General features: G+C 41.8%; 3 protein-coding genes, 1 long non-coding RNA gene and 1 pseudogene across 8 annotated transcripts in view; 4 read left to right on the forward strand and 1 right to left on the reverse strand.

Moving 5' to 3' along the window:
• Positions 1–36,910, forward strand: part of LOC139750824 (uncharacterized) — a 54,318-nt gene extending 17,408 nt beyond the window's left edge. For 2 of the 3 annotated variants that reach the window (XM_071665592.1, XM_071665594.1), the window contains 2 exons: positions 25,175–26,002; positions 31,546–36,910. In XM_071665592.1, coding sequence (XP_071521693.1) covers positions 25,183–26,002; positions 31,546–32,837 — 2,112 coding nt within the window. In that variant the 5' untranslated portion in view covers positions 25,175–25,182 and the 3' untranslated portion in view covers positions 32,838–36,910. Of the gene's footprint in view, positions 1–5,708; positions 5,796–25,174; positions 26,003–31,545 lie in introns of those variants that run through there. The other variant, XM_071665595.1, reaches the window with a different exon arrangement.
• A 9,928-nt stretch (positions 36,911–46,838) lies between these two features.
• Ocrl (Oculocerebrorenal syndrome of Lowe) lies at positions 46,839–302,567 on the forward strand. Its single transcript, XM_071665596.1, has 19 exons — positions 46,839–46,900; positions 57,570–57,665; positions 75,737–75,938; positions 105,367–105,498; positions 114,712–114,959; positions 125,332–125,480; positions 130,705–130,875; positions 140,706–140,868; positions 147,812–147,996; positions 155,500–155,718; positions 173,975–174,110; positions 181,099–181,278; positions 181,925–182,021; positions 213,831–213,968; positions 241,809–241,906; positions 264,292–264,440; positions 275,092–275,257; positions 275,515–275,626; positions 300,725–302,567. Exons 2-19 carry the CDS (start codon positions 57,609–57,611, stop codon positions 300,853–300,855), a joined length of 2,733 nt encoding a protein of 910 aa, XP_071521697.1. The 5' UTR covers positions 46,839–46,900; positions 57,570–57,608; the 3' UTR covers positions 300,856–302,567.
• Positions 174,753–178,056, forward strand: LOC139750664 (uncharacterized). Its single transcript, XR_011713194.1, has 2 exons — positions 174,753–176,776; positions 176,994–178,056. It is a non-coding gene; the product is annotated as an uncharacterized lncRNA (long non-coding RNA).
• Positions 242,295–243,085, forward strand: LOC139750826 (proteasome activator complex subunit 3 pseudogene; annotated as a pseudogene).
• Positions 302,568–322,577: 20,010 nt separating the features above from the next.
• The window catches only part of LOC139750827 (transcription factor AP-2-epsilon-like), a 313,622-nt gene continuing 228,699 nt past the window's right edge, over positions 322,578–407,500 (reverse strand). For all 3 annotated transcript variants that reach the window (XM_071665597.1, XM_071665598.1, XM_071665599.1), the window contains exons 8-11: positions 370,308–370,426; positions 351,047–351,188; positions 350,546–350,717; positions 322,578–324,992 (exon numbers count right to left, since the gene is read on the reverse strand). In XM_071665597.1, the coding sequence (XP_071521698.1) occupies positions 324,879–324,992; positions 350,546–350,717; positions 351,047–351,188; positions 370,308–370,426 (547 nt within the window). In that variant the 3' untranslated portion in view covers positions 322,578–324,878. The remainder of the gene's footprint in view (positions 324,993–350,545; positions 350,718–351,046; positions 351,189–370,307; positions 370,427–407,500) is intronic.

The raw sequence follows: 407,500 nt of genomic DNA on the forward strand, positions 1-407,500 counted from the left end.
ATATATGGACGATTTTTGCAGGGAAAAAATGCAATTGAGTGGGAGATGTATAAAAGAAAGAGACAGGAGGTCAAGAGTAAGGTGCAAGAGGTGAAAAAAAGGGCAAATGAGAGTTGGGGTGAGAGAGTATCATTAAATTTTAGAGAGAATAAAAAGATGTTCTGGAAGGAGGTAAATAAAGTGCGTAAGACAAGGGAGCAAATGGGAACTTCAGTGAAGGGCGCAAATGGGGAGGTGACAACAAGTAGTGGTCATGTGAGAAGGAGATGGAGTGAGTATTTTGAAGGTTTGTTGAATGTGTTTGATGATAGAGTGGCAGATATAGGGTGTTTTGGTCGAGGTGGTGTGCAAAGTGAGAGGGTTAGGGAAAATGATTTGGTAAACAGAGAAGAGGTAGTGAAAGCTTTGCGGAAGATGAAAGCCGGCAAGGCAGCAGGTTTGGATGGTATTGCAGTGGAATTTATTAAAAAAGGGGGTGACTGTATTGTTGACTGGTTGGTAAGGTTATTTAATGTATGTATGACTCATGGTGAGGTGCCTGAGGATTGGCGGAATGCGTGCATAGTGCCATTGTACAAAGGCAAAGGGGATAAGAGTGAGTGCTCAAATTACAGAGGTTTAAGTTTGTTGAGTATTCCTGGTAAATTATATGGGAGGGTATTGATTGAGAGGGTGAAGGCATGTACAGAGCATCAGATCGGGGAAGAGCAGTGTGGTTTCAGAAGTGGTAGAGGATGTGTGGATCAGGTGTTTGCTTTGAAGAATGTATGTGAGAAATACTTAGAAAAGCAAATGGATTTGTATGTAGCATTTATGGATCTGGAGAAGGCATATGATAGAGTTGATAGAGATGCTCTGTGGAAGGTATTAAGAATATATGGTGTGGGAGGCAAGTTGTTAGAAGCAGTGAAAAGTTTTTATCGAGGATGTAAGGCATGTGTACGTGTAGGAAGAGAGGAAAGTGATTGGTTCTCAGTGAATGTAGGTTTGCGGCAGGGGTGTGTGATGTCTCCATGGTTGTTTAATTTGTTTATGGATGGGGTTGTTAGGGAGGTAAATGCAAGAGTTTTGGAAAGAGGGGCAAGTATGAAGTCTGTTGGGGATGAGAGAGCTTGGGAAGTGAGTCAGTTGTTGTTCGCTGATGATACAGCGCTGGTGGCTGATTCATGTCAGAAACTGCAGAAGCTGGTGACTGAGTTTGGTAAAGTGTGTGGAAGAAGAAAGTTAAGAGTAAATGTGAATAAGAGCAAGGTTATTAGGTACAGTAGGGTTGAGGGTCAAGTCAATTGGGAGGTGAGTTTGAATGGAGAAAAACTGGAGGAAGTGAAGTGTTTTAGATATCTGGGAGTGGATCTGGCAGCGGATGGAACCATGGAAGCGGAAGCGGATCATAGGGTGGGGGAGGGGGCGAAAATTCTGGGGGCCTTGAAGAATGTGTGGAAGTCGAGAGCATTATCTCGGAAAGCAAAAATGGGTATGTTTGAAGGAATAGTGGTTCCAACAATGTTGTATGGTTGCGAGGCGTGGGCTATGGATAGAGTTGTGCGCAGGAGGATGGATGTGCTGGAAATGAGATGTTTGAGGACAATGTGTGGTGTGAGGTGGTTTGATCGAGTGAGTAACGTAAGGGTAAGAGAGATGTGTGGAAATAAAAAGAGCGTGGTTGAGAGAGCAGAAGAGGGTGTTTTGAAGTGGTTTGGGCACATGGAGAGAATGAGTGAGGAAAGATTGACCAAGAGGATATATGTGTCGGAGGTGGAGGGAACGAGGAGAAGAGGGAGACCAAATTGGAGGTGGAAAGATGGAGTGAAAAAGATTTTGTGTGATCGGGGCCTGAACATGCAGGAGGGTGAAAGGAGGGCAAGGAATAGAGTGAATTGGAGCGATGTGGTATACCGGGGTTGACGTGCTGTCAGTGGATTGAATCAAGGCATGTGAAGCGCCTGGGGTAAACCATGGAAAGCTGTGTAGGTATGTATATTTGCGTGTGTGGACGTATGTATATACATGTGTATGGGGGGGGGGGGTTGGGCCATTTCTTTCGTCTGTTTCCTTGCGCTACCTCGCAAACGCGGGAGACAGCGACAAAGTATAATAAAAAAAAAAAATATATATATATATATATATATATATATATATATATATATATATATTTTTTTTTTTATACTATTCGCCATCTCCCGCATTAGCGAGGTAGCGCAAAGAACAGAGGACTGGGCCTTTGAGGGAATATCCTCACCTGGCCCCCTTCTCTTCTCCTTCTTTTGGAAAATTAAAAAAAAAAAAAAAAACCCGAGAGGGGAGGATTTCCAGCCACCCGCTCCCTCCCCTTTTAGTCGCCTTCTACGACACGCAGGGAATACGTGGGAAGTATTCTTTCTTCCCATATATATAATTGTATACGTTGAGATGTATAGGTATGTATATTTGCGTGTGTGGACGTGTATGTATATACATGTGTATGTGGGTGGGTTGGGCCATTCTTTCGTCTGTTTCCTTGCGCTACCTCGTCAACGCGGGAGACAGCGACAAAGCAAAATCAATATATATATATATATATATATATATATATATATATATATATATATATATATATATATATATATATATATATATATATATATATATATATATATATGGCATTGCAGTGGAATTTATTAAAAAAGGGGGTGACTGTATTGTTCACTGGTTGGTAAGGTTATTTTATGTATGTATTATTCATGGTGAGGTGCCTGAGGATTAGCGGAATGCTTGCATAGTGCCATTGTACAAAGGCAAAGGGGACAAAGGTGAGTGCTCAAATTACAGAGGTATATGTTTGTTGAGTATTCCTGGGAAATTATGTGGGAGGGCATTGATTGAGAGGGTGAAGGCATGTACAGAGCATCAGATTGGGGAAGAGCAATGTGGTTTCAGAAGTGGTAGAGGATGTGTGGATCAGGTGTTTGCTTTGAAGAATGTATGTGAGAGATACTTAGAAAAGCAAATGGATTTGTATGTAGCATTTATGTATCTGGAGAAGGCATATGATAGAGTTGATAGAGATGCTCTGTGGAAGGTATTAAGAATATATGGTGTGGGAGGCAAGTTGTTAGAAGCAGTGAAAGGTTTTTATCGAGGATGTAAGGCATGTGTACGTGTAGGAAGAGAGGAAAGGGATTGGTTCTCAGTGAATTTGGGTATGCGGCAGGGGTGTGTGATGTCTCCATGGTTGTTTAATTCATTTATGGATGGGGTTGTTAGGGAGGTGAATGCATGGGTTTTGGAAAGAGGGGCAAGTATGAAGCCTGTTCTGGATGAGAGAGCTTGGGAAGTGAGTTAGTTGTTGTTCGCTGATGATACAGCGCTGGTGGCTGATTCATGTAAGAAACTGCAGAAGCTGGTGACTGAGTTTGGTAAAGTGTGTGAAAGAAGGAAGCTGAGTGTAAATGTGAATAAGAGAAAGGTCATTAGGTACAGTAGGGATGAGGGTCAAGTCAATTGGGAGGTGAGTTTGAATGGAGAAAAAGTGGAGGAAGTGAAGCGTTTTAGATATCTGGGAGTGGATTTGGCAGCGGATGGAACCATGGAAGCGGAAGTGAATCATAGGGTGGGGGAGGGGGCGAAAATTCTGGGAGCGTTGAAGAATGTGTGGAAGTCGAGAACATTATTTTGGAAAGCAAGAATGGGTATGTTTGAAGGAATAGTGGTTCCAGCAATGTTGTATTGTTGCGAGGCGTGGGCTATAGATAGAGTTGTGCGCAGGAGGGTGGATGTGCTGGAAATGAGATGTTTGAGGACAATATGTGGTGTGAGGTGGTTTGATCGAGTAAGTAATGTAAGGGTAAGAGAGATGTGTGGTAATGAAAAGAGAGTAGTTGAGAGAGCAGAAGAGGGTGTTTTGAAATGGTTTGGTCACATGGAGAGAATGAGTGAGGAAGGATTGACCAAGAGGATATATGTGTCAGAGGTGGAGGGAACGAGGAGAAGTGGGAGACCAAATTGGAGGTGGAAAGATGGAGTGAAAAAGATTTTGAGTGATCGGGGCCTGAACATGCAGGAGGGTGAAAGGCGTGCAAGGAATAGAGTGAATTGGACGATGTGGTATACTGGGGTTCGACGTGCTGTAATGGAATTTAACCAAGACATGTGAAGCGTCTGGGGTAAACCATGGAAAGCTGTGTAGGTATGTATATTTGCGTGTGTGGACGTATGTATATACATGTGTATGTGGGTGGGTTGGGCCATTTCTTTCGTCTGTTTCCTTGCGCTACCTCGCAAACGCGGGAGACAGCGACAAAGTATAAAAAAAAAAAAAAAATATATATATATATATATTATATATTATATATATATATATATATATATATCACTTGGATAGGGGATTAAGAATGCTTCCCACGTATTCCTGAGCTGTTGTAGAAGGCGACTAAAAGGGAGGGAGCGGGGGCTGGAAATCCTCCCCTCTCGTTTTTTTTTCTAATTTTTCCAAAAGATGTTCCGGAACAGAGGGGGCCAGGTGAGGATATTCCAAAAGAGGCCCAGTTCTCTGTTCTTGACGCTACCTCGCTAACGCGGGGTAAATGGCAAATAGTTTAAAAGAAAAAAAAAGATATATATATATATATATATATATATATATATATATATATATATATAATATATATATTTTGTCGCTGTTTTCCGCGTTGGCGAGGTAGCGCAAGGAAACAGACGAAAGAATGGCCCAACCCACCCACATACACATGTATATACATAAAACGTCCACACGCATTATACATACATATACACTTCATCGTTTATACATACATATACATATATACACATGTACATATTCATACATGCTGCCTTCATCCATTTCGCACGCCACCCGCCACACATGAAATTGCAACCCCCTCCCCCCGCGTTGACTGCGCGATATAGCGTAGGAAAAGACAACAAAGGCCTCATTCGTTCACACCTGTCTCTAGTCATGTGTAATGCACCGAAACCACAGCTCCCTTTCCACATTCAGGCCCACTAAACTTCCCATGGTTTAATCTGACGGTTCACATGCCCTGGTTCAATCCATTGACAGCACGTCTACCCCGTATACTACATCGTTCCAGTTCACTCTATTCCTTGCACGCCCCGATCGCTCAAAATCTTTTCACTCCATCCTTCCACTTCCAATTTGGTCTCCCACTTCTCTTTGTTTCCCCCACCTGACTCACATATCCTCTTTGTCAATCTTTCCTCACTCATTCTCTCCATGTGGACCAAACCATTTCATTACACTCTCTTCTGCTCTCTCAACCACTCTCTTTCTGTTACCACACATCTCTCACAACTCATTATCATTTCTTACTCTTTAAAACCACCTCTTGCATTCACCTCCTGACAACCCCATCCATAAACAAATTACTTTGAATTCCGGTTTATGGGAAAATATGTTTATTCTAACAAAGACAAATATATTAAGATATTGATACAGTTATTATTTGTTGAGTTTGTTCTACTTATATTTTTAGTATACCCGCATTATGGAAACAAAGCAATCGTCACTGCTTATGAATTGACTCTCTGCACTTGGGATTGGTTATAACACGATTGTATTGTATGACGGATCAGCCCGCGCTTGCCTTGAACTGATCGCTGTAAGTTGTAGGTCAGTGTGCCGTGGAAGGGTCATTGCCAGAACCTCTCGGCGGGGATGAAAGGTTCAGTTGGGCGGGGTACGGCCGCGCCTCCACACCAGCGGCCGGGGTGTTCCGCTACCACAGCGAGTGTAATACAAGCCTCGCACCTCCGACGCATCGTCTGACGCCCACCAACGGGTAAGTGCTCTCGCAAAAGTTTTCGTGGTCAGACCTGAATAACCCTTTTTTGTATATTGGTTTCTCTTTACTGTCGTTCTCACCACAAATGGCAATCTCAAGAAAAGAAAAAACCGACCTAAGTATGGGAAAAAGGGCTCTCCCAACTATCTACCTCCGCTTCACTTCCTCCTTTCCCCTCTCCTTCCTTCCTTCCTCTCCCTACCCCCCTCCTCTCTACAGTTCTATTATAGTTCACAATGTCGCGTGTTTAAGTTGAGCCTAAAGGATATCTTGATGTGTTATTCGAGAGATGTGTGTGTGCCCTGAATATGATAAATGTCTGTTCATATGTAGACGATGGTGATAGGTGATATTTTGAACATTTCATTGTATTGATATATTTTCGTTTTTTTTTTTTTTGTACTTTGATGATACCGATAAGTTACCACGCTCCTTGTGACTATTTTGATGAAGATTCTTATGGTCATATTTTGTAAGAGAACCAGGTTCTGTCTAACGTACGTCACGTGCCTCCCTAATGAATCCTAAAACTGCACATTATCGTTGTGCGGTTTTTACTGAAAGTGGACTAGACGGAAGGTATTGCCATCGTGGACCTAGTGTGCTGTCACATATCTGGAGTTATCTTCATTTGTTTTCGTTTTTCCGAGAAAGTGGTGTTAAGTACCGGAAATATCGACTGGCGTATATACTAAGCCTTGTGTTGTCTTGAAAGATAAGCAGACTGAACCGTTGAATGACGCGAGGGTGTTTTTATTTCATTCTCTTTTTTTCGTACAGTTTATTCAAAGTGTTGTTGATCCTTATCAGAGACGTTTAGGCTGTGGTACGAATATCGTTAACCTCCAGGAAATTGGGCTTTGTGTTATTGTTATTGCGTCACTGTCATTACGGTAGCGAATTTTCCAATTTCTTTTCCCATCACTTTTACACATTTAAGATTTTTTGTTGTTAATGTTGTTTTCTGGTTATACGTAAACCAGATTCACACATATAGAGTCCAAAACATATGGGATAATTATGTTGGAGCTTGTGATAAATTTCCAAATAGAAAACCACAGCATCACTCGTCGCCCTTGACAACCCACAAACCAGTCTCTCTTCGATTTCACGCCAAAGTTTATATACAATTTATTTTCTAGGTCAGCCATACATTCATGGCGTCACAGACACAATACTTTGCGTGACATTTGTCTTTAAGTGGGATAATGTTTAACTGCGATTAGTTTTTTCATTGGATGAAGGTAGTGAATAGGATGGAAACTGTTATCACGATTCACGGACTTATATCTTTAATCTCTCTCTCTCTCTCTTCTCTCTCTCTCTCTCTCTCTCTCTCTCTCTTCTCTCTCTCTCTCTCTCACACACACACACACACACACACACGTTCTGGTATATGTATGTGTTCATACGGGACTCCGCCTTCCTAATGTTTACGGTAACAAGTGAATGTTTAGCGCGGTCTGTTTTTATGACGGGAGGCTTCGCTTTCTCGTCGTTGTGCGACGTTCTGTGGTATAAACTTATGATTTAATCGCATCATTTATTCATTTCTTCGTTTTTTTTTTGTCTTGAACATAATTTTCAAAATTCACATATCGTCTTGATTTTTTTGTATCCTTGGTTTCAATAGCATTTCACCTACTATCTGAATCTGGTTGGCTACAGATATTTGCTGGTATTTTTGTTTCTTCTATCTCTCTCTCTTCTCTCTTCTCTCTCTCTCTATCTCTCTCTCTCTCTCTCTCTCTCTCTCTCTCTCTCTCTATTCTGCAGACTTTTCAATTAAAAGTTGACCACAGCATTTGTGCTGTAACAGATTAGGTTGCCCTATATTTGGCTTTTTGTAACATGGTTTGTCATTAATGGGTTCTAGGTAGTCTCGTGTCGCTTGTTTACTGTTAATTACCTTCGGCGATCATGTGGGAATATATATATATATATATTATTATATATATTATATATATATATATTTATTTATATATATATTTTTTTTTTTTTTTTTTTTTTTTTTCATACTATTCGCTATTTCCCGCGATAGCGAGGTAGCGTTAAGAACAGAGGACTGGGCCTTTGAGGGAATATCCTCACCTGGCCCCCTTCTCTTCTCCTTCTTTTGGAAAATTAAAAAAAAAAAAAAAAAAAAAAAAAACGAGAGGGGAGGATTTCCAGCCCCCCGCTCCCTTCCTTTTAGTCGCCTTCTACGACACCGGCAGGGAATACGTGGGAAGTATTCTTTCTCCCCTATCCCCCAGGGAATATATATATATATATATATATATTATATATATTATATATATATATTATATATATATATATATTTATTTATACATCGCCGTTTCCGCGTTAGCGATGGTAGCATCAGGAACATCCATGCTCAAGCTGTCAAGTGTAACGTATCAAAATCACAGACCTTTCCATGATTTCCCCCGGCCGCCTTACATGCCTGCGTTCGACCCCACCACTACATTCTTCCAGTTCACTTTGTTCCTTGCACGCCTTTCACTCTCCAGTATGTTCAGGTCACGATCAAAAAAATGTTATCATCCGTCCTACAACCTCCAATTTGGTCAACCCCCTTTCCCATTTTCCCTCCATTTGTAACACATGTAACCTTGTTGTTAACCTTTTCTTACTCATTTTCTCTCTATGTCCAAACCATTTTAGCACAACCTCTTTTAGCTCCTTAATCACACCCATTTACTTCTTACTCGATCAAATCCCTCAATCTACATATTGTCTCATTCATCTAATTTCCAACACATCCACTCAACAAATTTTTCAGTGCTCCCAGAAGCTTCGCCTCCTCACCCACCCCATGACTCGCTTCCATTTTCATGGCTCCATTCGCTGTCATGTCCACGCCTGTACACTTCACATCCTCCAATATTTCTCCATTCAACCTTACATCTGATGGGGGCCAGAAGGCCTGGGAAGTGAGTCAGTTGGTGCTTGCTGATGATATGACTCTGGTGGCAGACTAGAATAAGAAATTACAGAAACTAATGTCTAAGTTTGTGATAGTGCGTGAAAGCAGGAAGTTGAGGGTAAGTGTGAGCTTAGGTTATTAAGTTTAGCAGGGAGGAGAGATAGGTTGGTTGGAATGTAAGTTTGCATGGGGGCAACTTGGAGGAAGGGATGGCTTTTGAATTCCTGGGAGTAGACATGGCAACAGATGGAACCATGGGAGCTGAAGTAATACATAGGGCTGGTGGTGGTGATGAGGGGAGGGGGAAGGTCCTGGATGCATTGAGGAGTGTGTGGAAAGAAGCATCACCGTCTGTGAAGGAAAGATGGTATCTTTGATGGTATAGTCGTCCGTCCCGACATGTTGTATGGATGCAGGGAGTGGGCCCAAGATCAGGGAGTATGGAAGCGGTGGATGCGCTGGAAATGAAGTGAGAGAACAATCTGTTGTGTGACTAGGGTTGCCCGTGTAAAAAATCTTATGATGAGTTGGGTGTGGTTGTGAAAAGAGTACGGATGAGAGAGCTGAAGAGGGCGAAACAACAATGTTTTGGACAGACTTTGTGAGGAGAGACTAAGAGGATATACGTACATGTCATACATGGAAAGAAAAAATGGAGAGGAGGGGGACCAAGAACGAAAACGAATAGAGTGAAAGATGCTTTGAGTGACAGGAGCCTAAACTAGCAGGAGGGTGTGAGGCATGCATGGGTAAGAGCGAATTGGAGTGACGTGGTATAAAAGGGCTGACATGCTGTCAGTGTGCTGAACAGAGCATATAAGCAGTCAGGGGCAACCCACCAAAAGGTTTGTGGAGCTTGGCCCTGAATAGTGGGGCCCAGGTTTGAATACTTTATACATGAGAGCTAGAGAGTACATGTGAGCAGATAAGGCCGTTCTTCGGTCGTTCTTGTCGCTACCCGCCATACGGAAAATAGGAAGCGAGTTTGAAAAATGAAGAAATCAGATCGCTGTTTCTCGCGTTAGCGATAGTAGCCCAGGAACAGCGAAGAAAGCCGCATCCTCTCATATCTATTCTCTAACTGTCATGTGTATACCACCGAAACACAGCTCCCTATCCACAAACAGGGTTCCACAGACCTTTCCATGGTTTACCCCGACGCTTCACATGCCCTGGTTCAGCCATTGACAGACAAGTATATTCTCATGGTTCCATTTCTCCTCTCTCTCTCTCTCTCTCTCTCTCTTCTATATATATATATATTATATATATTATATATATATATATATATATATTATATATATATTATATATATATATATTATTATATATATATATATGGAAGAGGGGCAAGTATGAAGCCTGTTCTGGATGAGAGAGCTTGGGAAGTGAGTCAGTTGTTGTTCGCTGATGATACAGCGCTGGTGGCTGATTCATGTGAGAAACTGCAGAAGCTGGTGACTGAGTTTGGTAAAGTGTGTGGAAGAAGAAAGTTAAGAGTAAATGTGAATAAGAGCAAGGTTATTAGGTACAGTAGGGTTGAGGGTCAAGTCAATTGGGAGGTGAGTTTGAATGGAGAAAAACTGGAGGAAGTGAAGTGTTTTAGATATCTGGGAGTGGATCTGTCAGCGGATGGAACCATGGAAGCGGAAGTGGATCATAGGGTGGGGGAGGGGGCGAAAATTCTGGGAGCCTTGAAGAATGTGTGGAAGTCGAGAACATTATCTCGGAAAGCAAAAATGGGTATGTTTGAAGGAATAGTGGTTCCAACAATGTTGTATGGTTGCGAGGCGTGGGCTATGGATAGAGTTGTGCGCAGGAGGATGGATGTGCTGGAAATGAGATGTTTGAGGACAATGTGTGGTGTGAGGTGGTTTGATCGAGTAAGTAACGTAAGGGTAAGAGAGATGTGTGGAAATAAAAAGAGCGTGGTTGAGAGAGCAGAAGAGGGTGTTTTGAAATGGTTTGGGCACATGGAGAGAATGAGTGAGGAAAGATTGACCAAGAGGATATATGTGTCGGAGGTGGAGGAACGAGGAGAAGAGGGAGACCAAATTGGAGGTGGAAAGATGGAGTGAAAAAGATTTTGTGTGATCGGGGCCTGAACATGCAGGAGGGTGAAAGGAGGGCAAGGAATAGAGTGAATTGGAGCGATGTGGTATACCAGGGGTTGACGTGCTGTCAGTGGATTGAATCAAGGCATGTGAAGCGTCTGGGGTAAACCATGGAAAGCTGTGTAGGTATGTATATTTGCGTGTGTGGACGTGTATGTATATACATGTGTATGGGGGGGGGGGGCCATTTCTTTCGTCTGTTTCCTTGCGCTACCTCGCAAACGCGGGAGACAGCGACAAAGTATAATAAAAAAAAAAAAAAAAAAAAAAAAAAAAAAAAAAAAAAAATATATATATATATTTTATTATAAGGACGATTTTTGCAGGGAAAAAATGCAATTGAGTGGGAGATGTATAAAAGAAAGAGACAGGAGGTCAAGAGTAAGGTGCAAAGAGGTGAAAAAAAGGGCAAATGAGAGTTGGGGTGAGAGAGTATCATTAAATTTTAGGGAGAATAAAAAGATGTTCTGGAAGGAGGTAAATAAAGTGCGTAAGACAAGGGAGCAAATGGGAACTTCAGTGAAGGGCGCAATATGGGGAGGTGACAACAAGTAGTGGTCATGTGAGAAGGAGATGGAGTGAGTATTTTGAAGGTTTGTTGAATGTGTTTGATGATAGAGTGGCAGATATAGGGTGTTTTGGTCGAGGTGGTGTGCAAAGTGAGAGGGTTAGGGAAAATGATTTGGTAAACAGAGAAGAGGTAGTGAAAGCTTTGCGGAAGATGAAAGCCGGCAAGGCAGCAGGTTTGGATGGTATTGCAGTGGAATTTATTAAAAAAGGGGGTGACTGTATTGTTGACTGGTTGGTAAGGTTATTTTATGTATGTATGACTCATGGTGAGGTGCCTGAGGATTGGCGGAATGCGTGCATAGTGCCATTGTACAAAGGCAAAGGGGATAAGAGTGAGTGCTCAAATTACAGAGGTATAAGTTTGTTGAGTATTCCTGGGAAATTATATGGGAGGGTTATTGATAGAGAGGGTGAAGGCATGTACAGAGCATCAGATTGGGGAAGAGCAATGTGGTTTCAGAAGTGGTAGGTGATGTGTGGATCAGGTGTTTGCTTTGAAGAATGTATGTGAGAGATACTTAGAAAAGCAAATGGATTTGTATGTAGCATTTATGTATCTGGAGAAGGCATATGATAGAGTTGATAGAGATGCTCTGTGGAAGGTATTAAGAATATATGGTGTGGGAGGCAAGTTGTTAGAAGCAGTGAAAGGTTTTTAGCGAGGATGTAAGGCATGTGTACGTGTAGGAAGAGAGGAAAGTGATTGGTTCTCAGTGAATTTGGGTATGCGGCAGGGGTGTGTGATGTCTCCATGGTTGTTTAATTTATTTATGGATGGGGTTGTTAGGGAGGTGAATACAAGGGTTTTGGAAAGAGGAGCAAGTATGCAGCCTGTTCTGGATGAGAGAGCTTGGGAAGTGAGTCAGTTGTTGTTCGCTGATGATACAGCGCTGGTGGCTGATTCATGTGAGAAACTGCAGAAGCTGGTGACAGTTTGGTAAAGTGTGTGAAAGAAGGGAGCTGAGAGTAAATGTGAATAAGAGAAAGTTCATTAGGTACAGTAGGGATGAGGGTCAAGTCAATTGGGAGGTGAGTTTGAATGGAGAAAAAGTGGAGGAAGTGAAGCGTTTTAGATATCTGGGAGTGGATTTGGCAGCGGATGGAACCATGGAAGCGGAAGTGAATCATAGGGTGGGGGAGGGGGCGAAAATTCTGGGAGCGTTGAAGAATGTGTGGAAGTCGAGAACATTATTTTGGAAAGCAAGAATGGGTATGTTTGAAGGAATAGTGGTTCCAGCAATGTTGTATGGTTGCGAGGCGTGGGCTATAGATAGAGCTGTGCGCAGGAGGGTGGATGTGCTGGAAATGAAATGTTTGAGGACAATATGTGGTGTGAGGTGGTTTGATCGAGTAAGTAATGTAAGGGTAAGAGAGATGTGTGGTAATGAAAAGAGAGCGGTTGAGAGAGTAGAAGAGGGTGTTTTGAAATGGTTTGGTCACATGGAGAGAATGAGTGATTAAGGATTGACCAAGAGGATATATGTGTCAGAGGTGGAGGGAACGAGGAGAAGTGGGAGACCAAATTGGAGGTGGAAAGATGGAGTGAAAAAGATTTTGAGTGATCGGGGCCTGAACATGCAGGAGGGTGAAAGGCGTGCAAGGAATAGAGTGAATTGGAACGATGTGGTATACTGGGGTCGACGTGCTGTGAATGGATTGAACCAAGGCATGTGAAGCGTCTGGGGTAAACCATGGAAAGTTGTGTGGGGCCTGGATGTGGAAAGGGAGCTGCGGTTTGGGTGCATTACACATGACAGCTAGAGACTGAGTGTGAACGAATGAGGCCTTTGTTGTCTTTTTCTAGCGCTACCTCGCACACATGAGAGGGGGGAGGGGGTTGTTATTCCATGTGTGGCGAGGTGGTGATGGGACTGAATAAAGGCAGACAGTATGAATCATGTACATGTGTATGTATGTATATGGCTGTGTATGTATCTATATGTATACATTGAGATATATAGGTATGTATATTTGCGTGTGTGGACGTGTATGTATATACATGTGTATGTGGGTGGGTTGGGCCATGCTTTCGTCTGTTTCCCTGCGCTACCTCGCTAACGCGGGCGACAGCGACAAAGCAAATGAATAAGATATATATATATATATATATATATATATATATATATATATATATATATATATATATATATATATATATATATATATATATTATAAAGTATAGTGACAGGGTATTATTAAACTAGATTTAAGGCGTAAGTGCTGGGCATGGTTATCATGGATGTAGGCTTTAGATAAGTATATGTTTAAGACGTAACTTGTGAGCGTGGGTGGTGCGGCTGTAGGATATGGTAGAGCAGATGTTTGATATCTAGGAATGGCACTGTTGGATTCAAAACGTATATAACAGTAAATTGTTGAATGAGTGAGTCATCCGTCTAATCAGCGTGTATAAAGAATGATATGAGTGTTCTTGCTTCTAACTGATTGTTAGATACAATATGATACGGCTCCGTAGGTGAAAGGTAAATGCAAACATACGAATCATTAAGTAAATGCAGTAATTACTATCTAAATCTACTTGTATTGGCATTTGTACACTCAACATATCGTTCTTCATTATACACTCTCCGTACAGATCTTGAGATGATCCGAAAATAGCAAAACCTCCGGTTTTCAGGTACCGGTAGCATTGCTCCACTTTCATAAACCGGGTATCCGTGGGAGAAAGCAGGTTTCCTCAAGTTTTTTGAAACGTTCGAGGTAGCTATACAGATGAAGATATCGTAATGATAGTCCTACCAACTACTCTGTGTAATATTTCCACTGAAACATGCTGAAATAATGTTAATGGTATTTGGGGTACATACTCCACTTAGATGTAACTTGCTGCCCTCATACCGGCTTCATCACAAGTACCACGTATCTCTCTTAGGTGTCAGTGAAAGCGGGCAAGATACCCCAGTCACTGTGCATGCCTGCGCTGGCAAACTACAGATGCGTCTGTGATTACACTTATCAGAGTTAATTCTGCTGGTTCTTAAAGATGTATTGTGATGATTCGTTTCCCATTGGGAGCATCTAAACACCTTTTCTTCAAAATGTCGATTAAATCATTCCTACGGAGACCTAATATCCCTCCATTTTCACTTGATATTTCAGTATCTTCGATCAACCAGATTTTAACATTCATCAAGTGGTGCCAGTAGGCCGTGCACAGTATCAGAATTGCAAACGAAGCCTCGACTTCATGTCTTTGGTACGTAGAGCCCCTCTGACCTGGAAAATAAGTGGGGGTCGGAGCAGAATTAGTGGAGTAATGGCCTATCTGCTTTTGTCGCTAAAATGTGTGTCGTTCTGGATTCGTAAATCCATCCGTTGATTGGGAAGCCCTACGTTTGAGAAGTATATCCTACCTTCTATTATGGGTCTCTGTTTTATCCACTGTTGTACACACTTATCTCCACGTAAAAAAAAAGAAAGAAAAACAACCAGAAAGCTTAAATTTGTTCCTACAACCGTTGTGACTTTTACGAAATGTTTGAAAATGAATGTAATCTGCACAGTAACCTAGCTTAAACAGATGGAGCTGGCTGTCGACAACACTTCCATAGTCGTTATTTGAAGTTGATTCTCCCCAGTTGATTATGTCTGTATCAAAGGATAATTCTTACCCCTGTATGCCAGCCATCATCAGATCCGCTATGATGAGAATTATTTCATGCTGCGGTATTCTTGATAACTTTAAATTCACCTTAGATTTTCATTATAACGCTTGGATGAATAATGTGCAATGTTAAAATCTTTTACATTGATTTACATTTGAACATTACCTGCTTTGATATTAATGTGCCGATACATTTCACATAAATTCCCGTTGTAGCACTGTTGCCATCTTCCAAATTAGAATATGAAGGAATGAATGGAATTGATTATGGTGATGGTAATGAAAAAGATAATCACACTTACTTAACCGACACCGAAATCCCACTAAATTATGTTTTCTCTTTATTTCAAGTTATTTCAAGAAGGATGTATGTTATGGCAACTGTGATGATAGTTATGATTTAATGCAGTATTTACTAAACCTGCTAAAAATATGGTAAATCTTTTTAATGCTGCTATATTTATCAACCTGATAATTATCATCATCCAAATTGGTAGAATTGATTATGGGCACCATCTTATCTTAATGCCATTCTTACAGTATCCGTTCTGTTCTAGGGTATGTTACGTGAAAGTATTTGCTGTCTTCAAACAAGTGAGTACAGACCTTTATCAGACTGCGGAAGCATCATAGGTTGACGGCATTATAACTTCAGTGTCTGTTATCTGTATTAAGGAACTCATTAGAACAAGCCAAGGATGTATATGTTTAAGACGTAACTTGTGAGCGTGGGTGGTGCGGCTGTAGGATATGGTAGAGCAGATGTTTGATATCTAGGAATAGCACTGTTGGATTCAAAACGTATATAACAGTAAATTGTTGAATGAGTGAGTTATCCGTCTAATCAGCGTGTATAAAGAATGAGTGTTCTTGCTTCTAATTGATTGTTAGGTACAATATGATACGGCTCCGTAGGTGAAATTTAAATGCAAACATACGAATCATTAAGTAAATGCAGTAATTACTATCTAAATCTACTTGTATTGTCATTTGTACACTCAACATATCTGTTGAGTGTACATATGGTGTACTGTGTCATATATGGTGTCTTTTCTTGGTCACAAACATATCGTATGTATGCTACTGGGACAGGTTTACAGGACTACCACATGTAGCCTCTGGTAGAATATTGTTTACGAGATCCCTAGACTCGCTCTAATACATCGTCACGAATGGTCACATGTTTGCCAAAAACCGCACGTTACCCGTAACGACCCGTTAGGCAGGCTGAGTACTTTTTAACCATAAAGTCCTGTTGCTGCAGAAATTGTACACACAACATTTGAAGAAAAAAAAAAGGGGGCATGACCCACTTACTGTGTTACTTCAGAAAGCCACTTCTCTCACTTTCCCAACAGTTAATAGACCAGTGAGGACATTCTTATATATATATATATATATATATATATATATATATATATATATATATATATATATATATATATATATATATTATTCTGCAAGAATTCAAAAAATGTTTAAATCTCCCTAATTGTTTTTTAAACATTTTTCATACCATACCTCAGTAAGCCTTGATAAATGCAAAGAGCCCTTAAATACAGTGTGAATTGTGTGCATGGGTATATATGTATGTGTCTGTGTGTGTATATATATGTGTACATTGAGATGTATAGGTATGTATATTTGCGTGTGTGGACGTGTATGTATATACATGTGTATGGGGGTGGGTTGGGCCATTTCTTTCGTCTGTTACCTTGCGCTACCTCGCAAACGCGGTAGACAGCGACAAAGCAAAATAAAAAAAATAATGATATATATATATATATATATATATATATATATATATATATATATGTGTGTGTGTGTGTGTGTGTGTGTGTGTGTTGTGGTGCGTAGCTGTACACTGATGCCTTTTTGGTAGCGAGGGCCATCACCGTATTGTAGATAACTCGCGATGGACGAAACATGATGAATGAGATACGTATATCCTTATTAAACTTTTTAAGCTTTACCGATTAAGCTCCTTTAGTTTATTGCATTCTCGTTCAGAGCCAAGCTAGATCTACATTCTTTCAATTTTTGCGCTGAAATGCTAACAAACTAGAATCGTCTACAGCTAAAAACTGCATTCATATACCACTTACACCCGTAACCAGGCCATGTCCGTTGCGCTCACATCCAAGCCTAGCTATCAGGAGGTTCTCTGAGAGGTGGGGTGCGGGAGGTACTGGGCCCGAGGGTCCAAAAAAGGAACTGGGAATTATTATTGATAAATACCTATTCATACTGGGTAAGAGCAGTGTGGTTTCAGAAGTGGTAGAGGATGTGTGGATCAGGTGTTTCCTTTGAAAAATGTATGTGAGAAATACTTAGAAAAGTAAATGGATTTGTATGTAGCATTTATGGATCTGGAGAAGGCATATGATAGAGCTGATAGAGATGCTCTGTGGAAGGTATTAAGAATATATGGTGTGGGAGGTAAGTCGTTAGAAGCAGTGAAAAGTTTTTATCGAGGATGTAAGGCATATGTACGTGTAGGAAGAGTGGAAAGTGATTGGTTCTTAGTGAATGTTGGTTTGCGGCAGGGGTGCGTGATGTCTCCATGGTTGTTTAATTTGTTTATGGATGGGGTTGTTAGGGAGGTGAATGCAAGAGTTTTGGAAGGAGGGGCTAGTATGCAATCTGTTGTGGATGAGAGAGCTTGGGGAGGGAGTCTGTTGTTGTTCGCTGATGATACAGCGCTGGTGACTGATTCGTGTAAGAAACTGCAGAAGCTGGTGACTGAGTTTGGTAAAGTGTGTGAAAGAAGAAAGCTGAGAGTAAATGTGAATAAGATCAAGGTTATTATGTACAGTAGGGTTGAGGGACAAGGCAATTGGGAGGTAAGTTTGAATGGAGAAAAACTGGAGGAAGTGAAGTGTTCTAGATATCTGGGAGTGGATTTGGCAGCGGATGGAACCATGGAAGCGGAAGTGAATCATAGGGTGGGGGAGGGGGCGAATGTTCTAGGAGCGTTGAAAAATGTTTGGAAGTCGAGAACGTTATCTTGGGAAGCAAAAATGGCTATGTTTCAAGGAATAGTGGTTCCAACAATGTTATATGGTTGCGAGGCGTGGACTATAGATAGCTTTGTGCGGAGAAGGGTGGATGTGCTGGAAATGAGATGTTTGAGGACAATATGTGGTGTGATGTGGTTGATCGATTAAGTAATGAAAGGGGTAAGAGAGATGTGTGGTATTAAAAAGAGTGCAGTTGAGAGAGCAGAAGAGGGTGTTTTGAAATGGTTTGGTCACATGGAGAGAATGAGTGAGGAAAGATTGACCAAGAGGATATATGTGTCAGAGGTGGAGGGAACGAGGAGAAGTGGGAGACCAAATTGGAGGTGGAAAGATGGAGTGAAAAAGATTTTGAGTGATCGGGGCCTGAACATGTAGGAGGGTGAAAGGCGTGCAAGGAATAGAGTGAATTGGAATGATGTCGTATACCGGGGTCGACGTGCTGTCAATGGATTGAACTAGGGCATGTGAAACGTCTGGGGTAAACCATGGAAAGTCTTGTGGGGCCTGGATGTGGAAAGGAAGCTGTGGTTTCGGTGCATTATACATGACAGCTAGAGACTGAGTGTGAACGAATGCGACCTTCGTTGTCTTTTCCCAGCGCTACCTCGCGCACATGCGGGGGGAGGGGGTTGTTATTTCATGTGTGGCGAGGTGGGGACGGGAATGAATAAGGGCAGACAGTATGAATCATGTACATGTGTATATATGTGTATGTCTGTGTGTGTATAAATATGTATACGTTTATATGTACAGGTATGTATATATGCTGTGTGTGGACGTGTATGTATATAGATGTGTATGTGGGTGGGTTGGGCCATTCTTTCTTCTGCTTCCTTGCGCAACCCCGCTAACGCGGGAGACAGCGACAAAGTATAATAATAATAATGATAATAATAATAATAATAATAATAATAATACTTATTCAAGGAGATGGAGTTAGTATTTTGAAGGTTTGCTGAATGTGTTCGAGGATAGAGTGGCAGAGATAGGGTGTTTCGGTCGAGGTGGTGTGCGGAGTGAGAGGGTCAGGGAGAATGGTAGTGAAAGCTTTGCGGAATATGAAAGCCAGCAAGGCGGTGGGTTTTGGATGATATTACAGTGGAATTTATTAAAATAGGGGGTGACAGTGTTGTTGACTGGTTCGTGAGAATATTCAATGTATGTATGGTTCATGGTGAAGTGCCTGAGGATTGACGGAATGCATGCATAGTGCCATTGTTTAAAGGCAAAGGAGATAAAGGTGTTCAAATTATAGAGGTATGTTTGTTGAGTATTCTTGGGAAATTATATGGGAGGGTAATGATTGAGAGGGTGAAGGCAGGTAGAGAGCATCAGATTGGGGAAGAGCAATGTGGTTTCAGAAGTGGTGGGGGATGTATGGATCAGGTGTTTGCTTTGAAGAGTGTATGTGAAAATACTTAAAAAAAAGATGGATTTGTATGTAGCATTTATGGATCTGGAGAAGGCATATGATAGAGTTGATACAGATGCTCTGTGGAAGGTATTAAGAGTATGTGGTGTGGGAAGTAAGATGTTAGAAGCAGTGAAAAGTTTTTATAGAGGATGTAAGGCATGTATACGAGTAGGAACAGAGGAAAGTGATTGGTTCTCAGTGAATACTGGTTTGCGACAGGGGTGCGTGATGTCTCCATGGCTGTTTGATTTGTTTATGGTTGGGGTTGTTAGGGAGGTGAATGCAAGAGTTTTGGAGAGAGGGGGAAGTGTGCAGTCTGTTGTGGATGAGAGAGCTTGGGAAGTGAGTCAGTTGTTGTTCGCTGATGATACAGCGCTGATGGCTGATTCGGGTGAAAAACTGCAGAAGCTGGTGACTGACTTTGGTAAAGTGTGTAAAAGAAGAAAGCTGAGAGTAGATGTGAATAAGAGCATGTTAATAGGTTCAGTAGGGTTGAGGGACAAATCAGTTGGGAGGTAAGTTTGGATGGAAAAAAACTGGAGGAAGTGAAGTGTTTTAGATATCTGGGAGTGGATTTGGCAGCGAATGGAACCATGGAAGCAGGGAAGAGACAAAGGAGAAATGCCTGGGGTCGCTGCATTGAAAGCGATTGAGGCCTGAATAAACAGGAGGGTAAAAGGCGTGCAAGGAATAGAATGAATTAGAACACTGTGGTATACCGGGGTCGACGTGCTGTCAATGGATTAAGCCAGGCATGTGAAACGTCTGGGGTAAACCATAGAAAGTGTTGTGGGGCTTGGATGTGGAAAGGGGGCTGTGGTTTGGGTGCATTACACATGACAGCTAGAGACTGAGTGTGAACGAATATGGCCTTTGTTGTCCTTTCCTATCACTACCTCGCACGATCTCGGGGAGAGGGGGGTGCCATTTCATGTGTGGTGGGGTGGCGACATGAATGGATGAAGGCAGCAAGTATGAATATGTACCTGTGTATATATGCATATGTCTGTGTATGTTAATGTATGTGTACGTTGAAATGTATAGCTATGTATATGTGCGTGTGTGGGCGTTTATGTATATAGATGTGTATGTGGGTTGGTTAGGCCATTTTTTCGTCTGTTTCCTTGCGCTACCTCGCTAACGTGGGAGACAGCGACAAAGTATGATAGAAAAAAATAATATTTATTCATATCTATCATGGAGGGAATATAGGAGCATAAGGCCTCAAATGCACAAAATCAGCAGAGCGCTCCAGTCCACCCCTCTCTCATCTTCCATGCCCTTTTTAGCCTTAAAGCTTATGGTATAAATCCGTAGTGGATGAAAACAGGATGACTCATGGAGAAGGGAAGGGGGCCCGAAAGAAACTTGGTAACTCCTAATAAGATTCCTCTCATGGGCCATGTAACCATGCCTACATGCTCGCAATACCCACAGACTAGCAATGACCTCAGAGGTGAAAACACTTCGCCGCACTGATACGCAGGTGCGTTTTATACATTTTATGTGTTGTATTATGCATACAGATCAACAAGACGTAACTTTCTGTTATCTTCCGTTAAATTCTGAGACAGGTTGAATGTGTTATATATATATATATATATATATATATATATATATATATATATATATATATATATATATATATATATGTGTGTGTGTGTGTGTGTGTGTGTGTGTGTGTGTGTGTGTGTGTGTGTGTGTGTATGAGAGGCAAGTGTTTTGGGAGCAGCTGAGTGAGTGTGTTGGCAGCTTTGATGCAAGAGACCGGATTATAGTGATGTGTGATTTGAATGCAAAGGTGAGTAATAGGGGATAATTGGTGCACATGCGGTGTTCGTTGTTGTAAATGGAAATGTTGAAGAGCTTATAGATTTGTGTGCTGAAAAAGGAATGGTGATTGGGAATAACTGGTTTGAAAAGAGATATACGTAAGTATACGTATGCAAGTAGGAGAGATGGCCAGAGAGCGTTTTTGGATTACCTGTTAATTGATAGGCGTGTGAAAGAGATACTTTTGGATGTTAATGTGCTGAGAGGTGCAACTGGAGGGATGTCTAATCATTATCTTGTGGTGGCGAAGGTGAAGATTTGTAGGTGTTTTCAGAAAAGAAGAGAGAATGTTGGGGTGAAGAGAGTGGTGAGAGTGAGTGAGCTTGGAAAGGAGACTTTTGTGAGGAAGTATCAGGAGAGGTTGAGTGTAGAATGGTAAAAGGTGAGAGCAAATGACGTAAGGGGTGTGGGAGAGGAATGGGATGTATTTACGGTTTACGGAAGTGATGGCTTGCGCAAAAGATGCTTGTGGCATGAGTAAGGTGGGAGGTGGGCAGATTAGAAAGGGTAGTGAATGGTGGTATAAAGAAGTATGATTGTTAGTGGAAGAGAAGAGAGAGGCGTTTGGGCGATTTTTGCAGGGAAGTAGTGCGAATGACGACGGGAGATGTATGAAAGAAAGAGGCAGGAGGTCAAGACAAAGGTGCAAGAGGTGAAAAAGAGAGCAAATGAGAGTTGGGGTGAGAGAGTATCATTAAATTTTAGAGAGGATAAAAAGATGTTTTGGAAGGAGGTGAATAAAGTGCGTAAGACAAGAGAACAAATGAAGGGGGCTAATGGGGAGGTAATAACAAGTAGTGGTGAAATGCGATGGAGTGAGTATTTTGAAGGTTTGTTGAGTGTGTTTGATGATAGAGTGGCAGATATGGAGTGTTTTGGGCGAGGTGGTGTGCAAAGTGAGGGGGTCAGGGAGAATGGTTTGGTAAACAGAGAAGAGGTAGTGAAAGCTTTTCGGAACATGAAAGCCGGTGAGGCGACGGGTTTGGATGATATTACAGTAGAATTTATTAAAAAAAGGGGGTAACTGTGATGTTGACTGGTTGGTAAGGATATTCAATGTATGTATGGTTCATGGTGAAGTGCCTGAGGATCGGCGGAATACATGCATAGTGACATTGCACAAAGGCAAAGGGGATAAAAGTGAGTGTTCAAATTACAGAGAAATAAGTTTGTGGAGAATTCCTGGAAAATCATTTTGTAGGATATTTATTGAGAATGTAAAGGCATTTACAGAGCATCAGATTAGGTAAGAGCAGTGTGGTTTCAGAAGTGGTAGAGGATGTGTGGATCAAGTATAAGCATTGAAGAATGTATTCGAGAAATACTTAGAGAAACAGATGGATTTGTATGTAGCATTTATAGATCTAGAGAAAGTATATGACAGTGTGGATCGAGATGCTTTATGGAAGGTATTAAGAGTATATGGTGTGGGAGGTAAGTTGCTAGAAGCTGTGAAAAGTTTTTATCAAGGATGTAAGGCATGTATTCGAGTAGGAAGAGAGGAAGGTGATTGGTTCTGAGTGAATGTCGATTTGCAGCAGAGGTGCGTGATGTCTCTATGGCTGTTTAATTTGTTTATGGATGGGGTTGTTAGGGAGGTGAATGCAAGTTTTGAAGAGAGGGTCAAGTATGCAGTCTGTTGTGGATGAGAGGGCTTGGGAAGTGAGTCAGTTGTTGTTCGCTGATGATACAGCACTGTTGGGTGATTCGTGTGAGAAACTGCAGAAGCTAGTGACTGAGTTTGGTAAAGTGTGTGAAAGAAAGTTGAGAGTAAATGTGAATAAGAGCATGGTTATTAGGTACAGTAGGGTTGATGGACAAGTTAACTGGGAGGTAAGTTTGAATGGAGAAAAACTGGAGGAAGTGAAGTGTTTTAGATATCTGGGAGTGGATTTGGCAGTGGATGGAACCATGGAAGCAGAAGTGAGTCACAGGGTGGGGGAGGGGCGAAGATCCTGGGAGCGTTGAAGAATGTGTGGAAGGCGAAAACGTTATTGTGGAGAGCAAAAATGGGTATGTTTGAAGGAATAGTGGTTCCAACAATGTTATATGGTTGCGAGGCATTGGTTATGGATAGGGTTTTGCGGAGAAGGGTGGATGTGTTGGAAATGAAATGTTTGAGGACAATATGTGGTGTGAGGTGGTTTGATCGAGTAAGTAATGAAAGGGTAAGAGAGATGTGTGGTAGTAAAAAGAGCGTGGTTGAGAAAGCAGAAGAGGGTGTATTAAAATGGTTTGGTCACATGGAGAGAATGAGTGAGGTAAGATTGACGAAAAGGATATATGTGTCAGAGGTAGAGGGAACGAGATGTGGGAGACCAAATTGGAGGTGGAGGGATGGAGTGAAAAAGATTTTGAGCGATCGGGGCCTGAACATACAGGAGGGTGAAAGGCGTGCAAGGAATAGAGTGAATTGGAACGATGTGGTATACCGGGGTCGACGTGCTGTCAATGGATTGAAGCAGGGCATGTGAAGCGTCCGGGGTAAACCATGAAAAGTTTGGTGGGGTCTGGATGTGGAAATGGTGCATTACACATGACAGCTAGAGACTGAGTGCGAACGAATATGGCCTTTGTTGTCTTTTTTTAAACGCCATCTCGCGGGGGGGGGGGGGGGGAGATTTCATGTGAGGCGGGGTGGCGACATGAATGAATGAAGGCAGCAAGTATGGATATGCACATGTGTATATATGTATGTGTTTATGTATGTTTATGTATGTATTCGTTGAAATGTGTAGGTATGTATATGTGCGTGTGTGGGCGTTTATGTATACACATGCGTATGAGGGTGGGTTGGGCCATTCTTTCGTCTGTTTCCTTGCGCTACCTTGTTTTATAATAAATATATAGATTAATATATAATGAATAAGATATGATATATAATATATATCACACAAACCTCCAACAGCCAGGATCGAACCCCGGACCCCTGTGCAACAGGCGGGAGAGCTACCGCTAGGCTATGATCGCCCCTACATAGGGTAATGACATAAAAACCTCCAGCAGCCTAGCGGTATCGCTCCCGCCTGTTGCACAGGGGTCCCGGGTTCGATCCTGACTGTTGGAGGTTTGTATGTTTTATGAAGGTGCGCGTTCATATGCACTTTGTTCGTATTCATATACCTCCACGTTGTATAGTTAGGTTCGGTAAAATTCTGTCTGCTGGCTGTGTGAGCCTGATGGGAAGTGATCGGTGTAGACCCCGTTGCTCACTAACATGAGACGAAGGGTATTCGAGAACATAGTATTCGAATAGTCATTTCCTATTAGGGGCGATCATAGTCTGGGGTTAGCGCGATCCTGGCTGTTGGAGGTTTGTATGATATGTATGTATATATTAAGTGACCGCATCCGTGCGTTTATATGCGTGTATTTGACATCCTTACCGAAATTACTGTTTGTGTGTTAAGGGGGTAATATACACTCGTGTTGCCCCTCTCTTAACCTTGTGTATAAATGAACCATGGCTTTCCTCCCCTGTATGTACACACACACATGCACACACACACACTAGCCTATGCCATGTGTGTGTGTGTGTGTGTGTGCGTGGTTATTGGATATTTTTGTAACAATATATGTCATCATATATGTGTCCCTTTTCCTTGTATGAAGCGAGGAGACCATAATGAGATATAGAGGGACATGACACGTTCATGCGTCCTGCAAATGGCTCAGGAATCATGTCACTATATCACTTTACAGAACACTTTGATAATGTCAGCCATGATTAATGTCTAGTAGCAGCTAGTAGCAATAGGTAACAAATTCATGATTCAGTTTCCCTACCAAACCTCATCATTATTTGCTTAGGCAATATGCATGGTGATTGAATTAATTAATTATGTATTTACTGATAAAACTTTATTCTCCAGGTGCCAAGATGTCCACGATCTGGCCCTCCCTGATGATGGTGGTGATGGTCTGCGGTGTCTGCCTGTCGATGCCTAGCGATGATCGCCAGGAACCTCGGTCCTCCGTAGTCGCCAATTCTTCTGCTCATGAGGGTGCCAGAGAATCTAAGGCAGTATCTATGCCCTCTTTAGATCTATCGGTCCAAGAGCCAAGATTGATCATCTCACGGTTGAAAATGCTCGACTTTAGAACCATCCTGGAGATGGTTTTACGGAATGCCTTCGGTCTTAAAGGTGTTCTGGATAAGGACAGTTTACTCGCAACAGATGCGGTGGATGAGTCTTGGGCAAAATGGATCCGAAATGTATATAAGTTTCTCCCTGTAATCCCAGTGAAATCTATTGACTCGCAAAACATTGAGAACCCTCTGGATGACGCCCCCAACCCCCTGTGGGATTATCTCTTGGCCTTCTTATTAAAGAGTCAGAACTTTGTCTCGGTAGATGACCAAGACGGAGACAGTGATGGGGAAGAAAAAGAAGAAAATGCTGTGAGCTCCACGACAGTAAGTTTCGACCCGATCGGTCAGCTTTTCAGCATGATGAAAGATTTCGTTACTTCTGTTGCCAAGTCTCATTCAGTTACGGACTGGTGGTATAGAGTTAAGGAACATTTTAAGACTTACTCCGTCTTTACAGAAGAAAATACAGATGCCAGCGGCAAAGGAGACAAAGATTTCGCCCTCGGCATCTTTGATTATTTTACCCAAGAATACACCTTTGGGGAACACGACCTCCTGAAGTTTGCCATCAATACCCTAATTTTCCTGGGTTTTCGGTCACTTTTCTGTAAGTATCATTTGGCTGACCAGTATTTTTGGCCGTTAGATATTCATGATATGTTTTACGTTCTCTAGAACACAATTACGGCTTTCTAATAAGATACTAATGTGATGATTAAAACACACACACACACACACACACACACACACACACACACACACACAGAACAGAGAATGTTCAGGACATGAGGCTCCGCTCTTCCCGGCCAGTATAATAGGTAAATTAGACGCATCATAGATTTTTCTGATCACTATTTCGTTTCATGAAATGCCGAGGTGTTATCAGTTTTCTGCACATTATACCTTTATATCAGTTATGGTGACAGTTAATTCAGTAAATTATTACTCTATATCAAGAATGAATAACAGGGTAATCACTTCCAGGTGTTTGTTTCTTTAGTCTTTTAAGCTTTGACCTTATCACTGAGCCCCTTTTAGACCTCAGCCTTTAAGCTTATCTTTATTCAGATTTCGTATCAAATCAAGGAATGATGTATGCTGTACATATAGTATTTCGTGAGTGCATTACACAAGCTGGTTCATTCATTTTACGATCGTTCTCTTTACATTCCTTTTAGGGTGGTAATCTTATCTTTTAGCACATCACATTGCTTGCTATTCAGGTTATTTCAAATGAGTCATTTTGACATTTTTAGACTTCACGTTTAGTGCTGGTATCTCGTGTTATGTCCCAAACGTTTTGGTATAGGTTCTTGGTATCTATCTAACCAAAGGTTTCGTACATAGTGCATAGTGCCACTGTACAAAGGCAAAGGGGATAAGAGTGAGTGCTCAAATTACAGAGGTATAAGTTTGTTGAGTATTCCTGGTAAATTATATGGGAGGGTATTGACTGAGAGGGTGAAGGCATGTACAGAGCATCAGATTGGGGAAGAGCAGTGTGGTTTCAGAAGTGGTAGAGGATGTGTGGCATCAGGTGTTTGCTTTGAAGAATGTATGTGAGAAATACTTAGAAAAGCAAATGGATTTGTATGCAGCATTTATGGATCTGGAGAAGGCATATGATAGAGTTGATAGAGATGCTCTGTGGAAGGTATTAAGAATATATGGTGTGGGAGGAAAGTTGTTAGAAGCAGTGAAAAGTTTTTATCGAGGATGTAAGGCATGTGTACGTGTAGGAAGAGAGGAAAGTGATTGGTTCTCAGTGAATGTAGGTTTGCGGCAGGGGTGTGTGATGTCTCCATGGTTGTTTAATTTGTTTATGGATGGGGTTGTTAGGGAGGTAAATGCAAGAGTTTTGGAAAGAGGGGCAAGTATGAAGTCTGTTGGGGATGAGAGAGCTTGGGAAGTGAGTCAGTTGTTGTTCGCTGATGATACAGCGCTGGTGGCTGATTCATGTGAGAAACTGCAGAAGCTGGTGACTGAGTTTGGTAAAGTGTGTGGAAGAAGAAAGTTAAGAGTAAATGTGAATAAGAGCAAGGTTATTAGGTACAGTAGGGTTGAGGGTCAAGTCAATTGGGAGGTGAGTTTGAATGGAGAAAAACTGGAGGAAGTGAAGTGTTTTAGATATCTGGGAGTGGATCTGGCAGCGGATGGAACCATGGAAGCGGAAGTGGATCATAGGGTGGGGGAGGGGGCGAAAATTCTGGGGGCCTTGAAGAATGTGTGGAAGTCGAGAACATTATCTCGGAAAGCAAAAATGGGTATGTTTGAAGGAATAGTGGTTCCAACAATGTTGTATGGTTGCGAGGCGTGGGCTATGGATAGAGTTGTGCGCAGGAGGATGGATGTGCTGGAAATGAGATGTTTGAGGACAATGTGTGGTGTGAGGTGGTTTGATCGAGTGAGTAACGTAAGGGTAAGAGAGATGTGTGGAAATAAAAAGAGCGTGGTTGAGAGAGCAGAAGAGGGTGTTTTGAAGTGGTTTGGGCACATGGAGAGAATGAGTGAGGAAAGATTGACCAAGAGGATATATGTGTCGGAGGTGGAGGGAACGAGGAGAGGAGGGAGACCAAATTGGAGGTGGAAAGATGGAGTGAAAAAGATTTTGTGTGATCGGGGCCTGAATATGCAGGAGAGTGAAAGGAGGGCAAGGAATAGAGTGAATTGGAGCGATGTGGTATACCGGGGTTGACGTGCTGTCAGTGGATTGAATCAAGGCATGTGAAGCGTCTGGGGTAAACCATGGAAAGCTGTGTAGGTATGTATATTTGCGTGTGTGGACGTATGTATATACATGTGTATGGGGGGGGGGGGGGGGGTTGGGCCATTTCTTTCGTCTGTTTCCTTGCGCTACCTCGCAAACGCGGGAGACAGCGACAAAGTATAATAAAAAAAATAATATAATATATATATATATATATATATATATATATATATATATATATATATATATATATATATATATGTGTGTGTGTGTGTTGGAAAGGATCACAATTTTGCGCGTGACTAAGATATTCCTATGAGTCCACGGGGAAAATAAAACACGAAAAGTTCCCAAGTGCACTTTCGTGTAATAATCACATCATCCGGGGAGACACAAGAGATGAATACAACAGTCAGTTGATATACATCGAAGAGACGAAGCTAGGACGCCATTTGGTAAACAATCACATGTTTACCAAATGGCGTCCTAGGTTCGTCTCCCGCGTTAGCGACGTAGCGCAAGGAAACAGACGAAAGAATGGCCCAACCCACTTACATACACATACGCCTACATAAACGACCACACACGCACATATACATAACTATACATTTCAACGTATACATACATATGCATACACAGACATATACATATATACAAATGTACCACATGTACATATTCATACTTGCTGCCTTCATCCATTCCTGTCGCCACTTCGCCACACATGAAACAGCACCCCCCTACCCACCTCCCACTCCACGCGCACGAGGTAGCACTAAGAAAAGACAACAAAGGCCACATTCGTTCACACTCAGTCTTTAGCTGTCATGTGTAATGCACCGAAACCACAGCTCCCTTTCCACATTTAGGCCCCACAAAACTTTCCATGGTTTACCCCAGACGCTTCACATGCCCTGCTTCAATCCATCGATAGCACGTCGACCCCGGTATACCACATTGTTCCAATTCAATCTATTCCTGGCACGCCTTTTATCCTCCTGTATGTTCAGACCCCGATCGCTCAAAATCTTTTTCACTCCATCCTTTCACCTCCACTTGGGTTTCCCACTTCTCGTTCCCTCCACCTCTGTCACATATACCCTCTTTGTCAGTCTTCCTCCTCACTTATTCTCTCCATGTGACCAAACCATTTCAATACACCCTCTTCTGCTCTCTCAACCACACTCTTTTTATTATCACACATCTCTCTTGCCCTTTCATTATTTACTCGATCAAACCACCTCACACCACATATTGTCCTCAAACATTTCATTTCCAACACATCCACCCTCCTCCGCACAACCTTATCTATGGCCCATGCCTCGCAACCATATGACGTTTTGGAACCACTATTCCTTCAAACATACCCATTTTTGCTCTCCGAGATAACGTTCTTACCTTCCACACATTCTTCAGCGCCCCCAGAACCTTCGCACCCTCCCCCACCTTGTGACTCGCTTCCACTTCCATGGTTCCATCCGCTGCAAAATCCACTGCCAGATATCTAAAACACTTCTCTTCCTCCAGTTTTTCTCCATTCAAACTTACCTCCCAATTAACTTGTCCATCAACCCTTCTGAACCGACTTCTGCAGTTTCTCACATAAATCAGTCACCAGCGCTGTATCATCAGCGAACAACAACTGACTCACTTCTCAAGCCCTCTCATCCACAACAGCCTGCATACTTGCCCTTCTCTCCAAAACTTGCATTCACATCTAACGACCCCATTCATAAACAAATTAAACAACCATGGAGACATCACACACACCTCTGCTGCAAACCGACATTCACTGGGAACCAATCACTTTCCTCTCTTCCAATTCGTACACATGCCTTACATCCTTGATAAAAACTTTTCACTTCTAGTAACTTACCTCCCACGCCATATACTCTTAATACCTTCCACAAAGCATCTCCATCAACTCTATCATATGCCTTCTCCAGATCCATAAATGCTACATACAAATCCATCTGTTTTTCTATGTATTTCTCGCATACATTCTTCAAAGCTAACACCTGATCCACACATCCTCTACCACTTCTGAAAGCACACTGCTCTTCCCGAATCTGATGCTCTGTAAATGCCTTCACCCTCTCAATCAATACCCTCCCATATAATTTCCCAGGAATACTCAACAAACTTATACCGCTGTAATTTGAACACTCACCTTTATCCCCTTTGTCTTTGTACAATGGCACTATGCATGCATTCCGCCAATCCTCAGGCACTTCCCCATGCACCATACATACACTTAATATCTTTACAAACCAGTCAACAACACAGTCACCCTCTTTTTCAATAAATTCCACTGCAACACCAACCAAACCCACCGCCTTATCGGCTTTCATTTCCCGCAATGCTTTCACTACCTCTTCTCTGTTTACCAAACCATTCTCCCTGACCCTCTCATGAGCTTCACACAACACCCCGACCAAAACACCCTATATCTCCCACTCTATTATCAAACATATTCAACAAACCTTCAAAATACTCAATCCATCTCCTTCTCACATCACCACTACTTGTTATTACCTCCCCATTAGCCCCCTTCACCGATGTTCCCATTTGTTCTCTTGTCTTACGCACTTTATTTTCCTCCTTCCAAAACATCTGTTTATTCTCCCTTAAATTTAATGATACTCTCTCACCCCAACTCTCATTTGCCCTCTTTTTCACCTCTTGCACCTTTCTCTTGACCTCCTACCTCTTTCTTTTATACATCTTCCAGTCATTCGCACTACTTCCTTGCAAAAATCGTCCTAACGCCTCTCTCTTCTCTTTCGCTAACAATCTTACTTCTTCATCCCACCACTCACTATCCTTTCTAATCTGCCCACCTCTCACCTTTCTCATGCCACAAGCATCTTTTGTGCAAGCCATCACTGCTTCCCTGAATACATCCCCATATTTACAACTGGTGTAATATCTAACAGTGGACCCAAGCATTTAGCACAAGGCTAGAACATGTAGCTAAATAGCATTTATCATTTGAAAACAAGCATATATCGCTTATAAGGCACGAGTACTTGACAAGAGCAGTTAATACTAAGCTACAGAATTTAGCGTTTAGTATTAGTTTACAACATTTAGTATTAGTTCTTTACATTTAGCACTGGGTCACTAGGTTACAGAATTTAACATTTAGCATTAGTTTACAACATTCAACATTGGGTCACAAACTTAGCATTAGTTCATAGCATTTACCACTGTTCACATCATTTAGTACTGGGTCACAACACTTAGTACAAACTCACAGCATTTAGCATTAGTTCACAAGGTTTAGTAGCACTACGTCACAACGTTTACCACAAGTGTCAGAACATTTTGCATAAGTTCACAGTATTCAGCATCATGTCACAACACTTCGTAAAACACTACCCATCACTAGACCTTACTCTACCATCGCAGCTCAGACTTCAACCTCCCTTTTCTGCGTTCCACAGTGCGGTCGTACTTCCCCAACCAAAGAACAGACTACATGGAGTCGTACCCTGACTACATGACAGACTATGATTACGGCGATGAAGAGGAATACGGTGAGGCCGAAGGTGACGAAGAGGAAGGATACATGCAGAATGATGAAGATCAAGAGGAAGAGGAAGGATACAATCAGTATGGTGAAGATGAAGGCGAGGAGGAGGAGGATAACATTCACTATGATTATGATCAAGAGGAAGACCAGGAGGAAGGTGGATACAACCACTATGATGATGGCGGCGATGAGGGTCAAGAGGTGGAGGAATACTACCAGTACAGTGACAATCAGGATGATAATCAGGGTGGGGAGGAGAGCAGCTACACTCACTATGATAATCATCAGGGTGAGGAGGAGAGCAGCTACACTCACTATGATAATCATCAGGGTGGAGAGGAAAGCAGCTACACTCACTATGGTAAGGAGAATCAGCGCAACTATCAATTAAATAATGACGACGGATTTAATGATCAAAATTTCAATGTCGGTTACTGGAAAGTTGCGGATCAGGATTCTCATCAAGAGGCTGGCCAAGGCTTTGATCCAAATGTTCATCAGGAAGTCGGTCATAACGCTAATCTGGGTTTTCTTAAGAGTGCCTACCAAGGTTTGGCTGAGGGTGCAAACCAAGGTTCGAACGGAGGCTTCGAACAAGGTTCAAATCATGGCTTTGACCAAAGTACCAAACAGGGTGTCGATGCTAGTGTTAATGGTTTCTATCCAAGTTCCCATCAAGGTGAAAGCCATGGCTTTGATCACGGTCAAAATCAGGGATTCGATCAAAGTTTTGATAGTTCGCATCAAAGTTCATATCAAAGTTATAGTGAAGGTCTTAAAAAAGATTTTGATCAAAATATTCCTGTAGGTGAGGAGAATACTGACAGACGACGACACGCCAGAGACTGGCCAAAACCTACCTTCACTAACCTCTCGCCAGAGTTTAATCACGGGCGGAATACCTACCAGCGTAGCAACATTCAAAGACAGGACGACACCCACCCGAGGAACAGACTCAGGTGGCGTGACATTTACAAGAATAATTACAGCTACCAGCAGGACAGCTACTGGCAGCAGCATCCCCACAGGAACAGCTACACGTACGAGCGGGACACCATTTACAGAAACAGTTACGGTCAGCAGGTCCCCTATAGGAACAGCTACGTTTACAGGCGGAACAGTGGCGATAATAAAGGCCATGGGCCCGGAGATAGAAGACCGCACGCCGCCACGAGGAGCATCAGTATCTTAGGAAAGAAGTAAATGGCTTCAGGCATTCCTTGCTACTTGCTTCTCTGTCTCTATAGTGCCAAACCGAAGTGAATAATTTAGACTCCATGAACGATACCAGCTTACGACAATCACCATTTACATTTATTCATGCGTATTGTTCTCACAAATGTCGAAATGTTTCCTGCCACATGAAAAACATAAGCGACAGGAGAGGTCTCGTAGTTTATAAAGGTCCAGATTATGCCAGGAATCTAAGACCGCCCCCTCTTCTATTGAGGGAAACTTGAGCAAACAATCCTCGTGTGGATTGATCAATTCTTTTTATCATAGTGTGAGTAAAGCTGTATGTCAGAATATTGAAATTCAGAACCAGAAGTATGAAGTTTTCGTTTCAGACCGCTACGATCGAAACATCTTGGGATTTTTTGCACTTTAAGCACGTATATATGTATACCGCTTGCTGTTAAAGTCCCGTGATAGGTTAAAGTAGGTAGGCTATTTAACAAAAAAGAATCATTGATAAGTTGATAAATCCAGCGTTCACGATATAGAGATCTTTAAGATTTTTGAAAACCGAACTGACATAAGTAAAATCTCGCTCTAAACGTGATCTTAACGAAAGCTTTTCTGAACCAGTGACGGCCCCCAGGCAGGTCCTGTGGTGGTTCACTTTGATCTCAAGTGTGGAAGTCTTGATTTACATTCGCCCTTGGTTCCAATGTTAGCCGTTACCTGACTCGTAATCATGATTGCAGCATTAAAGGACACGAACAAACAGTGGATGATTGTGGCATCGTATCTTGTAACAGTTTATTTCAAAATAAAGAACGATAGTATATAAACTTTTATGATATACTTTCAGGATAGCTATTAACTGAGTCATCTTACCTCTGAAACTGTTGCATGACGTATGAGCCCTCTGCTTTCTTGTGTCATATTTTAAGCCATGTCACACGAAAGAAAAATTTTGTTCAGGGGTAGCAAATGATTTTTTACCTGTGAAAATATCATCCCATGTTCTGCCATAAATCTAATAGATAACAATACAGCACAGCGCACTTTTGTGGATCTGACCCTCACTCCTTTTCTGCATTTGTACAACAACAGCACTACCTTTCTTTAGAGCAAAGGTTTTAACATGTTGTGAAACGCAGCAGACGGACACCCGTTCAGACGGGTACTGGCTAGCAGCTGAGTCGGACAAGATAGACTACGTCTTCCCGCAGTAGTACACGCAGAGCGACCAGGAACACGTCCGTAGTCACCTCCGTGTTAAGGGATTATCCCGTGCCCTTGGACGAGTACGGTGGAGACTAATGTCATCTAATGTTGCAGACTGTATTGGTCTATCTGTCAGATGAGTAATTTGATAAATATATTTATCATGGTCCCCAATAAAAAAAAAATAATGGAATTTCAGTAAAAAAAAAATCGCCAAATCGCCACCCTAAAAAAAAAATAAAGTAACTTGTGTGACACTACTAGGCATCACTTATGTCACGTGATGCAATAAATTCATTTGTATGAATAATCTTTTCTATTTAAGATTCGAATATGCAAATCCAGTCCATCAAATATGTAATGATTATAGACTTTTATTTGCCCGTCAGCTAGTGATAGACGAAGTAAATCAGATGCAAAAATCAACCCACATCTATGGTAAGCCCCTATTTAGATCTGATTATTAAGCCCTCGTCGTGGTGTCCAGATGATGGTATTCACTTGAGCACGTCTGGTGTTCTTACGCACACAGACGTTCATATTCGATATGTGAGATATCCATGATGGAAGAAGCCTTATTATGAAATTTGACTTCCCTGTACCGTGATAGCTTGATGATGAGTTGGGGTTGGGAACCCCAGCTCTATGAAATTAACTTGCTATAAAAATCATCCTCATTCCACTCGATCCATTGCCTGTGAATGGGAATTAATGATGATAGACAAAAGAAATCTATGTACAGGAGTATTAGCAGATAACATAATTGCAAGTCCCTCTCTTTTTGAGTAGTTTATTCAACATTTTCGCTTTATTTACATTGAATTTGAGTATAACTTAGCTTTAATGATCTGCTTTTATCATTCATATGTTTCCCATCTCATGGCATTAAGTTATAAAGCATATCTTAAAAGAACGCTAAATAGGTAAAAAGTAGACAACCGGTCGTGTGGAGTAAATGACACATAACACTGTTCTCAGCGAATTTCAAATATACTTTCTGCGTTAAACCTTAATGATACTGATAATTGTCTAGCCTATTAGATTAAAATAATATCAAATAACTCGAAGCTGTAAAATTAAGCAACAAGCTGATATAGACAATAATTTCAAGTTAAGTACAAATTCTTAACCTCGAGACAATACACGAAGAGCCAATCTAAGGTAAGAGGTCTGTTGGTTACATAAACGAAACGAAAAAAAATACGTAGGTGTAATGATCTCTGATGACAAGTCTTGTAATAACTATTAAAAAAAAAGGGATTTTTTTTTTTCGGAATTGTAAGTAGGGCATTCGATTTATCTAAAAAACTAATCTCTATACTTCATTAGTGCATCCTAAGATTAAAACTACATTGAACGGATGAAATTGTGTATAAAAGACTGTGTATTTCAGTTCAATGGAGAATATTATGCTGAAAAATTTGGTATGGCAATAGGTAACCCTCTTTCCCATTGTACTAAGTAATCTTTATATGGAATTCTTTGAATCGAAATTACTAAAGGATATCTTACCTTCTAATGCAATTTGGTTTAGGTTTGTAGATGATGTTCTTTGTGTTTGGCCAACAGTGAAAATTTACAAACATTTCTCCCCTCTTAACAATTTAGTACCTTCCATCAAATTTACCGCATAAAATGAAAATAATGGTATGTAACCATTTTTAGATTGCAAGTTTAAGTTTAGTATATACAGAAAACCTACCAATGTATGCTCATATATCCATTATTACTCATCTCAGCATGACAGAGTTAAATTATCATCATTTCAATCTATGTTCCTTAGGGCACTGCGTATTTGCAGTCCAGAGTTTATTGATGATGAGTTTGAGAAGATATATTCTATTGGATCTAAATTAAGGTACCTAGATCTTTCATTGATAAATCCCTTAAATTAGCAAAAAAGTTATTTTATAGAGTTGAACCCAAACCTCCCATTGACACCAAGAATCTTTTAGTTCTCCCTTTTAATAATAATTTTTACTTCCCATGTTGCTTAAATCCTTTAATGTAAATGTTGTCTTCAGCAACAATAATACTATAAAGAATATCTTAATCAGGAACTCACCAGAAAATTCTCCTGAATGCATCTATAAAGTGCCATGTAGAAATTGTGTAAGTTTTATGTTGGGCAGACTGGTAAGAATCTTTCTGTTAGACTTAAGCATTATAAATATAGTATAAGTACAGGACAAAAATCAAATGCCTTGTTCAATTACGTTAAAAACTACGATCATTGTATTGACTGGAGTAATGCCATCTCAGTTATTAACTCTAACTCCAGTACTACGAGAAATATCATTGAATCTTCTATTACTGAATACACAATGAATTATAACCTTAATATTAGTGAAGGTCTATACAAATTGGATAGCTTCATTGTTGATAAAATTTGTAAATAATTTCCCTCCTTGTCCACATATGATTATGATACGCTCGTTGTCTGTCTTGGACAACCTCTTGTTTACCATATGGCGTCCTAGCTACGTCTCTTCGTTGTGTATCAACTGACTTATATTTCTTTCTTGTATCTCTCCTGATGATGTGAGTATTATAATCACATCATCAGGGGATTAGGAAAACAAAATCTGACTTATTCCGTGTAGGTGTTTCCTTAGGTTTAAGCTACTTGGTACCATTTTTTTCGGAAAACGATGTCTTGAAATTATGATGCTTCGAAATAATTTCGTTACGGAATAAAGTGACCCCCCCTCCCCCATTTCAGTTAACGCACTCCCATTAACGAGCAGTTCGTACACTGCTTAGTGTCTAAACTATGTATCACAGGTCATAACTAGGTGCTGATTTCTGTGTTTGTTGTTGTACTTTGTTCTCTTGTTATTGTTCCCCATCCATAATATGTAATTATTTGTAATAAAAATCTATTTGCATCTGCAGTTTTTGTCCAGTTGCTATCCTCAAATCTGTGATATATTTGTCATTTTAGACGACCCCACAAATATTTCTTTTTTTTTTTTTTTTGTCAGTAGATGCTAAAGAAATCAATTTATTCTGTGTACGAGGAAATGGGTGAGGTAATACCTGTGACTCGTGTGAATGATGGGTGCTTAACTGATGTGTAGAACAGTTCATATGGCAACACCAACAAACATGATACTGAGTGTTTGTTGCTCGGGAGCAGACGTCGAGGTAGTTTATGGCGAACAAATCGGTGGTCATTTCAAAGTGTGAGCCAAAGCATCCTGCAGGGAAGTGTTCCCAACTTCTGTTGCCGTGTTATTTCGTCATGCAGAGCTGGAATTCTACTGTTTCTATGTGTTCTACTGTTGCCTCAAGAGAACGGAGTAGTTTTGTGCACCAATAAGTATCCCATGAATTATTCGAAATAGCTGTGTCCACTGTTTAGCATAATAAAAGGTATATGTTCAGTGCAATGAAATTTATTTTTAGAATATATACATGTAAAGTCAGGGCAACAAAAGGTGGTTAAGTTTGTACTAATTTGCATGTTATAGAGGCGTTTCATTGTGTCACTTTGATTTTGAACAATGAGGGTTTTTCAGCTGGATTATTCCTTGAAATATAACCTGCAATATTTGGCATTTTTGTGAAGGTAATGGATTTGTTTGAAACCCCTAGTATAAGTATTATATTACATGCTGAATTAAGTAAATAAGTAATCGATTATTACTCTTAGAAGATTCTGTGATTATTCGGTTTGTATTTATTCAGTATCTGTCGGTTTGAGATATTTTTGAGAGCTTTTCAAATATAAAAGCTTTTCATTGTCATATTTCAGTTTTAAAACAAAAGAGTTTTGGGGCTAAAACATTCCTCGAACTATATTAGGTGTAAGTATTGGTATGTTTGTAATTATAATACACGGTAGAAAACCTCCATATAAGAATTATTTTCATGCTGAAATCGAATCTGAGGTTTAATATATTCTTATATATGCTGGGAAACATCAAGGAATGTTAAATAAGTAATTAATGGTTACTCTATTAGAAGATTCTGTGATTATTTGTTTCGTATTTACTGGGTATCTGGTGGCTTCGGGAAGCATTATTAGATATTTTCCGTGATTATTTCAATTACAGAAGCGTTTCAGTATATTTAAATTCTTTAAGCAAAAAGGTTTTTGGGCTAAACAGTTTCCTGAACTATAACATGAAAAATTTTAATGTTTGAGAGGATAATAGATTTGCTTGAAAAGCTTTCTATAAGAATTACTTTTCATGCTGAATTTGAATCTGGGGTTGAAATATATGTTGGGCAACATTAATTAATGGCTTGTGAATCAGTAAATAATGGTTACTCCTTCAGACGAATCTGTAATAAATCGATTTTTATTTATTGCGTATAAGCCGGCCTGTGGATATTTTCCTTGATTATGTCAAGTGTAGAAGAGTTTGAGTGTTATCTAAATTCAAGACAAAAAAGTTTTTGAGCTAAAGATTTCCCTGAACTATTACTTGCATAAGAACTATTTTTCATACTGAATTCGATTATGGGGTTGAAATATATGTTGAGGACATAAAAACTCGAATGATTAATGTTGTTGCTCATTGAGATGATTCTGTAATTTTTCGGTTCGTATTCGCTGGGTATCTATCGGCTTGGAGAAGCATTATTCGATTTCCTTGTAGTCATTTCAAGTATAGAAGCGTTTCATTATACCATATTTCAATTTAGAAAATTGGACTAGAAAAAAACTTCCTGAACTAATACCTGCAGTGTTCATGTTTTTGTGAGGTTAATAGGTTGCTTGAAACCACAGTAGAAGGAATATTTTTCATGCTAAATTAGACGATGAGGTTGAAACATGTATAGGAGGACATTTTGGCCAATGAATAAGTAATCAAATGTTACTCTTTTAGAAGGTTTTATTATTATTCGGTTCGTATTTATTGGGTATCTGTCGGCTTAGGGAAGATTTGTTTGACAACTTCCCAGATTCTTTCAAGTATAGAAGCGTTTCATGCACTCATATTTCAATTTTGAAACAGGAAGGTTTGTGGGCTAAAAAGAAAAAAAAAAAATCCCTGAATTATTCCCTGCAATTTTTTGGTGTTTTTGTAATGATAATAGATTTTCTCGAAAACCTCACTATAAGAACTATTTCTCATGCTGAATTCGAAACTAGGGTTGAAATGTATGTTAGGAGATATTAAGGCCTGTAGTTTAAGTAATCAATTGTTACTCTTTTAGAAGATTTTCTGATTGTTTTATTCGCATTTATTGGGTATATATCGCTTAGGGAAGCATTAAAAGATATTTTCCGTGACTGTTTCAATTATAGAAGCATTTCATTACGTCATATCTAAATTTGATATATACAGGGAGTCTCAAAAAATCTATACACTGAATTTCTATCAATACATTGTCAATTGAATTACATCCAAGAATCGTAATTCAAGATGGAGGGAGCACCTGCCCAGTACCATCGTGATGTAGGGGCCTATCTTGAATATCTGCCGAACAGATGGATTGGGCGAAGAGGTAGCATTGAATACTCCTCCTCGTTCACCAGACATTACGCCATTGGATTTTTCATATTGGGACACCTGAAAGATAATGTTTATTCCGCAAAACAACAGTCGATGAGATAATTGCATCCCTTCACATTTGTTATAAAGACAATACTAAAGATAAACTTGAGCTCCACCCTATCGACTTACCACGCCTAAATTGTTCCCGCTGTTAAAGAATGATACAGTAATTATCAATTACTTTCTCAAAACAGGTGACATGGGTTAATCAATTTAGTATGATACCGTAACATGGCCAGGGAGAGATCAGTGGTTGAGAAGCTAGCATGATACACCATTGTGTTATGATGACTGATTGAATGAATTACTCAATACCGGAGAGTGACAAGTGATGATCAAGCCAAACTTTGAAGATTGTAAGGGTGTTGTTTTGAGCAACATTTTCCATGCATCAATAATCTCGGTATGAAAAGGAAATATTTCGTACAATAAAGATGGAATTGGTGACCATTAAGTTTTAATCCATTTCCTCTTGTCAGTAATGCAGGCGCTACTGTAAAGAAATGCTGAATATCAACGTTGTTGAATCCTTTAAGTATCTTGGAACATTCTATCAATTTGCCACCGATGCGCCTGTTGTTTAGGGAAAACAAATTCAATTCTCGCAGTCTCTCCTCATATGATTTGTTACGCAAGGAAGGAATCAATTTAGTTGCTCTTCGCTGCACTACTTCCGATTTAATAATGTCCTTAAGTGTGGAGCCCAAAGTTGCACTGCATATTCGTGGTGCGTTCTAACTAGACTTAGGTATAGTGGCAGTATTACATCCTTGCCTTTGTACGTAAAGTTTCTGTTTATAAATCCTAATATCCTATTTGCTTACTTGGCAACTTCATTCCAATGCTTGGAGAATCTGAAGTTATTGGAGACAGTGACCTCCTAGAGCTCTCACAGTAAGGCTGTCCTTTATATTGTGACCCTATTAGTTCATATTTCTTTTTAGGTTTCATGCTTGTAACAGTTGAAATTTATTGACGAAATAAGTGGCATTTGCCATTCGCTAGACAATTCAGCTATTTTATTTAGATCCTCTTGTAATCTTAACCTATTTTATCGGTTGATATGGCACTGCCGATTTTTGTATCATCTGTAAATCTGGATACTACGATATTTAGCCCTGCGTCACTAACGTTGATTTTTTTTCTTTTTTTTTTTTTGCTTTGTCGCTGTCTCCCGCGTTTGCGAGGTAGCGCAAGGAAACGGACGAAAGAAATGGCCAAACCCACCCCCATACACATGTATATACATACGTCCACACACGCAAATATACATACCTACACAGCTTTCCATGGTTTACCCCAGACGCTTCACATGCCCTGATTCAATCCACTGACAGCACGTCAACCCCGGTATACCACATCGATCCAATTTACTCTATTCCTTGCCCTCCTTTCACCCTCCTGCATGTTCAGGCCCCGATCACACAAAATCTTTTTCACTCCATCTTTCCACCTCCAATTTAGTCTCCCACTTCTCCTCGTTCCCTCCACCTCCGACACATATATCCTCTTGGTCAATCTTTCCTCACTCATTCTCTCCATGTGCCCAAACCATTTCAAAACACCCTCTTCTGCTCTCTCAACCACGCTCTTTATATTTTCACACATCTCTCTTACCCTTACGTTACTTACTCGATCAAACCACCTCACACCACATATTGTCCTCAAACATCTCGTTTCCAGCACATCCATCCTCCTGCGCACAACTCTATCCATAGCCCACGCCTCGCAACCATACAACATTGTTGGAACCACTACTCCTTCAAACATACCCATTTTTGCTTTCCGAGATAATGTTCTCGACTTCCACACATTCTTCAAGGCTCCCAGGATTTTCGCCCCCTCCTCCACCCTATGATCCACTTCCGCTTCCATGGTTCCATCCGCTGCCAGATCCACTCCCAGATATCTAAACACTTTACTTCCTCCAGTTTTTCTCCATTCAAACTTACCTCCCAATTGACTGGACCCTAAACCCTACTGTACCTAATAACCTTGCTCTTATTCACATTTACTCTTAACTTTCTTCTTTCACACACTTTACCAAACTCAGTCACCAGCTTCTGCAGTTTCTCACATGAATCAGCCACCAGCGCTGTATCATCAGCGAACAACAATTGACTCACTTCCCAAGCTCTCTCATCCCCAACAGACTTCATACTTGCTCCTCTTTCCAAAACTCTTGCATTCACCTCCCTAACAACCCCATCCATAAACAAATTAAACAACCATGGAGACATCACACACCCCTGCCGCAAACCTACATTCACTGAGAACCAATCACTTTCCTCTCTTCCTACACGTACACATGCCTTACATCCTCGATAAAAACTTTTCACTGCTTCTAACAACTTGCCTCCCACACCATATATTCTTAATACCTTCCACAGAGCATCTCTATCAACTCTATCATATGCCTTCTCCAGATCCATAAATGCTACATACAAATCCATTTGCTTTTCTAAGTATTTCTCACATACATTCTTCAAAGCAAACACCTGATCCACACATCCTCTACCACTTCTGAAACCACACTGCTCTTCCCCAATCTGATGCTCTATATATATATATATATATATATATATATATATATATATATATATATATATATATATATATATATATATATATATACACAGACATATACATATATACACAGACATATACATATATACAAATGTACATATTCATTCATGCTGCCGTCATCCATTTCGTCGCCACCCCGCCACACATTTCATGTGTGGCGGGGTGGCGACGAAAGTTCCTCCCCCGCATGCACGCGAGATAGCGCTAGGAAAAAACAGAGGCAACATTCGTTCACACTCAGTCTCTAGCTGCCATGTGTAATGCACCGAAACCACAGCTCCCCTTTCACATCCGGGCCTTACAAAACTTTCTATGGTTTACCACAGACGCTTCACATTCCCTGGTTCAATCCATTGACAGCACGTCGACCCCGGTATACCACATCGTTCCAATTCATTCTATTCCTTGCACGCCTTTCACCGTCCTGTATGTTCACGCCCCGATCGCTCAAAATCTTTTTCACTCCATCTTTCCAACTCCAATCTGGTCTCCCAATTCTCGTCCCCTTCACCTCTGACATATCATCTTTGTCAATCTTTCCTCACTCATTCTTTCCATGTAACCAAATCATTTCAATACACCCTTTCCTGCTCTCTCAAGCACACTCTTTTTATTACCACACATCTCTCTTACCCTTTCATTACTTACTAGATCAAACCACCTCACAGCACATATTGTCCTCAAACATTTCCTTTTCAACACATCCACCCTCCTCCGCACAACCTAATCTATAGCCCATGCCTCGCAACCATATAACTTTGTTGGAACCACTTTTCCTTCAAACATACCCATTTTAACTCTCCGATATAACGATCTCGCCTCCCCACATTCTTCAACGCTCCCAGAACTTTCGCCTGCCCCACCCTGTGACTCACTTCCGCTTCCATGATTCCATCTGCTGGTAAATCCACTCCCAGATATCTAAAACACTTCACTTCCTCCAGTTTTTCTCCATTCAAATTTACCTCCCAATCAACTTGTTCCTCAACCCTACTGAACCTAATAACCTTGCTCTTATTCACATTCACTCTCTATAAAATCTTTTAGGATCTCTTTTACTATCTCTTGCAATACTCACTTCGTATTCTCTCTTGGCATTTTTGACAAGAGCTTTAAGTTGTCTGATTGCGTCATATTGCGTTGTAATATATGATTCATTGTCCGATTTCTTGTTTATAGACTTTATCTCTGTGCCGTATAGCTCTTGCAATATCTTGGAAGTACCGTTCAGGCTTGTTGTTGGTTTTATTGTTTCTGTCGTGCGTGGGAATGAATGTGACTTGATGTTGAATAAACTGACGCTTAAAACTGGACTATAATTCCTCTGGGCATGAACCCACAAGGGTTAGACTCTTTAATGCGTCGCGTACCCAATTAAAATCTGACCTTATAAAGTTAGGGGTAATAGTACTGATTCTAAGGGAGTCGGTTTTGATATTCACGTCGAACCGAATCATGTCATGGTCACAAGTACCTAGATGTTCTCCAACACGGGTAATAGTGACTAAGAGCTCTTGGAATGCATGAACTAACTCAAGTATATTAGCTCCCCTCGTCTGCTCGGTGACTGTTTGGTCGAGCAAATTGTCTTCGACAATATCACACCTGTGATAGTCTGCCAGTTCATTTCTGGAAAATTAAAATCCTCAGGAATGATCGAGTCTATATATTGTATTTCTCAATGTAAATTCTTGTACATGACAGTATCAATATCTGCTGGGTGACTAGGGCGTCTATAAACGACGTTTATGTAAAGTTTGAAAGATTCTGTGCTAACCTGAACACACAAGTGTTCAGCAGCAGCAGATGTTTACAGCCTGAATGTCGATGGGGTTTACGTAAGATTTTACCTAACGTTTCTACCCCTTACAAATAATTTGTAGTCCGGTAGATTGTACTTACAAACCAGACCGTTGTTTTTCGTGTTCAGATATGTCTCTGTTAGGCCAATGACGTCATCGCGTTCACTGTTTACCAAACAATGCAATTCAACTATTTTGCTTCGGATGGATCTTAGAGAGAGAGAGAGAGAGAGAGAGAGAGAGAGAGAGAGAGAGAGAGAGAGAGAGAGAGAGAGAGAGAGAGAGAGAGAGAGAGAGAGAGGCTGCATTTACTTACATCATTCCATCTCCAATTTGGTTTCCCCTTCTTGTCCCCTCCAATTCTGAAACATATATCCTCTTTGTCAATTTCTCCTCGTTCATTCTCTCCGTATGTATAAATCATTTCATCACACCCTCTTCAGCACTCTCAAACACACTCTTTTTATTACTACTCCTCTTACCGTTTCATTACGTACTCGTTCAAACCATTCACGCCACATATTGTCCACAGACATATTTCCAACACATCTACCATACTCTGCACATTCTCATCTGTAATCCTAGCCTCTGATTCATTCAACTTTAGTGGGAATATTAAACCTTCAAACACCCATTTTCGCTCTCCCAAATAACGATGTCTCCTTCCACACGTTTTTCGATTCACCCAAAGCCTTCGCCCCATCAACAACCCTATGAATCACTTCCATTTCCGTTTGCTGCCATATCCACTCTCAGGTATCTGAAACACTTCATTTCCATATTTTCTCCATTCAAACTCACATCCCAACTACCGTGTCCCACTACATTTCTAAACCTAATAAACTTGCTTTTATTTACATTTAAACTAATATTCCTCTGTTCACACACTCATCCAAGCTCAGTCACCAACTTTTGCAGTTTCTCATTCGAATCTGCCATCAGTGCTGTATCATCGGCAACAATTGACTCACTTCCCAGGCCCTGTCATCCTCCACAGACTGCACACTCGCCCCTCTTTCCAAGACTCTCAAGTTTATCTCTCTCCACCCCATCCATAAGCAAACTAAGCTACCATGGTGACATCACACCACTGATGCAGACTAACCTTCACATAATAGCACTCACTCTCCTTTTTTCCTATTCGCACAAACGGCTTGTGTCCTTGTTAAAAATTCACTGCTTTGAAAGCTTTCCTCCCACACTATATAACCTTAAGACCTTCCACATGGTATCTCTATCAACCCTGTCATATACCTTCTCTAGATCCATAAACTCCACATACAAATCCATCCGTTTTTCTAAGTATTTCTCACGCACATTCTTTAGAGCCAAAAGCTGATTTACACATCCTCCTCTACCACTTCTGTGAGCATATTCATCCTCCCCAATTCGATGCTCTGCACAAGCCTTTCTTTACCCTCGCAATCACCACTCTCCCAAACAATTTACTATGTACTCTCAGCAACCTTAAACCTTTGAATACTCATCTTTGTCTTTACCTTTATACATTGGCACATAGATGTTTTTCATTAGTCCTCATGCACCTCACCATGAACCATACATCAACTGAAAATTCGAACTAATCAATCAACAATACACACCTCCGTTTTTAAGAAATTCAACGGCAAAACCATCCAATCCAGCCGCCGTGCAACATTTCATCTTACGAATAGCTTTTAGCACCTCCTCTCTTTTAGTGCTGAAGCCAGATCACCTCGCTTGGGCCCTGGTATGTGTAGTCTATGAAATTCTCTCCGGCAAATTACTCTCCATGACTCTCTCGCTTCGCATATCACCCCGACCAAAACACCCTGCATTTGCCACCCCTGTTATCCAACACATTGTAAAATCCTTCAAAGTACTCACTTGAGTACTCACTTGAGTACTAACGTCATCGCTACCTGATACCACTTCCCCATTTGCTCCCTTCATCGATGTTCCCATCTGTTCTCGTTTTACGCACACTATTAACCTATTAACTGATACTCGCTCATCCCAACTTTCATTTGCCCCCTTTCCAACTCCTATATTTTTTTTTTCAACCACCTGCCTTATTCTCTTACACATTTCCCTATCATTTGCACTCCTTTTCCGTAACTACCAGCTATATGACTCGTTTCTTCTCTTTCACCTGCAAGTTTACTTCATCATCCCACAACTCACCTTTCTAACTTGCCACATCCCAACTTACGCATGCCATAAGCATCTCTCGCACATGCTAACAATGCTTTCCTAAATAACTTCCATTTTTTACACACTCTCCTAACTTTATTTACTCTCACCTTTCGGCATTCTACACTTAATTTCTCCTGGTATATCTTCATACAAGTCTTCTCTAAGGTCACTTATAAACATACCTCCTGCCCTAAGAGTTCCTTCTATCTTTTTGAGACTCCTACAGCACTCAAGATGAACTTATTATCTATAATACACATTAATGAACTCCCATGATAACGCAAAAATAATCATGACATACTGAGGGTAGTGCATGAAATACACGCATGTTTGTTGTGTAAGGAAAAGTATCAAACTTCGAATGTGGTCATACATTCACTTATGTACAACAAAAATGTTCCATATGAACTGGTAAATAACTGGCTATTTTCATCTTTTAAAGATTTAATTGCAAAACATTGATTAAGGATCATTGGTAGAATGTTTATACAAATGGTTGAGTTAGTGAGCCTAATATTCTTCCGAACAGTTTTCTATAACAAATGATCTTGTTTACAATAGATCATGATCATTTGTCGAACTAAAGTCTTTAATAACTAATTTTTATGAAATATCTTTTGTTCTTAAGAGCAAATAAGTATTAAAATAATATTTAGAATAGGTGATAATATCATTTATTCAAATATTAATAAGATTTTTTGTATAGTACATTTTTATGCATGAATGATTATATCTTTGGAACTATCAGGAGTAGGCTGGGTCACATCAAACCCTATACCGCTCTCTTCAATTATTACTAGTAAGAAAGTAATTTCTTGTGTGATGAATATGAAAAAGGGAAACTTTTCCCTTTTGGTTTCGCTTTATTTCAATTGATTTTTGTTGTACATCGTGGAAGGAAAGTTTATAATTCTTTTGGAATGAAATACGTGAACTGTTAAGAGCCACAGAAAGCAAGTAAACCAAAGTTACACAGCATTGGAAGCCACGTATGGCTCATGTCTAAGCTAAGCAGCGATATTTTCCTTGCAAAACCAGAGGAGACGCGTCTTATGTCTGATTCGAGAAATTTCACGAAAAACGTTTGTTGTATTCATTGTTTATAGGGCAGTTTATTGCCTGGAAAAAATATCTTTAAACATCTAATCAAGCTTATCCTGATGTTAACCCAAATGTAGTTACTTTTACTTGATTAGGGTATTTTACGTGTGAAAGTGCATTATAGGGTTGAGCCGCCTTTTAATTCTTATTGATAAAAATCTTATAATTTTTTTCTCTGAATACATTCTGACAGGTGCTTTTGAATTTGAACGACTTTTTCGTAGGGCATTTTAGGTTTAGGGTACCAGTATAACTACACCATTTTGTTACCCTTGATAATTTTTTCCGCTAGTTGTGTGGTGTGTCAAGAACTTGCATAATTCTCACTATACTGCTGAGTATACAGTGGTGAGGGTTATGAAGCTTCGGAAGATTGTGGGGTTCAGTAAACTGTAAGAGTCAGTAACAAGTCTTGGAATCAACAGAATATATGAAAACTGCATCTAACTTTCTTTAGCAGCTGATGTTGCCTTATTTTGGATGTAATCTGAGAATCTAGTGTCCTTATATGGTAGGAATTGCTTGGTATTTGTTTATTTAAGTAGTTACAAAAATTGGTTTTCATTGTTGAGCATGCTACCAATTTACATAGTTTCAGATGTAGTCTCAAGGTGTAGTTGGTAATCATGTTGGTATATTTCACCCCTAATTTTGAAATTTAAGGTTAAGAATTGAGTATAAGACTGAAGTTTAATATAATCTGGGCAGTTCTGGAAAGAGATTATTGTAGTTTGTTTAGATTCTTAGACATATCTCAGTAACCTCAGAAATTTAAACCCACATGTTTATTGTGGGAGAATAAAAACTAATGCTTCAAGTCACACTCCATCACATTTATTCAGTTCTCATAACAATTTACTACCACTGAAAAACATCAGTCAGATTCCAAAGTTTATGAAGTGGCAGGACTAATCTGGCACCTTACTGAATTGATTATGCCAAAATGAAAGCACTTTTAGTTTTTTATAATTTTATGCTTTACTTTTGCCACATTGTTATTTGAATTATTTGGAACATAGGACAGGTCAATCAACATGAGGAGAAATGTGTGATGTGAGATTGAGTTCCTTTTTTGATAACTATACTACTGTACTACTTAAGGTTACTGCAGAAGTAACCTATGGAAGTGGAAGAAAAGCATCCCAATGGACTCATGATAAATAAAAGAATGATGTAGAGGGACTTTGACGAAATATGATTGCTTAGTGTAATCATGCAAGATTCCATGTGTTAGTGGGGAGGGCCTTGGAGATTATGGAAAATGTTGGGAAAAAGCAAAGGAAACACTTGTATGTATCAGCAGAATCTCTGAAAACATTAATTTCCTTTAGCAGCTAGAATTGACCTTGTTTTTAACTTTAATGTTACTTGGATACAGAGTGATTGTTCTTATGTTTATCTTTAGTTACTGGGATGTTTGTACAACATAATTACCTGTTTGTAATTATCTACCAATAACTGTATGGTAAGGAAGGGAATTTTACATTCATGGAGCCCCATCTCTTGAACATTTACATCTAATATACAATTATTTAAACTTCTTCATGTTGTCAGTATACACAGTTTCCTCTTTTAGTTTATTCCAGTCATCCACTTTACCTCTACACTGTAAAATTACTGCTTTACATCTTGTCTAACAAGTTTCTTCATTAGGTTTCTGTTCGGCCTCTGGCTGCCTGCCTTTGCATCTTTTGAAGAATTTTTTACTGTTGATGTCATGAAACTTGAATAGATACTTAAAGGTTGTAGTCAAGTCTCCACATGCTCTTCTTCCTTCATCATTAGATAAATTAATGGCATCAAACATCTCATTATAAGTTTTTTTTTTTTTTTTTTTTCTGCTGTCTCCCGCGTTTGCGAGGTAGCGCATTTCCTTGCGCATTATAAGTTATCTGTCTTAATTCTTATACCATCTTTGTTGCTCTTTTCTTTAAGTGTAGTGACAGCTTAGGAAGCATATTCTACTTTTGGCCTAATTATACATATAGGAACATCTTGCTGCTTGTTTTTATAAAACCCTGCTCAGCAAATGCCGTCATATTTCAAAAAACTTGTTCAGGTGGCAAGAGGAAGACAACATTATTATATTTTAATTAAAACACTAAAAATTAAGGTAAATCATTGCTACTAAGGGAAGTTATGTAAGGTTTCCATACATTCTGTTGATTTTTACAATTATTTCATGTACTTTTTATGTTCATTAACTGCACAATTTCTTTGGTCTTTGTATTCTTCCCCTCTGTCATTTACTCATCATTGTTGGAAAAAAATAAGTAAAATCATGCTCTACCCATCTGAGTCAGTTTTGAAGAGTGATTGAAGTCTGGTAATATGCATAAGTTACATTTGTGGTGCTTATATCATTAAACTTAACATTTCCCAGATTTTAATAAGAATGGTTTAAGGATTAGGGAAAATGTGGAGATAGATATAGAGCATTCAGGCAAATATGACAACCAAATTGTGCTGATGAACATAAGCCTATCCCAGGTGGCATTTTCTGGCTTAGAATAACTAAACTAAACATAAGCAGTGCACATTTCTTCCATTTCTTACCATGTTTATATGTGTATAGAAGGCTGTATCAGGAAGCAAGATGTCTTTGATATGTTGTACATGGTGAAGACAGCTTCATGAGTGACACTGACAACCTTCCGATTAAAGCATTGTTACTGTGGCATTGGCCACAGTGTTTGCTGTTTATCACAGTGAAATTGGTATGATTTTATTACACAGACTTTTCTGATGTATAGGACAATTGATGGTGAAATTTGCAAGTTCATGTCTGTTGTAAATGAGGTGTTTGCTGAAGGAGGGAGCATCTCTTGAGTACCTGTTGCTTAAGTATGAGACTGGTTAAGGTTTTTGTCCATGCTTGGAGGTTGATGGATGGTTATGACATGACTTCACTGGGAGGGAGTTAGTGCTATAGCATAGAAGTGGGTGCTGAGCATGTTGAGCATGGGACTGTATCAGCAGTAATTTTTTTTCGTTGTGTGGGTAGCTTAGTTGTATGGTATTTATGTATTTACAGTTTGAGAAGAAACTTATGAAACATATTGTGGTGGCCTTTCAAGGCAACCTTTTTATAGTAAACATATATACTAAACTTTTATTAGTGAACCATTCAGTGTCTCCATTTGTAACTGGGCTGCTGATGGGCTTATTAGAGTTGCTTATTACTTATTTTTTTGAAATGATATCCAACTAAGTACATGCAGAGAGTATCATTAAATTTTAGGGAGAATAAAAAGATGTTTTGGAAGGAGGTAAATGAAGTGTGTAAGACAAGGGAAAAAATGAGAACTTCTGTGAAGGGGGCTAATGGGTAGGTGATAACAAGTAGTGGTGATGTGAGAAGATGGAGTGAGTATTTTGAAGGTTTGTTGAATGTGTTTGATGATAGAGTGGCAGATATAGGGTGTTTTGGTTGAGGTGGTGTGCAAAGTGAGAGGGTTATGGAAAATGATTTGGTAAACAGAGAAGAGGTAGTAAAAGCTTTGCGGAAGATGAAAGCCAGCAAGGCAGCAGGTTTGGATGGTATTGCAGTGAAATTTATTTAAAAAGGGAGTGAGTGTATTGTTGACTGGTTGGTAAGGTTATTTAATGTATGTATGACTCATGGTGAGGTGACTGAGGATTGGCAGAATGCTTGCATAGTGCCATTGTACAAAGGCAAAGGGGATAAAAGTGAGTGCTGAGGTGACTGAGGATTGGCGGAATGCTTGCATAGTGCCATTGTACAAAGGCAAAGGGGATAAAAGTGAGTGCTCAAATTACAGACGTATAAGTTTGTTGAGTATTCCTGGTAAATTATATGGGAAGGCATTGATTGAGAGGGTGAAGGCATGTACAGAGCATCAGATTGGGAAGAGCAGTGTGGTTTCAGAAGTGGTAGAGGATGTGTGGATCAGGTGTTTGCTTTGAAGAATGTATGTGAGAAATACTTAGAAAAGCAAATGGATTTGTATGTAGCATTTATGGATCTGGAGGAGGCATATGATAGAGTTGATAGAGATACTCTGTGGAAGGTATTAAGAATATATGGTGTGAGAGGCAAGTTGTTAGAAGCAGTGAAAAGTTTTTATTGAGGATGTAAGGCATGTGTACATATAGGAAGAGAGGAAAGTGATTGGTTCTCAGTGAATGTAGGTTTGCAGCAGGGGTGTGTGATGTCTCCATGGTTGTTTAATTTGTTTGTGGATGGGGTTGTTAGGGAGGTGAATGCAAGAGTTTTGGAAAGAGAGGCAAGTATGCAAACTGTTGTGGATGAGAGAGCTTGGGAAGTGAGTCAGTTGTTCGCCGATGATACAGCGCTGTTGGCTGATTCGTGTGAGAAACTGCAGAAGCTGGTGACTGTGTTTGGTAAAGTGTGTGTGAAAGAAGAAAGCTGAAAGTAAATGTGAATAAGAGCAAGGTTATTAGTTACAGTAGGGTAGAGGGATAAGCCAATTGGGAGGTAAGTTTGAATGGAGAGAAACTGGAGGAAGTGAAATTTTTTAGATATCTGGGAGTGGATTTGGCAGCGGATTTAACCATGGAAGCGGAAGTGAATCATAGGGTGGGGGAGGGGGTGAAAGCTCTGGGAGCGTTGAAGAATGGGTGGAAGTTGAGAACATTATCTTGGAAAGCAAAAATGAATATGTTTGAAGGAATAGTGGTTCCAACAATGTTATATGGTTGCGAGGCGTGGGCTATGGATAGAGTTGTGCAGAGGAGGGTGGATGTGCTGGAAATGAGATGTTTGAGAACAATATGTGGTGTGAGGTGGTTTGATTGAGTAAGTAATGTAAGGGTAAGAGAGATGTGTGGTAATAAAAAGAGTGTGGTTGAGAGAGCAGAAGAGGGTGTTTTGAAATGGTTTGGTCACATGGAGAGAATGAGTGAGGAAAGATTGACCAAGAGGATATATGTGTCAAAGGTGGAGGGAACGAGGAGCAAAAGTTCTGGGAGCATTGAAGAATGTGTGGAAGTCGAGAACATTATCTCGGAAAGCAAAAATGGGTATGTTTGAAGGAATAGTGGTTTCAACAATGTTATATGGTTGCGATGCGTGGGCTATGGATTGAGTTGTGCGGAGGAGGCTGGATGTGCTGGAAATGAGGTGTTTGAGGACAATATGTGGTGTGAGGTGGTTTGATCGAGTAAGTAATAATAGGGTAAGAGAGATGTGTGGTAATAAAAAGAGTGTGGTTGGGAGAGCAGAAGAGGGTGTTTTGAAATGGTTTGGTCACATGGAGAGAATGAATGAGGAAAGATTGACCAAGAGGACATATATGTCAGAGGTGGAGGGAACGAGAAGTGGGAGACCAAATTAGAGGTGGAAAGATGGAGTGAAAAAGATTTTGAGTGTTCGGGGCCTGAACATGCAGGAGGGTAAAAGGCGAGCAAGGAATAGAGTGAATTGGAATGATTTGGTATACTAGGGTCGACGTGCTGTCAATGGATTGAACAGGGCATGTGAAGCGTCTAGGGTAAACCATGGAAAGTTCTGTGGGGCCTGGATGTGGAAAAGGAGCTGTTTTTTTGGTGCATTATTACATGACAGCTAGAGACTGAGTGTGAACGAATGTGGCCTTTGTTGTCTTTTCCTAGTGCTACCTCACGCACATGAGGGGGGATGCGGTTGTTATTTCATGTGTGGCGGGGTGGTGATGGGAATGAATAATGGCAGACGGTATGAGTTATGTACATGTGTATATTTGTATATGTCTGTGTGTGTATATTTATGTATACGTTGAGATGTATAGGTATGTATATTTGCGTGTGTGGACGTGTATGTATATTTGCGTGTGTGGACGTGTATGTATATACATGTGTATGTGGGTGGTCTGGGCCATTCTTTCATCTGTTTCCTTGTGCTGCCTCGCTAACGCGGGAGACAGCGACAAAGCAAAATGAAAAAAAAAAGGACGAGAACAAATGAGCACACCAGTGAAGGGGGCAAGGGGATAAGTGATAACAGGTAATGATGATGTGAGAAGGAGATGGAGTGAGTATTTTGAAGGTTTTTTGAATGTGTTTGAGTGGCAGATATAAGGTGTTTTGGTCGAGGTGGTGCGCAAAGTGAGAGGGTCAGGGAGAGTGGTTTGGTTAAGAGATAAAGAGGTGGTGGAAGCCTTGTGGAAGATGAAATCCAGTGAGGCAGTGGGTTTGGATGATGTTTCAGTGGAATTTATTAAGAAAGAGGGTGACTGTGTTGTTGATTGGATGGTAAGGATATTCACTGTATGGATCATGGTGAAGTGCCTGAGGATTGGCAAACAAAGACAAAGGGGATAAAGATGAGTGTTCAAACTACAGAGACATAAGTTTGCTGAGTATACCTGGAAAATTGTATGGGAGGGTATTGAGAGGGTAAAGGCAAGTACAGAGTATCAGATTGGGGAGGAGCAGTGTGGCTTCAGAAGTGGTAGTGGATGTGTGGACCAGGTGTTTGCTTTGAAGAATGTGTGAGAGGAATGTTTAGAAAAACAGATGGATTTTTATGTAGCATTTATAAATCTAGAGAAGTCACATGATAGGGTTGATAGAGATGCTTTGTGGAAGGTCATAAGAGTATATGTTGTGGGAGGTAAGTTGTTAAAAGCAGTGAAAAGTTTTTATCAAAGATGTAAGGCATGTGTATGAGTAGGAAGAGAGGAGAGCGATTGGTTCCCAGTCAGTGTTGGTCTGTGGCAGGGGTTTGTGATGTCCCCATGATTGTTTAATTTGTTTGTGGATGGGCTGGTTAGGGAGGTATGTGCAAGAGTTTTGGAGAGAGGGGCAAGTATGCAGTATGTTGGGGATGATAGGGCCTGGGAAGTGAGCTGGTTGTTGTTCACTATTGATACAGCACTGGTGGCTGATTCGAGTGAGAAACTGCAGAAGTTGGTGACTGAGTTTGGAAGGGTGTGAAAGGAGAAAGTTGAGGTTATTAGTTTCACCAGGTTTGAGGGACAAATTAGTGAGAATGTAAGTTTGAATGGAGAAAAACTGGAGGAAGTGGAGTGTTTTAGCTATTTGGAAGTGGACTTGGCAGTGAATGGAACCATGGAAGCTGAAGGGAGTCACAGGGTGGGGGAAGGCAGTGAAGGTTCTGGGAGCAATGAAGAATGTGTGGAAAGAGAACATTATCTCGGAGAGCAAAAACAATGGGTATGTTTGAAGGAATAGTAGTTCCAACAATATTATATGGTTGCAATGCATGGGCTATAGATAGGGTTGTATGGAAGAGGGTGGATGTGTTGGAAATGAAATGTATGAAGACAATATGTGGTGTGAGATGGTTTGATCAAGTAAGAAATGAAAGGATAAGAGAGATGTGTGGTAATGAAAAGAGTTTAGTTGAGAGAGCAGAAGAGGGTGTGTTGAAATGGTTTGAACCAGGGCATGTGAAACATCTAGGGTAAACCATGGAATGGTCTATGGGGCCTGGATGTGGATAGGGAGCTGTGGTTTCGATGCATTACACATGACAGCTTGAGTGAGTGTGAACGAATGTGGCCTTTTTTGTCTGTTTTCTTGGTGCTACCTTGCTGAAGTTGGGGGTAGTAATACTGTTTCCTATGGGGCGGGGTGGCACCAGAAATGGATGAAGGCAAGCAAGTACGAATATGTACTAGTATTTTTAGTGCGTGATCAAGTATATTCCTATGAGTCCGTGGGGAAATGAAACACGATAAGTTCCCAAGATTTTTGGCTAAGAATAGAATTGTTTTCGAAACAGCCTTATTGTCATCCACTCTTGGAAGACTTAATCAGGATGTCATCATGTCTTATGCCCTGGAATCTTGAAACTCCATTTGGTAAGGAATATCTCTGTGTGTATTAAGAATTGCTCAGTATGGGATTTATGCAAGGGCATATGATGTGAAGAAGGGGGTCTGTACTTCGTCCTTCCTCAGAAAGCTTTAATGGGAGAGACTCAAGAAGGGGATCTTTGGCACTCGGCTTTCTTTTTTGTCAGATGGTACCTTAGTCCAAATGTTATGGATCTACCTGTTTTGGCTCTGGGGTTTCTTCTTCAGAAGAGCTAGATTCCAGTGTGCCTCTGAATCACAGTTAAAGACATGTATTTTACTTTTGAGCATAGTCTCTGAAAGTTTTCACTAAACCCTCCTCCATCATGTGAGTATGCACTGATGCTTGCAGGACAGACTTCAGAGAAAAGAATAGGTTTTGAAAACTGAGAAAAATTTACTCTTTGGGGCAGTATCCAGCAAGTGTTATTTTCTTTTTACTAACTCTGCCATGTCTTCCATCAGTTTTTCTAAAACATTTTTCTGTTTATTGCTGTGACCAGCTCATTACAGTAGGTGCCCATGACTTGTGAATTGTAAGCTCTAATGGGTTGAAAGTGAGTAAGTCGATGATGTCATTCTGATAATAGTTGCTGATTGGCTGAGGGTAGGCCGAAAACAAGTAAGCCACTGTGATAACAATTGAGTGGTCAGCAAATGAATGAAGGCTAGTGCTTCCAACAGATGACTGAAGGTTAGCGCAGTCTCTCTGATTGTAATATTCCTAAAGAATATATCTCATACTTGTGGGACACCACTCCAGATTTATTTATTTATTCCCTGTTTCAGAGCCTTCATTTTTATATACCAGTAAACATCATGGGATGCTTGATCAAAAGAACCTTATCAGTCATCTCTCTCAGTCTGTGAGCTGCTGCTTAACAATCCTATGGTATTACTTAACTTCTCTCTCGTGCAATTCCAGTCTTTTCTTTTATGATGTTATATGTTGTATATATTTCATAAGTTTGTAAGATGCTGCTGTTATCTACTCATGTGTATTTACTACTTTTGAATATTTTGGAAGGACATAAACCTGATGTGTGATGTATTACTATCATACCTCAATAGTATGTTAACTTGTACTAGCATCATATTTTGTCAATTGATAGTACATATTAAAAGTGTATATATTGATGGTGAATGTAGGTTTGCGGCAGGGGTGTGTGATGTCTCCATGGTTGTTTAATTTGTTTATGGATGGGGTTGTAAGGGAGGTAAATGCAAGAGTCCTGGAAAGAGGGGCAAGTATGAAGTCTGTTGGGGATGAGAGAGCTTGGGAAGTGAGTCAGTTGTTGTTCGCTGATGATACAGCGCTGGTGGCTGATTCATGTGAGAAACTGCAGAAGCTGGTGACTGAGTTTGGTAAAGTGTGTGGAAGAAGAAAGTTGAGAGTAAATGTGAATAAGAGCAAGGTTATTAGGTACAGTAGGGGTGAGGGTCAAGTCAATTGGGAGGTGAGTTTGAATGGAGAAAAACTGGAGGAAGTGAAGTGTTTTAGATATCTGGGAGTGGATCTGTCAGCGGATGGAACCATGGAAGCGGAAGTGGATCATAGGGTGGGGGAGGGGGCGAAAATTTTGGGAGCCTTGAAAAATGTGTGGAAGTCGAGAACACTATCTCGGAAAGCAAAAATGGGTATGTTTGAGGGAATAGTGGTTCCAACAATGTTGTATGGTTGCGAGGCGTGGGCTATGGATAGAGATGTGCGCAGGAGGATGGATGTGCTGGAAATGAGATGTTTGAGGACAATGTGTGGTGTGAGGTGGTTTGATCGAGTAAGTAACGTAAGGGTAAGAGAGATGTGTGGAAATAAAAAGAGCGTGGTTGAGAGAGCAGAAGAGGGTGTTTTGAAATGGTTTGGGCACATGGAGAGAATGAGTGAGGAGAGATTGACCAAGAGGATATATGTGTCGGAGGTGGAGGGAACGAGGAGAAGAGGGAGACCAAATTGGAGGTGGAAAGATGGAGTGAAAAAGATTTTGTGTGATCGGGGCCTGAACATGCAGGAGGGTGAAAGGAGGGCAAGAAATAGAGTGAATTGGAGTCATGTGGTATACAGGGGTTGACGTGCTGTCAGTGGATTGAAGCAAGGCATGTGAAGCGTCGGGGTAAACCATGGAAAGCTGTGTAGGTATGTATATTTGCGTGTGTGGACGTGTGTATGTACATGTGTATGGGGGGGGGGTTGGGCCATTTCTTTCGTCTGTTTCCTTGCGCTACCTCGCAAACGCGGGAGACAGCGACAAAGTATAAAAAAAAAAAAAAAAAAAAAAAAAAAAAAAAAAAAAAAAAAAAAAATATTGATGGAGTTTGTTTACTTTTTTATATGCTTATCTTTATTATTATCATACATATCTTCTTCATTGTCATCTGGTCCAGGATTTCCAACTGGAAGTATGAACCTAATAGTGTGATTCTTCATGTATATGTGGTGGTAGAAACATATAGAATGACTGGTTGAGAGGGATACTGGCATAAATGCTACTGTAATTAGTTGCAGAAGCGCTGGAAATGAAAACAGAGCTAGGTTTGTTTGGAAACATTATATGTTTATTTATTGATTGATTGATTTTTTATTGCCAGATGTAAAGGACTGCTCAGAGAAGCAATATAGCACCAGTCATGGAGCTTGCACCATATGTACAAGAGAAGCTGCACTCAGGGCACAAACTCACTGCTGTATCCTTTCTGTGCACTGCATTATGCATCCTAGAATCACTCACTAGGAATATGTTTTGATTCTTTTCAATGAGTTTTATTTTATTTGTTTGCTTATTATATATTTTTGTTGTGTTTGAATAGTTTATGAAGGGCTTTTTTCTGTGACTCCTATGATAAAAGTGAATTAGCTTGTCACAGATTAGTTTACATTGGAATGCACTGTGAATGATATGAATGACTTGTAATATTCTAATTTTTAAGAAAGAGGGGTTAGAGACACACACACTGAAAGAGGTGACATGCTGACATAGAGGGCAGGGAGATGGTGAGTGCAAATGTAGTAAAGTGTGAATACCTACCTACAAGTACCTTTAATGAGAATTTGAAATAGACAGTGTTATGTAGTGAGGACATGTAGAGAGAGTGAAAGAGTTTGAATGTGTTTGTGTGCTTTTTTATGGCTTTCTGTTTGTAATTGTGGGGAGAGAGTGTTAAACGTACGAGACTCAGTGTCTTAACTATATATATATATTTATCATAGTGTCTTGAATTTTTAAGGATTATCCACATCTACTTAACACCTGCTATAGTTGTTCCACATGCCCAGTACTCTATGACAGATGTTTTGATTCTTTTCAATGAGTTTTATTTTATTTGTTTGCGTATTATATATTTTTGTTGTTTGAATAGTTTATGAACGGCTTTTTTCTGTGACTCCTATGATAAAAGTGAATTAGCATGTCACAGATTAGTTTACATTGGAATGCACTGTGAATGATATGAATGACTTGTAATATTCTAATTTTTAAGAAAGAGAGATTAGAGACGCACACACTGAAAGAGGTGACATGCTGACATAGAGGGCAGGGAGATGGTGAGTGCAAATGTATTAGTGTGAATACCTACCTGCAAGTACCTGTAATGAGAATTTGAAATAGAAATGTTATGTAGTGAGGACATGTAGAGAGAGTGAAAGAGTTTGAATGTGTTTGTGTGCTTTTTTTATGGCTTTCTGTTTGTAATTGTGGGGAGAGAGTTTTAAACTTATGGGACCCAGTGTCTTAACTATATATATTTATCAGTGTCTTGAATTTTTAAGGACTATCCACATTTACATAACACCTGCTTTAGTTGTTCCACATGCCCAGTACTCTGTGACAGAAGAGCTATTTCATTTCCTCCATGATGCTCCCCTTGCTTAGTTCTTTGTCATGTCCACTTGTTGTGAGTCCCTTCTGATTTCAAGCAGTTTGGTTTACAGGAATTTATAGGTGTTTATCAGGTCTCCTCTCATTTTCCTTTTGTATAGCATAAACAAATTAAGGACTTCTTGCCTCTTTTCTTAACACATATAACAATTCAGGCACTGTACTCATTAAATTACACTGGGCCTTGTCCAGTACCTTTATGTATTTTCTTGAGACCATGCTGCTTAACCTCATTCTATCTTGGAGTAAACATACTTTGTATTTGTCATCTTGAACAGCATACTGTCTATGTATTTATATTTATTTGTTATACTTAACCGCCATCTCCTGCGTTAGCGAGGTAGCACAAGGAAACAGACGAGGAATGGCCCAACTCACCCACATACACATGTGTATACATAAATGCCCACTCACGCACATATACATACATATACATTTCAACGTATACTTACACATACATACACAAACATATACATCTGTACACATACCCATACTTGCTGCCTTCGTCCATTCCTGTTGTTACCCCGCCACACGAAGTAGCATCCCATCTTCCAGCGAAACAGTGCCAGGAACAGACAAAAAAGGCCACATTCATTAACACTCATTCTCTAGCTGTCATGTGTAATGCACTGAAACTACAGCTTCCTTTCCACATCCAGGGCCCACAGACCTTTCCATGGTTTACCAAAGATGCTTTGCATGCCCTGGGTCAATCCATTGACAGCACATTCACCCCAGTATACCACATCATTCCAGTTCACTCTATTCCTTGCACGCCATTCATCCTCCTGTATGTTCAGGCCCCGATCGCTCAAAATCTTTTTCATTCCATCCTTCCACCTCCAATTTGATCTCCTATTCTCCTTCTTCCCTCCACCTCTGACACATATATCCTCTTTATCAATCTTTCCTTACTCATTCTCTTCATGTGTCCAGACCAGTTCAACACTCCCTCTTCTGCTCTCTCAACCACACTCTTTTTATTACCACACATATCTCTTACCCTTTCATTACTTATTTGATCAAACCACCTCACACCACATATTGCCCTCAAACATCTCATTTCCAATGCATCCACCCTCCTCCAAACAACCCTATCTATAGCCCATGCCTCACAACCAAATGACATTGTTGGAACCACTATTCCTTCAAACATACCCATTTTTGCTCCGACACGATGTTCTCGCCTTCCACACATTTTTCAGTGCTCCCAAAATCTTCACTATCTCCCCCACCCTGTGACTCACGTCCACTAACATGTTTCCATCCCTGGCTAAGTCCACTCCTAGATATCAAAAACACTTCACTTCCTCCAGTTTTTCTCCATTAAAACTTACCTCCCAATTAACTTGTCCCTCAACCCTACTGAACATAATAACCTTGCTCTTATTCACATTTATTGTCAACTCTCTTCTTTCATGCACTTTACACCGAACAACAACTGACTCAGTTCCCAAGCCCTCTCATCCTCAGCAGACTGCATACTTGCCCCTCTCTCCAAAACTCTTGCATTCACCTCCCTAACAACCCCGTCCATAAACAAATTAAACAACCATGGAGACATCACGCACCCCTGCCACAAACTAACATTCACTGGGAACCAGTTACTTTCCTCTCTTCCTACTCATACACATGCCTTACATCCTATGTAGAAACTTTCTGCTGCTTCTCGCAACTTACCTCCCACACCATATACTCTTGATACCTTCCACAAAGCATCTCTGTCCACCTTATCATATGCTTTCTCTAGATCCATAAATGCTACATACAAATCCATCTGTTTTTCTAAGTATTTCTCACATACATTCTTCAAAGTAAACACCTGATCCATACATCCTCTACCACTTCTGAAACCATGCTGCTAATCCCCAGTCTGATGCTCTGCAAATGCCTTTACCCCCTCAATTAGTACCCTCCCATACAATTTCCCAGGAATACTCAACAAACCTATACCTCTGTAATTTGAGCACTCGCTTTTATCCCCTTTGCCTTTGTACAATGACAGTATGCATGCATTCCGCCATTCCTCAGGTGCTTCACCATGAACCATACATACATTGAATATCCTTACCAACCAATCAACAACACAGTCACCCCCTTTTTTTTATAAATTCGACTGCAACAGCATCCAAACCCACCGCCTTGATGGCTTTCATCTTCCGCAAAGCTTTCACTACCTCATCTCTTTCACCAAACCATTCTCCCTGACCCTCTCACTTCGCACACCACCCTGACCAGAACACCCTACATCTGCCACTCTATCATCAAACACATTCAACAAACCTTCAAAATATTCACTCCAACTCCTGCTCACTTCATCACCACTTGTCATTACCTCCTCATTGGCCCCCTTTACTGATGTTTCCATTTGTCCTCTTGTCTTACACACTTTATTTACCTATTTTCAAAACATCTTTTTATTCTCCCTAAAATGTAATGATACTCTCTCACTCCAACTCTCATTTGCCCTCTTTTTCACCTCTTGCTTCTTTCTCTTGACCTCCTGCCTCTTTCTTTTATACATCTCCCAGCCATTTGCACTACTTTCCTGCAAAAATCGTCCACATACCTCTCTCATCACTTTCACTAACAATTTTACTTCATCCCACCATTCACTACCCTTTCTAATCTGCCCACATATGTTTTTATTTATTTATTTATTGTAATTTGTCGCTGTCTCCCATTTTAGCGAGGTAGCGCAAGGCAACAGATGAAAGAATGCCCCAACCCACCCACATACACATGTATATACATACACGTACACACACGCACATATTCATACCAATACATCTCAAGTATACATATATATACACACACAGACATATACATATATACACATATACATAATTCTTACTGTCTGCCCTTATTCATTCCCGTCGCCACCCGCCACACATGAAATGACAACCCCCTCCCCCCGCATGTGCACGAGGTAGTGCTAGGAAAAGACAACAAAGGCTACATTTGTTCACACTCGGTCTCTAGCTGTCATGTATAATGCACCGAAACCACAGCTCCCTTTCCATATCCAGGCCCCACAAAACTTTCCATGGTTTACCCCAGACACTTCACATGCCCTGGTTCAATCCATTGACAGCACGTCGATCCCGGTATACCACATTCTTCCAGTTCACTCTATTCCTTGCTCGCCTTTCACCCTCCTGCATGTTCAGGCCCCGATCACTCAAAATCTTTTTCACTCCATCTTTCCACCTCCAATTTGGTCTCCCACTTCTCCTCGTTCCCTCCATCTCTGACACATATATCCTCTTTGTCGATCTTTCCTCACTCATTCTCTCCAGATGACCAAACAATTTCAAAACACCCTCTTCTGCTCTCTCAACCACACTCTTTTTATTACCACACAGCTCTCTTAACTCTTTCATTACTTACTTGATCAAACCACCTCACACCACATATTGTCCTCAAACATCTCATTTCCAGCACATCCACCCTCGTCCGCACAACTCACACCCACACCTCGCAACCATATAACATTGTTGGAACCACTATTCCTTCAAACATACCCATTTTTGCTATCCAAGATAACATTCTCGACTTCCACACATTTCTCAACACTCCCAGAACTTTCGCCCCCATTCCCCACCCTATGATTCACTTCCACTTCCATGGTTCCATCCGCTGCCAAATCCACTCCCAGATATCTAAAACACTTCACTTCCTCCAGTTTCTCTCCATTCAAACTTACCTTCCAATTGACTTTTTCCTCAACTCTACTGTACCTAATAACCTTGCTCTTATTCACATTTACTCTCAGCTTTCTTCTTTCACACACTTTACCAAACTCAGTCACCAGCTTCTGTATCATCAGCAAACAACAACTGACTCACTTCCCAAGCTCTCTCCTCCACAAGAGACTGCATACTTGCCCCTCTTTCCAAAACTCTTGCATTCTTCTCCCTAACAACCCCATCCATAAACAAATTAAACAACCATGGAGACAACACATACCCCTGCTGCAAACCAACATTCACTGAGAACCAATCACTTTCCTTTCTTCCTACTCGTACACATGCCTTACATCCTCGATAAAAACTTTTCACTGCTTCTGACAACTTGCCTCCCACACCATATATTCTTAATACCTTCCACAGAGCATTTCTATCAACTCTATCATATGCCTTTTCCAGGTCCAGGTCCATAAATGCTACATACAAATCCATTTGCTTTTCTCAGTATTTCTCACATACATTCTTCAAAGCAAACACCTGATCCACACAACCTCTACCACTTCTAAAACCACACTGCTCTTCCCCAATCTGATGCTCTGTACATTCCTTCACCCTCTCAATCAATACCTCCCATATAATTTCCCAGGAATTGAGCACTCACTTTTATCCCTTTTGCCTTTGTACAGTGGCACTATGCAAGCATTCCGCCAATCCTCAGTCACCTCACCATGAGTCATACATACATTAAATAACCTTACCAACCAGTCAGCAATACAGTCACCCCCTTTTTTAATAAATTCCACTGCATTACCATCCAAACCCGCTGTCTTGCCGGCTTTCATCTTCCGCAAAGCTTTTACTACCTCTTCTCTGTTTACCAAGTCATTCTCCCTAGCCCTCTCACTTTGCACACCACCTCGACCAAAACACCCTATATCTGCCACTCTATCATCTAACACATTTAACAAACCTTCAAAATACTCGCTCTATCTCCTTCTCACATCACCACTACTGTTTATCATCTCCCCATTAGCCCCCTTCACTGATGTTCCCATTTGTTCCCTTGTCTTATGCACTTTATTTACCTCCTTCCAAAACATCTTTTTATGCTCCCTAAAATTTAATGATACTCTCTCACCCCAACTCTCACTTGCCCTCTTTTTCACCTCTTGCACCTTTCTCTTGACCTCCTGCCTCTTTCTTTTATACATCTCCCATTCATTTGCATTATTTCCTTGCAAAAATTGCCAAATGCCTCTCTCTTCTCTTTTACTAATAATCGTACCTCTTCATCCCACCACTCACTACCCTTTCTAATCTGCCCACCTCCCACGCAATCCATCACTGCTTCCCTAAATACATCCCATTCCTCCCCCACTCCCCTTATGTCCTTTGTTCTCACCTTTTTCCATTCTGTACTCAGTCTTTCCTGGTACTTCCTCATACAAGTCTCCTTCCCAAGCTCACTTACTCTCACCACTCTCTTCACCCCAACATTCTCTCTTCTTTTCTAAAAACCTCTACGTATCTTCACCTTCGCCTCCGCAAGATAATGATCAGACATCCCTCCAGTTGCACCTCTCTGCACATTAACATCCAAAAGTCTCTCTTTCATGTGCCTAGCAATTAACACATAATCCAATAATGCTCTCTGGCCATCTCTCCTACTTACATACGTATACTTATGTATATCTCGCTTTTTAAACCAGGTATTCCCAATCACCAGTTCTTTTTCAGCACATAAGTCTACAAGCTCTTCACCATTTCCATTTACAACACTGAACACCCCATGTACACCAGTTATTCCCTCTGCCACATTACTCACCTTTGCATTCAAAGCACCCATCACTGTAACACAGTCTCATGCATCAAAACTACTAACACACTCACTCAGCTGCTCCCAAACCACTTGCCTCTCCTGATCTTTCTTCTCATGCCCAGGTGCATATGCACCAATAATCCCCCATCTCTCTCCATCCACTTTCAGTTTTACCCCTATCAATCTAGAGTTTACTTTCTTACACTCTATCACGGACTTCCACCACTCCTGTTTCAGGAGTAGTGCTGCTCCTTCCCTTGCTCTTGTTCCCTCACTAACCCTTGACTTTACTCCCAAGACATTCCCAAACCACTCTTCCCCTTTACTCTAAAGACAATATTGACATTTACCTAAATACACTTTGCTTCTTGTGGCCCTCCTTACATAGTTTTCAAGTAATAAGTTGGTGCAGAGTCAAATCAGTGCTCCCTTTAACAGAACAATGTTGTCACTAACTTGCTGTTACCAGTATGCTGCAGCTGTCAGATGTTTGTTTTTACTATTTACTGTCTTCATTACATTGAATATGCTAGGTATAAATTGCTACATGTCTTATCACTTCTATATTTTCTGTAGATCAGTTTTTCTTACATAATTTTGGTACATTAGCATTAACATATTTAAAGATAATTTGATTTTATCTGGCAGTTCATTTGCAAAGATCAGAAATAGTTAAGGTCCCAGCACTAATTCTTGAGAGAACCCATTTGCTATTCTTGCCCAAGTTGAAAAGGCTTCTCTGATGTGTTTTCAGTTTTCTCTTTGTTTGACATGTTATGTAGGTATCATACTATGGTCTTCTTTGGGAATATATGGCAGATTTAGGCCCTGTTACTGTCACCTGCCAGATCCTGTGGAGGATCAGAAATTCAATCATTTTCATGTCAGTTACTCAGTTGAATGCAGAAACTGACCACAAGCAATAGGGCAGCAGAGTTTCCTGTTTTCTTGGACTAACAAACAATAGACTAAGAACTTCAGAAATAGATCTTCAATCACTCCACCTGCCAGAGTAGTCACTGACTTTTCTCCCTTACAGGAAGCTCTTTTTCATAGTTTCTTCCTCTCTGAACCCGTCTGTAGGATGATGACTGTCACAGAATAGGGTGTGGATGGCAAAAGAATGAAATCCATTTTGGAATAGTTCTTCATGAGTTAGCTTTTAATTAAACTTAGGGGGTAGCATCCATTTTTCTTATGAAGAAAGGTACTCTGACAAGGATTAACAAATTTGTTGGGACCATGCCCATCTCCCCCTGGTACACCACCCTGATAATACCAATTTGTTGAACTGGAAGCTTCATATAACAAGGTGGCTCCAGTTTTCTTTCTGAGAAATTTGTTGTCTTGGAGGAGGAAACCTTTTCAAAGAGATATTCTGGCATCCCTCTCTTGGAGACCACTTTGTGCTCAAAGGTTCTGGTTGACAGTATTCTCAAGGAGCTAGGTTATGGTAATGAGCACCAAGAACAAAGTCCTCCCTAGAAGAGATCCTGTTAAGGTCTAATATCCTCAAGAGATCAGACAGCTCATGTCAGTATTCTTTAAAATTTTCAGAATTACCTGAAGTGTCTTTTAGACCATTTCTGAAGAGACACAAGGCCTTCTGGGACTGCCTTTCCTGGTGGAGTTTTTTCTGTCTTGCCCCTTCATTCAGTCCTTCAGTGACATAGAATCTTTCCTAAAAAAACATTCATTATCATAGGTTCTTCAGAGCATTGTTTGCCTATGAGTATGTTGTCTCTGCTTCTAGGATATTTACATCCATAAGGGTGATAATTCCCCTCCTTTTTAGATTAAGCATCATCCAAGGATCAGAGCTGTGTTTGGCTGTGATTATGTTGTATCTGTCCTCAGGGTATTTACATACATAAGGGAGATAGATTGTTACCCTCCTTTTTAGATTGAGCAGCATCTCTCCAGGACCATGTTAGTCATTTTAAGTGGTAAGTCTTATTCGTGCTGTGCCCTTTGTGCAACATACTATCTCACAGGCAATATGCAATTTACTAAGCACTTTGGATAATCATGAGGCATGCCTCATACTGCAACAGCAGTCACTTCCCTGCAAGAGAAAAATATGGCATTCTCTTCCATAGCTACCGTGGATTGACAGGCTGAGGCATGTCTTTCTCCTTGAGGTTATTAGTGAGATTCTTAGAGCTAAATTTTGTAAACCTTCATGGTGAACTATAGTTGTTTTTCACTATCTCTTCATAGGCTTTTTCAGAGAGAAGACAGTGAATTAGGTGTTGTTTTCCTAATCTTAAGTTTTTATTTGTCACTTCAATTTAACTCCCAACTCAGTGAATGAAGGAATTCTTTACACTGCTGAGTTGATAGTTAAGAATCTTTCAGAGCCTGCATTGGGACTTTTCTTCATTAACTCCTTGTCATTTTAAGAAGGAATCAGAAGGAAAGATTGAATTTAGATGTCTCTCAGAACACCCACAGTCTGTGACACTAGTTTAGATGACCTCCTTATAGAAAAATATCATACTTTACTTACAGTTGATCTTCTGGGTTGTCAGCTGAGACCCCAAGTGGCCAACTGGTACTTCTGATAAATCCCAGTATGAGGAGGGCTTATTTTGGCACTATGATGCACAGACCTGGTCGCTCAAGTTCAAGTTGATCACCTCATAGAGCGTTTGCCATACTATACAATAGTCAGTTATCATTCAGCTTGGTCTTAGAAATATAGAGGTTTGAATGGAGGTGGAAATATAATAACTCTTGGGTTGATTTAGGACAGCCCTGTGTCATTCAATTTGGTCTTAGATATAAATAGGTTTGAATGGAGCTGGAAATATGATAACCCTCTCAGGTTGATTTAGGACAGCTGCTGATTCTGGAGTTACAGATGTACATTACAGATTTGATTTGACATATATGTCTTGCAGCTTCTGGTGAAGCTAATTTTGATGAAAACTCCTTTAAAGAAAGGACACCTGAAATGAAGAATGAATTGTATCTCTCCTTACTAACACCTCCATACTGAAACACATGTTCAAGAATGTTTGCTCTACTTTGCAATTAATTCGCATGGAATTGAGATCTGTGGGTGCCAAGTGGCTTTATCAGTAATTCCCAGTATATGTTGGGGAGAAAGAATTCTACCTACATATTCTCTGTGTGTTGTAGAAGGTGACTAAAAGGGGTGGGAGTGGGGAGCTGTAAACCCTCCCCTTCTTGTATTTCAGTTTCTAAAAGAGTAAACAGATGAAGCCAGGCTGGGAGTGCTCATCTTTCTGTAGGCTCAAACTGGGCTGTTTGATTGTGTGTAGATGTAACCAAGAGCAGAAGAGAGGAGAGAAAGGTAGCATGCTTCAGGAAAGAAACCTGGATGTTATGGCTCTATATGAAACAAAGCTCATGGATAAAGGGAAAGAATGGTTTGGTAATGTGGTTTGGAAATGTCTTAGGAGTAAAGTCATAGGTTGGTGAGAAGACAAGAGCTAAGGAAGGAGTAGCACAGGGGCAAAGTCCGGGGTTGGTGAAAGGACAAGACCTATGGAAGGAGTAGCACTACTCCTGAAGCAGGAGTTGTGGGAGTGCATGATGAGAGTGTAAGGAAGTAAATCTAGAGTGATGTAGGTAAAACAAAGTGAATGGTGAGAGATGGGTGATTATTGGTGCTTGTGCACCAGGCCATGAGAAGAAAGATCATGAGAGGAAAGTGTTTTGGGATGTATGAGACTGGGTATTAGTTATGGGTGATTTAAATGCAAAGGAAAGAAATTTGGCAGTGGAAGTATTCAGTGTTATGAATGAAAATGGTGAAGAGCTTGTTGTGTTGTGTGCTGAAAGAATACTGGTGATTGGGAAAACCTAGTTTAAAAAGAGGGATATATAGAAGTATATGTATGTGAGCAGGAGAGATGGTCAACAGGCATTATTACACATTAATTAATAGGCATGTAGACAACAAGACTTTTGGATGTAATTGTGCTGAGAGGGACAGCTGGTGATTAATATCTTGTGGAGGCTAGGGTGAAGATTTGTAGAGGTTTTTGAAAAAGAGGAAACAATGTTGGGGAGAAGAGAGTGGTGAGAGTAACTGAGCTAGGAAAAGAAAATTTTTGTGAAGAAACTAGCAGAGATTGACTGTAGAAGAGATTGACTGTAGAATGCCAAGTGGTGAGAGTAATGAAGCAAGGGGAATGGATGAGGAATGGGAGGTATTTGGGGAAGCATTGATGGCATGTGTGAGAGATGCATATGGCATGCAAAATATGGGAGGTGGGCAAATTAGAACGTGTAGTGAGTGGTGGGACAAAGAACTAAAGTTGCTATTGAAGGAGAAAAGAGAGATATTTCAATGATACATATAGGGAATGAGTGTAAATGATTGGGAGATGTATAAAAGAAAATGGAAGGAGATCAAGAGAAGGGTGCAGGGGTGGAAAAAGATGGTTGTATAAGAAAGTGGCAGGAGGTCAAATGAAAAAAGAGGGCAAAGGAGAGTTGGGATGAGAGGGTATCATTAAACTTTAGGGAGAATAAAAACATGTCTTGGAAGGAGGTAGATAATGTGTGAAAGACAAAGAGAACAAATGGGAACACTGATGAAGATGGCAGAAGGGGAAGTGATAACAGGTAGTGATGAAGTAAGGAGTAGATGGGGTGAGTATTTTGAAAGATTGTTAAATGTGTTTGATGATACGAGTGCTGGCGTTTTGGTCGGAATGGTATGCAAAGTGAGAGAGACATGAAGAGTAGTTTGGTGAAGAGTGAAGAGGTGGTGAAAGCTTGTGGAAGATGAAGTGCAGCAAGGTGGCTGGAATGGATGGTATTGCAGTTTAATTTATTGAGAAAAGGGGTGGCTGTGTTGTTGATTGGTTGGTAAGGATATTTATTGTATTTATGGATCATGGTGAAGTGCCTGAACATTGGCAGAATGCGTGTGTCTTGCCATTATATATAGGCAAAGGGGATAAAGATGAGTGTTCAAACTACAGAGGTATAAGTCTGTTGAGTATACCTGATAAGTTTTATGGGAGGGTATTGATTGAGAGGGTGAAGACATGTGCAGAGCATCATATTGGGGAGGAGCAGTGTGCTTTCAGAAGTGGTAAAGGTTGTGTATATCAGGTGTTTGCCTTGAAGAATGTGTATGGGGGAATACTTAGAATAAAAGATAGATTTGTATGTGGCATTATTGGATCTGGTGAAGGCATATGATGGGGTTGATAGAGATGATTTTTGGAAGGTATTAAGAATATATTATCCCTGGGGATAGGGGAGAAAGAATACTTCCCACGTATTCCCTGCGTGTCATAGAAGGCGACTAAAAGGGGAGGGAGCGGGTGGCTGGAAATCCTCCCCTCTCTTTTTTTTTAATTTTCCAAAAGAAGGAACAGAGAAGGGGGCCAGGTGAGGATATTCCCTCAAAGGCCCAGTCCACTATTCTTAACGCTGATGCGGGAAATGGCGAATGGTATGAAAAGAAAAAAAAATTAAGAATATATGGTTTGGGAGGTAAGCTGTAGAACCAGTGACAAGTTGTTATCAAGGGTGAAAAGTGTGTGCTTGAGTAGGAAGAGAGGAAGATGAATGGTTCTCGGTGGAGGTTGATCTGCGGCAGAGGTGTGTGATGTCATCGTGGTTGTTTAATTTGTTAATGGATGGGATGGTGAGGTAGGCAGGTGCAAGAGTTTTGGAGAGAGGGGTGAGTATGCAGTCTATGGGGGATAAGAGGGCCCAGGAAGTGAGTCATTTGTTGTTCACCATTGATACAGCATTGATGACTGATTCAAGAGAGAAACTGCAGGAGTTGGTGACTGAGTTTTGAAGAGTGTGTGAAAGGAGAAAGTTGAGAGTAAATGGGAATAAAAGCAAGGTTATAAGATTCAGCAGGGTTGAGGGTCAAGTTAAGTGGGATGTAAGTTTGAATGGAGAAAAACCGGAGGAAGTGAAGTATTTTAGATATCTTGGAGTGGACTTGCAGCAGAAGTAAGTTGTAGGGTAGGGAAGGGGGCGAATGTTGTGGGAGCAATGAAGAATGTGTGGAAAGAGAGAACGTTATTTTGGAGGGGAGAAATGGGTGTGTTTGAAGGAATAGTAGTTCCAACAATATTACATAGATGCGAGGCGTTAACTATAGATAGGGGTGTGAGGAGGAAGGTAGGTGTGTTGGAAATGAAATGTTTGAGGACAATATGTAGTGTGTGGTGGTTTAATCGAGTTAGTAATGAAAGGGTAAAAGATATGTGTTGGAATAAGAAGAGTGTGATTGAGAGAGCAGGAGTGTGTATTGAATTAGTTTGGACATATGGAGAGAATGAGTGAAGAAAGGTTAACAGAGATGATATGTGTGTCAGAAGTGGAGGGTACAAGGAGAAGCAGGAGACCACATTAGAGGTGGAAGGATGGGGTTAAAAAGATTTTGAACGATTGGGGCCTGAACATGCATGAGGGTGAAAGGCGTGCATGGAATAGAGTGAATTTGAATGATGTGGTATACTGGTGTTGATGTGCTGTCAGTGGACTGAACTAGGGTTGCCTTATGGATGGTCTTAAGAATATATAGGGTATGAGGAAAGCTGTGAGAAGAAGTGAGACATTTTTATCAAGGGTGTAAGGCATATGTACAAGTAGGTAGAGAGGAGAGTGAATGGCTCCAAGTGAAGGTTGGTCTGCATCAGGGGTGTGTGATGTCACAATGGTTGTTTCACTTGTTTATGGATGGGATGGTAAGGGAGGTAAATGTGAGAGTCTTGGAGAGAGGGATGTATGCAGTCTGTGGGGATGAGAGGGCCTGGAAAGTGAGTCAGTTGTTGTTTGCTGATGATACAGCACTGGTGGCAGATTCAAGTGAGAAGCTGTAGAAGTTGGTGACTGAGTTGGAAAGAGTGTGTGAAAAGATGAAGTTGAATGTTAATGTTTAGCAGGGTTGAGGGGCAGGCTATTTGGGTTGTGAGTTTGAATGGAGAAAAATTGGAGGAGATATATTGTTTTACATACCAGGGAGTGGACATGGCAGAGAATGGATCCATGGAAGCAGAAGTGAGTCAGAGAGTGGGTGAAGGGCAAAGGTTCTGGTAGCACCGAAGAATGTGCAGAAAGAAAGAATGTAATCTGGGAGGAAATGAGTATGTTTGAAGGTATAGTAGTCCCAACAATATTGTTTGGATTCGAGATATGGGCTGTAGATAAGGCTGTAGAGGAGGGTGGATGTGCTGGAAATGGAAAAGGTTGAGGACAATATATGGTGTAAGGTGGTTTGATCGATTAACTGTGACCTGGTACATTTCAAAAGACAAGTTTTTCCCTATCTCCGAAATTCGTAAATACTTTCCCTTGTCCTCTTTTTTTCTGTTTCATAATTCCCTCGATATTTTGTCTGTGACTGGAGCCTTCAACACACACAAAAAAGAGGTGTGGTAATGAAAATAGTGTGATTGAGAGAGCTGAAGAGAGTGTGCTGGAATGGTAAAGACAGTAGTAGGGGTACATGGGAAGCTAAGAAACTGAAAGAATGTGAAATTCAGTGGAATATTTATTAGATGGGATAAATCGAAGGAAGAAAGGGAGAGAGGTGAAGAATATAGTTAGAAAACAAAAAACTAGGGGCTCCAGATGAAGCAAGAGGATGGAGAGCCCTGTCACCACAGCAGAGAAGGTGGCAGTGTTGGGAAAAGATGATGTCGGGTTCAGAGTAATGTATTCGAATGCTGATGGATTGATACTTAATGGTAAAGAGTTAGAATTCAAGGATCATATAAGGGAAAATGTACTTGATACTGTAGAAGCCATGTAAGCAAAGCTTAAAAGAGAGGTATGGTTTCAGCTGTTTTGCCTCGAGGGATGCATGTTTATAAGGAGGGAAAGAGAGGTAAAGCAAGGATGGATTGGCCCTCTTAATAGAATATACCCTTGATTTTCGAGAAATAGTGGATGACCCATTCAGATAATATATAATGGAAGAGTGATCATAGGGAAGAATTGCTTTGTGGCATTAATATTATTCAATCATCCAAAAAGATTTGAATACCCAGAACAAATATATAATGGTTACTTTGAAGGAACAATCAGGATGGTACATGAATCTGTAAAACATTTACTTCTCAGAGATAGTAAAGTAATGATAGTGGAGGATTAAATGATAGTGGGTCATGGAGACACAAATTGTGAAAGCCGTTGTTATTAGAATTATTTTGTGCACATACTAGCTTGGATATTGAGAATATTGTAAATGTTATAGACAAATTGGAAAAAGTGATCATGTAATGCTCTAGTTTGGGGTAAATGAGGAGATTAAAAGAGCAGATGTGGGACAGGACTTAAAGAGGAGATATGATCATGAAAACTACAGGTAAGTAAGGACATAAGAGTAGATGTGGGATAGGACTCAGAGTACCTACAATCATAGAAACTTCACCTCAACAATTTCTCTGGTAACAAAGATTTGAAGATGGAGTTCAGTAGCCAGGAGCTAGGACTTTGTGGTGCAAAGATTTGTGAAATTTACAGTGAAGGAGTGGGAACATGGGTAACTCTAGCCTGAAATCCAAATGAAATGATAAGGAAAAGGAAACATTGTTAGATAAAAGATGTCAAACAGTAGAAGAGTGAAATGTGTAATGCAGAGATATAGACAGTGCTCCAGCCATCCGGTGTTTGCAAGGTATCAGAGAGTGGAACAAGTACACCTAGATAAGAAAGAAAGAATGAAAGAAATTTGGAGAAAATATTGTGGACAAGGCAGGAGAATATCTGAAACTTTTCCACTGATTTGTTAGGTATCAGTTGTCATTTAGAATGCAACTAATCAGGGTAAGGGTTTCAAGGAGGAGAATTCTTGAAGAAGATGTAAGGAAGAAATGTGATGAATAGCAAGTTCATAAGTGTTTTCACAGCAGAAGACACTATACCATCATCACCAATGAGATGGAATGGGGAGAAGGTTTCAGAAAACTTAGATAGCTAAAGACATTAACAGAGTGCTAAAAGGTCTTGACCCATTCATGGCTCATGGTCCTGATGAAATTTCACCATAAGATCTGAAAATGTGTACAGATACACTAGATAGACCTCTTGAAATACTGTTCAAGATATTGCTGGCAAGTGGCAGAGTGTAAAGGGGATAGAAAAGAGCAGACTTCATCCCTGTCTGTAAGAAAGGAGACTGAGAACAGTTGCATGTCTCACTGATGAGTGTGGTCTATAAGTTCTGGAAAAGATAATTAGAAAGCAAGTGCATGACTTTCTACAGAGGAAAAATTACCTGAGAGAGAGACAGCATGGCATTAGCGAGTGGAGATTGTTTGTAACAAACCTCTTGGATTTCTGTGAGAGACTCAAGTATTAAAGAGTGAGCTCTGCCTTGGACAAATGGGGAGGCGGGGTGGATTGCCAGAAAGCATTTGACACAGACAGCATGTAAGGCTGATTAAGAAGCTGGATCACCAGAGGTAATCTCCATCAGTGGATAAAAGTTTATTTTAGGGGTTTTGAACAAAATACTCTCGTCAGAAGGAGCCTTCTCTAAATGGGTCAAGGTGAAGAGCAGACTGCCACAGTTCTGTTCTGCGACCAATACTCTTCTTGATATTTGTAAATGATTTGCATGAAGATGTGGACCCCTACCTGAATATGCTTGTAGGTGATGCAAAGGTAATGAGGGAAGAGAAAAGTGAGGAGGATTGCCAGAGCTTATAAGGGAATTTAAACTACAAAGTTTGTATATATGACTGATGAAATTCAACCTGAGCAAATGTAATGTAATGAGGATGGGAGAAAGTGAAAGGTGTTCGATATGAATATTATCTTGTAGGAAACAAGCTTCAGGAATCTGTATGTGAAAAGGACATGGGAGTCAGCATAATCCCTAACTTGTTACCAGATTCCCACATTAAGAGAATAGTTAATGAGGCAAACTGTCTTCTGACAGATATCATAATAGCTTTTAGTACATGGATAGGGAAGTATTTGGCAAGCTATTCATATCTTACATGAAGCCAAAACTAGAACCTGTTTCTCAGGTTGGCCATTGCACTTGAAGAAATACAGGGAGCTAATAGAGAAAATCCAGAGAAGGGCAACAAAGATATTACCAGAATAAGAGAGCTGATTTACAGGAAAGGCTAGAAGCTTTAAATTTGCCTTCTTTGGAAGAGAGAAAAATGAGGGGTGATTTGATGATTTGAACAGTGAACACTTCTTCAAGAGTTGTAATAATGGAGTAACCAGAGGACATAATGTGAAACTAAGCAAGAAACTTGTAATGAAAAGATGTAAAGAAGTACTTTTATTGTGTAAGAATGGTTAGTAGATCTTTGACCTAATCTGTATGGGTAAGGTAAAGTTGTCTTCACTATGCCTTCACCTATGCTACACCCTTATCCTCATTGCACCCATACATGTTAGTTTGCCTATATCATCATTACTGCCATATAAGCTCAACTGCCATCTTCAGTGCTTTGCATCTTCTCTGTATTGTAATCACCACTGCATAGTCTCATTTTCTTTACACCTATAGCTTCTGTGTACCCTCATCTTCAGTAACCCTTATTCTCAGTATGCCCTCATTTTCACAACACCCCTATTTTCACTACAATCGTATGGGGCACGTCAAAGGCTATCAACACACCTTCACCTTACCCGTACTCTTTATCCTCACTACATTCCCATCACTACACCCTTGATATCAGTGATCTTTGACATAATCATTTGGGGTAATGTCACATGTTGCCTCCCTTGTTGTTGACCTAATCCATACAGATAAAGGTAAAGGCCATCTTCATTACTAACTCACCTTCACCTTACCCTCAACATGAATAACAATTGATTTGAACCTTGAACTTTAGGTCAGAGGACATATTCATTACACCCCTAAGTACACTGTCATCTTCATTGCACCCTATCTTCAGTACAACCAAATTTTCACAACAGCCTCATTTTCACCATACTTCTTTCGACCCCAGTTAAACAGAAGAAACTAATAAAAGAAGAATTCCCTTTGACTAGAGGTAAATACACAAATCTTGAATTTGTCCATTATATTTAAGATACTCTTAGGTATAGTACTTTGAGAAAATGTACCACTGCAAACTTAATCATAGATTTTATGTACAGGGTATATTTTGCGAATATGGAAAGGAATCTCCAAAGAAAGATTGATACAGAATTTTTTGTGCAGATTTATGGTGATCAATGCATATGTTAGTGTAGCAGACTCTTCAGTGTCTTGGGAGGCAACATCTGTTTCCACCATGATAGTTCAGTTATTTTCCTAAGTTGTTAGGAAATAACATTATTAAAATGCATCATATATGATTTATCAGTGAAGATTAGCTGTATTATGTAAACTCCTGTATTATATTGTTACTCTCCACTTCTGATAACACATCCCTTAACTAAGCATCCTAGGTAGTAGAAGCAGGACTTGTACAAGAATTCATCAAGACAACACGCATAGTAGCACTGATTGAGGTAACAACACAGGAGATCAAGCAGGGGGGAGAACAAGCTCTACTAATCTTCCAGACAGCACGGGTACCAGTTCACAGTGCAATTGATCTCAGCATTGAGCAGGTTCTTCCTATAGACAGCAATCTCAAATGTGAAATTGGTGAGTAGTAGTAATGGTCGATACTTTGGTTTTGGTATGTTTATGCTTTCTGCTACTATAATGTAATTGTTGCTAAAACTTTTTTTGAGTCAAGAGATTGTCATCACAATGGAATTAGTTCTGTATTTGAATTACAAGTTCAGTGAAGAGCTTTTGGACTAACTTTTTTGTAGACTTCAGGAAAGAAAATAGCTTATGTTGTAATGTTCTGTCTTCTTTGTACTGTGGAAAGTTTTCATATTATGCCTAACTGATTGAGAAATTATGGCAGAACTGTTTGATCTTGTGGCATCACATCGGGATATTCTAATGTACTTGAATGATTCCATGGTGTGGGAATTTTTAGATCATGTCCCACTGTTGTATTTCATTAGGAATGGAGAACATTCTTGCTCAAGTAAAGTTTTAATCTGATTTTTCCTTTTAGTTGTTACTAATGGGGAAGTTTTTTTTTTTTTTTAATATTTTTTGGCTTCTATAACTTGCACTTGATTTAAGCTCTTGATATAAGCTCTTTTCTCATTACAGTACTCACCTTTACATATATCATCTTTTGAATTTATTATTTTCAATTTCCATGGGGTAGATCATGTGTGTGTTGTCTTTCATCTTCCATACATATTCCATACATATTCCAGCTTACTAAAGTGATCCAAGGCATCCACATTACCATAACACTAAATAAGCATGCACTTTACACATTTAGATTGATTTGTTGTGAGACTAATTTCCATGTATCCATCTCCACCTCCACACACACAATGCTTTCTCTGCACTCTGTCAACAGTCTTTCCTTTAGAAATAGATCAGAATTAACAAGCCTTCAAACATTTATTTACTTCACATGTTCATCTGTTTAGAGGTTAGGTTCTTTTCCTTATAGCTTCAACTAGACTAACAGAGATTTTCCTCTTCAGCTCATTATATGTCATGTATACATCCTGTGTCTTTCAACACTTTTACAGGCTTTCATCCACTTGCTTGCAAACAGTTTCTTTACCACATTTTCACCCAACTTATTTCTTTCAATTTTGACTCCAGCATAGATGCTGTACATCTCTCTTACTCTCATATTTACTTATATAGGCTTGCAAAAATAGTTTTGTATCAATACATTTTGCATTGGAGAATCAATCCATCTTGTTCTCTTGTTCACATTACTGTTAACTGTCTCCTTATGCCATTAAAGTTTGTGGTTTACCTCCAGTTCCTTTATGTTGTATGAGTTTGCTCTAAACTTAGTTTCCCTCCAAAATACCAGATGTCAGTAATATCTAGTATTTCTCCTGCTTTTAGCATGATATTACACTGTGATTTCTTAAGAAAACACAAACCTTGCTCTAACTTGCATAACCTCCTGCACATGTTATTAAAGTGACCTAACACTATTCCCAACTCCTTTGATTCAAAAAACAAAACATCATCAACCATTTAGATTAAATATGAGGACTTTCATTTTATTTAAGGCTTCCAAAGGAGAGGCTGTTGGATGTGAATTGCTTTGACGCAAAGCTGTTGGGATGCCTTATCACTTCTGCTTGGAAGTAGGTATAAAAGTTTATAGTGGCTTGGAAATGACATGGATGGGAGTGGTGAAAATGAATGAACTTGCTGAAGAGGCTTGTGTGCAGAGATACTGAGGGAGAGTGGATGAGAAACTTTATAAAGTGTAAAAGATTGAATTGGCAAGGAATTGAAAGGAATTAAATGCATTTAAGGTGAAATGTGTTGCATGTGGAACATTTGAGAAAGGATAGTGAGTGGTAGGATAAGGAAGATAAGTTGCTTGCAAAAGAGATGAAAGGGGTATGGTTGCTTACTATAGGGAAAGAGTGAGAATGATTGGAAGATGCACTAAAGAAAGCAGTAGGAGTTCAAAAGGCAAGTGTCGGGGCTGAAAAAGAGGGCAAATGAGATATGGGATGATTTGAGCTGAGCTGTAGTAGACTTAAGGGAAAACAAGAAAATGTTTTGGGAGGAATTGAATATTGTAAGGAGGAGAAAGCAAATGGGGGCATCACTGAGGGGAGCAGATAGGGATGTGGTAACAGGCATGGAAGAGGTAAAGTGGAGTCCGAGTTTGTAATTTGAAGGATTGTTGAATGTGTTCGATGATAGGATAGCAGGTGTAGGATGTTTAGAATGTAGAGGTACTGTAGATGGTCATTGAGAGTCATGGAGAACAAGTTAGTGAAAAGAGAAGAGGTGGTGAAAGCTTTTTTGAAATGAAGTTTTGCAAAGTGGCTGGCGTGGATGGGATTGCTGTTGAAGTTTTCAAGGAAGGTGACACTATTGTTGATTGGTTTGGATTTTCAGTGTGGTTTTGGTGCATTATTACATGACAGCTAGAGTCTGAGTGTGAACGAATGTGGCCTTTGTCGTCTTTTCCTAGCACTACCTCGTGCACATGATGGGGGAGGGGGTTGTTATTTCATGTGTGGTGGGGTGATGATGGGAATGAATAAAGGCAGACAGTGTGAATTATGTACATGTGTATATATGTATATGTCTGTGTGTATATATATATATATATATATATATATATATATATATATATATATATATATCTTTTTCTTTCTTTCAAACTATTCGCCATTTCCCGCATTAGCGAGGTAGCGTTAAGAACAGAGGACTGGGCCTTGAGGGAATACCCTCACCTGGCCCAATTCTCCGTTCCTTCTTTTGGAAAATTAAAAAAAAAAAAAAAAAAGAGAGAGGGGAGGATTTCCAGCCCCCCGCTCCCTCCCCTTTTAGTCGCCTTCTACGACACGCAGGGAATACATGGGAAGTATTCTTTCTCCCCTATCCCCAGGGATATATATATATATATATATATATATATATATATATATTGGTTCTCAGTGAATGTAGGTTTGCGGCAGGGGTGTGTGATGTCTCCATGGTTGTTTAATTTGTTTATGGATGGGGTTGTTAGGGAGGTAAATGTAAGAGTTTTGGAAAGAGGGGCAAGTATGAAGTCTGTTGGGGATGAGAGAGCTTGGGAAGTGAGTCAGTTGTTGTTCGCTGATGATACAGCGCTGGTGGCTGATTCATGTGAGAAACTGCAGAAGCTGGTGACTGAGTTTGGTAAAGTGTGTGGAAGAAGAAAGTTAAGAGTAAATGTGAATAAGAGCAAGGTTATTAGGTACAGTAGGGTTGAGGGTCAAGTCAATTGGGAGGTGAGTTTGAATGGAGAAAAACTGGAGGAAGTGAAGTGTTTTAGATATCTGGGAGTGGATCTGGCAGCGGATGGAACCATGGAAGCGGAAGTGGATCATAGGTTGGGGGAGGGGGCGAAAATTCTGGCGGCCTTGAAGATTGTGTGGAAGTCGAGAACATTATCTTGGAAAGCAAAAATGGGTATGTTTGAAGGAATAGTGGTTCCAACAATGTTGTATGGTTGCGAGGTGTGGGCTATGGATAGAGTTGTGCGCAGGAGGATGGATGTGCTGGAAATGAGATGTTTGAGGACAATGTGTGGTGTGAGGTGGTTTGATCGAGTGAGTAACGTAAGGGTAAGAGAGATGTGTGGAAATAAAAAGAGCGTGGTTGAGAGAGCAGAAGAGGGTGTTTTGAAGTGGTTTGGGTACATGGAGAGAATGAGTGAGGAAAGATTGACCAAGAGGATATATGTGTCAGAGGTGGAGGGAACGATGAGAAGAGGGAGACCAAATTGGAGGTGGAAAGATGGAGTGAAAAAGATTTTGTGTGATCGGGGCCTGAACATGCAGGAGGGTGAAAGGAGGGCAAGGAATAGAGTGAATTGGAGCGATGTGGTATACCGGGGTTGACGTGCTGTCAGTGGATTGAATCAAGGCATGTGAAGCGTCTGGGGTAAACCATGGAAAGCTGTGTAGGTATGTATATTTGCGTGTGTGGACGTATGTATATACATGTGTATGGGGGGGTTGGGCCATTTCTTTCGTCTGTTTCCTTGCGCTACCTCGCAAACGCGGGAGACAGCGACAAAGTATAAAAAAAAAATAAAAAAAAAAAAAAATATATATATATATATATATATATATATATATATATATATATATATATATATATATATATATAAATATATATATATATATTTATTTATTATTTTTCATTTTATTTTGCTTTGTCGCTGTCTCCCGCTTTTGCGAGGTAGCGCAAGGAAACAGACGAAAGAAATGGCCCAACCCACCCCCATACACAATGTATATACATACACGTCCACACACGCAAATATACATACCTATACATCTCAATGCACACATATATATACACACACAGACACATACATATATACCCATGCACACAATTCACACTGTCTGCCTTTATTCATTCCCATTGCCACCTCGCCACACATGGAATACCATCCCCCTCCCCCCTCATGTGTGCGAGGTAGCACAAGGAAAAGACAACAAAGGCCCCATTCGTTCACACTCAGTCTCTAGATGTCATGCAATAATGCCTGAAACCACAGCTCCCTTTCCACATCCAGGCCCCACACAACTTTCCATGGTTTACCCCAGACGCTTCACATGCCCTGATTCAATCCACTGACAGCACATCAACCCCGGTATACCACATCGATCCAATTCACTCTATTCCTTTCCCGCCTTTCACCCTCCTGCATGTTCAGGCCCCGATCACACAAAATCTTTTTCACTCCATCTTTCCACCTCCAATTTGGTCTCCCACTTCTCCTCGTTCCCTCCACCTCCGACACATATATCCTCTTGGTCAATCTTTCCTCACTCATTCTCTCCATGTGCCCAAACCATTTCAAAACACTCTCTTCTGCTCTCTCAACCACGCTCTTTTTATTTCCACACATCTCTCTTACCATTACATTACTTACTCGATCAAACCACCTCATACCACACATTGTCCTCAAACATCTCATTTCCAGCACATCCACCCTCCTGCGCACAACTCTATCCATAGCCCACGCCTCGCAACCATACAACATTGTTGGAACCACTATTCCTTCAAACATAGCCATTTTTGCTTTCCGAGATAATGTTCTCAACTTCCACACATTCTTCAAGGCTCCCAGGATTTTTGCCCCCTCCCCACCCTATGATTCACTTGCGCTTCCATGGTTCCATCCACTGCCAGATCCACTCCCAGATATTTAAAACACTTTACTTCCTCCAGTTTTTCTCCATTCAAACTTACCTCCCAATTTACTTGACCCTCAACCCTACTGTACCTAATAACCTTGCTCTTATTCACATTTACTCTTAACTTTCTTCTTTCACACACTTTACCAAACTCAGTCACCAGCTTCTACAGTTTCTCACATGAATCAGCCACCAGCGCTGTATCATCAGCGAACAACAACTGACTCACTTCCCAAGCTCTCTCATCCACAACAGACTTCATACTTGCCCCTCTTTCCAAAACTCTTGCATTCACCTCCCTAACAGCCCCATCCATAAACAAATTAAACAACCATGGAGACATCACACACCCCTGCCGCAAACCTACATTCACTGAGAACCAATCACTTTCCTCTCTTCCTACACGTACACATGCCTTACATCCTCGATAAAAACTTTTCACTGCTTCTAACAACTTGCCTCCCACACCATATATTCTTAATACCTTCCACAGAGCATCTCTATCAACTCTATCATATGCCTTCTCCAGATCCATAAATGCTACATACAAATCCATTTGCTTTTCTAAGTATTTCTCACATACATTCTTCAAAGCAAACACCTGATCCACACATCCTCTACCACTTCTGAAACCACACTGCTCTTCCCCAATCTGATGCTCTGTGCATGCCTTCACCCTCTCAATCAATACCCTCCCATATGATTTACCAGGAATACTCAACAAACGTATACATCTATAATTTGAGCACTCACTCTTATCCCCTTTGCCTTTGTACAATGGCACTATGCACGCATTCCGCCAATCCTCAGGCACCTCACCATGAGTCATACATACATTAAATAACCTTACCAACCAGTCAACAATACAGTCACCCCCTTTTTTAATAAATTCCACTGCAATACCATCCAAACCTGCTGCCTTGCCGGCTTTTGTCTTCCGCAAAGCTTTTACTACCTCTTCTCTGTTTACCAAATCATTTTCCCTAACCCTCTCACTTTGCACACTGCCTCGACCAAAACACCCTATATCTGCCACTCTATCATCAAACACATTCAACAAACCTTCAAAATACTCACTCCATCTCCTTCTCACATCACCACTACTTGTTATCACCTCCCCATTAGCGCCCTTCACGGAAGTTCCCATTTGCTCCCTTATCTTACGCACTTTATTTACCTCCTTCCAAAACATCTTTTTATTCTCCCTAGAATTTAAAGATACTCTCTCACCCCAACTCTCATTTGCCATCTTTTTCACCTCTTGCACCTTTCTCTTGACCTCCTGTCTCTTTCTTTTATACATCTCCCACTCAATTGCATTTTTTCCCTGCAAAAATCGCCCAAACGCCTCCCTCTTCTCTTTCACTAATAATCTTACTTCTTCATCCCACCACTCACTACCCTTTCTAATCAACCCACCTCCCACGCTTCTCATGCCACAAGCATCTTTTGCACAATCCATCACTTATTCCCTAAATACATCCCATTCCTCCCCCACTCCCCTTACTTCCATTGTTCTCACCTTTTTCCATTCTGTACTCAGTCTCTCCTGGTACTTCCTCACACAAGTCTCTTTCCCAAGCTCATTTACTCTCACCACCCTCTTCACCCCAACATTCACTCTTCTTTTCTGGAAACCCATACAAATCTTCACCTTAGCCTCCACAAGATAATGATCAGACATCCCTCCAGTTGCACCTCTCAGCACATTAACATCCAAAAGTCTCTCTTTCGCGCGCCTGTCAATTAACACGTAATCCAATAACGCTCTCTGGCCATCTCTCCTACTTACATACGTATACTTATGTATATCTCGCTTTTTAAACCAGGTATTCCCAATCACCAGTCCTTTTTCAGCACATAAATCTACAAGCTCTTCACCATTGCCATTTACAACACTGAACACCCCATGTATACCACTTATTCCCTCAACTGCCACATTACTCACCTTTGCATTCAAATCACCCATCACTATAACCTGGTCTCGTGCATCAAAACCACTAACACACTCATTCAGCTGCTCCCAAAACACTTGCCTCTCATGATCTTTCTTCTCATGCCCAGGTGCTTATGCACCAATAATCACCCATCTCTCTCCATCAACTTTCAGTTTTACCCATATTAATGAAGAATTTACTTTCTTACATTCTATCACATACTCCCACAACTCCTGTTTCAGGAGTACTGCTACTCCTTCCCTTGCTCTTGTCCTCTCACTAACCCCTGACTTTACTCCCAAGACATTCCCAAACCACTCTTCCCCTTTACCCATGAGCTTCGTTTCAATCAGAGCCAACACATCCAGGTTCCTTTCCTCAAACATACTACCTATCTCTCCTTTTTTCACATCTTGGTTACATCCACACTCATTTAGACACCCCAATCTGAGTCTACGAGGAGGATGAGCACTCCCCGCGTGACTCCTTCTGTTTCCCATTTTTTAGAATGTTAAAAGTGGCGATGGGAATGAATAAAGGCAAGCAGTGTGAATTGTGTGCATGTGTGTGTATATATATATATATATATATATATGTGTATATATATATATATATATATATATATATTTTTTTTTCTTATTTCTTTTAAACTATTCGCCATTTCCCGCGGTAGCGAGGTAGCGCTAAGAACAGAGGACTGGGCCTTTTTTGGAATATCCTCAACTGGCCCCCTCTGTTCCTTCTTTTGGAAAATTTAAAAAAAAAAACGAGAGGGGAGGATTTCCAGCCCGCCGCTCCCTCCCCTTTTAGTCGCCTTCTACAACACGCAGGGAATACGTGGGAAGTATTCTTAATCCCCTATCCCCAGGGATAGTATATATATATATATATATATATATATATATATATATATATATATATATATATATACAGAGGACAGTTACAGTAACTGTCCTCTGAGGATGTGTTGATGTGCGGGGGCGTTCGGGATCTCGGGTTTTCCTTTACATTTGGTTTTTCAGCATTTATAAAATCACTGGTTCTCAGTGAATGTAGGTTTGCGGCAGGGGTGTGTGATGTCTCCATGGTTGTTTAATTTGTTTGTGGATGGGGTTGTTAGGGAGGTGAATGCAAGAGTTTTGGAAAGAGGGGCAAGGATGAAGTCTGTTGGGGATGAGAGAGCTTGGGAAGTGAGTCAGTTGTTGTTCGCTGATGATACAGCGCTGGTGGCTGATTCATGTGAGAAACTGTAGAAGCTGGTGACTGAGTTTGGTAAAGTGTGTGAAAGAAGAAAGTTAAGAGTAAATGTGAATAAGAGCAAGGTTATTAGGTACAGTAGGGTTGAGGGTCAAGTCAATTGGGAGGTAAGTTTGAATGGAGAAAAACTGGAGGAAGTGAAGTGTTTTAGATATCTGGGAGTGGATCTGGCAGCGGATGGAAACATGGAAGCGGAAGTGGATCATAGGGTGGGGGAGGGGGCAAAAATTCTGGGAGCCTTGAAGAATGTGTGGAAGTCGAGGACATTATCTCGGAAAGCAAAAATGGGTATGTTTGAAGGAATAGTGGTTCCAACAATGTTGTATGGTTGCGAGGCGTGGACTATGGATAGAGTTGTGCGCAGGAGGATGGATGTGCTGGAAATGAGATGTTTGAGGACAATGTGTGGTGTGAGGTGGTTTGATCGAGTTAGTAACGTAAGGGTAAGAGAGATGTGTGGAAATAAAAAGAGCGTGGTTGAGAGAGCAGAAGAGAGTGTTTTGAAATGGTTTGGTCACATGGAGAGAATGAGTGAGGAAAGATTGACCAAGAGGATATATGTGTCGGAGGTGGAGGGAACGAGGAGAAGAGGGAGACCAAATTGGAGGTGGAAAGATGGAGTGAAAAAGATTTTGTGTGATCGGGGCCTGAACATGCAGGAGGGTGAAAGGAGGGCAAGGAATAGAGTGAATTGGAGCGATGTGGTATACCGGGGTTGACGTGCTGTCAGTGGATTGAATCAGGGCATGTGAGGCGTCTGGGGTAAACCATGGAAAGCTGTGTAGGTATGTATATTTGCGTGTGTGGACGTATGTATATACATGTGTATGGGGGAGGGTTGGGCCATTTCTTTCGTCTGTTTCCTTGCGCTACCTCGCAAACGCGGGAGACAGCGACAAAGCAAAAAAAAAAAGAATATATATATATATATATATATATATATATATATATATATATATATATGTATATATATATATATATTTTTTTTTTATACTTTGTCGCTGTCTCCCGTGTTTGCGAGGTAGCGCAAGGAAACATATATATATGTTCTGGAAGGAGGTAAATAAACTGCGTAAGACAAGGGAGCAAATGGGAACTTCAGTGAAGGGCGCTAATGGGGAGGTGATAACAAGTAGTGGTGATGTGAGAAGGAGATGGAGTGAGTATTTTGAAGGTTTGTTGAATGTGTTTGATGATAGAGTGGCAGACATTGGGTGTCTTGGTCGAGGTGGTGTGCAAAGTGAGAGGGTTGGGGAAAATGATTTGGTAAACAGAGAAGAGGTAGTAAAAGCTTTGCGGAAGACAAAAGCCGGCAAGGCAGCAGGTTTGGATGGTATTGCAGTGGAATTTATTAAAAAAGGGGGTGACTGTATTGTTGACTGGTTGGTAAGGTTATTTAATGTATGTATGACTCATTTTGAGGTGCCTGAGGATTGGCGGAATGCGTGCATAGTGCCATTGTACAAAGGCAAAGGGGATAAGAGTGAGTGCTCAAATTACAGAGGTATTAGTTTGTTGAGTATTCCTGGTAAATCATATGGGAGGGTATTGATTGAGAGGGTGAAGGCATGTACAGAGCATCAGATTGGGGAAGAGCAGTGTGGTTTCAGAAGTAGTAGAGGATGTGTGGATCAGGTGTTTGCTTTGAAGAATGTATGTGAGAAATACTTAGAAAAGCAAATGGATTTGTATGTAGCATTTATGGATCTGGAGAAGGCATATGATAGAGTTGATAGAGATGCTCTGTGGAAGGTGTTAAGAATATATGGTGTGGGAGGCAAGTTGTTAGAAGCAGTGAAAAGTTTTTATAGAGGTTGTAATGCATGTGTACGTGTAGGAAGAGAGGAAAGTGATTGGTTCTCAGTGAATGTAGGTTTGCGGCAGGGGTGTGTGATGTCTCCATGGTTGTTTAATTTGTTTATGGATGGGGTTGTTAGGGAGGTGAATGCAAGAGTTTTGGAAAGAGGGGCAAGTATGAAGTCTGTTGTGGATGAGAGAGCTTGGGAAGTGTCAGTTGTTGTTCGCTGATGATACAGCGCTGGTGGCTGATTCATGTGAGAAACTGCAGAAGCTGGTAACTGAGTTTGGTAAAGTGTGTGAAAGAAGAAAGTTAAGAGTAAATGTGAATAAGAGCAAGGTTATTAGGTACAGTAGGGTTGAGGGTCAAGTCAATTGGGAGGTAAGTTTGAATTGAGAAAAACTGGAGGAAGTAAAGTGTTTTAGATATCTGGGAGTGGATCTGGCAGCGGATGGAACCATGGAAGCGGAAGTGAATCATAGGGTGGGGGAGGGGGCGAAAATCCTGGGAGCCTTGAGAAATGTGTGAAAGTCGAGAACATTATCTCGGAAAGCAAAAATGGGTATGTTTGAAGGAATAGTGGTTCCAACAATGTTGTATGGTTGCGAGGCGTGGGCTATGGATAGAGTGGTGCGCAGGAGGATGGATGTGCTGGAAATGAGATGTTTGAGGACAATGTGTGGTGTGAGGTGGTTTGATCGAGTAAGTAACGTAAGGGTAAGAGAGATGTGTGGAAATAAAAAGAGCGTGATTGAGAGAGCAGAAGAGGGTGTTTTGAAATGGTTTGGGCACATGGAGAGAATGAGTGAGGAAAGATTGACCAAGAGGATATATGTGTCGGAGGTGGAGGGAACGAGGAGAAGTGGGAGACCAAATTGGAGGTGGAAAGATGGAGTGAAAAAGATTTTGAGTGATCGGGGCCTGAACATGCAGGAGTTTGAAAGGAGGGCAAGGAATAGAGTGAATTGGAGCGATGTGGTATACTGGGGTTGACGTGCTGTCAGTGGATTGAATCAGGGCATGTGAAGCGTCTGGGGTAAACCATGGAAAGCTGTGTAGGTATGTATATTTGCGTGTGTGGACGTGTGTATATGCATGTGTATGGGGGTGGGTTGGGCCATTTCTTTCGTCTGTTTCCTTGCGCTACCTCGCAAACGCGGGAGACAGCGACAAAGCAAAAAAAAAAAATATATATATTTATATATATATATATATATATATATATATATATGTTCTGGAAGGAGGTAAATAAACTGCGTAAGACAAGGGAGCAAATGGGAACTTCAGTGAAGGGCGCTAATGGGGAGGTGATAACAAGTAGAGGTGATGTGAGAAGGAGATGGAGTGAGTATTTTGAAGGTTTGTTGAATGTGTTTGATGATAGAGTGGCAGATATAGCGTGTCTTGGTCGAGGTGGTGTGCAAAGTGAGAGGGTTGGGGAAAATGATTTGGTAAACAGAGAAGAGATAGTAAAAGCTTTGCAGAAGATGAAAGCTGGCAAGGCAGCAGGTTTGGATGGTATTGCAGTGGAATTTATTAAAAAAGGGGGTGACTGTATTGTTGACTGGTTGGTAAGGTTATTTAATGTATGTATGACTCATTGTGAGGTGCCTGAGGATTGGCGGAATGTGTGCATAGTGCCATTGTACAAAGGCAAAGGGGATAAGAGTGAGTGCTCAAATTACAGAGGTATAAGTTTGTTGAGTATTCCTGGTAAATTATATGGGAGGGTATTGATTGAGAGGGTGAAGGCATGTACAGAGCATCAGATTGGGGAAGAGCAGTGTGGTTTCAGAAGTGGTAGAGGATATGTGGATCAGTGTTTGCTTTGAAGAATGTATGTGAGAAATACTTAGAAAAGCAAATGGATTTGTATGTAGCATTTATGGATCTGGAGAAGGCATATGATAGAGTTGAGAGAGATGCTCTGTGGAAGGTGTTAAGAATATATTGTGTGGGTGGCAAGTTGTTAGAAGCAGTGAAAAGTTTTTATCGAGGATGTAAGGCATGTGTACGTGTAGGAAGAGAGGAAAGTGATTGGTTCTCAGTGAATGTAGGTTTGCGGCAGGGGTGTGTGATGTCTCCATGGTTGTATAATTTGTTTATGGATGGGGTTGTTAGGGAGGTGAATGCAAGAGTTTTGGAAAGAGGGGCAAGAATGAAGTCTGTTGTGGATGAGAGAGCTTGAGAAGTGAGTCAGTTGTTGTTCGCTGATGATACAGCACTGATGGCTGATTCATGTGAGAAACTGCAGAAGCTGGTAACTGAGTTTGGTAAAGTGTGTGAAAGAAGAAAGTTAAGAGTAAATGTGAATAAGAGCAAGGTTATTAGGTACAATAGGGTTGAGGGTCAAGTTAATTGGGAGGTAAGTTTGAATGGAGAAAAACTGGAGGAAGTAAAGTGTTTTAGATATCTGGGAGTGGATCTGGCAGTGGATGGAACCATGGAAGCTGAAGTGAATCATAGGGTGGGGGAGGGGGCGAAAATTCTGGGAGCCTTGAAGAATGTGTGGAAGTCGAGAACATTATCTCGGAAAGCAAAAATGGGTATGTTTGAAGGAATAGTGGTTCCAACAATGTTGTATGGTTGCGAGGCGTGGGCTATGGATAGAGTTGTGCGCAGGAGGGTGGATGTGCTGGAAATGAGATGTTTGAGGACAATGTGTTGTGTGAGGTGGTTTGATCGAGTAAGTGATGTAAGGGTAAGAGAGATGTGTGGAAATAAAAAGAGTGTGGTTGAGAGAGCAGAAGAGAGTGTTTTGAAATGGTTTGGGCACATGGAGAGAATGAATGAGGAAAGATTGACCAAGAGGATATATGTGCCGGAGGTGGAGGGAACGAGGAGAAGTGGGAGACCAAATTGGAGGTGGAAAGATGGAAGGAAAAAGATTTTGAGTGATTGGGGCCTGAACATGCAGGAGGGTGAAAGGCAGGCAAGGAATAGAGTGAATTGGATCGATGTGGTATACCGGGGTTGATGTGCTGTCAGTGGATTGAATCAGGGCATGTGAAGCGTCTGGGGTAAACCATGGAAAGCTGTGTGGGGCCTGGATGTGGAAAGGGAGCTGTGGTTTTGGGCGCTATTGCATGACAGCTAGAGACTGAGTGTGAACGAATGAGGCCTTTATTGTCTTTTCCTAGCGCTACCCCGCACACATGACGGGGGAGGTGGACGGTATTCCATGTGTGGCGAGGTGGCGATGGGAATGAATAAAGGCAGACAGTGTGAATTTTGTGCATGGGTATATATGTATGTGTCTGTGTGTGTATATATATGTGTGTACATTGAGATGTATAGGTATGTATATTTGCGTGTGTGGACGTGTGTGTATATACATGTGTATGGGGGTGGGTTTGGCCATTTCTTTCGTCTGTTTCCTTGCGCTACCTCGCAAACGCGGGAGACAGCGACAAAGCAAAATAAATTAAAAAATAAATAAATATATATATGTATGCGTTGAGATGTATAGGTACGTATATTTGCCTGTGTGGACGTGTGTATGTGGGTGGGTTGGGCCATTCTTTCGTCTGTTTCCTTGCGCTACCTCGCTAACACGGGAGACAGTGACAAAGCAAAATGAAATATGTTGTTCAAGGTAAGATGTCTGAGGACTAGCAGAATGCCTGTACAGCACCATTATAGAAGGCAGTGGGGCTGCAATGAATGTTAACATTACTGAATTATAAGTCTGTTGAATGTACCTGACAAGTTGTGTGGGAGTGTGGTGATTGAGAGAGTGATGGCATGCAAAGAGCATCATACTGGGGAGGAGCAGTTTAGTGTTATGAGTGGCAGAGGATGTGTGGACCTGGTGTATGCTTTCAATAATTTGTTTAAGAACTTCAAGAAAGAGAAGGAATTGTATGTGGCATTAATGGTTACGGAGAATATGTGCAAAAAATTTTGTGAAATTTGCTCAGAATGCATAATGTGGGAGGTAAGCTACAAAAAGCAATGATGAGTTTTTATCGAGAGAGTAAGGCATGTGTGTTATTAGAAAAGAAGGAGGGTGAGTGGTTTCAGGTGAAGGTTGGCCAGTATTAAGGTTGTGGGATGTCACCATGGCTGTTTAATCTGTTCATGGATAGCATGATGAGGGAGGTAAATGCAAGGGTTTTGGGGATATGTTTGGGTCTACAGTAGCCTGAAAATGAGGGAGGGAATGCCTAAGAGGTTAGTCTATTGCTGTTTGTGGCTGACATAACTGTAATGGAAGACTTAAGTGAGAAACTACAGAAACTGGCACCTGAGACTGAGAGAGTATGTAAAAGGTGGAAGTTGAGGGATAATGTGAGTAAAAGTAAGGTTATGAGGTTTCACAGACAGTTTATGAGTTTGAATGGAGGTAACATGGAGAAAGTGAATTGTTTTAAGATACCTATGAGTGGACATGGCAGTGTATGGAAGTTGAAATGAATCGCAGGTTGGGTGAGAGGGTAAGGGTTCTTGGTGCATTGAGGACTGTGTGAAAAGATGGGTATAAGTGATGATATAGTGGTCTATGATAGTCCCAGTGGTAATCTTTGGGTGCAAGTTATGGACCCTAATGACAAAAGAATAGAAAAGGTTTTCTATGTTGAAATGGGAGTGCTTGAGGACAGCTTTTGGTGTGAGGAGGTTTGATCATGTAAGGAATTATTAGTGTAAGAGTATAGTAGTAAGGTAGTAAGCTGAGGATGATTAAGAGACCTAACAGGATGTGCTGGAGGATGATTAAGAGACCTAACAGGATGTGCTGAAATGGTTTGAAATGGAGAAGATGAGTGAAGAAACATTGACAGAGTAGATGTTAGTGTTAGAAGTGGGGGGATTTAATGAAAGAGACTTTGAGTGATAAGAGCCTAAACATGCAGGAAGGTGAGATGCATGCATCGGATAGAGTATGTTGGGGCAATATGGTATATAGGGGGTGATGTTCTGTCATTGGGCTGAACCAGGGTATCAGAAAAACTACAGAATGCTTTGTGGTGCTTGTTTGGGTCTTGGTTTCTGAGTGTCATACAAGACTGTGAGAGAGTAGATGTGTGCAAATGAGGCCATTCGTTGCCTTTTCTAGATGCTACCACGCTATATGGGAAATGATGAACTAGTATGAAATTGAAAATTTACTATATGGATGAAGGGCATACTTAGAGTGTTAACTTTGAGCTTGTGAAAATCATATTTTTGAGCTAGAATCCTCACTTGCCTTTACCCTCATGTGCCCAGCCTACTTTCCCATGAAGAGGTTGATTACCCTTATGATGACCTTTAAGGGTTTGAGGTAGGTAGCATAGATGGCTGCGGCAAAAAATTGTGCCATTGGGATATGGATAGAGCATGGGTGATTACAGTAGATTACAGTAGTATGATTATTAATTTGCACTGTATGGGGGAGGGAGTTTTACACTTGTGGGGCCCTATTTCTTGAATATTCTGTACTATCAGACACTTTAAATTTACGTATGCTGTCTTCATTTGCTTTGAGTTTTGTCACAGTCTTTCTGGACGTTGTAGGTAGATTTTTTATGTATACGGTAAGTATTACTGTGAGTTTTTTGTTTTGTGTTTGCTTTTTTCACCAGTGTCCGCTATGTGACTTTAGTTGCTTGATAGAACTATGTAGGTGAATTGCAATTGAGGATTCTAGCTGAAATTCATGGTTGTGATGAGAACAAAGCTGACTTTTTGCCATAGTATGGACTCTGTCTCTTCAATTTTTGCTGATATATTTCTCTCGTTTTTGTTCTTTGGAGGTGGCTGCTTCTGTTCTTCCACATCTGGGTTGGCCATGCAGTACCAGCTAGGCTATTACATCCCTTAGATGTTATAAAACAATGGCAGCTCAAGGATCAGCTGATCTGGTCTGCTTCTTTTCATCATTTCATCCACCACTAGACTGTAGAACTATTTACCATCTATGTTTTTCAAAACTCGTACAACTTATCTTTTCTTAAGAGGCAAGTTAGTCATCATTTGTTGAGCTGGTTACTGTAATGTTTCTCCTATCAAGTCCGATCTCAGTATGTATACCTTTGCCTGTGATGGATGCCTTCAGAAAAGAAAAGGAAAGTATGGCTTATAATGTGGGAAATTAGCAGAAGAGGTTCAAACCTAGTTACCAGTGAAGGGCAAGTCTAAAACTTGAGTGCATTGGGGTGGACATCCTGTTGGCAGACAGTACGTTATACAATATTGCACACCTTTCTCTTTTTACTATTTTTGTTGATATTATTGTTTTCAAATATCTTGCATAATATTGAGCAATATTGCACTTTTCATATAATTTTTGTTAATATTGTTATCTTCAAATCTTACCTCAAAAAAATTACATTACAGTTTTTCTTGGCCATAGAATTTACGCAGTCAAAATGGTGAAGGATTTTTCTGTAACAGTAGTCTTGGTTCATATTTACTGCATTTAGCATTGTTGCCTGCTTTTATAATGAACTTGCCATAAAGAATATTCCTCTGCAGTTAACCTGGTTAGGCTGGCATCATGTTCAGTTTTATTGCTTTAGGTATTGTTGTGATTAGTTGTGTGAAAATTACAGTATAGCAGATAGTAATTTTATATCATCTGTACTCCACATAATTCTTAGCAGATTAGTTGTGGCAGATTCCATAACTACAGCTTATTTTTTTAATATGATATGTAACTTAAATTTAACATACACTATAATATTTATGTTATTTATCCTCCATAGATATTTTGGTCTCAATTGCTATATGATGAATTATGTTTTATTTAGAATTACATTGCTCTGATTATGCCCCTCTTCATTCTTTGCCAAAAGATATGCTGTGGTACATTGCAAAAGAACACTTGCTGGTTTGATTTTTCTCCAGTTATTTCCCTGAAATTTACAAAGAATTTATATCCTTACTTGGTATTGTCATGTTGCAGGCACAGGTAAGATTGGTTGCCTGAGGTTGGCTTGATCAATAGCATGACATAAGAAGAGGAGGCTAAACAGGCTGATTTTCATTCAAGGGAGTCTCCACATACTGTCTGGTTTTTGCCTTTAGTTTACCCTCACAGGCTCTGATATGTTGCAGTATTTTGCAGTAGTTCTTTTATTCTCAGTCTGTTGGGATAATGGTAACCTTGATAGTGTAAACAAGATTCATATGAATGGATATCTGTTTGCTGTATTTCAAGAAAGGATTTTTATTCATACTTACATATCAGAGCCAGCATAATTTGTTGACCACCACATAGATCATCTGAAAATTTTATATTATGAAAAATTATCCTCCTTATGATAGAGATGATGTGTTGTTTTGCATTTCTTATGTGTAGAATATTCCTTTTAACACCTTTTAAGTACCCTTCATGACTGAAGGGGTTAATAGGTGCATGTTCACAAGTAAAAGGAATACCATGGGTAAGACTGCATGAGAAAAATGTTCCTTACAAGTTGTGTTTATGGTATAATTTTTTTTCATAAAATAGGAAGTGAATATCAACAGTAGTGTAGAATTTTTCTCTAGACATGCTTCAGGTACATTTTAACATATGACTTCTAAATTTAGATTACTATTGTTGAATTCTGTGTTGTATATTGTAATAATGGCTTTGGGATTGCTGTCTTTATCATGACAGACTGGCAGGCATCTGAATATATGTATGCAATATATGTATGCATCACCAAGTTTTGGCAAAAAAGTAGTTACTGTACTTTGAAAGGGCAAATAAGATAGTGGAAAGGTTTTGGATAAAATAGGCAGGTGCATAGAAGAAGCAGATGGAACATGAGATGACAGTTTAGGATAAAAAAGATTAGGGAACTTGAAAGATGCAGAGAATGACAGGAAAAGACAGAGATGACATAAATGACTCTGGAATAAGGTAAAATGAAAGCAGGACTAATGATTTAAGGAGAATAGTGTTACATTTGTATGAAATAAAGGTATATTGGATGTAGACATAGTTAAGCTCAGAATAATGTCTTGAATAGATGATGATGAAAATGAAAGAATTAAGACTAAATTAAAGACAGTGAATAAACTAGCCTCAGATATGTTTTCCTGCCTTTTACCAATATTATTTTCATTTATATGTGTGCACTAAACAAAAGGAGGACTACACTCCTAGCATTTGTCTCTTAGACTTATTTTATTGTTACATAAGTGTTTTAACTTATGATGTCTTCATTCACAGTTTCTTCTTACTTTAGAAGTATTTGAGAATTTCTAACTTGTTTATTAATTACTTCCTTGCTGCAACCTCTTGTTTATCTTTATTTGATTATTATGATTACCACCAGCATTGTCTGCTTAATTCAGATGTGTATTCCGAATATTATTTCCCTTTTTTCTGTTATGTTAGAAGGTATGTTCACTGACAAAACTCCTCATCAGGGCTGGGCCATAATTGAAGTGTAAAGAGGTTAATGAAAGGGAAAAAAAAGAAACAAGGGAAAGAGTTTATGAATTTTGGAGAAAGTGAAAAACCTGTCTTTTGAAATGTCCAAGGTCATAGTTATTAGGTGGAATGACATGAGAGGTTAGAGAGTTCCAAGGCTTTGAGTTGAAGGGAAAGAAACGGTTATGAAAGTGGCCCATCCTTGTGTTGCCAACGGCCACGCAGTAATCGTGATGCAGAAGCTTACTGAGTATTGTGTGTTTTAGTGCTAGTGGCACACAAGAAGCCAGCTCTTTAGAGCAAAATCCTAAATAATACCTATAGAAAAGATAAGTTAGCCAACATTGCGACATAAGGCAAGTATGTCAAATTCGGAAATTAAGCTGAGAGAGTTTATAAGTCGGACTGCTTTCGACTTTGTTAAGTAAGGATGCAGAGCTAGATCCACCCAAGATGTAAGAGTAGTACATCATACAAGGATGGATCAGTTCTTTGTATAAACAGAGCAACTGTTCAGAATAAAAGTAATTTTGACATCTGAACAGGACTCCTAGTTTCTAAGAGGCAGAGTTAAGTATTTCTGTAATGTAGGTTTCCAAGATAGAGTTGATGTTAGAGAAATTTGTTGATTGAGATAAGAGGTGCAATTACAGAGCTATCAAAAGTTTGAGGAAAGTTGTGAGGAATTTTTGACAAGGGAGATGGTTAGAAACTTGGTCTTTGAGGCAATTAACCTAATCAGAGTTTATTGAGGAAGCTTTGTAGAGATGAGATGCAGATTGATTGAGAGCAGAAGGAGCAGAATTGAAGGATGTGGAGAAATGCATTGTTGAGTCTTAACTTATGAGTGCATTTGGTTATTTTTGGAAAAAAGGAAATTGTTGATAAAAAGGAGAAAGAGTGTAGGAGACAGGACAGAACCTCACAGGACACTGCTGTTGATGGAGAATGGGAGAGAGGCTGATCCATCAATAACCAGGGAGGTAAATCGGTCAGAGAGGAAGTTGAATATGAGGGAGCAAAGTGAGGGAGGGAAACCAAAATAGGGAGCTTAGAGATGAGATCCTGATGCCACACCCTGTCAAAAGCTTTGGATATATAAGGGAAAACTACAAAGTATCCCCAAAATCTTTTACTATGGATGATGACCAGTCATTATTAAGATAAAGAAATAATATCACCAGTAGATCTTGCCTTATGGAAGCCATACTGTGAGATTCCAGATGTCTGAGGATATGGGAGTTTACAGGGGGAATTCAAAGACTTTGGAAATGGTATATGTCAAAGCAACATGATAACAGTTAGAGGGGTTAGAATGGGCATCCTTAGAGATGGAGTTTACCAATGCATGAGATGAGAGATGAGATGCAGATTGATTGAGAGCAGAAGGAGCAGAATTGAAGGATGTGGAGAAATGCATTGTTGAGTCTTAACTTATGAGTGCATTTGGTTATTTTTGGAAAAAAGGAAATTGTTGATAAAAAGGAGAAAGAGTGTAGGAGACAGGACAGAACCTCACAGGACACTGCTGTTGATGGAGAATGGGAGAGAGGCTGATCCATCAATAACCAGGGAGGTAAATCGGTCAGAGAGGAAGTTGAATATGAGGGAGCAAAGTGAGGGAGGGAAACCAAAATAGGGAGCTTAGAGATGAGATCCCGATGCCACACCCTGTCAAAAGCTTTGGATATATAAGGGAAAACTACAAAGTATCCCCAAAATCTTTTACTATGGATGATGACCAGTCATTATTAAGATAAAGAAATAATATCACCAGTAGATCTTGCCTTATGGAAGCCATACTGTGAGATTCCAGATGTCTGAGGATATGGGAGTTTACAGGGGGAATTCAAAGACTTTGGAAATGGTATATGTCAAAGCAACATGATAACAGTTAGAGGGGTTAGAATGGGCATCCTTAGAGATGGAGTTTACCAATGCATGTTTCCAAGAAGTAGGAAAATTTTTGGTTCTTAAACAGAAACAGAACAGACGAGTGAGCACAGTTGCAAGTTCAGAGGCACACTCTTTTAGTACATGGGGATGGATGCCATGAGGACCATAAGCCTTACTTTTGTCTAGAGAGATGCATTTTTCAGACATTTTGAAAAGAGATTATGGGAAGGGGCATAGGATTAGTAAGAGGAGCATCAGGGTTTAAGGGAACATTAGAATCACCCAAGGTAGTTAGAAGAGAAACTGGAACCAAAGACAGTTGCTTTGTCATTGGGAAAGATGGTTATAGTTCTTTCAGAATGGAAAATTGAAGGAATGGTAAAGCAACTGAAACTGTTCATGATGCTGTTAGCTAAAGACCAGAAAGATCTATCAGTGGTTGAAGAGGAGAGGTTATTGCACTTCCTTTGAATAAAGGAACACTTTGCTGCATGAATAACATACATAAAGTGATTATGGGCCATGATGAATGCTAAATGGGAGCAAGAAGAGTTTTCCAAGCCAGATATGACTGATTCCTTGCCTGAATAGCTTCAGAACAGAAACAGTTTAACCATTGATTGCAAGAAGAGGTCTTCTTGGAGGAAGAGGGGATAAATGCTTCCATTCCTGCAACAATAACCTCTGCAATGTGTTTGGGGGAAACAGAAGCATCCCCACATAAGAGACAATAATTTACAGAAGGAAAGTCAGAAAAGAATTTTTGTATATTATTCAAGTCACCTTTGTTAAGGTGCCAATATTTACATTTAGAAGGGACTGCTGGATGGAGAAGTGCCATTAAAACAGATACATTTATGAGACTTGCCAGATGAACCAATTGAAGACAGTATTGTGTAGGTGCATTGTGAAAAATTAGGGGTGAAAAATACATCCAGAATATTAGGAGAATGGTCACAGCAGTCAGGAGTATGGATGGAGTGGAAGATATTTGCTCTAGATCATTGAGAATGGAGAATGTTATGGCTTCATTATCCACCTTCATCCGAATAGGAGGAATTCCCTATGGTGGGAATTAAAGCCTGTAAGTAGAGGATTGTGGCTTGCAGATAAGGGGATGCTTCAGTCTCATGGCAGTTTACTTAGTTGAAGAGAGATATGAATTAGGAGAGCAGTAGGTGAAATAGAGGAAAAGTGTGGTGTTGGGAGACAGACCTTGAGCCCAATAACATTAAAGTTTGGGGACTCAAGATCCTCAGGGCATACAACAAGTGTGTTGATGTTGGAATAAGTACACACCACCTTTGAAATGTGGTGAGTGGGGATTACAATTGAATATGAAAAATGGGCTAATGAGAACATCACTAAACAGTTGGGTTTCAGAGGGAAGTAAGATATTAGTAGAGGTAGCATATATATGGTATACAATAGAAAAGAGGTTACTAGAGGGACCACAAATGTTTGTATAGTGAATAGAAAAATAGGCAGGTCTGTCAGAGAGGGAAAGGTCTTGGGAGGGGCCAGTACTGCCATTGTCTTAGCCCTCCCTCTCATTGTCAGTAAAGTCATGCAGGAACCAGAAGATTCTTGGCACCCAATGATGCTAGGGACTAGGGGCCATAGGTTTAATGGACTCTATCATGATTGTATTTAAAAATGATTATGCAAACAGGAGATGGCAAGAGAACTTATGTAAAGAAAATAAGTGAGGTTTGAGTTGGTGTATGGTGCTTGTAAGGAGATAGGAGAGCTAGCCTGGTGTTCCTATTTTGATGAAAACTAAAAGAAAGACCAGCAATCCTAACATGGAGAGTGTAAGATTGTTCCGGGCACCATTTTATTACTCCTCAGTCAGTATGGAAATACCAACCTGAGCGGCTGCTGTCAACAGCCTACTACCTAGTGGATTACTTCAAGAGTATGGGATGGGATATTCCTTGAGTTAGCTTGGGTATCGGGAGGGGCTTAAGTTACCAAGTATTTCTGTTGAATAAAATTTTGCCGCTAAATCACATGAAAGATAAACAGAAGATTTTCAATACTATTTATGTTTTGCATAAATGAAGTAATGACCCATAGTCTTTGCAGGAAGAAATTTCAGTTTTGTTTTTTATATTGAAAGAAATATTGTCAGATTGGCTGGACAGGAAAATTGAGACAAATAAGCTTAGTTGTAGAAAAAAAGAACTGAAGATAGAAGCAGAAAAGAAATTTGAGTTAGACAAATTAGAAACATCCTATTAGAATGATTTTGTTCAGAGTGAGACCGTAGCATTAGTTTCATAACTTCTTTTTTGCTTCCTTTCATATATCTTTTCCATTTTCTGCATCTGTGAGGTAGCATCAGGAGAGATGAAAAAGCCTCAGAGGAAAGAAAAATCCTCACTCAACTCATTCCTCTGTTTTTTCATTTGGAAAGAAACAAGGCAAGGGAGGATTTCCAGCTCCCAATGCCTACTCCTTTTAGTTGCCTTGTGCGACATGCTGGGAATACTTAGCCAGCATTCTTTCTCCCGTATCTCAGGAGAAAGTTGCATAACCAGAATGAATAGACAGTGTATTTATTCTTCAGTCATTTGAAAGGAATTAGACACTGCATAACAAAGCTAGTTCCTCCCCAGAAAGATTACATGTTTAGTCGTCTTTGGTAATGGCACTAAAACAGTGAATTTTAAGGATATTTTTTGTGATTTTAATCTTTGTTGAACTGTGTTTAGAAAATACATTTGTTGCTGATGTATTAAATTTGCATCAAGAGAATTTTTGACAAGTAATTTCATCTATTATTTTTTAACATTTTGCAGATAGTAACTCACATATGGTCAGATGAGGTCATTGGTTGTAAGACTTTTTGCTTTCTCTCTGTGATGGTTAATGTTTTTTTCTGATATTTTGGAAATTGTTAAGGGTTATCTAGTTAGTGATGATGATATATTCTTTGTTGCCGTTTGAGTTTTTGGTATCCTATTAAATGATATGAGAAACAAGAGCATGCTTGATGTTCATGTTTCTGTTTACATGTAGTGTGTGAATTGTAAAGCAAAATATGACACGTGACGAGAATTAGATACATTACATACTTTCTTGAATTTTATAATTACATACATGTGTACATGGGTGTGTTGGGCCATTCCTCGTCTGTTTCCTTGCGCTACCTCGCTGACGTGGGAGACGGTGATTAAGTATGATAAATAGATATCTTATTCATAAGGTCACAGGAAATGTAGATATGAAATAAAGAAAGCACTGTAGATATGAAATAAAGATACAGGAAATTGTTGTACACTTTGTTAAAGAATAGGAGGAAGTGAAGTGTTTTAGATATTTGGGAGTGGACTTAGCAGCAAATGGAACCATGGAAGCGGACATGAGTCACAGGGTGGGGGAGGGGGCAAAGGTTTTGGGAGCGATGGAGAATGTGTGGAAGGAGAGAATGTTATTTCTGAGAGCAAAAATGGATATGTTTGAAGGAATAGTAGTTCCAACAATATTATATGGTTGCAAGGCATGAGCTATGGATAGGGTTGTACAGAGGAGGGTGGATGTGTTGGAAATGAAATGTTTGAGGACAATATGTGGTGTGAGGTGGTTTGACCGAGTAAGTAATGAAAGGATAAGAGAGATGTGTGGAAATGAAAAGAGTGTAGTTGAGAGAGCGGAAACGGGTATTGAAATGGTTTGGTCATATCGAGAGAATGAGTGAGGAAAGATTGACAGAGAGGATATATGCATCAGAGGTGGAGGGAACAAGAACTGGGAGACCAAATTGGAGGTGGAAGAGTGGTGTGAAAAAGATTTTGAGCGACCGGGGCCTGAACATACAGGAGAGTGAAATGCATGCAAGGATTAGAGTGAATTGGAATAATGTGGTATACTTGGGTCGACGTGCTGTCCATGGACTGAACCAGGTCATGTGAAGTGTCTGGGTTAAACTGTGGAAAGGTCTTTGGGGCCTGGATGTGGATAAGGAGCTGTGATTTCGGTGCATTACACATGACAGCTAGAGACTGAGTGTAAACGAATGTAGCCTTTTTTCTGTATTCCTGGCTCTACCTCATTCAAGCAGGGGATAAGTGATGCTTTTTGCTGGGGTGGGGTAGCAACAGGAATGGATGAGGGCAAGCAAGTGTGAATATGTACATGTTTAAGTATGGAATGTCTGCATAGGTGTATGTATACGTATGTTTATGTAGGTATGTATATGCAGATGACTGGGAGATGTATAAAAGAAAGAGGCAGGAGGTCAAGAGAAAGGTGCAAGAGGCAAAAAAGAGGGCAATGAGAGTTGGGGTTAGAGAGTAGGGAGAATAAAAAGATGTTTTGGAAGGAGGTAAATAAAGTGCGTAAGACAAGGGAGCAAATGGGAACATCAGTGAAGGGAGCAAATGGGGAGGTGATAACAAGTAGTGGCGATGTGAGAAGGAGATGGAGTGAGTATTTTGAAGGTATGTTAAATGTGTTTAATGATAGAGTGGCAGATATAGGGTATTTTGGTCGAGGTGGTGTGCAAGGTGAGAGGGTTAGGGAGAATGATTTGGTAAACAGAGAAGAGGCAGTAAGAGCTTTGCGGAAGATGAAAGCCGGTAAGGCAGCAGATTTGGATGCTATTGCAGTGGAATTTATTAAAAAAGGGGGTGACTGTATTGTTGACTGGTTGGCAAGGTTATTTAATGTATGTATGACTCATGGTGAGGTGACTGAGGACTGGCGGAATGCTTGCATAGTGCCATTGTACAAAGGCAAAGGGGATAAGAGTGAGTGCTAAAATTACAGAGGTATAAGTTTGTTGAGTATTCCTGGGAAATTATATGGGAGGGTATTGATTGAGAGGGTGAAGGCATGCACAGAACATCAGATTGGGGAAGAGCAGTGTGGTTTCAGAAGTGGTAGAGGATGTGTGGATCAGGTGTTTGCTTTGAAAAATGTATGTGAGAAATACTTAGGAAAGCAAATGGATTTGTATGTAGCATTTATGGATCTGGAGAAGGCATATGATAGAGTTGATAGAGATACTCTGTGGAAGGTATTAAGAATATGTGGTGTGGGAGGTAAGTTGTTAGAAGCAGTGAAGAGTTTTTATAGAGGATGTAAGGCATGTATACGAGTAGGAAGAGAGGAAAGTGACTGGTTCTCAGTTAATGTTGGTTTGTGGCAGTGGTGCGTTATGTCTCCATGGTTGTTTATTTGTTTATGGATGGGGTTGTTAGGGAGGTGAATGCAAGAGTTTTGGAGAGAGGGGCAAGTATTCAGTCTGTTGTGGATGAGAGAGCTTGGGAAGTGAGTCAATTGTTATTTACTGATGATACAGCTCTGGTGGCTGATTCATGTGAGGAACTGCAGAAGCTGGTGACTGAGTTTGGTAAAGTGCATGAAAGAAGAAAGCTGAGAGTAAATGTGAGTAAGAGCAAGGTTATTAGGTACTGTAGGGTTGAGGGACAAGTTAATTGGGAGGTAAGTTTGAATGGAGAAAAAGTGGAGGAAGTTAAGTGTTTTAGATATCTGAGAGTGGATTTGGCAGCGGATGGAACCATGGAAGCGGAAGTGAATCATAGGGTGGGGGAATGGGCGAAAGTTCTGAGGGTGTTGAAAAATGTGTGGAGGTCGAGAACGTTATCTTGGAAAGCAAAAATGGGTATGTTTGAAGGAATAGTGGTTCCAACAATGTTATATGGTTGCGAGGTGTGGCCTATAGATAGAGTTGTGCGGAGGAGGGTGGATGTGTTGGAAATGAGATGTTTGAGGACAATATGTGGTGTGAGGTGGTTTGATCGAGTAAGTAATGAAAAGATAAGAGAGATGTGTGGCAGTAAAAAGAGTGTGGTTGAGAGAGCAGAAGAGGGTGTGTTGAAATGGTTTGGTCACATGGATAGAATGAGTAAGGAAAGATTGACCAAGAGGATATATGTGTCAGAGTTGGAGGAAACGAGGAGAAGTGGGAGACCAAATTGGAGGTGCAACGATGGAGTGAATAAGATTTTGAGTGATCGGGGCCTGAACATACAGGAGGGTGAAAGGCGTGCAAGGAATAGAGTGAATTGGAACGATGTGATATTCTGAGGTCGACTTGTTGTCAATGGATTGAACCAGGGCATGTGAAGCGTTTGGGATAAACCATGGAAAGTTTTGTCGGGGCCTAGATGTGGAAAGGGAGTTGTGGTTTCGGTGTATTATACATGACAGCTAGAGACTGAGTGTGAATGAATGTGGCCTTTGTTGTCTTTTCGTAGCACTACTTCAATTGCATTTGGGGGGAGGGTCTTGTCATTTCATGTGTGGCGAGGTGGCAACGGGAATGAAGAAAAGCAGCAAATATGAATTATGCACATGTGTATATGTCTGTGTATGTATGTATATGTATACGTTGAAATGTATAGGTATGTATATGTGCAAGTGTGGACGTGTATGTATATACATGTGTATGTAGGTGGGTTGGGCCATTCTTTTGTCTGTTTCCTTGCGCTACCTCGCTAACGCGGGAGACAGTGACAAAGTAGAATAAAAAAAATGAAATGATATATATATGCAAGAGTTTTGGAAAGAGGGGCAAGTATGCAGTCTGTTGTGGATGAGAGAGCTTGGGAAGTGAGTCAGTTGCTGTTCACTGATGATACATCGCTGGTGACTCACTCGGGTGAGAAACTGCAGAAGCTGGTGACTGAGTTTGGTAAAGTGTGTGAAAGAAGAAAGCTGAGAGTAAATGTGAATAAGAGCAAGGTTATTAGGTACAGTAGGGTTAAGGGACAAGTCAATTGGGAGGTAAGTTTGAATGGAGAAAAAGTGGAGGAAGTGAAGTGTTTTAGATGTCTGGGAGTGGATTTGGCAGCGGATGAAACCATGGAAGCAGAAGTGAAGCATAGGGTAGGGGGAGGGGGTGAAAGTTTTGGGACCGTTGAAAAATGTATGGAAGTCGAGAATGTTATCTTGGAAAGCAAAAATGGGTATGTTTGAAGGAATAGTGGTTCCAACAATGTTATATGGTTGCGAGGCATGGGCTGTAGATAGAGTTGTGCGGAGGAGGGTGGATGTGCTAGAAATGAGATGTTTGAGGACAATGTGGTGTGAGGTGGTTTGATGAGTAAGTAATGAAAGGGTAAGAGAGGTGTGTGATAATAAAAAGAGTGTGGTTGAGAGAGCAGAAGAGGGTGTTTTGAAATGGTTTGGTCACATGGAGAGAATGAGTGAGGAAAGATTGACAAAGAGGATATATGTGTCAGAGGTGGAGGGAACGAGGAGAAATGAGAGACCAAACTGGAGGTGGCAAGATGGAGTGAAAAAGATTTTTGGTGATCAGGGCCTGAACATGGAGGAGGTTGAAAGGCGTGCAAGGAATAGAGTGAATTGGAATGATGTGGTATACCGGGGTCGACGTGCTGTCAATGGATTGAAGCAGGGCATGTGAAGCGTCTGGGATAAACCATGGAAAGCTTTTTGAGGCCTGGATGTAGAAAGGGAGCTGTGGTTTTGGTGCATTATACATGACAACTAGAGACAGTGTGAATGAAGGCGGCCTTTGTCTTTTCCTAGCACTACCTCGCACACAGGGGGGGGAGAGGGGGTTGTCATTTCATGTGTGGCGGGATGGCGATGGGAATGAGTAAGGGTAGACAGTATGAATTATGTACATGTGTATATATGTATATGTCTGTTTGTGTATATATATATGTATACGTTGAGATGTATAGGTATGTATATTTGTGTGTGTGGACGTGTATGCATATACATGTGTATGTGGGTGGGTTGGGCCATTCTTTCATCTGTTTCCATGCGCTACCTCGCTAATGTGGGAGACAGCGTCAAAGCAAATAAATAAAATATGATAAGTAGATATAAGCAGAATTATGTTGAAGTAAGATTAGAATGTTCTAGAAAGACCGTAATGATGTTTATACATTGTCCAAACTTAAAAGGTCATAAGTAGAATTCATTGCAGTGTTATACCCAAACTGAGCAAGTTATAGTATAATCAATATGTCTATGAAGACATCAGTAGCTCCATTGATTAGACTGATTTGAGAAAGTTTCTGTTGTGTTAAGGAGAGTAGAGGTGGCATGTTGATTAGTTACTTTTGGTCTTCCTTAGAAGCACTTGCTTGGGAGAAAGGGGCAGGTCTTTCTTTCATTGGTGGTTTTCTACTTAGTCACACCATCTCAGCAGCATTTTAGCAGTTTTGTACAATATCCTTATGAGGCTGCTGTCATTTGTCTCTCCTTAATTTTCGCACGTCATATATCTTATACTCTCTTTATTTTCTGTGCATCTGCTGGTTAAGGCAGCTGTCCTATTTTCTAACTTGTTTTTTGTGTGCAAGCTGCTGGATTTTGCTTCCTTTATGTGATTGCCAAACCAGCATGCAGTTGTGTTTTACTGAATGTTTTAAGAGTTCCTTTTAGGTCTTTAATTTTTGAAGGTGTGGAAAATGGTGTCTAAACAAAATGTTTTAGGAAGATTGCATGCACCTCCTTGCTTTAAGTGTAGAAAATATATACATTATACTGGTTACCTTGTACTTCTTAAGATAATGCTAACTTGCCCATAGATTGTGTTCTAGATTCAGACTGTGTACAGTTATGGGGATGATGGAAGACAAGAGTCTTGTATAGGGTCTTGAAAATTCAATGAAACATAAACTTTGCATGTTGTTGCATTATGTGTTACATTTTAATGTGCTCTTTATAAACATCTAATAGATTTAAGTTGCTGGGCTGAAAGTATTCTGTGTCATTTAGATAATGAATCTGTTATCTAACTGTGAATAATGCACATCAAAATGCTTAACTGTTTACCACAGATTAATTTATGTAATTGGATTAAATACCCAGCAGCAAGATTATTATGAGCAATGAGACTAACATTCAGTCACCAGAGTTGTGAAACTTTTTGTTCTTGATGTTAGATAAGACTGTTAGACAAACCAGTTGCTTTTTTGTGTGGCCAATATTTGCTACTTGTGACTTGATTGAGATTTGATAAGTTTCGTACTTTAAGATGGTATGTATGTTGGAGATTCAGAGGCTAATAAGAATATTTGTTCTTCATACTTATATTTAGACTTCATTCCTGTATGTGAGGAATATCATACTCTTTGAATTTCAGATACATCCAGCACAGATGTTGATACTGATGTCTTAGTAAATATCACATCGGGTAAAGTGCGGTTACTGTTTGAAATGCCATTCAGTCAGCGAACAAATACATTTGTCTCAGAAGTTTTAAGGGCAGCTGAAGGTGAGGCATGCTCATGCATATTTCTTTTTACTATTTGTTCTGTGTTTGATATATGAATGTAAAGAAATTTTGATGTGATTTGGAAGAATAAGAATAAATTGAGATATATTTAGCTTTGAAACTCAAATGCTTTCCTAATCCACTAGAGCTTGTTTATATAATCCAAAGATTTAGGTTCCAACTTTAGTTCACATATAGTATATTACTGTATGGATTATGTTTCTGTAGTGTCATGGACTTAAACTATTCAAATTTTTTCTCCAACGGTTGATTCATCTCGTGAGCTACAAGAGAATCCCAGTGATCTCTAGGGTTGAGGAACTTCTAACTCCCCATCTTTTGTTGAGATCTGTGTGTCTCACCCATATGTAGGACTGGAGCATAAGAAAATAAGTCTAGGCTTGTTGTTTCAAAATTCATGGATCAAACAAAATAACTGCACCTCAGACAATCTGTCAAGGTGGTAGTTGTATGATCAGTTGATCAGTGTGGGAATTAAGGGCACTTAATGGGAATAGATGGCACCTTTTGGCACATTTCCATTTTAGTCCAAAAATAATGATAGCAATATTATTAATGATCCCTGAGGTAGGGGAGATAGAATTTTACCCCCATATTCCCTACATCATAGAAGGTGACTAAAGACGGCAGAAACAGGTGGCTTGAAACCCTCCCTTCTTGTATTTCAATTTCTGAAAGAGGAAATGGAAGGAGTCAAGTGGGGAGTGCTTATCCTCCTTGAAGGCTCAAATTGGGGTGTCTAAAAGTGTGTGGATGTAACCAAGATGAGAAGAGAGGAGAGATAGGTAGTATGTTTGAGGAAAGAAACCTGGATGTTCTGGCTCTGAGTGAAACAAAGGTCAAGGGTAAAGGGGAAGAATGGTTTGGAAATGTCCTGGGAATAGAGTCAGAGGTTGGTGAGAGGACAAGAGCTAAGGATAGAGTAGCCCTATACCTGAAGCAGGAGTTGTGGGAGTGTGTGAGAGAGTGTAAGGAAACAAGTTATTGATGTGGGTAAAACTGAAAGTGGATGGTGAGAGAGGGGTGATTATTGGTGCTTATGCACTTGGTCATGAGAAGAAAGATCATGAAAGGCAAGTGTTTTGGGAGCAGCTGAGTGAGTGTGTCCGCAGTTTTGGTGCACGAGACCAGGTATTAGTGATGGATGATTTAAATGTGAAAGTGAGTAATGTGGCATTTGAGGGTATGATTGGTGCGCATGGGGTATTCAGTGTTATGAATGGAAATGGTGAAAAGCTTGTGGAGCTTTGTGCTGAAAAAAGACTGGTGATTGGGAATACTTGGTTTAAAAAGAGATTTATTAATTTGATATACTTAATCACCATCTCCCGCATTTGCGAGGTAGTGCAAGGAAACGGGTCAAAAAATGGCCCAACCCCCCAACCCACCCACATATTCATGGAAAGAGGGGCAAGTATGAAGTCTGTTGGGGATAGAGAGAGCTTGGGAAGTGAGTCAGTTGTTGTTCGCTGATGATACAGCGCTGGTGGCTGATTCATGTGAGAAACTGCAGAAGCTGGTGACTGAGTTTGGTAAAGTGTGTGAAAGAAGAAAGTTAAGAGTTAATGTGAATAAGAGCAAGGTTATTAGGTACAGTAGGGTTGAGGGTCAAGTCAATTGGGAGGTGAGTTTGAATGGAGAAAAACTGGAGGAAGTGAAGTGTTTTAGATATCTGGGAGTGGATCTGGCAGCGGATGGAACCATGGAAGCGGAAGTGGATCATAGGGTGGGGGAGGGGGGCGAAAATTCTGGGAGCCTTGAAGAATGTGTGGAAGTCAAGAACATTATCTCGGAAAGCAAAAATGGGTATGTTTGAAGGAATAGTGGTTCCAACAATGTTGTATGGTTGCGAGGCGTGGGCTATGGATAGAGTGGTGCGCAGGAGGATGGATGTGCTGGAAATGAGATGTTTGAGGACAATGTGTGGTGTGAGGTGGTTTGATCGAGTAAGTAACGTAAGGGTAAGAGAGATGTGTGGAAATAAAAAGAGCGTGGTTGAGAGAGCAGAAGAGGGTGTTTTGAAATGGTTTGGGCACATGGAGAGAATGAGTGAGGAAAGATTGACCAAGAGGATATATGTGTCGGAGGTGGAGGGAACGAGGAGAAGAGGGAGACCAAATTGGAGGTGGAAAGATGGAGTGAAGAAGATTTTGTGTGATCGGGGCCTGAACATGCAGGAGGGTGAAAGGAGGGCAAGGAATAGAGTGAATTGGAGCGATGTGGTATACCGGGGTTGACGTGCTGTCAGTGGATTGAATCGGCATGTGAAGCGTCTGGGGTAAACCATGGAAAGCTGTGTAGGTATGTATATTTGCGTGTGTGGACGTATGTATATACATGTGTATGGGGGTGGGTTGGGCCATTTCTTTCGTCTGTTTCCTTGCGCTACCTCGCAAACGTGGGAGACAGCGACAAAGCAAAAAAAAAAAAAAACATAAATGCCCACACGCACGTATACGTATCTATACATTTCAATGTATACATACATATACGTACACAGACATATACATATATACACATGTACATATTCATACTTACTATTCATACTTACTGCCGTCATCCATTCCCATCGCCACCCAGCCACACTTGAAATAGCATCCATCCTTCCCCTGCGAGGTAGCGCTAGGAAAAGACAAAAAAGGGCACATTCGTTCACACTCAATCTCTAGCTGTCGCATGTAATGCACTGAAACCACTGCTTCCTTTCCACATCCAGGCCCACAAAACTTTCCATGGCTTACCCCAGACGCTTCACATGCCCTGTTTCAATCCATTGACACCACATCCACCCCAGTATACCACATCATTCCAGTTCACTCTATTCCTTGTACGCCTTTCACCCTCCTGTATGTTCAGGCCCCGATCGCTCAAAATCTTTTTCACTCCATCCTTCCACCTCCAATTTGGTCTTCCACTTCTCCTTGTTCCCTCTACCTCTGACACATATATCCTCTTTGTCAGTCCTCCCTCACTCATTCTCTCCATGTGACCAAACCATATCAGAATACCCTTTTCTGCTCTCTCATCCACACTCTTTTTATTTCCACACATCTCTTACTCGATCAAACCACCTCACACCCCATATTGCCCTCAAACATTTCATTTCCAACACATCCACCCTCTGCACAACCCTATCTGTAGCCCATGCCTCGCAACTATATAACATTGTTGAAACAGCTATTCCTACAAACACACCCATTTTTGCTCTCCAAGATAAGATTTTCACCTTCCACATATTCTTCAGTGCTCCCAGAACCTTGACCCCATCCTCCACCCTGTGACTCACTTCTGCTTCCATGGTTCCATCCACTGCTAAATCCACTCCCAGATATCTAAAATGCTTCATTTCCTCCAGTTTTTCTCCATTTAAACTTATCTCTCAATTAACTTGTCCCTCAACCCTACTGAACCTAATAACCTTGTTCTTATTCACATTTACTCTCAACTTTCTTCTATCACACACTTTACCAAACTCAGTCATCAACTTGTGCAGTTTCTCACCCGAATCAGCCACCAATGCTGCTGCAGTTTCTCACCCAAATCAGCCACCAGTGCTGCATCATCAGTGAACAACACGTAACTCACTTCCCAAGCCCTCTCATCCAGAACAGTCTGCATATTTGCCCCTCTTTCCTAAACTCTTGCATTCACCTCCTGACTACCCCATCCATGAACAAATCAAACAATCATGGAGACATCACGCACCCCTGCCGCAAACCGATGTTCACTGGGAACTAATCACTTTCCTCTCTTCCTACTTGTACACAAGTGTATATATTTGAGTCGGAGAGATGGTCATCAGGCATTATTAGATTACGTATTAATTAACAGGTGTGTAAAAGAGAGACTTTTGGATGTAAATGTGCTGAGAGGGAGAGGTGGTGGGATGCCTGACCACTATTTTGTAGAGGTGAGGGTAAAGATTAGTAGAGGTTTTTGAAAAAGAGGAGAATATGTCAGGGAGAAGAGAGTAGTGAGCTCGGAGAGGAAACTTAGGTGAAGAAATTCCATGAGAGATTGAGCATAAAATGGCAGAAGGGGAGTCATTGAGGAATGGGAGGAATTTAGGAAAGCAGTGATGGCATGTGTAAGAGATACTTGTGGCATGCGAAAGGTGGGAGATGGGCAGATTAAAATGAGTAGTGACTGGCGGGATGAAGAAGTAAAGTTACTAGTAAAAGGATAAGAGAGTTGTTTGGACAGTACTTACAAGGAAGGAGTGCAGATTATTGGAAGGTGTTTAAGAGAAAGCGGGAGGAGGTCAAGAGGAAGGTGCAGGGGTTGAAAAAGAGGGCAAATGAGAGTTGGGGTGAGAGAGTATCATTAAACTTAGGGAAAATGAAATGATGTTTTGAAAGGAGGTAGATAATGTGCAAAAGACAAGATAACAAATCAGGACATCAGTGAAGGGGCAAAAGGGAAAGTGATAACAGGTACTGATGAAGGGAGAAGATGAAGTAAGAATTTTGAAGGTTTGTTAAATGTGATTGATGATAGAGGGGTAGAAGTTGGGTGTTTTGATCAGGTTGGTATGCAAAGGAAGAGAATCATGGAGAGTGGTTTAGTGAAGAGGGAAGAGGTGGTGAAAGCCTTGCTGAAGATTGAATGCAGTGGGAGTGGATGGTATTGCATTGAAATTATTAATAAAGGGGATGATTGTGTTGTTGATGGGTTGGTAAGGATATTCAGAGTATGTATGGATCAAGGTGAAGTGCCTGAGGATTGGAAAAATGCATGTATATTACCACTGTATAAAAGCAAAGGGTATAAAGGTAAGAGTTCAAACTACAGAGGCATAAGTTTGTTGAGTATACCTGGAGAACTGTATGAGAGGGTATTGATTGAGAAGGCAAAATCATGCACAGAGCATCAGACTGGGGAGGAGCAGTGTGGTTTCAGATATGTTAGGGGATGTATGGATCAGATATTTGCTCTGAGGAATGTGTGTGAGAAATATTAGACAAACACCTGGATTTGTATGTGGCATTTATGGATGTGGAGAAGGCATATGATAGGGTTGAAAGAGATGCTTTGTGGATTGTCATTATTCATTCCCGTCGCCACCCTGCCACACATGAAATAACAATCCCCTCCCCCTGCATGTGCATGAGGTAGCGCTAGGAAAAGACAACAAAGGCCACATTCATTCACACTCAGTCTCTAGCTGTCATGTATAATGCACCGAAACCACAGCTTCCATTCCACATCCAGGCCCCACAAAACTTTCCATGGTTTACCCCAGATGCTTCACATGCCCTGGTTCAATCCAGTGACAGCACGTCAATGCCCGTATACCACATCGTTCCATTTCACTCTATTCCTTGCACGCCTTTCACCCTCCTGCATGTTCAGGCCTCGATCGCTCAAAATCTTTTTCACTCTCCATCTTTCCACCTCCAATTTGGTCTCCCACTTCACCTCGTTCCCTCCACCTCTGACACATGTATCCTCTTTGTCGATCTTTCCTCACTCATTCTCTTCATGTGACCAAACCATTTCAAAATATCCCCTTCTGCTCTCTCAACCACACTCTTTTTATTACCACACATCTCTCTTACCCTTTCATTACTTACTCGATCAAACCACCTCACACCTCATATTGTCCTCAAACATCTCATTTCCAACAGATCCACCCTCATCCGCACAACTCTATCTATAGCCCATGCCTCACAACCATATAACATTGTTGGAACCACTATTCCTTCAAACATACCCATTTTTGCTTTCCAAGATAACGTTCTCGACTTCCACACATTCTTCAATGCTCCCATGTTTATATGTACCTAAGAGTCACGGGGAAAAATGAAGCACAAAAAGTTCCCAAGTGCAATTTTGTGTAATAATCACATCATCAGGGGAGACACAAGAGAGAAATATAAGTCAGTTGATATACAATGAAGAGATGTAGCTAGGACGCCATTTGGTAAATATGCGATGTTTACCAAATGGCGTCCTAGCTACGTCTCTTCATTGTATATCAACTGACTGTTATATTTCTCTCTTTTGTCTCCCCTGATGATGTGATTATTATGGAAAAGTGCGCTTGGGAACTTATTTTTATTTATTTATTTATATTTGCTTTGTCGCTGTCTCCCACGTTTGCGAGGTAGCGCAAGGAAACAGACGAAAGAAATGGCCCAACCCACCCCCATACACATGTATATACATACACATCCACACACGCAAATATACATACCCATACATCTCAATGTACACATATATATACACACACAGACACATACATAAATACACATGCACACAATTCACACTGTCTGCCTTTATTCATTCCCATCGCCACCTCACCACACATGGAATGACATCCCCCTCCCCCCTCATGTGTGTGAGGTAGTGCTAGGAAAAGACAACAAAGGCCCCATTCGTTCACACTCAGTCTCTAGCTGTCATGCAATAATGCCCGAAACCACAGCTCCCTTTCCACGTCCAGGCCCACAGAACTTTCCATGGTTTACCTCAGACGCTTCACATGCCCTGATTCAATCCATTGACAGCACATCGACCCCGGTATACCACATCGATCCAATTCACTCTATTCCTTGCCCGCCTTTCACCCTCTTGCATGTTCAGGCCCCGATCACTCAAAATCTTTATCACTCCATCTTTCCACCTCCAATTTGGTCTCCCACTTCTCCTCGTTCCCTCCACCTCCGACACATATATCCTCTTGGTCAATCTTTCCTCACTCATTCTTTCCATGTGACCAAACCATCTCAAAACATCCTCTTCTGCTCTCTCAACCACGCTCTTTTTATTACCACACATCTGTCTTACCCTATTATTACTTACTCGATCAAACCACCTCACACCACATATTGTCCTCAAACATCTCATTTCTAGCACATCCACCCTCCTGCGCACAACTCTATCAATAGCCCACGCCTCGCAACCATACAAAATTGTTGGAACCACTATTCCTTCAAACACTTTCGTGTTTTAATTTTTCCTGTGGACTCATAGGAATATACTTGATCACGTGCAAAATTGTGATCCTTTCCAATATATATATATATATATGTGTGTGTATATAATGTTTACAATGTATGTATGACTCATGGTGAGGTGCCTGAGGATTAGCGGAATGCATGCATAGTGCCATTGTACAAAGGCAAGGGGGATAAAGGTGAGTGCTCAAATTACGGATGTATAAGTTTGTTGAGTATTCCTTGGAAATTAAATGGGAGGGTATTGATTGAGAGGGTGAAGGCATATACAGAGCATCAGATTTGGGAAGAGCAGTATGGTTTCATAAGTGGTAGAGGATGTGTGGATCAGGTGTTTGCTTTGAAGAATGTATGTGAGAAATACTTAGAAAAGCAAATGGATTTGTATGTAGCATTTATGGATCTGGAGAAGGCATATGATAGAGTTGATAGAGATGCTCTGTTGAAGGTATGGTGTGGGAGGCAAGCTGTTAGAAGCATTGAAAAGTTTTTATCGAGGATGTAAGGCATATGTACGAGTAGGAAGAGAGGAAAGTGATTGGTTCTCAGTGGATGTTGGTTTGTGGCAGGGGTGCATGATATCTCCATGGTTGTTTAGTTTGTTTATGGATGGGGTTGTTAAGGAGTTGATTGCAAGAGTTTTGGAGAGAGGGGCAAGTATGCAGTCTGTTGTGAATGAGAGGGCTTGGAAAGTAAGTCAATTGTTGTTTGATGATGATACAGCGCTGGTGGCTGATTCGGGTGAGAAGCTGCAGAAGCTGGTGACTTAGTTTAGTAGTGTGTGAAAGAAGAAAGCTGAGAGTAAATGTGAATAAGAGCAAGGTTACTAGGTACAGTAGGGTTTAAGGACAAGCCAATTGGGAGGTAAATTTGATTGGAGAAAAACTGGAGGAAGTGAAGTGTTTTAGATATCTGGGAGTGGATTTGGCAGTGAATGGAACCATGGAAGTGGAAGTAAGTCACAGGGTAGGGGAGGGGGCAAAAGTTCTAGGGGCATTGAAAAATGTGTGGAAGGCGAGAACATTATCTCGGAAAGCAAAAATGGGTATGTTTGAAGGAATAGTGGCTCCAACAATGTTATATGGTTGTGAGGCATGGGCTATAGATGGAGTTGTTGGAGGAGGGTGGATGTGCTGGAAATGAGAAGTTTGAGGACAATATGTGGTGTGAGATGGTTTGATCAAGTAAGTAATGAAAGGGTAAGAGAGATGTGTGGTGATAAAAAGAGTGTGGTTGGGAGAGCAGAAGATGGTGTTTTGAAATGGTTTGGTCACATGGAGAGAAAGAGTAAGGAAAGATTTACAAAGAGGATATATGTGTCTGAGGTGAAGGGAACGAGGAGAAGTGGGAGACCAAATTGGAGGTGGAAGGATGGTGTGAAAAAGATTTTGAGCGAGCGGGGCCTGAACGTGCAGGAGGGTGAAAGGCGTGCAAGGAATAGAGTGAATTGGAATGATGTGGTATACCGGGGTCAACGTGCTGTCAATGGATTGAACCAGGTCATGTGAAGCATCTAGGGTAAACCATGGAAAGTTTTGTGGGGCCTGGATGTGGAAAGGGAGCTGTGGTTTCGGTGCATTATACATGGCAGCTAGAGACTGAGTGAGAACGAATGTGGCCTTCGTTGTCTTTTCCTAGCGCTACCTTGCGCACATGCGGGGGGCAGGGGGTTGTCATTTTATGTGTGGTGGGGTGGCGACGGGAATGAATAAAGGCAGTAAGTAAGAATTATGTACATGTGTATATGTATATATGTCTGTGTATGTATATATATATGTATATGTTGAAATGTATAGGTATGTATATGTGCGTGTGTGGACATGCATGTATATACATGTGTGTGTGTGGATGGGTTGGGCCATTCTTTCGTCTGTTTCCTTGTGCTACCTCGCTAATGCAGGAGACAAAGTACAATAAAAAAGAAAATGTGTATATGGGTGGATGGGCCATTCTTTGTGTGTATCCTGGCACTACCTCACTGATGCGGGAAACAGCGATCAAGTATAATGAATAATGAAATATATAGAAATGCATATACTATATTATGATCAGGTGATTCTAAAGTTCTTCAAGCTGTCCTTTTGATGTTACCAATATATCTTAGACCCCTAATTAATTTTTCCCCCATGGATAATTGGAAAGTCTTCTCTTAGAGCTTACTTGAATGTCTTTATCTTTTAAATTTGGTAACCATTGTATTCTGGTTTCGTACATACTGATCACCTCCTTTCAGTTATAAGCAAGCGTCGAGGTCCTCCTCCTGAGTTTACCTGGCTGTCACCATACCATCAGAACTCCACAAGTAATACCACTCATGTGAGAGATTTAGCAAGTACAGGACCAGCTATGCCGACCAGTGGTCCAGATGGTTTGGTTCCTGATGTAGTCAGCTTTGGTGATGTTAATGTGGACACTACTCAGATCCAGTCTTCACCATATCTTGACCCTACTATCAGTAATACTGACAATAGTAGTGTGCATGTATGTTAATATGTGTGTTTTCTTTCTTATGCTTTAATAACTATCAAAAAAGAAAAAGGTTAGGATGTTGTTGATGGGATATATTTTGTTGCATACAGTTCTCAGAATTAAAGTCTTAATGGTATGGGAAGGCTTATGAAAATGAATGGTTTTCTGTTTAGAAGTGAATGAGTATTCATTTTAGAGTTAAATAGATGAAAAAGTGTAGGTATTAGTTGGTAGGTAGGCAATGACTAGGGAGGTATGTTACCAGTACTACCTGCCTGGGTATCAGGAGGGCTAGTGATGGCTACGTAGTGAGCCAGCACCTAGGTGGTTAAGTCGCACTCTTCTAACCCAGATAGCCATCTTTTCTTTCTGCTTCAGTCAAACGTAGAGTACTGGTGTTTTGTCCACAAACATGCAATCTCTCCTTGTCATACATAACACTTGACAACGGTTAACACACAGCTCATTCTTTGTAACTTTATTTTCCCATGGTGAGTGCTTTGTGCTAGTCCTGCCTCTTGGCAAAATGTTAGGAACAATAGGCAGAAGTATTAGGTAGGAACATTTAGGTAGAAACTTTAGGTTGAAGTATTAGGTAGGAACGCTAGATAGGAGCATTTAGGTGGAAGTAGTTAGTAAGAACATTAGGAAGAAGCCTCCTCAAACACTGTGCTAGACTTGCCCTCTGTCATTGGCATGTTAAGGTTGAGGCACTAAAGGCTAAGAAGCAGCGCTGGAGTTCACTAGTTATGGAGACTATTGCTTTGGCTGCCGCCTTGAGGGTGTTCCAGAAGGAACAGGCATTAGAGATATAAATAGACAGATGAAAAAGAAATCATTGGAATGGACCAGGAATGATCTTAATGTATAGTGATGCCTCCCCAAACTAATTAGTGCACAAGGATATTGGCTTTTGTGGGAGGGAGGTTTCCATGGTTGGAATGAAATTCAGCACCTCTGCAAACACTGTGCTGGACTTGCCCTCTGCCAGTGGTCTGTTAAGGTTGAGGCACTAAAGGCTAAGAAGTGGCACTTTAGTTCACTAGTTGTGGAGACTATTGCTGTGGCTGCCACCTTGAGGGTGTTCAAGAAGGAACAGGCATTAGAGATATAGATAGATAGATGAATAAGAAATCATTGGAATGTATCAGGAATGATCTTAATGCATAGTGATGCCTCCCCAAGCTAATTTGTGCACAAGGATGTTGGCTTTTGTGGGAGGGTGGTTTCCATGGTTGGAATGAAATTCAGCACCATGTTGTATGTATACATTATGCTAGCTTTGATGGTCAGTTTGTAAACAAATTATCAGAATGATTTTACATAATTGGATCAAGGCTGCAGAGGCTCATGGAACAAAACAAATGAAAATATGTAAGTGCAACCATTAACCAGTCAGCATGAAGCTTGCTGATAGACAAAGTGCACCGTGATGACCTTCTGCTTATTTTTTTCTCCAGATATTACAGAGGTTTGAATATGTGAATACAAGGTATGACAGTAAAATATCTGGTTTACATGACAAATATGGAAATGCAATCGATAAAGAATGCTTCACATGCTGTAAACACACCGAACATACGGAAGATGGAGTGAAATTGCTAAAAGAGGGAACCTCTGAAGTGGGTAAATTTCTTCACAAGAATTTGGTATGGTATGAGACATTGAAGCTTATTGATACAGTGGTTAAATTGATGAGAACTGCTATTGACGTTTGTGTAAATAAATTATACATTTCCTTTTTTCCATAGCCAGAGGTTGAACCATTATGTGACATTCATTTTTTTCATTCATTTCAAGCTAGAAGTTTCAGTTTTCTAAATTGTTTCTTACATTTTTCATATGTATATATATGTATGTGTGTGTGTGTGTATATGTGCGTATGTATGTGTATGTGTGTGTAAATGTATATATATATGTATATTATCCCTGGGGATAGGGGTGAAAGAATACTTCCCACGTATTCCTCGCGTGTCGTAGAAAGCGACTAGAGGGGACGGGAGCGGGGGGGCCAGAAATCCTCCCCTCCTTGTATTAACTTTCTAAAATGGGAAACAGAAGAAGGAGTCACGCGGGGAGTGCTCATCCTCCTCGAAGGCTCAGAGTGAGGTGCCTAAATGTGTGTGGATGTAACCAAGATGTGAAAAAAGGAGAGATAGGTAGTATGTTTGAGGAAAGGAACCTGGATGTTTTGGCTCTGAGTGAAACGAAGCTCAAGGGTAAAGGGGAAGAGTGGTTTGGGAATGTCTGGGGAGTAAAGTCAGGGGTTAGTGAGAGGACAAGAGCAAGGGAAGGAGTAGCAATACTCCTGAAACAGGAGTTGTGGGAGTATGTGATAGAGTGTAAGAAAGTAAATTCTCGATTAATATGGGTAAAACTGAAAGTTGATGGAGAGAGGTGGGTGATTATTGGTGCATATGCACCTGGGCATGAGAAGAAAGATCAAGAGAGGCAAGTGTTTTGGGAGCAGCTGAATGAGTGTGTTAGTGGTTTTGATGCACGAGACCGGGTTATAGTGATGGGTGATTTGAATGCAAAGGTGAGTAATGTGGCAGTTGAGGGAATAATTGGTATACATGGGGTGTTCAGTGTTGTAAATGGAAATGGTGAAGAGCTTGTTGATTTATGTGCTGAAAAAGGACTGATGATTGGGAATACCTGGTTTAAAAAGCGAGATATACATAAGTATACTTATGTAAGTAGGAGAGATGGCCAGAGAGCGTTATTGGATTACATGTTAATTGACAGGCGTGCGAAAGAGAGACTTTTGGATGTTAATGTGCTGAGAGGTGCAACTGGAGGGATGTCTGATCATTATCTTGTGGAGGCTAAGGTGAAGATTTGTATGGGTTTTCAGAAAAGAAGAGTGAATGTTGGGGTGAAGAGGATGGTGAGAGTAAGTGAGCTTGAGAAGGAGACCTGTGTGAGGAAGTACCAGGAGAGACTGAGTACAGAATGGAAAAAGGTGAGAACAATGGAAGTAAGGGGAGTGGGGGAGGAATGGGATGTATTTAGGGAATCAGTGATGGATTGCGCAAAAGATGCTTGTGGCATGAGAAGAGTGGGAGGTGGGCTGATTAGAAAGGGTAGTGAGTGGTGGGATGAAGAAGTAAGAGTATTAGTGAAAGAGAAGAGAGAGGCATTTGGACGATTTTTGCAGGGAAAAAATGCAATTGAGTGGGAGATGTATAAAAGAAAGAGACAGGAGGTCAAGAGAAAGGTGCAAGAGGTGAAAAAAAGGGCAAATGAGAGTTGGGGTGAGAGAGTATCATTAAATTTTAGGGAGAATAAAAAGATGTTCTGGAAGGAGGTAAATAAAGTGCGTAAGACAAGAGAGCAAATGGGAACTTCAGTGAAGGGCGCAAATGGGGAGGTGAAAACAAGTAGTGGTGAAGTGAGAAGGAGATGGAGTGAGTATTTTGAAGGTTTGTTGAATGTGTTTGATGATAGAGTGGCAGATATAGGGTGTTTTGGTCGAGGTGGTTTACAAAGTGAGAGGGTTAGGGAAAATGATTTGGTAAACAGAGAAGAGGTAGTGAAAGCTTTGCGGAAGATGAAAGCCGGCAAGGCAGCAGGTTTGGATGGTATTGCAGTGGAAATTATTAAAAAAGGGGGTGACTGTATTGTTGACTGGTTGGTAAGGTTATTTAATGTATGTATGACTCATGGTGAGGTGCCTGAGGATTGGCGGAATGCGTGCATAGTGCCATTGTACAAAGGCAAAGGGGATAAGAGTGAGTGCTCAAATTACAGAGGTATAAGTTTGTTGAGTATTCCTGGTAAATTATATGGGAGGGTATTGATTGAGAGGGTGAAGGCATGTACAGAGCATCAGATTGGGGAAGAGCAGTGTGGTTTCAGAAGTGGTAGAGGATGTGTGGATCAGGTGTTTGCTTTGAAGAATGTATGTGAGAAATACTTAGAAAAGCAAATGGATTTGTATGTAGCATTTATGGATCTGGAGAAGGCATATGATAGAGTTGATAGAGATGCTCTGTGGAAGGTATTAAGAATATATGGTGTGGGAGGAAAGTTGTTAGAAGCAGTGAAAAGTTTTTATCGAGGATGTAAGGCATGTGTACGTGTAGGAAGAGAGGAAAGTGATTGGTTCTCAGTGAATGTAGGTTTGCGGCAGGGGTGTGTGATGTCTCCATGGTTGTTTAATTTGTTTATGGATGGGGTTGTTAGGGAGGTAAATGCAAGAGTTTTGGAAAGAGTGGCAAGTATGAAGTCTGTTGGGGATGAGAGAGCTTGGGAAGTGAGTCAATTGTTGTTCGCTGATGATACAGCGCTGGTGGCAGATTCATGTGAGAAACTGCAGAAGCTGGTGACTGAGTTTGGTAAAGTGTGTGGAAGAAGAAAGTTAAGAGTAAATGTGAATAAGAGCAAGGTTATTAGGTACAGTAGGGTTGAGGGTCAAGTCAATTGGGAGGTGAGTTTGAATGGAGAAAAACTGGAGGAAGTGAAGTGTTTTAGATATCTGGGAGTGGATCTGGCAGCGGATGGAACCATGGAAGCGGAAGTGGATCATAGGGTGGGGGAGGGGGCGAAAATTCTGGGGGCCTTGAAGAATGTGTGGAAGTCGAGAACATTATCTCGGAAAGCAAAAATGGGTATGTTTGAAGGAATAGTGGTTCCAACAATGTTGTATGGTTGTGAGGCGTGGGCTATGGATAGAGTTGTGCGCAGGAGGATGGATGTGCTGGAAATGAGATGTTTGAGGACAATGTGTGGTGTGAGGTGGTTGGATCGAGTGAGTAACGTAAGGGTAAGAGAGATGTGTGGAAATAAAAAGAGCGTGGTTGAGAGAGCAGAAGAGGGTGTTTTGAAGTGGTTTGGGCACATGGAGAGGATGAGTCAGGAAAGATTGACCAAGAGGATATATGTGTCGGAGGTGGAGGGAACAAGGAGAAGAGGGAGACCAAATTGGAGGTGGAAGGATGGAGTGAAAAAGATTTTGTGTGATCGGGGCCTGAACATGCAGGAGGGTGAAAGGAGGGCAAGGAATAGAGTGAATTGGAGCGATGTGGTATACCGGGGTTGACGTGCTGTCAGTGGATTGAATCAAGGCATGTGAAGCGTCTGGGGTAAACCATGGAAAGCTGTGTAGGTATGTATATTTGCGTGTGTGGACGTATGTATATACATGTGTATGGGGGGGGTTGGGCCATTTCTTTCTTCTGTTTCCTTGCGCTACCTCGCAAACGCGGGAGACAGCGACAAAGTATAATAAATAAAAAAAATATTACAGTATCATTACACACAGAAAAAATAAATGACACTATAGTCCTTAGTTAGCTTTGGGGTACCCTGAAACTCATTTACATACCAGTAAATACTGATGCAGCTTCTTCAGTTACATATACATTTTTCTTGGGTACTGTTGTTTCTTTGCTGGTGCTTAAGTATAGATGTTGTGAAGACATTAGGTTAGAGCAGAGAAAAAGTGATGACAAATGTAGTACAAAACTATGTTATGAGTTCACAGCACTCCTATATTGTTCTATTATCATATATCACCTGAAAAGCTCTAAATTACATATGATTTTCTAGAGAAGAGTTGAGATACCTACACACATGAAAGCAATTGGATGGGCTGAGGCTACAGAGGCTTATACAAATGCAACAGGCCAATGGTATTCCTCTTTATGAGCATCACCCAATCAGTTTTCTGACAAATAACCTGTGCTAGAGTGACCATCCACTCAGATGGAATTTCTATAATCCATTACTTGTTCTCTCTGTTCATAACAGTATCATTACAAAATGAGCTAAGTGATATTGTATTTATATGTTAGATTCATGATGGCCTTAAACCATTGTACATATGTGTAATCACCGTTGCTATTGTTGCAGTGTTTTACACAGCTTTTGGAAATGTACCATCTTTGCAGGTGCATACATGTGGATGTGATATTAAAAGCCTGAATTCACACAAAAAGTGAAAAAACAAGATACACAGCTATGATGAGAATAAAGCGTACCCCTATACTGTCATCCTATTGAATTGAAGAGCAAATGAAATTTATAGTAGATTGTTACACAGAAAAGATGGAGATATCCACACACACATATCTAGGCAGGAGTACTAGGCAGAAGTAGCCTCTAGGAAGGTTAGGCAGGAGCATTAGGTAGTAGTAGTCGGTTGGAACATTAGGTAGGAACCTATGCAAACACTGCCAATGGCCTGTAGAGGGTGAAGCGCTAAAGGTTATGAAGTGGTAGTGGAGTTCACTAGTTATGGAGACTCTGTTGTTGTGGCCACCCCTCTGAGGGAGTTCCAGGAGGAAACAGGCATCAGAAATATAGATAGACACACTCTTATAGAAGCAAGCAGATGGATGGCAGCTGCAAAGGCTCATGGAAATGAAGCTAACCTATGAAATACCTGCTTCCAAGTGCTAATCAAGTATCCTTCAGAAAAGATACTTGCTTCTTACTGTCAGTCATGTATTCCTCAGTTTTCCGAAAGACGAGGTTTACATTAGAAACCACCTGCTCTGACAAAATTTCCATAAACTGCCATCTGTTATTTTCTCTGTACAGTGCAGTATCTCTACAAAACTTAATTGCCAATACCTGTAATAACTATCAGTAAATTTTAGGGAGAATAAAAAGATGTTCTGGAAGGAGGTAAATAGGGTGCGTAAGACAAGGGAGCAAATGGGAACTTCAGTGAAGGGCGTAAATGGGGAGGTGATAACAAGTAGCGGTGATGTGAGAAGGAGATGGAATGAGTATTTTGAAGGTTTGTTGAATGTGTCTGATGACAGAGTGGCAGATATAGGGTGTTTTGGTCGAGGTGGTGTGCAAAGTGAGAGGGTTAGGGAAAATGATTTGGTAAACAGAGAAGAGGTAGTAAAAGCTTTGCGGAAGATGAAAGCCGGCAAGGCAGCAGGTTTGGATGGTATCGCAGTGGAATTTATTAAGAAAGGGGGTGACTGTATTGTTGACTGGTTGGTAAGGTTATTTAATGTATGTATGACTCATGGTGAGGTGCCTGAGGATTGGCGGAATGCGTGCATAGTGCCATTGTACAAAGGCAAAGGGGATAAGAGTGAGTGCTCAAATTACAGAGGTATAAGTTTGTTGAGTATTCCTGGTAAATTATATGGGAGGGTATTGATTGAGAGGGTGAAGGCATGTACAGAGCATCAGATTGGGGAAGAGCAGTGCGGTTTCAGAAGTGGTAGAGGATGTGTGGATCAGGTGTTTGCTTTGAAGAATGTATGTGAGAAATACTTAGAAAAGCAAATGGATTTGTATGTAGCATTTATGGATCTGGAGAAGGCATATGATAGAGTTGATAGAGATGCTCTGTGGAAGGTATTAAGAATATATGGTGTGGGAGGCAAGTTGTTAGAAGCAGTGAAAAGTTTTTATCGAGGATGTAAGGCATGTGTACGTGTAGGAAGAGAGGAAAGTGATTGGTTCTCAGTGAATGTAGGTTTGCGGCAGGGGTGTGTGATGTCTCCATGGTTGTTTAATTTGTTTATGGATGGGGTTGTAAGGGAGGTAAATGCAAGAGTCCTGGAAAGAGGGGCAAGTATGAAGTCTGTTGGGGATGAGAGAGCTTGGGAAGTGAGTCAGTTGTTGTTCGCTGATGATACAGCGCTGGTGGCTGATTCATGTGAGAAACTGCAGAAGCTGGTGACTGAGTTTGGTAAAGTGTGTGGAAGAAGAAAGTTGAGAGTAAATGTGAATAAGAGCAAGGTTATTAGGTACAGTAGGGGTGAGGGTCAAGTCAATTGGGAGGTGAGTTTGAATGGAGAAAAACTGGAGGAAGTGAAGTGTTTTAGATATCTGGGAGTGGATCTGTCAGCGGATGGAACCATGGAAGCGGAAGTGGATCATAGGGTGGGGGAGGGGGCGAAAATTTTGGGAGCCTTGAAAAATGTGTGGAAGTCGAGAACATTATCTCGGAAAGCAAAAATGGGTATGTTTGAGGGAATAGTGGTTCCAACAATGTTGTATGGTTGCGAGGCGTGGGCTATGGATAGAGATGTGCGCAGGAGGATGGATGTGCTGGAAATGAGATGTTTGAGGACAATGTGTGGTGTGAGGTGGTTTGATCGAGTAAGTAACGTAAGGGTAAGAGAGATGTGTGGAAATAAAAAGAGCGTGGTTGAGAGAGCAGAAGAGGGTGTTTTGAAATGGTTTGGGCACATGGAGAGAATGAGTGAGGAGAGATTGACCAAGAGGATATATGTGTCGGAGGTGGAGGGAACGAGGAGAAGAGGGAGACCAAATTGGAGGTGGAAAGATGGAGTGAAAAAGATTTTGTGTGATCGGGGCCTGAACATGCAGGAGGGTGAAAGGAGGGCAAGAAATAGAGTGAATTGGAGTCATGTGGTATACAGGGGTTGACGTGCTGTCAGTGGATTGAAGCAAGGCATGTGAAGCGTCTGGGGTAAACCATGGAAAGCTGTGTAGGTATGTATATTTGCGTGTGTGGACGTGTGTATGTACATGTGTATGGGGGGGGTTGGGCCATTTCTTTCGTCTGTTTCCTTGCGCTACCTCGCAAACGCGGGAGACAGCGACAAAGTATAAAAAAAAAAAAAAAAAAAAAAAAAAAAACCTGTAATAACCAGTGTAATTCTCATGGTAACAGATACACATTTCCTATGTACTTTATCTTTTATTCTAGGTGCAGTGATGCTAAGGAGTGGATGTGCTTCATGACAAGTAAAGGTTAATACAGGAAAAATGTAAAAACGATGTACACAGTTCACTGAATTTCAGGTGATGTGGTGGAAAATAGGTGAGACATGCACACACACAAGCATACAGATGGACTGAGGCTGCAGAGGCCCTTGAGAATGCCACTGGCATGTAAGAAGATGCTTACAAGTGTCTGGCTATTGGCATTAAGTGTTTTGATAGAAAGCTACATGGTAGAGATGCATCTACTTAGAAATTATTTCTATAATGTTGAATGTCTTCCCCCTTCCCCCTCACTCTTTGTAACTCACACACCACAACAGGTCTAAAAACATTAGGTTTTTTGGGGTCTGGTATTCAGAGGATCTTGGTTTGGGATTATCACTGTATTCATCAGTTAGTTTTATTTCCCTCCTCTGTTTAATTCTGCAAAGTTCTTTTCATCCTTGCTGAATAAAGTATTAGAGTACAGCTAAAGAATCCTTGAGTTTTTCTTCTGAACTTATTATCCTCAGTGCTTTCAAAAATAGATTATAAATTCACTTGGTCTAGAAGATAAGAATCTCTGAGGTTGGATATAAAAGTTGACCAACTAGGTGCTACTTGCAATTCTTAACTGATGATTATGTAAAATGTGTATTATGCTCCTCTATTTATTGGTGAATTTCTGATGCCTATAAGTCTGAATGCCTATTTTAATGTAACTGAAAGATTAATGACATTGGAGAAAAAGATTTATACAAGGGAGAGGAGTTGCTACTCCTCTCTTTTGTACAAAGTAGTTTACATTACCTGTTGGGTTGTCATCTCTGTATTTGCTTGATTTCTTATTTTAAGGTGAAGATACCAAGTTCATCCAAATTAGCCTGCAGAATTCTGTAGATATTTTCATGGATTATAAATGTTTCCTATGTGTTTGACACAGTAGAAAAATTTTATATATTTTTAAAGTTGAAAGTATACTTATTTGATGTTCGAAAAACTGAATAATCTTCTGTTCATGAAATTGTGTTGAATCAGAAAGATCATTTATATTACTTCAGCTATTTTGATATTCTTTTATATTGTGTATTGTGCTTACTACAGGTTGTACCTTTTTAATCCGGCAACCTTGGGACCTGGTCATTACTGGACCACAGAAAATGCCAGAAAACAGAAATTGGCCCCTTTAAAGGCCCTCGGTTGAACAGTCTTACCCATTACCATCACCTTGGTTTTATGTGTTCCTGCAGCATTGCTGCAGCCAAGAATTGTTACCCTATCTTTGGAATCCTTACCCCCATATGGAGACTCCTTAATATCTTGAACAAGGATTTTTTGTGGCATACGATGCCAATAAGGGGCAGATTCATCGGCATCATACACTTGTTTTGGGGCTATAAGAAATTAATAGGACTGTTGATTAGCTTGGCTGCAGTGTATACAGATTTTGGCACCTTAGTGCTGCTAACAACACAGCCTTAGTGGCAGATCCACAAACTAATGATGGGAGATTCAAAATGTGCCAGACCATGGAAGTTTCCAGACCACAGAGTGCCGGATTAGAGAGATTCTGCAAAAAACAGATGAATTAGTTTTATGACAACATAAGTTTCTGAGAACTTTAGATTAAATGGAGAGTATTTCTGATTATTGTCAGTTTTTATAATCAAACATAGCACCAAGTCATACTGATGTGTTTTACTTGAGTTTGTTTAAATTTCTACTAATTATCTTTCAGCATGAAAATGAAAGAAGCCCTGACCTTGGGGTCAATCGGCATAGTATTGCCACAGGACTGTCTCCAACACCTATTGCTGCTAGGGAGAGTCATATCAGACATCAGATGGCTCTTCGAGAAGACTCGTATACTGATATTCATGAGTTTACGTATGTATAAGGATTCATATTCGTATTCCATGTTTATTAGGATTTACCTTTACCTTCCTACAGCAGGATCCCCTTCTGCAGTGCTCAGGAAGTCAGCCACATCCGTGAGGCTGATCCACAAGTCAAGAAATATGGTGATAAAATGTGTGTCTTTATGGGGGTGAGCTTGACAGTAAAGGAGTTATTGTTCCATGTCTTGACATTGGAATTTGCATCATGGATATGAGGAGTCTTGTGGTATGCTGAATTTCTGCATGTAGCACTGTAGAAATGATAATCTTATTTGGTATAATTGGGTATGTGTGTGTGTGTGTGTGTGTGTACTTGCCTATACTTGCTATCACTTTGTGTAAACTTTGATCCCTGCTAACAGGAGTAATTCATGTGAAGTGAGTTTGGTTAGTGTGGTGTCAAGAATCTTAAGATACTGCATTATGCACTTTCCTGTTCTAAGTCATGCTTTAAACTTTTGTAATGGTGCATTATGGATACATTGAAAATTAGTGTTTAGGTATATGTAAATGTCATCACTCCCGAGGCAGTTTGAGAAGCAACTGATGATTTGAGAATATGAAAGGTATTATTAGGTATTATATAGCATCCTTAGGGATAGTGGAGAGAGAAAACAACCCTTGTATTTCCTTCCTATTGAAGAAGGTGATTAGCATGGGCAGAAGTGGGATGGGGGGCTGGAAACCATTTCCTTTTTTGTTATCACTCTCTGAAAGTAGGAATAGATATATGCCTACCAAGTTCTTTTCTTGAAGACACAGGCTGGGATGGCTCAATCAAAATGAAAAGAAAGGAGAGATGATAGGTGCTGTGTTTGCTTAGAGATACCTAGATTGTATAGTTTTTAGGAAAACAGAGTTGAAGGGTAGGAAGGTAGAGTGACCCAGGAAAGTTCAGGGGGTAAAATCTAGAGTAAGGGTGAGGATAAGAGCAAAGGAAGGGGTGGCACTTTTAATACAGAATGAGCTGCAGATACTTTTGGACAGATGGTGTTTGGGGACTCACCTAATGGTAGAATGGTACTGAAAAAGCTAGAGAACATAAGAAGGAGATCAATAGCTCTGAATATGCTGTCTTATTCAATTCTGTGTGCATTAGAGAAAGCCTGTTTTCCTGGTGCTACCTTGCTAAAGCAGGGGATGGCTATGCTATTTCCTGTGGAGCTGGGTGATGCCCAGGAATGTGTATGTATATGTGTATGTTATGTGTATGTATATGTATGTTATTATTATCATTATCATACTTGATCACCGTTTTCTGTGATAGTGAGGCAGTGCCAGGAAACAGACAAAGAAAGACCCATCCACTCATATACACATGTATATACTTAACTCATGCAGCTCATTATTCATAACTCTAGATTTTCCTGTGGTGAGCACTATGGGCTATCCTGGTCTTATGGCAAAATGGTAGGAGCATTAGGTAGAAGTAGTAGGTAGTAACATTTAGGTAGGAGCATTAAATAGAAACAGGTAGAAGTTGTAGGTAGGAGCATTAGATATAAGTAGTCAATAGGAACATTAGGTAACTGCCTCTGCAAACGCTGTGCAAGACTTGCCCTTTGCTAGTGGCTTGATAAGCCACTAGTACTAAAGGCCGAGAAGTGGCATTAGAGTTTTTTAGTTGTGGGGGACTCTATTGCTGTGGCCACCCATTTGAGGGAATTCCAGTTGGAACAGGTTTCGGTGATATAGATAGATAGCTGCATTTTTTGTTAAAAAGTGCAGGGAAATTACTTTAGGATTGATGTAGGTTAAAATGAAAGTAGACTTGAGAGGTTTGTGACTGTTTGTGCTCATTCACCCAAAAGTAGGATGAATGAAGAAGAAAGGTGTGTACTTTGGGTGTAGAAAAGTGAGACTATGGTAATTTTTATGCAAGTGATCAGCATTTTAGTGCTACAGGATCTGATTGCAAGGTTGGGTGCTATGTCAGTTGAGGATATGATTAGGGGGCATAAAGTCCATGGTGTTGATAAAAAAAGGGAAAAGCTTCTGAAGTTGGTTGAAGAAAGGGGAATGATAAAGGGAAGTTCATTGTTTACTATATGGTACATACATAAGTAAGCATTAATGAGTAGAGCTGGGGTAAATAAACATTGATTGACCATTTGCTTAATGATATGTATGCAAAAAACTTATGCAAAAGAGAGTCACTGGATATGAACATGCTACGAGATGCATAAGATTGAATACCATGTCACCTCTTGTTGGAGCCAAGTTTAAAGTTGGTGATGTGTATAGGAAAAGGAACGACATAACTCATGAGAGAAGTAGTGGAAGTAATTGAGCTTCGAAAAGTAGCCTGTATGCAGAAATACTTTGATAAATTTATGAGTGAAGAGTGGCTTAGGTTGAGAATAAAGGAAACTTTGGGATTGGATGAGGAGTGGAAGTTATTCAGGGAATCAGTGTCTAAGTATATAGATGAAGTGTGTGGCATGCCCAGTGTATTAGAATGAAACATGAACTTTGATATGTATAAAGGTGCATCTTTTACACTTTGCACCTCAGTACATATAATCATTTCATTGTATTCTGATCATATTCATATATAAAATGTAAAAATTGTACTATACTGTACAAGGAGTAATTGGAATGAAAGCATTTGGAGAGGCAGAGAAATCAAAGTTAGAAATAAGCAAGAAATCTTTGGTTGAAAACAAGCAGAGGATATTTTATAGATAGGAAATCTGGATTATATATTGATTTGGATTATATACTAATTGATAGGCGCATAAAAGAGAGGCATGTAAAGGTAAATGTGCAGAGAGGGCAACTGGTGAGATGTATGATCACTAACTTGTGGAGGTGAGGATGAAGATGTGTGGAAGTTTTTGAAAAAGAGGAAACAGTGTCAGTAAGAAGAGAATGGTGAGAGTAACAGAGCTTGGAAAAGAGACTTTTTGAAGAAATATCAGGAGAGATTGAGTGTAGAATGGCAAGACATGAGAGTGAATGAGGCAAGGGGAGTAGGTAAGGAATGGGAAGTAATAAGGAAAGCAGTGCTGGCATGTGCAAGAGATGCATGTGGCATGCGAAAGGTGGGAGGTGGGCAGATTAGGTATGGTAGTGAGTGGTGGGATAAAGAAGTAGAGTTGCTAGTGAAAGAGAAAAGAGAGGAATTTGGATGGCACTTATGGGTAAGGAATGCAAATGATTGAGGATGTATAAGAGAAAGTGGGAGGAGGTCAAGAGGAAGGTGCAGGGGTTGAAAAAGAGGGCAAATAGGAGTTAGGGTGATCAAGTATCGATAAACTTTAGGGAGAATGAGATGTCTTCGAAGGAGGTATATAATAAGTGAAAACGAGAGCAGATGGGAACATCGGTGAAGGAGCGGAATGGGAAGTGATAACAGGTAGTGATAAAAGTGAGGAGAGATGGAGTAAGTAATTTCAAGTACTATTAAATGTGGTTGATGAGAGAGTTGCAGATGTAGGGTGTTTGCATTGAGATGTTATGTGAAGTGAGAGAGTCATTGAGGGTGGTTTGTGAAGAGAGAAGTAGTGAAAGCCTTGTATAAGATGAGATCTGATGAGGCAGCTGGAGTGGATGGTACTGCAGTTGAATCTATTAAGAAAGGTGATGACTTGTTTTGTTGATTGGTTGGCAAGGGTATTCAGTGTATGTATGGGTCATGGTGAAGTGCTTCTGGATTGACAGAATGCATGTATAGTGACATTGTTTAAAGGCAAGGTGGATAAAGGTGAGTGTTCAAACTACAGAGGTGTAAGTTAGTTTAGTATACCTGGTGAGTTGTGTGGGAGGGTATTGATTGAACTGGTGAAGGAATGTGTAGAGCATCAGAGTGGGGAGGAGCAGTGTGGTTTCAAAAATGGCAGAGGATGTGTGGATCAGATGTTTCCTTTAAGGAATGTGTGAGAAAAACAGGTGGATTTGTATATGATATTTATTGATCTGGAGAAAGTGCTTGGGTTGATAGAGATGGTTTGTGGAATCTTAAGAATATACTGTGTGGAAGGAAAACTTCTAGAAGCAGAGAAGTTTTTTCATGGATGTAAGGCTTATGTACGAGTAGGAAGAGAGGAGAGTGAATGGTTTCTAGTGAAGGTTATTCTATGGAATGGATGTGTGATATTACCGTGGTTGTTCAGTTTGTTTATGGATGAGGTGGTGAGAAAGGTAGATGCAAGAATCTTGGAGAGAGCTGCAAGAATGCAGTTTGAGGGGGATGAGAGGGCCTGGGAAATGAGGCAGTTGTTGTTTGCTGATGGTACAGAATTGTTGTTGTATTTGAATATGAAACTGCAGAAGTTGGTGACTTAGTTTGGAAGTATGTGTGAAAGGAGAAATTTCAGAGTATATGTTAGTAAAAGCAAGGTTTAACATGGTTGAGGAACAGGTTAGTTGGGGTTTCAGTTTTATTTGAGAAAAACTGGAGGAAGTGAACAAGGCAGTGAATGGAACCATGGAAGCAGAAGTGAATCTTAGGGTGCGGGAGGGGGAGAAGGGTCTGGGAGTGCTGAAGAATGTGTGAAAAGAGAGAACTTTATCTAAAAGGGTAGAAATGGGTGTCTTAGAAGGGATAGTAGCCCCAACAATATTATATGGATGCGAGGCATGGGTTATAGGTAAGGCTGTGTGAAGGAGGATGGATTTGTTGGGAATTGAATGATAAAGGACAGTGTTTGATGTGAGGTGGCATGATTTAGTAAGTCATGAAAGGGTAAGAGGGATTGGGTAATGAAAAGAGTGTGATTGAGAGAGCAGAAGAGGAAGTGCTGAAATGGATTTTACAATATGAGAGAATGAATGAGCAAAGTTTGACAAAGAGGATGTAAGTGTCGAAAGTAGAGGGAACAAGGAAAACAGGGAGACCAAATTGGAGATGGAAGATGGAGTGAAAAATATTTTTTGTGACTGGGGGACCAGAGCATGCAGGAGCATGAAAGGTGTGCATGAGATTGAGTGAATTGAAATTTTGTAGTATACTGGGGTCGATGTACTATTGGTAGACTGAACCAGTGTGTGTGAAGTGTCTGGGGTAAACTATGGAAGGGTCTGTGGAGTCTGGTTGTGGATAGGGAGTTGTGGTTTTGGTAGATTACACATGACAGCTAGAGGGTGGTTGTGAGCAGATGTGGTCTTTCTTTTTCTGTCTCTGGCTTTACCTCATTAACAGAGAAAACAGTAATCAAGTATAAAAAAAAATTTTCACAGAATTTATTTGCAAACTATTATTTGTTTTCCAGGGTTTTCATTGGAACATGGAATGTTAATGGTCGATCGCCAACACTTGGTTTAGCTGAGTGGTTGTCTGTGGATGAAGACCCTCCTGATGTATATGGTATAGGTTTCCAGGAACTTGATCTCAATACTGAAACATTCCTCTTCAATAATACGCCTAAAGAACAGGAATGGCTGTGAGTACCAAAGGCATATTACTGTTGGTGTGAAATTGCTGATTAGGGTGCATAAGTTATTTAGATATTCTCTGAGTCTTCATTTACTCTAAAACCTTTGTAATTACTAAGTGTTTTAGGCAAAAAGACAAAAAACTTTTTTTTTGTTGTTTTGATTGTGAGTAGCTTTGATCCTAACTCATATCTTGCCTTGTCCATAAGTGATAACTGTATAAGACAATAGAGGAACCATGCAAACAGTGGACATTTCATTAACTACCATCTGCTTTTGTGCACCACCTCTGTAGGTATTTGCAGCCTGAGGCAGATGGCCAGTAATTGCTAGACTGTAGGTATTTCAGGGTAGAGGCAGCATACATTCTCATTTCTTTCGCCTCTAATTGGGCACCCTTTTGAAAAACCAACTAAGCACTTTGGTAGTCATTGTGCATCCCTGCATGGCTTTGTAACTGACTTTCCTGAGGATGGATTTTGCTTTTTTAACTGGGTTGCTCCAGGCAGAGGTTATCTTTGCTGGGATGGAGTTCTCCATCGCTTCAACAAGACTTTGTCTTCCCACCCATTAAGGATTGATTGTTCCTGCACACATCATAAAAAGAAAGAGTACTGATTTGAATTCATTATGTACTGACCTTTCTTTCTGGTCCTTGACCAGAAGTATCTCCAATAACTTTTGCAATTCATCTTTCTCTTCTCACTTCTTACCAGATCAGTTAACTTTCCAGCTGATAAAGCCACTCTTACTCTCCTCATAATTCATCTTGGATGATTTTGCATATAATTCTCAAACCCCCATCTCCCTCTAAACCTATGCCATCTATATTTTCCTTGTGCAGGGTCCTTCCCAAGTATTTTCCCACCTCTGAGTGGATGCAGTGTATGGCCCTGATGGCATATTCCCTTGAGTTCTAAGGGAGTGTCTCTTGTGATAGGTCTCTCCTTGCTTGCCTGCTCATCTCATTCCAAAAACCCAGAACTTTACTTCATGGAAGCATGCCTTCATGGAGCCCTTCTATAAGAATGGAGACTGCTCTAACTCTTCTAACCATCCACCTATTACTCTCACTTCTGCTATCTCCAAAGTCTTTGAAACTTTCCATAACTCTCCCTTTGTTATACACTTAGCATCACATTTCCTTCTTTATGCTCACCGATATGACTTTCTCAGCATGAGTTCTACTGGTAATCCTCTCTCTTATGTGATCTTATATCATCTCTTTACCCCAAACCACCTCAGTTAGGTTTCCTTTCCAACCCTGTAAATCACATTTTTCAAGTTGTTTAAGAGATGTATTTAACCTTACAACTTCAGAGATATTCATGTAACTGAAATATAAATCACATCCAAAATATATTTAATCAACTTCTGTTGCTTTGATAATGCTATTGCTTTGGTAATGTGTATAAGTCTTACAGTTGTGTCAGCACAATGCACTAAAAAAAGCAAGATTAAGGCTTTAGCATCAATTAAGTTGCAACTACACATGTTACCTGCTCTGAAAGATTGTTTACTTATTGATATTGTTATATTTCGTAATTCGGGATAGGAAAGAAAGAATACTTTTCATGTATTCCTTGAATGTAATAGAAGGCAAGTAAGAGGGAGCTCGGGCTGGAAAATCTCCCCTTCTTGTATTTCAGTTTTTAATAGTTGGAATGAGAGCCAAGTGAGGAGTTCTCACCCTCCTTGAAGGCTCAGACTGGAGTATCTGAATATGCTTGGATGTAAACAAGTTGAGAAGAGAGGAGAGATAGTTTCTTTGTTTTAAGAAAAGAAACCTGGATGTTCCAGATCAGAATGAAACAAAGCTCAAGGGTGAGGGGAAGCATGGTTTAGGAATATCTTAAGGGTAAAGTCAGGGGTTAGTCTGAGGGCCAGGGCTAGAGCTAAGGAAAGGTAGCACTTTTGTAGAAGAAGGGGTCGTGGGAATGCGTAAGTGATTATACATAGTGTGTTCAGTGTTGTAAATGGAAATGGTGAAGAGCTTGTAGATTTATGTGCTGAAAGAGGACGGGTGATTGGGCATACCTGGTTTAAAAAGAGAGATATACTTAAATATACGTATATAAGTAGGAGAGATCATCAGAGAGCATTATTGCATTAAGTGTTGATTGATAGGCATGTGAAAGAGAGACTTTTGGATGTCAGTGTTCAGAGAGGGGCAACTGGAGGGATGCCTGATCATTATCTTGTAGAGGTGAAGGTGAAGATATGTAGAGGTTTTCAGAAAAGAAGAGAGAATGTTGGGGTGAAGAGAGTGGTGAGAGAGTAAGTGAGCTTTGAAAGAAGACTTGTGTGAGGGATACCAGGAGAGATTGAGCGCTGAATGGAGAAAGGTGAGTGCAAATGAAGTAAGGTGAGTGGGGGAGGAATGGGATGTATTTAGGGAAGCAGTGATGGCTTTTGCAAAAGATGCTTGTGGCATGAGAAAGGTGGGAGGTGGGAAGATTAGAAAAGGTATTGAGTGGTGGGATGAAGAAGTAAGATTGTTGGTGGAAGAGATGAGAGAGGCATTTGGACAATTTTTGCAGGGAAACGCCAAATATGACTGGGAGATGTATAAAAGAAAGAGGCAGGAGGTCAAGAGAAAGGTGCAAAGGTGAAAAAGAGGGCAAATTAGAGTTGGGGTGAGAGAGTATCATTGAAATTTAGGGAGAATAAAAAGCAGTTTTGGAAGGAGGTAAATAAAATGCGTAAGACGAGAGAACAAATGGGAACATCGGTGAAGGGGACGGTTGGGGAGGTAATTACAAGTAGTGGTGAAGTGAGTATATTGAAGGTTTGTTGAATGTGTTTGATGATAGAGTGGCAGATTTAGGGTGTTTTGGTCGAGGTGGTGTGTGAAGTGAGAGGGTCAGGGAGAATGATTTGGTAAACGGAGAAGAGGTAGTGAAAGCTTTGCGGAAAATGAAAGCCGGCAAGGTGGCTGGTTTGGATGGTATTGCTTTGGAAATTATTATAAAAGGGGGCACTGTGTTGTTAAGTGGTTGGTGAGGATATTCATTGTATGTATGGTTCGTGGTGAAGTGCCTGAGGATTGGCAGAATGCATTCATAGTGCCATTGTACATAGGGAAAGGGAATAAAGGTGAGTGTTCAAATTGCAGAGGTATGGGTTTGTTGAATATTCCTGGTAAATTATATGGGAGGGTATTGATTGAGAGGGTGAAGGCATGTACAGAGCATCAGCTTGGAGAAGAGCAGCGTGGTTTCAGAAGTGGTAGAGGATGTGTGGATCAGTGTTTGCTTTGAAGAATGTATGTGAGAAATACTTAGAAGAACAGATAGATTTGTATGTAGCATTTATGGATCTGGAGAGGGCATATGATTGAGTTGATAGAGATGCTCTGTGGAAGATATTAGGAGTATATGGTGTGGGAGGTAAGTTGCTAGAAGCAGTGAAAAGTTTTTATGAAGGATGTAAAGCATGTGTACTAGTAGGAAAAAAGGAGAGTGATTGGTTGCCAGTGAATGTCGGTTTGCGGCAATGATGTGTGATGTCTTCATGGTTGTTTAATTTGTTTATGGATGGGGTGGTTAGGGAGGTGAATGCAAGAGTTTTGGAAAGGGGGGGCAAGTATGCAGTCTGTTGTGGATGAGAGAGCTTGGGAAGTGTCAGTTGTTGTTCGCTGATGATTCAGTGCTGGTGGCTGATTCAGTTGTGAAACTGCAGAAGCTGGTGACTGAGTTTGGTAAAGTGTGTGAAAGAAGAAAGCTGAGAGTACATGTGAATAAGAGCAAGGTTATTAGGTACAGTAGGGTTGAGGGACAAGTAAATTGGGAGGTGAGTTTGAATGGAGAAAAACTGGAGGAAGTAAAGTGTTTTAGATATCTGGGAGTGGATCTAGCAGTGGATGGAAACATGGAAGCGGAAGTGAATCATATGGTGGGGGAGGGGGTGAAAGTTCTTGGAGTGTTGAAGAATGTGTGGAAGTCGAGAACATTTTCTCTGAGAGCAAAAATGGGTATGGTTGAAGGAATAGTGGTTCCAACAATGTTGTATGGTTGTGAGGTGTGGGCTATGGATAGAGTTGTGCGGAGGAGGGTGGATGTGCTGGAAATGAGATGTTTGAGGACAATATGTAGTGTGAGGTGGTTTGATCGAGTAAGTCTCTCCTGGTACTTCCTCACACAGGTCTTCTTCCCAAGCTCACTTACTCTCACCACTCTTTTCATCCCAACATTCTCTCTTCTTTTCTGAAAACCTCTACAAATCTTCACCTTCGCCTCCACAAGATAATGATCAGACATCCTTCCAGTTGCACCTCTCAGCACATTAACATCCAAAAGTCTCCCTTTCGCATGCCTATCAATTAATACGTAATCCAATAACGCTCTCTGGCCATCTCTCCTACTTACATACGTACACTTATTATATCTCTCTTTTTAAACCAGGTATTCCCAATCACCAGTCCTTTTTCAGCACATAGATCTACAAGCTCTTCACCATTTTCATTTACAACACTGAACACCCCATGTACACCAATTACAACTGCCACTTTACTCACCTTTGCATTCAAATCACCCATCACTATAACCCGGTCTCGTGCATCAAAACTACTAACACTCACTCAGCTGCTCCCAAAACACTTGCCTCCTGATCTTTCTTCTCATGCCCAGGTGCATATGCACCAATAATCACCCATCTCTCTCCATCCATGTATGTATATATATGTATATGTTAAAATGTATACATATGTATATTCCTGATGATACAGCGCTGGTGGCTGATTCATGTGAGAAACTGCAGAAGCTGGTGACTGAGTTTGTTAAAGTGTGTGAAAGAAGAAAGTTAAGAGTAAATGTGAATAAGAGCAAGGTTATTAGGTACAGTAGGGTTGAGGGTCAAGTCAATTGGGAGGTAAGTTTGAATGGAGAAAAACTGGAGGAAGTAAAGTGTTTTAGATATCTGGGAGTGGATCTGGCAGCAGATGGAACCATGGAAGCGGAAGTGGATCATAGGGTGGGGGAGGGGGCGAAAATCCTGGGAGCCTTGAAGAATGTGTGGAAGTCGAGAACATTATCTCGGAAAGCAAAAATGGGTGTGTTTGAAGGAATAGTGGTTCCAACAATGTTGTATGGTTTCGAGGCGTGGGCTATGGATAGAGTTGTGCGCAGGAGGATGGATGTGCTGGAAATGAGATGTTTGAGGACAATGTGTGGTGTTAGGTGGTTTGATCAAGTAAGTAACGTAAGGGTAAAAGAGATGTGTGGAAATGAAAAGAGCGTGGTTGAGAGAGCAGAAGAGGGTGTTTTGAAATGGTTTGGGCACATGGAGAGAATGAGTGAGGAAAGATTGACCAAGAGGATATATGTGTCGGAGGTGGAGGGAACGAGGAGAAGTGGGAGACCAAATTGGAGGTGGAAAGATGGAGTGAAAAAGATTTTGTGTGATCGGGGCCTGAACATGCAGGAGGGTGAAAGGAGGGCAAGGAATAGAGTGAACTGGATCGATGTGGTATACCGGGGTTGACGTGCTGTCAATGGATTGAATCAGGGCATGTGAAACGTCTGGGGTAAACCATGGAAAGCTGTGTAGGTATGTATATTTGCGTGTGTGGACGTATGTATATACATGTGTATGGGGGTGGGTTGGGCCATTTCTTTCGTCTGTTTCTACCTCGCAAACGTGGGAGACAGCGACAAAGCAAAAAAAAAAAAATTGTATATTCCTATGAGTCCACGGGGAAAATGAAACATGATATTGTGTTTCATTTTCCCCATGGACTCATAGGAATATCTTGATCATGCGCAAAATTGTGATCCTTTCCAACATATGTATATGAGCGTGTGTGGACGTGTATGTATATACATGTGTATGTGGGTTGGTTGGGCCATTCTTTCGTCTGTTTCCTTGCGCTACCTTATATATATATATAGATAAAAAGAAGGGCAAATGAGAGTTGGGGTGAGAGAGTATCATTGATTTTTTAGGGAGAATAAAAAGATGTATATTCCCTGGGGAGAGGGAAGAAAGAATACTTCCCACGCATTCCTCACATGTTGTACAAGGCGACTAAAGGGGATGGGAGCGGGGGGCTGGAAACCCTCCCCTCCTTGTATTTTAACTTTTTAAAAGGGGAAACAGAAGAAGGAGTCACGCGGGGAGTGCTCATCTTACTCGAAGGCTCTGATTGGGGTGTATAAATGTGTGTGGATGTAACCAAGATGAGAAAAAAGGAGAGATAGGTAGTATGTTTGAGGAAAGGAACCTGGATGTTTTGGCTCTGAGTGAAACGAAGCTCAAGGGTAAAGGGGAAGAGTGGTTTGGGAATATCTTGGCAGTAAAGTCAGGAGTTAGTGAGAGGACAAGAGCAAGGGAAGGAGTAGCACTACTACTGAAACAGGAGTGGTGGGAGTATGTGATAGAGTGTAAGAAAGTAAACTCTAGATTGATATGGGTAAAACTGAAAGTGGATGGAGAGAGATAGGTGATTATTGGTGCATATGCACCTGGGCATAAGCAGAAAGATAATGAGAGGCAAGTGTTTTGGGAGCAACTGAGTGAGTGTGTTAGTAATTTTGATGCATGAGACCGGGTTATAGTGATGGGTGATTTGAATGCAGGGGTGAGTAATGTGGCAGTTGAGGGAATAATTGGTGTACATGGGGTGTTCAGTGTTGCAAATGGAAATGGTGAAGAGCTTGTAGATTTATGTGCTGAAAAAGGACTGGTGATTTTGAATACCTGGTTTAAAAAGAGACATGTACATAAGTATACGTATGTAAGTAGGAGAGATGGCCAGAGAGCGTTATTGGATTATGTGTTAATTGATAGGAGCACGAAAGATAGACTTTTGGATGTTAATGTGCTGAGAGGTGCAACTGGAGGGATGTCTGATCATTATCTTGTGGAGGCGAAGGTGAAGATTTGTAGAGGTTTTCAGAAAAGAAGAGAGAATGTTGAGATGAAGAGAGTGGTGAGAGTAAGTGAGCTTGGGAAGGAGACTTGTGTGAGGAAGTACCAGGAGAGAATGAGTACAGAATGGAAAAAAGGTGAGAACAAAGGACATAAGGGGAGTGGGGGAAGAATTGGATGTATTTAGGGAAGCAGTGATGGCTTGCGCAAAAGATGCTTGTGGCATGAGAAGCGTGGGAGGTGGGCAGATTAGAGAGGGTAGAGAGTGGTGGGATGAAGAAGTAAAATTGTTAGTGAAAGAGAAGAGAGAGGCATTTGGATGAGTTTTGCAGGGAAATAATGCAAATGAGTGGGAGATGTATAAAAGAAAGAGGCAGGAGGTCAAGAGAAAAGTGCAAGAGGTGAAAAAGGGGGCAAAGGAGAGTTGGAGTGAGAGAGTACCATTAGATTTTAGGGAGGATAAAAAGATGTTTTGGAAGGAGGTAAATAAAGTGCATAAGACAAGGGAATCAATGAGAACTTCATTGAAGGGGGCGAATGGGGAGGTGATAACAAGTAGTGGTGATGTGAGAAGGAGATAGAGTGAGTATTTTGAAGGTTTGTTGAGTGTGTTTTATGATAGAATGGCAGATATAGGGTGTTTTGGTCGAGGTGGTGTGCAAAGTGAGAGGGTTAGGGAGAATGATTTGGTAAACAGAGAAGAGGTAGTAAAAGTTCTGTGGGAGATGAAAGCTGGTAAGGCAGCGGGTTCGGATGGCATTGCAGTGGAATCTATTAAAAAAGGGGGTGACTGTATTGTTGACTGGTTGGTAAGGTTACTTAATGTATGTATGACTCATGGTTAGGTGCCTGAGGATTGGCAGAATGCTTGCATAGTACCATTGTACAAAGGCAAAGTGGATAAAAGTGAGTGCTCAAATTACAGAGGTATAAGTTTGTTGAGTGTTCCTGGGAAATTATATGGGAGGGTATTGATTGAGAGGGTGAAGGCATGTACAGAGCATCAGATTGGGGAAGAGCAGTGTGGTTTCAGAAGTGGTAGAGGATGTGTGGATCAGGTGTTTGCTTTGCAGAATGTTTGTGAGAAATAATTAGAAAAGCAAATGGATTTGTATGTAGCATTTATGGATCTTGAGAAGGCATATGATAGAGTTGATAGAGACGCTCTGTGGAAGGTGTTAAGAATATATGGTGTGGAGGCAAGTTGTTAGAAGCAGTGAAACGTTTTTAACGAGGATCTAAGGCATGTGTACGTGTAGGAAGAGAGGAAATTGATTTGTTCTCAGTTAATGTAGGTTTGCGGCAGGGGTGTGTGATGTCTCCCTGGCTGTTTAATTTGTTTATGGATGGGGTCGTTTGGGAGATGAATGCAAGAGTTTTGGAAAGATGGGCAAGTAAGCAGTCTGTTGTGGATGAGAGAGCTTGGGAAGTGAGTCAGTTGTTGCTCGCTGATGATACAGGGCTGGTGGCTGATTTGTGTGAGAAATTGCGGAAGCTGGTGACTGAGTTTGGTAAAGTGTGTGAAAGAAGAAAGTTAAGAGTGAATGTGAATAAGAGCAAGGTTATTAGGTACAATAGGGTTGAGAGACAAGTTAATTGGGAGGTAAGTTTGAATGGAGAAAAAGTGGAGGAAGTGAAGTGTTTTAGGTATCTGGGAGTGGATTTGGCAGCAGATGGAACCATGGAAGTGAGTCACAGGGTAGTGGAGGGGGCGAAGGTTCTGGGAGTGTTGAAGAATGTGTGGAAGGCAAGCACATTATCTGAGAGAGTAAAAATGGGTATGTTTGAAGGAATAGTGGTTCCAACAATGTTATATGTTTGCAAGGTGTGGACTATAGATAAGGTTGTGCGGAGGAGGGTGGATGTGTTAGAAATGAAATGTTTGAGGACAATATGTGGTGTAAGGTGGTTTGAAAGGGTAAGAGAGATGTGGTAATAAAAAGAGTGTGGTTGAGAGAGTAGAAAAGGGTGTATTGAAATGGTTTGGTCACATGGAGAGAATGAGTGAGGAAAGATTGACCAAGAGGATATATGTGTCAGAGGTGGAGGAAACGAGGAGAAGTGGTAGACCAAATTGGAGGTGGAAGGATGGAGTGAAAAAGATTTTGAGCAATCAGGGCTTGAACATATAGGAGGGTGAGAGGCGTGCAAGGAATAGAGTGAATTGGAACAATGTGGTATACCGAGGTTGACGTGCTGTCAGTGGATTGAACCAGGACATGTGAAGCATTTGGGGTAAACCATGGAAAGTTCTGTGGGGCCTGGATGTGGAAAGGGAGCTGATGTTTTGGTGCATTATACATGACAGCTAGAGACTGAGCGTGAATGAGTAAGGCCTTTGTTGTCTTTCCTGCCACTACCTTGTGCACGCATGGGGGAGGGGGGTGCCGTTTCATGTGTGGCGGGGTGGCAACAGGAATGGATGTGGGCAGCAAGTATGAGTGTGTACATGTGTGTATATGTATATGTCTGTGTATGTATATGTTGAAATGTATAGGTATGTATATGTGCATGTGTGGGCATTTATGTATATACATGAGTATGTGGGTGGGTTGGGTCATTCTTTTGTCTGTTTCATTATGCTATCCCGCAAACGCGGGAGACAGTGAATAAGTATAATGAATAAATAGATGCGTCAATTTGAGTGAATGGGACATTTCTTTTATGTGGGTGAATGCATTGCAGACTTGGCAGTTTATGATTACTATACCACCCTCACTGGTGCATTTTTGAAGTGCCACTTTTATACAACAAAAGCCAGGTTCCCTGTTTAAATAGCCCCTTAATGAAAACTGTGTCCAGCATAGAAAGGGTTAAAAAGACAGCCACTGATTTCAGTGTTTCTTTTACTGCATGCTATGCTGACTGTGATGAAATCCATAATCACCTTTAGTAAATATCTTACATTTTGTGCCCATGGACTTCTTCAGTCTTTACCTAAATGACTAATGTCTTTCTACAATTATTCTAGAAATGCTGTGCTGAATGGTATTCACCCGAAGGCTAAGTATCAGAAAGTCCGCCTGGTACGCTTAGTGGGTATGATGCTCATTGTCCTTGTGCAAGAAAAACACTTGGCCTACGTACGCAATATTGCCATTGACACTGTGGGCACTGGCATTATGAACAAGATGGTAATTTTAACCTTTTTTGGTGTAACTTTTAGTGTGAAACATGTCAAAATGTTATATAATCATTACTATAAATATGAATATTGTTGTATAAAGATGGGTGCCGGAATTGTTAGGAAAGCATATATAAAAATACAGTGGACTTGTAAGATCATACAAAAGTTGCTTGAAATAGGTAATGAATTTTGTTTATGGTTTATAGAGTTGGGGAAAAGCTGTTACAATCAGTACAAGAGTTCATGAGAGTATGAATTTTGTTTGGACAAATGAAGATTTGAATAGGGATTGAAATATAAGTGATATACATGTGATTGGTCCCTATTTCTGGTTTATATCTTGATGAAAGGAGTAGTAAGTAACATCCAGCAGGAGTCTCCATGAAGAATGCAACAGTGGCTACCATGTCCCTTTTCTTGTGCCACCGTGTTGAGTTTTAAGATTATGGTTTTCCATATGAGAGTTTGCATACTTTTGTTTGTTGATATTATTTTAGGTACTAGGGTTCACGAAATAGTGTCTAAAAGTGTTTGAAAGATGTAAAATGCTTCTGGAATAAGGACAGCCCCTTCTGGACCTAACCCTCACACCTACATGTGAAAGATTTTTAGGGAAACTTCTGTCTGATGCTGGTAATATAGGTTGAAATGTAATATCAGAAAAGAATAGAAAGGAGGGTACAGCAAGTGTTGTCATATGGTATGTTAAATGGTACACTAGAAGCTTCAAACCATTACAGAGAACTTTGGAAGTGCATGAGAATAGGAGGTTGAAAGTTAATAGAAAAAAAATTAATTAGCAATATTTTTGCCCTTGAAAGTAGAAGTCATGATACATTATGTCAGGAGGGCTGTGGCTTAAGAAAGCCTAGCAGTCCTAGTGAGTTTGGAGGTTTGGATACTGTAATATCGGAATGAGTGTTGAAAATTATATGAGATCATGACGAGCAAAATTGTGTTTGCAAAAGATTATGTTTGCAAAAGAAGGATTAGTTTAATTAACATGCTTCATTGAATAGAAGCATTAACAGCATGATGCAGACTATGCAAATTGAGCCTACAGAATTTGAATATGAAGTAAGATCACTGGCTCTAATGATGATTTATAATAAAGTTTTTTTTTTTTTTTTTTTTTTTTTTTTGCTTTGTCGCTGTCTCCCGCGTTTGCAAGGTAGCACAAGGAAACAGACGAAAGAAATGGCCCAACCCACCCCCATACACATGTATATACATACATGTCCACACACGCAAATATACATACCTACACAGCTTTCCATGGTTTACACCAGACGCTTCACATGCCCTGATTCAATCCACTGACAGCATGTCAACCCCGGTATACCACATCGATCCAGTTCACTCTATTCCTTGTCCTCCTTTCACCCTCCTGCATGTTCAGGCCCCGATCACACCACTCTATTCCTTGCCCTCCTTTCACCCTCCTGCATGTTCAGGCCCTGATCACACAAAATCTTTTTCACTCCATCTTTCCACCTCCAATTTGGTCTCCCACTTCTCCTCGTTCCCTCCACCTCCAACACATATATCCTCTTGGTCAATCTTTCCTCACTCATTCTCTCCATGTGCCCAAACCATTTCAAAACACCCTCTTCTGCTCTCTCAACCACGCTCTTTTTATTTCCACACATCTCTCTTACCCTTACGTTACTTACTCGATCAAACCACCTCACACCACACATTGTCCTCAAACATCTCATTTCCAGCACATCCACCCTCCTGCACACAACTCTATCCATAGCCCACACCTCGCAACCATACAACATTGTTGGAACCACTATTCCTTCAAACATACCCATTTTTGCTTTCCGAGATAATGTTCTCGACTTCCACACATTCTTCACGGCTCCCAGGATTTTCGCCCCCTCCCCCACCCTATGATCTACTTCCGCTTCCATGGTTCCATCTGCTGCCAGATCCACTCCCAGATATCTAAAAGACTTTACTTCCTCCAGTTTTTCTCCATTCAAACTTACCTCCCAATTGACTTGACCCTAAACCCTACTGTACCTAATACCCTTGCTCTTATTCACATTTACTCTTAACTTTTTTCTTTCACACACTTTACCAAACTCAGTCACCAGCTTCTGCAGTGTCTCACATGAATCAGCCACCAGCGCTGTATCATCAGGGAACAACAACTGACTCGCTTCCCAAGCTCTCTCATCCCCAACAGACTTCATACTTGCCCCTCTTTCCAAAACTCTTGCATTCACCTCCCTAACAACCCCATCCATAAACAAATTAAACAACCATGGAGACATCACACACCCCTGCCGCAAACCTACATTCACTGAGAACCAATCACTTTCCTCTCCTCCTACACGTACACATGCCTTGCATCCTCGATAAAAACTTTTCACTGCTTCTAACAACTTGCCTCCCACACCATATATTCTTAATACCTTCCACAGAGCATCTCTATCAACTCTATCATATGCCTTCTCCAGATCCATAAATGCTACATACAAATCCATTTGCTTTTCTAAGTATTTCTCACATACATTCTTTAAAGCAAACACCTGATCCACACATCCTCTACCACTTCTGAAACCACACTGCTCTTCCCCAATCTGATGCTCTGTACATGCCTTCACCCTCTCAATCAATACCCTCCCATATAATTTACCAGGAATACTCAACAAACTTTTTTTTTTTTTTTTTTTTTTGCTTTGTCGCTGTCTCCCGCGTTTGCGAGGTAGCGCAAGGAAACAGACGAAAGAAATGGCCCAACCCACCCCCATACACATGTATATACATACGTCCACACATGCAAATATACATACCTACACAGCTTTCCATGGTTTACCCCAGACGCTTCACATGCCTTGATTCAATCCACTGACAGCACGTCAACCCCGGTATACCACATCGCTCCAATTCACTCTATTCCTTGCCCTCCTTTCACCCTCCTGCATGTTCAGGCCCCGATCACCCAAAATCTTTTTCACTCCATCTTTCCACCTCCAATTTGGTCTCCCTCTTCTCCTCGTTCCCTCCACCTCTGACACACATGTCCTCTTGGTCAATCTTTCCTCACTCATTCTCTCCATGTGCCCGAACCATTTCAAAACACCCTCTTCTGCTCTCTCAACCACGCTCTTTTTATTTCCACACATCTCTCTTACCCTTACGTTACTTACTCGATCAAACCACCTCACACCACACATTGTCCTCAAACATCTCATTTCCAGCACATCCATCCTCCTGCGCACAACTCTATCCATAGCCCACGCCTCGCAATCATACAACATTGTTGGAACCACTATTCCTTCAAACATACCCATTTTTGCTTTCCGAGATAATGTTCTCGACTTCCACACATTCTTCAAGGCTCCCAGAATTTTTGCCCCCTCCCCTACCCTATGATCCACTTCTGCTTCCATGTTTCCATCCGCTGCCAGATCCACTCCCAGATATCTAAAACACTTCACTTCCTCCAGTTTTTCTCCATTCAAACTCACCTCACCTCCCAATTGACTTATACCAACAAACTTATACCTCTGAAATTTGAACACTCACTCTTATCCCCTTTGCCTTTGTACAATGGCACTATGCACGCATTCCGCCAATCCTCAGGCACCTCACCATGAGTCATACATACATTAAATAACCTTACCAACCAGTCAATAATACAGTCACCCCCTTTTTTAATAAATTCCACTGCAATTCCATCCAAACCTGCTGCCTTGCCGGCTTTCATCTTCCGCAAAGCTTTTACTACCTCTTCTCTGTTTACCAAATCATTTTCCCTAACCCTCTCACTTTGCACGCCACCTCGACCAAAACACCCTATATCTGCCACTCTATCATCAAACACATTCAACAAGCCTTCAAATTACTCACTCCATCTCCTTCTCACATCACCACTACTTGTTATCACCTCCCCATTTGCGCCCTTCACTGAAGTTCCCACTTGCTCCCTTGTCTTATGCACTTTATTTACCTCCTTCCAAAACATCTTTTTATCCTCCCTAAAATTTAATGATACTCTCTCACCCCAACTCTCATTTGCCCTCTTTTTCACCTCTTGCACCTTTCTCTTGACCTCCTGTCTCTTTCTTTTATACATCTCCCACTCAATTGCATTTTTTCCTTGCAAAAATCGTCCAAATGCCTCTCTCTTCTCTTTCACTAATAATCTTACTTCTTCATCCCACCACTCACTACCCTTTCTAATCAACCCTCCTCCCACTCTTCTCATGCCACAAGCATCTTTTGCGCAATCCATCACTGATTCCCCCACTCCCCTTACTTCCATTGTTCTCACCTTTTTCCATTCTGTACTCAGTCTCTCCTAATAAAGTGTATTATGAAAAATAGCATTATAGAATTCTAAATACCCCTTCTTACTAGTATACCTGTCACTCATACTACCTCAATCTATCCTTCCATTTCAGACTTTGTCCCTAACTCCGGCACATTCAAATGAAATCTAGCCATCCTTATAACAGTGCTATATCAAAACTCCATCCTTTTCTTTTTCAATGATGTTATTTTCCATGAGTATTTTTGAAAATGTAGAAGTCCTAACATTGTTATAGGGATGGAATTATTTGCCTTGAACACAGAAGAATTAAAGAGGATGGATATGTTGAAAGTGAAAGTGTACCTGAAAATAGTTATATGGCTTGAGTTGGGTTGATTGAGAGAGAAATGACAGTATCAGAGGGAGGTGTAATTGAGCGAGAGGACTGACCAGGTTATGTTGAACTAGTTTGTGCATATGGAGAGGATGAACAAAGAAAGCATGACAAAGAGGATCTTTTTCTTATAAGTGTAGGAGAAGAGGAAGAGGGAGACCAAGGAGATGGGAGGGGAAGAGGGAGACCAAAGAGATAGAAAGATGGAGTGAATGGAGTTTTCAGGAATCAGGGCTTGAACATTCAGGAGTGTGAGAGGCATGCATTGGATAGAATGAACTGGTGTCATGTAGGGACGAAGATGCTCCCAGCAGGATGAACCAGAAGATATTAAGTGGTCAAAGTAAATACCAGAGTAGTGTGTGGGGTCTTGACTATTTATGTTATCCCATAATATAACAGCTACAGGGGATGTGTGTAAATAAGTCTATTGTTCATTTGTTTCAGATGCTACCTTGTTTAAGCCAAGTATCAGTTAAGCACTTTAAAATTTTGGTGCCATTATTATGGCATTTTATAACCTACTGATATGGTTTGTATCTTTTCATTGCAAGCTTTTTGGAATTATTATCCATGTATAGTACATTATAAACAGTATCAAGGGGGATTCACATGATAGATGCACTACCTTCATGATATACTGATTTTGTGCACCATGTAGAATTAGACTGTATCTAACATTTCATGGGGGATGAGATGATTGAAGATACCTTGTTTTTCAACTTATGTAAAGCTGCTGGCTTCTATCTAAAATGTATGATTACTTATTTGTAATTAACTCTTTATGGTGTATGGAGAGCGAGTTTTACACTCGTAGGATCCCATCCCTTAAACATTGTCTACTAACAAACTTCTCGAAGTTCTGCATGCTGTCTGCATTAACCATGTTTTCAGTCATTTTATTTCATTCTTCCACCACTCTTATTCTATAAAAGTAATTCTTCACATCTTTCTTTACAAGCTTCTTTAATAATTTTATGTTATGTCCTCTGGTTGGTCTATCCCTACATCTCTTGAAGAACTGTTCATTGTCTGCTGTATGGATGGTGTTGTGCTGATGGGAAGTCCACAGAATAAAAGATGAAAAGGGATGTTATCATTATATATAGGGCTAAAGCCATGCATTGGTGACATGATGTTGAGTAATAAGTAATGTGATAGAGTCTGAATGGGTAAGGCATGATGGACTAAATTTCTCTAGCACAGTTACTGTGGAAGTGGAAATATGAGAAGGAATGAGAGAATACAAGATTAAAGACAAGAATGAGGGAGGATAGAAGCTGAATTTTGCCAGGAAAGGGTGAAGATTGGAATGCACCTCCCCAGATGCAGAACACTATCTTGATACTTGCTCAGGAATGGTGTTGTCATATCTTTAAATGTGCCCATTGTGAATTTATAATCCAGGGTTAAGGTAACATTTTTTGTTTTTTCCATTGAAAAGTTTGCTTGAATCAAGAAAACAGAGAGGATTTACTTTCTTATTTTACTCCTATTTTAAGAGTAAAAAGTACTCACTATCCATTCCAAAGGTACTGGCACTGTGATCACAGTTTATTGCTCTTTACATGAGAACAAAGTCATCTTTTCATTGACAATTATCACAAAAGAAGGTTTTACACACTATAGATTTGCTCATCATTATTATACAGTAACACTTCAGTTACATGGTAGTTACTGTTTTTACTAGTTAGAGGAGAACATTGATGCTGTGCTTGTTGTAATTTTTTTGTTCATCACAGGGAAGTAATAAGTGTTATATTTTGTAACCATCTATTCTTGTCACCAGAGAACATTTTGTCCGTGGGGAATAAAAAGATTGTATGATTATTTTTCTTTTGTGATTTTGTTCTGTATTTGTTACATTATGTATTCATAATAGAGGAATGGAAGCATGGTGTCTTTGCCTATCTTCAGAGATTTGTTCATCACAAGGGAAATGTTTTGTATTCATGCACTGTTTTTTAGTCACTGCCAGAGAGCAGAGGAATGGCATCTGCAGCTAAGTATACTTTTTCTTTGTACATTGTAGGGAAACATAATTGCCATGTCATTTCACTGGCTTTTACTCATTATCAGAGAATAGTGGTGCAACGTTTTTCATTGTTTTTTTCACTGAACGTAGGTGCTCTATCAGTTCTTTCATTTTTCATTCATCATATGAAAACAAAAATGCTCCAGATATTGATTATTTTGTTTGCTTTATGTGTGAAAATGTCAGCATTTTTATTTTCTGCCCTTTAAAGAAAAAATACTTTTATTTTTAGATTGTCTTTTTGTTTATCACAGGGAAACAAAGGTGCTGTATCTATACGATTAGACCTACACAGCACTTCCATTTGCTTCGTCAATGCTCACCTAGCAGCACACCAAGATGAATTGGACCGGAGAAATGAAGACCATGATTGTATATTCCAGCGTACGTGCTTCCATTATAACATCAATAGCCCTCCAAAAACAATACGAGATCATGAGTAAGTATCATAAGGTAGTATTTTAGAAGCTTTGGCAGTGAGCAAATTGGAAATCATCAGAAGTGAAGGACTTCATCAGACTTGGTTTGGTGGAAGGGTTACATAGTATGGGATGCAAACTGACACAAGCTTCCTAACGAAGGAAGCTACAATTTTTGTTAACATCATTTTACATGAAGAGCCTTCATATGTGCAACTCTAGTCTATAGCAGGAATAGGTCTGTAGGGTACAGCAGGGTAGCAAGTCTTCCTCAGGGGATGAGGCATCCTTTTCCTTCAGTTAGCCTATAAGGCTAGGTATTCCAATTCTGCAAATCATTCCAGCAAAAGGCACATATAGCCAAAGCTACAAGCCGTATGCCTACAACTGAGGATGCTAATACATTCAAATTTTTATGGCTAAATGGAATCTAATAGGAGGTAATGATGAATGTATGAGGGTAGCATTTTGAAAATATTCTAAGGAAAGCTGAACTAGATGTCTTTGATGCTTATAGAAAAGATTTTGATTTACAAATGATATAGGCAGTCATTGAGATATCAAGAAATTTTGAATGGTATTTATATGGAATTCTGCTCATCTATTTCTATCTTGTTATAGGTGATTAAAAGCGGTGGGAGTGGGGTGGCTGGAAATCTTCCACTCTTGTATTGCTTTTAGAGAGAATGAATGTAGGAAGGAGTCAAGTAAGTATTTTTCCCGTAAAGGCGTATTGTTATCTTCTTGATGCAACTTCTTTCATGCAGGAAATGACAAATGCAAATGAAATAAGAATTATTTGGATGTGATGATCACTACTTTCGGCGGTGGGAAAGCTTCAGTGAAAAGTAGTTATGCAAGGGAGAAGAACTGGAGATATGCTGAAAGCTTCAGTGAATGAGAAAAAGTTTAGTGTAGAGCATGCAAGAAGTTTGCATTATTTCGTTTCGCATTTATGGATGGTAAGTAACTGGATGCCTAGGTTCTCTTAGGTCAGAGGTGACAGCAGTTGTTATGATTAACATATGTAATGTGGTGAAAATTATGAGAATATTTTTTTTTTTTTTTTTTTGTCGCTGTCTCCCGCGTTTGCGAGGTAGCGCAAGGAAACAGACGAAAGAAATGGCCCAACCCACCCCCATACACATGTATATACATACGTCCACACACGCAAAATATACATACCTACACAGCTTTCCATGGTTTACCCCAGACGCTTCACATGCCCCGATTCAATCCACTGACAGCACGTCAACCCCGGTACACCACGTCGCTCCAATTCACTCTATTCCTTGCCCTCCTTTCACCCTCCTGCATGTTCAGGCCCCGATCACACAAAATCTTTTTCACTCCATCTTTCCACCTCCAATTTGGTCTCCCTCTTCTCCTCGTTCCCTCCACCTCCGACACATATATCCTCTTGGTCAATCTTTCCTCACTCATTCTCTCCATGTGCCCAAACCATTTCAAAACACCCTCTTCTGCTCTCTCAACCACGCTCTTTTTATTTCCACACATCTCTCTTACCCTTATGTTACTTACTCGATCCAACCACCTCACACCACACATTGTCCTCAAACATCTCATTTCCAGCACATCCATCCTCCTGCGCACAACTCTATCCATAGCCCACGCCTCGCAACCATACAACATTGTTGGAACCACTATTCCTTCAAACATACCCATTTTTGCTTTCCGAGATAATGTTCTCGACTTCCACACATTCTTCAAGGCTCCCAGAATTTTCGCCCCCTCCCCTACCCTATGATCCACTTCCGCTTCCATGGTTCCATCCGCTGCCAGATCCACTCCCAGATATCTAAAACACTTCACTTCCTCCAGTATTTCTCCATTCAAACTCACCTCCCAATTGACTTGACCCTCAACCCTACTGTACCTAATAACCTTGCTCTTATTCACATTTACTCTTAACTTTCTTCTTTCACACACTTTACCAAACTCAGTCACCAGCTTCTGCAGTGTCTCACATGAATCAGCCACCAGCGCTGTATCATCAGCGAACAACAACTGACTCATTTCCCAAGCTCTCTCATCCCCAACAGACTTCATACTTGCCCCTCTTTCCAAAACTCTTGCATTCACCTCCCTAACAACCCCATCCATAAACAAATTAAACAACCATGGAGACATCACACACCCCTGCCGCAAACCTACATTCACTGAGAACCAATCACTTTCCTCTCTTCCTACACGTACACATGCCTTACATCCTCGATAAAAACTTTTCACTGCTTCTAACAACTTGCCTCCCACACCATATATTCTTAACACCTTCCACAGAGCATCTCTATCAGCTCTATCATATGCCTTCTCCAGATCCATAAATGCTACATACAAATCCATTTGCTCCTCTAAGCATTTCTCACATACATTCTTCAAAGTAAACACCTGATCCACACATCCTCTACCACTTCTGAAACCACACTGCTCTTCCCCAATCTGATGCTCTGTACATGCCTTCACCCTCTCAATCAATACCCTCCCATATAATTTACCAGGAATACTCAACAAACTTATACCTCTGTAATTTGAGCACTCACTCTTATCCCCTTTGCCTTTGTACAATGGCACTATGCACGCATTCCGCCAATCCTCAGGCACCTCACCGTGAGTCATACATACATTAAATAACCTTACCAACCAGAATATGTAATCATGAAAAATGAAAATGAGGAAAAGATAACACTTGTCATGGATTGAGGATTATAAAGCTTCTTTCTAAGGATAAATGCCTTCACAGTTATAAACTTCATTTTCTTTCTACGTACTTCTGTGGAAATATCAGCTTTGGTAACAATCTTTGTGGCTAAAAGATAGTTTTTTAAAGATATATTATGATCTTGTAAATATTGATAGGATAAGAGGGAGGTGTGGTAATAAGAAGAGTGTGGTCAAGACAGCTGAAGAGAGTGTGCTGAAGTGATTTAGACACATGGAGAGAATTTAGTGAGGATGAGAAAGAGGATTTTTGTATGAGAAGTGGAGAGGATATTGGAGATGGATGGATGGAGAGAATAGAATATTGGGTCTTCAGAGCCTGAACATGCAAGAGAGTAAGAGGCATGCAAGGGATACTGTGAATTTGAGTGATATGGTGGGGTGAAGTGCTGTCAGTGGACTGAACTACGGCATTTGAAGCAGCCAGGGGAAATCACAGAAAGCTATGTGGGGCTTGATTGTGGATAAGGGTCTGTGGATTTGATGCATTACACAAAATTGCTACAGAGTGCATGTGAGTGAATGAGGCCTTTTCTTTGTTCATTTCTGGTACTACAGCGCTAATGTGGGAAATGTTGAACAAGTTTGAAAGAAAAAAAATGTGTAATGATGATCACTTGTTCTGCTTCAGAGATGATTAATTCTTGGTGGCAGTCATGTTTTTAGTAACTTTAATCTTTAGAAAGAGATTATTACCTTTTTTTTAGTTCATATTTCTCAGTTTTCTTAGTTTCTGATGAATCCCCCTTGAACAAAAAGATAATTGTTATTTGGGTTATATTTTTTTGATAACCACACTTATTCTTTTTTTGTAGTGACAGACATGGCATAGGCAAATAACATGCCCTAGTCAAGGCCATTTCAGGTGAAAGGAAAGAGTTAAAGTGAAAGAAAGTGGAAATTAGTTAGGGCTCTGTAGGTGTTTAAAGACCTGACTTAAAGGAAGAAAGGTTATATGAAAAGGGAAAGACAAAAGAAGGAAGAGAATCCCACAGTTAAGCTGTTCAAGGGAAGAAAGAGGTCTGTCCATGATACTTACATAATACTCTTTTTGAAGTGGTATATTTTGTTTTGATGATTATTCATTTCATAATCAAGAAGTTAGGTAATCAGACCCATTACATTAGTTTCCAAAGGGAATGTTTTGTGCTCTACTTAACTGCACAGTTAACCTGTAGGGTGGAAGAATCTTTCAGCAGTTTTTGGCAGAATTTTTCCTACCTGCCTTTGAAGGATCCTTTGCTTTCTTTACTTTAGTGACTGGAGGTTTGCATAGTTGCCAGGTATCACCTCCAATATTTTTCACATTTGTTCTTATTTTTTCACATTTTGTTTCCATTTTTTTCATACTTGTTCACTGTTTCCTGCTTTAGCAAGGTATTACCAGGAACAGACAAAGAAAAGGCCTTATTTGCTCACATCCATTTTCTAGCTTTCATGTATACTATACTGAAACCACAGCCTCTTATCCACAACCAGACCCCTCACACCTTTTCATAGTTTCTCCAGGTTGCTTTGTATGCCCTAGATCAGTCAGGTGACAGCATGTATCCCCCCTGCACACCACATTGCTCCACTTTGCTCTGTCCCATGCACGTCTTTCACCTTACAACATGTTCACTCCATCCTTCAATCTTCAGTTTGGTCTCTCCCCCTTCTCCTTTTCCCTTCCATTTCTGACACATATATCTTTTATGTCCACCTCTCTTCACTCATTCTCTCTATGTATTCAAACCATTTCAGCACACCTTCCTCAGCTCTCTCAGCTGTACTCATTACCATACCATGGTTCCCCCAGTTGCTTCATATTCACACCATTGACACCACATTGACCCCTCTATATCATATTGCTCCAATTCACTTATTCCCATGCACACCTACCCTCCTGCATGTACAGACACCAAGCACTCAAAATCTTATTCACTCCATCCATCCATCTCCCCCTTCTTAAGAAATTCAGCTGCAGTATCATCAAATCACTTTGCCACATTTCATCATATGCATGGATTTCACCACTATTCTCTAAACTCTGCATTTCTCCCCATCCCAAACCCCCTACATCTGCCATACTACCATCAGACACATTCAACAATCCTTCAAAGTACTCACTCCATCTCTTCACCTCATCACTGCTTGTGATGTGCTTCTTTCACTGATGTTCCCATTTGTTCTGTTTTTCTCAAAGTACTAATTTCCTTCCAAAACATTTTCTTATTTCCCGGAGGTTTACTGTTACTTGTTCACCCCATCTCTCATTTGCCCTGTTTTTCAGCCCTTGCACCTTGCTGTTTTCTCTTGTATCCCAACAGATGCACTCCTTCCATGTAAGTACTGCTCATGCACCTCTCTTTTGTCTTTCACATCCACCACTCACTACCCTGTCTCACCTGCCCACCTTCCACCTGCCACACTTCTCTCAAACATGCCAGCACTGCTTTCTGAAGTCTCCCATTCCTCACCTACTCCCATAGCTTCATTTACTCTCACCTTTTTCCATTCTGTACTCAATATCTCCTGGTATTCACACAGTTCTTTCCAAGCTCACTTAATTTTGCCACCCTCTTCTCACCCATAGTAGTTCCTATTTTCTAAAAACCCTTACAGATCTTCATCCTTGACTTTACTACATAATGATCAGTCTTCCTTCCAGCTGCCTCTTTCAGCTCATTCACAATCAACAGTCTCTCTTTTGCATTCCTGTCAATAAGTACTAAATTTGGTAATGCCCGCTGAACATCTTTCTTACTCACCCACGTATAATTTAGTGTGTCCTTCTTTGATCCAGTTATTCACAGTCACCAGTGCTTTTTCTGTACACAACTCCACAAGCTGTTTACCATTTCTATTCACCATACTGAATACTCCATCTCCCAAGTTATACTCTATTGCCACATTATTCATTTTTGCATATAAAGCACCCATCACTATTCCTGATCTCTGGCACCAAAACTGCTGAAACACTCACTCAGGTACCCCCAAAACACTTGCCTCTTTTCATTATTTTTCTCTTGGGGAGGTGCATGAATAGTAACAATTACTCATCTCAGATAATCCACTTTCAATTTTACCCACATTGGTTTGGAACTCACTTCCTTACACTCTCACCCTTCCCACAACTGCTTTTGCATAAGTGCTACCCCATTCTTAGCTCACACCATGGCCCTCACACTAATCTCTGTCTCTACCTTTAAGACATTGCCAAACCATTCTTCCCCTTACCCTTGGGCTTTTTTCACACATAGTTAGAATGTCCTGGTTCATTTCCTCAAACATTTTACCTATTTTTCCTTTCTTCTCATCTTGGTTACATCCACACAAATATTGACACCCCAGCCTGAGCCCTCAAGGAGGTTGAGCACCCCTTGCTTGGCTCCTTCTGTTCCAACTTTTATAGGGATAGGGAAAAAAACAGGTTTCCCATTCTAGAATTTCACTTAGCAGTCAACTTTTCAGGAAAATGTCCTTTCCACTATGCAGGATATAGTTTTAGTATTTTAGGATTAGGTTGGTGAAAGGCAAGTGAGGGATTTGGCTCAAAAAGTCGGCTTTAAGTGTGTGAAAAGCATACGTTTGAGCTAGAATCCTCACTTGTCTTTCGCTTCTCATACACCCAACTCACCTTCCCCCAAATAGATTTGCTTACCATATGACAACTTTTAACAGCTTGAGACTGATGGTAGAGAATCCTGAAGCTGGGGAATATGGTGGCATGGCATCATGGATAGGGCGAATGGTACCCTTTAGCAATATTTTTTTTGAGTACTTGTCTTATCATCCTTTAGGACACAATGTTGTTTTGCTTGCATTGTGACAATTATTTTTTTTTGCTTGTTTTCCTTTGTCATCAAAGCAACCCATATGGCTTGAGTGGTTTTATAAGAAAATTATGTGAATGAAGAATGATAGGAATTCTAATCCAAAAATGTCCTTTCACAAGCTCAGGGCATATGTTTTACATCAGCTTCAGAAATTAGTTTGCTAAAGCCTGAATATGAAATCAGTTTTTGGGATGTTTAAAGTTTATTCCCTCATTATGCTCAACCTTTATGTATTCTTGACTTCTGGCACTAGTACAGTGTGCAAGTTTTGTCAGTATAAGTGGTATGGAAAGAAAATCTGATAAGGAATGGGCCTTAAATTTTTTTGTGTTCATGAGTTGAAAGTCTTCCATTCCCTTCACTCTCTCCTTATACTTGTTTTCATTTAGATTGCTAAATGTCATATATTGCTGATACAGAAAGTCTTGCAGAGCCCCTTGCCCAGGTGGATGTAAATACATGGTGGTGAGTGTCTTAGGAATTTTTGATAATGCCCTGTTGATGAAAAAAAAGTATCCAGATATATTGTACATTTGCAGAGCTTGGCTAAGAAAGAAGATATTTCTCTGTCATAAGAGTGATATTTTTTGCAATAGTAATGATTAAAACTCTTGTATTGTATCAGGTTTTTACTCCTTTACTTGGTTTGTTTCATCCTTGTAGAATTTCTGTAAGAGCAAATAATAAGCACAGCATTCCATCAGACTGATATCCATTTAAACATGTATTAGGTAAACATGCATAACTTTAGACTATCAAGGAACCACTCAGAATGTTTTGGGCATTGCACCCTGGCTTTTAATTCTGTGGTGGCAGGAAGGTCATGCCATTGGTGATTTATTGCACTGACTTTGGTTTTATAATGGTGATGTTTGGGTCTCAGTTGTTTTATCATTATGTGGTTACATTTATTTGTTATTGAGTTTGATTTTATTCATTTAATTTGTTACTCCTCCCTTTTTTCAGACATATATACTTCATTGGGGATATGAACTACAGAATAAATCCATATGATGTAAACATCAGAGAAATTGCTAGTAGTGGACAGTTTAAGATTCTTCTTGAAAATGATCAACTTACGCAGCAAAGAAACTTAAAGCGGATATTTCATAAATTCAAAGAAGGAGAGATTACTTTTAAACCTACTTTCAAATATGATGTCGACAGTGATGAATGGGATTCAAGGTATGTGTGATTTGTTCTGTGTATGCTTAAGTAAGTTCTGACGAGCCATTATAGTGAGATCTTAAGAAAATATCTTTGTGTCTGTATGGATTGAAGTGAAGAGTTTACTTCAGTTTAAAGGCATCCTGAATGTAGGTCTCTAGAGACAAATGTGAGCAAGGTATTAAGCAATTCTTGATGTATGTAATATACCCTTTCTTAGTAGAATAGATACTGATAAAAGAAATAGTAACAGTTTTGTGGATTCGTAATGATTATGTATTTTCCCCCCCTTGTTTTCTAGCCTATAGCAATATGCATTTATGATCCATCAAACTTTGGTATAGATGGATAAGGTAAGATTTGCAGATTCATTTTCTTTGTGCTTAAAGATCATTGTTCATTTATTTTGAATCACCCAGTAGAAACAGGAGACAGGATAAGAATGCTCATACTAAAGGTTTTGACTGGTTCATCTAACTTGTTATGCAACCCTTATTTTAGGAGTTGGTCCTGATTTCTTACTGAAGCAGCTTTTTAAGCATGGTATTAGCAGTCTCATATTTCACCAGAATCCCTGAGAGATAACTAGAGGTGAGTCACATAGGAGAGATCACATGTGAACCTTGCACTGTGAAAGTCTTACTGGTGATTACAGTGAAGAGAATGGGATTTTAAATGCTTGAGAAGGTGAATTAAGGAGTTTCAAAGACTTAATAGACAAAAGAAGTAAGGGCTGATAGTTGGAAGGATTAGAATATTCTCCCTTCTAAGGAATGGGCTGCACTAAGGCATTCTTCCAAGAAAAGGAAGAGGCTGGATGTTCAGATGGAGACCAAATAGATGAACATGGATTGGAGCTAGCTTAGCAGTATACTTCTTTGAGGCATGAGGGGAGTATGCCATCTGGGCCATATACCTTGCCCACTTAGAGCTGGGAAAGAACATGGAAGACTCTGCACAAGAAAAAATAGGAGGCTTACATTCTTTAGTAGGAGATGGCTGAAGAGGACTAGATGCAGAATCCTCCAAAGTTGAATTGATTAGAGGAAAGATACCAAAAAGAGGAGCATTATTAGTTGAAGAATTATATATAGATTTATTAAGTTGGAAGAGAGTAGAGTATTTGAAATGAAGAAGTAATCAGAGATTTGTGAGTACAAAAAAATCAGATCATTATTCTAATGTTGTATGAAAGCATGGCGACATTACAAAGAATAGCTTTGCAGTTCTGAGCAGAGATGAAAACAGAATTGGTTTCAGAGCATGGGAGAGTTTTATGACCTGTTATGCTCTATTCCTGGTGGGACTGGCATTGGAGCAGGAGCAATTAAACTATAATTAGGGCAAGAGAGATTTTGTTGGAAGGGATGCAGGACTCCACCTTGACCAGGATAACCCCTGATGTACGGTCAGCACTCATATGTGATATACAAGATACATTAACCTAACAGTTGTTAGGCAGCTGCCCTTCCAACCCAGTTTTATACACCACCCTACCGGACATACACCTGTCTAAAACTACTCTTCTCAGATATGTACAAGTTGCCCTTTCCTGTCTGTATTCTAGACACCACCCATCACTCCAACATTACAAATACCATTTCAACATATCATCAAACCCATCATGCCTAAAATAAAGCTTCTAATCGTAGGACACTGAACATACTTCTCAGTTGCCTTGTGCTCAGTCCACATCATCACACTTTAAGACTTATGGATGTGGCTGACCTCCTGAGTGCTGTGGGAGTCCCACTGAAGAAGGAACTAGGGCAGGAAGGTATGATAAGGTACATAAGGTACATGTTGCTTCTTACACCTTAGGAAGATAGTGTCAAGAAAAAATAAATGATTGGCTCATTTACAATGATTTACTCTGTAGCTGTCTTCATTTGTATACTTATATAAGAACTCACCATCCACTGTCAGGTTCCACAGGCTATTCCATAGTTTACTTTGACTGATTCATATTCCCTGGTTCAGCCCACTGACAGTACATAGATTTCAATATATCACATCATTGCATTCTGTTCTATCCCATGTACATCTCACACCCACTTAAATACTTTAAATCTTTGTACCCCAAAACTTCCTACAGTCCATCTTCCATTTCCTTCTTGGTTTCCCCCTCATCCTCCCTGCCTCAAACTCTAGCATGTAGATCCTCTTAGTCAGTATTTCTTTTCTTATGCTCTTCATATGGCTAAACCACTTGGGGACACCCTAGTCAGTACTTCCACTTGGAATGCTCTTATTATCATGCCCCTCTCCAGCACTCATTCCTAAGATTATGTTTTGGACCAAAAACGTTATGTTAAAATTGCAGTACATCATAATGAGAAGCTTATATACCTGAAATAATCCTGGAAGATATCTTCAATGCATCCTCTGGTGGACACACATGCAACAAATAAGAAGCAAATAATCGTAAAATCTTTTAAACACATTATCAGTTGAATGCATGCATATGGGACTTAATTGCCCTTAAACAATAGTTCATCCATACATTTGTATTGAGTGTGTAAAGTAGGCCTTATACTGAGGTTTTCAAGCGAAAATAGTTACCCAAGAAAAATGCCAAAAAATTGTTGGGTGTTTTTTAGCCTTGAAAAGATTTTGTTTTAAAGGTGAAATATTACAAAATGAGAGGATAACATAATGAGAGGCTTCTGCATATGATTTTTAAAGAAAGTATCGCAAAATGCTTCCTGTGCCCAACAGATGCCCAATAGATATGAAGAGAATATTCAAGAAATCTCTTAAACTTGTAATTGTTTGAATGTTTAAGTACAGTACTTAATTGATTACAAACAATATATCGTCCCCAGATTTGTCTTCAGGATGAAAAATATTTTTTTCTGATATTTCAAGCAAATCTCTATACTCAAGAAAATGCCAAAAACTGCAGGTTTAGGTTGTTTTTTTTTTGCCCCTTTTTCAGGTTGAAACATAACATAAAAGGATTTATACTCCAAAAGATTATGGAAAAAGATTTCATAATGCCAACTGTGGATGACAGATACCCAATAAATGTGATGCAAATAATCACATTCTTTGAAACACATAATTGTTTGAATGATTACAGGAATTAATGGTGCACAAACAATATTTGGTAAACAGAGAAGAGGTAGTAAAAGCTTTGCGGAAGATGAAAGCCGGCAAGGCAGCAGGTTTGGATGGTATTGCAGTGGAATTTATTAAAAAAGGGGATGACTGTGTTGTTGACTGGTTGGTAAGGTTATTTAATGTGTGTATGACTCATGGTGAGGTGCCTGAGGATTGGCGGAATGCGTGCATAGTGCCATTGTACAAAGGCAAAGGGGATAAGAGTGAGTGCTCAAATTACAGAGGTATAAGTTTGTTGAGTATTCCTGGTAAATTATATGGGAGGGTATTGATTGAGAGGGTGAAGGCATGTACAGAGCATCAGATTGGGGAAGAGCAGTGTGGTTTCAGAAGTGGTAGAGGATGTGTGGATCAGGTGTTTGCTTTGAAGAATGTATGTGAGAAATACTTAGAAAAGCAAATGGATTTGTATGTAGCATTTATGGATCTAGAGAAGGCATATGATAGAGTTGATAGAGATGCTCTGTGGAAGGTATTAAGAATATATGGTGTGGGAGGCAAGTTGTTAGAAGCAGTGAAAGGTTTTTATCGAGGATGTAAGGCATGTGTACGTGTAGGAAGAGAGGAAAGTGGTTGGTTCTCAGTGAATGTAGATTTGCGGCAGGGGTGTGTGATGTCTCCATGGTTGTTTAATTTGTTTATGGATGGGGTTGTTAGGGAGGTAAATGCAAGAGTCTTGGAAAGAGGGGCAAGTATGAAGTCTGTTGAGGATGAGAGAGCTTGGGAAGTGAGTCAGTTGTTGTTCGCTGATGATACAGCGCTGGTGGCGGATTCATGTGAGAAACTGCAGAAGCTGGTGACTGAGTTTGGTAAAGTGTGTGGAAGAAGAAAGTTAAGAGTAAATGTGAATAAGAGCAAGGTTATTAGGTACAGTAGGGTTGAGGGTCAAGTCAATTGGGAGGTGAGTTTGAATGGAGAAAAACTGGAGGAAGTGAAGTGTTTTAGATATCTGGGAGTGGATCTGTCAGCGGATGGAACCATGGAAGCGGAAGTGGATCATAGGGTGGGGGAGGGGGCGAAAATTTTGGGAGCCTTGAAAAATGTGTGGAAGTCGTGAACATTATCCCGGAAAGCAAAAATGGGTATGTTTGAAGGAATAGTGGTTCCAACAATGTTGTATGGTTGCGAGGCGTGGGCTATGGATAGAGTTGTTCGCAGGAGGATGGATGTGCTGGAAATGAGATGTTTGAGGACAATGTGTGGTGTGAGGTGGTTTGATCGAGTAAGTAACGTAAGGGTAAGAGAGATGTGTGGAAATAAAAAGAGCGTGGTTGAGAGAGCAGAAGAGGGTGTTTTGAAATGGTTTGGGCACATGGAGAGAATGAGTGAGGAAAGATTGACCAAGAGGATATATGTGTCGGAGGTGGAGGGAACGAGGAGAAGAGGGAGACCAAATTGGAGGTGGAAAGATGGAGTGAAAAGGATTTTGTGTGATCGGGGCCTGAACATGCAGGAGGGTGAAAGGAGGGCAAGGAATAGAGTGAATTGGAGCGATGTGGTATACAGGGGTTGACGTGCTGTCAGTGGATTGAATCAAGGCATGTGAAGCGTCCGGGGTAAACCATGGAAAGCTGTGTAGGTATGTATATTTGCGTGTGTGGACGTGTGTATGTACATGTGTATGGGGGGGGGTTGGGCCATTTCTTTCGTCTGTTTCCTTGCGCTACCTCGCAAACGCGGGAGACAGCGACGAGGTATGAAAAAAAAAAAAAAAACAATATATCAACCCTGGATTTGTATTGAGCATGAAAATTAGGCCACATAGAAATTTTATCCCTGGGGATAGGGGAGAAAGAATACTTCCAATCACTTTCCTCTCTTTCTACACGTACACATGCCTTACATACTTGATAAAAACTTTTCACTGCTTCTAACAACTTGCCTCCCACACCATATATTTTTAATACCTTCCACAGAGCATCTCTATCAACTCTATCACATGCTTCTTCAGATCCATAAAAGCTGTATACAAATCCATTTGCTTTTCTAAGTATTTCTCACATACATTCTTCAAAGCAAACACCTGATCCACACATCCTCTACCACTTCCCATGCATTCCTCACGTGTCGTAGAAGGCGACTAAAGGAGACGGGAGTGGGGGGGCTGGAAACCCTCTCCTCCTTGTATTTTAACTTTCTAAAAGGGGAAACAGAAGGAGTCACGCGGGGAGTGCTCATCCTACCTCGAAGGCTCAGACTGGGGTATCTAAATGCGTGTGGATGTAACCAAGATGAGAAAAAGGGAGAGATAGGTAGTATGTTTGAGGAAAGGAACCTGGATGTTTTGGCCCTGAATGAAACAGAGCTCAAGGGTAAAGGGGAAGAGTGGTTTGGGAATGTCTTGGGAGTAAAGTCAGGGGTTAGTGAGAGGACAAGAGCAAGGGAAGGAGTAGCACTACTCCTGAAACAGGAGTGGTGGGAATATGTGATAGAGTGTAAGAAAGTAAACTGTAGATTGATATGGGTAAAACTGAAAGTGGATGGAGAGAGAGATGGGTGATTATTGGTGCATATACACCTGGGCAGGAGAAGAATGACCATGAGAGGCAAGTGTTTTGGGAGCAGCTGATTGGATGTGTTAGCAGTTTTGATGCACGAGACCAGGTTATAGTGATGGGTTATAGTGATGAGTAATGTGGCAGTTGAGGAAATAATTGGTGTACATGGGGTGTTCAGTTTTGTAAATGGAAATGGTGAAGAGCTTGTAGATTTATGTGCTGAAAAGGGACTGGTGATTGGGAATACCTGGTTTAAAAAGAGAGATATACATAAGTATACGTATGTAAGTATGTAACGCCAGAGAGTGTTATTGGATTATGTGTTAATTGATAGGTGCGTGAAAGAGAGACTTTTGGATGTTAATGTGCTGAGAGGTGCAACTGGAGGGATGTCTGATCTTTATCTTGTGGAGACGAAGGTGAAGATTTATAGAGGTTTTCAGAAAAGAAGAGAGAATGTTTGGGTGAAAAGAGTGGTGAGAGTAAGTGAGCTTGGGAAGGAGACTTGTGTGAGGAAGTGCCAGGAGAGACTGAGTACAGAATGGAAAAAGGTGAGAACAAAGTAGGTAAGGGGAGTGGGGGAGGAATGGGATGTATTTAGGGAAGCAGTGATGGCTTGTGCAAAATATGCTTGTGGCATGAGAAGCGTGGGAGGTGGGCAGATTAGAAAGGGTAGTAAGTGGTGGAATGAAGTAAGATTGTTAGTGAAAGAGAAGAGAGAGGCATTTGGATGATTTTTGCAGGGAAATAATGCAAATGAGTGGGAGATGTATAAAAGAAAGAGGCAGGAGGTCAAGAGAAAGGTGCAAGAGGTGAAAAAGAGGGCAGATGAGAGTTGGGGTGAGAGAGTATCATTAAATTTTAGGGAGAATAAAAAGATGTTTTGGAAGGAGGTAAATAAAGTGCATAAGACAAGGGAATCAATGGCAACTTCAAGAAGGGGGCTAATGGGGAGGTGATAACAAGTAGTGGTGATGTGAGAAGGAGATGGAGTGAGTATTTTTTTAGGTTTGTTGAATGTGTTTGATGATAGAGTGGCAGATATAGGGTGTTTTGGTCGAGGTGGTGTGCAAAGTGAGAGGGTTAGGGAGAATGATTTGGTAAACAGAGAAGAGGTAGTAAAAGCTTTGCGGAAGATGAAAGCTGGCAAGGCAGCAGGTTTGGATGGTGTTGCAGTGGAATTTATCAAGAAAGGGGTGACTGTATTGTTGACTGGTTAGTAAGGTTATTTAATGTATGTATGACTCATGGTGAGGTGTCTGAGGATTTGCGGAATGCTTGCATAGTGCCATTGTACAAAGGCAAAGGGGATAAAAGTGAGTGCTCAAATTACAGAGGTATAAGTTTGTTGAGTATTCCTGGTAAATTATATGGGAGGGTATTGATTGAGAGGGTGAAGGCATGTACAGAGCATGAGATTGGGGAAGAGCAGTGTGGTTTCAAAAGTGGTTGATATACATAGATATATACATATATACACATGTACATATTCATACTTGCTTGCCTTCATCCATTCCCGGGGCTACCCAGCCCCACAGGAAACAGCATCACTACCCCCCACTTCAGCGAAGTAGCACCAGGAAAATAGACACAAATAGGCCACATTCGTTTGCATTTAATCTGTAGCTCTCAAGTGTAATGCACTGAAACAACAGCTCTCTATCCACATCCAGACCTCACAGACCATTCCATGGTTTACACAAGGAGCTTCACATGCCCTGGTTTAGTTTATTCATTGACAGCATGTCGACCCTGGTATACCACTTCATTCTAATTCACTCTATTCCTGGCACACCTCTCACCCTCCTGTATATTTAAGTCCTGATCGCTCAAAATCTTTTTCACTCCATCTTTCCAACTCCAATTTGGTCGTCCGCTTCTCCTTAATCCCTCCACCTCTGACACATATATCCTCTCTGTCTGTCTTCCCTTACTCATTCTCTCTATGCGTCCAAACCTTTTCAACACACCCTCTTCTTCTCTCTCAACCACACTCTTTCTATTTCCACACATCTCTCTTACCTTTTCATTACTTACTTGATCAAACCACCTCACTCAACATATTGCCCTCAAACATTTTATTTCTAACACATCCATCCTCCTCCATGCAACCCTTTCTAGAGTCCATGCTTTGCAACCATATGAAATTGGAAATGCTATTCCTTCATACATGCCCATTTTTGCTCTCCGAGATATCGTTCTCTTCTTCCACACATTCTTCATTGCTTCCAGAACCTTTGCCTTCTCCCCCATCCTGTGACTCATTTCTGCTTCCAGATATCTAAAACACCTCACTTTCTCCAGTTTTTCTCCATTCAAACTTACCTCCCAATTAACTTGTCCTTCAACCCTACTGAACCTCCCAATTAACTTGTCCCTCAACCCTACTGAACCTAATAACCTTGCTCTTATTCACATTTACTCTCAAATTTCTCATTTCACACACTTTTCCATACTCAGTCAACAACCTCTGCAGTTTCTCACACAAAACCAGCCACTAGAGCTGTATCATTGGCCAACAACAATTGACTCACTTCTCAGGCCCTCTCATCCCCATCAGATGCATACTCACCCCATCTCTCCAAAATCTTGCACCTACCCCGCTAACCACCCCATCCATAAACATTGAACAACCATGGGGACATCCCACACTCCTGTCGCAAACCAACATTCACTGGGAACCAATCTTTCTCCTCTCTTTCTACTCGTACACACGCCTTGCATCCTTGGTAAAACTTTTTACTCCTTCTAGCATCTTACCTCCCATACCATATACTCTTAAAACCTTCCACAAAACAACTCTATCCATAAATGCTACATACAGATCCATCTGTTTTTCTCACACACATTTTTCAAAGCAAACACCTGATCCACACATCCTCTACCACTTATGAAACCACACTGCTCTTCCCCAATATGTGGGAAGTGGGTTGATTAGAAAGGGTAGTGAGTGGTGGGATGAAGAAGTAAGAGTAGTAGTGAAAGAGAAGAGAGAGGCATTTGGACGATTTTTGCAGGGAAAAAATGAAATTGAGTGGGAGACGTATAAAAGAAAGAGACAGGAGGTCAAGAGAAAGGTGCAAGAGGTGAAAAAAAGGGCAAATGAGAGTTGGGGTGAGAGAGTATCATTAAATTTTAGGGAGAATAAAGAGATGTTCTGGAAGGAGGTAAATAAAGTGCGTAAGATAAGGGAGCAAATGGGAACTTCAGTGAAGGGCGCAAATGGGGAGGTGATAACAAGTAGTGGTGATGTGAGAAGGAGATGGAGTGAGTATTTTGAAGGTTTGTTGAATGTGTTTGATGATAGAGTGGCAGATATAGGGTGTTTTGGTCGAGGTGGTGTGCAAAGTGCGAGGGTTAGGGAAAATGATTTGGTAAACAGAGAAGAGGTAGTAAAAGCTTTGCGGAAGATGAAAGCCGGCAAGGCAGCAGGTTTGGATGGTATTGCAGTGGAATTTATTAAAAAAGGGGGTGACTGTATTGTTGACTGGTTGGTGAGGTTATTTAGTGTATGTATGACTCATGGTGAGGTGCCTGAGGATTGGCGGAATGCGTGCATAGTGCCATTGTACAAAGGCAAAGGGGATAAGAGTGAGTGCTCAAATTACAGAGGTATAAGTTTGTTGAGTATTCCTGGCAAATTATATGGGAGGGTATTGATTGAGAGGGTGAAGGCATGTACAGAGCATCAGATTGGGGAAGAGCAGTGTGGTTTCAGAAGTGGTAGAGGATGTGTGGATCAGGTGTTTGCTTTGAAGAATGTATGTGAGAAATACTTAGAAAAGCAAATGGATTTGTATGTAGCATTTATGGATCTGGAGAAGGCATATGATAGAGTTGATAGAGATGCTCTGTGGAAGGTATTAAGAATATATGGTGTGGGAGGCAAGTTGTTAGAAGCAGTGAAAAGTTTTTATCGAGGATGTAATGCATGTGTACGTGTAGGAAGAGAGGAAAGTGATTGGTTCTCAGTAAATGTAGGTTTGCGGCAGGGGTGTGTGATGTCTCCATGGTTGTTTAATTTGTTTATGGATGGGGTTGTTAGGGAGGTGAATGCAAGAGTTTTGGAAAGAGGGGCAAGTATGAAGTCTGTTGGGGATGAAAGAACTTGGGAAGTGAGTCAGTTGTTGTTCGCTGATGATACAGCGCTGGTGGCTGATTCATGTGAGAAACTGCAGAAGCTGGTGACTGAGTTTGGTAGAGTGTGTGAAAGAAGAAAGTTAAGAGTAAATGTGAATAAGAGCAAGGTTATTAGGTACAGTAGGGTTGAGGGTCAAGTCAATTGGGAGGTGAGTTTGAATGGAGAAAAACTGGAGGAAGTGAAGTGTTTTAGATATCTGGGAGTGGATCTGGCAGCGGATGGAAACATGGAAGCGGAAGTGGATCATAGGGTGGGGGAGGGGGCGAAAATTCTGGGAGCCTTGAAGAATGTGTGGAAGTCGAGAACATTATCTCGGAAAGCAAAAATGGGTATGTTTGAAGGAATAGTGGTTCCAACAATGTTGTATGGTTGCGAGGCGTGGACTATGGATAGAGTTGTGTGCAGGAGGATGGATGTGCTGGAAATGAGATGTTTGAGGACAATGTGTGGTGTGAGGTGGTTTGATCGAGTAAGTAACGTAAGGGTAAGAGAGATGTGTGGAAATAAAAAGAGCGTGGTTGAGAGAGCAGAAGAGGGTGTTTTGAAATGGTTTGGTCACATGGAGAGAATGAGTGAGGAAAGATTGACCAAGAGGATATATGTGTCGGAGGTGGAGGGAATGAGGAGATGAGGGAGACCAAATTGGAGGTGGAAAGATGGAGTGAAAAAGATTTTGTGTGATCGGGGCCTGAACATGCAGGAGGGTGAAAGGAGGGCAAGGAATAGAGTGAATTGGAGCGATGTGGTATACCGGGGTTGACGTGCTGTCAGTGGATTGAATCAAGGCATGTGAAGCGTCTGGGGTAAACCATGGAAAGCTGTGTAGGTATGTATATTTGCGTGTGTGGACGTATGTATATACATGTGTATGGGGGTGGGTTGGGCCATTTCTTTTGTCTGTTTCCTTGCGCTACCTCGCAAACGCGGGAGACAGCGACAAAGTATAATAAAAAAAAAAAATAATAATATGTATATGAAGTCTGTTGGGGATGAGAGAGCTTGGGAAGTGAGTTAGTTGTTGTTCGCTGATGATACAGCGCTGGTGGCTGATTCATGTGAGAAACTGCAGAAGCTGGTGACTGAGTTTGGTAAAGTGTGTGAAAGAAGAAAGTTAAAAGTAAATGTGAATAAGAGCAAGGTTATTAGGTACAGTAGGGTTGTGGGTCAAGTCAATTGGGAGGTGAGTTTGAATGGAGAAAAACTGGAGGAAGTGAAGTGTTTTAGATATCTGGGAGTGGATCTGGCAGCGGATGGAAACATGGAAGCGGAAGTGGATCATAGGGTGGGGGAGGGGGTGAAAATTCTGGGAGCCTTGAAGAATGTGTGGAAGTCGAGAACATTATCTCGGAAAGCAAAAATGGGTATGTTTGAAGGAATAGTGGTTCCAACAATGTTGTATGGTTGCGAGGCGTGGACTATGGATAGAGTTGTGCGCAGGAGGATGGATGTGCTGGAAATGAGATGTTTGAGGACAATGTGTGGTGTGAGGTGGTTTGATCGAGTAAGTAACGTAAGGGTAAGAGAGATGTGTGGAAATAAAAAGAGCGTGGTTGAGAGAACAGAAGAGGGTGTTTTGAAATGGTTTGGTCACATGGAGAGAATGAGTGAGGAAAGATTGACCAAGAGGATATATGTGTCGGAGGTGGAGGGAACGAGGAGAAGAGGGAGACCAAATTGGAGGTGGAAAGATGGAGTGAAAAAGATTTTGTGTGATAGGGGCCTGAACATGCAGGAGGGTGAAAGGAGGGCAAGGAATAGAGTGAATTGGAGCGATGTGGTATACCGGGGTTGACGTGCTGTCAGTGGATTGAATCAAGGCATGTGAAGCGTCTGGGGTAAACCATGGAAAGCTGTGTAGGTATATATATTTGCGTGTGTGGATGTATGTATATACATGTGTATGGGGGTGGGTTGGGCCATTTCTTTCGTCTGTTTCCTTGCGCTACCTCGCAAACGCGGGAGACAGCGACAAAGCAAAAAAAAAGAAAAAGAATATATATACATACATAGACATATACATGTATACACATGTACATACATATCCATACCTGCTGCCTTCATCCATTTCCATCGTCACCCTGCCATAGATGAAAATAGCATCACCCCCCCTTCCAGTGAGGCAGTGCCTGGAACAGACAAAAATGGCCACATTCATTCCCACTCAGTCTCTAGCTGTCATGTGTAATGCATTGAAACCACAGCTCCCTTTCCATATCCAGGCCCCACAGACCTACCCATGGTTTACCCTATGCCCTGGTATAAGCAGTTGACAGCACGTCGACCCCAGTATACCACATTGTTCCAATTCTCTTTATTTTTTTCACGCCTTTCACCCCCCCCCTGTATGTTTGGGCCCCAATCGCTCAAAATCTTTTTCACTCCAGCCTTCCACATCCAATTTGGTCTCTAGTTTCTCCTTCTTCCCTCCACCTCTGACACTTATATCCTCTCTGTCAATCTTTCCTCACTCGTTCTCTCCATGTGTCCAAACCATTTTAACACACCTTTTCTGCTCTCTCAACCACACACTTATGATTACCACACATCTCTCTTACCCTTTCATTACTTATTTGATCAAACCACCTCACACCACATATTGTCCTCAAACATCTCATTTCCAACACTTCCACCCTCCTCCACACAACCCTATCTATAGCCCATGCCCCACAACCATATAACGTTGTTGGAACCACCATTCCTTCAAACATACCCATTTTTGCTTCCCAAGATAACGTTCTCGCCTTCCACACATTTTTCAATGCTCCCAGAACCTTACATTGTTGATAAAAACTTTTCACTGCTTCTAGCAACATACCTCCCACACCATATACTCTTAATACCTTCCACAAAGCATCTCTATCAACTCTATCATATGTCTTCTCCAGATCCATGAATACTACATACAAATCCATCTGTTTTTCTGAGTCTTTCTCACACACATTCTTCAAAGCAAACACCTGATCTACACATCCTCTACCACTTCTGAAACCACACTGCTATCCCCAATCTGATGCTCTGTACATGCATTTACCCTCTCAATAAATACCCTCCCGTATGATTTCCCAGGAATGCTCAACAAACTTATACCTCTGTAATTTGAACACTTGTGTGCGGAAGTACCAGGAGAGATTCAGTGCAGAATGGAAAAAGGTGAGAGCAAATGACATACGGGAGTGGGTGAGGAATGGGATGTATTTTGGGAAGCATTGATGGTTTTTGCAAAAAAAGCTTGTGGCATGAGAAAGGTGGGAGGTGGTTAGATTAGAATGGGTAGTGAGTGGTGGGATGAAGAAGTATGATTGTCAGTGAAAGGGAAGAGAGAGGTGTTTGGACGATTTTTGCAGAGAAGTAGTGTTCATGAGTGGGAGATATATAAAAGAAAGAGGCAGGAGGTCAAGATAAAGGTGCAAGAGGTGAAAAAGAGGGCAAATGAGAGTTAGGGTGAGATGGTTTAGGAAGGAAGTAAATAAAGTGCATAAAGCAAGAGAACCAGTGGGAACATCAGTGAAGGGGGCTAATGGGGAAGTAATAATGAGTCATGGTGAAGGGAGAAGGAAATGGAGTGAGTATTTTGAAGGTTTGTTGAATATGTTTGATGATAGAGTGGCAGATATAGGGTGTTTTGGTCGAGTTGGTTTGCAAAGGGAGAATGGTTTGGTAAACAGAGAAGAGGTAGTGAAAGCTTTGCGGAAGATGAAAGCTGGCAAGGCGGTGGGTTTTGATGGCATTGCATTGGAATTTATTAAAACGGGGGTTACTGTGTTGTTGACTGGTTGGTAAGGATTTTCACTGTATGTATGGTTCATGGTGAAGTACCTGAGGAATGGCAAAATGCATGCATAGTGCCATTGTACCCATTGTACAAAGGCAAAGGGGATAAAGGTGAATTTTCAAATTACAGAGGCATAAGTTTGTTGAGTATTCCTGGGAAATTATTTAGGGGGGTATTGATTGAGAGGGTAAAGGCATGTACAGAGCATCAGATTGCGAAGCGCAGTGTGGTTTCAGAAGTGTTAGAGGATATGTGAATCAGGTGTTTGCTTTGAAGCATGTATGTGAGAAATACTTAGAAATTACAGATGGATTTGTATGTAGCATTTATGGATCTGGAGAAGCTATATGGAGAGGGTTGATAGAGATGCTTTGTGGAGGGTATTAAGAGTATATGGTGTGGGAGGTAAGTTGCTAGGAGCAGTTGAAAGTTTTTACCAAAGATGTAAGGCATGGGTATGAGTAGGAAGAGAGGAAAGTGATTGGTTCCCAGTGAATGTTGGTTTGCAGCAGGGTTGCATGATGTCTCCATGTTTGTTTAATTTGTTTTTGGATGGGGCTGTTAGGGAGGTGAATGCAAGAGTTTTGGAGAGAGGGGCAACTATACAGTCTTTTGTGGATGAGAGGGCTTGGAAAGTCAGTTGTTGTTCGCTTATGATACAGTGCTGGTGTCTGATTTGGGTGAGAAACTGTAGAAGTTGGTGACTGAGTATGGTAAAGTGTGTGAAAGAAGAAAGCTGAGAGTAAATGTGAATAAGAACAAGGTTATTAGGTTCTGTAAGGTTGAGGGAAGGTTATTAGGTTCTGTAGGTTGAGGGACAAGTTAATTGGGAGGTAAGTTTGAATGGAGAAAAACTGGAGGAAGTGAAGTGTTTTAGATATCTGGGAGTGGATTTGGCAGTGGATGGAACCATGGAAGGCCCAGATGCTTCACATGCCCTGGTTCAATCCATTGACAGCATGTTGACCCCGGTATACCACATCGTTCTAATTCACTCTATGCCTTGCACACCTCTCACCCTCCTGTATGTTCAGGCCCCAATTGCACAAAATCTTTTTCACTTCATCCTTCCACCTCCAATTTGGTCTCCCACTTCTCGTTCCCTCCATCTGTGACACATATATCCTCTTAGTCAATCTTTCCTCACTCATTCTCTCCATATAACCAAACCATTTCGATACACCCTATTCTGCTCTCTCAACCACACTCTTTATATTACTACACATCTCTCTTACCCTTTCATTACTTACTTGATCAAACCACCTCACACCACATATTGTCCTCAAGCATCTCATTTCCAACACATCCACCCTCCTCTGCACAACCCTATCTATAGCCCATGCCTTGCAACCATATAACATTGTTGGAACCACTCTTCCTTCAAACATACCCATTTTTGCTCTTCAAGATAATGTTCTCACCTTCTGCACATTTTTTAATGCTTTCAGAACCTTCGCTTCCTTCCCCACCCTGTGACTCGCTTCCACCTCCATGGTTCCATCTGCTGCTAAATCCACTCCCAGATATGTAAAACCCTTCACATTCTCCAGTTTCTCTATTCAAACTTACCTGCCACTTAACTTGTCCCTCAGCCCTACTGAACCTAATAACCTTGTTCTTATTCACATTTACTTTCAGCTTTTTTCTTTCACTCACTTTACCAAACTCAGTCATCAGCTTCTGCAGTTTCTCAACCAAATCAGCCACCAGTGCTTTATCATTAGCGAACAACAATGGACTCACTTCCCAAACCCTCTCATCCACAACAGACTGCATACTTGCCCCTCTCTCCAAAACCCTTGCATGTACCTCCCTAACAAACTCATCCATGAGTAAATTAAACAACCATGGAGACATCATGCACCCCTGCCGTAAACCGACATTCACTGGGAACCAATCACTTTCTTGTCTTCCCACTAGTACACATGCATTACATCCTTGATAGAAACTTTTCACTGCTTCTATCATCTTACCTCCCACACCATATACTCATAATACCTTCCACAGAGCATCTCTATCAACTCTATCATATGCCTTCTCCAGATCCATAAATGCTACATATAAGTCCATTTGTTTTTATAAGTATTTCTCACATACATTCTTCAAAGCAAACACCTGATCCACTCATCCTCTACCACTTCTGAAACCACACTGCTCTTCCCCGGTCTGATGCTTTGTACATGCCTCTACCCTCTCAATCAATACCCTCCCATATAATTTCCCAGGAAAACTCAACAAACTTGTACCTCTGTGATTTGAACACTCACTTTTGTCCCCTACTTTTGTCCCCTTTGCCTTTGTACAATGGCACTATGCCAATCCTCAGGCACTTCACCATGAACCATGCATACATTGAATATCCTCACCAACCAGTCAACAACATAGTCACACCCTTTTTTAATATATTCCACTGCAATACCATCCAAACCCCCACCTTGCCAGGTTTTATCTTCCACAAAGCTTTCACTACCTCTTATCTGTTTACCAAACCATTCTCCTTGACCCTCTCACTTCGCACACCACCTTGACCAAAACACCCTATAACTGCCACTCTGTCATCAAACACATTCAGCAAACCTTCAAAATACACGGTGCACTTCCTTCTCACTCCACCACTACTTGTTATTACCTCCCCATTAGCCCCCTTCACTGATGTTCCCGTTTGTTCTTTTGTCTTACATGTGGGCACACACACACATGTTCGTAACAAATTATTCCCTCAACTGCCACATTACTCACCTTTACATTGAAATCACCCATCATTGTAACCCAGTCTCGTAGATTAAAGCTGCTAACAAACTCACTCAGCTACTCACAAAACACTTGCCTTTCATAATCTTTCTTCTCATGACTTGGTGCATAGGCACCAATGATCACCCATCTATCTCCATACACTTTCAGTTTTACCTATATCAATCTAGAGTTTACTTTGTTACTCACTATCACATACTTCCACAACTCCTGCAGGAGTAGTGCTACTCTATCCTTTGCTCTTGTCCTCTCACCAACCCCTGACTTTACTCCCAAGACATTCCTAAACCACTCTTCCCCTTTACCTGAATATTTTGGTTAAAACAGTATTAGAAAATTAATAGAAATCAACAGATGAAAGTTTTTGTCCATCCTTAATTTGACACAAATGTTACATCTTAAAAGGGATATTGATCTTTGTTGTCCCACGGCATGTTTATCCAGGTTCTTAAAGATGGGAGATTAGATTACCAAGAAACATCTAAGTATTCAGAATCAGCCCATTTTTTATAGGAGAGGACTTGTAAGAATATTTCAGTCCCTTTCAAAAAGGACCACCAAAGTAGAAAGGGTTGTGGTAGATTACCAATAACTTTGCCCGAACTTAAATGGAAGACTATTAGAATTATGTTTGATTGGTCAAAGCATGGAAAGAAGGTTGTACCAAATTAATGTGGTCTCCTTCCTCTACAACCAAACTAGATCAGAGAGCTTTAAGCATGGACCTGATTAGAAATACCTTGCTGTCACTGAGCAAGATTGCTCTGACTTTAAGTGCTGATTTGCTTCTTAACCATATGAAATGTGTTCTTTTTAAGTCAAAGCAACACATTTGTGTGCTGATGTAAAACTGCCAGGTATGAGAGGAGAAATATCTTGCTGAGCCTTATGGTCAAGGGAAATAGATCATATGTCAGAGAGGAATTGTCCTCTTACATTGCTTATTAGAGTGAAGCTTGTTCATGATTCTCTGTTAGTATGGCTAAGTAATGAATGAATGATTTCATATTTGTGTTTTGGCAGCATAAGACGTTAGGTTGTACATAGCAGGGATGGGAAAACAGGATTACATGAATGCATTTGAACTTTATTTGGCTCATTAGAACTGTATTCTTTTGATTGTTCTGAAAGGATGGTTTGAGGCAACCTTTTCTAGTGGACTTTAAGTATTGTTAAGCAGGTTTTTGAACTCTCAGTTCTAAACTGTCATCATCATCTACAGCCTTTTTAGAGTAAAAATCCCACTTTATTCAAGAGTTATTGCATGTTTCACAATGCCAATGCAATGTAGGGTGTCTGAGAAAGACCTTTGGAGTTTTTGTCATTACTTTTTCTTAACTTGCAAACATACAGTGTAGGGTGTCTGAGAAAGACCTTTGGAGTTTCAGTCATTGCTTTTTATTAACTTTAAACATACAACGTTTTCCATTTTGAATTTCAGTAGGGAATTTCTCCATGTTTTTGTGACATATAATGGAATTCAGGATGAGCCCCATTAACATGTCTGTAAATTTTGTAAACCACAACACACATTGTGCTTTCTCCTGCAGCAACACCATAACTGAATAGTGTGTTGATTATCGCATGCACAAAAACTGTTACTGGGATTGTCATCTATTTACAGCATATGACACTAAAACCATGAGAGATGTTTATGCAGTTAATTGTATTTAATGACTGAAACTCCAGAGATCTTTCTCAAGAGCCCTGTAGCATCTGTTATCTTCATAATTATTATTTCTGTACTACAAATACTGTTTCTAAATTCCAGTTTCTGTGAGTCATGTATTTTTGAAGAGTATTATATATTACATAGCTGTATGAATTAGATATGCATTTTCCCAGATTCTTAACAAGCAGGCACTCTCATTGTGCAGATATTTACTAAGTTAATAATTTGGATTGCGAGTCTCACTTTAGGTGAGCCTAGAGGTAAATGACAAGTGGGTAAGCAGTCTCAGAATCATTAAATCGTATATTTTGTTACAGTGAAAAGGCACGAATGCCTGCATGGTGTGACAGAATTCTGTGGTATGGTGAAGGAATTATGCAGATTGTTTATAGATCTCACCCATCACTCAAGATCAGTGACCACAAACCTGTTAGTTCCTTATTTAAAGCAGGGGTAAGTATTTGAGTAATTTTAAGGATATGACAAATCATTTCACATGTTAATGTTTTTTTTGTTATGGGAATACCTCAGAATTTTATAATGTTATATGGGTGTTAGATCTCACAGTGTATGGGATATTTAAAATGAGTGATATAGGCTTCTGTAGGGTAGTGGTTAGTGTTGCTAACTATCTTTTCATGCACAGGCCCTCTTCTTTATGTATGCTAGTTTTATTATTAGTAACAGACACAGCAAAGAAGAGATGAATAACTTTTGTAGTGTAGTAGCATTTAAGAGAACAGAGAGACAAAAGACTTGAGATTAGATTGATAACCTGCATAATAAGACTCATGAAGTTCTTTAGAGGTCAAGGTCACTGGAGCTTCTTGTTTGACTCGACTAACTGTATGTAGAACTGATGGAAGTACAGTAAAGAAATACACCATAAATATTCTAGCTGTTTATTATTATAAGTTATCAAAGTCCTCCACTATCACAGGGTTATTATTTTTCATAATCATTTTTTCCCATGTTAGCAAGGTAGCACCATAAACAGAGGGTGAAAGGCCACATTCACTCACATCCATTGTCTAGCTGTTGTGTGCAATGCACCAGGATTGTATTAAGAGAAATTCTAATTCACTTGTTGAATAATCTTATCCATTTGATTAGACAAATGCTGAGTATTAGTGTGGTAGGGATGTATGTACAGGGGTCATACTTACTTCTGCTAAAATCCCTGTCAGAGCTCCTCATTTCTTCACATTTCACATGTTATTTACATTCACTTTGCTCTCCAACTGATACTTATGATGATAAGTGTTCTTCCTCATTTTTTTATTTCACTGAAAAATCTACATATTTTCTGTGGAGTTGTTGTATGCACATCCTGAAAGGTTGAGTTTGAACTGTCACTGGTGACAGTAGGGGTACCGAGGAGATCGGCATTTTTTCCCCACACCTGCCAGGCAACTCGAGAGACCTCTGTATACTTATAGTATGAGAAGTTGGCATCATATTCAGACAGAGGCAGTAAAAGTTTAAGCATTTCATGATGTTTTGTTGCTGTTCCCATATATATATTATATAATGTTAGTTTAAGGGTTAATATCATAATTAGTAGATGAATCTGGATTGTGTTTTCTCATCGAATCGATATGCTTCTCATCTTTTTCTAGTCACTTGCAAATGTCTGTTTTCCAATGCAGTATTAGTACAATTCTCTTATGCTTCACATTTTGCTAGTTAGATCCCAGCAGGGTATCGAAATATTCAAATCAAAAGTTAGCCTATGTGATGAGTTAGAATCACTGTAGTGGCAGGTAGCATGTAAAGCTTGGTAGAACAACTGAACTGTTGTGGTAGGAACTTTCAAGGCATAGAGATTAGGCCAAAATCAACAAGTTAAAATTGTATGGATATTATTTGCTGCAATTTGTATTTGTACTTGGAAATGTTAGGAATTTCAGATACACGAGCTTTCTGGTTAGTTCACTGCTTAGTGGCTTTTTCTTACTCTTGCAGTTACATACATAGATCAAATAACTTAGATATTTGAATGCGTTATTCTGGGTTTTGACAAAAGGTTAGAAGTCAGCATTACTCTGGGACTCTGATGTTAATCTTTGTATTTGATTTCACTGTGTAAAAGACTTTTACTTTTTATTTTTCGTTCCTGGGTAAGAAGGGTTATTTTATGATTATGTCTAAAAGTATAGGAATTGGCTATTGTTGATAGGCTGCCAACAACCTGGAAGGTATGTTACCAGTACTACCTGCCTAGGTATCAGGAGGGTTAGTGACATCTGCTTAGTGAGCCAGTACTTTAGTGGTTGTCAAGTTGCTCTCCTCTGACCCAAGTAGCTGTCTTTTCTTTCTGCCTCATTAACATGTGGACTATTGGCTTCTTGTCCACAAACATACAATTTCTCGTTGTCATAAGTAACACTTGACAGCACTTAACTGATGCAGCTTATTCTTCATAAATGTAGACTTTCCTGCAGTGCGCACTATGTGCTACCCCTGCCTTTTGGTAAAATGGTAGGAGCAATAGATAGAAGTAGTAGGTAGGAACATTTAGGCAGGAAAATTAGATAGGAACATTAGGTTGAAGTAGTTAGTAGGAGCATTAGACAGGAGTAGTCTTTAGTACCATTAAGTAGGATCCCTCTGCAAACACTGCTAGACTTGCCCTCTACCAGTGTCCTGTTAAGGGTGAAGCACTAAAGGCTTAGAAGCAACACTGGAGTTCTTTATTTATGGAGACTCTGTTGCCTTGGCCACCCCTTTGAGTGAGTTCCAGTTGCAACAGGCATCAGAGTTATAGATAGACAGTGCTGAATAGCCGATATAGAACTTTCTAGAAGCTTCCAGTAATATAGATAGTAGTATAAATGTAAGGGCCTTAAGGCAACCAGATCAGTTTAGGTCTAGCTCCCTAAGTGGATGCATACGTATACATACATTTTTCTGAGATGGCATCTAGAGGCTGCAAGCATCGGGCAGACACATTTTGTTCTGTCTGTGGCCAGTTTATCAAAATGATCGAAAAAGTACTCTGTGAGAGCATCTGCTTAGATCTATGAGACCTGCAAGGCATATTTTGGCATGCCTGTCTGGATCAAAACAGATTTTGGGCACCTTACGTTACCTGTGAGCTCTACAAAAAATTCTAAAAGGTAAGATAGACAATTGTTGCTGGTTTGGATGGTGGAATTTTGTTATTATATTTTTTAGAATTTGAATTTTTTTTTCTTTATTTTCTATGTTATTAGAAAAAATATCATATATGGAATATGTTGAGTGAATCGCATACACATTAGTCATGGATGAAAAAAGTTTATAAACAAATGTAGATTTTTTTCATAATCAAAATTTCATATTGTTCTTTTGCAGAATGGTACAGAGGGGAAAAGAGTGCCATGGAGTTCACTATCCCAGGAATTTGGCAAGAACCCAATGACCAGTTAAGCAATTGCTACTTCTGCATGATGGACATTTCCAAATATCAGACTGGCAAGAATGCACCATCTATCACATATCTGGACCTTCACTGCACATGAAATTCAGCCTAATGAAGCAGTTTGTAACAGCTCTAGATAAGGAGTCTGCAGCCTTTAAGTACCTTCAAGACTTCTTCCCTAAGCTGTCTGAGGGAAAGGTCAAAGCTGGTGCCTTTGTCTGACTACAGATAAAGAAGATCCTGGAGTGTAAGGAATTCCCAAAAAGCTCACTAGGAAGAAGAAAGCATCTTGGTGCAGTTTTGTTGCAGTGGTTTGGGGCTTCCTGGGCAATCACAGAGCCAAAAACTATGTGTAGCTGGTTGAGACTATGGTTAAGAACTACGGCAAAATGGGCTGCAGCATATCCTTCCAAGTCCCTATCCTTAATGCTCATCTTGATAAATTCAAGAACATGTGAGTGCATTCAGAGAAGCAAGGCGAGTGCTTCTTCCGGGATATACTGGACTTTGAATGATGCTATCAAGGAACTTATAATGAGAACGTAATGGGAGATTATATTTGGGGTCTGATTCATGAAAGTGATTTACAGTGCAATTGTAAATCTCAAAAAACTACTCTCCTCTACATCTTTTGTGATCACTTTTGCTTAGAATTAGTGTAAATACATGTTAATTTTGATTCATATGTTGTTTTTTGACTTTATGTAAATTAGAGTGTTCAAATTTGCCTATTGACCAATTGGAAATAGGTAAATTTCAAAATATGACTGTCCTGGTTACAAAAGCAAAGTGTGAAGAGAATGATAACCTTTTTTTTCTACTTTTTTTATATGAGCAATTAGGAAATAACACAACCCGGAATAGAAATTGTGTTGCATAGTTTTGGTGGAAGGCTTATAAGAAGAGTTGATTGGGGAAGATGATGGACATCATTAAAGGTATATGATGTAGAATGAAGTGAGTAGTGGCTTTATGAATAGAGAAGAGAAAGAATAAGATGATAGTTTATTATATCTTTATGATTATTTGATCATACATGAAAGAACATTAAGGAAGGCTGTGGCTACTAGAAAGTATTGATGGAGAATTCCAAAGGTGGTGAAATGGAATGCAGATAAGGAATACTGCCACTTGCATTTAGCAATGGGATACGATCAGAATCAGCAGGAAGTCACTGATATCGGTGATGGTATCCCAAAACGTGTATAGAAGTAGAAAATTATAGAAAAAACCAGTTAAAACAGATTAGCAGTTTGTGTTGATGTTGGAGTAACAAATTTCCTTATTTTTGGTGGTACTTTCAGAAAAGATATTGAAGGAACTGTGATATTAGAGTTTAAAGTGCATCCTTAAGATTACTATATCCCTAAGGACAATAATGAAAGAAAGAGGTGTAGAGGGTGTGCACAAATGAATTGTGAAGTTGAAACTTATGTGCTGTTGAACATGTACATATGCTTTGAGTAGTAAATTAGCAGGTGAAAAACAGTTTTGGAATTTGATTTATTGAGAAGGAAATATGACTCTCATCAAATTTATAGTGGTGGATGCTAGACAGTTAATGAAAATATGTGAATATGTATAATTTTTTGACAATAGAAGGCAGCGGGTTTGGATGGTATTGCAGTGGAATTTATTAAAAAAGGGGGTGACTGTATTGTTTACTGGTTGGTAAGGTTATATGATGTATGTATGTCTCATGGTGAGGTGCCTGAGGATTGGCGGAATATTTGCATAGTGCCATTGTACAAAGGCAAAGGGGATAAATGTGAGTGCTCAAATTACAGAGGTATAAGTTTGTTGAGTCTTCCTGGGAAATTTTATGAGAGGGTATTGATTGAGAGGGTGATGGCATGTACAGAGCATGAGATTGGGGAAGAGCAGTGTGGTTTCAGAAGTGGTAGAGGATGTGTGGATCAGGTGTTTGCTTTGAAGAATGTATGTGAGAAATACTTAGAAAAGCCAATGGATTTGTATGTAGCATTTATGGACCTGGAGGAGGCATATGATAGAGTTGATAGAGATGCTCTGTGGAAGGTATTAAGAATATACGGTGTGGGAGGCAAGTTGGTAGAAGCAGTGAAAAGTTTTTATCGAGGATGTGTACGTGTAGGAAGAGAGGAAAGTGATTGGTTCTCAGTGAATGTAGGTTTGCGGCAGGGGTGTGTGATGTCTCCATGGTTGTTTAATTTGTTTATGGATGGGGTTGTTAGGGAGGTGAATGCAAGAGTTTTGGAAAGAGGGGCAAGTATGCAGTCTGTTGTGGATGAGAGAGCTTGGGAAGTGAGTCAGTTGTTGTTCGCTGATGATACAGCGCTGGTTGCTGATTCATGTGAGAAACTGCAGAAGCTGGTGACTGAGTTTGGTAAAGTGTATGAAAGAAGAAAGTTAGGAGTAAATGTGAATAAGAGCAAGGTTATTAGGTATAGTAGGGTTGAGGGACAGGTCAATTGGGAGGTAAGCTTGAATGGTGAAAAACTGGAGGAAGTGAAGTGTTTTAGATACCTGGAAGTGGATTTGGCAGCGGATGGAACCATGGAAGCGGAAGTGAATCATAGGGTGGGGGAGGGGGCGAAAGTTCTTGGGGCGTTGAAGAATGTGTGGAAGTCGAGAACATTATCTCGGAAAGCAAAAATGGATATGTTTGAAGGAATAGTGGTTCCAACAATGTTATATGGTTGTGAGGCGTGGGCTATGGACAGAGTTGTGCGGAGGAGGGTGGATGTGCTGGAAATGAGATGTTTGAGGACAATATGTGGTATAAGGTGGTTTCATCGAGTAAGTAATAATAGGGTAAGAGAGATGTGTGGTAATAAAAAGAGTGTGGTTGAGAGAGCGGAAGAGTGTGTTTTGAAATGGTTTGGTCACATTGAGAGAATGAGTGTGGAAAGATTGACCAAGAGGATATATGTGTGAGAGGTGGAGGGAACAAGGAGAAAGGGGAGACCAAATTGGAGGTGGAAAGATGGAGTGAAAAAGATTTTAAGTGATCGGGGCCTAAACATACAGGAGGGTGAAAGGCGTGCAAGAAATGGAGTGAATTGGAACGATGTGGTATACTGGGGTCGACGTGCTGTCACTGGATTGAACCAGGGCATGTGAAGCGTCTGGGGTAAACCATGGAAAGTTGTGTGGGGCCTGGAAGTGGAAAGGGAGCTGTGGTTTCGGTGAATTATTACATGACAGCTAGAGACTGAGTGTGAACGAATGTGGCCGTTGTTGTCTTTTCCTAGCGCTACCTCACGCACATGAAGGGGAGGGGGTTGTTATTGCATGTGTGGTGAGGTGGCGATGGGAATGAATAAAGGCAGACAGTATGAATTATGTACATGTGTATATATGTATATGTCTGTGTGGGAGCGGGTGGCTGGAAATCCTCCCCTCTCTCTTTTTTTTTTTTTTTTTTCCAAAGGAAGGAACAGAGAGAAGGGGGCCTGGTGAGGATATTCCCTCAAAGGCCCAGTCCTCTGTTCTTAACGCTACCTCGCTAATGCGGGAAATGGCGAATAGTATGAATGAAATGAATGAATTTGTATATATATGTATATGTTGAGATGTATAGGTATGTATATTTGCGTGTGTGGACATGTATGTATATACGTGTGTATGTTGGTGGGTTGGGCCATTCTTTTGTCTGTTTCCTTGTGCTACCTCGCTAATGCGGGAGACAGCGACAAAGCAGAATATATAAATAGATAAGAATAGAAGACATAGTATTAAGTGTAAATATGTTGAGGTAATGTTTGTAGAGAGAATGATTTAAGGTTATTATTACACTAGTTTAGAGGAAGGTTGATACTAAGGTGAAAGCAAAAAGCTTAAGAATTTATGTGAAATGCATGTTCTAGTGAAAGCAAGTGTAAAATGTTCTAAGATTAAGGTTTGTTGATATTCTTTTCTGAGCCACACTGATGTATGAAGGCATAGATGAATATTCACAACTAATAAGGTATTCTGATAAACACAGTTGTAAAAATTAGGGCATGGAGAATGTTTTTTAAAGGTTGAATTCATAGATACTATTTTATTTTGAACCAGATAAAAGTCATCGACACACGGCGATACAGACGCATTTATGAAGAAGTTATGAAGAAACTTGACAAGCTTGAGAATGAATTCCTACCACAGGTTACCATAGATACCACGGAAATTATCCTAGAGCCTGTGAAGTTCCTTCAACCACAAACAAAATACCTCACGATAGCCAACACTGGACAGGTAGTGTATCAAAAATGAAGTTGAATTTTTTCATGAAATATTTCAGCATAATTCAGCCTCATGTTGTGCATTGATTATTATGTGATTATTATGTCAAGTAAAAGTGCTGGATGTATTGATTTTTGTGTAAGGATGCTTATGTCTCTCCTGAAGTGGGATACTGTGTCAAAAATAAAAGATTGGTTATTACAAAGTCAGGTGGTGTTAAGGGTATTTTTGATGGATTAATTAAAAAACAGTAAAGGAATATGTGATACTATATATGAAGAACAGAAGAGACTTAAGTTTTGACAAGCAATGTGAAGTTTATATGTGTGAGAGGGCTTGTTGATATAGATGAAGGTGCAAAGGTATGTAGTGAACAAAATTACTGTCAGACTCAAGTATCACCCTGACTAAACTCATCCAGTTTTTGTTTTTTGATTTATTTGATTTTTTGCTGCTACCACCTGCTAGTTTCTTGTTCAACCCATGCTCATCCAGTGAATGGTGGCATATGATGATTACAGAGGTCAAAAAGGGTTCCGATTGGACCCCATTGGACACAGAATTATGAAAAATAATTACAAAGTTGGTTCTGTTGATATTAATCTCAACTACACTTATATGAATTAGGATTCAAGAGGATACTCTTATATATTTTCAGGTACCAGTACAGTTTGAATTCATTAAGAAATTAAATGATGCTAGCTACTGCAAGCCATGGCTCTCTATCAGACCATATGTGAACTTTATAATGCCAGGTAAGCTTTGAAGAGAACAAAAACATAAAAAGTATTTTTGTTTTAGCTTAAAAGACATCTTATTACTTCTGTGCAATACAGTTTTTATTGAGTGCTCATTTTCTCTCTGTGTATGTGAAAGTAAACCATGAAGAAACATGCCTGTGACTTTTCTAGTTGTTTGTTCATTTACAGATGATTTTCTATTGAAAGAGAGGAAAGTGATTGGTTCTCAGTGAATGTAGGTTTGCGGCAGGGGTGTGTGATGTCTCCATGGTTGTTTAATTTGTTTATGGATGGGGTTGTTAGGGAGGTGAATGCAAGAGTTTTGGAAAGAGGGGCAAGTATGAAGTCTGTTGGGGATGAGAGAGCTTGGGAAGTGAGTCAGTTGTTGTTCGCTAATGATACAGCGCTGGTGGCTGATTCATGTGAGAAACTGCAGAAGCTGGTGACTGAGTTTGGTAAAGTGTGTGAAAGAAGAAAGTTAAGAGTAAATGTGAATAAGAGCAAGGTTATTAGGTACAGTAGGGTTGAGGGTCAAGTTAATTGGGAGGTAAGTTTGAATGGAGAAAAACTGGAGGAAGTAAAGTGTTTTAGATATCTGGGAGTGGATCTGGCAGCGGATGGAACCATGGAAGCGGAAGTGGATCATAGGGTGGGGGAGGGGGCGAAAATTCTGGGAGCCTTGAAGAATATGTGGAAGTCGAGAACATTATCTTGGAAAGCAAAAATGGGTATGTTTGAAGGAATAGTGGTTCCAACAATGTTGTATGGTTGCGAGGCGTGGGCTATGGATAGAGTTGTGCGCAGGAGGATGGATGTGCTGGAAATGAGATGTTTGAGGACAATGTGTGGTGTGAGGTGGTTTGATCGAGTAAGTAATGTAAGGGTAAGAGAGATGTGTGGAAATAAAAAGAGCGTGGTTGAGAGAGCAGAAGAGGGTGTTTTGAAATGGTTTGGGCACATGGAGAGAATGAGTGAGGAAAGATTGACCAAGAGGATATATGTGTCGGAGGTGGAGGGAACGAGGAGAAGTGGGAGACGAAATTGAAGGTGGAAAGATGGAGTGAAAAAGATTTTGTGTGATTGGGGCCTGAACATGCAGGAGGGTGAAAGGAGGGCAAGGAATAGAGTGAATTGGATCGATGTGGTATACCGGGGTTGACGTGCTGTCAGTGGATTGAATCAGGGCATGTGAAGCATATGGGGTAAACCATGGAAAGCTGTGTAGGTATGTATATTTGCGTGTGTGGATGTATGTATATACATGTGTATGGGGGTGGGTTGGGCCATTTTCGTCTGTTTCCTTGCGTTACCTCGCGAACGCGGGAGACAGCGACAAAAAAAAAAAAAGTTATTTTCTGTAATACTTCATTTATAACTTCTGTACTCTTTATTTCTTATTTTACTTGATTAAGTTCATGTTTTCTACTATGTTTGAAATGCTGTCTGGCATATAAGTTTTCTGCATCTTCTATATAGAATATCTCAACTTAGCCTTTCAAAGTGTCTCTAGAAACTCATTACCTTCTCCTCAGTTCCTCATTCTCTGTGTCTTGCAGTTGGTATTAATTTGTTGTCATCCTCTTTTTGTACTTCTTACATAACCGATTGTGAAGCTTTCACACACTGGCAAGGAAATTCTGCTCTCCAGGATGTGTTCTTAAGAAAGTTTTCAGCTCCAAACCATTCCTTCCTTTGTATCTCTTTTTGGCATGAGAATTCTTTTGATTCTCTTTTCTTACTTGCGCATAAGCCCTTATCTGAGTATCTGAGTTAGCTCTTCCTTGACAGGGGTTAGAGAAGCAGTGAATCAGGAAACAACTGCTGTCAACACAAACAAAGTTTCCTTCTCCTTTTCCCCTGTTTTTTTCAACTCATCTTGTCAGTTACAATCAAAATGCTATGTATGATAGTACATCATTTTTGCAGTGCACAGGTAGCAAAGAAAATATGTATGAATAATGTATAGATAAGGAAAGACTCGTCCACTCATGTTTATTATTCTTGATCACTGTTTCCCGTATCAGTGAGGTAGTGCCAGGAAACAGATGAAGAAAGAATGGCCCATCCACTCATATACACATGTATATATACATAAACACCCATACATACACATATACATACTTGTATATATCAACATATACACAAAAATCATACATTTACATACACATATGCAGACAAATTCATATATACACGTACTTAATCATACTTGCTTGCCTTCATCCATTCTTGATGATACCCCATCCCACCGCCTGCTCCAGCGAGGTACTGCCAGGAAAACAGACAAAAGAGGCCACATTCATTCACAGTCTCTAGCTTTCATGTGTAATGTACTGAAACCACAGCTCCTTGTCCACATCTAGGCCCCACAGACCTTTCCTTGGTTTACACCAGATGTTTCACATGCACCCCAACATTCTGTCTTTTTTCTGAAAAACTCTACATATCCTCCACAAGATAATGATCAGGCATCCCCCCAGTTGCCCCTCTCAGGATATTAACATCCAAAAGTCTCATTTTCACACGCCTATCAATTAACACTTAATCCAATAACGCTCTCTGGCCATCTCTCCTACTTACATACGTATACTTATGCACGTCTCTCTTTTTAAACCAGGTATTCCCAATCACGAGTCCTTTTTCTGCACACAAATCTACAAGCTCTTCACCATTTCCATTTACAGCACTGAACACCCCATGTACACCAATTATGCCCTCAACTGCTGCATTACTCACCTTTGGTAGCAGCTGAGTGGGTGTATTAGCAGCTTTGACACACGAGACCGGGTTATAGTGATGGGAATATATATATATATATATATATATATATATATATATATATATATATATATATTTTTTTTTTTTTTTTTTTTTTTTTAGACTTTGTCGCTGTCTCCCGCGTTTGCGAGGTAGCGCAAGGAAACAGACGAAAGAAATGGCCCAACCCCCCCCATACACATGTACATACACACGTCCACACACGCAAATATACATACCTACACAGCTTTCCATGGTTTACCCCGGACGCTTCACATGCCTTGATTCAATCCACTGACAGCACGTCAACCCCTGTATACCACATCGCTCCAATTCACTCTATTCCTTGCCCTCCTTTCACCCTCCTGCATGTTCAGGCCCCGATCACACAAAATCCTTTTCACTCCATCTTTCCACCTCCAATTTGGTCTCCCTCTTCTCCTCGTTCCCTCCACCTCCGACACATATATCCTCTTGGTCAATCTTTCCTCACTCATTCTCTCCATGTGCCCAAACCATTTCAAAACACCCTCTTCTGCTCTCTCAACCACGCTCTTTTTATTTCCACACATCTCTCTTACCCTTACGTTACTTACTCGCTCAAACCACCTCACACCACACATTGTCCTCAAACATCTCATTTCCAGCACATCCATCCTCCTGCGCACAACTCTATCCATAGCCCACGCCTCGCAACCATACAACATTGTTGGAACTACTATTCCTTCAAACATACCCATTTTTGCTTTCCGGGATAATGTTCTCGACTTCCACACATTTTTCAAGGCTCCCAAAATTTTCGCCCCCTCCCCCACCCTATGATCCACTTCCGCTTCCATGGTTCCATCCGCTGACAGATCCACTCCCAGATATCTAAAACACTTCACTTCCTCCAGCTTTTCACCATTCAAACTCCCCTCCCAATTGATTTGACCCTCAACCCTACTGTACCTAATAACCTTGCTCTTATTCACATTTACTCCTAACTTTCTTCTTCCACACACTTTACCAAACTCCGTCACCAGCTTCTGCAGTTTCTCACATGAATCCGCCACCAGCGCTGTATCATCAGCGAACAACAACTGACTCACTTCCCAAGCTCTCTCATCCCCAACAGACTTCATACTTGCCCCTCTTTCCAAGACTCTTGCATTCACCTCCCTAACAACCCCATCCATAAACAAATTAAACAACCATGGAGACATCACACACCCCTGCCGCAAACCTACATTCACTGAGAACCAATCACTTTCCTCTCTTCCTACACGTACACATGCCTTACATCCTCGATAAAAACTTTTCACTGCTTCTAACAACTTTCCTCCCACACCATATATTCTTAATACCTTCCACAGAGCATCTCTATCAACTCTATCATATGCCTTCTCCAGATCCACAAATGCTACATACAAATCCATTTGCTTTTCTAAGTATTTCTCACATACATTCTTCAAAGCAAACACCTGATCCACACATCCTCTACCACTTCTGAAACCACACTGCTCTTCCCCAATCTGATGCTCTGTACATGCCTTCACCCTCTCAATCAAAACCCTCCCATATAATTTACCAGGAATACTCAACAAACTTATACCTCTGTAATTTGAGCACTCACTCTTATCCCCTTTGCCTTTGTACAATGGCACTATGCACGCATTTCACCAATCCTCAGGCACCTCACCATGAGTCATACATACATTAAATAACCTTACCAACCAGTCAACAATACAGTCACCCCCTTTTTTAATAAATTCCACTGCAATACCATCCAAACCTGCTGCCTTGCCGGCTTTCATCTTCCGCAAAGCTTTTACTACCTCTTCTCTGTTTACCAAATCATTTTCCCTAACCCTCTCACTTCGCACACCACCTCGACCCAAACACCCTATATCTGCCACTCTGTCATCAGACACATTCAACAAACCTTCAAAATACTCATTCCATCTCCTTCTCACATCACCACTACTGTTATCACCTCCCCATTTACGCCCTTCACTGAAGTTCCCATTTGCTCCCTTGTCTTACGCACCCTATTTACCTCCTTCCAGAACATCTTTTTATTCTCCCTAAAATTTACTGATAGTCTCTCACCCCAACTCTCATTTGCCCTTTTTTTCACCTCTTGCACCTTTCTCTTGACCTCCTGTCACTTTCTTTTATACTTCTCCCACTCAATTGCATTTTTTCCCTGCAAAAATCGTCCAAATGCCTCTCTCTTCTCTTTCACTAATACTCTTACTTCTTCATCCCACCACTCACTACCCTTTCTAAACAGCCCATCTCCCACTCTTCTCATGCCACAAGCATCTTTTGCGCAATCCATCACTGATTCCCTAAATACATCCCATTCCTCCCCCACTCCCCTTACTTCCATTGTTCCCACCTTTTTTCCATTCTGTACACAGTCTCTCCTGATACTTCTTCACACAGGTCTCCTTCCCAAGCTCACTTACTCTCACCACCTTCTTCACCCCAACATTCACTCTTCTTTTCTGAAAACCCATACTAATCTTCACCTTAGCCTCCACAAGATAATGATCAGACATCCCTCCAGTTGCACCTCTCAGCACATTGACATCCAAAAATCTCTCTTTCGCACGCCTGTCAATTAACACGTAATCCAATAACGCTCTCTGGCCATCTCTCCTACTTACATAAGTATACTTATGTATATCTCGCTTTTTAAACCAGGTATTCCCAATCATCAGTCCTTTTTCAGCACATAAATCTACAAGCTCTTCACCATTTCCATTTACAACACTGAACACCCCATGCATACCAATTATTCCCTCAACTGCCACATTACTCACCTATATATATATATATATATATATATATATATATTTTTGCTTTGTCACTGTCTCCCGCGTTTGCGAGGTAGCGCAAGGAAACAGACGAAAGAAATGGCCCAACCCACCCCCATATACATGTATATACATACGTCCACACACGCAAATATACATACCTACACAGCTTTCCATGGTTTACCCCAGACGCTTCACATGCCTTGATTCAATCCACTGACAGCACGTCAACCCTGGTATACCACATCGCTCCAATTCACTCTATTCCTTGCCCTCCTTTCACCCTCCTGCATGTTCAGGCCCCGATCACACAAAATCTTTTTCACTCCATCTTTCCACCTCCAATTTGGTCTCCCTCTTCTCCTCGTTCCCTCCACCTCCGACACATATATCCTCTTGGTCAATCTTTCCTCACTCATTCTCTCCATGTGCCCAAACCATTTCAAAACACCCTCTTCTGCTCTCTCAACCACCCTCTTTTTATTTCCACACATCTCTCTTACCCTTACATTACTTACTCGATCAAACCACCTCACACCACACATTGTCCTCAAACATCTCATTTCCAGCACATCCATCCTCCTGCGCACAACTCTATCCATAGCCAACGCCTCGCAACCATACAACATTGTTGGAACCACTATTCCTTCAAACATACCCATTTTTGCTTTCCGAGATAATGTTCTCGACTTCCACACATTCTTCAAGGCTCCCAGAATTTTCACCCCCTCCCCCACCCTATGATCCACTTCCGCTTCCATGGTTCCATCCGCTGCCAGATCCACTCCCAGATATCTAAAACACTTCACTTCCTCCAGTTTTTCTCCATTCAAACTCACCTCCCAGTTGACTTGACCCTCAACCCTACTGTACCTAATAACCTTGCTCTTATTCACATTTACTCTTAACTCTCTTCTTTCACACACTCTACCAAACTCAGTCACCAGCTTCTGCAGTTTCTCACATGAATCAGCCACCAGCGCTGTATCATCAGCGAACAACAACTGACTCACTTCCCAAGCTCTCTCATCCCCAACAGACTTCATACTTGCCCCTCTTTCCAAAACTCCTGCATTCACCTCCCTAACAACCCCATCCATAAACAAATTAAACAACCATGGAGACATCACACACCCCTGCCGCAAACCTACATTCACTGAGAACCAATCACTTTCCTCTCTTCCTACACGTACACATGCCTTACATCCTTGATAAAAACTTTTCACTGCTTGTAACAACTTGCCTCCCACATGATATATTCTTAATACCTTCCACAGAGCATGTCTATCAACTCTGTCATATGCCTTCTCCAAATCCATAAATGCTACTTACAAATCCATTTGCTTTTCTAAGTATTTCTCACATACATTCTTCAAAGCAAACACCTGATCCACACATCCTCTTCCACTTCTGAAACCACACTGCTCTTCCCCAATCTGATGCTCTGTACATGCCTTCACCCTCTCAATCAATACCCTCCCATATAATTTACCAGGAATACTCAGCAAACTTATACCTCTGTAATTTGAGCACTCACTCTTATCCCCTTTGCCTTTGTACAATGGCACTATGCACGCATTCCGCCAATCCTCAGGCACCTCACCATGAGTCATACATACATTAAATAACCTTACCAAGCAGTCAACAATACAGTCACCCCCTTTTTTAATAAATTCCACTGCAGTACCATCCAAACCTGCTGCCTTGCCGGCTTTCATCTTCCGCAAAGCTTTTACTACCTCTTCTCTGTTTACCAAATCATATATATATATATGAAGGTTATTAGGTACAGTAGGGTTGAGGGTCGAGTCAATTGGTAGGTAAGTTTGGTGGAGAAAAACTGGAGGAAGTAAAGTGTTTTAGATATCTGGGAGTGGATCTGGCAGTGGATGGAACCATGGAAGCGGAAGTGAATCATAGGGTGGGGGAGGGGGCGAAAATCCTGGGAGCCTTGAAGAATGTTTGGAAGTCGAGAACATTATCTCGGAAAGCAAAAATGGGTATGTTTGATGGAATAGTGGTTCCAACAATGTTGTATGGTTGCGAGGCGTGGGCTATGGATAGAGTTGTGCACAGGAGGGTGGATGTGCTGGAAATGAGATGTTTGAGGACAATATGTGATGTGAGGTGGTTTGATTGAGTAAGTAATGTAAGGGTAAGAGAGATGTGTGGATATAAAAAGAGCGTGGTTGAGAGAGCAGAAGAGGGTGTTTTGAAATGGTTTGGGCACATGGAGAGAATGAGTGAGGATAGATTAACCAAAAGGATATATGTGTCGGAGGTGGAGGGAACGAGAAGTGGGAGACCAAATTGGAGGTGGAAAGATGGAGTGAAAAAGATTTTGAGTGATTGGGGCCTGAACATGCAGGAGGGTGAAAGGCAGGCAAGGAATAGAGTGAATTGGATCGATGTGGTATACTGGGGTCGATGTGCTGTCAATGGATTGAATCAGGGCATGTGAAGCGTCTGGGGTAAACCATGGAAAGTTGTGTGGGGCCTGGATGTGGAAAGGGAGCTGTGGTATCGGGCATTATTCCATGACAGCTAGAGACTGAGTGTGAACGAATGGGGCCTTTGTTGTCTTCTCCTAGCGCTACCTCGCACACATGAGGGGGGAAGGGGATGTTATTCCATGTGTGGCGAGGTGGCGATGGGAATGAATAAAGGCAGACGGTATGAATTATTTACATGTGTATATATGTATATGTCTGTGTGTGTATATATATGTGTACATTGAGATGTATAGGTATGTATATTTGCGTGTGTGGACGTGTATGTATATACATGTGAATGGGGTTGGGTTGGGCAATTTCTTTCTTCTGTTTCCTTGCGCTACCTTGCAAATGCGGGAGACAACGACAAAGCAATATAAATAAAATAAAAATTGCAATTGAGTGGGAGATGTATAAAAGAAAGAGACAGGATGTCAAGAGAAAGGTGCAAGAGGTGAAAAAGAGGGCAAATAAGAGTTGGGGTGAGAGAGTATCATTAAATTTTAGGGAGAATAAAAAGATGTTCTGGAAGGAGGTAAATAAAGTGCATAAGACAAGGGAGCAAATGGGAACTTCAGTGAAGGGCGCAAATGGGGAGGTGATAACAAGTAGTGGTGATGTGAGAAGATGGAGTGAGTATTTTGAAGGTTTGTTGAATGTGTTTGATGATAGAGTGGCAGATATAGGGTGTTTTGGTCGAGGTGGTGTGCAAAGTGAGAGGGTTAGGGAAAATGATTTGGTAAACAGAGAAGAGGTAGTAAAAGCTTTGCGGAAGATGAAAGCCGGCAAGGCAGCAGGTTTGGATGGTATTGCAGTGGAATTTATTAAAAAAGGGGGTGACTGTATTATTGACTGGTTGGTAAGGTTATTTAATGTACGTATGACTCATGGTGAGGTGCCTGAGGATTGGCGGAATGCGTGCATAATGCCATTGTACAAAGGCAAAGGGGACAAGAGTGAGTGCTCAAATTTCAGAGGTATAAGTTTGTTGAGTATTCCTGGTAAATTATATGGGAGGGTATTGATTGAGAGGGTGAAAGCATGTACAGAGCATCAGATTGGGGAAGAGCAGTGTGGTTTCAGAAGTGGTAGAGGATGTGTGGATCAGGCGTTTGCTTTGAAGAATGTATGTGAGAAATACATAGAAAATATATATATATATATATATATATATATATATATATATATATATATATATATATATATATATATATTTCCTTGCGCTGCCTCGCTGGTGCAGGGGACGGCGACGGGGCAAGGTGAATGAATAGATAAATATATATAGGGGAGAAAGAATACTTCCCACGTATTCCCTGCATGTCGTAGAAGGCGACTAAAAGGGAAGGGAGCGGGGGGCTGGAAATCCTCCCCTCTCATTTTTTTTTTAAATTTTCCAAAAGAAGGAACAGAGAAGGGGGCCATATGAGGATATTCCCTCAAAGGCCCAGTCCTCTGTTCTTAACGCTACCTCGCTAATGCGGGAAATGGCGAATAGTATGAAAAAAAAAAAATATATATATATATATATATATATATATATATATATATATATATATATATATATATATATATATATATATTTTTTTTTTTTCTTTTTTCATACTATTCGCCATTTCCCGTGATAGCGAGGTAGCGTTAAGAACAGAGGACTGGGCCTTTGAGGGAATATCCTCACCTGGCCCCCTTCTCTGTTCCTTCTTTTGGAAAATTAAAAAAAAACGAGAGGGGAGGATTTCCAGCCCCCCGCTCCCTTCCCTTTTAGTCGCCTTCTACGACACGCAGGGAATACGTGGGAAGTATTCTTTCTCCCCTATTCCAAAAGAAGGAACAGAGAATTGGGCCAGGTGAGGGTATTCCCTCAAAGGCCCAGTCCTCTGTTCTTAACGCTACCTCGCTAATGCGGGAAATGGCGAATATTTTGAAAGAAAGAAAGAAAAGAAAAAATATATATATATATATATATATATATATATATATATATATATATATATATTTTTTTTTTTTTTTTTTTTTTTTTTTTTATAATTTGTCGCTGTCTCCCGCGTTTGCGAGGTAGCGCAAGGAAACAGACGAAAAAAATGGCCCAACCCCCCCCCCCCCATCCACATGTACATACACACGTCCACACACGCAAATATACATACCTACACAGCTTTCCATGGTTTACCCCAGACGCTTCACATGCCTTGCTTCAATCCACTGACAGCACGTCAACCCCTGTATACCACATGACTCCAATTCACTCTATTTCTTGCCCTCCTTTCACCCTCCTGCATGTTCAGGCCCCGATCACACAAAATCTTTTCACTCCATCTTTCCACCTCCAATTTGGTCTCCCTCTTCTCCTCGTTCCCTCCACCTCCGACACATATATCCTCTTGGTCAATCTCTCCTCACTCATTCTCTCCATGTGCCCAAACCATTTCAAAACACCCTCTTCTGCTCTCTCAACCACGCTCATTTTATTTCCACACATCTCTCTTACCCTTACGTTACTTACTCGATCAAACCACCTCACACCACACATTGTCCTCAAACATCTCATTTCCAGCACATCCATCCTCCTGCGCACATCTCTATCCATAGCCCACGCCTCGCAACCATACAACATTGTTGGAACCACTATTCCCTCAAACATACCCATTTTTGCTTTCCGAGATAATGTTCTCGACTTCCACACATTTTTCAAGGCTCCCAAAATTTTCGCCCCCTCCCCCACCCTATGATCCACTTCCGCTTCCATGGTTCCATCCGCTGACAGATCCACTCCCAGATATCTAAAACACTTCACTTCCTCCAGTTTTTCTCCATTCAAACTCACCTCCCAATTGACTTGACCCTCACCCCTACTGTACCTAATAACCTTGCTCTTATTCACATTTACTCTCAACTTTCTTCTTCCACACACTTTACCAAACTCAGTCACCAGCTTCTGCAGTTTCTCACATGAATCAGCCACCAGCGCTGTATCATCAGCGAACAACAACTGACTCACTTCCCAAGCTCTCTCATCCCCAACAGACTTCATACTTGCCCCTCTTTCCAGGACTCTTGCATTTACCTCCCTTACAACCCCATCCATAAACAAATTAAACAACCATGGAGACATCACACACCCCTGCCGCAAACCTACATTCACTGAGAACCAATCACTTTCCTCTCTTCCTACTCGTACACATGCCTTACATCCTCGATAAAAACTTTTCACTGCTTCTAACAACTTGCCTCCCACACCATATATTCTTAATACCTTCCACAGAGCATCTCTATCAACTCTATCATATGCCTTCTCCAGATCCATAAATGCTACATACAAATCCATTTGCTTTTCTAAGTATTTCTCACATACATTCTTCAAAGCAAACACCTGATCCACACATCCTCTACCACTTCTGAAACCGCACTGCTCTTCCCCAATCTGATGCTCTGTACATGCCTTCACCCTCTCAATCAATACCCTCCCATATAATTTACCAGGAATACTCAACAAACTTATACCTCTGTAATTTGAGCACTCACTCTTATCCCCTTTGCCTTTGTACAATGGCACTATGCACGCATTCCGCCAATCCTCAGGCACCTCACCATGAGTCATACATACATTAAATAACCTTACCAACCAGTCAACAATACAGTCACCCCCTTTCTTAATAAATTCCACTGCAATACCATCCAAACCTGCTGCCTTGCCGGCTTTCATCTTCCGCAAAGCTTTTACTACCTCTTCTCTGTTTACCAACTCATTTTCCCTAACCCTCTCACTTTGCACACCACCTCGACCAAAACACCCTATATCTGCCACTCTGTCATCAGACACATTCAACAAACCTTCAAAATACTCATTCCATCTCCTTCTCACATCACCGCTACTTGTTATCACCTCCCCATTTACGCCCTTCACTGAAGTTCCCATTTGCTCCCTTGTCTTACGCACCCTATTTACCTCCTTCCAGAACATCTTTTTATTCTCCCTAAAATTTACTGATAGTCTCTCACCCCAACTCTCATTTGCCCTTTTTTTCACCTCTTGCACCTTTCTCTTGACCTCCTGTCTCTTTCTTTTATACTTCTCCCACTCAATTGCATTTTTTCCCTGCAAAAATCGTCCAAATGCCTCTCTCTTCTCTTTCACTAATACTCTTACTTCTTCATCCCACCACTCACTACCCTTTCTAAACAGCCCACCTCCCACTCTTCTCATGCCACAAACATCTTTTGCGCAATCCATCACTGATTCCCTAAATACATCCCATTCCTCCCCCACTCCCCTTACTTCCATTGTTCTCACCTTTTTCCATTCTGTACACAGTCTCTCCTGGTACTTCCCCACACAGGTCTCCTTCCCAAGCTCACTTACTCTCACCACCTTCTTCACCCCAACATTCACTCCTCTTTTCTGAAAACCCATACTAATCTTCACCTTAGCCTCCACAAGATAATGATCAGACATCCCTCCAGTTGCACCTCTCAGCACATTAACATCCAAAAGTCTCTCTTTCGCACGCCTGTCAATTAACACGTAATCCAATAACGCTCTCTGGCCATCTCTCCTACTTACATAAGTATACTTATGTATATCTCGCTTTTTAAACCAGGTATTCCCAATCATCAGTCCTTTTTCAGCACATAAATCTACAAGCTCTTCACCATTTCCATTTACAACACTGAACACCCCATGCATACCAATTATTCCCTCAACTGCCACATTACTCACCTTTGCATTCAAATCACCCATCACTATAACCCGGTCTCGTGCATCAAAACCGCTAACACACTCATTTAGCTGCTCCCAAAACACTTGCCTCTCATGATCTTTCTTCTCATGCCCAGGTGCATATGCACCAATAATCACCCACCTCTCTCCATCAACTTTCAATTTTACCCATATATATATATATATAAAAATATATATATATATATATATATATATATATATATATATATATATATATATATATATATATATATATATATATATAAAAATATATATATATATATATATATATATATATATATATATATATATATATATATATATATATATATATATATAAAAATATATATATATATATATATATATATATATATATATATATATATATATATATATATATATATATATATGTATTTTTTTTTTTCTTTGTCGCTGTCTCCCGCGTTTGCGAGGTAGCGCAAGGAAACAGACGAAAGAAATGGCCCAACCCACCCCCATACACATGTATATACATACGTCCACACACGCAAATATACATACCTACACAGCTTTCCATGGTTTACCCCAGATGCTTCACATGCCCTGATTCAATCCACTGACAGCACGTCAACCCCGGTATACCACAGCGATCCAATTCACTCTATTCCTTGCCCTCCTTTCACCCTCCTGCATGTTCAGGCCCCGATCACACAAAATCTTTTTCACTCCATCTTTCCACCTCCAATTTGGTCTCCCACTTCTCGTTCCCTCCACCTCTGACACATATATCCTCTTGGTCAATCTTTCCTCACTCATTCTCTCCATGTGCCCAAACCATTTCAAAACACCCTCTTCTGCTCTCGCAACCACGCTCTTTTTATTTCCACACATCTCTCTTACCCTTACGTTACTTACTCGATCAAACCACCTCACACCACACATTGTCCTCAAACATCTCATTTCCAGCACATCCATCCTCCTGCGCACAACTCTATCCATAGCCCACGCCTCGCAACCATACAACATTGTTGGAACCACTATTCCTTCAAACATAGCCATTTTTGCTTTCCGATATAATGTTCTCGACTTCCACACATTCTTCAAGGCTCCCAGAATTCTCGCCCCCTCCCCCACCCTATGATCCACTTCCGATTCCAGATATATATATATATATATATATATATATATATATATATATATATATATATATATATATATATATATATATTTCCCTGGGGATAGGGGAGAAAGAATACTTCCCACGTATTCCTTGCGTGTCGTAGAAGGCGACTAAAAGGGAAGGGAGCGGGGGGCTGGAAATCCTCCCCTCTCAGTTTTTTTTTAATTTTCCAAAAGAAGGAACAGAGAAGGGGGCCAGGTGAGGATGTTCCCTCAAAGGTCCAGTCCTCTGTTCTTAACGCTACCTTGCTAATGCGGGAAATGGCGAATAGTATAAAAATAAAAGAAATATATATATATATATATATATATATATATATATATATATATATATATATATATATTTTTTTTTTTTTTTTTTTTTTTTTTTTTTTTTTTTTATACTTTGTCGCTGTCTCCCGCGTTTGCGAGGTAGCGCAAGGAAACAGACGAAAGAAATGGCCCAACCCCCCCCCCCCCATACACATGTACATACACACGTCCACACACGCAAATATACATACCTACACAGCTTTCCATGGTTTACCCCAGACGCTTCACATGCCTTGATTCAATCCACTGACAGCACGTCAACCCCTGTATACCACATGGCTCCAATTCACTCTATTCCTTGCCCTCCTTTCACCCTCCTGCATGTTCAGGCCCCGATCACACAAAATCTTTTCCACTCCATCTTTCCACCTCCAATTTGGTCTCCCTCTTCTCCTCGTTCCCTCCACCTCCGACACATATATCCTCTTGGTCAATCTTTCCTCACTCATTCTCTCCATGTGCCCAAACCATTTCAAAACACCCTCTTCTGCTCTCTCAACCACGCTCTTTTTATTTCCACACATCTCTCTTACCCTTACGTTACTTACTCGATCAAACCACCTCACACCATGTGAGAAACTGCAGAAGCTGGTGACTGAGTTTGGTAAAGTGTGTGGAAGAAGAAAGTTAAGAGTAAATGTGAATAAGAGCAAGGTTATTAGGTACAGTAGGGGTGAGGGTCAAGTCAATTGGGAGGTGAGTTTGAATGGAGAAAAACTGGAGGAAGTGAAGTGTTTTAGATATCTGGGAGTGGATCTGTCAGCGGATGGAACCATGGAAGCGGAAGTGGATCATAGGGTGGGGGAGGGGGCGAAAATTTTGGGAGCCTTGAAAAATGTGTGGAAGTCGAGAACATTATCTCGGAAAGCAAAAATGGGTATGTTTGAAGGAATAGTGGTTCCAACAATGTTGTATGGTTGCGAGGCGTGGGCTATGGATAGAGATGTGCGCAGGAGGATGGATGTGCTGGAAATGAGATGTTTGAGGAAAATGTGTGGTGTGAGGTGGTTTGATCGAGTAAGTAACGTAAGGGTAAGAGAGATGTGTGGAAATGAAAAGAGCGTGGTTGAGAGAGCAGAAGAGGGTGTTTTGAAATGGTTTGGGCACATGGAGAGAATGAGTGAGGAAAGATTGACCAAGAGGATATATGTGTCGGAGGTGGAGGGAACGAGGAGAAGAGGGAGACCAAATTGGAGGTGGAAAGATGGAGTGAAAAAGATTTTGTGTGATCGGGGCCTGAACATGCAGGAGGGTGAAAGGAGGGCAAGGAATAGAGTGAATTGGAGCGATGTGGTATACAGGGGTTGACGTGTGTCAGTGGATTGAATCAAGGCATGTGAAGCGTCTGGGGTAAACCATGGAAAGCTGTGTAGGTATGTATATTTGCGTGTGTGGACGTGTGTATGTACATGTGTATGGGGAGGGGGGGGTTGGGCCATTTCTTTCGTCTGTTTCCTTGCGCTACCTCGCAAACGCGGGAGACAGCGACAAAGTATAAAAAAAAAAAAAAAAAAAATATATATGGTGTTTTGGTCGAGGTGGTGTGCAAAGTGAGAGGGTTAGGGAAAATGTTTTGGTAAACAGAGAAGAGGTAGTGAAAGCTTTGCGGAAGATGAAAGCCGGCAAGGCAGCAGGTTTGGATGGTATTGCAGTGGAATTTATTAAAAAAGGGGGTGACTGTATTGTTGACTGGTTGGTAAGGTTATTTAATGTATGTATGACTCATGGTGAGGTGCCTGAGGATTGGCGGAATGCGTGCATAGTGCCATTGTACAAAGGCAAAGGGGATAAGAGTGAGTGCTCAAATTACAGAGGTATAAGTTTGTTGAGTATTCCTGGTAAATTATATGGGAGGGTATTGATTGAGAGGGTGAAGGCATGTACAGAGCATCAGATTGGGGAAGAGCAGTGTGGTTTCAGAAGTGGTAGAGGATGTGTGGATCAGGTGTTTGCTTTGAAGAATGTATGTGAGAAATACTTAGAAAAGCAAATGGATTTGTAAGTAGCATTTATGGATCTGGAGAAGGCATATGATAGAGTTGATAGAGATGCTCTGTGGAAGGTATTAAGAATATATGGTGTGGGAGGAAAGTTGTTAGAAGCAGTGAAAAGTTTTTATCGAGGATGTAAGGCATGTGTACGTGTAGGAAGAGAGGAAAGTGATTGGTTCTCAGTGAATGTAGGTTTGCGGCAGGGGTGTGTGATGTCTCCATGGTTGTTTAATTTGTTTATGGATGGGGTTGTTAGGGACGGTAAATGCAAGAGTTTTGGAAAGAGGGGCAAGTATGAAGTCTGTTGGGGATGAGAGAGCTTGGGAAGTGAGTCAGTTGTTGTTCGCTGATGATACAGCGCTGGTGGCTGATTCATGTGAGAAACTGCAGAAGCTGGTGACTGAGTTTGGTAAAGTGTGTGAAGAAGAAAGTTAAGAGTAAATGTGAATAAGAGCAAGGTTATTAGGTACAGTAGGGTTGAGGGTCAAGTCAATTGGGAGGTGAGTTTGAATGGAGAAAAACTGGAGGAAGTGAAGTGTTTTAGATATCTGGGAGTGGATCTGGCAGCGGATGGAACCATGGAAGCGGAAGTGGATCATAGGGTGGGGGAGGGGGCGAAAATCCTGGGGGCCTTGAAGAATGTGTGGAAGTCGAGAACATTATCTCGGAAAGCAAAAATGGGTATGTTTGAAGGAATAGTGGTTCCAACAATGTTGTATGGTTGCGAGGCGTGGGCTATGGATAGAGATGTGCGCAGGAGGATGGATGTGCTGGAAATGAGATGTTTGAGGACAATGTGTGGTGTGAGGTGGTTTGATCGAGTGAGTAACGTAAGGGTAAGAGAGATGTGTGGAAATAAAAAGAGCGTGGTTGAGAGAGCAGAAGAGGGTGTTTTGAAGTGGTTTGGGCACATGGAGAGGATGAGTGAGGAAAGATTGACCAAGAGGATATATGTGTCGGAGGTGGAGGGAACAAGGAGAAGAGGGAGACCAAATTGGAGGTGGAAAGATGGAGTGAAAAAGATTTTGTGTGATCGGGGCCTGAACATGCAGGAGGGTGAAAGGAGGGCAAGGAATAGAGTGAATTGGAGCGATGTGTTATACCGGGGTTGACGTGCTGTCAGTGGATTGAATCAAGGCATGTGAAGCGTCTAGGGTAAACCATGGAAAGCTGTGTAGGTATGTATATTTGCGTGTGTGGACGTATGTATGTACATGTGTATGGGGGGGGGGGTGGGGCCATTTCTTTCGTCTGTTTCCTTGCGCTACCTTACAAACGCGGGAGACAGCGACAAAGTATAATAAAAAAATATATATATATATATATATATATATATATATATATATATATATATATATATATATATATATATATATATATATTTTTTTTTTTTTTTTTTTTTTTTATACTTTGTCGCTGTCTCCCGCGTTTGCGAGGTAGCGCAAGGAAACAGACGAAAGAAATGGCCCAACCCCCCCCCATACACATGTACATACACACGTCCACACACGCAAATATACATACCTACACAGCTTTCCATGGTTTACCCCAGACGCTTCACATGCCTTGATTCAATCCACTGACAGCACGTCAACCCCTGTATACCACATCGCTCCAATTCACTCTATTCCTTGCCCTCCTTTCACCCTCCTGCATGTTCAGGCCCCGATCACACAAAATCTTTTTCACTCCATCTTTCCACCTCCAATTTGGTCTCCCTCTTCTCCTCGTTCCCTCCACCTCCGACACATATATCCTCTTGGTCAATCTTTCCTCACTCATTCTCTCCATGTGCCCAAACCATTTCAAAACACCCTCTTCTGCTCTCTCAACCACGCTCTTTTTATTTCCACACATCTCTCTTACCCTTACGTTACTTACTCGATCAAACCACCTCACACCACACATTGTCCTCAAACATCTCATTTCCAGCACATCCATCCTCCTGCGCACAACTCTATCCATAGCCCACGCCTCGCAACCATACAACATTGTTGGAACCACTATTCCTTCAAAAATACCCATTTTTGCTTTCCGAGATAATGTTCTCGACTTCCACACATTTTTCAAGGCTCCCAAAATTTTCGCCCCCTCCCCCACCCTATGATCCACTTCCGCTTCCATGGTTCCATCCGCTGACAGATCCACTCCCAGATATCTAAAACACTTCACTTCCTCCAGTTTTTCTCCATTCAAACTCACCTCCCAATTGACTTGACCCTCAACCCTACTGTACCTAATAACCTTGCTCTTATTCACATTTACTCTTAACTTTCTTCTTTCACACACTCTACCAAACTCAGTCACCAGCTTCTGCAGTTTCTCACATGAATCAGCCACCAGCGCTGTATCATCAGCGAACAACAACTGACTCACTTCCCAAGCTCTCTCATCCCCAACAGACTTCATACTTGCCCCTCTTTCCAGGACTCTTGCATTTACCTCCCTAACAACCCCATCCATAAACAAATTAAACAACCATGGAGACATCACACACCCCTGCCGCAAACCTACATTCACTGAGAACCAATCACTTTCCTCTCTTCCTACACGTACACATGCCTTACATCCTCGATAAAAACTTTTCACTGCTTCTAACAACTTTCCTCCCACACCATACATTCTTAATACCTTCCACAGAGCATCTCTATCAACTCTATCATATGCCTTCTCCAGATCCATAAATGCTACATACAAATCCATTTGCTTTTCTAAGTAAACAGAGAAGAGGTAGTAAAAGCTTTGCGGAAGATGAAAGCCGGCAAGGCAGCAGGATTGGATGGTATTGCAGTGGAATTTATTAAAAAAGGGGGTGACTGTATTGTTGACTGGTTGGTAAGGTTATTTAATATATGTATGACTCATGGTGAGGTGCCTGAGGATTGGCGGAATGCGTGCATAGTGCCATTGTACAAAGGCAAAGGGGATAAGAGTGAGTGCTCAAATTACAGAGGTATAAGTTTGTTGAGTATTCTTGGTAAATTATATGGGAGGGTATTGATTGAGAGGGTGAAGGCATGTACAGAGCATCAGATTGGGGAAGAGCAGTGCGGTTTCAGAAGTGGTAGAGGATGTGTGGATCAGGTGTTTGCTTTGAAGAATATATATATATATATATATATATATATATATATATATATATATATATATATATATATATATATATACTTACAGACTTCATACATTACCATCGCCACCTCGCCACACATGAAATCCCATCCCCTCCCCTTCCACATAGTGATGGGTGATTAGAATGCAAAGGTGAGTAATGTAGGAGTTGAGGGTATAATTGGTGTACATGGGTTGTTCAGTGTTATGAATGGAAATGGTGAAGAGATGTGGATTTTTGTGCTGAAAAAGGACTGGTGATTGGGAAAACCTAGTTTAAAAACAGAGATATACATAAGTATACATGGTTGAGTAGGAGAGACAGCCAGAGAACGTTAATGAATTACTTGTTAATTGATATGTATGTGAAAGAGAGACTTTTGGATGTTAATGTGCTGAGATGGGTAGCTGGAGGGATGTCTGATCACTGTCTTTTGGAGGCGAAGGTGAAGATTTGTAGAGGTTTTCAGAAAAGAAGAGAGAATGCTGGGGAGAAGAGAGTGGTGACAGTAAGTGAGCTTGGAAAGGAGACTTGTGTGAGTAGAGATTAAGTACAGTATGGCAAAAGGTGAGGTCAAAACACATAAGGGGAGTGGGGGAAGAATCGGATGATTTTTGGGAAGCAGTGATAGCTTGTGCAAAAGATGCTTGTGGCATGAGAAAGATGGGAGATTGGCAGATTAGAAAGGGTGGTGAGTTGTGGGATGAAGAAGTAAGATTGTTGGTGAAAGAGAAGAGAGAGATGCATTTGGACAATTTTTTTTAGGAAAGTAATGCAATTGACTGGGAGATGTATAAAAGAAAGTGGCAGGAGGTCAAGAAAAGGGTGCAAGAGGTGAAAAAGAGGGCAAATGTGAGTTGGGGTGAGAGAGTATCATTAAGTTTTAGGGAGAATAAAAAGATGTTTTGGAAGGAGGTAAATAAAGTGCGCAAGAAAATAGAACAATTGGGAACATTGGTGAAGGGGACAAATGGGAAGTTAATAACAAGTAGTGAAGTGAGGAGATGGAGTGAGTGTTTTGAAGGTTTGTTGAATGTTTCATGTTAGAGTGGCACATGTAGGTTTTTTTTGGTCGGAGTGTTGTGCAATGTGAGAGGGTCTGGGAGAATGGTTTGGTAAACAGAGAAGAGATAATGAAAGCTTTGCAGAAGACGGAAGCGGGCAAGGTGGTGGGTTTGGATGGTATTGCAGTGGAATTTATCAAAAAAGGGGGTGATGGTGTTGTTGATTGGTTGGTGATGATATTCAGTGTATGTATCAATCATGTTGAAGTGCCCGAGGATTGGCAGAATGCATGCATAGTGCCATTGTACAAAGGCAAAGGGATAAAGTTGAGCGTTCAAATTACAGAGGCATAAGTTTGTTGAGTATTCCTGGGAAATTATATGGGAGGGTATTGACTGATAGGGTAAAGGCTTGTACAGAGCATCAGATTGGGGAAGAACAGTGTGGTTTCAGAAGTGGTAGAGGATGTGTGGATCAGGTGTTTACTTTGAAGAATCTATGTTAGAAATACTTAAAAAGACAGATGGATTTGTATGTAGCATTTATGGATCTGGAGAAGGCATATGATAGGGTGGATAGAGATGCTTTGTGGAAGGTTTTAAGAGTATATGGTGTGGGAGGTAAGTTGCTGGAAGCAGTGAAAAGTTTTTACCAAGGAATTAAGGCATGTGTACGAGTAGGAAGAGAGGAAAGTGATTGGTTCCCAGTGAATGATGGTTTGCAGCAGGGGTGTGTGATGTCTCCATGGTTGTTTGATTTGTTTATGGATGGGGCTGTTAGGGAGGTGAATGCAAGAGTTTTGGAGAGAGGGGCATGGATGGGGCTGTTAGGGAGGTGAATGCAAGAGTTTTGGAGAGAGGGGCAAGTATGCAGTCTGTTATAGATGTGAGGGCTTGGGAAATGAGTCAGTTGTTTGCTGATGTTACAGCACTGGTGTCTGAATTGGGTGAGAAACTGCAGAGGTTGGTGACTGAGTTTGGTAAAGTGTGTGAAATAGGAAAGTTGAGAGTAATATGAATAAGAGCAAGTTTATTAGGTTCAGTAGGGTTGAGGGACAACTAAGTTGGGAGGTAAGTTTAAATGGAGAAAAACTGGAGGAAGTGAAGTGTTTTAGCTATCTGGGTGTGGGCTTAGCAGCAAATGGAACCAAGGAAGCAGAAGTGAGTCACAGGGTAGGGGAGGAAGCGAAGGTTCTAGGAACGTTGAAGATGTGTGGAAGGTGAAAACGTTATCTCGGAAAACAAAAATGGATATGGTTTAAGGAATGGTGGTTCTAACAGTGTTATATGGTTGCAAGGCATGGATTATAGATGGGGTTGTGCAAAGGAGGGTGGATGAGTTGGAAATGAAATGTTTGAGGACAGTATGTGGTGTGAGGTGGTGTGATCAAGTCAGTAATGAAAGGGTAAGAGGGATGAATGGTAATAAAAAGAGTGTGGTTGAGAGAACAGAAGAGGATGTGTTGAAATGGTTTGGACACATGGAGACAATGAATGAGGAAAGATTGACAAAGAGGGTATAAGTGTCAGAGGTGGAGGGAACGAGGAGAAGCGGGAGACCAAATTGGAGGTGGAAGGATAGAGTGAAAAAGATCTTGAGCGATCGGTGCTTGAATATACAGGAGGGTGAAAGGCATGCAAGGAATAGAGTGAATTGGAAGGATGTGGTATATCGGCGTCAATGTGCTGTCAGTGGATTAAACCAGGGCCTGTGAAGCATCTAGGGTAAACCATGGAAAGTTTTATGGGGCCTGTATGTGGAAAGGGAGCTGTGGTTTCAGTGCATTACACATAACAGCTAGAGACTGAGTGTGAATGAATGTGGTCTTTGTTTTCTTTTCCTGGCGCTACCTCATGCATGTGCGTGGTGGGGAAGGGGGTGCCATTTCATATGTGGCGGTGTGGCGACAGGAATGGATGGGGGTAGCTAGTATGAGTGTGTACAAGTGTGCATATGTATATGTCTGTGTACGTATATGTATGTATACATTGAAATGTATAGGTATGTATATGTGCGTTTGTGGGCTTTTATGTTTATACATTTTTGTATTGGTGGGTTGGGCCATTCTTTCATCTGTTTCCTTGTGCTACCTTGTAAATGTCCCAGACCGAAAAAGTATAACAAAGAAAATATTTTTTATTTATCTTTATTTCATTTTCATTTTTAGCCATTCAACCACACTCCTTTTATTATCATACATCTTTCTTACGCTTTTATTACTTATACCAACAGAGGGATTCTTACCCCAGGGAGGGTGCTTGACTCCCTCAGCCACACAGAAGTTAAAAGACACATACACTGGATTTCTAGTGTTTTTAAATGTGTCCCAACCTCATCTTGTTGGGGGTAGCATGGACTTTAATCTCATGTGGCTCTGATGGTGTAACAAATGTGTCACTAGACAGAAATATGTATATACCAGGGATATTCAATTTCTTTAGGTGTAGGGTTAGATTATGAGACTCAAATTAATGGAAGGGCAATACATTAATTTTACCTCAGCGCTGTATCATTGGCGAAGAACAACTGACTTACTTCCCAAGTCCTCTCATCCCCAACAGAATGCATATTCCTCCCTCACTCCAAAACTCTTACATTTACCTCCCTCACCACCCCATACATAAACAGATTGATCAACCATAGTGACATCGCACACCCTTGCCAGAGACTGACTTTCACTGGGAACTAGTCACTCTCCTCTCATTCTGCTCGTACACATGCTTTACACCCTTGAATTTTAAAATCTTCTCACTGCTTCTAGCAGCTTAAGTTCCACACCATATGTTCTTGAGACCTTCCACAAAGCATCTCCATCAACCCTATCATATACCTTTTCCAGATCCATAAATGCCACATACAGATACATCAGTTTTTCTAAGTATTTCTCACACACATTCTTCGAAGCAAACACTTGATCCTCCTCACATCCTCTACCACTTATGAAAACACACTGCTCCTCCCCAGTCTGATTCTCTGTGCATGCCTTCACCCTCTCAGTCAATACCCCTCCATATGATTTTCCAGGTATACTCAACAAACTTATGCCTCTGTAGTTTGAACACACCTTTATCCCCTTCGCCTGTGTACATTGGCACTATACATGCATTCCTCCAATCCACAGGCACTTCACCATGATCCATTCACACATTGAATATCCTTACCAACCAGTCCACAACACAGTCGCCCCTTTTCTTAATAGATTCAGCTGTAATACCATCCAATCTTGCCGCCTTGCCAGATTTCATCTTCAGCAAGCCTTTCAGCATCTCTTTTCTTATCACTATACCACTCTCCCTGATTCCCTCACTTCACATACCACCATGACCCAAACACGCTACATCTGTCACTCTGGCATCAAACACATTTGACAGTCCATCAAAATATTCACTCCATCTCTTCACCCCATCAGTATCTTGTATCACTTCCCCTTTTGCTCTCTTTACCGATGTTCCCATTTGTTCTCTTGCCTTACATATGTTATTTACCTCCTTCCAAATAATTTTTTTATTCTCCCTAAAGTTTGATGATACTCTTTGACCCCATCTCTTGTTTGCTTTTTTTTCAACCCCTGCACATGTTTGTTTTTTTCTTTTTTGCTTTGTCACTGTCTCCTGCGTTTGCGAGGTAGCGCAAGGAAACAGACGAAAGAAATGGCCCAACCCACCCCCATACACATGTATATACATACGTCCACACACGCAAATATACATACCTACACAACTTTCCATGGTTTACCCCAGACGCTTCACATGCCCTGATTCAACCCACTGACAGCACGTCAACCCCGGTATACCACATCGATCCAATTCACTCTATTTCTTGCCCTCCTTTCACCCTCCTGCATGTTCAGGCCCCGATCACACAAAATCTTTTTCACTCCATCTTTCCACCTCCAATATGGTCTCCCACTTCTCCTCGTTCCCTCCACCTCCGACACATATATCCTCTTGGTCAATCTTTCCTCACTCATTCTCTCCATGTGCCCAAACCATTTCAAAACACCCTCTTCTGCTCTCTCAACCACGCTGTTTTTATTTCCACACATCTCTCTTACCCTTACGTTACTTACTCGATCAAACCACCTCACACCACACATTGTCCTCAAACATCTCATTTCCAGCACATCCATCCTCCTGCGCACAACTCTATCCATAGCCCACGCCTCACAACCATACAACATTGTTGGAACCACTATTCCTTCAAACATACCCATTTTTGCTTTCCGAGATAATGTTCTCGACTTCCACACATTCTTCAAGGCTCCCAGAATTTTCGCCCCCTCCCCCACCCTATGATCCACTTCCGCTTCCATGGTTCCATCCGCTGCCAGATCCACTCCCAGATATCTAAAACACTTTACTTCCTCCAGTTTTTCTCCATTCAAACTTACCTCCCAATTGACTTGACCCTCAACCCTACTGTACCTAATAACCTTGCTCTTATTCACATTTACTCTTAACTTTCTTCTTTCACACACTTTACCAAACTCAGTCACCAGCTTCTGCAGTTTCTCACACGAATCAGCCACCAGCGCTGTATCATCAGCGAACAACAACTGACTCACTTCCCAAGCTCTCTCATCCCCAACAGACTTCATACTTGCCCCTCTTTCCAAAACTCTTGCATTCACCTCCCTAACAACCCCATCCATAAACAAATTAAATAACCATGGAGACATCACACACCCCTGCCGCAAACCTACATTCACTGAGAACCAATCACTTTCCTCTCTTCCTGCACGTACACATGCCTTACATCCTCGATAAAAACTTTTCACTGCTTGTAACAACTTGCCTCCCACACCATATATTCTTAATACCTTCCACAGAGCATCTCTATCAACTCTATCATATGCCTTCTCCAGATCCATAAATGCTACATACAAATCCATTTGCTTTTCTAAGTATTTCTCACATACATTCTTCAAAGCAAACACCTGATCCACACATCCTCTCCCACTTCTGAAACCACACTGCTCTTCCCCAATCTGATGCTCTGTACATGCCTTCACCCTCTCAATCAATACCCTCCCATATAATTTACCAGGAATACTCAACAAACTTATACCTCTGTAATTTGAGCACTCACTCTTATCCCCTTTGCCTTTGTACAATGGCACTATGCACGCATTCCGCCAATCCTCAGGCACCTCACCATGAGTCATACATACATTAAATAACCTTACCAACCAGTCAATAATACAGTCACCCCCTTTTTTAAAAAATTCCACTGCAATACCATCCAAACCTGCTGCCTTGCCTTGCACATGTATATGTACTAAACTTGGAGGTAGAGCTGTAAACAGACGGAATTGCTAAATGATTCAAAGAGGTATTAACTTACTAGCAGAGTGGTCACACAGATGGCAAATGAAGTGTGATGTAGACGAGTGTAAAGTTATGCACTTTGGAGACAAGAATATATGTTACGACTACAAATTATTTGGAAATTCTCTAAGTAAAGTAATTGAAGAAAAGGACGTTGGAATTGTCATTAGCAACAATCTGAAGTACACTAAACAGTGTCAAGCAGCAAGTAAAAGATGTTGCCAAATCTTGGGTTTCATAGCCAAGAACATAGATTACAAGACGCCGGAAACAATTGTCACACTTTATAATTCTCTAGTAAGAACACGCTTTGAATATGCAGTCTCGTTTTTGTCCCCAAACTTTAAAAAAGACTAGGAAAAATTGAACAAGAACAAAGACACACATCAAAATTAATCCCATTTCTAAGAAATCTGGATTATGAATATAGGCTATTTTAAATGATTGGATGAAGATTTTTTGGTGACTTGATCTAAGTGCTCAGAATTCTGAACAATTTCAAATTACAAGAAAATACGGTTACCTGGACAGATGGAGTGAAACTCAAAGCTAAAAGATGTAGTATGGACGTGGGGAAAAGCCTTTTTTTGTATTGGTGTGTTAAGCACTAGAATAAGTTACCATTGGACATAGTGAATGCTAAGACTGTAAATACCTTCAGAAGTTGTTTAGACAAATATTGAATAAGAGCTAGGGAAGGAGTAGAACTACTCCTGAAACAGGAGTGGTGGGAGTATGTGATAAAGTGTAAGAAAGTAAAGTCTAGATTGATATGGGTAAAACTGAAAGTGGATGGAGAGAGATGTGTGATTATTGGTGCATATGCACCTGGGCATGAGAAGAAAGATCATGAGAGGCAAGTGTTTTGGGAACAGCTGAGTGAGTGTGTTATTAGTTTTGATGCACAAGACCGAGTTATAGTGATTGGTGATTTGAATGCAAAGGTGAGTAATGTGGCAGTTGAGGGAATAATTGGTGTACATGGGGTGTTAAGTGTTGTAAATGGAAATGGTGTAGAGCTTGTAGATTTATGTACTGAAAAAGGACTGGTGATTTGGAATACGTGGTTTAATAAGAGAGATATACATAAGTATGCGTATGTAATTAGGAGAGATGGCCAGAGAGCGTTATTGAATTACTTGTTGATTTATAGGCCCGCAAAAGAGAGACTTTTGGATGTTAATGTGCTGAGAGGTGCAACTAGAGGGATGTCTGATGATTATCTTGTGGAGGTGAAGGTGAAGATTTGTAGAGGTTTTCAGAAAAGGAGAGGGAATGATGGGGTGAAGAGGGTGAAGAGAGTGGTGAGAGTAAGTGAGCTTGGGAAGGAGACTTGTGTGAGGAAGTGCCAGGAGAGACTGAGTGCAGAATGGAAAAAGGTGAGAGCAAAGGACGTAAGGGGAGTGGTGGAGGAATGGGATGTATTTAGGGAAGTAAGTGATGGCTTGTGCAAAAGATGCTTGTGGCATGAGAAGCGTGGGAGGTGGGTTGATTAGAAAGGGTAGTGAGTGGTGGGATGAAGAAGTAAGATTATTAGTGAAAAAGAAGAGAGAGGCATTTGGATGAGTTTTGCAGTTAAATATTGCACATGACTGGGAGATGTATAAAAGAAAGAGGCAGGAGGTCAAGAGAAAGGTGCAAGAGGTGAAAAAGAGGGCAAGTGAGAGTTGGGGTGAGAGAGTATCATTTAATTTTAGGGAGAAGAAAAATATGTTTTGCAAGGAGGTTAAAAAAGTGCTTAAGACAAGAGAACAAATTGGAACATCGGTGAAGGGGGCTAATGGGGAGGTGATAACAAATAGTGGTGATGTGAGAAGGAGATGGAGTGAGTATTTTGAAGGTTTGTTGAATGTGTCTCATGATAGAGTGGCAGATATAGGGTGTTTTGGTGAAGGTGGTGTGTGAAGTGAGAGGGTTAGGGAGAATGATTTGGTAAACAGAGAGAGGTAGTAAAAGCTTTGCTGAAAATGAAAGCCGGCAAGGCAGTGGGTTTGGATGGTATTGCAGTGGAATTTATTAAAAAAGGGGGTGACTGTGTTGTTGACTGGTTGGTAAGGATATTTAATGTATGTATGACTCATGGTGAGATGCCTGAGGATTGGCAGAATGCATGCTTAGTGCCGTTATACAAAGTTAAAGGGGATAAAAGTGAGTGCTCAAATTACAGAGGTATAAGTATCTTAAGTATTCCTGGGAAATTATATGGGAGGGTACAGGTGTTTGCTTTGAAGAATGTATGTGAGAAATACCTAGAAAAGCAGATGGATTTGTATTTAGCATTTATGGATCTGGAGAAGGCATATGATAGAGTTGATAGAGATGCTCTGTGGAAGTTATTAAGAATATATGGTGTGGTAGGCAAGTTGTTAGAAGCAGTGAAAAGTTTTTATTGAGGATGTAAGGCTTGTGTACGAGTAGTTAGAGGGGAAAGTGATTGGTTCTCATTGAATGTGGGTTTGCGGCAGGGGTGCATGATGTCTCTATGGTTGTTTGATTTGTTTATGGATGGGGTTGTTAGGGAGGTGAATGCAAGAGTTTTGGAGAAAGGGGCAGGTATGCAGTCTGTTGTGGATGAGAGAGCTTGGGAAGTGAGTCTGTTGTTGTTCGCTGATGATACAGCGCTTGTGGCTGATTCGTGTGAGAAACTGCAGAAGCTGGTGACTGAGTTTGGTAAAGTGTGTGAAAGAAGAAAGTTAAGAGTAAATGTGAATAAGAGCAAGGTTATTAGGTACACAAGGGTTGAGGAACAAGTCAATTGGGAGGTAAGTTTGAATGGAGAAAAAGTGGAGGAAGTGAAGTGTTATAGATATCTGGGAGTGGATTTGGCAGCGGATGGAACCATGGAAGCGGAAGTGAGTCACAGGGTGGGGAAGGGAGCAAAAGTTCTGGGAGCATTGAAAAATGTGTGGAAGGTAAGAACATTATCTTGGTAAGCAAAAATGGGTATGTTTGAAGGAATAGTGGTTCCTACAATGTTATATGATTGTAGGGCATGGGCTATGGATAGAGTTGTGTAGAGGAGGGAGGATGTGTTGGAAATGAGATGTTTGAGGACAATATGTGGTGTGAGGTGGTTTGATCGAATAAGTAATGAAAGGGTAAGAGACGTGTGTGGTAATAAAAAGAATGTGGTTGAGAGAGCAGAGGAGGGTGTTTTGAAATGGTTTGGTCACATGGAGAGAATGAGTGAGGAAAGATTGACCAAGAGGATGTATGTGTCAGCGGTGGAGAGAATGAGGAGAAGTGTGAGACCAAATTAGAGGTGGAAAGATGGAGTGAAAAAGATTTTGAACGATCGGGGCCAGAACATGCAGGAGGGTGAAAGGCGTGCAAGGAATAGAATGAATTGGAATGATGTGGTATACCGGGGTCAGTGTGCTGTCAATGGATTGAACCAGGGCATGTGAAGCATCTTGGGTAAACCATGGAAAGTTTTGTGGGGCCTGGATGTGGAAAGGGAGCTGTGGTTTCGGTGCATTATACTTGACAGCTAGAGACTGAGTCTAAACAAATGTGGCCTTTGTTGTCTTTTCCTAGCGCTATCTTGCGTGCATGTGGGGGGAGTGGGTTGTCATTTCGTGTGTGTCGGGGTGGCGACGGGAATGAATGAAGACAGCAAGTATGAATTATGTACATGTGTATATATGTATATGTCTATGTATATATATGTATATGTTGGAATGTATAGGTATGTATATGTGCATGTGTGGACGTGTATGTATATACCTGTATATGTGGGTGGGTTGGCCCTTTCTTTCGTCTGTTTCCTTGCGCTACCTCGCTAACGTGGGAGACAGCGACAAAGTATATAAAAAGAAAAAAAAGAAATTTTGAGAAAAACATTGGAAATTTACAGTATAAATGACAGGAATAACTGGGACAGTAGATGGCTAACGTACAGCAGCAGAGAGTTGATGATAGCTTAAGAAACTGCTGCGTGGAATTACAAATTCTTGGCAAATTAATTTTTTTTTTTTTTTTTTCCCCCAGACAACCCAGTCGTAGGCCAGTTGGGCCTCCTGTTGTCTGTATTTCTCATGTAAATCCATGTATATGTACATATATATTTGTATATGTATATATGTGTGTATATGAGTGAATGTGTCTTTCTTCATTAGTTTCCTAGTGCTACTTTGCTAAAGTGGGAAATGGTAATCAAGTATGAAGAGAACAAAAATATATATCCTCTCATCATTTGGCTGGCAATGCAGAATTATTGCGTTGCTGGCACTGTGTGAGAAGCTCGAGTGTACATGGTGTGGATAGTTTATAGTTAAGGAGTTCTACAGTATTTTGTGCTACAGAATGCCATATTTTGCATGTTTTTACCCCTTGCATCATACCACTGAAGTGTCTTTTATGTTCTTCTGGTACCAGTGGTGCTAAGAAGCATAATGCCATCATCATGCTGCTTATGATGGATGTGCTGAAATGTTATGAAAGGTGACTGAATGGCTGATATTAAGCATGCCCTTTAACTTAGTGAATCTACTTTACGGACTGTTGTGATAGTGCATAGAAGATCAAGGAGAGTGCTAAGATTGGAACGTTAATCAGTGCATCTAAGACCTTGTAATTCTGAAGTTCAATCATGGAGAGGGCAGAGCGACTGTTAAGCTCGTGGATGGAACACCAAACTAATGAAAATGTTCCTGTTACCTTGCTTGTGATACAGGCAAAGACTCAGAGTATATATGATGATTTGGCAGCAGAAGTAGTAGCAGTGAAGACATTCCAAATGAGTCCTGTTTGGTTCTGAAATTTTAGGAAATGCTACAATTACTGTAACATCAAGATGACTGGTGAGGCTGCTTTGGCTGATGTCATTGCTGCCAAAAATTTCCTGGGAACTCCCAAGACCATTATTGAGGAAGGTGGTTATTCTCCTAAGCATATTTTTAATGTGGATTAGACATGATTATTTTGAAGAGACTGCCTTTGGGAATTTACATTTCCCATGAAGGGAAGACTGCAACAGGTTTGAAAGTTTGTTATTTTCTGTTTTATTAGCAGAATCCATGGTACAGTATGTATGTTATTGTATTTTAATTTCCTAGCACATGTATACCATAACTTTACACTAGTATAATATTCAGTATAGTCTTAATGATTTAAAAAACCTAATCTCCATTACTTATGTTATTTGATGTACATGACCATTTTCAAGGATGTAACTATCACACAAATTGAGAGGTCCCTTTATGTACCTTAGCGTATGCGAGGTACCCAATTTATCAACGTGCCTCATAGTAGGTGATGAACAGCTTGTTTGTCTGTGGACCATCTGCCATGACCAGAATTCAAATCTATGCAGGCTCAACTCTGGACAGCCATTAAATGGGTCATGATCAGCATCGCTAACTACTATACCATGGAGGTCTTAGCTTCATGCTTCTTGCAGAAAGTTTTTAGTGCCTCTAATAGCATTCTTCCCTGTGCATCTACTTTTAACAGCAGGTCCTGTGGTCTATCCATAGTAGATTTAGTTAATGAATCTTCTTATTTAGTAAATGAGAATATCTACATGTTTTTCTGCTAATGTAAGATTTTCAGACCAGTATTATCTTTGAAGGATATCTGATCTCCTCTGAAACAATCCTCCACAAACCTACTGTGTTCACATATCACATTACCATGTAGTTCTCTTGATGCATGTAATGAATGAATCCCCTAACGATTTTACCTTTATTCTTAATGTTTTACTCTAGAGAGGTTCAGGAACTGCATAAATCCAGACTCGTAGTACAGTGCCCTCATTTTTAGCCTTCATACACATCTTACTTGAAAGACTTCTGTATTTGAAGGGGTATTATTGCTAATTGTTAACATTCTCCATGATCATTTGATATGATGCAAGTTCACTCAAGCAATTAGACAGGATTTACAAGGTGGTATCTACTGTGTATGTACAATGCCAGTCACTTTTGTATTAGAGTCTCTTGACTAAGCATAATGTATGTTAGTCTTTCTTATGTATGTCATTTCCTTGTCCCTTAACATCTCTCCTGCTATTTTATGTTAAGTGCAATATATATTTTACCCCTTTTATCACCCTCATCCTGATTATCAGATGTTTTTGTTGACTGTTATTAAGTGTTAATACGTACAGCTCTTGTTATTTCAAGAGTGCCTGGATATTATGATGTTACCCTTTGCAGGTGACAAATGTGATGTTGCTCTTGAGGTTTTGGTGGACAAGCGGACAGCGGCACAGCTGAACTCAGGAGCAGACAAGCTTTATGATATTCTTGTGCTGCACCTAGAGGGTGGAAAAGATCTCTTTATTACCATTACTGGTAGGTATTATGTATCCTGACTTAAAAGAATGTGAGCACATACATTCTTTAAGGATTAATGTAAATTATGTGTTTCTTCTGAAACTGTGGTAGCTCACACAAATGTTCTGAAGTGTAACTAATATGCAGTGGCATTAGTGGTAACACTAGAAATGTAATGTGTCTTCTTTGAAAAACAGCTTCAGCGACAAATACCCACAAGTAATTGACCAGAAACTGATATAAGAAACCTTTTATACAGATACATGTCACAAAAACGATTTCAGGCAAAATCCACATAGTTTGATGTGCTTACTAAATTTTAATCTTATCAAATGTCTGTCCAACTGTGTAGGAAGGGTATATATTTTTTGTATTTTTCTTCTAACCCCAGGACCACTTTAACTTGGCTCCTGCAGCTTCAGCACTGTTATACATTCAGTGGCATTGAAAGGATAGACTCCTTTCAGAGTGAGAATTTTTGAACGATTGTACTCCTTTTCGTCCTTTGATGATAATACAACCTTTCCAAAGGTGACTTTTCATTCACATTATAATCACATGTAGGCAGATTTTGGTACAGAAATGTGAAATGATTTATATATATGGAAGATGATATATGGGCAGGTGAGAAAAGGTAATGAGGAGCAAGATGAGGAAGTAAATGTTTTTGTGAAAGAGAAGTGAGAGTTGTATGGGTATTGCCTTCAGGGAGTGAGTGCAGCTGACTGGGAGGTGGATAAGAGAAAGCAGCAAGAGGTCCAGGGGAAAGTGCTAGTGCTGGAGCTGTAAAAGAGGGCAAGTGAGAGTTAAAGTGAAAAAACATTGGCATTCTTCTGGGGGAGTAAGGAAATATTTAGGAAAGAAATTAAAAGTTTAAGGAGAGCAAGAGAACAGCTGAAGGAAGCACATGGAGAAGTGGTAACAAGTAAAGATAAGGTGAAGAGGAGCTGGTGTTAGTATTTTTAGGATCTGTTAAATGTTTTAGATGATAGGGTGGAAGATTTGGGATGTTTGGGTTGAAGAGGTATGTGAATTGAGAGTCATCACAGATAGTTTGGTGAAAAGAGGTGCTTGAAAGCATTGCATAATATGGTGAAAAGAGGTGCTTGAAAGCATTGCATAATATGAAGTGTGGCAAGGCAGCTGGAGTGGATGGAATTGCAGTTTAATTTGTCAAGAAAGGAGATGATTATGTTGTTGATTGTTTTGCTGTGACTTTTAATGAATGTATGGCTCAGGATAAGGTGCCTAAGGATTGACAGATTGCCTGTAATATTCCAATTTATAAAGGTAAGAAGGACAAAAGTGAATGTTAGACTTGCAAAGTTTTAAGTTTGTTGAGTGTACCTAGTAAATTGTATGGGAGAGTGGTGATTAAGAGGGTGGTGGCATGCACAGAGCATCAGACTAGGGAGGAACAATGTGGCTTCATGAGTGGTTGAGGATGTGTGTAAGATCTGGTGATTGCTTTGAAGAATAAGTGCGAGAAACAAGAATTTGCATGTTGCGTAACTGGTCCTGGAGAAGGCACATGATATGGTTAATAGAGATGCTTTTGGGAAGGTGATATGAAAGCTGATAGATGCAGGGGGAAATCTTATTAATAGAATAAGGCATATGTGTGAGTAGGAAGAGAGGAAAGTGTGATTTTAGGTAAAGATGGGTATCTGGCAAGGATGTTTGATGTTCCTATAGCTGTTTAACTCGTTGATGGATGGGATGATGAGGGAGGTGAATGTGAGGGACTTGGAGAGAAAGGCTGTTTCACAATCTGTTGGAGGTGTGTGTGTGTGTGTGTGTGTGTGTGTGTGTGTGTGTGTGTTGTGTGTGTGGGGGGGTCTGGGAGGTGAGTCAGTTGCTGTTTGCTGATGACATGTTTCTGGAGGTAGATTTGAATGTGAAACTGCTGAGGCTAGTTGCTACATCAGAGAAAGGGTGTGAAAAAAGAAATTTGAAACTTCATGTGAGTAAAAGTAAGGATGATGAATTTAGTAGAGGAGAGAGACAGATAGGTTGGAATGTGAGTGAAGGGAGAGAACCTGGAGGAAGTGGAATTTTTAGCTACCTGGGATTGGATATGATAGTGGATGGAATCATGGGAGTTGAAGTAAGCCATAGGAAAGTAAGCCATAGGATGAATGCTCTGAGGATTATGCCGAACGGTCACTGTCTGTGAGGGCAAAGATGGGTATGTTTGATGGTATAGTAGTCCTGATGGTGTTGTATCGATATGAGGCATAGACCCAAGATGAAAACAATCTTAGAAGGAGGATGGATGTGTTGAAAATGAAATGCTTGAGGTTAGTATATTTTGTGATGAAGTTTAATTAGATAGAAAATGATAGGTCAAAAAAGAAGTTTGATAGTAAGAAGGGTACATATGAGAGAGCCAAAGAGGGTGTGCTGAAATAGTTTGAACATTCAGAGAGAGGATGAGTGGGCAGGGGCTTAATAAGAAGGTATACACATCAGAGGCAGAGGGAACAAGAAGCGGGGAACTGAGGGGGAGGTGGAAGGATGCAGTGAAAGATGCTTTGAGCGATCAGGACCTAGACGTACAAGATGGTGTGAGATGTGCATGACATGAGCACATTGGAGTCAAGTGGTATATAGAGGCAATGTGCTGTCAATGGGCTGAACCACGACATATGAAGTGGTTAAGGAAAACATTGGAAAGGTCTTTAGGGCTCATTTGTGGAAAGGGGATCTGTGGTTTTGGTGCATTATACATGAAAGCTAGAGAGTGGATGTGAGCAAATGAGATCTTATTTTATCTGTGGTGTGAGGAAGGTTGATCAAATTAAAAATTATAGGGCAATAAGATGAGTATGTGTGAGAGGTATAAAGAGGGTTTGCTGAAATGGTTTTACCATGATGGAAAGGAGCATAGGAGTACCTAAGAGGGCATACATGTCAGAAGTGGAGGGAATGGGAATGGGGTAACAGAGGAGAAGTTTAAAGGATGAAGTGAAGGATGCTTTGAGATGTTGGGACATTAACATGCTAGAGGGTGCAAGGCATGCATGGGATAGAGCAAATTTGAACAATCTGATGTATAGGAGCATATGAAGTGCTCATGTGGCCTTTGTTGTCTTTTCCTAGTGCTACATTGCATGTGGAGGGAGGTTAGTGCTATTTCATGTGTGGCGGGGTGGCGACAGGAATGTATGAAGGCAGCAAGTATGAATATGTACATGTGTATGTATATGTGGGGGAGGGAGCGAAAATTCTGGGAGCGTTGAAGAATGTGTGAAAGTCGAGAACATTATCTCGGAAAGCAAAAATGGGTATGTTTGAAGGAATAGTGGTTCCAACAGTGTATTTGGTTGTGAGGTGTGGGCTATGGACAGAGTTGTGCAGAGGAGGGGGGATGTGCTGGAAATGAGATGTTTGAGGACAACATGTGGTGTGAAGTGGTTTGATCGAGTAAGTAATGATAGGGTAAGAGAGATTTGTGGTAATAAAAAGAGTGTGGTTGAGAGAGCAGAAGAGAGTGTTTTGAAATAGTTTGGTCACATGGTGAGGATGAGTGAGGAAAGATTGACCAAGAGGATATATGTGTCAGAAGTGGAGGGAACAAGGAAAAGTGGGAGACCAAATTGGAGGTGGAAGGATGGAGTGAAAAAGATTTTGAGTGATCGGGGCCTGAACATGCAAGAGGGTGAAAGGTGTGCAAGGAATAGAGTGAATTGGAGCGATGTGGTATACCGGGGTCGACGTGCTGTCAATGGATTGAACCAGGGCATGTGAAGCGTCTGGGGTAAACCTTGGAAAGTTGTGTGGTGCCCGGATGTGGAAAGGGAGCTGTGGTATTGGGCATTATTACATGACAGCTAGAGACTGAGTGTGAACGAATGTGGCCTTTGTTGTCTTTTCCTAGCGCTACCTCGCACACATGAGGGGGGAGGGGGTTGTTATTTCATGTGTGGTGAGGTGGCGATGGGAATGAATAATGGCAGACTATGAATTATGTACATGTGTATATATGTATATGTATGTGTGTGTGTATATATATGTATACATTGAGATGTATAGGTATGTATATTTACGTGTGTGGATGTGTATGTATATACATCTGTATGTGGGTGGATTGGGCCATTCTTTCGTCTGTTTCCTTGCGCTACCTTGCTAATGCGGGAGACAGCGACAAAGTAAATTAATAATAATAAAAAAGTATGTATTTGTATGTATATGCTGATATGTATTGATATGTATATATGCCTGTGTGGGCATTTATGTATGTACATGTGTATGTGGGTGGGTTGGGCAATTCTTTCGTCTGTTTCCTTGCGCTAACTCGCTAAGGTGGGAGGCAGTGACAAAATATGATACATAAGCGAATGATATATATGTATATTTTATTATTATTATTATTATTATTATTTTTTTTTTTTTTTTGCTTTGTCGCTGTCTCCCGCGTTTGTGAGGTAGCGCAAGGAAACAGACGAAAGAAATGGCCCAACCCACCCCCATACACATGTATATACATACGTCCACACACATAAATATACATACCTACACAGCTTTCGATGGTTTACCCCAGACGCTTCACATGCCCTGATTCAATCCACTGACAGCACGTCAACCCCGGTATACCACATCAATCCAATTCACTCTATTCCTTGCCCTCCTTTCACCCTCCTGCATGTTCAGGCCCCGATCACACAAAATCTTTTTCACTCCATCTTTCCACCTCCAATTTGGTCTCCCACTTCTCCTCGTTCCGTCCACCTCCGACACATATATCCTCTTGGTCTATCTTTCCTCACTCATTCTCTCCATGTGCCCAAACCATTTCAAAACACCCTCTTCTGCTCTCTCAACCACGCTCTTTTTATTTCCACACATCTCTCTTACCGTTACGTTACTTACTCGGTCAAACCACCTCACACCACACATTGTCCTCAAACATCTCATTTCCAGCACATCCATCCTCCTGCGCACAACTCTATCCATAGCCCACACCTCACAACCATACAACATTGTTGGAACCACTATTCCTTCAAACATACCCATTTTTGCTTTCCGAGATAATGTTCTCGATTTCCACACATTCTTCAAGGCTCCCAGAATTTTCGCCCCCTCCCCCACCCTATGATCCACTTCCGCTTCCATGGTTCCATCCGCTGCCAGATCCACTCCCAGATATCTAAAACACTTTACTTCCTCCAGTTTTTCTCCATTCAAACTTACCTCCCAGTTAACTTGACCCTCAACCCTACTGTACCTAATAACCTTGCTCTTATTCACATTTACTCTTAACTTTCTTCTTTCACACACTTTACCAAACTCAGTCACCAGCTTCTGCAGTTTCTCACATGAATCAGCCACCAGCCCTGTATCATCAGCGAACAACAACTGACTCACTTCCCAAGCTCTCTCATCCCCAACAGACTTCATACTTGCCCCTCTTTCCAAAACACTTGCATTTACCTCCCTAACAACCCCATCCATAAACAAATTAAACAACCATGGAGACATCACACACCCCTGCCGCAAACCTACAGTCACTGGGAACCAATCACTTTCCTCTCTTCCTACACATACACATGCTGTACATCCTCGATAAAAACTTTTCACTGCTTCTAACAACTTGCCTCCCACACCATATATTCTTAATACCTTCCACAGAGCATCTCTATCAACTCTATCATATTCCTTCTTCAGATCCATAAATGCTACATACAAATCCATTTGCTTTTCTAAGTATTTCTCACATACATTCTTCAAACAAAACACCTGATCCACACATCCTCTACCACTTCTGAAACCACACTGCTCTTCCCCAATCTGATGCTCTGTACATGCCTTCACCCTCTCAATCAATACCCTCCCATATAATTTACCAGGAATACTCAACAAACTTATACCTCTGTAATTTGAGCGCTCACTCTTATCCCCTTTGCCTTTGTACAATGGCACTATTATTATGTTTGAAGGAATAGTGGTTCCAACAATGTTGTATGGTTGCGAGACGTGGGCTATGGATAGAGTTGTGCGCAGGAGGATGGATGTGCTGGAAATGAGATGTTTGAGGACAATATGTGGTGTGAGGTGGTTTGATCGAGTAAGTAACGTAAGGGTAAGAGAGATGTGTGGAAATTAAAAGAGCGTGGTTGAGAGAGCAGAAGAGGGTGTTTTGAAATGGTTCGGGCACATGGAGAGAATGAGTGAGGAAAGATTGACCAAGAGAATATATGTGTCGGAGGTGGAGGGAACGAGGAGAAGAGGGAGACCAAATTGGAGGTGGAAAGATGGAGTGAAAAAGATTTTGTGTGATCGGGGCCTGAACATGCAGGAGGGTGAAAGGAGGGCAAGGAATAGAGTGAATTGGAGCGATGTGGTATACCGGGGTTGACGTGCTGTCAGTGGATTGAATCAAGGCATGTGAGGCGTCTGGGGTAAACCATGGAAAGCTGTGTAGGTATGTATATTTGCGTGTGTGGACGTATGTATATACATGTGTATGGGGGTGGGTTGGGCCATTTCTTTCGTCTGTTTCCTTGCGCTACCTCGCAAACGCGGGAGACAGCGACAAAAAAAAAAAAAAAAAAAAAAGATATTATTTTGCTTTGTCGCTGTCTCCCGCGTTTGTGAGGTAACGCAACGAAACAGACGAAAGAAATTGCCCAACCCACCCCCATACACATGTATATACAAACACGTCCACACACGCAAATATACATACCTATAAATCTCAATGTACACATATATATACACACACAGACATATACATATATACACATGTACATAATTCATACTGTCTGCCATTATTTATTCCCATCACCACCTCGCCACACATGGAATAACATCCCCCTCCCCCCTCATGTGTGCGAGGTAGTGCTAGGAAAAGACAACAAAGGCCCCATTCATTCACACTCAGTCTCTAGCTGTCATGTAATAATGCCCGATACCACAGCTCCCTTTCCACATCCAGGCCCCACACAACTTTCCATGGTTTACCCCAGACGCTTCACATGCCCTGATTCAATCCATTGACAGCACGTTGACCCCGGTATACCACATCGATCCAATTCACTCTATTCCTTGCCCGCCTTTCACTCTCCTGCATGTTTAGGCCCCGATCACTCAAAATCTTTTTCACTCCATCTTTCCACCTCCAACTTGGTCTCTCACTTCTCCTTGTTCCCTCCACCTCCGACACATATATCCTCTTGGTCAATCATTCCTCACTCATTCTCTCCATGTGCCCAAACCATTTCAAAACACCCTCTTCTGCTCTCTCAACCACGCTCTTTTTATTTCCACACATCTCTCTTACCCTTACATTACTTACTCGATCAAACCACCTCACACTACATATTGTCCTCAAACATCTCATTTCCAGCACATCACCCTCCTGCGCACAACTCTATCCATAGCCCATGCCTCGCAACCATACAACATTGTTGGAACCACCATTCCTTCAAACATACCCATTTTTGCTTTCCGAGATAATGTTCTCGACTTCCACACATTCTTCAAGGCTCCCAGAACTTTCGCCCTCTCCCCCACCCTACGATTCACTTCCGCTTCCTTGGTTCCATCCGCTGCCAGATCCACTCCCAGATATCTAAAACACTTTACTTCCTCCAGTTTTTCTCCATTCAAACTTACCTCCCAATTGACTTGACCCTCAACCCTACTGTACCTAATAACCTTTCTCTTATTCACATTTACTCTTAACTTTCTTCTTTCACACACTTTACCAAACTCAGTCACCAGCTTCTGCAGTTTCTCACATGAATCAACCACCAGCGCTGTATCATCAGCGAACAACAACTGACTCACTTCCCAAGCTCTTTCCTCCGCAACAGACTGCATACTTGCCCCTCTTTCCAAAACTCTTGCATTCACCTCCCTAACAACCCCATCCATAAACAAATTAAACAACCATGGAGACATCACACACCCCTGCCGCAAACCTACATTCACTTAGACAACTTGCCTCCCACACCATATATTCTTAATACCTTCCACAGAGCATCTCTCTCAACTCTATCATATGCCTTCTCCAGATCCATAAATGCTACATACAAATCCATTTGCTTTTCTAAGTATTTCTCACATACATTCTTCAAAGCAAACACCTGATCCACACATCCTCTACCACTTCTGAATCCACACTGCTCTTCCCCAATCTGATGCTCTGTACATGCCTTCACCCTCTCAATCAATACCCTCCCATATAATTTACCAGGAATACTCAACAAACTTATACCTCTGTAATTTGAGCGCTCACTCTTATCCTCTTTGCCTTTGTGCAGTGGCACTGTGCATGCATTCCACCAATCCTCAGGCACCTCACCATGAATCATACATACATTAAATAACCTTACCAACCAGTCAACAATACAGTCACCCCCTTTTTTAATAAATTCTACTGCAATACCATCCAAACCTGCTGCCTTGCCGGCTTTCATCTTCCGCAAAGCTTTTACTACCTCTTCTCTGTTTACCAAATCATTTTCCCTAACCCTCTCACTTTGCACACCACCTCGACCAAAACACCCTATATCTGCCACTCTATCATCAAACACATTCAACAATCCTTCAAAATACTCACTCCATCTCCTTCTCACATCACCACTACTTATTATCACCTCCCCATTAGCCCCCTTAACTGAAGTTCCCATTTGCTCCCTTGTCTTATGCACTTCATTTACCTCCTTCCAGAACATCTTTTTTTATTTATATTTATTTATTTTGCTTTGTCGCTGTCTCCCGCATTAGCGAGGTAGCGCAAGGAAACAGACGAAAGAATGGCCCAACCCGCCCACATACACATGTATATACATACATGTCCACCCATGCACAATATACATACCTACACATCTCAATGTACACATATATATACACACACAGACATATACATATACACACATGTACATAATTCATACTGTCTGCCTTTATTTGTTCCCATCGCCAACCCGCCACACATGGAATAACAACCCCCTCCCCCCTCATGTGTGCGAGGTAGCGCTAGGAAAAACACCAAAGGCCCCATTCATTCACACTCAGTCTCTAGCTGTCATGTAATAATGCACCGATACCACAGCTCCCTTTCCACATCCAGGCCCCACACACTTTGCATGGTTTATCCCAGACGCTTCACATGCCCTGGTTCAATCCATTGACAGCATGTCGACATCTCATTTCCAGCATATCCACCCACCTACGCACAACTCTATCCATAGCCCACGCCTCGCAACCATACAACATTGTTGGAACCACTATTCCTTCAAACATACTCATTTTTGCTTTCCGAGATAATGTTCTCGACTTCCAAACATTCTTCAAGGCTCCCAGAATTTTTGCCCCCTCCCCCACCCTATGATTCACTTCCGCTTCCATGGTTCCATCCGCTGCCAGATCCACTCCCAGATATCTAAAACACTTCACTTCCTCCAGTTTTTCTCCATTCAAACTTACCTCCCAATTGACTTGACCCTCAACCCTACTGTACCTAATAACCTTGCTCTTATTCACATTTACTCTTAACTTTCTTCTTTCACACACTTTACCAAACTCAGTCACCAGCTTCTGCAGTTTCTTACATGAATCAGCCACCAGCGCTCTATCATCAGCGAACAACAACTGACTCACTTCCCAAGCCCTCTCATCCACAACAGACTGCATACTTGCCTCTCTTTCCAAAACTCTTGCATTCACCTCCCTAACAGCCCCATCCATAAACAAATTAAACAACCATGGAGACATCACACCCCCCTGCCGCAAACCTACATTCACTTTCCTCTCTTCCTACACGAACACATGCCTTACATCGTCGATAAAAACTTTTCACTGCTTCTAACAACTTGCCTCCCACACCATATATTCTTAATACCTTCCACAGAGCATCTCTATCAACTCTATCATATGCCTTCTCCAGATCCATAAATGCTACATACAAATCCATTTGTTTTTCTAAGTATTTCTCGCATACATTCTTGAAAGCAAACACCTGATCCACACATCCTCTACCACTTCTTAAACCACACTGCTCTTCCCCAATCTGATGCTCTGTACATGCCTTCACCCTCTCAATGAATACCCTCCCATATAATTTACCAGGAATACTCAACAAACTTATACCTCTGTAATTTGAGCACTCACTCTTATCCCCTTTGCCTTTGTACTGTGTCACTATGCAAGCATTCCGCCAATCCTCAGGCACCTCACCATGAATCATACATACATTAAGTAACCTTACCAACCAGTCAACAATACAGTCCCCCCTTTTTTAATAAATTCCAATGCAATGCCATACAAACCTGCTGCTTTGCCGGCTTTCATCTTCCGTAAAGCTTTTACTACCTCTTCTCTATTTACCAAATCATTTTCCCTAACCCTCTCACTTTGCACACCACCTCAACCAAGACACCCCACATCTGCCGCTCTATCATCAAACACATTCAACAAACCTTCAAAATACTCACTCCATCTCCTTCTTACATCACCACTACTTGTTATCACCTCCCCATTTGCCCCCTTCACTGAAGTTCCCATTTGCTCCCTTGTCTTACGTACTTTATTTACCTCCTTCCAAAACATCTTTTTATTCTCCCTAAAATTTAATGATACTCTCTCACCCCAACTCTCATTTGCCCTCTTTTTCACCTCTTGCGCCTTTCTCTTGACCTCCTGCCTGTTTCTTTTATACATCTCCCACTCATTTGCATTTTTTCCGTGCAAAAATCGTCCAAATGCCTCTCTCTTCTTTTTCACTAATAATCTTACTTCTTCATCCCACCACTCACTTCCCTTTCTAATCAACCCACCTTCCACGCTTCTCATGCCACAAGCATCTTTTGCGCAAGCCATCACTGCTTCCCTAAATACATCCCATTCCTCCCCCACTCCCCTTACGTCCTTTGTTCTCACCTTTTTCCATTCTGTATTCAGTCTCTCCTGGTACTTCCTCACACAAGTCTCCTTCCCAAGCTCACTTACTCTCAGCACCCTCTTCATCCCAACATTCTCTCTTCTTTCTGAAAACCCATACAAATCTTCACCTTCGCCTCCACAAGATAATGATCAGACATCCCACCAGTTGCACCTCTAAGCACATTAACATCCAAAAGTCTCTTTCGTGCGCCTGTCAATTAACACGTAATCCAGTAACGCTCTCTGGCCATCTCTCCTACTTACATACATATACTTATGTATATCTCGCTTTTTAAACCAGGTATTCCCAATCACCAGTCCTTTTTCAGCACATAAATCTACAAGCTCTTCACCATTTCCATTTACAGCGCTGAACACCCCATGTATACCAATTATTCCCTCACTGCCACATTACTCACCTTTGCATTCAAATCACCCATCACTGTAACCCAGTCTTGTGCATCAAAACTACTAACACACTCATTCAGCTGCTCCCAAAACACTTGCCTCTCATGATCTTTCTTCTCATGCCCAGGTGCATATGCACCAATAATCACCCATCTCTCTCCATCCACTTTCAGTTTTACCCATATTAATCTAGAATTTACTTTCTTACATTCTATCACATACTCCCACAACTGTTTCAGGAGTAGTGCTACTCCTTCCCTTGCTCTTGTCCTCTCACTAACCCCTGACTTTACTCCCAAGACATTCCCAAACAACTCTTCCCCTTTACCCTTATTATTAATTTTTTTTTTTTTTTTTTTTTTTTGCTTTGTTGCTGTCTCCCGCGTTTGCGAGGTAGCGCAAGGAAACAGACGAAAGAAATGGCCCAACCCACCCCCATACACATGTATATACATACGTCCACACACGCAAATATACATACCTACACAGCTTTCCATGGTTTACCCCAGACGCTTCACATGCCCCAATTCAATCCACTGACAGCACGTCAACCCCGGTATACCACATCGCTCCAATTCACTCTATTCCTTGCCCTCCTTTCACCCTCCTGCATGTTCAGGCCCCAATCACACAAAATCTTTTTCACTCCATCTTTCCACCTCCAATTTGGTCTCCCTCTTCTCCTCGTTCCCTCCACCTCGACACATATATCCTCTTGGTCAATCTTTCCTCACTCATTCTCTCCATGTGCCCAAACCATTTCAAAACACCCTCTTCTGCTCTCTCAACCACGCTCTTTTTATTTCCACACATCTCTCTTACCCTTACGTTACTTACTCGATCAAACCACCTCACACCACACATTGTCCTCAAACATCTCATTTCCAGCACATCCATCCTCCTGCGCACAACTCTATCCATAGCCCACGCCTCGCAACCATACAACATTGTTGGAACCACTATTCCTTCAAACATACCCATTTTTGCTTTCCGAGATAATGTTCTCGACTTCCACACATTCTTCAAGGCTCCCAGAATTTTCGCCCCTTCCCCCACCCTATGATCCACTTCCGCTTCCATGGTTCCATCCGCTGCCAGATCCACTCCCAGATATCTAAAAGACTTTACTTCCTCCAGTTTTTCTCCATTCAAACTTACCTCCCAATTGACTTGACCCTCAACCCTACTGTACCTAATAACCTTGCTCTTATTCACATTTACTCTTAACTTTCTTCTTTCACACACTTTACCAAACTCAGTCACCAGCTTCTGCAGTTTCTCACATGAATCAGCCACCAGCGCTGTATCATCAGCGAACAACAACTGACTCACTTCCCAAGCTCTCTCATCCCCAACAGACTTCATACTTGCCCCTCTTTCCAAAACTCTTGCATTCACCTCCCTAACAACCCCATCTATAAGCAAATTAAACAACCATGGAGACATCACACACCCCTGCCGCAAACCTACATTCACTGAGAACCAATCACTTTCCTCTCTTCCTACACGTACACATGCCTTACATCCTTGATAAAAACTTTTCACTGCTTGTAACAACTTGCCTCCCACACCATATATTCTTAATAACTTCCACAGAGCATCTCTCTCAACTCCATCATATGCCTTCTCCAGATCCATAAATGCTACATACAAATCCATTTGCTTTTCTAAGTATTTCTCACATACATTCTTCAAAGCAAACACCTGATCCACACATCCTCTACCACTTCTGAAACCACACTGCTCCTCCCCAATCTTATGCTCTGTACATGCCTTCACCCTCTCAATCAATACCCTCCCATATAATTTACCAGGAATACTCAACAAACTTATACCTCTGTAATTTGAGCACTCACTCTTATCCCCTTTGCCTTTGTACAATGGCACTATGCACGCATTCCGCCAATCCTCAGGCACCTCACCGTGAGTCATACATACATTAAATAACCTTACCAACCAGTCAACAATACAGTCACCCCCTTTTTTAATAAATTCCACTGCAATACCATCCAAACCTGCTGCCTTGCTGGCTTTCATCTTCTGCAAAGCAGAGCATGAGAAGAGTGGGAGGTGGGTTGATTAGAAAGGGTAGTGAGTGGTGGGATGAAGAAGTAAGAGTATTAGTGAAAGAGAAGAGAGAGGCATTTGGACAGTTTTTGCAGGGAAAAAATGCAGTTGAGTGGGAGACGTATAAAAGAAAGAGACAGGAGGTCAAGAGAAAGGTGCAAGAGGGGAAAAAAAGGGCAAATGAGAGTTGGGGTGAGATAGTATCATTAAATTTTAGGGAGAATAAAAAGATGTTCTGGAAGGAGGTAAATAAAGTGCGTAAGACAAGGGAGCAAATGGGAACTTCAGTGAAGGGTGCAAATGGGGAGGTGATAACAAGTAGTGGTGATGTGAGAAGGAGATGGAGTGAGTATTTTGAAGGTTTGTTGAATGTGTTTGAAGATAGAGTGGCAGATATAGGGTGTTTTGGTCGAGGTGGTGTGCAAAGTGAGAGGGTTAGGGAAAATGATTTGGTAAACAGAGAAGAGGTAGTAAAAGCTTATTATTAATATTATTATTATTTATTTGTTTATTTATTTTGTTTTGTCGCTGTCTCCTGCGTTTGTGAGGTTGTGCAAGGAAAGAGACGAAAGAAATGGCCCAACCCACCCCCATACACAATGTATATACATACATGTCCACACACGCAAATATACATACCTATACATCTCAATGTACACATATATATACACACACAGACACATATATATATACCCATGCACACAATTCACACTCAGTCTCTAGCTGTCATGCAATAATGCCCGAAACCACAGCTCCCTTTTCACATCCAGGCCCCACACAACTTTCCATGGTTTACCCCAGACACTTCACATGCCCTGATTCAATCCACTGACAGCACGTCAACCCCGGTATACCACATCGATCCAATTTACTCTATTCCTTGCCCTCCTTTCACCCTCCTGCATGTTCAGGCCCCGATCACTCAAAATCTTTTTCACTCCATCTTTCCACCTCCAATTTGATCTCCCACTTCTCCTCGTTCCGTCCACCTCCGACACATATATCCTCTTGGTCAATCTTTCCTCACTCATTCTCTCCATGTGCCCAAACCACTTCAAAACACCCTCTTCTGCTCTCTCAACCACGCTCTCTTTATTTCCACACATCTCTCTTACCCTTACATTACTTACTCGATCAAACCACCTCACACCACACATTGTCCTCAAACATCTCATTTCCAGCACATCCACCCTCCTCTGCACAACTCTATCCATAGCCCACGCCTCGCAACCATACATTGTCAGAACCACTATTCCTTCAAACATACCCATTTTTGCTTTCCGAGATAATGTTCTCGACTTCCACACATTCTTCAAGGCTCCCAGGATTTTCGCCCCCTCTCCCCCCATGATTCACTTCTGCTTCCATGGTTCCATCCGCTGCCAGATCCACTCCCAGATATCTAAAACACTTTACTTCCTCCAGTTTTTCTCCATTCAAACTTACCTCCCAATTGACTTGACCCTCAACCCTACTGTACATAATAACCTTGCTCTTACTCACATTTACTCTTAACTTTCTTCTTTCACACACTTTACCAAACTCAGTCACCAGCTTTTGCAGTTTCTCACATGAATCAGCCACTAGCGCTGTATCATCAGCGAACAACTACTGACTCACTTCCCAAGCTCTCTCATCCACAACAGACTTCATACTTGCCCCTCTTTCCAAAACTCTTGCATTCACCTCCCTAACAACCCCATCCATAAACAAATTAAACAACCATGGAGACCTCACACACCCCTGCCGCAAACCTACATTCACTGAGAACCAATCACTTTCCTCTCTTCCTACATGTACACATGCCTTACATCCTCGATAAAAACTTTTCACTGCTTCTAACAACTTGCCTCCCACACCATATATTCTTAATTCCTTCCACAGAGCATCTCTATCAACTCTATCATATGCCTTCTCCAGATCCATAAATGCTACATACAAATCCATTTGCTTTTCTAAGTATTTCTCACATATATTCTTCAAAGCAAACACCTGATCCACACATCCTATACAACTTCTGAATCCACACTGCTCTTCCCCAATCTGATGCTCTGACCATGCCTTCACCCTCTCAATCAATACCCTCCCATGTACTTTCCCAGGAATACTCATCAAACTTATACCTCTGTAATTTGAGCACTCACTCTTATCCCCTTTGCCTTTATACAATGGCACTATGCATGCATTCCGCCAATCCTCAGGCACCTCACCATGAGTCATACATACATTAAATAACCTTACCAACCAGTCAACAATACAGTCACCCCCTTTTTTAATAAATTCTACTGCAAAACCATCCAAACCTGCTACCTTGCCGGCTTTCATCTTCCGCAAAGCTTTTACTACCTCTTCTCTGTTTACCAAATCATTTTCCCTAACCCTCTCACTTTGCACACCACCTCGACCAAAACACCCTATATCTGCCACTCTATCATCAAACACATTCAACAGAACTTCAAAATACTCACTCCATCTCCTTCTCACATCACCACTACTTGTTATCACCTCCCCATTTGCGCCCTTCACTGAAGTTCCCATTTGCTCCCTTGTCTTACGCACTTTATTTACCTCCTTCCAGAACATCTTTTTATTCTCCCTAAAATTTGATGATACTCTCTAACCCCAACTCTCATTTGCCCTCTTTTTCACCTCTTGCACCTTTCTCTTGACCTCCTGTCTCTTTCTTTTATACATCTCCCACTCAATTGCATTTTTTCCGTGCAAAAATCGTCGAAATGCCTCTCTCTTCTCATTCACTAATAGTCTTACTTCTTCATCTCACCACTCACTACCCTTTCTAATCAACCCACCTCCCACTCTTCTCATGCCACAAGCATCTTTTGCGCAATTCGTCACTGATTCCCTAAATACATCCCATTCCTCCCCCACTCCCCTTACTTCCATTGGTCTCACCTTTTTCCATTCTGTACTCAGTCTCTCCTGGTACTTCCTCACACAAGTCTCCTTCCCAAGCTCACTTACTCTGACCACCCTCTTCACCCCAACATTCACTCTTCTTTTCTGAAAATCCATACAAATCTTCACCTTAGCCTCTACAAGGTAATGATCAGACATCCCTCCAGTTGCACCTCTCAGCACATTAACATCCAAAAGTCTCTCTTTCGCGCGCCTGTCAATCAACACGTAATCCAATAACTTTCTCTGGCCACTTCTCCTACTTACATACGTATACTTACGTATATCTCGCTTTTTAAACCAGGTATTCCCAATCACCAGTCCTTTTTCAGCACATAAATCTACAAGCTCTTCACCATTTCCATTTACAACACTGAACACCCCATGTATACCATATATACACCCCTCAACTGCCATATTACTGACCTTTGAATTCAAATCACCCATCACTATAACCCGGTCTCGTGCATCAAAACCACTAACACACTCATTCAGCTGCTCCCAAAACACTTGCCTCTCATGATCTTTCTTCTCATGCCCATGTGCATAGGCACCAATAATCACCCATCTCTCTCCATCAACTTTCAGTTTTACCCATATTGATATAGAATTTACTTTCTTACATTCTATCACATACTCCCACAACTCCTGTTTCAGGAGTAGTGCTACTCCTTTCCTTGCTCTCTTCCTCTCACTAACCCCTGACTTTACTCCCAAGACATTCCCAAACCACTCGTCCCCTTTACCCTTGAGCTTCATTTCACTCAGAGCCAAAACATCCAGGTTCCTTTCCTCAAACATACTACCTATCTCTCCCTTTTTCACATCTTGGTTACATCCACATACATTTAGACAGCCCAGTCTGAGCCTTCGAGGAGGATGAGCACTCCCCGCATGACTCCTTTTTCTGTTTCCCATTTTAGAAAGTTAAAAATACAAGGAGGGGAGGATTTCTGGCCCGCCGCTCCCATCCCCTCTAGTCGCCTTCTATTATTATTATTATTATTATTGTTATTATTATTATTATTATATTTATTTATTTATTTATTTTGTTTTGTCGCTGTCTCCCGCGTTTGCATGTTAGCGCAAGGAAACAGACGAAAGAAATGGCCCAACCCACCCCCATACACATGTATATACACACACGTCCACATGCGCAAATATACATACCTATACATCACAATGTGCACATATATATACACACACAGACACATACATATATACCCATGCACACAATTCACACTGTCTGCCTTTATTCATTCCCATCACCACCTCGTCACACATGGAATACCATCCCCCTCCCCCCTCATGTGTGCGGGGTAGCGCTAGGAAAAGACAACAAAGGCCTCATTTGTTCACACTCAGTCTCTAGCTGTCATGTAATGATGCCCAAAACCGCAGCTCCCTTTCCACATCCAGGCCCCACACAGCTTTCCATGGTTTACCCCAGACGCTTCACATGCCCTGATTCAATCCACTGACAGCACGTCAACCCCGGTATACCACATTGATCCAATTCACTCTATTCCTTGCCCTCCTTTCACCCTCCTGCATGTTCAGGCCCTGATCACACAAAATCTTTTTCAATCCATCTTTCCACCTCCAATTTGGTCTCCCACTTCTCCTCGTTCCCTACACCTCCGAAACATATATCCTCTTGGTCAATCTTTCCTCACTCATTCTCTCCATGTGCCCAAACCATTTCAAAACACCCTCTTCTGCTCTCTCAACCACGCTCTTTTTATTTCCACACATCTCTCTTACCCTTACATTACTTACTCGATCAAACCACCTCACACCACACATTGTCCTCAAACATCTCATTTCCAGCACATCCACCCTCCTGCGCACAACTCTGTCCATAGCCCACGCCTTGCAACCATACAACATTGTTGGAACCACTATTCCTTCAAACATACCCATTTTTGTTTTCCGAGATAATTCTCGACTTCCACACATTCTTCAAGGCTCCCAGGATTTTCGCCCCCTCCCCCACCCTATGATTCACTTCCGCTTCCATGGTTCCATCCGCTGCCAGATCCACTCCCAGATATCTAAAAGACTTTACTTCCTCCAGTTTTTCTCCATTCAAACTTACCTCCCAATTGACTTGACCTTCAACCCTACTGTACCTAATAACCTTGCTCTTATTCACATTTACTCTTAACTTTCTTCTTTCACACACTTTACCAAACTCAGTCACCAGCTTCTGCAGTTTCTCACATGAATCAGCCACCAGTGCTGTATCATCAGCGAACAACAACTGACTCACTTCCCAAGCTCTCTCATCCACAACAGATTTCATTTTTGCCCCTGTTTCCAAAACTCTTGCATTCACCTCCCTAACAACCCCATCCATAAACAAATTAAACAACCATGGAGACATCACACACCCCTGCCGCAAACCTACATTCACTGAGAACCAATCACTTTCCCCTCTTCCTACACGTACACATGCCTTACATCGTCGATAAAAACTTTTCACTGCTTCTAACAACTTGCCTCCCACACCATATATTCTTAATACCTTCCACAGAGCATCTCTATCAACTCTATCATATGCCTTCTCCAGATCCATAAATGCTACATACAAATCCATTTGCTTTCCTAAGTATTTCTCACATACATTCTTCAAAGCAAACACCTGTTCCACACAGGATTATTATTATTATTATTATTATTATTATACTTTGTCGCTGTCTTCCATGTTAGCGAGGTAGTGCAAGGAAACAGACGAAAGAATGGCCCAACCCACCCACATACACATCTATATACATACACACCCACACGCGTGCATATACATAGGTTGGAAAGGATCACAATTTTGCGTGTGATCAAGATATTTCTATGAGTCCACGGGGAAAATGAAACATGATAAGTTCCCAAGTGCACTTTCGTGTAATAATCACATCAGGGGAGACACAAGAGAGAAATATAACAGTCAGTTGATATACATCAAAGAGAAGAAGCTAGGATTCCATTTGGTAAACATGCAATTGTCCAAGGCAGACAAGGAGTGTTCATAAACTTGTCATTTTACGAATTTTATCAACAGTAAAGTTATCTAATTTGTATAGACCATCACTAATATTAAGATTATGACTCTTTGTGTATTTAATAATAGAAGATTCATATTTAATAATTGAAGATTCAGTGATATTTCTCGAGGTAATAGAGTTAAGAGTTAATAACTGAGATGGTGTTACTCCAGTCAATACAATGATCATAGTTTTTAATGTGGTTAAACAAGGCATCTGATTCTTGTTCCATTCTGATGCTATATATATGTTGCTTAAGTCTAACAGAAAGATCCTTACCATTCTACCCAACATAGAATTTATCACAATTTCCACATGGCACTTTATAGATGCATCCAGGAGAATTTTCTGGTGAATTCCTGATTAAGATATTCCTTATAGTAAGTATTATTGTTGCTGAAGCAAACATTTACATTAAAGGATTTAAGCAACATGGGAAGTAAAGTAAAATTATTATTAAAAAGGAGAATTAAAAGATTCTTGGTGTCAATGGGAGGTTTGGGCTCAACTCTATAAAATGATTTCTTTGCTAATGTAAGGAATTTATCAATGAAAGATCTAGGGTACTTTAACTTAGGTCCAATAGAATATCTTCTCAAACTCATCATCAATAAAGCCTGGTCTGCAAATACTTAATGCCCTAAGGAACATAGATTCAAATTTTGATAATTTAACTCTGCCATGTTGAGATGAGTAATAATAGATATATGAGCATACATTAGTAGGTTTTATGTATATGCTAAACTTAAACTTGTTTCCTCGCCTATGGATCATGCAATCTAAAAATGGTAACATACCATTATTTTCATTTTCTACAGTAAATTTGATGGAAGGTACTCAATTGTTAAGTAAGGGGAGAAATATTTGTAAATTTTCATTTGTTGGCCAAACACAAAGAACATCATCTACATACCTAAACCAAATTGCATTAGAAGGTAAGATATCCTTTAGTGATTTTGTTTCAAAAAATTCCGCAAAAGTTCCAGTTGATGACCTTTTAGCATATTTATTTGATGTCTTGGATGATATTCATTTACCTGTTTCAAAGTCTGTTTTCATTGAACTGATAAAATTGTGTATAAAAGACTGTGTATTTCATTTCACTGGAGATTATTATGCTCAAAAATTTGGTATGGCAAAATTTTACAAATTTAAATCTAATCACTCTTTCACCTGTACTAAGTAATCTTTACATGGAATTTTTTGAAACAAAATTACTAAAGGATATCTTACCTACATACATACGTATATCTGTGTCTCTCTTTTTAAACCAGGTATTCCCAATCACCAGTCCTTTTTCAGCACACAAATCTACAAGCTCTTCACCATTTCCATTTACAACACTGAACACCCCATGCACACCACTTATACCCTCAACTTCAACATTACTCCCTTTGCATTCAAATCACCCATTACTATAACCTGGTCTCATGCATCAAAACTGCTAACACACTCATTCAGCTGCTCCCAAAATACTTGCCTCTCATGAGGACAGAGTGGCAGATATAGGGTGTTTTGTTCAAGGTGATGTGCGAAGTGAGAGGGTCAGGGAGAATGGTTTAGTACACAGAGAAGTTTTGCGGAAGATGAAAGCCAGCAAGGCGGCGGGTTTGGATGGTAGAGCAGTGGAATTTATTAAAAATGGGGTGACTGTGTTGTTGACTAGTTGGTGAGGATATTCAATGTATGTACGGTTCATGGTGAAGTGCCTGAGGATTGGTGGAATGCATGCATAGTGGCATTGAACAAAGGCAAAGGGGATAAATGTGAGTGTTCAAATTACAAAGGTATAAGTTTGTTGAGTATTCCTGGGAAATTTTATGGAAGGGTATTGATTGAGAGGGCGAAGGCATGTAGAGAGCATCACTCTTGGGAAGAGCAGTATGGTTTCAGAAGTGGTATAGGATGTGTGGATGAGGTGTTTGCTTTGAAGGAAGTATGTGAGAAATAGAAAAACAAATGGATTTGTATGTAGCATTTATGGATCTGGTGAAGGTATATGATAAGAGTTGATAGAGATGCTTTGTGGAAGGTATTAAAAGTATATGGTGTGGGAGGCAAGTTGCTAGAAGCAGTGAAAAGTTTTTGTCGAGGATGTAAGGCATGTGTATGAGTAGGAAGAGAGGAAAGTGATTGGTTCTCATTGAAAGTCAGTTTGGGGCAGGGGTGCATGATGTCTCCATTGGTTGTTAATTTGTTGATGCATTGGGTTGTTAGGAAGGTGAATGCAAGAGTTTTGGAAAGAGGGGCTAGTATGCAGTCTGTTGGGGAGGAAAGAGCTTGGGAAGTGAGTCAGTTGTTGTTTGCTGATGATACAGCGCTGGTGGCTGATTCATGTGAGAAACTGCAGAAGCTGGTGACTGAGTTTGGTAAAGTGTGTGAAAGAAGAAAGTTAAGAGTAAATGTGAATAAGAGCAAGATTATTAGGTACAGTAGGGTTGAGGGTCAAGTCAATTGGGAGGTAAGTTTGAATGGAGAAAAACTGGAGGAAGTGAAGTGTTTTAGATATCTAGGAGTAGGATTTAGCAGCAGATGGAACTATGGAAGTGGAAGTGAGTCAGTGGGTGGGGTAGGGGAGGTGAAGATTTTGGGAGCGTTGAAGAATGTGTGGAAGGCGAGAATGTTATCTTGGAGAGTAAAAATGGGTATGTTTGAAGGAATAGTAGTTCCGACAATGTTATATGGTTGTGAGGCGTGGGCTATAGATAGGGTTGTGTGGAGGAGGGTGAGTGTGTTGGAAATGAGATGTTTGAGGACAACGTGGTGAGGTGGTTTGACCGAGTAAGTAATGAAAGGGTAAGAGAGATGTGTGGTAATAAAAAGTGTGGTTGATAGAGCAGAAGAGGGTGTATTTAAATGGTTTGGTCACATGGAGAGAATATTGAGGAAAGATTGAGAAAGATGATATATGTGTCAGGTTGAGGGAATGAGGAGAAGTGGGAGACCAAATTGGAGGTGGAAGGATGGAGTGAAGAAGATTTTGAGCAATCAGGGCCTGAACTTAAAGGAGGGTGAAAGGCGTGCAAGGAATAGAGTGAATTGGAACAATGTGATATACCGGGGTTGACGTGCTGTCAGTGGATTGAACCAGGGCATGTGAAGCGTCTGGGATAAATCATGGAAAATTTTTTTGTGGCCTGGATGTGGAAAGGGAGCTTTGGTTTCATTGCATTACACATGACAGCTAGAGACTGAGCGTGAATGAATGTGGCCTTTGTTGCCTTTTCCTAGCACTACCTCGTGCGGGGGGGGAGCGAGGGTGCCATTTCATGTGTGGCAGGGTGGCAATGGGAATGGATGAAAGCAGCAAGTATGATTATGTACATGTGCATATATGTATATGTCTGTGTATGTATATGTTGAAATGTATACGTATGTATATGTGCGTCTGTGGGCATGTATGTATACAGATGTGCATGTGGTTGGGTTGGGCCATTCTTTCATCTGTTTCCTTGCGCTACCTCACTAACGCGGGAGACAGCGACAAAGTATGATAAATGATAATGATAGGTGAGAGTTCAAATTACAGAGGCATAACTTTGTTGAGTATTCCTGGGAAATTATATGGGAGGGTATTGATTGAGAGGGTAAAGGCATGTACAGAGCATCAGGTTGAGGAAGAGCAGTGTGGTTTCAGAAGGGGTAGAGGATGTGTGGATCAGGTGCTTGCTATGAAGAATGTATGTGAGAAATACTTAGAAGAGATGGATTTATATGTAGCATTTATGGATTTGCAGAAGGCATATGACAGGATTGATAGAGATGCATTGTTAGAAAAGTTGTTAGAAGCAGTGAAAAGTTTTAACCATGGATGTAAGGCATGTGTGCGAGTAGGGAGAGAGGAAAGTGACATGTTCCCAGTGAATGTTGGTTTGTGGCAGGAGTGCGTGATATCTCCATGGCTGTTTAATTTGTGTATGGATGGGGTTGTTAGAGAGGTGAGTGCAAGAGTTTTGCAGAGAGGGTCAAGTATGCAGTCTGATCTGGATGAGAGGGCTTGTGAAGTGAGTCGGTTGTTGTTCACTGATGATGCAGCACTTTTGGCTGATTTGGATGAGAAACTGCAGAAGTTGATGACTGAGTTTGGTAAAGTGTATGAAAGAAGAAAGTAGAAAGTAAACATGAATAAGAGCAAGGGTTGAGGGACAAGTTAGTTTGGAGGTAAGTGTGAATGGAGAAAAACTGGAGGAAGTGAAGTGTTTTAGATATCTAATGATGGATTTAGCAGTGACTGGAAGCATGGAAGCATAAGTGAGTCACAGGGTGGGGAGGGAGCAAGGGTCCTGGGAATGTTGAAGAATGTGCAGAAGGCGAGAATGTTATCTTGGAGGGCAGAAATAGGTATGTTTGAAGGGATAGTGGTTCCAACCATGTTATATGGTTGCAAGGGTGGATGTGTTGGAAATGAGATGTTTAAGGACAATATGTGATGTGAGGTGGTTTGATTGAGTGAGTAATGAAAGATTAGAGAGATGTGTGGTAGCAAAAAGAATGTGGTTGAGAGAGCAGAGGAGGATGTGTTGAAATGGTTTAGACCTGTGGAGAGAATGAGTAAGGGTGATTGACAAAGAGGATATGTGTCAGAGGTAGAGGGAAGAAGGAGACCAAATTGGAGGTGGAGGGATGGAGTGAAAAGATTTTGAGTGATCGGGGCCTGAACATACAGGAGGTTGAAAGGCATGCAAGGAATAGAGTGGATTGAAATGATGTGGTATACCGGAGTCGATGTAAAGTGTCTGGGGTAATCCATGGAAAGGTAATCCATGGATGTGGAAAGGGAGCTGTGGTTTCGGTGCATTACATATGACAACTAGAGACTGAGTGTGAACGAATGTGACTGTTTTTTGTCGGTTCCTACCGCTGCCTCAAAGGAGAGGGGATGCTATTTCATGTCTTTAGCTGTCATGTGTAATGCAATAAAACCACAGCTCCCTTTCCACTTCCAGGCCCCACAAAGCTTTCCATGGTTTACTCCAGGTGCTTCACATGCCCTGGTTCAATCCATTAACAGCATGTCGACCCCAGTATACCACATCGTTCCAAATCACTCTATTCCTTGCAGGCTTTATACCCTTCTCTATGTTCAGGTCCCGATCTCTCAAAATCTTTGTCACTCCATCCTTCCACCTCCAGTTTGGTCTCCTGCTTCTTCTCATACTTCTACCTCTGACACATATATCCACTTTGTCAATCTTTCCTCACTCATTCTCTCCATGTGACCAAACCATTTCAACACACCCTTCTCTGCAATCTCAACCACGCTCTATTTATTACCACACATCTCTCTTACCCTTTCACTACTTACTTGATCAAACCACCTCTCACCACATATTGTCCTCAAACATCTCATTTCCAACACATCCACCCTCCTCTGCATATAACATTGTTGGAACCACTATTCCCTCAAACATACCCGTTTTTGCTCTCCGAGATAATTTTCTCTCCTTCCACATTCTTTATCGCATGCACATAATCGTGAAGGCGAGCAAGTATGAATATGTACATGTGTTTATATGCATATGTCTGTGTATGTATGTTTTTGTATATGTACATGTATGGGCATTTATGTATATATATATGTGTGTATAGAGTTGATAGAGATGCTCTGTGGAAGGTACTAAGAATATATGGTGTGGGAGGCAAGTTGTTAGAAGTAGTGAAAAGTTTTTATCGAGGATGTAAGGCATGTGTACGTGTAGGAAGAGAGGAAAGTGATTGGTTCTCAGCGAATGTAGGTTTTGCGGCAGGGGTGTGTGATGTCTCCATGATTGTTTAATTTGTTTATGGATGGGGCTGTTAGGGAGGTGAATGCAAGAGTTTTGGAAAGAGGGGCAAGTATGAAGTCTGTTGTGGATGAGAGAGCTTGGGAAGTGAGTCAGTTGTTGTTCGCTGATGATACAGCGCTGGTGGATGATTCATGTGAGAAACTGCGGAAGCTGGTGACTGAGTTTGGTAAAGTGTGTGAAAGAAGAAAGTTAAGAGTAAATGTGAATAAGAGCAAGGTTATTAGGTACAGTAGGGTTGAGGGTCAAGTCAATTGGGAGGTGAGTTTGAATGGAGAAAAACTGGAGGAAGTAAAGTGTTTTAGATATCTGGGAGTGGATCTGGCAGCGGATGGAACCATGGAAGCGTAAGTGAATCATAGGGTGGGGGAGGGGGCGAAAATCCTGGGAGCCTTGAAGAATGTGTGGAAGTCGAGAACATTATCTCGGAAAGCAAAAATGAGTATGTTTGAAGAAATAGTGGTTCCAACAATGTTGTGTGGTTGCGAGGCGTGGGCTATGGATAGAGTTGTGCGCAGGAGGGTGAATGTGCTGGAAATGAGATGTTTGAGGACAGTATGTGGTGTGAAGTGGTTTGATCGAGTAAGTAATGTAAGGGTAAGAGAGATGTGTAGAAATAAAAAGAGCATGGTTGAGAGAGCAGAAGAGGGTGTTTTGAAATGGTTTGGTCAAATGGAGAGAATGAGTGGGGAAAGATTGACCAAGAGGATATATGTGTCAGAGGTGGAGGGAACGAGGAGAAGTGGGAGACCAAATTGGAGGTGGAAAGATGGAGTGAAAAAGATTTTGAGTGATCGGGGCCTGAACATGCAGGAGGGTGAAAGGCGTGCAAGGAATAGAGTGAATTGGATGGATGTGGTATACCGGGGTCGATGTGTTGTCAATGGATTGAATCAGGGCATGTGAAGCGTCTGGGGTAAACCATGGAAAGTTGTGTGGGGCCTGGATGTGGAAAGGGAGCTGTGGTTTCGGGCATTACTGCATGACAGCTAGAGACTGAGTGTGAACGAATGGGGCCTTTGTTGTCTTTTCCTAGCGCTACATGAGGGGGGAGGGGGATGTCATTCCATGTGTGGTGAGGTGGCGATGGGAATGAATAAAGGCAGACAGTGTGAATTGTGTGCATGTGTATATATGTATGTGTCTGTGTGTGTATATATATGTGTACATTGAGATATATGGGTATGTATATTTGCGTGTGTGGACGTGTATGTATATACATTGTGTATGGGGGTGGGTTGGGCCATTTCTTTCGTCTGTTTCCTTGCGCTACCTCGCTAACGCGGGAGACAGCAACAAAGCAAAATAAATAAATAAATACATGAGTGGATGGGTCGTTTTTTGTCTATTTCCTGGCACTTTCTCGCTGATGCAGGAAACAGCAATTAAGTATAAGGAAATGAAAATAAATGATAGATTACATTGAGGAGAATGAAGCAATAAGTTTCCATGTGCATTTTCATATAATGATCGCATTGTCAGGCGAGATACAAGAATGAGATAGAGGATGTAGAACGGTCAGTTCATATACAAGGAAGAGATATAGTTAAAACGCCATCGTTAAACAAGCGTTACCAGTAACGCTTATTTACCAGTGACACCTTATGTACATCTCTTCCTTGTCTATCAAGTGACTGTTCAACGTCTTCTATCTCATTCTTGTATATCCCATGATGATGTAATCATTTCATGAAAATGCACTTGGGAACTTATTGTGTTTTATTTTCCTTGTGGCTATATGCTATAGCAGACCATGGCACCACTGTGACCTCTTGCAATGTATATTTATGAGTATATATGTACTGATTTACTACATTGTTAATGAACTACATCATTTGTTATGTAGAAGTGGTCTCAGGTCATGCTTCATCTAATATCCAATTTTAGAAAGTGCTTCTCGTATATACTCAGCTGTAATTGAATATGTAATGTGTGACAGAAAATCATGTAAAGAGATAATTTTAGCCACATAAATGTTTTCTTGAAGAATGTGTGGAAGTCGAGAACATTATCTCGGAAAGCAAAAATGGGTATGTTTGAAGGAATAGTGGTTCCAACAATGTTGTATGGTTGCGAGGCGTGGGCTATGGATAGAGTTGTGCGCAGGAGGATGGATGTGCTGGAAATGAGATGTTTGAGGACAATGTGTGGTGTGAGGTGGTTTGATCGAGTAAGTAACGTAAGGGTAAGAGAGATGTGTGGAAATAAAAAGAGCGTGGTTGAGAGAGCAGAAGAGGGTGTTTTGAAATGGTTTGGGCACATGGAGAGAATGAGTGAGGAAAGATTGACCAAGAGGATATATGTGTCGGAGGTGGAGGGAACGAGGAGAAGAGGGAGACCAAATTGGAGGTGGAAAGATGGAGTGAAAAAGATTTTGTGTGATCGGGGCCTGAACATGCAGGAGGGTGAAAGGAGGGCAAGGAATAGAGTGAATTGGAGCGATGTGGTATACCGGGGTTGACGTGCTGTCAGTGGATTGAATCGGGGCATGTGAAGCGTCTGGGGTAAACCATGGAAAGCTGTGTAGGTATGTATATTTGTGTGTGTGGACGTATGTATATACATGTGTATGGGGGTGGGTTGGGCCATTTCTTTCGTCTGTTTCCTTGCGCTACCTCGCAAACGCGGGAGACAGCGACAAAGCAAAAAAAAAAAAAAAAAAAATGTTTTCTTTTTCATATCACCTCACCAGTTCACTGGTAGATTATATGCATTAGGGATTTTAGCCTTTACTCAGACTTTTTCAAAATTTTCTGTAGGTGACTATGAGAGGAGTTGCTTTGGATCTTCCGTCAATGCTCTCGTTCATATGAATCAGCCTTTTAAGGAAGTTCCCATGGCAAAACTCATTGACTTGGTGAGTACATCTTTAACTTAAATTGATCTGTAATGTTTGCACTTATTTTCTTTTTATGCAGCTTACAAAATGAAAATTATTCCACAAATTTTGGTTTTGGTTTTGATTCATTCATTAAACCAAGTTTCACCATCATATTCCAACACTCTTGTCATTTATAGTTGTGCTTCTTTTTTATTATATTTAATCTCTCTAATTACACTTGTTTCATATCCATACCTATTGTGGCAGAAAGTGACACATGTGATAAAGATAGTTTGGAATATTTATTTATTTATTCATATTTATATATTTTATCCCTGGTGATAGGGGAGAAAGAATACTTCCCACACATTCCTCACGTGTCGTAGAAGGCGACCAAAGGGGACGGGAGTGGGGGGCTGGAAACCCTCCCCTTGTATTTTAACTTTCTAAAAGGGGAAACAGAAGAAGGAGTCACGCGGGGAGTGCTCATCCTCCTCGAAGGCTCAGATTGGGGTGTCTAAATGTGTGTGGATGTAACCAAGATGAGAAAAAAGTCACCATTCCTCTGTGAAAAACTTGACACAGTTCACTCTGATCTCAATATCCCTGTGCCTGAACCACTAATTGTGAACTACCATGATGGAGATCCTCCAGGGAAAAGCGAAAGATGTCTGATGGAACAGAAGATGCGGTGACAGGAGCTAAAGTGTTTGTACTTCCCTCAGGCTCAATACTAATCAATCCACACATTACATTGATGGTCGACACAATCAAGCCACTTATTTGTCAGCTTGTTGAGGAAGCTAATCTGCTGAAAATGTGGATATCCTTTTTGATTCCAAAAATTGAAGATGGCAATAACTTTGGTGAGAGCATCCAAGAGGAAACACTGGGAGAGATCCGAACAGTGGAATCTGAGGCTGCATCTTTCTTTGATCAGATATCAAGTTATTATATTACACGTGCCAAGCTTGTGTCTAAGGTTGCCAGGTATCCTCATATAGACTATTATCGCCGAACTGTTGTGGAGTTGGATGAGAAAGAATATCTCTCATTACGTATTACTTTGTCTGAGATCAGGAATCATTATGCTACACTCCATGACATGATCACCAAGAACATGGAGAAGAGCAAGAAGCCACGCTCTACCGACTCTATTGAAGGCATGTATTAATTTTTCTCCCCTATCCCCAGGGATAGGGGAGAAAGAATACTTCCCACACATTCCTCACGTGTCATAGAAGGCGACTAAAGGGGACAGGAGCAGGGGCCTGGAAATCCTCCCCTCCTTGTATTTTAACTTTCTAAAAGGGGAAAACAGAAAGAGTCACGTGAGGAGTGCTCATCCTCCTCGAAGGCTCAGATTGGGGTGTCTAAATGAGTGTGGATATAACCAAGATGAGAAAAAAGGAGAGAGAGGTAGTGTGTTTGAGGAAAGGAAACTGGATGTTTTGGCTCTGAGTGAAACGAAGCTCAAGGGTAAAGGGGAAGAGTGGTTTGGGAATGTCTTGGGAGTAAAGTCAGGGGTTAGTGAGAGGACAAGAGCAAGGGAAGGACTGGCACTACTCCTGAAACAGAAGTGGTGGGAGTATGTGATACAGTGTAAGAAAGTAAACTTGAGATTGATATGGGTAAAACTGAAAGTGGATGGAGAGAGATGGGTGATTATTGGTGCATATGCACCCGGGCATGAGAAGAAAGATCATGAAAGGCAAGTGTTTTGGGAGCAGCTGATTGAATGTGTTAGTAGTTTTGATGCACAAGACCGGGTTATAGTGATGGGTGATTTGAATGCAAGGGTGAGTAATGTGGCAGTTAAGGGAATAATTGGTGTACATGGGGTGTTCGGTGTTGTAAATGGAAATGGTGAAGAGCTTGTAGATTTATGTGCTGAAAAAGGACTGGTGAGTGGGAATACGTGGTTTAAAAAGAGAGATATACGAAAGTATACGTATATAAGTAGGAGAGATGGCCAGGGAGCATTATTGGATTACATGTTAATTGATAGGCACGCGAAAGAGAGACTTTTGGAGGTAGCGCTCGGAAAAGACAACAAAGGCTACTTTCGTTCACATTCAGTCTCTGGCTGTCATGTAATAATGCACCAAAACCACAGCTCCCTTTCCTTCATCCAGGCCCCACAGAACTTTCCATGGTTTACCCCAGATGCTTCACATGCCCTGGTTCAATCCATTGACAGCACATCGACCCCGGTATACCACATTGTTCCAATTCACTCTGTTCCTTGCACGCCTTTCACCCTCCTGCATGTTCAGGCCCCGATCACTCAAAATCTTTTTCACTCCATCTTTCCACCTCCAATTTGGTTTCCCACTTCTCCACCTTCCCTCCACCTCTGACACATATATCCTCTTTGTCAATATTTCCTCACTCATTCTCTCCATGTGACCAAACCATTTCAAAACATCCTCTTCTGCTCTCTCAACCACACTCTTTTTACTACCACACATCTCTCTTACCCTATTATTACTTACTCGTTCAAACCACCTCACACCATATATTGTCCTCAAACATCTCATTTCCAGCACATCCACCCTCCTCCGCACAACTCTATTCATAGCCCAGGCCTCGCAACCATATATCTTTGTTGGAACCACTATTCCTTCAAACATACTCATTTTTGCTTTCCGAGATAATGTTCTCGACTTCCACACATTCTTCAACGCTCCCAGAACTTTTGCCCCCTCCCCCACACCAAGATTAACTTCCGCTTCCATGGTTCCATCCGCTGCCAGATCTACTCCCAGATATCTAAAACACTTAACTTCCTCCATTTTTTCTCCATCAAAACTTACCTCCCAATTGACTTGTCCCTCAACCCTACTGTACCTGATAACCTTGCTCTTATTCACATTTACTCTCAGCTTTCTTCTTTCACACACACTTTACCAAACTCAGTTACCAGCTTCTGCAGTTTTTCACACGAATCAGCCACCAGCGCTGTCTCATCCGTGAAAAGCGACTGACTCACTTCCCAAGCTCTCTCTCATCCACAACAGACTGCATACTTGCGCCTCTTTCCAAAACTCTTGCATTTACCTTCCTAACAAACCCATCCGTAAACAAATTACACAACCATGGAAACATCACACACCCCTGCCGCAAACCTACATTTACTGAGAACCAATCACTTTCCTCTCTTCCTACATGTGCAAATGCCTTACATCCTCGATAAAAACTTTTCACTGCTTCTAACAACTTGCCTCCAACACCATATATTCTTAATACCTTCCACAGAGCATCTCTATCAACTCTATCATATTCCTTCTCCAAATCCATAAATGCTACGTACAAATCCATTTGCTTTTCTAAGTATTTCTCACATACATTCTTCAAAGCAAACACATGATCCACACATCCTCTACCACTTCTGAAACCACACTGCTCTTCCCCAATCTGATGCTCTGTACATGCCTTCACCCTCTCAATCAATACCCTCCCATATAATTTCCTAGGAATACTCAAGAAACTTATACCTCTGTAATTTGAGCACTCACTTTTATCCCCTTTGCCTTTGTACAATGGCACTATGCATGCATTCCGCCAATCCTCAGTCACCTCACCATGAGTCATACATACATTGAATAACCTTACTAACCAGTCAACAATACAGTCACCCCCCTTTTTTAATAAATTCCACTGCAATACCATCCAAGCCCGCTGCCTTGCCGGCTTTCTTTCTGCAAAGCTTTTACTACCTCTTCTCTGTTTATCAAATCATTCTCCCTAACCCTCTCACTTTGCACACCACTTCGACGAAGACACTCTATATCTGTCACTGTGTCATCAGACACATTCAACAAACCTTCAAAATACTCACTCCATCTCCTCACATCACCACTACTTTTTATCACCTCTCCATTAGCCCCCTTCACTGAAGTTCCCATTAACTCCCTTGTCTAATGAACTTTATTTATCTCCTTCCAAAACATCTTTTTTTCTCCCTTAGATTTAATGATACTCTCTCATCCCAGCTCTCATTTGCCGTCTTTTTCACTTCTTGCACCTTTCTCTTGTCCTCCTGCCTCTTTCTTTTATACATCTCCCAGTCATTTGCATTATTTCCCTGCAAAAATTGTCCAGATGGCTCTCTTCTCTTTCACTATCAATCTTACTTCTTCATTTCACCACTCACTACCCTTTCTAATCTCGCCACCTCTCACGTTTCTCATGCCACAAGCATCTTTTGCACAAGCCATCACTGCTTCCCTAAATCCATCCCATTCCTCCCCCTCTCCCCATACGTCCTTTGTTCTCACCTCTTTCCATTCAGTGCTCAGTCCCTCCTGGTACTTCCTCACACAAGTCTCCTTCCCAAGCTCACTTACTCTCACTCCTCTGTTCACCCCAACACTCTCTCTTCTTTTCTGAAAACCTCTACAAATCTTGACCCTCGCCTCCATAAGATAATGATCAGACATCCCTCCAGTTGCACCTCTCAGCACATTAACATCCAAAAGTCTCTCTTTCACGCGCCTATCAATTAACATGTAATCCAATAACGCTCTCTGGCCATCTCTCCTACTTACATACCTATACTTATGTATATCTCTCATGTATATCTCTCTTTTCAAACCAGGTATTCCCAATCACCAGTCCTTTTTCCGCACATAAATCTACAAGCTCTTGACCATTTTCATTTACAACACTGAACACCACATGTACACCAATTATTATCTCAACTGCCACATTACTCACCTTTGCATTCAAATCACCCATCTCTATAAGCTGTTCCCAAAACACTTGCCTTTCATAATCTTTCTTCTCATGCCCAGGTGCATTTGGACCCATAATCACCCATCTCTCTCCATCCACTTTCGGTTTTACCCATATCAATCTAGAGTTTACTTTCTTACACTTTATCACATACTCCCACAACTCCTGTTTCAGAAGTAGTGCTACTCCTTCCCTTGCTCTCTGTTTTTCAGTAAGGCCCCTCCTTGATGTGTACTTTTATTCATAACTAGAGTCTCCAGTTTAAAAAAAATATTGAGAATAATGATAATGATAATCATCTAATCTAAACATCAAAGAACTTTTCCCTTATCTTGCTTGGCAGTCCAGCTTCTTAATTGGTCTCCCATGTTATAACATGTCAAAAGCTTTCTGGCAGTCCTGATACAATAAATCAACCTGGCTTCCCCATTTGTCTAAATTGGAACTCACTTATTCATAAATTTCTAAGAGCTTCATTAAGCATGACTTCCTTTCCCAAGATGAGATGATTTAAGTACATAAGAGGAAGAACTGGAAAGATTGAAGGGACAAGAAAGTATAAGAAATAGGAAGTAGCAGCAGTTGTAAGACATATGTCATACCAAACAGACTTCATTGTAGATGTAACGAAGGACAGTGCATCTTTAGGTGGAGAAATTAGGTCATAAAGAAATTCCTTATTTTGTTATCCATTTTTCCAACATTAAAGCTTTGTGGGTGACTGTGGTAGTGAACAATTAGCTTGTGAAATATATGATTATGTACCTGAGGTTACTGACAAGGTTCTTTACATTTCAGCTATTCTCTGCCTGTTTTAGTTGTTACACGGTGTTTTCTTTCTGTTCATTCATTTTTATAAAGAAACATGCCTATGTTAGTTAATTTGACAAAGAATCTTTCAGTGTTTTGTTTCTGATATTTCGTTTAATTCATTTATGTTTTCTTCCCTTTACTCACCATAGCCACTTCCTGAAAAGGTAAATATATTTATCTCCTTATCTTTACAGGGTTTGACTTAACTCTTTATTTTGCCTAATTGAATATCCTAACTAAACAAGCAGTAAGACATTGATCACCTTTCAGCTTATGCAAGGCTTTCACCACCTCTTCTTCCTTCACTAAAGTACTCTCCATGGCTCTTTTGCTGTGCATACCACTCAGATCCAAACATACTGCATCTGCAACCCAATCATCTAACTTGCATCACTCTTATCTCCCCCTAACTTCACTACTTGTTACGACTCCCCCATTTGCCCCCTGTATTGATGTTCCATTTATTTTATTTTTTTCCTCACAGTATTAACCTACTTTCAAAACATCGTATTCTCTCTGAAGTTTACTGATACTCACTCACTCAACCCTCATTTACCCTTTTTTACAACCTCTCCACCCTCATACAGACTTTCTGTTATGTATTTCCCAATCATTTGACTCTTTCCATGTAAGTACTACCCAGATACCTCTCATTTCAATATCTAGCAACTTTATTCATCCCACCACTCACTCTCCTTTCTAACCAACCCACCTGCCACTTTTTGCATGCCACATGTCAGCACTCCTTTCCTAAACCCTAGCTTTGTTTGCCCTCACTTTTTTTTTGTTTTGCATTCAATCTCTCTTAGTATTTTTGTTCAGGTCTCTGTTCCAAGCTCAGTCACTTTCACCCATTTGCTGTAGCCCATTATGTTTCCTCTTTTGCGAATTCCTGTACAAATCTTCACCCTCATCTCCAATTGGGTAAAACTGAAAGTTGATGGAGAGAGGTGGGTGATTATTGGTGCATATGCACCTGGGCATGAGAAGAAAGATCATGAGAGGCAAGTGTTTTGGGAGCAGCTGAATGAGTGTGTTAGTGGTTTTGATGCACGAGACCTCCAATAGGTAATTATCATATATTCCACCAGTTGCCCTTTTCAGCATGATCACATCCAGAAGTCTCTCTTTTGCACTCATATCAACAGGTATGTAATTGAATAATGCTCGCTGAACATCTTTTACTTAAGTATGTATACTTGTGCAAAAACTCAATAAGCTGCTATAATTTCCATTTCCATTACATTACATTCAAATCACCCATTACAAATACCCAGAACTTTCACCTTTTATGATCTGTATTCTCATGGCCAGGTACATATGCGCTAATAATTACTTATCTCTTGCAATCCTTACACTTTTTCACATGCTACCTTAACTCCTGCTTCAGAAGTAGTGATACCCCTTCCTTATCTTTTTCCCCCACACCAACCCCTGACCTTACTTCAGAGACATTTCCACACCATTTTCCCACTTTACCCTTGAGCTTTTGTTTCACTCAGAGCCAGAATATCCAGGCTCCTTTCCTCAAACATACTACCTATCTTATTTTGTCTGTCTATTTATCTGTATTTCTGATTCCTGTTCCCTCAGGAAACTCCCATCAAGGGTTGGCATTGGCAAAAGAGTCTCCAGTTATCCCTGTCCTGACATACCTCCCTCACATATACCATTTCATGAATTCTCCTGTCTCTCTCTCCCTATAGTACTCTTCCACTCTGTTTCTTTATTTCACAGATGGTCTTCACTCACAACAACCCCTTTAATTGAACTATTACATGTTCTCTGTGTAAACTCCCTGTCTTGCATTTTTTCCATGAGCTCACACTACCTCAAAGTATTATGTTTCACCCACTCTACCACTCCATAATTTATTCCCTTAGCATTCCCAGCCATACCAAATTTCTTATTACTTCCATCATTCCATCTAGTCATACCACATGCTCTACTCAAATAACTCATTTCCAAAACCTGGATTCTTGACCTCAGTGACTCATTCCATGTCCATATTTAGGCAGCATAGGTCAAGGTTGGGAGGACTATGCTGTCCCATAATCTTTTCTTCATTTCCATTCTTTTACTTTTATCCTTCATTGTTCTGTTAAGGGACTCAATGAATCTTGTATCCTGTACTGCTTTATCTTTTATCTTTCCATTCATTTCACCAGACTTACTTAAGATATCTCCCAAATACTTAAGTTCTGTCACCTCTTCCAGTCTTTCTCCCCCTCATATCCTCAACACAGTCTGGTACACTTTCTTTTCTTACTCTATAGGGCTTTGCAGTAGCCTTACTTTCACTTTCTTTCCTTTCAAGCAATATAGTCATACCTTTACTTGCATTTATCTTCAATTGCTTGTGCTTACACTAGTCATAAAATACATGAACAACCTCCTGCAACCTCTCTCCACTCTCAGCAAACAACACCGTATCATCCACAACCAGGCTTGTCACTGACCACCTTACCTCACCACCACACTCCATCTTTCCATGCCTTTTCCCTAGTTTTGCTTTCTTCTCTGTTATCACTCCATCCACATATATGTTATAAAGCCATGGTGACATCACACAGCCCTGCCTCACACACATATGTATACCTAAACTTATGCTGAACTGTCCATCCAATCTTATACAGGCATTTGCTCCTCTGTGGAAGGCTTTCACACCATCTGAAAGTTGTCCCTCAACCCCTTATATTCTTACTTCATCCCATAAAGCATTCCACTTGACTCAGTTGTATGCTTTCTACTGATCCATAAAATCTTTACATAGCTTCTTACCTTTTGCTTAGATGATTTTCCACAGTCATTCTCAACACAAAACTCTGATCCAAACATCCCCTACCTTTCCAAAAATCCTCCATCACTCTTATCTGTCAACACTCTTCATTTCTTGGTGTACTTAACACAATTATTCTCCTACAGTTGCTATATACAACCTTAGCACCTTTTCTTTTGAAAAGAAAAAAAGGAACAGTAATAACTTCCACCCAATCCTCAAGTGCAACTTTCTACTTCCATGCTAAATGCATTCAGTCTATCACATTTTCTCTTCCATACTTCAATAATTTAGCAGTAGTCCTGTCCACTCCAGGTGCCTTTCTTAGCTTCAGCCTCAGTATTGTCCATTTCACCTCCCTTCTTGCTATAGGTTCCTACATTTGCATTCTTCTCCTTCTATCTTCCATAACTTTGCATGGAACAACTGCTGCCCCATCTTCTCCCACATTCATCATTTTTTCAAAATACTCTTTCCATCTCCCTTTCTTTTCTTCCTTTTGATTCAGCAACTTCACTTCCTTACTTCTTACCCTAACATTTCCACTCTTACATTCACCTCTCCTTTTTCACCTTCCAGTACAATTTCTTATTTTTCTTACACTTTTCACTCAACTTTCTTCCAAAATCTTCATCTACTCTTCCATTTCTTTTCTCAGTCAGACTCTTAACATTCCACTTACACATCTTGTTTTCTTCTCTCCTCCTTTGCTGAACTTCCACTTGTACAGTTCTTTCAAGCAATCTACCATTTTCATCTTCTCCACAGCTCTTTGAATCTCATCCATCCTCCATGCATTTTCACTTTCAATCTTATATCTTACAACATCATATCCAACTACTAATTCTACAATCTTAGATGGTCTTTTTCTGAAAATTTAAACACCTCATTTGCACATGACTTTATCTCTACACTTGTTGCACTTCCATCTAAATCTTCAGTCACCATTCTTTTGTACTCCTTCCTGCATTCTTTCTGCTTCACCTTCTTGTTTGCCAACAGTTTTGCCTCTCCGTTCTTCCTTATACTATACCTTCACTTCTACTTGATTCTCACCTCCTAAAGAACAGCAAAAATTTCATAATCTCCAAAGAATCCTTTCACAACTTTAGCATGTAGCGCAACTTTTCTCACCATTTCATCCACAGCCACATAAGCAGTCACACCTTTTGTTTTTCACTTCCATCATTTCTCATTCACATATATCTGTTAATCATCATGTGCTGAAAAAAAGTTATTTGCAAGAAATAATCCTCTTTCAACACAGATATCCACGAGATGAATTCCAGTCTGATTTACTCCAGGCACTCCCCATTTTATGCCCCACCTTTACATTCATTATTTATATTTATTTATTTTGCTTTGTCGCTGTCTCCCGCATTAGCGAGGTAGCGCAAGGAAACAGACGAAAGAATGGCCCAACGCACCTACGTCCACACATGCAAATATACATACCTATACATCTCATCGTATACACATATATACACACACAGACATATACTATATACACAAGTACATAATTCAATACTGTTTGCCTTTATTCATGCCCATCGCCACCCCGCCACACATGAAATAACAGCCCCCTCCCCCTGCATGTGCGTGAGGTAGCGCTAGGAAAAGACAACAAAGGCCACATTCGTTCACGCTCAGTCTCTAGCTGTCATGTATAATGCACTGAAACCACAGCTCCCTTTCCACATCCAGGCCCCACACAACTTTCCATGGTTTACCCCAGACGCTTCATATGCTGTGGTTCAATCCATTGACAGCACGTCAACCCTGGTATACCACATCGTTCCAGTTCACTCTATTCCTTGCACGCCTTTCACTCTCCTGCATGTTCATGCCCCGATCACTCAAAGTCTTTTTCACTCCATCTTTCCACCTCCAATTTGGTCTCCCACTTCTCCTCGTTCCCTCCACCCCTGACACATATATCCTCTTGGTCAATCTTTCCTCACTCGTTCCCTCCATGTGACCAAACCATTTCAAAACACCCTCTTCTGCTCTCTCAACCACACTCTTTATATTACCACACATCTCTCTTACCCTATTATTACTTACTCGATCAAACCACCTCACACCACTTATTGTCCTCAAACATCTCATTTCCAGCACATCCACCCTCCTGCGCACAACTCTATCCATAGCCCACACCTCGCAACTATATAACGTTGTTGGAACCACTATTCCTTCAAACATACCCATTTTTGCTTACCGAGATAATGTTCTCGACTTCCACACATTCTTCAAGGCTCCCAGAACTTTCGCCCCCTCCCACACCCTATGATTCACTTCCGCTCCCATGGTTCCATCCGCTGCCAAATCCACTCCCAGATATCTGAAACACTTCACTTCCTCCAGTTTTTCTCCATTTAAACTTACCTCCCAATTGACTTGTCCCTCAACCCTACTGTACCTAATAACCTTGCTCTTATTCACATTTACTCTCAGCTTTCTTCTTTCACACACTTTACTAAACTCAGTCACCAGCTTCTGCAGTTTCTCACATGAATCAGCCACCAGCACTGCATCATCAGGCGAACAACAACTGACTCACTTCCCAAGCTCTCTCATCCACAACAGACTGCATAATTGCCCCTCTTTCCAAAACTCTTGCATTCACCTCCCTAACAACCCCATCCATAAACAAATTAGACAACCATGGAGACATCACACACCCCTGCCACAAACCAACATTCACTGAGAACCAATCACTTTCCTCTCTTCCTACACGTACACATGCCTTACATCCTCGATAAAAACTTTTCACTGCTTCTAACAACTTGCCCCCCACACCATATATTCTTAATACCTTCCACAGAGCATCTCTATCAACTCTGTCATATGCCTTCTCCAGATCCATAAATGCTACATGGAAATCCATTTGCTTTTCTAAGTATTTCTCACATACATTCTTCAAAGCAAACACCTGATCCACACATCCTCTACCACTTCTGAAACCACACTGCTCTTCCCCAGTCTGATGCTCTGTACATGCCTTCACCCTCTCAATCAATACCCTCCCATATAATTTCCCAGGAATACTCAACAAACTTATACCTCTGTAATTTGAGCACTCACTTTTATCCCCATTGCCTTTGTACATTGGCACTATGCAAGCATTCCTCCAATCCTCAGGTGCCTCACCATGAGTCATACTTACATTAAATAACCTTACCAACCAGTCAACAATACAGTCACCCCCTTTTTTGATAAATTCCACTGCAATACCATCCAAACCCGCTGCCTTGCCGGTTCTCATCTTCCACAAAGCTTTTATTACCTCTTCTCTGTTTACCAAATCATTCTCCTGACCCTCTCACTTTGCACACCACCTCGACCAAAACACCCTATATCTGCCACTCTATCATCAAACACATTCAACAAAACTTCAAAATACTCACTCCATCTCCTTCTCATATCACCACTACTTGTTATTACCTCCCCATTACCCCCCTTCACTGATGTTCCCATTTGTTCCCTTGTCTTACGCACTATATTTACCTCCTTCCAAAACATCTTTCTATTCTCCCTAAAATTTAATGATACTCTCTCACCCCAACTCTCGTTTGCCCTCTTTTTCACCTCTTGCACCTTTCTCTTGACCTCTTGCCTCTTTCTTTTATACATCTCCCACTCATTTGCATTATTTCCCTGCAAAAATCATCCAAATGCCTGTCCCTTCTCTTTCAATAATAATCTTACTTCTTCATTCTACCACTCGCTACCCTTTCTAATCTGCCCACCTCCCATGCTTCTCATGCCACGAGCATCTTTTGTGCAAGCCATCACTGCTTCTCTAAATATATCACATTCCTCCCCCACTCCCCTTACATCCTTTGTTCTCACCTTTTTCCATTCTGTACTCAGTCTCTCCTGGTACTTCCTCACACAAGTCTCCTTCCCAAGCTCACATACTCTCACCACTCTCTTCACCCCAACATTCTCTCTTCTTTTCTGAAAACCTCTACAAATCTTCACCTTCACCTCCACAAGATAATGATCAGACATCCCTCCAGTTGCACCTCTCAGCACATTAACATCCAAAAGTCTCTCTTTTGCGCACCTATCAATTAACACGTAATCCAATAACTCTCTGGCCATCTCTCCTACTTACATATGTATAATTATGTATATCTCTCTTTTTAAACCAGGTATTCCCAATCACCAGTCCCTTTTCAGCACATAAATCTACAAGCTCTTCACCATTTCCATTTATAACACTGAACACCCCATCTACACCAATTATTCCCTCAACTGCAACATTACTCACCTTTGCATTCAAATCACCCATCACTATAACCTTGTCCCGTGCATCAAAACTACTAACACACTCACTCAGCTGCTCCCAAAACACTTGCCTCTCATGATCTTTCTTCTCATGCCCAGGTGCATATGCACCAATAATCACCCATCTCTCTCCATCCACTTTCAGTTTTACCCATATCAATCTAGAGTTTACTTTCTTACACTCTATCACATACTCCCAACACTCCTGTTTCAGGAGTAGTGCTACTACTTCCCTTGCTCTTGTCCTCTCACTAACTCCTGACTTTACATTCATATCGCTCATTACAACCACCTTCATCCCCTCAAACCCATTTTCTAGGAATGCTTCATTTCATCCTTACCCTGCACAGGTTTGATGGTCACAGGTGCATACTTCACAATTCCCATCTTTCCTTTCACCTACACTGTTCTTGATCCATTCCATCCATGCTCTGTATTGCCCTCCCATACTCTCAATGATAGCACTGTTGCACATCTGTCTTTCCTTCTTTTTTGATAGTTTTCATTCTTTCCCATCCATATCACTCCTCTTTTCCCTCTTTCCTGATAGTTTTCATTCTTTCCCATCCATACCATTCCTCTTTTCCCTCTTTCCTGATAGTTTTCATTCTTTCCCATCCATACTACTCCTCTTTTCCCCTATTTCCTGATAGTTTTCATTCTTTCCCATACATACCACTACTCTTTCAAACCATCCCACAACTTGTCTTCATCATTATCATTCTCACTCCATACACCCTGCCCAAGGATATGGTTTTTCCTAATCCGTAGCACATCCAAAGTATAACTTCTGAGATTCTCCTTTTTTCTCAGTAGTCATTCCATTAACTTTCAGAGCCATCTCCCTCAGTCGCTTGGCTCTTTTACTCCCCGGCATAACTGGTGGACTATAGTGCTGATTCTGAGCCTTTAGTGCTTTACCCTTGGCAGGCCATTGACAAGGCAACTCCAGTACAGTTATTTCGGTGACAAAGATATACAGAATGTAAATAGAATAAATAGTATCAGTTCTAAACAATTGAAATATACACTTTACAGTAAACCCTTGATTTAGCAGACCCCTATATAATGGATTTCAGATTCAATGGACAAATGATGATACAGCACATTAATTAATGATGATTTAAAAAAAAACTCAAACACCACACCCTGCACATTTCATATTGCACTTGTTTTGGGGTAGACTCGCTTTGTTTCAGCCTCAGTCTGCCTCAAGCTATAGTGTGGTCAGGTTGCGTATAAAGTGTTTCTGTTATTTCAGAATTGTGACTTTATTAGATAATTTTGGAATCCTGTCAATTCCAAATGGCATCAAAGGATTGTGAGAGGTGCAATGAAAGCAGGTAGTCTATCCTCGCTTTATCTTAAAGAAGTATTCTTTCACTGGAGAGGGGTGGCATCACCCCTATCTCTGTCAGATGCCTGCCTGCAACTGCCCTGCAAATGTTACCACACTGCTGGGTGATGTTGGTTTTGCAAAGATAGGCAGCCTCTGTCATCCAGCTTCACTGAGTATTGTCTGTGCAGCTTCATCTCCATTATCACGCCCAACCTGTCCCACACATTCAGAGTGACATCCTGCACACAGCCAGGGGTGCCCACGGACAGCTGGGGCAGTGTAGCTGTATCATCTGCTGGGCTGCCCTGCATGTGAACCTGGTTCTCTTCTGTGTTCTGCTCCCTGTTTCACAGAGCAGTTCTTCATAACCAATTTATCAGATTATGTCCTGCCTGTGAGCCTGGTTCTCTGCTATGTTCTGCTCCCTGTTTTGCAGAGCAGTTCTCCATAGCCAGTTTATCAGATAATGGTGCCGGGGTACCGGGACACCATCCTGCAACTTCTTCTTGCTGCCAGCTGTGCAGGTTACTTATCCCCCTCTCTTAGGAGGTTGTTGAGATATTGGAGCATAGCCTGAGTCACTATGCTGTTGTGCAGGTTACCTCCAACACCCATATGGCTGTGTTTACTTCTGCTTCAGCATGTCCATTGGACTGGGGGAAGTGGGCTAAGGAGATGCAGACCATGATTCCCCATTTTTTGTAGAAAACTTCCATCTTGTTGCTGTTTAGATTGGTTTCCCCATCCTAGGTGATTTCCTTAGATGCATTCGATCTCCAGAAGGTAAACAGCCTTGTGATACTTGAGATTTTCCCTCATAGGCTCAAATCCTACTCACTGCGCCACGTAAGAGATGCAATTAAAGCAGGTATTCCATCCTCACTTTATTATAAAGAAGTATCCTTTCACAGGAGAGGGTTGGCAGTACCTCTGTCTTAGTCTGACTCCTGCCTCCAACTGCCTGGTAAGCGTTCCCATGCTGTTGGGTGCCTGCCGCCCAGTTATCATACCACACACTAAACCCAACAATGATAGTGGAGTTACAAGAAAGTGTGTGAACTTAAATGTGGCACAGAAATAGGCTACATTCAATTTAAGGACTTTTGGCATTAATAGACACCCCTTCTCCACTATTAGTCTGTTAAATCAAGGGTTTACTGTAGTTGGGAAGAGGGGTGATTATGCAGTCTGTGGGGAATGAGAGGGCCTGAGAAGTGAGTCAGTTGTTTGCTGTGTACAGCACTTGTGGCAGATTCAGGTGAGAAACTGAAGTTTGGAAGAATGCATGAAAGGAGAAAGGTGAGAGTGAATATGAATAAAAGCAAGGTTATTAGGTTGAGCAGGGCTGAGGAACAAGGTAGTTGAGGTGTAAGTGTGAATGGAGAAAACTTAGAGGAAATGAAGAGTTTTAGATATCTAGGAATGAACATGGCAGCAAATGGAACCATGGAAGTGGAAGGGAGTCATAGGGTGGGGGAGGGGATGAAGGTTTGGGGAGTGATGAAGAATATGTAGAAAGAAAGAACGTTATCTGGGAGTACAAAATTAGGTATTTTTGAAGGATTAGTAGTCCCAGCAGTATGTGGTGTGAGGTTTGATCAAGTAAGTGATGAAATGATGAGAGAGATGTGTGGTAATAAAGAGAGTTTGGTTCAGAGAGCAGAGTGTGTGCAGAAATGGTTTGGACATATGGAGAGAATAAGTGAGGAAAGGTTGATAAAGAAGATATGTGCTGAAAGTGGAGGGAACAAGGAGATCAGGGAGACCAAACTGGAAATGGAAGGATGGAGTGAAAAAGATTCTGAGCAGTTGGGGCCTGAACATGTAGGAGTATGAAAGGCATACACAGGATAGAGTGAATGATATGGTATATTTGGGTCGATGTGCTCTCATCGGACTGAACCAGGGCATGTGAACTATCTGCAGTAAACCATAGAAAAATCTGTGAGGTCTAAATATGGAGAGGGAGCTGTTGTTTTGGTGTGTTACACATAACAGCTCCAGCTCAAGAATGGATGTGTGCAACTGTGGCCTTTCTTCCTGGTGCTACCTCAGTATTGCAGGAAACAGCAATCAAGTATGAAAGAAAGAAGATATATATGTATGTTTATATATATATGTATGTGTATGAGTGTGCTTGTATATATGTGTGTATATGAGTGGATTGGTCTTTCTTCACCAGTTTCCTGGTGCTACCTCACTGTTGTAGGAAATGGCAGTCAAGTATAATAATGATAATGATATTAATGTTAATAATGATTTGGTAAACAGTGAAGAGGTAGTGAAAGCTTTGTGGAAGATGAAAGCCGGCAAGGCGGTGGGTTTGGATGGTATTGCAGTGGAATTTATTAAAAAAGGGGGTCACTGTGTTGTTGACTGGTTGGTGAGGATATTCATTGTATTTTTGGCTCATGGTGAAGTGCCTGAGGATTGGCAGAATGCATGCATAGTGCCATTGTACAAAGGCAAACGGGATAAAGGTGAGTGTTCAAATTTCAGAGGTATAAGTTTGTTGAGTATACCTGGGAAATTATATGGGAGGGTATTGATTGAGAGGGTGAAGGTATGTACAGAGCATCAGATTGGGAAAGAGCAGTGTGGTTTCAGAAGTAGTAGAGGATGTGTGGATCAGGTGTTTGCTTTGAAGAATGTATGTGAGAAATACTTAGAAAAGCAAATGAATTTGTATGTAGAATTTATGGATCTGGAGAAGGCATATGATAGTTGAAAGAGATGCTTTGTGGAAGGTATTATGAGTATATGGTGTGGGAGGCAAGTTGCTGGAAGTAGTGAAAAGTTTTTATCGAGGATGTACGGAATCTGTATGAGTAGGAAGAGAGGAAAGTGATTGGTTTTCAGTGAATGTCAGTTTGTGGCAGGGTTGAATGATGTCTCCATGATTGTTTGATTTGTTCATGGATAGGGTTGTTGGGGAGGTGAATGCAAGAGTTTTGGAGAGAGTGGCAAGTATGCAGTCTGTTGTGGATGAGAGAGCTTGGGAAGTGAGTCAGTTGTTGTTCGCTGATGATACAGTGCTGGTGGCTGATTTGGTGAGAACCTGCCGAAGCTGGTGACTGAGATTGGTAAAGTGTGTGAAAGAAGAAAGCTGAGAGTAAATATTAATAAGAGCAAGGTTATTAGGTACAGTAGGGTTGAGGGACAAGTCAATTGGGAGGTGGGTTGAGGGACAAGTCAATTGGGAGGTAAGTTTGAACAGAGAAAAACTGGAGGATGTGAAGTGTTTTAGATATCTGGAAGTGGATTTGGCGGCAGATGGAACCATGGAAGTGGAAGTGAGTCACCAGGTGGGGGAGGGGGCGAAAGTTCTGGGAGTGTTGAAAAATATGTGGAAGGTGAAAACATTATCTTGGAAAGCAAAAATGAGTATGTTTCCAACAATGTTAAATGGTTGCGAGGCATGGGCTATATAGATAGGGTTGTGCGGAGGAGGGTGGATGTGTTGGAAATGAGATGTTTGAGGACAATATGTGGTGTGAGGTGGTTTGATTGAGTAAGTAATGAAAGGGTAAGAGAGATGTTTGGTAATAAAAAGAGTTTGGTTGAGAGAGCAGAAGAGGATGTATTGAAATGGTTTGGTCACATGGCGAGAATAAGTGAGGAAAAATTGACAGAGGATGTTGGAGGTAGAAGGGTTGAGTGAAAAATATTTTGAGCGATCGGGACCTGAGCATACGGGAGGGTGAAAGGCGTGCAAGGAATAGAGTGAATTGGAATGATGTGGTATACCGGGATTGATGTGCTGTCAATGGATTGAACCAGGGCGTATGAAGCGTCTGGGGTAAACCATGGAAAGTTTTGTGGGACCTGGATGTGGAAAGGGAGTTGTGGTTTCGATGCATTATACATGACAGCTAGAGAGTGGGTGTGAACGAATATGGCCTTTGTTGTCTTTTCCTAGCGCTACCTCACATGAGTGCGGGGGGAGGAGGTTGTCATTTCATGTGTGGTGGGGTGGCAATGAGAATGAATAAAGGCAGCAAGTATGAATTATGAATTATATATATATATTTAATTATATAATTATTTAATGTATGTATGACTCATGGTGAGGTGCCTGAGGATTGGCGGAATGCGTGCTTAGTGCCATTGTACAAAGGCAAAGGGGATAAGAGTGAGTGCTCAAATTACAGAGGTATAAGTTTGTTGAGTATTCCTGGTAAATTATATGGGAGGGTATTGATTGAGAGGGTGAAGGCATGTACAGAGCATCAGATTGGGGAAGAGCAGTGTGGTTTCAGAAGTGGTAGAGGATGTGTGGATCAGGTGTTTGCTTTGAAGAATGTATGTGAGAAATACTTAGAAAAGCAAATGGATTTGTATGTAGCATTTATGGATCTGGAGAAGGCATATGATAGAGTTGATAGAGATGCTCTGTGGAAGGTATTAAGAATATATGGTGTGGGAGGAAAGTTGTTAGAAGCAGTGAAAGGTTTTTATCGAGGATGTAAGGCATGTGTACGTGTAGGAAGAGAGGAAAGTGATTGGTTCTCAGTGAATGTAGGTTTGCGGCAGGGATGTGTGATGTCTCCATGGTTGTTTAATTTGTTTATGGATGGGGTTGTTAGGGAGGTAAATGCAAGAGTTTTGGAAAGAGGGGCAAGTATGAAGTCTGTTGGGGATGAGAGAGCTTGGGAAGTGAGTCAGTTGTTGTTCGCTGATGATACAGCACTGCTGGCTGATTCATGTGAGAAACTGCAGAAGCTGGTGACTGAGTTAGGTAAAGTGTGTGGAAGAAGAAAGTTAAGAGTAAATTTGAATAAGAGCAAGGTTATTAGGTACAGTAGGGTTGAGGGTCAAGTCAATTGGGAGGTGAGTTTGAATGGAGAAAAACTGGAGGAAGTGAAGTGTTTTAGATATCTGGGAGTGGATCTGGCAGCGGATGGAACCATGGAAGCGGAAGTGGATCATAGGGTGGGGGAGGGGGCGAAAATTCTGGGGGCCTTGAAGAATGTGTGGAAGTCGAGAACATTATCTCGGAAAGCAAAAATGGGTATGTTTGAAGGAATAGTGGTTCCAACAATGTTGTATGGTTGCGAGGCGTGGGCTATGGATAGAGTTGTGCGCAGGAGGATGGATGTGCTGGAAATGAGATGTTTGAGGACAATGTGTGGTGTGAGGTGGTTTGATCGAGTGAGTAACGTAAGGGTAAGAGAGATGTGTGGAAATAAAAAGAGCGTGGTTGAGAGAGCAGAAGAGGGTGTTTTGAAATGGTTTGGGCACATGGAGAGAATGAGTGAGGAGAGATTGACCAAGAGGATATATGTGTCGGAGGTGGAGGGAACGAGGAGAAGAGGGAGACCAAATTGGAGGTGGAAAGATGGAGTGAAAAGGATTTTGTGTGATCGGGGCCTGAACATGCAGGAGGGTGAAAGGAGGGCAAGGAATAGAGTGAATTGGAGTCATGTGGTATACAGGGGTTGACGTGCTGTCAGTGGATTGAATCAAGGCATGTGAAGCGTCTGGGGTAAACCATGGAAAGCTGTGTAGGTATGTATATTTGCGTGTGTGGACGTGTGTATGTACATGTGTATGGGGGGGGGGGAGGTTGGGCCATTTCTTTCGTCTGTTTCCTTGCGCTACCTCGCAAACGCGGGAGACAGCGACAAAGTATAAAAAAAAAAAAAAAAAAAAAAAAAAAAAAAAAAAAAATATATATATATGTATACATTGAAATGTATAGATATATATATGTGCATGTGTGGAATTGTATGTATATGAATGTGTATGTGGGTGGGTTGGGCCATTCTTTTGTCTGTTTCCTTGCGCTACCTCCCTAAAGCGGGAGACCGACAAAGTATAATAAATAAAATATAGATAATAATAATAATAATAATAATAATAATAATAATAATAATAATGATAATAATAATAATAATAATGATAATAATTATTATGATAATAAGGTTCGTTGAATGTGTTTGATGATACAGTGGCAAATATAGGGTGTTTTGGTCGAGATGGTGTGCGAAGTGAGAGGGTCAGGGAGAATGATTTGGTAAACAGAGAAAAGGTAGTGAAAGCTTTGCGGAAGATGAAAGCTGGCAAGGCAACGGGTTTGGATGGTATTGTAGTGGAATTTATTAAAAAAGGGGGTGACTGTGTTGATGACTGGTTGGTGAGGATGTTCACTGTATGTATGGTTCATGTTGAAGTGCCTGAAGACTGGCAGAATGCATGCATAGTGCCAAAGGGGATAAAGGTGAGTGTTCAAATTACAGTGGTATAAGTTTGTTGAGTATTCCTGGGAAATTATATGGGAGGGTATTGATTGAGAAAGTGAAGGCTTGTACATAACATCAGATTAGGGAAGAGCAGTGTGGTTTCAGAAGTGGTAGAGGATGTGTGGATCAAGTTTTTGCTTTGAAGAATGTATGTCAGAAATACTTAGAAAACCAAATGGATTTGTATGTAGCATTTATGGATCTGGAGAAGGCATATGATAAGAGTTGATAGAGATGCTTTGTGGAAGGTATTAAAAGTATATGATGTGGGAGGTAAGTTGCCAGAAGCAGTGAAAATTTTTATCGAGGATGTAAGGTATTTGTACGAGTAGGAAGAGAGGAAAGTGATTGGTTCTCAGTGAATATCGGTTTGTGGCAGGGATGTGTAATGTCTCCATGATTGTTCAGTTTGTTTATGGATGGGGTTGTTAGGGAGGTGAATGCAAGAGTTTTGGAGAGGGGCAAGTATGCAGTCTGTTGTGGATGAGAGGGCTTGGGAAGTGAGTCAGTTGTTGTTTGCTGATGATACAGGGCTGGTGGCTGATTTGGTGAGAAACTGCAAAAGTTGGTGACTGAGTTTGGTAAAGTGTGTGAAAGAAGAAAGCTGTGAGTAAATGTGAATAAGAGCTAGGTTATTAGGTTCAGTAGGGTTGAGGGACAAGTAGATTAGGAGGTAAGTTTGAATGGAGAAAAACTGGAGGAAGTGAAGTGTTTTAGATGACTGGGAGTGGATTCGGCAGTTGATGGAACCATGGAAGCAGAAGTGAGTCACAGGGTTGGGAAGTGGGTGAAAGTTCTGGTTGCATTGAAGAATGTGTGGAAGGCGAGAACATTATCTCTGAGAGCAAAAGTGGGTATGTTTGAAGGAATAGTGGTTCCAAAAATATTATATGATTTTGAGGCATGGGCTATACATAGGGTTGTGTGGAGGAGGGTGGATGTGTTGGAAATGAGATGTTTGAGGACAATATGTGGTGTGATGTGGTTTGATCGAGTAAGTAATGAAAGGTTAAGGGTGATGTGTAATAATAAGAAGAGTGTGGTTGAGAGAGCAGAAGAGGGTGTATTGAAATGGTTTGGTCACATGGAGAGAATGAGTGAGGTAAGATTGACAAAGAGGATATATGTGACAGAGGTGGAGGGAACGAGGAGAAGTGGTAGACCAAATTAGAGGTTGAAGGATGGATTGAAAAAGATTTTGAGTGATCGGGGCCTGAACATACAGGAGGGTGAAAGGCATGCAAGGAATATAGTGAACTGGAACGATGTGGTATACCAGAGTTGATGTGCTGTCAGTGGATTGATCCAGGTTATGTGAAGCATCTGGGGTAAACCATGGAAAGTTTTGTGGGGCCTTGATGTGGAAAGAGAGCTGTAGTTTTGGTGCATTACACATGACAGCTAGAGACTGAGTGTGAACGAATGTGGCCTTTGTTTTTTTCTAGGGCTAACTTGCGTGCATGTGGGGGATGGGGGGTGCCATTTCATGTGTGGCAGGGTGGTGATGGGAATGGATGAAGGCAGCAAGTATGAATATGCACATGTGTATATATGTATATGTCTCTATGTATATGTATGTATACGTTGAAATGTATAGGTATGTATATGTGCGTGTGTGGGCGTGTATGTATATACATGTATATGTGGGTGGGTTGGGCCATTCTTTCTTCTGTTTCCATGCACTACCTTGCTAATTCAGGAGACAGCGACAAAGTATAATGAATAACGAATATATGTATATGTGATAGTAATTGGTGTTATTGGACTCTACCTGTTTAAGGATACGCTGGAAGTGAAGTTACCCTTGGTGAGGCTTTGTCATTGGGAATATAGTCTTATGAAAATACTTCCCTCTATACAGTAGTCTACATTTCCATGTTACTAGGAGTGCAGTTTTGAGTTGCAAGAACCTTTAGAAAGATTCAGAATAACATCACAACTTCTCCATAGTTATTGGTCATGGGTTCATTATAAATCAATATAATGAATATGAGAGTAACATATATGTTAACAGGATTTTTTTATGGATTATATATATATATATGTATGGTACAACATTAAACAGTTTGCACTGTAGAAGTATTTCAGTTAAGCATAGTTGTATTGTTGATATGTCTTTTTCATTAAGGCTTTGGAATTAATTCTTTTCTCTGATAATAAATCTTCATCATTGATTAAGAGTTCCCACAATTTTTAAAACCTAAACCTCCTCCTGCAGGAAAGTAAACATCCAAAGGACTTGAGTGAGATGCCTTATGCTGTACCTAAGGAGCTATGGTATCTGGTGGATCACCTCCATTCACATGCCCTGCAGGTTGAAGGACTCTTTACTTCCCCAGGTCTTCAGAAGGAAATTGTTGAAATCAGGTAATCTACTGGATTTGTTTGCTGTAATGGACCAAAATCAGACCACAGTAACAACTTTTTATGTTTTAAAAGTTTTATGATTTTTGAGAGATAGTGTCTCTTGTAGTGTAGGAGAGAGCTTTGTTTTTGATGTAATGCAGTTAAAAATTGAAATGAAAAATTTGTATGACATGAGTGAAAATTTTGTGAAATGAATGGATTAAGCATACTAGTTAGTGTTGTGTTAGAAGAAAAGCCGAGAGGATCTGGAAGTACTCAAGGTAGTTGATGATGATGTGGAAGCAGTTTAAGGCTGCTTTACAGGAAACTGCTAAGGAAATGTATTGTACATCATATATAGGGTGTCAAAACACCCTATATATGGTGAAGAAAGTTTTGTGAGAAAATAGTGATGAATAGAGAACAAAGAGTGTGGAATATGAAAGTATAGGAGAATTAAAAGGATGATAGATTTCTGTTTGAGGAAGGCAAATAAGGATCTCAACTGCAGTCAGCTGTTGTAACATTAAACTCATGCACTTAACGTTTATGACTTATTTTTGTGTGTACATCTCTGTATACCTTCACTTATGGTTCATGTAATGTATTGCAAAGTGTAAAAAAGTGATTGATAAAACAATAATTAAGACTGAGAAATTTAGTTGATACAAAAAATTTCATTGTGTAACGAACTGTGGGTCTGTATCAATGAAGCTAGCCATGTAGTCTCTATCAGGATTGATATACTCATGGCCAATGTCATTATCTGTTGAACACACTGATTTTGCTTGTCAGTGCCATTGTCAGTTGAACATGCTGATTTTGCTTGTGGTTGACAGTAGACTTCAAGAGGAGATTGCTTTTTCATGATGAGTTCAGTCCTGCCAGATTTAAGCATGGTACGTTTACTGTCCTAAAGAAAATAGCAGTTATGCAAAAGCTTGATAAAGGGGCTTCACTGAATAAAGTGTGTGCTGAATATGGTGTAGGCATATTTATCACTAGGAGAAAACAGAGTTCTATGTTAAAAGTGATTCCAGTTAAGGCATGCATTCATTGAGCTATTAATTTTTTGCACTTAATCAGTGTCTCTTAAGGAAATGAATACATTGTACTGTACTGTTCTGTAATAGAGTGGGAAATTATCCTAAACTCACCATGAGCACCTACTGTACTAAACTCCCTACTGCTGCAGGACCACCAACTACGAGGATATCAGTCCTGCATCTGCCATCACTCTATCTACTGTCTGCGCCAAAAGTTAAGGCATGAGAGGGCCATTGGCTTAACTGATTGTGGAAATTGTTTCATGTCTCTTGAAGAGACCCTGGCAAATGTTGTATATTAAGTCATGCATCAGCTGCACTAATCATATATTTGGCAGTAATGCAATAATGCATCATAATCGTCAGTTTATGTCTAGCAACCATGAGGCTCATGCTTGTTTTGTTTGTATACATTTTAAGTTTTTTTCCCCCCATATTTGTCTGCAATTTCCTAGCTCTTGTGCCATCCTGTTATGCCCTGGAGAGTTACAAGAAAGGAGGACATTACAACAGTAACAGCTTTATGCAAAGCAGAGCATAATTTAAAATATATTGCTAAACAGAAACTGGCGTGTGCCATCACAGAGTCCAAAGGTTGATCAAGCTGTTTAAGGAATTAGAGGAGTCCGTTTTACCAGCTTCTCTTACAAGTCTGGAAGGCCAAGAATGATGTCTCTTAGGAACTGTAAAACAACTGCAGAACGAGTTCAGGCCTGACAGCACGTGGAATTGTGTAGAACCCTAACTTACTTGAAGTGTTCAAAAGTTACTTCATAATGCCTTGGGATTTCATAGTTTTTCTTCTGACATAAACCTATACTGAAGGATAACTGATTGAAATTTTGCGAAAAATACAGTGTTTGTGATGAGTAAACAAAGAGAACCCCAACTTACTTGAATATATCTCACTAAGGAGTGTTCAATGGTTACTTCACAATGACGAGATTTCATAGTTTTTGTCATGATGTAACCCTGTACTGAAGGACGAATAAGTGAAATTTTTCAAGAAATACAATGCTTGGGATAAGTAAACATGGAGAACCATGTTGTGAAGTGATGAGTAGACATTTACTATAACTGGAAACACCAGAGGGGTGTTCAGGCCACCCCTCTCAGATCTGCACCTGCCACAGGAAACAGAAAAAACTCTAAAATCCTTTCCTTTTCCAATGGTTTGGAGCTGTTTCAGGTGCTATTGTGTTGATGATTTGATAATTTGACCAAAGAATGTGAAAGTGAGCCGTAGTGTACTTGAATTTATGGACTGACTATTTATCGGATTCAGTGTAAAAGCAAATGTATTTATTCAGAATGGGGCTCCCTTCCACACTACTGAATCTGTTGTTTCAAGGACTGGTTAGGAAACAGCACTATTGTCAACCCAATTAAGAATGTGTTCTCCATTGTGAAGCTACGAATACCTGATATGGACATGTCTTTTATAAGCAAGCTTGATATGGCAATTATGCAAGAATCTTGCCGACAGTGTACCCACAAGCTGCAGGATTGCATTAAGAGGAAGGGGAGTGTAACAAAGTATAGATTATAATGGTAAGTGCTAATTATGTTTTTAGGCCACTTAATCATAAAAAATTCCCTTTTTCAGCGTAGACTCAAATACTCCATTCATCTACAGCATTAGTGTATCTGTTTGGATTAAGAGTTGAATGGTTCACCAGCATTTCCTTTTATTTATTTATTTATATATTAATTATACTTTGTTGCTGTCTCCCGTGTTTGCGAGGTAGCGCTAGGAAACAGATGAAAGAATGGCCCAACCCATTCACATATTTTATTCATTTATTTATTTTGCTTTGTCGCTGTCTCCCGTGTGAGCAAGGTAGCACAAGGAAACAGACGAAAGAATGGCCCAACCCACTCACATACACATGTATATACATACATGTCCACACACGCAAATATACATACCTATACATCTCAATGCATACATATATATATACACACACAGACATATACATATATGCACATGTACATGATTCATACTGTCTGCTTTTATTCTTTCCCATCACCACCCCGCCACACATGAAATAGCAACCCCTTCCCCCCACATGTGCGCGAGGTAGCGCTAGGAAAGACAACAAAGGCCACATTCGTTCACACTCAGTCTCTAGCTGTCATGTAATAATGCACCGAAACCACAGCTCCCTTTCCACATCCAGGCCCCACAGAACTTTCCATGGTTTACCCCAGACGCTTCACATGCCCTGGTTCAATCCATTGACAGCACGTCGTCCCCGGTATACCACATCGTTCGACTTCACCCTATTCCTTGCATGCCTTTCACCCTCCAGTATGTTCAGGCCGCGATCACTTAAAATATTTTTCACTTCATCTTTCCCCCTCCAATTTAGTCTCCCACTTCTCCTCATTCCCTCCACCTCTGACACATATATCCTCTTTGTCAATCTTTCCTCACTCATTCTCTCCATGTGACCAAACCATTTCAAAACACCCTCTTCTGCTCTCTCAACCACACTCTTTTTATTACCACACATCTCTCTTACCCTATTATTACTTACTCGATCAAACCACCTTCACACCACATGTTGTCCTTAAACATCTCATTTCCAGCACATCCACTCTCCTCCGCACAACTCTATCTATAGCCCACGCCTCTTAACCATATAACATTGTTGAAACCACTATTCCTTCAAACATAGCCATTCTTGCTTTTCGAGATAATGTTCTCGACTTCAATGCTCCCAGAACTTTTGACCCCTCCCCCACCCTATGATTCACTTCCACTTCCATGGTTCCATCCGCTGCTAAATCCACTCCCAAATAACTAAAACACTTCACTTCCTCCACTTAATCTCCATTCAAACTTACCTCCCAATTGACTTGTCCCTCAACCTTACTGTACCTAATAACCTTGCTCTTATTTACATTTACTCTCAGATTTCTTCTTTCACACACTTCACCAAACTCAGTCACCAGCTTCTGCAGTGTTTCACATGAATCAGCCACCAGCGCTGTATCATCAGCAAACAACAACTGACTCACTTCCCAAGCTCTCTCATCCACAACAGACCTCATACTTGCCCCTCTTTCCAGGACTCTTGCATTCACCTCCCTAACAACCCCATCCATAAACAAATTAAACAACCATGGAGACATCACACACCCCTGCCGCAAACCTACATTCACTGAGAACCAATCACACTCCTATCTTCCGACATGTACACATGCCTTACATCCTCAATAAAAACTTTTCACTGCTTCTAACATCTTGCCTCCCACACCATATATTCTCAATACCTTCCACTGAGCATCTCAGTCAACTCTATCATATGCCTTCTCCAGATCCATAAATGCTACAAAGAAATCCATTTGCTTTTCTAAGTATTTCTCACATACATTCTTCAAAGCAAACACCTGATCCACACATCCTCTACCACTTCTGAAACCACACTGCTCTTCCCCAATCTGATGTTCTGTGCATGCCTTCACCCTCTCAATCAATACCCTCCCATATAATTTTCCAGGAAGACTCAACAAACTTATACCTCTGTAATTTGAGCACTCACTTTTATCCCCTTTCCTTTGTACAATGGCACTATGCAAGCATTCCGCCAATCCTCATGCACCTCACCATGAGTCATACATACATTAGATAACCTTACCAACCAGTCAACAATACAGTCACCCCCTTTTTTAATAAGTCCCACTGCAATACCATCCAAACCTGCTGCCTTCCTGGCTTTTATCTTCCGCAAAGCTTTTACTACCTCTTCTCTGTTTACCAAATCATTTTCCCTAACCCTCTCACTTTGCACACCACCTCGACCAAAACACCCTATATCTGCCACTCTATCATCAAACACATTTAACATACCTTCAAAATAGTCACTCCATCTTCTTCTCACATCACCACTACTTGTTATCACCTCCCCATTTGCCCCCTTTCACTTTAGTTCCCATTTGTTCCCTTGTCTTACGCACTTTATTTACCTCCCAACTCTCAATTGCCCTCATTTTCAACTCTTGCACCTTTCTCTTGACCTTCTGCCTCTTTCTTTTATACATCTCCCAGTCATTTGCATTATTTCTCTGCAAAAATCATCCAAATGCCACTCTCTTCTCTTTAACTAATGATCTTACTTCTTCATCCCATTACTCACTACCCTTTCTAATCTGTCCACCTCCCACGCTTCTCATGCCAGAAGCATCTTTTGCGCAAGCCATCACTGCTTCCTTAAATACATCCCATTCCTCCCCCACTCCCCTTACCTCCTTTGTTCTCACCTTTTTCCATTCTGTACTCAGTCTCTCCTGGTACTTCCTCACACGTCTCCTTCCCAGGCTCACTTACTCTCACCACTCTTTTCACCCCAACATGTATGTACATACACGTCCACATGCATATATACATACCTATACATTTCAACATATACACATATATACATACACAGATGTATACATATATACACATGTACATAATTCATACTTGCTGCCTTTATTCATTCCTGTTGCCACACTGCCACACATGAAGTGACAACCAGCTCCCTCCACATGCGTGCGAGTTAGTGCTAGGAAAAGACAACAAAGGCCACATTTGTTCACACTCAGTCTCTAGGTGTCATGTACAATGCACCGAAACCACAGCTCCCTTTCCACATCCAGGCCCCACAGAACTTTCCATGGTTTACCCCAGACGCTTCACACGCCCTGGTTCAGTCCATTGACAGCATTTCAACCCCGATGTACCACATCGTTCCAATTCACTCTATTCATTGCATGCCTTTCACTCTTCTCCATGTTCAGGCCCCAATCGCTCAAAATCTTTTTCACTCCATCCTTTCACCTCCAATTTGGTCTCCCACTTCTACTCATTCCCTCCACCTCTAACACATATATCCTCTTTGTCAATCTTTCCTCACTCATTCTCTCCATGTGACCAAACCATTTCAATACACTCTCTTCTACTCTCTCAACCACACTCTTTTTATTACCATACATCTCTCTTACCCTTTTATTACTCACTCAATCAAACCACCTCACACCACATATTGTCCTCAAACATCTCATTTCCAACACATCCACCCTCCTCCGCACAACTCTATCTATAGCCCATGCATTGCAACCATATAACATTGTTGGAACCACTGTTCCTTTAAACATAGCCATTTTTGCTTTCCGAGATAATGTTCTCGCCTTCCAGACATTTTTCAACGCTACCAGAATTTTCACTCCCTCCCTCACCCTGTGACTCACTTCCGCTTCCATGGTTCCATGTGCTGCCAAATCCACTCCAAGATATCTAAAATACTTCACCTCCTCCAGTTTTTCTCCATTCAAACTTACCTCCCAATTGAATCGTCCCTCAACCCTACTGTACCTAATAACCTTGCTCTTATTCACATTTACTTTCAGCTTTCTTCTTTTACACACTTTACCAAACTCAGTCACCAGATTCTGCAGTTTCTCACCCGAATCAACCACCAGCACTGTATCATCAGCGAACAACACCTGACTCACTACCCAAGCCCTCTCATCCACAACAGACTGCGTAGTTGCCCCTCTTTCCAAAACTCTTGCATTCACCTCCCTAAGACCCCATCCATAAACAAATTAAACAACCATGGAGACATCACGCACCCCTGCCGCAAACGAACATTCACTGAGAACCAGTCACTTTCCTCTCTTCCTACTTGTACACATGCCTTACATCCTAGATAAAAACTTTTCGCTGCTTCCGGCAACTTGCCTCCCACACCATATACTCTTAATACCTTGCACAGAGCATCTTTATCAACTCATCATATGCCTTCTCCAGATCCATAAATGCTACATAGAAATCCATTTGTTTTTCTAAGTATTTCTCACATATATTCTTCAAGCAAACACCTGATCCACACATCCTCTACCACTTTTGAAAGCACACTGCTCTTCCCCAATCTGATGTTCTGTACATGCCCTCACCCTCTCAATCAATACCCTCCCATATAATTTCCCAGGAATACTCAACAAAGTTATACCTCTGTAATTTGAACACTCATCTTTATCCTCTTTGCCTTTGTACAGTGGCACTATGCATGCATTCCGCCAATCTTCAGGCACTTCACCATAAGCCATACATACAGTAAATATCCTTACCAACTAGTCAACAATACAGTCACCTTTTTTAATGAATTCCACTGCAATACCATCCAAACCTGCTGCCTTGCTGGCTTTCATCTTCTGCAAAGCTTTCACTACCTCTTCTCTGTTTACCAAATCATTCTCCCTAACCCTCTCACTTCACACACCACCTCGACCAAAACACCCTATATCTGCCTCTCTATCATCTTACACATTCAACAAACCTTCAAACTACTCACTCCATCTCCTTACATCACTAGTTATTACCTCCCCATTAGCCCCTTTCACCAATGTTCCCATTTGTTCTCTCGTTTAATGCACTTTATTTACCTCATTCCAAAACATCTTTTTATTCTCCCTAAAATTTAATGATACTCTCTCACCCCAACTCTCATTTGCCCTCTTTTTCACCTCTTGCACCTTTCTCTTGATCCTGCCTCTTTCTTTTATACATCTCCCAGTCATTTGCACTATTTCCTTGCAAAAATCGCCCAAATGCCTGTCTCGTCTCTTTAACTAATAATCTTACATTTTCGTCCCACCACTCACTGCCCTTTCTAATCTGCCCACCTCCCACGCTTCCCATGCCACAAGCATCTTTTGTGCAAGCCATTACTGCTTCCCTAAATACATCCCATCCCTCCCCCACTCCCCTTATGTCCTTTGCTCTCACCTTTTTCCATTCTGCGTTCAGTCTCTCCTGGTACTTCCTCATACAAGTCTCCTTCCCAAGATCACTTACTCTCACCACTCTCTTCTTCCCAACATTCTTCATTTCTGAAAACCTCTACAAATCTTCACCTTCGCCTCCCTAAGACATCCCTCCAGTTGCACTTCTCAGCACATGAACATCCAAAAGTCTCCCTTTCACATGCCTATTAGGTAATACATAATCCAATAATGCTCTCTGGCCATCTCTCCCTCTTACATATGTATACTTATGTATATCTCTCATTTTAAACCAAGTATTCCCAATCACCAGTCCTTTTTCAGCACACAAATCTACAAGCTCTTCACCATTTCCATCTACAACACCGAACGCCCCATGTGCACCAATTACAACTGCCACATTACTCACCTTTGCATTTAAATCACCCATCACTATGTCCCAGTCTCGTGCATCAAAACTGCTAACACTCACTCAGCTGCTCCCAAAACACTTGCCTCTCATGATCTTTCTTCTCATGCCGAGGTGCATAGGCCCCAATAATCACCCATCTCTCTCCATCCACTTTCGGTTTTACCCATATCAATCTAGAGTTTACTTTCTTACACTCTATCACATACTCCCACAACTCCTTTTATTATAGTACTGTCTTCCTTCATATCTTGATACTGTAGATATTGACCCTTTCCTTATGGATTTCATTGAAGTATTTGAAAAGACTTATCCTTTTATTCCCATTAATTTCTTCAATTTTGAGATGGTTAGATTATCACAAAATGTTTTCCTACAAAGGGAATAATTTGCAAAGTTACTTTACTGTATTCCTTACTGATTAAACAAATGCTTGACTAGAATATACAGATGCTCCCGACTTGTGACTTATGCACCTTAAGACCATCTGCACATATGACTGGAAAGAAATATGAAGTAAAAAATATACGTAAATGTAAAGATTACGCTTGCTTGTATGTCCGCTAGTGCTAACAGCCACGTGCGTACGATAGTGAATATCAGATGATTCCGGCAGTGTGTACATCACAGTATCTCTCAGTTCTCGATCTCAGTTACCATTCAGTAAGCACGCATTATTCAAGTGAATCCAAAGGCATGTAAACATGTAGGAAGAGAGGAAAGTGACTGGTTCTCAGTGAATGTAGGTTTGCGGCAGGGGTGTGTGATGTCTCCATGGTTGTTGAATTTGTTTATGGATGGGGTTGGTAGGGAAGTGAATGCAAGAGTTTTGGAGAGAGGTGCAAGTATGCAGTCTGTTGTGGATGAGAGAGCTTGGGAAGTGAGTCAGTTGTTTTTTGCTGATGATACAGCGCTGGTGGCTGATTCGTGTGAGAAACTGCAGAAGCTGGTGGCTGAGTTTGGTAAAGTGTGTGAAAGAAGAAATCTGAGAGTAAATGTGAATAAGAGCAAGGTTATTAGGTACAGTAGGGTTGAGGGACAAGTCAACTGGGAGGTAAGTTTGAATGGAGAAAAACTGGAGGAAGTGAAGTGTTTTAGATATCTGGGAGTGGATCTAGCAGTAGATGGAACCATGGAAGCGGAAGTGAATCATAGGGTGGGGGAGTGGGTGAAAGATCTGGGAGCATTGAAAAATGTGTGGAAGTCGTGAACATTTTCATGGAAAGCAAAAATGGATATGTTTGAAGGAATAGTGGTTCCGACAATGTTATATGGTTGCAAGGCGTGGGCTATGGATAGAGTTGTGCGGAGGAGGGTGCTGGAAATGAGATGTTTGAGGACAGTATGTGGTGTGAGATGGTTAGATCGAGTAAGTAATAATAGGATAAGAGAGATGTGTGGTTATAAAAAGAGTGTGGTTAAGAGATCAGAAGAGGGTGTTTTGAAATGGTTTGGTCACATGGAGAGAATGAGTGAGGAAAGATTGACCAAGAGGATATATGTGTCAGAGGTGGAGGGAACGAGGAGAAGTGGGAGACCAAATTGGAGGTGGAAAGGTGGAGTGAAAAAGAATTTGAGTGATCAGGGCCTGAATATGCAGGAGGGTGAAAGATGTGCAAGGAATAGAGTGAATTGGAACGATGTGGTATACCAGGGTCGACATGCTTTCAATGGATTGAACCAGGGCATGTGAAGCATTTGGGGTAAACCATGGAAAGTTGTGTGGGGCCTGGATGTGGAAAGGGAGCTGTGGTTTCAGTGTATTATTACATGATAGCTAGAGACCGAGTGTGAACGAATGTGGCCTTTGTTGTCTTTTCCTAGCGCTACCCCGCACACATGAGGGGGGGAGGGGTTTGTTATATCATGTGTGGCGGGGTGGCGATGGGAATGAATAAAGGTAGACTATGAATTATATACATATGTATATATGTATATGTCTGTGCGTGTATATATATATGTATACGTTTAGATGTATAGGTATGTATATTTGCATGTGTGGACGTGTATGTATATACATGTGTATGTAGGTGGGTTGGGCCATTCTTTCGTCTGTTTCCTTGCACTACCTCGCTAATGCGGGAGACAGCAACATATATATCAGTTGGAAACTTAAGAGTAAATGTTATAGCTTATTGAATGCAGCTGATTTTGCTTTACTGATGTTTGATCCAATCGTCCCACTTTTGTTTTGATGATAATATGTTGCACATATAGTGGGAGAAGGCAATGCCCTAGAAAGAAGAGTTTAATTCATTGATATAGTTATAGTTAGTTTGAGTAGCTGTAGGTGGATTTGAGGAATGTACTTCCAAGTTGATGTAATGATGTAATAGCCAAGTTATTTTACTGCACTATATTTATAATCAAACTTTTCTCTACTTTCTCTTTCCTTTATACTTTTATCATTAGTTTTAAGTGATTCAGAGTATTGTTTGATTCTCAGAACTTGCTTGGATGAAGGTGTTCCCAATGGCCTTTTACCAGGAAGTGTTCATTCAGTAGCAGAAGCTTTGTTGCTTTTCTTGGAGGCATTACCTGAGCCTGTCATCCCTTACAACCTGTACCAAGCTGCACTGGATGCCACACCAAACTTTTCTCTATGCAAAGAGGTATTGATATATTCTCTGATTCATTATTATGTTACTTCATATACGTAATCTTGAGAAGAAACTTATTTTTGTATAGTCTGCTTTATGGTAGCATGATGAACCAATTAGTTTTGTAGCAGTGCAGCCATATCTTTTGAAAAACCTATTGAATGTCTCACATCAAGTCTTCTTGTAACTGGGAAGCATATTTTAAACTTCTATCGAAAATAATTTCTTTTTATTTTACTCAGTGGGATAAAATGTACATTGTATTTCAGATCATATACAAGTTGCCTGATTATCACCGCAATGTATTCACTTACTTGATGGCTTTTTTGAAAGAACTATTGAATCATTCTGAGGACAACAACCTTGATGCCAAAACACTTGGTATGTTTCATGATAATTTGTATTTTTATTGAGAGTTGGAAATTTTCCTATGATACAGATTCTGATAGGCAATAGTTGGTAGGGAGCCACCAACCAGGTATCAGGAGAGTAAGTCATGGCTGCGTTGTGAGCCAGCACTTCAGTAGTTGTCAAGTTGTACTCCTCTCACCCAGGTAGCTGTCTTCTTTTTGCTTCACTCACACATGGACTGTAGCATTCTGTCCACAAACATACAGTCTCTCCTTGTCCCATTTAACAACACTTAAACTCACACAGCTCTTTTGTAACTCTAAATTTTACCTGCAGGGACCACTATGCATTTAGCCCTGCCTTTTGGCAAAATAATGGGAGCAATAGATAGAAGTAGTGGGTTGGAACATTAAATAGGAGCATTAGATAGAAGTTTTAGGTAGGAGCAATAGGTGGGAGCTTTAGATAGAAGTACTGGTACACCACTGATTTTCTGCCAGCTGTTGATTCGGTTTCTCCTTTAGTCCAGACAGAATTATGTGAGGGGACTTGAAATTACCGCCGCCACCACCAGACTAGTTTACTGGGCGGCCACAGATGGCATTGTGTGTAGGGTATGCTTATTTACATTCTTAACACTGCACTCATTGGTGGTGATACTGCAATTCTGTGAGATTCTTAGCTTATTTTGCTTAAATTTAACCCTAGCTTTGGCTTCTAAGACATAGGAGAGTGTCAGTCGTGGTGTCAAACATAAACATCAGTCCATATCGATTCAAGATAAAGTAGAACTGTTGAAAAAATGGACCATGATGTTTTGGTGCGTAAGTTATGTGGCATCTACAGTATTGGTTCAGCAACTGTTTATGATATAAAGAAGCAAAGAGATAAAATATTGAAATTCTATGCAGACAGCAATTCCAAGAGGCAAATGACGATTAGTAAAACTTTGAAAGATGGTAAGAGTACTGAGCACGATCGAGTGATGGTGGAATGGTTTCAACAGTGTTGGAGTGGTGAAGTGTACTTGTCAGATAGCATGATGATGGACCAGGCTAAGTTGTTCCATAAAGAACTTAAATTACACCATGAGCATGACTATAGTGAAGGATTGCTTCAAAGATTCAAGAAGCGTCATGGAATTTCCATGAATGAAGTGTAGAGAAAAGCGGTCTCCAAACCACAAAGGAACTGCTGAGTATGTGGATGAATTTGCGACACTTGTAGCTGATGAGCACCTCCATCGGGAGTAGGTGTATAATGCATACAAAACTGCATTCTTCTGGCGATGCACACATAGGAAAACACTAACAACAGAAGACGAAGAAGACCTCACAGGATTCAAAAAGGGGTGCATCTAGGGGAAATAGTGACTATGGCAAGCACTGAAATTGCACCCCTGTCCAAACATATGACACCAATATTTTTTTATTTTCATTACCTCTGCCAAGGTGATTATGTTTTTATTGGCATTTGTTTGTCTGTAAGTATACGTATGTAAGTAGGAGAGATGGCCAGAGAGCGTTATTGGATTACGTTTTAATTGACAGACACGTGAAAGAGAGACTTTTGGATGTTAATGTGCTGAGAGGTGCAACTGGAGGGATGTCTGATCATTATCTTGTGGAGGCAAAGGTGAAGATTTGTATGAGTTTCCAGAAAAGAAGAGAGAATGTTGGGGTGAAGAGGGTGGTGAGAGTAAGTGAGCTTGGGAAGGAGACTTGTGTGAGGAAGTACAAGGAGAGACTGAGTACAGAATAGAAAAAGGTGAGAACAAAGGAGGTAAGGGGAGTGGGGGAGGAATAGGATGTATTTAGGGAAGCAGTGATGGCTTGCACAAAAGATGCTTGTGGCATGAGAATTGTGGGAGGTGGGTTGATTAGAAAGGGTAGTGAGTGGTGGGATGAAGAAGTAAGATTATTAGTGAAAGAGAAGAGAGAGGCATTTGGACGATTTTTGCAGGGAAAAAATGCAAATGAGTGGGAGATGTATAAAAGAAAGAGCAGGAGGTCAAGAGAAAGGTGCAAGAGGTGAAAAAGAGGGCAAATGAGAGTTAGGGTGAGAGAGTATCATTAAATTTTAGGGAGAATAAAAAGATGTTCTGGAAGGAGGTAAATAAAGTGCGTAAGACAAGGGAGCAAATGGGAACTTCAGTGACGGGTGCTTATGGGGAGGTGATAACAAGTAGTGGCGATGTGAGAAGGAGATGGAGTGAGTATTTTGAAGGTTTGTTGAATGTGTTTGATGATAGAGAGGCAGATATAGGGTGTTTTGGTCGAGGTGGTGTGCAAAGTGAGAGGGTTAGGGAAAATGATTTGGTAAACAGAGAAGATGTAGTAAAAGCTTTGCGGAAGATGAAAGCCGGCAAGGTAGCAGGTTTGGATGGTATTGCAGTGGAATCTATTAAAAAAGGGGGTGACTGTATTGTTGACTGGTTGGTAAGGTTATTTAATGTATGTATGATTCATGGTGAGATGCCTGAGGATTGGCGGAATGCTTGCATAGTGCCATTGTACAAAGGCAAAGGGGATAAGAGTGAGTGCTCAAATTACAGAGGTATAAGTTTGTTGAGTATTCCTGGTAAATTATATGGGAGGGTATTGATTGAGAGGGTGAAGGCATGTACAGAGCATCAGATTGGGGAAGAGCAGTGAGGTTTCAGAAGTGGTAGAGGATCAGTGGATCAGGTGTTTGCTTTGAAGAATGTATGTGAGAAATACTTAGAAAAGCAAATGGATTTGTATGTAGCATTTATGGATCTGGAGAAGGCATATGATAGAGTTGATAGAGATGCTCTGCGGAAGGTACTAAGAATATATGGTGTGGGAGGCAAGTTGTTAGAAGCAGTGAAAAGTTTTTATCGAGGATGTAAGGCATGTGTACATGTAGGAAGAGAGGAAAGTGATTGGTTCTCATTGAATGTAGGTTTGTGGCAGGGGTGTATGATGTCTTCATGGTCGTTGAATTTGTTTATGGATGGGGTTGTTAGGGAGGTGAATGCAAGAGTTTTGGAAAGAGGGGTAAGTATGAAGTTGTTGTGAATGAGAGAGCTTAGGAAGTGAGTCAGTTGTTGTTCACTGATGATACAGCGCTGGTGGCTGATTCATGTGAGAAACTGCAGAAGTTGGTGACTGAGTTTGGTAAAGTGTGTGAAAGAAGAAAGTTAAGAGTAAATGTGAATAAGAGCAAGGTTATTAGGTACAGTAGGGTTGAGGGTCAAGTCAATTGGGAGGTAAGTTTGAATGGAGAAAAACTGGAGGAAGTGAAGTGTTTTAGATATCTGGGAGTGGATCTGGCAGTGGATGGAACCATGGAAGCAGAAGTGAATCGTAGGGTGGGGGAGGGGGCGAAAATCCTGGGAGCCTTGAAGAATGTGTGGAAGTCGAGAACATTATCTCAGAAAGCAAAAATGTGTATGTTTGAAGGAATAGTGGTTCCAACAATTTTGTATGGTTGCGAGGCATGGGCTATGGATAGAGTTGTGCGCAGGAGGGTGGATGTGCTGGAAATGAGATGTTTGAGGACAATATGTGGTGTGAGGTGGTTTGATCGAGTAAGTAATGTAAGGGTGAGAGAGATGTGTGGAAATAAAAAGAGCGTGGTTGAGAGAGCAGAAGAGTGTGTTTTGAAATGGTATGGGCACATGGAAAGAATGAGTGAGGAAAGATTGACCAAGAGGATATATGTGTCGGAGGTGGAGGGAACGAGGAGAAGTGGGAGACCAAATTGGAGGTGGAAAGATGGAGTGAAAAAGATTGTGAGTGATCGGGGCCTTAACATGCAGGAGGGTGAAAGGCGGGCAAGGAATAGAGTGAATTGGATCGATGTGGTATACCGGGGTCGACGTGCTGTCAGTGGATTGAATCAGGGCATGTGAAGCATCTGGGGTAAACCATGGAAAGTTGTGTGGGGCCTGGATGTGGAAAGGGAGCTGTGGTTTCGGGCATTATTACATGACAGCTAGAGACTGAGTGTAAACGAATGGGGCCTTTGTTGTCTTTTCCTAGTACTACCTCGCACACATGAGGGGGGGAGGGGAATGTTATTCCATGTGTGGCGAGGTGGCGATGGGAATAAATAACGGCAGACAGTGTGAATTATGTACATGTGTATATATGTATATGTCTGTGTGTGTATATATATGTGTACATTGAGATGTATAGGTATGTATATTTGCGTGTGTGGACGTGTATGTATGTACATGTGTATGGGGGTGGGTTGGGCCATTTCTTTCGTCTGTTTCCTTGCGCTACCTCGCAAATGCGGGAGACAGCGACAAAGCAAAATAAATAAATAATTAAATTGTTTGTCTGTGAGCAACTTTCAACAAAAGTTATGAACAAATTTTTATGAAATTTTCAGGGAAAGTCAGAAATGACACAAGGACCAATTGATAAGATCTTGGGAGTGATCCGAATCATTTTCTGGATCCAGGACGCCATTACATAAATATCAATTTTTGTGAATAACTATTTAACTAATAATGATATCAATATGATTCCAAATGCCAAAGGTATGATTTCATGTTCAAGAAATCTAAATGTTTAAGATCCGAATCATTATCTGGATCCCGGACGCCATTACACTGCAGGCGCCCCCTTCAAGTGGCACCCAGGGCACCTGCCCTACCTGCCATACCCTAGATACACCACTGGATTCAAACAATCTAAGGACAGACTTACCAACTTAGGGTGCTTAAACATTTAGTATTTGTTTAATTTGAATTCCTAGTAGTCCATGGTATACTTTAAACACATGGGAGATATATAATTAGTGGGTTAGAGGTGTGTTGATGAATTATTATTACGTGACCATGGTTGGTCTGGCAAAATGGTTAATCTGACAAGGCTTTGGAACCAAGAGTGCTGAAAAATCGGGGGTGTATCTACAATAGGTTGGAACGTTAGTTAGACATGGTAGGTAGAAGAAGTTGGCAGGAACATTTGGTAGTCTGAAAACACTGTTAGAGTTGCCCCCTGGCATTGGCCTGTTAAGGTGAAGCAGTAAAGATTGAAAAGCAGAACTGGAGTTCTCCAGTTATGGAGACTTTTGCCATGGCCACCCACTTAAAGGGAACAGGTGTCAGAGAAATAGATAGATCAATAGATTAGATAAATTTTTCATTCTTATTATATGAAATTGTACAGGTTGATACTTTGAAAATTACAGAAACTAATAATTAATACTCACTGTTCATTGTTCTTTAAATTCATTGTTCCTTATGCATTTTACTTGCTACTAGTGCTGAATAGATGTTATGTATTTCATGTGCTTTATAGAAACCATACTATGGTTTGATACTTTTCTTTTTTCTGTCTAAAAGCTAATACCATTATTTTCTTGACATCCATACAGAATAGGTGCCTAGATCATTGGTATAATTGATTAGAGGGGATATAAGGATTTCCAGCTGATATGTAAAGTACACACCTTAAACTTTAATTACCCTGTTGAACCTTTTAATGTTATGTTATCTACACACCCTCCCTGTAGAACCATCACATGAATTAGAGCTTCTTTCTTTGCAAGCATGTCATTTTTTTTCTGACTATCAGGCTTTTCAGTAATGTTCAAGAAGAGTGACCATGTGTCTTATGTTAAGCTTTTCTCAACTCAAGATCCTTACCTGCTGAATTTTGATTGTAGATCTCATCTTCCAATTCATACTTGAAGGTGTGCAATGAAAATTACAGCTGTAGGGTATAAAGTGGATATGAGGTGTCAGATACCTTTACATATATCGAAGACTGATTTAACATGGCAAACCAGTCTGCCAGTTCATTAGGTCAAGACATTTTTGCAGATCCATCACTTTTCTTTAGTTTTTATAGATTTCATATAGAAATTATAAGTCTGACATTGGCAAAATGCCTTTAGGAATACGTGACAAAAAAGTGATTGTCACTCTTGATGCATGCAGAAGATAAATATGTAATGTATGGTAAAGGATGATGTGATGAAACTTCTCAGAAACACTGCTGTAGTCACTTCAACTGCTGTAGTCACTTAGCACTGGTGGCAAATTTGTGATAACTGCAGAAACTGGTATGTGATTGTATGAGACTTCTGTGAAAGGAGGAAGTTGACAGTAGATATGAATAAGAGGGAAATAGAGTGAGGAGTACTGGAGTGAGAGAAATGGAGGAAGAATGCTTACAATGGTGTATGTTAGGCAGGCATATAAGGACAGGAATAAGGGGAGGCTCTTTTTCCTTGGCCACTCCCTTGATGGGAATGGGTGTCAGACAAAAGGAGTCATGCTGGGAGTGCTCATCCTCCTCGAAGGCTCAGACTGGGGTGTCTAAATGTGTGTGGATGTAACCAAGATGAGAAAAAAGGAGAGATAGGTTGTATGTTTGAGGAAAGGAACCTGGATGTTTTGGCTCTGAGTGAAACGAAGCTCAAGGGTAAAAGGGAAGAGTGGTTTGGGAATGTTTTGTGAGTAAAGTCAGGGGTTGATGGGAGGACAAGAGCAAAAGAAGGAGTAGCACTACTCCTGAAACAGGAGTCGTGGGAGTATGTGATAGAGTGTAAGAAAGTAAACTCTAGATTGATATGGGTAAAACTGAAAGTGGATGGAGAGAGATGGGTGATTATTGGTACATATGCACCTGGGCATGAGAAGAGAGATCATGAGATGCAAGTGTTTTGGGAACAGCTGCGTGAATGTGTTAGTAGTTTTGATGCACAAGAATGGGTTATAGTGATGGGTGATTTGAATGCAAAGGTGAGTAATGTGCCATTTGAGGGAATAATTGATGTACATGGGGTGTTCAGTGTTGTAAATAGAAATGGTAAAGAGCTTGTAGATTTATGTGCTGAAAAAGGACTGGTGATTTGGGAATACCTGGTTTAAAAAGAGATATACATTATATATATTTAAGTAGGAGAGATGGCTAGAGAGCGTTATTGGATTATGTGTTAATTGATAGGTGCGCGAAAGAGAGACTTTTGGATGTTAATGTGCTGAGAGGTGCAACTGGAGGGATGTCTGATCATTATCTTGTAGAGGTGAAGGTGAAGATTTGTAGAGGTTTTCAGAAAAGAAGAGAAGATGTTGGGGTGAAGAGAGTGGTGAGAGTTAGTGAGCTTGGGAAGGAGACTTGTGTGAGGAAGTACCAGGAGAGACTGAGTGGAGAATGGAAAGAGGTGAGAGCAAAGTATGTAAGGGGAGCGAGGGAAGAATGGGATATATTTAGGGAAACAGTGATGGCTTGCGCAAAAGATGCTTGTGGCATCAGAACCGTGGGAGGTGGGCCAATTAGAAAGGGCAGTCAGTGGTGGGACGAAGAAGTAAGATTATTAGTGAAAGAGAAGAGAGAGGCATTTGGATGATTTTTGCAGGGAAATGATGCAAATGACTGGGAGATGTATAAGAGAAAGAGGCAGGAGGTCAAGAGAAAGGTGCAAGAGGTGAAAAAGAGGGCAAATGAGAGTTGGGGTGAGAGAGTATAATTAAATTCTAGGGAGAATAAGATGTTTTGAAAGGAGGTAAATAAAGTGTGTAAGATAAGAGAACAAATGGGAACATCAGTGAAGGGGGCTAATGGGGAAATGATAACAAGTAGTGGTGATGTGAGGAGATGGAGTGAGTATTTTGAAGGTTTGTTGATTGTGTTAGATGATAGAGTGGCAGATATAGGGTGTTTTGGACGAGGTGGTGTGCGAAGTTAGAGGGTTAGGGAGAATGATTTGGTAAACAGAGAAGAGGTAATAAAAGCTTTGCAAAAGATGAAAGCTGGCAAGGCAGCGTGTTTGGATGGTATTGCAGTGTAATTTATTAGAAATGGGGTGACTGTGTTGTTGACTGGTTGGTAAGGTTATTTAATGTATGTATGACTCATGGTGAGGTGCCTGAGGATTAGCGGAATGCATGCATAGTGCCATTGTACAAAGGCAAAGGGGATAAAGGTGAATGCTCAAACGCGGGAGACAGCGACAAAGTATAATAAAAAAAAAAAAAAAAAGTTTGTTGAGTATTCCTGGGAAATTATATGGGAGGATATTGATTGAGAAGGTGAAGGCATGTACAGAACATCAGATTGGGGAAGAGCAGTGTGGTTTCAGAAGTGGTAGAGGATGTGTGGATCAGAAGTTTGCTTTGAAGAATGCACGTTAGAAATACTTAGAAAAGCAAATGGATTTGTATGTAGCACTTACAGATCTGGAGATGGCATAAGACAGAGTTGATAGAGATGCTCTGTGGAAGGTATTAAGAATATATGGTGTGGGAGGCAAGCTGTTAGAAGCAGTGAAAAGTTTTTATTGAGGATGTAAGGCATGTGTGCGAGTGGGAAGAGAGGAAAATGGGGTTGTTAAGGAGGTGAATGCAAGAGTTTTGGAAAGAGGGGCAAGTATGCAGTCTGTTGTGGATGAGAGAGCTTGGGAAGTGAGTCAGTTGTTCACTGATGATACAGTGCTGGTGGCTGATTTGGGTGAGAAACTGCAGAAGCTGGTGACTGAGTTTGGTAAAGTGTGTGAAAGAAGAAAGCTGAGAGTAAATGTGAATAAGAGCAAGGGTATTAGGTTCAGTAGGGTTGAGGATCAAGTCAATTGGGAGGTAAGTTTGAATGGAGAAAAACTGGAGGAAGTGAAGTGTTTTAGATATCTGGGAGTGGATTTGGCAGCAGTTGGAACCATGGAAGCGGAAGTGAATCACAGGGTGGGGGAGGGGGCGAAAGATCTGGGAGCATTGAAAAAAGTGTGGAAGGCGAGAACATTATCTCAGAAAGCAAAATTGGGTATGTTTGAAGGAGCGGGGGGACCAGGTGGGAGCGGGGGGCCAGAAATCCTCCCCTCCTTGTATTTTTAATTTTCTAAAATGGGAAACAGACGAAGGAGTCACGTGGGGAGTGCTCATCCTCCTCGAAGGCTCAGACTGGGGTGTCTAAATGTGTGTGGATGTAATCAAGATGTGAAAAAAGGAGAGATAGGTAGTATGTTTGAGGAAAGGAACCTGGATGTTTTGGCTCTGAGTGAAACGAAGCTCAAGGGTAAAGGGGAAGAGTGGTTTGGGAATGTCTTGGGAGTAAAGTCAGGGGTTAGTGAGAGGACAAGAGCAAGGGAAGGAGTAGCAGTACTCCTGAAACAGGAGTTGTGGGAGTACGTGATAGAATGTAAGAAAGTAAATTCTCGATTAATATGGGTAAAACAAAGTTGATGGAGAGAGATGGGTGATTTATTGGTGCATATGCACCTGGGCATGAGAAGAAAGATCATGAGAGGCAAGTGTTTTGGGAGAAGCTGAATGAGTGTGTTAGTGGTTTTGATGCACGAGACCGGGTTATAGTGATGGGTGATTTGAATGCAAAGGTGAGTAATGTGGCAATCGAGGGAATAATTGGTATACATGGGATGTTCAGTGTTGTAAATGGAAATGGTGAAGAGCTTGTAGATTTATGTGCTGAAAAAGGAATGGTGATTGGGAATACCTGGTTTAAAAAGCGAGATATACATAAGTATACATATGTAAGTAGGAGAGATGGCCAGAGAGCGTTATTGGATTACTTGTTAATTGACAGGTGCGCGAAAGAGAGACTTTTGGATGTTAATGTGCTCAGAGGTGCAACTGGAGGGATGTCTGATCATTATCTTGTGGAGGCTAAGGTGAAGATTTGTATGGGTTTTCAGAAAAGAAGAGCGAATGTTGGGGTGAAGAGGGTGGTGAGAGTAAGTGAGCTTGGGAAGGAGACTTGTGTGAGGAAGTACCAGGAGAGACTGAGTACAGAATGGAAAAAGGTGAGAACAATGGAAGTAAGGGGAGTGGGGGAGGAATGGGATGTATTTAGGGAATCAGTGATGGATTGCGCAAAAGATGCTTGTGGCATGAGAAGAGTGGGAGGTGGGTTGATTAGAAAGGTAGTGAGTGGTGGGATGAAGAAGTAAGATTATTAGTGAAAGAGAAGAGAGAGGTATTTGGACAATTTTTGCAGGGAAAAAATGCAATTGAGTGGGAGATGTATAAAAGAAAGAGACAGGAGGTCAAGAGAAAGGTGCAAGAGGTGAAAAAGAGGGCAAATGAGAGTTGGGGTGAGAGAGTATCATTAAATTTTAGGGAGAATAAAAAGATGTTCTGGAAGGAGGTAAATAAAGTGCGTAAGACAAGGGAGCAAATGGGAACTTCAGTGAAGGGCGCAAATGGGGAGGTGATAACAAGTAGTGGTGATATGAGAAGGAGATGGAGTGAGTATTTTGAAGGTTTGTTGAATGTGTTTGATGATAGAGTGGCAGATATAGGGTGTTTTGGTCGAGGCGGTGTGCAAAGTGAGAGGGTTAGGGAAAATGATTTGGTAAACAGAGAAGAGGTAGTAAAAGCTTTGCGGAAGATGAAAGCTGGCAAGGCAGCAGGTTTGGATGGTATTGCAGTGGAATTTATTAAAAAAGGGGGTGACTGTATTGTTGACTGGTTGGTAAGGTTATTTAATGTATGTATGACTCATGGTGAGGTGCCTGAGGATTGGCGGAATGCGTGCATAGTGCCACTGTACAAAGGCAAAAGGGATAAGAGAGTGGTCAAATTACAGAGGTATAAGTTTGTTGAGTATTCCTGGTAAATTATATGGGAGGGTATTGATTGAGAGGGTGAAGGCATGTACAGAGCATCAGATTGGGGAAGAGCAGTGTGGTTTCAGAAGTGGTAGAGGATCAGTGGATCAGGTGTTTGCTCTGAAGAATGTATGTGAGAAATACTTAGAAAAGCAAATGGATTTGTATGTAGCATTTATGGATCTGGAGAAGGCATATGATAGAGTTGATAGAGATGCTCTGTGGAAGGTATTAAGAATATATGGTGTGGGAGGCATGTTGTTAGAAGCAGTGAAAAGTTTTTATCGAGGATGTAAGGCATGTGTACGTGTAGGAAGAGAGGAAAGTGATTGGTTCTCAGTGAATGTAGGTTTGCGGCAGGGGTGTGTGATGTCTCCATGTTTGTTTAATTTGTTTATGGAATGGGGTTGTTAGGGAGGTGAATGCAAGAGTTTTGGAAAGAGGGGCAAATATGAAGTCTGTTATGGATGAGAGAGCTTGGGAAGTGAGTCAGTTGTTGTTCGCTGATGATACAGCGCTGGTGGCTGATACATGTGAGAAACTGCAGAAGCTGGTGACTGAGTTTGGTAAAGTGTGTGAAAGAAGAAAGTTAAGAGTAAATGTGAATAAGAGCAAGGTTATTAGGTACAGTAGGGTTGAGGGTCAAGTCAATTGGGAGGTAAGTTTGAATGGAGAAAAACTGGAGGAAGTAAAGTGTTTTAGATATCTGGGAGTGAATCTGGCAGCGGATGGAACCATGGAAGCGGAAGTGAATCATAGGGTAGGGGAGGGGGCAAAAATCTTAGGAGCCTTGAAGAATGTGTGGAAGTCGAGAACATTATCTCGGAAAAGAAAAATGGGTATGTCTGAAGGAATAGTGGTTCCAACAATGTTGTATGGTTTCGAGGCGTGGGCTATGGATAGAGTTGTGTGCAGGAGGGTGGATGTGCTGGAAATGAGATGTTTGAGGACAATGTGTGGTGTGAGGTGGTTTGATCAAGTAAGTACTGTAAGGGTAAGAGAGATGTGTGGAAATAAAAAGAGCGTGGTTGAGAGAGCAGAAGAGGGTGTTTTGAAATGGTTTGGGCACATGGAGAGAATGAGTGAGGAAAGATTGACCAAGAGGATATATGTGTCGGAGGTGGAGGGAACGAGGAGAAGTGGGAGACCAAATTGGAGGTGGAAAGATGGAGTGAAAAAGATTTTGTGTGATCGGGGCCAGAACATGCAGGAGGGTGAAAGGAGGGCAAGGAATAGAGTGAACTGGATCGATGTGGTATACCGGGATTGACGTGCTGTCAGTGGATTGAATCAGGGCATGTGAAGCGTCTGGGGTAAACCATGGAAAGTTGTGTGTGGCCTGGATGTGGAAAGGGAGCTGTGGTTTCGGGCATTATTGCGTGGCAGCTTGAGACTGAGTGTGAACGAATGGGGCCTTTGTTGTCTTTTCCTAGTGCTACCTCGCACACATGTGGGGGGAGGGGGAAGGTATTCCATGTGTGGCGAGGTGGCGATGGGAGTGAATGGGGGCAGACAGTGTGAATTGTGTGCATGGGTATATATGTATGTGTCTGTGTATGTATATATATGTGTACATTGAGATGTATAGGTATGTATATTTGCGTGTGTGGACGTGTGTGTGTATACATTGTGTATGGGGGTGCGTTGGGCCATTTATTTCGTCTGTTTCCTTGTGCTACCTCGCAAACGCGGGAGACAGCGACAAAGCAAAATGAATAATATAAATTGAAGGAATAGTGGTTCCAACAATGTTATATGGTTGTGAGGCATGGGCTATAGATAGAGTTGTGCAGAGGAGGGTGGATGTGCTGGAAATGAGATAATTGAGGACAGTATGTGTTGTGAGGTGGTTAGATCGAGTAAGTAATGAAAGGGTATGAGAGATGTGTGGTAATATAAAGAGCGTGGTTGAGAGAGTAGAAGAGGGTGTGTTGAAATGGTTTGGACACATGGAAAGAATGAGTGAGGAAAGATTGACAAAGAGAATATATGTGTCAGAGGTGGAGATAAGAAGGAGAAGCAGGAGAACTAATTGGAGGTGGAAGGATGGAGTGTAAAAGATTTTGAGCGATCGGGGCCTGAGCATACAGGAGGATGAAAGGCATGCAAGGAATAGAGTGAATTGGAACAATATGGTGTACTAGGGTTGACTTGCTTTCAATGGATTGAACCAGGGCATGTGAAGTGTCTGGGGTAAACCATGGAAAGGTCTGTGGGGCCTGAATGTGGAAAGGGAGCTGTGATTCGGTGCATTACACATGACAGCTAGATACTGAGTGTGAACGAATGTGGCCTTTTTTATCTTTTTCTGGCACTCCCTCGCTGGTGGTGGTGGTGGTGGTTGGGGGGAATGCTGTTTCATATGTGGCGGGGTGGCGACGGGAATGGATGAAGGCAGCAAGTATGAATATGTACATGTTTATATATGTTTATGTCTGTGTATGTATATGCAATTATACATTGAAATGTATATGTATGTATATGTGCATGTATGGGCGTTTATGTATATACATGTGTATGTGGGTGGGTTGGATCATTCCTCGTCTGTTTCCTTGCGCTATCTCACTGACGCGGGAGACGGCGATTACATATAATAAATAAAATAGATAAATAGATAGATAGATAGATAGATTGATAGATAGATAGCAGTGCAGAGAAACAGGTTAGTTGAGGTGTGAGTTTGGATGCAGTAGATTTGGAGGAAGGGAATTGTTTTCCATACCAGGAAGCAGATATGACAGTGAATGGAACCATGGAAGAGGATGCCATAGGATGTGTGAAGGGACGAAGTGTCTGGGAGCATTGAGGAATATCTTTTTTTTGTATGTTGATGGCTTTAATTACATGTCAAGGTCTGGCCTTAATTGAAAAATAGAGAGTATTATGAAACGGAAAAAGAAAAGACAAGGGAAAGTGTTTGCAGGTTTTAGAGGAAGTGAAACACCGGTCTTTTGAAATGCACCAGGTCATAGTTATTGGGAAAAACATGAGAAAGTAGAAATTTCCAAAGCTTCGAAATGCAGGGAAAGAAGCAGGTATCAAAATGACCCACCCCTGAGTTGCTAATGGCCACACAGTAATCATGTGATGCAGCAGTTTGCCGAGTATTGTGTGGTCTAGCTAGTGGTGGGGGCACACACGCAGCCAGCCCTTGGGAGCAGAAACTAAAGTAATACATATATGAGTGGGAAAGTGGACCACCATTGCAGTGTAGGGAAAGTGAGTCAAGTTTGGAAGTCAACCTGGGACAGTTTATAAGTTGGATCACTTTTGACTCTGTCAAGTAAGCATACAGAGCTAGACCACCCCAAATGTGAGAGCAGTACTCCATACAAGGATGAATCAATCCCTTTTATAGTTGGAGCAATTGTTCAGAAGGGGAGAAGTTTGAACATCTAAACAGGACACCCAGTTTCTTAGAGGCAGACTGAACTATTCCTGTAATGTGGGGTTTCCAAAAAAGAGTGGATGTTACAGTAATATCAAGTATATTTATTGAGTCAAAAGGTGGAATTACAGAACTGTCAAAGGAAAGATGAAAGCCATATTGATGATCAGAGAAAAGACTGATTTTTGAGGTGTCTCAGGGTATTGATTTGTCCTTTTGTGGAGTACTGCTCTCATATTTCAGGTGGTTCTAGCTCTGTATGCTTACTTGACAGAGTTGAGTAATGACATAAACACTTTTGACAAGATTTTCTTCAAAGTTACTTTATTCAGTAACATGTTTTGTTTTGATGTACAGTGTTTATGAAATATGAACCAACTTATACTTCAAATTGGGCATTGCAAATTCTCCTGGTGAGTGGGTTTATGGAATAGTGCTTCAAATTGGGTATTGCAAAGTCTCTTGGTGAGTGGGTTATATGAAGTATCATTAATAGACTTAGTGTCCATGCTTATCTTGACACATAAACAATATTTCAATAGCATATGATGACTGTATCAGTACATCATTTCTTGTATGAGCTGTAGTTTTCAGACTTATAAGGCTATGATTCCTTACATTATCATATATTATCTTGCCTATTTAGAGGTATGCAGCTGTGAGTGAAAAACATTATGATAGATACTCCTGTAATCTTGAGGAAGCTTAGATCATTCTCTACTGTTCTTACCATTGTGAGTGAATGTACACAAGATGTTAGATTGTGGAGTCTGTGTTTAGCAGAGATAGTACAAAAGAGGTTTCATACACAAGGAAACACGGTGTTAGAATCCCCTGTTCTAGCTGAGTTAATAGTTAACCTTCAGGTTATTTAATGTATGTATGACTCATGGCGAGGTGCCTGAGGATTGGCGGAATGCGTGCATAGTGCCATTGTACAAAGGCAAAGGGGATAAGAGTGAGTGCTCAAATTACAGAGGTATAAGTTTGTTGAGTATTCCTGGTAAATTATATGGGAGGATATTGATTGAGAGGGTGAAGGCATGTACAGAGCATCAGATTGGGGAAGAGCAGTGTGGTTTCAGAAGTGGTAGAGGATGTGTGGATCAGGTGTTTGCTTTGAAGAATGTATGTGAGAAATACTTAGAAAAGCAAATGGATTTGTATATAGCATTTATGGATCTGGAGAAGGCATATGATAGAGTTGATAGAGATGCTCTGTGGAAGGTATTAAGAATATATGGTGTGGGAGGCAAGTTGTTAGAAGCAGTGAAAAGTTTTTATCGAGGATGTAAGGCATGTGTACGTGTAGGAAGAGAGGAAAGTGATTGGTTCTCAGTGAATGTAGGTTTGCGGCAGGGATGTGTGATGTCTCCATGGTTGTTTAATTTGTTTATGGATGGGGTTGTTAGGGAGGTGAATGCAAGAGTTTTGGAAAGAGGGGCAAGTATAAAGTCTGTTGTGGATGAGAGAGCTTGGGAAGTGAGTCAGTTGTTGTTCGCTGATGATACAGCGCTGGTGGCTGATTCATGTGAGAAACTGCAGAAGCTGGTGACTGAGTTTGGTAAAGTGTGTGAAAGAAGAAAGTTAAGAGTAAATGTGAATAAGAGCAAGTTTATTAGGTACAGTAGGGTTGAGGGTCAAGTCAATTGGGAGGTAAGTTTGAATGGAGAAAAACTGGAGGAAGTAAAGTGTTTTAGATATCTGGGAGTGGATCTGGCAGCGGATGGAACCATGGAAGCGAAAGTGAATCATAGGGTGGGGGAGGGGGCGAAAATTCTGGGAGCCTTGAAGAATGTGTGGAAGTCGAGATCATTATCTCGGAAAGCAAAAATGGGTATGTTTGAAGGAATAGTGGTTCCAACAATGTTGTATGGTTGTGAGGCGTGGGCTATGGATAGAGTTGTGCGCAGGAGGATGGATGTGCTGGAAATGAGATGTTTGAGGACAATGTGTGGTGTGAGGTGGTTTGATCGAGTAAGTAACGTGAGGGTAAGAGAGGTGTGTGGAAGTAAAGGGAGCGTGGTTGAGGGAGCAGAGGATGGTGTTTTGAAGTGGTTTGGGCATATGGAGAGAATGAGTGAGGAAAGGTTGACCAGGAGGATGTGTGTGTCGGGGGTGGAGGGAACGAGGAGAGGTGGGAGACCAAATTGGAGGTGGAGGGATGGAGTGAAAAAGATTTTGTGTGATCGGGGCCTGAACATGCAGGAGGGTGAAGGGAGGGCGGGGAGTGGAGTGAATTGGATCGATGTGGTATGCCGGGGTTGACGTGCTGTCAGTGGATTGAATCGGGGCATGTGAAGCGTCTGGGGTAAACCATGGAAAGCTGTGTAGGTATGTATATTTTGCGTGTGTGGACGTATGTATATACATGTGTATGGGGGTGGGTTGGGCCATTTCTTCGTCTGTTTCCTTGCGCTACCTCGCAAACGCGGGAGACCGGCAAAAAAAAAAAAAATATATATATATATATATATCTTTGATGCCTATTCCCTTTGGGAAATCAAGGGGGCAGCCACAGCAAAAGTGTCTCCACTTATCCCTGTCCTTAAGTGCCTTTCCCACATGTACCATTCCATGCATTTTTTACCCATTTTTCTCCCTCTAGTACTCTTCCATTTTAATTCCCCATGTCACAGGTGGTCTTCCTTTCACACCAACCCCTTTTATTGTACTATCATACATTCTTATTGTATACTTCCTGTCTTAGATTCTTTCCACGTGTACAAACCACCTCAAAGTATTATTTTTCACCCACTTCACCTCTCCACAGTTCATTCCTGTTGCATTCCTTACCATACCAAATCTCTCATGCTCCCTTTCATTACACAGTCAAACCTGGGAAAGGGACAGATGTTCTTTGTGGCATTCCTGAGCTGCCAAAGATCAATGTGGTCTCTCCCAACCCCCCAGCCGGATATTTGGATTGCACTTAATTGGATATATGTCTTCACACAAAATTGTTAGATTCCATCTAATATTATAGTAAGAGATATGGATAACTTTACAGTGAACAGTTGATAGTAATTTGTTGTTCCTGTAGTTCTATTGTTTGAAGAAGGGTAATTGTTATTTCTCCACCAGTGTTTGTGAGAAGTTAAAACCATTAGATATATTTCATGCCAGAGGCAAGGATAGGCACAACCATGAAAAAACAGTTAAGGCATTAGTTACCAAGAGAAGATTACACAGACTATCAGATGAAATTTTATAATTGAAGCATTTTGAAAGTCCAAGGAAGTGGTAAAAGCTGTCAGCCTTTTTGCTATTGAATATCACCTCTCTGTTCAACAAAATGGAGGAGCTAGCCATCACCACTAGGTCAGTTCACCACCAGGTGATGGAAATAAAAGAGGCCTGACAGATTACTCCTGAAATTTGTATCCTGAGTGACTACATTTCCTTCTACCATCATCATGTCAAAAAATGGGGAGGTTTCATATTCAATTGTCACAAAGATTTACGTCCAGCTCAGCTGATAGTTAACATACCTGAGGGTCCGGAGATGTTATGGGTTAAGGTTTTGCTTACATTACACCCTCGCCAAACTAGCACCATCATTTACTCTGTGGTCTATCACCTACTGCACTCCCCCACTAGAGAGGCACATGTACAACACCTTACCTACACATCTGACTCACTTAGGATGAGGTAATCTTGTTTTAAGCTTGTGATATGTGGAGATGTCAATGAGATAGACACCACAATCTTCCAAGAACAACTACATCTATTTCAGATTGTTTGCCTTGCAATGCATTGTCAGAATGTTCTTCACTTGATTTTTACTGACATGGCTGACCACTACCTACCACCCATGCCTCTCCCCCATCTTGGAAGCAGTACTCATTTATCACTGTTGTGGTGCCCCACCCTACCTTCTCCAAACACAAGCAGGTAGACATCGAAACTTATTGGCCACTTACTGACTCAGTGAAGAGAAATATTTTTCGGTTGGTGGGTAACATGTCATTGCTGGACCAGTGAAGTTGATGTTCAAATCATGTGGAAGAAGTATTATGAAACCAGCAGCGAAACCTTCCAACTCTTTTTCCCAGAAGACGGTAACACTTCACCTGGCAGACACTCCCTGAATCTCCCTCACATTAAGTGATTTATGCAGCAGTGAAATTGAGCTTTCAGCAAACACAGCAGCAACCTCTACAAACAGTTTCTCAATAGAGTGAAATGGGAAGTACAAACCACAAAAATACCTATTGCCGAAACAAGGTTTAACACTTAAAGCTGCCTCTGTCAGTCAGTGGTGTGATGAATAAAAGAACTAACTAGCTGTGACACATGAAGTTGCTCCCCTTTCACTTGTGTAGAGCAGCTTTGCAGTGAGGAGGCCACAGAACAAACTAGCAACCACTTTGCCAATATTTGCCTACCATTACCACAACTTGACTTCAGCCCCCTCCCAGCATACCTATCAATCCCATCTTCCCCAAACATAGTCGAAGATTATCAAGCTAAGTGCCTTCATTGCCTAAAAACTAGATGCTCAAGCACACCCATAGATCTTCCGGTGAAACTGAACAAGGAATTTGCTCATGATTTAGCAGTACTGCTAACTACCATAATTAAGTCTTCATTCAAAGATTCTAAATGCCCCATAGCTTGAAAGACAGCTTATGTCACTCTGCTACCCAAATCCTCCAACGCAAAGTCTCTTGAATAGCTTATGGCATGGTGCATTCGCTCCAATCCCCAGTCTAATTTGTGAAAAGTTTGTGCTTGACTGGGCTTGTGCTGACATTCCTGATTCAGGAGACCCTCAGCTGTTTGGAAACATGAAATCATCCTCCACCATTCATTCCCTAGTGAGCCTCCTAGACTTTATTCACCATAACTTAGAGAAATGCACAACCTTGGTGGCACTCATTTTTGTAGACTTCAGTAAAGCATAACTTTAGTAAAGCATAACAGACCATAACATCTTCAAGAACAAAGCTGTCAACCTGGAACAGGGGGAGTGTCTCATCTTGTGGTTGATGGACTTCCCTCGAGGTGACACCAAGCCATCTGCTTCAGGGGAGCCACATCAGGTTCACTAACCCTAACATGTGATGTACCACAGGGCGCCAAGATGGGGCTGCTTCCTCATCCTTATCAGCAGTTCCTTGAAAGACTCAAACCTCTGCTAGAAGTATGTAGATGACTCCACCTTAGGCATCACCATCAGTAACACCTCTCATGGCTTCGGTTTCCTTCATCACATCATCAACAACCTTCAGGAGTGGATTACAGCTAATGACATCACCATCAACCACACTAAGACTATGATGATGCACATCAACCCGGGGGCAGACAGCTTTCTGCCCTCTGACATCACAGTAGGCCCAAACATCATCCAGATGGTCAGAGACCTCAAACTTCTTGATGTCACTATAGATGACGGTTCAACCTGGAAGAGTCATGTCAGCACAATCATCAATTCTTCCTTATACCATCTGTACTTTCTCTGCTCACTAAAATCGCTAGGTGTTTCACCAGTTAAGCTAAGCAACATCTGTCTATACCATCATTCATCCTAAGCTCATGTACCCCTCCCAAGCTCGGTCCTCCTCACTAACAGCTACACAAAAGGGCCAACTAGGAAGAGTGCAGAAAGGACATACTCTATAGAAGGCTTTCACACCATCCAACAATTGTCCTCCTACCCAATATATCCTAAACATTACCCATAAAGCACTCCACTTGACTTTGTCATACCCTTTCTCCAGATCCATGAAAGCTACATAAAACTTCATACCTTTTGCTAGATACTTTTTCACAGTCATTTTCACCACAAAATCCTGATCCACACATCCCCTACCCTTCCTTGAACCCCCTTGCTCTTCACTTATTTCAGTCACTTCCATCACTGTGTCAGTAAACTCTTTTCCTGGTGTACTTAACAGACTTATTCCCCTGTGATTGCTACATATGTCCTTAGCACCATATCCTTTGAATAAAGGAGCTATAGCAGCTTTCACCCAATCCTTAGGCACAACTTTTAGTTTCCATGCTAAATTACATATCAATGCTTCCAATCTATCACACTTGCTCCTCCATACTTCAGCATTTTAGCTGTAATCCCATCCTCTCCAGGTGCCTTTCCTACCATCAGCCTAATTATTGCCCCTTTTACCTCCCCTTTTGTTAAAGGCCCTTACACTTGTATCCTCTTCCTTCTATTCTACATACCATGCATGTCTAACCTTCTCCCACATTCATCATTTCTTCAAAATACTTTTTCTGTCTTCCTTACTTCTCATGTTAAAATTTCGACTGTTATATCAATCTCTTTCCTTTTTCACCTACCTCCATCTAGCACAATATCTTATTTTCCCTACACATTTTACACAACTTTCTTCCAAAATCTTCTTCTACTCTTTTTCTGCTTACATCTATCAGCTTCTGAACATTCCACGTACACATCTTATGTTCTTCCCTCCTCCTTTGCTGAACTTCCACTGGTATATTCCTATCAAGCAGTTTACTATATGCCTTTTTCTTCCCTTTCACAGCATGTCTTATCTAATCCATCCACCTTGCATTCTTTATATTCGTATATCCTCTGACCTTGTATTCAACTACTGATTCTCTAATCTTCAAGAGTCTTTCCTTAAATGCCTAATTCACAAATGACTGTATCCCTACATTTCTTACACTTCCATCTAAAATTTTGGTCACCCTCCTTTCATACTCCTTTTTGCATTCTTTGTGATTCATCTTCTCGCTTGCCAACACATTTACTTCTCCATTCTTCCTTATAGCATACCTTTCCATTAGTTTTCTATCCTTGTTGCAACCCAGAAGGCTGTAAAATCTAGATTATCTGTTCCTGTAAGGTCAACAGTTTTTCACTTAGAATATTTTTCAGTTATGAGGCAGAGTAACAAAAGCAATTTTAGATCATTTTGATAAAGGATATATAAAATTATTTCCTTCAAGGCTCCCTAGGAATTTATTTAAAGCTCTTCATGTAAAAAGGAACCCCTTAAGGAGAGAAAGACTAGCTTTATTTTTTTTTATTTTTTTTTTTTATACTTTGTCGCTGTCTCCCGCGTTTGCGAGGTAGCGCAAGGAAACAGATGAAAGAAATGGCCCAACCCCCCCATACACATGTATATACATACGTCCACACACGCAAATATACATACCTACACAGCTTTCCATGGTTTACCCCAGACGCTTCACATGCCTTGATTCAATCCACTGACAGCACGTCAACCCCGGTATACCACATCGCTCCAATTCACTCTATTCCTTGCCCTCCTTTCACCCTCCTGCATGTTCAGGCCCCGATCACACAAAATCTTTTTCACTCCATCTTTCCACCTCCAATTTGGTCTCCCTCTTCTCCTTGCTCCCTCCACCTCCGACACATATATCCTCTTGGTCAATCTTTCCTCACTCATCCTCTCCATGTGCCCAAACCACTTCAAAACACCCTCTTCTGCTCTCTCAACCACGCTCTTTTTATTTCCACACATCTCTCTTACCCTTACGTTACTCACTCGATCAAACCACCTCACACCACACATTGTCCTCAAACATCTCATTTCCAGCACATCCATCCTCCTGCGCACAACTCTATCCATAGCCCACGCCTCGCAACCATACAACATTGTTGGAACCACTATTCCTTCAAACATACCCATTTTTGCTTTCCGAGATAATGTTCTCGACTTCCACACATTCTTCAAGGCCCCCAGAATTTTTGCCCCCTCCCCCACCCTATGATCCACTTCCGCTTCCATGGTTCCATCCGCTGCCAGATCCACTCCCAGATATCTAAAACACTTCACTTCCTCCAGTTTTTCTCCATTCAAACTCACCTCCCAATTGACTTGACCCTCAACCCTACTGTACGTAATAACCTTGCTCTTATTCACATTTACTCTTAACTTTCTTCTTCCACACACTTTACCAAACTCAGTCACCAGCTTCTGCAGTTTCTCACATGAATCAGCCACCAGCGCTGTATCATCAGCGAACAACAACTGACTCACTTCCCAAGCTCTCTCATCCCCAACAGACTTCATACTTGCCCCTCTTTCCAAAACTCTTGCATTTACCTCCCTAACAACCCCATCCATAAACAAATTAAACAACCATGGAGACATCACACACCCCTGCCGCAAACCTACATTCACTGAGAACCAATCACTTTCCTCTCTTCCTACACGTACACATGCCTTACATCCTCGATAAAAACTTTTCACTGCCTCTAACAACTTTCCTCCCACACCATATATTCTTAACACCTTCCACAGAGCATCTCTATCAACTCTATCATATGCCTTCTCCAGATCCACAAATGCTACATACAAATCCATTTGCCCCTCTAAGTATTTCTCACATACATTCTTCAAAGCAAACACCTGATCCACACATCCTCTACCACTTCCGAAACCACACCGCTCCTTGATATTTTTCCAGCACAAAGCCACTGATTCTGAGAACCATTAAAGTAATTCATTGGGAATTGGGTATCATGTTTGAGAATGATTATAGTTTTGTAAGTGATAAATAAGACTTTTTTCATGATTTCAGTAAAGGTCTTTCAAACCTTTCTTGGAAAGTTAGAAGCTGAACCCTGACTCACTTTTTCATTGGAACTATAAAGTAGATTTTGTTACTTTTGATTTGTTTGTGTCATAGATTTTTTTTTATATAGATACTTTGTTCTCACCCGGATTTTCAAGGTCATATTGAAAGCTAGGGGCAATTTTGAACTGTCATGATAGGTTAGGTCACTATATCAGATGGCATAAAAGGCTGGGACACTATTTCAGCTGGTAGTTTGATTTGAATATCATCAGAATGGTCCATTAGGTTGCCCCGCTATTATTTTTTGATGTTTCTGTTACTGATGCTTGTGTTTACAATACCTCATGACTTGTTGATTGGATATGGAGTAAAGCTGTACCACAGATGTAAAGTTCTCTTATTAAGTTTTGACCATAGGATCAAAGTTCAGCATAAGGTCACAATCTGCTTCTCATTAAGTCTTGAGGCCAGAGGATCAAAGTTCAGCATGAGATCACAATGTTGTCATGTGGACAAGCTTTTGCACAAGTTCATCAGGAGCAACTCATTGGTTAAAGAACAATTAATCAGACAAATAGACTTGGAGAGGAGAGCATTTGAAGAAGGTGAGGGGAGAAATGTGAGGAGCTAAATGATAACTTGATGTTTTCACAGTGGAGGATAATACAAAACCAATGTTAGAAAGGTGGGAATGGGAAGAAATTCTGGAAAGTATAATTAGGCTTTTAAAACAACTTGACCTTTGTAAGGCTCATTAGCCTTATGAAATCTCGCCATATGTGCTGAAAGAATTTGTAGAAACACATGCTATGCCACCTAAAATATTTAGTTCCAAAGATTTAGAAGAGAAATGAGACTTGGGAATCACTCTGAATTACAAGCTTGTCTTATTGATAAGTGTTGTTTGTTAAACACTTGAATTGATAATCAGAAAACATATGAATGACCTCCTGCAAAGAGAAATTACCTAAGTAGGAGAGAACACGTTTTCATAGAAAAGATGTCATATGTCACGAACCTTTTAGAACAGTGAAATGTATGGATAAACTGTTCCTAGACTGCCAGAAAGCTTTTGACACTGTGCCTCATCTAAGGTTAATGAAAATAGAGCTATCATGCAGGAATAAGTGGCAAAATCCTACACTCGATTGAGGATTACCTCGGTGGAGGAACAAAGGGTGCAGGCAAGAAGCACATTCTCAAAATGCTCTAAGGTTACAAGCGGAGTGCCACAGGGCTTGGTCTTAGGCCCACTGTGATTCTTGGTCTTTATAAATGACTTGCTAGAAGGACTAGATTCGTATCTAAACATGTTTGCAGATAATGCTAAGGACCTGAGAGAAAGAAGGAGTGAACGTGATTGCATTATCTTATAGGGGAACTTGGACAGACTTCAAAATTGGTCTGATAGATAGATGATGAAATTGTCCAAGTGCAAGATGATGAGGATGGGTCTCAGCAAAGAAAGGCTCCAGTGTTATTTCTACTTAGTGGGAAATGAGCTGTAGGAATCAGTGTGTGAAAGAGATCTATGGGTCAACATTGTATCTAATCCATCACCAGAGCTACTTATAAGGAGAATTATGCAAGAAGTCAGCTGTTTGTTGGCAAATGTTAAAACTGCATTCAAAACTGCATGGATAAAGAAATATTGGGTATTAATTAGACCAAAGCCAGATTATGCCTCTTAGAGCTAAAGAAGCAGAAAGATATGATTGAAACATTCAGGTGAAGAGCAACCAAGATGGTACTTGAATCAGGAGAGCTGTCTTACAGTGAAAGATCTGTCCACCATGGAGGAGAGAAGGGAGGAGTGACCAGATAATAGCCTTTGTGTTCCTAAATCAACTGGATGATGTTAAGAGTAAACAGTTCTTCTGTACAAGCATCACCAGAGGTACCAAAGCCCACAACCAGAAGCTGAGAAAGAGGCTAGTCAAGAGTTATGGCTGCAGTGGTCCTTGCAAGGAGATGGTGAATACCAGTGCTTATAAAGATTTGAAATTCTTCTTGATGTTAAATTAAATGAGTCAGGGCCCCACTAGTGTACAACCATTTCCCCTTGATGTACAAAAAGGTAATTACAAAAATTTTTGCAAATTGCTCATGTGCACAATATGTACTGGTAAATGGATATGAAACTAATATAAACCTTAGATACTACACAGAAAGCTCATCAGTTGATTAAGTTTGGAGGTCATAGGTTTAAAGATCAGGGTCACAATAAGATGGTCATTAGAGGGTAAAACAACCACATGCTGGGGCATAAGTGTCGTATGAAATTTTTTTTTCAATATGTGATCATTTGGCTGTTTAGTCGTCAGCACTATTTTCCTAATGTTTACTTTTTCATTATCCCTCTGAATTTAGTCCTTGTTTATTTTTTTACTGTTATGAGAATGAGTAGATATGAAAGAAAAATTAGAGAAAAGAGTAATGATTTTTATTCAAGAGCCAGTAGGTCTTGATACTGTATTACATCTGGAAGTCTTTCGGATGCTGATTGGTGACTGACTTAAACCTCTTGTTGCCTTTCTTTTATAGAAGTGTCAGATTGACATATTACAGCAGTAGAAATATAAAGATTAATGCTATTGAAATTATCAATATTGCTTTTCGGTTTACTTGAATGATAAATATAATGAATCTCTTTTCAGCCTTAGTTTTTGGTAGCATACTTCTAAGAGAGCCACTGAATACAGCTTTAGATCGTCGAACATCAGTTCAAGCAGTTGAAAGGAAGAAGCAGACTTTCATCCATCATTTTCTCATGAATGAGTATGAGTGAGGTAAATGTTCACCATATTGTAAGGTTTTTATTATTCATATTCATGTTGGACACAGTACTGACTGTATAGTAGTGCAATATGTACTTGCCATTATTGACTGTTATTCATGAATCTTACCCTCAGAAATCTAGTCTTTTACATGCTCTTGTTTGAGGAGCTGTACAATGTTGTGACGAAATGAAAAGATATTTTGCAAGATTTTAAAAGATGAGAGACATTTTGTTTCTGATATTTATATTTTCTCAAGCAAGGAAGAAGGATCAGCAGTTCCATTATTTTAGAAATTGTGTAGTTTTCATTTTTTTCACATGCTCATTACATGAATCATGTCTAGTCACTCATCCTTTGGTCATTCATAAATTCACCCTTGTTATGACATGTCCATTCTGCTGTAGATTCTTTATTCTTTCTGTATATCTCCACCATGATTTACACAATTTGATATTTGCCAGTTGCACAGCATCAGAAATTGAATTACTTATTGATGTGAGAAAATTACAAGAAAAATATAGGATGCAGTATTGCCTTGTGTGTGTAAATATTTAGTAAGATGTTCATAATGTGCTCTTCTTCACCTTGCTTATTATACTTTCATGTATAATTCCCATTCATTTCAAGGCCTCTGTGCAGTATGCAGTAATGGTAAGAAGTTTAAAAACAGATGAATTTTGCTCATAAATGAAGAATTCCTAAGGCCACCAATTCAGATTTGCTTCCTTTGTATATACCACTTATGATTTATCAAATGTATCATACATGATTTGTCCAAAACACATTTTTAGTGCATCTTAATAATGGATCAATATGTAGCATTTCAGATAGACTGCTGTGATTGGTATATCAAATTACATAGGGATGCACTTCTGTGGAAAGTTTTGTGACTTCTGCAGTCTCAGAACTCTGCTTACCTCAGATTTCAAGTTAGTTTTCTCAGGATTAGACTCACTGAGATTATATATTGTGTTCATTATCTAAATTGGCATTATATTGCTTTCTGAACTCATGGAAGAAGTGTTCAGTTCTACCATCAATAGATTTGTTATGTGAACGTTTCCTTTTAGTGTATGACCACTGACACACACAGCTGATTTTTCTGGCAGCACCAGGTTTATTTTCAAGTTGTACTCTTTAACAAATGAGTTATCCATTTTTTTCAGTAAGCAGTATTAAAGTTAAAAGAGGGTTTGTTTTAACTTCCTGGCTGATGTATTCAGTTTGTGAGTTCATTTGTCCTTTGTTATTATTTGTTCACTTCAGGTTATGGGCATTAGATTAGTTAACATGTTGAAAATAAAAAATGAAGGACAAGAAAATGATGTATCACAGTAGGAAGCTTTTACTTTCTCTTCAGGTGTGTTAAGAAATTCACATTACATAGACTGAAGGTTAGTGTGTGATCATTCCCCACCTCCCTTATTGTAACATCTGCACAGAGAAGCTGATGTGAATTATTGGGCAGGTTAATTGTGTATCTGTGAGCAAAATGTATCTTTCGACTTTCAACACCATTTTTCCTGCTGGACACTAGAGGGGACAGAAAAGTTTTAGTCATGATAGCATATACAGCACAGGTGAGGAGTTAAACTTCATGTTCTTCAAAGTAGCATTTTTCTAGTGATGGCATTTTGTGATGGCATGGCTTATTTTGTCTGGAATGATAATATGACATCTACCTCACTCAGTGTTTGAAAATAAATGAAGATTTTCAAATGACTTAAATGTATTTGTTTTAAGCAAAACAGTTAGCTGTGAATTTTTGGTTTTTCTTAGATATCAGGGAGAGTAATTATAAAATCTTAACCTTAATGGATACTTACATGAAAATTATTGGTGAGTTCAGTAAAATAATGAATATTTCTTTTATACCGCATTGTTTTTCTGCTTTAACAAGGTAGCATCAGGAACAGATGAATGCTGGCCTCATCTGCACACACATGTAATGAAATAAACTTATATACAAGATTGTTTCAGATCATTTTTATATTGCTTGTGTTTGATAAACAGTATTTGAAGCTAGAAGTATCTGGAATTCATGAATTGAGCCCAATTTTTAGTATATTTCATGTCAGTATCATCACAAACACGATAACATTTGTGAAATCAGGGATCATTTTTAGAAATTGGAATTTGTTGTGTTCCTAAAAAGCTTTTAGAGGAATAGATGAGCTAGTATGTTGTGTCAGAGAGTGAATCACATCCTGCCCTTTTATTTATTTTGAATGTTTCTTTAGCACACACACACACACACACACACACACACACAGATTGTACCATACAGGAAGCTGATTAAGAACCTTGATCACCAAGCAGGAATTGGGATGAAACTCCCATGATGGATAGAATATTGTCAGTGGGAGGGAATAAAGGGAGCTATTTCGATATGGGTTAAGATGATCAGCGGAGTACCACCTGAGTTCAGCTCTGGGACCAATATATCTTTTGCCATATCTTTATGGTTTGCCTGAAGGTTATGAAATCCTAGCTGAATATGTTAGCAGTTGATGCAGAGATCATGAGAGAAGTGAGAAGTATTGCAAAGGCTTTCAAGGGGACTTAAACAGAGTCCGTAGTTGGTCTGGAATGTGGTTGATGAAATTTAACCTGAGCAAATAGGAAGTAATGAGGATATAACAAAGTAGAAGATGATCTCAAAATGATTACTACCTAGCTGAAAGAAAGTCTCAGAATTCTGTACATGAAAAGGTCTTAGGAGTTGATGTCATCTCTACTCTGTTACAAGTGTCCTATATTGGAAGAATAATTAAGAATCCCAACTGAATGCTGGCGGAGGTGAATAGCTTTCAAGTATATGGTAAGGAAATGTTTAGCAAAATGTTCATTTTATACATAAGGCCTAAACTAGAATATGTTTCTCAGATTTGGTCAGTGCACCTAGAGAAGCACTTAGAGCTCTTAGGTAAGGTCCAGAGGGTTGCAACATAGATTGTACCAGATTTAAGAGAGCTAAGCTACAGCTGAAAGGCTGGAGGCCATCGATTAACCCTCCATAAAAGGGAGGAGAGGTGGACGGTGGACAGTTCATTTAGAGATGTATGGCTTGAACAACAAGAGGACATAACATGAAATTTGTTAATAAGGATGTATAGAAATACTCATATAGTATAAGAGGTGGATGAATGGAACAGATTGACTGACAATACATATAGATTAAAGAGGTTGTTTGATATATGGAGGTGTTCAAGAGATGGGGCCCCATGAGTGTAAAATTCCCTCCCTATACAGTACAAATAGGTAATTACAGATGGATGGTAGTAAATAATGTTCAAGAAATAGGATTTCACGTGCGTTAAACTCCCTCCCCATACAGTACAAATAGGTATGGATCCCCAACCTGTCTACCAGAGTTTCATATTAAGAGACAAACTGTCTTCTGATAAACATCATAATAGCTTACAAGCATATGGATCAGGAAACATTTGGCAAGCTGTTCATATCATACATAATGCCAGAATTAGAATATGCATCTCAGGCTCGGTCATTGTACCTAAAGAAACAAAAACCTAACCAAGAAGATCTAGAAGAGGGCATCAAAGATGGTATCAGAGTTATGAATCTAAGTCAAGGCTGCAAATTTACCCACCTTGGAAGAGAGAAGAGTAAATGGTGGCCTGATCACAACCTTCAAGATTTTTTCAACACGTAAATGACATAGACATGTAACAGCTCTTTAAGAAACGTAAAGTTAAAGCTATCAGAGGACATAACATGAAATTAAGCAAGAAACTTGTTAAAGAGCATGTAAAGAAATATTTTTATAGTATAAGAGTGGTAAACAATTGCCAAAGAATGACTGAGGACATGGTTACTGCAAACAGCATACATAATTATAAGATAGGTAATTACACAAAGCATGATATAGTGGTTAGTGTTGCAGACCATAATTCACAGGGGTATGTAATGTTCCCCATGGTTGTTTAATTTGTTTATGGATGGGGTGGTTAGGGAGGTAAATGCAAGAGTTTTGGCTCATGGTGAAGTGCCTGAGGATTGGCGGAATGCATGCATAGTGCCATTGTACAAAGGCAAAGGGGAGTGTTCAATTACAGAGGTATAAGTTTGTTTAGTATTCCTAGGAAATTATATGGGAGGGTATTGATTTAGAGGGTGAAGGCATATACATAGCATCAGAGTGGGGAAGAACAGTGTGGTTTCAGAAGTGGTAGAGGATGTGCGGATCAGTTGTTTGCTTTGAAGAATGTAAGTGAGAAGTACTTAGAAAAACAAATGGATTTGTATGTAGCATTTATGGATCTGGAGAAGGCATATGATAGAGTTGACAGAGATGCTCTGTGGAAGGTATTAAGAATATATGGTGTGGGAGGCAAGTTGCTAGAAGCAGTGAAAAGTTCTTATTGAGGATATAAGGCATGTGTACTAGTAGGAAGAGAGGAAAGTGATTGGTTCGGAATGAATGTCGGTTTGCGGCAGGGGTGCGTAATGTCTCCATGGTTGTTTAATTTGTTTATGGATGGGGTTGTTAGGGAGGTGAATGTAAGGGTTTTGGAGAGAGGGGCAAGTACGCAGACTGTTGAGGATGAAAGGGCTTGGGAAGTGAGTCAGTTGTTGTTCGCTGATGATACAGCGCTGGTGGCTGATTCATGTGAGAAACTGCAGAAGCTGGTGACTAAGTTTGGTAAAGTGTGTGAAAGAAGAAAGCTGAGAGTAAATGTGAATAAGAGCAAGGTTATTAGGTACAGTAGGGTTGAGGAACAAGTCAATTGGAAGGTAAGTTTGAATGGAGAAAAACTGGAGGAAATGAAGTGTTTTTAGATATCCGGGAGTGGATTTGGCAGCGGATGGAACCATGGAAGCGGAAGTGAGTCACAGGGTGGGGGAGGGGGCGAAGGTTCTGGGAGCGTTGAAGAATGTGTGGAAGTCGAGAACATTATCTCGGTAAGCAAAAATGGGTATGTTTGAAGGAATAGTGGTTCCAACAATGTTATGGTTGTGAAGCGAGGGCTACAGATAGAGTTGTGCAGAGGAGAGTGGAAATGAGATGTTTGAGAACAATATGTGATGTGAGGTGGTTTAATTGAGTAAGTAATGAAAGGGTAAGAGAGATGTATGGTAATAAAAAGAGTGTGGCTGAGAGAGCAGAAGAGGTGTTTTGAAATGGTTTGTTCACATGGAGAGAATGAGTGAGGAAAGATTGACAGAGAGGATATATATGTGTCAGAAGTGGCAGGAATGAGAAGAAGTGGGAGACCAAATTGGAGGTGGAAAGATGGAGTGAAAAAGATTTTCAGTGATCGGGGCCTGAACATGCAAGAGGGTGAAAATCATGCAAGGAATAGAGTGAATTGGAACGCTGTTGTATACTGGGGTCGACATGCTGTCAAGAATCTTTTTCACTCCATCTTTCCTCCTCCAATTTGGTCTCCCACTTCTCCTCATTCCCTCCACCAATGAAACATATATCCTCTTGGTCAATCTTTCCTCACTCATTCTCTCCATGTGACCAAACCATTTCAAAACACCCTCTTCTGCTCTCTCAACCACACTCTTTTTATTACCACACATCTCTCTTACCCTATTATTACTTACTCGATCAAAATACCTCACACCACATATTGTCTCAAACATCTCATTTCCAGCACATCCACTCTCCTGCGCACAACTCTATCTATAGCCCACGCCTCACAACCATATAACATTGTTGGAACCAATATCCTTCAAACATACCCATTTTTGCTTTCCGAGATAATGTTCTCGACTTCCTCACATTCTTCAACGCTCCCAGAACTTTCGCCCCCTCCCCCACCCTATGATTCACTTCCACTTCCATGGTTCCATCCGCTGCCAAGTCCACTCCCAGATATCTAAAACACTTCACTTCCTCCAGTTTTTCTCCATTCAAACTTACCACCCGATTGACATGTCCCTCAACCCTACTGTACCTAATAACCTTGCTCTTATTCACATTTACTCTCAGCTTTCTTCTTTCACACACTTTACCAAACTCGGTCACCAGTGTCTGCAGTTTCTCACATGAATCAGCCACCAGCGCTGTATCATCAGCGAACAGCAACTGACTCACTTCCCAAGCTCTCTCATCCACAACAGACTGCATACTTGCCCCTCTTTGCAAAACTCTTGCATTCCTCTCCCTAACAACCCCATCCATATACAAATTAAACAACCATGGAGACATCACACACCCCTGCTGCAAACCAACATTCACTGAGAACCAATCACTTTCCTCTCTTCCTACACGTACACATGCCTTACATCTTCGATAAAAACTTTTCACTGCTTCTAACAACTTGCCTCCCAAACCATATATTTTTGATACCTTCCACAGGGCATCTCTATCAACTCTCTCATATGCCTTTTCCAGATCCATAAATGCTACATACAAATCCATTTGCTTTTCTAAATATTTCTTACGTACATTCTTCAAAGCAAACGCCTGATCCACACATCTTCTACCACTTCTGAAACCACACTGCTCTTCCCCAATCTGATACTCTGTACATGCCTTCACCCTCTCAATCAATACCCTCCCATATAATTTCCCAGGAATACTCAACAAACTTATACCTCTGTAATTTGAGCACTCACTTTTATTCCCTTTGCCTTTGTACAATGGCACTATGCAAGCATTCTGCCAATCCTCAGTCACCTAACCATGAGTTATATATACATTAACTAACCTTACCAACCAGTCAACAATACAGTCACCCCCTTTTTAATAAATTCCACTGCAATACCATCCAAACCTGCTGCCTTGCTGGCTTTCATCATCCACAAAGCTTTTACTACCTCTTCTCTGTGTACCAAATCATTTTCCCTAACCCTCTCACTTTGCACACTACCTCGACCAAAACACCCTATACCTTCCACTCTATCATCAAACACATTCAACAAACCTTCAAAATACTCACTCCATCTCCTTCTCACATCACCACTACTTGTTATCACCTACCCATTAGCCCCCTTCACTGAAGTTCCCATTTGTCCCCTTGTCTTACGCACTTTATTTACCTCCTTCCAGAACATCTTTTTATTCTCCCTAAAATTTAATGATACTCTCTCACCCCAACTCTCATTTGCCCTCTTTTTCACCTCTTGCATCTTTCTCTTGACCTCCTGCATCTTTCTTTTATACATCTCCCACTCATTGGCATTATTTTTCTTCAAAAATTGTCCAAATGCCTCTCTCTTCTCTTTCACTAATAATCTTACTTCTTCATCCCAACACTCACTACCCTTTCTAATCTGCTCACCAGCCACGCTTCTCATGCCACAAGCATCTTGTGCGCAAGCCATCACTGCTTCCTTAAATACATCCCATTCCTCCCCCACTCCCCTTACTTCCTTTGTTCTCACCTCTTTCCATTTTAAATACATCCCATTCCTCCCCCACTCCCCTTACGTCCTTTGGTCTCACCTCTTTCTATTCTGTACTCAGTCTCTCCTGGTACTTCCTCACACAAGTCTCCTTCCCAAGCTCACTTACTCTCACCACTCTCTTCACTCCAATGTTCTCTCTTCTTTTCTGAAGACTTCTACATATCTTCACCTTTACCTCCACAAGATAATGATCAGACATCCCTCCAGTTGCACCTCTCAGCACATTAACATCCGAAAGTTTCTCTTTCGCACGCCTATCAATTAACACATAATCCAATAACGCTCTTTGGCCATCTCTCCTACTTACATACGTATACTTATGTATATCACTCTTTTAAACCAGGTATTCCCAATCACCAGTCCTTTTTCAGTACATAAATCTACACGCTCTTCACCATTTCCATTTACAACACTGAACACCCCATGTACACCAATTATTCCCTCAACTGCCACATTAGTCACCTTTGCATTTAAATCACCCATCGCTGTAACCCGGTCTTGTGCATCAAAACTACTAACACACTCACTCAGCTGCTCCCAATACACTTGTCTCTCATGATCTTTCTTCTCATGCCCAGGTGCATATGCACCGATAATCACCCATCTCTCTCCATCCACTTTCAGTTTTACCCATATCAGTCTAGGTTACTTTTTTACACTCTATCACATACTCCCACCATTCCTGCTTCAGGAGTAGTGCTACTCCTTCCTTTGCTCTTGTCCTCTCTTTAATCCCTGACTTTACTCCCAAGACATTTCCAAACCACTCTTCCCCTTTACCCTTGAGCTTTGTTTCACTCAGAGCCAAAACATCCAGGTTCCTTTCCTCAAACATACTACCTTTCTCTCCTTTTTTCTCATCTTGGTTACATTCATACACATTTAGATAACCCAGTCTGAGCCTTCGAGGAGGGTGAGCACTCCCCGCGTGACTCCTCCCTCTGTTTCCCCTTTTAGAAAGTTAAAATACAAGGAGGGGAGGGTTTCCAGCCCCCTGCTCCTGTCCCCTCTAGTCACCCTCTACATGTGAGGAATGCGTGGGAAGTTTTCTTTCTCCCCTATCCCCAGGGATATATATACATATTTATATTTATTTATTTTGCTTTGTTGCTGTTTCATGCATTAGCGAGGTAGCGCAAGGAAACAGACGAAAGAATGGCCCAACCCACCCACATACACATGTTTATACATACATGTCCACACACGCAAATATACATACCTATACATCTCAACGTATACATATATATACGCACACAGACATATACATATATACACATGTTCATAATTCATAGTCTGCCTTTATTCATTCCCATTGCCACCTATGAGTCCTCGGGGAAAATGAAACACAGTAAGTTCCAAAGTGCACTTTCGTGTAATAATCACATCATGGGAGACACAAGAGAGATATATAACACTCAGTTGATATACAATGAAGAGACGTAGCTAGGACGCCGTTATTATTATTATACCTGATCGGCATGTCCTACGTCAGCAGTGTAATTTCAGGAAACAGTTGAAGAATAGCCCATCCACTCATTTACATGCATATATATATATATATATATATATATATATATATATATATATATATATATATATATATATATATATATATATATATATATATATATATATATTTTTTTTTTTTTTTTTTTTTTATACTTTGTCGCTGTCTCCCGCGTTTGCGAGGTAGCGCAAGGAAACAGACGAAAGAAATGGCCCAACCCCCCCCCCCATACACATGTACATACACACGTCCAGACACGCAAATATACATACCTACACAGCTTTCCATGGTTTACCCCAGACGCTTCACATGCCTTGCTTCAATCCACTGACAGCACGTCAACCCCTGTATACCACATGACTCCAATTCACTCTATTTCTTGCCCTCCTTTCACCCTCCTGCATGTTCAGGCCCCGATCACACAAAATCTTTTTCACTCCATCTTTCCACCTCCAATTTGGTCTCCCTCTTCTCCTCGTTCCCTCCACCTCCGACACATATATCCTCTTGGTCAATCTCTCCTCACTCATTCTCTCCATGTGCCCAAACCATTTCAAAACACCCTCTTCTGCTCTCTCGACCACGCTCTTTTTATTTCCACACATCTCTCTTACCCTTACGTTACTTACTCGATCAAACCACCTCACACCACACATTGTCCTCAAACATCTCATTTCCAGCACATCCATCCTCCTGCGCACATCTCTATCCATAGCCCACGCCTCGCAACCATACAGCATTGTTGGAACCACTATTCCCTCAAACATACCCATTTTTGCTTTCCGAGATAATGTTCTCGACTTCCACACATTTTTCAAGGCTCCCAAAATTTTCGCCCCCTCCCCCACCCTATGATCCACTTCCGCTTCCATGGTTCCATCCGCTGACAGATCCACTCCCAGATATCTAAAACACTTCACTTCCTCCAGTTTTTCTCCATTCAAACTCACCTCCCAATTGACTTGACCCTCACCCCTACTGTACCTAATAACCTTGCTCTTATTCACATTTACTCTCAACTTTCTTCTTCCACACACTTTACCAAACTCAGTCACCAGCTCGTACACACACATATACATACATATACATATATATATATCAGCATATACATACACATACACAGACATATACATATAGACACATGTGTATATTCATACTTGCTTGCCTTCATCCATTCCTGGTGTTACTCCGCTCCACAGGAAACAGCATCACTACCCACTGCTTCAGCAAGGAAAACAGACAAAAAAGGCCACATTCGTTCACACCCAGTTTCTAGCTGTCATGTGTAATGTACCGAAACCACAGCTCCCTGTCCATGTGGCACATCATGTTTCATGGAGACAATTGTCTCATCAGGTGCTAATAATTAATAAAGTTATTCAAATCCTAACATCACAACAGAATTTCTGTCAAGCATCCATGATCATAGATAACACACCGGCCTGACTGACAGTAACTGTTAAAAGGAGTGTGGGGGGTTGTGTGGCAGTGGTTAACCTGAGTAGCTAGATGTGTCTAGGATGAATTTCTTTGTTTTTCTCTTTTATTAATTCTTTCATGATTACTTGGTTGATGATTGGATGGGCTTTAAAGTTGCCTGGAGAAAAATTAAAGTTCTTAATGTTAGCATTTAAGACAGATTCAATGATGTTACAGGTAGCATAATCAGCAGAAGGATATAAGATGACTGGTCTTTTAAGGTCTACAGGGTGATTGTTTTCATGACAGTGTTTAGCGATCGCATTTTTGTAGTCATCCCTGCATACTAAGTGACGGTGCCAATAACACCTCTCAGTTACAGTTTTTCCGGTCTGGCCAACTTATACATCTTTACATGCCTTGCATTTGACGGCATAAACACTGTCAACTGTGGGATGATTTGGCCATACTAAGAACTTTAATTTGTCTCCAGGCAACTTTAAAGCCCATCCTAGTATCAACTAAATCATTATGAAAGAATTAACAAGACACAAAAACAAAAAAATTTTTCTAGACACATCTAGCTACTCAGGCCAACCATTGCCACGCAACTCCCCTTAACCACATGGCACCCCCAACTCTCCCTTTAATGGTTACTGTCAGGCCAATGTGCTGTCTGTGATGGTTGATGCTAGATGGTACTTCTGTTGTGATGTTGGAATTTAGATATCTTCATTAGTTAATGGCACATGTACATATTCATACTTGCTTGCCTTCATCCATTCCTGGCGCTACCTCGCCCCACATGAAACAGCATTGCTGCCTCTTGCTTCGTCGAGGTAGTGCTAGGAAAATAGACAAAAAAGGCCACATTTGTTCACACTCAATCTCTAGCTGGAGGCTTGTATAGAGCAACAGATTGGGGAGAAGCACTGTGGATTGAGAAGTGTTAGGGGATTTGTGGATCAGGTATTTGCTTGAAAAAATTTGTGTGGAAAATGCTGAAAGAAACATATGGATTTGTATGTGGCATATATGGATCTGAAAAATATTATGAAAGGGTTGATAGAGGTGACTTATGGAAGGTCTTAAGAATATGCTTTGTGGGAGGAAAGCTACTAGAAGCAATGATAAGTTTTTGTCAAGGGTGTAAGGCATGTGTATGAATTGGTGTATTTGTAGGAAGAGAGGAGAAGGTTGGTCTGTGTCAGGAGTATGTGATGTCACCATGGTTAAATTGTTTATGGATGGGATGGTAAGGGAGGTAAGTGCAAGACTCTTGGAGAGGGAGCAAGCATGCACTCTGTAGGTGATGAAATTGCCTGGTAAGTGAGTCATTTCATTTGTTTGCCTATGTTACAGCACTGGTGGCAGATTCAAGTGAAAAACTGAGGAAGTTGGTTACTTCTTTGGAGGAGTGTGTGAAAGGAGGAAATTGAGAGTAAATGTGAATATAATCAAGGTTATTAGGTTCAACAGGGTTGAGGGACAGGTTAGTTGGGGTGTGAGTTTGAATGGAAAAACTTGGAAAAGTAAATTTGTTTTTGATATCTAGGAGTGGATATGGCTGCAATTGGAACCATAGAAGCAGAAATGAGACATAGAGTGGGTGAGGGGATGGAGGTTCTGGGAGCATTAAAGAATGTGTGGAAGGGCAAACATGGGTATGTTTGGTAGTTACAGCAGCTCAATAATAATGTAATGATGCAAGCCATGAGGATGTTTTGAGGCCGATAGATGTGTTGGAATTGAAATGCTTGAGAACATTGTGTGATATGAGCTGTTTTGATTAAGTATTTAATGAAATGAAAGGGTGAGAGAGATGTGTGGAAATAAAAAGAGTATGGTTGAGAGAGCCAGAGAGGGTGTGCTGAAATGGTTTAGACATAAGTAGAAAATGAGAAATTCTCTACATACGTCCAAATAAGATATGTATCAGAAGTGGAAGGAACAAGGAGAGCAGATGGAAGGATAGAGTGAAAAAGTTATTGAGAAACTGGGGTTGGAACATGCAGTAGGGTGAAAGACATGCATGGGATAGAGTGAACTGCAACAATGTGGTAGACAGGGGTCAACATGCTATCCCATCCTCATTACTTTACAGTTACTCAGGTTGACTTTCATCAACCATGTGCCAGAAAACTTGTAAGCTGATGCAGTTCATCTCACTTTCTACTTCTTTCATGACTATTGCATCATCATTGAACATATTCAGGTAGGTTTCCTCACCTTCAGGCAAGTCATTTACGAAGGTTACTGGGCATAGAACTGATCTCTGTGGCACTCTGTTTGTCACAACCCTGTTGGGAAAAGTTACTTTAACATGGGTCCTCTGTTCCCTCCCACTGAGACAATCTTTTATCCTTCAAAAGAGTTTTCCCATTAGTGATCCATAGTGATCCAGCCTCTCAATCAGCCTCCCATGTAGTACAAATTCAAATGCTTTGTAGCAGTTCAGATACACACATTATACCCAGCTTTTCCTCTCACATGACCCAGAGAGGTTTGTTACACAGAACCTACTTTCCCTACAGCCATGCTGTCTCTCACTTTGGTAATCTTTCCTTTGTAGAAAGTCATCAGTTCACTTTCTGATAATATCAGCATCTCTTCCCAATCTCCTTTCTTATATATAGGTATGACATTTGCCCTTTTCCATTTCTTTAGTGCTTTGTCTCTCTCCAGTAACGTCTTGAATGGTGATTCAAGTTTTTATCTAATGTATCTGCACACATCTTCAGTTTATATGGTGAAATTTCATCAGGACCAGGAACCATATGTGAGTCAAGTCCATTTAGTATTCTGTTTATATATTTTGTAGATACTTCAATGATTTCCAAAACTTCTTACCAAGTTTATCTCCATGGTGTTAGGTCCATAGTTTCTTCCAGTTATCGGCACATCGTCCTTTACAATTTTTCCCTCTAAATCCATTAACCAGATTAGCTGCTCCTTAATTGACAGGTGACTCCTGATGAATTTATGGAAAAGTTTTGGACTTTCACCTGCCTAATTGACAATATTCTTTTCAAAGTTTCTCTGTTCTCTGTTCTCATTTGTGCTTTCTCATGAATTACATTGTAATGTTGGCTGGGTGGTCTATATCTTCCCAACACCACATCTTAAAGATCCTTTGCTTTTTGTCTCTACTCCACTGTAAATTTTGCAGAACAAGTATGTATGAAGATAAAATCTAGTGTGCTCCCTGATATTGTGGTATAGAAAATTCTCCTATATACATTGTAAGAACTTGTCTCCATGATTCCATATCATCATGAGAATATCCAAATACCCCCAGTCAGACTCTTGTTAATTGAACTGAATATGGCCATGCATGCGTGTATACACACACACACACACACACACGCACACACGCACACACGCACTCGCACACACAAGACATTATGGTTAAGTGTATGTTTGTTAGTTCTTTTCTGTTTCCTTGTATATATGTTCATTTTGTGTTCTTAATATCGAGATTTCTGATGTGGCTTTATATTTTAATATAAATGTGCATAAAAGTTTTCATTTTACAATAATGATACTGGAAGTACTGCTTTCTTTTTATGTTCATGATGTTCTAAAGTAATGATGTACGAAAAGTTCTGATTGCATAAACAGTATGATGAACTTCATGCATTTTCTTTGTTTTAAGTTTGATTTTTGTCCTGTTTTAGCTGATATTGATGCATCTTTCATGAATAATTTATATATTTTTATTGAAAATCTCTGTAAATTTGAAATTCCTTTCTCATTTGTTACACATTTTACAGTTACAAACAAGTTAGCATTGTAAAGAGGAACCTCTGTAAACCATTCCATTTTTAATTGTATTATCAGAGAATATGTTGGGTAGCTTTAGCATTAGACATGTTTGCATAATTTTATTTCAAAATATTTCCAGGTGTATATACCTTGCTATGTCTGTGGTCTGATTTATATGTGAATTACAGTTCTATCAAGCATAGTAACTTCTTGAACAGAAGTTTGCCAAAGAGAGCATTGTTTGGATAGTATGAACTCCATTTATAGCACAAGAAATGGGGTTGAGGATATTGTTACTTCTGATTGTTTAAGATGAAGCTTTTATGTAGAAAAGTAATCTCAGAATACATATTACAAAGTGTTTTGTTACATGTAGTGGAGGGGAAGATCACTGTTGTACAGTGTTATTAGTCTGGCTGTACATGCTGAATATGTCCTGCTTACCATCCTCTTGTTCCTGTTATACTGTAAATACAAATTAGTTTATCTTGTCGCACTACCACCATTTGGAAGCAATTTTGCATAGAGTATAAAATGATAATTATTCTCTATTTCTTTTTGTAAAAAGATTCTTTGATGAATTTATCAAGAATTTAATTTGCTAGACATGATTTTAAAAGAATATATGAGTTGTCTATGACAAAATTTCCGAAATGTTTTCTCACATCTTGGTTTGGGAAGTTACAAGTGGTGGGCAATGAGGCTGTATATCAAGCAAGTCTACGTTAGATATCTTGGACTCTTCTAACTTAGGTTTGTGAAGGGTTTATTGAGGTTTGCATATTTGTAGTTAATGATTTAAGTATCATCATGAAAAGTTTTACACAGTAACACTCTAGTTTTTTTTTTTTTTTTTTTATACTTTGTCGCTGTCTCCCGCGTTTGCGAGGTAGCGCAAGGAAACAGACGAAAGAAATGGCCCAACCCCCCCCCCCCCATACACATGTACATACACACGTCCACACACGCAAATATACATACCTACACAGCTTTCCATGGTTTACCCCAGACGCTTCACATGCCTTGATTCACTCCACTGACAGCACGTCAACCCCTGTATACCACATCGCTCCAATTCACTCTATTCCTTGCCCTCCTTTCACCCTCCTGCATGTTCAGGCCCCGATCACACAAAATCTTTTTCACTCCATCTTTCCACCTCCAATTTGGTCTCCCTCTTCTCCTCGTTCCCTCCACCTCCGACACATATATCCTCTTGGTCAATCTTTCCTCACTCATTCTCTCCATGTGCCCAAACCATTTCAAAACACCCTCTTCTGCTCTCTCAACCACGCTCTTTTTATTTCCACACATCTCTCTTACCCTTACGTTACTTACTCGATCAAACCACCTCACACCACACATTGTCCTCAAACATCTCATTTCCAGCACATCCATCCTCCTGCGCACAACTCTATCCATAGCCCACGCCTCGCAACCATACAACATTGTTGGAACCACTATTCCTTCAAACATACCCATTTTTGCTTTCCGAGATAATGTTCTCGACTTCCACACATTTTTCAAGGCTCCCAAAATTTTCGCCCCCTCCCCCACCCTATGATCCACTTCCGCTTCCATGGTTCCATCCGCTGACGGATCCACTCCCAGATATCTAAAACACTTCACTTCCTCCAGTTTTTCTCCATTCAAACTCACCTCCCAATTGACTTGACCCTCAACCCTACTGTACCTAATAACCTTGCTCTTATTCACATTTACTCTTAACTTTCTTCTTCCACACACTTTACCAAACTCAGTCACCAGCTTCTGCAGTTTCTCACATGAATCAGCCACCAGCGCTGTATCATCAGCGAACAACAACTGACTCACTTCCCAAGCTCTCTCATCCCCAACAGACTTCATACTTGCCCCTCTTTACAGGACTCTTGCATTTACCTCCCTAACAACCCCATCCATAAACAAATTAAACAACCATGGAGACATCACACACCCCTGCCGCAAACCTACATTCACTGAGAACCAATCACTTTCCTCTCTTCCTACACGTACACATGCCTTACATCCTCGATAAAAACTTGTATTGTATACATTCCTTGCCTTTGTTGTTGTTTTATGAAATGACAAAATTGAATATTTAGGGAATGTTTTAGTTACGTCCTTTTGACGTAAGTTTATGTCACATAGCATTGATTATAAATGAACCTTTCTGATATATGTATATTAGGCAATACTTATAGGAACTATAGTGAAATGTAAGTTGAATTTATCTTTCAGAAGGATATCAAATTATCAGAACTTAAAGTTGATTAATGATGAAAGCTGATTATTGGAGAAATGTACATTTTGAAAATGTCTGGTAGAGTGCAAACAAAGTTGAGTCTGGAAGAAATGAATAATAAGTTTTAAACAGAAAAGTACAATGTTTTGAATGGGGTGATTGTCTTTATAAAAGTTGAAATATTGAAGTGAGTTAGATGTGTAGAAATAATCATCTATCTCTGTTTATGTCTATATCTCTAATACCCATTCCATCTGGGAACTCCCTTAGAGGGGGTGGCCAGGGCAAAAGAGTCTCCATAATTGGTGCACTCTAGTGCCACTAATTAGCCTTTATTGCCTTAACCTTAGCATGCCACTAGCAGAAGGCAAATCTAGGGCAGTGTTTTTAGAGGCTCCTACCTAATGTTTCTGCTGACTACTTTTACCTGACTACTTTTACCTAATGTGTCTACCTAAGATATAGACACATCTAATCATCTAATGTTTGATTAGATAAGGTTAATGGAATTTATTGATGGAAATCTAAAGATAATGTGGATTACAGATATACTTTATTTACCTTTTATGGGAAATAATCTTTGCTTTGTGAGAGTCATCAGTCTTAATCATGCAGACTAGTTAAGGCAGGGATATTCAGTTACCTAGAATCTCCTTATTGTACTTAACTGCTGACCCATGCAGTGAATTTCATTTTTATGATAAACAGAGATGTTGATGTGTTCTTAGCATGCAAAGTACACTGTAGTGATGGAGAAATTTGTTCCCACATTATATTGGTCATAGGTTGGGTATATGTGCAAGTGAGTTAGGAGTGCATGCATTTCATCCACCTCATGGAACCGACAGCTGAGTGTAAAAGGTAATGTAATATGTGCTGGTACATATGTTTACCATTTTGTGTAGTGAGGTAGCACCAGGAGTAGACAAAGAATGGCTCATTTGCTCACATGCACTTTGTAGCTGTCATGTATAGTGTACTGAAAATGGAGCTGTCTATCCACAGCCAAGCCCTGTGGACTTTTACTGTCATTTCCCCTGACTGCTCCATATCCCTGGTTCAGCTCACTTATCACATTCCCTCCTGTATAACCCATTGCTCCAATTGGTCTTACCCATGCTTGCCTTACACCCTCCTGCCTTTTCTAGCCCCAGTCACTTAAAGCATCATGCACTCCATCCTTCCATCTTCTGTTTAGTTTTTACCTTCTTATCCTCTCTGTATTTCTGAATTATTTCAGGTGAGTGTTCAAACTGCAGAGGTTTAAGTTTGTGGAGTATACAGAGCATCAGATTAGGGAGAAGCAGTATGGTTTTAGAAGTGGTAGAGGATGTGTGGATTAGGTATTTGCTTTAAAGGATGTGTGAAAAATACTTAGAGAAACAGATGGATTTGTTTGTAGGATTTATTGACTTACGGAAAGCATTTGATAGGGTTGATAGAGATGTTTTTTGGAAGGCCTTAAGAATAAATATATGGTGTGGGTGGAAAGTTGCAAGATTTGCGATAAGTTCTTATCTTGGGTGTATGGAATGTGTATGAGTAGGAAGAGAGGAGAGTGAATGTTTCCAAGTTAAGAATGGTCTGTGGCAGGGGTGTATGATATCACCAGGGTTGTTCACTTTGTTTATGGATTGGGTGGTGAGGAAGGTGAATACGAGAGTCTTGGAGAGTGGGATGAGTATGCAGATTGTGGGGGATGAGAGAACCTGGGAAGCGAGTCAGTTGTTGTTTGCTGATGATACAGCACTGTTAGCAGATTCGAGTGAGAAACTGCAGAAGTTGGTGACTGAGTTTGGAAGAGTAAGAGAAAGGATGATGTTGAAAAGAAATGTGAATAAAAGCAAGGTTATTAGGTTTAGTAGGGTTGAGGTAGTTTGGATGTGAGTTTAACTGGAGAAAACTTGGAGGAAGTGAGGTGTTTTAGATGCCTGGGATTGGACATGGCAGCAAATGGAACCATGGTAGCGAAAGTGAGTCGTAGAGTGGATGAGGGAGCGCAGGCTCTGCTGGGCATTGAGAGCACTGAAGAATGTGTGGAAAGAGAGAACTTTTATCTAGAAGGGCAAAAATGGATATGTTTGAAGGAATAGTAGTTCCAACAATACCATATGGTTGCAAGGTATGGGCTTTAGATAAAGTTGTACAAAGGAGGTTGGATGTGTTGGAAGTAAAATTTTTAAGGACAATATGTGGTGTGAGGTGGTTTGATTAAGTAAGTAATGAAAGGGTAAGAGAGATATGGGGTTATACTTTAGAGTGTGGTTGAGAGAGTTGGAGAGGGTGTTTTGAAACAGTTGGACATATGGAGAGAATGAGTGAGGAAAGGTCGACGTAGAGGATGTATGTCTTAGAAGTGGAAGGAATGAGAACAGGAGACCAAGTTGAAAATTGAAGGATGGAGTAAAAACGATTTTGAGCAATCAGGGCCTGAACATTCAGGGAGGTGAAAGAAGTGCATGATAGAGTAAATGGGAATGATGTGGTATATTGGAGTCGACTTGCTATCAATGGATGGACCAGGCTGTCAGTGGATGACCCAGGACTCGTAAAGCATCCGAGGTAAAACTTGGAAAGTTCTGTGGGGCCTGGATATGGATGGGGAGCTGTGGTTTCAGTGCATTACACATGACAGCTTGAGATTGGATGTGAGCGGATGCTACCTTGCTAACATGGGAAACGGCAATCAAGTATGAAAATAGAGGAAAATTGCATTTTGCTTTGCTCTGCCTAGTGAGTGAGTCAGCATCAGAAGCAGACAACTGAGCTTTCAAGAGAAGATTTATTTTTCATAGAGATATTGCTTGATTGATAGCTTTATATGCTATACAGTAGTGATTTCCTTTTAAGTGTATAATAGTAACTGTTTTTTGTAGGAAGTATGGGTATGCACTTCTGTGAATGATGTCATAGATGAAGGATAATTCATCATGATGGTTTTGTGTAACAGGATATCTTCAACTTGATTTAATGTCAAGTACAGCATTTTTCTCTTAGCTTGATTTTACAGTGAGAAAAGTATATAAGTAGAAATGCATGTTTTTAAGTATATTGGTTTTAATATTGTATGATCATATATCAGAGCTTATATAAACCACATATTGGTGGACCCATGGTGGAATTTTCTTAGAGAAGCAAACAAATGGTATTGTGGCCTTTAAAGTGCACATGAACACAGTGTCATTTTATGATCATTATGGTAATGATGGTTGCAGTAGTACAGTTTAAGGTTGTAGGTTAAGAGTATACCATTGGCTGTGACAGTCATGATTTGGACAATTTTGATTGCCGATAATTTCATATCTTCTATTATCAAAGGCAAAATTCATTTTGTGGAGATTAATCCAGGTTAAAATCAAGTAAGGAATGTCATGGATGTTCAGTGTATATTTCTCCATCTTTGATGACTTTTTGTTTTTGTGAATAATACTTTGGATCAGATAAAAGTCAACTGTGATCATTCATCATGCTTGTAGGAAAAGTCAGAAGGTATATATATATATATAAATTACTTTGGAATAATTCATTATATTGGCATACAAGTCATGATTGTAAATAGGATCCTGACCATTTTATTGCTATCCACAGTACTCTGTTTTGTTAAAAGTTTTTAAGAATTATTTTGTCGTAGTGGTTTTTTTGTGTAAGAATCACTTTAATATTCTTCTTGTTTTGCATTTATCAAACTACCCAATAGAGTACATGGATAATGATTGTCTGTAACAGTTGCTAATGTTTTATTCTCATGAACTGGAGTTTAACTTATAAAACCACACCGAAAATAGCCATGTTCTTTGCTGTTATAGATAGAAATAAGCAATGATGACATTTTTATCATATTCTAGGTTGATTTTGATTTAGCTGGAAGCAGAGCCGTATTTATGTTATTCATTGAATTACTTGGTATTTTGAAAATATAATTCTGTAATTCCAAACAATAAATAAGAGAATGGGATATAAATTTAAGAAGCAAGAATACGAGGGTCATTTTGATAAAAGAATATTTTGGTCCAAGACCAGAGAAGATTTCAAATGATAAGTTGGTTTAAATATACTGAGACAAAGAACTTTGTGATGTTTGTGAACTGGAATGCTTAGGAGGGAGAAGGGTAGATAAGAAGTTAAGTTTAAGAGTGTAGGGTGTAAATCATTTGTTGAAAGAGGGACAGTTGTTGCTGAATGCTTTTATCAATGAATTAGTAGAGCTAAATTTGATTAAATTGTACCACAAGCATTTTGGTAGCCCTTATAACAGCAAAAGCCAAATTAGTCTAGTACATTTATTTGATATATTTACCTTCAGCTAAGCCATTTCATGTTGTCAGAAAGTTGGCTTAAACTGAAAACAGTTTAGATTCATATGACAAAGATATGGGCAGATGCCTCCGTGTATGCTGACCAATTACACTGTATAAGAAAAGGCTTAGTACATCAGCTTGTATTGAAAAAACTTTTAACATCAGGATTACATATCATATAAATCGACCAACCTTCAACAGGGTTTTGTATTGTTTTGATAAATTGCATTAAAATATTTCATAGTAGCCAGCATTCATGATGATTATGTAACAATGCATATTAGTAAAAAAAAAAATATATGGTGTGTTTAGTGAACAGTAAGAAAATATTATAGGTAACTTTTTCTAACATTTATGATAACCTTTTATAAGCACAGAAATAAAGTTGCTTGGGCAGTAATGTCCTTGAAAATATTGGCCAGATGGTACATCTTAGAAACAGCCATCTTGTAGAAATACTGTGCAGTATTGTAATATGTATGTAAAATGAACAAAAATGTTCACTTATATACACCTTTATTCCCACACTTAAGGCAGGTGTTGGAGACGAGGTTTTATATGTTAGCTTTTGTTTTAGAATCCTTTAGTATATCATTGCATGGTCACTCTTATCATCACTGCTGTGCAGTTAAACTCGACCTGTAAAACCACTTTCTTCACATGAATATGTTTGTTTAATATTGAGGTATTTAAAAACACTTCAGTTGCAGAATTACATAATGTATGTTAAATAAATGAAACCGTTTCTCAGTTGTAGTTTGGGTTTTAGTTATAAGATGTAATTGGATTCTAAATGTAGAGTGAAACGAATTTGGACACACTTTTTAGTTCTTTAGTGGAAAACTTTTATTACTTCTGGTAGTGCAATATATGTACATGTATCTTGCTCAAATTTACCTGTCAGTCATATTGATTACAATTTTGTTTTTATATGAATGTAATCATGAATGCAGACTGTTACTAATTTTATAATTATAGATTTTTTGTTTATGTTTAATGTACTGCTGTGAGTGATGGAAATTTCTAAGTAAAATTCATTGCACCACCTTTATATATATATAAAAAGGCATAAAATTGTAAAAATCATGTCAGTAGGTAAGCTATAATACATACTAATCTTGTTAAGATTTTTATTATTATTCTACATATGGCATCCTTTAGCATTAAAATTATTTCAAGTTGACAGATAAACTATACAACACGGTACCATCCATTATGGAGGAACACACAAAACAACCAGGTTGTGGAGAGCATATGCCAGTGAGGTGGCACAGTATAAAATACCTTATTTAATAATATAACATTACACGAAACTGGGCAACAAAAAGTCTTTCCTTTGTAGAGAAAGTGTCTGAGCAACGCCATATTTGCAGACATTTGGAAGGGCAGAGAGTAAAATGGAATAAGTAGAATAAACTAGAACCACAAGTGGTCTTGATATGAGGTTTCTGTAGGCTGCATCTTACCCAGAGCCCTTGCTGTCTTTATTGAGAATCAGAATATTCAGAGCACAGAATATAACTTGGTTTTCACTGTGACCCCAAGCAACCATTAGCTCAGTTTCCCAGTAGATTCAAGATCATGATAAGAGCACCAGTTGAGAATCTCGGGTGTTGTTACGAGTTGCATTTTCAGGATATTAGGGTGAAAACCAGTCTTCTTGACAGAGCATCTAAGGTTCACAATTGTTATTCTTATCACTTTTAGATACACATTGTTAACATATACTTATTATGATCTACTGGACCAACTAAGTACTTACATCACATTATTCACGTGTATAACCGTATAACGAAGGATAGAAAAATAGTTAAATTACATTAGGTTACTAAAGGATCACAGTGAAGTTACACACCCTTGAGATATAACACAGCACGAAATGAGAATAAAACAGTATTCAGAAATGTCTGAAAAGATATACTAAAGTTTTGTCCTAACATAAAGTGAAAACCTGGTAATTTAAACAACTTAGAGTGGTCTATGCTTATTGAAAGAAATACAAAGGAATAGTGAGCAAGACTAGTGAAACTAAATACTGATATTAAGCAGTGATATGATAAGAAGTGTAAATAATAAAAGCAAAAATTATACAGAAAAAAAGTGCTGAAGCAGCTTATAAATATGGGCGAGCTAAATTCCACGCCCTTGATTGTACTTGGGGAAAGATGCAGATCACTTTTGAGAGATCTCAGTAACAAAATTCAAAGAATAAAAAAAGTAATAGCTAAAGAGATATTCTGAGTAAGTATCAAGTGCAAGGAGGTAAGGGAGTGATATTTATATAATTTTTGTCATGCCTGCAAGACACCTCAAAACTTGTGTCTGTGTGAGGCTTGGCTCCTATCACCTACATAAGATTAACGCTATACTACTCCCAGCCAAGAGGTTAGGTGAGAGAGTCCCATCCAGAGAGAGATAAAGTCTGTAGGTTCTTTCTACACTGTACAAAACATGGGCCGACTTAGGTAACTGACAACAAAATATTACATCTATGGAGGCTGGCATCCCTCACTGTTATAACCAGTCAGTTTTCCTAAAAGACGCCCATTTGCCTAAATTATAAATCACATCGCCAAGAGATTGCACTTGGTACATTATTTTGGCAGATATGTATGGGTTGTGAAAAACCTCCAAGGGTCATCCACCTTGACACTACTAACGTACAAAGTTTGGCTACTAACTAGATACAAAACAAAGTATTCTGTAGACAATACTGTTAAATGGTAGATCATCACAATGTAATTACAATCTGGGCATCATGAGTGGCACATGAAATAGTCGAACACTGTCTCGCTTTGTATCCAAATATCCACGAACTAAACTCGTTTCTGTCTCTAAACTGTATTTGTGAATAATAGTTTAATAACCCTAACAATCAAAATAAAATATGGCAATATGGCATTTGTACAAACCTTAGCAAACTACACTTATAATCTTTCACTGATTGTGAGATTCGTTAGACCTCTTAGGAGAGGTGAAAGTATTTAAATAAATTTCCCAGAAATCACTTCTACAGTCGTTTCCACAAAGCCGAGTATTATGCACTATCTCTTGTGCGTTATTGCACTTCCACTGCCATCAGTACACAGCTAGTCCCATGGCAGCCATGTGTCAACCTTAAAACTTATGTAGTCTATTTACAAAACAAAGACCGTCAGGCCAAGCTTAGAGAGTTTTGTGATCAACAATTCTCCGAACTCGTGTCGGCAGTGAGTCTTCAGGGGGAGCTTTAATTCTCAAAAGTAAAAATGAGGCAAAGTTGAAGACCACACAGATGTGATGATGCTAACACTAGCAGAATTCACACCTTCACAATCCAGGCAAAACCTTGAGGAATATCTGGTAATGTCCGACTCTCATTGGGTGGCTGGCGGTAGTTCAGGTGTAAGGGGGGAAGTGAATTATGTCGCCACACCGTTATTTCTTGTCCATCTCCTTGTTCTTGAGATCTATGGAGGGTGTGACGGTGAGATGAGAGTTGGAAGAAGGAAAGGATTTCTCAAGATGCTTCAGGGATTCCGTGAGGAAATTCTGAAAAAGAATTTTGAATTTATACTACAAAGTAATGCAATTCTGAGAGTATACCACAAAGCAATGATAAGATAAGCTCTGTTATATGTTTAGTTAGAATTGAAAGTGATGAATAGAAAAAAAAATGCTGCCTATATCAAATACTCTCCATCTGATTTCCAGAGTGGCAATCCAAACTTTGACAACTTTCATAATCCAGTACAAGCAATGGTTCTGGTGCTCAGTGAAATGGCACTAATGCTTATAGACTTGTTTCTCTTATTTTCTGAATGCTGCTGAGGCATCTGCACATTGTCACAGTCCATTCATTGTTTTCTTTGTTTTGAGTTGCTATATATAGCTAACTATATAAAGCAAGTGAAACAGCAAGAAATGTTTAATAAGGCATCAAAGCATTCTACACACCAAGCCCCTTGCTTGATGCTCTAAAGTCTTAGGTGACTTCTGATGACCCTCCAAGCACAACCAAACTAGCTTCTACAGTGAAAGAAACGAAGATCCATTTCTTGATGCTCCTGAGGCATCAATCTTATTGCAGCAAGGTAACATGTTTACTCCTCCTCAACCTAAACGGGGCTAGAAGCCATTCCAACATCTCAAGTGCTATGTCATCATTTATTTTTTATCACAGTGCACCTTTTTTGATAAAAAGCAAAGCACAACTTTTATGTAATGTAAATACATACAGTTGTAATACTGAAAACTATGTAAATATATATTTAGAGAGTAAAACTCCCTTGGTTAGGATGTAATATATTCAATACACTATCAAGTCTCCTTGGTCCTCAGTGAAATGGTGCTCATGTTCATACAAAGGAATTCAAACAGCAACAGACCACGCTGGATCTCTTCGCAGCTGTTTGTGATAAAGAAATATGAAAATCATAGATAAGTGTGGTAAGAGTAGAAAGGCATACACATTAAAAATCAAAAAGTATACTGAACCTTTCTTGTAGCTAAGGAGGTGCAAAAAATGTCAGTTGTGAATTTGAAACGAAATATTTATCGTTTATTCTTATATGTATCTATGGGAATACTTTTGACCACTCTAATTGGCAAATCATTCCAAAAATTAGCAATCCTGTTCAAGAAAAACCATTTTGCTGTTGATTAGTCACTTCCCAAGCATTGGCACATCATCCAATGTTTGCTCTATTGTGAACATGTGGTGATCATGTTCACTGAATTCAATCTTTGTTTTCTGACCTCAGAATGGCATCCAACAAGTGTCCAAGATTCATTAATGAGTGTCTTCATACTAGTGATTCGAAAGGAAAGAACACTGTACTTACCATTCTTCAGTAGTGGAAACTACATAATTTAGAAAACAGCACATCAGTGCATAACATGTGTGACCAAACTGATGTTCTCACTTTAGTGATTTATGAAAAAGTTTAATTTTTGTGGTGATAGTGAAATGAATAAGGGTACTGCTAAGTGTAAGACAACTTATGAAGCAAGATCAGTTGACGTCACCAAGCTCCTGTATACTGGTTTAAGTAACCCTAAAGTGAAAATGTACTGTACTCATTTATGGCCCCATCCTATCTGAAGAGGCCAAGCAATTTCACTAACAGTTAGAGATAAGTAAGCTTTGTATAATGTTTCGCTGGCTGGTTGTACAGTTTTAAGCTATGCAATCAGCTTCTGAGAATGAGAGGCGAGAAACTGTTTATGAATAACGAGCTAACTAATAAGTGCATCAGTTTTTTCTCAAAGTTAGTTTAGGATGAAAAGCAAACTTTTGAACAAATGATGATAAGACTATCCATATCTGGAGGAGTATTCCAAGAAATATGCTAACTGTTGGAGACTTGATGCCACTCCCACCACTCAACAAGTACATTTTGGGATCAAAAATGAAAAAGAATTCTTCTTGAGTACAGTGCATCATTACAGATGTAATGTTGAAAATAGATATGTTATAATTCATTCATTCTACTAACAAGTTTCCTTAGCAATATCTATTTCCATAATCTAGTAAGTGCCTAGTCCAAAAGTTACCACAGTTCAGACAAGTGTATATCTAAGAATATAATGAGCTTAGTGTAATTCCTCATTATAATGGAACTAATATAACCTATCAATACTTTATACATCTCTTCATCTCAGGTAACCAACTCCAAAGAATGTTGTTAAAAATACAATTAATTATTTCAGTTTTATGTGAAAAGTAAGAACAGAAACTTTTACTGAAAACTGACACAAGTAAATGTATGGATGCTGGAAAAAATCTATCTTTTTCCCAGAGTGATATAACCAGTATTGCTTTTATAAGTCTTTTCCCACCTTGAACTATAGTCATCTGTATCTACATCTTCATCTCTGTTTCATGACTAGAATGTGACAATAACATTACCAGAATTATGCCTAAAGCATACCTTTTTGTTTTCAAATATGATGCCATATGGCTCAAAATTTGTAAATCCTTATTTTCAACTGCTTCACATATTGTTCTAATACTGTACCAATAGCTTTGTGTGTATGTGTGTTCTTCTTTTCTTTCATACTTGTTCAATGTTTCCTACATTAAGAACAGAGGACTGAGCCTTAAAGAGAGAAAATCCTCTGTTAGGTCCTTCTCTTTTCCCATTTATAGAAAAGTGAAAACTGGAGGGGAGGATTTCCAGCCCCCCACTCCCTCCCCTTTTAGTCACCTTCTACGTCATGCAGGGAATATATGGGAAGTATCCTTTCTCCCCTATCCCCAGGGGTTGAGGGACAAGTCAATTGGGAGTTAAGTTTGAATGGAGAAAAACTGGAGAAAGTGAAGTGCTTAGGTTATCTGGGCATGGATTTAGCAACGGATGAAACCTTGGAAGCAGAAGTGAGTCACAGGATGGGGAAGGGGGCGAAGGTTCTGGGAGCATTGAAGAATGTGTGAGGGGCGAGAACATCATCTCTGAAAGCAAAAATGGGTATGTATGAAGGAATAGTGGTTCCAACAACGTTATATGGTTGCGAGGCATGGGTTATAGATAGGGTTGTTCAGAGGAGGGTGGATGTTTTGGAGATGAGATGTTTGAGGACAATATGTGGTGTGAGGTGGTTTGATTGAGTAAGTAATGAGAGGGGTAAGATGTGTGGTAATAAATAAAAAAGAGAGTGGTTGAGAGAGCAGAAGAGGGTGTGTTGAAATGGTTTGGTCACATGAAGTGAATGAGTGAGGAAATATTGACAAAGGGGATATATGTGTCATAGGTGGAGGAAACGAGGAGAAGTGGGAGACCAAATTGGAGGTGGAAGGATGAAGTGAAAAAGATTTTGAGCAATCGGGGCCTGAACATGCAGGAGGGTGAAAGGCGTGTAAGGAATAGAGTGAACTGGAACAATGTGGTCTACCGGGGTCGACGTACTGTCAATGGATTGAACCAGGTCATGTGAAGCATATGGGGTAAACCATGGAAAGTTTTGTGGGGCCTAGATGTGGAAAGGGAGCCATGACTAGAGACCGAGTGTGAACGAATTTGGCCTTTGTTGTCTTTAACTAGCGCTACCTCACACGCGTGCCGAGGGAGGGAGTGTAATTTCATATGTGGCAGGATGGCGATGGGAATGAATAAAGGCAGCAAGTATGAATTATGTACATGTGTATATATGTATATGTCTGTGTATGTATATATATGTATATGTTGAAATGTATAGGTATGTATATGTGCATGTGTGGATGTGTATGTATATGCATGTGTATGTGGGTGGGTTAGGCCATTCTTTCGTCTGTTTCCTTGCGCTTCCTCGCTAATGCGGGAGACCGGCAATGTATAATAAATGAATAAAATGAATATATATACTTACTTATACTTAATCGTTATTTCCTGCATTAGCGAGGAAGCACAAGGAAACAGGTGAAGAATGGCCCAACCCACCCACATGCACATGTATGTACATAAACACCCACACACATGCACATATACATACATAAACATCTCAACGTGTACATACATATCCATACACAGACATATACATATATACACGTACATATTCATACTTGCTGCCTTAAACATAGTGCTAGGAAAAGACAAGAAGGCCATATTTGTTCACTCAGTCTCCAGCTGTCATGTGTAATGCACTGAAACCACAGCTCTCTTTCTACATCCAGGCCCCACAGACATTTCCATGGTTTACCCCAGATGCATCACATGCCCTGGTTCAATCCACTGACAGCACATCAACCCCGGTATACCACTTCGTTCCAATTCACTCTATTCCTTGCATGCCTTTCACCCTCCTGTTTGTTCAGGCCTTGATCACTCAAAATCTTCTTCACTCCATCCTTCCACCTCCAATTTGGTCTCTCGCTTCTCCTCGTTCCCTCTACCTCTGACAAATGTATCTTCTTTGTCAATCTTTCCTCACTCATTCTCTCCATGTGACCAAACCATTTCAACACACCCTTTTCTGCTTTTCCAAATACCCTCTTTATCACCACACATCTCTCTTACCCTTTCATTACTAGATCAAACCACCTCACACCACATACTGTCCTCTCAGCATTTCATTTCCAATACATCCACCCTCCTCTGCACAACCCTATCTATTGCCCATGCCTCGCAACCATATAACATTGTTGGAACCACTATTCCATCAGCCATATTCATTTTTGCTCCCCGAGATAATGTTCTCGCCTTCCACACATTCTACAATGATCCCAGAACCTTCACCCCCTCTCCCACCCTGTGACTCGCTTCCGCTTCCATGGTTCCGTCCGCTGCTAAATTCACTCCCAGATATCTAAAACACTTCACTTCCTCCAGTTTTTCTCCATTCAAACTTTCCTCCCAATTAACTAGGTCCCTCAAAGCTACTGAACCTCATAACCTTGCTCTTATTCACATTTACTCACAGCTTTCTTCTTTCACACACTTTACCAAACTCAATCAACAACTTCTGCAGTTTCTCACCCGAATCAGCCACCAGCGCTGTATTATCAACAAACAACACATTATATATATCCTCCCCTCCTTGTATTAACTTTCTAAAATGGGAAACAGAAGAAGGAGTCACGTGGGGAGTGCTCATCCTCCTCGAAGGCTCAGAGTGGGGTGCCTAAATGTGTGTGGATGTAACCAAGATGTGAAAAAAGGAGAGATAGGTAGTATGTTTGAGGAAAGGAACCTGGATGTTTTGGCTCTGAGTGAAACGAAGCTCAAGGGTAAAGGGGAAGAGTGGTTTGGGAATGTCTGGGGAGTAAAGTCAGGGGTTAGTGAGAGGACAAGAGCAAGGGAAGGAGTAGCAATACTCCTGAAACAGGAGTTGTGGGAGTATGTGATAGAATGTAAGAAAGTAAATTCTCGATTGATATGGGTAAAACTGAAAGTTGATGGAGAGAGGTGGGTGATTATTGGTGCATATGCACCTGGGCATGAGAAGAAAGATCATGAGAGGCAAGTGTTTTGGGAGCAGCTGAATGAGTGTGTTAGTGGTTTTGATGCACGAGACCGGGTTATAGTGATGGGTGATTTGAATGCAAAGGTGAGTAATGTGGCAGTTGAGGGAATAATTGGTATACATGGGGTGTTCAGTGTTGTAAATGGAAATGGTGAAGAGCTTGTAGATTTATGTGCTGAAAAAGGACTGATGATTGGGAATACCTGGTTTAAAAAGCGAGATATACATAAGTATACTTATGTAAGTAGGAGAGATGGCCAGAGAGCGTTATTGGATTACGTGTTAATTGACAGGCGTGCGAAAGAGAGACTTTTGGATGTTAATGTGCTGAGAGGTGCAACTGGAGGGATGTCTGATCATTATCTTGTGGAGGCTAAGGTGAAGATTTGTATGGGTTTTCAGAAAAGAAGAGTGAATGTTGGGGTGAAGAGGGTGGTGAGAGTAAGTGAGCTTGGGAAGGAGACCTGTGTGAGGAAGTACCAGGAGAGACTGAGTACAGAATGGAAAAAGGTGAGAACAATGGAAGTAAGGGGAGTGGGGGAGGAATGGGATGTATTTAGGGAATCAGTGATGGATTGCACAAAAGATGCTTGTGGCATGAGAAAAGTGGGAGGTGGGTTGATTAGAAAGGGTAGTGAGTGGTGGGATGAAGAAGTAAGAGTATTAGTGAAAGAGAAGAGAGAGGCATTTGGACGATTTTTGCAGGGAAAAAATGCAATTGAGTGGGAGATGTATAAATGAAAGAGACAGGAGGTCAAGAGAAAGGTGCAAGAGGTGAAAAAAAGGGCAAATGAGAGTTGGGGTGAGAGAGTATCATTAAATTTTAGAGAGAATAAAAAGATGTTCTGGAAGGAGGTAAATAAAGTGCGTAAGACAAGGGAGCAAATGGGAACTTCAGTGAAGGGCGCAAATGGGGAGGTGATAACAAGTAGTGGTGATGTGAGAAGGAGATGGAGTGAGTATTTTGAAGGTTTGTTGAATGTGTTTGATGATAGAGTGGCAGATATAGGGTGTTTTGGTCGAGGTGGTGTGCAAAGTGAGAGGGTTAGGGAAAATGATTTGGTAAACAAAGAAGAGGTAGTGAAAGCTTTGCAGAAGATGAAAGCTGGCAAGGCAGCAGGTTTGGATGGTATTGCAGTGGAATTTATTAAAAAAAGGGGGTGACTGTATTGTGGACTGGTTGGTAAGGTTATTTAATGTATGTATGACTCATGGTGAGGTGCCTGAGGATTGGCAGAATGCGTGCATAGTGCCATTGTACAAAGGCAAAGGGGATAAGAGTGAGTGCTCAAATTACAGAGGTATAAGTTTGTTGAGTATTCCTGGTAAATTATATGGGAGGGTATTGATTGAGAGGGTGAAGGCATGTACAGAGCATCAGATCGGGGAAGAGCAGTGTGGTTTCAGAAGTGGTAGAGGATGTGTGGATCAGGTGTTTGCTTTGAAGAATGCATGTGAGAAATACTTAGAAAAGCAAATGGATTTGTATGTAGCATTTATGGATCTGGAGAAGGCATATGATAGAGTTGATAGAGATGCTCTGTGGAAGGTATTAAGAATATATGGTGTGGGAGGAAAGTTGTTAGAAGCAGTGAAAAGTTTTTATCGAGGATGTAAGGCATGTGTACGTGTAGGAAGAGAGGAAAGTGATTGGTTCTCAGTGAATGTAGGTTTGCGGCAGGGGTGTGTGATGTCTCCATGGTTGTTTAATTTGTTTATGGATGGGGTTGTTAGGGAGGTAAATGCAAGAGTTTTGGAAAGAGGGGCAAGTATGAAGTCTGTTGGGGATGAGAGAGCTTGGGAAGTGAGTCAGTTGTTGTTCGCTGATGATACAGCGCTGGTGGCTGATTCATGTGAGAAACTGCAGAAGCTGGTGACTGAGTTTGGTAAAGTGTGTGGAAGAAGAAAGTTAAGAGTAAATGTGAATAAGAGCAAGGTTATTAGGTACAGTAGGGTTGAGGGTCAAGTCAATTGGGAGGTGAGTTTGAATGGAGAAAAACTGGAGGAAGTGAAGTGTTTTAGATATCTGGGAGTGGATCTGGCAGCGGATGGAACCATGGAAGCGGAAGTGGATCATAGGGTGGGGGAGGGGGCGAAAATTCTGGGGGCCTTGAAGAATGTGTGGAAGTCGAGAACATTATCTCGGAAAGCAAAAATGGGTATGTTTGAGGGAATAGTGGTTCCAACAATGTTGTATGGTTGCGAGGCGTGGGCTATGGATAGAGTTGTGCGCAGGAGGATGAATGTGCTGGAAATGAGATGTTTGAGGACAATGTGTGGTGTGAGGTGGTTTGATCGAGTGAGTAACGTAAGGGTAAGAGAGATGTGTGGAAATAAAAAGAGCGTGGTTGAGAGAGCAGAAGAGGGTGTTTTGAAGTGGTTTGGGCACATGGAGAGAATGAGTGAGGAAAGATTGACCAAGAGGATATATGTATCGGAGGTGGAGGCCTGAACATGCAGGAGGGTGAAAGGAGGGCAAGGAATAGAGTGAATTGGAGCGATGTGGTATACCGGGGTTGACGTGCTGTCAGTGGATTGAATCAAGGCATGTGAAGCGTCTGGGGTAAACCATGGAAAGCTGTGTAGGTATGTATATTTGCGTGTGTGGACGTATGTATATACATGTGTATGGGGGGGTTGGGCCATTTCTTTCGTCTGTTTCCTTGCGCTACCTCGCAAACGCGGGAGACAGCGACAAAGTATAATAAAAAAATAATATAAATATATATATATATATATATATTATATATATATATATATATATAATGCAGGAGGGTGAAAGGCGTGCAAGGAATAGAGTGAATTGGAATGATGTCGTATACCGGGGTCGACGTGCGGTCAATGGATTGAACCAGGGCATGTGAAGCGTCTGGGGTAAACCATGGAAAGTTCTGTGGGGCCTGGATGTGGAAAGGGAGCTGTGGTTTCGGTGCATTATTACATGACAGCTAGAGACTGTGTGAAGGAATGGGGCCTTTGTTGTCTTTTCCTAGCGCTACCTCGCACACATGAGGGGGGAGGGGGTTGATATTCCATGTGTGGCGAGGTGGTGATGGGAATAAATAAAGGCAGACAGTATGAATTATGTGCATGTGTATATATGTATCTGTGTGTGTGTATATATGTATACACTGAGATGTATAGGTATGTATATTTGCGTGTGTGGACGTGTATGTATATACATGTGTATGTGGGTGGGTTGGGCCATTCTTTCGTCTGTTTCCTTGCGCTACTTCGCTAATGCGGGAGACAGCGACAAAGCAAAATAAATAAATAAATAAATGAATATATATATAATACATATATATATATTTTTTTTTCATACTATTCACCATTTCCCGCATTAGCGAGGTAGCGTTAAGAACAGAGGACTGGGCCTCTGAGGGAATATCCGCACCTGGCCCCCTTCACTGTTCCTTCTTTTGGAAAATTAAAAAAAAAGAGAGGGGAGGATTTCCAGCCCCTCGCTCCCTCCCCTTTTAGTCGCCTTCTACGACACGCAGGGAATACGTGGGAAGTATTCTTTCTCCCCCATCCCTAGGGATTATATATATATATTTATATATATATATATATATATATATATATATATATATATATATATATATATATATATATATATATATATCTTCCCTGGGGATAGGGGAGAAAGAATACTTCTCACGTATTCCCTGCGTGTCGTAGAAGGCAACTAAAAGGGAAGGGAGCGGGGGTCTGGAAATCCTCCCCTCGTTTTTTTTTTTATTTTCCAAAAGAAGGAACAGAGAAGAGGGCCAGGTGAGGATATTCCCTCAAAGGCCCAGTCCTCTGTTCTCAACGCTACCTCGCTATCGCGGGAAATGGCGAATAGTATGGAAAAAAAAAAAAAATATATATATATATTCATTTATTTATTTATTTAATTTGCTTTGTCGCTGTCTCCCGCGTTTGTGAGGTAGCGCAAGGAAATAGACGAAAGAAAAGGCCCAACCCACCCCCATACACAATGTATATACATACACGTCCACACACGCAAATATACATACCTATACATCTCAATGTACACATATATATACACACACAGACACATACATATATACCCATGCACACAATTCACACTGTCTGCCTTTATTCATTCCCATCACCACCTCGCCACACATGGAATACCATCCCCCTCCCCCCTCATGTGTGCGAGGTAGCACTAGGAAAAGACAACAAAGGCCCCATTCGTTCACACTCAATCTCTAGCTGTCATGCAATAATGCCCGAAACCACAGCTCCCTTTCCACATCCAGGCCCCACACAACTTTCCATGGTTTACCCCAGACGCGTCACATGCCCTGATTCAATCCACTGACAGCACGTCAACCCCGGTATACCACATCGATCCAATTCACTCTATTCCTTGCCCTCCTTTCACCCTCCTACATGTTCAGGCCCCGATCTCACAAAATCTTTTCCACTCCATCTTTCCACCTCCAATTTGGTCTCCCACTTCTCCTCGTTCCCTCCACCTCTGACACATATATCCTCTTGGTCAATCTTTCCTCACTCATTCTCTCCATGTGCCCAAACCATTTCAAAACACCCTCTTCTGCTCTCTCAACCACGCTCTTTTTATTTCCACACATCTCTCTTACCCTTACATTACTTACTTGATCAAACCACCTCACACCACACATTGTCCTCAAACATCTCATCTCCAGCACATCCACCCTCCTGCGCACAACTCTATCCATAGCCCACGCCTTGCAACCATACAACATTGTTGGAACCACTATTCCTTCAAACATACCCATTTTTGCTTTCCGAGATAATGTTCTTGACTTCCACACATTCTTCAAGGCTCCCAGGATTTTCGCCCACTCCCCCACCCTATGATTCACTTCCGCTTCCATGGTTCCATCCACTGCCAGATCCACTCCCAGATATCTAAAACACTTTACTTCCTCCAGTTTTTCTCCATTCAAACTTACCTCCCAATTGACTTGACCCTCAACCCTACAGTACCTAATAACCTTGCTCTTATTCACATTTACTCTTAACTTTCTTCTTTCACACACTTTACCAAACTCAGTCACTAGCTTCTGCAGTTTCTCACATGAATCAGCCACCAGCGCTGTATCATCAGCGAACAACAACTGACTCACTTCCCAAGCTCTCTCATCCACAACAGACTTCATACTTGCCCCTCTTTCCAAAACTCTTGCATTCACCTCCCTAACAACCCCATCCATAAACAAATTAAACAACCATGGAGACATCACACACCCCTGCTGCAAACCTACATTCACTGAGAACCAATCACTTTCCTCTCTTCCTACACGTACACATGCCTTACATCCTCGATAAAAACTTTTCACTGCTTCTAACAACTTGCCTCCCACACCATATATTCTTAATACCTTCCACAGAGCATCTCTATCAACTCTATCATATGCCTTCTCCAGATCCATAAATGCTGCATACAAATCCATTTGCTTTTCTAAGTATTTCTCACATGCATTCTTCAAAGCAAACACCTGATCCACACATCCTCTACCACTTCTGAAACCACACTGCTCTTCCCCAATCTGATGCTCTGTACATGCCTTCACCCTCTCAATCAATACCCTCCCATATAATTTACCAGGAATACTCAACAAACTTATACCTCTGTAATTTGAGCACTGACTCTTATCCCCTTTGCCTTTGTACAATGTACAATGGCACTATGCACGCATTCCGCCAATCCTCAGGCACCTCACCATGAGTCATACATACATTAAATAACCTTACCAACCAGTCAACAATACAGTCACCCCCTTTTTTAATAAATTCCACTGCAATACCATCCAAACCTGCTGCCTTGCCAGCTTTCATATATATATATATATATATATATATATATATATATATGGATCATAGGGTGGGGGAGGGGGCGAAAATTCTGGGAGCCTTGAAGAATGTGTGGAAGTCGAGAACATTATCTCGGAAAGCAAAAATGGGTATGTTTGAAGGAATAGTGGTTCCAACAATGTTGTATGGTTGCGAGGCGTGGGCTATGGATAGAGTTGTGCGCAGGAGGATGGATGTGCTGGAAATGAGATGTTTGAGGACAATGTGTGGTGTGAGGTGGTTTGATCGAGTAAGTAACGTAAGGGTAAGAGAGATGTGTGGAAATAAAAAGAGCGTGGTTGAGAGAGCAGAAGAGGGTGTTTTGAAATGGTTTGGGCACATGGAGAGAATGAGTGAGGAAAGATTGACCAAGAGGATATATGTGTCGGAGGTGGAGGGAACGAGGAGAAGTGGGAGACCAAATTGGAGGTGGAAAGATGGAGTGAAAAAGATTTTGTGTGATATATATATATATATATATATATATATATATATATATATATATATATATATATATATATATATTTTTTTTTTTTTTTTCAAACTCTTTGCCATTTCCCGTGTTAGCGAGGTAGCGTTCAGAACAGAGGACTGGGCCTTTGAGGGAATATCCTCACTAGGCCCCCTTCTCCGTTCCTCCTTTTGGAATATATATATATATATATATATATATATATATATATATATATATATATATATATATATATATATTTCCCATATATATATATATATATATATATATATATATATATATATATAGTGTGCAAAGTGAGAGGGTTAGGGAAAATGATTTGGTAAACAGAGAAGAGGTAGTAAAAGCTTTGCGGAAGATGAAAGCCGGCAAGGCAGCAGGTTTGGATGGTATTGCAGTGGAATTTATTAAAAAAGGGGGTGACTGTATTGTTGACTGGTTGGTAAGGTTGTTTAATGTATGTATGACTCATGGTGAGGTGCCTGAGGATTGGCGGAATGCGTGCATAGTGCCATTGTACAAAGGCAAAGGGGATAAGAGTGAGTGCTCAAATTACAGAGGTATAAGTTTGTTGAGTATTCCTGGTAAATTATATGGGAGGGTATTGATTGAGAGGGTGAAGGCATGTACAGAGCATCAGATTGGGGAAGAGCAGTGTGGTTTCAGAAGTGGTAGAGGATGTGTGGATCAGGTGTTTGCTTTGAAGAATGTATGTGAGAAATACTTAGAAAAGCAAATGGATTTGTATGTAGCATTTATGGATCTGGAGAAGGCATATGATAGAGTTGATAGAGATGCTCTGTGGAAGGTATTAAGAATATATGGTGTGGGAGGCAAGTTGTTAGAAGCAGTGAAAAGTTTTTATCGAGGATGTAAGGCGTGTGTACGTGTAGGAAGAGAGGAAAGTGATTGGTTCTCAGTGAATGTAGGTTTGCGGCAGGGGTGTGTGATGTCTCCATGGTTGTTTAATTTGTTTATGGATGGGGTTGTTAGGGAGGTAAATGCAAGAGTCCTGGAAAGAGGGGCAAGTATGAAGTCTGTTGGGGATGAGAGAGCTTGGGAAGTGAGTCAGTTGTTGTTCGCTGATGATACAGCGCTGGTGGCTGATTCATGTGAGAAACTGCAGAAGCTGGTGACTGAGTTTGGTAAAGTGTGTGGAAGAAGAAAGTTAAGAGTAAATGTGAATAAGAGCAAGGTTATTAGGTATAGTAGGGTTGAGGGTCAAGTCAATTGGGAGGTGAGTTTGAATGGAGAAAAACTGGAGGAAGTGAAGTGTTTTAGATATCTGGGAGTGGATCTGTCAGCGGATGGAACCATGGAAGCGGAAGTGGATCATAGGGTGGGGGAGGGAGCAAAAATTTTGGGAGCCTTGAAAAATGTGTGGAAGTCGAGAACATTATCCCGGAAAGCAAAAATGGGTATGTTTGAAGGAATAGTAGTTCCAACAATGTTGTATGGTTGCGAGGCGTGGGCTATGGATAGAGTTGTGCGCAGGAGGATGGATGTGCTGGAAATGAGATGTTTGAGGACAATGTGTGGTGTGAGGTGGTTTGATCGAGTAAGTAACGTAAGGGTAAGAGAGATGTGTGGAAATAAAAAGAGCGTGGTTGAGAGAGCAGAAGAGGGTGTTTTGAAATGGTTTGGGCACATGGAGAGAATGAGTGAGGAAAGATTGACCAAGAGGATATATGTGTCGGAGGTGAAGGGAACGAGGAGAAGAGGGAGACCAAATTGGAGGTGGAAAGATGGAGTGAAAAGGATTTTGTGTGATCGGGGCCTGAACATGCAGGAGGGTGAAAGGAGGGCAAGGAATAGAGTGAATTGGAGCGATGTGGTATACAGGGGTTGACGTGCTGTCAGTGGATTGAATCAGGGCATGTGGAGCGTCCGGGGTGGGCCGTGGAGGGCTGTGTGGTTATGTATATTTGCGTGTGTGGACGTGTGTATGTACATGTGTATGGGGGGGGGTTGGGCCATTTCTTTCGTCTGTTTCCTTGCGCTACCTCGCAAACGCGGGAGACAGCGACAAAGTATAAAAAAAAAAAAAAAAAAAAATATATATTATTTATATTTATTATACTTTGTCGCTGTCTCCCGCGTTTGCGAGGTAGCGCAAGGAAACAGACGAAAGAAATGGCCCAACCCCCCCCATACACATGTATATACATACGTCCACACACGCAAATATACATACCTACACAGCTTTCCATGGTTTACCCCAGACACTTCACATGCCTTGATTCAATCCACTGACAGCACGTCAACCCTGGTATACCACATCGCTCCAATTCACTCTATTCCTTGCCCTCCTTTCACCCTCCTGCATGTTCAGGCCCCGATCACACAAAATCTTTTTCACTCCATCTTTCCACCTCCAATTTGGTCTCCCTCTTCTCCTCGTTCCTTCCACCTCCGACACATATATCCTCTTGGTCAATCTTTCCTTGCTCATTCTCTCCATGTGCCCAAACCACTTCAAAACACCCTCTTCTGCTCTCTCAACCACGCTCTTTTTATTTCCACACATCTCTCTTACCCTTACATTACTCACTCGATCAAACCACCTCACACCACACATATTCCTCAAACATCTCATTTCCAGCACCTCCATCCTCCTGCGCACAACTCTATCCATAGCCCACGCCTCGCAACCATACAACATTGTTGGAACCACTATTCCTTCAAACATACCCATTTTTGCTTTCCGAGATAATGTTCTCGACTTCCACACATTCTTCAAGGCCCCTAGAATTTTCGCCCCCTCCCCCACCCTATGATCCACTTCCGCTTCCATGGTTCCATCCGCTGCCAGATCCACTCCCAGATATCTAAAACACTTCACTTCCTCCAGTTTTTCTCCATTCAAACTCACCTCCCAATTGACTTGACCCTCAACCCTACTGTACCTAATAACCTTGCTCTTATTCACATTTACTCTTAACTTTCTTCTTCCACACACTTTACCAAACTCAGTCACCAGCTTCTGCAGTTTCTCACATGAATCAGCCACCAGCGCTGTATCATCAGCGAACAACAACTGACTCACTTCCCAAGCTCTCTCATCCCCAACAGACTTCATACTTGCCCCTCTTTCCAAAACTCTTGCATTTACCTCCCTAACAACCCCATATATATATATATATATATATATATATATATATATATATATATATATATATATATATATATATATATTTATATATTTTTTTTTTTTAAACTATTCGCCATTTCCCGCGTTCGCGAGGTAGCGTTAAGAACAGAGGACTGGGCCTTTTTTGGAATATCCTCACCTGGCCTCCTCTGTTCCTTCTTTTGGAAAATTTAAAAAAAAATGAGAGGGGAGGATTTCCAGCCCCCCGCTCCCTCCCCTTTTAGTCGCTTCTACGACACGCAGGGAATACGTGGAAAGTATTCTTAATCCCCTATCCCCAGGGATAATATATATATATATATATATATATATATATATATATATATATATATATATATATATATATATCCTTGGGGATAGGGGAGACAGAATACTTCCCACGCATTTCTCACGTGTCGTAGAAGGCAACTAAAGGGGACAAGAGCGGGGGGACTGGAAACCCTCCCCTCCTTGTATTTCAACTTTCTAAAAGGGGAAAGAGGAGTCTAAATGTGTGTGGATGTAACCAAGATGAGAAAAAAGGTGAGATAGGTAGTATGTTTGAGGAAAGGAACCTGGATGTTTTGGCTCTGAGTGAAACGAAGCTCAAGGGTACAGGGGAAGAGTGGTTTGGGAATGTCTTGGGAGTAAAGTCAGGGGTTATTGAGAGGACAAGCGCAAGGGAAGATGTAGCACTACTCCTGAAACAGGAGTGGTGGGAGTATGTAATAGAGTGTAAGAAAGTAAACTCTAAAGTTGATATGGGTAAAACTGAAAGTGGATGGAGAGAGATGGGTGATTATTGGTGCATATGCACCTGGGCATGAGAAGAAAGATTGTGAGAGGCAAGTGTTTTGGGAGCAGCTGAGTGAGTGTGTTAGTAGTTTTGATGCATGAGACCTGGTTATAGTGATGGGTGATTTGAATGCAAAGGTGAGTAATGTGGCAGTTGAGGGAATAATTGGTGTACATGGAGAGTTCAGTGTTGTAAATGGAGGTGATGAAGAGCTTGTAGATTTATGTGCTGAAAAAGGACTGGTGATTGGGAATACCTGGTTTAAAAAGAGAGATATACGTAAGTATACGTATGTAAGTAAGAGAGATGGCCAGAGAGCGTTATTGGATTACATGTTAATTGATAGGCGCGCGAAAGAGAGGCCTTTGGATGTTAATGTGCTTAGAGGTGCAACTGGAGGGATGTCTGATCATATCTTGTGGAAGTGAAGGTGAAGATTTGTAGAGGTTTTCAGAAAAGAAGAGAGAATGTTGGGGTGAAGAGAGTGGTGAGAGTAAGTCAGCTTGGGAAGGAGACTTGTGTGAGGAAGTACCAGGAGGGACTGAGTACAGAATGGATAGAGGTGAGAACAAAGGACTTAAGGGGAGTGGGGGAGGAATGAGATGTATTTAGGAAAGAAATGATTGCTTGCGAAAAAGATGCTTGTGGCATGAGAAGCGTGGGAGGTGGGCAGATTAGAAAGGGCACTGAGTGGTGGGATGAAGAAGTAAGATTATTAGTGAAAGAAAAGAGAGAGGCATTTGGATGATTTTTGTAAGGAAATAATGCAAATGACTTGGAGATGTATAAAAGAAAGAGGCAGGAGGTCAAGAGAAAGGTGCAAGAGGTGATAAAGAGGGCAAATGAGAGTTGGGGTGAGAGAGTATCATTAAATTTTAGGGAGAATAAAAAGATGTTTTGGAAGGAGGTAAATAAAGTGCGTAAGACAAGGGAACAAATGGGAACTTCAGTGAAGGAGACTAATGGGGAGGTGATAACAAGTAGTGGTGATGTGAGAAGGAGAGGGAGTGAGTATTTTGAAGGTTTGTTGAATGTGTGTGATGCTAAGAGTGGCAGATATAGGGTGTTTTGGTCGAGGTGGTGTGCAAAGTGAGAGGGTTAGGGTGAATGATTTGGTAAATAGAGAAGAGGTAGTAAAAGCTTTGCGGAAGATGAAAACTGGCAAGCCAGCGGGTTTGGATGGTATTGCCGTGGAGTTTATCAAAAAAGTGGGTGATTGTATTGTTGACTGGTTGGTAAGGTTATTTGATATATTTATGACTCATGGTGAGGTGCCTGAGGATTGGAGGAATGCTTGCATAGTGCCATTGTACAAAGTGGATAAAAGTGAGTGCTCAAATTACGGAGGTATAAGTTTGTTGAGTATTCCTGGGAAATTATATGGGAGGGTGTATTATAAGAGGGTGAAGTCATGTACAGAGCATCAGATTGGGGAAGAGCAGTGTGGTTTCAGAAGTGGTAGAGGATGTGTGGATCAGGTGTATGTTTTGAAGAATATATGTGAGAAATATTTAGGAAAGCAAATGGATTTGTATGCAGCATTTATGGATCTGGAGAAGGCATATGATCGAGTTCATAGAGATGCTGTGTGGAAGGTATTAAGAATATATGGTGTGGGGGCAAGTTGTTAGAAGCAGTGAAAAGCTTTTATCTAGGATGTAAGGCTTGTGTGCGGGTAGGAAAAGAGGAAAGTGATTGGTTCTTAGTGAATGTTGCTTTGCGGCAGGGGTGTATGATGTCTTCATGGTTGTTTACTTTGTATATGGATGGGGTTGTTAGGGAGGTGAATGCAAGAGTTTTGGAAAGAGGTGCAAGCATGCAGTCTGTTGTGGATGAGAGAGCTTGGGAAGTGAGTCAGTTGTTTGCTGATGATACAGCGCTGGTGGCTGATTCATGTGAGAAACTGCAGAAGCTGGTGACTGAGTTTGGTTGAGTGTGTGAAAGAAGAAAGCTGAGAGTAAATGTGAATAAGGGCAAGGTTATTAGGTACAGTAGGGTTGAAGGACAAGTCAATTGGGAGGTAAGTTTGAATGGAGACTAACTGGAGGAAGTGAAGTGTTTCAGATATCTGGGAGTGGATTTGGCAGCGGATGGAACCATGGAAGTGGAAGTGACCCCACAAAACTTTCCATGGTTTACCCTAGATGCTTCACATGCCCTGGTTCAATCATTGACATTACGTCGACCCCGGTATACCACATCGTTCTAATGCACTCTATTCCTTGCATACCTTTCAACCTCCTGTATGTTCAGGCTCTGATTGTTCAAAATCTTATTCACTCCATCCTTCCACCTCCAATTTGGTCTTCCACTTCTCCTCGTTCCCTCCACCTCTGACACTTTAATCCTCTTTGTCAACCTTTCCTCACACATTCTCTTCATGTGACCAAACTATTTCAATACACCCTCTTCTGCTCTCTCAACTACACTTTTTTTTACTACCACACTTACTCTTTCATTACTTACTTGATCAAACCACCTCACACCACATACTGTCCTCAAACATTTCATTTCCAACACATCCACCCTCCTCCGCACAACCCTATCTATAGCCCATGCCTAGGAACCATATAACATTGTTGAAACCACTATTCCCACAAACATACCCATTTTTGCTCTCTGAGATAACGTTCTCGCCTTCCACACATTCTTCACCGCTCCCAGAACCTTCGCCCCCTCCCCTACAGGGTGGGGGAGGGGGCTTCCAAATCCACTCCCGGACATCTAAAACACTTCACTTCCTCCAGATTTCTCCATTTAAACTTACCTCCCAATCAACTTGTCCCTCAACCTCACTGAACCTGATTACCTTGTTCGTATTCACATTTACTCTCAGCTTTCATCTTTCACACACTTTACCAAACGCAGTCACCAGCTTCGGCAGTTTCGCACCCAAATCAGCCACCAGTGCTGTATCATCAGTGAACAACAACTGTCTCACTTCCCAAGCCCTTTTATCCACAACAGACTGCATACTTGCCCCTCTCTCCAAAACTCTTGCATTCATCCCCTAACAACCCCATCCATAAACAAATTAAACCATGGAGACATCAAGCACCCCTGCCACAAACCGACTTTCACTGAGAACCAATCTTTTTCCCCTCTTCCTACTCGTACGCATGCCTTACATCCTTTATAAAAACTTCATTTCTTCTAGCAACTTACCTCCCACACCATATACTCTTAATACCTTCCACAAAGCATCTCTATCAACTCTATCATATGCCTTATCCAGATCCATAAATGCTACATACAAATCCATTTGTTTCTCTAAGTATTTCTCACATACATTCTTCAAAGCAAATACCTGATCCACACAGCCACTACTACTTCTAAAACCACACTGCTCTTCCCCAATCTGATGCTCTGTACATGACTTTACCCTCTCAATCAATACCCTCCCATATAGTTTCCCAGGAATACTCAACAAATCTATACCTTTGAATATAGAACACTCACCTTTATCCCTTTGTCTTTGTACAGTGGCACTATGCATGCATTCCGCCAATCTTCAGGCACTTCACCATGAACCATACATATAAAGAATATCCTTAACAACCAGTCAACAACACAGTCACCCCCTTTTTTAATAAATTCCACTGCAATACCATCCAAACCTGCTGCCTTGACGGCTTTCATCTTCCGCAAAGCTTTCACTACCACTTCTCTGTTTACCAAACCATTCTCCCTAACCCTCTCACTTTGCACACCACTCCGACTAAAACACCCTATATCTGCCACTCTTATCATCTAACACATTCAACAAACCTTCAAAATACTCACTCCATCTCCTTCTCACATCACCACTACTTGCTATTACCTCTCATTAGTCCCTTTCACCGATGTTCCCATTTGTTCTCTTCTCTTACGCACTATATTTACCTCCTTCCAAAGCATCTTTTTATTCTTCCTAAAATTTAATGATATTCTCTCACCCCAACTCTCATTTGCCCTCTTTTTCTCCTCTTGTACCTTTCTCATGACCTCCTGCCTCTTTCTTTTATACATCTCCCAGTCATTCGCACTACTTTCCTGCAAAAATCGCCCAAACGCCTCTCTCTTCTCTTTCACTAACGATCTTACTTCTTCATCCCACCACTCAATACCCTTTCTAATCTTCCCATCTTTCTCATGCCACAAGCATCTTTTGTGCAAGCCATCACCGCTTCCCTTAATACATCCCATTCCTCCCCCACTCCCCTTACATCTTTGCTCACACCTTATACCATGCTGCACGCAATCTCTCCTGGTCCTTCCTTACACAAGTTTCCTTTCCAAGCTCACTTACTCTCAACACTCTCTTCACCCCAACGTTCTTCTTCTCTGAAAACCTCTGCAAGTCTTTACCTTCGCCTCAACAAGACAATGATAAGACATCCCTCCAGTTTTCCCCTTTCAGCACAATGACATCCAAAAGTCTCTTTCACGCGCCTATCAATTAACACGTAATCCAATAACGCTCTCTGGCCATCTCTTCTACTTACATACGTACACTTACGTATACACCTCTTTTTAAACCAGGTATTCCCGACCATCAGTCCTTTTTCAGCACACAAATCTACAAGCTCTTCACCATTTCCATTTACAACACTGAACACCCCATGTACACCAATTATACCCTCAACTGCCACATTACTCACCTTTGCATTCAAATCACCCATCACTATAACCCGGTCTCGAGCATCAAAGCTGCTAACACACTCACTCGGCTGATCCTAAAGCACTTTCCTCTCATGATCTATCTTCTCACGGCCAGGTGCATAAGCATCAGTAATCACTGACCTCTCTCCATCCACCTTCAGTTTTACCCGTATCAATCTAGAATTTACGTTCTTATACTCTATCACATACTTCCACAACTCCTGCTTCAGGAGCAGTGCTACTCCTTCCTTTGCTTTTGTCCTCTCACCAACCCATGACTTTACTCTCAAACATTCCCAAACCACTCTTCCCCTCTACCCTTGAGCTTTGTTTCACTCAGAGCCAAAACATCCAGGATCCTTACCTCAAACATACTACCTATCTCTCCTTTTTTCTCATCTTGGTTACATCCACACACATTTAGACACCCCAATCTGAGCCTTCGAGGAGGATGAGCACTCCCCGCATGACTCCTTCTTCTGTTTCCCCTTTTAGAAAGTTAAAATACAAGGACGGAATGGTTTCTATCCCCCGCTCCCGCCCCCTTTACTTGCCTTTTACGACACACGGGGAATACGTGGGAAGACTGCCTTCATCCATTAGCGCCGCCACCCCGCCACACATGAAATGACACCCCCTACACCCGCGTGCGCGCGAGGTAGCGCTAGAAAAAGACAACAAAGGCCACATTCGTTCACACTCAGTCTCTATCTGTCATGTGTAATCCACCGAAACCACAGCTCCCTTTCCACATCCAGTCCCCACAAAACTCTCCATGGTTTACGCCACACGCTTCACACACACACATATATATATATATATATATATATATATATATATATATATATATATATATATATATATATATATACTTTTTTAAAAGGGAAGTAAATGTTTATAGTTGTGTTACTGGAGTGATAGTTTTCATACATGGTGCTTTGACAAGAAAATAGTGAAATTGGAAAAAAAAAATTAGCCTAGACAATGAAGCTTATGATACAGTGGTTAAATTGATGAGAACTACTATTGATGTTTGTGTAAATAAATTATACATTTCCCTTTTCCATTGCCAGAGGTTGAACCAGTATGTGACATTCATTTTCTCATTTCATTTCAAGCTAGAAGTTTCAGTTTCTAAATTATTTCTTACTTTTTTCATATGTATATATATGTATATGTGTGTGTGTGTGTATATGTGCGTGTGTATGTGTAAGTATATATATATATATATATATATATATATATATATATATATATATATATATATCCCTGGGGATAGGGGATGAAGAATACTTCCCACGTATTCCCTGCGTGTCGTAGAAGGCGACTAAAAGGGGAGGGAGTAGGAGGCTGGAAATCCTCCCCTCTCTTTTTTTTTTTCTTTTTTTTAATTTTCCAAAAGAAGGAACAGAGGGGGGCCAGGTGAGGATATTCCACAAAGGCCCAGTCCTCTGTTCTTAACGCTACCTCGCTAATGCGGGAAATGGCGGATAGTTTAAAAGAAAAAGAAAAATATATATATATATATTATCCCTGGGGTTAGGGGTGAAAGAATGCTTCCCACGCATTCCTCGCGTGTCGTAGAAGGCGACTAGAGGGGACGGGAGCGGGGGGCCAGAAATCCTCCCCTCCTTGTATTTTTTTAACTTTCTAAAATGGGAAACAGAAGAAGGAGTCACGCGGGGAGTGCTCATCCTCCTCGAAGGCTCAGACTGGGGTGTCTAAATGTGTGTGGATGTAACCAAGATGTGAAAAAAGGAGAGATAGGTAGTATGTTTGAGGAAAGGAACCTGGATGTTTTGGCTATGAGTGAAACGAAGCTCAAGGGTAAAGGGGAAGAGTGGTTTGGGAATGTCTTGGGAGTAAAGTCAGGGGTTAGTGAGAGGACAAGAGCAAGGGAAGGAGTAGCAGTACTCCTGAAACAGGAGTTGTGGGAGTATGTGATAGAATGTAAGAAAGTAAATTCTCGATTAATATGGGTAAAACTGAAAGTTGATTGAGAGAGATGGGTGATTATTGGTGCATATGCACCTGGGCATGAGAAGAAAGATCATGAGAGGCAAGTGTTTTGGGAGCAACTGAATGAGTGTGTTAGTGGTTTTGATGCACGAGACCGGGTTATAGTGATGGGTGATTTGAATGCAAAGGTGAGTAATGTGGCAGTTGAGGGAATAATTGGTATACATGGGGTGTTCAGTGTTGTAAATGGAAATGGTGAAGAGCTTGTAGATTTATGTGCTGAAAAAGGACTGGTGATTGGGAATACCTGGTTTAAAAAGCGAGATATACATAAGTATACGTATGTAAGTAGGAGAGATGGCCAGAGAGCGTTATTGGATTACGTGTTAATTGACAGGCGCGCGAAAGAGAGACTTTTGGATGTTAATGTGCTGAGAGGTGCAACTGGAGGGATGTCTGATCATTATCTTGTGGAGGCTAAGGTGAAGATTTGTATGGGTTTTCAGAAAAGAAGAGTGAATGTTGGGGTGAAGAGGGTGGTGAGAGTAAGTGAGCTTGGGAAGGAGACTTGCGTGAGGAAGTACCAGGAGAGACTGAGTACAGAATGGAAAAAGGTGAGAACAATGGAAGTAAGGGGAGTGGGGAGGAATGGGATGTATTTAGGGAATCAGTGATGGATTGCGCAAAAGATGCTTGTGGCATGAGAAGAGTAGGAGGTGGGTTGATTAGAAAGGGTAGTGAGTGGTGGGATGAAGAAGTAAGATTATTAGTGAAAGAGAAGAGAGAGGCATTTGGACGATTTTTGCAGGGAAAAAATGCAATTGAGTGGGAAATGTATAAAAGAAAGAGACAGGAGGTCAAGAGAAAGGTGCAAGAGGTGATAAAGAGGGCAAATGAGAGTTGGGGTGAGAGAGTATCATTAAATTTTAGGGAGAATAAAAAGATGTTCTGGAAGGAGGTAAATAAAGTGCGTAAGACAAGAGAGCAAATGGGAACTTCAGTGAAGGGCGCAAATGGGGAGGCGATAACAAGTAGTGGTGATGTGAGAAGGAGATGGAGTGAGTATTTTGAAGGTTTGTTGAATGTGTTTGATGATAGAGTTGCAGATATAGGGTGTTTTGGTTGAGGTGGTGTGCAAAGTGAGAGGGTTAGGGAAAATGATTTGGTAAACAGAGAAGAGGTAGTAAAAGCTTTGCGGAAGATGAAAGCCGGTAAGGCAGCAGGTTTGGATGGTATTGCAGTGGAATTTATTAAAAAAGGGGGTGATTGTATTATTGGTGGGTGGTAAGGTTATTTAATGTATGTATGACTCATGGTGAGGTGCCTGAGGATTGGCAGAATGCGTGCATAGTGCCATTGTACAAAGGCAAAGGGGATAAGAGTGTGTGCTCAAATTACAGAGGTATAAGTTTGTTGAGTATTCCTGGTAAATTATATGGGAGGGTATTGATTGAGAGGGTGAAGGCATGTACAGAGCATCAGATTGGGGAAGAGCAGTGTGGTTTCAGAAGTGGTAGAGGATGTGTGGATCAGGTGTTTGCTTTGAAGAATGTATCTGAGAAATACTTCGAAAAGCAAATGGATTTGTATGTAGCATTTATGGATCTGGAGAAGGCATATGATAGAGTTGATAGAGATGCTCTGTGGAAGGTATTAAGAATATATGGTGTGGGAGGCAAGTTGTTAGATGCAGTGAAAAGTTTTTATCGAGGATGTAAGGCATGTGTACGTGTAGGAAGAGAGGAAAGTGATTGGTTCTCAGTGAATGTAGGTTTGCGGCAGGGGTGTGTGATGTCTCCATGGTTGTTTAATTTGTTTATGGATGGGGTTGTTAGGGAGGTAAATGCAAGAGTTTTGGAAAGAGGGGCAAGTATGAAGTCTGTTGGGGATGAGAGAGCTTGGGAAGTGAGTCAGTTGTTGTTCGCTGATGATACAGCGCTGGTGGCTGATTCATGTGAGAAACTGCAGAAGCTGGTGACTGAGTTTAGTAAAGTGTGTGAAAGAAGAAAGTTAAGAGTAAATGTGAATAAGAGCAAGGTAATTAGGTACAGTAGGGTTGAGGGTCAAGTCAATTGGGAGGTAAGTTTGAATGGAGAAAAACTGGAGGAAGTAAAGTGTTTTAGATATCTGGGAGTGGATCTGGCAGCGGATGGAACCATGGAAGCGGAAGTGGATCATAGGGTGGGGGAGGGAGCGAAAATCCTGGGAGCCTTGAAGAATGTGTGGAAGTCGAGAACATTATCTCGGAAAGCAAAAATGGGTATGTTTGAAGGAATAGTGGTTCCAACAATGTTGTATGGTTGCGAGGCGTGGGCTATGGATAGAGTTGTGCGCAGGAGGATGGATGTGCTGGAAATGAGATGTTTGAGGACAATGTGTGGTGTGAGGTGGTTTGATCGACTAAGTAACGTAAGTGTAAGAGAGATGTGTAGAAATAAAAAGCGTGATTGAGAGAGCAGAAGAGGGTGTTTTGAAATGGTTTGGGCACATGGAGAGAATGAGTGAGGAAAGATTGACCAAGAGGATATATGTGTCGGAGGTGGAGGGAACGAGGAGAAGTGGGAGACCAAATTGGAGGTGGAAAGATGGAGTGAAAAAGATTTTGTGATCGGGGCCTGAACATGCAGGAGGGTGAGAGGAGGGCAAGGAACAGAGTGAATTGGATCGATGTGGTATACCGGGGTTGACGTGCTGTCAGTGGATTGAATCAGGGCATGTGAAGCGTCTGGGGTAAACCATGGAAAGTTGTGTGGGGCCTGGATGTGGAAAGGGAGCTGTGGTTTCGGGCATTATTGCATGACAGCTAGAGACTGAGTGTGAACGAATGGGGCCTTTGTTGTCTTTTCCTAGTGCTACCTCGCACACATGAGGGGGGAGGGGGATGGTATTCCATGTGTGGCGAGGTGGCGATGAGAGTGAATGGGGGCAGACAGTGTGAATTGTGTGCATGGGTATATATGTATGTGTCTGTGTGTGTATATATATGTGTACATTGAGATGTATAGGTATGTATATTTGCATGTGTGGACGTGTATGTATATACATTGTGTATGGGGGTGGGTTGGGCCATTTCTTTCGTCTGTTTCCTTGCGCTACCTCGCAAACGCGGGAGACAGCGACGGGGCAAAATAAAATTAATATAATATATATATATATATATATATATATATATATATATATATATATATATATATATATATATGCAACAATCACCACTGGAAAGAGAAAATAAAGATGGCGAGTACTTTAGTAAGTGGAAATCATAAATTACGGCAGTGGAACAAACAGTGATCCGTGGAAGGTGGTTATACCTGAATGGCTGTGAGGGCGGCGACGATGGCTGGCGAGCCGAAGCCGTGGGTGATGAGTGAGAAGTGTGTGAGGTGTCGCTGGATGGACGGCTCCAGGATGATCTGCGGCCGAGTGTTGCACAGCGGCGACCTGTCCTGGTTCAGCAGATCCATCAGTTCTTTGGTGATTTGTCTGTAACACAACACCCTGGTTACATAATGCCACATAAATAATTCCCACACACACACACACACATAATATATATATATATATATATATATATATATATATATATATATATATATATATATATATATATATATATATATATATATCACCATCAAAGTCGGATTGAATAAGGAAGAATGCACAAAGCTTTGTCCAGTCCTTTGCGCTGTTTCACTTATCGCAGCATTTCAAATCCTAGAAAGCATACTTTATTTCCATATCTTTATATAAAACATCATAATTCTTCTTTGACAATATTTTCTGTGCATATTACAGTTATGTACGATCATTACTTTGTAGCAAGAATAAGGTCCTTGCGTCGGTACTGCTCGGCGGGGTCGGAGTGCTGGCGACACAGGTACTCGGCTATCTGGCGTGCCGGGAACTCTGTCTCGCAGACGTACCCGAAATCTCGCGCTAGGTGGATAGCCTCGCCTGCAAAGCAAAAACACAAGCTTTAAGAACATATCATAGATGAGAGATTAAAGCTGGGCAAAAAGCAGCTTGGGAGAATGTGCAATAAAGCGAAAAAAGACGATGCGAAACTTTACTGGCAAGGACTTATTTACTACATTATATAACAAAACGTACAAAATAATATATTCTTATTGACGTCATGAATAACATTCTTCTTGACGTAATAACTGAATAGGATGTAATTACTGAATTATAAAACTAAATTACAAATACAGTATCAAAACTCGTATTCTTCTGATGCTACTAGGATAAAAAAAAAAAGTTGAATAATGTTCCTAGGATTACATCATGATCCTCTTGCCATTATCATAAACATACAGACAGCCTACAGTCTAAACCCTGCACATACAAGTCGACCGAAAAACAAGTTCTGCTCCAAGACTGCCGGAGCTGATGTATGCATTAATATAATCCGGCTCGTAACCTCCTAACTCCAGTAACAACGACAGCTGGGCAGCGAGCGGTGGACACCTGGGCTGGCCGACCCTCCGTCGGACTCCACTCCGCTCTACACCTATCCATGCACATCAAGTGAGGACAGTGTAGGAGAAGATATATTCTGATACATTCAAGGCTTCTGGCATAAATATATTACTTACCAGATGGAGATGATCATAGTGTTTAGCCAGTAACATTCTACATTCATCACTTGAAATAATGACAAAGTTCGTGCACTGCAAGGTTTAGGCAAAGCATTTAGTCGGGCGGGTTAATGGAGACAAACGTAAGCGAACCTTCATCCAGACCTGCTCATGACCATCTTGTTCACCGGTCACTTCTATCATGGAGGGATGCACGCATGGCACAACCCTACTCCATGAAAAGTTTTCACAACGTTATTACCATTTACATTCCCTGTATAGTACGCATCTCAACGTGCAATTATGACTATGATACTGTAATGTCAGAATCCTCTCCTCAGTCATGTCAATCGACCACCTGGCGGTACAAAGGTTCCAGTTATGGAGAATCTTGATGACCACGAGTAACAAGGTCGAGCGCCCGCCAAAGAGCTCGCAGAAGCATACGCTGCTGCTGCTCCACACACAACTGCGCCAACTTCCTGCCCAAGGCAAAGAACGTCGTCGTATAAGGTCGACATTATCACGAAAGCATGACATGAGAAACTCCCATAAGGTTTAGGAGAGTGCCTCTGGGGTATAGCTGGTTAATATACGGGATCGAAAGAAGTAATACGAGGTTGATATTAAAGGAGCTGCTAGTAGGTGGAGAGGGAAGCAGCACAGGATATGAAAGGACTATCAGTGAGAAAAAGAATATCATATACGTATTTTTTAAAACAGAATGGACGTAGCAACGGAGTGAGGTCTCTGTGACTAGCAAGGTCGTGTTGGACAGAGAGTGTGTAGTAACGACAAGCAGGGTCGTACAGTGGTGGTAGTCCGGGTGGTGGTGTAGCGACGCAGTGGGGTGGTGCAACGACAGGTTTGGGTGGTGCAGCGGTGAAGAAGAGGTAGCATCAACCAGCACACACCTGCACCTTTGGTAGGATCAATCTTTGCCTCACCCGTGACAGGGTTTTCATCAGTGAGTGGCCACGGACGCCATATTTTCATAAATTCGTCCGATGCGTTCCCAGAGCGGGAGCTGACCCGAGTGTCCCTCCCGCCAGGTGTCGCTGCCCCATTCTCCTTCTGCTCCTGCTCTTTGTCTCTTCAGTTTCACGTTACGTCGCCGTCGCACCTTCTGCCCTTTCTCTAACCACCTCCCTCCACAGTCTAACCTCGAGTCTGGTACTTTAACTAGAGTTTCTCCTGCTGCAACGCACAGTAAACACCTCACTGTATCACCACTGCTCGTCTTGGACAGTAATGGCCATCTTTCTTGGCCAACACAAGACAATCCCCACTATCCGGCCACACGGGCGCCCTGCACGTGACAGCTTCGCGGACCTCTCGGGGCCCCTAGAACAGAGGGGTACCCGTAATGTTCATATGAATATCAAGGATTAAGCAAAACACATTAGGATCAGCACACCTGTTCATGTCGGGAGCCTGCAGGTATTTTCACAGTAATAACACTAATCGTACAAATTATCATGATGGTAAACACATCACTTTTCCTATTGCGAATTTTCGTGCGTAAATATGGCACGAGAGGCGATTTTGATAAGATCTTATAGCCTTTAGTTATCTATATTTCGGTACAAAAAAACATGATTTCTCGCAGTCGCAAAGTTGTGGTTTCAGGCATAAACGTAAACGCAAGCTAGACGCTTGCATGGCATGTGTGATACTGGAGGTGATGAAGCCGGTCACAAATTATGATGCCGTTACATGCAGCAGGTAACGCAAGTGGAGACGGACGACAACGGAAACGTAAAGGTAACTAACTAACCACTTTACTAAAGGCACAACAGAGAAGGTCGGCCGCACCCGAGGGGGAAATGACAACACACGGCTAATACTAACCACAGGAGCAGGAGAAGCAGCACAGCTCATGGAGGCGGGAAGGGGTGTAAAAAAAAAAAAATACTGATACGCGAGTGGTATACGGCACGCCCATCTTCAGTTAAGGCTCCCGATGCTCCAACTACATTAGATGATAATCCCAAAGCATTTTACGGTCACTGGTCATGAGACACTTCAAGCACTGTGTGTTGAGGGCGTGGTGGTGGTGATGGGGGTGGTGGAGGAGGAGGAGGAGGAGGAGCCCCATTCTGAGGGATCAATGTTATGGCCTCAATAAATGCGTCATAACTCCCATCCACATAAAAAGCCAAGACTGACACTTAATCATAATGTAATAACGAACATTTTACCCAACTGAAATTAATTCCAGCGAGCACATCAGCTAGACTGAGCGAGCGGCAGCCCAGGGCTCGTGTCCGTCACCCGACACCAGCCCATCGGGCCGCCGGCAGTTGACGGATATTAAATGGTGAAGTGTAGCGCGCTGCTGCCTGGCCGGCCGGCTCTCCGTAATCCCCGACACTCGAGTGTATAGCATTACCTCAGTTATTACACACTGCCACACCTGCCCTCCTCTGCGGCAAACATCATATCAGTGACGCTCCTGTGGCAGACATCGTCCCAGTGATGCTGCTGTGGCAGACTTTGTCCCAGTCATGCTGCTGTGGTAGACATCATCCCAGTCATGCTGCTGTGGTAGACATCATCCCAGTCATGCTGCTGTGACAGACATCATCCCAGTGATGCTGCTGTGGCAGACTTTGTCCCAGTGATGCTGCTGTGGCAGACTTTGTCCCAGTCATGCTGCTGTGGCAGACATCATCCCAGTGATGCTGCTGTGGCAGACTTTGTCCCAGTCATGCTGCTGTGGCAGACATCATCCCAGTCATGCTGCTGTGGCAGACATCATCCCAGTGATGCTATTGTTACAGACATCATCCCAGTGATCCTGCTGTGGTAAGAGACTCAGCGGCACCATCACAGTGATGATGCTGTGGTACACGCGACACCAACCCACTGACACTACTATGGTAGACGCGAAGGCACCATTGCAGCGCTACCGCTGTGGTACACGCGGCATCATCCCAGTGATGCTGCCGCTGTACACATCACCCCAATGATATTGTGTAAGCAAACATCGCCAAAGTCGTCTTGTATAGGCAGAAGACCGCACACTGTCTGTTGACGGCAGGTCACCAGTGTTCTACTGATAACAGGCCACCAGTGTTCTGTTGATGACAGGCCACCAGTGTTCTGTTGATGACAGGCCACCAGTGTTCTGATGATGACAGGCCACCAGTGTTCTGATGATGACAGGCCACCAGTGTTCTGTTGATGACAGGCCACCAGTGTTCTGATGATGACAGGCCACCAGTGTTCTGATGATGACAGGCCACCAGTGTTCTGTTGATGACAGGCCACCAGTGTTCTGATGATGACAGGCCACCAGTGTTCTGATGATGACAGGCCACCAGTGTTCTACTGATAACAGGCCACCAGTGTTCTGATGATGACAGGCCACCAGTGTTCTGTTGATGACAGGCCACCAGTGTTCTGTTGATGACAGGCCACCAGTGTTCTGTTGATGACAGGCCACCAGTGTTCTGTTGATGACAGGCCACCAGTGTTCTGTTGATGACAGGCCACCAGTGTTCTGATGATGACAGGCCACCAGTGTTCTGTTGATGACAGGCCACCAGTGTTCTGTTGATGACAGGCCACCAGTGTTCTGTTGATGACAGGCCACCAGTGTTCTGATGATGACAGGCCACCAGTGTTCTGATGATGACAGGCCACCAGTGTTCTGTTGATGACAGGCCACCAGTGTTCTGTTGATGACAGGCCACCAGTGTTCTGTTGATGACAGGCCACCCGTGTTCTACTGATGGAAGAAGCCGCCAGCGTTTTATTGACGGATGACCACCAATACTCTACTGATGCTAGACACCAACAGTGTTCTGTTGGTGGCAGACACCATCAGTGTTCTGTTGGTGGCAGGCACCATCAGTGGTGTAGTGACGGCAGACACCATCAGTGATCTACTGACAACAGACACCACCACTGCTGTGTTGATGGCAGACACCACTAGCGTTCCAGCGATGGGCGTCGCACCACAACCTTATAACGGCAGGCACCACCATAATGACCTACCAGGAGCCGACATCAAACACGTACAATATGACCAGTTCATTAGCATGTGCAAGAAAAGTCATAAAATATTTTCTCTTGGTCTGTTTTCTCGTCAGAAGAATTAAAGGCTGAGTGCGTTGTCTTTATTGAAATGTACTTCATGAGCGTTTAAAGTTCAAAAGGTTCTAAACAGCCCATCAAGTGAGAAGAAAAACTGAAAGAAAGCGCACTCTGTCACTCTCGGTTTGGAGGTGGTTGGTTGTGTAGCGATGGTCGGCCGTCAGGTTGGGGGTAAACAAGGCAATTAAATAAACCTTTCTATGCCGATGGATCACACCAAGCATACGTTCGGGTCCCTTAATGCTGGTGCCGGCCTTGGCTTCGTCTTAACATTTGTAGTGGAGGGGAAAAGTATATAACTTCTTGTTACTTACGGAAATCTTAAGATGAATGAAATGAAATTAATGATGACACACACGGCGAGTTATAAAAAGAACAATCAGTGCGTAGTCGGGTCTCTGGGTAAACTTTCGAAATTCAATGACGACGAGTCGGGTGACCAACGCTCAGGAAGCCCGCGGACACCACGAGCTCAGCTGTGTCGCTCAAGTAATGGATCGGAGACACACACCTTAGGGCATGTTAGAGCTGCCTTCCTTCCTTCCTAGGCAAAACCACACCACAGCGCCTGAAACACTGGCAGCGGACTGTACCCTTAAGAATTTCCCCACAACCAAACTGTAAGTCGAAGGTATGCGAGAGGTAGAAAGTGAAATAATAAATGCGACTAGCATGACGAAAGGAAATTCAGTCTTGTGGGAGCTGGCGGGCATACCTCCAGCCATCTCCACTAGGACCTGCTTTCCTTCTTGAGGTGTATTTTTAGCTCCTGCCGACTGCTTGTGACACACACACACACACACACACACACACACACACACAGAACACATGGAGGCGCTGGGCTTCTCACGTATGATATCATCGAAAACGAAAAAATCGTAATAACTACCAAGGAAAATAAATGAGAAAAATCGAACACGTTCTTCCCCCAAATAACGTAAACTGTTGGGCAGTTGTAAGTGAGCAGGACTCGGTTCCATTATACGATTTCGTACCCTTGAGCAGAGCGTTATGATCCTTGGTTAGGATGGTCTGGCCTTTGACCAGACCCTTAAGGGTCAGGTCAATGACCAGGCCATCATACCCGAGGGTCGTACCTTCGTTATCAGCGCGTTAAACTGCCCACAACGGACGGGTCTTCCTCGTCTCTTGGAAGATGAAGAAACGTTATCTGCCTCCCGATCAAGAGGTCGGGTAACACACCCACCGTTCACTCTTCGGCCAGAGTTGTATCAGGTGCTGCTGCCCTCGACGGACGCCTCTCGATTACCTTAAGCCAATCCACACAGCCCACACCACGCCTGACACCACAGCAGAGCATCTCCTCACCACACGACACACACACACACTACAGCCACACAAGACACACTAACACGACCAAAACCCACACCACCACAGAATTCTAATCATCACTTAGCCATCAACTTCACACACCCAACACTCATCCTAAAACCAACATACAAAGACCAAACCCCCACACAGCCCATACCACCACCATCACCACGAAACATCTAATATCAACACACAGCTCACATTTACCCCAAGGAACCTATCGACCACACAAGCTCCTCACAACCCTCATACATTCTGCAACACTGTCACAATCCACAACATCACACAGCTCCTAAAACTACCTCCAACACAACCATACACACCATCCACTACCATGCACCTAGTGCTGAAAGAGAACCTGAAGAATGTAGCGAACTGAAAGTCTTCAATGGACGTCTTGACGAAAAAATCCACAGCGGCGATCCACTGGTTTCGTCATCGGCGACCACTCCCTCTGAAGGAACACCACTCTCGTCCCCCTGGAAGAGTCCCTTCTCTCGGAGAGTCTATGTCTCTTCCAGGTGTACCTTACCGAGTGATCTTATCCTCCTCAGATACTCTCGTAGGACACTAACCCTTCCATCTCTCTTCCGACGTTCCCTTCTCAAAGGTTCCCCCTTCTCTGCGGCGCCTTCTGCGGCAGGAGTGTATTGTGTCTTTTCAAGTGTTCCTCCCCTCCCCCTCCCCCGACCTCTCTCTCTCTCTCTCTCTCTCTCTCTCTCTCTCTCTCTCTCTCTCTCTCCTCCAGTCGCTCATAACTCCTTAAGTGAGGTGTTGCTGCTCCCGCCTGATGGCTTGTCTCCGTGAGCCGAACAAATGGACAACTCCTGTGCTGCACGATTCATCCGCAGCGCCCCCAGTTCACGAGAAGTGAATGTAAACCCAACAGAAAACGGCACGCGGGCCAGATTGTCGCTGGCGGGGTTAAATATCGTTCTCGCTGCGTTTCGCCGGGTTTTCAGTATTCATCGTGTCGCACAGCAGCAGGTCCTCGCGGTGTCAGTGACTGAAATGGGAAAATCCCCAAGTTTTCCCGCTGTACGTCTGGGTTATGACCGTCTCACGTATTCCAGGGCATCAAACGTTTCAAGTAGTGAAAATCTAACAACAAACGTTTGTCGACTACCTACCTACCAGGTGGCAAGAAGCCGGACGGTCCTTACGTGTACAGTGACTCAAGACTGATACAAGTGGGCAGGTAATAACATCATGAGGTAATCTATCGAGAGAAGAAGAATAACAACGTTTTTCTTTTTTCTTTTCATTCCCGTCGCATAATATAATCCACGAGAACTATAACATCCGGGGCTTTAATTGGCTTAAGCTACTGAGTGTTAATGCTATAATCTATGTTTTTTTTTTTTTTTCGTTTCACTGCTTTCACTAAAACAAAAACTTAGCGGATAAACGAGAAAAAGCAGAGCTGTTACATGCGCTTCTCCCCCCGACACCTACTACTATCCCCCCCTGATGAAATACGGAGATCTTTACGACAATATTGTGTCATGCGAGTCCCCCAATGGAAAAAATAACCACCGTTATGAAATGAATGGTTCACACACACACACACACACACACAAACACACATGAAGGCATGTACAGAGCATCAGATTGGGGAAGAGCAGTGTGGTTTCAGAAGTGGTAGAGGATGTGTGGATCAGGTGTTTGCTTTGAAGAATGTATGCGAGAAATACTTAGAAAAGCAAATGGATTTGTATGTAGCATTTATGGATCTGGAGAAGGCATATGATAGAGTTGATAGAGATGCTCTGTGGAAGGTATTAAGAATATATGGTGTGGGAGGCAAGTTGTTAGAAGCAGTGAAAAGTTTTTATCGAGGATGTAAGGCATGTGTACGTGTAGGAAGAGAGGAAAGTGATTGGTTCTCAGTGAATGTAGGTTTGCGGCAGGGGTGTGTGATGTCTCCATGGTTGTTTAATTTGTTTATGGATGGGGTTGTTAGGGAGGTAAATGCAAGAGTCTTGGAAAGAGGGGCAAGTATGAAGTCTGTTGTGGATAAGAGAGCTTGGGAAGTGAGTCAGTTGTTGTTCGCTGATGATACAGCGCTGGTGGCGGATTCATGTGAGAAACTGCAGAAGCTGGTGACGGAGTTTGGTAAAGTGTGTGGAAGAAGAAAGTTAAGAGTAAATGTGAATAAGAGCAAGGTTATTAGGTACAGTAGGGTTGAGGGTCAAGTCAATTGGGAGGTGAGTTTGAATGGAGAAAAACTGGAGGAAGTGAAGTGTTTTAGATATCTGGGAGTGGATCTGTCAGCGGATGGAACCATGGAAGCGGAAGTGGATCATAGGGTGGGGGAGGGGGCGAAAATTTTGGGAGCCTTGAAAAATGTGTGGAAGTCGAGAACATTATCCCGGAAAGCAAAAATGGGTATGTTTGAAGGAATAGTAGTTCCAACAATGTTGTATGGTTGCGAGGCGTGGGCTATGGATAGAGTTGTGCGCAGGAGGATGGATGTGCTGGAAATGAGATGTTTGAGGACAATGTGTGGTGTGAGGTGGTTTGATCGAGTAAGTAACGTAAGGGTAAGAGAGATGTGTGGAAATAAAAAGAGCGTGGTTGAGAGAGCAGAAGAGGGTGTTTTGAAATGGTTTGGGCACATGGAGAGAATGAGTGAGGAAAGATTGACCAAGAGGATATATGTGTCGGAGGTGGAGGGAACGAGGAGAAGAGGGAGACCAAATTGGAGGTGGAAAGATGGAGTGAAAAGGATTTTGTGTGATCGGGGCCTGAACATGCAGGAGGGTGAAAGGAGGGCAAGGAATAGAGTGAATTGGAGCGATGTGGTATACAGGGGTTGACGTGCTGTCGGTGGATTGAATCAAGGCATGTGAAGCGTCCGGGGTAAACCATGGAAAGCTGTGTAGGTATGTATATTTGCGTGTGTGGACGTGTGTATGTACATGTGTATGGGGGGGGTTGGGCCATTTCTTTCGTCTGTTTCCTTGCGCTACCTCGCAAACGCGGGAGACAGCGACAAAGTATAAAAAAAAAAAAAAAAAAAATATATATATATATATATATATATATATATATATATATATATATATATATATGAGAGAGAGAGAGAGAGAGAGAGAGAGAGAGAGAGAGAGAGAGAGAGAGAGAGAGAGAGAGAGAGGATCTCCTTCATCAAGGACACTCATAAAGGATTTACAGCAAGACAGAATCACGGATTCATATCCGCCCGTACAGGGTACTTAAGGGTACTTGACCCTTGTGTTAATACTGTAGCCTCCACCACACACTGGATATGTGCCAGGCTTCCTCCCTCCCTCACACGCAGCGCCGCCCGCAAACTGTACGAAGTTAATCTTCAACCAAATGACCAATAATTAAAGCATACAGGTGCATGATCAGAAAAAGAGAAGAAGAAAGAAACCTGTCGGTTAGAATCTGACTTTAATTCCATCACAGACAGACATCGTAACGAACAGATACGATTAAGATGTAACATGGATACATTACCACGCACAGGAGTTCTACTGTCATCCCCCGAACACCCCTGCCATACTCTGCTCATATCCTCCCGCTACTTGTCAAGCCTCTCCGAAAATGGAGTAATTTGTATCCTCATGGCCTCGCGCGCGCGCGCGCGTTTCCCTCCCCCCTACTTTCTAAAATGTATAAACCGGCCTAGTGTGAGCGGTGAGAGCTCGCGGTTTGAAAGTTGGATTTTACTGGAACAAGAGCAATATATGCTTTTTTTTCCCCCCTTTCCTCCTCTCCCGTCAAGAAACCATAAATAGTTGGCCTGGTATTATACTGGGTGGAGTGAGCACGACGGCACGGACCTCGGGCACGACGGTACGGACCTCGGGCACGACGGTGCAGACCTCGGGCACGACGGTACGGACTTCGGGCACGATGGTACGGACCTCGGGCACGACGGCATGGACCTCGGCCACGGCGGTGCAGACCTCGGGCACGGCGGTACGGACCTCGGGCACGGCGGTGCAGACCTCGGGCACGACGGGACGAACCCTTGAGCGCGCGCGACCGCTCGACGGCTCTTGACCCGACCTTTGTAGGATTAAGCCATCAGTACCCAAGGAATTGCAAGATAAGGTTCTCCTACGACGCTATGTGAATGACAGTGCTTGATCAAACCTTGCCATTCACGAGGCAGTAAATACCACAGGTGAGATAAGCAGATGACAGTAATCCGAGAACCGACAGCTTTCGCTCAGAGTCGTGCTATATGGAATTACTTCGACCCAGGAAGATGAAAACGTGTGTATACCTTCTCCCAGGATCAGTGGCACCTTGTGTATAAGACATACCCAGAAGTGGCGTCCAGTTACGCGGAGGCTCCTGGCCCTGTGCGAGGGACCGCCACACACCCGTGCGATCCTTGGTATGTGGCCGTTCAAAGTCATGATTTTACTACAAGAATTCGAGGAGCAGGAAGAAGAGGAAGAGTTGGAGGAGGAGGGCGAAGGGATGAGTATGAAGAAGGATGGGAAGGACAACAACGAGGAACATTGGAGAAGAGGGAAGACAAAGAGAAAGGAACAGAGGAGGAAGAGGAAGTGTTCTTGGCCAGACGGTGAGGTCGAGGGCATGGGTAGCGAGGGTCGGGATGGCTGCCGTGTTACATGGGTGACCGCCGCCACAAGCGTCGTAAACCATCGTGGTACAACCTCAATTGTCCTATAATTATGTGTGAGTTCGTCTACACGGCCACCACCTGTCCACGCGGATCGTCATCCATCCACACGGAACGTCAACCGTCCACACTGACCGTCACCCATCCACACGGAACGTCACCTATCCACACGGAACGTCACCCATCCACATGGAACGTCACACATTCACACGGAACGTCACACACCCACACGGCCATCACTCATCCACACGGACCGTCACCCATCCACAAGGCAGTCACTCGTCCACACGGCCGTCACCCATCCACACGGACCGTTACACATCCACACGGCCGTCATCCATCCACATGGAATCTTATGGCACGTCTCACCGAGTCCAGGATGTCGTGTCGGAGCCACCTTCATACACGTGCCCCTAGATTCACCACGTATCATGGACACACCAGGTGATACGGGCCCACCAACCACGTGTGCTGTACGTGCGTCTGGCCTGGAATGTACGGCCGCTTAGGCTATGCAAGATATTGGTCTACACCAGCAGAGTCGATGGTCAGTGATCCCATAATGTTGGGTGGCGCCCCTGAGCCCCCCTCCCTCAGCAGGTGTGAAGCAAATGTAAGCGCGGCGAGGCTCCTGACCAACAGGTTTTTGTTGATGAAAACTGAATACAAACATGTCAAAAACAAGACCGCAATTTTGAAGCTTGGATCCATCGCAATCTAGGCTGCCTTCGACGATGCACAATGTGATTCAAACGAAACCTTTACCGCTGAGGAACCAGTAGAAAGACTTTTGCCAATGTTGTATGAGGATGTTCTTCTTGTGCAAGTATACAGGAGGCCACCGCAACGATGATGGTGTCCTGGGGGCCCGAGCGGACGAAGATACGTCCCAACGACTGCGCCATCTCGACCTCCCATCGGCAGACACCGGGAGAAAGGAAGTTTCATACTAACCGAGACCTCAATGTTTCAGTCCTTCATTGGTGTTCGTTATCTCCCTCACGGGCGGAACCCTGTACTACCGTGTTCTCTACCAGTCCCGGTGGTTTCTGCTGATGCTTACCACCACAAACTCCTCCTCCTGGTGGTAGGCTGCGATTTTATCTGCAGTACGTCGCCTGCTGACACGCGAAATGCATATCGGTTTCGGGTGAGAGGTGTGGAGGGTTCGTTTCCAGTCGCTCCAAGTCTATGGTGTAAGCAAACCCGATTCTACCCACCTTGTGAATCGTCCAGTGACAAGAGTTTGTACACTGGGAACATCGGACGACCTCAGCAGAGCTGGTGGTACAGACTACCTCTTGTTTCCCTCCGTCTGACACATCGCTCTGATGAGGATCGCAGCGGTGTCACAGCTCAGAGGGTCGATGCGCCCGTAACAGTGCCCCATTATGGCACAATTTCCTAATGCTCTCAGATATCCATACAATAGGGACACATGAGCTCGAGAGAATAATCAAAATATCTTCCCATTACCTGCAAGAATCATAGCCTCACCTGAGCGACTCACCTGAGCGACGCCGAGGGACTGGTAGTGCGTGTCGGCCCACTGTCGTGTGTACCAACTTTGCCCCTCACCTGGTGATGTTTCACGTCGCCTGAGGCAGGGGGAGGAGGTGCCACTCCCCACCTGCAGCCTCCCGCATCTCCCCGGTCGCAGCTGCACACTACCCATCTCCCTTGTGTCTACCCCTCAACGACACTACAGGAGTGGCCAGCCCTGCCAGTGTCGCTGACCCCGGCTACGGGAGGGCACCAAGTACATTAGCCATGCTAAATATACCCGAGGATTCTGCGAAAGTATGCAGGGCGGCTACTGGACTTACTCGGGAGCCGGGACCCGCACGCCCACCCCGCCTACGCGCACGACCTGGCTCCCGGGCCCGCCCCCACAAGCACGCCCGCGCCCGACCTCTCGCTCGTGCATCCCGGATGCCATTACTCGCCATCATTAACCTGGCTATCTCCCGCCGGTTCACACGACGGTGCCCCCTCCGCCTGACGCTCACGAGTACTCCAAGGCCCCGCCTGGACCCGGACTCCGGGTCCTGGGTGCCTGGGAGGAGCGGCGGGGCAGGTGGACCGGTCCAGGTGTGGGTCGGGTCGGGCTCCCGGGAATCTGTAATTACCCGACCAGCCAGAGTAGTTCCCGGCACGCACACCGCCGCCACCCAGACCCAGACCCACCAACACCACCAGACTCGTAGCCTCCCTCGACCGCCACCACCACCACCACCACCACTCATCTCCACCATTACTGACCACGGCTGCAGTTAACTAGCACATGCAAGAGGCCAGGAGAAGCCCCCCCCCCCCCTACCCTTACTTCAGACGTCTGGGAACCGTCCCTAGGTGGGCGGGTGATCCCACTCCACAACGAAGACGCCCCCCAATCTCCGACCCAGCATCCAGTTTACCTGATGCCGTCTTACCTCTCGCTATGCACCACGCAGGCAGAAGTTATTCTCATCTTAGGCAAAATCGCTCCACCTCAAGTTTCTAACGCTTCTAAAAAATACTCCAGATGAAAGGATCAATGACCACACACATTAGATTTAACGTAATAACTTATTCTTCCTCGCCCACAAAACTGCCCGCAAGAATTTTCGTGCAAACTGCAAATATTGTGGCGACTAAACCAGTTTCGTAAATATTGCGAATTCTCTCCTGAATATAACTGGCAGGGGACATCCAGCATCGCAAAACATTCCTCCTCATCATCCTCCAAGATGGCCTGACACAATCCTCCTCATCATCCTCCAAGATGGCCTGACACAATCCTCCTCATCATCCTCCAAGATGGCCTGACACAATCCTCCTCATCATCCTCCAAGATGGCCTGACACAATCCTCCTCATCATCCTCCAAGATGGCCTGACACAATCCTCCTCATCATCCTCCAAGATGGCCTGACACAATCCTCCTCATCATCCTCCAAGATGGCCTGACACAATCCTCCTCATCATCCTCCAAGATGGCCTGACACATATCTCATCATTATTCAAGATAGCCTCACTTGTTGCCGTGTAGAGAGAGAGAGAGAGAGAGAGAGAGAGAGAGAGAGAGAGACAGACAGACAGACAGAGAGATCCCCAAGTCTGTCGGCTCTAATACGCAGTGAGTTCTAAGTCGATGTTCCTCAGACCTCTGTAAAAACCATCCCCCGGCCACCCGCGTAACGGGAAGCAGCAAGCTGATGCTACCAGATGGGCACAGTTGGTACGACCAGAGGCCACAATGGTTTCACGGGGCGACGGGAATCCATCCAGACCCTGGACTTGGTAACAACCCAGATCATCAGCACTTAAAAAAGGAGTCCGTGTCAACAATAAGAGTTTAAGTTTCCGAAAATCGATGTGAAACTCAAGTTCTTACAAACAGTTTTGAGAACCTGATATGTGTCTGTGAGCTAGTTTTTTTTTCTATCATCTTTAACTCAGTTCATCTTACCATGGGGTAGAAGCACCTGTGCCCTCTTACATTTCTCATACTACCATCACGGCGCTTCTCATTTCCTTTCAACACACTAAGCAGAGTCGCTGGGACAGAATAACCACACCATTTCAAACAACCAACTTCACACTTGCTACCCCTCACTCTATATCCTTAGGACACGCTATACGCCCTGGGTGCACATCACCATGATCTTGTGCCCCATGCATCATCTGCTATACCTAAAGACTTGGACGCTCACTCACAACAACTTTCTATCCACCAAGCTCTTCGCATCTCTTCTCTTCCTACCTTACAACTGTACTATTGTACACCGTCATCAAACCCTCACGCCGTAGGTCCCTCATGTCTATAATATCAGGTTTTCACCAGTCCGCTTGACTCTTTTTCTCTCCTCCTCTTCATTCTACATAAACATACACTACATCACTCAGTTATCAGAAATCCAAAGCTCCTTTTTCCTCGTAGGTACAAATATTCAACTCAGTTATCAGAAATACAAAGCTCACTTTTCACGTACGTACAAATATTCATTTTAATCCCAGGTCTCGAGAAGTGTGTTAGCAAGCAGACTGCTACATACATTATAACCTTCACGTGTTCCCGCTGACACCACAGTAAAACATAAGGTCCTGCGAACAACTTCGCTTTGGGAATATATTCCTTCCAACGAAATAAACTACGACAGCGACGTCGTGAACCAGCACATCAGTGGCTGTCAAGTTGCACTCCTGTGGCACAAGTACTTGTCTTTTCCTTCTGCCTCAACCACACGTGGGCTGCTGGCTATTCAGTCCACATAAATACAATATATCAATCTCATACATAACACCTGACAATATGTAACTCACAATGTAACTCGTCAATCTACATATTTTCCTGCGGTGAGCGCTACGCGCTAGCCCTGCCTTTGGGCAAAATGTCCTAAGTTCCAAAATAGTATCAAGGTAGACGAACGAGCGGGAAATTTCTCCCCGTGACCAAACATTCTTTCCTGATGTATATTTTTACATAATCTCAATTTCAGCGAATACCAAATAATCGTTAACTGCAATAACATTTCCCTCAATCACCTGTAAACACAACAGCAAACAACGAACGCATCTAGCGCCAAGACTGCTCAATGGCGCGCAAACTTCGTTCGAAGAGTCTAAATAAGAAGAATGGAGTCTAAATAAGAAAAAATTCTAAAAAAAAAAAAATCTAACTTAACACCGCAAAACAAGTGAAGATTAGTTACCTACGCCATTACGGACGAACTGGCCGTGTTATTCAATGCTCGCGATGCCCAACAGAAAAATGGGTCAAGGAAATCAATTACGTTAGTATGAATTTAATACTGAGAGAGCGTTGCGGGGAGTGCAATAAAAGGCCGGCAAACACTACAAGGAAGCCTGGACCTCCTGACGACACTCGTGAGGAACCAGCCGACGGCGGCGCGGCAGTGGAGGAACACGGGATGGGGATGGGATAGAGGTATGTCTAGTGGGGATGGGGTGGGTGAATGTGTCGTGGTGATGGGGTGGTAGCGTGTGTCGTGATGATGGGGTGGTAGCGTGTGTCGTGATGATGGGGTGGTAGCGTGTGTCGTGATGATGGGGTGGTAGCGTGTGTCGTGGTGATGGGTGGTGACGTTTGTCGTGGTGATGGGGATGGGTGGTGGCATGTGTCGTGGTGATGGGGTTGTGGCGTGTGTCGTAGTGATGGGGTGGGTTGTGGCGTGTGTCGTAGTGATTGGGTGGGTGGTGGCGTGTGTCGTGGTGATGGGGCGGGTGGTGGCGTGTGTCGTGGTGATGGATGGGATGCCGGGGTGGTGGTCGTGGGCTTTGTAGGAGTGGTGGCGAGTGTGACGACATGGTGACGGGTGTGGAGACGTGACGCTGGTCGGTCGGTAGAGTCTCAAGGCGTGGTAATAGGGTTATTCAGCGTTACGCCGTCATGGGTCCGTGGGTCTGATGATGAAGGTGATGGCTTGGTGGTGGCTTTGGTGACGTGGTGATGTATGCTGATCCTATGGCAACTGTTTATCACGTCTTAGTTTGAAAGAAATTTATTGTCTATTTATACACAGACAAAGCATTTCATCGAGAGGGTGGGTGAAGGGCACATATCTAGTGGTAGGTGGAGGCCTAGCATGCAGTGGGTACAGTACATGGACGCAGGAGGTTATGACGGCATGGTGGTGGATGTGGCGGAGGCGGTTTTGTTTTAGGACATGGTGATGGCTTTGCAGGCATGTGTGATGGATTAAGGGGCATGGCGATGTGTCTGGAGGAGTGGTGATGGATTGGGAGGAGTAGTGATGGTTTTGGAGGAGTGGTGATGATGGATTTGAGGGAGTGGTGACGGATCCGAAGGTTGTGATGATGATGATGATGATGATGATGATGATGATGATGTGTCTACGTTGGTGGTGGCGAGCTTAAGGATTTCTGAGGGGCGTAGTGGCAACGCTGAAGGCCTGGTAACGAGTTGGAGAGACTTAGTTGTGGGTCTGAGGGCGTGGTGATGGGTTACCAGTCGCGGTGATGGATTAGAGGACCTAGTGATTCGTCACGAGGGCGTGGTGGATGGGAGAGAGAGAGAGAGAGAGAGAGAGAGAGAGAGAGAGAGAGAGAGAGAGAGAGAGAGAGAGAGAGAGAGAGAGAGAGAGAGAGAGAGGAGTCGCGGGTGAGTGATGGCCTAAGGTCCAGGGTTGGTTCACATGGCTGTTCGTTGCAGCTTCCCACACCATCGAGGTAGGTTGAGTCTTACCTTGTGGTGGCGGCTGTTCTGGGGCCTGAGATTTAAGACCCGAAGCCAGCGGTGGGTTATCCAGTGGGGTGAAAGGAAAGGACTGGGTGATGTTCACGATGGAGAATGTGAGGGAGAGGTTAGTAAGGAGAGAAATCCCACCCACTGTCAAAATCAGCAGACCGCACCCAGCCACCCGCACCGACAACCAGTATTTGTGTAAAGACAGTCTTAACATGCATCTCCCTTCCTCTTCTTTCTTCGACAACCCCACTCTACTCTGAATGCATTCCCCCAAATGTATTATTATCATTATCATCATTACTTTACTGTTATCATTATTATTAGTAAAGCGGGAGGTGCTATGATGAAGCAAGCATGACAGAGCCGGCCTGCCCTGCCTCAGCCGGACGAGGAGGGATCGTACTCCACACGCAAACATGACTAGTCCCCCCCCCCCCCCACACAAACACACACACACACATATATATATATATATATATATATATATATATATATATATATATATATATATATATATATATAATGCCATTTCAGGAGTCCTTTTATGCGTGAGGCTCCCACAGCAGCGAGCCTGTGCTTCACACAAGATTTGGGGAAGGTGGAGTCCTTTTCGGTTGGAAGGTCCGGTGGACGGTGTGTGTGTGTGTGTGTGTGTGTGTGTGTGTGGTGTCCCGAACATCAGTATTTTCCTGGATGTACATGTTCCAGTGTCGAATGCCTCTGGCGCACACGACACCGACGTGTCTCTTCGGTTTGTGTCAAGGGGCGTTTCTTTAACCCGGGAAAAACATCCCTCGTCTTGCCTGTGTTTTAACACAGTTCGGAGGGTCGTATTCTCGATCTCCAGCCTCCTGAAGAGAGACGAGCAGGTCGGGCCGTGGCCAGCCCTGAGGTCCGCTGCCGCTCCCCCAGGTACTCGACCATCGCATACCTGGCACGTACTTCCATTAACCTACCACGAGCGGTGCAATTTGTTACCCATTTACTCTCACTGGAGTGAATTTATGAGGTCTTATCTTCCAGCGGTACGGAGCGAGACCCGACCAGTATGGAGGGATTGCGAGATGGTCAGGAGTACGGCGGTGAGGAACCAGGAAAGTCTACCGACGATGGTGGGACTGTCGCTGGCACGGCGGAGGGAGGGAGAGGGAGGAGTGACAGTGAGGCTGGCAAGGGAAAGGGTCGGGAGATTAACTGGTCGAGGTCATATCTCTGCCATCATCTCCAGACGGGCGTTGCACGAGGACTCTACATCCACCGCTGGAGTAGGTGTGACCACCCGTCAGCCACGGCCTAAGCTGGAGGTGTTTACAGCCCCGGGTCGTGGAGTATACAGTACCTGGGTCTGCTGGCGGTGGATGGGAGAAAGCGTAGGGTGCAGAGAACGGTCAAATTCGGCTGCGGAAGTCCTCAGTGCCCGTAAGCAGGTGAATCAAGATATATGTCGTGGGCGTGGGCTTGTTGCACGTGCCCGTATATATACATATATATATATATATATATATATATATATATATATATATATATATATATATATATATATATATAGATAGATAGATAGATAGATAGATAGACAGATAGATATAAGTGTTGTGATGTCTCCCAGCGGAGGTAAGTATAGAAACAATGGCTTCTGAAGTAAAAAGAAATTCACATAACTGCAAAATTATCAGAGATTTCAAGCCTAAAAAAAGAGGGAAAAAAGGTTCATAAGCTGTCAATAGCCAGACATCCGCCAGAAAAATAAAACCATCGACCTTTACAATAAAAAAAAATACATTCAGCATTCGGAAGCAACAAAGCCTATAGTTACCAGCAAATGGAGTCTCCTTCCTGGAGCGCAACACATACAAAACCTTTGAATCTTGAAAGAAAACATGAAATTCTGAACTGCAATATCATAAAAGTTCTGGTATCTGGAAAACTTGATCCCACAGCTCAAAAAAAAAAAAAAAAGCAGCTGAAAACCTAAAGCAAACCTTTACTTGGAGAATACTCACATGAAAACCTCATCAGTTAAAATAGCCAGAGAGAGAGAGAGAGAGAGAGAGAGAGAGAGAGAGAGAGAGAGAGAGAGAGAGAGAGAGAGAGAGAGACTTCATCAAGTGGAAACCTGTATTATGACACTTCTGGACCATTTAACAAGTTTTTCCCCGAAAACCTGGACTTGGCGCTGACACCCTGCTGGAGCGGTGCAAACAACGGGAAACCTTCTCTGCTACTTACCTTCGACGAGTGAGGTGAGCAGGGTGACGTTGGCTGCCTTCCTTCGTCCCGCCGGTAAGTTGAGGCCGATCTTTTCCAGCTTGTCTCGTAGAATACGGCCTCCGTTCTTGCTCTTGGCTCTGCAGAGGGACGAGAGGAAAGTCAGGAGTTAGTAATAGCGTTTACAACAACATTCTAATGGTGTTCTGGAGGAGCCAGAGAGGGATAAGATGGCTCATCTCTGGAAGCACATTTTTGTGTTAATTATGATTCTGCATCTTTTCAGCTGTGTCAAATTTAAGAGAAAGCCAAGAGCATTTTCAGATTCCAGTTTATTCATTTCATATATCGTTTACATCTTATAGCTGCTAATATGGCATGAACTGTAGCAACTTATTCACAGTAAGTACCCTAGCTATGGACAGATCGTAGGAAGGAACAGGAGGAACAGCTTAAGAGATAAGAACTAACTTCCACTATCTGTGTCCAGCCACTGGTGGCTGAGGGAGTGACAGTGAGGTTTTAACGAAGGATTTAAGATGATTTGACAAACACAGGGAAGCATAAATGGTACTGAAATGTTTAAAGTGTATGTAGTAGAAACCATGGATCTATCTATTATCATCAACTCTCCCAATTTACATGGAGCTGAAGTAAGGAGAGTTATACACCTTTGCCGTAGGCTAGCAAAGGACTGGCTACTACCCATGACAGTAGCATCAAACCATGGCTAAAGATGTCGAGATATCATGGACATGAATAAACGGGACACAAAAGGTTGGGAAAGATAGCTAATACTAATTACATCAGGACGTTGCGAAGGTGTGGCGCATAAGAGGAAAGCCAGCAGAAGAGTCGATGACCCTTTCGCTGGTCCAGGGACCGTCCACCTGGACATGACTTGTGTGTAGGAAGTAGAGTCTCCGCTGCAGAAGATGATTGTATGTTATACCAAATTCTTGAACTTATCCTTCATTAGACGTGTGGTGTTCATCTAGTCCGGTGTTCATCTAGTTCATGTGTTCTTTTCTAGCTTTGCAAGTAAAACGAACACACAAGCAATATTAAACTCATTCATACAGGTACAAAAACACAGACAAATAAAAACACGTTTGAAATCGAAGTACACACGCTTCACTCAACACAGAAAAACAAGAACAGAGTACATATAAAATCGAAATATATACGCTTAACTGGAATATCTGCTGGGGGGAAAAAATATTGCAACTTATTATGAGCATTGGAATGTAACAGAGTCCTGAGGCCAACAGGAAGTCGTGCTCAAGAAGGTCTCTCAGTCCTCCGGCAGGCACTGATCAAGACAGGGTGGTCGCTGGAAGGCATTTGAAAGGCACTACTCAATACAGGGAGGCCGCTAGATGGGTTCAGACGAAGATACCACTGAGTCACGGGTCCAGACGAAGAAGCCGAAGGACAGCTCGGGTCCAGACGAAGAGGCCGAAGGACAGCATGGGTCAAGACGGAAAGGCCGTTGAAAGAAAATGGTCCAGATAAGGAGGCCACTGGAAGGCACTGGTCAAAACACAGGGTTGCTGCTGGAAAGCTTGGGTCTTGAAGGGGAGGCCATTGGATGGGAGTGGTCAAGAGAGAGAGAGAGAGAGAGAGAGAGAGAGAGAAGCCGCTGGAAGGCGCGGGTGTAGACGAAGCTTCTGGTAGTCCTCTGGCAGACGCTGGTCAAGAAGGGGAAGCTGCTAAAAATTAACTTCGTTCTCTCGCCGGAGCCCGTCCAGACAACCATGATGGCTATGGACGACTCGTCATTTTCGAGAATGTGGCCAATATAATAAAAAATAAGTGAAAGACGGGAAAAAAAATCAGTTTCAGAATTCTCCAAATTCGGGTATCAGGTCGCGATTCCGGAACTTTTTGTTCATATGTGTAAAAATCATAACCACTTCATGCTGTAAGTCACGTTCGCCGTAGCAGTAAATTTTCTCAACTTTTTGCGGCAGCGTCGTTGTGGAGCCGCCAGATGTGAGAGGCAGGAGAGAAGGAGACCTCCGACCGTATGACTTCCTCAAGAACGACCATATGTAATGACGACTTAAGTTTCATAGTTCCAAGTGCATAAAGGTGATTCAACTTGAGGGAATACATGGACGATCAGCTACAGACAGTGTGGCGGTGGACAGCGATAGCGTGCCAGGAGGCGTCCATGCGCACACAGAAATAGTGCGCACACAGAAATAGTGTCCAGACATCGGAAGCTAAGTGATGAACATCGGTAGCCAGATACTGTCGGATGCGGGCGAACATTCGTAGCCGAAGCCAGGAAAATGGACGGGCATTAGTGGCCACGGCGGAGTCGGGCAACCGTATCCAGGGCGGGGCCGGGCAACCGTAGTTAGGGCGGGGCTGGGTAGCCAGAGCCAGGGCGGGGCTGGGCAACCAAAGCCAACACGGGGCTAGGTAGTCCAAGCCAGCCAGGGGGGCGGCCTTTGGCGAGAAGGCTGGTCTCTACGGGGGATCTGGTTGGGCATGAGACCACAGATTCCTGGCGCCATTGTCTCCTGCTTGTATATGCAGCCTCTACCCGCACCTCTCTTTGTGCCTCCTAAATTAACTACGGCCTTTTCGTGGTCTTTGTGTACCGTAAATGCACGGAAGATTAATGATCGTGAGGAGCCTCCGAGAGAAGCCGTAACGTGGGTCCAAGAGGGTCAAGTGGAGGTTCGCTGGACGTCAGCATCGGAGCTCAGCTTCTCTCGACCTGGCACCCACAGGGATCTCAGCTTCATTCAGAACACCCACTGACAGTCTCTCTCAGTAAGAGACTCGTAAGTCAAAACAGAAATTGTATCAAATGTAAAACGCAATAAGTAATGAACTCATTATGTCGGTTAAATATTACTCAGTAACCTATTGGATATGATGTAATCTCTCGGCTGTGTGTGATAAGCACATATAAATCTCAAAACACAGATCAAACCTCAGCAAGTAAATGAAAATGAACGAACAGCTTCCGCATCTAGCCGGGTGACAGGGTCAAAACACCTACGGCTAATTACCACGGAACAACACTCGCAGGGTGCAGACCTGGGCCACTACTTTACGTACACTTAGTAACGAACGGAATGAGCCGTGGTTCCTACTATGGATGCAGGAGGGATCCAATCGGGGGTTTCAGCGACGGGTGCAGGAGGGACGTTTCATAAGGTGCACGAGGTCCAGAGGCCCTGGCCACAGCGGTCCCGTGTCCTCCAGCTACGCCACCCATGAAGGCACGCCGTTCCTTCCACGCCGTCGTAGCACCAGGCTCCCCTGGGCTTTATGTTAAGTAGTCTCATACGCCAGGAGTGCGAGGCTCCCCGCCACAGGATACGTCGCCGTGCATGACAAGAACTGCAATTTCGCTCTCAAGATAAGAGAGTAATAGCGCGTGTGTGTTCTCCTGATGGCCACACGAGCCGCGCGTCCCTCTCCTCCCTCCCCTCACCAGAACAGGTGCACGTAGTCCTCATGCTGCTACATGAGGGCGTAGGATTCCACGCTCACCTAGCACCGTCATGCCTCGCTAGTAGGAGTCACAGGTTACCAGTCGAGGTCACAGTTCACCTGACGGGCACACCGTCCATCGTGTGACCTTCGCTTACCTCATCACTGTTGACCTGGAGGTGTCACGATTTGACCTGACGGCGTAATGGCTGCCTTGGAGGTAGCATGGTTGACCTAGTTTTGTCACAATTGACCTAGCATCCTTACGGTTGACCTGTTAGTGTCACTGCTGATCTGCTGGGGGTCACAGATCACCAAGGGTCGTCAAGTTTCACTTACATTTGCCTTAATTCACCTCCTTGGGGGTTACAGCTTCATCTGAAAGGATCATGCTTCGCAGGTATGGAGAGGTAGCCAAATAGGCACTATTTTCAGTGTGAGTGAGGGAGCGTAGAGTGCGTGAGAGGAAGATGGGACTGGGGGCAGCGTGAGGGAGAGTTCGAACAAGCAGTGTGTGGATGAAAAGCCGATAGAAAGGGTGAGTAAAAGTAGGCAGAGGGAGAGTGAAGGAGAGAGGGAATGAGAGGTTACAGTGTGGCAGGGGAGTTTTAAGAGGAGAGAGTGGAAGAAGGGTGTGTGAGGGGAAGGAAGAGTGGCCAGAGGGGCGGAAGTGTAATAAATGTAAGGAATGCCACCATCACTGACCCTGAACGCCACCATTACTATCCCGGGACGCCACCATCACTGGCCTTGAACGCCACCATCACTTGATCTGAACGCCACCATCACTCGATCTGAAAGCCACCATCATTGGACCTGAACGGCACCATCACTCGATCTGAAAGCCACCATCACTCGATATGAACGCCACCATCACTGGCCTTGAACGCCATCGTCACTCGATCTGAACGCCACCATCACTGGACCTGAACCCTAACATCACTGGATCAGAACAGAACCATCACTGGACCTGAACGCTAACATCATTGGATCTGAACGCAACCATCACTGGACCTGGACGTCAATCGCAGAGATATGGTTCTACCTCAGGGACCTTGGACACACATACACACACACACACCACTTCCACATACAGTGCTCAATAAAGTGGACCACACTATCCACGAACTACAGCAGCTCTGGACTGTAAGAATTACGGATTGCCCAACCCACTGACGACACAATGGCCATGGCCTACAGCAGCCATCCACTACAGTAGCCACGAACTATATGTTGACCACCTACTACGTCAGTCACGGCCCGCGGAACCTACGAGCTACAACAGTAAAAGAGAACACGGAGGCCACAGCATTAGCAACTGAGGACCCGGAGTACCGCCGAAACCCTCCTCCCTCCTACACCTGCAGATCTCCCTCCTCACCCTCACCCTCCATCACCACACCTGCCAAATCATGCGGTCGTCAGTGTTCTGATCCGCCTCTACTCTCATCGTGCTGCCTTCACGAGATCTTACTCCTCCGTGAATATCACCAACACTCCCACTCTAGTTAAGTGTATTCCTCGCACTCATCTCCACCACAAGCGCCATCACCCGTCATAAAGGCGTATGATAGCACCGGGTGATGTGTGTGTGTGTGTGTGTGTGTGTGTGTGTGTGAGCCAAGTGGGGTCCAGGGAGGAGCGTGGAGGCGAGGTCCTGCACAAAACACTACCTCTCTCACCATTATCTAAACACCATCTCCCTCGCCATTATTTATGAAGCACCTGATAAATCCCCCCCCATTTAAATTAGGGTTACCGGAGTTCCCGAAGCCCTGGAGCTTGCATATGAAATCCTATTATAATTCTCTCTCTCTCTCTCTCTCTCTCTCTCTCTCTCTCTCTCTCTCTCTCTCTCTCGGCTTTCCGTCAGAAAACAGGGTCGACCGAAATGAATCACGACTTAACAATCATAATTCATTGCCATCTGTATTGCGAAATATATCATGGCTATCATCACCATACATCATTATCACCTTGACCACTGCCTCGTTATCATCGTAATTACCCTAATCACCACGAGTGTGTGTGTGTGTGTGTGTGTGCCACCACCTTTTCAAAAAACCTTATACTTCACGAGTGAGCCTACGAGTATCTGTGACGGTACAGATAAAGTATCTGTCTCGTTACAGATACTCGTATAACACCTCAGCACCAAGGTTCGTTCTACGGTGAGACAATACACCTTGTGCTGTGATGTGAGGAATGGGCAGTGGTATTCTATTACTCTGAGGAACGGAAAATTATTCTAATATTATTTCATGATGAATGGAGGTAATATATGATATCAATAGGTATAATAGGATTATATGATAATAATAATGATAATAATAAGGATAATAATAATGATAATAATAATAATAATAATAATTATAATAATAATAATAATGATAATAATAATAATAATAAAACAGGTCCCCTATCCCACTTTCTCTATACGATACCACAGGACGATATTTACGACACCATACGGGTATATCTATGATACCATACAACGATATTCATGATATCGCACGACGATGCTTATGATACCATACAACGATATAAGATACGGCACGACGATATTTACGATACCGTGCAGCGATATCTATGACACCGTGCGACCATATTTGCGATACCGTGCAGCGATGTCTACGACACCGTGCGACCATATTTACGATCCCACACGACAGAAACTTGAAGACCACAAACTACTCTTGATTCACCTGGCTTTCAATCCACCGCCAGCACAGAGGTCGTGGCATAGGCACGACGGAGATAACGTATATTAAGACAGTTTCAGAAATCGCTTGGTCGTGTGGTCGTCAACAGCTGGCTGATTGACATTATACAGTGTGTAGCAAGAGATCATCCATTAATGAGGCAGTTTAAGTGTGTGTGTGTGTGTGTGTGTGTGTGTGTGTGTGTGTGTGTGTGTGTGTGTGTGTGTGTGTGTGTGTGCTTGCTGGGCCATAATACGTGTTGGTTGGTCACGCCGAAGAAGTTCAATTTTGGGTCCCCCGTCGCAGCGAGGGAGACAGGGAGAGAGGAGGCCAGCGATGCCCGAGTATCGTCGTAAGGCATCGTCCAACGACGATCAGCGGGGACTGACGAAGGGAAGGGTAAGGGTTGAGGGGCAACGGAAGGGTAAGGGGTGAGGGGCAACGGAAGGGTAGGGGTGAGGGGCAACGGAAGGGTAGGGGTGAGGGGCAAAAACATGAGTTTTAAGAGAGGGCGTTGGGGATGGGGGGGGGGGAGTTATTTAAATTGAGAAGAGTGAGAGGAATAAAGGAGATGATTTATATGTGGGAGACTGAGTGTGCTGTGGTGGCGAATATGTACATCGGGAGTGTGAGTGAGCGATTGAGCCGGGGGAGGGGGGGGGATAGCAAAGTGAGAGTGGGAGCGCATGACAAGGGCATCAGAGAGTGGTGGTGGGGGGTTCAGAAAGTAGGGAAGTTAGGGTGTAAGTGGGTTCGTGGGGTGGGGGGTGAGAAAGGGTAGAGGGCAATGGAAGCTAGGGTAATGGGAAGCCAGGGAGTAGAGGGGTCAGAGAGGAAGGGGGAGGAGAGAACACAGGTCAGAGAGTAGTTGGGGTCAACGACCAGGGGGTCAGAGAGTAGGGGGGGGGGTCAGAAATTAGAAGAGGTCTAAAAGGTCATAGAGTAAGAAAGGTCTGAGAATAAGGGAGGTCTGAAAATGGGGGAAGGTCAGAAAGTGACGGGAAAACATGGAAAATAACAATTAAAACAAGAACACTGAACGGTAGGGAACCATATGGTAAGAAAGCGGTACAGTGTGGGACGGTGCGTGGGTCCTGCCCGAGCGATGGGACAGATGGCTGGCACATGAGGAGGGTGGAGGTGATTGGTGGTACAAGATGAGGGTCTTTGGCACAAGAGGGTGATGGCTGGAATACATGGTACAGCAGAAAAGTGGCTGTGGCAAGAGGAGGACGGCCGGGACACGGAATACGATGGCTGGGACAAGACACAGGGGACAGATGGGATGAGACAGAAGATGGTTGGGACTAGACACATAGGATGGCTGGGACGAGACACAGGGGACAGATGGGATGAGACAGAAGATGGCTGGGACTAGACACATAGGATGGCTGGGACGAGACACAGAGGATAGTTGGGACAAGACAAAGAGGATGACAGGGACGAGACACATAGGATGGCTGGGACGAGACACACAGGATGGCTGGGACGAGACAAAAGATGGCTGGAACTGGAGGAAAATTGATGACCAAGACAAAGAGGAAACTTGTAACACGTAAGAAGCTTAATGGGACGAGACCAGAGGAAACGACCGAAGCGAGAGGGAAGGAGGGTTGTCGTCGCGGGAAGCGGGGACAGGGAGAGGGAGGGAGAGGAGGCCAGGGGAACGAGAAAGGCAGAGGGAGGGAGGGGATCATAGCGTGCAGGGGGGCGGCCGCTCTGCAAAGGTCACAGGTGTCGAGCTGAGGAGGTAATACTCCATTTCCTGTGGGAGGTGCGGGTGTAGGAGGAGCGCCTCAGTACAGTCCAGCATCCTCCTCCTCACGTCCCACTCCCTACTCCTCCTCCTCATGTCCCACTTCCTCCTCCTCCCCATGTTCCACTCCCTCCTCCTACTCATGTCCCACTCCTTCCTCCTCCTCCTCATGTCCCATTCCCTCTTCATGTCCCACTCTTTCCCCCAATCCTGCAGTTCCATTCCTTCCTCCCCCTCATGTACCACTCATGTACGTCCTCATTTTCCTCCAAACCACTTCGAGTCACACTCTTTCCTCCTCCTTATAGTCCACTCTTTTCCTCCCTCCTCATAATCCCAATCCCTCCTCCTCCTGGTGTTCCCCACCCACTGCAAGTGGATTTCAGCATTAATATAAATCCCTCGGTAGGTTATCCTGGCTCCTCCACCCTTCTGCCTCCCCCCGGCCGAGCTGTTATCCTTGTACGTTCCAAGAACCCCCTCCCCTTCCCCGAGCACCCCTTCCCCTTCCCCGAGCACCCCTTCCCCCCGTGCACCACTTCCCCTTCACCTAACAACCCCACACTAACTCCCCTTCTCCTAGCGCACCCCCGCACAAACTCCCCTTCCTTAACGCAACCCGGGATTTCCCTCCCCTTCCCCTTGGCGCACCTCCTTTCCCCCTTCCCCCCCCCCAACACCACCTCCGAACCCCCTACCTCAACCCTTCTCGACACCTGACGCTAAAGAGGCGGATCCCACCTCATCTCCCTTTCCGGTGCGGCCGAGGCTTGTCACGTAACTAGAACAAACTCGTTCCTTTGTGCTCCTTGACCTTACTCAACCCCAAGAAGAACCTCACTAACATATCAGGCATTGCCTCCCCCTCCTCACCAGTGTGAATGGTAATGACTATAACCAAAGATCGCTTCTGGATCTCTCTGTCGGACCACTCTGTTCCCCTATAGCATCATAGGACAAAGAGATATGTCCCGGGAAGCGAGTATGCGAGACGAGCTGTTATACTAAACGCAATGTCGCTCGGATGGTCACCACAGCGGCCAACAATGACGAAGACGAGATCAATAACCATTACAATAATGACAATTTTGAGGGCGATAACAAGCGTCACAAACATGAAAATGACGATGGTGACATCATCAACCATTACAATAATGACTGACGATGATAACGAACCGTTACCAAAAATGATGAAATCAACAACCATCACAAAAAAATAAACGACATAAACTAGACCAATTAAATGAATGACAATGAGGACGACATCGAAATCCATTACAAAAATGACATTGACGGCGACAGGAAGCCAAAACTCCTGGTACAACAAGAGTGGCGTCTGGCTTTCCACTACACTGACCATCACCGACTCGGAGGGGGGGGGGGGGGGGGGGGACTGTCGCTTACTTGTTTTCCCTGTACCCAAAGGCCGGCCGCCATCTGACCCACGACTAGTTCAACGCACAACAGTTTTACCACGTAATCCCACTAAATACCAAAACATCTAACCCACAAGCCACTAATACAACAAAAACTACACGTCCCATAATCCAATCATAATAAAACATCATACCTACCAACCACCAGACTTAAGTGAAAAAAAAATGAAAAATAGACTTCCATCGACATCACAACCCTGAGACAGATTTTCCCCCGAGCGAAAATCTCTGTCCCTTGAAAGCGGTCAGCATGGGCATGAAGGTCGCAGACAACAGGTACTCCCTGGTGGGGACAACAGCGACAACTAGCCGAACCATAGGCCCACAAAAGGCGCTGGTGTAGCCGTGAAAACCGCCGTGAGTGGCCTCTTGCCGCAGTCGGCCTCAACACAAGGCGTAATTAACTTGCTTCCCGCCAATTGCCAAATCGTATTTCACTTCCCCCATTTTTTCAATATGTCTTATCTACCACTTTCTGGGAAATAATAAATGTGATATAGATTATCTAAGGTTAAACATCTATGCAGGAAAATAATGATGATATGAATGTTATATCTTAGATATTATCTATATTTATTGACTAATCGGCACTCTTTCTCCAACTACCCCCACGGAACAGGTGTTTGCCGATTCGTAGGCCAAGGCTGATACACGAGCTGTTATAAAGCGTAAATGTCCATCGCAAGTATAATACATAAGTGCAACTCTTAGAAGTACTGCAACGCACGGCCCATTACTTGTCTGCCACATGCTGCCACAAATACTTGTGATATTACCTCTCAACGTTAGCCTTGAGGACTCGGGCCCTAAATCAAAACAATACCATCGTCCGATTCCTTGGCCGACTGACTTCAGCGGGTGATGGTTTCGTAACGCCTTACACACTTGGTTCCTCAGACTAGAAGGTTGCGGCGGTCAAGGAAAAAAAAAGAAAGAAAAAAAAAACTTATTGTACGCGTGAGCGATTATGGGATGTGGTTTAAGATCAGCGGTAGAACGAAGACAACTGGCCCACGCACGGATTCGAACATCAAACGTTCATCCCTTACCAGGTCCAATTAAAAGTCAGGCATAAGGCACCTCGGGGATAGTAGGGATAGAGAATGAGAGACCTTTAAATGTACTTACGACTAGCGCGTAGCGCTCATCACAGGAAAATCTAGAGTGACGAGAACGAGTCGTGCAATGAGTTGCGTGTTGTCAACATGAAAAAAAAAAAGAAGTTACGAGTGAGACGGAGAGATTATAGATACCTGTGGATTGAATGCCAGCAGACCACGTGTGGGAGAGACAAGACAGCTACCTGGGTTTTAAGGGAATAAAACTTGACGGCCAGTGAAGTGCAGGCTCACTGTTCGGCCATCACTATAATAACCCTCCCGATACCCAGGCGGGTAGTACCGGGAGAGAGAGAGAGAGAGAGAGAGAGAGAGAGAGAGAGAGAGAGAGAGAGAGAGAGAGAGAGAGAGAGAGAGAGAGAGAGAGACTGTCCACAAGGTCCTGTCAACTCAGCAGCGCGTCTGGAAGAGAGGGAAGTCTCCAAAGCCTCAGCCAGCGATGCAGTCCGTTCAGTTTCGTCTCGAGGGAAACCTGGCGAAGACTCATCATTGTCATCATCATCATCATCATCATCACACCCGGTTATGAGAATGACGGCGCACTAACAGAGCCACTGGGATGCCTGACACCTCTGCATGACGCCGGGGCGCATGACTGTGTCTGTCTGAGCGACGAAGGTCGGCGGGAGAACACGCCCGATAACTACACCAGCCAAAACACACCTAAGGAACACTATGAACACTAAAGAACACGAGCACAAAGAAAAGCATATTCACCCCAGTGTGAAGTCTACACATATCAATGAGACATTCTTAAGTTTACTATTTGCTATACAAGACGAACTGATGCGCCTGCGCATTGGAAAACAAGTAAAAGGAAAACAAAATGGAAAATAAGTAAGTACTGGAGAAAAAAAAAAAAAGATGACAAGTTAAACTACTCCACGCAGCTTCAACTGCCTCAGGAGCCATAATCATACAACTCCCCCCCCCCCTCCCCACCTCTTCCGACCCCACGTAGAACGACCCCCACATCCCCCAACCACAAGCAGCATGACCCGCCCCCCACCCACACCTCCATCCAACCCCAGGAAGCACAACCCCCCCCACCCCGCGCCCACCAACCCACGCCCCCTCCACCACCACCACCATCATCCGTTTCAGGGTCTCTGCCTCGCCACTGACCTCACTCATCTACCCAGACGTCATTTCTTTGAAACACACACATACACACACACACACACACACACACACACACACACACACACACACACACACACACACAATAGTGATGGTGGCAAAACTGTCAACTGTGAACGCTGACAGCATGCGAATGTTCAAAATGCTGAATGATAGAGAAAGATTAAGAGATGGGGGTCTCACGAGGGTAAAACTGCCTCCCCGTACACTACAAACAGGTAATCCCTCTATGTCTCTCTACCTCTCTCACGTACACACACACACACACACACACACACACACACACACACACACACAAAGTAAAGGGATGATCTGATCACAGCCTTTACGTCTTTCAACCAGATTTACGACGGAGAGAACGACCAATTCTTTGAAAGATACGAGGATGGAACAACCAAAGGCCGTAACATGAAACTGACTTGGGAGCTTGTTGGATAAAGGACGTAAAGAAATATTCTTACAGAACATGAGATGAATGGAATAAACCGAATGAGAATGTAGTAATCGTGGACAGCAAACAGACGTTTAAAAAAGTAAACCATAACACTGAATATTCGAGAGATGGGGGCCTTATGATTGTAAAATCCTTTTACTTCCAGAACAAATAGATGATTATAAACTCGCACACATCAGAAGAGTAAAGAATGACTTAAGGTGGCACCAAATGAACTTGAGAAAGCTTAAAAAGCTATTCTGATACAATACGTAGCTAGTCCAACTCATCTCGAGTAAACGCAAAGTCAAGAGGATGCGACACATCGAAGCTATTCGTTAACACGTTTAAAACTATGACTATATTTTTCTCAAGGTTGATCACCGAAGTTGAGGAAGAAGTACAGAGAACTAACGGAGAAGGTTTAGAAATGGGGAGATACACAGGCGGGTAGTACCGGGAGAGAGAGAGAGAGAGAGAGAGAGAGAGAGAGAGAGAGAGAGAGAGAGAGAGAGAGAGAGAGAGAGAGTTAAGGGAGCTGAGTCTCAGTAAATTTGCCTATCATGGAAAAGAGAGAAGTAAGTGTAGAAATATTGATCACAGCCTTCACGCTTATGAACCAATGTGATACCAAAAGTGAAAACTTATTCGAAAATTGCATGAATTTTGGTATTAATATTAGAGAAATATATTTGTTGGAAAATCTCATCAATACATTATTTCGGGGTCATCAATGCCTATCATCAATTCTTTACTTGATCATGATTTTCAAACATTTTGTGACCACTGGCTTCATATTTAGTGATTACCTGTTGGCTCGAGGAAGTATTGACAAACTTTCCACGATTATTTCAAGGATAGAAGAGCCTTATTAAGCTACATTTCAATCAAAAAAAAAAAAAAGAATGGCTGAAAAGTACACGAATCCTATCACTTGCAATTATTGGTATTTTAAACTGGGAAAGAAATTATCTTGAAAACCTCAGTCTAATGACTGTTGTTAATTAATTCAAATCTAAGGTTAACATACTTGTTATGGCTCTTTAATTATTATACTTAATGCTTTCACTGATCATTATTATCATATTAACATTTTGTGATCATCATTCACTTCATCTTTACTGGGTATCTGTAGGCAAGTGGAAGTGGTATGACATTTTTTGAGGATATTTCAGTATAAAAAAGCCTTATTAAGCTATGTTACAATTTTCAAACAAAATGTTTTTCGGCTAAAAAAAAAAAAAATAGTGCATGCAATTTTTGATATTTTTCTCAAGGAAATGAATTTGCTTGAAACCCTCGGTATAAGGACAACTTTTCATGATAAATAAGAATGTAGGATTGAAATACCGCTTATGAGTCATTAATGCCAATAATTAACTCAGTAACTGATGACAATCATAATAAATTTTGTGATTATTCGCTTCATACTTAGTGGGTGTCTCTGGGCTGGGGGGAGCAATATGACGTAGTTATTTTTTCGTTATATTTCAATTTTCAAACAAACGGTCCTTTAATATTTTTCTCAAAAAAAAAATTTATTTGTTTAAAAACCTCAGTATTAGGGCTATTCATCATGATGAATACGAATCTAGTGTTGAACTACTGTTTAGGAGTCATTAATACCTACAAATTACCTCTGTCATTGATTATATTTACATTACATTTTTTGATCACTTGTCTCATATCTAATAGGTATCGTTAGGCTCAAGGAAGCTATAAGACATATTTTTCATGTCTATTTAAAGTACAGAAGCGCCTTATTATGTTATATTTCAATTCTCAGGCAAGAAAATACCCTGCTATTTTCCGTATTTTTCTGAAAAAAAAATCCATTTCCTTAAAAGCCTCAATATGAGGAATTTTTATCATGATGAATACGATTCTAGGGTTGAAATATTGCTTAGGCGTCATTAATACCTGTAATTAATTACCTCTTTAAATGAGTATTATTACAACACATTTTATGATCATTCGCCTCATATTCAAGGGACATGTTTAGGTTTGAGGAAGTAATGACACATATTTTTCATGATTATTTGCAGTACAGGAGCGCCATATTACACTATATTTCAACTATCAAACAAAAAAAATTTTTTTGGTAAAAAACTGAACTGTTACCTGCAATTTTTGCTACTTTTCACAGAAAAATGGATTTATTTTAAGAATTCATTATAAGAAGTATTTTTCATGCAGAATACAAATCTGGGGTTACAATATTGGTTGGTCGTCTTTAAGACCTTTAAGTTGTTAAACTAAGTCGCTTTTAAAGTACCATCTGACCATGTGCATTTACTGGGTTAAGTATTGGTAACTCAGACCATTATGATATATTTTCCATCTTCATTTCAAGTATAGCAGTGTTTCAATATCATGTGTTTCAATTTTGAAACAAAAAAAAAAAAGTTTTTGGAGCTAAAAAAAATACCGTGAACTATTACCTGCAATTTTTGGTACTTAGATTTCCTATAAAATCTCATATATTCATTATAAGTATTTTTCATGCTGAATACAAATTTGGGGTTGAAATATCGTTTGGTCGTCATTATCACCTTTAAGTAAGCTGCTAAATAAAGTCAACTTCAAAGTATCACCTGCTCATTTGCATCATATTTACTGCAATTTTTTGGTGTTTTTCTCAATAAATAAATTTGCTTGTAAATCTCAGTATAAGGGCTGTTTTCCATGATGAATACGAACCTAGCGTTAAAATATTCCTTGTGGGTCATTAATACCTATAAACTACCTCTGTAATTGATACTTTACATTTTGTGATCATTCGCTTCAATATTCAATGGGTATGTTTAGGCTCAAGGAAGCAATGACGTATTTTTCAAAATTATTTGTAGTATAGAGGCGCTTTACCGCACTATGGTTCCATTTTGAAACAAATGAGTCAAGCGAAACATATGTATGGAGAAAGGAACAATGACAGTCGATTTAAAGCTACGCTATACGTATAAATAACGCTTTGGCCCAAATGAAGATGTGAATCATGTGAATTTAAAAGTTTGTAGGGACGCTATATGTCTCAGACTAAAGAAAAATATGGGAAAGGTCCAACCAAACCATGAAGAAATGACGTACACTTCACCGTTTATAATAAATAAAGTACCTGAAATTCTGAGATGGTATCTACAACTTGCATTTGGCAGATTAATTTTACGGTATAGAAGGACTGTGAGTATACAGACGAAACCAACTTTAGAACAATTCATTTAGGAAAATGATCTACAAAGACGCCTTGTGACCTTCGTGACCTCTTTGCGTGGGGTGCACAATAAACTTGTCGCTGATAGCGGGGGGGAAAAAATACCAGGATACAGGTGGAAAGAAAGGAACTGTCTGGTTAGAATACTGAACATGTACGAAAGACCAGCGCCCCGACTCCCCTCCCTCCTCTTCTCATATAACGGTGGCCATATAAACAAATTGCCCTTAAAATAACGTTCAAAAATTACTCGCTAACTGTATAGAAGTTCATATCAAGTAAAATAAATTAAACAAATAAATGTCCAAACAGAATTACATGTACGAAACAATCGAGAGAAATAATCTGAAAATGTTCACCCTCACAAACACACATCCACCAAGGGTGAAGAGGAGTTGGTAGGATCACTCCGGCCCAGCGCGTCCAAATCCCCCTCAGGAGACGCTTAATCTAAAGAAACTCCCAAGCTAGTCAGTGTCTTCCCGCGCGCGGGCAACTTCCATCCGTATGACCCTCTGCTACTAGACTCAAACTTCTCTGTGGCTATCGGGAGGAAGTTGAATAATAATGTGATGTATTATTTAGTCTTTTATGTTTATTCTGATGCACTGTGTGGGTGGGGTAATGTACTATTAACTCCCCGAGTGAGACTGTGCGACCAATGGGCATGACGGTACGATGCATGAACACGATGTTACGACGCTTGGGTAAGAATGGCGTGGCATTTGACCTGACCCTAGTTAGTCAGGTCGAGGGCTATCCATTCATACCCAGTGGTCGTAGCGTTGTGGAGAGAGAGAGAGAGAGAGAGAGAGAGAGAGAGAGAGAGAGAGAGAGAGAGAGAGAGAGAGAGAGAGAGAGAGAGAGGTGCCTTTAACTAGAATTTGCCAAGAGGCAGACCTAGCGCGTAGTGCTCACCGCAGGAAAATGTACAGTTCAGAATAACGAGTCGCCTGTGTTTTCGAGTGTCATGTGTGGGATGGATTGTGTGTGTGTGTGTGTGTGTGTGTGTGTGTGTGTGTGTGTGTGTGTGTGTGTGTGTGTGATCTGAATGCTTGTGGGTGAGGCAGGAAGAAAGAACAGAGACCTGTGCCGAAGAGGGGAACTCGATAGCCACTAAAGAACGGCAAGAGAGAGAGAGAGAGAGAGAGAGAGAGAGAGAGAGAGAGAGAGAGAGAGAGAGAGAGAGAGAGAGAGAGAGACCAATATCCCAGCAGATCCATTAGCGACATCACTGGGTTGAAAAAAAAAAGTTCATTACAATGATGGGTGGCGATCGTTAACAAAATCACCCGTGTCCCGGGCACGTTCTGTATCTTGCTCCTCTTATCCCCAACAGACATCTTTAACCCTTTCATTATATAACAACATGACAACTACGTTATACACACACACACACACACACACACACATATATATATATATTCTTTCTTTTTCATACTATTCGCCATTTCCCGCGTTAGCAAGGGAGCGCTAAGAACAGAGGACTGGGCCTCCGAGGGAACATCCTCACCCCCCCCTCTATTCCTTCTTTTGGAGAACATAAAAAAAAAAGAGAGGGGAGGATTTCCAGCCCCCCGCTCCATACATACATACACACACACACACACACACATATATATATATATATATATATATATATATATATATATATATATATATATATATATATATATATATATATATATATATGTCCCTGGGGATAGGGGACAAAGAATACTTCCCACGTATTCCCTGCGTGTCGTAAAAGGCGACTAAAAGGGGAGGGAGCGGGGGGCTGGAAATCCTCCCCTCTCGTTTTTTTTTTTAATTTTCCAAACGAAGGAACAGAGAATTGGGCCAGGTGAGGGTATTCCCTCAAAGGCCCAGTCCTCTGTTCTTCACGCTACCTCGCTAATGCGGGAAATGGCGAACAGTTTGAAAGAAAGAAGATATATATATATATATATATATATATATATATATATATATATATATATATATATATATATATATATATATATATTTCTTTTTTTCCAAAAGACGGAACAGAGAAGGGGGCCATGTGAGGTTATTCCCTCAAAGGCCCAGTCCTCTGTTCTTAACGCTACCTCGCTAATGCGGGAAATGGCGCATGTCAACGGATAATGGCTCAGGAAAAAAAAAAATCTAGACAGAGCAAGCAAACCAGAGATTACAACAGGAACTTACGCGAGACACTTGTTAGAAAGCGTGTAGAGAAGTCCTTCTATAACATGGGACATGAGGATGACTGGAATAAGACAAGAGTTATGAGGCAGTAGAGAATGTTCAAGAGATGGGGCCCCGCCAGTGTCAAACTCCCTCTCCGTACAGCACAATAGGTAATTACAAACACACACGAACACCTACAATTAAGAAAGGGAAACTCACAAACAACAATTCCTTGACCAGTCAAGATAATAAGCAAACGAAGACATAACCAGATGCATAAAAAAAAAAGATGTCCAGTAAGAACATTAATATAAGGAAGGACAAGAAATGCGCGCCCACGCACCCACACTCGCCAACAACTCTCCTCGCCCCTTGAACTTGACTGCCGTCGTGCCGCTGGGTCAAGAGGTCACAGGCGGCACTGCGACCTTGACCCTGAGGATGCCCCCTCCCTCTCTTCCCCACACCTCCTCGCGTCTCCCTGATCTTGAACTCATTGTTCCACGACTCCAATTTCTTCCACTTTTCCCCAACACGAACACTTTCAATCTCCCACACAACCCAAACGTCTCTCCACCTTCGTCTCCAATCACTCCAGTGACCACGACAGTTTTAAGCATCTCTGGACACGAAAACAATTCCTTTTCTCCTCCTCCTCCTCTAAACTTCTGAAGGTTACATTCCTGGTAGTTTGTCTCTGGGAATGAATCGCATACCTGGGCAGCCATTCATCATGCCAGAGTCTGGCATACCGTGACTGCCCCGTGGCCAAGGATTTGCATACCTCGCCTCCCTGGGTGATGCAAATTCAACCCTCGAACGTGGCAAAGATGATCTCCCTTTCTTCCACCTGCTGCCGGGTCACAGGGGTCAGCCTGGTGGGCCGCAGACTTCGGGGGACTCGACCTTCGAGAGAGAGAGTGTATATGTATGACCCTAAGGTCACAGAGGGCAAGACTGGGGGGGTGGGGTATTGTTTCCAGTGACCTAGAAGGCTGGGAGGAGAGCGACTGAGTCACTGTGTTCCTGCTAGAGCAACCAGGGGTCGTGAGGACCTCCTCTCGGCGTGGTGTGCAACACGCGGGGTCCTGCAGTGAAAATTATCTTCCTCACAACGGCCGTGGCGTTATGTTGTCTTACGGGTGTTCTTAATTACGTTATGGCGTCCAGACTTGCCGCCAAGGTCTTACGCCTTCTTCATTCTGTCCCTGTTATCTCTATCGGGTTTAACTTTGCGTATCTTTACGCTGTTGTTGTTTAACATTATTGATTTTTGTCTAGCGCATCTTCAACGAGCTGTGTCCCGCGTGTCTTGAATGAGCTACGTCTTACGTATCTTTACCATGTCTTGTGTATCATCGGTTCCACACCGGCTCCCTACCGGTATGTCCGGATTCCATCTGATTGACTGGCCGCCCGGATCCTTACCCAAGTAACTGGCGCTGACCAGGAACCGTCACCAACGCGCCACCGACATTATGAATGACGTGCCCAAGTTACCTAATGACCTGTGACCGACCCACGACCTTGAGGAATTTTAGCAGCCAATTTAAACGTCTTTCAGACTAACAGCTGAGAGTAGACTGTACGAAGCTGACATTTTCTTATCTCTACAGACAGTATACCCTACGACGCTGACATACTGCTCTGTGTCTATTTAGTTCTTTAATTCTAAAGTTATTCATGGTCTAGATAAAGTACAAAGAAAAAGAATTTCAGTGAGAGTATGAGTGAAGGGCACATATCTAGGGGTAGGTGGAGGCCAATATAGAGCGTACAGTGCGTACAGTACATGAACATATGAGGGTGACAGGTGGTGCGCGAGTGGGGCCCAGGGACCCAAAGGGACCCCGCTGACAGTAGACTTTATGATGCTGACCTTCTCACTACGTCTGCTGACAACAGACTGCATGGTGCTGCCATCCTCCTCTGACATATGATGTGTAGATGCTCAAACCCGCTCAAGTGACTGCGGACGTACGCACTAAATACTGCTGCTGCGTATACATGCACAGTATAATGACGAGAGGAGGGAGGCGGCGGTGGTCAGCATCAGCCCCACCTGCATGACACCCTCCTGAAGACTTCCCTACACCATCTCCAGTCTAGTCTTACTCACAGCAACCCCTGACGAAAGCGTAAGATGCAGAGGTTCTCTCTCCTGCGTAGGAATTTTCAGCGAGCGCTCACACACGTACGTCATACAAACACGCGAATATTGATGATATCTAGTATCATACAGACACACAAACACACACACACACACAGTCTCTATCCACAAACAATGAATAATTCTTTGCGTCGTTTTAAAAAAAGAAACACTAATTAACAGCAAAGATAGAGAGAAAATATGAACAAATGTTTCCTAAAGTAAGAGTTGTACATTTCCTTTTATTCCAGTTTAAACCCGAGGAAAACAAAAATCCTAAGTATCGTCAACACATTTAAAAATACAGCTGTATTTCATGAGCAGGTGACGAACCCTTGACCTACGTAAATCAACTGTACTGTTATCATCATCACGTCAACAGATGTTCCTCAGCTGCCCGTCACAGGCTTTCCTACCAGCGTTCAGTTCCATCAGCGACGAAGAACTGGCCCAGCGGACCGGTGAGCAGGTGTTGATCCGCTGTGTTGCAACACCCAACCCATGTGGCGGGGGAGGAGGAGGAGGAGGACGTCCTCCCACGCCTCCCCCCGCGGCACCTCAGGGGGGGTGGGGGGGCGGCCCTGGACCACCTGTTGCCTCCGCGCCTCCCCCACTACTTTTGCCTGCGACGCCCTTTGTGCCGCAACCGGACACAGTAACTCACCTCACTACACCGCCGGACACACATACACCATCAACACAGAGACATACTCCACATGAGGATGAGGACATACAACAGGACAGGGCATCGGGGCAGCATAAGTTCCCACCTCGTGTCGCAGATGCGAGAGGGTATCCAGGCTAAGGAACATACCCGCAGCGGTGCGGACACAGTGGAGACACATACAGCAGTTAAAATGAGTCGTGAATCATATTCATGAGTCAACACGGAGCCCGGGTGTTAATGCGGACGTGTTTTCCTTGTGTCAGGAGGTGTGAGGAGCACAGAGGAGAGGAGACACCAACGTTGAACTGCAGCCAAACAAAGAGGGAGGTGAACAACATCGCTACACCAGGGAGTCGTCCGCTTACTACACCCGCCCACCGCTGCATTCACCTCTAGGCCAACCTAGAATGATTGGTATACCAAAAGGCATTAAGAAATCATGAAGTATCTATCAGCCGGGCCCTTCCTCTCCCGATAGTCTCATCCGGCGATCTAAGCTTCCGGGGAGGTTATGTCAACGAGGGTGGTTGACTCTGGGACCTCTTCAGCTGGGTCACTGGCAAGCACAGAGACCAACAACGTAACACAGAGCCCGGTACACATGACCACGGAGCAGGTCAGCTAAAGCTCATCATGAGAGCGTTTACTGGGTCGTGAAGAGAGGAGACAAGTGGGTTTAGGGTTACGGGTGACCAGAGGAGGCTGGGCTCCCCGAGACGGTGTGGGGTGCCAGTTGAAACCCAACGGGGCCCCTGAGATGATGGGGTGAAACCCAGTTTGGCCCCCAAGATGCTGGAGGGTGGCAGCTGAACTCTTATCTACGAGGGATATGAAAGTGCTGAGCCTCACCTCGCTCCATTCCCTCAAACCGCAACTCAGTCTATGAGTTCTTAAGGCAAGGGTGCAAATTTACCCCCGTCTGGCCCGGCTCAGCCCAGCCCGGCCCGGTTCGGCTCGGCCTGCTACAACAAATGGCCCGTAATAACACTGTGAACACCGGCCGGGCCCTCTTTTGCTTATTGGCCATTAATCAAACGGCCGTAGAGCGATCAGCCCCTCTCGCCAGGGTCCGAGCAGTCCCCACTGGAGCAGGTACCAACCCAGAACTCAACCACGGTCCTCCACACACCATCACTCGGGTACACTTCATGTCGTACCGAGCGGACTTACAACCCCTTAAACACAGCGATGCGTCCATAGAGGCACGACGGCACGTCCATTGAGCACGACAGTACGTCCAATGAGGCACGACGGTGAAACCCTTAAGAGCGTCGGTTAGACCCTTGAGCACGGCGGTGTGACCACTGGATATAATGGTGTGACCACTGGATATGATGGCCTGGCCTATGACCCTTATAGATCAGGTTGAGGGCCAGGCTACCATACTGAACAACGCTGCACCGTCATGCTTAAAGGGACTAAGAACAACATTCTCTAAACATACTACGAGGGTATAATGCGCTCCAGCCATACTACACTTGAAGAACGTGTGCCGAGTACATCATACTCTCTAGGTATACCCCATTTCAGAAGTCATGGGGTATAACGCACCAGGAATGGCAAGAGGTCAGCGGTTTCTCGCATGTAATATTTCTTATATGATCTGTTCGAATATACCGTCGCTCTCCAGTTTACCTCATACCATCCTACACTCCAGATATACCAAGAGAATTAAGGCACTGTTCCTCAGACAGAGCCACTGAAGCACTGTTCTTCAGAAAGAACCATCAAGGCACTGTTCTTCAGAAACAACTATTAAGGCGCTGTTCCTCAGACTGAACCATCGAGGCACTGTTCTTCACCTATCATCAGTCCAGGTCACCCTCATTCTGTCGTCAGGTCGGTGATGACGACGACAACGGCGACCTTAACGTCGCCTCAAGCTTCGCGAACGTGTCGTTCCTGCTCGCCGTGAGCGCCATCGAGACTTTCCGTTTTCTTTTTTTCTGGCGTCTTTGTCGTGGGGGTACTTTCCTGAAGACGCTAGGAGATGTCTTTTTCCTCTTCAGTGCACAGTGTCTTCCTGAGGGTGTCTGAGAGTGTCTCAGTGTCTTCTGGGATCTGGGAGGAGGTTCGTGAATGTATGTGGAAAGCGATTCAAGATCCTTCGATGTATGAAAGACTCCGTCGGTGTGTGCCAGAAGATCCCCCCGAGGGCGTTACAGGTGGACCCACACGGAGAGCCACTGTGACGGCCCTGTGAATCAGGGCAACTCCTACCCAAGGGTCACTCAAGGGCCGCACCGTCGTGCTCACGGAGGACAACGTCGTGCTCAAAGAGCCGCACCGTCGTGCTCACGGAGGACAACGTCGTGCTCAAAGGGCCGTACCGTCGTGCCCTGAGAACACACCTTCTTGCGCAAGGGCCGTACCGTCGTGCCCACAGGCCGTACCGTCGTGCCCACAGGCCGTACCGTCATGCCCACAGGCCGTACCGTCGTGCCCACAGGCCGTCCCGTCGTGCCCACAGGCCGTACCGTCATGCCCACAGGCCGTACCGTCATGCCCATAGGCCGTACCGTCGTGCCCACAGGCCGTACCGTCATGCCCACAGGCCGTACCGTCATGCCCACAGGCCGTACCGTCGTGCCCACAGGCCGTACCGTCATGCCCACAGGCCGTACCGTCGTGCCCACAGGCCGTACCGTCATGCCCACAGGCCGTACCGTCGTGCCCACAGGCCGTACCGTCGTGCTCAAGGGGTTAACGGTCGACGGTTCTAATTGCGTGAGAGTAATTGATGCCTCAACCAAGGCGGTCGGAATTGGCAGTACTGCCAGTCGACCAGATCCCACTCGCTGACTCATCCTGCTGGCAACACTGATCCATGACCTGGGGTAGCTACGCTAGTCTATGACCCGGGGGTGGCAACACTGGTCTATGACCCGAGGTAGCTACATTGGTCTATGACCCGGGCTGGCAACACTGGTCCATGACCCGAGGTAGCTACACTGGTCTATGACCCGGGGTGACAACACTGGTCCATGACCCAGGGTGGCAACAATGACCCATCATCCGGGCTGGCAACACTGCGCTTTTATACGTAGTGGTAACAGAGATCCACAAATCAAGGTGGCAACACTGATTGAAAGAAAAACCCCAGAAAGGTGCTATTGATAAAAAAGTAACATCAACAATGATCTGAACACTGGAAAAGACACAATTATATATATAAAAAAAGAAATACCGATAAAAAGATCTAAAACCTGAGGTTGTAAAATTCATCTAAAAACCGGAACAAAAAAAAAAAAATCGTTCGAAAACCGGCAGAGTGAAAATTATCCGAAAACCGGAGTGGTAACAATCATTCGAATATTCGGATAGCAACAACGATCCAAAAACCGGAATGGAAACGATTATCTACAAACGGGGATAAGAACAATGATCCACAAAACCGGATTGACTACAGAGATTTACTATCCTGTCTGGTAACACTACTAACATGCCCAAACTGGCAAGACTGCTACACTACCCGGGCTGGTATATTCTACGCTGGCAACACTATCCTGGATGGTACCAGTGGTACACTTTCCTGGATGGTACCAGTGGTACACTTCCTGGATGGTACCAGTGGTACACTTCCTGGATGGTACCAGTGGTACACTTCCCTGGATGGTACCAGTGGTACACTTCCTGGATGGTACCAGTGGTACACTTCCCTGGATGGTGCCAGTGGTACACTTCCCTGGATGGTACCAGTGGTACACTTCCCTGGATGGTGCCAGTGGTACACTTTCCTGGATGGTGCCAGTGGTACACTTTCCTGGATGGTACCAGTGGTACACTTTCCTGGATGGTGCCAGTGGTACACTTTCCTGGATGGTGTCAGTGGTACACTTTCCTGGATGGTGTCAGTGGTACACTTTCCTGGATGGTACCAGTGGTACACTTTCCTGGATGGTGTCAGTGGTACACTTTCCTGGATGGTGTCAGTGGTACACAGCCCTGGATGGTACCAGTGGTACACTTTCCTGGATGGTACCAGTGGTACACTTTCCTGGATGGTGCCAGTGGTACACTTTCCTGGATGGTACCAGTGGTACACTTTCCTGGATGGTGCCAGTGGTACACTTTCCTGGATGGTGTCAGTGGTACACTTTCCTGGATGGTGCCAGTGGTACACTTCCCTGGATGGTGTCAGTGGTACACTTTCCTGGATGGTGTCAGTGGTACACTTTCCTGGATGGTACCAGTGGTACACTTTCCTGGATGGTGTCAGTGGTACACTTTCCTGGATGGTGTCAGTGGTACACTTTCCTGGATGGTGTCAGTGGTACACAGCCCTGGATGGTACCAGTGGTACACTGCCCTGGATGGTGCCAGTGGTACACTTTCCTGGATGGTACCAGTGGTACACTTTCCTGGATGGTACCAGTGGTACACTTTCCTGGATGGTGTCAGTGGTACACTTTCCTGGATGGTACCAGTGGTACACTTTCCTGGATGGTGTCAGTGGTACACTTCCCTGGATGGTGTCAGTGGTACACTGCCCTGGATGGTACCAGTGGTACACTTTCCTGGATGGTGCCAGTGGTACACTTTCCTGGATGGTACCAGTGGTACACTTCCCTGGATGGTACCAGTGGTACACTGCCCTGGATGGTACCAGTGGTACACTTTCCTGGATGGTGCCAGTGGTACACTTCCCTGGATGGTGTCAGTGGTACACTTCCCTGGACGGTGTCAGTGGTACACTTTCCTGGATGGTGTCAGTGGTACACTTTCCTGGATGGTGTCAGTGGTACACTTTCCTGGATGGTACCAGTGGTACACTTTCCTGGATGGTGTCAGTGGTACACTTCCCTGGATGGTGTCAGTGGTACACTTTCCTGGATGGTACCAGTGGTACACTTCCCTGGATGGTGTCAGTGGTACACTTCCTGGATGGTACCAGTGGTACACTTCCCTGGATGGTACCAGTGGTACACTTCCCTGGATGGTACCAGTGGTACACTTCCCTGGATGGTACCAGTGGTACACTTCCCTGGATGGTACCAGTGGTACACTTCCCTGGATGGTACCAGTAGTACACTTCCCTGGATGGTACCAGTGGTACACTTCCCTGGATGGTACCAGTGGTACACTTCCCTGGATGGTACCAGTAGTACTCTTGCCTCATACCTTGTCTCACTAACCAGGGAGGTATCATTCTTCCCTGCCTCACGCACATGTGAGGTGCTCTTGTTCAATTCACAAACATAGTTTCAACACCTCACACAAACCACTTGACTCATAACTCACACGTCTCATTCTTCACGATAGACTTTCGTGAGGTGAGCGGTAAGACCTACGCACTAGCTCAGCCCTTTAGCAAAATCTTGTCGTAAGTACTCGTGCAGCTACACCCACGTCGTTACGTAACCCACATCATCATCACCTTACTGAATATCATTTACTTGCCCCCACAGCGCCGCTTGCTACCTTAAGCACCCTCATCTACACTCCCACACAAAATTGCTTGCTTTCCCACACAGCCTCGCTTCCTGTCCCACAGTCTTATTTCCTTTCCCACACAGCTTCGACCGATACCCAAAGATATCCAGTTACGTTACACAGCTTCATACCCTACCTCACACATCCTCACACCCTACCTCACACACCCTCACTCCCTACCTCACACAGCCTCACTCCCTACCTCACACACCCTCACTCCCTCATACAACCTCGCGCAGCCTCACTCCCTACCTCAAACAGCTTCACTCCTTACCTCACACAACCTCACGCAGCCTCAGTCCCTACCTCACAAGCCCTCAGTCCCTACCTCACACATCATCATCTCTCCCTACCTCAAACACTCTCACTCCCTCCCTTACACAACCTCACTCCCTACCTCTCACGGTCTCATTCCCTACCTTACACACCTCTCCCTACCTCACACAACCTCACTCCTTAACTCACACAGCCTCACTCCCTACCTCACACATCCTCGTCGTTCTTTTATTCCACGAACCCCAATCAATGCAGCACCTCCACACCCTCCTGCTGCCCCTCTGCATCAACCCCACATCCCTTTTCCCCTCACCATCCTGACCCACCTATTCTGGCTCCACATCCCTCCTGATCTTCACCCTATGTACTGATCCTCTTCCCCCTCATCATATGAGCTGAATCTCTTGCCTTACCTCATTATTCTGACTCCTCATCACGTATGCTGAGCCTCTTCTCCACCATCCCCCACCCTCATGGTGGATCGTCCTCCTAGTCTTCGTCCTCATCTCCCCCTCAGAGCCTAGCATCGTCCTCACCCTCCGCTAGCTTCGCCTTGGCCCGGGGCGATTTAATTTGTCTTATCTGGCCTGACGACTTTGATAATGAACATTTTATTGGGCGTAATGACGGGTGACGACACCAGGTACCAAGCCTCATACTGCCTGGTGCGCATGGCCTCCGCATGGCACATCCTCCAGTGGATGTGTGGACCGACGGGTGCTCATCCTCTAGTGGATGTGTGGACCGACGAGTGCTCATCCTCCAGTGGGTGGTGGACCGAGTGCTCATCCTCCAGTGGATGGTGGACCGACGGGTGCTCATCCTCCAGTGGATGGTGGACCGACGGGTGTTCATCCTCCAGTTGATGTGTGGACCGACGGGTGCTCATCCTCCACTGGACGTGTGGACTGACGGGTGCTCATCCTCCACTGGACGTGTGGACTGACGGGTGCTCATCCTCCAGTGGATGCGTGGATAGTGAAGCAACTGGCACACTCGCCCTTCACTGTGCTCATCTCCCGGGTGAGTGCGTGGACGGAGGACAGACTGGACTGACAGGAACGCCGCACTTAAACGCACCCACACAAGACACGCGTGGACTCATCGCGATCTCACAGCTCCACGGGCAGACTTAAACAAATTCGAGCACGTACACGTACCAGAAGGCTATGATGAAAGCGGGGGGGGGGGGGCTTACAGGGGCGATAGAACACCAACCCTCCTCCACCTCGCCCCTCGCATCCTGTGGTTAGGAGCCACAACTTCCACAATGTTCAAAATTATACGTGAAATGCAGGGTAATGGAAGATCTGATAACAGCCTCTTTATTCAACAGCTAGTCAATTTTGTTGCAGGTATCAACACTCTCTCTCACCCACTGTTGAGCGGCTGTGTGGCTGGCTTGGCTTGGCTGGCTGTCTGGACGCGGCTCTCTCTCTCTCTCTCTCTCTCTCTCTCTCTCTCTCTCTCTCTCTCTCTCTCTCTCTCTCTCTCCCCTGACACCACCACCACCACCAACTTTTATGCTAATTCGTCAGTGTAGCTAATAATGATAATTCCCAGCGAGGAGTTTGATTATTCTTTACACGAGCGTGTTTGAGGCAGACGGCCAGACAGAGCCCGCGAGTCAACAGAAGCCACCCTTTACAGGAGGATTTCTTATTTCTTCTTCTTCTTCTTCGGTGTCGTCGGCAGGAGGTAGTAATCTCCCTGCCCCATCTTGGTTACCGCACTTTGTGAGGTCGGTCCGTCGTATCTGAGGATCGCGGCGCAAAAGGAGACAGAAATTCTTTCGAGTCCTTTTCCTCGCCTTCTAAAGTTAACGAGAAATGAATACGTCCCTCTGGCAAGGGTCCTTGAAGGGTGAGGCGCTGTGTGTTCTGATGTCGCGTTGCATCAAATTGGCTACACGTTCGACCAAGAGTGCTGGGGACGAGTTAATCACTACACCAGTCCTGCCGGACATTTGTTTACCTCATGAATGCATATAAACAACCACTCGAGAGCGACTTGGAGGAGAGAGAGAGAGAGAGAGAGAGAGAGAGAGAGAGAGAGAGAGAGAGAGAGTCACTCCTCAACCACGATGGACACCCAGCCAGTCTTCAGAGAGGATGAATCAGTTTCACAGCGAAAATCATTTAAACGATTCATTCCAAAGTAAACATTAATATTCAGAGCTACATATCATACCATATTTACATCTGTGATTTAATCATCCTCTAATTGACATTAAATCCGATCACAGCTGAAGCACAAAAGCTTGCTAATCACTGAGGTCGCCCCATCACATTATGCAAGTTCCCGACGAGAGGTGACAGCTGCACAGCGCCCTGTTGCACGGCGGCTTGGGCAGGCAACGAAAATAGGGAACACACACACACACACACACACACACACACACACACACACGGGTCTTCGTGATATGGAGGCTAGAGAGTGACTGACCACGAGTCAGCACGGGCCAGCCCAGGATCAAGTCCGCAAGGGTTCGCATCCTGGGCTTGGCAGTCGGCCCAAACCCAACCCAGGTGTTCGTCCTTCCCTTGGGGCTGGTCGATATACTGGTACCTGGCTTAGAGTGTAGTTTGTGTGTGTGGGTGTATGTGTGTGTGTACATAAATACACTAGGAGTAAAGACATGTTATATGTATACAAGGCGAAGAGACAAGGCATACGCTCTCCGTAAAACACAATGAGTATTCACACTGGGATGATCAAAGTGAAGATGTGATCACGAGACTGAAGATGCAATGTTGGTTGTGGATAAGTAGCGTCAGGACACATTTTCCTCCTGATGAACGTCGCTGGTATCTTAGTATCGGCGGGAGTGAAGCTGGAAGGTTCTGGCAGTTATGATATTACACCCCCCACTCTAACCCCATCCCCGCCCCTCTTCTTGTTACTTTTGTTTCGGTATAAGAGGGTGAGTGTCCGGAAGCCCGCGGTGGGTGTTTGTGTGGTTTGTTATATGTGGGGATGTAGCCTATGGCGGGCTTTGATGTGCGGCGGGTGTCGGGGTAGTGTGTGGCGGGTGTTGGTGTGGTGTGTGATGGGTGTCGGGGTAGTGTGTGGCGGGTGGTGAAGAGTATCTGGCAGGTGTCGGGGAAAGTGTGTGTGGCGGGGTCGGGGGAGTGTTCGAAGCGGAGTCGGAGAGTGTGTACGTGTGGCGAGTGTCGGGGCAGTGTGCGTGGCGGGTGTCAGGGCAGTATGGGAGGCGGGTGTAGGGGCAACAGCGTGTGTGGCGGGTGTCGGGGCAGTGTGCGTGGAGGGTGTTAGAGCAGTGCGTGTGGTGGGTTTCGGGGCAGTGTGTGTGGCGGGTGTCGGGGCAGTGTGTGTGGCGGGTACCGGGGCAGTGTGTGGCAGGCGGGCGGGGAACGAGAAGTCCCCGCCCTGGTATCGCCCGGGGGCCCAGTCAGCCGCGGGCCCCCCGGGTGACCGCCCTCGGTTAATGACCCTGCCACCTCAGACTCCTGCAGGGGCCGCGCCAGTAGTAAAGACTCTTGTTTATGACTTCTTTGGTGTCTGATTTTTCACAGGTACACCACCACGCAGGGCTGTTGAGGCGCGCCTTGACGAGGTTCAGCTTGCATCTAAGGTGAGGACGCTCCCAGGACGGTGCAAATCCCGGCGCAGCCCGAGTCGTACTGGGCTTACTGCATCGATGCGCAGAGGGTCGTGCGGGGCGGGGCCTCCTTCCCCTGCGAATGTAGCGAGGGAGGTGGCATCGCTCGAGGGCTCAGGCGAGAGTCACGCCCCGGTAATCGTGTAGGTAGGGGTGTCAGGGCCCATCCACATCACCCTTGTCAACACACTAACCAGGACAATTACAATCTTGATGGGTGCGGCCTGCAGGGTGCGGCCTGCAGGGGTGACGCGTGCGGCCCCGCCGCCAGCTGGTCGTCCCGCCCCCAGGCCGGCTGACAGGTGCTGGCCACAGGGACAACGGCGTGAGGATCATCTCGTGGGGAGCCGCGGGCAGACTGGGGCAGCCCAAGAGGCTCCTCCTCCACCTGTTGAGTCACAACACCAAGCCTGGAGGCCGTCCGCTGTCTGCTGCCGTGCCACCACTGCCCATGACACACACCTTGACACACTGGTCGCTGTAAACCCTAACCCATGACAAACCTCGTCCCTATCACACTTGTCCAGCACCAACACACCTGGTTATTCATAAACCTGTACACCTGACTCCTAACAGACCTGCACCACCGTAGCCTCACTAGGGATGCAAGAGACACACGTCATCACGTCCCCAAGTTATATGAACACGGACATATCAATCCGTTGCAATATGTTCTGCACTCACAGCCTCCCTTCCTACTTCCAACAACCACCTGTGCATCCATCACCAGGTCTGCTGCAACGCCCACAGGCAATAACCCCCCCACCCTCCACCCGACAACTCCCGCCTCGTGAGCTGTCAACAATGCGTGGCGACGGCTCACAATGCGGAGGTAATGGTGTTCATCCCTGCGACCATTACCCGTACTCCACACCCTTGGGGACGAGCTCCCTCCTATTTTTAACTCGTCTCGGGACCCTTCTGAGGCCGATTTTCAAATTCGGCGTGATCGATAGACGGACAATGGGATTCGTTGTCAAATACTTTACCAGCGGAGGAAACCTCCAAAGAGGGGAGATGCAAAGGTCTGATATGTGACTTCCAACTTCGACATCTTTCTTCATTTTTTTCCCCTCCCTCTCTCTGTCTTTCCTCCTCTATGGACCCCATATCTCTCGCCGAGAGGTGCTCGGGTAAGGGTGAGGTGTGTCGGGGTCGACGCCTGCAGCAGGAGCAGGCTGGCTGCTGGCTACCTGTTCCATTCATCCAGTTGTTTCAGCAGCATCCCGGGTCTGGCTCACCCCGGGGGACAGTCAGTCGGCAATCAATACTTGAAGCCCGATGACGCGGCACCCGTGTACGGTGTTCGCTCCCCCACCTCCTCCTCTTCCTCCTACTCCTGCCCGGTACATGTACTCTCTTGAACTTCTCTATCCACATCTTCACACGGCGGATGTACTCTTTTGTACTTCTCCATCCACATCCTCACACGGCGTACGCACTCTCACGTACTTCTCCATATCTACATCTTCACTCGGTATATGTACTCTCTCATGTACTCTTTTGTCCATATCTTTTGCGTATATGTATTCTCCTGTACTTTTCCCTCCACACCTTCACCGTGTACATGTACTCTGATCTACTTTTCCCTTCACACCTTCCCCCGTGCAAATGTACTCTCCTATAGTCTTCCCCCACACCTTCCCCGATGTACATGTACTCTCCCGTACTCTTCCCTCCAAATCTTCACCTGTATATATGTACTCTCCTGTACTCTTTCCTCCACATCTTCACCTGTGAGCACGTACTCTCCTGTGCTCTTGCCTCCACACTAAGGTGTACACCTTCTCCACAGCACATGTGCTCTGCCTGTCTCTCTGATGGTTACACGTACAGAATTTCAGGAGTGGCAGTAATGAAGGCGCTGTACAGATGACGTGTGTGGAATGACCTTTTGTGATGTAATGGTGAGCCAACACACATTTACTGCTCAAACCTTTGCCAACTTCCCCACACAATGGTTAACAGGCTGTTGATACACACCGTTTGAGGTTGCTGTATGGGTATGTTTTCCTACACACACACACACACACACACACACACACACACACACACACACACACAACAGTTCTCCGTGGTGCAGTCCAGGTTCGGGCCCGGATGGATTCTAACACTGGGCGCTGCAGTAGGCTCACAGCTAACTCAGGTGTTCATCCTTCCTTCGATACTGATCGATAAATGGGTATCTGGCTAAAGGCTAGTGAGTGAGTGAGTGAGTGAGTTAGTGTGTGTGTGTGTGTGTGTGTGTGTGTGTGTGTGTGTGTGTGTGTGTGTGTGTGTGTGTGTGTGTGTGTTCCAAGTCTTTACTCCTTTGGGTGTACACACACACACACACACACACAAACACACACACACACACACACACACACACACACACACACAGGAAATAAGCTCCGGGAAAGTGTATGAGAATGACTTGGGGAGTCAACCGCGTCCCTAACATATCGCCGTAGTGCCACACCAGGAGAGCAGCAAAGGAGACAAAGTGTCTGCAGGTAAATATCATGATAACATGCAAAACGTAAAGAAACATTTACCAACTTGTTCACATCCTAATTCCCAAGTTCGGTCACCGCACTTAAAGAAGCACAAAGAACTAAGAGAGAAGGTCCAGAGGAGGACAACAAAGATGGTAAGTGAATTAAGGGAGTTGAGTTACTGGGAAAAGCTAGAGGCCTTAAATTTGGCCAACACAGAGGAGGGAGGAGTGAGGGGTGACCTGAACACAGCCTTCATGTCTTTAAACCAGCTCGATGACGTAGGCAGTGAAGAGTTTCTAGACTGATGTTGGGATAGAACAACCAGATGACGTAACAGATGTTGGGATAGAACAACCAGATGACATAACAGATGATGGGATAGAACAACCAGATGACATGACAGATGCGGGGATAGAACAACCAGATGACATAACAGATGATGGGTTAAAACAACCAGATGACATAACAGATGTTGGGATAGAACAACCAGATAACAGATGTTGGGAATAGAACAACCAGATAACACAACAGATGTTGGGAACATAACAACCAGATGACATAACAGATGTTGGGAACAGAACAACCAGATGACGTAACAGATGTTGGGATAGAACAACCAGAGGACGTAACATGATATTAAAGAAGAAACTTGTTAGAAAGGAGGTAAAGAAGTACGTGTCCAATATAAGGGAAGTGGATGGATGGAATAAAGCGAACAACGGGACAGTGAATGTGGACGGCATGCAAAAGTTTAAGAAGTTGTATGAGAGAAAAAATATATACATGGCCTCACGCGTGAAAAAACACCCCCTCCTCTCCACCGCAGGTAATTACAAATAGGTGATTACACATAAGAATTTTTTTCCTCTCTATGTGCACAAATATGGTATAATATCTGATATTCTAAACCTCGTGTAATAAAAAGTGAGAGGCGTATTGTATCTGATTGCAACATACTTGACAACCCCCCAACACACCACCCACACACTCGACCACAACCTCCCACTCTCCCTCCACACACACACACACACACACACACACACACACACACACACAATCCACTCAAACACTTGACCCCAACACATCTCGAACAGGAAGAAACCTCAAGCGTCAATAATTACAGTGACCAGCTCCACAGAGCGTAAACCGAACAATTACCGAATCTTGTCCACGAAAACTTAAGCCACGACGAGGTCCTCGGCGGTGGGCGGCACGCCGTACCGCCAAACACGAGAGGTGCCATCGATGGCGAATTTCACGAAACGGTTCTTTTCAGTATGAAAAAAAAAGGCGCGAATGATAAGGTGAGGCGATGATGTGGCAGTGCTTCCTGTACAGTAAGTACCAACATTATGAGTTGGGCGCTGCTCCGGCAAGAGATGATGGTCAAATGTCAACCCGCGTAAGGACTAAAAACAGACATATCTGGTAAGGGCCACGTACTGGCTTGTGAGGTAGGCCTCAGCACGAGCCAGGAAAAACTAGGACTGGGTAAGGTCTAGCTCCCTGGTGATGGGTAACAGGTGATGGTCAAGTAAGGGCACAACTTGGACACGCATGAATAAGGACTTGGCAAGGCTAGGTAAGCCAAGAGTGAGCGACCAATGACCACACAAGTCTTTCTGAGAATGGCGCCTCACAGGTCCTCGCCACACACACACACACACACACACACACACACACACACACACACACCTGTTTTGCATACCTCAACAACATGATGGATCACCAGAAGTGGACAGCCTCGAGCTCGGTCGGTCACTAAGTGGTAAACATGTCGTCTGTCTATGATAGATAGATTAGTTATAAGTCGTCTGTCTAGGAGAGATAGATTAGAAATATGTCGTCTGTCCAGAATGAATAGATTAGGTATATGGCGTCAGTCCAGGATAGATAGATTAGGTGTATGTCGTCAGTCCAGGATAGATATATAAGTCGTCAGTCCTGGATAGATAGAATAGGTATATGTCGTCTGTTCACGATAGATAGATTAGGGATAGGTTGTACGACCAGGATAGATAGACAAGGTATATGTCGTCTGTCCAGGACAGAGATATTAGGTATGTAAAGTGATGACCTCCTCTAGACATGCACGGGGGTAGAGATACGTCTCAAGTCTGTTCCCGGCGCGTGAAGTTCATCTTTTACGACAGGTACAGACGAGCGTCATTATGTAATTAACAAAACAAGGACGACTCGGAGATCTGGCAACAAAAAAAAAAGAAAAAAAAAGAGTGCAGATGAAGGACGTTCTAGGGATTGAGAAGAATTATGAAGGCATTAGAAAAAAAGTGTCGCGCTGACTGGTGTCAAAAGGTCTCTGGTTGCCAGATGTCGGTCGAGTCATTAATGGAACTATGGTTGAAAGGTGTCACAGAGAACAATACTTCAGTTATTATCTAAACGTTATCAAAATATCTGCGTCTTGGGGAGGGAAGGAAGAGTAGAGGTGGGGAGGGAACACACAAGGTGGTGACACAGCAGGAGGACTGGCCATCACCGTCCAAGTGCCTTGATAAATCTAATGTGTGTGGATCTAGGTCGATCTTTTCTCAATATGTTTCACTGAATATGACGATGGATCCAGCATTTACCTGGTTTATCACTGATTTTCTCAACTCGGGTAACGATTCTTTTATACTGCTCGGTAGATCACCTATAAGCGGGCCAAGTTCATAGCAGGGGTAGAACAAAACTTGTTAGAATTAGTAGCGTAAATCTTCCTAAGTATGCAGTGGCACAACATTTCGAGACTCGACCCACATTTTCGAGTGTGAAGGGAGAACACATCTACAGCGTGGAAGTAAGAAAACACACCTCAGATCTGGCAACGCCACCACCACCCTCGCAAGAGAGAGAGATGCTGGAGAAGGGGACTTCCACATCAGACTCTTTACCCGACCCCTGACGCCTTCAGATACTCAAGGTCCTTTTCATGAAGAAGAGATCACCCGAGTATGAACCCTGCACTCTGGCGACGAACTCCCCGTGTTACCCAGCGCTCGACCGACTGTGGGCAAAAGAATGATGACGCCACTTAGTGTCACGACCGGCTGACCTAAGGCACTGAGCTTTCATTGATCTGAGAAGGGAGTAACCACCTACCGCATTCATCTCTCGCTGGTCAATAATTTTTTTCCTGGTCCCTGACTTGCGTATATATATAGTTGGACATTATCGTACTTTCCTCACACTTGAAAATGCGACACGAGTCATGAAACGTTGTTACTTTTATGACTAAGACTAATTACGCTACTGATTTCCACCTGAGTTTTGGTCTCACCTGATGTGACCTTTCTCCAGCTTACAGGCAACCTACCTGAGTAGTGTAAAAGAATCATGGAACAAGTTAAACACATCAGTAAGAAATTGATAAATGCTGGATTACCAATCATATTGAACGATATATATATATGTACATATATATATATATATATATATATATATATATATATATATATATATATATATATATAGCGCAAGGAAACAGAAGAAATAATGGCCCAACCCACCCACATACACAGACATATACATATATACACATGTACATATTCAATACCTGTTGCCTTCATCCATTCTCGTCGCCACCCCGCTGTACAAGAAATAGCTATACCCCCCCCCCCCCCCAGCATTCATTCACACTCAGTCTCTAGCTGTCATGTGTAATGCACCGAATCCACAGCTCCCTCTCCACATCCAGGCCCTACAAAGCTTTCCATGGTTTACCCCAGACGCTTCACATGCCATGGTTCACTCCACTGACAGCACGTCGACCCCGGTATACCACATCGTTCCAATTCACTCTATTCCTTGCACGCCTTTCATCCTCCTGTATGTTCAGGCCCCGATATATTATATATATATATATATATATATATATCTTTCTTTTCTTTTAAACTATTTGCCATTTCCCGCGTTAGCGAGGTAGCGTTAAGAACAGAGGACTGGGCCTTTTTTGGAATATCCTCACCTGGCCCCTTCTGTTCCTTCTTTTGGAAAATTAAAAAAAAAAAAAAAAAAGGAGAGGGGAGGATTTCCAGCCCCCCGCTCCCTCCCCTTTTAGTCGCGTTCTACGACACGCAGGGAATACGTGGGAAGTTTTCTTAATCCCCTATCCCCAGGGATATATATATATATATATATATATATATATATATATATATATATATATATATATATATATATATATATATATATATATATTATTCCTGGGGATAGGGGAAAAAGAATACTTCCCACGTATTCCCTGCGTGTAGTAGAAGGCGACTAAAAGGGAAGGGAGCGGGGGGGACTGGAAATCCTCCCCTCTCGATTTTGATTCTCCAAAAGAAGGAACAGAGAAGGGGGGCCAAGTGAGGATATTCCCTCAAAGGCTCAGTCCTCTGTTCTTAACGCTACGTCGCTAACGCGGGAAATGGAGAATAGTACGAAAGATATATATATATATATATATATATATATATATATATATATATATATATATATATATATATATATATATATACATATATATATATGTGTGATGTCTCCATGGTTGTTTAATTTGTTTATGGATGGGGTTGTTAGGGAGGTAAATGCAAGAGTCTTGGAAAGAGGGGCAAGTATGAAGTGTGTTGGGGATGAGAGAGCTTGGGAAGTGAGTCAGTTGTTGTTCGCTGATGATACAGCGCTGGTGGCGGATTCATGTGAGAAACTGCAGAAGCTGGTGACTGAGTTTGGTAAAGTGTGTGGAAGAAGAAAGTTAAGAGTAAATGTGAATAAGAGCAAGGTTATTAGGTACAGTAGGGTTGAGGGTCAAGTCAATTGGGAGGTGAGTTTGAATGGAGAAAAACTGGAGGAAGTGAAGTGTTTTAGATATCTGGGAGTGGATCTGTCAGCGGATGGAACCATGGAAGCGGAAGTGGATCATAGGGTGGGGGAGGGGGCGAAAATTTTGGGAGCCTTGAAAAATGTGTGGAAGTCGAGAACATTATCCCGGAAAGCAAAAATGGGTATGTTTGAAGGAATAGTAGTTCCAACAATGTTGTATGGTTGCGAGGCGTGGGCTATGGATAGAGTTGTGCGCAGGAGGATGGATGTGCTGGAAATGAGATGTTTGAGGACAATGTGTGGTGTGAGGTGGTTTGATCGAGTAAGTAACGTGAGGGTAAGAGAGATGTGTGG

Source organism: Panulirus ornatus, chromosome 10 (assembly GCF_036320965.1).
Source record: "Panulirus ornatus isolate Po-2019 chromosome 10, ASM3632096v1, whole genome shotgun sequence".
NCBI classification, from domain to species: Eukaryota; Metazoa; Arthropoda; class Malacostraca; order Decapoda; family Palinuridae; genus Panulirus; species Panulirus ornatus.

What these genes read in the sequence shown, in the direction of transcription:
- Ocrl (XM_071665596.1), top strand. Translation starts at nt 57,609, where the DNA reads ATGGAGCTTGCACCATATGTACAAGAGAAGCTGCACTCAGGGCACAAA. An exon ending in CTGGCATTATGAACAAGATG is followed by an intron (nt 140,869 to 147,811) that starts GTAATTTTAACC and finishes TGTTTATCACAG; the next exon opens with GGAAACAAAGGTGCTGTATC. An exon ending in ACTTTTCTCTATGCAAAGAG is followed by an intron (nt 275,258 to 275,514) that starts GTATTGATATAT and finishes ATTGTATTTCAG; the next exon opens with ATCATATACAAGTTGCCTGA.